At 46.0% G+C, this 564,557-nt stretch overlaps 1 protein-coding gene and 1 pseudogene across 3 annotated transcripts; one reads left to right on the top strand and one right to left on the bottom strand.

Annotated features, from left to right (window-relative positions):
* Nucleotides 1-11,651: 11,651 nt before the first annotated feature.
* Nucleotides 11,652-308,086, bottom strand: SMIM22 (small integral membrane protein 22). Of its 3 annotated transcripts, none has more exons than XM_069210700.1 (4): nucleotides 307,915-308,086; nucleotides 87,883-88,054; nucleotides 76,992-77,074; nucleotides 11,652-13,196 (listed from the first exon to the last, which is right to left on the bottom strand). In XM_069210700.1, the coding sequence occupies exons 2-4, from the start codon at nucleotides 88,019-88,021 to the stop codon at nucleotides 13,143-13,145; spliced, it is 276 nt and encodes a 91-aa protein (XP_069066801.1). In that variant the 5' UTR covers nucleotides 88,022-88,054; nucleotides 307,915-308,086; the 3' UTR covers nucleotides 11,652-13,142. The 3 variants fall into 3 exon arrangements, with proteins under 3 accessions (XP_069066801.1, XP_069066803.1, XP_069066802.1); XM_069210702.1 differs by having other exon boundaries at nucleotides 307,972-308,082; XM_069210701.1 differs by having other exon boundaries at nucleotides 87,883-88,091; nucleotides 307,915-308,061.
* Nucleotides 69,482-69,590, top strand: LOC138262540 (5S ribosomal RNA; annotated as a pseudogene).
* Nucleotides 308,087-564,557: the final 256,471 nt, after the last annotated feature.

Consider the following 564,557-nt stretch of genomic DNA (forward strand, 5'->3'; position numbering starts at 1 on the left):
ATTACTATATAGGATATATAAATCTTCTAGTGTTCACAAATTATGTCTGCTATGCTATTTTGCTATTCCTAGTTTTTGTTATGAGTTAAATAATACATTTCTTCATTTAATTTTGTAAAAAGAACAGATGTGTGGTATCGTCTACACAGCCTTTTTTATGTTCTCTTAAGCAACTATGCCCTCTGATGATTCCAGAATGCATAATCTTAAAAAGTTGTGTATGTTGTCATTTTAATAAGACGTCTGTTGCTCGTACTGTGGTTGAGGTGTGTTCAATAAATTGTTTACTTCATCTACTTGGCATACATGTAGAATTCTTCAAGAATGTGATACTACAATGTGTGAGCATGGTTCAGCAGAGAAAGTTATCATAAATGTTGTCTAAAACATTGGACATCACACTTAGGGCCTCATTATGAACATGGCGGTCGAAACCGCCATGCCGGCGGTGGAAATTACCGCCACCGGCATGGCGGTCTCGACCGCCACATAATGAAAACATGGGGGACTGCCACAGGCGGCCCTCCAATACCGCCGCTAGGCAGCCTGAAGATGGCGGAATTCTTCATCCGACAGGGCAGCGCTGCAAGCAGAGCTGCCCTCCGGATAAAGAACCTGTTTCCGCCAACCATTCCCTGGCGGTTTCACCCGCCAGGAAAAGGCTGGCAGAAGGGGTGCTCCGGAGCATGGGCAGTGCAGGGGTCCCAGTGCACAGCCCCGTTGCCCAGATCTCTGCCTGATTTACGGCCAGTGATTTTGCTACTGCACCCGCCGCACTGCGGCATTCACGACGGCTCCATGTGGAGCCATCAGCAATGTCCAGGCTCAGCATTCCGCTGGGCCGGCTGGCGGAAACACTGTTTCTGCCTGCCGACCCTGCGGAATGTTGTTTATTCGGCCGGCGAGGTCTCAAGGGGGCTGGCGGTCTGTGTTCAGACCGCCAGCATGAACACAGCAGAGATTCCCGCCGTGTTCATAATGATCCCCTTAGTTACTGAGATCAGATCAGCAATTAAGGGTTTGACCAAGACAAGTCACCTGGCAGTGATTGGCTTCATAAGAATTTTACATTGTTTTCTAGGATCTTTTGGCACCTTTGTTATTTGAAGTGTACCTGGCAACTAAGAAAGCGGGCTCCTTACCCCAGCCACAAGCAAAGCAATAGTTGTAGCTTTACCCAAGCCACATATGGATTTCTTAAACATGTTTTCATACTGACCATTGTCCATACTCGGCCTGGCCTACAGAACACTAGGCAAGGTTGTGTCAGTCAGGGTCACCAGAATTTTGACAGACTGGTTCACCATGACCAAAAAGGTTTTGTACCACTCTGGAGCACCTCGCCAAACATTTCTGTGTCACCAAATGAAGTTCCTTACAGTAGATGTTCAGTTACTGGTCATGGTCTCCACAGATAAGGAGTTTGCCTTGAACACCCTTGGTCAAGATTAGCTATTCATAATTATCACAAAAATAGGATTTGGGAATGAAGTACTAACCTGGATCAGACTGCTTTACATAGATCTCACAGCCTTTGTATGAAATGAATGGGTCATACCTGCTTCCTGGCAGGTACAGAGGGGAACTTGCTGTTTCCCCTGCCCCCTTTCTGTTTGCCCTTGCAATGGAACCTCTGACAGCGGTAGTTCGTAGTGAGGGGCCTGCTGTAAGAATACAGGGCCTCATTCACAAGGCCCTAGCGGCACACTGCACCATCAGAGTGCTATTTTCTTTTACGCTCCGCTGGCGCAGTGTGCCAGTCCATATTTACGAGGCTACATAGAACCACCTTGCATGGCTTTTCATGGCCTCATAAATACGGACGCCTTTCACGCATAACTGTGTGAAAGGGGAGTTCCATGGGTGTTGCTTGGTGTGTTCTGTAAATTGCCAGGTTTATTTATGAACGAAAGAACTCATGCTTATTCCTAGTCTGACCGTACATGAGAATCCCCAGGTCCTACCTCTTAAATAGGAGATGCCAACTGTTCATTTTCTAAGTGCAAATATGTATCACAATCTGGCCCAGGTAATTGATGGAAACATCCATCAAGGCACTAATTGCAACTGAAAATCTGTCCCATTCTGGAATAATCTTCCCCACTCTGTGCAAGGTATAATTGAACTTTCAAAGATGGCAGTATTACCTCAACACTGACATGACTTTAACATACTTGTGATACCACACTGTTGCATTCAATCCTCAATTTGATATTGGTATGCTTAATTTGGGGGCAGATTCAGATATACGGTGGCACTACAAAACTTTTATTTGCTGGTTACAAAGGGGAAGTGGACATGTCATTCCCAAAGTTGTTGTTTGGACATGATAACAAAACTCATTGATGCATTACATTATTAAGCACTGCTATCCATTGTTGTAAATGCTCTCTTATGGGTTCAAAGACTGAGACAGCAAATGCATCTGGCCTCCATTTTTGGTATTGTCAAGTTCAGAGGTAGGTGCAACTGTTGACCTTCTGATGTGGACACAGACAGGTGTGCCTTTACAGGGGGACATGTTTGAGGTACAAAGCGTAACAGTTTTGAAAGCCTTAAACTGCAATACCCCATTCCCACTGGTTGGTTCAGATCCTGTGGTGCAATCACAAGGGCAGTCTGACAAACCAGGGTTTGCAGTAACAATGAACTCCAAACACATGTGGTGATGAACACACTTGTACCCAGTCGTTACAAGAAAGGAAGGCTATTGCTCTGCTATATCAAATTGGAAATGGTTAACATATCATTCGAACGACTTAAGGCTGTATGGACCAGAGACCTTGCAACACAACTGACAGATGTAGAATGGGCACAAACACTTGAATCTCCTGCTAGGGTCTTTAGAAACACAAGGTACAAACTAATACAACGCAACGTACTACATCAAACATTTTTAACACAGCAATGCTTGACTAAAATATTCCCCGGGGCCTCAAACACATGCCCAAGATATGTGGCAAGGGCAGAGATTTTTACCCCCTAGGTTTTGGACCTGTCGTGTCATTGCACATTATTGGTTAACAATCAAAATCTAGACACAGCTCTTACAGGGTGAAACAACATTCATAAACCTGAATCTTGCCTTCTCTGCCTGATGCCCACATCTAAGGGAAGGAAGCTGGAATGCAAGTTTGTCTTTGTGTTTTTGTTGGTTAAGAGGCAGATAGCCAAGCAGTGGAAATCCCCCAACTCCACCAGATCACTGTGTGCATGGAGGGGGACATTCTGAAATCAGCCAAAGCTGAAAATAAGGCCCTTTTCAATCAACAGAGGGGGCAGCGCTGCATGACTCTATACAAAAAAATACAGAATAGCGGAGCACTCATCATGTAGGAATGCCTACTGTCATAGTAGTTCTGTTTGTTCACTGATGCCTCATAGTAGATACAATATTTATATTCCTTAAATAATATAGAAACAATGTCTCACAAATCAACGGTAAACATTCAGGTGAGTGATATTTTCTTTTTACTTGAACCCATTATCACAAAAGGATTAGGATTACACTTCATATCTTTAACCTAAATTCAATTGTTTATCAGTTCCCTTAATTACAGGTATTCTTATTTTATAACGATTCATAAATATATTGCTGTGAATTCCCTAAATTACAAGTAGAGTTGTTTGATGGCAAATTTTAGATATGTTGATGTTAATTCCTCATGGATGATCTCAGCCGGCACGTGTTTCGTCCTTTATGGGACTTTCTCAAGGCAGATTAATGTGATGCATAGAGAGAAACAAAAAAACATTAAAAACATTTACTTTATTCATCAATAAAAAAAGAAGAAAGAAAAGAGTTAAGGGCGTTGATACTGGGTTCAAGTAACAACAAAATATCACTCACCTGAATGTCTGAAGTTGATTTGTGAGGCATCATTCTATATTTAAGCAATATAAATGTTGAATATACTATGGTATATCAACAAACAAACAAACAGATCTAAACCATTATGACAGTAGAGATGCATACATGATGAGTGCTTCGCTATTCTGTATTTGTTTTTGTAAATAACTGACCTGGGAAGTTTCTAGGGTTCAGTAGTACACATTGTGGCAACAGGTGTGTTATAGAGTTAGAGCACCACTGTTGGGTTGTTGGGTTTATATCACAGTGCTCAAATTGAGGAGGATTTGCGACAGAGGAATCACTGTGGCCGTTTTTTGTTTCTGTATGAGTCTATGAGCGGTGCATAAGTAACTGTCTGAAATATGATTCCATTAACTTTAATAGACCCCCCATTGGATTAAGAGCCAAGTGGACTGCTGTAGTACAGTATGAATGCAGGCTGACAATTTGCCCCATAGTGTAGGGTGACCAGACGTCCCGGATTTGCCCAGACAGTCCTGTTTTTTGGACAAAGGTCCCCGTGTCCCAATATCTTTCTTCAAAGTAAATAAATGTCCCTGTTTTAAGACAGGGTCAGGCCAGGCAGAGGTCTGCACCTAAAATGCTGCTCATAATTCAGACCTTCTTTTATGATAATTATTAAAGTGTGTTCTTTTTCCCAACAAAGTGCTCCATTCTATCAACTTCAAAAGAGGTTGCTGCAGAGCTTAACATGTCATATGCCACACAGCATCCCTTAGTTTTGTGGCACGTGCCATTTGAAAAGCTATTTCAAAGTATTCCTTTGTGACCTACAAATCAAGTGTGGCTATAAAACAAAAGAAATTGAACATTCACCGCCTGCCACGGCCTAGTCATTCCCATGTTTTTCATGCCTTAAATAGGAATTTAATATGGATCAAAACACTCTAATGTAATATCCTCAGTGACTACCACAAAAAATGCCCATGTAATGTTGTGAAATTATTATCATTATTAGTATAATGGTCTTATGTATGCAACATTTTATCTAGCTTTTGTGTTATTGTAGAAAAGTCCTGATTATAAGTTGAATAGTACTGGGATAAGTATAAAATCACATGTAATTATACGCCACTACCATGCAATTAATTACAAATAAAACTGCTTGCAGTTTTATCGCATATATTTACCATCTGCTCTGAGCAAGTTGTAAACCTATGTGGGGGCATTGTGGTGTGGTGGGGGTAGAGGGAGAGTTTGAGGGAAATATAGGAGCGAAAGGGAAGGATTTTTCTAGCTGAAAAAAGTGTAATGAGACTTGGTTCCTTCAAAGTGTCATGCTTTTTTTCCTGGCTGGTTTAACAACCAGAAACATCGTATTTACTTCTGCCACACCCAGTAAAATTGGTTGGGAAAAAAACACAAACAACTTAGAATCAGATGAAGCCAAAAAAAAGCATGGGGTACTATAGCTCTACCTACGTTATACTCTGGATCTAAGTGGAAGATGGCTATAAATATAGACCTACTTCTATGTCAAGGGAATGTTCAAGTGTTTGGTATAGAAAATCTGGTCACCCTACCATAGTACCACTGCATCAAACAAAGTGACAGTGAGCATGCAGGACAACAGTTGCCCCTTGACATGGTAATGTCTACTCTTAATTATACCCTGCAGATACTGGATACTTATGCATATCTCCCAAAATGGATCTTATCTGTCCATTTACAAAGGCGCATGTAATTATTATAATTGTATTTATTTAGCACTTACTACCCCCTGATGAGGCGTCAAAGCACTTTTCAGCAAGTAGCACGCTACTCTGGAACCCAAAAGGATTAGTGGTGGATTAGTACAGGGAAATATAAGTTAATTTGAGTGGTAGACATGTGAGTCTATTAGTTGGATTGAATAGGATAATAGGGGTTAGAAGAGGGAAGAGTTTAGAGAGTGTTAATTGGGAGATCACAGTAGTAAGATGAGGTTTGGGATAGGGTACTTTTCATATTTTTTAATAAGTGGACAAAATTATGATTTACATTGACCTGCAAAAGTTCGAACATGTTCTTATTTTAAGCAACAAACATGCTTCCCTTCTTTAAATGAGAATCCAGAACATATTAACTGTGTGCTCAATTTATGCTAAAACGTTAAATATCATGAAACCCATAAATGTATTTAAAAAATCATAGAAAAGGAATAGCTTTTAATCCTTCAGGAGCCACAGTAACATCACTGACCACCTCTCCAAAACGGATTCTGTGTGTTATGAATGTGTAGGCTGGCGGATTTAGAGTACACGCGGAGCATAAACGAGAAAGTCTAGTGTGGGAGCAGGATGTCTGGAGGCACAAGAGTATTTCAACGAGAGAGGCTTAGGGTGACCACCAGTCCGTAAATTTCACGGACTGTGCGTAATTTCGCCCTGCTGTCCGTTGTCCATGCTGAAAGCTTTAACGGACGGCATTTGTCCGTAATTTTAGCCTTTCACCTGAAGGGCAATAGAGGCAGGGCGAAATTAGGGGCAGAGGAGTTTCCCCAGCTGGGCTGGAAGGCAGGGGGTCTCCTGTGCTCTGAGGGAGGGAGGGGCAGACAGATAAGAAAAGGCCTTCTTGCCAGGGGGTCTCCTTCCCTAAAGACATGCAAATGTAGGCAACTGGTAAATCTGCAAATACAAAGGGGCTTGAAAACCTGCATTGACTTTACCAAAAGGAATCACTTGAAGTTTTCTGGTGGCAAAGATATTTCTTTCAGAGAGGTATTGTAATGGTGTTCCAAGGTGAGCTGTGGAGTGTGTGGTTTTAATGGAGTGTTATACATTTTTTTATCACTAAGTATAAACTGTATATTATTCAAATCTGTATTTGAGAAACACTTTTTTTTTATTTAACCGAAATGTATTTGTGCATTTTGTAGCAGCCTTTATTATGATGTAATTGTATTTTTCACAGTTCTTTCAGGTACCTCGGTACCTCATAGTACTAACAAACATTGGCAAAGCCAATAGGTCTCATCTACGAAAGAGTTATTGGCTTTGCTAATGTGTTTTAGTCATTAGCCATGTTATACACCAGAGTAGCTGCTGTTCAGCATGGCTTAAAGCTAGTGGCATAGTGGTGTGGAGTGGAGTGGAGTAGAGTAGCATAGGAGCAGTGGCGTAGAGCCCAGTGTTGCAAAGTACAGTGCAGTGGGGTACAGTGCAGTTGTTTAGAGTGCGTTAGCGTAGAGTGCAGTGGTTTAGAGTGCAGTGGCATGGAGTGGCATGGGACGGAGTAGAGTGGCATAGAGTGCAGTGGAGTAGAGTGGCATACAATAGAGTAGCAGAGAGAGCAGTAGTGTAGAGTGGTGCAGTGGCATAGATTGCAGAGTAGACTCACGTTGCAGGGAGTGCAGTGGTGTAGTGTAGAGTGGTGCAGAGTAGGGCAAAGTGCTGTAGAGTGGAGTGATGCAGAGTAGAGTGGCATAGAGTGCAGTAGTACATAGTACATTGGTGTATAGTACGGTGGTGGAGAGTGCAACACTGCAGAGTAGAGTATCAGTGCAGTGATGCAGAGTGGAGTAGAGTGGCACAGAGCAGTGGCGTAGAGTACAGTGGTACAGAGTAGAGGGCAGTGGCGTACAGTGCAGTTGTTTAGAGTGCATTGGCGCAGAGTGCAGTGGCATAGAGTGGCATGGGTTAGAGTTACATAGAGTGCAGTGGAGTAGAGTGGCATACAATAGAGTAGCAGAGAGTGCAGTAATGCAGAGTGGTGCAGTGTCAGAGTGCAGAGTAGACTCATGTGGCATAGAGTGTAGTGGTGTAGAGTGGTGCAGAGTGGAGTATTGTAGAGTGGTGTAGAGTATAGTGCATAGAGTGCAGTGTCATAGAGTAGAGTGGTGTAGAGTGCAGAGTTGAGTGTCAGTGCAGTGGTGTAGAGTGGTACAGAGAACAGTGGCATAGAGTACAGTGGTGCAGAGTAAAGGGCAGTGCAGTTGTTTAGAGTGCACTGGTGTAGAGTGCAGTTGCATAGAGTGGCACTGGGCAGAGTAGAGTGGCATAGAATGCAGTGGAATAGTGTATATTGGTGCAAAATGCAGTAGTACAGAGCAGAGTGGTGTAGAGTATAGTGGCGGCCAGAGCAGTGTTGCAGAGTGTCAGCTTGCAATTGTGTAGAGTACATTGAACTAGAGTGCAGTGGTCATAGTGGTATAGAGTACAGTGGCGTAGAATAGATTGTTTCAGAGTAGAGTGCAGTTGCATAGAGTGGAGAAGTGCAGGGTAGAGTGCAATGGCATAGAATGCAGTGGCACAGAGTGCAGTGGCATAACGTAGATTATTTCACAGTAGAGTGAGGTGGCTTAGAGTGGAGAAGTGCAAGTTAGAGTGGAGTTGCATAAAGCATAGAGTGTGATGCCATAGAGTAAAGTAGTGTAGAGTGCCGTGGCATAGAGTGCAGAGGTGCAGAGTAGATTAGAATGATGTACAGTGTATTGATGAAGAGTGCAGGGGCATAGAGTTGAGTGTTACAGAGTAAAGTGCATTAGCATAGAGTGTATTAACTTAGAGTGCAGTGGCGTACAGTGCAGCGTTGCAGAGTGGCAGAGAGTGGAGTTGTGCGGATTAGATTGGTGTTGCCTAGACTGGAGTGGTATGGCGTGCAGACGAGCAGAGCGCAGTGGTGTAGAGAGGCGCAAATTGCGGTGGCTTAGAGTAGAGTAGTACAGAGTAGAGTAGAGAAGCATAGTGTGAAGTAGCATAGAGAGCAGTGGCATAATGTGGAGTGGTTCCGAATGGAGAAGAGAACAGTGGCATGGAGTGATGTAAAGTGGAGTGATACAGAGTAGGGTTCAGTGGTGTGGAGTGGTGCAGAGCAGAGTGGAGTGGAGCATGCATGGTGTGGTAACACACTGCCATAACAGACAACACATTTTTGATTGAAATGACCATTACATTTGCACAGATATACAGTTTTTCAAATCAAACTATATTGTGCACAGACGATGATGTGTGGAAATTGCATCACCTAATGCAATGATTTGTTTTAATCATGTAAATGTATTTGTTTCCAGCACAGTTCAGAATGAACAAAAATGTGCTTGCTTTGTACTTCTAATTCTGATATATTCTGAAGTCTATTTAAATGTTGTCATGTGGTAGAAAAAACTCTTTCCTAACCCCAGTATCCAGCAAGATTGTTGCATAAATCCTCTCACTTTGAAGTCAGAGAAAGGAAAGTAAACACTAAGGGCCAGATGTAGCAAAGGTTTTTACCCATTCTGTTTCTATGGGAAAAAGTGTTCGTACATATGGCCCTAAGTTCCCACCGAAGACAGAGCCTGACATTTGACTTTGTTCTTTGAATACACAGCAAATATGATAAGAACAAGACTTACAGGCCTGTTTACAGAAAAGAAGCACTCAGCATGATACTGTTAATAAGGTTTTGGCAAGGGAAGGGACGAATTCAAGCTGCATAGCCTAAAACAAATAAAGCCAGCAAATTGAAAGCAACGAATTGTGAGTTACAAACCACAAGGCCAATGGCAAGCAACGGGCAGAATGCATTCACAAGGAAGCACTATGAATTTACTTAAAGTGACAGCTGTGGGATACTTTGTGGGGAAATTCCAGTATTTTAGTCCATATCTTGCAGAGGTTTGGCTACATCAATCACCCAGGTAGTATGACAAGAAGACCTGGAGTGATTTCCATGTTGCAGGATAGGTCTGTATACCCATTCTATCAGTTTGCCACCATTTCCTATGGTACAGAGCTTCTGGCACACCTCTTGTAGGGTTAGTGCTAGGTAGCAGACATGAAATAGGGCATTTAATGATTATTTAAGGTGGTTGTAAGTAAGGAGTTGACCGGGGTGAAGATGGTAGTCTGCCACAAGGGTTTGGAAATTTAGTAGCTCACTGTTCAGAAACAAAGTCCCCAATTTTAAGACACCTGCAACATGCCACTGATGGAGTTGCTCTGAGCACAGCCATCCTGTGCGAGTGGGAAGGCTTAGCAAAGGTAGTGCAGGAGCATAGGGTTTCTTCGTGTCAGTGAGTTTACAGGTTCTGGCAAGGCAAGAGAAAGCCATGCATGATAACCCCGGATGGTGATCCATAGAATGGTCAGTAGGAAACGATGAGCAGTGCATTAAGCCTTCCTTAAAAGTCTTTACTGGTAAACCCCATCTCATGCAGGGAGGTGGGCAGAAAGCCAGTGAGCCACCCATTGGACATCTGCAGCTGAATAAAAGCATTCTAAGTCCAGAAGATCTAATCCACCCGCAGTCACAGTTAGCTTTAGAGTGGAAAGAGCTCCCGATGGCGCCGCAGCGACCAAATCAGATGTGTGGCCTGTCTGAAGAAGGAATGAAGGACAAGCAGGGGAAGGTTTGCAAAATAATACTATCATTGGGGTAGCACACCATCTTCGCTAGTGCCACATGGCCTCTACAGAAAGCAGAAGAGAAGACCAAAAAGAAAACTGGGCTTGGAGGGACCGTTCGCTCTGCAGAGATTTTCATCCTGGAAATCAGTGTAAGAATGGTAGATATTAATCACTAGGTATCAAAAGGTAACTGGTTCCCAGTTCAATCTGAGATCTAATTGTGTATGAAGGCGAAATCAGTGCCATATGTGAAAGAAACACTAATAAAATTTTAAAATTTGTAAATTTTGTGTGTGAAATTCACATCCCAAATATTTTGAAGATTCTATGTGTACTTGACACTTAGGGATAATCCAGGTCTCTAGTTTGGATTTTGCTCAATTTCAAAACCATATAAAGACATGGAGTGAGTGGGCAATTGCCTTGCACAACCTTGCAAGGGTTCACCCTTCACAAGCACTAACAGCGAACCATTGCACCAGAAGAGTTTGCCAAGGTGGATGGGTGTTGATTGTTCAACCACTTGACAGTGCCCCTTCTGTTTTGCTCCTGTGTGCAGACAACTCCCCAGGTACCCAATACCTTCAAATAGTCTTGGTGGACCCATCTTGTCTGATTTTAGGAATTGTCCCACCTTGTTCTTCACTTCTTTATTTATCCAGTTGTTAGCAACAACCCTTTGAATTACTTGCCGTGGATCTCCCATTTGATCTCGATTTCATCCTACTATTTTATTATCTTTGATTGGTAGTCCGGGCTCCCATTTCTGAGATAAATGTAGAGTCCCAAACATACACTCTAGTGCAGTGAGACTACAGACAAGTTATGGGTACATCACATCCTGTCATTAGGTGTGAGACTGTCACCCACACCATCTGCCCTGACTCTTTTAAAAAAATGAGGTTGAAAGTCCATGGGTGGTTGGGATAAGCCAGATGTTTTTGTTCAATTTGTTTAAACTAGCATAAGGTTAATTACCTTAATGTTTCCCAAACTGTTTGCCAGGGGTTTTGAAATATTCAGAAACATAATAAAAATGTTGCTGTTACTTTCTCTTCAGGAAAGATCGGGTAGAGTTGGGTAGGGGTGATGGCCTTGCCGTAATTTACTACTGAACAAGGACGTAATGTGACACCTGAATGTAGCACACCAGGAGGCAATCACAAAAGGTCCACAGAGAACAAATAGTGCTATGTTAAAAAAGAGTACATAAATGCACTGACAACATAGTGAGGCATGGCCTCTCTTGCGTGTGTCTCTAAAACTGATGTTTGTTCTTGAATTTTTGTCCTGAATTTTGACCCTTTGTCCTGATTTTTTGTCCTGAATTTTGACCCTTTGTCCTGAATTTTTTACAGTCCTGTCCAGAATTTGCCTCAATGCCAGGTGGTCACCCTAGAGAGGCTTGGACAGGGAGAAAGTAACTATGCGGGTCTGTACAGACATGGCACTTTAGCTACAAGACAATCTTTTTGATGTTAATCTTTTTATTGAAAAATTTCAGCATTACAAGGAGAGGCACGCTGCACACATTTAGGTCTTGTGAAAGTGATATACCTATTTACATTGCGCAAACTGTTCGTGCGAAGAGGAAATCCCAATGAGAAAAGTGGATTGAGGCGTTCTGCGACACAAGCTGGAAATAGGGCTGGGTACAAGTACTACTCACAGGAACCATTCACAAAAAATGACGTTTTTCAGAACGGTATATCCTTTCCCAAAGATGTTGCCCAGGCTGCCCATAAACCTTGTTACATTGACCACGTTCCCGTGACATAGCACGCTCAATACTTTTCCTTCCTCTGATCATTTTAGTTGTCACTGCGGCTGGCTGATGGTTTTCATATCCGGTCGAAGCCAATCAAAGAACAATATAAACGTGCTGGAGACTGTACAACTGTGCCTCCCTCTGCTATAAGAAGCATGTTTTGTTTGTGCAATGTTTCTTACAGATCTGTTCCAAAGCGTCGTGTTCCTTTTCGATCCTATTTTAGGACATGTAGTTACAAGCCTTTTATCTGGAAACACTTGGGTTGAGAAAAGGAGACCTTTTAGGGAGGATTTGGCTCTAGGCATGATAGAATCAGCCAATTTAAAAATAGTTGGTTATCACGAGGCCGAATTAACTCACGTTGTTCTCAAATGCATTGGGGGGAGCACAGTGACCCTTCCTCGTGGTACTGTTCGGGGTGTTTTCTTTGTAATGTTCTGTGTCACTAGGGAACAAAAGGTGAACTACCTGCAAGCTGTGTGTATAAACTAGTGTCCACTTCCACCCTGTTGCAGCGCTCTGAGTACTTCTTCATGCACACTCCTGCACTTTAGCACATGGCGGTGAAAGGCCGCATTCAATAATTGGGAATGTTGTATTTCCACCAGGATGACCGACTAAAATTTTGTTTTTGTTTTTGCAACATTCTAATTGATTTAGTAGGGTGTTACCCACCCAAGAGAGATTGGCTCCTAACGATTATGCTACGCCATTTGTATGGATCTTTACAAGTTTTTAGGAGAATGTTTCCTTCAGTGAGTAGTGGTGGAAGGAGGCCATGTTTACTGGACAGCATTTCCATAAAAGAAAATCTGACTGCTTAAGGATTAAACAAATTTGGCTACAAAGTTACTGTAGAGGACAAGATGTTATCACTTGTTGGGACAGGCATGGCCTTTTCCCTCTGATCCAACGGCTTCTTGGTCAGACTTTGAATGAGTTTATAGTCCCCCTACTCCTCCTAGGGTTCTGAACCCAGGATACACGTATGAAACACCTTGTGACAAGAAACTGATAGCACATATCCAACATGTAGAAGTGTGCAAATCTTGATTATTGGGTGTAAGAATGTAAGAGAGAGCACTGAGCGTGAAGGAGACAGAGAAAAGGTGAGATAAAAAAGAGAGGATTTTCTCCAGACGACTCCATGTTCCTTCTGCCCTGGGGTTGGGCTATTGCAGTGGTAGCTCTATGGCTCCATGGCGAGGTTGTCCACTCCGATCTTCTGGTGCTTGGGTCCTTTCTGGAGCAGAAATAAAACACAGGAGATAGCTGAAAAAACAGGTGAGAAGACCAACAAAAACAATGTGAACTCAAAACCACATGTTCTCTTAATTTTACATATTATTCCCACCTGCTTCTACTGAGGTTTCAGCAATCAAGTAGAAGAGGAGAGAGGGAGATGACTAGTACCAATTGTGATGACTAATGAAGTTGAACGTGACCATACTATGGCCCGTATTTATACTCCGTTTGCGCCGAATTTGCGTCGATTTTTTCGACGCAAATTCGGCGCAAAACTAACGCCATATTTATACTTTGGCGTTAGACGCGTCTAGCGCCAAAGTATGAAGAAAGAGCGTCATTTTTTTGCGTGAACGCCTTCCTTGTGTTAATGAGATGCAAGGAAGGCGTTCCCGTCTAAAAAAATGACGGCGACGCAAATGCGTCGTATTTATACTCCCGGGCAAAAATCACGCCCGGGAGTGGGCGGGGCAAAAAAAACCCGCATTTGCGCCTGAATTTAACGCCTGGGTCAGGGTAGGCGTTAAGGGATCTGTGGGCTCAGAATGAGCCCACAGGTGCCCTCCCCTGCCCCCAGGGACATCCCCTGCCACCCCTGCCCACCCCAGGAGGACACCCAAGGATGGAGGGACCCATCCCAGTGAAGTACAGGTAAGTTCAGGTAAGTATAATTTTTTTTATTTTTTTATTTTTTTTGTGGCATAGGGGGGCCTTATTTGTGCCCCCCTACATGCCACTATGCCCAATGACCATGCCCAGGGGACACAAGTCCCCTGGGCATGGCCATTGGGCAAGGGGGCATGACTCCTGTCTTTACTAAGACAGGAGTCATGAAATGGCGTCTGGGCGTCGAAAAAATGGCGCAAATCGGGTTAAGACGATTTTTTAGCGTCAACCAGACTTGCGCCATTTTAAGACGCCCTAACGTCATTTTTTCCCAACGCCGGCGCTGCCTGGTCTACGTGGTTTTTTTCCACGCACACCAGGCAGCGCCGGTCTGATTGCGCCGTCTAACGCCATTCCATAAATACGGCGCCCGCATGGCGCTTCAGAATGGCGTTAGACGGCGCAAAATTTTTTGACGCTAAACTGCGTTAGCGCAGTTTAGCGTCAAAAAGTATAAATATGGGCCTATGTGTACTTGTGCCACGGACACATTTTGTGAATAAACACACAACTCTTCATTTACATCAGAAGATCACTCATTATTAATGTATGTGAGACAAGATTAAGTGCCTATTAAATTAAACATGGAGGCAATGTGGAGCATGGAGCAAATTTGTGCATGGTGCTAATAGGGAGCTCCTCTGACATTCCCTGTCTGCAACTGTTAGTGGAACCTGCCTGTCTGCCAGGCTACTAGCTCCGCACCCATACTTCCTGCTTGTGCATGTCAGATGTGCACACCGGAATGTGTCAGAGTGTACATGTCAAAAGTGACACATATGTCTGACAGCACTCCATTCACTTTTCTCTGTCCTTAAAAGGCACTCCTCTGGAGTAGCAAATGTTGGTTATTGATGACAATTAGGCATAGGGCACATACTTCATCATTATTCTTTATTCGGTCAGCCAGTGATATAGTACTGTCACATAAAATACATAAAAAAATATTCAAAATCTCTTGTCAGATAGAAACAAAATCATGAGAATAGAAACTGGGAGCATTTCACACAAGAGTATCAATTCATAAGACAGTTGCAGAGCACATATGACTCTCCTTAACAAGTAATACAATTTACAAAAAAGGATAAAGTGCACAGTGCATTGTGCAGACAGTCCACCGCATGGGCAAACCGTTAGGTTAGCAGCAAACGTGCCATGCCTAGGATATGCAACAAGAATGTGAAAGGTATACATACGTTGTCTAGTAATGAAGAACCTGTTGTATAAGTTTTTAACCCAAGTCAGGTAAGGCTCAGTACCACAGCAAGTGTGAATCTGGACATGGGCAGTAACTGTAGACATTACTGCACATTTTACAATTCTTTTCTCTGCACATTTAGATAAAAATGACTCTCTCACAGTTCTGGGAAAGCTGGTGGAAAAGGCACAAGGGTTCACAAATAACTCATTTAGATTCAGCCAATTATAGGTCATATATATATATATGCAGTTCGATGATTTTTCATACTCTTTTCCAATTCCAAACAGTCAGCTAAAATTGAGTGGTTCAATACAGTTTCTTCATAAGTCCAAATTTTCAACCATTGCAGGAGAGGTTGAAGCCTCGCTAAGTCACATCTGCACCCTAGTCTGACTTCCATGTGACATATTAAATTACTAGTGGAGTTGGGAACAGCTAACATTTTTATAAAACCATTCTCTACTTTCTCCAGCCCAGGTTGATTGCAGAAGCCCCAAACACCAGAGGCGTCTGGGCAGCACTTGGATTTATATATTTTGTAGCAGTTCTTTGATTGGCTTTCTGCGTAGTCTAGCTGCAAAATCTAAAACTGCTTATGTGCTTCTAGCTAAAGCGGCTGCCCTGCCATCTTCCAGAATGCCCCAGGCCAGCCTGTCATCAAATAATATTCTCAGATACAGATAAGAGGGGACCTGTTTGACTTTGACGCCATTAACAAAAAAAACTCTGTTGTCCTTTATTCCAGATCCAGAGGCCATTCTATGGGGCATATTTATACTCCGTTTGCGCCGAATTTGCTTCGTTTTTTTCGACGCAAATTTGACGCAAAACTAACTCCATATTTATACTTTGGCGTTAGACGCGTCTAGCGCCAAAGTTCATGGAGTCAGCGTCATTTTTTAGCGTGAACACCTTCCTTGCGTTAATGAGATGCAAGGTAGGCGTTCCCGTCTTAAAAAATGACTCCCAGGCATGTGCGTGGTATTTATACTCCCGGGCAAAAATGACGCCCGGGAGAGGGGGCGGGGCAAAAAACCCCGCATTTGCGCCTCTTTTTAACGCCTGGGTCAGGACAGGCGTTAAGGGACCTGTGGGCTCAGAATGAGCCCAGAGGTGCCCTCCCCTGCCCCCAGGGACACCCCCTGCCACCCTTGCTCACCCCAGGAGGACACCCAAGGATGGAGGGACCCATCCCAGGGAAGAAAAGGTAAGTTGTGGTAAGTATTTTTTTTAATTTTTTTTGTGGCATAGGGGGGCCTGATTTGTGCCCCCCTACATGCCACTATGCCCAATGACCATGCCCAGGGGACAGAAGTCCCCTGGGCATGGCCATTGGGCAAGGGGGCATGACTCCTGTCTTTGCTAAGACAGGAGTCATGTTAATGGCGTCTGGGCGCCCAAAAAAAAAATTGCGCAAATCGGGTTAAGACGATTTTTTTGCCTCAGCCTGACTTGCCCCATTTTTGGACGCCCAAACGCCATTTTTCCCTACGCCGGCGCTGCCTGGTGTACGTGGTTTTTTTTCACGCACACCAGGCAGCGCCGGTCGGCTAACGCCGGCTAACGCCATTCAATAAATACGGCGCCCGCATGGCGCTTCAGAATGGCGTTAGCCGGTGCTAATTTTTTTGGCGCAAAACTTCGTTAGCGCAGTTTTGCGTCAAAAAGTATAAATATGGCCCTATGTGTTTTAAAATGGTTTACCATCAGATCTAAGCTGTTCCTGAAGGTGCAGAACTAATCTAATAAACGCTGCAATCCAATTGCAATTCTCACTAGTAAGACAGTGTCGTCGGCATATAGTAAGACAGGTATACTGTGTTGGCCAAACATGGGATAATTGGCTCTAAATTTCAATAAATGCTTTTCTAGGCCATTGATATACAGAGAAAAAAGAAAGGGGGTCAATACGCACCCCTGGCGCACGCCATGGTTGAGTTTAAAACAATTTGTTGTTTCACCTGCTGGGCCGTACCTCATGCATGTTGTTAACTCCAAATGAAGCATTACCCAGAGCTTTGACCTATTGACTGAATCGAAAGCCAAGCTCAAATCCTGAAGAGATGCATAAACTTTACCTTCCTTCGCTGTTGTATATTTTATTGATTAGTAGGTAAAGGTTGAAACATTGCTTTACCAGTTCCAAGGCCAATGTGAAACCCAAACTGGAGATCCGAGAGCACACTGTTTTTTCTTGCCCAGGTTTGCATACGTTCTAGCAGCATCCTGCCCATTATTGTAGCTGTAGATTTTTTTCAAGAAATAGGGTGATAACAAATTGGGTCCCCCCCTTACTTTCTTAAATATCTCGACTACTGTCACGAGTGACCAAACCTTGGGTGGACCTGTAGATAAGCAGCCTTAAGAAAATCTGTCAGGAGAGGAGCTCAGAGGGGATGATTTGCCCTGAAAAGTTCAACTGGTATACTATCTGGGCCTGGAGCTTTTGGAATGGGGCACCTCTAACAGATCATTTATATCGATCTCAAGGGCACAAAGTGGTTGGGCAAGGGCTGTTGGAACTACAGAAGTTAACATCAGGGTTGTGCTCAAAGCATGATCATCAGAAAGGACAGGATCTGAATATAATTGGGAAAGATGCATAACCCATGCCTCCAGGGGAATCACTGTATGGAACCCAGTATCATTGACTCTCTCCAAATAATTATAGTTTACTGTTTGCCAGAAGAGCTTGCTATGCCTCAGCTCACTGGCCTTTACTAAATCAAGGCAAGCTTCTTCCTCTAATGTCCTTTTCTGAGCAGATATGGCAGCCTTGTATCAACAAGTATCAACAATAGCTGATTATGAGCTTTGGAATAGGTTGTGTTGAACCACCCCATGTTTGTTTTGACGGGCGTTTGTCCCGACTGTGAGTATTTTCTTTGCGGTCCTGCATATTCTATCGAAACTGCTGATTATCTCAAGCCCCCTCTCCTTATTCACCTCCAGGCACATAGAAAAATCATAATAAGTTGTAACTATTAATTTTGAGAGGAACAGATCCGTATCTACTCTCGCCCAGCTCATAATGACTGCTTTGCTTATTGAGTAAGCCAGCAGTCTTGGATGGACCATCGTCTGCTGCTTTTCAAAGAAGCAGTTACTCATGGAAATAGTTATGAGCCTATGGTCACTCAAAGAGGAATCCAAAACGCAAAGGTTCCCACTCATGACTTCAAATGATGGGACAGTAGAATAAAACTGATAAAGCTGGGACGGCCATGCATAACAAATGTAGGAGTGGAAACTAAGCCACTATTAGATTAATCAAGTACAAACATCAGATTGTACCTTATTATAAGCAAATTCAATTAATCTCTATAGGGGCTATAACTGAAGTGTGTGGTAGGCTCCCCTTCAATGTTCAACAGACCACATGACCTTTCAGAGGACACTTGACAATGTTGAACATTGAAGTCCCCTATCCACACAACCACATGGTTACCCTCAAATTTGCTCAAACATTGCCCTACGTCCTTCTGCAATGCGTTCATTATAGCAGTGCTAAACACGTTGAAAACATTATTATAAAAATGTACTAATAACATACTTTGTCTCTTACACTTCACAGAAATGATCTGATAGTGGGGCGAGGCCAGATTTGTCTGCATAATCCGACCTGGGAAAGTAAGGGCCACCATTGTGACCAAACCTCCTTTAGCCCTGCTCGTGGATCCATCAATTGCAGGAGTGAAATAAATAAGCTGCCAACCCATCAATGAAGGCAGGTTGTAGGAGCCAGGTCTCCTGAAAACAGAGAAATCGAATTAATCCGAATTCACCAGTTTTGCACCCAGACCTACCACATTCCAAGATGCAACTTTTATTCTTTCACCTCCACTACTTCCAGAGCCCCTACTAGCAAGGCTTTCCTCAACTGGGGTGAGGGGGCCGACCAACCTCACTGGAAGGATGGGCATGTTGCAACTCACATCTATACCCGTACGGACCCTGGAGTTGGCAGACTTGTTTTTGAGTCAGTCTAGTTGATCTAACTTTGTTAAAGGTAGAAACATATTTGTATTGGTAATGCATTGTATTGTATGTAATGTATTGTATTGGTGGTACTTCGTAGTGGTCAGATAGATGTGTTAACTGAGCTATAGAAATAGCCCAGCAGAAGGACATCAATCACTAAATAGCTGTGCATTGAAAAATTAAGGCCCATATTTATACTTTTTGACGCAAAACTGCGCCAACGCAGTTTTGCGTAAAAAAAATTAGCGCCGGCTAACGCCATTCTGAAGCGCCATGCGGGCGCCGTATTTATTGAATGACGTTAGCCGGCGTTAGCCGCCGGCGCTGTCTGGTGTGCGTTAAAAAAAACGACGTACACAAGGCAGCGCCGGCGTAGGGGGAAAATGGCGTATGGGCGTCCAGAAATGGTGCAAGTCAGGCTGAGGCAAAAAATTCGCCACAACCCGATTTGCGCCATTTTTTTACGACGCCCATCACCCATTGAAATGACTCCTGTCTTAGCAAAGACAGGAGTCATGCCCCCTTGCCCAATGGCCATGCCCAGGGGACCTCTGTCCCCTGGGCATGGTCATTGGGCATAGTGGCATGTAGGGGGGCACAAATCAGGCCCCCCTATGCCACAAAAAAAAAAAAAAATTACTTACCTGAACTTACCTTATGTTCCCTGGGATGGGTCCCTCCATCCTTAGGCGTCCTCCTGTGGTGGGCAAGGGTGACAGGGGGGCTCCCTGGGGGCATGGGAGGGCACCTCTGGGCTCCTTCCGAGCCCACAGGTCCCTTAACGCCTGCCCTGACCAGGCGCTAAAAAACGACGCAAAAGCGGCTGGACGTCATTTTTTTTTACCCGCCCACTCCCGGGCGTGATTTTTGCCCTCGAGTGTAAATACGGCGCACATGCCTCGGAGTCAATTTTTTAGACGGGAACGCCTACCTTGCATATCATTAACGCAAAGTAAAAAAAAATACTTACCTGGACTTACCTTAATGTCCCTGGGGTGGGTCCCTCCATCCTTGGGTGTCCTCCTGGGGTGGGCAAGGGTGGCAGGGGGTGTCCCTGGGGGTTGGGAGGGCACCTCTGGGCTCATTCTGAGCCCACAGGTCCCTTAACGCCTGCCCTGACCCAGGCGCTAAAATCCGGCGCAAATGCGGGTTTTTTAGACCCGCCCACTCCCGGGCATCATTTTTGACCGGGAGTATAAATACGACGCATATGCATCGCAGTCATTTTTTAAGACGGGAACGCCTACCTTGCATATCATTAACGCAAGGAAGGTGTTCACGCAAAAAAATGACGCTAACTCCATGAACTTTGGCGCTAGATGCGTCTAACGCTAAAGTATAAATATGGAGTTAGTTTTGCGTCGAAATTGCGTAAAAAAAAACGACGCAATTTCGGCGCAAACGGAGTATAAATATGCCCCTAAGTCTATCCAATATGTATTTAACAGAAGCTCTGTTCCTAAAATTAACAACTATACAATCGTTGCTCTGCAGTTTTGGAAGGTTGCCAACCCAAAAGACCCATCACACATGATTGATCTCACTTTTTAATTGTCCTAGACCTTCCACGTTCCTATTTACACAGTGCACTACCGTATTTAGAAGCTGGTCATAGTTTTCAGAAGTGCCTGGCTTCAACAGAGACACACCTATAATTATAGCACAAATGGAGTGGCCTGTGGGGGTAGCTGGAGACTTTGAAGGCCCAATGGAGGTAATATTGGTAACTGATCCTCTTTTGCAGTATATATTTAAGCAATGTTATCACCAGAGGCTGCCTTCTGACTGACCCTTGTACCATGGAGCTCCCGAACTGGACATTGTTGAATCACCAGAATTTGCAGAGGGCTTAGAAGGAGCTAGGAAAATCACTCTGATCAGTAACATGGCCCCCATCTGTTTTGGTATCTGTGCTTGCATCTTTGGTCAGAGGTCTAGGATGGTGGCCTCTGCGGTTTTTGCCCAGCATATGTGCCTCCAAGAAGTCCAGCCTACCCAACACCGCAGAAATTAGATTTGCTAGTTTATCCTCCAAGCAAGTATTCTTACCAACTATATCTGAAGCCGTCACCAAGAACTCTGCTGTTGCTGGCACAGCCCCCTCAGATATCAAACAAGCATCCTGAGCGGCCTTTCCTATTCTGCACTGGAAGCACTTCTTTTTGGCCGGGGGCAATTAGAGTTAGCTGGATTAGGTGTAGCAGGTACATCATACTCAGCACCTAGGATATTTAGGGGCAGATTTATGGAAAGTGGTGCTGCACCCTGTGCAGCGGCCCTTTCCCTGCGACCCTTAGCATCCCCTACCGCCCCCAACTTGTGTGCTGTATTTAAAATATGGCGCATGGTAGGGGACAATAGTAATTTTTTATGACTCTATTGATGTACTCTGCAGGATTAACGCCAAACTGTTGGTGCTACTCCTGCAGAGAACAAAGGGTCCCATTCTGAAGAATGGAAGCCCCCTTTGAAAGCCTGCTCTTGAGCAGGCATTAAAAGTGCCATAATAAATGGCACCTAATGGGGGAATGCCCCCTTTTCATACATTATGCCTGGCACAGGCATAATGTAGCGCACAGGGTTACAGGGTGGTGCAATGCATGCACTGTGCCACCCTGTAAATACGGCACAGGATTTTTGGCCTTGTTGGGCCAGACTAACGTCAAAATAAATTACGTTAATGTGGCCCAAGGTGGGGCTAGGGACCTATAAATAGGCCCCTTAGTTCAACCAAAAAATTTGCTACACACTGATTTCTCCCCTCAGTGCCTGGCTGCCACAAGCGAACTTTAGAACTACTGCTGTTCTCAATCGGATCACTAAGTTTCATTCCTTTCCTAGAAACCGATTTCATCTGCTCTTCGACAGTGCCAATCTGTAGTTCGAGTGCTCCCATGGCATTTGTTACATACCATACTTTAGTGCCTGTCCATGGGTTCTCCCTTGCAGAGGTAGTCTTTCTCTTCCCTATATCAGCAGAGTACACACCCAAACTAAAATTCGAAGCAAAGAGCAAGAAACAAATTCTGCCAAAAAGAACTTACTACATGGCAATCACAGACCTGAATTTAGAGAGGGATGACCCAGCCCAGCCTCTTCTGTGCACTGATTGTCATTGGCAGGCCTGCTCCTGGCCTAGTCGTGGCCTGGTCTTTGTTCCGGGAGTGCTGCCGTGAAAGTTAAGCACCTCCTGGCGCGAATCAGGGCAGAGGCAGCCTCCCTTGCTGCTAAGGGAGCTGGTACAGAGTCCTGAGGACCTGCTGAACCTGTTGCGCATCCCGCGCTGCGGAAGTGCTGCAGTGAAATTACGCATCTCCTAGTGTGAATCTGGGCAGAGGCGGACTCCTTTACTGCAAAGAAAGCTGGTACACAGAGTCCTGAGAGCCCGCTGATCCCGTAGCACGTGGAGCACATACTTAACTAGTTGCGCTCACAGTTGACAAAAGCATCAAACTGCGAGGTAGTGAAACGGAACAAAGAACCCTAATGGATAGTGAACGGAAACAGGACAGAGTGGCTACTTCCTGCCCCTGCTATGAGAAAGAGAACAGGAAGTAGGCAATTGTAGAACATTCAAAGATATAGAGCAGCCTAGGTTAGCTGGCACGGGAGACAAATTCCAACAGATGACGATTACCAATTTGCTTCTGAGGGATTATTAATGTAATGAATAATCAAGCAGTTTACCTGAAGGTCTCAGAAATGTAATTATTTGCATCCCACAAGTCAGGCTTACATCTACTGATGAAGGATGCAAACGACCTGGGATCTAGCAGCTTGCAAAATCCAGTGGCATGCACTTGTGATGAAAGTAAGTGTAACATCAAATGATGTGGAGTTGCTGTCCACTGCGCCTCTGAACGAAAGTAGCCTCTTTCTAGCTTGGTTACCCCCACTTTTTGCCTGTTTTTCAGTCTTTTTGACTGTGTCTGCTGAGATCCTGCTAACCAGGACCCCAGTAGTTATGCTCTCTCCCTTAAATGTGGTTGTTGGTTACTGTAACACGGTATTTCACCCACAGTTGGCATACTGGTGCCCCCTTATAAGTTCCTAGTATATGGTACCTAGGTACACAGGGCATTGGGGTTCCATGGGATCCCTATGGGCTGCAGCATACATTTTGCCACCCATAGGGAGCCCATGCAAAAGCTTCTGCAGGACTGCCATTGCAGCCTGCGTGAAAAGGTGCAAGCACCCTTTCACTGCATCAGGTAACTTATAAGTCACCCCTATTGCAGGCGCTCCAACCCTGAGGGCAGGGTACAAAGTACCTGTGTGTGAGGGCACTCCTGCACTAGCAAAGGTGCCCCCACGACCCCGACGACCTCCAGGACCATTTTCCCAGACTTTGAGAGTGCGGGGACGCCTTTTAATGAGGGTACTGGACATAGGTCACTACCTATGTCCAGCTACATAATGGTAACTCCGAACATAGGTATGTTTGGTTTCAAACATGCAAGAATCATGCCCCCATGCTTTTGAAAGCATTGGTTGTGTGATCCCATGCACTCTGGGGGCTCCTTAGAGGATCCCCAGTACTGTCATTACAGCCTTCTGAGGTTTTCCAGGCTGCCCCAGCTGCTGCCACCTAATAGACAGGTGTCTGCCCTCCTGTTGCTTGAAAAGCTCAAGCCCAGAAAGGCAGAACAAAGGATTTCCTTTGGGAGAGGGGTGTTACACCCCCTCCTTTTGGAAATAGGTGTTACAGGCTTGGGAGGGGTAGCCTCCCCAAGCCACTGGAAATGCTTTGAAGGGCACATTTGGTGCCCTCCTTGCATAATCCAGTCTACACCAGTTCAGGGACCCCCAGCCCCTGCTCAGGCGCGAACCTAGACAAAGGAAAGGGGAGTGACCACTCCCCTGTTCATCACTCCCACAGGGGTGGTGCTCACAGTCCCTCCAGAGGGGTCCCTGGGTTTTGCCATCTTGGATTCAAGGTTGGCAGGGAACTCTGGGAGCACCTGAGTGGCCAGTGCCAGCAGATGACGTCAGAGCCCTCCCCTGTTCGGTGCTTACCTGGTTAGCTGACCAATCCCCCGTTCAGGGCTATTTAGGGTGTCTCCTTTGGGTGGTTCTTCAGATTCGGATTGCAAGACTCCAGCACGAATCCTCCACTTCGACTTCTCACTGAAGAAACAGCATTTGGATCCTTCAGGAACTCTACAAACTGCAACAAAGAAGCTAGATGCCTTCTGTAACATTGTATCTTCAGCTCCTTCCAGCAACTGTTTCCTGGTCGTGCATCCTCTGAGGACAGCCCGTCTTCAGCCTACACCAGATGAGCGAAGGAATCTCCCTTGGGGTAAAGGAGTCACTCCCCTGCTCCTGCTGAACTGCGTGGATCCTACATCAAGGGTGGTGGATTGAAGTGGTCCGGACGGTCCTCACTTCCAACTGTCCAACTTTGGTGGAGGTAAGAGCTTGCCTCCCCACGCAAGACAGTACGCCCGTGCACTGTGTGTTTTGCAGCTGCCAAGGCCTGTTGGCATCCTTCCATGAAGTTCTTCGTGCATCTTGTATCTCCCGCCCCCAGCACTCTATCCTGCAACGCACAGCTTCCTGAGTGGTTCTCAGGCGTGGAAGCCTTTGTCGTAGTGCTGCGTGGGCCTCTTTTGCACCTTCCTTGTCCCCGTGCTGTGGGACTCCTGTGTGCGTTGCCTGGTCTTCTGTGGGCTCTCTGAGTTGCCGAGAGCCCCCTTCGATTCCCCTTCCTGGGTAGAGTCCACCTGGTCCTGGGCAGCGCCATTTACCGCTAACCGCCAGCCTTGCGTGTGCCAAGGCTTGTTGGCGGACTCCAGCGACGCAAACCTGACTGCAATCCTCAATCCGACGTGGGACATCACTTGCACAGCCAGGAACCCAACTCTGTCTTCTTGGGTGCAGTACTGACTGTTCTTCTTCACTGGTGGTTCTTCTTCTGCATCTTCATCCGGGATAAAAGGGGCTCCTGTTCTCCCTGGACTCTTCTGTGCTTCTTGGACTTGGTCCCCTTTTTCCATAGGTCCTGAGGGCCAGGAATCCACTGTTGATGTGTTGCAGTCTCTTCTGGTTCTTGGATAATCCTTTTGGTTTCTGCGTGAGTTCTGGGAAAATTACTCTGATTTACTCCTGCTTTCCTGGCCACTGCGGTCGGTTCTAGTACTTACCTTTGGGGTTTTCAAGTCCTCCCAGCTGCCCTCTACACACTACACTTGCCTAGGTGGGAGACCGACTTTCACATTCCACTTTCTTAGTATATGGTTTGTTTACCCCCTAGGTCCATTTCTAACTATTGTGATTTTCACTAATTGCACTGTTTTCTGTTTTATGCCTATTTCTGCATACTAGTGTATATAATTTGTGTATTACTTGCCTCCTAAGGGAGTATAGTCTCTATGGTATTTTTGGCATTTGTGTCACCAAAATAAAGTGCCTTTATTTTTGTAACTCTGAGTATTTTCTTTCATGTGTGTGAGTACTGTGTGACTACAGTGGTATTGCATGAGCTTTGCATGTCTCCTAGATAAGCCTTGGCTGCTCATCCACAGCTACCTCTAGAGAGCACGGCTTCCAGACACTGCCTACATTTCACTAATAAGGGATAGAACTGGACCTGGTATAAGGTGTAAGTACCATAGGTATCCACTACAAACCAGGCCAACCACCTACAGCCTCCCATGCCCAACTGCTCGCATTTCACTCAGTCCGTCCAGCTATGTGAGTAAAGTTGAAAACAAAATGCAAGACAAACTATCGATTACATATTAAATAACAGCATTGAGAGGTACCAGGTTTGCCATACTGAAGTGTGTGTGGATATATGCCGGAAGAAGAATGGATAACTATCTGTGCCAATCCACAAGGGGTGATAGAAGCCGATGTCTGACATATATACAGGGAGTGGAGGTGTGGAAAATACTTGTAGTATATGATTTATTTGGCTCCTTGATGACAGCAAATATTTTCTAGTCATGATAAATGAATATTCTAGTTCTCAAGTGGTGAAATCATCTCATCACCCAGTGTAGAAAAAGTATTGCAGCCACAATTGCATCTACTCCTCAAGGTGGGATTACAGTTTTAGTCTGGGTGGGCATGGGTATACATTTGATTTTTTTTTTACTATTAGGTCACACACACACATAGCACCACATTAACCACGGGTTAGTTGTTGGGTTGAGAGGTTAGTGGAATTAATGAGAAGTTCTCCCCAACAGGCTGAAGCATAACGCTAGTTACTGCAGAAAGTACTCTCAGTCTCCAGAACACGCCAATAAGTTCCACTAACACCTCCAAATACTGTCGTGGAGTCCTAACGCTTGGCCAAAACATTTGAAAACCACTTCATCTATGGTTAACACCCAAAGTTGATGGAGCCCAAAGCACAGACACAGAGTGCAAACAATAACAAAGCTTGTTGATAGTAGGAGAAGTGCCAAGACTGTGTAGTCATGCACAAAGAGCAAATAAAACAAGTCCACCCGGACTGCCCCAATTCTCCTTCAATTTTGAAAAAAGCTGAAGGCACATCTCTTTCAAGAACACTGCATTATGGTGAAGCAACAGTGCAACTCCACTTTCAAAACCCAGCTTTCCCTCCAAGTACTGACTGACTGAATATTTGCCTTTAACCTGTACAGCATTCCACTGCATTTTAGCTGGTGCATACAAACAACACTGGCAAAGCCTATACGTCCGGGCTATTAAACACATTTGCAATAATGGATGTATTGTCTGTGACACGTGAGGATGTAAGTCCTAAAGAGATGTCTGAGAGGGCAGGGCGCACAGTCACATGTAGTACATAATGCATATAACGTGAAAAACCTCGAATAGAAAACTAAATGACAGGAAAAGATGTCTGAAAAACATATACCGCATCGCAGAAGTCTCAGAGCAAGCTGGCATGTGTATGCAGATCACTCCTAGCTCGGAAACATAAACCCTGACACAGACATCCTCTGAGAGGTACTGTGGACAATTTCAGAATGATTAAAGACAAAGGGACAGCTTTACCATAGTGTTGTGTGGAGTGACTGGGAGGAACAGGATGCATCAGTGGAGGACGACAGGGGGGGACGAAGAGAAGGAGTGGTTCACCAAACTGAGGATGTATGGGAGGAAGGAAACGAGTAGGGGAAGCTAGCAAGGCAACAAGGAGGGCAGGGACACACCGGATGGATGGTGGGGCCCTTGGCAGAGTAACCAGGTGGGGCAGTCAACAGGTTCAGGGAAGTTACAAGTTGGGGAGGGAGAGGAGAGAGGGACAATGAAGGGGAGTGGGAGAATTAAGGGAAGGGCAGTGGGTATGGGTGCCAGAACAGGGGACAGGGAGGTAGTGTAGGGGTGGGAGGAGAGCCAGTACACTGGCTGTCATTGTGTGTGATTGGGTTCCAGGTCAAGACTTTGCTCAAGACTTGGGAGACTATAGCAACACAAAAAGATGATGGGTGGAATGTTGAAAATTGTCAAACATTCACCCCCAGTCAGAGATCTGGGTTATATCAATTGTTTTTTTTGCTCACCACGTCACCACAGTTTGGATCCTGCCATATGCAATGCAAATCAGTCTGCATATGCAAATCAGTCGTGACCATGCTCCTTAAGAGAACAGTCCAGCCCGAGCTGTCAAGCCAGGTCCTCCCTGGACAAGAAATCAGCATCCTGGGAGAGCATAATGTGACTCTCAGAACCTGAGGGGAAGGAACAGTAGGGTCCCAGAATGCCGGCCCTAATGTGGCTATCAAAAGGACCAGGAAGAGCGGAGGAAGGTCTGGGGCGGCCTCTAGTATGGATGTGAGAGGAAGGTCTAGTAGGGCCTCTTTTGCAGCAAGGCAGGTCAGTTTAGTGAGGCTGCCTGTGTTTGGTGGGCACAATGGACTCATGATGATGGGTGGGGTGACGATTTTGGGGCCAACATGGCAAGTGGCCTGAGTAGTCACAGGGTATCACAAGGAGTTAATTCTGGACTACGAGGAAGTGGAGCTGGAAGACGGGAGTTGTTGGACAGTGGGCCAGAAGGTTCACAGGCAGTGCATGAGTGGTGGTCCTTGAGGCAAGGGGCTGTGGGGGAAACATGGCTAATCAACATTCTGCTGGTATGTTGTAGGGAAGTGCATTGGTGGTTCTGGTACCTGTTGGTATGAAGAAATATTGGTGAGGCTGCAGGCACAAAACTTACACATCATGTAGGCAGTCTGGGAATGCTATAAAACCTGTAATGGTAACAAAAGGGTGGACCCGAGACGCACACTAGGGGGAGCAAACAACTACGTGCATTTGTGAAGGGGGGTGTATGTGACAGACGAGGGAGTGGGGCCAGATATGAGAAGGGGGAAAGGATGGGAGAAGAAGTCATCGGGAACAGGGGACAGCCTGGAAGCAGGGGGATACAGTGGTGACAGAAAAAGACAAGGAGGGTCGGTGTCAGGGAAGAAGAGAATCCGAAGGACAGCAAAGAACTGAAGATTAAAAAACTTCCCTGTATGGGGATAACAAAGCCTTTGAAAGCGCATGCCATGACATTAACAAAAGAAAATAATTGGAATGGGGAATGCATGGAGTTGTTGCATAGAGAAATAAGGGCAAAATAAGGGGCGAAGGAGGAGGCATACAAGGTAGCTAAGCGACTGAAGATATCAGTCACAACTGAGAATTTGACAGCGGCATTCTTAATTTACACCAGCGTTTACTGTGATAAACAATTTGACACACCTCTCCAGAAGTTTAAGTATATGGGTGTGATCAGGAAGCCGCATGTTACATTTGGCAGGTATGCATGGGTAAAACATGACGAGAAGTTCAGGTTTCATTTGGTTGCGGATGCAGAAGGGAAATAGGGGGAGCTGGACAATGGTCTGTGGCTACATACCAAGGGAAAAGCCAGGCCAACACTGACGCTGTTTACAGCTAGTGGTTTGCTCATTGCGTACTGGTCCTTTCAGGGGCACCCCACCCACGGAGGGGTGGGGTCTTGTTGCTCAGACAAGGGCATGCTGGCCATACAACAGGGGATCGTCCACAAGAGAATATTGCAAATTTCAGCTTGTGTTCCACGTGTTCAGCACAACACCCACTCATTCACTGCGGAGCAGTCGTGAGGGGACAGCAGGGGACTCCAGGGGATGCATGCAAGCAGCCATATTCGAGAGGCGGTCGGGGGCACAGAGGCTTCAGGAAAGGTCTCATACACGGGTTGAACTTCAGAGACAGCATTGGCTACAGTGGTATGACAACTAAGAGGATGCAGAATTGATAAAGGACGGATTTGACGTAGGTTTCTCACTGGATTATACTAGACCGCAAACACGGAGGTGGGCAGAGGTCTTAAAATCTGTAAAAGACCACCTGCTGATGGTTGGCCACAAGCTTCACAAAGAGATCAGGGAGAGTAGAATGTTGGGCCCCTTTGATGAGTAGCCATTAGAGAATATGATTGTGCCCCAAATTGGAGTGGTCCTGAATAAAGAGCCTGGCAGTTCTATCTGATACAGCATCTAATATGGCAGGAAGGCTATTTAGTGAATGACTATATAGCATGCAAATTGTTGCCAGTGTCATTCATTGGTTGACATGGCAATCGGCCCAGTGAATGCAGTAGGGAAGGGAGCAAAGTTGGCAAACAGCAACATTAAGTCATCATTTTCACCTGCCACCAGTCCATCCCATCCTCTTGACTTTGAGCTTCTGAGCATACAGTTTGAGGGGCGAGTGGTACATGGACAAAGCCTTGCCCATGGGCTTCTCTCTCATGCATTCTTTGAGTGTTTAGTACCTTTTTTGCTGTGGCTATTCAGGTTTGTGACAGGGGACAGGACTGTAATGTATTACTTAGATGACTTCCTCTTTGTGGGTCCCCCAGCTCAACCGACTGTCAGCATATTCTGAATAGTTTTAAGGAGCTGACTAATGATGTGGGGATGCCACTAGCAGATGAGAAAACAATAGGGCCTGACACAAAACAGACATTCCTGGAGATTGAGATTGACACACTGAAGCTGGAAGCGAGGTTGCCAACGGACAACAGGGTAGCGATGTAAGGCTTGCTAGATGGCATACTGGTCAAGAAAAAAGTACAAGTGGGTGAAGTGCAGGTGTTGTTGGGCCATTTGAATTTTGCATGCAGGGATGTTCTGGCAGTGAGAGCTTTCTGCAGGAGACTGGGCTTGGCATTAGAAGCGGGGGGCGGGGGGTATCCTGCACAACAGAGTGAGATTGTCAGTGGACATCAAGGAAGACTTGAGGATATGGAAAGCATTTTTGGAGAAGTTTCATGGGGATACTTTTGGAGAAGATGGGTGACAAGATAGAATGGGATAGGCAGGGATTTTCTGATGCGGCAAGGGGTACTTGTTTCGGCCTCTAGTGGGGGGCAGTGGTGCACAGAACAGTATCCACAGGCATGAAAGAATGGTGGGAGAAGTATCACTTTTCTGGAGTTTTTCTGCTGGTAGTGGCCCTCCATGTGTGAGGTGACCAATTTGCAGATACAACAGTACTTTTCAATGTGGATAATATGTCAGTGGTGCATGTAGTGAATAGGTAGTCAGCCAAAGATGTGGGTGCTGCAGTTGTTTTTTATTGGACTATCTAAGGAGCAACATTATATTTAGAGCATAAACAATAATACTGCAGCCACTCTGTCTCAGTCGCAGAGGTTCCCTGGGCTAATTATGTGAGCAGACGGAGACAAGACACCTATGTCACAGAAGCTATGGCAGATAGGCATGAAAGGATGCTGCAACTGGTGTTAGGCTCTCTGGCGCAGTCCATGAAAAGACCATCAGCTTTGTCAAAGGGTGTAGCTGGCCTTCAGAGTGTCTAAATCATTCATATTATATTCACTCTATGTTGGTTGAGGTGTGGAGAGAAAAAGGGTGTACGTCTGCATATCGAACCCCTCTTCTCTTACCACTCTCCACTGAATGCACTTCTTCACATCTCCTTCACTTCATCACCCCCAAACACACAATGCACCGCCAATTCCCCTGCATTTTCTTTAACTTTCGCCTTGTCCAAACTGTGGACGTCCTTCACACACATTTGGACAGAATCGCAACTGAAATATGTGACCACTGCTCTGTGCGGTCTGCAAAGAGACCAACAATTGGATGACCATGTATTCTGAACACTTTTTTGACCCACCGACAGACACTTGTTCTGTCTTCAGCTTCATCTCCAGAGCTCTCAATCGGGGCCAGTTATAAACACCTGGAGGCAACTCAGTTCAACGTATGCAGTATAGAAGTGTAATAATGCTGCATGTTAAAAATACAACAACAACATCCTGGAAATAGCCAACACTCTTAGGAAATGTAATATTAAGTAAAATGTAAAATATGAAAAAAAAGGAACTAAATCGCTGACATGGATTACCTTAACGTTTTTTACATTCATTTTTCAGAAATGGATCAGTATTTTGTTAGTAAAGATACAGACATAAATACAGGGCCAAGTTTCAATGTCCATTTTTAATTACTACCACTTTTAAGATCCAGATGAACCTGGCTCACTTAAAGCCCTGCGTGTCCAGAGAGGCAGCAGTAATTATGAACAACACTAGCAACAAAACCAGTCAATGAAAGGTGCTGTAGCTTCAGTCTATATTTGTTATCTGTGGGCTGATACAGTATGTGGACTTTGTGCTGCCTCAATCTTCCCGACAGGAATGTTACCATCTGTGCTGCAGCACCTAATTAAACAGCGCTGCAGTAGTAGGTGGCAAAATGTCAGTCGGCAGAGTGGGAAGAGGAGCGAGGCACCTACCATAAAAAACAAACCCAAAACAGAGAGTGGAAATCACTGTGGGCAAACCTAGGCCCGTATTTATACTTTTTGACGCTAAACTGCGCTAACGCAGTTTAGCGTCAAAAAGTTTTGCGCCGGCTAACGCCATTCTGAAGCGCCATGCGGGCGCCGTATTTATTGAATGGCGTTGGCTGGCGCTAGCAGACCGGCGCTGCCTGGTGTGCGTGGAAAAAAACCACGTACACCAGGCAGCGCCGGCGTTGGGGAAAATGGCGTTAGGGCGTCTTAAGGTGGTGCAAGTCAGGTTGACGCCAAAAAATCGCCTCCACCCGATTTGCGCCATTTTTAACGACGCCCAGACGCCATTTACATGACTCCTGTCTTAGTAAAGACAGGAGTCATGCCCCCTTGCCCAATGGCCATGCCCAGGGGACTTATGTCCCCTGGGCATGGTCATTGGGCATTGAGGCATGTAGGGGGGCACAAATCAGGCCCCCCTATGCCAAAAAAATATATAAAAAAAATAAAAAATTATACTTACCTGAACTTACCTGAATGTCCCTGGGATGGGTCCCTCCATCCTTGGGTGTCCTCCTGGGGTGGGCAAGGGTGGCAGGGGGGGTCCCTGGGGGCATGGGAGGGCAGCTGTGGGCTCATTTTGAGCCCACAGGTCCCTTAACGCCTGCCCTGACCCAGGCGCTAAAATCCGGCGCAAATGCGGGGTTTTTTGCCCCACCCACTCCCGGGCGTGATTTTTGCCCGGGAGTATAAATACGACGCATTTGCGTCACAGTAATTTTTTTAGACGGGAACGCCTACCTTGCATCTCATTAACGCAAGGAAGGCGTTCACGCAAAAAAATGACGCTCTTTCCTCATACTTTGGCGCTATACGCGTCTAACGCCAAAGTATAAATATGGCGTTAGTTTTGCGCCGAATTTGCGTCGAAAAAAACGACGCAAATTCGGCGCAAACGGAGTATAAATATGCCCCCTAGTGTCAAGAGTGAGTTGGTATTTGCCTCATGGTGATTGCCTGAAAATCAGATGATTCAACATGTGAATGACACTACACTTGAGCAATGTGTAAAGGGGCTAACAGAAGGCCTCTCTCTATGTATGCTTGTATGTAATATTGTATATTATTGGGGGTTCTAAATTAAGTACGCCTGGGAGTGTGAAGGACCATTGAAGCAGGCAGCAGGAGGTGGGAAGGAAGTAGAGTGGATGTAGCAGGGGATAAGAAGGAGTAAGTGTTGGGAGCAGCAAGAGGTGTGAAGGAGTCACAATATGCAGCTTCACAGCTGTACAGCAGCTGCTGTCAATCAATCAGTGATTTCCAAAGCGCGGCACATCACCTGTAGGGTCTCAAGCCGCTGTTTGCCGGCGTGCTGCTTAATCGAAGAGCCAGGTCTTGAGGTCCTTCCTGAACTGCTTCAGTGATGTGCTCTGCCTGAGTTTGAGATGAAGCGTGTCCACATCCGGGCTGCGAGGTAAGAGAAGGATCTTCCTCCTGCTGTGCTTTTCTGAATCTTGAGAACAGCTGTGAGGGCGAACTGGGAAGAACCGAGATGTCTGTTGAATATGTAGAAGGCGAGGCGGTGGTTGAAGTGTGCCGGTCCCATGCTGTCTAGTGCCTTGTAGGTGTGAATCAGGAGTTTGTATGCGATGCGCTTGTTGACTGAGAGCCAGTGTAGGTCTCTAAGGTGGGAGGAGATATGGCTGTGTCGGGGGATGTCCAGGATGAGTTTGGCTGCTGGATTTTGGATTCTTTGTAGTCTTGATTGTAGTTTCTTGGTGATGCAAACATAGAGTGTGTTGCCCTAGTCCAGTCTGCTAGTGAAGAGTGCATGGGTAACTATCTTCCTCGTGTCAGAGGGGATCCACTTGAAAATCTGTTTGTACTCACATTAAATCACTCTTACTGCTGCAGCCACTCACACCAAGCTACCCATACATTTACTTACCTGTCTCACCATGCACCCGCTCGCACCAGCTCATCCACAACTCTCACTCGAGCAATTGCTCTCAAAGCATAAAAACACACCAGCTCTCCCGGACCCTCACTCAACACATATGCATACACAACTGTTCACCATATGCCCACTCACAGTTCACCCATGACCCTTGTTCCCAGTGTTGAAACCTATTCACTATCTCACCAAGCACCCTGTTACATTAGACCTCGTATGTGCATTCAGTCATGCCAACACACTTGTGCAGATGGAAAGGCAACTTTGGGGTACTTGAACCTCACGGACAACCAGAGCACCAGGGGACTTGATCCTCCATCCATCCTTGTGCCAGGAGGCACGCCTGCAGCCTGTGGCCTCCAGGGGGTGGAACCTCCACCCTTGCGCTAAAAAGCACTTGTGCATTCCTGCAGTGTGGGACTTTTTGGAAGGGGACTTTAGAGTACTTGACTCCCACGGACAACCACAACACCAGGGAACTCGATCCCCCATCCATCCTTATGCCAAGAAGCACATGTGTAGCCTGTAGCCTCCGGGGGGGTGGGGCTTCCACCTCATGCTCAAGAGCGCTTTTGCATTTCTGCAGTGTGGGCTGCGGCTAGGCCTGGGGCAGGCATGTCCTGCGCCCATCAGTGCCAGGAAGACACAGGACAGGGCCACTCCCCTTAATTTTGTTTTGCGGACCCAGCCAAGGGTAAGAGAAAGTTAACACACACACAGGAGCTGGACACATATTCACTCACAAACCCGCATAAGCGGGTCTCCATTAGGTCCTAGCTCACCTTGGCAGTGGGGGGCAATGACCGAAGAAATCCGGAGACAAGAGCCCTGACTAACAACCAGGGTGCAAACATGACCACAGTAGAGGTTCACTCCAGGGAGGGCACGTCAACAGGTATACAGTTCGCAGATGCTCATAAAAGGGGGAAGAAAACTCATAAATTGAAGGGTACCAAGGCAACAAACTCTGTGCCGTGGACCACTGACAAGGTTTCGCCTATTGAACATATGACCCCCTCATATGTGTGCCTCACTAATTGACTCGACACCCCTCGAACTACAATGAAAATCTCTTTTTGACTTTGCACTTAAGGGTTTTCTGGTGAAAATTGTGAAAAGTTTCCGCAGCTCACTGGGGGGCCTGCAGCTGAAGGCGGAGGCCTTAGAATCTCAAGTGGACAGTCTGAAAGCTTTGTTTGTGGAGTCAGGGGTTGCACAACTGTCTATTAATAAGATGAATTTAAGGGGGCCTGTTGGTGATCAAAAGTTTCACAGGGAGAGTGGGGGAGGCGGGGGGGTTTCGCTTGACTCCCACAGGATAACAATGTACCCATTACGTACTGCTCCCATTTCATCTGACACTGGTTGGGTGGTGAATAGGACTGATGCAGGCGGTCCTGGTGTTTCTCCTGGGGTACAAAGTAACCCTCCACCTCAAACAGCAGGACGAGTGGGTAAGGAGGGACCTACCATTTTAGCACTAAATCTCATGGGAGGAGGCCCCTCTGCCTGAGGGATTGGCAAGTGCAAAGGAGTTTATCTCAGGGCAAAAGGAAATCCCTTATTGGTGCTCCATTAAGTTACAGCTCCTGCTGGAGTCTACACCATATGTTGTGATCCTAATGGGTGTCACCCCGCTGCAAGGAGAGAAGGCATGAGTTAATGAGAAAGCTGAAGCACTGGTGTGCTAACTATATGGGTGATGGCCAGTAAATCTCTTCACATATAATAATGGCCAGAACAATGGGATGGGCAGATGTTAGGGCTAAAGAATTCGAGGGGGATTGTATCATCCTAAACTTTAGGGACCAATATTTTGCAATTAAACTCTTATTTCATAAAGTTAGGGTTCAGTTGTCCACCTCAGCATTAGAGTCCTCTCACTGTTTTTTTTTTATCTGCCTGATAAGCCTTTGTTACCAGCCAGGCCGTTAAGACCGAAGGAAGGTCTGGAAAGGGGAAGACGGGATCCTCCCAGACCCGCCTTGTGTGACCAACAGGTTTCAACCTCTTAGAGACCTGGAGGGGATTGACTGATTGAGTGGCCCACATGCAGGGATGACCCAGGAAAAGGAGAGGGGTGGGAGTGTGTACAAAAGCAACATGTGTGAAAGTGAACATTCCCCTGAGACTCTGCTCAAAATAATCAGCTGGAATATAGTAAACATTACCAGTAAAAAAAAGATGACGAGCGGTGGTGCAACTTTATAGCGAGTGGGACATCATATTATTGGTCTACATGAAACTTCGGATGGGGATAATTCATATTACACTGATGGGTTTTCATTCCCCTTTAGAGCATCCTTACCACTGACCCACAGTAGAGCACAAGAAGGACTACTTACCCTAGTTTCTGTGGATCTTCCATGTTTGTCTCAATTCTTGGTGATTGGATCAGACAATTTAGCAAGCTCCATGCTATGGGCTGTGTTTCAGCTGATAATCAATACTCCGAGCTCACAGATACCTCTAATTTTGAGCATACCCTCAGGGAGAGTTATTAGAGACCACTCTTGCTGCTGGCAATTTATCACAAATTTCTGGTGAAGGGGCTTCTGATCCTACCCTCTCCTTTAGCGGGAGAGGAGCAAATCGATAATCGACCATGTATTAATTTCTGCTGCCATGATCCACAAGTTTGAATTCTTTCACCTGCAAAGGAGCGATTTCAGTGATCATAATCCACTAGTTTTATTTCTAGATTGGGAAGTTGGGGTTGCCGAGAGGGTTGTTGTAGGGAACAGGAATAGGGAGTTATTACCCAAGGCCCAGGATCCCAGTGTAAACTGCGGAAGGGTGCTCTCAGAGTGGTTTCTGTGCAACCTTCATAGTGCTTGCGAGAAAGACTTTTATACTTGTTCTAGGTCGGTCAGATAGCACAGATATGGAGGTCCTGTCAGCTTTTCATAGAATCTGATGTCATGTTGCTGAGGACCTCAGAAGGCCTCCTGTTGATATGGCTCCTTCGGGGCCTGGTGGTTTGACCATACTTGCTCTAAAGCACATCAGGATTTGATGAGGGCTTTGAGTGATTCCCCTAGGGATAGGTTTGTGACAGCTCTGTGGAGGAAAGCCTATATACATGCCTTGGCAGCCCCAAAAAAAAAATACATCAATGAGAAAGCTTGGAATGATCTCCTTCCGGCAAGTGTCCTGGGCAACAGTGCAAAATTTTGGGAGGTGATCAACAGGACATTTTTTAAGGAGCATAGTAATGATGTGCTGGATTGTTTTATTGGGCCAGGCATCTGGGTTGAGCACTATCCAAGTAATTTATGATAGGGCTGTAGAGGGGATCCGGAGGGCAAGCGGTTGAGTGTGGGGATTATTCTATGAGCTTAGCTGAAGAGGAGGTCTATGACTCTATTGTATCTATGCCAAAAGATAAAGCGCCTGCCTTAACTGGGGGGCCCCAGACGTATTTAAATATGAACCACAACTGTGGACTAAAATGATTACCCATGAAGGCAACGCGGTGTACAGGAAAGGCATACCAGAAACTTGGCCCACGCCCATAATTGCTCCTGTGTTTAAAAAGGGTTCTAGATCAAAGCTTAATTGCTACATGCCCGATCTCCCTTATAGATACGACCATCAAAGTCATAAGCAGAGTTATTCTTAATAGGCTTATGGAGTGGTTGGAGCAGAATAAAGTGATTTCTGGTTTGCAATATCGGCTCAGACGGGGAAAGAATGTTAGAATCTACAACTGATTATCAGTAAATATACAGTATCGAAGAAAGGCCAGTTGTTTATGGCTTTTATGGATCATATCTTCGTGTTTGACCATTTAAATAGATCCAAACTATGCAGGATGCTTTTGGAGATCGGAGTGGATGCTAATATTGTTTATTTCCTACATGACTTACATAGGGACCTTTCTGCCTCTGTTAGGGATAATCAGGGTGCAATTTGTCGGGTCAAGTTAATTTCCTCAGTGGGGTTAGACAGGGTTGTATCCTGGCCCTGCTCCTGTTTACCCTTTATATAAACAACCTGGGTCCAGTGTTGTGTGACGCCTGCAAGAATATTCAGAGGGTAGGGTCACAGTTTCTTCCCACACTCTAATACGCAGATGACACAGTCCTAATTTCTAGGATTTCAGTAGGTCTCCAGCAGCTGGTTAACTCCTTTGTGACCTTTGTGAGTGCTTTAGACCTTAGTATCAATTATACCAAATCACATACAATGGTTGTTGGCCAAGGAAACAACAGAAAAATTGCTTTGGTCTGGTTACAAATGTTGTCAACCACTTTGACTTGTTTTATTATAGCCAGTTTTTTAACAGGGGCTTTTAGAACTAGGAAGAAATTACATGGTGGATAGGACGATTTTAGACGCCTAGCACTTTGATATGTATTTTTAAGATATTTTAATGTTTTTAGTTTTGTTTTGATGGTGTTTATTGTCGCTTGATTTTGTAGTTGTTATATGTGTGCTTTTATGGTTTTAATTATCCAAATAAAGCTTTCTGACTGGCACGTGTGCATTCACTCATTCCTCGCTGGTAAGTGGTCCATTATGCGGTTTGCCAGAAACAGCCTCGGTAGCTAGGTCAGCCACACACAGAGGGCCATATTTATACTCCATTTGCGCCGGATTTGCGTCGTTTTTTTTTACGCAAATTCGACGCAAAACTAACTCCATATTTATACTCTGGCGTTAGACGCGTCTAGCGCCAAAGTCCATGGAGTTTGCGTCACTTTTTAGCGTGGACACCTACTTTGCGTTAATGATATGCAAGGTAGGCGTTCCCGTCTAAAAAATTAATTGACTCCGAGGCATGTGCGCCGTATTTACACTCCCGGGCAAAAATCACGCCCGGGAGTGGGCGGGTAAAAAAAAATGACGTCCAGCCGCTTTTGCGTCGTTTTTTAGCGCCTGGTCAGGGCAGGCGTTAAGGGACCTGTGGGCTCGGAAGGAGCCCAGAGGTGCCCTCCCATGCCCCCAGGGAGCCCCCCTGTCACCCTTGCCCACCCCAGGAGGACGCCTAAGGATGGAGGGACCCATCCCAGGGAACATAAGGTAAGTTCAGGTAAGTAATTGTTTTTTTTTTTTGTGGCTTAGGGGGGCCTGATTTGTGCCCCCCTACATGCCACTATGCCCAATGACCATGCCCAGGGGACAGAAGTCCCCTGGGCATGGCCATTGGGCAAGGGGGCATGACTCCTGTCTTTGCTAAGACAGGAGTCATTTCAATGGGGGTTGGGAGTTAAAAGAAAATGGCGCAAATCGGGTTGAGGCGAAAATTTTGCCTCAGCCTGATTTGCCCCATTTTTTGGCGCCCAAGCTCCATATTCCCCTACGCCGGCGCTGCCTGGTGTACGTCATTTTTTTTCACGCACACCAGGCAGCTCCGCCGGCTAACGCCGGCTAACGCCGGCTAACGTCATTGAATAAATACGGCGCCCGCATGGCGCTTCAGAATGGCGTTAGCCAGCGTTAGATTTTTTGACGCACAACTGCGTTGGCGCAGTTGTGCGTCGAAAAGTATAAATATGGCCCAAAATGTCTGAGAGTGACGCGCTTCACCCTTATTCGAACATAAACCCTAAGCCACGTAAGTCCTATATATAGAGATGCGCAACGATCTGTGCAATGAATGCAGGCTGCCTCATCAGCAAAGCATGTGCGCTCCTGGCCTGCACTCTGGTTATTAGGGAACTGTCATGAGAAACCAGGAACTAAACTTTCACTCTACTGAAAGTAGTCTAAACTGATCTTGTTAGCAAGAAATACACATTTCCATAACTCCTGAACACAGTAAGTTTTTAACGCTTTACATATTTTTTGTTATGCTATTAAAGATGTTACTGTTAACAAAACATGTATCTCCATAAATTGGGGATATGAGGGAACACACAAAACCTACAATAGTTAAAATTTAACGCAATTTCTCAACGTTTTTTTTTTTTAATGGATAAGTGAAATAGAAAGTGCTACTTATCTGTTTGAGGAGCATCATTCAAAAGAGCATGATTGCTCCATGCACGGACCCTTTATTGGTTGCTATGGTCTTGTTCTGGATTGTTTATATTATGATGCAAAGGGCATATTTATACTCCGTTTGCGCCGAATTCACGTCGTTTTTATCGACGCAAATTTGGCGCAAAACTAACGCCATATTTATACTTTGGCGTTAGACGCGTCTAGCGCCAAAGTATGAGGAATGAGCGTCATTTTTTTGCGTGAACGCCTTCCTTGCGTTAATGAGATGCAAGGTAGGCGTTCCCGTCTAAAAAATGCGTCGTATTTATACTCCCGGGCAAAAATCACGCCCGGGAGTGGGCGGGGCAAAAAACCCAGCATTTGCGCCTCTTTTTAACGCCTGGGTCAGGGCAGGCGTTAAGGGACCTGTGGGCTCAAAATGAGCCCAAAAGCTGCCCTCCCATGCCCCCAGGGACCCCCCCCTGCCACCCTTGCCCACCCCAGGAGGACACCCAAGGATGGAGGGACCCATCCCAGGGACATTCAGGTAAGTTCAGGTAAGTATAAATTTTTTTTTTAAATATTTTTTTTTGGCATAGGGGGGCCTGATTTGTGCCCCCCTACATGCCACAATGCCCAATGACCATGCCCAGGGGACATAAGTCCCCTGGGCATGGCCATTGGGAAAGGGGGCATGACTCCTGTCTTTACTAAGACAGGAGTCATGTAAATGGCGTCTGGGCGTCGTTAAAAATGGCGCAAATCGGGTTGAGGCGATTTTTTTGCCTCAACCTGACTTGCCCCATTTTAAGACGCCCTAACGCCATTTTCCCCAACGCCGGCGCTGCCTGGTGTACGTGGTTTTTTTCCACGCACACCAGGCAGCGCCGGTCTGCTAGCGCCGGCTAACGCCATTCAATAAATACGGCGCCCGCATGGCGCTTCAGAATGGCGTTAGCTGGCGCTAAACTTTTTGACGCTAAACTGCGTTAGCGCAGTTTTGCGTCAAAAAGTATAAATATGGCCCAATGTACTTTAAAGTGATGTAGGAGTGGCAATAAAAGGATAAATGCATAATGTCAGCCTCCGTGCCCTTAATGAAATTCAGATTCTCTTGACATTCGACAGTGGCGGCTGCTAAGGTTTGAAAATGGTGGGGCGTAAAATGAAGTCATCAATTTTCCATTAGTTATCAAGCATGAGTAAGCAGAGGCTAAATATGCATGCAGGCTGTAAAGTTTGAGCAAATCATAAAATTAACCAGCACCAAGCATCTTTGACCTCTTATTTATTTTGTTATTTAAATTGTTGATTTTAGACAGTACCAGTGGTACCAGAATAGTCCTGTCCAGGCCTCCCTGCACGTGCTTGGTGCTGGGTACTTTTATGACATCTTACATGGGTCAGACAGATCAACAGGACAAAAAAAGTGTAATATAGCTAGCCCTTTTAAAATTATTCCCAAAGGAAACAACATTTTGCACGCATATATGACTTGTTTAGCCCAGTTCATCTAAGTGGCTCTTTAAAGCGATGTGGTGAAAGAATTACAAATCATGTAATTAGAAAACACACACACAGCCATTGAACATTTCATCTAGGGCAATGCCATTAAGCTTTAGAACTGCAAAAGAAAAGCTTGACGGGCCCACATATATTAACTTTGAGACAAGCATAAAGATACAGCAGTCAAAAGGTTTCCGGGTCATTCTTTTACAATGTAGACATGTGAGAAATCCCATGGCGAGAGCTGACCAACAGCCCCTTTCTGTGTTTATTTTGTAAAGGTATGTGTTATGTCTACGAAGCCCTAACATGAGATTTGGCAACACCAAGCTATTGAGCCATAATTAAAATGAATTTGGGGTGGGGCCAGGTGGGTCCCAAGAGGTTGTGACATTTTGGAGCTACTACTGCTTGTAGTGCTCAGCCTCAGGTGCTGGAGAGACACCAACATTTGGGAGAGCTGGGTGACAAGAATACACCCATGAAGAAGGTGGTTTCTTTCCCTGGTGATGGAGGCTGGAGAGACAGCCCTCTGTCTAGGGCTAGGGCAGATAACTTTGACAGAATGGAGAGGATGAAGCGAGTTGCGCCGGTGGTAGTGTGAGTTCTCTGGCCTTATTTGGTCTTTGGTAATTTATTTATAAGGGGATTCATTAGAGGTTCGATGGACCTTTTAATTACGCTTAGAGTGATTCCACTCTGGGCACAACTTTACTCATAACCTAACCAGCAACAGTATAACATGTTTAACAGATCAAACATCAGAAACTTTGAGTCAGTAATCTACACACACCATGACCCATGTGGCCCTGAATAACCACACCTTCTAGTAAAGTTAGTAAGTTTATTTCTCTAGATTAATAATGCTAATATCATGTAAATTAATCTCAAGACCAAGTGATAGACATATACAAACAACACAGGCTGGCCAAAGGGTGGAAAAATCTCAATTTAACCAAAGCATTTATCAATAAACATTCAAGAGTTACCATACAAATTAATAGCAACAATAACTGAACAATAGAGATGACATACATTGATTCAACAGATTAATAAAATCAATTATTTGTTAATAACATTTGTTAACAGGTGACAAACTAACTAACCCTCCAATTAGAATGGCATGTTGGGCTTCATGCAAAAGTAATTTAGTCAAAAGTTAATTTAGAAAGCATCTAACTAGGTCTCTAACAGAATTGCGGTTGGCACCTAAAAGAAAGAACAAAAATCTATAACAGAATCAATAGAATTGTGTTTTACTTCTTCTGAATGGATCAGCAAGCTGTGATTTCTTGGTCTGGTGGACATCCGTCTGGTCAGCGTTGGCAAGGGACAGTGAAAGGGATTGGTTCAGCCACGATGGGGCTCTAAGTTAACTGAACCAACTTAGAAAGTGCATCAAGCTAAGGAAACAGCATCAACAGCATTAACAAAGCTATGCGATGGGGATAAAACAAGGACATCAGGAACTGTGCTGCTCCCGGTAAGTGCAGTCGGGCTAAGTTAAAACCACACAGGCAGTTTCTCAAGAATATCAGGTGTTCACAGTAGAACCAATAAACATATTTATACTCCGTTTGCGCCGAATTTGCGTCGTTTTTTTCGACGCAAATTCGGTGCAAAACTAACGCCATATTTATACTTTGGCGTTAGACGCGTCTAGCGCCAAAGTATGAGGAAAGAGCGTCATTTTTTTGCGTGAACGCCTTCCTTGCGTTAGTGAGATGCAAGGTAGGCGTTCCCGTCCCAAAAAATGACTGCGACACAAATGCGTCGTATTTATACTCCCGGGCAAAAATCACGCCCGGGAGTAGGCGGGGCAAAAAACCCTGCATTTGCGCCTCTTTTTAACGCCTGGGTCAGGGCAGGCGTTAAGGGACCTGTGGGCTCAAAATGAGCCCACAGCTGCCCTCCCATGCCCCCAGGGACCCCCCCTGCCACCCTTGCCCACCCCAGGAGGACACCCAAGGATGGAGGGACCCATCCCAGGGACATTCAGATAAGGTCAGGTAAGTATAAAAAAAAAATGTTTTATATTTTTTTTTGGCATAGGGGGGCCTGATTTGTGCCCCCCTACATGCCTCAATGCCCAATGACCATGCCCAGGGGACATAAGTCCCCTGGGCATGGCCATTGGGCAAGGGGGCATGACTCCTGTCTTTACTAAGACAGGAGTCATGTAAATGGCGTCTGGGCGTCGTTAAAAATGGCGCAAATCGGGTGGAGGCGATTTTTTAGCGTCAACCTGACTTGCACCATTTTTAAGACGCCCTAACGCCATTTTCCCCAACGCCGGCGCTGCCTGGTGTACGTGTTTTTTTTCCACGCACACCAGGCAGCGCCGGTCTGCTAGCGCCGGCTAACGCCATTCAATAAATACGGCGCCCGCATGGCGCTTCAGAATGGCGTTAGCCGGCGCTAAACTTTTTGACGCTAAACTGCGTTAGCGCAGTTTAGCGTCAAAAAGTATAAATACGGGCCTAATTCCTAAATCTATGAGATAACTAGACAGTCTTTCACATGTCGATGATTGGCTCCTCTTCTCCCATTTCATTGCGTACCTTTTTAGTTGCGATAATAGCTCTGGTCAGTAAAACCATTGTTAAGGCCTGAGAAACCTTTGCTTCTCAAGCATCAAGGAAACATTTGTATCCATCCGTAGGCAGTACACTACATTTCAGCAGACAGTTCTCACAAGAAAGTTTAAGACATCAACTTGTTTAACATTGCAAGGTCAAAATGAATGTGTTAATTCTCTGCTTTTACAAAAACTTTTACGAACATTTATTTATGCCATGAAGCTTAACAGGAGGCCTTGTCGACTAGGCCCATAATTTCATAATTTCTCTATTCCTAGTATAATTAAGCCAACACACATCCTTAATACATTAGTATGATCCATTAATACATTTTATTTTACATGGGCACATACATTAAACTATTAATGTCAATTCTTTATTAAATGTTGTACATGCCATGGTGGCCACTTAAGTGGGCACATTTTCCAAGACACTCGATTTCTCTATGTTAACATAGTTCATGTAAAATTCCTAGCTATTAATCAATGCAAATTCTTTAGTAATAAATTCAGCTTTCACAGTGGCGACTCCAGGTCAGGCAGCCCCTGTAGAGTGAGAGATGCAGGGGCTGATGGGGAGCATCAGGAATAACTGTGATTGGGCAGAGAGTCAGATGATATAGAGAGTTGTGGGTGATTCGATTTGCAGAAAGTATCCCGTCTGTACCTGGGCAGAGGGCACTGGACACACACTGAGCTAGAGGAGGAACACAGTCAACTAGAAATTGATCTGATCCTCGCAGTCAGCACCGCCTTTAGCACTGGTGGTGCCAGGTCCAACAATCTATTTAAGTGCCCTCCCCCCATGACCGCCTCCTCGGATTCTCTCACTACAACCCAATAAAAGTGCTCCTTGTCCATCCATATGCCCTCTCTTACATGCATTTCATTTGTTTTAACCCCTTCGCTGCCAGGCCTTTTCCCCCTCCTGTGCCAGGCCTTTCTTTGCCTATTTGGGGCAGTTTGCGCTTAGGCCCTCATAACTTTTTGTCCACATAAGCTAACCAAGTTAAATTTGCGTCCTTTTTTTCCAACATCCTAGGGATTCTAGAGGTACCCAGACTTTGTGGGTTCCCTTGAAGGAGGCCAAGAAATTGGCCAAAATACAGTGAAAATTTCGTTTTATCCAAAAAAAGTGGCTGCAGAAGAAGGCTTGTGGTTTTCCCCCTGAAAATGGCATCAACAAAGGGTTTGCGGTGCTAAACTCAGCAGCTTCCCAGCTTTCAGGAACAGGCAGACTTGAATCAGAAAACCCAATTTTTCAACACAATTTTGGCATTTTACTGGGACATACCCCATTTTTGCAATTTTTTGTGCTTTCAGCCTCCTTCCAGTCAGTGACAGAAATGGGCATGAAACCAATGCTGGATCCCAGAAACCTAAACATTTCTGAAAAGTAGACAAAATTCTGAATTCAGCAAGGGGTCATTTGTGTAGATCCTACAAGGGTTTCCTACAGAAAATAACAACTGAAAAAGAAAAATATTGAAATTGAGGAGAAAAAAACATAAATGTTTCTCTACGTTTTACTCTGTAACTTTTCCCTGCAATGTCAGATTATCGAAAGCAATATACCGTTACGTCTGCTGGACTCCTCTGGTTGCGGGGATATAGAGGGCTTGTAGGTTCATCAAGAACCCAAGGAACCTAGAGCCAATAAATGAGCTGCACCCTGACGTGCGTTTTCATTCTATACCGGGTATACAGCAATTCATTTGCTGAAATATAAAGAGTAAAAAATTGCTATCAAGAAAACCTTAGTATTTCCAAAAAGGGCACAAGATAAGGTGTTGAGGAGCAGTGGTTATTTGCACATATCTGAATTCCGGGGTGACCAAACTAGCATGTGAATTACAGGGCATTTCTCAAATACATGTCTTTTTTACACACTCTCCTATATTTGGAAGGAAAAAATGTAGAGAAAGACAAGGGGCAATAACACTTGTTTTGCTAATCTATGTTCCCCCAAGTCTACCGATAAAAAAAGATACCTCACTTGTGTGGGTAGGCATAGCGCCCGCGACAGGAAACTCCCCAAAGCGCAACGTGGACACATCCAAATTTTTGGAAGAAAACAGAGGTGTTTTTTGCGAAGTGCCTACCTGTAGATTTTGGCCTCTAGCTCAGCCGGCACCTAGGGAAACCTACCAAACCTGTGCATTTCTGAAAACTAGAGACCTAGGGGAATCCAAGATGGGGTGACTTGCGGGGCTCGGACCAGGTTCTGTTACCCAGAATCCTTTGCAAACCTCAAAATTTGGCTAAAAAAACACATGTTCCTCACATTTCTGTGGCAGAAAGTTCTGGAATCTGAGAGGAGCCACAAATTTCCTTCCACCCAGCGTTCCCCCAAGTCTCCCGATAAAAATGATACCTCACTTGTGTGGGTAGGCCTAGCGCCTGCGACAGGAAACGCCCCAAAGTGCAACGTGGACACATCCAAATTTTTGGAAGAAAACAGAGGTGTTTTTTGCGAAGTGCCTACCTGTAGATTTTGGCCTCTAGCTCAGCTGGCACCTAGGGAAACCTACCAAACCTGTGCAATTCTGAAAACTAGAGACCTAGGGGAATCTAAGATGGGGTGACTTGCGGGGCTCGGACCAGGTTCTGTTACCCAGAATCCTTTGCAAACCTCAAAATGTGGCTAAAAAAACACATGTTCCTCACATTTCTGTGGCAGAAAGTTCGGGAATCTGAGAGGAGCCACAAATTTCCTTCCACCCAGCGTTCCCCCAAGTCTCCCGATAAAAATGATACCTCACTTGTGTGGGTAGGCCTAGCGCCCGCGACAGGAAACGCCCCAAAGCGCAACGTGGACACATCCAAATTTTTGGAAGAAAACAGAGGTGTTTTTTGCGAAGTGCCTACCTGTAGATTTTGGCCTCTAGCGCAGCCGGCACCTAGGGAAACCTACCAAACCTGTGCATTTCTGAAAACTAGAGACCTAGGGGAATCCAAGATGGGGTGACTTGCGGGGCTCGGACCAGGTTCTGTTACCCAGAATCCTTTGCAAACCTCAACATTTGGCTAAAAAAACACATGTTCCTCACATTTCTGTGGCAGAAAGTTCTGGAATCTGAGAGGAGCCACAAATTTCCTTCCACCCATCGTTCCCCCAAGTCTCCCGATAAAAATGATACCTCACTTGTGTGGGTAGGCCTAGCGCCTGCGACAGGAAACGCCCCAAAGTGCAACGTGGACACATCCAAATTTTGGGAAGAAAACAGAGGTGTTTTTTGCGAAGTGCCTACCTGTAGATTTTGGCCTCTAGCTCAGCTGGCACCTAGGGAAACCTACCAAACCTGTGCATTTCTGAAAACTAGAGACCTAGGGGAATCTAAGATGGGGTGACTTGCGGGGCTCGGACCAGGTTCTGTTACCCAGAATCCTTTGCAAACCTCAAAATTTGGCTAAAAAAACACATGTTCCTCACATTTCTGTGGCAGAAAGTTCGGGAATCTGAGAGGAGCCACAAATTTCCTTCCACCCAGCGTTCCCCCAAGTCTCCCGATAAAAATGATACCTCACTTGTGTGGGTAGGCCTAGCGCCCGCGACAGGAAACGCCCCAAAGTGCAACGTGGCCACATCCAAATTTTTGGAAGAAAACAGAGGTGTTTTTTGCGAAGTGCCTACCTGTAGATTTTGGCCTCTAGCGCAGCCGGCACCTAGGGAAACCTACCAAACCTGTGCATTTCTGAAAACTAGAGACCTAGGGGAATCCAAGATGGGGTGACTTGTGGGGCTCGGACCAGGTTCTGTTACCCAGAATCCTTTGCAAACCTCAACATTTGGCTAAAAAAACACATGTTCCTCACATTTCTGTGGCAGAAAGTTCTGGAATCTGAGAGGAGCCACAAATTTCCTTCCACCCAGCGTTCCCCCAAGTCTCCCGATAAAAATGATACCTCACTTGTGTGGGTAGGCCTAGCGCCCGCGACAGGAAACGCCCCAAAGCGCAACGTGGACACATCCAAATTTTTGGAAGAAAACAGAGGTGTTTTTTGCGAAGTGCCTACCTGTAGATTTTGGCCTCTAGCTCAGCCGGCACCTAGGGAAACCTACCAAACCTGTGCATTTCTGAAAACTAGAGACCTAGGGGAATCCAAGATGGGGTGACTTGCGGGGCTCGGACCAGGTTCTGTTACCCAGAATCCTTTGCAAACCTCAAAATTTGGCTAAAAAAACACATGTTACTCAGATTTCTGTGGCAAAAAGTTCTGGAATCTGAGAGGAGCCACAAATTTCCTTCCACCCAGCGTTTCCCCAAGTCTCCCGATAAAAATGATACCTCACTTGTGTGGTTAGGACTAGCGCCCACGAAAGGAAAGGGCCCAAAACACAACGTGGACACATCACATTTTTTTATAAAAAGCAGTGCCTACCTGTGGATTTTGGCCTGTAGCTCAGCCGGCACCTGAGGAAACCTAGCAAACCAGTGCATTTTTGAAAACTAGAAACCCAGGGGAATCCAAGATGGGGTGACTTGCGGGGCTCTGACCAGGTTATGTTACCCAGAATCCTTTGCAAACATCAAAATTTGGCCCAAAAAACACTTTTTCCTCTCATTTCGGTGACAGAAAGTTCTGGAATCTGAGAGGAGCCACAAATTTCCTTCCACCCAGCATTCCCCTAAGTCTCTCGATAAAAATGGTACCTCACTTCTGTGGGTAGGCCTAGCGCCCACAAAAGGAAATGGCCCAAAACACAACGTGGACACAACATATTTTTTCACAGAAAACAGAGGTATTTTTTGCAAGGTGCCTACCTGTGGTGTTTGGCCTGTAGCTCAGCCGGCCCCAGGGGGGGGGGGGCAGAAATGCCCTAAAATAAATTTCCCCCCCTAACCCCCACCCTCCCCCGCCGGGAGCGACCCTTGCCTACGGGGTCGCTCCCCCTGCGTGACATTGGTGCCTAAAAACAAATCCCCGGTGCCTAGTGTTTTCTGCCCCCTTGGGGGCAGATTGACCTAAACTCTGCCAATCTGTCCCCAGGGGGGCAGAAATGGTCAAAATACAATTTGCCCCCCTGGGGAGCGACCCTTGCCTGATGGGTCACTCCCCATCTCTAAAAAAACAAACAAAAAAAAACACAAAAAAAATTTGCCCTGGCGCCTAGAGGTTTCTGCCCCGCCCCCCGGGGGCAGATCGGCCTAATAAGAGGCCGATCTGCCCCCAGGGGGGGGGGGGGGCAGAAATGGCCTAAAATAAATTTCTCCCCCCCAACCCCCACCCCCCCTCAGGAGCGACCCTTGCCTACGGGGTCGCTCCCCCTGCGTGACATTGGCGCCAAAAAACAAATCCCCGGTGCCTAGTGGTTTCTGCCCCCTTGGGGGCAGATTGACCTAAAATCTGCCAATCTGCCCCCAGGGGGGCAGAAATGGTCTAAATACAATTTGCCCCCCTGGGGAGCGACCCTTGCCTGATGGGTTGCTACCCATCTCTAAAAAAACAAACAAACAAAAAAAAAAAACACAAAAAAAAACTTGCCCTGGCGCCTAGAGGTTTCTGGCCCCCCCCCCCGGGGGCAGATCGGCCTAATAATAGGCCGATCTGCCCCCAGGGGGGGGCAGAAATGGCCTAAAATAAATGTCTCCCCCCCCAACCCCCGCCCCCCCCCGGGAGCGACCCTTGCCTACGGGGTCGCTCCCCCTGCGTGACATTGGCGCCAAAAAACAAATCCCCGGTGCCCAGTGGTTTCTGCCCCCTTGGGGGCAGATTGACCTAAAATCAGCCAGTCTGCCCCCAAGGGGGGCAGAAATGGCCTAAATACAATTTGTCCCCCAGGGGAGCGACTCTTGCCTGATGGGTCGCTCCCCATCTCTAAAAAAACAAACAAAGAAAAAAAAAATCACAAAAAAAAAAATCCCCTGGCGCCTAGAGGTTTCTGCCCCCCCCCGGGGGCAGATCGGCCTAACAATAGGCCGATCTGCCCCCAGGGGGGTCAGAAATGGCCTAAAATAAATTTCTCCCCCCCCAAACCCCTCCACCCCCGGGAGCGACCCTTGCCTACGGGGTCGCTCCCCCTGCGTGACATTGGCGCCAAAAAACAAATCCCCGGTGCCTAGCGGTTTCTGCCCCCTTGGGGGCAGATTGACCTAAAATCGGCCAATCTGCCCCCAAGGGGGGCGGAAATGGCCTAATTACAATTTGCCCCCCAGGGGAGCGACCCTTGCCTGATGGGTCGCTCCCCATCTCTAAAAAAACAAACAAAAACAAAAAATCCCCTGGCGCCTAGAGGTTTCTGCCCCCCCGGGGGCAGATCAGCCTAATAATAGGCCGATCTGCCCCCAGGGGGGGGCAGAAATGGCCTAAAATAAATTTGCCCCCCAACCCCCCCCCCCCCGGGAGCGACCCTTGCCTACGGGGTCGCTCCCCCTGCGTGACATTGGCGCCAAAAAACAAATCTGCGGTGCCTAGTGGTTTCTGCCCCCTTGGGGGCAGATTGACCTAAACTCTGACAATCTGCCCCCAGGGGGGCAGAAATGGTCTAAATACAATGTCCCCCCCCTGGGGAGCAACCCTTGCCTGATGGGTTGCTCCCCATCTCTAAAAAAAGAAACAAATAAAAAAAAAAAATAAAAAAAAAAAATTGCCCTGGCGCCTAGAGGTTTCTGACCCCCTGGGGGCATCTGCCCCCAGGGGGGGCAGAAATGGCCTAAAATAAATTTGCCCCCCCCAGGGAGCGACCCCTTGCCTAAGGGGTCGCTCCCCTTGCGTGAAATTCACGCAAAGAAAAAGCTCCCTTGTGTCTAGTGGTTTCTGCCCCCCTTGGGGGCAGATTGGCCTCATCAAAATAGGCCAATCTGCCCCCAAGGGGGGCAGAAATGGCCTAAATATAATTTTCCCCCAAGGGGAGCGACCCTTGCCTAAGGGGTCGCTCCCCACCTAAAAAAAAAAAATGAAACATAAAAAAAAGGAAAAAAAAAAAAAAATGGTCACTGGTGCCTAGAGGTTTCTGCCCCCAGGGGGGGCAGAAAAGGCCTTCCTGAAAAAATGCCCCCCATGGGAGCGACCCTTGCCCAAGGGGTCGCTCCCTTATGTGAAGATTAGTAAACAAAAAAAAAATCCCTGGTGTCTAGTGGGGTTTCAAATGCCGGATTGCAAGCAATCCGGCTTTTGAAACCCTCGGAGAGACTTCAAAGGGAAGGAAATACTTTTCCTTCCCTTTGAAGCCCCTCCGGGCCTCCCAAGTGATTGAAAGAGAAATGCTTTTGCATTTCTTTTTCAATCGCGCTGGAAGCAGAGCTTCCAGCGCGACGAGGGAGGCCCCTGTGACTAATCAGCGCGCGCGCTGACATCACAGGGGGGGTGGGGGGGTCGGGTGTGGAAGGGGAAGGTCTTCCCCTTCCATCCCCGACTTGGGGGGGGGGGGGGGCGCACGGGGGCGCGCTAGCGCGCCCCCAAGTTCCCTTGTGCCATGGACGAGATAATCTCGTCCAAGGCACAGGGGAACTGTAGCCTTGGACGAGATCATCTCGTCCAAGGCACAGAAGAGGTTAAGGTGCTGGTAAAGACCACTCAGATATCCAAATAAAATACAGATTTGTTCTCTGCAGCAGGCATAGTAACCCTCTGCGCTACTTTATAGACAGTAGACAAAACTTCGATCTCTCTATAGCAGGAACATTACTCACAAGAGTTGTGTTGACATTTTTATTGCTGCCTGAAAGCTGGAGCACAAGGAACTCTGCAGCAGGTGTTTTAAAATTGAAATGTATTGCTCAACACAGCGCACCCCTTTGAGGTCAGTGCCCCCCTCCAGGTCAGCGCCCAGGGCCGACGCACCAGTCGCACCCCCCTGAAAGCGGGCCCTGCTCGCAGTTAAGGGGTTTCAACTGCAAGGGGGCTTTGCCCCTGAACCTTGGCACATACTGGTAGTTCCTTGAGGACCCCCTACAAACTATTGGTGAGCTCAACCTTGGAGGGATAAAACTGAGCCACCGACCTCAGCCATAAAGAAATCTAAAGAGGACTTTTTTTAACCATACACAAAGACTGCTAAAGGAAACAATTGCAGACAGAGGGCCCTGGGTGAAGCCTTCCTAACACAGTGGGTATGGGTCTTTTGAAAATCCACTGCAGGGCTACAAACTGAGTTTGCAGATAGGACTGGCATCATTGAAGTGCAGTGAGGAATGTGGAAAAGAAGCTGTAGGACACGTGCGATCATGTGCTGGGTTTGGAAAGGACAGAGGAGAAGATAGAAAGAAGAGGGTGTCCCCTAGAAATCTTTTGCAGCATCCATGGCAGAGGTAAAAGATCTAACTAACATGTTGTGCACAACAGAAGTTCTGCTAAAACTTAAATCAAAGATTAAAGCAGTGAAGGACCACATGGGCACTTAGGGTCCCAGTGAAGATCCTACCTGAATTCATGTCAGTGTGGATGGTGACATATAGGTCCAAGAGGACAGTACCTCAGTGATCCATTAGATCTACAGACTACCTTTCAAGAACCAGTGTAGTGAAGCTGGTGTTGAAATCACAAGATTGGCGAGATGAGATCATAAGAACAGCAACACAGCAGAAAAGAGAAATGGCAGGAGAGAACAGACTATTACTTTAGCCTGATCTGAATGCTGGAAGTTTGGCAGGGAAGAGAGTCTTGATGAGCATTATGGAGACAAAGGTGGCAGGGGGCTCACATACTTGGTGGACTTTCCAATTAAGCTGCTGGGGGAACATGGTGGGAAGAGGCGATTAGTCAAGCAGAGTCGGATAGGGCATTTTTAGAGGAGCTGTAGATGAAAGCGTGACAAAACTATGGTAAGGTTACACGGCTGCTGTTGGATTGGAAGGTGGGGCCGAAAAAAGCCCTCTTGTTGGGGAGGTGGTGAAGACACTAAGGCCCTCATTATGAGTTTGTGTTGCCGACGCTGACCACACTGCTGACGGCCCAGTGGCAAAGACCGCCAAATTATGACCATGGTGGTGTTCCCAATGGAGCACAGCCAATCTACCGCCAGTGCGGTCAGGCCGCTGCGGATGGCGGTAGGCACCTTCAGGCCTGTGGGGAGCATGTTTCCGCTGGACAAATTACGAGGCTGCACACCGTTAAGGTTTCCGCCGCGGTCGCACCGCCACCAAAACCCTGGCGAAAAGCAAGGAAACACTCACATTCAGGAACACAGACCTGCCCAGAGCCACCATGGAGCCTGAACTCGAAGTCCTTCTACTGCTCCTGCTCACAAGACAACTTCAGAACCGGCGACGGTGACAAAGACAACAACCGTTAGTAAACACACCTAGCACCCACTGGAGGGAAAGGCTTGCGATGGACACACACACACATATATCCACACATCCAACAAACGCACACACATACTACACACACGCAAACTACACACATCACAGCCAACACACATGTGCCACACACACACAAACCAGTACACACAGCCTGCACTAACACAATCATACATAACACCACTGACTCACACAGCAACATCACAACCGCAACTACACAAATGCTTCGCCAAGCACTCTGACTGCACACATCCACATGACAACACATACATACAACAGTACCTAACAAAACCACACTACCATGCAACATTATCACACTGCCATGCAATGAACCATTTGACACACCACGCACACACACACCACACAACACACAGCACATAGCCAACACCACACACACACACACACGGAGGCACACACAACAACCACACAAGGGTACCCAACATCACCATCACACATGCCAACACAAACAATACACAGTTTGGCTACACATATACATGTACCAAACACAAACATATCCTACAGACAAAACACAGCAATGACAGTGGGACCAATGGCAGGGCCACACACACAAACATGTAGCCCAGTCACAACATGTAGCACAACCAACACACACACACATCTCACACACACAAGCCAAAACCCACAAACACAAAACAGCCATGTAGAAAGAAAGGCAGGACAAGTATGTTACCATTGATACCAACAGCAGGTTGGACCAGACCTCCACAGGGGTCATCAAGGGGGCAGGCAGGCACCTCAGGGATTTGGAGGGGTGGAGTGGGGGGTTGGGGCTTGGAGTCCTTGGGCTTGTGAGGGGGTTCCTTGGGCTTGGGAGGGGGGCATTGGGCCTGGAAGGGGCAGATCTCTTGGCAGGGGGAGGGGCATGGGCACTAGCAGGAGGGGTAGGGGAGAACTTGGAAGTGGAAGGGCTGGACTCGGGCAAGGACACAGAACGCTTGGGGGTCTCACAGGGCGGGAGAGGGGTAGGGAACAGGGAAACCTCCGAGAGGAAGTGCTTTTTGGTCATGGCAAATGGGTTTGGGAGTGGAGGGAGAGGGCGTGGTTGTCAGATGCGTAGGTGTGGATGTCTTGGGTGCAGGTGCGTGCGTGGAATGCTTGTGAATGCAGGTGTCTGTTGGGTGGGTGAGTGCAGGTGTTTTGGGAGGAGGTGCTGGAAGATGCCGTGGTGGATGGGTGACTGTCTGTTGGGGTGGTGTCTGCAGGCATGGTATATGTGCTGCATGTGGGGGTGTCGGTGGTTGTGGTGGGTACGGATTTGGAGACTGGGGTGGATGTCTGCGGGTCTGCTATTGTGCTGGCTGTGGGTAAGATGGGACTGGTGGCTGGATCCGTGCATGTTGGTGTGGTGGTTGCAGGTGTGTTTGGTGTAGTGTCTGTGTGGGAGGGGGTGCGGGAGTCAGTGCAAGGAGTGGATGTTGGTATGTCTGCAGGTGGGTCTTGCTTGTGTGCATGCCGGTGGTGGGTCTTGTGGTGCTTGTGTTTGTCTGAGCTACCCTGGTCTGTTGAGGTGGACGCATGCCTGTGTGTACGTGTGCGTTGGATGGTTATGGGGATAGGTAGTTGGAGGGGGGACGGGAGACAAAGGGACACTGGCTGCCCCTCAGATTGGAGGCCAGAGCCTGAAAGGATCTCTGCAGGCCAGCCATGGCACCATGACTGCCCTCCAGGAACGCCTTGCTCTGTTGGACCTGAGCTGCCAGTCCCTGGATGGCATTCACAATGGTTGACTGACCCACAGAGATGGACCTCAAAAGGTCAACAGCCTCCTCACTGAGGGCAGCAGGTCTGACTGGGGCAGGGGCAGAGGTGCCTGCGGTGAAGGAGATGCCCACCCTTCCGGGTGAGTGGGCACGGGCAACTGGGTGGGGAGCTACAGGGAGGGCAGTGGTAGTAAGAGGGGTGGCGGACACAGATGGAGCTGGGGAGGTCCTCGATAGGTCTGCCACCGCCAGGAAGTGTCCACTGCAGGAGGATTCAGAGGATGAGGTGTTCGATCTGGTCTCCTCCGTGGCACTCCCATCAACTTCCGTTCCACTGGGTCCCTCGGTGTAGCTGGTGCCAGCTTTCTGGGTCCCGTGGGATGCTGCTTCCCCACTCGCCTGTGCCTCTTGTCCTTCACCAGATGATGCTAATGCACACAATGAGAGAGAGAGGGAGGGAGAGAGCGAGAGAGAGAAATGGGGGCACAATGGTTAACATATTCCTACCATTGACACAGTTATACATGTACATCTGTCACAATACATATAATTGCTAGGATATCACATTTGCCAATACACATTACCTACATCACGTTATGTCAATGCACTACTACCCACACCTGTCTGCCAACCCTCACACCTACAGCTATACCTAAGTAGGAGTGCACTACTAGACTCATCCCCATGATGCCAACCTAAGTCCTTTACCTGGCATTGCATTCCCTGGATATAGAAGCAATAGTATGCCTGAATACACATCTTACCTTTCACCCATTGGATGTGCAGCTGACTGGACAATACATCAGGCCTCTATAGGCACAATACATGTCCTCTATAACATGTCCATTACAGTGACAACAACTCCACTCAGACCACACAGCACCTACCTGTCATTTTACATGGCTGCCCACTCAGTATAATGATGCCACTATGGAGGAGTACTCAGATTTAGCCAGTACTAGTCAGACACCCAAACAGTTCTCATCTGATGTGTACAACGTGAATCTGTGGTATAGGCATGTTAGTAGTCAGACCGCATCATACAGCCAGAGCAGGTGACACACAACACATACAACACTACCCAGCATATTGCTAAGTGCATCTACAATGGCCCATGTACAACATGTAAAGCATCCAAACACATCCACTGAGAGCACTGTCACAACAGATGTACATCAGGAACAATCACACCACTACATGAACCACTTCCAATGCCACCAAACACATAGGACTTGCTAGGTCCAAGTCCTACATGCCATGTACACACCATGTTGACAAATAAGGGATCTCTCATGGCACTTACCACCTCCAGTACCAACCCATAGGTTGGAAGCCCACATACCAACAAGTATAGCTTCTAGGAAGCTTCACCTGTGCTATCAGACCTCATCAATTCAACATGTTACGGTATCCCAGGTTGGCTACCTACACATACCCTACAGTCAGCAGATCACCTATATGTTTGTCTAGTCTGCTATCAGGCCAATACTCATTTCCCATGAAGGCCAGTCCTGTGGTGGAACTGAAACGGCAGCCCCACAATGTTACCAGTACATGATTAATATAGTCCCATTGATATCAGGAGAGTGACAAAGTCGCATATATAGGATAGACTACACAGATGGGAGTGGACAGACACCTCAGAGTCACTAATGTTGTTGTCTGGAACTGCTCATACACCATGCTTAGGGTGATACTAACACTCTCCATCTTGGCCATGCAGTGGATGTGTCACACATGTGCCTGTGACATTAATGCATCTCCACATTACATACATGGAGGGGTATGGAAATGGGAGATGTACATCCACTGACAGTAAAGCAAGGAGCCACGCCTACAACATATACTCAGCCAGGGTGCCTCGTACCCTTTACCAATTGTTGATACACATGTAGCATTAACTTCAATGTCACTTTAGCAGTAGCGAGTACTCATGCCCTTGTGGTTGCTGTGCTGCCCTCAAACACCCATCCACCTCTGGGTAAGCCACGGCCAAAATGCGTGACATTAGAGGGGTCAGGGTCTGATGGGCACCTCTCCCTCGTTGGGAGGACATCCCCAGCTGGGCCTATGCGGTCTTCCAGGCCCAGCATTTCAGGTCCTCCCACCGCTTGCAACAATAGGTGGGCCTTCGGGCATGGACCCCCAGAGTCTGCACTTGTTTGATGATGGCATGCCAGATCCCCTTTTTCTGATGGGTGTTTCCCTGCATGTGCGACACAGACAGAAGGAGTAAGTTATGTAGACTGGCACCATACCAACAGCAATAGACTATAAACAGCAGACCCTGCAAAAGCCCACACAACCATTCCCACAGTTCATACGGCTAAACACCAAGACCCCTGCATGCATGCACTCCCTGACCAGAACACGTATGACATTCACCCTCACACACACCCCTATCACACATGACTATGGCATTGGGCTCACCTGTTTCTCTGGTACTCCATACTGGTGTCCAGGAACCCTTTTACCAGCTTCTCAAGCTCTTCTTGGGTGAAGGTTGGGGCCCTATCACCTGCAGGACGTGGAATGATGGCTCCCAGAGACAGTACACAGCAGCTCAGCTCATGGAGGTCTTGCTTGCAAGAGTGTCAGGAGTCAAGTGAGCAAGGCTGCAGAAAATGGCGATCACGGCCGCCGCGTGCAGGACCGTCACTGCTGGCAGTGATCGCCATTGGCTCCAGTACCCCATAGGTAGCAATGGTACCCAATGAAGAGTTGCACAGCAGCTGTGACCACCTACCGCCATGATGACATACGGCGGCGGACTAAGGTCACTTCCATCTGTCGAGTGCTGCAGGACAGGCGGCTGCAATTTTATGCTCATATCATGCCTTGATGCATGAAAATAAGTGCACCATGCACTGTAGTGATTCCTAGTTCGTTTTAATGGGAGAATAGGAGTTAGTTTAGCCCCTGGCTTGTATACTTGTGCCCCCGTCACCTGGTGACTTTTAACCTACTTAGCTTGCTCTGTCTTAGCCCATTTAATTATTTATTTCTTCTAAGATGGCTGCCTTGTTCATAGTTAGGCCACTTGTTATGGGTAACATTATCAGAGTCACAGCGCCAAGGCGTCAAGATCAAGCACCAAAGACAAACAAACAGTAGGTGTTCACACTTAGGGATTTTCCTTCTCTATACTTTCGAGGGATTGTTGATATTAATTGCCGTCCCAAGCATGTCTGTTATCTATTGTTTAGGAACACACCTATGTCAGGGGACCTTGTAGATCTGTATAAATACATCACACTTTAGACAGATAATCGAGGGATTCCAACCAGAGAGCATAGCCACCATCGCTGATACCGATGCTGCAGTCGTCTTGACGCTGACCCAGTCTTCGTGTCCCTGCGGAGTCTGAGATAGAGACCTCATTCCAAGGTAACGAGGGTTGGGGGCTCCTCTCATGGACATGGCATTGGCAGATTAGGTTTAACAAACACAGCTCTCCTTTAGGTAGGAGGTTAGGCTTTTCACATTAGGGCATTAGGGTATATTACATCTCATATATCTTTTTTACGCATTGCAAGATGGTGGGGGTCTTTGTAATAATGACTCTCATCTTCACAATTCTGTTTCTTGCATTTTTTATTATCCTAATCATTGCAGTCCATGCAACTTATCGCAAATTGCAGTTATGTTAAATAAAAACTATTGAAACTCTACTGCATCTGTGTCATTGCCTGTGTTTGTATGAGACATGATATATCTGTGAGAAAAGGGTAATCTCCGTTTAACCACAACACTCCCTGAGACATCTTATTCTCGAGTCCATGCATAACGGCTGCCATAAATCACCTTTTACTATTGTGTTTCTGGTGAGGTGCTGCTAGTGAGCCGGTAATGTTGGGACAACAGTTGCGACTTGTTGTAGGAAAGACGTAATCGCTTACAAACAAAAGTACTGTCATCCCTAAACCAGCAGTCTTGCTCAGAGCAAGAGTCCAAACTACAACAGCACTTTTTTCACGTGAAGGCGGAGTAGGCATATGTTGTGGCACCATGGTTTTGCTCATTTTTGTGACATTCATGAGACAGTGGCCTTATATTGTTGGTTGTCATATGAATTGAATGTCCAGATACACGTCGGCTCAGAGGTGGTGTAACCATATAGGCATATAGCATGATCACATACGTGCTCTGTGCAGAACAGCTCAGTGTACCACATATGGAACCCGACACATGATGCATGTCAGATACTATTGATCAGGGGCAGCAATGTGCAGCAAGTATGGAGTCTATGCTGCTTCAGCTTGGGCAATATAGTATGTCTCAGCAGTGTACCGCATGTCTACAGTGTTAGGTGTGTGCGATAATGATATGTTCTGCTAATGTATGGAGTGCATATCACATTGTTCATTCTCTCCTCTCTATCCTAGATACCCTGTCATGAGGATATTGAGACGTGCACCAGTGTACCGTCCGCTAGTGGACCTTGCAACCCTGGCGGAGAGGCATATCATTCAGACCTATTGTCTGAATTGTCAGACCATCATGGATCTATGTACCCAGTAGGAGCTAGATCTATTGCCTGCCATACATAATCCCTATGCCATCCCTCCCACAGTTCAAGTTCTGTCAGTGCTACACTTTCTTACCACAGGCTCCTTTCAGATTACAGTGGGCTTAGCAGCAGGGATGTCACAGCCCATGTTCAGTCTTGTGTTGAAGGATGTAGTATGTGCTTTACTGAAACACATGGACAGCTACATCAGGTTCCCCCAACTAGTGGATTTGGCCTATGTGAAGGCAGACTTCTATGATGTGTGAGACATCCCTCGTGATAGGGGCCATATATTGCACCCACGTAGCTTTGATCTCTCCCAGTGCCAATGAACAGGTGTATAGGAACAGGAAAAACTACCACTCCATCAATGTTCAGGAGGTGTGTGAGACAGACCAATACATAACCCAAGTGACAGCCAAGTTTCCAGGATCTGTGCGTGACTTCTACATTCTGAGGAACAGCAATGTCCCCCACATGATGGCATGATTACAAAGAGAGAGGGCTTGGCTCATTGTTATGTATGCACTTGGACGTGTGTCTCTGTTATGGCACCTGTCATCACATTCCTCCCTGTGGCTGTACCTGTATTGTAACAGATCCAATCTCTGTGCACACAGGTGACTCTGGCTATCCTAACTTTCCCTGGCTGTTAACTCCTGTGAGGTACCCTGCCACTAAAGGGGAACTCCGTTTCAATGAGGCCTACGGCAGGACGAGGCGTATAATTGAAAGTACATTTGGCCTTCTGAAGGCCAGATTCAAGTGCCTGCACGTCTCTAAAGGTGCCCTCCTCTACAGTCCCCAAAAGGTATGTCAGATCATAGTTGCCTGCTGCATGCTCCACAATCTGGCCCTGAGTCATCAGATACCCTTACTAGCTGATGATGAAGAGGCAGTTGGACCAGTAGCTGGTGATGCAGAAGTGGAAAGTGATGAGAAGGCAGATGAGGGAGGTGCAACTGACTCCAGGGCAGAGCTCATTGGAGGAGGCTGGCCTGGTTTGTAGTGGATACCAAAGGTACTTATACCTTATACCAGATCCAGTTATCCCTTACTAGTGAAATGTAGTCAGTGTCTAGAAGCCAGGCTGTCTAGAGGTAGCGGTAGGCAGAGCAGCCAAGGCTAAACCCTCCTGCAATACCACTGTAGTCACACAGTACTCCCAAACATGAAAGCCAATACTCAGTGTTACCAAAAATAAAGGTACTTTATTTTAGTGACACAATGCCAAAAAATACTTTGGAGATTATACTCCCTAAGTATAGTAAGTAAATTACACAATATATACACTAGTAACCAAAAACAGGTAAGTAAATAGTCAGACAATAGTGCAAACAGTGAAAATCACAATAGGTTGCATTAGGCCTTGGGAGATCACAAACCATATACTAAAATAGTGGAAAGCGAAAGTCGGTTTCCCACCTAGGCAAGTGTAGTGTGTAGAGGGGCACTGGGAGTGTAAGAAAACACCAATGGTAAGTAAAATACCCCACCCCAGAGCCCAGGAAAGCAGGAGTAAAACACAGCAAGTTTCCTACAACACACTAGAAGTCATGATAGAAGATAGTGCAAGAACCAGAAGAGACTGCAAGACACCAAAGATGGATTCATGGACCTGAAGTCCTGTGGAAGATGGGGACCAAGTTAAAAAAGCACTGAAGAGTCCAGGGAGAACAGGGGCCCCTGCTAACCCAGATGAAGGTGCAAAAGAAGAACTACCAGTGAGAAGACAAAGTCAGTATTGCACCAAAGAAGACAGATGCGGGTTCCTGGTTGGTGCAGAAGATGTCCCACGCTGGATGGATGAATGCAGTCTGGTTTGCGTTGCTGGATTCCGCCAACAATCCTTGGCACACACAAAGCTTGCGGTTAGCGGAAAATGGCGCTGACCAGGAGAGACCTGGTGGCCTCTACCCAGGAGGAGGAGTCAGAGGGGGCTCTCAGCAACTCAGAGAGCCCTCAGAAGTCAAGGCAGTGTGCACAGGAGTCCCACAGCACGGGGACAAAAGAGGTGCAAATGGAGGTCCACGCAGCAAGACACAAAGGGTTCCCACGCCGCCAGAGAACCACTCAGGAAGTTGTGCGTCGCAAGATGGAGTGCTGGGGGCCTAAGCTGTGCACTAATAAATTCTTGGAAGAATGCAAGCCTTGGCAACTGCAAGTAACACAGTGCACGGGGGTACTGTCTTGCATCGGTAGGCAAGCTCTTACCTCCACCAAATTTGGACAGCTGGATGTTGGGACTGTTGGAGTCACTTTAGTCCACCACCCGTGTCGCTGGATCCACGTCTGTCATCTGGAGAGGGGACCCAAACCACCGGACATCCCTGCAGAGAGGTACCTGCTGAAGCAGGGAAGTGACTCCATCACTCCACAGGAGATTCCTTTGGTTCTTCCGATGCAGGCTGAAGACAGGCAGTCCTCGTAGGATGCACGACCTGGAAGCTGTTGCAGTTGCTGGCAGGAGCTGAAGATACAATGTTGCAGAAGTCGTCTTTGCTTCTTTGTTGCAGTTTTGTAGAGGTTCTGGAGCAGTCAGTGGTTGATCCGTTGGTAGAAGATGAAGTAAAGGATGCAGAGGATCCCTGCTGGAGTCTTGCAATCTGAATCTGAAGAAACACCCAGAGGAGAGACCTTAGATAGCTCTGAGAGGGGAATTGGTCACCTAACCAGGTAAGCACCTATCAGGAGGGGTCTCTGACGTCATTTGCTGGCACTGGCCACTCAGATGCTCCCAGAGTTCCCTGACCATCCTGAAAACAAGATGGCAGAAACCAGGGACACTGTGGAGGAGCTCTGGGCACCACCCCTGGGGTGGTAATGGACAGGGGAGTGGTCACTCCCCTTTCCTTTGTCCAGTTTCTCACCAGAGCAGGGACTGGGGGTCCCTGAACCGGTGTAGACTGGATTATGCAAGGAGGGCACCATCTGTGCCCTTCAAAGCATTTCCAGAGGCTCTGGGAGGATGCCCCTTCCATGCTTGTAACACCTATTTCCAAAGGGAGAGGGTGTAACACCCATCTCCTAAAGGAAATGCAGAAGCCTGTCTGTGAGGTGGCAGCAGCTGGGGCTGCAGTGGGAACCTCAGAAGGCTGGTATGACAGTACTGGGGGTCCACTGTGGAGCTCCCAGAGTGCATGGGATTGTGCAACCAATACTGGAATCAGTATTGGGGTACAATTCCCAGTTGTTAGACACCTTATTTGGCCATATTCAGAGTTACCATTGTGAAGCTGTGCATAGGTATTGACCTATGGACAGTGCACACTTAAAATGGTTTCCCCGCACTCACAAAGTCTGGGAGAATGGACCTGGACAACGTGGGGGCACATCTGCTAGTGCAGGGGTGCCTTCACACACAGGTACTTTGCACCCAGCCTTCAGGGTTGGAAGACCTGATATATAAGTGACTTATAAGTGATCTGGTGCAATGAAAATGGCTGTGAAATAGTGCATGCACTACTTCACACAGGCTGCAATGGCAGCCCTGTAGAAGCCTTTGTATGGGCTCCGGATGGGTGGCAAAAGAAATGCTGCAGCCCATAAGGATCCCCTGGAACCTTAATGCCCTGGGTACCTAAGTACCATATACTAGGGACTTATAAGGGGGTCCAATATGTCAATTTGGAGTGAAATACTGAGTCACTAGTATGTAGTGACAAATTTAGAAACTGAGAGAGCATGAGCAGTGGAGTTCTTATTAGCAGGACTCCAGTGACAATTTAGAAAACAGTGAAACATACTGCCAAGCAGGCCACAAACCAAAAGCACTGGGGTCCTGACTAGCAATATCCCAGTGACAGTCAAAAACACACTGACATCAGGCAGAAATTGGGGGTAACATGTCAAAAAGAGGTTACTTTTCTACACTCAGTCAGTACTTCCAGTACCATACAGGTATGCTGTGTGTGTATTTGGATGTGTACTATTTCAACATAGTTTGCTGTCCATGGTCCTCTTGATTTGGATTATCAGTGGTGGTGTAATGTGTACCTATCCCTAAGTGTGTGTTGTGGGAGGTGACTGAATGCATGTAAGGTGCTGTCTGAAAATGTATCATCTCTACCGTGTACTCTCTGCAGGTTGCAAGATTCACATCTCCTATGGACAGGCCTGTATTGTGCTATGAGTCCTGCATTCTCCTGTTTTCATGTCATATGTGTTGTGCCCTGTTTAGATGGCTATCTACACTGGACATGACAACTATGAACTGCATATGTGCTTTGTGTGGTATCATGCCCGCAATCCTGATGATGGTCTCTGTCATGTTATTTTTTACAGGTTGGATAATTGGATATACTCTGGTGTGGCTGTACTACCCTGGGACATATGTGTTGTACTGTGTCTCCTGCAGAGAATGTCTCCCTATGCAGTCCATTACACTGGTTGTTTGATTGGGGGGGCATACCCATATAACATTTTGCAGACCAAACATTTGTATATGTACAAATAAAGACACAAAAGCAGCAGCTGTGATCTATAGTGTTTATTGTGCATACAGTGGCAAACAGGTGATGAGCGGGGTCATGGTAGATGGAATCCTCGGAGTAGGCGGCACAGCTGTAGTTAGCACAGTTCCATGGGCCATTGGGAAATGGAGTAATGTCATTGACAGTCAACAGGGTGTCTCAGTAGCACACAAGGGAGAGTAATCAGGAGAGGGTCACTTCCTTGCAGTGGGTTTGGTCTTGGTATCTGCTCCAGCCGGATGTCTGGATGCATGTCCACGTTTGTGGGGGAGTTCCTCAGCTACAGAGGGAGGGGTGCCTGAGGCCTGTGGTCCCCCCGGCAGAGCCTCCATTCCACTAGCAGCGTCAGATGTAGAAGGCTCTGATGTGATGTGGCTAGTGGAAGGGGCCTGCTGGTGGGTGGGGGAAGCACGCAGGGTGGTGTTAATGTCCTTGAGCACCCCAGCAATGGAGGCCAAGGTGGCAGTGCAGGCCTGCCACTCCTGCATGACCTCCTGGTGGTATTCCCTCTGCAACCTCTGGTTATCCCACAATATGGATATGATCTGACCGATCCTGTCTTGGGATTGAAGATATCCTCCCAGGACTTGGGAGATGGCTTCCTGGTCAGGTGACTGCCTTGGATTTCCCGTCCTCTGGCCCACAGGTTCCCTCCCACAACCCCTGCGCCCATGTGCCTGTGCCCCCAGCACGGTGTGCCCACTCCCACTGTCAGCAAGACCTTCATTGTCTTGGGTGTGAGGGGGTGACTCAGGTCCCTGTACTATGGGGCACACAATAGATTGAACAGTTTTGGGGGCACAGGTTTGGGGACAAAGGGTTGGCTGAGATAATGGTGCCATTTTGATATGGGAAGGGTGAGAGGGAGTGGTAGACTGACCAGGGGTCCCAGATGGGCCAGGTAAGTCATCACTTTTCAGACATTCAGCAGTGTTGTCCTCACGGGGGCCTACATCCTGAGGAGGGCTGGTTGTCTCTTGTATCCTCTCCATGGTGGCAGTGGCAGGGGTACCTGAGGAGGTGTGATTGGTTGCCTGATGCTTACAGTGGCTTGACTTTATTCCCAACAATGGCAATGACTGTGCAGCTGTACTAATACAGTTTGTGGATAGTGGATTGTGACATGTATCATGCTCCATAGGGTTTGTTTGGCATTATGTTGTGCCACAGCATTGCTGTCATTGCCATGTAGTGGTCCTCAGTCGAAGCATTCAATTGGTGTAGCTAGTGCAATAGTCATACTTGCAAGAGATGTGATATGAAGTGCACATTGCAGGTTTTGATGTAGATGGGCTAGTGCATTGTGGGAGTGGGAGTTATAGTAATTGGCTATGCTATCCATGCACTTGGCAGGGTGTGTATGAGCTTTGGGGCAGGGTGGTGGTGTGGCATGCAGGAGAAGGGCATTAGGTGATTAGGTGGGAGGTGTAATAGGATATGGGGTGTATTGAGGAATGTTTGGGTGGGAAGGAAGCATGCTGGGCAGGTCGAATTAGTGCCAGGGGAGTGGTAGTTACTCACCAGAGTCCAGTCCTCTGGGTATTCCAGTCAGGCCCTCAGGATGCAGGATGTCCAAGACCTTCTCCTCCCACAATGTGAGCTTTGGGGGAGGAGGTGGGGGCTCACCGCGAGTCTTGGGCACAGCTGTGTGGTGTCGTGAAGCCATGAACACACCTTCCCCCTGAGGCAGTTCCACTTCTTTCTGATGTCCTCCCTTGTGCATGGATGGTTGCCCACTGAGTTTACCCTGTGGACTATTCTCTGCCATAACTCCATTTTTCTGGCTATGGAGGTTTGCTCCTAAGAGTTGTGGTTCTACCCTGATGATTTAATCAACCATGACCCTCAACTCATCATCACTGAAGCGTGGGTGCTTTTGAGGTGACATGGTGGTTGTGTTGTGGGTGGGTGTTGTTTGTGTAGGGTGCAGTGTAGGGTGCTTGGTGGGTTGGGGCTGTGTGGTTGTGAGTGGTGGTAGTTTGTAGTGGTTGTGTGTAGTTGTGATGTGTGTGTATAGTGTTGTCCGTTCAGTTATGTGGTGTATGGTGAATGTGAAGTGTAAATGTACCTATGGTCTATGAGCACTGAGTAATGGGATTGTGGCTTCTCCGTGTGTGTGGTGGTTGTTTTCGTTGCAAAGGATTGTAGGTTGTGTGTGGGTGTGTTATATAGTGCCATGAGTAGGTTCTCCTTTTTGTGTTATTGTGTGCCAGGTGTGGGATATTCGAACTGTCCAATGTGGTGTTCTGTTCTAAAAGGAGTGAGTTCTGTGTGCAGCAGTTTGGACCGCCAGTGGTTTTCTGCCATGGAAGAAGCGCTGTGGTGATTTGCAGGTCGTAATCTGGTGGGTGGAAGGTTGTCAGCATGGTGGTGGAACCGCCTTATTCCAGCCCTCCTGAGTCCTGGTGGTGTCGGATTTGTGGCTGTTTTTTGGAGTTCTTCATAGTGTGACTCAATACGGAGGTCGGATTACTGCCAACATGGCGGTTCTTTAGTGCCCGCCACCACAGCGGTCTTGCAAAAAGACCGCCAAAGTCATAATGAGGCCATAAATGATGACTGGACATAACCAAGTTGATAACTCGTTTTGCATAAGTACACTCTTCTTTATCCTCCTCCACTGTAGCGCATCAGGTAGCAGCTGTGATATTTACTGTAGTGTTTGAACTTGGAGGTTGTTTATCTGATTTAATCTGCCACTGGGTAGTGATATTGTTTTTTTGTTTTTTTTAAAATTATTTTTATTGTTTTTCACAAGTATAGAAACAATGGCATACAAGAATGGCGAGGCCAGCTCAAGCAGTGAGTACAAACACAAACAAGCATCTGCAATGCAATGGGTCTTGCGTTTGCTCGAGTTAGAGCTATTGTAAATCCTAATTGGACTTTTCTTGCCACATAAATTGAAAATGAAAAGTAAACCATTTGACATAAGCAAGTCAATTCAAAGCGCCATGGCCGCCATGAGCGTGAGCGCAGGAGTTATTGGCTCCCTGCGTAAATGTCTAGAAAGGACTGCGGCTGGGATGAAAGGCAAACCAGAGGAGGGGTCATAATACGCTGTAACAGGAGGAAGAGTGACAAAGTGTAATGGCCAACGAAAAAGTTCACTTAGTGAAATCGCCTGGGAGGGAACTCAGCACACAAAGGAGGGACATTTCACAAAATGCACCAATAAAAATGAAACATTTAAAACAAGCACAACAAAGAATGAACAGCAAGAATGGGCATGGTTAAGAGCTCACAGAGAGATAACAACAGGCCAGAGCGCTTGCGCGCTCGACCGTAAAAGGATGTACATGCTAATGCCATCTCTGGTAATGCATGAGCAGCCAACAGGGAGACAACCCCAACAGAGAAAACTGGAACTGGGAGAAGATGCACTGGAGGAAAGGGGAATGGGTAGAGTCCTTGTGTGTGTAATAGGGTGTTTGGGGATTGGGTGGGTGACCGTTTTGGCCAGTAAGGATGCTTCTTTGAAGCTGCCAGGAGGTGAGGGTGGGAAGACCATGCTGGTGCTATGTTGTGGCGATGGAGGTGGGGGCTTGCCTTGAGGGTGCCCCACACACCCCAGAGTTATTTCTATTCCTTTGTCAGTATGGGTTCCTGAAGGTCCCTTTGCCAACAGGCTTGGTACAGGTATCAAGTCTGGGGTTTTGACACCTGTAACGCATGGTAGGGTCTAGAGACTAAGCCCTTCATGTCTGAGGAGTTACATATCATGACTTCAAAAGGTGCTAGATTGAGAACGGCCACATTGGCGTTGGTGGGGTGTACGGCAGAATGTCTGAGCTGGTAGTTTTGAAGTCTAGTGGACTCTGGAAGGTGATACTCCCATTTGCACTATTCAAATAGCTTAAAACTACCTAATTGGAATAGGCCCTTCAGTTTTCTACATTTGCCCTCTGCCAAGATGGTGAAGTATTCAGGGACCAGGGAAAAAGTGAACAAGGGGCTTTGTGCAATCAGTGTATTCCTGGATGGAAAGGTTGTGAGGCCTCCACTGTGATATTTTTAAAGGAGCTCTTAATTCAACAGATCTCATGAATAAAAAGATTTAAACCTAAAAAGAATTCAGATTGTGCACGTCCACTTTCTAAAAGGTCACTACTAGCAGGTGCTCCATTCACACAGCAAAAACAACAAAGAATCCAATAACTGAAACAGTGAGGTCCTATATCTGTATTATGTGTGTGTAATAAGAGAGGGGCTAGAACATGATGAGTCTAGAGGTAACAAACTATCGAGGGTCCCTGGTATGATAAGTAGCCCATCCAGGGAGAAATACGTGAGTACAAGAAAAAAGAAAATGAGCTACAACCAATATTCAATACTATCCAAATAATATACAAAACAGAAAAACAATAAAATAAATTAAAAAATGATATTTATTACATATGTATGTACATGAAAACAAGCGAAGGTATCTAAATTGTACAAATATACAAATATTGCACAGGGAAGTAAACAAATACCGATCAAAATGATCTATAAGTACATACACGTATAGAAACATTTATTGACAGAAACAAAGTGCCACACAAGACAAGACAGTGAAAATAATAAAACCATAACAGTTGACAAATATACAGCTCTATATTTCATAATTACATTTAAATACAATTGAATATGTACAAATTCACTTTTCGGAGCCGTAATAACGCTCACAGCGATATCATCCTATTATTCCAATCATAGTTATGTCTCAATCTTATTTAATAATAACTCAGAAGAAAAGAAAATGTTGGCACTATTGTCCTCTTTTAGTTTGGCTTCCGTAATTCGCGCACAGAGGACATTTGCTAATTATAAGATGGAAGGGCTATGATGTATGAAAGTTATATGAAGGATGCCCTGATATATCCCTTATCAAAGAGATTATTGCGGAGTTTTTGTGAATCGACGTTCACAAAATTGTTTGAATTGTTCCTGTCAATAAATGTCAATTTTTTCGGATAATCAAATATCCATAAAAGAAAAATCACATAAAAAACATTTAAAAACATATAAAATACAAGATAAAACACGATTTATCACACCCAAAATAAGAGCCAAACTAAGATAGCTGAATAGTCGCTACATGTTTGACATGGACATCTCAATCATGAAGCACAGTACATCGACCAGAACAGCCGCTCTGAGAAACAAGCATTTGCAATGCAACAGGTCTCGCATTTCTCCGAGTTAGAGTTATTAGCAGTTGTAAACTCCCAACCGGACTTTTCTTGCCACATTAAACCTATCGGCAAAAGTGCAATTATCTACGTAACAGGCAAAAGTGCGATCAACTATGTAACAGGGTCGATGTCATGCAAAGCGCTCGACTTTTGCCAAGCGAGATCGCGCTGCGAAAAAAGATAAAAAGTAGTCCACAAACGGAACGGAAAACAACGAGCCTCACGTTTCAGTACTTCGTCACTGCGCTCGAGGAGGGCTAACCACCGGAAAAGGCATGACGTATGGATGCCTTCCACTAATGAAAGCAAGCAGATTTTGAAAGGCAAGCCCACGAACCAATGAAAGACACTGACGTGACATGGGCGGGGCTCCGAGCCCTTTTCTAACTACTAATGCTTCTTGCAACCGAAATGCATGCGCAAGCGCATGCGACGCAGGCTCGACCCTAAAAATGGTGTTCCATGAGGGTTGGGGCATTGGGCCTCCGGCACTGAGCGCATGTCCGACTTCCCAGGGGGAGCCTGTGCAGGTGCAATTAAGAGCAGCAGGTTCCGGGCGGTGGGCTTGGTGAGCAGAAGAGCGCTGAAACTGCAGCTTTTCCTGCCTACGGTCATACCACCCTGAATGCGCCTGATCTCGGAAACTAAGCAGGGTCGGGCCTGGTTAGTACTTGGATGGGAGACTGCCTGGGAATACCAGGTGCTGTAGGCATTTTGCCTCTCGCAGACACTAGGTGCTGCACGTCTTAGCTCAATTACTCAGCTTCCTCGCTAATTTCATTTTCCACTTTTTATTTCCTGCACTCTTTTTTTTCCTGTCTTAAAAAAAGAAATAAAAAAGAACAGCAATAACACTAAAATACACACTTTAAAAAGGAAAGCTTACAATTATTCTGCACTATACACTCGCCCCAAGCTGAAGAAAACATTTGCTCCACAACGGGCAAAGGGATCCCAAGCTAAGGCTTTGCTTTCTTGCGGTAAGCATATGTGTGAGGTCTTAAGACCAGATCTCACTTCTTGTGTTGTAATTTTCTGTTAGGTCATGGGTTGTGATGCCACTACCTGTGATTCCAGGTGCGATTTCACACGCTGTGGTGTCATGTGCCGTGATGTCATTTGCATAGTGTCTAACTTGGTCAGTTTCCCCACTTATTTTCTTTAAGACTTGTGCCATGAATAAGCCTTAGCCCCCAAGAAATAGTGCTTGAGCCCACTATTGGCAACCAAATGGAAAAAATGAGCACAGCGTGTCGGAAATGTGATAAAAGGATGATGATGTATTCGGTGTGGAAGAATGAAATGAGTTGCAGACACTAGTGTAACAGTCCAAAAGCAGAGCATTCCAGAAACAGGGAATAAAAAGAAGAAAGGTGCGTACAATTTGAGTTGTTGTAAAAGCATTCCAAAGCATTTTCCGGCATTTCATGGCACTGTAACAGGTGTCATTAGCTCAACGATCCATTTATCGACCACAGAAAGAATGGGTGAGCAGGGCGTGTGGAGAATAAAACCTGTTCAACATAGGAAAACATCCCAGCAGAGAGAACATTACTCACTGTTGCATCATAACCATTAAACTACAGACCTCTGTCTCTTTCAGTTTCACTTGTATTGTAAGAAGGGGCATTATTTAGCATGTTGTTTGAGAAAGGATTCCATGCTGAAAGATCTGATTTTTTCAACAACTCCTAAATACTTTCTGTGGGACCCTGGTTTGACAAAAGTAAAGAAAAGACTGGCCACCCTCTGCCTGTAAGGCATGGCGAATATGTTGCAGATGGCACTTACAGAGTGACAGAGCCTCTCCATTAAGTGAAAAAAGTGCAATAAGAGGGCTTGGCTTCCCGTTTATTTCTGGATTTGTTAAGGTTGTGTAGAAGAGTTATTTCTCCCAGCCAGAGTGAATGGAGGTGTCGCCACTCAGTGGGATAACGAAGAGAGAACTACTGCATAACAGCAACTAATCATCCTTGGGAGGAGAGAATGAACGCTGCCATTCAGAAGCAGCGTCTCCCCTGGTGACTCATCCTTGTCATGCCCTAAGGAGGGGTCCAAGGAGGCGCACCACATGCTGTGTCAGGTCAGGGTTGTCCATTGTAATTGAGTGTGTGAGAGGGGCCGTCTGATAGTCGTGCTAGGTTGGGGAGGGGCTGCTGCAGCGTGTGAAGATGAGAGAATCTGACGTAACCCAGGGCATTTTAAATAGAGGAGTTAACGAGCATTTTCAATGCACAGGTCAAGCATTTGCTCGAGTTCGAGCTATTACCGTTGTAAACTTCTAACTGGACTTTTCTTGCCACACAAATGAAAAGAAAAAAAAACGCAGCGCGATCGCGCTGCGTTTTCTTTCATTTGTGTGGCAAGAAAAGTCAGGTTAGGAGTTTACAAAGCTGGGGGTGGAGTGGGGGAATGCAACGCTCTCGTGTTTGCTCGAGTTAGAGCTCCTAGCGTTGTAAATTACTGAGTGGACTTTTCTTGCCACACAGACTGATAATAAAGAGAGCGAGGGCGAGCTGGCCCTGGAAAAGCCCCCCTCTGCTGTTTGTTTATGTTTACAGAGGGAACTGGTAAGGAGGAGGGACTGAACAAGCACCCACACTGTTGAGGTGAAACAGGCAAATGCCCCCAAAAAGTCCTTTACAGAAGAGATAAACAGGACATAGCGCAATTACACAGTACTTTGTGCTGCTCCCAAAGTGAAAAAAGGCAGGACAAAGAGGCAGAACTGACCACTAGCAAGCAAGGATTTTTGAAGGACACTGCAACTAACAAATCAAAATGCTGGAACTCACTCTATTGTATACTTTAGTATACAGCAGGCTGAACGCTAACACTCGACCTAAAAAGCCTACATGTAGGCGTGTCTCAGCGTCCGGCATTTGCAAGCAAGAAACTGAAGACCGTCCTGAAATCCCTAATACTGAGTTTTTGATGGGCGGAAATAAAAAGTGCTTTGTATATCTCAGAATTTTTTTTACAAAAAAGTGCAAAGAGCTACATGGTCTGACTAGAGCTCCCATCACAAGGACAGGGGCACAAATCAAGGTTCATTTGGAAGCCCAGTGGAAAGCATAATAAGTACTTTAGTGTGCCGGCCCTAAACTGAAACAGCAAACTCCGTTCCCAGCGCCCCCCCTTGCTGTAAATAAACAGCTGGTAGACTAGCTTTCTGAAACCCTATTCCGATAAGTTGCCACAGTTGACTTCCCCCCATCCTCATTCAATCTTGCGTAGTTCTCAAAATGAAAGAGTTTTCTGCACAAATGTTTTGTTTACATTTGCATTATTTTCAGGGTCTGCGAAGATATGTTGTAAACCAATCTTTCCAAAGACAGACTCCACAATGGCTAACTATGGGATTTGGTGACCCCTCTCACACTCAAGAAAAAACTATGATGATATCCCTAGTTAAAGTGGATTCTCCAATTCTCCATGCTGCTAACAACAGTAATGCACAGTGTATTCTAAGGTAGCCTTTTATGTATGATAAGCCCAGTTCTTTGTGGCAGATCACATAAGAAGATGATATACAGACCAACAGCATCTTCCTACAAAACCGTTTTTCTTCAGTCTGAATAGCATCACAATTAGTGTTACCCCATATCTAAGCTCCATATTTTGCGATAGGAGTATACATTGAGGGGCTTATTTACAAGAGTATCACTTCTCATAAGGGAAAAAGTGATGCACCAGCGGCGCAAGGGGCTTGTAAATAAGCCCCTGTGTTTTATAAAAATGCAGCAAAGGGCTAAGGGTGCCCCCTCCAGGTGGCTGGGGTAGGTTACATAATGATCCAACCAACCTAGACAACTTATACCTAATCTGAGTGATATGAGGCATCCAAGATCCTGATGTAGCAAAAGTGACCACTAAGTAGGAAAAAGTGCTGTGCATCTTCAACTGCTAGTGCCTACAGAAGTAGTTGCTAATCCATTACTCAAAGGGGCACATGCTATGATATAGGATTTGGCAAAATTAGGGCCACATTACAACTTTGGCAGATGGGATACTCCATCACAAATGTGACGGTTATCCCTCCCACCGTTTTACAAGTTCTATAGGATATAATGGAACTTGTAATACAGCGAACAGGATATCTGTCAGGTTTGTGACGGAGTATCTCATCCGCCAAGGTCGTAATCAGACCCTTAGTCTGTAAACCACTGTACCCATGAAGTCCACAAAGGCATGCACCAACAGACGTAGGGCTTTTGACATTTGTGCCATCAGAGTGGCATCATCTGCGTAAAGGAGAGAAGGGAGCAATAGTCCTTTGATTTTGGATGTCTGGAGTAGCAGCAACTAAAAAAGGGTGGAACTTAATATTGTGTAAAATGGATAAAAGAGGGGCCAAAACACACGCTTGTCTCACCCCATGAAATTCTTATGTCATTGGACACCTTTCTATCCATGTTAATTCTCACTCTGGCTTTCATGTCTCCGTGCAATTATGCAAAAAAGTGCACCAGTGCTTTGTCCATCCCATAAGGGATAAGGTTTCCCCACAGTTGGGAGCGAATGACACAAACATGGAGGTCAGGTCCATAAATGCCAAGTATATGGGGTATCGATTAGCAACAGTATATTTACCAATAATCAATGACAAATTAACACATTGCTCAACAGTCTCCACCCGATTTCTAAAGCTGTACCAGCAAGAGTATAAAACAGACATATCCTGTATCCTCCCTTTAATTCTGTTAGAAAGTATCCTTCCTAAAGTTTTGCCCTCACGACCATTCCACATGTCCGCAGAACTACAACCGTTGGTAGATCATTCTTGCACCTCGCTGCCAAAACGTGGAACACTCTCCCCACCCACCTGTGCCAGACCAAACACCTACTTACCTTCAGGAAACTTCTCAAGACCTGGCTGTTCGAGCAGTAGCAGCATCCCCTCCCCCCTTTCCCAGCACCTTGAGACCCTCACGGGTGAGTAGTGCGCTTTACAAATTCCTGATTGATTGATTGACAGATGTGTCTATTAAGTAATTGGCCCTGTAACAGCCGGGATGAGAGTGATCTCCTTTCTTAAAGATGGGCACAATGATGAAGGTTTTCCAAGAGTCAGGTAGTGGGGAATTAGCAATATTATTAAAAACAGGTTAATAAAAGTGCCCAAAATTCCAAATTGCACTTTATGATTGATTGGTACTTCATTTGGGTGGGCGAGCTTACCACAGATACTCTGGCTAATAGCATCCTCTCCTTCCCTCAGGGTTACCTGAGAAATTATTGGTATCAAGAAAAGACTTAGGCCCGTATTTATACTTTTTGACGCTAAACTACGCTAACGCAGTTTAGCGTCAAAAAATTTTGCGCCGGCTAACGCCATTCTGAAGCGCCATGCGGGCGCCGTATTTATTGAATGGCGTTAGCCGGCGCAAGCAGACCGGCGCTGCCTGGTGTGCGTGGAAAAAAACCACGTACACCAGGCAGCGCCGGCGTAGGGAAAAATGGCGCTAGGGCGTCTTAAAAATGGTGCAAGTCAGGTTGACGCAAAAAATCGCCTCCACCCGATTTGCGCCATTTTTAACGACGCCCAGACGCCATTTACATGACTCCTGTCTTAGTAAAGACAGGAGTCATGCCCCCTTGCCCAATGGCCATGCCCAGGGGACTTATGTCCCCTGGGCATGGTCATTGGGCATTGAGGCATGTAGGGGGGCACAAATCAGGCCCCCCTATGCCACAAAAAAATATAATTTTTTTATTTTTTTATACTTACCTGAACTTACCTGAATGTCCCTGGGGTGGGTCCCTCCATCCTTGGATGTCCTCCTGGGGTGGGCAAGGGTGATAGGGGGGGTCCCTGGGGGCATGGGAGGGCAGCTGTGGGCTCATCTTGAGCCCACAGGTCCCTTAACGCCTGCCCTGACCCAGGCGTTAAAAAGTGGCGCAAATGCGGGGTTTTCTGCCCCGCCAACTCCCGGGCGTGATTTTTGCCCGGGAGTATAAATACGACGCATTTGCGTCGCAGTCATTTTTTTGGACGGGAACGCCTACCTTGCATCTCATTAACGCAAGGAAGGCGTTCACGCAAAAAAATGACGCTATTTACTCATACTTTGGCGCTAGACGCGTCTAGCGCCAAAGTATAAATATGGCGTTAGTTTTGCGACGAATTTGCGTCGAAAAAAACGACGCTAATTCGGCGCAAACGGAGTATAAATATGCCCCTGTATTTGTAGTCAGAATTGTAAAGTTTGTCAGAGGTTTTGGTCTATCAACTCTTGGGGGTTGGTGCCTAGAAATGGTGTATTTTTCTTTATGTCTCATTTCTGTGGGTAAAGATATGTTGGTAGCTTTTGTTGGACAGCACTAACATCTATGGACTTAGGGGCATATTTATACTCTGTTTGCGCCGGAATTGCGTTGTTTTTTTTGACGCAATTCCGACGCAAAACTAACTCCATATTTATACTTTGGCGTTAGACGCGTCTAGCGCCAAAGTCCATGGAGTTTGCGTCATTTTTTAGCGTGGACACCTACTTTGCGTTAATGAGATGCAAGGTAGGCGTTCCCGTCTAAACAATTGACTCCGAGGCATGTGCGCCGTATTTACACTCCCAGGCAAAATTCACGCCCGGGAGTGGGCGGGTCAAAAAAAATGACGTACGGCCGCTTTTGCGCCGTTTTTTAGCGCCTGGAAAAGGCAGGCGTTAAGGGACCTGTGGGCTCTGAAGGAGCCCAGAGGTGCCCTCCCATGCCCCCAGGGACACCCCCTGTCACCCTTGCCCACCCCAGGAGGACACCCAAGGCTGGAGGGACCCATCCCAGGGACATTAAGGTAAGTTCAGGTAAGTCATTTTTTTTTTTTTTTTTGTGGCATAGGGGGGCCTGATTTGTGCCCCCCTACATGCCACTATGCCCAATGACCATGCCCAGGGGACAGAAGTCCCCTGGGCATGGCCATTGGGCAAGGGGGCATGACTCCTGTCTTTGCTAAGACAGGAGTCATTTCTATGGGGGTTGGGAGTCGGAAAAAATGGCGCAAATCGGGTTGAGGCGAAAAATTTGCCTCAACCTGACTTGCCCCATTTTTTGGCGCCCAAGCTCCATATCCCCCTACGCCGGCGCTGCCTGGTGTACGTCGTTTTTTTCCACGCACACCAGGCAGCGCCGGCGGCTAGCGCTGGCTAACGTCATTGATTAAATACGGCGCCCGCATGGCGCTTCAGAATGGCGTTAGCCGGCGCTAATTTTTTTGACGCAAAACTGCGTTAGCGCAGTTTTGCGTCAAAAAGTATAAATATGGCCCTTAGATCTTTTGGGAGGTTTTACATGGTCCTTTCAAGTATTTAATATTTCTGAGCCTTTGAACAGTATGCCCGCTCAATCTTTCACCAATGTCTTCTGGGCATATGTTATCTGTGGATTGGCTTTTCTTTATATCTCTCTTATTTCTGTATGATGGAATGTCATGAGATATGTTCAGTGGCATTCTTTACTGCTGTGATACAGCGGATGTCTTCAGAAGTTTTCTTTAGTTGTCTTTACTTCTGTGGTGTAGGGTTTTCTAGAGAAATTTAGTTTTAATTTAGTCCTGTATTTGCCTAATAATGCATGCAGATGTGGCAAGCAGTGCCAGCTTTGTTCTGGCTGAACATTTATTTTAGAAACCCTTCTGGATGTGTAGTGGGAATGACTCAGAATCAAACCTCTCACTGTTCATCCCACCGAACCTGGGCAGATTGCTATCTCCTGACTGTGCCTCTGTTGACCACTCCATTTCACAGTTACCTATTTTTGCCCTATCTAATCTACAGCCAAGCATTTCAATGTCAGAAGACAATTTATTACACTACCACATAAACACATTTTCAGCGTACCCTTATGTTGACTTTCATACGTTAAGGGCAAAGATGGGCAAAAGTTACATTTAACACAACATTTGTTGGAAAAATGCACACTGTTCAAGTGTTGCTTTGTTTTAACATGTAAAGACGGTGGGTTAACGTAATGTTGTGTGATTTCAGTAGGATGCAACACACTGATTGAGATAAAAGGATACATTTTAAGGTTTGCAGGACGCTGTGGACCTGTGAGGCAGGATGGAAGCTAAATAGGAGAGTTGATTCCATGAGGTGTGTCCAGGCAGCAGACTTACCGTCTGATGAGAAGATTCACAGTCACAGCAGCAGCAACAACAGCAACGGATGAGAACCAGGATAATCATCAGCAAGACAGCTCCTGCAGCAGAAGCAAGTGAGAAGTCCGTGAAGGCAGCTTATCAGCGGGGTTTGGGTCAATATCTGCAGTGAAAGTTACTACCCACAGTGTGACATTGCACATAGAGCTCCTCTTCACCAAGGAAAACCCTGTCCCCGATCCTTCTAGTGCTTGGGAGACTCTTTATTGCACTCCACTACGAAAGTCCTTGAGGCTCGGGCATTCCAATAACATATGAAGGAGAGTACCCTTCTGATTACAGCCCCCCAGACACCGACTGTCGAGATGCATGTCATGGCAGGGAATCTGGTATAATATGGTCTGTGGAGAATTTTCCGTTGTATTAGTCGAAATCCTGCTTTAATGGACATTTCGTCTGGATTTCTATGTGCTGTTCCCCAGTCACTGTTTTCTAGTTTTCCCATTTCTGTCAAAGCCATCAACGGGAGCTGGCTGTTATGAGCAACATAGATTAAGCCAGGAATATTGCATGTTAGTGTAGTGGGACACCCAGGGTCCTAAATTCCAATGCGTTCTTGTTAGCAATCTTCTGTGTGGGTATGATGCAGCCCCATAAAATATGCCAGACTTGTATATAGCAGAGGTACCGGTTGCCAGTCAATTCGTACTTCTGATGAAGGTCTAGGAAAGGTATTATCACTGTTGTGCTCCAGGTAACCCCCAGTTCAGAAATGCCCAGCAGGTCCCACTTTCTCTACCTCTCTACCTCTCTCAGCACCACTATTGTGGCTAAAGAGTGGTCTCCAGTGTCAGTGTATAGTATGAACCCAGTTTCCTAACCGCTCGCCTACATATTTTGACCACCACTTCTATCTGGTGGGGAGGCTATCCAATCTTTCTTTGTTATAAAGACATCTCACACAGCTAAGCGGGCGGTTGCCCGTCTGTCTGCCATCAGTGAGGGTTCCCTCTGGTCAGCAAAGGCCCGATCATTGACCACAGTTAACTGGGATGCCCAATAATACAGACACACAACTAGTAGTGCTATTCCTCCCTCTGAGGACTTCCTGGTGAGCCCTGACAGTGCTATCCATGGCATGCCATCATCCCAGAGCAGCAGTCTGGTTTTCACCTCCACCAATTAGAAGAAGTGCCCCAGGACCTCAAATACAGAGCTCTGCAATGGAGAGAGAAATTTAGGTAGGTATATTTTTTTGTACAGTGCTGCCCGACCCAGCAGTGACGGCAGCAGCCGGCACCACAGGGTCACATCACATCGATAGCCCTCGAGAAGACTACCCAAGTTACATTTGTAAAATACTTTCCAGTCCATCGTGACTTACATCCCATGATATGTAACCCTTTTCATCCCAGGGTATCAGGCACTGTAGATCCCCTGCACTGCCACGCTGTCAACTGATATGCTACAGATATTCCCCAGTTAATATGGAAATCAGAGTAATCCCCGAATGTCCCTAAGATTTCTAGGTCCGCATGATGGATTCCTGCGGCTTGACCAAATATAACAGGATGTCATCTACATAGAGTGAAGTGACATTTTCCTAGTCATGATTCAAGGCATCCCAGTGGATCCAACTGGCCACCTGCTCTATTGCTATTGTAAACAGCAAGGATGAGAGGGGGCCTCCCCGACAGGTATCCCTCCCTGGTGTAAATTTGCCAGAGTGTGTTTCATTAACCTGAACCCTCACTGTCAGTCAGGTATATAGTAAGTGCACCCAGGTCCTGAAGGAGGGCCAAAGTCTATCCATTCCAACAATGCATCAGATAGGGCCATTCAATTGAGTCAAACACTTTTTCTCCATCTAATGCCAGCAGTATTGCTGGCTCAGCTGGCCCTTTTCTCTGGCCAGGCAGCCAAACAGTCATTGTAGGTTGTGTCTGGTTGATAAGTATAACATAAAGCACGATTGTCAGCCTCAACTAGTGTGTGGATAACCTGCATGAGTCGGTTAACCCGTACATACGCTAACACTTTCATTTCAATATTGAGACGTGAGATCAGCCTGTATGAGGCACATCAATCTGGCGGGTTTCCCAGGTTATGGATGTGCGTTATAATCACCTGGCAAATATCATTGGAAGCCACCCTTGTCTTTATCTCCGTGGAGCATGGCGTGAATGGGCTTTACCACCTTGCTCTAAACACATTTAAGAAATTCTAGCAGAAAGCTGTTAGGGCCTTGAGCTTTTCCTCTCTTGATTTGGGATACAGCTTCTGGTATTTCCCCCGCTTGTATATCCCCCTATAAGAGTTTCCCTTCCTACCCTCCCAGTCGGGGGACTGGTAGATTCCCAATGAAGGATGCCTGCCGATCCACCTTTGGTTCATCAGTGTGTCATGTACACAAGCCAGTCAGGAAATCGGCGAAGTCCTGCCTGATAACTTTGTCAGTTGTCACCAATACACCTCTCTTCTCATATACCTGCTGTACCCACCTCTATGCCTCCCACTTTGTGCGATCCAGGCAGTAGTTTTACGGCATTGTTCATTACCTCATAGTTTGTACTGTTTGGTTTTATATAATGCCTATGCCTGTTGCATTGCTAGGTTCCTTTAGTCCTCCCTGGTTGTCTCCATCTGCGCTGCCAAATCTACTTTGGAGGATTCTGCCATTTCCATTCCCCATGCAAGTAATTTCCCCTCTAACTCCAACATTCCCGCTCCTGGTACATCTGCTTCCCAGAGGTGTGTAAAATTGGTTGTCCCCTCACCACCTTTTTGTACACTTCCCACAATGCAACTTCTGAAATTACCTTTCCCATTTTTTGTCCCCTAAAATAGTTGTCTTTTATGTCCAGTATGAAATGTCGCATCCCTCACTTAGTCAATTCATAGGGGTCAAATTTCCATCCTGCCATTGGTCTGAGTGTACTGTGACCCAGGATCAGGACTGCGGGCGAGTGGACTGAGATGCTCCTTGGAAGACACCTTGTGTTGTGGCATTACCCCACCTGTTGAGCCAGGACCAAAAAGTAATTCAAGCAGGACATGGAGCACATCTGGTTGGATGCTGTGAGCACTGGCAGGTGTGTCGATGTGAGAGTCTCCAGAAAAACTCTGGGTAATTTTACGGGTATTATGAGATATGAAGAGTGAAATTAAAGGATTTAATAGAAAATGAATATGTACACAGTATGATTTATTGAATTTACAGGAAACAAATGTTAAATTAGGAAAAATTGTATAGGTTGTAATGTTATGGATTTATCACCTAGTGTCTTTACAATGAGCAGTAAAAATGGCGACCAGCTTGTTGACAAAGGCACTTCATGCCGAAACGCATTCTTTCTGAAGCTGTAAATAAAGTGCTTGCCTTTAAACTCACACTGAGTGCTTCACTTTGTTGTAAGAAAAGGAAAAAAGTGTGTTATTAAGAAGCCGTGGCGTGGCGTCATACAGGCACCACCAACACTTTGGATGCCGACCGGCAGCGCAGACATTTAAGCAGTGAAAATATATATATATGGGTGGGTGTGGGTTTTTGAGGGGCAAGGGTAATTTTAGGATTTAGGATGACTGCGGGTTTTTGGGTGGCAAGGGTTTTTTAGGGTTTAGGCTAAATGTGGATTTTTGGGAGGCAAGGGTATTTTTAGGGTGGGTATGAGTTTTTGGGTGGCAAGGGTATTTTTAGGGTTTATGGTGGGTTGGGTTTGAGTTTTTGGGTGGGAGCTTGGGTGTGGGTTTTTAGGTGCGAACTGTGCCCACTGGGTGGGAGCGGTGCCCATTGTTTGGAAGTTTTTTGCCCACTCGGGCACAATCACGTTGTTCAGGGTGTATTTTGTTCAACGAAGTCTGAATTGCATCTTTATTTACAGTAAGTTGTGCTCATTATTTAATTGCATGCTATTTTGCCCACTTAGACGCTATTGAGTTGTTTTAAGTGAATTCAGTCCAGCAGAATTTTGAGTTGTATTGTATTGCATATTTATTTATCTTATGATTCATTTTGTATATTATAGATTGGATGAATTTATTGAATTTTCTCAATCATATATTATGAAGTCCATAATAAGCTTTGCCATGCTTGCAATGGTAGAGGGTACATTACAAAATGGTCTTGTTCGTTTTCGCTGTTTACGTTTCTTTGAACTATGTGTAATTGACTTGACATTCTTTACCCATGACCTGTGACCAAGGCTACAGCTGAAACGTATTGGGAGGAGCCATATCTTGAATGAAGGTTATTGTGCAGCACTGGAGAGTAGGAGTATTCCCTGGTATGTATGTATGCATGTATATGGTGTGTATATATATATATATATATATATATATATATATATATATATATATATATATATATATACTGTCATCAGTAGTTATAAGTAGAACCTAGTTTCCACCTAGTTTCCACCACTGAAAAAGTGTTTTTTTACTTGTCTATATCTTTGGCATGGTTTGACAAATCTTCATGAAATCTCTCAAAAGACAAAGTGCCCTCTAGAATCTTGTCGTTCATGGATAGTTTCAGGGTGATCCGTCAAACAGGGGCAGAGAAAAAGGGGGGGAGTAAAAAAAAGTGCATTTCTCATTTTAATTCCATCTGAACTGAATTACACCAAATTTGGCAGGAAGGTAGCTCTTCGTCCAGAAAGAGTGCTTTTTGTTATTTAGTGTAAATCCATTCAATACTTTATCATATATTTAATTAAATCCAAATTTGTATATCTAGGGTTGCAAAGAATTCACAAACACTGCCAATCTTGTGCTGAGATTTGTTTTTGATTGAGGCTAAAAAGCATTTTTCTTTAAATATTTTCAAATATTAAATCAACTATTATGTATGTGGGGGGTGCGCAGCTCCCCACAGCCTGGGGACTGCCATCTCCCCGGGGTAATCAATATAATATATGCGGGGTCCCCTCTTGGAGCCAACCAGGGCTAGCTCCTGCTATCTTCCGAGGTGCACACCCTCGGGAGGTAACTGTTTATTTTTGCTTGGTGGGAGCTGACAACTCCCGCCAAGCAAAATGAAACATAACTTTGCTTTCAACAAGTATGCGCTGTTAAACAGCTCCCGCTTGCTGAAGCGGAGTTTTTATATCTTCCTCTGCATGCAACTATGCATGCAGGGAAAGAGATAAAAACGTAGCTCCTGCTATTTAAAGCGGCTCCCTGCTTGCAGGAGCAATGCCAGCTCCACCCGCGGTCCTGTCCTGTCACCAAAAATCTTGCTTGTGTGCCACTTTGAAGTCATTCTATGGAGAGACGATTGCAATTACAATACCAATAGTCTCTCCAAAAGACTGACTTCAAAGTGGCACACAAGTAAGATGTTTAGTTGGCATGTTATATTTACATTTTGATGCACAGTATATCAGAGTCATGTCTGGCCTACTGGTGAAGCTCTTGAACTGTCAGTGAGTAGGTTGAAGGTTCGAATCCTGGTATCTCATGGCAGTGTATCTGTTTATTTACTAGCATTTTGAATGTTAAACATTCCTAGTAATGGAACATTTATGTCTTTTTCCCCATCACCGTCTTTGGCTTTAATGTCATAGATAGATGTCTGGACACTGCACATTAAGGAATCATCAGTGGCTTAGTGGTTAAGGTCTCAGACCCTCACATAGAAGGTTGAGGGTTCCAGTCTAGGTGTGTCATTTGTCATTTCTCCGCTTTCAATTATTTTCAACTTTAAAAATTTACTTACAGAAATGTTATCTCACTCTTATTACTTCTCAAATATATTTTATTATATTCATCAGAACATTTCTCATTGTATGTATCGTGGGGTTGGGCTAACCCCTGCAGCGCACCACGAAGTCCATATGTGATACAGGGGTGGATGATTATAGAGCGTTGGCCGCAAGGTCTGGCTGCAGGCCAGGCCCTGCAGCCAGCCACGCCACTCAAGGCCAAAGGCTGTGTAGGATGCAGGGTTGGGTGGTTGCTGGACCTGTGGTCAACCCCCAGCACGCACGGCGACGTCTGGAATAATGTATAGTAATTAAAATTACTTTACGTTTGAAAAACCACAGAAAATTACTGAAAAAAAATGTTACAGGGATGTTATGGTTAGGAAACAGAATTGAAAAAAACACAGAAATTCACTTTAAAAAAAACAAAGTTTACAGGGACGGTATAGTTACGTTCTGAATTTACTTGCACAAAACCACAGAAGTTAAGCAGTTATAGTTATTTCAAATATCTATAACTCGCACACTAAGGTAACTATAGCTTGCACCCTCCCCATGTACTGCTAATTACCCCAGATATTACAGCACTCATGAAAACTTTCATAACATCATTAAAAATATCAAAGAAACATCAGCAGTTAAATTATTGAAGAGAAAACTGTGCATGGCAGGGGCGTGAGTTATAGTTACCTGAAATAACTAACTATAACTGTTAAATTTCTATTGTTTTGTGTGAGTAAATTCAAAACCTAACTCTAATGTCCCCCACGTTTAATTAGTTGTTATCCCCAGGAAGATGGCAGTCCCTGGAGCTCTGTGTGGGCCCCCCTCCAAAAGGCCTGGCCCATCCGGGGGCTGCATTTAAAGACGGACCAGAGCCCGTCAACATTTTTTTTTAAAGAGCTTTTTTGCTCTGGGAGGTCCCTAGGGGACGCCAGCACCAGAGTAAGGGTTCAGGGAGTCCTACCCTGGCCCCTTTTCTTTTTTTAATCTTTTTTTCAGGGTCTCAGCTGAAGCTGAGTCCCAAGATGGCTGGCAACACTTCCTGGTTGAAGTTTTAGCAGCCAATCAGATCTCAGCATGAGATCGGGAGGGTTCAATGAGCCTTCGCCTCCCTATATATACAAATTCGTTTTTTCTTAAATTTCTCAAAATCTACTGAATGGATTTGCACCAAATACCAAAAAGGGTACTTTCTGGACCAAGAGCTACCTTTTTGCAAAACTGGTTAATTCCGCTGAGTGGTTCAGATGCTATTCCTGTTCAAATTCCCTATGGAAAAATGCATGGGGAAAAAGCGTTTTGGGACCCCCCTTTTTCTCAGCCCCCGCTTGATGGATCACCCAAAACTTTAGATAGAGATGCTGAAGTGACGCAGCCCCGGGGACCGCCACTTCCCGGAGCTCATTTTAAATAATAAAGGGGGTCGTTTATGGACCACCCAGTCCCGGGGACCGCCACCTCCCTGGGGCCAGTTTAATATGCTATGGGGCAGCCACAGGCACCGCCACCTCACCAGGGTAAAAACCAGGGCACCCAGTCCCTCCCTGCAGCCCTGGAGACCACCACCTCCTTGGGGCAGAGATAGCAGTAAATGCGTGTGGGGGGGGGGGTCATGTGCCCCCCACTGTGCAGCCCCGGGGACCACCATCTCCCCAGGGAAAATATTTAGTGCTGTGGGGGGGGGTGCACTGCCCTCCCTCCGCAACCCTGGGGACCACCACCTCCCCAGGGCTAAAATACACTAATGAGGGGGGGTCTGTTTCAGACCCTCAGCCCCGGGGACCACCACCTCCCCAGGGCAATACTCATTGGAGGGGAGACCGCTCGGACACCCCCTTACCCCCAGGAGATAATGATGGCCCTGGGGACAGACACTCTCCAGGGCTGGATCCTGCTTTGTCCTAGGGGGCCCACCCCGGGACATAGCTGTTTGCTTGATGGGAGCTGAGAGCTCCCACCAATCAAAAGCAAACGAAGTCTGCTTTCAACAAGGAGGAGCTGTCAAACAGCTCCTGCTGCAGAAAGCAGAGTTTTCATCTGTTTCCCTGCACGCAAATATGCATGGAGGGAAACAGATTCAAACATTGCTCCCACAAGCAGCTCCCTGCTTGTGGAAGCAGTGCCCGCTCCCACAGGATGCGGGGAGCTGGCTAGGACCCCGGGGGCCTTGAGGCTCCTATGTGGTCCTGTCACTCTCTCTCTGTCTCTTCCATCCCATCCATAATCCAAGATTCTCATTGCAATGGTCTCTTCATACAACAACTTTATAGTGTCACACTAGCAAGATGTTTGGTATGAATGTTATAGTTACGTTTGGATGCAAAGCAGAACAGAGTCACTTCTGGCCTAATGGTCAAGGTCATGTGCTGTCACTAAGAAGGTTGAAGGTTCAAATCCTTGTATTGCTTGGCAGTGTGTTTGTTTATTTTCTAGTGTTTTCACTGTTAAACATTACTAGGGATGGAACATTGAAGTCTTTTTACCCTCAAAATCTGTGGATTGAATGGCTTAGCTATGTCTGGACACTGCACAGGAAGGAGTCACCTCTGGCCTAGTGGTTAAGGTCTCGGACATGCACACTAAAGGTTAAGGGGTTCTAGTCTAGGTGAGTCTGTGGTCATTTCCTGCTTTAGTTTCTTTCCAACTATAAATATGTAAGTTACATACTGAAAGGTGATCTCACTCTTTTTAACTGAAAAAAACATTTTTCTTTACAGTTTGTCCGGAAATATCTAATTCTAAGTATATCATTCATCAAAGCCTAAATCAATCTCTCTCTCCCTTTCCCTCTCTCAATCTCTCCCTTTCCTTCTCTCTCTCAGGGTTAGGTGGTTAGGAGGGTTAGCCGCAGGGACTGGCCACAGGCCAGGCCCCAAGGCCAAACCTACCACATATGGCCAAAGGCCGTGCGCAGTGCAAGGGTGGGTGGTTAGAGGGGGTTGGCCCCGGGGCCTAGTCGCAGGCCAGGCCCTGCTGCCAGCTGCTGCCACTTGGATTAACATATAGTAATGAAAATTACTAGATGTTTAAAAAAAAAAACATAGAAATTCACTGAAAAAAACAAAGGTTACAGGGACGTGCCCTAAGGTAATTATAACTCAGGCCCTTGCCATGCACTGCTAAGTACCCCACAAGTTACGGCATTTATGACATCTTTCATAACATCATTCATAATATCGATGTAATATTTGCAGTAGAATTTTTGACAAAAAAACTGTGCACAGCAGAGGCACGAGTTATAGTTACCTTAGGGCAGAGCTTAATTTATGCTTGTTCTTTCCGGTGCTGAGCACCGCCACTTATTTTTGAGGGCCGGGGCTTATTCTTCTGCCTAAAGCATTTGCTGTGAGCAAAAGACACATATGGGAAAGACAGAGGAAGGGAAACACGAAAAAGCTTCACAAAGGGAGAAAGTAGAAAGCTGCAAGAGTGAGCTGTCGGGCAGGCAGTGGCTTTATATGGATTGAATAGGCCCGAGATGGCTTCAGGATTACTACGCCTCAGTATTCCGTGTTCCCACATTTAATTGCAGCAGCCGCATGTTTATGAGGAGGGTTTTGGGCACCGGCACGTTTTTATTTACAAATTAAGCACTGCCTTAGGGCACAAGTTATTGTTAATTGAGATAACTCTAACAGGTGAATGTTCATGGTTTTGTACGTTTAAAAAGCGAGCCTAACTATAACATCATAACATCCCTGTAACCTTTGTTTTTTTTCAGTGAATATATGAAATGTGAAATGGCTTCAACTGCAATCCCATTATGGACTGATTCAAATTCCTTACAGGGATTCCTCTAAATTGTAGCAACAGTATTTTTCTGACCTATCTCTCCGGCCCCCAGTAACCTCCATGGCATAACCCCTGATTGATCGACTATTGAGTCCACCACTAATGATCCAACATTACTTTTGCTCTCTTTATCACAACATTTCCTTCATTAATTACTTGGGCTCATGCTGATTTGAGTCCCGGTTATGATCCCACATTTCTAGTGGACAATAATGACGGACATGTGCAAATGAAATTAACTTGTAATACAGGGGCTGTATTTACCATGGTGGGCAGTGGCATTTTAACGTGGAGAGGCGTCAACAGGAAAGGGAATATTTTAACCCAGTGACAGGCACAGTGAGATAACAACAATGTTTGTCTGCTCAATGCCAAAGCTCTCAATCGTGGCTCATTAACAGTGTTTTGTTTATAACGAGCTATGATTGAACCAGGATTAAGAGCTCTGGTGTTCAGGCTGAAGGCAATGTGAGTTTCTCACAGTGCTGGTCAATGTGTCAAAAAGGTAAACATAAAGGTGAAAAAAAATAATAATACTTACTCACACATCCTTGGTTTTCTTTTCTTCTGCAGTCCCAGTGTGAGTCCCAGAGTCTCAGCCAACTACCCTCTACCAATCCAGACGTGGCTCTCATGCTGCTGATAATGTTTAGCATCAGTAGAGAAGCACCAGGATTGGTTGGAGCAGGCAAGCTGAATGCTCCTTTAGGCACTGGGAGTGCGTGCCTGCTCTCTAAACCTCTCCAACTTGTGCTTAGAGAGCTGGATAAAGTGTGCATGTCAGGCTGGTTGTTGCAAGGCAGCCGGCCTGCGTGATGTGCACTTTAAACTGGAGTGGGCACCAGTCCTCGTCCCCTACTGCCTATCAGCAGCAGTGGCCCTGCCCCACCCCCAAACTCTGCTCGGGCTTGAACAGTGAACAATATTTTTATTCATGTTTGCTGCGCTCGCAGCAGGAAGGCAGCACTCCTCTGCGTTGCACATTGATGTAACCTAGTAGTAATACTCACATCATCATATTCACATAGAAGTATCACAATTGCTACCACCTTTTCACACCTTACTGAAATTCTTTTTTGTGATCAATGTTCGTTAACATTTCAAGTTTATTTTTATCATTAAACCTAACTTTTTTTTCAAAATCCCCCCTTTACTCCAACACATTGTAAGCATAGGGATCACTGTTATTCATATTTCTTCAGCAAGAGACCAGTTCCAGTAGTGTTAAACTTATCAGTAACATCCTAATTTGAATGCAGATGGAAGTATTCTGCAAAAGGAAAGCGCTCATTCTTTTCATGACTCTCTCAATGCTCTGTTCATTGTTCTCCACTACACTCCCTTCTATGAAGCTCTCTTACTCCGTCTTCCTTCACACACTACCTCTGTTTGTTTTCCATCCCTTTGCTTACCGATGAATGTGAAGAATATGACGAAGGCTGCAATGTCCCACGAAGACTGAAACATCTGTTTGGTCTCTAGCCGTCCCAAAAGATCATTGAATTGAGCCTCAAGTTGCTTTCCCACATCAGAAGGTACAGTAGTTGTCATTTTGTAAGATGTCTTGGGCTCCTAGTCAAATCTCTGAGGAAAGAGCAATGGGGAGATGAGAGAGGGTGGTCTGCAATGAAGAAACATTGAATTATAGATGATCAATATCCTGTCAAGGTATCACAAACAAATTATATTACTCATAGTCCTCTTCCTCACTTTTATTTAGCACTAATGAGGCTTCTCTGCCTACATAGACCCAATAACAAGACACCTTCTAACTTCTAAAAGCCCTCTGCCCCCACCACTCCTCCTGTTCGTAAACAAGCTCATTGCACAGAATAACTCAGTTACTCTGGAGTGGGTGGGCTCTGGACCTTCTCTGAATTAAAGCAAAGGAGTACTACTCTGAGAAATGTACTTACCGGTAAGTAATTTAAACATTACCTCCACGTCCCTCCCTCTCTTGAATTCAGCATCAATGAGACGTAACAAGCACACAAAAAGAAAGATATTGGTCAACTGACTTGAATGCAGAAAGACAAACACATTTTCCCCTCTATTACACTATAGAAGAGGGAACTTTATGTCGAGCACATCCAAGATATTTTGACACTCCCCACCCCGTAGTGCTTCACAAACTTCGATGAAGTAACCCATGTAGCTGCCCTACATTTCTCAGATATTGAAGCCCCTTGAAGTTCCTCCACTGAGGATGCCATACTATGGACAGATCTGCCTTGAGACCCAGACAAAGGCACCTTACTCACATCTCATAGGCCACGGTAATCAATTACTTTATCCACCTGCTCAAAGTTACTGTCGCTGGTCTCTGCCCCTTCTTAGGGGGGCAAAAATTTACCAGTATATACCCAAATTTTCTGAAAACTTACAGCTTCTCTGAATAAAGAACTAGATCTCTCCTCACATCTAAACAATGTAATTTGGTCTCCTTTTCAGAACCAGGAGAAGGAAGATAATGAGGTAATATAATTTGCTGTTGCCTATGAAATCCAGAATTAATTTTGGCTAAAAAAGAAGGGACTGGAAGCAGAACCAATGTATCCTGGGAAAACCTACAAATAGGATGTTTACATGACAAAGCTCCTATTTCTTCCAACCATCTGGCTGAGGAAATAACTATGAGAAAACAGGTCTTAAGAGTTACAATTCTCAGCAAGTGGCTCAAAATGGTGAACTGTCAAAGCCTCCAACATCTCAGATAAATCCCATGTATGAAACGGATGAGAAAAAATGGGAAACATATTCGCTACTCCTCTAAGAAATCAGGGAAATAGATCATCCTCAGCAGTTAAATTCTTCCAGGAACTTCAGAAAGCACTTATTGCTGCCCACTGAACTTTAGGGGTTGACACTGTCAAACTAACTTTGCTCCTTCCTGCCAGTACCGGCTTGAGGGCCGCGGAAGGGGCAGGGAGGGGAGTCAGGAGGGAATAAACTTTAAATTTAATTAAAAAAAGAAAAACACTTACCTCCCCTGTCGCTCCTTGTCCCTCGATTCTCCTCTGCAGGCAAAGGCTCCCAGCCTGCCCTGCGCCAATCCTGACGCTGCTCAGAGCAGCATCAGGATTGGCTGGGAGCACCCAGCCAGGGCACTCCCAGGCAGACTGGGAGCCTGTGCAGGTTTTCTGGGCTGCAGAGAGCCTACAGTGCGTGTGTGTTGGGCCGGCCCGAGACGGCCGGCCAAACACACATGCACTGTGAAGGGGGAGTGCTGAGCACTCTCCCCAGTGCACGTCACCCCTGTGGCCCTGTCGCTTTTAAAGAAAAAGATAATAAACATAGTTTATTAATGTTTTCTTTAAAAGGTTTTGCAGCTGCCGCCCAAACGGAGGAGCCACCACTGCTTCCTGCAAAAATTCCATCACCATAATCAGACTGTCTGAAGTAGGATACAACCCTCTAACTTCTCCAAGAAAAGGATGCCCAATGCCTACTATATGAATGAAGTGTGGACAACCTCTTGGAAGGCAAAACTGTCAGCCCCTCAAGAAAACCTTACTCTCTTAACCCTCTTTGCTGAACCACCTGGCCCTCAACCTGAGTTTGAGAAGTGTTTCCTGGGACAGGACTGGAAGCTTGAGAGACCAGTACACTATGCGGAGCCTCCACTCCTGCAACACCCTCATGGACTGCTAAAGAGGATAGCAATTTTCCTGAGGGCAAAGTGGCGCTATCATCACCACCTGTGCCCTTTCCTTTCTCACTCTCACCAGAAATGCCCTAATTAAGGCAAAATGTGGGAAAGGGTATATCAGCCCTTGAGGTCATGGACATGTCAGAGCATCCACTACCCAAGCTACCCATGCATTGCACCACTTTGTAAATATGGCGTGGTGAATTTGGTCTTGTTGGGCCACATTAGTGTCATAACAAATTACGCTAATGTGGCGCACGGAGGTACTAGGCCCTCTTAAATCTGGGCCCAAGTCTTATGTGGGATTAAGGAAGGCTTCTCCCAGTTGATTAGAGAATCATGGTTTTGGAGCACCCCCACACTCTTTGCACATGAGCTAAGAGAACATCTCTCCCTGAAAACCGCACAAGGCAATCATCTAGATAGGGGTGTACAAAAATATCTTCGCTACGCAGCTTTGCCACCAGAGAAGCCAACGCCTTCGTGAAAACCCTTGATGACATTTTTAACCCTAAGGAAAGAACCCAGAACTGGAAATTATTGCTTGCAAAGGCAAAACGAATGTATCTTTGATGATCAGGACAGACAGGCACATGCCGATAAGCATCTTTGAGATCGACTGATGCCAAAAAATCTCTTGGCTTGGACATGGGAATAATGACACTAAGAGTCACCACACAAAAGTGAACTTACTTCATCCAAGAGTTTACCCATTATAGATCCATCACTGGCTGTTGGGCACCTGACGCCGTCTGCACTATAAAAAGAACGGAGTAAAGGCCCATCCCCCACTCTAGTAACACATTCTTTTCGAGCAAAATATTTACGCTCTGTAACACTGCCAGTCTTTTTGCTCCCTGAGTTGGGAGATTAGTGTGAATAATTCCTGTATTTGGTGGCAATTCCACCAAATGTACAGCATACTCTGCTGAAACAATGTTCAGCACCCAATGATCCATGACACCCTCTTCCCAAGCCTGCCGGAAGTGCTAAATCCTTCCTCCTACAGGAAGTACATTGAGGGAGGGAGACTAGTCAGGAACTTTTAGGTCTGTTGAACTCTGTCTTCAGTGAGGAGGACCTGGGCGGAAAACTCCTTTTTCTAAAGGAGGAAAATGATGCATCACTTTTAGGCAAAGATAGTGCCGATTTCTCCCAAAAAGTCCTACAAGTGGGCTTCACCTTATACCAGTGGTTCCCAAACTGTGCGCCGCGGCACCCGGGTGCGCTGTTAGAAGTTGCCAGGGGCGCCGCGTGCAGTTTGGAAACATGCTGCATCTACGCAGCTTTGATAACAGTGTTTACAGAGACTTAAAACGAAAGCATTATTCACAATGATCTTGTTTCTATCTGCTCCCTCGCGCACTGCCTTTGCAGCTTCACAAAACCATTCCCCTGGGAGCCCCCGTCCAAAAAACAGGAAAATATTTGGAAAGAACCGAATTAATTTGTATTTGGAAATAACCCAGTTAATTTGCTAGGAGAAGTCAGGGTCAAGTTGCGTGCACTCCAGGCTTTGCAGGGGAGATTTATGATGCACCATTGATGTTAAAGAAAATTCTTAATTTTATATTGCTAAATACAATCACATTTACATATTTACATTTTTATTACTGAATGGTTTGCGCCTAAAAAAGAGACAGTAGTATGAACTTGTATGTAATGGGGCTATTTTGACTGATTTTAGGAATAATTACTGGAGCACATGATCTGTTTCCATGCCTCTGTATTTATTTTGTTGAACTACAAAAAACCGAAATTAGTTATTTCAGTGTTTTGGTTGGTCATGACGCCCTTTTCTCATTATAAAGCACACCTTTCCTTTTTTCCCCATTTGTGTTTAAAAAGTGCTATTTAAATTGTCCAAAATAAATTATAGGCCCACAGTCCTCCCTCCCTGTAAACAACTTATATTTTTATTTTGTTACCAATATGATAATACCTTCATCGCCTTCATCCTAATTATTTGTAGGGAGAAAAATTGAAGTACTCCAGAGGCTGGGCTTACATCGCCTACACAAAAAGAAAGTGACATAATGGGGAGCCACGGGCAATGGCCAATATAGGTGAAGGGAGCCGCGGGTCGAAAAAGTTTGGGAACCACTGCCTTATACAGTAAAGCATGCTTTCAATCTTTGAATGCCTTTCACAACATAAAGTTCAACTGTTCTCCAAACAGCATCTGTCCCTCAAAGGGAAGATTCAAAGGCATGGTCTTTTCAGCAAGGTCAGCCTTCCAATCCTCATCCAGAGAGTATGCCTAGCTGCAATGACAGCACCAGATGCCATAGCCCTAATTACATCCAATGAAATATCAGCCATTAACATGGCATGCTGCTCCACTGAAGCCAGGCGGTCTGAGCACTCCAAACTCTCCTGACTCACCATGGTCAACGTATAGAAGTCCTGCACCACAGATTGGGCTGAACAGGCATACATGCCAGCTTTTCATACCAAATTGTCAGCTATTAGAAAGTCTTCTTGAGATTAGACTCAACCTTTTTATTTATAGCATCAGACGGGGAATAATCTTTTTGATTAATGGCTGCATTCCCAATTAATTTTGCAAGGATTGTATCTACTTTAATAGCACGAGGTAACATATCATCCCCTTCTATGATATAAAGGTAATTTCTGGAGAAACAGTGGAACTGTTTATGAAGCTCCTTCCACTCATCCATAACCATGTCCTTAATTTGGAACAGCACTGCCAGTGTGGAGGGCCTAACATACTGATGGGAGAGATTCATCACCGTCCTTCAAAAGAAATGATCAAGTGAGAAAGAAAGTATGACCCACATTTCGTCTCTTCTTTTCCCAGATGATGTCAAAGGCATAATATTTTTAGAACCCGCACAATCATCCGCATTCACAGAAGTCAAAACCTTGGCACATTCAGCTGCTGTAAGTGACCAAGGGCCATATTTACCAAACTTTCATGCAAACATTCATGCAATGGAATAAGCTACCTTTCTGTGCCTTGCTGTGTGAAAGGGACAGAGCAGGAATGCACCATATTTAACATTGTATGTCACATTCCTGTACTTTCCCATTGCTGGTTCACTTTTGGCTGCCTACTGCCAATGCAAGCACCCTTGCTCCATGGTGCAAGGATCCATGCATTTTAGGCAGAATTGTTTTTGTGCAGGAAGGGATACCTTCCTGCACAAAACAATCCTCATAGGAAGAAAGCACACAAAGAAAGAGGAAACATTGAGGAGAAATAAACATACTTTGCTTCATTATGCCTCCCCTGGGGAGGCGTAGGATTTTGATGCATTCCCAGGTCTATAACTAATGGTAAATCTGGGAATGCACCATAATACATGGGTGGATGCATCGGAACACCCACGCTCCACTCATGAAGCACCTCCCTGAGGCAGAGTAACGTAAGGCGACGATTTGTGCTGCCTTGCGTCACTCCAAATTTATCAAGCCATGCAGGAGCATAAAAGGTGGCCTTGCGTGGCTTGATAAATCTCACTTAGGTTTTGCATTGCTCTTGCACCCCCTTACATAGTGCAATGACAGCTTATAACCCTTAATAGATCTGGCCCTTAGACTCCATAGACCTGGAGACTGCTGTGTCTATCTTTGCATGAATTTCCTTTTTAGACATCAAAGGTCTTGCATTCCCTGCTTCCCTGCCCCCTCCACTGTGATGCCTAGCCGGGATAGGGCTCTCCTCAAAAGAGCAAGAAATGGTCAATACATGCCTCCTCTTCGCTGCTCTCTTGTCCTCCATACTGCTCCAACAATACATCATAAAACAAAGTTTCTCCTCTTCAAAGCAGTCATGCATGCTTGAAAGGGTACTAGTGAGGAACATACAGAAGTCCGATCCACCAAAGGTTTGGACTAATCATCATATAATTGGCTTATGTCCCCAAAAGTAAAACATGAATTCCAGGGCCACCTACCTTATCAAGACCTATATATGCAAGCTCTACTTCTCCATCAACCAGCCACTTCCATAGGTGACCTCTGGCCCGGATGCGCAGCCTCAACCGCTCATGACTGCCCAACACTGTTTAAGCGTCCATACTCCCTTCGCTGTTCCTGGTTCCGCCTAAGAACCTGTGCTCAACTGAGAGTACTAAAAAGGAGTCCTGTGCCTCCCCATACTCCTACTGCCGTGTACAGCAGATCTGGCGGTCTCCACGGCCCTGCCAAGGTGAAAAGGTGAGCCAGAACTAGTCCACAGACAGAAAATAACAGGAGGTGTGTGGGTGGGGGTTTTAAAAGTCAAGAGGTGGCTTGGGATTGGGTCTGTGGAGGCAGGGAAGCCTCACCTGTGGTGAATTAAAATGAGGGAGGGACATGGGGGTAATTCTCCTTACCCATAGACTGTTGAAAACAAATCACTCAGAGACTTTCTTCTCACAGAAGCAACACTGATTTTGCCAGTTGTGTTCAAGATGTGTTGTGATACACCCAAAGAAACTCTGAGCTAATTTTGTACATCTTTCCACGAGCAAACACGTCTAAATTACGTCAGTAATTAAGCTGTGAATAGCCTCACAAACTATATTTTTAGTGATAACAAATTAAAAATCCCTGGTGCAATATCAACAGGTTCTGCGATTCCATCTCTGTCTTACGTTTCTTCATGCACACATCATATTACATTCTAAAGTTTATGTTTCACTAGAATGAAGATTTTTTAAGACTAATTTATATGTACACCTTTTCCAACAGCCAAGTTGGACAGTAAAACATAATTGCACTCATCCAGAATATCTTCTAAACGTGTTCCTACAATGGTGGGTTCTTGTTGTTTTGCACATGAATCTATTCACATCTTGAGATTTGTTTGGTGCATCCATCCTTTTTAGAAATTTATTCAATTTTCCCTTAATGGTATGATATTTGAATTTAATTTCAGCCATTATAAAGACTAACCCTTGTGTATGACCCTCACCATACCCATCGTAGACGAAAGAAACTTATGAAGAGGCAAAGGACACTATCTGTAGTGAAAAGTGTGCAGCACTATGCAAAGAGAATGGACGATTATGCAACAGTCATTGTCAAATGCCAATCTCAGGCTCTGTTTTAAAGTGGATTGACGTGACGCCACAAAGATAATCCAAACCTACACTGAATGCTACACAGTGGGGGTACAACTTTCTTCAAGGTTATTGGCCCTATGGCTAGCATTTCCTATCAACTTTAGGAGGTACAAAAAGAGGCAAGGAGAAAAGCATGTTAATGCATAACTATGGGAGAACCAGAAAAATTGATGCATATAGAGAGATATTTGTGAGAAAGTAGCCTCTTTCTAGCATGGTTACCCCCACTTTTGGCCTGTTTGTGAGTGTGTGTCAGTGTGTTTTTACTGTGTCACTGGGATCCTGCTAGCCAGGACCCCAGTGTTCATAGATAAAAACCTATATGTCAGTGTGTTTTGCCTGTCTCACTGGGATCCTGCTAGCCAGGACCCCAGTGCTCATAGTTTATGGCCTAATGTGTATGCCTGTGTAGTGCCTAACTGTGTCACCGAGGCTCTGCTAACTGAAACCTCAGTGCTTATGATCTCTGTGCTTTTAAAATTGTCACTGTAGGCCAGTGACTTAATTTACCAATTTTAATTGGCATACTGGTCCCCCCTTATAAGTCCCTAGCATATGGTACCTAGGTACCCAGGGCACTGGGGTTCCAGGAGATCCATATGGGCTGCAGCATTTATTTTGCCACCCACAGGGAGCTCAGACAAACCCTTACACTGGACTGTCACGGCAGCCTGCGTGAAATAACGCACATGTTATTTCACAGCCATTTTCACTGCACTTAAGTTACGTATAAGTCACCTGTATGTTTAACCTTCACTTGCTGAACGTAAGGTGCAAAGTTACTAAGTGTGAGGGCACCTTTGCACTAGCAAAGGTGCCCCAACATAGTTCAGAACCCTTTCCCCAGACTTTGTGAGTCTGGGGACGCCATTACACGCGTGCACTACATATAGGTCAATACCTATATGTAGCTTCACAATGGTAACTCTGAATATGGCCATGTAACATGTCTAAGATCATGGTATTGCCCCCCATTCTAAATCTGGTATTGGGGAGCCAATTCCTTGCATCCTGAGGGCTCCACCATGGACCCCCAGTACTGCCAAACCAGTTCCCTGAGGCTTGCACTGCAGCTGCTGCCACCTCACAGACAGGGTTCTGCCCTCCTGGGGTCTGGGCAGCTCAGTCCTAGGCAGTGCTTAATTTGTAAATAAAAAGGTGCCGGTGCCCAAAGCCCTCCTCTTAAACATGCGGCTGCTGCAATTAAATCTGCGAACAGGGAATACTGAGGCAGGGTAAACTCGAAGCAATCTCGGACCTCTTCAATCCATTTACGGCCACTTCCTTTCCCCTTCAGCCCACACCTGCACCTTTCTGCTTTCTCTCATTGTGAATTGTTTTCGTTTTTCTCTTCCTTCGGCTTTTCCAAACATGTCTTTTGCTCGCAGCAAATGCTTGAGGCAGGAGACTAAGCGCCGGCCCTCAAAAATAAGTGCTGGTGCTCAGCAGCAGAAAAAGCAAGCACAAATTAAGCACTGGTCCCAGGAAGGCAGAACAAAGCATTTCCTCTGAGAGCAGGGTGTTACACCCTCTCCCTTTGGAAATAGGTGTTACAGGCTGGGGAGGGGCAGCCTCCCCCAGCCTCTGGAAATGCTTCGTAGGGCACAGATGGTGCCCTCTTTGCATAAACCAGTCTACATCGGTTCAGGGACCCCTTCTCCCCTGCTCTGGCAGGAAACTGGACAAAGGAAAGGGAAGTGACCACTCCCCTGTCCATCACCACCCTAGGGGTGGTGCCCAGAGCTCCTCCAGTGTGTCCCAGACTTCAGCCCTCTTGCTTTGCAAGGTGTGGGGGCACTCTGTAGGGCTCTGAGTGGCCAGTGCTAGCAGGGGACGTCAGAGACCCCTCCTGATAGGTCCATACCTGATAAGGTAGCCAATCCCCCTCTCAGGGTATTTAGGGTCCCTCCTGTGGGTTGTCTTCAGATTCTGCTTGCAAGTCTCCTTCAGGAATCCTCTGCAACAACTTCAGCATCCTCTGACCTCAGATCAACCGGAGCCTGCGCCAAGAAACGCTGTAACTGCAACAAAGTGTCTATGAGAGACACTTTTCTTCAGCAACCTCAGCTCCAAGTCAGCAACTTCAACAGTTTCCATGGTGTGCATGCTCTGGGGACTCCCTGTCTTCATCCTGCACCAGAAGGACCGAAGAAATCTCCCTTGGAGTGACAGAGTCACTCCACTGCTCCAGGTAGGCACCTTCCAAGTCGGCGACTGGTATGCTGGGACTCCTCTCACAGTGACAAGCATGCTCTTAAGGACACAGAGGGTGGACATCATCGACATAGACTGTCCTGCGGTCCTGCTGACGCAATTTGGAGGAGGTAAGACCTTGTCTTCCCCGAGAACGATGGTAACCCTGTGTTTTGTGTCTTCTTCGCCTCCGGAAGCCTCTGTGCACTCTTTGCAAAATTCCTTTGTGCACAGCCTGACCCACGTCCCCAGCACTTCACTCTGTGACGCTCAACTTGCTGAGTTGTTCTCCGGCGGCATAGGACCTTCTTTTGTTGTGCTGCATCAACCGCGTTTTGCCCCTCCTTTGAACCCAGATCCTGCGGCTTCTGGGGGTACTGGCTGGCATCCTGAGGGGTCTCTAAAGTGCTGAGAGCCCCCTCTTCCTCCTCACACAGAGTTGAGGCCCCTAGGTCCCTCCTGGGTCCATCCAGCGCCATTTTGATGAAAAACACACTGTTGCCGTAGCCAAGGCTTGTTGGAGCCTTCCAACACGAAATCTCATCTGCAACGATCTTCACGCCATGGGACATCTTTTGCATCATGCAGAAACCTGCTGGGATCTTCCTAGGGTGCATTTCTGAGGTCTTCAACTAATCGGGGGCTCTTCCTTTGCACCCTCTTCTGGGTTGGCAGGGGCTCCTGTCCTTCCTGGAACTTATTTTGACTTCTGGACTTGGTCCCCTTCCTTTGCAGGTCTTCAGGTCCAATTATCCAGCAGTTGTTCTTTGCAGGCTTGGTTGGCTGCTGCAAAAACCTAACAATGAGGTGTGGGGTGTCCTAAGGAAACTTGCAGTACTTTACTCCTGCTTTCCTGGGCTCTGGGGTGGGGTAATTTACTTACCTTTACTGTATTCTTTACCTCCCAGCAATTCTGCACACACTACACTTGTCTAGAGGGGAATTCGTGATTCACATTCCAATTTTTTAGTATGTGGTTTGTGTTGCCCCTAGACCTATGTTCTCCCATTGCATTCTATAGGATTTCCTACTCTTTGCATTGTTCTGTGACTATTTACTTGTCTAATTTTGGTGTCTAGTGTATATATGGTGTATAATACTTACCTCCTGAAGGAGTATTGTCTCTAAGATATTTTTGGTACGGTGTCACCCAAATAAATACCTTTATTTTTGGCAACACTGAGTATTGTCTTTACTTGTGCATAAGCACTGTGTAACTATAAGTGGTATTGCATGAGCTTTGCATGTCTCCTAGTTCAGCCTAAGCTGCTCTGCTATAGCTACCTCTATCAGCCTAAGCTGCTAGAACACTACTACATTCACTAACAAGGGATAACTGGACCTGGTGTAAGGTGTAAGTACCCAAGGTACCCACTATAAACCAGGCCAGCCTCCTACAATATTCCAGAGAAAACAATAAAGTAATACTCGTTTCCCCTGAATATCACCTTTATAATGTCTTTTGAGAAACACAGGCAGAAGACACACTCCTTAAATGGGGATTTTGAACCACTGCTGTTTGCCTTAATCTTCTACTCAAGCCTTCATACCACTTTGTTCAATGAGGTTTTGTTACCAGTGTTCAATAGTGCACTTTGGTCAGCATGTGCTCTCCACTGATAGCATGTGGTGGGTATCACCTGACCACTGTCAGAAAGTGAATGCGCTTGAGGCTAACATGTTTGTACATACCTGGTAAGATCTACTGTTGGATTTAGGCTAAAAACACAATAAAATCAAACTAGAAAAACAAGCCTGATTGAGGGGCAGGAGGTTAAATTCCTCCCTGAAAAACTCTATGGGGAATGCTTTTTAAAGGCTAATAGAAGAAAGACATAACAAATCGTGGCACCCAACTATCTATCCTCCAGATGGACAGCAATGATTTTGAATATGTTCCGTTTATGTTTTCTCCTTTAAGGCATCCACCACAATAATTTGCATTGAGACTTTCAACCTTCCTCTTTACTGAGCTTAGCTACTCTTTTATCAAGTGCAAATTTTTTGCTAGACTCAGTACCCACCTTTCACCTTTAAGCTTCGTGTAGCATGGTCAGAGCCAAAAAGGTGCGTGATATGAAAAAATCATGCGAAGCGGCCCTTTTCCCTAAAGCATGCACCAAACATTCCAAAGATCACATCTAGTTTCAATTGCATTTTCCTGCTCGTTATCTTTCCTTTTTAAATCTGAACCTGACTTATTATGTCTTATATTTCAAAACCTCATGGTCATATCAACAATACTAATTACAACTGTAAACAGGTCCAGGAGGAAATGGAAAAGGAGAAAGAGTATGGCAGGCAAATGAGAACCATCTATGGTCTTTTACATAAAATAGTTGCCTTGAAGAGGAGAGATAAAGAACAAATTATTCCCTCTGTAGTAGTTGACTGACTATTTGCTCTGGCATCACCTCTCACTAACAGCAGCTCTTCTTCTGCTGTATCTCTTTATAACAAGCATTTGAATTGCAACAGGTCTTGCATTTGCTCAAGTTAGAGCTATTAGCGTTGTAAACTCCTTACCGGACGTTTCTTGCCACACAAATTAAAATAAAAAAACGGAGCGCGATTGCGCTATGTAAAACACAGCACGATCGCTCTGAAAGTGAAAACCAAAAAAAACAGCACGATTCCGGAAACCATGCTGAAAACATGGAGCCTCATATGTTTTCAGTAGTTGGCCAGTGTGCTCGAGGAGGGCTGAGCACCAGCAAAAGCATGATGTATACATGCCATTCACTAATGAAATCAAGCGGATTTCAAAAGGCAAGCTCACAAACCAACGAAAGTGACAGGCGTGACATGGGTGTGATTAATTACCCAAAAAGAGATTACAACAGGGAGCTTGTGCGCTTGACCCTAAAAATGAGGGCTGGGATTTTTGCAAGACTATTATTTTTCTTTCTGTTTGCAACAGGTTTTGGCTTTTTGAAGCTACTGTATGCATTTATTTGCTTTCTGTGTTTGTGTGTCTGTAAAGCTAGAACACCTATTGTATTTTTTCTTGGAATAGCAGAGTTTACCCTAACACGGGCAGCAATAAATTCCAAAGTGCTGTGCGAGTGAGAAACTGCAGCCATCCGTTTTGTGTCTTGCCGGAGGATGTGCTTGCCAGTGGGAGAAAAGCATGATCATGAGGTTTTTTATTGCAATTGTAATTACAGCAAAGCAGTCTTTCTTTCTCTCTCTCTTTCCACCCAGAGGACATCACAAGACATCGAGGAATTTGTCAGAGCCTTCTGGTGTCCCGTAGTTGGCAAAATACCTAATTCAAAAGCAGCAACCTGCCCCACATATCCAGTTTTTCCCTCTGTTTTCATTCCCTAGCTGGGTAAAATAGCTGTCCGACCTGTGTGCTCGCAGCAGATCGCACTAAGTTTGGGTGTTTCTGACTCCGCCCTTTATCCATGAGCTGGTTGTATTCATTCAGAGAATTTAGAGCCGTGATTGCACAAAAAAACACTGAAAAGCATCTTTTTTAGGGTCGAGCGCAGAAGAGCTCCGTCCCTGCTGTACTCTCTCTTTGGGCTTTTAACCACGCCCATGTCACGCCTGTCACTTTTATTGGTTTGTGGGCTTCCCTTTTAAAATCCACTTGATTTCATTAGTCAAAGGCATGCATATGTCATGCCTTTTCCGGTGTTTATCTCTCCTCAAGCGCACTGGTCAGCTACTGAAAACATACGAGGCTCCATGTTTTCAGCCTGGTTTCTGAATTACTTTATTTATTTTCCATTCAACGTGATCGCGATGGGTTTTACATAGCGTAATCGCTCTAGTTTTTTTTCTTTCATGAAAAGCAATTTTTGTACGATTTCTTCTATGGTTATGCAATAAGACGGAGAAACATATCTTTCACACTTTTCAGTCAATCCATTCCATGCAACAGAAAAAGCACGCATCGTTTTCCATTGTTATCTTAAGGAGATTCTTAAAACAATTGTTAATGGGCTAGAATGGCAGTTTAAATCTCTATTAGATGTGATGAGTTTATTACCAATAAATAAGGTATATATGTGTGAAAGGGTTTGACCTCCATTTTGCGCTGGTGTAAAACTCAGTAATCTAGACTGGATTTGATGCCAGTTGATAATGTAATACATCCACCCATTAGAAACCAAACGTGCAAGGAATAATTTGTGCAGACTCCCAGATGTAGGAGGACACGCCGGGGTTGGTGTGGAAGACGGGCTTGCCTCTTCTAATATTAGGGACAACCTGATGCATGTGCCTCCTATGGAGCCCTACCTACAATAGGGGATGGGCGACCTTAATATGTTTAGTTGACTGGACGGATAGTACACTTTACTGTAAGTGACTGCGAGGTTTGGTTTGATTCATTATATTCTGGATAAACTACTCTACAATGTTTTGATTTTTATAATACAGGAGAAGTATTTATCTATGATGTATGGTCCTGAAGAAGCATCAGTGGATCTTTTTAGACCGTGAGACGCGAAACATGTAGACCTATGTACAGGTGGCTTTAATATAATTACTTGCCCCTATAAGTTTTGGAAAGTGTTTGAGCATCACCTCAATTCATCACTTTCACTGTGTTTTTAACCTTGGTCTTATCCCTTTACTACCCATTAAATGTGATTTTGTCTAGTGGGATATAGAACCAATTTTAAACTTTCTCCTGCTCTTGAATTACGACCTGCTTGTAGTTTTTCACGGCAGTTACTCAAAAATGATCTCCGGCAAAGAGCCCCCTTACGGGGAGCCCGTCAGACATTGCAGCGCCGGTCTGACGAGGAGCACCCCAATGATGAAGCATGACATCCAATCGGATGTGTGAGGGCTCTTGCTCCTAAACCTTAGGGTTTCCCTTCTTTTCTGCCAGGAACAGTGTATTTATTTTGTCTATAGACTCCCAGATGTAGACAATCTACATGTTTTACAATTCTCCCCCACTGATGACAGCATTTTTGCCCATTCTTCGCCTCCTTATTCCATTAGGTTGCTTTTAAGAAATGCAATGAAAGAACTCAATACTGACATGGAGACTTCTGTATATTAGTAGGCTTTTAATTCCTGTTTTGTATTTCACCAGTAGAAACGCATGAACATATAAAAGATGCTGCCTTCTTAGTGTGTCAGTGTGTCTCAAAACAGCTCTTACACAAATAACAATGGGCCAGATGTAGGAACCAGTTTGCGACTCGCAAACGGCAAAAATTGCTGTTTGCGAGTCGCAAACCGGAGTTTCCTAAGCAGAAATGCATTTTGCGAGTCGGGACCGACTCGCAAAATGCATTTCCGACTCGCAAATAGGAAGGGGTGTTCCCTTCCTATTTGCGACTCGCAGTGGTATGCAATTCCATTTGCGACCGCGTATGCGGTCGCAAATGGAGTCGCAGTTACCATCCACTTGAAGTGGATGGTAACCCACTCGCAAATTGGAAGGGGTCCCCATGGGACCCCTTCCCCTTTGTGAATGGACCCCAAAATATTTTTTCAGGGCAGGTAGTGGTCCAAAGGACCACTACCTGCCCTGAAAAAATACCGAAACAAAAGGTTTCGGATTTTTTTTTTAAGTGCAGCTCGTTTTCCTTTAAGGAAAACGGGCTACACTTGAAAAAAAAAAACTGCTTTATTAGCAAGCAGTCACGGACATGGAGGTCTGCTGACTACATCAGGCCTCCATGTCAGTGAGTGCCCATAGTCGCTATGGGGCCGCAATTTGCGACCCAGCTCATTAATATTAATGAGGTGGGTCTTTGCGACCCCATAGCGACTCGCAGACGGTGTCTGAGACACCGTTCTGCATAGCAAATTGCGAGTTGCAATTTGCGAGTCGCTCGGACTCGCAAATTGCAAGTCGCAATTTGCTTTGTACCTACATCTGGCCCCAAGTTCCTGAAATCAAGCAGGGAAAGATAGGAGCCCAGATTTACTAAGTTTATTTAGCAAAAATGGTGAAAAAATGTGCAGCGCCATATTTCTAAAGAGTTGCACGCCAGTGATGTTATCAGTTATGTTCATAATTTTTTTTTTAGCACACCTCTAAGCATTACGCTGTGGTGCAACCCCTATACATCGCCCTTGCCCTTCAGTACAAATGTCAATGTGATGACAGCCACACAAGGGTAAACCATGGGAAATGTAATTTCATGGAAATTACAGGTTATGGCTCGTAATAGCGCACAAATATTCAATTTGCCCATTGTTTGTGACTGATTTGATTTGCAGTAGCGGCTCAAGGGCCTCAGAAGGGGCAGGGTGGGGAGGTGCGGGAGGGAAGAAACATTACATTTAATTTTTAAAAAACAAAAAAACACTTACCTCCTCTGCCACTCCTTATCCCTCGATGCTCCTCTGCAGGCACATGCTCCCAGCCTGCCCTGCACCAGTTCTGATGCTGCTCAGAGCAGCATCAGGATTGGCTGGGAGCTCCCAGCCAGGGCACTCCCAGACAGACTGGGAGCCTGTTGCTGGGCTGGAGAGAGCCTATAGCGCATGTGTGTTTGGCTGGCCCGAGACAGCTGGCCAAACACACATACACTGTGAAGGGGGAGTGCTGAGCACTCCCCCTCAGTGCACGTCACCCCTGTGGCCCCACCCCTTTCAAAGAAAACAATAATAAACATGGTTTATTACTGTTTTCTTTAAAAGGTTTTGCAGCTGCCGCTGCTGACGGGGGTGAAGGTGCGGGGGTGTGGGGTGGGGGAGGACCCTCCGCTGTCCAAACGGAGGAGCTGCCACTGACTATTGTCTCCTGCAAAGCCAGACAGTTCTGCCTCACTAAAGCTGGCTTTGCATGTAATACTCAGGATGTTTACACTGTTCTCACCCTGTGACTTCCCTGTTGTATCTATTATTGGGTGGGTTATCACCCCGCAACGCTAAGCAATTTTTGCGCTGCACATCAACTCTTGACACAAAATAACTTGAGTGGCTAAAGAACAATGTATTTGTTTTAATTAGCCGTGGATCTAATTGTTCAGTCATACTGATGGGAGCAGTGGCCTTTCTGAGTTGCGTCTTTCGTTGTGTAAGCCAAAAGTAATAAAATGAGTCTTGGCATCTGATATCGCCAGTCTTTTGAGCTCAAAGCACCATTTTATTACTTCTGCCAGCATCAGCATGGTTGTGTTTCCCGATTCGATAAGTGTTAATTAACTTATTTCCCAGAAATCTGCTTTTTTGTGTAACATGAACTGCAGTGAGAAGGATGGTATTGTGACCTAGCCGAAGGCACCAGGGGCCAGATGTATCATCACGGCCCTTTGCGATTCGGAAATAGCGAGTTTTAAGAAATCGCTATTTCCGACTCGCAAAGTGGCATGTATCACATTTGCGATTCGGAAATAGCGATTTCTTAAAAATCGCAAATGCTATTACCGAATCGCAAATTGCGATACCGGCTCCATTTGCAGCTATGGGCCTGTTACCCATAGCTGTGAATTTTTTGCATTTCCAAAATTGCGATTTCTGAACCAGAAATCGCAATTTTGGAAATGCAAAACCCCAGGGTGCTGGGGGGCTAAGGCCCCCTCTGCTGCACCCCAAATTTTTTGGGGGGACATGTAAGGTGCACACATGCCAAAAGGGCATGTGTGCTTTACATGTACAATTTAAAAATGCATTTTAAATGCATTTTTAAATTTTGCACATGGTTACCACCAAGTTCAACTTGGTGATAATTAGCGATTCCTAAATGCCAAAATCGCATTTAGGAATTGCTTCATACATGTGCTAAGAAATCGCAAATAAGAAATCCTTATTTGCGATTTCTAATTTAGAGAGTCGCAATTTGCGACTCTCTAAACAGGGTCGCAATTTTAAGGAATCGCTATTTTAGCGATTCCTTAAAATTGCGTTCAGAATGTATTTCATACATTCTGAACTGGCATTTTGCATTCGCAAACGGGCATTCGCACCGTTTGCGAATGCAAAATGCTTTCATACATCTGGCCCCAGGTGTCTATTGTTGGGCAATGCCAGCATCACTCAGCTGCTGGGAAAGAAAGAATATTATAATGCTGTTGATTACCATGCAATACATTTGTCTGAAATCTTTTGGTGCCCATATTATTACTGTGCTATTAAAATATATTTCCCAGGATATGGCCTATTATAATATCATGACGGCAAGTGTACATAAAAAGTGCACAAACAACTACAGAAATAGGTGCACAAACGCAGATTCCTATGATTAGTCCCCCTTCCACAACTGAAAATTTGCATCAATACTACACCAGTGATTACAGTATCTCACTGTATTGGTATTTCCATGTGTGGTATCACCACTTATCATAAAGAGGGTTTAACAAGTGAAAATTATTCTACACATGGAAATCCTAAGCAACTTGCAGGACTTATCAAAAACACCAGTTTTTCATCTGAAGCTGTGTTTTTAGGGTCGAGCACACAAATGCTCCGTCCCTGTTGTAATCTCTCTTTAGGCTTTTAACCACGACTATGTCATGCCCTTTAAAATCCGCTTGATTTTTTTTATTAGTGAAAGGCATGCATATGTCATGCCTTTTCCGGTGTTTAGCCCTCCTCGAGCGCACCGGCCAACTACTGAAAACATACGAGGCTCCATGTTTTCAGACTGGTTTCTGCACTACTTTATCTTTTTATTTTCTATGCAGCGCAATGGCGCTGGGTTTTATATAGCGCGATCGTGGTTGTTTTTTTTCTTTCAATTTATGTGGCAAGAAAAGTCCAGTTAGGAGTTTACAACACTAATAGCTCTAACTCGAGCAAATGCGAGACCCGTTGCATTACAAATGCTTGTTCTTGTTTGCTTTTTTGAAGCCATCCACTGTTACTGTTTACTAACACCCACCCTCCCGTTATCCCCTCCTACTCCCCAATCCCCACTCCATTTGGCAAAGCCAATAGCTCGCTCAAACCTATTGGTTTTGCCTATACTGTTATTAGTCTGTCTCATGTGCTCAGAACACCCAAAGAAATACGAGTGGCCATTATATTTCAGTCTAAGCTCCTTTATGCCAGCTGTATTTGGTCTTCTTATGTTATGCAGTTTTATATGGCATGTAATTACCACGAAAGGCAACCCAAGCTTGAGGTTGGACTAAGCCTTTCAAGTAAACAGAGCCATTACTACGTGTATGACGTAAGAATTTGAAGGAGGCCCTTTTCTTGATTGGTAACCAGTGAAGATTATTTTGATGACTGGAAATAGAAGAGGACAGGGGGGAGTTTCAGAACGGGTCTCGCTGTAGATTTCTGAACGATTTACAATCCGTGAGTAAGATAGGAAGGCCAAGATGCAGGGACATCTAGTAATCCAGGCTGGAAATGATCAAGGAATGAACCACTGTTTTCCTGGCTGTCATTGAGAGAAAAGTAAAGATTTTCATAAGAAGGCAGAGAAAGAAGAATCACTCCAACCTCCAGCTCAGTCCTTCCTGATCTTATAGGTAGGAGGAGTTCCAATGTGTGTCAATCAATCAATCAATAATCAATCAATAATAACTTTATTTCGGCTAAAAAAACATAAAAGTATGCAAGGAACACCATATCATAATTATACAATACAATATTACGAGAAAGACATAGACAAAATGTGCCAAGTAATACATTAAGAGACCCTGAGTAAGTTATAAAGTCACAAATTTGTTAAAACAGCATAAAGCAGACATTAATCTTAAAAATCTTAAAATCCTAAAGTATTAAAATGTTAAGATATTAAAATATAATGGGCCACTATATCTTAAGTCCAATCAATTAACAGCTGCTACATTAAATAGTTCTAAAATCAATTTGTTAAAATACACAATTATAACAATTCTCTGGTTCTTATAGCACATGCGTTTTGCAGGTATCTCGCAACTGAAAAGACTACCTTGTCAGTTGTATCAGTTGTCAAAATGCGTAATGATGTCTTGTATTCCCTTATCCCCATTAACCTACATAGCGGAATAATCCACTTCTTCCTGGGGGCCAGGTATCTAGGGCAAAAAAACATGAAGTGCGCGAGTGTCTCTGGTTTCTCCCGACAGTAATGACAGAAGATCAGGTTGCAATCCTCCACGCTCCATCTCGCAGTGAATGTCTTGAGCGGGAGAATGCCTAATCTAAATTTAATAAAGAGGGTTTTGGTGTATGGAGGATTTACATTATCCATATAGGCCTCGAATTTAGGGCTACATTTATGGTCCAAAAACTGTAGGGTCTAACTACCTTGAGCTTTTTTAGACCAGATTTGCACCAAAATGTTCTCCCAGTAGCACCTTCTTATGCGCACTTTTGCTTCCTTGGTCAAGTTGTGAGGATCTCTCCACACCTCCTCCATTTCAAGAAATTTACACATATCTCTGATATATCTAAACCAGGGGATTTTTAATGCACAATCATCCGTAAGAAGCTCATCTGTTGCTGTTTGGAAGGTGGAAAAATACTCAGAAGTCCAAAGGCGGACCCAGTACATAAGAGGTCTTAAAGCGATTTCATTGTGAACCTCGTTTAGGGCTAAATCAAATCTAAGGGGTATAAGAGGGGTACTCATCGGCAGCCGCAAAAAATTACGTATAAAGCGGTTTTCTACCGTCGTCAAACACCTAGAATTAGAGTGCCCCCAATGTGTGTCAATAAGATCCCTAGAGAGAAGTTTAAACATGGGAATCCATAGTTTAAAAAAAAGTAATTTTGCAAAGTTAATAACAAATTACACTTGCCTTGTGTGGTCGCTGTGTCGCTGAAGATGTATATTCGTTTCTGAATAAAGCAGGCCTTCATGTGGTTTGTCAACTGTTTTTGGATTCTCAGTATTTACCTTTATCAATTGTATGAAGGTGGTTTTAGGCTAGTTAGAGAGCTCCACAAAGGTGCTGCCTTCTTTTTTTAAATGCAGTTTGGAGTTAGAGGTTATCTTTGGATTGAGCCTGCCTATGCAGTGAGGTAAAATAGGACCCTGCAGCTCCTGCAGTGTGTGGGGGCCCTGAGCTCCAGGGGCCCCTCAGCACAGTACTATGGCCTGAGAGCTCCTGACTGAGTCTGGGGGGGGGGAGGTTGGGGGGCTCCATTCCATGTACTTTGCAGTGGGGCTACCTCATGTTTTGTTACACTACTGTACAGAAGTCCCTAGTGAGCACAATCTGCTTGGGACTGTGAATAACGGACTCAGAACACCAGTGGTGCGCATAACAGGAACCCCGGCACAGGGGTTGTCACTAATTCCTTCTTGCCGCACCCATCTTTATTAACTTCAGCCTACGTGATAGCAGGGCAGATCTGCTACACTTGCAATGGCGGGTGAAGTTATAAACTTCCCCCCATCCTGTTCTGCGCTAGTTCTCAAGTCGTGAGTGTGAGACTTATGGTCTCAAATGGAACGCAATGGGTTGATGCCGGAGGGCCACTGGTTGAATGGATTGATCGATATGCAGTTTGACGACTTTTCCTTTCAAAGTGCCTTTGAACACTTCCCTGAATTCTGTTAGGATATGTGAGAGTTCTCTGTTGTGAACTCCAAATGCGAAGTTCATGATGCCTGGAGCTTCCACCGTGTGGCAGCTGAGCAGCATGCCATGGCCTCCTTGTGCAACATATATTTGGGAGTTCACTGTAACTGACCCATGTGTGACTGGTGCTTTAAACATGTCCAGCATGGGTAGCGGCCTGTTCTGTTCGAAGGCAACAACTCGGACTGTGGCTTTCTGAAGGGTCTGTGTTGGTTTCAAAGTCTTGAAATGTCCGGCATGCATGATATCAGGTTAGGTGCCTGTATCTACTATAGCTGTCAGTGGGTGAGCTCCTACTTGTATCTGACACCTTGTGAATTCACACTGCGCCCTCATGGACGTGCCAACTGTAAAGACTGAATAGACTGTGCATTCTGGGACTTCGTCATAGTCCATGTTGTTTGCATCTTCTCTGGCCTTCAGTAAGGCATCGACTGTCATGCCTGGCTTCCGACTTCTACCTGACCAGCAAGCTCTTTCCTTTCTCTGGGCAGTCTGCCAGGCGATGGATAGTCACTCTGCAATGTCCACAGGCCTGGGGTGCATAAGGGGTTTTCTTGGGCTTCTCCAGCCCTTGTCGGGGCATGACGGCGTTGATTGGGTCCGCTTTCACTGCTCATAGTAGCTCCGCCTCGATGTGTGAGGCACAGGTCTTCGATAGTTCTTTGGAGCAACTCATGGTCAGGATGTCGTTTAGCGACTTCCCCGACTCCTTTAGGATGTTTTCTTTCAGTTTTGTGGAAGAAAATCCCATCAGGTGTGTCAACAGTGGGTCCAGAGCCTTTTGTAGTCCCAAAGGGTCTGTGAACCCCCCCCAACTACACGTTAGGATGCTACAGTGATATTTTTAGGAGGTGAACCTTGTGGAGTCACCAGTACATTGAAGACTCATATTCATAGTTCAATCTAAGCGAACCCAGAAATAACATTGATTTAGTTTCATTTCCACATTCATTTCACACCATACTCTGTATGGATGCTGGCACCATGATTTGGAGAGATAAAGGCTTGAAAATTAATCTAGTGACAGATACACCGGGACACACAGACACTGCATGTCAGTGGGTCATAAAGTTACGTTCCCAAGGAGGAGTCTGAACACCAGCAATCTTGCTCTTTTGCATTGGACATTCCAGTAATATTGGATCAAGGACATGTGCTGTGACTATTAGTAATATTTACTAATAGAAGGGCTAGTGAATGGAGAACATGAGAGGGTCATATGGGCTGTGGGCTGAGGGTGGGGAAAGTTTCACTATAACAAAGAAAAGTCGCTGTGTACAATGTTCGTACCTCCTATACAAATGTACACTTTAATCCAGATAACGCAGTCAATATGTTACTCGCAAGTAACTTGATGGGTAACCAACTGGTGAGCATCCAGCCACCAAGAATGCAGATAGCATCATATGGAAAACATATGAGGTTAGAAAGTTCATAAGTATATACCAGGGCACACTATGTACATCCCATTTGTTTCCGTATGTATCAATGAAGATTCCAGTTTGAAAATGCTGTGTAGTTGCATTTATTGTTCATCCAAAATTATTCCATAAGGTAGTATCCATCATACATCAAGAGAAACCACCTCTGTTTCATGAATTTGGATTCCCGGTCATTTCTTCCTCGAGGTTTTTTTTATCTGTACCCAATCTCCTACCTTCCAATGTTGATGCTTCATTCCATGTTTATTGTTTTAGACCTTGTATTTGATTGGTGGGAGTTGTTGGCTTCATCATTTCTGACAAATCTTTCCAAATCTATCTCCTCCACTGAACCAGTTGGGAAATAATTTGGTGCTAATTTGGTGCTCAAGAGAATGGAGATATTTCTGTCACTGAATTGGGAGTTGTGTGATATGTCCACAATATGTCTTGTACAGATTTCTCAACAGGTAGTCTGCTAACACAGACTATTGTATATATTCTTTTATCATTCTGTTAGTTCTTTCAACTAGGCCATTGGCCCGGGAACAATACAATGCTGTTTTAAGATGGTTAATTGATAAATGTGCTAGAAATTCTTTCATTATAGAGGAAGTTAACTGTATCCCACTATATGTGAAGAGTGTAGATGGGATGCCTTCTGTGGAAAAGGTGTCTCTTAAGAATTTAATGAGTGAATCAGTAGTAATTTGATTGACTTTCTTAGTGACTGCTCATTAAGAATGGTAATCTACTAGGACAAATATGAACAGCTTCATTACACTGCTACGGTTAATGGGACTAATGACATTAAGTGGTAACTTTTCCCATGGCTTGTCTGGGACGGATACAGGAGCTAAAGGAGTGTTGCAAATTATTTTTGACTTATCGCTACTGGCACAAATGGTACAATCTTTAACTTTTAATTCGACCATTGAGTCCATGTTGGGGAACCAAGAGCATGCTCGGATTCTAGATTTAGTCAAACTCCTTCCTAAGTGGCCTTCATAGGCTAAATCAATGATTTTATTTCTCATCCCTGTGGGAGGTATGATTTTGTCATTTCTCAGAATCAAACTGCCATTTTTGATGAATTTTGACCTGACTTCCCAATATCACTTGATGCAATCATCTATTTCTTTACATGTTTTGGGCCACCCCTGTAACGCGTAATGCCTGAGTTTGTCTAATACTTTGTCCTTTGCTATACACTCATTCCACACCTTCAAAGAAATGGCTTAGGATGCAAATTCCAAAATGGGGTATTTTGGAGTATCAAATACCTCTGCCTTTTCCAATGGCGCTCCCGACAAGAAATCAACAGCGTTTTAAGATTGACTGGAACATATTCCATTTTGTAACAAAAACTTTCGAAGCCCAATACCTATTTAGCTACTTGTGGAGTGTTGTTAGAGACCCCTTTAGATGTGAATATGTATATGAGAGGTTTATGATCTTTTGGGGTGCCGAATTGTAAACCCCATAGAAATAACTGAATATGTTTCCCAGCCCAAAAACATGCAAGGGCCTCTTTTTCTACAACTAAGTAGTTTAGCTCTGATTCACTAAGGGTATGAGAGACAAAGACAATGGCTTTTCTTTCCCAGCAATGATCTGGGATAAGGTGGCACCAAGATCTTTACTACTGGCATCTGTGGTTGGTATAGTTTTTCTTTTGGACTCAAAATTGCATAAATATTGAGCTGTAAGAACTGATTCTTTATGTTTTTCAAAGGCGGTATGATGTTCTTCTTGCCAACTGAACTGAGCGCCTTTTTCATCAGGTCCCTAAGATTATTTTCTAAGTGCACAATGTTTTTGACATACTTAGATATGTAGTCCACTATTCCTAAGAAGGACTTCAACTCATCCTAATTCTTTTGCGCAGGTGCTTTTTTGACAGTGTCTAAAAGACATAGGGCCTGATTCTAACTTTGGAGGACGGTGTTAAACCGTCCCAAAAGTGGCGGATATACCACCTACCGTATTACGAGTCCATTATATCCTATGGAACTCGTAATACGGTAGGTGGTATATCCGCCACTTTTGGGACGGTTTAACACCGTCCTCCAAAGTTAGAATCAGGCCCATATTTTGGGTTTAAAACCTTTGCTAGAGATAGTGCATCCAAGGTACTCAACCGAGCTTACTCCAGTTTGACATTTATCTTTTCTTTAGTGTGAGACCAGCTTCTTTCAACTTGGTTAGTACATTTTTCAGAACTGTATTATGTTCATCGATTGCTGCTCCATAAATGAGAACATGAGAACATTGTCCTGGAAGAATAGTGTTCCGGGTAGATCTTTAAGAATGCTCTGCATGATTTTTTGAGAAACAGAGGCCACAGATACTAGACTGAACAGCATCCTGCAGAACATGAAGGTTCTCATGGGTATGGTAAAGGCGGTCAACCTTGTAGACTTGAGGTGTAAATCAACTTGATGATATGCCATGTATATGTGGTTTCACCCATTGTGCTCAGTATTTCCTGGATGTGAGGCAACAGCTTTCTTTCTACCCATGTACAGTTGTTAATCTCACCTTGATCAACACATAGGGGGTCATTACAACATTGGCGGTAAAAGCCGCTTACCGCCGTGCAGAAGACCGCCAATACACCGCCGCAGCAGCGGAAATCCGCCACAGTTATTATGACCCACAGCTCGGAATCCGCCAAAATTCAGAGACCCACACAAGTCCGCCACACCAAAGGTCAGTGATAAACTGGCGAAAACAAAACCTCCACCGTCACGCCAACAGAAATAAGCCCACACTATCACGACCCACGAATCCACACGGCGGTTTTTCAACCGTGGTATTCCATTGGCGGTACACACTGCTGCGCTCAAAATACACACACATCTCCAAAACACAGCCACATTGGACGATTCGAAATACACACACCTGATACACATACACACACCACTCCCACACATCCAATACAATATAAAACACACACCCACAAACCCCTACGACAAAAATCCTGAAAGAAGCCCAGAGAGAGACACCACAATCTATAGCCAGGTATCCACAGGCACACAACACCATCACCCACATAACATCCACGCACCCCACACAACACAGCACTAAATATCACCCCACATATCACAACACACACCACCCCACACATCACCCACACCACCCCATGGCATGGCAAAGACACCCCAGGTTCTCTGAGGAGGAGCTCAGGGTCATGGTGGATGAAATCATCCGGGTAGAGCCACAGCTATTTGGATCACAGGTGCAGCACGCCTCCATAGCTAGGAAGATGGAGCTATGGCGCAGAATAGTGGACAGGGTCAATGCAGTGGGACAGCACCCAAGAAATAGGGATGACATCAGGAAGAGGAGTAGCTGGAGGAATGGACGCTGGTAAGTCAAACCTTAACTTTCACAACCCCCACCCTACCTGCATGCCATCACATACCCCCACCCTCGCCCTCACACCCATCACTCCAACTCCTCACACATGTCCCACTATCACAAACCACACATCCCAACACCAAGCCCTGCATGCAACACCAAAGCATGGACACCCATCACCAATGCATGGCCACCGGACATACCCATACACCCCCCTAAACCATCATCACACAAGGTCCCACACAGGAATGCAAGCACTGGGGTACACGGTCACCCACCCATTGCACACCATGGTACACACAGATGCAATAATCATGCTTTTACACCCCTGCAGGACCCCTACCCAACGTCACCGCACAGGAGGGTCCACACATGTCCACACCACCAACAGAAGAGGCCCACAGTGATGACAGCAGCTCTGTCCAACTGGATCTAGACGACCAGCACGGCCCATCTGGGACCTCAGGACACTCGGTTCCCCTCACACAGTCACAGGCCCCCACAAAGCTTCCCCCCTCTGGAAACACCAGCACAGCGCCCACCCAGCGGGCCCATACCTCTGTCCCCAGGACACGTCACTCAGCAGTGTGTCCACCAATACAGGGAACCCAGGCTAACCCACCACCCCAACAACAACAGGGACCTGGGGGCAGTGGCAGTGGGCACACCGTTCAGGGGACAGAGGCCCAGGAACACAGGGAAACTGGGAGGGCTGCTGTGCGACTGTGGGAGGACAGGCCCAGGGAACCCACTCTCCACGAGGCCCTCTCCAACATCATGGGAGCATACCATCATTCCCAGGAGACGATGGCAACGGTACTGGCCAAGTTTCAAGAGACCCAGCGGCTGCAGGAAGAACAGTATTTGTGCTTCAGGGAGGAACTCAGCTCCATCAATTCCACGCTGGGCACCATCGTAGGGGTGCTGAAGGAAGTCCTCAACACCAGGAGGGACACTGTGGCACAACAAGGGGCCCCTGACACTAGCCTGGACGATGAACTGCCCACCACCTCCGCCGGCGCTAGTGGACAGGAGGCACCTCCACAGGACCACCACACCAGCACCCCCCCCCCTGCAGATGGAGAACCACCCCGCAAACGGTCCCTGAGATCCAGGACAAAGACAGAGAACAATGCCAAGACCCCCGCCAAGAAATGAGACCGTCCTGAATGTCATCCTTTTGTCCCACCTTGTCACCCTGTCCATCCTCAAACTGCCCCAGCTCCACTTCCTATGCCCCTTTGGACAATGCACCTGTGAGACAAATAACTGGACTCTGCCATGGACATTCCTCCACCATCACCGCTCCCCATTTTACCGCACCCTCCAATATTGAGCACTTAAATAAACACCCTTAAGGCACAAAACAATCTGGAGTCTGTCTGTGATTTCGAAATAGTGTATTAGCAATTACAGTGACAAATAGCTCTTACAATTGTAATGTCAACATACCTATGTCGCACAGCTCTAGTCCATGAGGAAACAAGGCAGATGTCACACAGTGGGACCCACATCTGTGAAATCGTAAGGGAAAGTGACAACTCAGTGAACATACACTGGGTGAAAAGGACAGACAGTAGAGAGGTAGTAGTGTTACATTACATGTAGTAGGCAGGTTTGTCTTCTTACCTGTGTCTCACTGGAAGTATTGCAGGATAACCGAGTTCCTGTTGTCGATGTCCTCTTCTTCTGCTTCCTCGTCTTCACTGTCCACAGGCTCCACAGCTGCCACAACACCTCCATCTGGACCATCCTCCTGCAGAAAAGGCACCTGTCGTCGCAAAGCTAAGTTGTGAAGCATACAGCAGGCCACGATGATCTGGCGCACCTTCTTTGGTGAGTAGAATAGGGAACCACCTGTCATATGGAGGCACCTGAACCTGGCCTTCAGGAGGCCAAAGGTCCGCTCTATAATCCTCCTAGTTCGCCCATGGACCTCATTGTAGCGTTCCTCTGCCCTTGTCCTGGGATTCCTCACTGGGGTCAGTAGCCATGACAGGTTGGGGTAACCAGAGTCACCTGAAAATGGTGAGGGACAACTGTTCGACACACACTAACTCCTAGGGATGTCCCCAGACAACTATTCCCACTGATTTGGTTCCAGGTGCTCACCTAATAGCCACACCCGGTGCCTCTGGAGTTGCCCCATTACATAAGGGATGTTGCTATTCCGCAGGATGTAAGCGTCATGCACTGAGCCAGGGAATTTGGCATTCACATGGGAGATGTACTGGTCTGCTAAACACACCATCTGCACATTCACTGAATGGTAACTCTTCCGGTTTCTGTACTCCTGCAGGGGGGACCAAGGCCACATGTGTCCCATCAATGGCACCTATGATGTTGAGGATATGTCCCAGGGCTTGGAAGTCACCTTTCACTGTAGGCAAATCCTCCACCTGAGGGAAAACGATGTAGCTCCGCATGTGTTTCAGCAGGACAGACAACACTCTGGACAACACGTTGGAAAACATAGGCTGGGACATCCCTGATGCTATGGCCACTGTTGTTTGAAATGACCCACTTGCAAGGAAATGGAGTACTGACGTGCACTTGAGGGGGGATTCCTGTGGGATGGCGGATAGCTGACATCAGGTCTGGCTCCAACTGGGCACACAGTTCCAGGATTGTGGCACGATCAAGCCTGTATGTGATGATTACATGTTTTTCCTCCATTGTCGACAGGTCCACCAGTGGTCTGTACACCGGAGGATGCCGCCATCTCCTCACATGTCCCAGCAGACAGTGCCTATGAAGGACAACAGCGAGCACAGAGTCAACCAACTCAGAGGTACGTACACACAGCTTACACAGAACACGATTCATAATCCGAAATTAGCATGTATGAGTGTTGAGGCAAGGCCTAGTTATATGTGACGCAGTAAAAATAATGTGGGCCCCTGAAATGGCAGCTGCCTGACCTGTAATGTGGGACAATGGGATATGAGGTAACTGCGCTGGCGTTGTACACTGCCGCGGTAGGCGGTCGAAGACCGCGGCACAATTCTGCATTGGTTAACTTTGGACCCTATGGGTCCCAGGAGCCAATGACGATGTACGCCGGAGGTAACGGTACGCACCGCCGCGGACGTGACCGCCATTTTCTATCTGTTCAATCACTCGATACCTGATCTTCGAAAGGAGAGGACCTACACTGCAAGTGCTGCTGTGACCTCAGTCTGGAAGAGACAATGGCTCGTGCGTCTGGGGAAAGGGCCCCTGCCTTCACATCGGAGGAGTTGGAGAAACTCGTGGATGGGGTCCTCCCCCAGTACACGCTACTGTACCGTCCTCTAGACAAACAGGTAAGTACACTGGGAGCATGCTGTATGGGCTATGCCTGTGTGGAGTGGGGTGGATGAAAGATGGGGGGGGGAGAATGAGGCGTGCATGAAACGACGGTGAGTGCATGTGCCACATGGCAAGGGTAGGGATACGGGCCAATGACTGTGACGGTGCAGTTGTTAATAACTTCTCTTTTTCCCCTGTACAATTCCTGTAGGTCAGCGCCCACCAGAAGAAGGATATTTGGCGTGCCATCGCCAAGGATGTCCGGACCCTGGGGGTCTATCACAGACGGAACACCCACTGCCGTAAGAGATGGGAGGACATTCGCCGCTGGAGCAAGAAGATGGCGGAGGCCCAGCTGGGGATGGCCTCCCAACGTGGGAGGGGTGCCCGTCGCACCATGACCCCCCTGATGTTCAGGATCCTGGCTGTGGCGTACCCGGAGTTGGATGGGCGCTTGAGGGCATCACAGCAGCAACAAGGGGGTGAGTACACCCTCATTCTGCTGATTCAGCGTGCATTGTAGGTGTCTGGGTGGGGGAGGTGGGCTGTGGGTTCCCCTAGGCCAGGGCGAGTGTGCTAGTTCGGGCTCCTTTTTCAGGCAGGCCCTGTAGCACCCCACCCCACCTGGGTACAGTGCTAACTACACCTAGTCAGGCTCCTGTGACATCCATGTGTGCAGATGTCAGCCATAGCCTTGTAGGACATGTCCCAGGGATTGAATAGTGGAGCCCAAGTGTGCGGTGTAGTGCAGGGGGGTTCTGTGTCTGTTGTGTCTGCCAACGCTAGCAGTAATGCATGCACTCAACATGTCTTTCTTCTGTCGTCCCCCCCCCTTTTTGTGGTCTCCCTGTTCTTGTGTGCATTAGCATCATCAGGCGGAGGAGCAGTGACACCGGAGCAGGAGGGAGCTGCATCCCACATGGCCCTGAAGGGCGACACTATGGAGTCAGATTTCACCAGTGGGACGGAGGGCGAGGGGAGCTCCACGGCGGGGACAGGAGCTGAGACCAGTGATACGGACTCGTCCTCTGATGGGAGCTCCCTTGTGGTGGCGGGCCCATCTGTGCCCCCCCATCTACAGGTACAGCCGTCACCCCCCCTTCCAGCACCGCCCTCCCAGCAGCCCCTCAGCCTTTGCCCGTGCCCGCTCACCCAGGAGGGTGGGCATCACCTTCGCCCCAGGCACCTCAGGCCCTGCCCCAGTCACCCCTGCTGCCCTCAGTGAGGAGGCCATTGACCTCCTCAGGTCACTCACTGTTGGGCAGTCTACCATTTTGAATGCCATCCAGGGTGTAGAGAGGCAGTTGCAAAAGACAAATGCATTCCTGGAGGGCATTCATTCTGGTCAGGCAGCCCTTCAGCGAGCCTTTCAGACTCTGGCCTCAGCACTGATGGCAGCCATTGTCCCTGTCTCTAGCCTCCCCCCTCCAAGTTCCTCTACCCAGACCCACACCCCTGTACCTCAGCCTACCCCAAGCACACCATCAGACCAGCATGCACACACCCCAACACACAAAGGAAGCTCAGGCAAACATAAGCACCACACATCCCACAGGCAGTCACGCAAACATCACACACATGCAGACATTGCAACATCCACTGCCTCCACTGTGTCCCCCTCCTCCTCGTCTCCCTCCTCCCTCCCAGTCTTGTCTCCACTCACACCTGCATGCACTACATCTACAGCCACTACTTCCATCACCAGCACACCCCGCTCGCGTGCAGTCACCACCCCCACTACAATTCACACATCCCGTGTCCTCTCCCAGTGTGTCTGTGACCCCACCTCCAAAGGTACACAAACGCAGGTACACACCCACCAAACAGCCATCCACCTCACGACAGCCTCCAGCACATGCACCTTCACCCAAAGTCACCAAACGTACACCTCCTACAACCACAACCTCTTCCTCCACTCCCAAACCCCCTCCAGCTACCCGTCCCAGTGTTCCCAAGAAACTTTTCCTGTCTACCCTTGACCTCTTTCCCTCACCTCCCCCACCCCATCAGTCCCCTAGGGCCCAACTCTCCAGGTCCCAACCTAGCACCTCAGCCACGACATCAGCGGGATCAGTGGTGCCAGTAGTCACCGGATTCTGGAGTGCACCAGGCAGCAGGGCAGCCAGTGTGGCAAAGAGCCACAGCACGGACAGTCCCCCACCTGTCAAGCATCAAAAGTTGGCCAGTGCCTGGCGGGAGAGGGGGAAGACACCAGCCACCAAAGCCGCTCCCAGGGGTACAGGTGGGAGTGTGGAGTCAGCTACGACACAATCCAAGGTGGGGAAGGGGCACAAGAAACCCGGCAAGTCTGGGAAGATCGGCATGGCGGAGAAGACCGCCATCAGCCCCGCTGCCCAGGAGGCGACCGCCAGCACCAGCCCCCCTGCCCAGGAGGTGACCGCCATCAGCCCCACTGCCCAGGAGGCGACCGCCAGCACCAGCCCCGCTGTCCAGGAGGCGAGCACCATCAGCCCCGCTGCCCAGGAGGCGACCGCCATCAGCCCCGCTGCCCAGGAGGCGACCGCCAGCACCAGCCCCGCTGCCCAGGAGGTGACCGCCAGCACCAGCCCCGCTGCCCAGGAGGCGACCGCCAGCACCAGCTCTGCTGGCCAGGATGCGACCACCAGTACCAGCCCCGCTGGCCCAGACAGGACCGCCAGCACCAGCTCCGCTGGCCAGGATGCGACCGCCAGCAGCAGCCCCGCTGGCCCAGACAGGACCGCCAGCACCAGCTCTGCTGGCCAGGATGCGACCACCAGTACCAGCCCCGCTGGCCCAGACAGGACCGCCAGCACCAGCCCCGCTGGCCCAGACAGGACCGCCAGCAGCTGAGTCGCTGCCAAGGACACCGCTGCCACAAGCACCGCTGCAATGGACACCGCCACCACAAGCACTGCTGCCAAGGACACCTCTGCCACAAGCACCGCTGCAATGGACACCGCCGCCACAAGCACCGCTGCCAAGGACACCGCCGCCACAAGTACCGCTGGCCCATGAGCGCCAAGAGCACTAACGCTACTGAGTCCGCCACGAGCAGGATGAAGCACTCGGGAACAAAGCCCCCTCCAGAACCAGTGGAGATTTACATCCACTACCTCTGTCCTTGGCAGGATGAAGCACTCAGGGCACAAAGCCCCCTCCAGAACCAGTGGAGATTCACGTCCACCACCTCTGTCCTTGGCAGGATGAAGCACTCTGGGCACAAAGCCCCCTCCAGAACCAGTGGAGATTCACATCCACTACCTCTGTCCTTGGCAGGATGAAGCACTCTGGGCACAAAGCCCCCTCCAGAACCAGTGGAGATTCACATCCACTACCTCTGTCCTTGGCAGGATGAAGCACTCTGGGCACAAAGACCCCTCCAGAACCAGTGGAGATTCACAACCACTACCTCTGTCCTTGGCAGGATGAAGCACTCTGGGCACAAAGACCCCTCCAGAACCAGTGGAGATTTACATCCACTACCTCTGTCCTTGGCAGGATGAAGCTCTCTGGGCACAAAGCCCCCTCCCGAACCAGTGGAGACTGTTATCCACTTGAGAGACTGTGGCTTTGCACTCCCCAGGATTGAACAGTGGGCAACCCACCCACTGTAGAGACTTGAGAGACTGTGGCTTTGCACTCACCAGGATTGAACAGTGGGCAACCCACCCACTGTAGAGACTTGAGAGACTGTGGCTTTGCACTCCCCAGGATTGAACAGTGGGCAACCCACCCACTGTAGAGACTTGAGAGACAGTGGCTTTGCACGCCCCAGGAATGAAGAGTGGGCAAACCACCCTCTGTAGAGACTTGAGAGACTGTGGCTTTGCACTCCCCAGGATTGAACAGTGGGCAACCCACCCACTGTAGAGACTTGAGATACTGTGGCTTTGCACTCCTCAGGATTGAACAGTGGGCACTGCAGGGGCATCCGGCTGAGGTGCCCCCCCTTTCCCTTCCCCCTGAGGTGCCTGTTTTATTTCTATCTGATGCCCCTGCAGTGTTCTCTCCGTCATGTTCGGGTACCTTGTGTGGGCCTCGCCCATGCAGTGTGGGCCCAGTGTTCCACGGACTTAAATGGAGCAATACCTGGACTTCTTTTCTTGGTGTACATATTTGTTAATAGTGTATATATATTTTTGCATACTGGATTTTAATAGATTACAATGGTTACACTCATTTCCGTTTGTATTCGCATTCTTCCGGGGGGGGGGTTGGGGGGTGTAACTGTGATGTATCAATATGTATTAGTGTGTGTGTTGTTGTGGGTGAGGGTGGGGGTGGGTGTGTTGTGTGTTGCGTGTGTGTGTGTCCCGGTTTTTTCCCTCCCCCTCCAGTGTCGTAGTTGCAGTACTCACCGTGGTCTTCGCCGCTGGTGTTCGTGCTCCTGGTAGAGGAGCAAGAAGATGAAAGCTGGGAAAATGTGAAGCTCTGGTTCCATGGCGTCCTGGTTCCTCGTGTGGTGTGTTTTCCATTCGAAGTACTGTTTCCACCGTGTTTTTGTTGACGGTGAATCCGCCCCGGAAAATGTGGCGGATTGGTAGGTTGTGATACTGTGGGCGGTACATTGTCTTCCGCCTGTCTGTTGGCGGTGACCGCCGCGCTGTTTGTTTGTACCGCCGTGGCGGTCGGAGTGTTAAAGTGGCTGTCTATGTTGGCGGTTTCCGCCACGGTCGTAATTCCATTTTTGTTTACCGCCGGCCTGTTGGCGGTCTTACCGCCGCTTTAACACCGACCGCCAGGGTTGTAATGACCACCATAATCTGATACCATCTCCATGAGCCTTCTTGGATATAACAATGGGGGCTAGCCACTCTCAGCATTCTACTGGTTGCCTAATACCATGATCACTTAACCTGGAGAGTTCTTTTTCCAGCGGCTCTTTTAATAGATCTGGTATAGAACGAGTTTTATGTATAATAGGCTTAGCATCTGGTTTCAATTTTATCCTATGTTGATAATCTTGTAGTAAGCCTAACATATCAGTAAATACCTCTGGAAATTCTATCACGTTTGTTCTCCTGTATTAGGTCTATTTATATCTAACACCTGCTCCCGGTTATTAGGATTTAATGTGATCCCCCATTCCTTTTGGTGTTGCCATCCAAGAAGGTCTTCTATTATGTATACTTTGGCCGCTGTGGAACATACCTTAAAGGTGATGTAAGCTTTTATCATGCATTTGAGGGGGACAGGATCCTTATTAGAAGCACTAGGTGAAATATCAGTTGTTTAAAGGATGGCATTCTCTTTGTCTGATATGAGGTCAAAGTCTGTGTTATTTACTAAACTGAATGGAGAACAAGAGTCAGCAAACATAATTATTGGATTACCATTTAAATACACTTTGCGTTCTGGATATTTGATTTGATTATTCATGTTCTTGTCCTTTACTTGGAAAACTATTTTCCTTACAACTTGAGAATTTCCCTCTGTTTTTTTCACTTTTCCCTGGCAAAGTGGCCCTTTTTATTGCAATTTCTACAGGTGGCTGTTCTGGCTTGGGCATTCGGATTGTTAGCTAGGTGGTTGCTGCTATCATACACGGCAACATTTTAATTTGTTAGGTTCAGACATATTTTTCTGGTGGTTGGTAGCTGAGTAAGACAATTTACTTACCTTTGGTAACACCTTATCTGGTAGAGACTATGGCCTTAATTATGACCCTGGCAAACCGAAAACTGCCAGGTCTGTGGGGGCGGTCTCACAGCCGACGGGATGGCGGTGAAGACGGCCAAATTACAAGTTCGTCAATTTGGCCGAAGTCAAACCGCCTATACTCCGACTGTCCAGTTGCTTTTCTGTGGTCCGCCGGGCTGGAGGTGAGCACCTCATTTTCTAATCACAGCGCGCGCACGGCGACATCGTTTTTCCGACTCTCAGGGACTTGGAGAGTACGGGTGAATGGGCTTATCAGGGCCCCCCACTATATACTACACTTAAGACTCATGGAGTGCTGGCTTCTATGGCCCCAACGTCATTCAATACTTACGTTTCCTGCGACTAGGAAACACTATTAATTATTTAAGGAACTAATCCATTTGCATGGTTTCTCTTTGGATACATCCTTTTTTGTTTACAATTCTGCCTTGAAAAAGTCCTGTTGGACGAAACACGTGTTGGCTGCTTTCTGCATACATATGTTTCTATGTATTGAACATAAGGAATTAAAGATTTTGGACTTCTATTCACTGTGGACTATTTTCTGGAGTGCCCTGGTATCTCTGTATTGAAACCGAAAACTGCCAGGGCTGCGGGGGCGGTCTCACAGCCGACGGGTTGGCGGTGAAGACGGCCAAATTACAAGTTCGTCAATTTGGCCGGAGCCAAACCGCAGTTACTCCGACTGTCCAGCTGCTTTTCCGTGGTCCGCCGGGCTGGAGGTGAGCACCTCCAGCCCGGCGGATGCTGTAATACCAATATCAGCACTACGATGCAGAAGACCGCCAGCATTTTTTGGCGGTCTCACAGCCGACAGGTTAGCGGTGAAGACGGCCAAATTACAAGTTCGTCAATTTGGCCGGAGCCAAACCGCTGTTACTCCGATTGTCCAGTTGCTTTTCCGTGGTCCGCCGGGCTGGAGGTGAGCACCTCCAGCCCGGCGGATGCTGTAATACCAATATCAGCACAACGATGCAGAAGACCGCCAGCATTTTTTGGCGGTCGCACTGCCAGAAAAAGCTGGCGGTCTTGCAACAGAAATAAGCATTCCTGTTGCCAAGATACACTTGCACACACTTCCCCATTTCTGCATGCATGCACTCACACACTTCTACACACAAACACACCCCCACTCACCCACGCAAATGTGAAATACACTCCCATTCACACTGACATGCATACACAATCACCGCTGACATGCACGCATTCACTCCTCCATCCCCCTCCAGTGCATACCCACATTCACACCCCCCTCACCCACATGCATCCATTTATGCCTCCCACCGCCCAGCAAAGATCCATCCACTCCCCCTTCCACACCGCACACACCCACATTCACCAACATAAATGCACCCACCTCCCCCCGCATTCACGACACTCAAACACACACTCACATACACACACGCACCCCCAACCCCCTTCCCCTGTCAGACGATCTCTTACCTCATTCGTCAAAAAGGTGTTCCGGGAGGGGACGGGTACTGGTGCTTTCACCGCCGGCAGCGCCCCACCATCAGGACACTGGCACGCCATATTACGGGTCATAATATGGCATGCAGCATCCTTTTCATGAGCCATGTCGGCAGTGGAAACGCCTCTTCCCCGCCAACCTCTAGCATGACTGCTGTCGGATTTCTGCCCGATTTTGGGAGGAAATCTGATGGCAGTCATAATGTGGTGGTCTTAGGACTGTCAGCACTGGTGGTGTTTCGGGGCCCATGGCTTTGTCGGTCTTGTAAAAAGACTGCCAACGTCATAATGAGGGCCTATATCTAGCTGCAGATTCCTTAACTTTGACCTCTCCGCAGGCGTCAGATTAGATTGGTGTGTTTTTTTGTGAGCAGTACCCCTGCAAGCCAGTAGGTGTCATTGATCGGCTCTTTGTCCGTCGTCTATATCGTCTGCGCCAGAAATTGTGTTCCGGTTCCTATATGGGTGCCACCCAGGTACGCCGATGTCAGTTTCTTTTCATGACTTTACACACCAGAAACACAGAGTCATGAAGAATACTTACCACCGGTATGTTAAAACTAGGGCCCTGAAAGGGAAGTCCTTGCCCCTAGAAATCTGTTCACAGAATGGTGAGGATGAATGGGTTGTTAAGGAATCTGCATCCAGATGTAGTCTCTACCAGATAAGGCGTTACCAAAGGTAAACAACTTGTCCATCTGACACCTACTTCTAGCTGCATATACCTTACCTTTGAATAGATATCCAAGCAATACCATCCCAGGAGGTGGGTCTGTGAACCAATTACAAATGAGAAAGTCCTACAGGACCAAACTGGCAGAGTGCCCATCCCTACGGACCTTACTGTCCAACTAGTAGTGTTTGGTAAACATGTGTAGAGAAGCCCACCTTCCTGCCTGAGAGATATCCAGGACCGCAACTTCATGTACCAACACAGTGGTTGCAGCTTTAGGTCTGGTAGAATGAGCTTGCAAGCAATCAGTTTTGCTTCTGCATTGCCCGACCGTTCTTCGCACCCACATACCCCATGAAGAGTTGGTCGTCCACCTGGAACACTTTTGTATGATCAAGGTAGAATGCCAAAACTCTGGATCCGGGCAGTGGAGTCTCTCCTCTTCCTTAGAAGGATGTAGGGGTATGAAAAATGTAGGCAGGGTGATAGATTGGCCTACATGAAAAAGTGAAACCACTTTTCGCAGAAAGGAGGCCCTAGTGCAAAGCACTGCTTTGTCAGGATAGAGAAGCAGGGCAGCTCAGATGATAAGGCCTGCAGCTCACTCACTCTGCAGGAAGATGTAATTGCCACAAGGAAGGCTGTTTTCAATGTGAGAAGCCTGTAGTTGTGAAGAGGCTCACAAGGAGAACGGATCAAAAAAGTCAGAACCATATTAAGATCACACTGGGGCATAATGACTAGGGAAGGAGGGAAGAGATGAGTAGGACATTCGAGGAACTTATGTACAACAGGAGACTTAAACAAGGAAGGTTGATCAGGCAGCACCAAAAGTCAGAAATAGCAGATAAATAGCCCTTAAGAGTGCCCAAAGCAGAGCCCTGCTGGGCAAGGGAAAGAATGAACAGTAGAACCTCAGAAAGAGGGGCAGAAAGGGGATCAACAGACGTGTCTGTACATCATGGCACAAATGTCATCCAAAGACAGGCATATACAATTTTGGTGGAGGGGTGCCTGGCTGTCAAGATGATGTTACAGACTGGGGGAGGAAGGTCAAAAGCTGTCAACTGCCACTGCTCAATCACCCCGCAAGAAGGCGATGAGTGGACAGGTTTGGGTAAGAACCCCCCTGCTGCTGTGACAGAAGATATTCCTGCAGTCTGATTGGAGGATCGATGGACATGCTCAGCAGCTTGGGATACCAGACTGGAGCCACAAAGATTACTTGGGCCCAGTCATTCCTGATCTTCTTGAGAACTCTGGGCATGAGTGGTATGGGCGGAAAGGCGTACTGGAGGCCTGAATTCCATTTGAGACAAAAAGCGTTTCTGAGCGAGTGCTGCCTTGGAAACTCCAGTGTGCAAAACTGCTGACATTGCGTGTTCCTGGCTGAGGTGAACAGAACTAAGCAAAGCTCTCCCCACTGCTGAAACAGACCTTGCACCACCTCCAGGTAGAGACCCAGGAATGACCCATCTTATACACTGTCAGATCTGTTTGGGGAAAGGAGAGGTATCTGCCTCTGACCCACTCAAGGTTCGTTAACCACCACTGCAAATCTTTCGTAGTTCCTTCTGAGATCTGGACCATGTCAGAGAGATTCTTGTGATGCTGCTCCCACTGCATAGCCATTCTACCTGGCATGTATCACCAGCAGGCAGCAGGAGGCCGTAAGTCCCAACAGCTTCAGAGTCAGTCCCACTGAAATCCAGGAGAGAGGCTGAAATATTGTCATCATAGCCTAAACACCCTGGACTCGCCGCTCAGGAGGATAAGCCCAAAACTGCACTGTGTCCATAACAGCTCCGATGAAACGGAGCATCTGAGAGGGAGTCAGGTGTGACTTTGGCACGTTTATAGTGAACCTCAGCAAATGAAGGAGGTTTGCTTTAGTCTGGCGGTGGGGAACGACAGCCTGGGACCAGCCGCCTTCAACAGCCAATCATCGATATAGGGAAAGACTGACACCCGCAGATGCGCTGCAACCATCGTCATCACCTTGGTGAACACCCGAGGGGTGCTGGTAAGGCCAAATGGAGTCAGGGTAATCTGAAAGTGCTTGTGGCCTATCATGAACCGCAAGTAACTTCTGTGGACAGGCAGGACGGGGATGTGGAAATCAGCATTCTGCAAGTCCAAGACTTCCATCCAAGTCAACATGAGCATTTTTTACTTTTCCTTCTTGAGGAAGAGATTGAGGGCTTGTAGGTCTAGAATAGGGTGTAGACCCTTGTCCATTTTGGGATTCAGAGAGTAGCGGAATAACAACCACAGCCTAATTCTGGCACTAGCACCCTCTCTATGGCTCGCCTGGCCAAGAAAGCCACAACTTCCTTGCCAAGAAGGGATAGATGATCCTCTGTCATCTGGTCGTGAGATGGTGGCATTAAGAGAGGGGCAGTCTCGAAGGGGAGGGAGATGCCCTTTCTGACAATCTGCAAAACACATCTGTCCGAGAAAACAGACTGCCAGTGGGGCAGGTGATGGCGAATCCTGCCGCCAACTGTGTGCCCATAGTGGTAGATAGGCAGAGTAGAAGGGTTTCGAGGCTGCTACAGAGGAGCCGGCTGCAGCCTGACCAGACCGCTGGTCACCTGACCCACGAGGTCGTTGGTACCACACAGTGACTGGATGGGAACTGGCACAGCTGGAAGCCTCTTCCTTAGTCACGAAAAGAGAGAAAGGCAGATTGGGGGGAGGAGAGGCTGCCACGCGGCCCAAGGACCTGGCCATAGCCAGAGAATCCTTGAAGAATGCAATCGCCGAATCTGCCTGGGCTCCCAAGAGGTGGGTGCAATTGGAGGGCATGTCCATAAGGGAAGCTTGGATATCTCCAGAAAAGGCAGACTTCTTCAGCCAGACGTGGTGCCTCAGGGCCACAGTTGTTCTGCCTAGCGAGTCAGTGTGTCAGGTCTGCAACGGATTGTGAACTTTGCTGCATCCCTCCTATCAGCAACAGCCTGAGGGAGTACAGCCTGGGCCTCCTCCAGGACCTGTGGAATCACTTGCGCAACTGTGTCCCACAGAGTGTGAGAATAACAGTCCAAAAGGCATGCAGTGTTCATGGATTGCAATGCCAGGCTGGCAGAAGAAAACACCTTCTTCCCAAATGAGTCCAGCCTCTTGGATTCCCTTTCTGGAAGAGTGGTAGGGAACGTGCCATTGAAAGTTGAAGTTTGGACCACCAAGCTCTCAGGGGTGGGGTGTTGAGTGTGGAACACTGGGTCCCCAAATGCGGGGCAATGGCAGCGGGCAATCGTCCTATGCACAGGACTAAAGGACGTCCATGAGGGCATCACTGAACGGGAGCGGAGGTTCGGATGTGGAAACTCCTGGTTGCAGCACCTCTGTCAAGAGATTAGTCTTGACTGCCACCAAGGGTAGCTGAAGGCCCAGAACCTCAGACAGCCTCCTCACCACCACTGCATAAGAAGCTCCCACGTCCGTAGCCATGGTAAGAGGAGAAAGCATGCCAGTATCTGGAAATGTGTCCAGTCAACTGGCTTCACTCAAATCTTAATGGCTGTCTATTTCCTTCTCATAAAGCTGATATTCTAAAGGGTCCAGCGAACCCTCCCAGTCTTCCCAGAGTCCTATCCCAGTAGAATAGGGTTTTGGATCAGATCTATGAGGCAAGGCTCCTGCCGGCTTTGGAATAGAGCGACATCCATCCGGCTCTGTGTTGAAGTTGGGCTTGCCAATGGGGATGACCACGCCAGTGGTCGGATTTAGGACTGGATCCCTGGAAGCTCATCAGCTCCAAGGCCAAAGCCACTGGTGCAGAACTGAGTAAAGCCCCCTCTGGCCCCACGGGCCTAAAGGCACACCAACAGGGACGGACTGCCTATAAATGAGACACATGACCTCATAAAATTATTTTAATTGGGCGGGGGTGCGTGCTCTGGGTCCCAGAAACTCAAGGAGGCACGGAGTTGGCCCAGGCTCCGGTTCCAAAGATGAGGCCTAGAATGACGAGCCTTCCCCGTCACGTCAGCCAATGGACAAGGAGAAGTCGAAGACTGCTTTGACATCTTGCTCTTCTTTTCGTGCCTCACTTACCTGATCGTCCCAAGGACCTGGAGTGAGATGACGATGACTTGAGACTAGACAACCGGTCCCGGGACCTCCATCTCGACCAGGACCTCCACCTGCGCGGAGTCATGTGTCGGGCTCAATCAACTTTAGGGACCACTCCCTCAAAGGCTTCGGATGCATGGCCCAGCAGTCCGTGCACGACTTCAGGTCGTGGTCACGCGCTAAATACCACAAACAGACAAGGTGCGAATCTGTCACCGACATCGCCCAATGACATGATCTGCAGGGCTTAAAACCCTTCTTACGTGATGATATCTCCAAGCACTAGGAGGACAAAATCTCAAAAAAGTTCAATAAAAATTTGGTAGCTCTCTCACGGACCAGCACTGGCTGGCACAGCAAGAAAATAACTGGCGTTGGCACGCCTTGGTGTCGCATATATAGGAACTGTGACGTCATTTCTGGAGCAGACGACACGGACAACGGATGTCGAGTTGATTGACTCCACCTACCGGCGTGCAGGGGTACTGCTCATCAAAAACCTTCTAGATTTAGTCGGATGCTTAGGGAGAATTCAAAAGTAAGGAATCTAAAGCTAGAAGTCTCCAACAGATTTTAATTTTACGTACTTCTTGCTCTGTTTTTTTTTCTGTAACTTGTTCTGTAAGGGTTCTAATTTCTTTTAGGCAAATGGCCGAAATGTACAATGGACATTGCAATTTCAATGGCCCCTAAAAGGCTAGGTTGTTTTATAGTCATTTTTCTTGTATTTGTTTGTCATTCCTACATTGCACCAACTGGTCTCTTATAAGGGAATAATTTCAGTTGCCAAAAGTCACATAGTGTACTTAAACCCCTTGGTATTGCAATGTAATTTGGAATGATTTCTTGTTTACCTTTTATTCTACTAAAAAGTTGTGGCACTGTAGAACAGTATTAATTATGTCCCCAAATTGATTTTCTAGCTTTAGAAATGTTATCCTATATTCATCCAGACCTTCCTCTTCTACATCTTGAGGAATATTTGGTTTGGTAAACTTTCATAAATTCATAACTTTTCCTCCCATGAGTTCCCAGGATGCGCAGTAATATACATTGTTTCCTGATTGGGAAGAATTTTTCACCTCTATTGGCTATTACATATGATTTTACCCACTCCTTCCACAGTATATTAGGCTCATCAAGTTCATTCAGAAAAGGTGATGACTGTGATATGCTCTAAATTATGGAAGAAAAGTAACAATATTTGCCCAGACCTGGAGAGTAAAACCCAAATTTTCAAAGACCAATGAATTACTCTGAGTGTGAATACAGAATGGAATGTACACAAAGAAACAAAGTTCAATGATGATGAACATACAGAGTTAAAATATACTTTCGTGAAATACTAGAACGTTTAACAGGAATGTATGTGAACACTATATTGAATTTTCTTTTGGAATTCAGTCATGCCGCTCGAACAACGATTTTATATAGAGAAGAAAGGTGTGCATGTCACTGCAATCCTCCTTAAATAACACACAATTAGGGCCACATGTAGCAAAGTCCGATATTGCGCCTCGGAAATTGCGAGTCGGTGCGACTCGCAATTTCCGAGTCGCAATATCGGATGCAGAACGGTGTCTCAGACACCGTCTGCGACTCGCTATGGGGTCGCAAAGACCCACCTCATGAATATTAATGAGGTGGGTCGCATTTTGCGACCCCATAGCGAGTCCCTGCACTCACAGGGATGGTGGCCTGCTGAAGTCAGCAGACCTCCATGTCTGTGACTGCTTTTTAAATAAAGCAGTTTTTTTTTCATTTTGCAGCCCGTTTTCCTTAAAGGAAAACGAGTTGCAAAATGAAAAAAATTACGAAACCATTTGGTTTAGTTTTTTCAGTGTAGGCAGTGGTCCATGCCTGCTCGGAAAAAACCTTTTTGCCCACATTCACAAAGGGGAAGGGGTCCCATGGGGACCCCTTCCCTGTTGCGAATGAGTTACCACCAGTGTGACACTGGTGGTAACTGCGAATTGCTTTGCGACCGCATTCGCGGTCACAAAGCAATTCTGCATTGTGATGCAAGTCGCAAATAGGAAGGGAACACCCCTTCCTATTTGCGAGTCGCATTCACAATTTGCGAGTCGGTAACCGACTCGCAAATTGTGAATGAGCATCACGTTAGGCTGTTTGCATGGCGCAAACTGCGATTTTCGCAGTTTGCACCATGCAAACGGCTTCCTACATCTGGCCCTTAGTTCCATAGGTAGGCATGTCACCAAAGGAGGACGACATAAGTACTTAGACACACCTCACACATGGTGTTGGATTTCAGTCATTCCGATTTTAAACGCATTATGTATACATAAGACGTGTATTTCACCACAATTCTCCTTTAATAGACACACACTTATATAGAGAGGTGTGCGTGTCACCGATTACCCATGTCACCGAAGGAGGACGACATAAGTACTTAGACACACCTCACATATGGTGTTGGATTTCAGTCATTCCGATTTTAAACGCATTATGTATACATAAGATGTGTATTTCACCACAATTCTCCTTTAATAGACACACACTTATATAGAGGGGTGTGCGTGTCACCGATTACCCAAAAGAATACACTGAAAAAGTATTTAGACACGACTTCAATGGTGTGCTTGCCACCGCTGCTCTAAAGATAGCACGTCCGAATACAGCGATTCACAAGTTAGACATGCCTTAAGGTGGAGCCACAGGCGTGAGTTTCAGGGGAATGCCTTAAGAGGGTAACTACGCCTGAAGAAAATCCCTGGGGAGACATGCACCGACTGTGAAATCGTCGGAGACCAAGACAGCCACACTAATTTTTAAGGAGGCAGGCATACAAGACACATGAATAAGCTAGATAATAATGTAACATAACAAGGTGTGCACAAAGCATTCCTGAACAAATACCTTTATGATTGTTAGTCATCTAGTTTGAGGGAAACCGTGCACGTTGGTTACCAAGCTCAGCCAACACGTGGAAACACCATTGTTCTTCATAGGAAGTAGAAAGTCTGTATTCAGTAAGCAGTTTCCAGGACCGACTTCTGTCACGGCTAGGTAGACAAAACCAGAAACGGTGGGGGAAGGGGGGGGGGGGGGGGGGGGTGAGAGACTGTGTCTGTCACCTTACTCAGAAAATTCTCAGTCAGTGTAGTAATGACAGACGCAATCGTAAGAAGTAACTTGTCATTATTCACCGCCTCCTCTTCTACCATTAACCCCTCACTCTCTCTGACTGACCAGAAAGAATACTCTCAATATTCCAAGTGTAACTTCCACATCAACTATAAGGAAGTACTGTTATGCTACAGGGATAGGAGAAGGGAAGTACCAACCAGGACAAATGGCATAAACATATAGATAAGTACATTTAGTTACGTACTCTTCCACATCTAGCTCACCCAAACCTCACTTAACTACCATGATCTCCCAAACAACCCAAATAAATTCTCCCTCATTTATCTCATCTTGACTCATCCAAAACCCCTCCTGCTACTTTGATCTCCCTAATTCTTCCCTCCTCCATCTCTCCTTTACTCATCCCAAGCTTCATCCTATTACTATAAACTTCCAATTAACACTTCTGAATTCTTCCCCCGTCTCTATCCCTCCATTACTCTAGTCAATCCAAACAATAAACTCATATATCCTCTGCTCAAATTAACTCATAAAAATACTAAAACTGAACTCATATTTCCCTATCCTAATCCACCACTAATTCCTCTTGGGTTCCGGAGTAGCAGGCTACTCGCCAAAACGTGCTTCGATGCCACGTCAGGGGTAGTAAGCGATATATAAATACTTTTACAATACAATACAATACATTTAAGAAAAGAGGGATCATAATACAACACACTCACAGACCTGATGAGTTTCCAAATTAGCAGAGTTAACCCAAGCTCAACTACTTTGGAAAAGATTTCTGCTGGGTCCAAGTTATAGAAAATCTAGCACTTGGCATGCAAAAGCTAACCAAAGTTTGAGCTGGTATTTAAGCCCCAGAACGTGCTAGCACTGTATGTTTCCTTTTTTAACTGCTCTGTTTACCTACCTGTAAATAAGTCGTATTCTTTTTTTTTTAAAGGTACAGCGGACTCTGGCCAGTAACATTATTATTCACTGTTATTTACTGAGTTTGAGATTCTACTTCTTACCACCTCCTAGACCAAAATATGTTACTGCTAACTTAACGCTACATAGCGGGAGAGAGACAAGTGCCCAAACAGAATGACCTATCCGATTTGACTTCAGTGATATTTTGACCTGCGATACCAGTTGTCAACAACAGTACCCAACCAAGCTACTGCCCAGTAACCACTAATTGTAACAGGACCCCACGGAAAGACCTCATAGGAGTTTATATTACATTACATGCCTAAATCGTTCATTCAAATCTATGGCTTTTCAATCCAATATCCTTGAACAGTATGTTGTGAGATGTACCATTTGGTCAAATGTTCTTTTCAAAATGTTCTCAGGGAGAGACTTACCCCACGCCTACACTCCCTGTGCCCACACCACTTCCCAAACCCTCCTGTGGAACAGTATGCTGTGTCCCTTGCCATTTATGCCCAAGAATTGCATTATTCATTAGCCATCACTATTTTTTCCCCTAGTTTTTTTAACTAAGATAACATAGGGGGTCATTCTGACCCTGGCGGTCTTGGACCGCCAGGGCCACGAATGACGGAAGCACCGCCAACAGGCTGGCGGTGCTTCAATCCCCATTCCGACCGCGGCGGTAAAGCCGCGGTCGGATTGCCGGGGCCGGCGGTCATCCGCCGTTTTTGCCCCGGCTGGGAGAATCCGCCAGGGCAGCGCTGCAAGCAGCGCTGCCCTGGGGATTCTGACCCCCGTACCGCCAGCCTGTTTCTGGCGGTTTTCACCGACAGGAGGAGGCTGGCGGTAACGGGTGTCCTGGGGCCCCTGGGGGCCCCTGCACTGCCCATGCCACTGGCATGGGCAGTGCAGGGGCCCCCTAACAGGGCCCCGGCCTGCTTTTCACTGTCTGCATGGCAGACAGTGAAAAGCGCGACGGGTGCAACTGCACCCGTCGCACCGCTGCAACACCGCCGGCTCCATTTGGAGCCCGCTCCTGTGTTGCGGCCTCATTCCCGCTGGGCCGGCGGGCGCTAACTTGGTTAGCGCCCGCCGGCCCAGCGGGAATGTCAGAATGGGGGGCGCAGAATTTTGCCCGCGTTGCGGCCAAATGGCGGTTTTCGCCTGGCGGGCGGCGGTAGCCGCCCGCCAGAGTTGGAATCACCCCCATAGTCTGTGCATTAGGGACTAAAGGTCCCCAGAAACAGGAAGTTCATAAATTCTTAGCCTCTATAAAAACAGGCTTTGTTCTAAATGTCCCGGTATTCCCGATGGAGCCAGTACCAGGAATTACCAATCCCATTGGGAATACACGTTTTGTTGTTTCACACAGACATTTCTGCAGAAAACCAGATGAAATATTTTTGTGAAACACTGGAGGGAGGGAGGGAGATGAAGTAGGGCAGAATGCAGGTATTGGCATGGAAACACTGATTTCTCAGGTGTTATGTCCAATAACTTCTTATTGCAGTTACTTCCAGGGATTATTCTGGGCAACTCGCAATGAGGACTCTATAGAATCAAGAATAACTATTTTCTTAGTTTTGTGGCCACCACACGTAGCAACATCAGCCCAATCAAAAGCTTTGCTTGTGCTCTTCAGAATGGGCCTGAAGCTGCCCCAACCCTGTCTCACCGGTTCTAGAGTATTTTTAAACCACTTGTGTGGGCCATGCTCTCACTTATTTCCCAAATCCCCTTATAATTCTCCTATCACCAGTTTTTCCACCACAGTTTAGCAGTCTGTTGACCATTAGCTCATTGTGCTGTTACTTGGAGACAGAAAGGAAGCAGGCTGTGAACACTCCACTCCAACAGCGGGTGACTCTACTCCAAATACATGGCACAGACATAGCAATACATCATTCAACTTTAATGTTTGTGTCAAAAAAGTGGTCACTGTAGACTCAATCACCACATAGCTCCTCTAACGGCTTCATCTTTTTTACAGCAACATTAGTTGGTCTAAGGAACATCTAAACACACACCTGAGTCATCCACTCCTCTGCCCCACCACTAGGCACCTTTTTATAGCTGTCCCTTTGTCCAGTTTTGCCCCTAATTTGACCTAGTGTTTCTTCTTCCTGTTTCTATTGGCTTGCCGTTCCATATCTCCTGTACCTTACCTTATACCAGGTCCAGTTATCCCTTATTAGTGAAATGTAGGCAGTGTTCTAGCAGCCTTAGGCTGTCTAGGGGTAGCTGTAGCAGAGCAGCTTAGGCTGAACTAGGGGACATGCAAAGCTCCTGCAATACCACTATCGTTACACAGTACTTATACACAATAAAAGACAATACTCAGTGTTACCAAACATAAAGGTACTTTATTTTAGTGACACAAGGCCAAAAATATCTTAGAGGCAATACTCCTTCTGGAGGTAAGTATTATGTACAATTTATACACTAGAGACCAAAATCAGGTAAGTAAATAGTAATAGAATAGTGCAAACAGTAGCAAATACAATAGAAGGCTCTGAACAGCAGTGGAAACATGTGACTCCCATTGACGAGGCTGTCGGAGTAACCCTGATGAGATCATCCCCCGCCCTGAGGGCCCGAGAACACCGCTGCGCCTGGTGTCTGCCACCCAGGGACTTCACAGTCATCGACACATGCACCACAGCTGCAACTGAAGCCACAGCCGTGCCCCAGAGCCTGCAAGCACCACTGTGTAAGACAGCTCTCCCCAGTGGGAGTACTCTCAGGGCTCGCACTCTGACCCAACAGTGTGGAGTGCCTGGACCTGCCTTCATCAGAGAAGCCGCTCCCTTTCTTATCAGTAAGCTCCCCCCTCAGCAGCAACCCCCTCATCGCCCGCAGCTTACCGGGTCCAGCGAGTCTGGGGCCGGGCTCGACCAAAGGAGCCCTTGACCATTTCTTTCTCCCCACAACGTCGCCCGCAACAGCATTTCTTCCCGAGGCGCAGGGAGGGGAGCCTAGCCTCATCAGAGACATCATTCCCAGCCGCTCGATTGACGAGAGCGTGACCGAAGGATTACAGTATTTACCTGGTGCAAAGCGCATCCACATTTCCCAAATGAGATACCTGTGGTAAGGGATTCCTCGACAACACAGACATATTCCTAAAGGATATGCGAATGCGATAAAGATAACATAAGTCCTGCAGAAGGAAGAAGTTCATGAAACACCTGTTGACTGTTTGGCTGTGATCAACAATGCACAAGAATAAACTGAATATTTGAAACTATTCCTCTTTGGGACATTTTTTCTTCTCAGACCAGGAACAATATATATTGCGTGTTGGTCTACTGCCACTGATTTACCTGTCACGGGACGCGCTGACCGAGACCAGAGACCAGAGACCAGAGGGACTACAGATCCCAGACTGCTTTGCGGCCCCAGGAGGCGGCCATTTCCTGCATCACCTGGTCCCACTTGCCAGATCCAACGAGTGCTATAAAGCGCAAGGGGGCATACCGCAGGGCAGGACGCTCTGACAGAGACCAGAGGGACTAAAGATCTCAGACTGCTTTGCGGCCCCAGGATGCGGCCATTTTCTGCGTCACCTGCTCCCACTTGCCAGATCCAACAAGCGCTATAAAGCGCAAGGGGGCATACCACAGTGTGGGGCGTGCACGGGCTGCGCCCAGGTCAAGGGCGGGCCTGTCCTGTGCTTGTCAGCGACAGGAAGAGGCAGGGCAGGGCCACCCCATTTGGCCTTTGCGTGGGAGACTGAGCTGGCTTTTATCGATAAAGCGCCCTATAGGTAATTCGCTGTCATATTGTTGAGGCACGAACAATTCCTTTCTAATTCTGGAAGAAACTCATATATTATTGGCAAGAGAAAGGCCACCGAAAAACCCTTGGTGGCAGCAGGTACAACCAAGTTCGCTAGGCATTCCGCAGAGAACTGTACCCTGAATGAAATTGATGATCTGATGGTGGAAGTAGAGGGTTTATTGGCCACAAACAATGCGGACCCATCTCGGCGTAAGGGGAAACGAGTTACACCTCCCAAGGGTATACAGACCTACTTTAGAAAAACCACAAAGGAGAGTAGCACCAGGTCCGGCTCTAGCCCAAAAGATAGCTATGCATCAGGGGATGAGCATTTAAGAGTAAGCACACTAGCAGCTGGCCCGGTCCCTTCAATAGATCATTCTCAGGTTGAAAGCACAGCCGCTATTAATATTGACTGCTCCAACCGGTTTGCCCTCCTAGCTAACCAAGGAACTGTACCAGATGAGAACCCCGATTCATTGGATATAGCAAGGCACCCAGACACAGTAGATCTAAATCAGCCCAAGATAGGGGAACCACTGGCACAGTTACAGGTACTTAGAGGAGAGACACAGGGATTGCGTGAGTGTATGAACAAGATGGCTGTCAAATTAGGTGAAAAGGTGGCCAAATTATCTACTTTGGCAGAAAATTTAGGAACCAAGATAGGCGGTGCAAATCCAGTGCCAAAGCACTATAGCCAAGCACCCCTCCCAAAGCCACAGTCAGTTAAGGGCAATGGGTTAGCTGCTGACGATGGTGGGTTTGTTAGCGTAGCACGCTCAACCTCATCTAACCTTTTAAGAGGAGAATTAATTGGAGGTAGATACACCCTCAAGCAACACAATGCACAGCCTACTCGGCCCACCGCCTGCCAAACAGGTCAGTATCATTATGGGAGTCATAATACCTTCAACAACAACCAGAGTACACATCTGTCGAACATTACCCACCAGATAAATGTCCCCAAACTCACACACAAACTCAAGAACCTTTCATTAAAAAAGTAATCCACTGGCTCCGCCACACCAGGGGTTGTACGTCTATTATTGGGGATGACATATTATCTGCCTCACGTTGTAGCCCCTTTGCACTCCAATGGGACTATATAGGAGTTAAACTTAAGAGTCCTAAATTGGTGGATGAGCTGATATCCATGGAATTAAGATTTAGAGCTACACCAAGAACAAACATACGCCTTAAACTCAATGCCCCCAGCCGACTAGAACCCCAGATCGCAGAAGGGTGTAACTCTTTAACTCACCTTCAACGCACCACATTAGTGGGGGAATGCTCTAACTTAGGACATTGATTGACAATCGGGGGGGGTAAGGACCAGTTCTGTCTTTAACTGTACATCTAGGGGAGGCATGAGTGGGCAAACTGCAGCATGCGCCACCGAGGACCTAGAGCTGAGTGCCTTGGGTGATGATATGAGAGACACAGCTACACAGAGTAAGATTAATTCTACAATGGCTGGACAGGCAGGCGCTAGTGCGGGACCGAGGTGGGATAGGAGGCTGACTGCCGAAAATTCCAATAGAGTTGGAATGTAGCAGGCGTGCGTACTAAGCTTGCAGACCCAAAGAGAGGTGAGTTCATTGATCACCACCAGATTATACTTTTGCAGGAGACGTGGGCAGTGGAACCAGTACATAGAAGTCGGTATATTACCTTTGTTGCTAATGCGGTCCCTTCGCCCATGGGTAGATGTAGGAAAGTACCATCTTTCTTGGCATGTTACCCCCATTTTTACCTGTATGTCAGTATGTTTTTGCCTGTCTCACTGGGATCCTGATGGTCAGGACCCCAGTGCTCATAGTTCATGGCCTGATGTGTGTGTCTGTATAGTGCTTGACTGTGCCACTGAGGCTCTGCTAATCAGAACCTCAGTGCTTATGCTCTCTCTGCTTTTAAATTTGTCACTGAAGGCTAGTGACTTCATTTACCGATTTCAATTGGAACACTGGACCCCCTTATAAGTCCTTAGTATATGGTACCTAGGTACCCAGGGCATTGGGGTTCCAGGAGAACCTTATGGGCTGCAGCATTTCTTTTGCCACTGTTAGAAACAGGGTCTCTAGTTGGCAGTCAGTTTGCACTCTGTCCAAGTAGGGATCCTCACTCTAGTCACTCAGATAACCCCTGCTCACCCTCTTTAGCTTGGCACAAGCAGTCTGGCTTATCTCAGAAGCAATGTGTGAAGCATTTGCACATAACACACAGTAATAAGTGAAAACACTACAAATGGACACCACACCAGTTTTAGAAAAATAACCAATATTTATCTATATAAAACAAGACCAAATCCTATAAAAATCCAACATACAGTAATAAAAATATGAATTCTGCAAGATTTACTCAAAAATACAGTTCCTTGAAGGCGATAGCTCCACCTGGGGCTATCACGGCGTTGTGATCAACAAAACCAACAGTTCAGGCTGGCCGCGGCGTTGCAGGCCAGCTACGGTGTCGGGAAAACCCACAAACAGTACCTTGGATATGCAATGTGTCGTGATCCTCGCGGTGAGCTCTGGAGAGTGGCGTTGCTGATGTCACAGTGTTGGTTCAGAAGTCGGTGCAGGAGTCGTCGGGCCCTCGAGGTCACATGCATTGCGGATCGAACTCCAAGCTGATGAAGTCAGGTGTGGCGCGTGGATGGCATCGGGGCTGCGGTGCGAAGCGGGGTGATGTGACACGAGGGGCCCACAGGTCACGGTGCAGGCAGCGGCTTGGTGACGGCATCCAGCAGCGTCGGTGAGACCAGAGCTGTGGTGTGAAGCATGGCGGTGCGGTGTCCACAGGTCACGGTGCAGGCAGCGGCATCGTCTTTGCTGTTACGCTGTCGTCGGCAGGCCCAAGCCAGCGGTGCGGGATGGGACGGTGCTTTGTGTACCTCACGAGCGTTGTCCACAGGCCACGGTACAGGCAGCAGCACGGGTGTCAGCAGGAGCGCCATCGTCGGGGATGCCCAGGCTGCGGTGTGAGCAGGCGATGCCGGAGTGTGGGGCCCACAGGTTGCGGTGCGAGCAGCGGCTCGGTGAAGTCGTCCAATGACGGCGTCGGGGAGACCAGGGTCGCGGTGCGAAGCGGGGCAATGCGACTCCGTGTGGTGTCGGCAGGTCATGGTGCAGGCCAGCGGCAACGTTGGCGGCGTTGCAGTGGTTTCTCCTCTTGAACAGCACAGTGCACACAGTTACCAGTGCTGCAGGTCGTGGAAACTGAAGTCTTTTGTGTCCCTGAGACTTCCAACAGGAAGCAAGCTCTACTCCAAGCCCTTGGAGAATTTTCTCAAGCAGGACACACAGCATTCTTTTCAGGCAGAAGCAGCAACTGCAGGCCAGTCCGGCAAAGCAACACAGCAAAGGGACAGTACTCCTCCTTCAGCTCTTCGGCTCTTCTCCTTGCAGAGGTTCCTCTTGATTCCAGAAAGATTCTAAAAGTCTGGGGTTTTGGGTCTTCTTCTTATACCCAGTTCTGCCTTTGAAGTTGGCAAACTTCAAAGCAAAGTCTCAAGTGTTTGCAAGATCCTTCCTTGGCCATGCCAGGCCCCAGACACTCACCAGGGGATCGGAGATAGCATTGTGTGAGGGCAGGCACAGTCCTTTCAGGTGTGAGTGACCATTCCTCCCCTCCCCACCAGCACAGATGGCTAATCAAGATATGCAGGCTACACCCCAGCCCCCTTTGTGTCACTGTCTAGAGGAGAGGTGTGAATAGCCTAACTGTCAAACTGACCCAGACGGGGAGTCAACGAACAGGCAGAGTCACAGAATGGATTACGCAAGAAAATGCCTACTTTCTAAAAGTGGCATTTTCAACTAACAATCTAAAAACCAACTTCACTAAAAGATGCATTTTTAAATTGTGAACTCAGAGACCCTAAACTCCACATTTTTATCTGCTCTCAAAGAGAATCTGCGTTTTTAGGATATTTAAAGGCAGCCCCCAAGCTAACCTATGAGAGAGACAGGCCTTGCACAGTGAAAACCGTAATTTGGCAGTATTTCACTGCTAGGACATACAAAACACACTAGTATATGTACTACCGTAAACATACCCTGCCCATGGGGCTACCTAGGGCCTAGCTTAGGAGTGCTTTACATGTAGTAAAAGGGTAGGTTGAGGCCTGGCAAGTGGGTACACTTGCCAAGTCAAATTGGCAGTTTAAAACTGCACACACAGGCATTGCAATGGCTGGTCTGAGTCATGTTTACAGGGCTACTAATCTGGGTGGCACAACCAGTGCTGCAGGCCCACTAGTAGCATTTGATTCACAGGGACTTATTAGTAAATCAAATATGCCAATTATAGATAAACCAATCCACAGTACAATTTATATGGGGAGCACTTGCACTTTAGCACAGATTAGCAGTGGTAAAGTGTGCAGAGGCGATAAACCAGCTAAAACAGAGTCTAAAACCAGGGTGTCAGAAGGCAAAAAGACACAGGAGACACGCTAAAAAGCTGCCATGTCTAACAGCCACCCGTAAGGAGCTCAGACAAACCCTTTCACAGGACTGCCACTGCAGCCTGAGTGAAATAGTGCACACACTATTTCACAGCCATTTTCACTGCACTTAAGTAACTTATAAGTCACCTATATATCTAACCTTCACTTGCTGAAGGTTAGGTGCAAAGTTACTAAGTGTGAGGGCACCCTTGCACTAGCAAAGGCGCCCCCACATAGTTCAGGGCCATTTCCCGGGACTTTGTGAGTGCGGGGATGCCATTACATGCGTGCACTACATATAGGTCAATACCTAAATGAAGCTTCACAATGGTAACTCCGAATATGGCAATGTAAGGTGTCTAAGATCCTGGAATCGTTCCCCCATTCCAAATCTGGTATTGGGGAGCCAATTCCATGCATCCTAGGGGCTCCACTATGGACCCCCAGTACTGCCAAACCAGCTCTCTGAGGCTTGCACTGCAACTACAGCTGCTGCTACCTCACAGACAGGGTTCTGCCTTCCTGGGGTCTGAGCAGCTCAGTCCCAGGAAGGAAGAACAAAGCATTTCCTCTGAGAGCAGGGTGTTACACCCTCTCCCTTTGGAAATTGGTGTTACAGGCTGGGGAGGGATAGCCTCCCCCAGCCCCTGGAAATGCTTTGAAGGGCACAGATGGTGCCCTCCTTGCATAAGCCAGTCTGCACTGGTTCAGGGACCCCTTGTCCCCTGCTCTGGCACGAAACTGGACAAAGGAAAGGGGAGTGACCACTCTCCTGTCCATCACCACCCTAGGGGTGGTGCCCAGAGCTCCTCCAGTGTGTCCCAGACTTCAGCCATCTTGCTTTGCAAGGTGTGGGGGCACTCTGGAGGGCTCTGAGTGGCCAATGCCAGCAGGTGACGTCAGGGGCCCCTCCTGATAGGTCCTTACCTGATAAGGTAGCCCATTCCCCTCTAAGGGCTATTTAGGGTCTCTCCTGTGGGCTCTCTTCAGATTCTATTTGCAAGTTTCCAGCAGGAATCCTCTGCAACTACATCGTCATCCTCTGACGTCGGATCAACCGCAGCCTGCTCCAGGAACTGCTGTAACAGCAACAAAGTATCCACAAGGGATACTTTTTTTCTGCAACTTCAGCTCCAGCCAGCAACTGCAACAGTTTCCATGGTGTGCACACTCTGAGGACTCCCTGTCTTCATCCTGCACCAGAATGACCGAAGAAATCTCCAGTGGGGTGACAAAGTCACTCCCTTGCTCACGCAGGCACCTTTCAAGTCGACGACCGGTACTCCTGGACTCCTCTCACAGAGACGAGTGTGCTCCTAGATACACAGAGGGTAGACCCCATCGACACAGACTGTCCTGAGGTCCTGCTGATGCAATTTGGAGGAGGTAAAACCTTGCCTTCCTTGAGAGCAACAGTACCCCTGTGCACCGCGTCTTCTTCACCTCCTGAAGCCTCTGTGCACTATTTGCAAAATTTCTTCATGTGCAGCCTGGCCCAGGTCCCCAGCACTCTATCCTGAGATGCTCAACTCGCTGAGTTGACCTCTGGCGGCATGGGACCCTTCTTTGTAGTGCTGCACTGACCACATTTTGCACCTCCTTTGTCCCTGTGTCTTGGGACTCCCATGGGTGCTGCCTGGTATCCTAAGGGCTCTCTAAAGTGCTGAGAGCCCACCCCTCCTGGGTCCAGCCAGTGCTATTTTGACGCAAAGCGCAACTTTGTCGTAACCAAGGCTTCTCGGTGACTTCCAACACAATATCACGTCTGCATCCATCTTCACGTTGTGGGACATCCTTTGCATCACGCAGGAACCCGCTGGCATCTTCCTAGGGTGCCTTCCTGCAGTCTTCATCCAACCGGGGACTCTTCTTTTGCACCCTCTTCTGGGTTGGCAGGGGCTCATGTCCTTCCTGGAACTTCTTTTGACTCCTGGACTTGGTTCCCTTCTTTTGCAGGTCTTCAGGTCCAGGAATCCAGCAGTTGTTGTTTGCAGACTTGGTTGGTTACTGCAATAATCCATATCAAGAGGTACAGTGTGTCCTAAGGAAACTTGCAGTACTTTACTCCTGCTTTTCTGGGCTCTAAGGTGGTGTAATTTACTTACCTTTACTGTATTCTTACTCTCCCAGCGATTCTGCATACACTACACTTGTCTAGGGGGGAATTTGTGATTCGCATTCCAATTTTTTTAGTATATGGTTTGTGTTGGCCCCAGACCTATTTTCTCCCATTGCATTCTATAGCATTTCCTATTGTTTGCACTATCCTATGTCTAATTACTTACCTTATTTTGGTGTCTAGTGTATATATTGTGTATAATACTTTCCTCCAGAAGGAGTATTGCCTTTAAGATGTTTTGGGTACTGTGTCACCCAAATAAACTACCTTATTTTTGGTAACACTGAGTATTGTCTTTACTTGTGTATAAGCACTGTGTAACTATAAGTGGTATTGCATGAGCTTTGCATGTCGCCTTGTTCAGCCTAAGCTGCTCTGCTATAGCTACCTCTATCAGCTAAGCTGCTAGAACACTACTATTTCACTAATAAGGAATAAATGGACCTGGTATAAGGTGTAAGTACCCATGGTACCCACTACAAACCATGCCAGCCTCCTACAGTAGGGTGTCTGGGAGTCTTCTTATTTGGTAGATCTTTTCCCATTAGTGAAAGCAGTTCCAACGGGAAGTAAGGAGTTGCTAGGGGTAGAAATAAAAGTTAGAACGCATACTGGGGCCAGATATATTGCGATAATCAACACCTACATTAGAATAGTCCCTGTAAACGTCCCCTCCCTCACAGTAGTTCATCTCGCTAATCGTGTTCAGCGCCTAAAAGAAGGCACCTTAAACTGACTGCACGTGATTTTAACACTACACTTGGAAAAGGGCAGAGGGAGACAGTCTATTTGCAGGATCTCCAAGGTTTTCTGATTGGTTCTGGGGTAGCCCCACAAACAACAGGGAAATTAAATGCTATAGCTGGCCAACTAGAAGACCTGATAATGGAGAATGGCTTAATAATTGCTAATGGCAATACCTGTTCTGATAATCCCCCGCACCTGACCTTTAAGAGAGGCATTCTGAGATCTTACATTGACTATCTCCTGGTCGACCTGGAAATGTGGCTGCTCTTGACAGACATGGCAGTAATCCCTCCAACAGATAGCGATCATGAGGTCTTAAGTGCTGTATTCTCTCCTGCTATATATACTAGCTGTAATCTATCAGCAGTAGTCCATGCAAATCCCCTACAGACAGTTAATAACAGGAGGAACGTGAAATGGGTAGAAGTCGTGGATAATGCAGAAATTCAAACTAAAATATACAAACTATTTGTGGATAACCTAGTTGAAGTGACACCGTTAAGGGGGTATGAGCCCAATATGGTTCTTGTGCATTGTCAGCTCATGGAACAGCTCAGGCCTCTGTTTACTAAAATTAGGAAAGGAGGGGCTGCCAACAAAGTTGCCCCAGGATGGTTCACGAAGGACTGTCGGTTGGCCAAGCTCGGTCTCCTAGACACTCTGAAGCAGTGAATCAAGCCAAAAATAACCATTGCTAGGAATAACTACAAGGCTGTCCTAAAAAAGGCTAAACAGAACTGAGAGATGGCCCAATGGGAAGAGCTTACCAACGCACTTAAGAGTAAGAATCAGAAGATGTTTTGGTCACTGGTGGCATCCAGCTCGAAATTAATAGATAACCACCTTGAAGCGGTAGTGGAACCGGGAGCTTGGGTTGAGCACTAAAGATCACTGTACAGTGAGGGGGAGGGTGGAACATGATGGAAGCATTGGGGAGAAACTAGTTGAGAGGGACTGCTTGGTAGGCCTGGAGGCTTTTTCCAATCCTCTTGAGATGGAGGCTAACGTAGAGACAGAGAGCCCATATTTCTCCCAGGCTGAAACCAGGGTAGCCCTGATGCAAATGAAGAAAGAGAAGGCCCCTGGTTGGATGGTATTCCTGGCGATCTTTTCCTCTTACACCCATATGTCTGGATCCGCTACCTGAATGCACTGAGCAACGCCATAATGAAGGGCATGACCATTCCATCGACCTGGCTAGAAGCTGTTATCGTACCCATTTTCAAAAAAGAAAATAAGGACATTCCCTCTAACTACTGACCCATAAGCCTGTTGGACAATTCTCAAAGAATATTTTTCAGACAGGTTCTGGCTAAACTACAAGCATGGGTAATGGGCACTCATATCCTATAGGATGCCTAGGCAGGGTTCAGAAGCAAGATCAGCACTTTTGATCAGGTCTTTCGTTTCAAGATGTTATGCTGGAAGTATGTCACCCTAATGTTGCCTTTATAGATCTTATGGCAGCCTTCGACCTGGTACCTAGGGATAACTTGTGCAAAATACTTGCAGGATATGGGGTGCCATTTGACCTAATACGTATCTTGAGAGCATTCCACATAAACACCTATGCCAAAGTGAGATGGAACACGGGGGATTTAACAGACCCAATTCCAACTCGTCGACGGGTAAAGCAAGGTTGCGTACTGGCCCCAACACTTTTCAGTCTCTACATTAATGGGACAGTTAAATGGCTTTCACAATGTATGCATGATGCCCCTAAGCTTGCTGGAACCCCGCTTCCGATACTAATGTTCGCCGACGATACCCTACTCATCACTAGAACCCCAATGGGCCTTCAGGCTGAACTGGACTCCTTTGTGGCCTTTTGTAAGGCAAGGGGTCTGGAAATTAACCCCCAAAAAAACAAAATGTATGGGGATAAACACCCACAAGACATTTAGAGGGAGAATGTTAATCAATGGCTCCACACCTGAACAAGTCAAACACTGACTATTTAGGGGTCCGACTGTCTGAGTCAATGTCTTTGGGCCATCAGTTGGTGAAGAGCAAAAATCTTCTCATCAAGAAGGCTTACCCAATCAGCAGGAAACAGAAGGAAATGGGTGGTGGTGCAGTGTTCCAGGTTCTCCGGATATACAAAGCTACTGCCCTCACGGCAGCCACTTATGGGGCAGAGATTTGGGGTTTCACGGATGCTACCGTCCTTCTAACGGCTGAGAACAATCTTCTTAGAAACATGCTCAAGTTACCTAAGGGCACGCCACTGGTGCCACTCAGGATGGACTTAGCACTAAACCCTATAAATTTGGTGGTGGCTTTACAACCCTTGTTGTATTAGGTGAGGCTGTGGAAATGCAGAAAACTAACACCGTATAGGGACTCCTCGATTGACCTAATTGCTAGAGACTCATGGGTAATTACACCTTGGCTGAAATACATTAAGTCCCAGTGTGAGAAACCGAAAATGATTGACCTTTGGAAGTCGCCCGCAGTGGTTGCAAAGGACACCCCTCTGACATTAAAAAGAGCTTACTGGAACTATGCCCTGGAACAGACATGGTTGAACAATGGGCATGAGAACCAGGCTGGGCAATTTCTAAATATTAAATGCTCCCCATCCTACGAAAGTTTCCTGGATGAAATCCATCCGCCCTTTGCCAAGCACGTGTACCTACAGTTTAGGTACGGGTCCTTACCACTAAGACATTTAACAGCCAAATGGGAGAAGCGCAACTCCTCTGTGTCTTGTCATTTCTGTCCTCAGCTAAAGGAAACTGAAGAGCACTTTCTTTTTTTCTGCCCGCAATATTCACACCCTTGCGGGAGATGGATAATCCCAGTTTGTAAGCTCTTGAGTGCCAGACACTACTGGGAGGCCCTGAAAATCCTTAAATATGACTCGAAGGCGGTGATATTTGTTGCTGTAACCAAATATCTGGAGCAAGCATGGCGCATAAGATGGAGAGCCATGTCCTAATGGAAATTCTTGGACTGACAAAGCGCCCAGGCTGTCTAGCTATCGGACAGATACTTTTGAACTTACATTTGATTACTTCATCTTCAATTTAGACCTGTTTCCCATGGGCCGTACATGTACTTCAAGTTCAATTTGTACCTTGCACTTACACAATGTGTTAGAAATGGGGTCTTTGGTTGGCAGTCATGTTACACCTTGACCAAGCAAGGACCCTCACTCTAGTCAGGGTAAAAGAGAATCACCCTCAGCTAACGCCCTGCTTACCCCCTTGGTAGCTTGGCACGAGCAGTAGGCCTAACTTCAGACTGCTAGGTGTAAAGTATTTGTACCGACACATTCAGTAACTCAATGAAAACACTACAAAATGACACAACACAGATTTTAAAAAATAGGAAATATTTATCTAAACAAAACAAGACCAAAACGACAAAAATCCACAACACACAAGTCAAGTTTTCAATTAAAAAGCAAAAAGAGACTTCATGTAGTTTTGAACACACACATACACTGTTAGCTTGAAAATGTACCTTGGGTGTGTCAAAAATAACCCCGCACGGGTGAGTGTGCATCAAAAAGGGCTTGCAATGCGTTGATTTCACTCACGATCGAGACCTTGCATCATTTCTCCTTTCATGGGGTCGGCGCGTATCATTTCTTCCCTCCGCAGGAGAGTGGTGCGTCGACCCGGTCAGCACTCTCGGGTCCAGGCATGCCTTGCGTTGTTTTTACACACCCAGCAGTACTTTCGTTGAAAATCCAGCCGCACGATGATCCGAAAACCATGCAGCGCGGGTTGCGATCTCACCAGCCTCCGTCAGCGATGCTGCGTGTCATTTCCCCAGCTCCGTGCATTGATCTTCCGGTCACGTTGCAGGTGAGTGTCGATTTTCAGCCACGAAGCTGGCGGCGCGTCGATTTTTCAGCCGCAGATCGGAGTTGCGTTGATCTTTTCCCTGCACGGCATTCTGTGCGTGGATTTCTTCCTCTTAGGCTGCCAGCTTCTCCTTTCAGGGTCCCAGGAACTGGATGGGCACCACTTGGCAGAGTAGGAGTCTTTTTAGAGACTCCAGGTGCTGGCAGAGAGAAGTTTTTGCTGTCCCTGAGACTTCAAACAACAGGAGGCAAACTCTAAATCAAGCCTTTGGAGATCTTCACAAGATAGAAGGCACACAATGTCCAGTCTTTGCCCTCTTACTCTGGCAGAAGCAGCAACTGCAGGATAGCTCCACAAAGCACAGTCACAGGCAGGGCAGCTTTTCTTCCTCAGCTCTTCAGCTCTTCTCCAGGCAGAGGTTCCTCTTGGTTTCCAGAAGTGTTCTAAAGTCTGTGGTTTTGGATGCCCTTCTTATACCCATTTTCTCCTTTGATTTGCGCTTACTTCAAAGCAAAGTCTCTCTTGATTGTGAAATCCTGACTTGCCCAGGCCAGGCCCCAGACACTCACCAGGGGGTTGGAGACTGCACTGTGTGAGGGCATGCACAGCCCTTTCAGGTGTGAGTGACCACTCCTCCCCTCCCTCCTAGCACGGATGGCTCATCAGGAAATGCAGACTACACCTCAGCTCCATTTGTGTCACTGTCTAGTGAGAGGTGCAACCAGCCCAACTGTCAAACTGACCCAGACAGGGAATCCACAAACAGGCAGAGTCACAGAATGGATTAAGCAAGAAAATGCTCACTTTCTAAAAGTGCCATTTTCAAACACACCATCTTGAAATCAACTTTACTAAAAGATGTATTTTTAAATTGTGAGCTCTGAGGTCCCAAACTCCAAATGTCTATCCGCTCCCAAAGGGAATCTACACTTCAATCAGATTTAAAGGTAGCCCCCATGTTAACCTATGAGAGGGACAGACCTTGCAACAGTGAAAAACGAATGTAGCAATATTTCACTGTCAGGACACGTAAGACACATTACTATATGTCCTACTTTAACCATACACTGCACCCTGCCCTTGGGGCTACCTAGGGCCTACCTTAGGGGTGTGTGACATGTAAGAAAAGAGAAGGTTTGGGTCTGGCAAGTGGGTACACTTGCCAAGTCGAATTTACAGTTAAAACTGCACCCACAGACACTGCAGTGGCAGGTCTGAGACATGATTACGGAGTTACTTATGTGGGTGGCACAACCAGTGCTGCAGGCCCAATAGTAGCATTTGATTTACAGGCCCTGGGCACCTTTAGTGCACTCTACTAGGGACTTAATAGTAAATCAAATATGCCAATCATGGATAGGCCAATTACATACACATTTTGTAAAGGAGCACCTGCACTTTAGCACTGGTTAGCAGTGGTGAAGTGCCCAGAGTAACAAAAACAGAAAAAACAGAGTCCAGCACACATCAATAACCTGGGAAACAGAGGCAAAATTTTAAGGGAGACCACGCCAAGGATGAAAAGTTTAACACGATGCATGTGTTTAATTATTTTACATGCATAAATAATACATATTTTATCCATTTTTTTTAAAGATCTGAATTCAGTAGGAGATTATATACTCAATTTTATGAATGTATTTATGTATACATTTATGGTTGTTTTACCGAAATAAAGTAATTACTACTACTACTACTACTACATTAGAATGCAATGGGATTAGGGGGCAACACAAACCACATACTAAGAAAGTGGAATATGAATCACGAATTACCCCCTAGGCAAGGGGTGCTGGGAGTGTAAGAGAACACCAAAAGTAAGTAAAATACCCCACACCAGAGCCCAGGAAAGTAGGAGTAAACTACTGCAAGTTTCCTTAGGACACACTACAAGTCGTAACAAGAGTTACTGCAAGAACCAAGCAAGACTGCAAGCAACAAGTGGTGGATTCCTGGACCTGAAGACCTGTGAAGAGAGGAGACCAAGTCCAGAAGTCGCAGAAGATTCCAGGAAGAACAGAAGCCCCTGCCAGCCTAGAAGATGGTGCAAAAGAGAATTCTCAGGTTCGAAGAGCACCAAAGAAGATGGCTGTGGTTCCTGCGTGCTGCAGGAGATGTTCCACGTCGAGAAGTTGGATGCAGGCTGTTTGCGTCGCTGGATTCATCCAACAAGCCTTGGTTCAAGCAAGGTTGCGGTTTGTGTCAAAATGGCACTGCCTGGACCCAGGAGGGACCTTGGGGCCTCAACTCTAACTGAGGAGGCAGAGGGGGCTCCCAATACTGGAGAGAGCCCACAGATGACCAGGCAGCACCCACGGGAGTCCCAGGACATGGGGACAAAGAAGGTGCAAATTGCGGTTGGTGCAGCACAACAAAAGAAGGTCCCATGCCGCTGGAGAACAAGTCAGCGAGTTGTGCGTCACAGGATGGAGTGCTGGGGATCTGGGCTACACTGTGCACAAAGGATTCTTGAAAGAAGTGCACAGGTGTCCAAGGAGCTGGAGATGACGCAGTGCACAGGGGTACTGTCGCAAACCGGGAAGGCAAGCTCCTACCTCCTCCAAATTTGGACAGCTGGACCTTAGGACAGACTGGGTCCTGTTGGTCTACCACCTGTGTTCCAGGGAGCACCAGTCATCGTCTTGAAAGGTGCCTGCAGGAGCTAAGAAGTGACTCTGTCACTCCACAGGAGATTCCTTCAGTTCTTCTGGTGCAGGCTGGAGAAAGGGAGTCATCAGAGAGTGCACACCTTGGAAACTGTTGCAAATGCTGGCTGGAGCTGAAGTTGCAGGTCACAGGAGTCGTCCTGGATACTTTGTTGCAGTTACAGCGCTTCCTGGAGCAGTCTGCGGGTTATCCGACGGTCAGACGCTGAAGCAGAAGATGCAAAGGATTCCTGGAGGAGTCTTGCAAGCTGAATCTGAAGAGTAACCCACAGGAGGGACCCTAAATAGCCCTGAGAGGGGGATAGGCTACCTACCAAGGTATGCACCTATCAGGAGGGGTCTCTGACCTCACCTGCTGGCACTGGCCACTCAGAGATCTCCAGAGTGTCCCCACACCTTAGAAAACAAGATGGCTAATGCCAGTGCCACACTGGAGGAGTTCTGGGCACCACCCCTGGGGTGGTGATGGACAGGGGAGTGGTCATTCACCTTTCCTTTGTCCAGTTTCGCACCAGGGCAGGGACTGGTGGTTCCTGAACTGATGTAGACTGGCTTAAGCATTTCCAGAGGCTCTGGGAGGCTACCCCCCAAGCCTGTAACACCTATTTCCAAAGGGAGAGGGTGTAACACCCTCCTCCCAAAGGAAATGCTTTGTTCTGCCATCCTGGGACTGAGCTGCACAGGCCCCAGGAGGGCAGAGCCCTGTCTGTGAGATAGCAGCAGCTGTAGCTGCAGTGCAAGCCTCAGAGAGCTGGTTTGGTAGTACTGGGGGTCCATGGTGGAGCCCCCATGATGCATGGGATTGTCCCCCCAATACCAGATTTGGAATGGTGGGACAATGTCATGATCTTAGACACCTTACATGGCCATATTTGGAGTTACCATTGTGAAGCTACATATAGGTACTGACCTATATGTAGTGCACACGTGTAATGGTATCCCCTCACTCGTGAAGACCAGGGAATTGTACCTGGACAACGTGGGGGCACTTTTGCTAGTGTAAGGTGCCCTATCACTTAGTAACTTTGCACCTAGCCTTCAGTAAATGAAGATTAGACATTTAGGTGACTTATAATTTACTTAAGTGCAGTAAAAATGGCTGTGAAATAGTGTGTGCACTATTTCACGCAGGCTGCAGTGGCAGTCCTGAAGAAGGGTTTGTCTGAGCTCCTTATGGGTGGCAAAAGAAATGCTGCAGCCCATAAGGATCTCATGGAACCCCAATGCCCTGGGTATCTAGGTACCATATACTAGGGACTTATAAGGGGGGTTCAGTGCGCCAATTGGAATTGTAATATCAAGTACCTAAACTATAGTGACTAATTTGGAAGTGGAGAGAGCATAAGCACTGGAGTTCTGATTAGCAGAACTTCAGTGACACAGTTAAGCACTACTGACAACACACACATAGGCCACAAACTATGAGCACTGTGGTCCTGGCTTGCAGGATCCCAGTGAGAGAGGCAAAACACACTGACAAATAGGGTTTTAACTATGAGCACCTGGGTCCTGGCAAGCAGGATCCCAGTGAGACAGTAAAAACACACTTACACACACTCACAAACAGGCCAGAAGTGAAGTGGGGGTAACCATGCTAGAAAGAGGCTACTTTCTCACACCTCCTGCTGACGCTGACAAAAACAGAGGCAGGGTAAGGCACATGGCATGCAGCAGAAACCACCGCACCGTTCTGCGCATGCTCTCATCAGCTTCTCTGGTACTCCCTGCTCTAGCCTCCGGGCGCATCACTAAAGCACTTCAGTACTGAGCAGGTTACTCTTTATATGAGTACTAGAATCTTTTATTGCCCATTTTTCCTTGAGCGGAACCAAACAGAAATTTGAGATGATGGCTCAGGGAGGATTTTTAGCATTCTCACCGGAAGAGACATTTTTTTTTCTTTCTGCTTACCCCATAGCAAAGTTCTTTAAAAAATACAATGTCCCTAATAAATATTCTAATCCTCACCTTACCGTTTACAAGCATCTTTTTCACAGTCTTGGAGCATGAGGATTCGGCTGACAGAGGACCAGTCTCTATGCCGGACCCTATAGCTCCCTTGCAGCGTGGCCCCCAGTCTCGAGGCCTATTAGGAGATGGCCAAAACGACCAACGAGGACCTACCTTAATAAAATATGATCCCAGGCACTGTATTGTATTTTATTGGCATTTATATAGCACTTTCCCAAACCCTTGCAAGGCCTACAGCACGTTTCTGAATGGTCCGGTTGTAATATTTACATAGCACTTCATACGCCTTTCGAAGTACATGTTTGAAAGAGAACTGTTTGTGATTGGCATATATGGGGCATGACATGGCTTGTGAGATTTGAGAAGGAGTTGTGAAAACCCAAGACAGCCAGGGCTTCTTTGGTGTCAGGTGGATCAAAAAAGGGTAGCACAAGGAGAGGCTGTTGTCCACGCTGGATAATGTGGAGGTGCTGTGCCGGTGAGCGCCAACTGTTGTCTCAGGTTCAGAGATGATTGTATGCCTCCTCTTCTATGCTAGCACTTCCATTGTCAGCCATGGGGTGCGCTTACTGTAAAGTAGGCTTTGCCTGTTTGAATGTTTGCCCCTGGTTATTACACATGCCATAACCTTTGCTCATATAGAGAAATAATTCAACAACGTGGTATAATGTCTGATATAATAAACTTGTGCTTTACACTTTTTAGCTTTTATAATTTGTCCACAACAACTTCCATGGCCATTTTAATTTCTCTGAGTGTAGATAATACAACATATATTTAAACACCACAATACGATATATAGTCATATTGTATTTTCCATATATTTTACGACGCAAAACTATTTAACCCGTTGTTTGGCCATGTCCTCTACATTTGTTTTTCTTTTGAGTCGTTGTGTTAGTGTGTGTTGTCTGGCTGCAAAATGTACTCACCGGCCTGTCGCTTCTGAACATTGGTCGTTTTATGGGCTAGAGGGGGCGCCAAAAGAGGGTTGAATTAAAACAAATGTAGGTTGGTTTCACTTTTTTTCTTAACCTTTACCTTTTGGCCCCCCTCTTCATTAATTTGTCCTCACTGGAGTACACTGGAGGAAAACAACTCTCTTGAAAGCTTTACTCTGTCTCACCATCACCCTATACCTCTACCAATCTATCCTCTATATCAACTCTCTGACTCATCCCAAACCTATCCTACTACTATGATCTCCAAAATAACCCTTCCTAGACTCTTCCCTCCTATACCCCTCCTGGATCACCCCAAACCTCAGTTTACTACAATTATCTCCCAAAAAAACATACTAAATTTTCCCTCATTTATCTCTCCTCTGACTCACCCGAAAGCCTATTTTACTACTATGATCTCCCTAATCCCTTTCTAAAGACTCTTCTGTCCTCCATCACTCCTTTACTCATCCCAAACCTCATCTTACTAATATGATCTCCCAATTAACACTTCTGGATTCTTCCCTCCTCTATCCCTTCATTATTCTATTCTATTCAATCAACAGACTCACATGTCCTCTGCTTAAATTTTCTCATATCTCCCTATACTAATACTGTACTCAGTTCTCCCTATACTAATCCATCACTAATCCTTTTGGGTTCCGCAGTAGCTTGCTACTCGCCGAAAAGCACTTTGGTGCCTTGCCTGGGGTAGTAAGCGCTATATCCAACGGGACCAACAGAAAGTGTCTCTGGCTTTGGATTCTTGGTGCTGGGCTCACTGTTGGGCTGTCAGGACCTCACTGGGGCTTTAGTTGAACCAAGGGACACTTTAGCAGATGCAGCTTCCTCAGGCTGGTCACAACGTTGTTATCTGCAGCCCTGCATGGGCCACGTACAAAGGGCAGTTTCAGCTCCCTCATGGGCTAGTCACTCAAGGCAATCACAGCGAGAAACAGGTGGATAGTCTGGGCAATTTACAGCTATGCACAAGTCAGTCCCAACACCTGACAGTGGCGGCCTCACACAGCCCAGTCCAGACACAAAACCTCTACTGGCCCTTTGTAATAGTGCAAAGAAGTCACAGATCCCACTTAGAAGCGGCACAGAGAGACTGCAGTCCGGTTGATTCTCCCAGTCAACCATGGTTTGACTGGGACAGAAAATAGGCCTGTACATCAAAAACGAATCAGTTAAAACAGATGCACAAAGAAGTATGAGGTTTCTGCACCTGGTTGTCATCAGCCCAACTTAAGGAGGAATTGGTGTAAGACAAAGGGCTAAGCCTCAACTAAGCGGTTCCTCACCTTGTACAACAAAAGGTGCAGTCCCATCCCTCACCCCAACTATCTATCAAATGGCAGTGTTTAGAAAGACTAATCAGCAGCTTTTTGCTAAGCGAAAGTACTATTGGAGTATCTAAATGAGCCCTGTCTCCACTTCCCTAATTTCAGTGTCTGGGTCTCCTCCCTCGAGCTTCAGGAATATGAGCAGCAAACTTCCACTGTCCAGAAACACAACCCCACCTCCATCTTCTGCAAAACCGAGCCAGTGATATCCACAATGGATCCCACTCACCTCCATGACCATGGCTCACTGGTACACTTCATGCATGTACCATGTAGGCTATACACATGAATAAAACGCACCATGGGCCATATTACAGAAAGTTCCTTGGGGGCACAATAGGCATGGGTGCCTACTTTGTGCGCCACCGGGCTGCTTGTTATAACAGAAGGGGCTGCAGACGCTTGTGCGGTGGTCCCTTCTGTAATACTAGTGCACATGTAGCGCCAGGGCAATCTCATGAGGGCATTCTCTTATTTGCCTGGGGGCGTGGACCCATGCAATGAGGAAATCTCTTTGCTCTGTTCCTGCCCTGTATTATGGACACAGGTGCAAAGGCAAAGAAGCTGTCAGTAGACGCACTGAAAGTGCCACACAAAAAGGTGGTGCACTATCAGTGCACCCATGGATGGCATCCCTCTAGTGGGGAACAGAGGGTCCCATGGATCCCACAGACATCCACTTGTAAGCACATGCAGTCACTCACAGCACCTGTCTGCAAAGGATCTCTAATCCCTCCGTAAAGTGCAGACAAGTTCCACATGCACAGTGAAATACAGGCACTCTGTATTTCACTTGTATCCACTGCCCCTTGGGCAGCACAAATTTGTGGTTGCCCTTAGAGCGCCACATTCTCTGTAATAGGGTGCACTTTCCCTGTTTGCACACAGTGCACCTATTTAAAGGTGTGCCATGGTGCAAACAGGAAAACTGCGCCCTACGTGTAATATGGGCCCTGGGATATTAGTCAAATGAAATTGGTAAGCGCATAGAACTGGAACATTGCACAATGGGCCAGCAGGCTCCACTCCAGTGGGTCAGAAAAAAATGGTCTGATCACACTATAAATGCTTAAAACTTGGTACTATGTCATCACCGCTCTATATGCTAAACCAATGACATGGAGGGGAGTCTACTGTCAGTACAGGAGGATACACTTACTGCGCTACTCCAGGTCTCATGTCATGTTCATCACCTACTCATGTCAGGGACAGGCCTAGGCCTCGATGCACACGCTAGAGTAGTGTGACACCAGGGCCAAAAGTCAGAAGGGAGGATACTAGTTACAGGCAGTCAGGCACTCAGGGCAGCAGATGTAGGAGGCTGGCCTGGTTTGTAGTGGGTACCTAAGGTACCTGCACCTTATACCAAGTCCATTTATCCCTTATTAGTGAAATGTAGTCAGTGTCTAGAAGCCAGGCTTTCTAGAGGTAGCTGTAGGCAGAGTAGCCGAGGCAGAACTAGGACACATGTAAAGCTCTTGCAATACCACTGTAGTCACACAGTACTCACACACAAGAAAGACAATACTCAGTGTTACCAAAAATAAAGGTACTTTGTTTTAGTGACACAAGCCAAAAATATCTTAGAGGCTATACTCCCTTAGGAGGTAAGTATTATACATAAAATATACACTAGTAACCAAAATCAGTTAAGTAAACAGTCATAAAATAGTGCAAATAGTGAAAATCACTATAGTTTACAATCGGCCTAGGGGGAACACAAGCTATATACTAAAATAGTGGAATGCGAATGTCAGTTTCCCACCTAAGCAAGAGTAGTGTGTAGAGGGGCGCTGGGAGTGTAAGAAAACACCAAAGTTAAGTAAAGTACCCTACCCCAGAGCCCAGGAAAGCAGGAGTAAAGTACAGCAAGATTCCTCAGAACACACTAGAAGTCGTGATAAAGAATATGGCAAAAACCAAGCAAGACTGCAAGACACCAACAATGGATTCCTGGACCTGAAGACCCGTGAAGAGAGGAGACCAAGTCCAAGAAATGCTGAAGAGTCCAGGAGTAACATGAGACCCTGCTGACCCAGATGAAGGTTCAAAAGTGGGTTTTCCGGTTAGAAGAAAAAGTCAGAGATGCACCAAAGAAGACAGCTGCGGGTTCCTGCTTGGTGCAAGAGATGTCCCACATCGAGAGGAAGAATGCAGGCTGGTTTCGTAGTTGGATTCCGCCAACAGGCCTTGGCTCACTCAAAAGACGCGCTTGGCGGGAGAAGGCGCAACCTGGACCCAGGAGGGACTTGGGGGTCTCAACTCAGACTGAGGAGACAGAGGCAGATCTCAGCACTTTAGAGAGCCCTCAGAAGACCAGGCAGCACCCACAGGAGTCCCAGGACACGGGGACAAAGAAGTTGCAAACTGCAGTTGTCGTAGCACTACACAAAGGGATCCCACGCCGCCAGAAAACAACTCAGGATCTGAGCATTGCAGGATATAGTGCTGGGGACCTGGGCTGTGCTGTGCACAAAGGATTCCTTGGAGAAGTGCACAGAAGCCCTAGGAGCTGCAAAACAAGTGGTGCATGGGGGTACTGTCTGGCACGGGGAGGCAAGCGCTTACCTCCACCAGATTTGGACAGTTGGACCTCTGGACAGTCAGGGTCACTTCGGTCCACTGCCTGTGTTCTGGGATCCATGCTCGTTGTCAGGAGAGGGTACCCAGAGCACTGGTCATCGCTGCAGCCGTCACTCCACAGGAGATTCCTTTGGTCCTTCTGGTGCAGGATGAAGACAGGCAGTCCTCAGAGCGTGCACAACCTAGAAACTGTTGCAGTTGCTGGCAGGAGCTGAAGTTACAGAGTTGCAGTAGCCTCCTTGTATACTTTGTTGCAGTTGTAGGGTTCCTGGAGCAGCTCTGCGGTTGATCCAATGGTAGAAGGTGAAGCAGAGGTTGCAGAGAATTCCTGCTGGAGTCTTGCAAAACCGAATCTAAGGAAACACAGAGAGGAGAGACCCTAAATAGCCCTGAGAGGGGGATTGGCCATCTAACCAGGTAAGCACCTATCAGGAGGGGTCTCTGACGTCACCTGCTGGCACTGGCCACTCAGATGCTCCCAGAGTTCCCTGACCATCCTGAAAACAAGATGGCAGAACCCAAGGACACTCTGGAGGAGCTCTGGGCACTCTGTTACTCCCCTTTCCTTTGTCCAGTTTCATGCGAGAGCAGGGACTGGGGGTCCCTGAACTGGTGTAGATTGGATTATGCAAGGAGGGCACCATCTGTGCCCTTCAAAGCATTTCCAGAGGCTCAGGGAGGATACCCCTCCCATGCCTGTAACACCTATTTCCAAAAGGAGAGGGTGCAACACCCATCTCCCAAAGGAAATGCAATGTTCTGCCTTTCTGGGATTGAGCTGCTCAAGCCCCGGGAGGGCAGAAGCCCGTCCGTGAGGTGGCAGCAGCTGTGGCTGCAGTGAAAACCTCAGCGAGCTGGTTTGGCAGTACTGCGGGGTCCATGGCGGAGCCCCCAGGGTGCATGGAATTGGACTGGGGGTACAATTTCCAGTTCCTAGACTCCTCACATGGGCATATTTGGGGTTACCATTGTGAAGCTACATATATGTATCGACCTATATGTAGTGCACACTTATAATGGCGTCCCCGCACTCACGAAGTCTGGGAAAATGGGCCTGTACAACGTGGGGGACACACAGGTACTATGCACCTAGCCTTCAGGGTCTCAAGGTCAGATATATAGATGACTTATAAGTGACCTGGTGCAGTGAAAATGACTGTGCTTACACTATTTCACTCAGGCTGCAATGGCAGTTCTGAAGAAGTGTTTGTATGAGCTCTGTATGGGTGGCAAAAGAAATGCTGCAGCCCATAAGGATCTCTTGGAACCCCAATGCCCTAGGTACCTAGGTACTATATACTAGGGACTTATAAGGGGGGGGTCCTGTATGCCAATCTGGAGTGGAATAAGTAGTCACTAGACTATAGTGACAAATTTGGAAACAGAGAGAGCATAAGCACTTGAGTTCTGATTATCAGAAGCATACTGACAAAACAATAAAACATACTGACATATAGGCCACACACCGTAAGCACTGGGATCCTGACTAGCAGGATCCCAGTGACACAGTTAAAACACACTGACAATCAGGCAGAATTTGAAGGTAACATGCCAAGAAAGATGGTACTTTGCTACAGCAGAGCATCCCTGTATACCATGCTAGGGACATTCCCATCCAAACAATTATGGACTGTTCTATAAACAAGGCTAGATTACCCAAGACATCACCACCTTCTGTTCTATTTATTTGCTCCCAGCTGTTTCCAGACTCCTGGGGCTTTTGGTTTCCATGGAGATGATCAAAGTCTTCGCTTCCATTACCTCCTAAAATGTATTTTAGAAGGCCTCGAGTTGGGCTCAGAGATTTCCCTCATAAATGTGATTTCCCTCATAAGAGGCCTTTCACATGTCAGTCCTAGACTAAGAGCATATGGAACAACTTGGTCCACACCATCTTACCAAGCAAGACCAATGCACAGGGGTCTTCTGATGGAAGGCTCTCTGCACAAACATATGCTCAGGAATACTACCTTTAACATTTGGGGTGCAAATGGAGGTAATACATAATACATGGGGTATTGTTAAATTTGGTCTCACTTTGCAAAAGGTTGAGATGCCTCATTTTTAATTTTCTGGAGCCTCTCAATTAAAAGTGTGGAAATTATGATAAATATGCTACAACAGTGATCTATAAGGGATCCAATGATGGCAGTGGATATGGTAGGTCTGTCACGAGCTACAAGGACATGCCTAAGCATCTTCAGCAAGAAGATATAGTAAACTGTTTTTGTTAATGTGTTAACCTATTTCTCAAGATGTGGTTAAAACATAAACACCTTCTTTTTCTGGTGTATCCCCTATGTGCAGGAGATCATCCCTTGATGTAAATGAGGAACAGTAGGACTAGATCCAAATAATTTCATTTCTCTTCTATTAGTAAGAGTTACAGAGTTTTCCCATCTCCAGGCTTGAATGGTGTCCATTAGTCCATCAAAGGGGGTTTGAATCCTTGCCCAAGACACCTGATATGGAGAAGACCTATAGTAACCTACTCCTTTGCCATGCACTATTTATAACCTCACTTCAATCATGACGTCTTCTATGACATCACTATAACATCTGAAATTACATCGTTGATGACAGCATTGCATGGTGCGGGTGCAAGTTATATTTACTTTAGGGCAGGTGTTAGAGTTACTTGGGATAGCTATAACTGGTGAATTTCAGTGGTTTTATTTATTTAAACCAGTATGTTTTAACTAACATTTTCACCTAAATATAACATCCCCCAAAAAGTTTTGCCACCGGATATTTGAGGCTTTTTTAATCCGATACACATGTATAGTTAGGATTGTGTTTCCATAAGAAATACCCTTTTCGTGTTGTTAATAACTTTGGCGGTGTGTGATGATACTTAACTAAACTTTCTAAAAAGGTGCTGTTTTTTTACTCATTTATGCACTGAAATTCCTGGGTGACCCTTCAAGCAGGGGCTGAGAAAAAGGGGGGAGGTCTAAAATGCTTTTCCCCCTTCATTTTTCCACAGAACCTTTAGACACAGCTAAAGCCCCAAAAACTGAATGGATTTAAATCAAATTTGACAGATAGCTAAATCTTGGTCCAGAAAGAGTACTTTTTGTTATCTGTTGTAAATCCATTCAACAGTTTTTGAGTAATTAAGGCTCAATAAAAATTATACAAGTCATACTGTGGAGGCTCCACGGACCCAACAGATCTAAAAAAAATTGTATACACTATACTGTGGAGGCTCCACGGACCCAACAGATCTCATGCTGAGATCTGATTGGTTGCCATCAGATCAACAAGGATGTGGCAGCAGCCATCTTATGACTCAGGACTCTGTCCTGATTCCTAAAAAAAAAGGTTAAAAAGGGCTTTGTGGTCTGGCTGGCAATGGCGTAGGATGCCTGGACTGTGGCTCCCGAGCCGGCTGGAACACCTGGAGTATTTTCTCCGGATTTAATGGCCGCCATGATATAGCGGTCAGCGATGCTACACCAGGGAGAGGCAGTGGTGATGACCCGGTGCTCAATGCGGCCTGACCCCAGGACTTAAGGGCTGAAGAAGCTGTAGGCGAAGAAGGGATGAGTGCAAACAAGATGGCACGGTCAGCCATTCGCCGAAGCCCTGAGCGGAGCGCAGCTGCTGCAGCACACGGCTGCCACCCCTGAGAGATCAGAGGGACAGGACAGTCAGTGCACCATGGCCCGGCAGCAAGGGGGCAGGCAGGGTGCCGGGAGCCACCCTGGTGGTGATCAGCTGGGTGTGGAGTATGCCACGCCCGGCACAGGAGACGCCGACAAGGGAGCCTGCGAACAGGGAGAGACGGCTCAGAGCTCCAGCCCAACATAGACGCTCAGGCCCCAGGTGAACGCAAGATCAGATCTGGGCTGAAACTGGTGCCCTCACCATAATGGACACAGGAAATCAGGCACCACCATTATAAATAGGAGGTAACTGAACCTAACCCAAATGCAACAATAAGAAATAAAAGAAAAGGTGAAACAAAATATAGCATCTTGTGAGGAGAGGCGCATATGGAGACCAGGGCCTTCTTTCCACCCACTCTCCTCCTAAATAAACTCCCCCCTACACATGCATAGTTGATTGCCAGGGGGGGGGTTAGAGAGCAACACTCAGAGGCCTCTGCCCCGGGCGAGGCTTGCAAGCTGAGGAGCGAATACAAGCCATAGGTTGCTGGAGACTGTCTGCGTGGTTTGCACTTTTTCCCCTTCTCTCTCCCCTCTGTTCTATAGGGTAACACAATAGGCCTCAGCATAAGGGGCAAGAAGGGCCACTAAGGACAGAAGGACTTTGAGGGAGGTGCAACTAGCCCGGGGGAGGGGGTCAGCACTGCTGGAGAACCTCAGGATGTAACCCTGCTGCACGAAATGCAAGTTCATGCAGGGGTGAATGGGGAAGTGTCAGCGACAACAGAATATGGTGGTAGAAGCCAGGGATACGGCCATGGCGGACACTGAAGGTGATGGGGTAGACCCTGGTGGATCAGAAACAGGATAAGGGGAGTCAACACGGTCCTGCAACAGAGGCCCACAGAGGTCTAAGCACATCAAAGGGGATTCCGGACCCTGGGGAGTGCATAACGCTTTTGCCAATGAAAGGGCTAGCCTAGGGGACTGAGGAGTCACAGCTCATTCAGATGTGAGGCCAGTTGATTGCCTCCAAGAGTGTGACAAGCCAGTGTGAACTGTTTTGAAAACAATTTTAGCAAACAAAGAGAATTGATCTAGCCACGCAGAGTGTGTGGGTTGGCACAGAGGAAGCAGCTGGGGATAATAAACAGGAGAAAGAAGCAGGCACCGGCAACTTGGCGGCACACATGGCTGCGATCTTGGAGGCCATAAAGGACACAAAAATATCAATAGAAACACAAATTGCAGCAGTAGAGGTGGGGCTACTCTGAGATGATCACAGCAAATTTGTGGGTCCATCTCTGGAGCTCTATGTGGAAGACTAGTTGGCAGGGAGAATTCTACAGGGCAAGATGTCTCTTTTTCTTCTCAGTGGAACACCAGGGGCGAACCCACGTCCGATAATCACTGGCTTAATGAATTTTACAGAGACATGTGATCCTCCAGGCAACAAGGATGCATGGCCCTTGGATAACAGATGGACAAGAAGTTAACCTATACCCGTACTACACCAACCTGGTACAAAAACAAAGAGGGACGTATGTCTCAGTCAAATAGATACTGCGTCAATTGAACCTGAAATACGCACTTCTCTACCCAGCAAAACTGCAGGTAGGACATGAGGGAAAACACATGTTATGATGACACCCAAGAGGCCTGGACGTGGCTTGAGAATTGAGGGTTACGGCCTGGCCAGCCGCCGGGAGTGAAGACAGAGGAAGGATGGAGAAGGCCAAAGACCCAGCGCAGGAACAATAAGAAAAATAAGAAGGCCTGTCCAACTAAGAAACAGATGAAAGCAGCATAGGAAAAAGTGGTCCTAGAGCTCAAACACAATAGAGACATTCTGGGAAACAATATTTGGAGATCTCTTGTCCCAGAGAGAGCAGGCAGCAGCTCTGAACACACGGAGACGTTCATGGTTCAGAGGATGACACATGGTCTATTGTTACAACTATTACATCAGATCAACTGGGTTGGTGGGCCCCCAGGGATGACAAGTCCTTGTTCCGGGGGACTCCGCTCCACCACATAACAAGGAAGACCTGGAACAATGAGTGACCCCTTGGATAGCAGATGCATGGCAACCACTGGCGGTGCTCTGGTGACAGAGTCACAACCATGTTTTTTTGGTGCTTTGGTTTTGGGAATACACATTCTGTGAGTTGGGGGGTGGTTAGTTTTGAATCACAACAAGGTAAAGTAGGAAGGGGATTTGTTTTCAGATGGGTATTTACCACATTAGTACACCATGGTTTATCAGTAGCCATGGCACTGTCGCAGACTTGGTACACATACGATAGGGGGAAGAAAGACAAATATGTGACATGACATGGGGCCAGACAGCTGTCATTACTGACATGGAATGTCAATGGATTGGGCAACAAGATCAAAAGAGTTTTGGTCCTTAAAGCCCTCAACCGATACGAACCAGACATCATATACGTGCCAGAGACACACCTCATGGACGCATAACAATGCAGTATGGAGAGGGGTAGATACAAGCCAGTGGGACATGCTCAAAACACATCTGGATCCAAGGTAAAATCGATCCGTATTCGTAGGTTGCTTCCGCTCCACACGCTGCACACTTGGATAGATAAGCAGGGGTGCTACCTGGCAGTATTAGGAGAACATGAAGGTGAATCCCCGCAGCTAATCAATTTCTATGCATCTTCTGGGTTACTGAGGGTGTCACTTAAGAAAGTGGGTGATTTACTGGCAGAGACTCCGAGGGCTCACACAACTGTGGGAGGTGATTTTAACCTAGTCCTACATACACACTTGAACAGAACAAGCTTGAGAAAGGAGGGGGAAGTGACAAAAGGGAGACTGGAGGGCTTCACGCAGGCAATGAGGCTAAGTGATATATGGAAGGCCATGGGGAAGTAAGGGAGTTACTCCTTTTATTCAGGGGCCCATGATGTACTCTCTAGGTTGGATTGCTTCTTCTCCACTGGTGACACTATCTAGGTTTGAGGAAGCGGAATACCTCACTTGCGGAATTAGTGACCATTCGCCGTTAAAGGTGACATTAAGCACAAATGTGAGGCCACCACATGACGGGTGGAAGATGAAAACATGGCACCTAATGATTGAGACAGATGTAAAATGCCAAACCAAGGCCTCTAAGCTCTATTTTGAAGAGAACTGGGAGTCGGTGAAGAGTCATATTACACTGTAGGAGGCATAAAAGGCCACAATTAGCGGGGTTATCATAGCTGGGGAAATAGGAGATCAGATGAAAAGACGCCCCAGACTGGCCTTACTAGAGGGGGAACTGGTTTGATTAGAGAGATAATATGCGGAAAGACCCACACCAGCTGGGAAAATCGTGGTGGACCAGAAGCATTTAGAATATCAATCAGAAGCTAAACATGATGTTAAGACGCTGTACCTAGTGAAACAAAAGAGGATATATGAGTAGGAAACAAGGCAGGTAAACTACTGGCATGGGTCAGCAGCGGGGACTGGGAAAGTATGTTTTTTAGGGAACCTCTGGAGTGATGGTGAGATTTAGTCAGGACACAGTAGGGGAACTAGCCAATCACCTCAAGGACGTCTACAACTCAAGGTTGAAAGTGGCAGATAAGGATGTCCTAGAATATATAAATGACTGTCCCATGAGATGGCTAGACCCTCAAAATATGAGAGATTTTGAGGCAGACATATCGCTGGAAGAGATCTCTTAGCTATGCAGCAATTGAAATCAGGGAAAGCCCCAGGCCCTAACAGCTCCCAGTGGATCTCTTCTGTAAACAAAATAAGTGGACTGTGGCTTTCCTGCAAGCGGCCCATGAGGAGGTGTTTCAGTTGGGAGTACTCCCAGCAGTTATGCAATCAGTGACCATAATTTTCATTCCCAAAGCAGGCAAGCTCCGAGATAGGCGCAATTCCTATTGGCCAATATCCCTGCTCAACAATGACATCAAAATACTGGCCAAAGTATTGGCTAATAGGCTGGGACAGTAGCGACAGGACTAGTCCACCTGAACCAAAATGGGTTCATACCGGCCCTTTCGACCGTGCTGAACCTGTGATGACTTCACAACAACCTGGCGGTGGTGAGAGCTTTACCTGTGGGAAGGGTGATAACTTTGCGGGATGTTCAACAAAGCCTTCCACTCACTGAACGTATCTTTTTCGGGTGTTGGTAAAAATGAGCTTGGGCCCCAAATACAGAAAATGGGTCAAATTACTCAATGACAATCCCATAGCAAGGATACGAGCTAACGGATACTCCTCTGGGGAATTTCATGTAGGCAGGGGTACACAGCAGGTATGTCCTCTTTCGCCGATGTTATTTGTGCTGGAGATAGAGGGACTGGCTAAATGGGTGAGGTTGGACGCGCAGATCTGGGGCTGGCCCTGGCATCTGGATGGGAGGAACAGATATTGTTATATGCGGATGACATTTTGCTATACCTGATGAGTGTCTTTGACAATCCACAGACTGGGAGAAATGTTCCATACTTTCGCTGAGGTCTCTGGGTTAGCTATAAATTGGGATAAATCCCTACTATTTCTGGAGGGAGAGTGGAGCCTGGGGGAGGCACTTGCCCTCCACCGATGTTGGAATTGGATATATTTAAATATTTGGAGATATGGATTACTAGAGACCTGGAGTTGCCCAATGAGGCAAACCTGGCCCCCCTCTTAACACGGGTGGACCGAGATGTTAGGCATTGGCAGTAGCAGCCACTCTCAACTCATCAATGTTTAAAATGCCCAGATTTCTCTATGTGCTTCAGAACTCACCGCACAAGATTTTGGATTCTCTCTTTGCAAGGGTGGACACACTAGTGCATCTACTGTTGTTGGCAGGGGGTCAGCCTCAGGTGGCACTACGGGTCCTCCAAAGATCCAAATATGAGGGTGGAATAGCTCTACCAAATACTAGGAAATACTACGAGGAGGTACAGGTGAGCGTGGTGAGTCACTGGGCATACATGGACTGGAAGGGCCTGCCGTTTCACCATGATGCACTAAGAATGGGTGAGAAGAGTTACGTGTAAGCACTCTACTGGTGCAAGCTAAGACCAAATGCATGCCCGGACACAGTGACAGTGGTGGATGCTTGGAGGAAGTTGACTAAAGAGATGGGGCGGGGAAAGAGTTTGACCCCAGGGACACCATTGGTGGAGGGAACCAGGCTGCATCAGGTGGCAACCTTAACAGGATTTCCGAGGTGGGATAATATTGGCATCTCCACTCTTGCAGATGTATAGGACACAAACATGATGATCCCATTCGCCCACTTACAAACCGAATTATCAGATGTCACACACACAAAGGCTGAAATATGGTCAATTGGGGAACGCTCTCCAAAAATGTGCCATGCCTGATGAGGAGACACAAGAGCACTCCCCATTAGAAGTAAGACTGTTGGAGAAGCTGGTCAGTAGCAAACTGATTTCCTTAACATATGGGACCTTAATGAGAAACACACAGAACCACCACCCCCCCTAACTAGACTGCAGGATAGATGGACACTGGACTGTAGGGACCTGGACGAGGAGGACTGGCAAGAGGTGCTGATATTCCCGGCAGACTATATTATAAACGCATACTACTTCATAGACTAAGTAGGGCCGCAGATGCACACTGTCTCAGAGGGTGTCGGCAGGAGGGCAACTTTTATCATATGATCTGGAGCTGTCCCAACATTAAGGGTTTCTGGGAAGCTGTGTGGAGAATGATTGAGGAAAGGACTGGCATACCCCTAGAACCTCCAACCCAGGCTTGCTATATTGGGGACAGACTGATCACACCCGGTATCAGAAAATATTCTGGTAAATCTGGGCTGCATGATAACAAAACATAACATCACCCTGGCTACCCACCCCCCACGTCCTCCCCCCAGTTCCAGAAGTGGGCGACAAGTAAAGAACACAGTAGATTTATGGAGTGTGAAATACAGCAGGGAAAAGGATGTCAGAAGAAAGTTGAGGAAATATGGGGCAGTTGGAATGGGACCTTTGCAGGAGCAATCTGTAACAGACTCATTCAGAACTGGGAGATGGTTTGACCTCATGGACCCCCCCCAAGCAAGGGAAAAGGTTGAATTGGGGAAACGTGGAATAATGGACACTGAAGTTGTGAAAGAAACTCAATTCTGTATTTTGTTAGGCAAGGACACTGTGAAGTGTGGTGGGGGGATTTGTCACATTATGCTGGCTCTGGTGTGCGTTTTGTATAAACCCAATAAAAATAGTTCAAAACAAATTTGATATATTCGCCATGATATCCTATCTCTTAGGAAAGTCCTCAAGGCTAACCTCTATTAATCTTACCCCTGCAGTGATTACACAAACTTCTCAGTGGCCAACACCAAACATTACATTCAACACCATGTCACATGTTTTCCTACAGTCATATTTGATGAGACTACATGACTTATTTTTAAGGTTTAATGTTGTTGACCTCACTTTGTTCCATTTTCCGCACTCCCCAGCTGCTCTCCCCCCCTTGTTTTTTGGTGATCCTCTGCATACTCATGTAAACAGGTTTCTCTGTAAAGTGCCTTAATACCTGTGTGGTGACAAGACTCTATAAAAAAATGCCAAATAAATAAAAATGAATGGCACACCAAACCTAAACACAGAAATGCATTACCTCTGCAATCATTACCGCAAGTGGCTCTTAGTCAAGGCACACTGCACTTTGAGAATGGCCTTTCTCACATTAAAAACCTTGAATATCTAAACATGAAAGTGGCTCCCCTAGAAAAGTTCCTTTTCTGAAGGATCTCTGTTTTGCCCCTTCAAAAAGACTGCCACAACAGTGTAATTCCTATTTCATAGGTGCCAACTGCTGCTTTTGATAAAAATCTACATAACTTCTAACACCTTCACTTCCCCAGTACCACTCTCTTATTCTCTAACGTATAAAAGCCAGGCTTCTGTTCTATTATTGATTCTCATTACTACTTTGTATAATTAATGTGCTGTTTATCAGTTGTTCTCTATGTTACCTATTGAATTTCCATGATGCTGAAACTGTACTTTATTTTTGTTTGTACACATTTATATTTCATTACTTATTATTACATTCTGTGTATTGTATTTTTTTTAAAAAAAGTTAAAAAGACATAAGGGGCAGTGTAGCGATAGCTCGGTGGGCACACAAGGCCCGGGGTGTGGTGCAAAAGATTATTTTGGGGAGAGGGTCACGTGGCCCTCCTCCCTGAGCCTCTGGGAGGCCTTGGAGTCCCCATTCCCCCGGCTGTTATGTAAAGTAAGGGGAGGGACACACACCCCCCCTCTCCAAGCCTGAATAGGCCCCAGGAACCCCATTCCACAGGACAGAGCTGCATTGAAAAGGCGATAAGGGGGCCATATTGCCCCCCCACCCAAGCCTTAATAAGGCCTGGGGACCCCATCCCCTGCAATTGAACTTAACTTAAATGTGAGGGGAGCAAGCTGCTGCCCTCTCTGAGCCTGTAAAGGCACCAGAAATCCCTTCTCTGGGGCTGGCTCAATTTCTGTATCCCGGGACACAGTTGTTTCCCTGATGAAACATATGTCTGCTCCCACTTGGCGGGACCATTTATAAAGCTTGCACTGGGTGGGAGCAGACATGCCTTCCCTGCCCACAGGAACGAGGGAAAGTAAGGTACCTCTACTCCCACTCAGCAGGAGCTTTAAAAGTGCTCCTGCAGGATGGGAGCAGACTTTTGTTTCCCTACCTGCACTCTAAGGGGCAGGAAATTACACATGCTCCTGTCTGACAGGACCAAACAAAAACAGCTGTTCCCGCCAGGTGGTGATCAATGTCGGCTCCCACAGCATCCAGGATGCTGCCTGCAGGGAGCTGGCTGGGGCTATTGGGGCTCTAGGGATCAACCCGTGGCCCCCAATTTACAGTTTGGTGAGAGCCCCGGGTGGGCACCGGGGCACCTACCTACAAGTACGACACGCCCTGTGGCATGGAGACCCTGGGGCCTATTGAGGCTCAGCGTGGGGAGCCCTGTGCCACCCGCCCTTAAAATATAATTCTGGCCGCGGGGATGTGATCCTGATGTCACTGTTGGCTTGAGGAGGGCAGCCATGCGCCAACCTCTCTTTAAAGGCTCAGGGGATGGGGTCCCGGAGGCCTCTTGTGGCTTGGAGAGGGGGGGCCATATGGCCCAACTTTACAAATATCTTTTGGGGATGGGGTCCAGGCCCTGAGGCCAACCCCATGCGTGGGATTGGCAGCCCACAGAGGTTGGATGCGGCCACGCCCTGCAGCCAAACCCACACAGAGCGCAGCCTTTTACCATGTGCAGGGTGGGGTTGGTTGCCTGCAGGGGGTTAGCTGCAGTTCCTAGCTGCAGGTGTGGGGGTTGGCTTTGCTTATGGTAATTAAATATTACTTCACGGTAAATAAAACCCACAAAATTCACAGAAAAAAACAAAGATTAAAGTAACATCACATATACAAAACCACTGAAATAATCAGTTATAGTTATCTCAAGTAACTATAACATGTGCCCAAAGGCAACTATAACTTGCGCCATTTCCATGCACTGCTAATTATCCTACATAGTAGATCACTCATGACATCTACGACATTAATAATATCACTTCAACATTTCCACTGAAATTACTGATGAGAAAACTTTGCATGATGGGGACATGACTTATAGTTCTAGTTACCTTAGGGCATGAGTTTTAGTTACTTGAGATAACTATAACATGTGACTTTCAGTGGGTTTGTATGTTTAAAACGTTATGTTGTCACTGAATTTTCACCTATATATCTATATATATTTTAGAGTTAGGACCTACTTTCCATAGAAAAGGAGTTTTTTTAATTTGTCTATTTCTTTGGCACAGTTTGATGAATCTTCCACATTTTCCAAAAAAAGTGTCAAGTTGGGTCTTGTTGTGCATGGAAAATTTCTGGATGATCTCTCAAGTGGAGAAGAGAAAAAGGCATGGTAAAAAATGTGTTTCCCATGTTTATCCCTATAGACTCTTTAAACATGCCTGCAGGCCGAACCACTGGATGGAATTACATGAAATTTGGCAAAAATGTAGCTTTTGGTCCTCAGACCGCCCTTGTTTTATTTGTTCTGCGTTGAGTAGTTTTTGAGATATTAAAGGGAAAGAAAATGTGTGTTTCTAGGGCCAAGGAACAAGAGAGATCTCCTGCTGAGATCTGATTGGTTGCCAACGTTCCAAACAAGAAGCGTTGGCAGCCATTTTGGGACTCGGTATAAGCCGATTCCCAATAAAAAACAGAAAAGGGGACACAGTATATATATATCCTAACCCTCTAGCCTTGGTTCAGGGGTCTCCCTGGGACCACCCCAAGGCTTAAAAATATTTTTTGCCAAGATTATTTTTACAAAATGCGATCTCCTGCGTTTCTTTGTTATTTTGCGCTTGGGGCATTAGGTGTAAAAAGCCCCAGGGACAACCACTTCCCCGGGCTATGGTTATTAAGTATGCAGAATGCGGTGGTGCCTTTGGACTAATGTAATGGGGGAACCTCCGGGACCAGGGCACCATTACCCCTTAGCTCTCTGTTAATGGTATGCTGGGCTTCTAAATGATATTTATTTATTTCAAAAATATAGAAATTCACTTACAAAATCAAAGGCTACAGGGACATTATAGTTAGCCTCATATTGTAAAAGTACAAAACGAGCTGAACGGATATGCAGTCATCCACATACATCGAGCATAACTATGGGAGGTAAGGCTCACAAGCAGGGACTCTACACAGATGATGTTCTGCTTCTTTTATTGACACCAAGGCCCGTATTTATACTTTTTTTGCGCCGCATTTGCGTCGTTTTTTGACGCAAAAACGGCGCAAACTTGCAAAATGCCATTGTATTTTGTAGGTTTGCGCCGTTTTGCGCCAAAAAGCGGCGCAAATGCGGCGCTAAAAAAAGTATAAATGCGGGCCCAAATGTCTTACTGCCAGCTGTCATAGAGGAACTGGCGAGTTTTGGAGAGATATCCAGGTTTAAAACTAATTTAAATAAATCATTTATTCTGAACCTCACTGTGCCCGAAGCCGACAGCGTCTAATTGGAAACCGTTTTCCCATTCACTTGGGCCAAGCCGGGGTGAAAAACTTGGACTTACAGATATATCCCACACCTGCATCCATGGAAGAACACAACTATGCTGCACTCCTGCTGGGTGCTCACTCTGATTTGTCTAAATTGAGAAGTTATGGCCTCTCTTGGCTGGGCCGGTTGACATACCTAAAAGGGATAGATGAGATCTATGACACAGACATTCCCCTGATTCCCCAGTTACGTCCTACTGGGGCTTATAAACATACAAACAAAATTGGTTAGGTCTACTAAAGGCTGCGCCATTACGTTGCCACTGGGGGCTGCTAAACAGCTATTGATTTCTCAATAGGGTTTGGATTCAATCTCAACCTTCACAGATTTGCTCCATAAATTATGGGATTTATTATGCTTGGAGAATCTGACGGCAGCTGTGACACAGCCATTGCCACTATTTGACAAGACATGGGGGGTTATTCTAACTTTGGAGGAGGTGTTAATCCGTCCCAAAAGTGACGGAAAAGTGACGGATTTACCACCAGCCGTATTACGAGTCCATTATATCCTATGGAACTCGTAATACGGCTGGTGGTATATCCGTCATTTTACCGTCACTTTTGGGACGGATTAACACTCCTCCAAAGTTAGAATAACCCCCATGGTGGCCTTGCATTTGTTAACTCTCGAATTCCGGGAATTGACATGCCCCTTATACTTGCGTATTCTTCACCTAACACATAGTGACAGCGGTCAGACATAGTTAGATGGGGGTTGATTGTGTGAGACCTGCCCTCTATCCCCACTGTCACACACGTCCCCCTCCTCTTATACTCTTTTGGATGTCTCAAGTTCATCAATTGTCGTCACTGGGTGTAGCATCCTGGTCTATTCCCTCCCCTGGTTCTCATAATGCCTCATTTCATGACTTCCGTGTTGAATTGAAAGGACATTACCCCACCAGCCTTTGGATGTAGGTGGGAAGTTGTTGTACTTTTTGGATATATACAAAAATCAATAAAAGAGATCTTAAACCTAAAAGTACAAAACCAAAGACATTCAGCTGTTATTGTTAGAGATAGTTCAAGTAACTATTACTCGTGTAGTAAGGTAACTATAACTCGCGCCCTCACATGCACTGCAATTTACCCCAGATGTTACAGCATTCTTGAATCTTTTATAACACCCTGATAATGTTACTGTAGCATTTGCAGTAAAATTACTGATGAGATGACTGTGCATGGCGGGGACTCGTTATAGTTACCTTAGTGCACAAGTTATAGTTACTTGAAATAACTAACTACAACAGCTGAATTTCTATGGTTTTGTGTGTGTAAAATCTGAAACTAACTCTAACGTTCTTGTAACCTTTGGTATTTCAAGTAAAAAAAAAAAAAAAAAAAAAATATATATATATATATATATATATATATATATTTTGTTATATATATATATTAGTTTTTTTTTCTTCTCACCAAAAATGAGTCATCGCACTCCAGGAAGTTGTAATTTTCAGCTTTTAATTATTTTGTAAACAGTGCTTCCACCACCCAACGCATTTCAACCTAAACAGGTCTTGATCACAGGTAACCAACGTATCCTTCCACCACATTTATACCGTCCCCTATCAAATCCCTATACTATTACATTCTGGGACACGTAGTTTGTAAATGGTTATCACTTATCTATAATTTTCCTTCTGGTCCTTAATCCATTATATTACATGCTGTGTCCATCTTGTGATATCGTAAAACCATTTATGATCTTCATGCATTAACCCTGTTTCTGCTATATATTAGCACACTGTCACATTAATACAAGTTGTGGATATTTCTCAGAATTGCATTTCTGATATACAAGTTATTGTTTTAATACATGTGGTGTTAAAAAACAACATAAAATCAATTGAGCATTTATCTAACAATGTATAGACAACCATGTCTTGTTCCTACCATCTTATCCTACTATCAATGATTTTATGCTTATTCCACCACAAAATATATTACATGGCAATTAACCTGCAATGTTATAGCTCCACCATTATTAATTACATGTTATCCAGTATTCATTAATATAGCATATTACTAGATAAATGTGCGGATGGACGACATTGTTATTCCCAAAAATAAATAGACAATTTGACATTAAAAACAATGATTTACATTCTTGTAGGCATGATAGTCATGATTTATATATATTGTGTCTTATTATGTCATATACATTGTGAGTCAGTATTCATTCATAAGACAATATCCTGGAATCTATTCAATTATGTATAATGATAGTTCAAATTGTTGTCTCATAAATGTACAAAAATTTCTTCATCAGTGTTCAACCCAAATGGAGCCTTAGTTTTGAGTTTAATGATGTATCTTGATTCCAAACGATGTAATTTCAAAGTTCTATTGCCCCCTCTTTCGTTTTCGGGGACATGTGCCACTCCAAAATACCACATCTGTTTCCAATGTTTTTCCTGGCAATGTCTATGATGTTTTACCATTGCATAGCTCAAGTCAATATTGTTGACACATAGGTTGTCTCACAGGTTATTTTCTGATTGATCGTAAAGATTTGTCCCATAGTATCTTTGACTATTTTTCTATTCTCGCCAATTTGACAGGCTTTACATTTCAAACATTTTTAAAATCCTGTATCCTCTTTCTTTAACCAAGTTTGTGGTGCTTGTTCACCAAAATGACTTCTCACCAGGTGATCCTTGATGGCAGGTGCCATCTTATAAGTAATCTTTAGTCCTGTCCCCAACCAAGGGTCCAATGTCTGAATCATTATGTAGTAAGTTCCAATGTCTTTTCAAAATCTTTAAAATGTCATTGTGTTCTTTGTTATATGACATTATCATTCTTATTTCTTGATCATCGTTAGTCTGTGAGATCTTTTACACTTTGTTTACTAAGGTGTGTTCTCTGCATGTATTCTGTGCTTTTACCATACCCATTCTGATATCATTATGACTATACCCTCTTCTTCAGAAACGATGTTTTACTTCCTCACATTGTTCTATCATTGTACTACTTTCTGAACAGTTACGTCTGAAGCTCAAGAAGTCACCATATGGTATGCTTTTCATTAAGCTTTGAGGGGCAAAGCTTGTACCATGTAGAAGACTGTTTGTTGATGTTGGTTTACGATACGTGGTTGTCGGTAATATTTGATTGTGCACATAGACTTTAATGTCCAAATATTCTACTTCCTTCCTATTGGTTTTATATGTGAATTTTAGACCAAGTTCATTATTGTTCAATATTTCAAAGAATTCCTGAAATTCCTTGTCTGTTCCCTTCCAAATAATGAACAAATCATCAATGAATCTCACCCACAATGGTACTTTCTCCATATACTGGTTGTTCTCCTCTCTCCAAGCTACCTCTCCCTCCCACCAACCCATATTTAGGTTGGCGTAGCTCGGAGAAAAGGACACTCCCATTGCCGTTTCCTGTGTTTGTAGATAAATCTTATGATTAAAAATTAAAATGTTATTAGTTAAACACATTTCAATCATAGTTACCAACATCTTGGAGTGTTGTAATTCTTGGATATTCAATTGCCTCAGAAAGTATTCAACAGCCTTGAGGCCAACCTCATGTCTAATAGATGTGTACAAAGAAACCACATCTACTGTTACCAACAAGTATTTCTCCTGCCAATTGATATCAGTAAGTATTCTTAGAAAATCACCCGTATCCTTGATGTATGAACTCAAAGTTGGAACTAAAGGTGGCAAATAATAATCAATATAAGATGACATGTTCTCATATAAAGCATCACAGCTTGATATGATCCACCTACCAGGTGGATTGTTAAAAAATGTGTGTATCTTTGGTAGAAAATAAATTGTAGGTAGGTATAAGAAATTCATTGTATAAAAAGTGATATTCATTTTCATTAATCACATTTTCATCTCGCCACTGTTTCAATATGCACTCAAATTGTTTAATCAGACCATCCATGGGATTCTCCTTCAATTTACAATAGTTGTTCTTATCATTCAATTGTCTATATGCTTCACGTTTGTAATCTTGCACATTTATGATCGCTATATATTTCCTCTCTTATCCGCTGGTTTGATTACTATTGTCTTATTCATTTTTAAAATGTCCAATGTCAGATTTTCCCTTCTGCCCTGATGTTTTATTTTTCTTAATTTATCCAGATCTTTAACCACAAGCTCATGGAAAATGTCAATTTTATTTCCAGGGTTTAGCATTGGACACAATTTCGATTGTACTTTCAATGAACTATATTGACGTTGATTAGTGTTTATATCCAATATTTCTAAAATTTCTTTCTCTGAAAGTTCTTGTTCATCCAAATTGTGTATAAGATCATAACAAGGATTTAGATCGTGTATTTGATCAATATTACATTTTTTATCTTTGATCTCCTTATAACCTTCATGAACATTTATTGTATCTTTACTAGCAAAAAACTTTTTTAGTTTGAGTTTTTTCACAAACTTCTAGATATCAATCCGTAACTCTGTGTAATCAAAGTGTTTTTCAGGGCAAAAGGATAACCCTTTGTTTAGTAATTTCCTTTCTTCTACTGTCAAATCATAATTCGATAGATTCACTATCAAATTCTCATCTTCTATTGTGGAGACTGTTTCTTTTGACGCTCCCGTAGCTAGTACCTTTTTCTTCCTATTTCCTCTCATCCCCTTTATGTGTCTTGTTTTCTGATAGGATTTTTCCTCTGATCTCTGTACCGCGGGGTCCGTTGATCGATGTATAATAGTTGTAACTCCTCTAAAAAAGAAGATTTTCCCATATTCGATGTGTTTGGTTGGACTTTTTCAGAGGTTTCCACATCTGACTCACTGGCAGATTCAATTGATGCCGTGATTGCTGACAATTTCCCTGATGCATATTGTTTTTTTAGATTATCAAATCTCCTCACAAATGTTAGTATTGTACCATTTAGATAACCTTGCTCATCCCTGACAAACTTTCTCTGCTTTCTTTCTTCTACTTCTCTTTCATATTTTTCAAGTCTATTTTTCATTTGTTGTCTCAATTTATTGTTTTCTTCCTCCTCTTCCAGTTTCTTAATTTGTTCTTCTATGTCCATAATCTGTTTTAAAATTTCTTCCAAACTTAGTTTGGCATATTTTATAATGATTAAGATCATATTTTTTTAACATTGCATACTATTTTCTCCCCATTCTTGCAGCATCTCAGGTTTAGTGTCAGCTTGATTTGGTAAGGTCAAAATTCTCAACCCTCCGGGTATTCGTCCTACTTCAATGTATTTTTCCAAGGTTATAATTTCCCAAGTCTTTGCAATCTCTTTTTTAAGTAATTTCTCCAATTGCCCAAAAGTTTGTTTCAAGGTATAAACCTTCTCTTTTTGATTTGTTACTTCTGTATTCATTACTGTATTGGTGTCTCCACAGAATATTAATTCTGCTTTCTGTCGTCTTTTGGCTGCTCTCACTTCCATTTTAACCCAATCTCCAGTACAATAGCCAAGGTTAATTATATGTAATTGTTTGTCATTGTTACTCACTCCTTTCTATACAATGTCAACAATTACCATAAGTCATCACTCTTATATTCCGACTCAATTTGTTGTTACCTTCTATTCAATGGTCTTAGTACAATTCACTCACTTCTCTTCAAACTCTCAGTAGATACACTTAAAAGTAAAAACGGATTTTCAATTATTCCTTAATCAATTCTAGTCATTCATGCCTATTTCAAAGTAATTGAATCCACAAACAGGAAAATATTAGGGTGTCTGCACCGTTGCTATTTCATTTAAATTGTTCCTTTTGCAAGCTTAACACTTCCCGGTCTAGAATTAGACTGCATCAATTCTTTTACAAATTGCAAAGCTTCGTAATGCAATACAATACGTTGACATACCTCTTGGAAAGGAGACTGCTAGTCGAACGCCGTCCTCCAACCTCGCTCGATTCGCGCTCCACTTTCCCGGTATGTGTCAGTATTGTTGCGTTGATCAACTACAGAGTTATTGGTGTAAATATCGTTGCTTCCTTTAGCCAACATGTGGCCATGCCGCTGATGAGAGTCATTTTGTGGAAATGACAAAGTAGCCACGCTTTTTACTGCTTTAAGCCATTTCAAGTGTTTGATCCATGTAGAATATAACCAACTGCAACAATGTTTCAGCACAGTTCCAACAGACCAAATTGTCGGACCAAATTAACAGGAAACGTACTCGCTGTTCAACTTTGTTTCTTTGCGAATATCTGCTCAATGCTTTGATTTACTCAGCTGCCACAGTGTTTCAACGGTGATCCACAATTGCTGAAAGGCGTAAAAGCTGTTTATTTGGTCTCCTTACGGTAAAGTTTAAAAACTCATCGCTTCAGAGCTCTTCATGTTCTTGCCTTTTCGCAGCTGTTCGTTTCACTTGGCTCCTCAAATGCAATCACGTTCCACAAACTGATTGTCCCATTTCATGGCAAGATTAAACACCACACGTCTTCAGTGTATACTTGCCGTGACCTTTGGTTCAACACAACGATCCCTTCTCCGTCAAATACCCAATGTTTGTTTTTACTGTTAATCGTGCGCAACAATATAAATATATATATATATATCACTGTAAAAAACAAAGGTTACAGGGACATTATACTTAGGTTTACCTTTTACCCACACAAAACCAAGGATATTCAGCATAGTTATAGATATAGGTATATTTATGTTAGGAAACTATAACTAGTGAGTTAAAGTTACATAATGGCACAAGTTATAGTTTCTTCAGATAAGTATAACTATAAGTATAACTATAACTACTGAACTTCTATGGTTTTGTGTGGGTAAAACGTGAAGTATAATGTCACAGTCACCTTTGTTTTTTCAGTGAATTTCTATGTTTTTTAACGTAAAGTAATATATAATTACCGTGCATTAATACAACCATGGCGGCGTTGCCCACAGGCAATGCGGCCAGCCCCCAATCTTTCCACATGCTCCTAACCCCACGCTGCCCACAGTGGGGGTTGGATGTGTGAATGGGTGTATTTTTTTCCATTGTGCCTCAGGTGTGTCAGTGGGTGTTTTTTTTTTATAGTGCCTCGAATCCTCAGATCCTTTACTGGGGGCTGCGCGGAGGCCCACGGTTGATCTTCAGATGCACAGATTGACCCAAAAACGTTTGGGGCAATTTTTGCCTATGAGGGGTCCCTCAGAGACCCCTTCATATGTCCAGTTAACCCCAGCCAACTGAGGAACAAAATGGTACCCGCAACCTTTCTCTCAAGTTGTGGCCAGATAATTAGGGCCCTTCCTTTTCACCTGGATCCCCGCGGGCGGATCGGCGTCCCTAGATATCTATATTTTTCTTCTCTTAAAAACTCAGAAACAACTGAACAGATTGACCTCAAATCACTAAAAAGCATACTCTGTCGGTCAAGATTTAGCTTTCTAGCAAATTGTATGTAATTCCGTTCAGCGGTTCAGGCTGTAGCTGTGTCTAAAAGTTGCAAACTTCCCATAGAAACTGCATGGGAAAAAAGTATTTTGGGACACCTCCGTTTCTTGGCTGCCACAAGACGAATCACCCTGAAACTTTCCAGAGAGCAGCTGGACTAACTTGCGTACTAGTTTTGAAACTTTCGTGAAGATTTGTCAGGCGGTGCCAAAGTAATTAATCAAAATAAAAAACTTTGGGGGTCATTCTGATCCCGGCGGTCATGGACCGCCGGGGCCAGGGTTGGCGGGAGCACCGCCAACAGGCTGGCGGTGCCCCGCAGGGCATTCTGACCGCGGCGGTTTGGCCGCGGTCAGATGCGGAAAACCGGCGGTCTCCCGCCGGTTTTCCGCTGCCCAAATGAATCCTCCATGGCGGCGCAGCTCGCTGCTCCGCCATGGAGGATTCTGACACCCCATACCGCCATCCTGTTCCTGGCGGTTCGCCCGCCAGGAACAGGATGGCAGTATGGGGTGTCGTGGGGCCCCTGGGGGCCCCTGCAGTGCCCATGCCAATGGCATGGGCACTGCAGGGGCCCCCGTAAGAGGGCCCCACTTTGTATTTCAGTGTCTGCTTTGCAGACACTGAAATACGCGACGGGTGCCACTGCACCCGTCGCACCTTCCCACTCCGCCGGCTCAATTCTGAGCCGGCGTCCTCGTGGGAAGGGTGTTTTGCACTGGGCTGGCGGGCGGCCTTTTGGCGGTCGCCTGCCAGCCCAGTGCAAAAGCCAAAATACCCTCAGCGGTCTTTCGACCGCGGAGCGGTATTTTGGAGGGGGGAACTCTGGCGGGCGGCCTCTGCCGCCCGCCAGGGTGAGAATCACCCCCTTTGTCTATGGGAAAAGTTAGTCCTAACTGTAACCAGCTATCGCCAGTAGGTTTTACTCATATATATATATATACACACACACACACACACACATTCGTTGAAGAAAAAAAAACAAAGGTTACAGAGACAGTATTTTAGTTAGGCTCACCTTTTAAATGTACAAAACCATCAACATTCACCTGTTATAGTTCTAGTTATCTCAAGTAACTATAACTTGTGTCCTAAGGAAACTATAACTCGGGCCCCCACCATGCATAGTTTTACTGCAAATATTTAATTTATATTATCAATGATGTTAACGAAGATGTCATGAGTGCCATAATGTGTGGGGTAATTAGCAGTGCATGCAAGGGCGTGAGTTATTGTTACCTTAAAGCACAAGTTACAGTTACTTGAGATAACTAACAGGTGAATTTCTATGGTTTGTACATTTAAAATGTGACTCTAACTATAAAATCCCTGTAACCTTTGGTTTTTAAGTAAATTTCTATGTTTTTTTAAATTCTATTTCCTAACTATAACGTCCCTGTAACCTTTGATCATTTCAGTGAATTGCTATGTTTTTTTCAATGCAAAGTAATTTTCATTACTATACGTTAATCCAACCACCACGCACAAGGCCTTTGACCGTTCGCAGTGGCAGTTGCCCGCAGGCCCTGGCCTGTGGCCAGGCCCTGCTGCCAATCCCCTATAATCACACAACCATGTGCCATACAAGGCCTTTGGCTGTGCGTGGGGGGGTTATCAGGAGGGCCTGGCCTGTGGCCAGACCCTGCAGCCGAACCCCCTAACCACCCAACCCCAAACTGTGCCCAGCCCTTGGTCATGCGCAGAAGGAGTTGGCCGCAACTCTGCGTGGCCCTCCTGCCCTGGCTGAAATCACCCCTGGGGACCCAGGAAAATTACCACAGACACACACTTGAACCCTCAACCTTCAGTGTATGGGTCTGAGACCTTTACCACAAGTTCAAAAATTACTCCTTGGCATGTGGTGTCAAGACTTAGCTATGACATTGAACCCAAAGATTTTGAGAGGAAAAAGACTTCAATGTTACGTCACTAGGAATGCTTAACAGTCAAAACACTGGAAAATAAAGAGACACAGTGCCATGAGATACAAAAATTTGAACCTTCAGCTTACTGAGTGACAGTCCAATAGCTTTACCATTAGGCCAAAAGTGACCATGGTTTGCTGTCCATCAAAATGTTACTGTAATGTTCGACCCAAACATTTTCTAGTGTGATACTCTGTAGTCATTGTATGGCAGACCACTGCAATAATAATCTCTCTCTCTCTCTCTCTCTCTCTCTCTCTCTCTCTCTCTCTCTCTCTCTCTCTCTCTCTCTCTCTCTCTCTCCTCCCCCTCCCCCTCCGTAGCCTCAAGGCCTCTGCGGTCCTTGCAGCCTCCCCGCATACTGCAGGAACAGGCATTACGCCCACAAGCAGGGGAGCTGCTTTGAATAGCAGCGGCCTGCTTTCATCTGTTTTCCTGCACGCACATTTGCAAGCAGGCAAACTGATAAAACTCTGCTTTCTGAAAGCAAGAGCTGTTTGATAGCTCCCACTTGCAGAAAGCGGAGTTATGTTTGCTTTTGCTTGGTGGGAGCTGGCAAAAGCAAACAGCTATGCCCCGGGATGGGTATCCCAGGACATAGTAGAAGCCGGTCCAGGGGGTGGAAGCCCTTAGGGCCATTACAGGCTCCATGAGGTGGGCTGTGTTGCCCCCCTCTAATGCTTTAATTAGCTCCAGGAAGGTGGTGGTCCTCTGGGTCCAAAACGGGCCCCCTGTATTATTTAAATTTAGCCCTGGAAAGGTGGTGGTCCCCTGGCCTGTGGGAGGGGGAGGGCAGGTCCCCCCCCCACATTTAAATAGTTGCTACTAGTCCCTGGGGAAGTGGCAATCCCCTCGGCAGCCCCCTGCATTTCATTAATTGTTTGCCCCAGGGAGATGGTGTTTCCCGGGGTTGCGGGGGCCAGGCAGCCACCCGTATTTCATTAGTTGTTAGCCCCAGGGAGGTGGCAGTCCCTGGGGTTGCATGAGGTGGCAGGCAGCCCCCGCATTTCATTAGTTGTTAGCCCCAGGGAAGTGGTGCGTCCCGAGCTGCGGGGCGACTGGGCAGCCCCCCGCATTTCATTAGTTTTTAGCCCCGGGGAGGTGGTGGTCCCCTGAGTTGTGGATGGGCCTATCAGCTCCATGCATTTCATTAGTTGTTAGACTCAGGGAGGTGGTGGTTCCCGGGGCTGCGGGGAGGCCGGGCAGCCCCCCCACATTTCATTAGTTGTTAGCTCCAGGCAGGTGGCTGCAAGGGTGCTGAATGGCCGTCCTGCATTTAAAATTCCAATGCCCCCGGGACCTGGCCCTCATGGGGGCTCTATTAAAACAAGCACAGGACCCGGTGCTTGTTTTAAAAAATATATATATATTTTCACTGGATCCGCAGCATCTCCCATCTCATTTAAAAAAAAAATGCATTTAGCTAAAGAGTCAGGGTGTCCCTACCCTGGCCCCTTTTCTTTGTTTTAATCTTTTTTTCCGTGACCCAGATGAAGCAGAGTCCTAACATGGCTGCCAACACGTCCTTGTTGACCTGTTGGCAGCCAATCAGATCTCAGTATGAAATCAGGAGGGTTAGCCGAGTCTTCGTGTCCCTATATATACAAATGTGTCTTTCTTTAATATCTCAAAAACTACTGAATGTATTTACAACAAATAACATAAAGGACACTTTCTGGACCAAGAGCTACCTTTCTGCCAAATTTAAGGTAATTCGGCCAGTGGTTCGGGTGCTATTCCCGTTCAAAATCCCTATGGAAAAATGCATGGGGAAAAGACATTTTGGGACCCTCCCTGTACTCATCCCTCCCTTGACTGATCACCCTGAAACTTTCCAGACAGACTCTGCAGTGAACGTTGTATTTTTTTCCGAACATTTACTGAAGATTCATTAAACAGCGCCAAAGTTATTAGAAAAACAAAACTCTTTTTCTATAGAAACTAGGTCCTATTTTATATATCTATCTATCTATCTATCTATATATATATATATATATATATATATATATATATATATATATATATATATATTATACACACACACCTTAAAAAAACAAAGGTTACAGGGAGTTTACAGTTATAGTTCGGCTCCACATATTAAATGTATTAAGATCCCTACGGTCCTGCGGGAGCCAGCATTGCGGTCACAGAGAAGGAGCTGCTAAAGCAATGTTACCTCTTTCTCTCTGCCTGCATCTAAGGGGCACCCCAGAACATAGCAGGAGCCGGCCCTTGGGGGTGGCGGTCCTCAGGGCCATCAGTGTCACAAGGTTCACCCCCACCCACAAAAATAGCCTCTGCATTGAATTACATTATAGCCTCGGGGAGGTGGTGGTCCCCTGGGCTGCTGGGGGGGAGGGGCGGCCTGTGGTGACCCCGCATTAAAGTTAATAGCAGCCCTTGGGAGGCTGTGGGCCCCAGGACTGTGGGGGGCCTCACAGCCCCCCTGCAAATAATTAGATTGTAGCCTGGGTGGTCGCCGTCCTCAGGGCTGTGAGGTTGGTCCATCCGGCCCCCCCTTACAAATCATGAAAGCCCTGAGGAGATGGTGGTCCATGGGGCTGCGGGGGGCCAGGTGGAATTATGAAGCGTGGGATCCCTCAGCAACTTGTGCTACTTACCATGTCTCATTAAAGCATAGGCAGGAATGTAAGCACTATTAATAATTCCCCACATCATCCACAAATGCACAGCAGGGAAGCCCGGTGAGGCTTTAACTACAACAAAAGATTAATACAGGCTGTAATCAGAATTTAAGTATGGGAGGGAGATGGGTTAAGACAAACATTTTGAGAATCAGAATCATTTTTGCATTTGAAAGAAAAAAGTATAAAAGTGTATAAAATGTTTTAAGTAGTTTTCCCATTGCAGTTATACATGTAACACAAGGCAAAATGCATTACACAAAAGTGGAAAGAGAGAGGCAGATCAAGACACAGAAGTCTTATTTCACTTCACTCACATATTTGCATACTAATTTTACATAGGCACCTTTACAGAAAACCAACCTTATTTTCTCGTAAAGGTAGCAAACGAACACACAAGGACCATAATCTTTAGCCCTTCACATTTAGTTTTTGTACAGAGGGGAGGAATATAAGTGCACAAGAAAGTGCTGGCCATTATCGAGAGACTGTGGTAAGATACAGCATAAAAATCAACTTTTTGAGAAAATGCTTTCCATCACACCAGCTCCCATACTACTGTTCTTAGGCCTGTCTGCACTTGTGCATCTTCCTATTTCTGCCACTTGGTAAATCAACCTGTGATCATGGTGAATGTGAAATGGGCAACAATGGGTAATTTACCGAAGAGCAAACATGTTTGGCACTTAGAGATGTCATGGTTTAAACCCTGCTCATTAATTAGCCTTTAAACAAAGTTACCAACCTATTATCTTGATATAGACAATTCCTATTGTCTTGATAAACACAATTCGAGTGTCATATCAATGACACTCTGAGGAGTAATTTACCTCTACACTCTCACCTAGAGGTCGTAGCTCACTCAATATAGCACCCCATATTAAATACAGCAGTGTGGCATTTTCAAAGTGTAATATTTTTTCTATTAAATGTATTTATTGGCGCATAGAAAACAAAATCACAGGTCACAGTGGAACATTTCAGGACATTCCCAAACTGCAAAAAACTCTGTCCAACAAAACGAAGGAAGAGTAATTAGTCATATACAAAGTGTAGGAAGCTGGCTCTGTATATACTATATCAAAATGAGATCTGGTGTGCACAGAGTCCAGAGTTCCCTAGAGGCTTAACAGAGGCAAAAGTATATAATACTAATACTCTCTTTTGTGGTAATGTGGTTGAGCAGTTAAGCTTATCAGAGGGTAGTGCAAAGCATTTGTTGTACACACACAGACAATAGAAGAGGAACACACTCAATGACTTAACTCCAGACCAATATTTTTTATATAGCAAAAATATATTTTCTTAATTTATGTCTAGAACCACAAGATTCAAGTTGCAGGTAAGTACTCCAATAGATTTGTATTTCACAAATATATCCATGATACTTTGTTTGAAATCAGTAAATTATACAGTTTTTTAAATATTGGCAATTATTTGTTTTAAAAGTTGACACTGCAATTTTCAGAATCAGTTCCTGCAGGGAAAAAAAGTTAGTACGATTTACAGGTAAATACTTGACTTACACTTCCAGTCTCTGGGGGTTAGGATGTCCACAGTTTGGGGTTGAAGTTAATCCCAAACACCCACCACCAGCAACACGGGCCGACCGGGTGCAGAGGTCAAAGTTGAGGGAAATATAACATGGGCTCCTATGGAGACTGAGTGCACTCGGTTTCAGATCTGCTGGCAGGTAAGTAGCTGCGTCTTCGGAAGGCAGACCTGGGGGGTTTAGAGGAGAACCGGGGGGGCCATAAGTAGGCATGAAACACACACCCTCAGAGGCACAGGGGCGGCTGGGTGTAGGGTGAAAACAGGAGGTCGGGCTCCCAAGGCTTTCCTATGAGGGGACCCTCGGGGTCACTTAGATGCTGCAGGCTGGGTCTAGGGAGTCGGTTCGGGAAAACCACAGGCTGGACAAGTAGGAGGGCCGCCAGCAGAACGTTGCTGCACCAGTGGTCGGGTTCTCCAAGGCCTGGGGGCTGCGGGTGCAGTGTACCTTTAGGCATTGGATATCCTCGTCCTGAGCTTTCGCGGTCAGGGGGGTCCTCTGGATTCACACTGCAGGTGTTGTGAGGGGCAGGAGAGGTCAACACAGGGTGGGGACTTGCTCAGAATCACCTGGGGATCCTCTCTAATTGGTTGGGCCACCTGGTCATAGGCCGTGGGTGTCGGGTGCAGAGTGGTCAGGACTCACGGATCTGGGGAGGCTCTGGAGTCCTTTGGGGTAGTTTCGTTTTGGACAGAGCCGCTGTCCTCTGGAGTTCTTGGTCCTTGGTGAAGCAAGGCAGTCCCCTGGTGCTTGGCAGAGGTTGCTGGTCCCGCAGGATGCGTCGCTGTTCTGGTACAGGTTGTTTGAAGCAAGAGACAGGCCAGTAGGGCTAGAGGGCCAAGTCAGTTTTCGTCTTCCTTCTTCTCTGCTGGGGTTTCAGCTTAGCAGGCCTTCTTCTTTCTTGTCAGGTCACCAGGAATCTCATGAGCTGGGTTCAAGGAGGCCCTTAAATCCTGGATTTAGAGGCATTACAAGGGTCAGAGATAGTAGCCAATGGCTACTGTCTATCAAGGTGACTACCCCCTCCTGGTGTCCACTCCCTTTTGGTCCATGTCCTCCAAACCAAGATGGAGGATTCTGCAGGGAGGGGGGTCACTTCAGTTCGGGACACCTTAGGGGTGATCCCAGCTGAAGTGGTCACTCCTCCTTGTTTTTCCTAAGTTTCCCGCCAAACTTGCCGCCAAAAAGAAGGGCTTTGTCTGGGAGGCGGGCGTCTCCACTAGCTGGAGTGCCCTTAGGGTGGCATAACACATGCTGCAGCTCTTAGGGACCCACCCTGGTCACAGGGCTCTTGGTACCACTGGTACCTTTTACAATGGACTTATCTCTGTACCAGAGTGTAGGAGGCTGGCCTGGCTTATAATGGGTACCTGATGGTACTCACACCTTGTGCCAGGTCCAGTTATCCCTTATTAGTAGATTAGTAGTGTTCTAGCAGCTTATGCTGATACAGGTAGCTATAGCAGAGCAGCTTAGGCTGAACTAGGAGACATGTAAAGCTCCTACTATACCACTTATATCATATAGCACTATGTCATAAGAATCACAATACTCAGAGTTACTAAAAATAAAGGTACTTTATTTTAGTGACAATGTGCCAAAAATATCTCAGAGGATATACTCCCTTAGGAGGTAAGTAAAATACACAAAATATACACACAAACCAAAATCAGGTAACTAAACAGTTAGAAAAGTAGTGCAAGCACTGTAGAATACAATAGGATGCAATAGGCCTACGGGCAACACAAACCATATACTAAAAGCGGAATGCGAACCACTTAGGGACCCCAGGCCTAGAGTAGTGTGTAGGGAGTCGCTGGGACTGTTAGGAAACACTAAGGGTGTCCAAGATACCCCACCCCAAAACCCTGAAATGTAGGAATAAAGTTACCCTACTTCCCCAGAAACACACTAAAGTCGTGATAGGAGATTCTGCAAAGACAACAACTGACTAAAAAGCACTGAAGACGGATTCCTGGACCTGAGGACCTGCAAAGAAAGGGAACCAAGTCCAAGAGTCACGAAAGTGTCCGGGGGGCAGGAGCCCACTAAACCCCGGATGAAGGTGCAAAATGGCTGCCTCTGGGTGGAAGAAGCTGAAGATTCTGCAACAACGGAAGATGCCAGGAACTTCTCCTTTGCATAGAAGATGTCCCATGGCGTGCTGGAGGATGCGGAGTTGTTTCCATGCAGAAAGACTGCAAACAAGCCTTGCTAGCTGCAAAGGTCGCAGTTGAAGAAAATGGGTGCTGCCCAGGTCCAGGAAGGACCAAGAGGTCGCCCCTTGGAGGAGGAGACAGAGGGGGTGCTCAGCAGCACAGAGAGCCCACGCAGAAGCAGGCAGCACCTGCAGAAGCACTTGAACAGGCATTCAAGAAATCTGAGCGCAGCAGTCATCTCAACACTACAAAGGAGGGTCCCACGAAACTGGTGGTCAACTCAGCGAGTTGAGGAATGCAGGACAAAGTGCTGGGGACCTGGGCTATGCTGTGCATAAAGGATTCCTTGCCAAAGTGCATAGAATCCCTAGCAGCTGCAGTTCACACAGTACACAGGATTACTGCCTGGCGTGGGTAGGCAAGGACTTACCTCCACCAAATTTTGACAGAAGGACCTCTGGACTGTCAGGTTCACTTGGATCCAGCTCCTGTGTTCCAGGGAGAATGCTCGTCAAGATGAGAGGGGACCCAGAGGACTGGTGATGCAGAGGTTTGGTGCCTGCGTTTAGCAGGGGGAAGATTTCGTCAACCCACGGGAAATTTCTTCTTGGTTTCCAGTGCAGGGTGTAGGCAGACAGCCCTCAGAGCATGCACCACCGGGAAACATTCGAGAAAGCCGACAGGATTAGGCGCTACAATGTTGCTGGTAGTCATCTTGCTACTTTGTTGCGGTTTTGCAGGCGTCCTGGAGCAGTCAGCGGTCGATCCTTGGCAGAAGTCAAAGAGGGAGATGCAGAGGAACTCTGGTGAGCTCTTGCATTCGTTATCTCCAGAGAAAACCACAGGAGAGACCCTAAATAGCCCTCAGAGGAGGATTGGCCACCTAACCAGGTAAGCACCTATCAGGTGGGGTCTCTGACGTCACCTGCTGGCACTGGCCACTCAGAGACCTCCATGTGCCCTCACACCTCTGCATTCAAGATGGCAGAGGTCTGGGACATACTGGAGGAGCTCTGGGCACCACCCCTGAGGTGGTGATGGACAGGGGAGTGGTCACTCCTCTTTCCTTTGTCCAGTTTCACATCAGAGCAGGGGCTGGGGAATCCCTGAACCGGTGTAGACTGGTTTATGCAAGGAGGGCACCGGCTGTGCCCTTCAAAGCATTTCCAGAGGCTAGGAGAGGCTACTCCTCTCAGGCCCTTAACACCTATTTCCAAAGGGAGAGGGTGTAACACCCTCTCTCAGAGGAAATCCTTTGTTCTGCCTTCCTGGAACTGGGCTGCCCAGACCCCAGGAGGGCAGAAGCTTGTCTGTGGGTTGGCAGCAGCGGTAGCTGCAGTGAAAACCCCAGAGAGCAAGTTTGGCAGTACCCGGGGTCCATGCTGGAGCCCCGGGGATGCATGGCACCCCAATACCAGATTTGGCATGGGGGAAAAATTCCATGATCTTAGACATGTTACATGGCCATGTTTGGAGTTACCATTGTGAAGCTACATATAGGTATTGACCTATATGTAGTGCACGCGTGTAATGGTGTCCACGCACTCACAAAGTTTGGGGAAATTGCCCTGAACTATGTGGGGGCACCTTGGCTAGTGCCAGGGTGCCCTCACACTTAGTAACTTTGCACCTAACCTTCACTAAGTGAGGGTTAGACATGTAGGTGACTTATAAGTTACTTAAGTACAGTGTAAAATGGCTGTGAAATAACGTGGGCGTTATTTCACTCAGGCTGCGGTGGCAGTCCTGTGTAAGAATTGTCTGAGCTCCCTATGGATGGCAAAAGAAATGCTGCAGCCCATAGGGATCTCCTGGAACCCCAATACCCTGGGAGCCTAGGTACCATATACTAGGGAATTATAAGGGTGTTGCAATGTGCCAATCAGAATTGGTCAAATTGGTCACTAGCCTGCGGTGACAATTGTAAAAGCAGAGAGAGCATAAGCACTGAGGTTCTGCTTAGTAGAGCCTCAGTGATACAGTTAGGCACCACACAGGGAACACATTTAGGCCACAAACTCTGAGCACTGGGGTCCTAGCTAGCAGGATCCCAGTGAGACAGGCAAAAACAAACTGACACACAAGTAAAAATGGGGGTAACATGCCAGGCAAGATGGTACTTTCCTACACAGAGGTATGCCAATTGTGGGAACAATTGTACATTTGTAGGGAAAGAACACTGGTGCTGGGGCCTGGTTAGCAGGATCCCAGCACACTATCAGTCAAGTCAGCACCAATATCAGGGGAAAAGTGTGGGGGAGGGCTGCTACAAGGGCCAGTTTCCTACACAAAGCAATTATAAGTGAATGTGTTTTGGGCAGATAGGTCACCACTGCCTTCACTGTGGCTCATTCAAGCATTTTCTAGAGAAGGGGGAGCCTAGAGATAAGCAACAGAAAGGCACAACTAAGCTATGCTAGACACCCTCTGCAGTCTTCTAAGATACATCCCCCTGGCCTTTTGCCAGGACCAAGTAACTCCCTCACACCTGGGGCACAGGCAAGACATTGAAGTACCTGCAACATACCTGAACCGGGACCACAATCTTCAGCTACAGTGAGACGTATAACGCCATCAAGTTCCTGACCCCAAGTTCCTTAGAAATGTCTTTTCAGAGCCAGTCTGTGAAAATACAAACCACTTTTCCCCATGGTGAATACTTAGGCAAACAGTGAAGCCAATTGATGCAATAAACACTCCTGATATCAAGTATCATATAATAAAGCCATCTTCATGGAGAGTGCAGTTGGATGCAAGTCCTTGGAAAAAAAGCAAAATGCTTTTCCATTAGCAGAACCCTTTTCTTTAGGACTGCTTCACACAAACTCCTATCTCTCATTCGTTATATTCCACTACTACTAACACAGCTTCTCCTCTACCCATTTCGGATTTTCTTGGTTTGAGGAAATGCATATTTGCCCTCTGGTTCATTTCATGAATGTCAGTAGGTGACAGGTTCAGCAAATTCAGTATCATCTGCCTTTCTCCAGGGAGGGTTTTTGCTACAAACTCAACCGGGATTTCTAGCCCTCTTACGATGACGCCCTTAGTAGATTATTGCAAACCTCCAATTTCTCCAATCTTACCAAGACTTCTCACAGTCCTGTCTCTGCCTATTGCATTTCCATGTTGTCCATATTATTTCTGGCTTCTCTCCCTTCTATACCACAGAGAGCAAGTCAGACCTTCTATTTTCTCGTTAATGTCCCACACAACAGCTTTAATCAACTTAGACTTATCTCACAGCTCAGAGTGCAGGGATTTGATGGACTTAAATCAAATAGCCTCCCTAAAGGAAGTGCAGCCAAAGTCCAGACACACATGCCCTCGACAGCAATCACAGGCTGTTCTGAAAACATGCACCACCATGAAAACGGAGAGCCAGTGTGGAGTGCCAACTGAAGGTGACCATCCTGGTCCTCGGCCAGTACTACCCCCCATTGCTTATTTTTTATAATAGGCAATTTTCCGGGTTATGAACAGAAATAGTAGTAAAATATTGTATTACTTCTGTAATTATTCAATGGTTGGACATTATTCTCTGCTACAAATATGTGGGAAAGTAGTATATTTGCAGGATAACAATATGATCATGAAATGATTTAGATGTAACAATCGGTGCACTGTTTAAGAAGGACTAAAGCTGGCAGAGAGAGACACTGAGGGTCATGAAACGGTTCACCTGCTCCATTATGTCATTAATGAGAGCTGTCATGACTCTCCCTATGACCTACATTTGAAGAAAGATATGTGGAAAGGGAGGACGGGAGTGACAGGGAGCTGGGCTGCTAGAGGCCATCAGGAAATGTCACTTCCTTTAATTATGTTTAAGAAGGCTAATGGAAAAACGTAAGGTAAGCAAAATGGCAATACTTCAAATAGAAAATACTATGTGCAGGTGTTTGTTGTCTTGGAGTACTTGCTCCCCGCCCAGGAAAGCCATTCCTCTACCTCTAAAAATCAGATAATATTGAGATTAAGATTGTTATGCCTATTTCTAGTGCCCACTTCCGTGAGTAGCTCTACATGGTAGACCCTAGTATTTCCGCAGTTCTCTCTTCTTCGCATGCATTACTTTTGTATATCCAAAACCCTTTTTCATTTATGTTCTCTTATTAAGCCCTCCCACTCTTATTAGACCCAATTGTATGCATTAGCCATTTGTTTTTGCAAGAAACTTGTTACACCATTACCGAACATTTACATTAGAAGTCATAGGGTCAGATGTAGCAAAGGGTTTGCGCCTCGCAAACAGCGAAAAATGCCGGATCCGACTCCCAAAATGCATTTCCGACTCGCAAATAGGAAAGGGTGTTCCCTTCCTATTTGCGACTCGCAATGCGATGCAATTCCATTTGCGACCGCAAATGGAATCGCAGTTACCATCCACTTGAAGTGGATGGTAACCCAGGTGCAAACGGGAAGGGGTCCCCATGGGACCCCTTCCCCTTTGTGAATGGACACAAAAATAATTTTTCAGAGCAGGTAGTGGTCCTATGGACCACTGCCTGCTCTGAAAAATACCGAAACAAAAGGTTTCGTTTTTTTTTCTAAGTGCAGCTCGTTTTCCTTTAAGGAAAACGGGCTGCAGATAGAAAAAAAAAAAACAGCTTTATTAAAAAGCAGTCACGGACATGGTGGTCTGCTGACTCCAGCAGGCCACAATCCCCGTGAGTGCCCATACTCGCAATGGGGTCGCAAAATGCGACCCACCTCATTAATATTAATGAGGTGGGTCTTTGCGACCCCATTGCGAGTTGCAGAAGGTGTCTGAGACACCTTTCTGCATACCAAATTGCGAGTTGCAATTTGCGAGTCGCACGGACTCGCAAATTGCAAGTCGCAATTTGGCTTTTTCCTACATCTGGCCCTTATTTCATAATACCTCCATCCAGTACAAAAATCATACTAAAATACCTTTACTGTACCATCAGTAAAGACATTTATAAATAACCCAAACACCAGCTTAGATATTCTTTATGCACTCCTGGCAGATGTTTTTCACCAATTATGTTATATTCTGCTGCTACCAATGTCTATGAGTATGTACAAGTTTATGTAACTGGTCTTTGCTGTAGCAGCACCAGGGGTACACACACTTGGTGATCAGTTCTGGTGCTTTGAGTTGCTATGCAACCAACGTCATGCCAAATGTGAGTTGCATCTCAGGCATATCAGGTCCATGAATATTTGATGGGAGATGGATTTCTGGACTGCTTCGTATTATGAAGGAGTGCAGATTCAACGTTTTCTGTGTTACAATGTAAAGAAATGAGGTGTCCTGCCCAAAACCTGTTGCCCATGGCTGTCTTGGGATCCAGAGGCCCCACAACATCAATGCCCAATTGCTCAAAAGGGGTACTCACAACAGGAAACTGTTGAATAGGAGCCTTGCACCTCTTGCCAAATTTGCCACTTGCCTGGCAGGTTGGACAAGTCCTGCAGAATGCATCTGAGGCCTTCTTCATTTGGGGCCAATAGAAATGGATGACAAGCCTGCCAAAGGTCTTCCCCTGCCCCAAATGACCTGCCAGTGGCACATCATGAGCCAGACCCAGTATGGAGGCTCTGAAACTCTGGGGTACCACCAGCATAAGGGCTGCCCCAGGCTCAGCAACCTTAGGCTCACTATATAGGCGATCATTCTCCCAGTAAAGCATGTGAAATTCAGAGTCGTCACCAGCTGCCTGGGCCTCGGCCTGTTTCTGAAGACCCTCAAGAGTGGAGCACTCTTTCTGCACTGCACAGAACTCCTCCCTGTTGGGACCTCCTTCCCACTGCCAATGGGCCAGTTCAGGTATGTCCCTCAGTTTGACCACTTCTTCCTTTGTAGACTCTGGGGCGCACCCCTAGGGTTAAGTCTCCTCTCCGACCATGGGAATCTCAGGATTGGATTTCCCACACCTCTTGCCCCTACTCCTCCTGGCGGGCACCTGGGCCACTGTTTCAGGCTACAGGTCCTTCTGCTCACCCTCTTTAGGGATATGGAGTTTGTGGTCATGCACGCCCATTCTGGCAATCCTAACATTTCCAAGTGCAAACCAAGCTCCTTCCTGGGGGTATGCTCCAGGTCATTTCCTAGCAGACAGTCAACAGACATAGATGGACTTACAGCTACCCTCAAGGACCTGAGACCCCCCCATTCAAAGGGAACCAGTGCTACCAAACATTGGTGCTCACTGTTGTCTACTGCTACAACCTGGTGGACCACATTAGGGATCACATGCTCCTGAAGTACCAGATGACAGCGGACAGTTGTCATGCTGTCTCCTGTGTCTCTCAGAGCCTCCACCCACCTCCCATTGATGGTCACCCACTGCCTGTACTTCTTAGTGCTGTCAGTCATGAGGGTTCTCTGGACCACCTCACCCTCTCCTAGGGAGAGTAGGGTTAACTCAGCTGGCTCCTCACCACTAACTAGGGCCAATTCGTCCCCAAGGGCTATACTTGCCACCCCTAGTGACTGCCCACGGCAGGGGGGCTGTGACTGCTTGGGACACTTGGGACTTCCCCTGAAATGCCTTTCCTGATTACAGGTGAAACACTGCAGGGGTCCCTTCCCTACAGGCTTCCCTGAAGGGAACGAACTCTTCTTTTCAACAGGGGGTACTGTAAGCCTTGCACTCCCTCCTTTTTCTGTTGAGGACCTGCCCGCCCTTGGCTGAGTCTCATGCATATATCTTCTTTTAGACCCTGGTGTTGAGCCAGTGGTCCGCCTCCTTGGCAAGCTTCCTAACGTCAGTAAGCTTGCTGCCAAGCAAGTGATGGCGCAGCTCTGGAAAAGAATGACTAGACAAGTGCTCCCATGCAATCACAATATAAAGCCCCTGACAGTCTGTTACCTTGCTTCCCTTCACTCAACCATCTAGTGATCTGCAAAGGGAATCAACATACTCCACTCAAGTTTGACAACCAAGTTTAGTATTCTCCCTAAACATTACCCTGTAACTTTCTGGGGTGAGACCAATGGCATCTTTCATGGTGGAGACCTTATCTGATCTCCTTTCTCTACAGGGAGTGCAGAATTATTAGGCAAATTAGTATTTTGACCACATCATCCTCTTTATGCATGTTGTCTTACTCCAAGCTGTATAGGCTCGAAAGCCTACTACCAATTAAGCATATTAGGTGATGTGCATCTCTGTAATGAGAAGGGGTGTGGTCTAATGACATCAACACCCTATATCAGGTGTGCATAATTATTAGGCAACTTCCTTTCCTTTGGCAAAATGGGTCAAAAGAAGGACTTGACAGGCTCAGAAAAGTCAAAAATAGTGAGATATCTTGCAGAGGGATGCAGCACTCTTAAAATTGCAAAGCTTCTGAAGCGTGATCATCGAACAATCAAGCGTTTCATTCAAAATAGTCAACAGGGTCGCAAGAAGCGTGTGGAAAAACCAAGGCGCAAAATAACTGCCCATGAACTGAGAAAAGTCAAGCGTGCAGCTGCCACGATGCCACTTGCCACCAGTTTGGCCATATTTCAGAGCTGCAACATCACTGGAGTGCCCAAAAGCACAAGGTATGCAATACTCAGAGACATGGCCAAGGTAAGAAAGGCTGAAAGACGACCACCACTGAACAAGACACACAAGCTGAAACGTCAAGACTGGGCCAAGAAATATCTCAAGACTGATTTTCTAAGGTTTTATGGACTGATGAAATGAGAGTGAGTCTTGATGGGCCAGATGGATGGGCCTGTGGCTGGATTGGTAAAGGGCAGAGAGCTCCAGTCCGACTCAGACGCCAGCAAGGTGGAGGTGGAGTACTGGTTTGGGCTGGTATCATCAAAGATGAGCTTGTGGGGCCTTTTCGGGTTGAGGATGGAGTCAAGCTCAACTCCCAGTCCTACTGCCAGTTCCTGGAAGACACCTTCTTCAAGCAGTGGTACAGGAAGAAGTCTGCATCCTTCAAGAAAAACATGATTTTCATGCAGGACAATGCTCCATCACACGCGTCCAAGTACTCCACAGCGTGGCTGGCAAGAAAGGGTATAAAAGAAGGAAATCTAATGACATGGCCTCCTTGTTCACCTGATCTGAACCCCATTGAGAACCTGTGGTCCATCATCAAATGTGAGATTTACAAGGAGGGAAAACAGTACACCTCTCTGAACAGTGTCTGGGAGGCTGTGGTTGCTGCTGCACGCAATGTTGATGGTGAACAGATCAAAACACTGACAGAATCCATGGATGGCAGGCTTTTGAGTGTCCTTGCAAAGAAAGGTGGCTATATTGGTCACTGATTTGTTTTTGTTTTGTTTTTGAATGTCAGAAATGTATATTTGTGAATGTTGAGATGTTATATTGGTTTCACTGGTAATGATAAATAATTGAAATGGGTATATATTTTTTGTTGTTAAGTTGCCTAATAATTATGCACAGTGATAGTCACCTGCACACACAGATATCCCCCTAACATAGCTAAAAATAAAAACAAACTAAAAACTACTTCCAAAAATATTCAGTTTTGATATTAATGAGTTTTTTGGGTTCATTGAGAACATGGTTGTTGTTCAACAATAAAATTAATCCTCAAAAATACAACTTGCCTAATAATTCTGCACTCCCTGTAAAGTCAACAAGGTGTCTTTCCCCTCTACTAAGAAATACATCCACAGGCCTGCCGTCTCTCTCAGGGACCCTGTTCATTCTCAAAGCCACTTCATAACCCCTAAACACCACTGGTCTATGTCATCCCCAACAACAAATCTTTCACCACATCCTTGGGTATATGTACCTTTCTTTCAAACAGCACTGTAGAACTACTGCCACCATCTGTGCTGGACCTGCTTCTTCAAGCTCAGCTTGTGAGCTAAAATCAGTTTCTCCTCCTCCATTGCATTTTTTTTACTTTCTCTACCTCCCTTTTGAGCTTGGCTATTTTCAACTGGAGCTCCCTAGCACTCCCACCTGTCCTCCAGTTCTTCTGGGGACAGACCTCTCGAAGAAACACTGCTGCTTGCCCTAGAAGGTGCTTTCCTCCCAGGTAGATTCGTATTCACAAAATCCCCATGCAGGCTCTGCTCCTCTCTATCCACAGTAGCGTTTTCCTCCTATGTGTGCTCACCAGCTTCTTTTGCTGCCAACTAGGCCCTCAGAGCCTTTTGCAGGTTCTCCTTTCTAGTGAGGCCTTCAATATGACATATGGGCTTCTAGCAGAACTTTTTGAGCTGAGGTACTGAATAAACACCAGGGTTCCGCCCAAATACACAATTTGCAGCTCCAAAAGATGGATCACCAGACTGGGACAGGATTGCAAATAAAACTCAAAAGTTGCAAAGAGAGAAAAATCAGACAGTGGGGTGTAATGGTCTGCAATATGAAAGTAGTGTACACCAATCACTATATGTAAAGTACAAACACAAGTCCTATCCTCACAACTGATCACCAGTGTTAAAAACTGTCTCTCTAGATGGCAGTGATTTGCACCCTGTCCAAGTAGGGACCCTCACTCTAGTTAGGGTAAGAGAGTCACACGGCTGAGATAACCCCTGCTTACACCCTTGGTAGCTTAGCTCAAGCTGTTAGGCTTATCTCAGTGGCAATGTGTGACGTATTTGTACACACACACACACACACACACACACAGTAACAGAGTGAAAACACCACAAAAGTACTCCAGTTTAGAACAATAGCCAATATTTATCTGAGTAAAAGAAGACCAAAATGACAAAAATCCAACACACAAGATACAAATTTTCAAAGATTAAATGTAGTACAGCACTTAGAAACACAAAAGCCCCAAAACGGCTTCACGGAATCACTTCCAACAGCCTGGCGCCACCTGCCAAGAGCGCTGCCGGACACAGAGTCATGTATACCCTGGTTACAGTATCTTGGAAAATGATGGGGAAACAAAGACGTTGCACGGAGTCAGGAAGGGGAGGCATCACCGGAGCCGGTGCAGCGTTGGTTCCTTACTGCCATTGGGGAGGTGAGGCGCTGGTTCCTTACTGCTAGGCAAGGGAGGTGAGGTGTCAGTTTCTTACGGTTGCAGAGGAGGTGATGTAGCGTTGGCGGCAAGGCATCGTTTCCTTATGACATAACAGGGTCAATGAATCCAGCAGGTCAAGCCTGAGGCGTCGACTTCGTGGTGTCACAATCATACCACGTTGCCATAGGTGTTGCGGTGGAGACGTCTGTGACACAGCACTCTGGACTCACGCTGTGGCAGGACTTCAGAGGCGCTGCAGTGACATCAGCCCTGTGTTGTACGTCATGGTCATAGCACTCAACGGGAACCACAGCTCCAATGCAGTCAGGTGTGTTTGGTCAGACACCACCACCTGCTCCGAAGTCGTTCTGGAAGTCGATGCACTAGTTTCTTTCTTGTTGCACCAATACTCACACCCAAGGGCCTTGGAACTGGTTTTGGCACCACTTGGCTAATCAGGACTCTCAGTAAGAGAGCCCAGTCGCTGGCAGGTGAAGTCTTTGATGTCCCTGAGACTTCATAACAGGAGGCAGGGTCAGTCAAAGCCCTTGGAGAACCTTTGGAGGCAGAATGTATTATGCCAAGTTCAGTTCTTTCACTGTCAGGACAGAAGCAGCAAGCCAGCACAACAAAGCAAGAGTCAGAGTGGCAGTACTCCTACAGCATCCAACTCTTCTTCCTGGCAGAATTTCCTCAGTCCAGAAGGATTCTAACTATGTGGTGTCAGACAGAGGTCCAGTACTTATACAATTTCTGTCTTTGAAGTAGGAAAACTTCAAAAAAAAGTATTTGTAGTATACAAGACCCTGCCTTTCCCTGTCCTGGCCCCAGACACACTCCAAAAGGCCGGGGACTGCTTTGTGTGAGGACAGGCACAGCCCTATTCAGGTGCATGTGTCAGAGAAAGGCCTTGCAATGGCAAAAAACGAGTTTAGCAGTATTTCACTATCAAGACTTGTAAAGCACACCAGTACATGTCCTACATTTTTAATACACTGCACCATGCCCCTGGGTCTGCCTTAGGCCTCCATTAAAGGTCACTTACAGGTAGTAAAAAGGAAGGTTTGGGCCTGGCAAGTGGGTGCACTTGCCAGGTCAAAATGGTACTTTAAGACTGTACACACGGACACTGCAATGGCAGGTCCGAGACATAATTACAGGGCTACTCATGTGGGTGGGACAATCAGTGCTGCAGGCCCACCAGTAGCATCCTATATCCAGGCCGTGGGCGCACACAGTGCATTTTGCTAGGGACTTACTAGCAAATCAATATGCCAATCACAGATAAACCAATCACCAAAACAATTTAGACAGGGAGCACTTGCACTTTACCACTGGTTAGCAGTGGTAAAGTGCCCAGAGTCCTAAAGGCAGCAAAAACAAAATTCAGCACAGGATCAAAAATAGGAAGGAAGAAGCAAAAAGACAGGCTAAGAGCTGACAGTTTTAACAGTGCTCCTGGTCTGCAAATGAGACCTGCACAAGATGTTGGTGGCTAGCCAACGCTGCTGTTTCCCCTTAAATATTGCTTATAATAATTGAAAATACTGTGACAAAGTTGCCTATTAATTTCATCCTCAAATCCAGGGCAGCGGTAACCCCATATTTGTTTTGAATCTGTTGGAGCACTTCAGGCAAAACAGCAAGTGATGGTGTATCCTGTGTTATGGTCTATATTGCAGCAAAGACTAAGTTGGTCATTCTGACTTTGGTGGTCTTTACCAAAGACTGCAGTGTAAGCGGCCGCCGAAAGATTGCAAGTGATGGCGGACTGAAGGCTGCCGCATTACGTGTCACCAACACAACATCACCTGAACTTCACCCCAAAAACAACACAGACGGTCAAAACAATGGTGTGAAGGAGGCATCTTTACCACCAGCACCGCCATGCCGAGAACATCCCGCCCGCCAAATAACAAATCACAAATCTGCACTGCGGTCTCAACATGGTGCTATTCCAGTCACATCTCAGCACTTGCATGTTAAACCATGTCACTCCCCGTCCCCAAAAAGTATTTGGAATGCACATCAGTACATGGCAATGACAGCAGCAAGACAAATATAAACTATTCACCAAAATAGGACCATTGCACATTCCACTGATGGAAACCCAAGCAGTGGTCTAATAACTGTCAGTGCCATTACTGCCCTGCAAATCCAGTTAATGATGGCATTCAACCACATGTATCACTTCTACAATACCATCATGTGACACAATAGCTCTCGTTCCACAGGTCTCCCAAGTACTGCCACACAGCAGAGGAGGCCAGTGACAGAAAGCCCAGGCCTGGAGGCAGGTCCAATAGTGGACAAATCACCTGATGTCTGGATATGGATGATGAACCTGGCCCATCAGGCATGAGTGGTCAGTCCACCACCAACACCAGCCTCACCCTGCCCACAACTGAAACAACCTCCCCTGTGGCATCCATTGCACAGTAGAGCCCACCTTCCCAAACCTTTGTCCCAAGGTCACATCAATCATCAGTGTGCCCCACAGGACAGGGTCAGGAGTCAACGGTGCAAACCGAAGATAATGACGGTCCTGGTGTCAGTGGGAGGGGCACATTGCACCAGGGGCACAGGGTGCAAGGGCCAGTGGGAGGGCAAACGTGGGCCAAAGGATGAGGCAGGTACATGACACAACTGGCCAGGAGGCTGTCTCCAGAGTCCTGGCAGCCTACCAGCAATCCCAGGACAAGATAGGCCAAATGCTCACCACCTTGCAGGACACCTTAAAGGTTGCAGAGGGAATACCACCAGGAGGCCATGCAGCAGTGGCAGGCACTCATAGTCTCCATATTAGGGGAGTTCAAGGAATTGAACAACATCCTGTGGACATCCTCCACCCAACAACAGGCCCCATCCAGTCAGTCAGCACCACTACCCTCAACATCAGCACCTGCTACTGTATTGGAGGCACAGCAGGAGAACCCACAGGCCACCAGCACCCCACCCCTGCAGCTGATTCCCCCCGTAAAAGAGGTCAGCCATCCATACATCATGCAAGACCTGAGGCAAAGCCCAATCCCCCCACCAGGAAGTGATCCCTCTTCTAAACTGTCACCCTTGTGTGCCACTGTTACACCCTGTTGACTGTCCCATAACAAGTTCCCATCATTCCGAGGCTAATGGATACAGGACCTGTGAAACAAACAGCTGTACCACCAACTCTGATCTTCACCTAGATCATGATCCCATTCCTCTGGACTGTGATTTTAAACACTAAATAAACACCAATTATCAGAAGTCATGGTGCATGTCTCTTCATTGTATGTAGTGGCAATTCTGTTTACAAGCAACAACTATAATCACGTCGACACAACATGTAGTGGGATACTCCAGCAGGTATGTAAGTACATTCATATTGTTGTAACATCCACTATCAACTATGCCAACTGGCAATTCAGTAAGAAGATTGCAAACAGAGATGTGACTTGAAGAGGGAAAATTCTATTGAATTAGGCACAATGTTATAAGGCATGTAATCCACAGTCATACATCAATAGTAATTGAACACAAAAACAAGATGACTCTCTCAGCAGCTATGATACCACATATGTAAGGGCCTGCATTGTCACTCACACACGTGTTGGACAGGAAAGATGTCACATAGGTAACATCCTCTACTGTCCACCTCCCTGAGTAGTCAGGAGCAGGTAGTTGCCACACAGCAGCTGACAATCCAGCATGACATGCCCTCACAGCAGGACAAGAAGGATAAGCCCCTCTTACATTAACCCAAACTGGCAGACTGAGGACTCAAAACCTTTGGTACAACCATAAGGATGTTCCGTAATGGCACCAGCATTCCACACATGTAATTCGTAGCAATGCATTTCCACTACCCCTCATGGTAGGTCAGCTACCTTTCAGGGTCAGAAAATAAGATGCGAGGCTTTAGTCCCCACACACAACTTGATGCATGCAGAATCTGGGTACTGACTGGCATTAACAATACATATTCCAAGTGCATATGAAATAGAAATCACACATACCTATTCATCATTGAAAGGAGTGACAAATCAGGTCAGTCCTGTTGTCATCTGCCTCCTCCTCCTCAGCATCAGGGTCACCGGCCACAAACCCTGTTCCAGCATCAACGTCCCCCTCCTCCAACAGTGAGATGTGCCTTCTGAGGGCCAGATTATGGAGCATGCAACAAAGATCTTGCAGACTTTCCCTGGTCGGTATTGTAGGGCACCACCGGACACACAGAGGCAACAAAATCTAGCTTTCAAGAGGCCGAAAGTCCTCTCAATCACTCGCCTCTTCCGGCCATGTGCCTCATTGTACCTGGTCTCCCCTCCTGTAGTTGGACATCTAACAGGTGTCAGGAGCCAGGGCAGGTTGGGGTATCCGGAGTCACCTGTATGGAAAAGGGGACATGACTATAGATAAAAATGCTAGGCAGAGTGCAGACTGTGTAGGGAGGGGTACAAATGTCTGACATGGAGAGCAGTACACATACCTATGAGCCAGGCCCTTTCTCCCTGTAGTTGTAACATCAATGCAGGGACACTGCTGTTCCTCAGGATGTAGGACTCATGTACTGATCCTGGGAATTTTGCGTTTACATGTGTTATGTACTTGTCTGCAAGACACACCACTTGTATGTTGAGCTAATATGTGCCCCTCCGGTTTCTGTAGACCTCTTCATTGGCCCTCGGAGGTACCAAGGCGATGTGAGTCCCATCAATGGCTCCTATCACATTTGGGACATTTGATATATTGTAGAAGACTGCTTTACAGTGGCCAATTCTGCATGTTGTGGGAACCTGATGTACCTGTGCACATGCTTGAGTAGGGCATCCAGCACATACTGCAACGCCCTGGGCTGTGACATCCCTGCAGCCAGTCCCACAGTCACTTGAAAAGAGCCACTCGCTAGAAAATGCAGGACTGACAACACCTGGACTGTTGGAAGGATGGAATGTGGATTTCTCAAAGCCAGCAGGAGGTCTGCTTTCAACTGGGTGACCAGTTCCCTGATGCACAAACAGTTAAGTCGATAGGTCAGGATGATGTGGTGCTCTTCCATGGTTTCAAGTTGTACAAGTACCCGGTAAACTGGTGCATTCCTCATCACTCCATTTTGGTGATATCTAGGTAGGGAGACAAACAACAATCTGGGAACATCTCACAATGTTGAGCACCAAGTATGACATATGACAATCACAAATAATTGGTCATCTAAGTTGGATGTCATGTTTTGGGAAGACACATTACTCCACACTCCATTCCCAACCAGACAATATCACAAAATCCCTGTGATAATGGACATGTACATGACAGGTAAACATACACCTTCCATGTGTTCCACCATACGGATTGTCAATATTGACAAATGTAGTGACAAGTGTGGTGATGTCACCTGACACTCACTACATATGTGATTATCCGCAAAGTGTAACCGAAATGAATGAATTTGTGACGATATGCAGGTGATGATGCAGTGTGAACCCAGGACAGTCATGTAACATACTAAAATGGCATCCGCCCGTCCTGTATGCATTGGACAGATGGAAGTGACCTCATTCCGCCGTCTGCAGTTGTCATGGGGGAAGACGGTCAGAACCGCCGTGTAGATCCTCACTGGATAATATTGACGTCTATGGGAAACGGGGACCAATGACGTTAACAGCCAGTGCTGACGGTCATGACCGCTGCGGTCGTAACCGCCGTTTTTTATGGACCAGCTCACTTGACTCCTGGCATTCGGGCAAGGAAGACCTTCACTTCGTGTGCTGCTGCATCTTGATTCTTGGAGCAGCGATGGCATGCACTGCAGGGGATAGGGCCCGAGCCTTCACAAGTGAGGAGCTAGAGAAACTAGTGGAAGGGGTCCTACCCCTGTATGAGCGACTGTACGGTGCTCCAGGGCAACAGGTTAGTACAACGTCCTTTGTCCCGCATTGCGGGTGGAGTTGAGGATGAATGTGTGTGCACATTGACATGTAATGACTGATTTGGGGTTTTGCATGCACATGATGTGTGTGGTATATTAGCAGTGTGCATGGACTGTGTATGTTATGTGTATGTTATGTGTTGCCAAAGGTTACAGCTGTATTGGTATCATTTGCAGCATGTCTCCCATTTTTGGAATGTTTCCCATGCAGGTCAGCCCCCACCAGAAAAAGGTGTTATGGAGAGCCATCTCCAAGGAAGTGCGGACCCTGGGGGTCCATAGCTGGTGGAGCACCCACTGTAGGAAGCAGTGGGAGGACCTGAGACGCTGGGCCCAGAAGACCGAAGCGGTCCAGCTGGGGATGGCCTCCCAACGTGGAAGGGGTGCCCGTCGGACCCTAACCCACCTAAAGGCCGGCATACTGGCGGTGGCCTACCCAGAGTTGGATGGGCGCTTGAGGGCAGCACAGCAGCCACATGGGGGTAAGTGTAGCTGTTAGGTGACTTCTGAATGGCTGTGTACTATAACCCTCACTGGACTTGGGATTTACCTGGTCAGATGAGATTTAGGGGGTGTACAGTCCTGGTTGTCACACCAATCATGTAGGAGGTTGACACGTTAGCTATGTAGAGCCATGCAGGAACAGAAGTGGTGGTACTGTGACAAACATTCAACTGTACGTATGGGTCGCTCAAATGTTCTATCATGTCACTGCCTCCATCTCTGCGTGTTCTGTAGTAGTACAAGCTGATCATTTTGACACTGTATTTGGGTAATGGCAGGTATGTTTCATTAACATTGCAATTGTTTCAATCGCAACTTCAATGGACCTCTGTACCACATGGACTCCACACATTCCTGTCAGTTTGTGTACACAGTTCCTCTAAGCTCAGATTTGTTTCATCCTGTAATGGATGATATGTGGTTGGGTATGTGTAGGAAGTTGGCTCTGTATGTACTATTTCAAAGTAAGAAATAGCATGCACAGAGTCCAAGGGTTCCCCTTAGAGGTAAGATAGTGGCAAAAAGAGATCATTCTAATCCTCTATTTTGTGGTAGTGTGGTCGAGCAGTAGGGTTATCAGAAGGTAGTGTTAAGCATTTGTTGTACACACACAGGCAATAAATGAGGAACACACACTCAATGACAATTCCAGGCCAATAGGTTTTTATATAGAAAAATATATTTTCTTAGTTTATTTTAAGAACCACAGGTTCAAGATTTACAAACAATACTTTAAATGAAAGGTATTTCACTTAGCAACTTTAGGAACTTTGAATTAGCAAAATAGCATATACAGTTTTCACACAAATGGCAATAAGCTATTTTAAAACTGGACACAGTGCAATTTTCAACAGTTCCTGGGGGAGGTAAGTGTTTGTTAGTTTTGCAGGTAAGTAAACCACCTACAGGGTTCAAAGTTGGGTCCAAAGTAGCCCACCATTGGGGGTTCAGGGCAACCCCAAAGTTACCACACCAGCAGCTCAGGGCCGGTCAGGTGCAGAGGTCAAAGTGGTGCCCAAAACGCATAGGCTTCAATGGAGAATGGGGTGCCCCGGTTCCAGTCTGCCAGCAGGTAAGTACCCGCGTCTTCGGAGGGCAGACCAGGGGGGTTTTGTAGGGCACCGGGGGGACACAAGTCAGCACAAAAAGTACACCCTCAGCGGCACGGGGCGGCCGGGTGCAGTGTGCAAACAGGCGTCGGGTTTGCAATGGAGTTCAATGGGAGACCTAGGGGTCTCTTCAGCGATGCAGGCAGGCAAGGGGGGGGGCTCCTCGGGGTAGCCACCACCTGGGCAAGGGAGAGGGCCACCTGGGGGTCACTCCTGCACTGGAGGTCGGATCCTTCAGGTCCTGGGGGCTGCGGGTGCAGTGTCCTTACCAGGCGTCGGGTCTTTGAAGCAGGCAGTCGCGGTCAGGGGGAGCCTCCGGATTCCCTCTGCAGGCGTCGCTGTGGGGGCTCAGGGGGGTCAACTCTGGCTACTCACAGGCTCGCAGTCGCCGGGGAGTCCTCCCTGTAGTGTTTGTTCTCCACAAGTCAAGCCGGGGGCGTCGGGTGCAGAGTGCAAAGTCTCCCGCTTCCGACGGGAAACATGTGTTCTTTCAAAGTTGCTTCTTTGTTGCAAAGATGCTTCTTTCTTGGAGCAGAGCTGCTGTCCTCGGGAGTTCTTGGTTCTTTTAGATGCAGGGTAGTCCTCTGAGGCTTCAGAGGTTGCTGGACCCTGTGGAACGCGTCACTGGAGCAGTTCTTTTGAAGTGGGGAGACAGGCCGGTTGAGCTGGGGCCAAAGCAGTTGGTGTCTCCGTCTTCTCTGCAGGTTTTTCAGCTCAGCAGTCCTTCTTCGTCTTAGCTTGCAGGAATCTCTTTACCTAGGTTCTGGGAGCCCCGAGGGTGGCTACACCCTCTTTGTGCCTCCTCCCTGAGGGGAGGGGGGCACATCCCTAATCCTATTGGGGGAATCCTCCATCTGCAAGATGGAGGATTTCTAAAAGTCAGAGTCACCTCAGCTCAGGACACCTTAGGGGCTGTCCTGACTGGCCAGTGACTCCTCCTTGTTTTTCTCATTATCTCCTCCGGCCTTGCCGCCAAAAGTGGGGCCGTGGCCGGAGGGGGCGGGCAACTCCACTAGCTGGAGTGCCCTGGGGTACTGTAACAAAGGGGGTGAGCCTTTGAGGCTCACCGCCAGGTGTTACAGTGCCTGCAGGGGGAGGTGAGAGGCACCTCCACCCAGTACAGGCTTTGTTACTAGCCACAGAGTGACAAAGGCACTCTCTCCATGTGGCCAGCAACATGTCGGGTGTGTGGCAGGCTGCTAAAACTAGTCAGCCCACACTGGAAGTTGGGTATGGTTTCGGGGGCATCTCTAAGATGCCCTCTGGGGTGTATTTCACAATAAAATGTACACTGGCATCAGTGTGCATTTATTGTGCCGAGAAGTTTGATACCAAACTTCACAGTTTTCAGTGTAGCCATTATGGTGCTGTGGAGTTCGTGCATGACAGACACCCAGACCATATACTCTTATGGCTACCCTGCACTTACAATGTCTAAGGTTTTGCTTAGACACTGTAGGGGCATAGTGCTCATGCACTTTTATGCCCTCACCAATGGTATAGTGCACCCTGCCTTAGGGCTGTAAGGCCTACTAGAGGGGTGACTTATCTATGCCATAGGCAGTGTGAGGATGGCATGGCACCCTGAGGGGAGTGCCATGTCGACTCAGTCATTTTATCCCCACCAGCACACACAAGCTGGCAAGCAGTGTGTCTGTGCTGGGTGAGGGGTCCCCAGGGTGGCATAAGATATGCTGCAGCCCTTAGAGATCTTCCCTGGCATCAGGGCCCTTGGTACCAGGGGTACCAGTTACAAGGGACTTACCTGGATGCCAGGGTGTGCCAATTGTGGAAACAAAAGTACAGGTTAGGGAAAGAACACTGGTGCTGGGGCCTGGTTAGCAGGCCTCAGCACACTTTCAAATCATAACTTGGCATCAGCAAAGGCAAAAAGTCAGGGGGTAACCATGCCAAGGAGGCATTTCCTTACAGTATGTTCTTGGGTTGAATTGTTGGATCAGTCATTTAGCCAGTTGACAGGCATGCAGTAGTTTTCAATCAGGTGTATAGGCTGCAGGGTTGAGGTGATCGCTGATAAGTTTGGGTATCGCTTGCATGACTCTATTGTTATTGATTGCAAAATGGTCTCTTGTTTACCTGGCAGGGACTAATTTATGTATTGTTTGTATGTGAAGTGGATGTGTTGGTTATTACCATGTCCTCCCTTTCTGTTTCTACCACTCTCCTTCTCTTTCCACCTCTATGTGTGCAATAGCATCATCTGGCGAAGGAGGAAGGGCACCGGCAGGTGGGGATGCAGTTGCCCATGGGACCCAGGAGGCTGGCACCAGCAAAGCCGAGGGGATCAGTGGGACGGAGGGGGAGGGGAGCACCACGGGGAGACTGGAGCAACCATCACATCAGATTCCTCCTCCGACGGCGGCTACCTGGCGGTGGTGGACCCATCTGGGACCACCCCAGCATCATCCTTGTCCACCACCCCTGTACCAGCACTGCCCTCCCTGTAGCTCCCCACCCAGTTGCCTGTGCCCGTTCATCCAGGAGGGTGGGCGTCTCCTTCGCCACAGGCATCTCTGCCCCTTTCAGCCCTGCTGCCCTTAATGAGGAGGCTATTGACCTCCTGAGGTCAATCTCTGTGGGGCAGACAACCATTGTGAATGCCATCCAGGGACTGGCATCCCAGATGCAGCAGTCCAATGCGTTTCTGGAATGCATTCACAATGCCTTGTCTGGCCTACAGAGATTGTTTCAGGCTCTGGCCTCCTTGCAGATGGCAGCCAGTGTCCCTTCATCTTCCATCCCCCCTCTAGCTACCTGTTCGCAATCCACAACCCCTCTCCCTACACCCATCCAGGGCACACATACAGACCAGCATACACCCACTACAACAAACAAGGTGCGCAAAGACAGACATAAGCATCACAAACGAACCCCCAGGCATGCACACACACAACACACATCTGCATACACAACAACAGACACTTCCCCCACCACCTCCTCCCTTACAGCCACATCTCCTCTCATGCCTGCTAGCACTGCATCATCACACAGTGGTCTTGCTAGCGTTCCTGTCATACCCTCAATCACCACAAACAGAGACTCGCAGACACCCACCCCACACACCACATCCGCACTCACCACTATACCTTCTCTGCCATCTGCAGCACATCCATCTCACTTGCACACACCACCCCAACATTCACTCACACATCTCCAATTCCCTCTCCCTGCTTCTCTATCCCTCCTCCCAATGAATGCACAAGCACCCACTCACCCACCCAACATTCACCCACCACAGACATGCACACATTGCACACACCAGCATCTACGTACAGCACACCAACACGTCAGACTAGCACTCCCTCTGCCTCCACTCCCAACCCTCAATCATGTGACTGCCCCTGTGTACCTAAAAAAAATCTTCCTTGCCACCCTTGACCTCTTCCGAACTCCCCTCCCACCCTGTATTACCCCTAAATGTTGTGTCACCCTGCCCCTCCCAGGCCCTTCCACCTCCCATTCCTCGGGTGCCCCCTCTGGTTTTTCACCTGCTCCTCCATCCAGCAAAAAATCCACTCCTCCCAGAGCCAAAGTCCCCCCTCCCAAGCCCAAACCGAGACATGCCCCTTCCAAATCAAAGCCACCCCCACCACCCCAAATCCCTGAGGTGCCTGCCTGTCCCATTGATGCCCCTATGCCAGTGGTTCCCAAACTTTTTTGACCTGTGGCTCCCTTAACCTACTGCCAGTGGTCGCTGTTCCCCGTTATGTTATTTATTTTGGTAGGTGAGTCAGGATTACAATCGTAGATGTAATGCTATCCTATCCACTGTAGAGCGTCTTGCAATGCACTTTATTTCCTCCAGTCTGATGGTATCATATTGGGCCTCAAAACTACATAGCAAAGCACTGTGCAAAGTCAGTATAAAGATTTCCAAAAAAAGTACACAATTTTATGTTGCAAGCAAATTCCTTCTTCAGGCAGGAGCATTCGAATCCCTAAAATAGGTGTGTTCACTCCAAAATAGTTTGGGCCAAGCCACAGAAGAAATGTGTGTGAATCTGAGTCACTACCAGGGTTGCTGACCTACCTGAAGGGCATGTACGGGGACAGAGGTAGGGTCACTACTAAGTTCTCCTTAACAGAGTTGGGTAAACAACAAACTCCTTACTTTCTCTACACACTACCATTCATTTTCCTCCCATGCCCAGTTACTGAACAATAAAAAATGTTTACACTTGCATGTCAGGAGACACTGTATATAGTAGAGCTTTTTCAGTTCTTGGCTGGCATAGCTGTGACTGGAGTTGCTTGGTCTTTTATGGAGGTTAAGCATCCCTATAAAGTAAGAAAAGGTGAACCCTGAATGGACAATAAGACAAGGACTCATCCTCCCTTGCTTTCTTATTGTCAGTTCAAATAAAAATGAAAATGTCAATTTGTTTGAGAGAATCGCTCTCACAATCAATCATTCAGGTGTTATAGAAAAAGTTTAATGAGGTTATGAATGGGACAATAGAAGTTTGTACATTTAATATCTTTTACAGTACATTTGTTTTGTATTTATCTTTTGCAGTTTGTCATGCCCAAAATAAGCTGATTACGCCAAATAAATACTTTATTGGTAATTATTGGTGCAAGGACAGGAAATTAGAGATCATCCTCAAGAGAGGGCCAAAGTGAGCGAGGGGGAAAAAAGGGAATTTTTTTTAAAAGCTACATTCATTCCTTGAAAGTATCCTGTAAAGGACCAGGCACGGCTAGCCCAGGCCAGAAAGTGATGACACTGGCTTTATACGGCTAGCAGGCAGTTCACTGATTGCCTTATAGGAGAAGAAAGGCAGTGTGAACCTCTGAGCACCTTTCAAGAGGGCTGTCTAAGCCCTGCGCCCAGCTTCCATCCCCACATTTCTCACACATCCAAAGCTGCAGCAGTTGAGGCTTCCATCTCTCTTCTGAAATGCAGGTCAGAGCAGGAACCGCTAGCTGCTGCAGGCTGGAGGGACTAGTAACATTCACTTCTGCACTCTTCAAGAATAATGCACTGCTGCCATCTAGTGGAAAACATTAGCGGTTATATGCTTATACTGAAAACCTCACATTTGCCTAGATGTTAAACAGCGATTATTTATTCAATTTTAAATTGAAAACCCTTGGTGCACGGCGCGCCTGGCTCCTTTGGGAACCACTGCCCTATGCCATGGAGGCATATTTGCTGTCAGGAGTCAAGCTGGGGTCATGATATCTGGACAATGTGTCCTGCATTACCGAACACTCAACTTGCTATTTGGCACATTTTGTACATAGTTTATTGTCATATATATATATTTTTTTTAAATATATATGCCCACATTGCTGTGCTTGGCAAATTGAGATGCTTGTCCTGGTTTCCTTCTACATGGTGGTGTGACATCTGTGTGCAACGGTGTGTGTGGTCTGTGTATGGGTTGTGTCTATGTCGTTGCATGCGCTGGGTAGGTAGGTTGTGCCATGTACGTGTTGTTATGTGTCTGACTGCTTGCTTGTGGAAATTGTATGGGGTGTTGAGTGCGTCCGTGTTTAGGGTGCTGCAAGTGTGGATTTCCTTGTATATTGTTTGTACGTGACATGTCACCTGTTTCATTGTTTTGATGTGTGTTCACTGTGGTGATTATGTGTCATTGCTACTTACAGTTTATGGTGTGTGTGTATGTGTGGTGTTTCACAGCATGCCTGTCTATGCTTGTGTTGAGATGTTTGTGGTCTAGTTGTCATGTGGTTATGAGGTGTTGTGTATGGATGTGTATGTCTGTGTTAGTGTGCATTGTGCTGTATGTTTGGCACGTATCTGCTTGGTTTTGTGTCTGTATTGGGTACTTGGCATTGACCTATTTTGTGTGTTTCTGTGTGTGTGTGGATGTATGTACTGTTATGGTACGTTTGTATGTGTGTGTGTGTGTGTGGCCTTCACTGTCTGTGCCGGGAATGTGTGTTATGTGTGAGTGTGTATCACTGCCATTTCCTCCACTCTGTGCTAGGCGTACTTATGGTTGTCTTCGTTGTTGTCGCTGGCCCTGAAGGTGATGGCGAGATATAACGCTGGGAAAACTAGCAGTTCGTTTGCCATGGCGGCAGCGGATGCTTCTCTGTGCCTGGAGGTGGGTGTTTCCTTTTGTACTTTCTGTTTCCGCCAGGATTTTCATCGTGACCAGCCCACCCTGGATATCCTGGGGGTGTGGTGACTCGAAATGTGGCGGGCGGCACATAGGTTTCCTCCAGCCTGAAGTTGCCTACCACCGCCGGATGCTGCTCGTCCGCAGTGGCAGTACTGGCAGTCAGTTTTCTGTGTTGCATTGGGTTCACCGCCTTACTCGTTATATGGTGGTCTGCACCACTGTATGGGGAAACACTGCCTCAAGCTGGTTTGTTTTTTTATGCAATCCAGAACAGAATTTCCTCTCATCTACTGGATATTTTAACCATAATAGCATTGATAGTTACAGGACTAATTGCAGACAAAGCTAACTGTGGCTGCACAGCTTTAATTGCCCATGCTGGGGCATTTATTGTACGAATAACAAACTGCGTTAGATAGCTGTATAGTGTTGCTAGACCATTGTATAGTTAGTGTAAATCACTCGCGTTTAGATGTATTTTAGGATATAGTGCATAGCCGGCTAGGACTACCCGTGTAGCCCCCTCACTGCTGACGGGCCCCAGTCTAAGTTCAAAATCATTATAAGCTCTGTATTGGCCTGGTAAGCAGCTTCAGTGCACCTGTGGAATGGATTTGTATTAGCATCGACTGCAGGAAAGGTGATCCATGAGTAAAACCCTTCAGTTTTATTAGCATTGTGAGCCTCAACAACAAAGGTAACATCTCCACCCCCATCGTGTAGCTCATATATTGTTAAATGTGCTGTAAAAGCAGGTCTGCAAATAGCAGGAATATTTATTACATTCACCATTTTTAAGAATGGAATTCAGAGAAGGAACATTCTATAGTGGGGTATCCTTTTAAATGTTCAAGCTTGAACAACCTGCAGACAAATATAGGTATTTCCTATAAGAAGATTGATCCCTCACACCATGGACGTCTCCGTTTCAAGATGAACATGGGACCTTGGGCGCACCAAGAACTACTCAGGAGACCCATTAAATAAGTACCTGACCTATAAACGTTGGTGGCGCCATATTACATGTTTCCCACTAAAAAAGGTAGGACTGCGTATTAAGACAGCAGAACTTCAGGACGAGAGGACTGGGTCCATCTACACCGTTGGAAACTGTTGGCCTGATTTCTAGTTTTCTCTCAGTGCCTCACATGAACCCCAACCTTCCCAGGGTAACAGATGATCACACCAACCTCAAACATGACACTCTAGGGAGGGGGGAGCTCTGGGGACCTACTGGGTGAGTGAAGCACTGCCCAAAACGGCAGCTGCGCCTCCAGGAACATGAAACACAGTCCCTTGGATCTGAGAGGTCCCCTAGATGGGAGAATACCTCTACAGACGCCAAGAGCCCACCTACTCACGATGCATCCACTGACCATTCACTGACCCCTTCCAGACCTCACATAATGACTTGTCAAGTATAAGTTAGTTAGTATCTCACTACACATATGTGAAGGCTCAACATGATGGCACGCTGTTCCACACGTTAGAACCACCACTGTTATTTTTTCTTTCGTGGCTTCAAGTTTGTTTTGTTGGAAGCTTTTCCACTTTGGAAAGCTAGGAAGGGGGTCTGCCCAGAAGGGGAGACACACACCTCAGGTTAGCCCAGTTGGCTACTCTCCCTAGTGGCATCACAACAGGTACTTTTAGTTTGCAAAGTATGGGGAGGAAGTTGTGGGTAGGGGAGGAAGGGTAGGTTTTTTTTTGGTTTGCTCCATTGATAGTACTACAAGAGGTCGCGGCACAACCATAGGATGACGGATTTACATCAAGACTACTGTTGGCACTACACTATGCATGGCAGACCAGAACACGCAGTTGGAGCTCAGTGCTACAGGTCCCCAGGTAGACTGTTGGTCTTCTCGTTGAACATGAATGGTCTACTTGATAGATTCAAATGCAAGGCAATGCTTAAAGCTGCCCACAGATCTGGTTCTGACATCCTTCTGCTCCAAGAAACCCATCTCTTGGGCAACAAGTTTCCCTTTATGGCTCATTGGGGATTCTCGCAGGTCTATCATGTGGAGTTCCATTGAGGTTCACGGGGCGTGGCCATTCTGGTGCATAAACAAACCCTGCTGTTGGTGTCCCAGGTGTGGCACGATAGACTGGGTCACTATGTTGCAGTGACAGGCACATTGCCAGGCTTCCCAATTTCCATCATCTGTGTTTATGGCCTTCATCACTGAGCTCTTATGTGAGCTGGGCAGACTTCTTAGGGAGCTGCCCGAAACTCTGTGGATCTTAGGGGGGGACCTCAATGAGGTGTGTGATCCTGGCTTGGACTGCTCTACCATGCCTTCCACTGCTGGGCATGGATCAACACTGCTATCCACTTTCTTCTATAACTTGTCCATAATAGATGTGTGGCGGGCACATCACCTGACCAAGCAAGGTTCTACCTTTTATTCTGGGGCCCACCGGTTCTTCTACCTTTTGGACCATTTGTTTCTGCCCTGTCAAGAGAGCCATGAGTACTTGACGGTGCCATCCGTCAGTGGCAATGGATTTGGCATGGGGCCACCCCTGATCTGCAGTGGGCTGGCACCTTAGTTGCTGGTGCCTTCAGGGAGAGGAGTTCTGGGAGACTTGCCAACAAGTGTCATGTGAGATTTTTGAGAGAGAACTAGGGTTTGGTCGACTCCCCAGATGTTCTCTGGGAGGCCCATAAAGCCACTCTCTGCCGCAACATTCTTAGTTTTTGCAAGGGTCAGTGAGAACGTACCCAACAGCAGGTAAGAGACCTCGAGGGGTGGGTGCTTGAGCTGGAGCAATGCTATATTGCCACCACGTAGACAACCTCCTTTGTAAGTCCCTTCATGCCTAAACTGTGCTTAAACAGGAGCTCACACAAGAGGCTTGGAGTCATGGCTGGCTACCCGCAGTTGCATATATCAGTGGGGTGACAAAACCAGTAAAACTTTGCACTGGCTATGCACTTCCCTGGCAGCAGGCACTCCAGTGGAGTACCTTGAGGCTGAAGGGTTTCCCATATAATAGGTATCGAGGCCATAGAGGCTGCATTTGCAGCCTACTATGGCGATCTGTATAGCTCTTACCCTTTTAGCCCTAGGGAGGGCCCTTGCCAGTTTCTGGGGAATGTGCCTTTGCCATGCCTGTCCCCTGGGGACGGTGAGTCCTTTGAGGAGGAGGTCACATGTGAGGAGCTCACAGCAGCCCTTGGGCAACTTCACACGAATAAGGTGCCTCGGCCTAATGTCTTTGCAGACGTGTTTGGCAATTGCTGTGGCTCCACAAGGGTCCTTTGTTATCAAAAACCTTCCATGAGGCTCTTGTTAAGGGCGAACTGCCTCGCAACTTTAGAGTGGTGGAGATCATGGTGATCCCGAAACCAGTCCTTGCCAGTACCAAATGTGAAGAAAATTCCAACCGATTTCTCTGCTGCATTCAGAGGCAAAAATCTGGGCCAAGACGTTAGCCAATCGGCTTGTGTGTGCTATCACCCGCCTATTTCTTCCAGCACAATCCGGGTTCATGCCTCTGCAGGCTACTCGACACAGCATACAGAGGGTTCACAGCGCTAAGGAATTGAGTAGTAGGTTGCCCGGTCATCAGGCCCTCCTTATGGTCAACTTTAAGGAGGCATTCAACTAGGTTGTTTGTTTGCCCTCCTGTGTTGATTTGGCTTTGGGGCGTGGTTTATCAGTTCTATGTGACTGCTCTATTCTACCCTCATGGAGAGGGTGCATATCAGGGGAGCTGTTTAAGAGTGGTTTGGCATTGAGAGGGGTACCCTCATTCCCCCCTACTGTTTACCTTGACCTTTGATCCCTTGGTGACTTTGATGCGCATTAATGCTTTATATCGCAGCTTCCAGTGAGCTTCGGAGGTGAGAGATAGAATATCTCTCCATGCGGATGACATCCTCTTGTTTTTAGACGACCCAGTAGAGTTGGGTCCTTGAGCTCTACTGATCTTCTGGATCTTCGGGTCCTATTTAGGCCTTCGTGTGAATGAGGACAAGTACCGCATCTATCCCATTGCCCCCTACCTGCCGTTCATGCTGTGGGTGCCGGATTTATGGGTGCTCCCAAAGGGATTCAAATATCTTGGAGTTTTTATCACTACTGATAAGATTCGAGCATACCTTGCAGACTCGGTTAGACGGCCTTGCTACTTACTTGAAATTTTGGTTCGCCCTACCGCTGTCCCGTTCAGGCCATTCGGCCCTCTTTAAAATGGTCTCTCTACTACGGCTCCTATATCAACTACAGAACTATCCATTCCTGGTAAGCCACGCCTTCTTCGCCAGAATTAACACCTTAATTCACACCTTGTTATGGGGTGGGGGGGTCCCCTTGGATTTTCCTCAGAAGGGGCTGTCACCCAGTTTTCAAGGGTGGGATAACCACCCCGATATGCTTTTATATGATCAGGCTGCACATCTCCTCGCCTTAATTGACTGGTCGTTTGAGGGATTTGGCAATCCAGCATAAGCGAGTGATGGATCATGGGTTGTAGTAGCTTCCTGCACTTTCTCTATGATGCGTTTTGGCACCTCTACTCACCACCACCATTGGTGTGGTCAGACAAATTGAAATCTACAGGTTAGGCAAGTAAACGTACTTTGCAGACCCCACAGTGGAGAGGAAATCATCTCCCGCAGGTTGTGGCACTCCACGGTTTTTGTGCTTGGGAAACTATTGGCATCTCAGTGCTAGGAGATGTGCTGTGCAATGGGTCGCTGAAGTCTACTAGGACTTGCAGACAGAATACAACATACATCACACCCAGTCCTTTTGGTATCTCCAGCTCCGTCATGCACTTATCCCTACATAAAATCTGTAACAGACATTCCCGAATACTAACCCTTAGAGGCTAAGATTCTATTTACCAACATCAAAAGCCATAAACTGTCAGCATATTCCAAATGCTTCTCTGCAGCATGCCAGATCCAATGGTTGGGGTGAGTGGGATGAGTGGGGTGAGTGGGACTTGGGCGTGCTAGACAATGAGGACTGGATCAAGGCGGTAGCTGCCCCGGTGAAGCGGTGATAGCCTTCCACTTCCGACTAATCCAACTTAAACTATAGCTCCATGTTAATTACACCTGACCTCAGTTGTTTAAGATGGAACTGATCCCCGGAGGTTCTTGCCTCCAGTGTGATGACCCTACCAATGACCTCATACACACATTTTGGCAGAACCTGTCCTGTCACCCTTCTGTAATGGGGTGCGAGGAACCCTCAAAAGGATTCTGGGTTGGAAAATACCTAACGACTGCAAGCTAATCCTTTTACATGTTACGAAAGGCACCAAAGGGAACTGCTATCAGACAGCATTGCTGTGGCTGGGCTTAGTAGTTGCCAAACAAGCTATAGCAGGCATGGAAGGCCCCAGAGGTTTTGTCTACTGACAAATGGGCTGTGTGTATGGATCACTTCATGGGCTTGGAGCGCCTGGTGTACCTTGCTATAGGGTGCCCACATAAACATCACAAAATTTGGAAAGGATGGGCTAACGTTATAGGTATCATGCTGGAACCGTTTCCGCCACCGCCATGGTCCACGAATGTAGAACTGATCTCCCACAGCGATGTTTTGAATGGCTTCTAGTTCAAAACCACCCAGTGATTAGGAAGAACATACTTGGTCTTTGTCCTAATTTTGGTGGTCTTTTTCAGGCATGTAGTGTAGGTCTTGGTCCATCTTGTACTAGAGTCAAATTAGTCAAATGAAAGAGATACAGCTGGCAGGTGATAGCCTTCACAACACAGAACACGCTCTGGCAATGGCAATATGTCTGGTTTATAACCAATGTTCCCTCTATTTTTTTTGCTTTGAGCAGCAATGAAGGTCCTCTGTGCACTACAGCCAAGACCATGTGTGCCTGCACTTCCCTCGTGTCACTTGCCCACTTGCCCTCCTCCTGATATCCATTTATAGAATCGATGACTACAAAACATGCCTTTACAATACAAGGTGAAATATATATATATAAACCCACTGGCATGGTGAGATCTGATTGACTGCCAGCACTTCAACCAGGAAGTGCTGGCAGTCATCTTGGGACAAATATCATGATAGCACCTTCTAAATGATCGACATTACAGAGCAGAAAAGTGCCCTCGCCATGCACTTCTAATTACCCCACAAATTACAGAACTTGTGACATCTTTGATAACGTCATTGACAATGTCACTGTAACATCTGCAGTAAAATTATTGATCTGATAATATACATATACATTGCTGTGACAGCTGTTACAGGACTCTGGGACATGGACCCCACTGCACTGAAATGCATTGTAGTGAATAACAGGTTTGGAGGGTCATAAAAAGAAGAACGTTTAAAGGGTAATAGATTTTAGTTACAATATACATAATTTTTTATAGTACCATACTAACTTTAGGAATTGTGGTGTGTTCTAAGGTGCTTTTTGTGAGAAAGTAGCCTCTTTCTAGCATTATTACCCCAATTTTTGGGCCTGTTTGTGAGTGTGTTTTTACTGTCTCACTGAGATCCGGCTAGCCAGGACCCCAGTGCTCATAGTTTAAAACCTATTTGTCAGTGTGTTTTTACTGTCTCACTGGGATCCTGCTAGCCAAGGCCCCAGTGCTCATAGTTTGTAGCCTATATCTGTTGTCAGTATGCTTGACTGTGTCACTGAAGTTCTGCTAACCAGAACTCCAGTGCTTATGCTCTCTCTACTTCCAAATTAGTCACTACAGTTTAGTGACTCCATAATCCAATTCTGATTGGCACACTGGGCCCCCCTTATAAGTCCCTAGTATATGGTACCTAGGTACCCGGGCATTGGGGTTCCAGGAGATCCTTATGGGTTGCAGCATTTCTTTTGTCACCCATAAGGAGCTCATACAAACCTTCCTTCAGGACTGCCAGTGCAGCCTGAGTGAAACAGTGTACACACTATTTCACAGCCATTTGTCACTGCACTAAGTAACTGATAAGTCACCTATATGTCTAACCTTCAATTACTGAAGGCTAGGCGCAAGGTTACTGTGTGTGAGGGCACCCTTGCACTAGCAAAGGTGCCCCCACGTTGTTCTGGGCCAATTCCCTGGACTCCATTATAAGCGTGCACTACATATATGTCAATACATATAAGTAGCTTCACATTGATAACTCTGAATATGGCCATGTGAGGTGTCTAAGATCATGGAATTGACCCCCCCAATCCAAATCTGGTATGGGGGGGCAATCCCATGCACTCTGGGGGCTTCACCATGGACCCCCAGTACTGCCAAACCAGCTCTCTGAGGTTTCCACTGCAGCCCCAGCTGCTGCCACCTCACAGACAGGTTTCTGCCTTCCTGGGGATTGAGAAGCCCAATCCCAGGAAGGCTCAACAAAGCATTTCCTTTAGGAGAGGGGTGTTACACCCTTTCACATTGGAAATAGGTGTTACAGGCATGGGAGGGGTATCCTCCCAGAGCCTCTGGAAATGCTTTGAAGGGCACAAATGGTGCCCTCCTTGCATACTCCAGTCTACACAGGTTCAAAGACCCCCAATCCCTGCTCTGGTGCGAAACTGGACAAAGGAAAGGGGAGTGATCGCTCCCCTGTCCATCACCACCCCAGGGGTGGTGCCCAGAGCTCCTCCAGTGTGTCCCTGGCATAAGCCATATTGGATTCCAAGGTGTGGGGACCCTCTGGAGACCTCTGAGTGGCCAGTGCCAGCAGGTGATGTCAGAGACCCCTCCTGATAGGTGCATACCTGGGTCGGTAGCCAACCCCCCTCTCAGGGCTATTTAGGGTCTCTCCTCTGGGTGTTTCCTCAGATTCGGTTTGCAAGATTCCTCCAGGATTCCTCTGCATCCTCTGCTTCAGCTTCTGACCGTCACATCAACCGCAGACTGCTCCAGAAACCACTGTAACTGAAACAAAGTATCCAAGGTGACCCTTGTGACCTGAAACTTCAGCTCCAGACAGCATTTGCAACAGTTTCCAAGGTGTGCATGCTCTGAGGACTGCCTGTCTTCACCCTGCACCAGAAGAACCAAAGGAATCTCCTGTGGCGAGACGGAGTCACTACCCTGCTTCAGCAGGCACCCTGCAGCGATGACAACTGGTACCCTGGGACTCCTCTCCTGGCAACGAGGTGCTCCCTGGAACACAGGTGGTGGATCGGAGTGACCCAGACTGTCCAAAGGTCCAGCTGTCCAAATTTGGTGGACGTAAGAGCTTGCCTCCCCGTGCTGCAACAGTACCCCTGTGCACCGCATCTTCTGCAGCTGCCTGGGCTTCTGTGCACTTCTTTCAAGAGTCCTTCATGCACAGAGTAGCCCAGGTCCCCAGCACTCCATCCTGCGACGCACAGCTCTCTGAGCTGTTCTCCGGCAGCATGCGACCCTACAGTATAGTGCAGCAATGACCGCACTTTGCATCTTCTTTGTCCCCGTGTTCTTGGACTCCCATGGGTGCTGCCTGGTCTTCTGAGGGCTCTCTGAAGTACTGTGAGCCCCCACTGTCTCCTCAGTCCAAGTTGAGACCCCCAGGTCCCTCCTGGGTCCAGACTGCTCCTCTTTGATGCAAACCACGTACATGCTTGAACCAAGGCTTGTTGGAAGAATCCAGCAACCCAAACAGCCTGCATCCAACAACTCGATGTGGGACATCTCTTGCACCAAGCAGGAAGCCGCAGCCATCTTCTTTGGTGCACTTCTGTGCTTTTCTTCCACTTTTGCACCTTCTTCTAGGTTGGCAGGGTCTCCTGTCCTTCCTGGACGCTTCTTCGACTTCTGGACTTGGTCTCCTCTCTCCACAGGTCTTCAGGTCCAGGAATCCACCGTTTGTTGGTTGCAGTCTTGCTTGGTTCTTGCATAATTCTTCATCACGACTTGTAGTGTGTTCTGAGGAAACTTGCTGTACTTTACTCCTGTTTTCCTGGGCTCTGGGGTGGGGTACTTTACTTACCTTTGGTGTTTTCCTACACTCCTAGCGCCGCTCTACACACTACACTTGCCTAGGGGGGATTTCGCCATTTGCATTCCACTATTTTAGTATATGGTTTGTGTGGCCCCTAGACCAATTGCAATCTATTATATTTTCTACTGTTTGCACTATCCTATGACTGTTTACTTACTTGATTTCGCTTACTAGTGTATATATTGTGTATAATACTTACCTCCAGAAGGAGTATTGCCTCAATGATATTTTTTGGCCTTGTTCCACTAAAATAAAGTAGCTTTATTTTTGGTAACACTGAGTAATGCCTTTTATTGTATATAAGTACTGTGTAACTATAGTGGTATTGCAGGAGCTTTGCATGTCTCCTAGTTCAGCAAAAGCAGCTCTGCTACAGCTACCTCTAGACAGCCTAAGCTCCTAGAACACTGACTACATTTCACTAATAAGGGATAACTGCACCTGGTATAAGGTGTAAGTACCTAGGGTACCCAATACAAACCAGGCCAGCCTCCTACATGGTGTGATACTGGTAATGTGGCTGGGAGTGGCGGTGGTCATGGTTTGGGTGGTGGTGGTTGTATTGTCTTTCATGTGTGTGAGTACTGTGTGACTACAGTGGTATTGCAAGAACTTTGCATGTCTCCTAGTTCAGCCTTGGCTGCTCTGCTACAGCTAGCCCTAGACAGCCTAAGCTGCTAGACACTGCCTACATTTCACTAATAAGGGATAACTGGACCTGGTATAAGCTGGAAGTACCTTAGATACCCACTACAAATCAGGCCAGCCTCCTACACTTTTGCCCTGTGAAAAAGCCTTCTGCTGAATCATGCTTGAGAGATAACAGTTTTCTCATGATTTTCCCATAGAGTTTATGAAAGGTGCTCCAGAAGCTAAAATGAGAGCTTATTTTCTGTAAATACACACATATGAGCCATATGAGAATGAAGTCTGACATTCTCAATAAAACATGTACTTCCAACAGGGGCAGCCTGTCAGTTGAACTCCTCTGCAACCAGTGTTGCCAGATTTTACAAGCCTTTTATAGCCCAAAGCTGTTGAAAAACCAGCCCAAATTAAGCCCAAACGAACCGGTCCCAGACCAAAAAGTAGCCCAAACTTTTAACACTGAACTAATGCAATCGTAGGCTGAAGCAAACATTTTAAAGCATAAATCTAATTTCTATTGTAAGCAAATATGTGAATATGTTTCAGGCAGACAATTGACTCTTTGGATTTGTCATGTTTTGAAATGGGGAATGAGCCAAAGGATGGCAACTCCCTCGTATTCAAGGTTAAGTAAGAGGTATGCTCTAGCTTTCAAACTGGTTTTACAATAAAGCAACAATTCACCGATAACAGCAAAAAGTTATACATCTTAATGGACTACCCCTCATACTTATTCAACTTTTCATGCCGAACTCAAGTTTGTGGAAAGCAGACTCAATGCTGTTTTCCCTTTGCATTTTACAGTTCAAGTCCTGTTAATCCCAATATGTCAGCTCCAACATGCAAAGATAACATTTGCTACATTAGCTCAGTCATTAACCTATGATAATCAACACCCCCCAAATGGATTCAAAGCACAACCTTTGTTCTTTTCACTGCCTTTCAGATGCACACGGTAGATAAAGGTGAAATGCAAGTAGCCATCTAGCATTCACAGTGTGTATCTGCAGTCTGCTCTACTACTGTTCTACTTTCTGGACTTTTCATTAAATGGGCAGCAGACCAACATTTCACTCATTTCCTGCCTCCTTCGGACGTACTCAGGCACTACCCCTACACTTGTTTAAGCGGGCTACCTCTACCCTGGACAGTGGAGGTCAACAGGGCCCTGCAGAAACATACATCCTTGTGTGAGGTGAAAAAGGCTGTTTGTGTGAGGCGATAAACACCCTTTTGCAAATTGCTACCAGAGGCCAGAACACAGTGACCCAAACTCCGTGAACTTGAACTTAAATTATTGGTAAAGGCTAGTGTTCTGTGTCAAATGCAAGCAATGGCTACGCTGAGCAGAGCATGACTACAAGTGATGTCAATAATTTAGGCACTAAGATCACGAACAGAACCATGCAGAGAGGCTGTGCACTGACCATGTACCCTCATTTCGCTTAGCTCAGCCAATGAGACCACATTTGTGCTTGCACTGCCTGCAACTGGAGGGAAATAAATGAATAAATCAGCTGAGCACACAGCTCAAAGTGCATTAAAAAAAGTATGGGAACAGTGATGCTGCATGCAATGGGGCAGGGTTAAACGTGTGGCTAAAAAAAAAAAAAATATATATATATATATATATATATATATATATATATATATATATATATATATATGTATATATATCTGGGGCTGGGCGCTGGCTTTAATTTGGGGTCCAAGGCTGAAGCGCACAACAAAAGAGACTTTTCCAGGGGGGGGTGGGGGGGCACCACACCTGTGCAGGCTGAGGGCTGAGGCTCACAGCAGGGCTGAAACAGAAAAGAGCCACACACCATAGTACACCACCACCTGCTCAGCGCAGCCAGTGAGTCAACAGTGTGCCACACACTGGCTCTCTCCTGGCTCACCACTGTTGGCGCCAGCCGCCCACCCACGCAGGCATTGTAAATAATGCCGCGGGGACAGGCCAACACTTCTTCTCAGGGCCATCAATTGGTAGCGCTTTCGCGCGCTACTAGATTGATGGCCCTCTGCCTCCATCATCAGCTAATGTGGGGCGCGCTGCGCCCTGCTGCCAGCTGCTGTGTGGAGTGCCGGGAGGCGTGTGCGCCGCGCAGTGTCTCAGGGGGCTGTCAATTGGTAGCGCTTTCGCGCGCTAATAGATTGACGGCCCTCTGCCCCACTGAGAGCTCCATCGAGCTCTCAGTGGAGCAGAAGGCCGTCAATTTAGTAGCGCGCGAAAGCGCTACCAATTGACAGCCCCCTGTGACACTGCGCAGTGCACACGCTGCTTCCTGCTGCTGTGTGCGCCGCCCGCGAGTCCCAAACTCGCTATCTCACGGGCGGGGCCTGGCCGGGGCACCAGTATCTCCGGCGGCGCCGCCCCGCCGTGGTTTTAACGCACAAAGGGCTAAAAATAGTCCAACAATCGGGGTCCCCGCAATTGGGTTTTTTTCCCGCACAAATGGGAAAAATATCGCCCATTTGTGCGGGAAACCGCCCAATCTGGCAACACTGTCTGCAACCTGCCAGAGTGTTCTAAAGAACATCTAGAGCGCTACAGTCTTACTTATGACCAAAGTCAGGCACAACTGAAGACATCTTGATTGAATCAAAGAGGTAAAACTTAAAGCATTTAATTTACAAAGGAACACAATGAGGGGCTTAATTTTGTCATAGAAATTAAGGTTAGTGCTGTAGAAAGAAAAATTAGGACATGTTTTAAATGTGTTCTCAAATATCTTCCTCTTATATTTCATTAAAACATTCTGACATACAGACTGAATCATGCACTTTCAACGCCAAAGGCAGACTGCCAGTTAACTCCCTGGTGATCAGCAGCTTTTATAACAGTGGTCCAATGCGAAACAAGAGTACTAATATTCTGAATTTATTCAAAGTGTGCTACTTCTGAATGCCATCTTAATGGAATCACAGTGGAAAACTGAAAGCACTTTCTACTGAGGATATTGCAGTAAATGAGGAAATTAGGGCACTTCATAACAAATAAGTCTCCCAAGATGGCCACCAGAGAAAAAGGAGCCCAAATGTAGCACAAATATCACCAAAATGCAGCCCAAGTATAGCCCAATGACAGAAGTGTGCAAAACACTTAATTTGTTTGTTTTTTGCAGTTTAATATAGAGCAGACTTAACCCGAAGGTATTGGCTTAACATGAGTATTGATTACATTACACAAGGACACATTCATTTTGGTTTTATGCATGGGGAGATTAAGTGATTTGCTCAGAAGCACAAGATTTCGAGCTGATGCCGAAACTTCAGCCTTGTTCCTCAGTTGCAAAGTCTGCAGCTCTGGCCAAAACGCCACATCCTCTCCTCTTAGTGTAACAAATAAACATGTGATCAACGGGGTAAATAAAAAACATAAAGATGGCAAATAATTTGAAAGAGCTTTGTTGCTATTTGAGAACTCAGAAAATGAGTCATTTTACTTTTTAGAACACTAACTATAATTTTGTATGGGAATAAGACTCTCTCATTTTTATAATTTCTAAAGGAAATGTTTTAGTGTAGGAGGCTGGCCTGCTTATAGTGGGTACTTAGTGCTACTTATACCTTGTGCCAGGTCCAGTTATCCCTTATTAGTAGATTAGAAGTGTTCTAGCAGCTTAGACTGATAGAGGTAGCTATAGCAGAGCAGCTCAGGCTGAACTAGGAGACATGCAAAGTTCTTACTATACCACTGATATCCCTTAGCACTATATCATAAGAAACACAATACTCAGAGTTACTAAACATAAAGGTACTTTATTTTAGTGACAATATGCCAACAGTATCTCAGAGGATATGCTCCCTTAGGAGGTAAGTAAAATACACAACATATACACACAAACCAAAGTCAGGTAAAGTTTGATCACTGTAGAACACAATAGAATGCAATGGGAGACAATAGGCCTAGGGGCAACACAAACCATTTACTCCAAAAGTGGAATGCGAACCACAAATGGACCCCAGGCCTAGTGTAGTGTGTAGAGGGTCGCTGGGAATGTAAGAAAACACTAAGGGTGTCCAAGATACCCCACCCCAAGACCCTGAAAAGTAGGAGTAAAGTTACCCTACTACCCCAGAAAAACAGTAAAGTCGAGACAGGGGATTCTGTAAAGACAACAACTGACTGCAAAGCACTGAAGATGGATTCCTGGACCTGAGGACCTGCAAAGGAAGGGGATCAAGCCCAAGAGTCATGCAAGTGTCCGGGGGGGCAGGAGCCCACTAAACCCTGGATGAAGATGCAAAAGGGCTGCCTCCGGGTGGAAGAAGTCAAAGATTCTGCAACAACGGAAGGTGCCAGGAACTTCTCCTTTGGTAAGAAGATGTCCCATGGCGTGCTGGAGGATGCAGAGTTGTTTCCACACAGAAAGACTGCAAACAAGCCTTGCTAGCTGCAAGAGTCACGGTTGAAGATTTTGGGTGCTGCCAGGGCCCAGGAAGGACCAGGAGGTCTCCCCTTGGAGGAGAAGACAGAGGGGGCGCTCAGCAAGACAGAGAGCTGATGCAGAAGCAGGCAGCACCCGCAGAAGCACCTGAACAGGTGTTCAGAAGATCTGAGCACGGCGGTCGTCTCAGCACAACAAAAGAGGGTCCCACGAAGTCGGAGTTCAACTCAGGGAATTGGGCAATGCAGTACACAGTGCTGGGAACCTGGGCTAGGCTGTGCACAAAGGAAGTCTTGCAAAAGTGCACAGAAGCCCTAGCAGCTGCAGTTCACACAGTACATAGGCTTACTGTCTGGCGTGGGAAGGCAAGGACTTACCTCCACCAAATTCGGACAGAAGGGCCAGTGGACTGTCGGGACACTTGGATCTAGCTCCTGTGTTCCAGGGACCACGCTCGTCAAAATGAGAGGGGACACAGAGGACCGGTAATGCAGACGTTTGGTGCCTGCGTTAGCAGGGGGAAGATTCTGTCGAACCACTGGAGATTTCTTCTTGGCTTCCAGTGCAGGGCGAAGGCAGACAGCCCTCAGATCATGCACCACCAGGAAACAGTTGAGAAAGACGGCAGGATGAGGCGCTACAATGTTGCTGGTAGTCTTCTTGCTACTTTGTTGAGGTTTTGCAGGTATCCTGGAGCAGTCAGCGGTCGATCCTTGGCAGAAGTCGAAGAGAGAAGTGCAGAGGAACTCTGGTGAGCTCTTACATTCGTTATCTGAAGAGAAACCCACAGGAGATACCCTAAATAGCCCTCAGAGGAGGACTGGCTACAGAGAGAGGTAAGCACCTATCAGGAGGGGTCTCTGACGTCACCTGCTGGCACTGGCCACTCAGAGGTCTCCACTGTGCCCTCACACCTCTGCATTCAAGATGGCAGAGGTCTGGACACACTGGAAGAGCTCTGGGCACCTCACCTGGGGAGGTGCTGGTCAGGGGAGTGGTCACCCCCCCTTTCCTTTGTACAGTTTCGTGCCAGAGCAGGGCTGGGGGGATCCCTAAACCAGTGTAGACTGGCTTATGCAAGGACGGCACCATCTGTGCCCTTCAAAGCATTTCCAGAGGCCAGGAGAGGCTACTCCTCTCAGGCCCTTAACACCTATTTCCAAAGGGAGAGGGTGTAACACCGTCTCTCAGAGGAAATCCTTTGTTCTGCCTTCCTGGGATTGGGCTGCCCATGCCCCAGGGGGGCAGAAACCTGTCTGAGGGTTGGCAACAGCGGTAGCTGCAGAGAAAACCCCAGAGAGCTAGTTTGGCAGTACACGGGCTCTATACTGGAGCCCCGGGGATGCATGGAATTGTCCCCCAAATACCAGAATGGTATTGGGGTGACAATTCCATGATCCTAGACATGTTACATGGCCATGTTCGGAGTTACCATTGTGAAGTTACACATAGGTATTGACCTATATGTAGTTCACGCGTGTAATGGTTTCCCCGCACTCACAAAGTCCGGGGAAATTGCCCTGAACAATGTGGGGTCACCTTGGCTAGTGCCAGGGTGCCCTCACACTTAGTAACTTTGCACCTAACCTTAACCAAGTGAGAGTTAGACATATAGGTGACTTATAAGTTACTTAAGAGCAGTGAAAAATGACTGTGAGATAACATGGACGTTATTTCACTCAGGCTGCAGTGGCAGTCCTGTGTAAGAATTGTCTGAGCTCCCTATGGGTGGCAAAAGAAATGCTGCAGCCCATAGGGATCTCCTGGAACTCCAATACCCTGGGTACCTAGGTACCATATACTACGGAATTATAAGGGTGTTCCAGTGTGCCAATGAGAATTGGTAAAATTAGTCACTAGCCTGCAGTGCCAATTTTAAAAGCAGAGAGAGCATAAACACTGAGTTTCTGGTTAGCAGAGCCTCAGTGATACAGTTAGGCACCACACAAGGAACACATATAGGCCACAAACGTATGAGCACTGGGGTCCTGGCTAGCAGGATCTCAGTGACACATATCAAACACACTGACAACATAGGGTTTCCACTGTGAGCACCGGGGCCCTGGCTAGCAGGATCCCAGTGAGACAGTAAAAACACCCTGGCATATACTCACAAACAGGCCAAAAGTGGGGGTAACAAGGCTAGAAAGAGGCTACCTTCCTACATTTAGGTATTACAGTTTTGATTACATCAAGATGATGTCAGGCCTGCTACACTTTTGTAAGAAATATAGAATGTTAGCAACCTAGATGTTCATTAGAATACTGTGAGGAGGCAGAGGTAAGGGGCACGGACTTGGGTAACTGAGAGAAGGGAGGAGGGCGCAGAGGCAATAAGATGACCATGCTGGGCAGGCAAGAGGGGCGGTGACAACACAGCGAACCATGGAGGGCAGGGGAAAGGAGGGCAGGGGCAACAAACCAACCATGCAGGACAGGCAAGTGAGGCTTTGGCAATATAACAGACCATGGAGGACAGAAGGAAAAGGAAGTGGCAATACAACCAGACATGCCAACAGACCCGATTCATGCGGGAGACTCTGAATGTTTTTAAGTCCAAATGCCTTTATTTTATCTGCCTCCTGCCTAAACTCTCCTCTTTTTTAATGTGAGTCAACGGGGAAAATCAGTTTCCCAGGCTGTTTTTCAAAATATTCCTCTTACCAAGTTCAAAATGTTGGCGAGTATGGTACATTGGATCACGTAGGTGCTAGCGCAGGTGTTTTAATAAAAATTATTAACAGGTGTCTATGTATTCTGAGTAATGGATTTGTGTAGAAACTATAATAACGTAGAAAAATAATGCACGCATTTGAAAATGTGATCACAATAAGTGGCCGCCAATGTTAACGAAGTGTACTTATTAACAGTCTATGCTATGAGATATTGAGCATTTGTTTGATTAATGTAGTAATATGTCACATTAAAGGTTATGCATTATGTATTAGCTTTATTAATTGTAGGCCTTAACTTAGCAAAGGTCTTGGCTTAGTTGCCCGGCCTCACGTCAAGCTGTATTTCTTAAAGTTTAATAAATGGCTGTCCTAGAGAGTTAAACTGTGATTTTATATTGCATTGTGTAAACGTGCTCATTGCTGAGATTGTTTTCTCATAAGAACCGGCTGCTAGAAGATTCTGTTCTTGCTAAATGTAACATTATGTGTGTAAGACTGACTTTCTAAGGAGGAGAACAATAGAGACACTGACTGGAGTGAAAGCTGCAAAAATATTGTTTTCTGACGAGCCCGATGATGAGAACATTGCAGGAAAAACCAATCAGCGACATGTGAACGGAGTAGTGGTAGAATTCATAGATTTGGAGTTTTAGTTTTATTGGACAAAGTGTGAACATGCGATTCCTTGACCAATAGGGATTTAGGAAGTAGTTTTAGTGAATTTTGCCATTTGCCATTAGCCCATTGCCCATTTTCTTGCTGGCCGTAAGGTCAATATTTCCTTGTGGGTCTTGACAAGAGACGTGCTTAACTTTATTGCTTAAAGACTTTGCGTTTTCTGAACTTTGATGCTGAATCCTGATGCCTTGCTGATCGACTGATGTCCTGATGACGAAGACTATCTTAGCTTGCCAATCCAACTGAGGAGAGGTATTATTGTACCCATGTATGATATGCGTATTTGCTTTTTTTTCTAGGTATCAACCGCACTGTTTTGCGAGAGCCATAGTTAGATGTTTTTGCAAAATCATGTTACTAAATTGTTTTGCATGAAGCCCAACATGCTGATGCTAATCTGGTGATAGTTAAGGATCTTCACTAATGAAAATCTGCTATTAAGGAATGATGCTTGATAAATTTCTTTGCTGAATCTAAATGTATGTGATCTCGTTTGGGCAATTGCTCTTGCTATTAATTTGCACCGTAACCTTAGAATGCTTCAAGCTTTGATTAGATTACGTTTCTTCTAATCGCTTAGGAAAGCCTGTGTTGTTTCTGTGTGCGTATCATTTGATTTTAAGATTAATTTACAGGATGTTAGCATTGTTAATATAGGGAAGTAAATAATCTAATAACTTTTACTAAAAGGTGTCGTTATTCATGGCTGAAAGGTCATGGTGTGTGACAATAACTGATTCTACTGATTATAAATGTCATTGATTATTGTTGACTATTGATAGTGTTTATTGGTTATTAATTATTGATCTGCATGTACTGGAATTATGGTGGGATCATCTTAATTGCGAGTCCAAAAGTTCATCGACCTATTCACGTCCCCTTGTAAGTTTACTTATTAAGGTCAGACACGCTAACAGAGGGCAGTGGGAATAGGTAGGGACATGGACTTGGATAAAAGAGGGCAGGAGGGAAATAGGCAGGGGCACCAAACTGACCTTACAGAGCAAACGCCAGGGGTTGCAGCACCACAATACAACACACAGGGCGAGCAGGATGGCTGTGCAGCCCAACAGATCTTGGAAAATCTATAGGGAGGAGAGACAACCATGCACATGGACAACAGAGAGCAGATGAGAAAGAGGCAAGGGCAGAAAACTGACCATACTGACAACAAATCGATCATGGTACTTATAGAGCATGGCTTACCACCTGGTGGATCTCAAGGCGCTGGGTGGGGGGGAGTTAGCGGATCAGTCGAAGGGCCAGGTCCTGACCTTCCTGAACTGGATCAGCCAGGGGGATTGCCTGAGGTGGAGAGGAAGTGTGCTCCAGGTCTACGCAGCAATGTATGAGAAGGCTCTTCCTCCAGCCGAGTTCTTGCAGATCCTTGTGGTGGAGATGAGGGCCAGCTGGGCAGAGTTTTGTAGCCTGGAGGGCGTGTAGAAGGAGAGGCAGTTGTTGAGGTAGGCAGGTCCGATGTTGTGTAGGGGCTTGTATACGTGCATGAGGCGTTCTCTCAGGTGGGCAGTGATGTGGTTGTATCAGGGATGTCCAAGATGAGTCTGGCCGCGGGGTTCTGGATTCTCTGGAGTCGAGTTTGTAGTTTCTTGGTGGTGCTGGCAAAGAGTGCATTGCCATAGTCAAGCTTGCTGCTGGTAAGCACCTGGGTGACTGATCTCCTCGCCCTGATGGGGATCCATTTGACGATCTTTCGGAGCAGGTGTAGCGTGTGTAAGCATGAGGATGAGACTGTGTTAACTTGGCGGTCCACTGAGACTGAGGAATCAAGGATGATGCTGATGTTGATTGCGTGGTCAGTGGGTCTGCGGTGGGGGCCTGAGAAGTGTGTGCCACCAGGAGTCATCCCAGGCGGCGGGGGTGGAGCCCAGGATGAGAACCTCAGTCTTGTTGGAGTTGAGCTTGAGGCAGCTGTCTTTCATCCAGGCAGGGACTGCCCTCATTCGGTTGTGGAAGTTGCTCTTGGCTGAGGATGGTTCATCAGTGAGGGAGGGAGGGGTTCAGCTGTGTGTTATTGGCATAGGACATGACGTTGAGACCATGGTTTCTGATAATGTTGGCAAGCGGGGTCATGCAGATATTGAAGAGGGTGGGCCCAGAGAGGAGCCCTGGGGGACCCCGCAGCTGGTCTCTGTTGGTTTTGAGGTGAATGGTGGGAGCCTAACTTGCTGCGTTCGCAGGTCAGAAAGGAGCAGATTCACTTGAGGGCCTTGCCGCCGATGTCAACGTTGTGTAGTCTGGTGCAGAAGATGGTGTGGGAGACTAAGTTGAAAGTGGTGGAGAATTCCAGGAGGATGAGGGCCGCTGCTTCGCCTCAGTCGAGGAGGGTGCAGATGTAATGCAGTGCTCCGAGGAGTGCCGTCTGGGTATTATGTTTGCTCCTGAATCCGGAATGGGGGTGTTCACGATGTGGTTGGTCTCAAGGAAGTCGGTGAGCTGAGCGTTGATTGCCTTCTCGATGACTTTGGCTGGAAAGGGGAGCAGTGAGATGGGTCTGTAGTTTTTCAGGTCCGTATGGTTGGCAGAGGGCTACTTCAGTAGAGGGTTGATCTCCGTGTGCTTCCAGTCTTCCGGGAAGATGGTGGACTCGATCGAGTAGTTGATGGTGCAGCACAGTTTGAGCACGATTGTGGCGCCGGCTCGGCCGAAGATGTGGTGGGGTTAAGGGTCCGAGGATGCCCCGAGTGGATTGATTTCATGATCCTGAGGGTGTCTTCCGAGGTGAGGGAGGTCCACTGGAGCAGGGTCAATTGGGGGCTGGGGTCTTTGGGTGCAGTGACTGTGGGCGGAGTGGGTGGTTCTTGGATTGCAAGTCCGTCACAGATGTCTTGGATCTCGCAGTGAAAAAAGTGTTGAGTCTGTCACGGAGGTCTTTGGAGAGGGGGGATAAAACACAACATACAGTTGCTGCATAATGGATCACAAAGGGCAGGAGGAGCAGGGCAGGGGCAGCAAGCTGACCAAAGAGGGCAGGCACGATGGGCACGGGAAGCACAACACACCATAGAGGGCAACACTGAGACAATAATGGCATTCACACAGACAATGGAGGGAAGGTGGGAAAGGGTCAGGGCCAGCAAGCTGACCATGCAGGGCAGGTGGGAGGGGCTGTGGCAGCACAAACGACCATGCATGCCCATGTGTCTTCAGGGTTGGACTGGGCAGCAAGCGGTCCCCATTAGCAATTGAGATAGCTAAAAAGTGGCTCACATTTGCAATTTAGGGTAGTTTTGAACGTGTAAAGGCTATCTGTGTAAGTGTTTTACAAGGTATGTGACACTCCAAACATTTGTGTTTACTGCAGGCAGTGCTTGTGATAATATCAGGGAAATCAACAGTAAAAACCGGCCCACCAGCCCATAAAAAAGCCACACACAGCAAAAAGAAAACGGGTTGTAAGACCAGCCTGAATGCCCTATAGACCAGTGGACCTGTGTCTCTCCCCTGATAGGGCACTTAACAACTTGTCAATTCCTTTCAAGCAAACAGAAGGAGATAAGGGCTTGTAAATATGTTATGTGCATTAGCATTTAAATTAAAGAGCTGCCTCGTCACACTGCCAGCCTGAGGGAGCCCCCATCAGAAAACTGATGGGACCACAGCGGGATCTCTTTTCAATTGGATTCCCCTTTTGCAGCGCGCACCAAAAGAGAAAGCTACCCTCCAAGCTGCTGCATTCCTTTTCAATGAGCAACTGGGGAAGTCTTTCTCTCCCACTGGTAATCCGATGTGCACTTCTGCAGATGTGCTGGGCGCTGTGAAAGGAACTTAGCATAGCTCATAACCGAAAGCAACGCTTCACCAACAAATTAATATAGGCACTCATTGAATCATCAAACACACACTCTGTCACTAACACTTGCACTCATACATCTATTCATCAACCCATCGACTCGTTCTTGCATTCACTGAATTACCCATCTGCAATAAAACAGAAACACAAACTCAACAAATGTTAAGAATAAAAGCAGAAAAAAGAAAACATGCTGCCTCAAAGTTGGTGGGCATATGCTTACAATACGAATAACACATAAGAGCAGGAGGCTGTCTTGTAATGATATTGTACATGGTGTATGATTTTAAAGTTTAGGTGTCACACATGATATCTACCACATTTAGAATCAATCTTGGAGCAGTAAAAACAATGATACACTATTCAAAATACCGTTCCTAGATGGGCACACAGTAAATATCGGCTGGGTGGCCATCTTCAAATGCTAAGGTGCGCTGTGTAAAACTGTACAAGTCCAAAGTATCAAACATAATATTTATAACAATAGTGGCTGTTTTGGAGTGGTAAATAATGATTCACAATGCAGTTCCAATCAGATAGGGCACACTGCAGATGAAAAGAGCGTTAAGCAAGCGCCTCGGTCAGATTGTCTGGGGAGCTCAAGGACACTCTAAAATAAAGAAATACATAAGAAAATAAAGAAAAAAAAGAAAAGATATGAAAAGGGACAGACAAAAGGGAAAAGAATGGAAAACTAAAGGAGTGACCAACAGCCCAGACACTAAATCAGACTAATTTTCAAGTGGATGTGCACGTGATTAGGGAGAATGCAGTTACTGACAGAGCAATAGAGCCAATATCAGAAATGAGCTAACACCTTGCCACAGTATCGCTGTCGTGGGAAGAAGTGGAATATAAATGGCATTAATACCGACAGAAAAGGGCTGAACGAAAAGTTCTCCATATATTTATATAAATGCAGAGGTTTTCTTTTTTAACTTTTTATTACAAGGACAAATAAACCTGTCATGTCATCCTAAAACATTCTAGCAAGGATTAACAGTGCAAATCTTCTACCCGCAATTGTCAATTACCAGTACCAAATTCCTTACTACAGCAATATGTGAGATTCCATCTAACTAAATATGCCTACGGGCATTAACACAGGCCAATATTAATCCACTCTTAAAGTCATATTGATGTTAATATATGATGTTCATAATAAATAAGTCAGGCCTGTTGCCTTTGCTGTATTTTTTATAATGAATTGATTGGACCTGTAGCATAGTGAACCAATCAGGCCATACCGTTTATCATTGGTTTATCACCATAACCAACTCAGGCTTTCTGCACTGCGCATAAGGTTTCATTACGAAGTAGCCATTAAGTATACAGTCGTAAAATTAAAGCTATGTTCAAAATTATATTCAGCAGTATAAGATACAAGCCCTCCTATTAGGGCCTAACAAAATGTCTCTTCGTACAAATTTTCAACAAGGGTTTTGTCATAGAGGTAATCAAGTAGGGTGACACACTAGGTCATCATGAGCACTATCTCCAGTCTCAAACATTTCACCTACCCTTAATGATTTCAAGTGTGTCAGTCTAATTAGCTCAATGGAAACAGAAGAAGACTACAGCACTTAGTATGCATTAGTCAATCATACAGAAGTCCAGGGCTGGAAATAGTGTCTGTAACGACTTGGACGGAAATGATCACCCCATGACCTACACAAGACGTCCTTGCCTTTTGTAGTCATTTATGAAAATCCAGACTGGATATATTTCATCTGACATAACCTTTCCTAATTAATTTATTAGGCCTGTTCCCTTTATTTCTGGCTCATCATAATGGACAACTGAGGCCTCCTGTGTTGCTTATAAGCTGCCAACCATCATGGACCTGTCATAAAATAACATATGGATACAAAATTACAGTTGGCAAAACAATAAATAAACCTAACGAGGATTATCACACTACAAATCTTCAACTCCAGGTGTTTTTCAGAGGGGATAACTGATGCCAAAACCCTTGCCTACCATATGTGAGGGTCCATATTCTAAAGTATCAGTTTACAAACAGTCTTTAACACAGGGTAATAACAAACCACCCTTAAATGTCTACTGTATGTATTAAATGAGTTTTATCTGAAGTTGGTCAGGCATACTACCTTTGTTGTACTTTTCATAATAAACATTTGAGACATATGGTATCTGACCTAGTTACAGGAAGATCCAATCAGGACTACAGCCTTTATCATTGGTGTGTCACCGTAACCACCTCTAGCCTACAGAATTCTGCAAAAGCTTTCCAAGACAACCCTCACACCTACAGTCAGAAAATTATAAATATAAAGAAAATGATATTTGGAAAAACAATATTCATCCTCTCCTAAAATGGTAAACAGGGATTATCAAAGTGCAGATTTTCTATCCGCAGAATTTGTCATGGGGGAAACCAACACCAAAACACTTGCCGACTACAGTAATCTGTGGGAATCCATGTAACGCAATACAAGTTTACAGGCTTTAATTCAGTGTAATAACAATCTACCCTTAAAGGCCTTTTGCATTTTACATATGATTTAAAAAATAAATAAATCTGGTTCACTGTGTTTGTTATAAATGTTCATAATAAAAAGATTAGACCTATTGCCTCTGACATTACTTTTTTGCAATGAACTAATCAGTCCAATTGTCTTTATCACTGGCGTATCAGTCAGTCAGTCAGTCATACATTCTTTATTCAGTCTCAAGGGACCTTAAAAGTCAAGTTTAAATTTCTATTCCATCCAATATAGAATCAGCATAGAATCATTTAAATGTTCAAACACAATTGTGATCCCTAGTTCCATCCTCAAAGCATCAGTAGAATTTTTTTTAAAACACAGTATTTAGCATATTTAGACAATAAAACATCTAAAACCTACGTATACATATACATTAAAAAGAAAAAAAGAAGAAAAGGCTCTCCACCTGTACTAGACAAGAACAATTATTTATCTATCAGATGTTCCCTACTATAGGTTTATTCGAGTCGGGCGTGTTAATTCATCATTATAAACTTGGGTGGCCAATTATTCATGTCACTAATCCTCCCAAGAACTTTCTCACGGTAATTATGGAACTTAAAAAAATTTGCTAGGATGCCACATATTTCAATGGAGGGTAACATCTGAAGATAAAGATACGCCGGACAACATTGTCGCATGTGGGTAGATCTTAAAAAAAGGTATTAGAAAAAGCTTTCTCTGTTTTTTATAAAATTTGCAGAAGAAAACCACAAGTATTGTACTTTGTGCTGATTTTGAGTCGCAAGGGCAAACCCCTAGTATTGTGCTCCAATCATTCATGGTCGGGAAAGTTATCAAACGATGAAACGTATCCAGCCTTAGCCTGGTAAGAACGAAACGATGTTGTGGTTTTACTACATTTACCAGGTAAGGCTGCATACCCTCCGTGGACAAAATCAATTGGTTGGACACAACACTATGGTGGTCATTCTGACCCTGGCGGTCTTTGACCGCCAGGGCGGAGGACCGCGGGAGCACCGCCGACAGGCCGGCGGTGCTCCAATGGGGATTCCGACCGCGGCGGTAAAGCCGCGGTCGGACCGGCACCACTGGCGGGGTCCCGCCAGTGTACCGCCGCCCCATTGAATCCTCCGCGGCGGCGCAGCTTGCTTCACCGCCGCGGGGATTCCGACCCCCCCTACCGCCATCCAGATCCCGGCGGTCGGACCGCCGGGATCCGGATGGCGGTAGGGGGGGTCGCGGGCCCCTGGGGGCCCCTGCAGTGCCCATGCCACTGGCATGGGCATTGCAGGGGCCCCCGTAAGAGGGCCCCTACAAGTATTTCACTGTCTGCTGCGCAGACAGTGAAATACGCGACGGGTGCAACTGCACCCGTCGCACAGCTTCCACTCCGCCGGCTCGATTCCGAGCCGGCTTCATCGTGGAAGCCTCTTTCCCGCTGGGCTGGCGGGCGGTCTGAAGGCGACCGCCCGCCAGCCCAGCGGGAAAGTCAGAATTACCGCCGCGGTCTTTCGACCGCGGAACGGTAATCTGACGGCGGGACTTTGGCGGGCGGCCTCCGCCGCCCGCCAAGGTCAGAATGAGGGCCTATGTTTTTTTGCCTCTGCTGTCCACCTCAGGTCTTCTAGGTACTTCAGGGACAGGGACCTCAGATCTTTCCTGCTTAATGTCTGCAATATTTCTGGGTTTACATAGTATTCTTTATGGCCAATATTTGCAAAAAAGGTCATAATGTACCTCAGCCATGCGACTCTTAAAGAAAAGTCTGATGCCATGCAATCCTGTAAAACTTCCCTATTTAGGCCAGTGTGTTCTGAGGTCCACATTTTCTGCCATAGCAATATAGGCTGTATCTTTATTGGATCCACTAGGAAGGGGGCCCCTAGTTCTGCATGACTAACGAATGAAGAAGTGCCATTTGGTGCCAGTAGTAAGTATCTCAAAAAATCATTTTCCACAGTTTGGATTGGGGTGTAGTGGGCATACCCCCATACACCTGCTCCATATGTGGCAGTCTGAATATATTTAGCTCTATAGACTTTTAACATGTTATGTAAAGTGATCGTCCCTAGCTTCTTGGAAAATAGCTTCAGGGCTGTCGTTGTCTTAGTAGTCTGTAATTTCTTGATTTTTACACAGTGATCCCAGGAGCCTTGTTTATCAAACATTATACCCAGGTAGGAAAATGTTGAAGTAATGTCAATCTTTCCGCCTTGCATGACAATATTATGAGTCTTAATTAATTTCCTACCACATTTCATTATGAAGGTTTTAGAGCGGTTGACAGTAAGGCCCATGTCTGCCATGTATGTTACGCAAGTTGTTAAAAGTCTCTGAAGGGCTAGGGGGTTTCCGGGCCATAAGAACAGCATCGTCTGCATAGAGTAAGGCCGGAATCGAGCGATGGCCTATTTGGGGGAGATCATTGCATTTAGTTATTAACTCTAGTTCCAGCTTGTTTATGTATATTGAGAATAAGAATGGAGCTAATACACAGCCTTGACGTACGCCTCTGTGTATACCAAAAGGTCTAGTACATTCCCCTCTTATCCCATATCTCACCCTCGCTCTACTCCCTGAATACAGTTCCCATATAAATTGAATTATTGTCGATTCTACCCCTATGCTATTTAGGATTTGCCATAGTTTCTCATGGACTACACAGTCAAATGCTGAAGACAGGTCTATGGAGGCCAAGTACAAATTGCCTTCCCTAATCTTTGTTTATTTTCCAATTATAATACTTAAGTTTAATCCCTGTTCCACGGTGCCTATTCCTGTGTGAAAACCATACTGTAATTCAGATAAGATGTTATTTTCCTCTGCCCAGCCTTGTAATCTATTCAGGATGATTCTCCCAGCTATTTTAGCGAATGTATCGAGTAGTGAGATGGGTCTATAACAAGCTGGGTTGAGACTGTCACCTTTTTTATATATGGGGACGATAATAGAATCTAGCCATGATGGTACGGGTCCTTGAGCGCAGCAAGCCCTCAGCACCTGAGTCAACAGGGGGCCCCATAAGTGTATGTTTGCCTTATATAGGTCTACAGGGACACCATCAAGGCCCGGGGCTTTTCCAGCTTTGTTTGCGTTGCTTGCTTCTACTACTTCCTCCAGGCTGAACTGGGGTGTTATGATCATACATGGGTTCTTTTGGGTGGTGTAACTAGTTAGAGGATCAAATAGCTCTATATCAGGAACCGGGCCATATATCTTAGAGACGTGACCGATCCAATCCCCCTCCGCTATAGCAATTTCCATTCTGGGATCTTGTCTAGGTCCTGACATGGGAGTATTTATTATTTTCCAGAAAAGGGTGTTATCTTTCATAAGACTAGCTCTATCGAGGGATTCCCAGGTTATTTTCTTTCAGGGTGGTTTTTAGTTTCTTAATGGCCGCCTTATATTCCTGCCTCCGGGTATGTATCTCAATCAAGCATCTTGTTGGAGCACTTAACGCTTCTTTTAATCTCTTATGTGCTTTAGTACAGTCAGAGGAAAACCAGCCAGTTTTTCCCCTCCGTCCGACTTTCCCCTTTTATTAGTAAGAGCTTCTTTCACACCTCAAGTTATCGAGGAGAAGGCACTTTGGCATTTTGTTGGATCAATATCATCGCTGAGGCAGTCCTCAAAATCTTGCGTGTGTTCACAAATTAGCTGCTTCAGAATGTCCTTTGGCTCTATTTGGGACCATTGTAGAGAATACCCGTTACGCGAAGCTAGTTCAATATCATTTACCAGAACAGTATTATCCTGCTGAGGCAGGATAGAGGATGTTAGTGAGATCTTTAAACTCTGCGGGAAGTGATCACTTATTGCAATATCGTGAAGTAGATATTTAGAGAGATAGTGTATGAAATGAGTGGACATTAAAATGTAATCGATCACTGTATCTGCACCCCTGCCGTTGAAAGTTGGCTTAAACTGCGGATCATCAAAGTAAATTTTGTTTATAAAAGACAGGTTACATTTGTGCGTCAATATATTCATAGCATCACCTTGAATGTTATGTGCAAAATTAACCCTCGGTCAGTATCTTCCTCATGCAGTCCACCTACCTTCTTAAAAGATTCCTTGCAGAGATGGACATTGAAATCACCATCCCAGAAGATAAGGCTTTCTCTCCTGGATGTTATGCAAATTCTCTCTAGTTCCTCTCCCAATTGTGTTAAGATGATGGAGACCTCACTCGTAGGTGCATTGTTATAAAAATTAATGACCACTAATTGGTTCTTCTGATCTGGATAGGTCACAATCACTTGGTAGTAGGCATTAGAGATTTGCATGTTTAAATCTGTTAAGGCAAGCTTATTTGAGATGTATGTACCTAAGCCCCCTTTTGGCTGACCGTGTCCTAAGGGTAGTGCTGGTGTGTGGTATGTTTTATATCCGTTTATGTGAATAGGATTTAAGAGCCAAGTTTCCTGAAAACATAGAAAGGGGAAGTCTTCGATAAAGTTCATCCATTCCTCATTATTAAGCTTATTGCCTAAGCCTGCCACATTCCAGCAGAGTACAACTATTTGCAAGTTCTGTTGTTTCTGTCCCTGTATGTTGTTTATAATCGGCGGAACTATGTCACCATATGCTGTGAAGGTTGATGACCTAGGTGGGTCTCCCTGCTTTATCTGCCCCCCTTCTGTGTTCTTTTCCAATGCCATCTCAATGGGTAACTCTATCTTCTCCCTGCTGAGTCAATCTAAATCTTCTTGTGTTGAGAGGGTTTGGAATCTATTACAGGAGAGAATAGAGTCAGCACTCGATAAATCTGTAGGGTTGGTTGGTCGGGTGCTGTTGGGGTTTTGCCCCACAAGGCTTTGGTAAAAATAGCCCAAAGCGAACAATGAGATGCCATGGTGAGTAACATGCCTTACCCCAAGTTTGCGAATAACTCTCTCTACTAGTTCTTGGGAAAGGACCACGCAGTCTCCATCCAGTGATTTGCGGCTGATGCCTATCCATTTATTCTCCTGACCATTTTTATGTTGTCAAAAAGGGGCCCCACCATTCTGGGATCCAGGCGCGATCCTATCCAGTTGAGGGACTTATTCCTCAAAGCTGCCCATGTTTCCCGATATTGGTTAGCCGGGGGGGGGACATTAGCCAGGACCACTACGTACGGTGTTGCCTCCGGGGGAGATGTAAAAAATCGCCTGGTGTATGAGGGCTCTGGTGTTCTACTTCTTATGTGTTCCTCCCTGGTGGAATTTGTAACAAACCGAGTTGTCCTGTCTAAAAACGGTACGCTATTCAAAACCTTTACATGTGATTGTCTAGTGTTGCCGCTATTGTTGGGAATTGTGAACTAGTCACAAAGTTTGGGGTCAAGTGTGGTGCAATAGGAGCTTTTATGGTTTGAGTTGCGGGTTGTGAATTACTCATAAAGTTTGAAGTTGAAGGTGGTATACTGGGAGGTTTTCTAGGGGGGTGTAGATCCACAGGCTGTAAATACTTCATAAGTGCTAAACCTGCCTCTAGGTTACTCTCTACCGCTTTTAAACGTTCTGAAAGAGAGTCCAATGAGGCCCAGACCGATGATTTCAAGGCGTTTATTGATTCATAGATGTTAGCGAGGAGGTTTAGGGTTGTATCAGCTGATTTATTTGAAGTTTTCCTCAGAGTTACTTTTTTTTGTGACTGTCTTCCAGGCATATTTACTAACTCTTTCTTTAAATTGTTGTTAGAAGGATTATCTACCTTCCCTATAGAAGGTTTCCTTGGGAGCTTAGGTGATGGTGGAGAAACATCCAGGACAGAAATTGTGTCTGAGGTGTTTTGAATACACCCATTGTTATCGTTCTTACTTTCCTGGTTCTCAGCTACCTCTATTGTAATGGACCTCTCGATATTATTATAATCAGCCTGTGTCTCTGAGTTCCTTAACAGGAGTGTAATACAATCGCCTGAGGTCAGCAATTTTTCTTCAACATTGGAGATTTGTTTATCTATCACCCCCATCGCTCCTGATATGTATTTTAATATGGAGGTACTATCTTTTACATTTGGGGGAAGATTCAACATTGAGTGCTTCCTTTCACCCAGGATTGTAATGACTAAGGATAGACCTTTTTAAGGAGAAAATATAACGTCTATATGAAGCAAAAAACTTCCCTTTGTACGGGTCAGTAAACAAAACGTATACAGGATGGTTTACCAAGTAGGCAAACCCCACAAGTATTATTACACAAAATCCATCCCCCAGTTACTACCTAGTTACTCCATTTGTAAATACGCAGTCTCAGTAGAAAGCCGTCTCTAGAAATCAACCTTATCCATGAAGTTAAATCATATATTGTATAAATGACAATCTCACTTTTAAGTCCTGATCCTCTCTTCAGGATCCCGTTATCGCCTGTATTTGTTGTTAGGTGCCCGTCCTCCTTCGGGCTACGATGGGCGTGGACGGGCCCACTCTTGGCCCGGGTGAGTCCCGCACGCGTCCCGCGATGTGGGGGGCCGACGGCCCTTTGTAGCGCTGGGGCAAGTGACTGGCCCCGCTCCCTGGCCTCCTCAAGCTCTCCAATGTCCTATACAGCGTCCCACGTTGTGAGGGGCCAACGGCGCTTTGTAGCGCTGGGGCAAGTGACTGGCCCCGCCCCCTGGCCTCCTCAAGCTCTCCTGGGACTTGGAGTCCCTCACAATGTCCGATACAGCGTCCCACGATGCGGGGGGGCTGACGGCGCTTTGTAGCGCTGGGGCAAATGACTGGCTCCGCCCCCTGGCCTCCTCAAGCTCTCCTGGGACTTGGAGTCCCTCACAATGTCCGATACAGCGATACTTTAGTCATTTTCCCTGACTGGCTGGATACATTGCATGCCTGCGGGTTGGCCACCTGTTTCTCCAGAGTAATATTTTAGGGTATCTGCTGATGTCTGCTGATATCTAGTGCATACCCCGAGCTCCTCCTCCAGCGCTTATGGGTAGATTCCAAAGACACCTGTGGTTGGTCCTCTCTTTTCTTGTCCCCACATATCCGACATAACTTGAAGACCCGAAAATCGCCTTCAGCTGCTCAGCCAGTGGGAAGGACGCTGGCCAGTGTCCAATAAGAAGTGACTGAACACAGGAAACACAAGGAAACATTTTCTAGTTCTCTCTCCAATTTTGCTACACCGGTTCATCAGGTGGACAGGTGCATTTGTTACAAAACTGTAACAACCTAGAAAGGCTCTGACAGTGCATGCAGGAGTTCATGTAAACCAGCCTAATAAGGGATGGCCCACCCAAGCTAAAGACTCAAGAGTGTGTCTGTACAGCCCATTCAGAAACTGTTGCATGTCTCACTGAAAATGTGAACGCAGTTGTACTCCAGTCTGCAGGGTCTCCTGAGTGTACTGACAGCTACTGCTCGCGAAAGACAGTGATCACCATTGTGTACAGGAACTAAGGTAACTAAAGGGACATGTTAGTTGGAGATTGTCTTGGATTGAGGACCCTTGGGTAGCTTGAAACATTTGTGGTTTAATGTTGTTTGGCCTGAATTTCTGGGCTGGAGAGACCCTATGCGCATGTGTGTTTGGCCACCCGAGACGGCTGGCTAAAAACACACATGCGCTCTGAGGGGGAGTGCTGTGCACTCCCCCCCACTGCACGTCACCCTCATGGCCCCACCCCTTTTCCCAAAAAACAATCTTAAACACAGTTTATGATCGTTCTTTTGGAAAAGGTTTGCATCTGTCGCTGCAGGTGTGGGGGAGGCGACGCTCCTCCGCCCCTATGGAGGAGCTGCCCCTGGCTTTACAGGACAAAAGGGTTTTTCAAGTATAAATTAATTAATAGGGATAGCTGTATTACAGGACAGAAGTACATCACAGAAAAGTTGTTTTACAGTAGGGGTTAAATACATGAGGCACGTATATTACAGAAGTCATGCTTTATAAGAAGAGAAGTGACATACTTTAGAGTACATGAGCTCAATGGGGAGAAGTGTATTACAGGAACTGTGCTTTACTTGGCAGAGGTGCTTTACAGTAAATAGGTTGTTTTGCAGGTGAGGTTTATTTTAGCTAACAGGTGCTTGACAGAATAGAGGTATTTTGCACAACATGTTTTCAGGACAGATTTCCATTACAGGAGAGGGGTGCTCTACGAAGAGCACTTTTTTTCTGGAGAACACTACTGTATAAGAACCAAGGTATTTTTTACATGCTGATTTACACAATAGGAGTTGGGCAGAAGCATAAATAATGCCTCTAACCAGACTAGCGCCATTTTCTGACGTTAATACCCCACGGACATGACTCCTGGCTTAGTTAAGATAGGAGTCATGCCCACCACCCCAAAGGCCATGCCCAGGGGACACATGTCCCCTGGGCATGCCCATTGGGCCCAGTGCCATGTAGGGGGCCCAAGTTACCCCCCCCCATGGCACTACAAATAAAATAAAATAAAATACTTACCTCTACTCACCTCTACTTACCTGGGATGGGGTCCCCCATCTTTCGCTGTCCCTCTGGTGTGGGTGAGGGTGTCCCTGGGGCTAGGGATGGGCACCTTTGGGCTCTTTTCATGGTCTCGGACCATGGAAAAAGGCCCACAGGTCCCCTAACGCCTGCCCTGACTCATGCATTAAATAATGGCGCTTAGCGCCATTATTTAAGGCCGCCGTCCCCCTGTGCTTGATTTTAGCACGTGGGATAATTATGGCGCTGAGGCCATATCGTCATTTTTTGCACAGGAACGCCTACCTTGCATCTCATTGACGCAAGGTAGTTTTCCGCAGGCAAAACATGACTAACTCTAATATTTTGGCACTAGACATGTCTAGTGCCAAAATATAACTATGGAGTTAAGTTTGTGCTGAATTAGCGTTAAAAAAATGACGCTAATTCAGCGCAAACAGAGTATAAATATTCCCCTAAGAATTTATCCATGTGATCCACAGCTCATGTTATCACCCATCATTCTACATTTACTTTTTTCCTGATAGGAACAGTACCTCCCTTGATGAACGGATTCCAATTTTAGTCACAACATCTTAAAACATGTTGTCGTAAAAAGCAGTATGTTGCCATTTTTTTCTAAACTTTCTGAGGGGAAGAAGAACCTCACAAACCTCTTGCTTGATCACACCACACTAAGTGGAGGCGTGGTGTGCCCTCTTTCTCAAGACAATATGCCTCCAGTCAACTAAATATTTCATTAAATAAAATTACATAACATGGCATTTTACAGACTATACTCAAATTGTACTCCATGCCTCTTGCACAGTAAAGGTGCAAGGTGTTTGATTATTTATCACATTTAAATATAAATGTATTGCACATTTCTCAGAGTTGTCTGCATGTGCTCCATGTCATATGTGGCACCTTAAGACAGTTCTAGATTTCTACCAACAACACTCTGAAATCAGAGTCTCATGGTTTTGTTGTGCCAGTTATGAGCATGCGCATGAAAGCATAGCATGCAGAACAATTATGGGATAAAATCCAGTATGGTATCCCACATGACATTGTAGCATGGTATGTTTATTGTTTGGAAAAAGTGACTTTGAGGGAAAAGACGCACGCAGACCTCAGGATACACATCTTTTGTGGGCAATTGTCAGTGAAGTTGAATTAATAAATAGGTTGATACCCTTTGTGCAACTGTACCGGACACAAGCCAAGATGTGGGAATATCGAAGACACATATTTGGCAACCCTGAAGAAGTCCTTGAATGGGATGAAACGCGTTGACTACTTGTTGAAGGCAATTTGTGGATGATGAATAAAGAATTTTCATTAAAAACAGAGACTTTTCTGATGACTTTCCTTAACTATATTCACAACTGAAATGTTTTGAATATATGCATGGAGGTTTGAAATTGGAGGACTTTCCCATGGGTGTATTTAATTCAGACCTTTTAATGTTACCAACTGCTTGGTGTGATTGGTGCTTGGGTTTTTCTGTTTTATTCCGTGTTAGGGCTGCTGATTGAACCAACTGTCAAAAAGGACTGACACCTTTTCCCAGTCCACCCACAATAATTATTAATGTGACAGTTGCGGTTTGATTTATACCTTATTCCTTTGTAAATCATTTATGACATTGTAGCATATGTGAACGTGTTTTGTGAGGAAGGACTGAATTGTTGATTGGTTCCTTTGCTGTAGCTCTTTTGTGAGGTAGACTGCTGTGCTGATTCATGTTCTGTACTTGTTTTGTGTGGCAGAGGCCGGCAATGCAGCATCTTGTGCAGTATCTGGTTTGTGAAGTAGGTGTGCTATTTGTCAGTCTATAGTGTATCTGCATTGTGCAAGGGATGACTGCACCTGGTTAGAGAAGCCAGTTGGCTCCAGTGTAACTGCTTGTATGAGGGAGGCTTGCAATCCAGCTTCTTTTGCTGTCCTTATTTTGTGATGCTGACCGACTGATGCAGTCTACATTATGCCCACGTTATTTGAGGGTGAACTTGGTTTAGGTTTTCCATTTTGTACCAGTTTCATGAGGGAGAGGAGGCTATACTGCTCTTTAGGCTGTATTAGTTTTATCTAAAATATCTTTCACAAATGCTGCCCATACTGTATCTTTCCTGCATGAAAACTACTGTCATATGTGCTTCCTCACTGCATTTTTTGTGTGAGGGAAACATGCTCAGGTGCTGCAGTTTGAGTGCCTTCTTGTGTCTGGAAAGCTTGCAATGCTGGTTCATATTCAGTGTTTTCACAAGCTCACAATATATGTGCTCAACATACACATGTCAGTGCTGAGGTACACATACCTTTCCTCAAGGGGGATCGGTAGGCCACACTTTTGCTGACACAGAGGAAATGCTGTACCACACTGTAGGTCGCAAAACTCTGTACGCTGCTGTAGGAAGCTGGCTCTTCATATAGTTGACCAAAAGGAGGAACAGTGTGTAAAGAGTCCAAGCAAACCCCAGAGGTACCACAGAGGCACAAATGACACCCCAAATGCTCTATGTTGGAAAATGGCCTCTCTGAAGGGTCACCCCAAACTTTTTGCCTTTCTCCTCTTTCTTTTGGTCTCATTTTTGCTGGCTTTAGGACTCTGTACACTTTATCACTGCTAACCAGTGCTAAACTGCATGTGCTCTCTCCCTAAAAACAAGGTAACATTTGCTTATACTCAATTGGCATATCTGATTTACTTGTAAGTTCCTAGAAAAGTGCACTACATGTGCTCAGGGCCTGGAAATCAAATGCTACTACTGGGCCTGCTGTACTGATTATGTCACCGACGTAAGTAGCGCCTTAACAATGTCTCAGGCCTGTCATTACAAGACCTGTTTGTGCAGTTTCACTGCCACTTCGACTTGGCAACTAAACTACTTGCAAGCCTTAAACGCCCCTTTTTCTACATAGAAGTCCCCCTACATAGGCCCTAGGTAACCGATAGGCCAGGGATGTGGAATTCCTATTGCCCGACGCCCGGGACATATTGTTTGGGGTCAAGGGCAACAAGTTTTCATGTTTATTTTGTCCTTGGGACAAGTAGGCCCAACCCCTTGCAGCACAAACCCTTTGGCTGCCAGTGTGCATGGAAGGGAACTGTTTGCAGTTGAGGTAATGTGTGTCCATAGTTAATGCTGTTCGAACTTGTATTCATGGTTCATTAATGGAAAGCCTTCATTGTTAAGGTGTGTGCTGCAAATAAACCTTTTAAGGTCACACTGCATTACTGACAGTGGTTCCAGTAACAAAAATTAGAAAAAGTGTACACATATTTGAAAACTTTAATAATATGAGACTAAGTATAATGCTCCCATTATGTTGTCTGATTAGTTGCAAATATTTGCAGAAGCTTGTAAGCAAGAGTGATTATTCTTTGCTTTTAAAATAAAATGTTCAGAAAAAATGCAAGCAGGAAAAAACTTTTGCTACTATGACATTTTAGGTGCTATTTCTTTAAAGCCTCATTTAGTAAAATCAGTGTAACCATTTTCAACAAGGTTATGGGGGAGCATTAAAATAAACAAGCACTGGCAAAGCCAACCGATCCAACATTTTTCTTTTAGTCTTTTGGTTTCGTCAATACATGCCTTGTTTTGACATGGCTTTTGTTGTCTTGAACATTTTATTGATGTGGGAGCTGCCTGGTCCTCACCATTGTAACAAAAAAGATTTTGGTCTCAAAAAGCACACGTTGCCACCAGTGGTGTAACATAGGCCCCGCAGCCCCCCTCGAGGGGGCCCCCTCAGCACAGCACCTGCCCTGAGCCAGTCTGGATAAGGGGGACCCTCCCTGTTCTTTGCAGTGCCCCCCGTTTTGTTACACTACCCATTGCCACATGAGTTCCTCATACTTTACAAAACTACTTTGTGTGCTAATATGCTCCTTGTGGAAGAGGAGAATGCGATCACTCAAAGTAAAGCCAGCTGATAGAGAAACAGAAGTTTAATAAAAACAAAATGTCTTTAACGCCAGACCTAATTAGGGTCTCAATTCTTAAAGAAACTCACAAGTGCACCCATGGTATATGTCTTTAAATTAGTGGCTTTCATGAATTCACAAGAACTTACAGAAGTTGACTAGGAAATTGTATTCCTAGAAAATATTAGTGAACTGTATTTTAACACGAGCAAATATGCATGTGTAGATTTGCTCATGTGAAAATCTGTTGAGCGTTTAAAAGTTCACTTTCCCTCTAACCACTTTTTTACCAACCCTGGAATAACTTCTACTTCTGCCATTGTCAGGAGTAAATTTCCAACCTTTATCATTACAGGAAAAGATTAGAGAAGAGCTGGTGAAAATTCTTAAAACATGCAACTTAGTAGGTTTACAGACTCAAAGGCATTCCAGCCCTGGAACCAGTATGTAGATCTGCGGAAAGGTGGCAAAATAAAGCAATTGCTATACTAGGGAATTGAAATTAAAAGTATTCAAGACCTACTATAGTAGTAGCCCTGGCATAATCAGGGAGGCTATTATCAGAGCTCTTACATAATGAGATTACAGCCATAATTTGTTGTCACACTATGTGGCACCAAAGGGACAAGTAGATTTTTTCACAGGACAAGTAGCTCTAAGAAGCAACCTGTCCCATGAACAAGTAGATTTTTTCTTAAATTCCACACCCCTGCATAGGGCTGGGTGCTATGTAGGTAAAAGGCCAGCCATGTACTTTTGTGTTTCACATGTCCTGGTAGTAAAAAAACCATTAATTTGTTTTCCCCTACTGTGAGGCCTGCTCCTCTCATAGACTAGCATTAGAACTGCCCTCACATACCTTTGAGTGTCAGATTCTGATCTGGAAGGAGTAGCCCTGTCATGTTTAGTATTGCCGGAATGGTAATCGAAAATCCTACTTACTGGTGAAGTTGGATTTAATATTACTATTTTAGAAATGTCAATTTTTAGAAAGTGGGCATTTCTCTGCTCTTACTGCCCTCTGTGCCATACAGCCCGTCTCCAATCCACGTCTGGTCTGAGCTGGTTGACCACTCACCTTGTGAATTCCACCCAGACAACCATAAACACATGACACTCAGTCACATCTGCATTCATTAGCATATTGAATGGGTTTTCTTGGGCAGGAAGGGTGGAGGGGCTCACGCTTACATTTGAAAGGCCAGTGGCCTGCCCTCACACAAAAGACTGATACCCCCCACAGGGATCCTGGCAGACAGGAGTGGGCTGAAAGGGGTGCACTTCAAAACTACTCTTTGAAGTTTCCCCTATTTCAAAGGTATTTGTAGGTATATAAACTGGGTCCTCTGACCCCACCAAATAAGACACTTCTGGACCTACGCCTGCACCCTGTCAGAGAAGCTGCCTAGCTGCCCAAAGGACTCATCTAGACTGCTTTCCAGACAAGGACTGCTGCCCTGCTGTTCTCTGACTTTGCTGGAAGGACTCTACCTTCCCCAAAAGTGCTCTCCAAGGACCTGGATTGAGCTTACCTCCTGTTTCTGAAGTCTCAGGGCCAACAAAGACTACACCTCTTCAAGAAACTCCTTGTGCATCCAAAATCGATGCAAAGCTTGCATTGCGGCAGAGAAAGCGCCGCACAGCCGACCGGAACAACACAGCACCGACTTCCCGACTGGAAATTAGACACAGCGCCTGCCTTGTGTGGAAAAATTAAATGCACCGCCTACTGAATCAACGCAGCGCCTGCTACTTCTTCCAGCGCGTCAAGGATTTTCAATGCATCATCCCTGCGCGTCAAAATATCCCAGCATCACAGTGAGGAACCAACGCTGTGCACCGAAAAGCAACGTAAACCCTTGTAGCGTGGAAACAAACAACACATCGTCTATGCAGCTCCAGAAAATCTGACGCAACACCTTATTTTTCCACACATCTCCTCCTCTGCGGTCTCCATGCACAGCTATTTTTGACGCATCCCAGGTACTGTGTGTAACAAAGAAACAACTGTTAATTTCTAAGGATTAAGCCCCTTTTAAACTTTTAAAAGTGATATTTCAACTTGTGCTTATTAGATTTTTGTCGTTTGACCTTATTTTATTCAGATAAATATTATCTATTTTTCTAAACCTATGTGGTGGATTTCTGTGGTGTTTTCACTGTGTTACTGTATGACTTATTGCACAAATATTTTACACAATGCCTTCTCAATTAAGCTTGGCTGCTCAGTGCCAAGCTACCTGAGGGTGGGCACAGAATAATTTGGATTGTGTTGACTTACCCTGACTAGGACTGTGGTCCCTATTTGGACAAGGGGGTATATCTCTGTCAACTAGAGACTCCATTTCTAACACTCTCTTTTGTGGTAGTGTGAGTGAGCAGTTAGGCATATCAGAGGTCATTAGTGCTAAGCATGTAAGGCACACACTCATACAGTGAGTGCGACACACACTCAATAAAGAAATCTGACACCAATTTATACAATTAACACATACTTTTATATAAATTTAGATACTAAGATCGCCGGAATCAGGTGAGTACTTTTTGAGATAGGAATTGTTACAGTTTTTAAAAAGTTGATATTGTACAATTTTTCGGTGTGGTAATGTTATCCTGGGAGGGAAACCATGTACTGCATCTGGGCATGTCACAGCGACTTACAGAACTGTTCTCTAGCACTTACAATGAGTACGGGGCAGGGTCCAAGGCCACACCAACAGGTCACCTCGGGAGGCTTTGGTATGTCTGGGTGTAGAGGTGTGTTACGGCATCGGGTGTCCCATTCACTTTAATGGGAAATGGTCCAGGTGGAAAGTTGCTGCAAGTTGGAACTGGAAGGCCAGTCTGGTGAAACCCACAGGGAGGCCTCGACTCTTGAGATCCTCAGGCACGTGGGGACACCGTCGGTCCACTTCTCCTCGGGTTGTGGGGCTCCGTTGCAGTGGTGTGTTTTGGCATCTGGTCTGGTGCTGGAGGTCCTCCCGGTTGCAGGGGGGGCTGCAGACACAGTCTGCAGGCGTCAACTAGGAATCCAGTCCAACTAAGCCAACAAGTGGGCTCAGATCTCACAAGGACTGGTTCTCTTCTCCTCAGAGATTGGTTCTCTTCTTCTCTGTCCGGGCCGAATGGGTGCAGAGGTGCCCTGAGGCATCAGGTTTCTGTCTCCTGGTCACATGAAGTTGCAGAGGGGCTGCAGACGTCTGAACAGAATTTAGGATGTGGGCCTTTTTCTAAGGAGAGGAGGGGGGGAAGGAAGGGCCCTCGCAAAAGCAGGTTCCAACCGAGAAAGAGCGGAAGATACCACTCCAACAACAATCATCATTATCTTGAAACCAGGAATAGTCAATACTTGAGACAGTAACGCAACTTCCCATCTTTAACCTTTAAGATACCTACCTTGATCTAGCTCCCAACTCCTTACTTACTAAAGGGTTATTGTATGTTCTACATACTAACACCAATAGATGTGAATTATTTCCAGAGATCATCTCATTTTTTGTAAACTCCATCTCAGCAAAGATTTTGCAGTCATGGGATTACTCAGACTAATCTATCAGGGCTATCACTACCATCTACATTCATTCCCACTCTTAAACAAATAGGCGCTGAGGTAGCTATTTTTGAAAAAGTATTCTTAAACCATAGAGGCTACCCATTATGTTCCCAATCTGCAATCCAATCTTGATAAAGAGGAACAGGTGGCCCTCAGAATTTTGAAGAGTAATAAGTCATTGACTGTCATAAATTGAGACAAAGAGGGAGGTATTGCATTGATGAACACAGAGATCTATGCAAGTAAGATGTTAAGTCTTCTCTACAATAATGAATATTACATCAACATTCAATTAGATCCTACAAACAGAGTAATCAAAGGGATCGAGAGCCTTACACCCCAGACGTTAAGTATGGGAAATATTTGTGAAAAATTATTTTAATATTTGAATGTGAAAAATCCTAAAATGCCCAGCATATATATGATGGCCAAAATTGATCAGAACACAGGCGACCCACCTTTCAGGCCAATTGTGACCACAATAGGCTCCGTAACAGAAGCGCTGTCCAAATATATTGATTCTTTCATAAAACCTAAGGTTCCATGCATTAGATCTTACATTAAAGATACCAGACATATAGGGCCAGATGTAGCAAGCCTTTTGCACCTCGTAAACTGCGAAAAACGCAGTTTGCGAGGCGCAAAAGGCCAAACGTGATGCACAACCGCAAATTGCGAATCGGTACCGACTCGCAATTTGTGGCTGCGACTCACAAATAGGAAGGGGTGTTCCCTTCCTATTTGCGTCCGCATCGCCATGCAGAGTTGCTTTGGGACCGCGAATGCGGTCGCAAACCAACTCGCAGTTACCATCCACTTGAAGTGGATGGTAACTCATTCGCAAAAGGGAAGAGGTCCCCATGGGACCCCTTCCCCTTTGTGAATGCCCCAAAAAATATTTTTCCAGAGCAGGCAGTGGTCCTATGGACCACTGCCTACTCTGAAAAAAACGAAACTAAATGGTTTCGGTATTTTTTCTTTTTGCAGCTCGTTTTCCTTTAAGGAAAACGGGCTGCAAAAATAAAAAAATAAACTGCTTTATTAAAAAAGCAGTCACGGACATGGTGGTCTGCTGTCTCCAGCAGGCCACCATCCCTGTGAGTGCCTAGACTCGCTATGGGGTCGCAAACTGCGACCCACCTCATGAATATTCATGAGGTGGGTCTTTGCGACCCCATAGCGAGTCGCAGAAGGTGTCTGAGACACCTTTGTGCATCTCGTATTGCGAGTTGCAATTTGCGAGTCGCTATGACTCGCAAATTGCAAGTCGCAATTTTTTACTTACCTACATCTGGCCCTTAATCACCACTGTTGAAGGTCTTGCATTCAATTTGAATTGTGAAATTTTGGTCACACCTGATGTTGAAGCTTTATACAGCGATATTCCGGAAAGGGAAGCTTTGCTGTCAGTTGAATTAATGAAGCTCCTAGAGATTTTATCAGGGACTGTATTCGTATTGTGCTTCAAGAGAATACGTTTGAGTCTGGAGGCCAAATATTCAAACAAACCAAAGGAGTCAGCATGAGTGCCTCATGTGCACTGAGTATAGCTAACATACACATGTCACAATGAAACAGCCCCATTTTGTGAACACGTGACACACTGGTCACACTACATCAACAACATTTTTTTTCATCTGGGTGGGGACTCCAGAAGACCTTAATATATTCACTGCATGGCTCAATCTGTGTGATCCTAAATCTATGTGATCCTAATTTGAGATTCACCACACGCAGTAGCCAATAGATGATGGAATTTTTAGATGAACAGAATAAACACAATAACGGACAATTGGAGGTTGACCTGTATGTAAAACCAACCACCCAAAATACCTTGCTGCATTTTAATAGTTTTCATCCTTACAATCAGAAGTAAAGTATACCATTTGGCCAATTTTTAAGATAGCAAAGAAATTGCACTAATTATGATCAAAAAGTGACTGTCGTGAAAGAAAAATTCAGGGCCAGAGGATATCCTAGGTGCTTATTAGAGATGCCTACACGCAAGCTCGATTTCATGACGGATCATTTACTCCAAAATCAGATAAAGCAAAAAGAAGAGAAACTGGTATGCATCACCAGACATTCAGTCCTAAATGAAAAAGTCCGCCAATTTATAAATTCAAATTGGCACATATTGAACAGTCAGACAGAACTACACCTCCAACTTGCACAGATGCAATAAAAACCTTAAGGATCTCATTGTGGGATTGCATCTTCAGAAACTGTCACCATTTGTGCAAAAAAGTATTGATGGAAATTTTCCTGTGAAGTGGAATTACAAGTGCTCTTCATATAAAACATGTGATACTTTCATTTTCAATAAATACATCTAAAATCTAAAAACGTTGATAAATTGTAAGACAAAAAACATAATTTACCTACTTATATGCCCCTGCAACCTTGGTTACACAGTGAGGCCTTTTGCCACCTGCCTCGCGGATCAGCTATAAAAACAGCCAAAACCAATGCTCCTACCAACACTACCAAAATAACTTACATTGTCCAGAAGAAATCAAGTGTTTAATTTTGGAAAAGATAACACCAACTGATGGCGTAGATGATAATAAGCTCAGAAAAAATAGGAAAGGATATTGGATTTTTACACTTGATACCCATTTACGGGGTCTGAACAGCGAAATCTCATGGAAAAATGCGATTAGATATAACAGATAATTTTCAACATAACTACAGCAACATAGACAGTTACGTGGGTGAGCACATTTCACTACCTTGGACCCTTGGTTAGACCTTCAGGTTCATTATGGATATAAGTGGTAAGATAGGGTTTATTCGTAAGTGCTATCTTGCATACTGAGCCACTTTTATAAAATGCGCATTCAACAAAGCCACAAACACACATTCAACAAAGCCTTCCCTGTCTTCCCTCAAAGTGGCCGCCATGGGGGGCTGTAGCTCCTACTAATCCTTAGTTTTCTAGTCAGGGTACTGTAGCGTGAAAACGCACCTACGGTACACCCACACTATACAGCACGTTGCGTTAGAGGAAGCAGTTTTAAAACCAAGGCGTTATTTCATTCCACTACATAAGAAGAATTTGTCAGACTTCTCCACGCTGGAGGATACTAGGAGGCTCAGGTAAGCGAACAAGTGTTCCCCACAGCGTTACCCTTTAGATGTCCAGATTTATGCATGTAAAAATATTCTTCTGAAATATGTTTCAATCAGTTGCCCTTGTCTAACTCCGACATAGACGCTGGTGTTCAAGCAGCCTTCCCAAGCACGTGAGCCCTTCCACATGAATGCTTTCAGTTAGTTCCGTAGGCTATTACCAGTTTCGATTATTATACTGATTCCATTACATGTGGGTAAGCTCTATTTGTCAATAGTTCGAAGTTCTAACCGCTGTGTCTGGCAGCCATCCCTGCCCGAGCACCTCCTCCGACAGAAACACAGAGTCAGAGGACCCGCGCTTACTTTTGTGATCCCCATGATACCTGTGGTACGGATCTTCTAACTGTGTAGTTACTGGAGATCCACTGGCCACCTCTGGGGAGTAGATAGGAAATTATGTTATCTCGAACTGCTATATCCAGTGGTTTCTCTAGAGTTAAAATAGAGACGTTCATTTGTGTGTTTTTGTCATGTTTTCTAGAACCTCTTAGTATTAACTTCCAAGTATCCTATTGACCTCAAAAACTTGTTGTCTTTTTGCATAGCTATGGGCGCAAACATGGAGACATAGGTAGGAGGATTTGGAGTATATCTTTTCAAACTGGTAGCTCGTTTTCCTAGACTCAATAACCCTTAGGGGTCCCATCAACGTTTCTATGCCTGTTTCTGTACCCTACTGCGACTTTCTTCTGAGTAGTTAGTGACTATTTAGCCCTTAGCTGGCTCTATTCTGAACTTGAGGATTCCATGGTGAAACTCCTAACATAATAAACAGGTATAAGATTTTGGGTTAAGATAACTCAAAAATCCCTAGGCATGCTCTTTTCACTCTGAGGGTGGTGAGATGTTATCACCGCGTCATAAAAAAATTGAAGCACATTTTTCTCATATAAAACATACACTTTGGAGAAGTCTCCTTTCTCCTCTTTTACTGGTGTCATCATTCTGTTCTTTGGGTGTATAGCTTGCTTGGTATTCATGTCAGGGTTTCTGGTGCAGACATAGTCAAGTCTGTTAACCAAGACACAAGGTGATGTTATTTTTGATTTGGTGGCAATGGGGACTTGGAGGAGCAGAGGGCTTGCCCGGTCTCCCCCCGGGCTTATCGGGCGTCTGTGGTACGGTCCACACCCCGAGTTTTTTGGGATTGGTTGTAGGGACAGGATGGGGCGGGAATTGGACAAGGGGATAAAGGGCAGGGGCTGGGTGTGGGCGGCCTCTATGGCCGTCGTCACACCCATTAGGCGTGTTGTCCTTGTGTGTTGTCATCTGGTTCAAAGGGGTAGGCGTTGCGTAGGCATTCCTTAAATTTTAAGGCGTTTATTGAGATTTGTGGAGCTGATTATTTAAAGTTAACTTTGACTTTGGGGTTAAAGTGGTTTTTGCTGCTTGCATTTTGCGGTGGTTTATTCGTTGATATGGAGCCTAATAAAGTGGTCCAAGACCTCAAGACATTGCAGGATGGGGGCAGAGAGGACCTAATTAAGGAAGGGGTTCTTGAAGAGGCTTCGGTGGGCTTGAGGAGGCCTAAGAGGCTTTCGTCAAGAGGAGTGAGCGCTGCGGTGATCGCGTGTGCATCTCCGCCGCAAAAATGTAAAAAATTCAAATGTAAGAGCGCGGAGGGCCGTAAGATAACACGCTCACCTGAAGTTTTTCTGGAGCGTTCGCCGATGGTTTCAGGGTGTGTGGCGTGGGTAGCGCGTAAGCGGGGGGCCGGGTGCTCGTCGCGGCGTTCAGGCGGCTCTCTGGCGCGTAGAGTGGCTGCTGGTGGGAGAGGGGCGGTCCTGGCTGGTGCGGAGGCGTGTGTAGGGAGGCAGGGGGCACAGCGAGGAGGAGCGCGCGTTGCTGAGGCGGCGCGCGGCAAGGGGGCGGTTCAACAAGCCCAATTGCCGAGCGAAAGCATGGTGGGGCCTCAGGCGGCCATTTTAAAGGAAAGGGAGTTGGGAGACGCTCCCAAAATGGCGGCGCCCACCGTTAGTTTTAATCCTTTGCCGGTTTCATCGGTTGAAGGACAGAGAGTGGCACAAAAGGGAAGTTCAGCGCAGGAGAGATTTTCTGCAGACATTATTGTTATTTCTGATGAGGAACAGGACAGAGGTGAGACCTTCGGTATAGGCGAGGTCGAGGTTGGTTTGCAGTCGGTTAGTCACGTTGATGGGGGGGCTGTGAAGGGTGGTTTATGGAACACAAGTTTAGATAAGGGTTTGTGTAGGGATTTTAAGGAAGGGAGTTTTGGTTCCCAGTCAGCGTTGAAGTTAGGTGAGCATGTTGAATTGGTGGATCAGGATGGTGTTATATTTAGAGGTAGGGTTTGTGGTCAGGCAAGTGGAGAGGTTTATAAAAGTAGGTTTCGGGTATTGCCGGAGGCGTGGCAGCGAAATGTTGAGGATGATGGTACTGGGTGTGACGCTCCTCGGTTTTGGGGCGGACTGAGTGGGGTGACGGTGCATCAGGAGGCTGGGCGGCCTTCAGATGGTCAGAGTTTGGCGGTAAAGGTCAGGGCGCCTTTAGTACACCGGAAAGAAGGGAGGGTAAAGTCCGGAGCGGTTTACCCGACTGCGAGGGAGTCAGCGATGCCTGTTTTAATGGGTCACGGTGCGGGCTCATTACTAGATGATACGCCTTCCACTAGCCGGGGCGCTATGGGAAGGTGGGAAAACCAAGATGATGAAGAACTGGATTTTGAAGATGAGTTTGAAGAACGAACTCTTCCGGCTTCTATGGCTGCTGTCAAAGAAGTTACACCAACGGTTTCAGAGGTGGTCCGGGGCGATCGCTCTGCAAATCGTCGCCAAGGATTAGCGGGGAATTTACCAAGAGGTGAGGTTGAGATGGGGATTGGTATGAATATCAGGGGTGCTAGTGGGGGGCTCTTATCAAAGGGTGGGGTGGATGCATCAATTCAAGTGGATTCGGTGGCGGATTCTGGAGCAGGCAAGTCGGAGGTGGTGGAAATGGCTGTTGGGGGTGTACGGAAGGAGGATGAATTGAGTGTTTCAATGGATGATGTAAAAAACGTTGGGGTTGCAAACTCAGGAGTTCCAGTTAAGGGTAAGAAATTACCTTACATGGGAGTGGCGATGCCTTTGGGGGCGCATCTCACTCAAAGTCTAAAGGAGAGGATCTGGAAAGGGGAATTCGTAGATGTCTTTAAATTACTGCATAGAGAAGTTCAGGCAAAAGAAGGGTCGAAAGAAGAAGAATGGGAGTTAGCTAGGAGGCCTAGGGTGGCTACTAATATAGAGAACTGGACGTCAGCCTTTCTGATTTATGCGAGTGTATACTACGAGCGTCATGTGGATTCTTGCGTGGCTTTGTTTAAATACATGGATGTGGTGCGTCGGGCACAAATGGACTATGGTGGTTTCGGTTGGTTTCGTTACGACGAGGAGTTTTGTGCTCGGAAGGCTATGGATCCGTCCAAGGCATGGGGCGAAATTGACAATGAGCTGTGGATGCAGTGGTTAAGGACAGCAAGGTATGCTCCTACCACTCATACGGCCAGTGGTTTGCCAGTGCAATATAAGCCCTTTCAGGGGCGTCCCACCCAATTTGGGGTGGGGTTTGGATAGCACAGCCAGTTGCAAGGGAATGGGGCTTGCTGGGCTTTCAACAGTGGTTTCTGTAACAGACAGCCGTGCAGATTTCGGCATGATTGCTCCCACTGCGGTGGCAGGCACCCAGCTTATCAGTGTTTCGGAAGCATGCAGTGGGGTTGGCACGGACAGCCGTTCAGAGGTGGCGAGCAGCATGTTGTGGGAAAAGGGGCCTACACCTATTAATTGGGAGGTCATTGCGTATTGGTTGCAGTTCTATCCTCGGGTTGAGGAGGCAAAAGTGTTGCTGTATGGTTTCAAGGAAGGTTTTCGTTTATGTTATCAGGGCCCTAGGTTGCGCAGGTGGGCCAATAATTTGAAATCTGCGAGACTGTACCCGGAAGTGATTGAGGCGAAATTGAAGAAGGAATTGCTGTTGTGAAGGATTATTGGCCCCTTTTTTGAGTGGCCGTTGCCTAATTTGACGATTTCACCCCTTGGAGTTGTCCCTAAGAAACAGGCAGGAGAATTTAGATTGATTCATCATTTGTCATGGCCGGCGGGTGTTTCGGTTAATGATTTCATTGCGGTTGAGGACACTGCTGTGCATTATGCATCGATGGATGAAGCGGTTGCTTTGGTGAGGTGATGCGGGCGGGGTGTGGAGATGGCAAAATCAGACATTCAGTCGGCCTTTCGATTATTGCCGGTGCATCCAGAGGATTTTTCTTTGTTGGGCATTCAATTTGGGGGCGCAATATATGTTGATCGAATGTTGCCAATGGGTTGTTCGGTTTCTTGTTCATTATTTGAAATGTTTAGCACTTTTTTACAGTGGTGTTTTCAGTCTTTGAAGGGAGAGTGTTTGGTCACTCATTATTTGGACGATTTATTTTTTGTTGGAAGGGCGGAGTCTGGCTCACGCGGCAGGTCATTGTGAGAGTTTGAGAAATTGATGTTGGAATTTGGTGTTCCACTGGCAAAGGAGAAGACGGAAGGCCCATCAACTTGTATTAGTTTTTTGGGCATTGAATTAGATTCAGAAAGGATGGAGATGAGGTTACCTCAGGATAAGGTGCAGCAGTTGATTGTGTTGTTAGAAGATGCGGTTAAGAAACATAAGTTGGAGTTGCGGCAAGCTCAAGGGTTATTGGGCCATTTGAATTTTGCGTGCAGATTAGTGAGAGTTGGTCGAGCTTTTTGTAGGAGGCTTGGTTTTTCGATGAATGGCGCGTTTTTGTCGCATCGTCATATTCGGATTAAGGCCCAAGTCAAAGAAGATTTGCAAATGTGGATTGGTTTTCTACAGGATTTCAATGGGGTGTCTATGCTGGTGGAGGATGCTGATTGGTTTTGGCAGGTTGAGATATTCTTGGATGCGTCTGGAGCGAATGGTTTCGGGCTGTTTTGGGATGGCCATTGGGTGGCGGAAGCTTGGCCAGTCAGGTGGAAGGATGCAAAACATAGTATTGCGTTCCTGGAGTTTTTCCCATTGGTGGTGGTTTTGGTTGTTTGGGGATCTCATCTAGCTAATCGGAATGTGGTTTTTAATGTTGATAATCAGTCGGTTGTGGCATTGGTCAATTCACAGAAAGCTAAGGATGAGAGAGTGTTGAAGTTACTGCGAATTTTCCTGTTACATTGTTTGAAATTCAATGTTATGTTTAAGGCTAAATACATCCCAGGCATTAATAATGATATTGCTGACGCCCTATCTCGTTTTCAGTGGCAGAGGTTCCGTGGTCTGGCACCGGGAGCGGATTTGCAGAAGACTTTCGTACCGGGGGAATTGTAGGAGATAGGAGATTGAGGCTCTTGGAGCTGGTTCAACTGTCTATAGCTCCGTCAACACGAAAGAGTTATTGTCAGGCCTGGTTGGAATTCTTGGAAGCAGGTGCAGTGAAAATAGTTGGGGGGAGTGATGGCATTGGGAGGAGAAGAGATGAAGCGGTTCGTTTTATCATGCATCTCATCGAGAAAGGTTTGTCTGCGGTTACGATTGCTGGTAAGTTGGCTGGGATCGCATTCTACGGTAAGTATTTTTGGGGTTATGATCCAGTTATGGTCCAGTTGTAGGCGGGTTTTAGCCGGTTGGGCTAGGGCGGGGGGGGCTAGGTGGGACAGAAGACGGCCGATTACGTCACAGCTACTACGGGCCATTTTGCAGTTTTTGGAGAAGGTTTGTTTTACAGGCTGGGAAGTTCGTTTGTTCTCCTTATGTATGGCGTGGCTATTTCATGGTGCTTTTTGCATTTCAGAGTTGCTGGGGGTGAGGGGGAGGGAGGGTCTATTGCTTTCGAATGTACATGTAAGTGGCGGGGATATTGTTATTTGGTTGGGTAAATCAAAGGTGTATCAGTTGGGTAGGGGTCAGGAGGTGGTTTTACGACGCACCGGTGCGCAATATTGTCCGGTTGGGGTGTGGAGGGTCTTTGCAGGTACACTGCCGGAATCTGCAAGGTTGGTATTTATACATCAGGATGGCTCTGCTTTAACAGCGTCTCAGGTTTTGGCTGTGTTGAAAATGTACATTAGAGGTTTGGGTTTAGATCCAAGATGCTATGGGACTAATTCTTTTAGGATTGGGGCGGCGACGGTAGCAAGAAGACTGGGGAGGAGTGATCAGGTAATTCAGGAGCTGGGTAGATGGAGGTCTCAGTGTTTTCAACGTTACGTTAGGATTTTTAAGTAATGGGTGGTTTGGGAGATTCTTGGGAGACTAGTGGCTGTCTTTTTCTTTCCTTATCTTTTCTCAATTCCCGCTTTCCTTTCAGTATTCTGCCGTGGGCTGTTGACTGTACTTCCTTTGGGGCATAAAGGGTAATGTTTTGGTTTGAAATAACATACCTTTTTCCTTATAGGTTGCGTTGGGGGCCCGGATGGAGTATGTGCGGTTTGGATTGTCGGGGATTCATTTGTTTGATGGGCGGAGAAGCAGGCAGCTACAAGACATTTTGGTCGCCAACTGGGTTTGGATGGTATAAGGATTCAAGTTAATTGGGTGGGGAAGAGTGGGATGAAGTGGGGGGAGTTATTGAATGTTCTTTCACGGAGGCTGCGGCAAGGGGTTTGTCCGGATTTGCTGGTCATTCATTTAGGTGAGAATGATTTAGTGGCACTCTCTGGTATTGGTTTATTGAAGACGATGAAGGTGGATTTGCTACGGATTAAGGAGAGGTGGTCGGGAACACACATTGTTTGGACTAGCTTGGTACCTAGGAGGGTCTGGAGGGGGGCTAATTCTTTTAAGGGTATTGAGAAACAGCGTAGGAAAGTGAAAAGGGAGATGAAAAACTTTTGTAAGTCGCATGGTTTTTCAGTTTTAAGCTGTGATAACATTCTTGGTTCAGAGGTAGGTCTGTTCAGGCAAGATGGGGTCCATCTTTCTTTTTTGGGCGATGAACATTATTTGTTGGAGTTGCATTTGGTTATCGCGGACCTGTTGGGAGTGAGGCTCTGGGATGGATAGAAGGGGTTGGGTGGGGCAGGAAAACGCCTACCGGGTTTTCCTGTGTGGCGGGGTTTTTTGGCCAAGAAGCAGTTCGGGTGGGGAAGGGGATCGATATAAAGATGAGTGGGCAGGGATTTACACAGGCAAGGGTAATTTTAGAAGGGATGGGTAAAGGGTAGGTCAGGTCAAGGTGGGATGGGTTAAGGGGTAGTGTGGAATGGGTTTTAGAGGGAGGGGGAGGGGATAGGGGGAAATGTATGTATTAGTGAGGTTTACGTAGTTTTGTGAGGCTTTTGCCAAGGTTATTTGTTTTGCCAGACCTGTTCTATTAAAGCGACCTTTTACCCCTTGAAAAGACGAGTGTTGTGGTCTGTTCACGGTTATGCCCGATGGGGGCTTGGGGGGAGCAGAGGGCTTGCCCGGTCTACCCCCGGGCTTATCGGGCGTCTGTGGTATGGTCCACACCCCAAGTTTTTTGGGATTGGTTGTAGGGACAGGATGGGGCGGGAATTGGACAAGGGGATAAAGGGCAGGGGCTGGGTGTGGGTGGCCTCTTTGGCCGTCGTCACACCCAGTAGGCGTGTTGTCCTCGTGCCCTCCCGCCCTCCCAAGACTTTGGTTTATTTAAATCGGTCTGTTTTTTCTTTTTTTTCAGGTTTTGGGGGGGTTTTATGGGTTTATGCATTAGGTTTCTGGTTTGCGTGTCTGTTGTCGCAAGTTAACTTTAAAAGGGCAGGTCTGTGCGTGGTTGTGAGCAATTATTGTTTGTATGGGTGGGGGTGGTGGGGGGTTTTGGTTTTGCCGCTGATAGTCAGGTCTGGCTGCGGGTTTTTTTGGCCAAGAAGCAGTTCGGGTGGGGAAGGGGATCGATATAAAGATGAATGGACAGGGATTTACACAGGCAAGGGTAATTTTAGAAGGGATGGGTAAAGGGTAGGTCAGGTCAAGGTGGGATGGGTTAAGGGGTAGTGTGGAATGGGTTTTAGAGGGAGGGGGAGGGGATAGGGGGAAATTTATGTATTAGTGAGGTTTACGTAGTTTTGTGAGGCTTTTGCCAAGGTTATTTGTTTTGCCAGACCTGTTCTATTAAAGCGGCCTTTTACCCCTTGAAAAGACGAGTGTTGTGGTCTGTTCATGGTTATGCCCGATTCTGGCCTTGGTCAACTTTAATGTAACTTGGATGATTTTTTTAGATGGATGTTGTTTGCTCGGCAGTGCATCACATATGCTTGCAAATTTGAAGAATTATTCAATATTGCGGTTCTCCTGAAGAAGGCACAGCTTTGCCGAAATACGTGTAGAGAGAATTATAAGCCATAATGATCATCTGAAAATTATGTTGGGGAATAACAGAATTCAATGATGCCGATATTTATTTATGGACTGCTTGAAAATTTAAAATTTTCATCTGAAAGTACCCTTTTCCACATCAACAATTTGTCATTATAACAAGTAATGAGATATGCTGTAGGCAATATTGATTAACATTGGAAAAGTCTAAGCTTTAACCAATATTGATTAACATTGGAAAAGTGATTTCAGGCAGCAAGTAATATAATATATTACAGGATGATACTGCCAGTCTTTATGGAGTGCGATCTATGGCAAAAAATATGGTTTTAATGAGGGGAGAATGTGTTGAATGTGACGAGACATTCAGTTAGTGGTATGTGTGCAGCCTGAGTGAAGTAACGTGAGAGTGGTACGTTTTATATAATGATCATGTAATAGAATTTTGTTGAAAAAATTGTATGTGAAAATATTTTTCTAGGATTTGCTTAGTAAATATATGAATACAAATGGTTAAAGCCTGCTTGAGCACAGAAAAATAAAAGTAAAATAATATTAATAAGGTTGCCAGGGTGCTTTTGAAATTTGTAATGTTTCCCATGTCCCAGGAACTCATATAGGTAATGGGGGGGACTCGTCTTTTGAGTTGACGCTGTCTTGAAGTCCACAGCGGGTGAACAAAGGGTGAGCTTTGTCTCTGGAGGGCCTGGGGACCACGCGGACACCATTGGCCCACTTCAGCTCGGGCTAGATGGCTCGGGTGCATTGGAGATGTTCGGTGTTGGGTTTCTAACACTCCCGCTCTTCACAGTTCTTGCTTGGGTTGCCTACAGATGCAGGGGAGCAGCTCCTCTGCTCCAAGGGAGTCTTCTTGGTGATTTGTGAAGCACTGGCAGTGCACCCCAGTTCTTGAAGGCTGCAGCAACAGGACAGGTCGGTTGTTCCTTGCGGGTCTGGTGCAGCGGCAGGCTCACATGGTTGGCACCAAGTCAATTGTGCTCCTTGGTTTTCAGGTTCAGCAGGCTTCTTGTCCACTCCTTCCTTTTTGTCCAGCAAAGATCTGCCGTCCTGCTATCAGGGTGTCCCCTATATTCTCAATTTAGGAGGCATTAACAGAGTGAAGGGTAGTAGCCAATGGGCTACTTACCCTTGGGGTCACTAAACCCACTAGATAACCACCTCCTTTGGGGAGTGGGCATCACCCTGTCCGGAGTTCCTAAATCCCACTACACACAAGGTGGCGTAATTCCTGAGGCTGTGTCCACTTCAGGCTGGCCACACTAGGGGTGTGTCCAGCCTGGAAATGAGATTCACCTTGTGCATAGCTAATTTTCCCGCCTGTCCAGGTGCCAGATGTGCCATGCTGTGTTTTCACTTTTGGGAGCACCTTGTCACTCAACCTGCAATAGCAGTCTGCATTAGGTGGTACCGGTACCCTTAGAGTGGCACAAGTTGTGCTGCAACTCCTAGGGGCCCTCTTCAATACCCATGCCCTAAGTACCAGGGGTACCATTTATTAGGGACTTAAAGAGGTGCTAAAGGGCCAGGCCACTTGGGGATCAAGTGACCAGGTGTCTTATTCTGGGAAAGGAACACTGGCACTGGGGACTTGGTTAGCAGGAATCCAGTACATTTCAGTCAAAGTTGCACACAAAGCCAGGCAAACTGTGGGGAGTTCTGCAACCAGAACCCAACTTCATACAGCTGCCAAAACTGCTTTATGTGCTACACCCTGGAAACAGACAGTAGTTGTTGTCCCCCAATGACGGCATGTTTGGTGCTCCCCTCAGTGGCACCAGGTCAGGTACTGGACCTTGCATTGCCAGGGACAGGCTTGGGCCTGTATGCACACAGTAGTTTATTGTGACATCAAGGTCAAAATAAAAATCAGGAAACCAGATTGACGTGCACTCAGAACTCTGGGCTGAGGCCTTTTTGGGACATTCCCATCTCAACAGATCGAATATTCTCTTAAAAGGAATTTCAATGAACAATGTTGGAATAGCTTAATCCGGAGGCAAGAAGGTGATCACATAGTGCCGACTGGGGCCCCACCCCCTGACGTGATACCTGCCGACACCTAACGGAGTAAACGGATGGAGCAGACATAGGAAACAGAGCTTTGAGGGAGCGCCCCGCACCGCGGAGGACTGGGGAAGGTGAATGCTATCTGGCGGCAGGAGACTCAATGACATTTTTCGAGCATTTTGGAGCTCGGTATAGAACAGAGAAATGCGACTGGACTAAGGTAACTTCCAGGGGGTGCAGCGGGGTCCACAGGAGTGTTTTGTTTTTAAACTGCTGCATTATCATTGCATTACTGGTCAAAGGGAAAGCTCGAACTGGCGATGAGGCGAGCGAGGTATGGCTTGGGTGCCTTGGTGGCAGCAACAAGTGGGAAATGGCACCACAAAATGGGAGGATTTCAGGTGGAAAAATTGGGAAAAGCGACAAAGCAAACACCAAGGCTCACGTTCTGGGCGGCGGAGCACGGCTGAAGCGCACTGCAAAGGATCTAAGCTGCAGTGACCCGGCAGATGGGTGGTTCTCAATAGAACAGGGTAAAATAAGTGACGAAGCGGCTGGTGGAAGCAAGGGCATTATGAACAGCAGCCGTGGCAGCATGGTACAAACGGCGATGCACGATGTTGGCAGCAAGATGAAATCTAAAACACAACTGCAACCTGCAATCATGAAATACCTTACCAGTGGAGCACATGTTAAGGGAAATGTAGGGATGCTTCAACAACTCGATATCCGGAGCAAAGAGGCAACGGAGAAGTCGGAAGTGACCGAGGTGGTACAGGGGGTTATACAAACCAGAGAAGGGTTGGAAAACAGCCCTGTGTACAGGGGCGATGTACAATCAGAGACGGAAAATCACCTGATTAAGCAAACGAGCCAGATGGATATTGCAGGAGCCGCAGGGCTTGCCACTGGCATAGAGAAAAAGCACCAAAAGGATATAAGGGGTGTGAACAATTTGATAGAAGCAGACTTAACAAAAGACGGCAAGAGCCGGGACCGTGCTATAGAGGAAGCCCCAGATAGACAGGAATTAGATCAAAGAACAGGCAAGGCCGAAGTGACTGAGAAAGGTATAGAATGGGCAACAGAAGGAGGGGATAAGTTCTAGTCCCTCACCGAAGACTCAGAAGTTAACAGCAATGTAGTACACAAAGCGGGGAAGAAGATCAGATCTTTTCTGATCTGGATGCCAGCCTCTCGTCTGCCACTGGCCCCACAGTTAAACAGCAACATCGCCAACGTAAACATATAAAAGCGTGACTTCGATCAGCTGCTGGGGCAGCAGTAAATACATCAACCCTCAAATGGGATTATTCAGGAATTAGCCTCAGTGGTCAAGAGAGAGCCCTTAAGTCTCCTACATCGCTAAATGATGCTGAAGAAGGAAGCAGGAGGGATGATACCACGGGTAGCAGAGAAGGAACGATGTTGTAAAAGATCTACGGCGCTATGAGGGAAATCCAAATAGAGACTCAAACTGAAAGCTGTAGGGCCAGAATGGAAACTAATCAATTGCAGGTCACAGTGGGAAAGGTTGCCAAGACCTCTGGGGAGATTGAAGAAAACTGAATGTAATGGAGACCAGCACCTCTACTATGGCGGCAGATATCGAGACCATGAAAGATCAGGCAGGAACGCAAGGAGAGCAGATAACGGACATTATGTGGAAGCTGGAAGATTATGAGAATCGACAGCGGAGGAACAATCTTCACCTTTTGGGAACTGAGGAAGGGGCTGAGGGAAATGATATTCGAAACTTCATGACTGAGTTATTACGAAAAGCCTTTCCAGAGCTAGCAGAAAGGGACTGGGGGAAGGAAATACGAAGGGCCCATCGGTTTCCTCCAGTCAAACACACTAGAAAGTATAGCACTGAATCGAAACACCCAAGAGCCATTCTGGTCTTTTTTGGCAACTTCCTGCTAAGACAAGCAGTCTTTGAAAAGACTCGTCCGAATGCTCCAGGAACAATTGACAACATTACTGTTTTCTCATAAACAGACTTCTGTCATGTCACTGTAGAACGCAGATGGAGACTGCATCAACTGATCAAGCCATATCAGGAGGTGGGTGGAGAAGCTTTTTTGTTAGCCCTGGCTCGCCTGAAGACTATAATGAAGGGACAGATTAAAGTATTTATCTCAGAAATATAGGCAAAGTAACACCTGAATGAATTAAGCTCAGGGAAATCATAGATTTGACACAGTGTGGCTATGAGGGGAGGGGTTCTTGGGGGGCACCCAGAGAATCATCATTCAGGCCGGTAGGGGGCTGATTGTCTCTTGTGGGGTGGGGGGATAGGGGCGGAGGTACGGTTAGGGATCAAAGGGTGAGACAGGGACAGCTTGGGGATTGTTTGGGAAGAGTTGGGTGGGTGGTTGGGTGTATGTTAAAAAAGATGCTTGAGTCTCGAGCAACACAGTGGAGAACAAGGTGTAGAATGAGGGAGGGATTTATGAAGGAAGAAGACACCAGGATGGGCAATAAAAAGTAATGGCTAAACTTAGGATATACTCCATAAATATATGTGTGTTAAATTGTCCACGGAAGAGAGGGAGAATAGCGGAAGATTTAAAGACACTGAAAGCGGATATATATTGTCTGCAAGAAACACATATTTAGCATTGCAACAAATATACATTAGATTCTCTTGGGCTGAAGCTAGTGGCCTATACTGAGCAAATTGCTAAAACTAAAGGGTTGGCTATATTAGCCAAGGATATGAGATGTGAGTATGCCCGGCCTAAGGCTGTTCAATATGGGAGATGGGTTATTGTAGAGTGTTACCTTATGTTCAGTGTATGGCTCAGCACTGGACGATCTGGCAGTATTAGATTTTCTTACATGTGAATTGGCAGAATGGCAGGCACCGTATATCATATGTGGAGATTTGAATTTTAATGGTTCCTGGGATGGGTTAAAAGAATTAAGTGACACTAACGTAAGAAACTATACGGGACGCAAACCCCGAGTCCTTAAAGCCCTTTGTAGTTTTCAGAAAGAAGTGGGGGTGGTGGATGTTTGGGCAAAATTGAAGAGACCACATCCAGGATACACATACTATTCAGCCCCACATAGGAAATTGGCGCAATTAGATTACTTTTTCGCCTCGGTTAATGTCAGATCATAACCCACTAATTCTAGAAATTAAAAGGGAGGACATCAAAAATAGCAGAAAAGGGCTGGACCTTCGAGAGAGGACTCTTGATTGATCCAGGATATGTACAACATATGAATGGTTGGTTGAAGGAGTTTTTAGAAATAATTAGGGGTCAGACCCAGTAGAAATATTATGGGATACCAATAAGGCATGGATAAGGGGGGAAACCCTAAGCTTTAATTCAAGGAGACAGAAAGCTGTATCAGAACGCACTCAAGCAGCATATCCGAAGTTAAGGGCGCTAGAAAATCAACGTACTATGGCCATTTAAAAAGGTGGGAATATCGATCTAATACTTCAACAGCTCACAACTGCTCAAATAGAAATTAATAAAACTTCAGCAGAAAGGCAGACCGATAAATACTTAGCGAGATGCAAGGAATGCTATGAATATAGTGAAAAAGTGGGGCGATTACTGGAAGAATGAGCTAGACAGAAGGCAGTTACTAGTGCGATTAGAGAAATCAAGGATCAACAGGGCAAGCTGGTGTCAGGTCCTGAACAAATTAGAGAAGCCTTTTGCAGGTATTTTGTGGAACTATAGAAGGCTACCCCTGCAGTGGAGGAACAATCAATGGCTGGGTTTCTAAACACCATAGAGGCTGGGAAGATCACAAAGGAGGAACAGGAGAGATTAGGAGAGGAGATAATAATGGAGGAACTAGAGGAGGTGATCTGTGGGCTACCCCATGGAAAAGCTGTGGGGACGGATGCTATTCTTTTAGAACTGTATAAATACTTTGGGGCCTTGTTAATGCCGGTAATGTTAGAAATCTTCATTCGGATACAGCACAGGGGAAAATCCCCTCCTTCCTGGGCATCTGCAAACATAATAGTATTTCCAAAGAAGGGGAGGGATCGGCAAAGCCTGGGCTCGTACAGGCCCATTACATTAATTAATAGCGATGTTAAAATATATTCTAAAATTTTGTCAACTAGGCTATCCTCTGGAATCTTTAAGTTAGTCATGCAGAACTAACACAGATTTGTACCAGGTAGGGACACCACTGATCACATTAGGAGAGTCATCACCCTGTTCGATGCACCTAACGTTTCCAAGGAGCCCATGGCAATGGTACTGTTGGATGCAGGAAAGGAGTTTGACAGGGTCAACTGTGATTTCCTGTGGCAAGCATTAGGGGGTTATGGGCTGGGAGGTAGCTTTTTCATGGCAATTAAAGCTTTATACAGACATCCAAACGCCCAGATGCAAATGATGGGGGGGCAATCGGATCTTATACAAATTGAACATGGGACTAGACAGGGATGTCCATGCTCCCCCCTGTTTGCTTTATATATTGACATACTGCAGCGTCAATTAGAGACATTCCTATTATTATTCCAGTGAGCCGTTATGCCTGGGACACCAAAATCTTAGCATATGCAGATGATGTTCTTGTAGTAACAGCCAATTGGGATGAGGCCCTGCCTGAAATTGAGAGGATGGCAAGGAAGTTTGGAGAGGCATCCGGGTACCTTCTGAAAAAAGATAAAACCCAGGTAGTGGCGAATGATTACAGTAATGCAGGTGATATAAGAAGGGTCGAACACGCCACATACCTGGAGATAGATATAAGCCCCAAAGTGGAGCAGATAGTGCAGGCTAACCTCACCCTGGTTCTGAAAAAAGCCAAATATGATTTTAGCAGATGGAACAATCTGCACTTATCAATAATGGGGTGATGCAATATGGTTAACATGTTATTTATCCTCAAGGTGCTATATTTATTTCGGACAATCCCTCTGGAGTTTGAAAAATCATGGTTTCGAACTGTGGATTGGTTAATTATGAGATTTATTTGGTTGTATGGAAAGATTAGAAGAGCAAGTAAATACTTAATGCTTTCGAGGGAGAAGGGGGGATGGTCGTTACCTAATGTAAAGCTGTATCAGGCAGCAGCTGCATTTCAATATATGCGTCCGTTGCTGAATAGTAGGGAACGTTAGAGTGGGGTGCAATATAGACCAGACATCTATGAGTTGCTAATTGTCCCACTGGCTAATGGCGGATTACTGACACTAACAGAGCCCAATTATTAAAAGAAATTACGGTTCAAGGTGTTGGACGCTGCTTTTAAATGTTGGCATCCCTGGAGAAAGAAAATGGGATTAGGCCGGTTTAACCGGTATACTTTGCACTATGCTATGCAGGGTGTTCAAAAGCTAGGACATCTTCTCGGAAGATCAGGGATAAGAACATTTGAGGATTTTCAGAAGAAATACGACTTGGAACAAAGGGGATTTTTTAAATATCTTCAAGTAAGAGACTTCTCAATTAGGAAAACCAGATGCCCGGCAGGGTTTGCAAGCTGCCCCCTTTTGGAAATGCTGTTATCTGATACATGGGTAAGGATCAGCTCACTGTATGCAATCCTGATAGCAGAGCAGCCGGGTGATTTAGAAAAGCACTGCAAGAAGTGGGAGGCTTGTTTAAATATCACAGAAGATGAATTTCACAAATCCCTTGAATTAGGTCATAGCATATTGATATCATATGCACTCCAAGCACAGCATTATAAGACAGTGTATAATCTGTACTATACTCCAGATGTGTTAGCTAAATGGGGCAGGATGGATGGGATGCACAGACCGAGGTGCCAACAGTTTGGAGCAGACCTTATACACATATTCCATACATGCACAAGGCTAGACATGCTAAAACGGGATATCAGGCGGTTCTTAGAAGAGGTGGTAAAACAAGAAGTAGAATTAACCCCCGGGGTCACAGTCTTGGGTCTATCAGTGGCATTAGGAACTGTAGGCCTAAAAAAAACTTCAAATTTTATCTTTGTTGCAATGGCTACCTATTGGTTGTGTATAGCATCTGCATGGCTGGACGCGCAACCCGCAACATTTCAGCAGTGGCTAGGTCGCCTTCGATTCAAGTACCAGCTAGAATGTTCTCTGTATCAACGGAAGGGGAAGGAGGCTAGACAGAAGGGGCAGGTAATATGGGGATTGCTTGGAGATTAGGTTAGATCTAAGCAACCAACAGTTTGGAAGTAGTTGATCTAGAGAACAACACAGCAGGGGAGGGTTGGATCAGGAGGCGCAATGGCACACAGCACTTTAGAGATGCACGGGAAAGCCATCACCAAGGTATTCTGCAAGCAGTTCTTTGGTTATCTGTAGATGCGTTGTTCAGCAAAAAGGTAAACTGAATTTAACATGGATGTCGACTTAATGTTACTTAGGGTATAAGAAATATCTCTCTGCGTTTTTTTTTCTTTTTGTTTATTTATATATGTACATAAGTAATGTAATGAAATATGACTCAAGCACCTAAATAAAAATAAAAAAAAAAAGAAATAGCCTAATCCCCAAAAAACAGAAACGAATATAAAAAGCAAAGGTGAGCATAATTTAAAACTAGGTTGAGCCATGCAAGTGGAATAGTATTTTCACTGGGACACGTAGGGGAATCCTGGGTGGTAGGAATTTTCTGGTCCACTACAGATTCCATGCATTTACATCACAGAAATAAAAAGACAAATGCATAATTTTACGCATAGTTTAAGGTTTGCAGGGCACTGTGGGTAAGGAGACATAGTGGCATTCTTGTGAATGATACCACCCTAGACTCCACCAGGTGTCTAGTTGTTGGAAATGTCTGTGTTTGGTAGGTTCCCCAAGTGGCGGTCGAGCAAAGCCTGAAAATTGCAGGCATTCAACATGAAAAGTGAGGCGATTTTGGGATTTAGTCCCACTCTGCTGGCCAATATGTAAACACAACACCCAAAATAATCCAAATTTCATATTGCTTACCATTGAGATCTGAATGCTCCCAGTAGAGAGGAAAGAGATGTAAGGGTGGACCAGACCCCCACCACATTATTTTATAGAAATAATATTCCTGCTATCAGTTGGGCTTTCTGCCTAAAATGAGGGCAAATTGGGGCACACACCCTCCCTCACCCCAGGGTGGCAGAAACACTGTTTTGTCCCTTCTGGACTGCGAGTGTGGCTTGAAGCCAGGGTAATCAGCCTCCATTATTATGTTGAAATCCCTGGTGTCTAGGGGGTGTTCTGCCCCTTAGCCAGAGGCATAACCCTTCTCTGCGCTCCAGGTGGGCAAAAGACTGTTTTGCCCCTTTTGGGTGGGGGTATAGTCTGTGCTAGCACCTCTTTCTTTTGCCATTAAAGCTAAATCCTTGGTGCATGGTGGCTTTCTGCATGCCCCCTGGGGGGCATATTTGGGGTACATCCCCCATCAAGACAACTCTCCTATCTCCCCCAGGGGACAGAAAGACTCTATTGCCCATTCTGGATGGTGGGATTGGCTTGAAGCCAGGGGAGGCTGCCCTAATTCTTTTGTTTTGGTGTCATTTTGAAATCCCGGGGACTAGCGGACTTTCTGCCCCCCTCAGGGGTCAAATTGTGGCAAATCCCCATTTCTTCCCCCTGGGGAGGATGGGGTCAAAAGACAGATTTGGACCTTTTGTGTGTGGGGGGTGTATGGCTCAATGCCAGCATGGGATGCCCACGTCCCTTTCTTTTGCCTGTAATGCAAAATCCCTGGGGTCTAGTGGTCTTTCTACCCTCTCAGAGGACAGATTTGTATATAACCTCCCAATCTAGACAAAACTCCTCTCTGCTCCCACAGAGGCAGAAAGACTTTATTGCCCCTCCTGAATTGTGGGACTGACACAAAGCAAAGGTAGGCTGCCTCCATGCTTTAATTTGTTTTAGTGCCATTTTGCAATCCCATGTGTTTAGTGGACATTCTGCCCTCCAGTGGGCAAACTGGGGGTAAAACTCCTCTCTGCCCCGATGGGCAAAATGACTGATTTGCTCCTTTTGGCATGTGGGTATGCTCAATGTCACAGTGACATGCCCATACCCCTTTATTTTGCCCCCAATGCAATAACCGTGGTGATTAGTGGGCTTTGTACCTCCCATTCCCCTGGGCTGATTTGGGGTAATCTCCCCGATTGGGACAAACCTCTGATCTGCCCGCAGTGGGGTCTGAAAGACTCTATTGCCCCTTCTGGATTGTGGGTGTGGCTCGAAGCCATTGTAGGCTGCCTCCATCCTTATGTTTGTTTTGGTGCCATTTTCAAATCCCTTGTGTCTAGTGGACTTTCTTCCCCCCAGCGAGCAAACAGGTGGTAAACAACCTCTCTGTCCCCAGAGTGGGCAAAAAAAAAAAAGACAGTTATGCCCTTGCTGCAGTGTGGGCATGGGCCTGCACATGGAGTGCCACCCTCAGCCCTATGTTTTGTGTTTTTTCCTTTCCCTGGTGTCTAGAGGGATTAATTCCCCTTCGAGCAGACTAGGTCACATTCCCAATATGGTCATCGGGGGAGGAGTGCAAAAAAGACTGTTGTATCCTTTTTGGGATGGGGCATAAGCTTTCTTGAGTGGACTTGCCCCCACCACTTTGTTTTTGTTTTGTTTTTTAGTTTTCTCTAGTGGTCTTTCTTCCCCCCCTGGAGGGGCTGATTTGGGGGCAACTCCCTCCCCCCCATATGCCCCTGAGTGGGTAGCAGAAAGACTGTTGTACCTTTTTTGCGAAGTGGGTGCATGGCCCTGCCCTTGGTGGGCTGCCTCACCCCTTTTTTTCTAATAATGCTGGTGTCTGGAGGGCGGGGCCGTTGGGGAAAACCTCTCAATCTGCTCCCCAGGCTGCATAAATACTGCAGCGCACTTTTTGGGGTGGGGGCATGGCCATGAGTTTGAGGGGGCAACCCCCCCCTTTGTTTTATTTATTTACTTTTATACCCAGTGGCTAGTGTGTTTTCTGCCCCTGGGATGGCAGATTGGGAGCAAACCACTAATCTGGCCCTTGGGGGCAGAAAGTCTTTTAAGTCTTTTTTTTGGGGTGCAGGCATAGCCCTGCCTTTGGTGGCCCACCTACACCCCTTCCTGCTTTTTTAATATGGCGGTCTTGTGTCTACATGGCTTTCTGCCTCCCTGGGGGGCAGATTGAGTCTAAAGACCTAGCCATTCCCTGGGCAGCAGAAAGGCTGCTGTGCCTGTGGAGGGGAGCACTAGCCCATTGCCAGTGGGGCTGGTCCCCCCTTCAAAAGCTAATCCCTGCTGTCTAGTTTTGGTAGATCCCTACTTGGGGATCACCCTCTTACAGCGATCCTCAAACAGTGAACCACTGGAGAGAGATAACATTGAAAAGGGGACATTCTGCCCTTTCCATCGATACCTCCCCTAAATAAATATGTGCTTGGGGTTGCTTTGCTAAGTAAAAAGAGCTGACTGGCTTGTTTTACTTTCACTTTTTGTAGTAATGACATCAGTGTGCCAAGTAAAAGGTATCATCACAAAAAAAAAACATTGGCAGTACCAATACGTCTAGCATTGTCCACCAGCCTTTTGGCAATTCTTGTTTTGTTTAGGCAATTCTCGTTTTGTCATGGTTTTTGCAAAACTTTATTGTTTGAGAAGCTGCCAGATGTTTGTCAATTAAAAAGAAAAAACACATTAACCAAAGGCAAAAATGCTTTTTGGTCTCAAAAAAGCACTCATTACCATAGTAACTCCTGACACTGTGTGAACATGCTCATCATGAAAGGACACAAAACCATAACTCATAGCGAAATTTGCCAGTGCCCACTTATGAATTCATATGTATAATATTGAAGTTTTCAGTATGTATACTGTGTCCACAGTAAAAATAAATTAAGTTAATACAGAACAGTTTTAAATGGACGCAATGTGTTATGCTATAAAATATTTGCTGTCAGATACAGGTCGCTTTGAAGGTCATTTATAACAGCATTGACAGGAGCTTATAAAGTGTGAAATGTTGCATGTGCTCACATCTAGTAGAATGGTCCTGCTTTCACTTCAGGCTCTAAATGCTAAGTCAAAATTAAAGTAACTCACCATGGAAGGCAGTCTGTTGCATCCACCAGGGAAAAGCAGATGAGCAGCCATTACAAGACTAGCCATAGTGTATGCAACAGCAGTTTGGTTCTTCCAAGGATAGTAGGAAGCAAACCAAAGTAATAGGCATTATACAACTTACTATAGTAAATGCTGCGTAAAGCTGAGCAAATGAGAAATCCATAGTAGCGAGGAGTATGCAACCATCCTATGCTATATTCGCTAAGGAGTCCACCAAGGAGAGCCTGGGGACTACCCATAGAAATTAGCATTATGCAGTCAACCATAGTATATCCTGTGAGAATCCACAAAGAAGCAGGGGAGAAAAGCCATGGCAAATGGCATTATACTCCATCACCCCAGAGTGGCACAGATCAAGCTGTAGGAATGGATATGAAACTATCAGCCATAATATATGCTCTGATGGATTCATTGTGTAGTGACAAGGTGCAATCATTACATCATCAGACAGAGTTTATGGTTTCAGAGTGCACATAGAAACTGCAATGGAGAAATTAACAGGAATGGGCGTTAGGGAACCAGGTAATGCTGTACTTCCTATGGAGTCCATCCGGGAGAGGCAGTGAGCAATGCATGGGAATGGATATGATGCAGCCAGCCATCGTATGTGTTCTGAGGAGTCTACACAGGTTCTTCTGAGGTCAAAATCCTTAGGAATAGACATAACCTCCTCATCCATCCTCCTTGTCCCATGTTAGACCTGACATTCTTAGGGTGGTCATTCCCCGGCTTTTTGGATGCCTCTCTCCATTTTTCTGAGCCTGTTTTTGCTGGTTTTAGGACTCTGCACACTTTACTACTGCTGACCAGTGCTAAAGTGCATGTGCTCTCTCCCTTAAATATGATCATATTGGTTCCTACCCAGATACCATATTTAATGTCCTTGTAAGTCCCTAGTAAAGTCCACTACACGTGTCCAGGGCCTGCAAATTAAATGCTACTAGTGGGCCTGCAACACTGATTGTGCCACCCACATACGTGGCCCCTTAACAATGTCTCAGACCTGCCATTGCAAGGGCTGTGGGTGAAGTTTCACTGCCACATCGACTTCACATTTAAAACTACCTGCCAAGCCTTAACCTCCCCTTTTTCTACATATAAGTCACCCCTAAGGTAGGCCCTAGGTAACGAACAGGGTGTAAAAAGCAGGACATGTGCTTATGTGTTTTACATGTCCTGGTACTGAAAAACTCACAAATTCTTTTTCCACTACTGTGAGGCCTGCTCCTCTTATAGACTAGCATTAGAACTGCCCTCAGATACTTTTAAGTGATAGATTCTGATCTGGAAGAAGTAGCCCTGTCATGTTTAGTATGGCCAGAATGGTAAAAGAACATCCTGCATACTGGTGAAGATGGATTTAATATTACTATTTTAGAAATGCCACTTTTAGAAAGTGGGCATTTCTCTGCACTTGCTACCATCTGTGCCTTGCAGCCTGTCTCCAATCCACATCTGGTCCGTGCTGGTTGACAGCTCCCCTTGTGCGTTCCACCTAGACACCCATAAACACAGGACATGCAGTCTCATCTGCATACTGAATGAGTCTCCCTGGGCAGGACGAGTGGAGGGTCTCTCTCTTACATTTCAAAGGCCAGTGGCCTGCCCTCACACAAAGGACTGATAACCTTCCACCGAGATCCTGGCAGACAGGACTGGGCTGAAGGGGGAACTTTAGCACTTCAAAACCACTCTTTTAAGTTACCCCTACTTCAAAGGCATTTTTGATTATATAAACTAGGTCTCTGACCCCAACAAATCAGACACTTCAGGAGCTACACCTGGAATCTGTCAGAGAGACTGCGTGGCTGCCCAAAGGGCTCATATGGACTGTTTTGCTGAAGGACTACTTTCCTGCTTGTTGTCCTGCTGCCTGGTGCTCCTGACTCTGCTGGAAGGACTCTGCCTTCCCCCTACACTGCTCTATAAGTGCTCAGATTGAGCTTGCCTCCTGTTTCTTAAGCCTCGGACCAACAAAGATTTCACCCCTTCAAGAAATCCTTGTGCCTTGGAAAATCAACAGAAATCAGCGCAGCACCTGCATCACGTCTGGAAGATTGCTACACCACCGAGCAGAACGACACAGCACAGGACTCGCAACTGGAAATCCGAAGCAGGGCCTGTCTCGTGGCTGAATAATCACTGCATCGTCTACAGGATCGACGCAGCACCTGCTCCTTTCTACCAGCGCGTCCAGGATTTTCAACACATCGTCCCTGGCAGTCAAAATATGCCTGCTTTGCAGTGAGGAACCAAGGCTGTGCTCCTGTGAATCGACACATCACCTTTCAGCGTGGAAAGAAACAACGCATTGTCTGTGCCTCACTAGAAAAACCGAAGCAGCACCTTATTTTTCAATGCATCTCCTCCTCTGTGGCCCGGTGCGTTGTTCTTTTTGACGCATCCCAGGTACTGTGTGTTACAAAGATACAACCACTGATTCTTAAGGATTGAAACTCTTTTAAACCTTTAAAAAGTGATATCTCAGCTTGTGCATTTTGGATTTTTGTTGCTGTCCTATTTTATTGAGATAATTATTATGAATTTTTCTAACTGGGCGTGGAGTACTTTTTGTGATGTTTTCACTGTGTTACTGTATGAGTTATTGCACAAATACTTTACACATTGCCTTCTAAGTTAAGCCTGCCTGCTCTGTGCCAAGCTACCAGAGGGTGAGCACAGGATAATTTGGGTTGTCTTGTGACTTACCCTGACTTGGATAGTGGTCCCTACTTGGACAAGGGTGTACACCTCTGACAACTAGAGACATAGGGGGTCATTCTGACCCTGGCGGTCGGTGTTAAAGCGGCAGCCAACCCGCCAACAGGCTGGCGGTCCAAAAAATGGAATTCTGACCCTGCCGGGAACCGCCAACAGAGCCCGCCACTTTAACACTCCGACCGCCACGGCGGGTCACACAAACAGCGCGGCGGTCACCGCCAACAGGCAGGCGGCAGACAATGTACCGGCCACCCTATCACAACTCACCAATCCGCCACCTTTTCCGGGGCGGGAGCCCCGCCGATAAAAACACGGCGGAAACAGACTACGAACGGGAAAACGCTCACCTCTATACACTCCACGAGGACGGAGGACAGCATGGAGCCCGAATTGAACATCCTACCTGCTCTCGTCTACCTGCTCATCTACCACGAGTACGAACTCCGGCGCAGACGACAACGGTGAGTACCGCACCTACGACACAGGGGAGGGGGGGAGGAGGAAGGGTTACGGGCACACACATACGCATTACACCCACCCCCCAACTATCTACACACCAATGCAGAGCACTAGGTCAAAGTGACCCCACCCAAACCCCCCGGAATAACGAAAAGATATGATTAAAGTGAGAAACAACATTTATGTAAAAAATAGGTTCATTGAAGACATGGTAAAATAGGAAAATGATGCAAAAAATTCCAAAAGTAAACATTGCGTAACCGAGAAATAGAGGCAGAAAGTCCCGCACAGTCACAGAAATTGCAAATGTCCGTGGGCCAAAGTGTATCAACACATGGGCAAAGGCCACACAGGAGACCTGAGTCCGTTGGAGAGAACACTGCAGGGGCATCAGATGACAAAACTACAGGCACCTCAGGGGGAAGGGAAGGGGGGGCACCACAGCCACGAGTCCACGACGCCAGATCCAAGAAGGGGCCACCATGCCCACTGTTCAATCCTGGGGAGTGCAAAGCCACAGTCTCACAAGTCTCTACAGTGGGTGGCTTGCCCACTATCATGTCCAGGGGAGTGCAAAGTCACAGTCCATCAAGTGGATAACAGTCTCCACAGGCAATGGAGGAGGCAGGGTGGCCCGAGTGCAGCGTGAACATTAGCACGACACAGAACCGGCACTGTCATTGGGCCAGCGGTGCTTGAGACGGCGGGGCCCAGCGGAGCGGTGCTTGACAGGAAGGGCCCAGCGGAGCGGTGCTTGACAGGAAGGGCCCAGCGGAGCGGTGCTTGACAGGAGGGGCCCAGCGGAGCGGTGCTTGACAGGAAGGGCCCAGCGGAGCGGTGCTTGAGACGGCGGGGCCCAGCGGAGCGGTGCTTGAGACGGCGGGGCCCAGCAGAGCGGTGCTTGACAGGAAGGGCCCAGCGGAGCGGTGCTTGACAGGAAGGGCCCAGCGGAGCGGTGCTTGAGACGGTGGGGCCCAGCGGAGCGGTGCTTGAGACGGCGGGGCCCAGCGGAGCGGTGCTTGACAGGAAGGGCCCAGCGGAGCGGTGCTTGAGACGGCGGGGCCCAGCGGAGCGGTGCTTGAGACGGCGGGGCCCAGCGGAGCGGTGCTTGACAGGAAGGGCCCAGCGGAGCGGTGCTTGAGACGGTGGGGCCCAGCGGAGCGGTGCTTGACAGGAAGGGCCCAGCGGAGCGGGGCCTGTCTTGGCGGGGCGCTCTTCAGCGGTGCCTTTCTTCACGGCGGGGCCCTCTTCAGCGGTGCCTTTCTGGACGGCGGGGCCCTCTTCAGCGGTGCCTTTCTGGACGGCGGGGCCCTCTTCAGCGGTGCCTTTCTGGACGGCGGGGCCCTCTTCAGCGGTGCCCTTCTGGACGGCGGGGCCCTCTTCAGCGGTGCTTGTCCTGTAGTTCCAGGGAGTCAGACCTGGGCAGGACTCCCTGCTCAGTCGCCCTCCAACCGTGCAGTTGCTGGACCCTTCGGTGACGGTGTCCTGGGCCCTTGGGTGTCCTCCCTCACACCCGGGATGGGGCTTGTGGGGCCCTCCTGGTCCGCGCTCCTGCTGCCTGACTTCTCCGCCCTGCTGCCCTTGCCCTCCTTCGCTGTGGCTCTCTGGGCCTTGCCTCCCCTGGATGTTGTGGCAGGTGAAGTGGCCGAACTTTGGTCCTTGGGGGCAGCCGTGGCACTCCTCTTGCGGCGGCCCCTCACTTTCCGGGTCCTCTTTCCAGGGGGGGGGCTGGCTGTCCCCTTGCTGCTGACCGATGTCTCACTGCTGGCAAAGGGGGGGGGGACTCCAAAATCCATGGACTACGCTGACACGTGAACCCGGGCTGGTGGTGGCTGAGGTGCTCTTGGGACTCTTAGCAGATGGAGGGGGTGGGTCAGGTGAGGGAAAGAGGTCAAGATTGGAGAGGTAAAACTTTTTAGGACCAAGGTAAACGGTAGGTGCAGTGGTTATGGGAGTGGAGGAAGAGGAGGTGGTTGTAGGAGAGTCAGGTGTGCTGTCCTTGGGTGAAGGTGCATGGGCTGCAGGCTGTCGTGAGGTGGTTGGCTGTTGGGTGGGTGGCTGCCTGCGTTTGTGTGTCTTGGAAGAGGGGGTGACAGACACAGTGGGAGAGGACACAGGGGACGTGTAAATGGCAGTGGGGGTGGTGACTGCACGTGTGCGGACTGTACTGGAGGGTGTGCTGGTGATGGAAGTACTGGCTGTTGGTGGTGTGCATGCAGGTGTGAGTGTAGACGTCACAGGGAGGGAGGAGGGAGACGAGGAGGTGGGGGACACAGAGGTGGTAGTGGCTGTTGGCATGTCTGCATCTGGGTGTTGCTTGGGTGAATGTTTGTGTGATCTGTGGTGCTTATGTCTGGATGAGCTGCCCTTGGGTGTTGAGGTGTGTGCAGGCTGGTCTGATGGTGTGGATGGGATAGGCAGAGGAACAGGAGACAGAGACAGGGGGGAGGCAGTTAGAAGAGGGAGGCTGGAAACAGGGACAATGGCTGCCGTCAGTGCTGAGGCCAGAGAATTGAACGATCGTTGATGGGCAGACTGACCCGAATGAATGCCCTCCAGGTATGCATTGCTATGATGCACCTCCCTCTCTACCCCCTGGATGGCATTCAAAAGGGTAGTCTGCCCAACAATGATGGTCCTCAGGAGGTCAATGACCTCCTCACTGAGGGCAGCAGGGGTAACAGGGGCAGGGGCTGAGGTGCCTGGGGCGAAGGAGATGCCCGCCTTCTTGGGCGAGCGGGCACGGAGCAAAGGCTGAGGGGCTGCTGGGAGGGCGGAGCTGGTGCGCTGGGTGGCGGCTGTACCTGTAGAGGCGGGGGCACTGATGTTGCCGCCACCGCTAGGGAGCTCCCATCCGAGGACGTGTCGGTGTCGCTGGTTTCACCACGGGTCCCCGTTGTGAAGCTCCCCTCGCCCTCCGTATCACTGGTGGCCTCGGTGTCTCTGCCATGGCCCACCGGGGCCTTGTGAGTCGCAGCTCCCTCGTGCTCCGGTGCCAATTCTCCTCCGCCTGATGATGCTGATGCACACATGCACAAGAAGATAAAGTAAAAGGGTGGGGGGAGACATAAAAAAAGGTTGAGTACATGCATTGTCAACACCGTTGGCGGAGAGGACAGACACAGGAGCCTCATGCACTAAGCCGCGCAATCGGGGTACACTACTGAGTACTTGTGACTGGGCCAACAGGTCTAGGGACAACAAACGCGCACATGGGTGATGCAGGACCATGGATAGCTGTACCTGTCATCGTACAGAGGTGGGGGGCGGGGGCACAGGGACATGGCTAAAGGAGAGGAATACAATACAGAAAGCGCCCTGGCCTAATGTCACCCACAGCCCTCCTCCCCCACCCAGGCACCTCCACTGCGCGTAAAGATAGCTGAAAGTGCTGGTACTCACCCCCTTGTGTCTGCTGTGATGTCGTCACGCGCCCATCCAAATCGGGGTAGGCCACCGCCAGGATCCGGGACATCAGGGGGGTCAGGGTACGACTGGCACCCCTCCTAGGTTGGGAGGCCATCCCCAGCAGTGACTCGGCGGTCTTCCTGGTCCCGCGGCGGATGTCCTCCCACCTCTTGCGGCAGTGGGTGCCCCGTCTGTTGTGGAACCCCAGGGTCCGGACTTCCTTGGCGATGGCTCGCCAAATGTCGATCTTCTGATGGGCGCTGACCTATTTGACATGTACAGGGTGGAAATTGGAATATCATAAATTTTCCGCATGATAGATGCGATTGGCCCCCCCTCCCCAACCTTGACATGTGGCACATGCTCTCATCTGTCGTGCCTTGCACTCGTCATTGTCCCCCCACCCCACCATCTTACATCCACCATACACAACCCAGGCATAGCCCATTCAACGTGCACACAGTGTACTTACCTGTTGGTTTGGAGGACCGTAGAGTGGCGCATACTGGGGCAGGACCCCATCCACAAGTTTCTCCAACTCTTCTGTAGTGAAGGCAGGGGCCCTTTCCCCAGTCGCAGCAGCCATTGTATCACCCAGACCGAGGTCACAGCAGCACTTGCAGTATAGGTCCTCTCCTGTGGATGATCAGGTCTCGAGTGATTAACCAGATAGAAAATGGCGGTCACGCCCGCGGCGGCGCGTACCGCCGCGGTGCGTTCCGCGACCGCCGGCGCAGCTAGTCATTGGCTCGTGAAACCCATAGGGTTCGATGTTAACCAATGCGGCTTTGCGCCGCGGTCTTTGACCGCCTACCGCCACGGTGTGTCACGCCAGCGCATTGACCTCACATCCCACTGTCACACTTCTCAGGTCAGGCAGCCGCCATTACAAGGGACCACAGGGCCTAATTACTACTGCGTCACACAGGCCTAGGCCTTGCATCAACACTCATACAGGCCATTCAATGCATTGAGAATCGTGTACTGTGCAAGCTGTAGTTACGTACCTGTGGGTTGCTTTACTCTGTGCTCCATGTTGTCCTTCCTAGGCACTGTCCGCTGGGACTTGCGAGGAGAAGGATGAATCCTCCCGTGTACCGACCGCTGGTGGACCTGTCGACAATGGAGGAACGTCATATAATACTTCGCTACCGACTTGACCGAGCCACTATACATGAACTGTGTGCCCAGCTGGAGCCAGCACTGATGTCCCCCATCCGCCAACCCACAGGAATTCCCCCTCTGGTGCAGGTTCTGTCAGTCTTCCATTTTTTGGCAAGTGGGTCTTTTCAGACAACAGTGGCCATGTCATCAGGGATGTCTCAGCCTATGTTTTCTAAGGTTTTGTCCAGAGTGTTGTCTGCCCTGACGAAATACATGCGGAGCTACATTATTTTCCCTGAGGAGGGTGATTTGGCCACTGTGAAGGCTGACTTCTATGCCCTTGGACATATCCCCAACATCATTGGTGCCATTGATGGGACACATGTGGCCTTAGTACCCCCAAAAGACGATGAGCAGGTGTACAGAAACAGGAAAAGTTACCATTCGATGAATGTCCAGGTGGTCTGTTTGGCTGACCAGTACATCTCCCATGTAAATGCCATATTCCCTGGGTCAGTGCATGACGCGTATGTTATGCGAAATAGCAGCATCCCTTATGTTATGGAACAGCTACAGAGACACCGTGTGTGGCTAATAGGTGACTCTGGTTACCCCAACCTGCCTTGGCTACTGACCCCAGTGAGGAATCCCCGGACCAGGGCAGAGGAACGCTACAATGAGGCCCATGGGCGATCTAGGAGGATCATAGAAAGGACCTTCGGCCTCCTGAAGGCCAGGTTTAGGTGCCTGCATATGACAGGGGGATCCCTAATGTACTCACCCAAGAAAGTGTGCCAGATCATCGTGGCCTGCTGTATGCTTCATAACTTGGCATTGCGACGACAGGTGCCTTTTCTGCAGGAGGATGGTCCAGATGGTGGTGTTGTAGCAGCTGTGGAGCCTGTGGAGAGTGAAGAGGAGGAAGACGACGGGGACGACACGGACAACAGGGACACGGTCATACAACAGTACTTTCAGTAGCACCCAGGTAAGAATCCCCCACGGCATTTTACATTTACTTCTGGCCTCCTGCATCTCTACTTTCTGTGTTTCCCCCCAGTTCCTTTCAACTGAATTGTGACTTTCCCTTGGCTTTTCAGAGCTGTATGACCCACTGCGTGACTTCTGGTTGGTTCGGCCATGGAGTAAAGCACATTGACATTGGTATGTTGTCATCACAGTGTAACAGAACATTTTTGAACCGTTATGTGTAATACATTTGTTAAGAATACAAGCAGACTCCTGAGTGTTTTAAGTGCAATTAGTGATTTATTTAAAGTGCTACATATAGGTCCATGATAGTAAAACGGTGATGGGTGGGGGTGGAGTGATGTCCATGGCAGAGTCCAGTTCTCGGTTGCACAGGTGCATTGTCCATATGCCTGTGGAAGGATGGAGCAGGGGCAGTTCAAGGTTGGACAGGGTGACGATGTGGGACAGTGGAATGACATCCGGGGGGATCTTAGGCTTGCGGGGGTCTTGGCATCCTACTCTGTCTTCCTTTGTGATCTCAGGCTCCTCTTGCGGGGTGGTTGATCTTCAGCAGGAGGTGGGGTTCTGGTGGCCCGTCGTTGTGTGGGGGCCTCCTGTCCACTAGCGCCGACGGAGGTGGTAGGCTGTTCCTGGTCCGGTCTGGTGACAGGGGCCCTTTGGGGTGCCACATGGTCCCGCAATGTGGTGACTATTAGGTTCAGGGCCTGGACGATGTTCCTGAGCTCCTCTCTGTACCCCATGTACCGTTCCTCCTGCTATGCCTGGATCTCCTGGAACCTGGCCATTACCGTCGCCATCGTCTCCTGGGAGCGGTGGTATGCTCCCATGATGGTGGTGAGGGCCTCTTGGAGAGTGGGTTCCCTGGGCCTGTCCTCCCCCCGTCGCACTGCAGCCCTCCCAGTTGCCCTGTTTCCCCGGGCCTCTGTCCCCTGGACGGTGTGCCCACTACCACTGCCCCCAGGTCCCTGTTGTTGTTGGGGTGTTGGGTCAGCCTGGGTGCCCTGTAGTGGCAGACACACCGCTGATTGACCTGTCCTGGAGACAGAGGCATGGGCCCGCTGGGTGGGAACTGTACTGATATTCCCAGAGGGGGTTAGGTCTGCTGTGGCCTGTGTCTGTGTGTGGGGAACCGACTGTCCAGAGGTCCCCGATGGTCCGGGCTGGTCATCAGGTTCCAGGTCGACAGAGCTGCTGTCCTCACTGCGGGCCTGTTCTGGGGGTGGGATGGACATATCTGGACCCTCCTGGCCGGTGTGTTGGCGTTCGGGCCCTGCAGGGGTGAAAGAGTATGGTTATTGCTTCTGTGTGTTCCATGGTGTGCGATTTGTGGGTGCCCTTGTCCCCCAGTGCTGGCATTCCCTTGTGGCAGGAGTTATGAGGGTGGTTTGTGGGGGGGATGGGTATGTGCAGTGGTCATGCATAGGTGATGGGTGTCCATGGTTTGTGTTGGCATTCAGGGTTTGGTTTTGGGTTGGGTGGGTTGTGCTGGTGAGACATTGGCAGGGAGGATGTGTGCTGGGGGGTTGGGGGTGAGGGTGGGGGTGTGGGTTGGCATGCTGGTGGTTGGGGGGGGGGGAGTAGTTGAGACTAGACTTACCAGAGTCCATTCCTCCGCCTACTCCAGCGAGGCCCGCAGGATGCAGGATGTTGAGGACCTCTTGCTCCCATGCTGTGAATTCGGGAGGGGTGGGTGGTGGTCCGCCGCCAGTCCTCTGCACAGCGATGTTGTGTCTGGAGACCATCGACCGTACCTTCCCCCGTAGGTCGTTCCAGCGCTTTCTGATGTCTTCCCGGTTTCTGGGATGCTGTCCCACAGCGTTGACCCTGTCGACGATCCTCTGCCATAGCTCCGCCTTCCTGGCTATTGTGGTGTGTTGCACCTGTGTGCCGAAGAGCTGGGGCTCTACCCTTATGATTTCCTCCACCATGACCCGGAGTTCTTGGTCCGAAAACCTGGGGTGTCTTTGGGGTGCCATGGGGTGGTGTGGATGAGGTGTGGGGTGGTGTTTGTGGTGATGTGAGTGGTGGTGTGTGGTGATGTGTGCGTAGATGTGGTGTGGTTGATGATGTTGGGTTCCTGTGTGTGTTGGGGTTTTCGATTGCTGTGCTCGCTCGCTCTCTCTCTATCGCCTTCTCTCCGATTTCCAACTAGTGGGGGTTTGTGGGTGATGTGGGTGTGTGTTTTATAGTTGCTTGGATGTGTGGGGGTGGTGTTTGTATGTGTATCAGGTGTGTGTATTTCAAATTGTCCAATGTGGCTGTGTTTTGGAGCTGGGTGTGTATTTTGACCGCGGCGGTGTGTACCGCCAATGGAATACCGCGGTTGAATGACCGCCGCGTGGATTCGTGGGTCGTAATGGCATGGGCGTGTTTGTGTTGGCGTGGCGGTGGAGGTTTGGTCATCTCCAGTTTATCGCTGCCCGCTGATGAGGCGGCCTTCCGTGGATGCCGGGTTTTTGGCGGCTTGGCAGTTGTGGATCAGAATGACCGTGGCGGTTTACCGCGGCTGTAGAATGGCGGTCTTCTGACCGGCGGTAAGAGCCTTTTACCGCCGAGCTCAGAATGACCCCCATAATTTCTAACATCCCAGAAGTAAAAGGATCACTGAACACTCCTGTTCACAGAATATTACTCACCGAAAACATACTCAGGCTTTCCTCCCATCCCTTCAACGCAGCCTACTTCATTTTATTCCCTAATCTACATAAAAAAGCTGGTCCATTCCTACTTTCTGTTTTAGTTTCTGTTCAGAAGAAATATCCAAGGAGGAATGGGCAAGATTTTTTTTCATTACATGTTTTGAACTACTGGGTGTTAGGATTGGGGTAATGTGTGGTCTAGGGACCGCCCCCACCATCCCATGAATCTGTGGCGCTCTTCTGGTGCCTTTAATTGTCCCCTTGTGTTCAAAGACCCACTGTAAGAAGTGGCCCTTTTGTGACAAGACTCATGGGGCTGTGGGTAGGATATTGGTGGGCGCGATGCTCTTATCAGTGTTACTTGTCCTGTGGATGAAAAGACTTCACCTCCCTGGTGGATGCAATGTTTTATGCATTCTAAGGGTGGGGACTACATCTCCCAGAATCCCACAGGCAGCAATCTTGGGGTGTGGCAGGTCTATAAAAGCAAGCCTCACCCTGGAAAACATGCTCACTATTTTGGAGTGTTGAGCTCGAGCGAGTCCCTGGATGCTGTTGTTTCCAGAAGGGGAGCGGAATCGTTTTTCCCTCTGCAAGCCGATTTTCACTCAGGAGCCCCTTCTTTTCGCTGCCCGAGTGAAAGACAGATACCAAAAAAACGAGTAGGTCATACTTGTGGCGGAAAGGTTAATTATAGAGAGCTTTTCTTTTTAGAATGTATCCAGCCCGTTGGAATTCTGTCGACAGACAGTGATTTATTATTAGATACAATTAAGCAAAGTGTGTATGCTTAGCGATGTGAAAGTCGTAGTAGCAGTTGATACTGCTGTAACTTGAGACATTGGTGCACTAAAAGAGTGAAACATTATTGTTGCAATGAAAACTTTGTCTGGCAGCTCGTATTTGAGAAAACAATATTTTCAGTGTGAGATCGCATTTGGCCAACACAGCCGCATCATATTGAATTCTGGCATTTAGCATTATACTCATTAATAATAATTTAGGCATACTGAGAAAAGACATATGTTATTCCACGTAAGGAATAGTCTTTGCTGACATAAAAAGACGCATACAACCAGGCGAGTTATAAGTCAAAACTACGGTTTCTTTGCATGTATATTGCACGTATATTGTTTTTGCCATTTTGTTTTCCAGATCTCCTTCCCTACATTGCCATTCCTAATCTCCCTTCTCCTCACCTGGCAACTCCAAGACTGGTGGTGCCTGGAGGTGGATCTCTTGTTGAGCAGCGTGCAGATTCAAAGGAAAGGCGACTGTGACAGAATAGTGAGCCCACAATTTTGATTTCTCCTCGGTCTGCACGAAGGCTTCTCAAGATGACCACCTTAGATGATCTTATGCATGTAATTACGCAAATGCAAAGAGATTTAGCAGACTCTAAGAGTGTCACTGCTGATTTGATTACCAAGGTAACTCAGCTACAAGTTAAGGTAGATGGAACAGGAACGATGCCTCATTCACGCCCCACCTCTTCCACATCTACTAACATAGCAGTGAATGTACCAACACAAATCTCATTGGCTGCACCTTAAAGATTTTCTGGAGATGCAAATAAGGTTCAGGTTTTTTCTCACACAGGTGAGTTACATTTTACGTGCCGCTCTAGGGCCTTTCCGGATCCGCAATCTAGAATTGCATTTCTCATTTCATACTTGTCTGGTGATGCAGCTACTTGGGCAGTTCCATTGGTACGTTTGGATAGTCCTCTTTTATATAGTTGGTGACTTTTTGTAGAAGAGTTTGAAAACGTTTTTGATAGATGCTCAATCACTATGTCAGCAAACATGGAATTATTAGAGGTAAGACAAGGAAACAAAGAATTAATAACATATTTATCCTGGTTCAATCGCTTAGTGGTGGAAACATCATGGCCAGACGAAAAAAGGTCAGCAGTATTTTACCGAGGTTTAAAAGAAGAGTTGAAAGATGTCTTGGCTCAAATTGACCCCCAACCTAACACTTGCACAGACCTGATCAACCTAACTAAGACTAGATCATAGACCTTCAGAAAGAAAAGGGGAGAAGAAAAGACCTGAAAGGTCTAACTGGCATATGGAAAGATCTAAATCACTAATGATGTCCCTAGATTCAACTGTACAGCCAATGAAAATTGGAACCATTCGTCAACCATTGACTAAAGAAGAAAAAGACACACGGCGCCGAAGTGGGCAGTGTTTATATTGTGGGCAAAATGGTCATTTTGTGAAAGAATGCCAACTAAATCTAAAGAAAATGGGATCCTAGTACTATTGAAAAAAAGAAGGCAGCAACTTTAGAAAAAAACGAGGAAAACTTGAGAGCCCAAAAAACAAAGAAGGGGACCTCTTGGGTACATTGACAATCCCTTCAGTATATTCTTGCACAAATCACTACGTAAACACTTTTGAATATTAGCACAACTAATAATGCAAGGGAGAAATTACACTGTTCAAATCCTGATTAATCCAGGGGAAACAGGAAATTTTGTGGATCTGCAAACTGAACAACAACTACGAATACCTAGCATTAAGAAAAAGATCCCTGAAGTGGTACAAGCAGTAGACGGTCGTGAGTTAGCAGGAGGCCCTGTAACTATGCAAACAACACAAATCCAAATGATTTGCAGGGATGTTACAAATCAGGAACACCATGAAAATATCCACTTTGATGTAATCCAAGCGCCTCAATATGGTTTCATCCTAGGAATGCACTGTTTAGTTCTACATAATCCAATCATAGATTGGCATGATCAAACCTTACGGTTCCTTTCATCAAATTGTCAACATAATTGTCTTCGGTCAAGAGGAGATGGAGACAAAAATCCTCAAAAGGTATCTCGCCACTGCTGCTGAAAAGGAGGTAGAATTGCCTCAAACTTACTTAGAGTATATTGATGTTTTCAGTGAAAAAGCGTCAAGTACTTTACCACCTCACAGGCCATATGATTGCCAAACTGACCTCTTACCTGCTGCCAATATACCTAATGGTAGAATGTATGCTTTATCAGAAAGAGAAAATCAACATCTACGAGAATACATTGATCAATGTTTAGCTAATGAACTCATCTGACCATTACGATCACCAGCAGCTTCTCAGCTGTTCTTCATTACCAGGGCTAATGGCAATCTGAAACCTTGAATCGACTATAAAGCATTAAATAAGATCACAATAAAAAATAAATATCCCTTGCCACTCATACCACTGTTACTGGACCAGGTAAAATCAGCAGTTATCTACACCAAACTTGATGTACGTGGTGCTTACCATCTGGTTAGAATACGAGAGGGAGACGCGTGGAAAACGGCTTTTAAAACTTGTTACTACTTAGTAATGCCATTTGGCCTATGCAATGCCCCAGGTCATTCCAATATCTCCTAAATTACATCTTAAGGAACTATCTAGACGTATTTGTTATTGTCTATATTGATGGCATCCTTATATATTAAAACTCTGAAAAAATCCATGAAGAACATGTAAAAAAGGTGTTACAAACCCTGAGAACTCATAATTTTTACTGTGAGTTGAGCAAGTGCGAATTCCACACCAAACAAGTAGAATTTTTAGGAGTAATCTTAGCGCCTAACGGAAAGCAAATGACAGAAAGAAAGATCCAAGCCATAGCAGAAAGCCCACACAAATATCAGTGCACATCATTCAATGCTTTTTGGGATTCGCAAACTTCTATTGACGCTTCATTAATCAATTCTCCCAAAAGGTAGCACCTATTACTAGATTGCTGCAAAAATGGTTACAAAAAGGGTTACTTTCCATTGGTCTAAAGAAGCAGATGAAGCATTTCAGAGTTTAAAAGAGGCCTTTGCATCAGCTCCCATTTTAGCTCATCCAAATATTGATAAACCATTCACAGTAGAAGCTGATGCATCTGATGTTGCTACTGGAGCTATCCTAACCATATACTCCAAAAGTGGAATGCGAATCACAAATGGACCCCAGACCTATTAGAGCTTGTAGAGGGTGGCTGGGACTGTAAGAAAACAGTCAAAGTGTCCAAGATACCCCACCCCAAGACCCTGAAAAGTAGGAGTAAAGTACACCTACTACCTTTAAAGAGCACAATAGTCGTGATAGGGGGATTCTGCAAGAACAACAAATACCAGCAGTGCACTGAAAACGGATTCCTGGACCTGAGGACCTGCAAAGCAAGGGAACCAAGTCCAATAGTTGCGACAGTGTCCAGGGGGGCAGGAGCCCAGGAAACCCCGGATGAAGGTGCAAGGAAGCTGCCTCTGGATGGAAGAAGCTTGGAATTCTGCAGGAACGAAGAAGACTAGGAACTTCACCTTTGGATGGAAGATGTCCCACATTGCGATGAAGGTTGCAGAAGTGTTCCCACGCAGAAATACTGCAAACAAGCCTTGCTAGCTGCAAGGGTTGCAGTAGAGGTTTTTGGGTACTGCTGAGGACCAGGAAGGACCAGGATGTCGCCCCTTGGAGGAGGAGACAGAGGGGTCGCTCAGCAACTCAGAGAGCTCTCACAGAAGCAGACAGCACCCGCAGAAGTGCCCGAACAGGCACTTAGAAGATTTGTGAACCGGAGTCCACGCAGAGATACAAAGGGGGGTCCCACGATGTCGGAGACCAACTCAGAGGGTTGAGCACTGCAGGACGGAGTGCTGGGGACCCAGGCTAGGCTGTGCATGAAGGAAATCCTGGAAGAGTGCACAGGAGCCGGAGCAGCTGCAAATCACGCAGTACACAGGTTTGCAGTCTAGTGTGGGGAGGCAAGGACTTACCTCCACCAAATTTGGACTGAAGGATCACTGGACTGTGGGAGTCACTTGGATAGAGTTCCTGTGTTCCAGGGACCACGCTCGTCAGGATGAGAGGGGACCCAGAGGACCGGTGATGCAGTCGTTTGGTGCCTGCGTTAGCAGGGGGGAAGATTCCGTCGACCCACATGAGATTTCTTCTTGGCTTCCAGTGCAGGGTGAAGGCAGGTGACCCCCAGAGCATGCACCACCAGAAAACAGTTGAGAAAGCCGGCAGGATGAGGCGCTACAATGTTGCTGGTAGTCGTCTGGCTACTTTGTTGCGGTTTTGCAGGTGTCCTGGAGCAGTCAGCGGTCGATACTTGGTAGAAGTCGAAGAGGGAGATGCAGAGGAACTCTGGTGAGCTCTTGCATTCGTTATCTGAAGAATTCCCCAGAGGAGAGACCCTAAATAGCCAGAAAAGGAGGTTTGGCTACCAAGAAAGGAGGATTGGCTACCAAGAAAGGTAAGAGCCTATCAGAGGGGGTCTCTGACGTCACCTGCTGGCACTGGCCACTCAGAGCAGTCCAGTGTGCCCCCAACACCTCTGTTTCCAAGATGGCAGAGGTCTGGGACAGACTGGAGGAGCTCCGGGCACCTCCCCTGGGAGGTACTGGTCAGGGGAGTGGTCACTCCCCTTTCCTTTGTCCAGTTTCGCGCCAGAGCAGGGTGAACCGGTGTAGACTGGCTTATGCAGAGATGGGCACCATCTGTGCCCATCAAAGCATTTCCAGAGGCTGGGGGAGGCTACTTCTCCCCAGCCCTTCACACCTATTTTCAAAGGGAGAGGGTGTAACACCCTCTCTCAGAGGAAATCCTTTGTTCTGCCTTCCTGGGCCAGGGCTGCCTGGACCCCAGGAGAGCAGAAACCTGTCTGAGGGGTTGGCAGCAGCAGCAGCTGCAGTGGAGACCCCGGAAAGGCAGTTTGGCAGTACCCGGGTTCTGTGCCAGAGACCCGGGGGATCATGGAATTGTCCGCCCAATACCAGAATGGTATTGGGGTGACAATTCCATAATCTCAGACATGTTACATGGCCATGTTCGGAGTTACCATTGTGACGCTATACATAGGTAGTGACCTATGTATAGTGCATGCGTATAATGGTGTCCCCGCACTCACAAAGTTCGGGGAATTTGCCCTGAACGATGTGGGGGCACCTTGGCTAGTGCCAGGGTGCCCACACACTAAGTAACTTGGCACCCAACCTTCACCAGGTGAAGGTTATACATATAGGTGACTTATAAGTTACTTATGTGCAGTGAAAAATGGCTGTGAAATAACATGGACGTTATTTCACTCAGGCTGCAGTGGCAGGCCTGTGTAAGAATTGTCAGAGCTCCCTATGGGTTGCAAAAAAAATGCTGCAGCCCATAGGGATCTCCTGGAACCCCAATACCCTGTGTACCTAAGTACCATATACAAGGGAATTATATCGGTGTACCAGTGTGCCAATGAGAATTGGTAAACGTAGTCACTAGCCTGCAGTGACAAATTTAGAAAGCAGAGAGAGCATAAACACTGAGGTTCTGGTTAGCAGAGCCTCAGTGATACAGTTAGGCACCACACAGGGAACACATACAGGGCACATACTATGAGCACGGGGGTCCTGCCTAGCAGGATCCCAGTGACACAAGGGCTAAAACAACATACATACAATGAAATATGGGGGTAACATGCCAGGCAAGATGGTACTTTCCTACACAACCCCTCCTCCCCCAAACGAAGGACAATAAGACTAGCCATGACCTGGTGAGTCTTCATTGTCTAAGTGGAAATATCTGGAGAGTCCATCTGCATTGGAGTGGGTACTCCCAGGTCTATGTACCACTGTATAGTCCATTCCCTGTAGAGATATGGACCACCTCAACAATTTAGGGTTTTCACCTTTCATTTGTTTTAGCCAAAGTAGAGGTTTGTGGTCTGTCTCAACAATAAAGTGAGTGCCAAACAGGTATGGCCTCAACTTTTTCAGTGCCCAGACCACAGCAAAGGCCTCCCTCTCTATGGCAGACCAACGCTTTTCTCTAGGGGTCAACCTTCTGCTGATAAAAGAAACTGGTTGATCCTGGCCCTCAGAATTCAGTTGTGATAGTACTGCCCCTACCCCTAATTCAGATGCATCAGTTTGAACAATGAATTTCGTGGAGTAACATGGGCTTTTTAGGACAGGTGCAGAGCACATGGCCTGTTTGAGCTCCTCAAAAGCTTTCTGACAGCTAGCTGTCCATAACACCTTTTTAGACATTTTCTTGCTTGTGAAATCATTAGGAGGGACTGCTATGGAGCCATAATTCTTGATGAATCTCCTGTAATACCCTGTGAGGGCTAAAAAGGCTCTCACCTGGGTCTGAGTTGTAGGGGGAACCCAGTCCATGATTGTCTGGATTTTCCCCTGTAGTGGTGCAATCTGTTCTCCACCTACCAGGTGGCCCAGATAAACCATTTTCCCCTGCCCTATCTGGCACTTTGAGGCCTTGATAGTGAGGCCTGCCTTTTGCAGGGACTCCAAAACTTTCCAAAGGTGGACCAGGTGCTCATACCAGGTTGAGCTAAAGACAGCAATATCATCAAGATATGCTGCACTGAAAGCCTCCAACCCTTGCAGGACTGCGTCACCAACCTCTGAAAAGTGGCAGGTTCATTTTTCAAACCAAAGGGCATTACTGTGAATTGGTAGTGCCCTCATATAGTAGAAAATGCAGTCTTAGGTTTAGCATCTTCTGATAACCTAATTTGCCAATACCCTGCAGTTAGATTAAAAGTGCTTAGATACTTGGCAGAAGCCAGTGTATCTATAAGCTCATCTGCCCTGGGTATAGGGTGAGCATCTGTCTTGGTTACCTGATTGAGCCCTCTGTAATCTACACAAACCCTCATCTATCTCTTTCCATCTTTGGTGTGAGGTTTTGGTACAAGCACCACTGGGCTAGCCCATGGGCTTTGAGAAGGTTCAATCACCCCCAAATCCAACATTTTCTGCACCTCTTGTTTAATGCAGTCTCTGACATGGTCAGGCTGCCTATAAAGTTTACGTTTGACAGGCAGGCTGTCTCCAGTGTCAATTGTGTGTTCACACCAGGATGTAGTACCTGGTACAAGTGAAAAGAGGTCTGAAAACTGGCTTAGGAGATTGATGTAGTTGTCTTTCTGCTCTGCAGTCAGACAATCTGCTAAAACTACTCCCTCCACTAAGGTATCTGCTTCAGTGGTGGAGAAGAGATCAGGGAGAGGGTCACTCTCTTCTTCCTGTCCCTCATCTGTTGCCATGAACAGGGTGAGATCAGCCCTGTCATAGTAGGGTTTTAGGCGGTTGATATGAATCACCCTAAGGGAACTCCTGGCAATGCCCAGGTCTACCAAATAGGTAACCTCACCCTTTATCTCAACAATTAGATGGGGTCCAATCCATTTGTCTTGGAGTGCTCTTGGGGCCACAGGCTCCAATACCCACACCTTCTGTCCTGGGTGGTACTGGATCAGAACAGCCTTCTGGTCATGCCATTGCTTTTGCAGCTCCTCGTTGGCCTGAAGGTTTTTACTGGCCTTTTTCATGTACTCAGCCATTCTGGATCTTAGGCCAAGTACATAATCCAATATGTCCTGTTTAGGAGCTTTTAAAGGTTGTTCCCAACCCTCCTTTATGAGAGTAAGTGGACCTCTTACAGGGTGCCTAAAGAGGAGTTCAAAGGGGCTGAAACCCACACCTTTTTGGGGCACATGCCTGTAAGCAAAAAGGAGGCAAGGTAACAGGACATCCCATTTCCTCCTGAGTTTTTCAGGGAGTCCCATTATCATCCCTTTGAGAGTTTTATTAAATCTCTCAACCAGACCAATTGTTTGTGGATGGTAAGGGGTAGTGAACTTATAGGTAACACCACACTCCTTCCACATTGCTTTCAAGTATGCAGACATGAAGTTGCTACCTCTGTCTGATTCTACCTCTTTAGAAAAACCCACCCTGGAAAAGATTCCCAGGAGGGCCTTTGCCACTGCAGGGGCTGTAGTGGTCCTTAAAGGTATGGCTTTGGGATATCTTGTGGCATGGTCCACTACCACCAAGATAAATCTAATGCCTGAAGCAGTAGGAGGGTCAAGGGGGGCAACTATGTCAACCCCTACCCTTTCAAAGGGCACCCCAACCACTGGAAGTGGAATTAGAGGGGCCTTTGGAGTGCCACCAGTCTTGCCACTAGGCTTGGCAGGTCACACAAGACTTGCAAAAATCTTTGGTGTCCTCTGACATGTGAGGCCAGTAAAACAAGGGGATAAGTCTTTCCCAAGTTTTCGTCTGGCCCAAATGCCCAGCTAAAGGAATGTCATGTGCTAGAGTGAGAAGAAACTCTCTGTACTGCAGGGGAATGACCAATCTCCTTGCTGCTCCAGGTTTTGGGTACCTTGAATCTGTGTACAAGAGGTTATCTTCCCAGTATACTCTATGGCTGTCACTGACATCCCTATTTTGCTGTTTGACAGCTTGCTGTCTGAGACCCTCTAATGTGGGACAGGTTTGCTGTGCCACACTCAGCTCTTCCCTGGCAGGCCCCCCTCCACCCAAAAGCTCAGCAGTGTCTGCTGCCAGCTCCTCTGGTGTAGGTTCTGAAGGGGAATCATCTGTAGAGGGAGGGATAGTGGGTAGGGATTTACCCTTGCTACCCCTAGCTTTAGGGAGCACTTGGTCCATTGTTCCAGGATCCAAGTCACCCTGTCCTTTTTGCTTTTTGGCCTAAGCCCTGGTTAAATCAAAAATATGCCCAGGAATGCCCAGCATTGCTGCATGGGCCTCCAACTCCACTTCTGCCCAAGCTGATGTCTCTAAATCATTCCCCAGTAGACAGTCTACAGGTAAATCTGAGGCAATCACAACTTTCTTTGGACCAGTAACCCCCCCCTCCCCCCAAGTTGAGATTCACAACAGCCATGGGGTGGCTAAGAGTGTTGTTATGAGCGTCTGTCACTTGGTACTGCTGACCAAGTAGGTGTTGTTCAGGGTGGACCAGTTTTTCTATCACCATAGTTACACTGGATCCTGTGTCCCTGTAGGCCTGAACCTCAACACCATTTATTAGGGGAAGTTGCTTGTACTTATCCATATTAAGGGGACAAGCAACCCTGGTATTAAAATCAATGCCACCATCAGAGACTAAAGCAGCCTCTGTGGTCTCCCTAACAAGACCAACCCCAATAGTGAGCCAATAGTGAGCCCAGCTACACCCTTGGATTGGCTATTAGTAGTAGATTTCCCACCACCACTGCTATTACTAGGGGCACTAGAATTTGCAGCAGGGGTTGTGGTGGTTGGAGGTTTGGTGTTTTTCTTTGGACAACTGGAATCAGTTGCCCAATGGCCTTTGACTTTACACACATAACACCAAGGCTTTTTAGGTTAATTATTAGAAGAGGATTTGGACCCACCACCCCCAGAGGATTTTTGTGGGCCTGATGAAGACTCAGAATGTTTACTTTTGTCCCCACCCTTCTCAGAAGACTTACCATCCTTCTTCTTGCCATCCTTGTCACCCCCTGTATGAACTGTTCTGTTCACCCTCGTTCTGACCCACTTGTCTGCCTTCTTTCCCAATTCTTGGGGAGAGGTCAGATCCGAGTCCACTAGGTATTGGTGCAACAAGTCAGACACACAGTTGTTCAGAATATGCTCTCTCAGAATAAGATTATACAGGCTTTCATAGTCAGATACCTTACTGCCATGTAACCACCCCTCCAAGGCCTTCACTGAACAGTCCACAAAATCTGTCCAGTCTTGAGAAGACTATTTTCTGGTGTCTCTGAACTAAGGGCCAGATGTAAGTACAAAAGAATTTGCGACTTGCAAATTGCGAGTCCTTCCGACTCGCAAATTGCAACTCGCAAACTGGTATGCAGAAAGGTGTCTCAGACACCTTCTGCGACTTGCTATGGGGTCGCAAAGACCCACCTCATGAATATTTATGAGGTGGGTCGCAGTTTGCGACCCCATAGCGAGTCTAGGCACTCACGGGGATGGTGGCCTGCTGGAGACAGCAGACCACCATGTCCGTGACTGCTTTTGAATAAAGCAGTTTTTTTTTTTTTCATTTTTGCAGCCCGTTTTCCTTAAAGGAAAAGGAGCTGCAAATAGAAAAAATACCGAAACCTTTTTGTTTTGGTTTTTTTCAGAGTAGGCAGTGGTCACTGCCTGCTCTGAAAAATTATTTTTGTTTGCATTCACAAAGGGGAAGGGGTCCCATGGGGACCCCTTCCCGTTTGCGAATGAGTTACCATCCACTTCAAGTGTATGGTAACTGCGAGTTGATTTGCGACCGCTTTTGCGGTCACAAATCAACTCTACATCGCGATGCGGTCGCAAATAGGAAGGGCACACCCCTTCCTATTTGCGAGTCGGAAATACATTTTGCGAGTCGGTTCCGACTCGCAAAATGTGTTTCTGCATCGCGTGAGGCATTTCGCGCCTCGCAAATGGCGTTTTTCGCCGTTTGCGAGGTGCAAAAGGCTACCTACATCTGGCCCTTAATCCTGTATTGTTCAGTGGTTAAGCCAAATCCATCCAAGAGCGCATCTTTCAATACTGTGTAGTTGTTGGCTTCACTTTCTCTAACAGTAAGGAGCCTATTCCTACCCTTTCCATTGAAAGATAGCCACAAAATAGCAGCCCACTGCCTTTGAGGGACCATACAGGCCCTCTCAAGTGCAGCAAACCACTTGTTTATGTCATCCCCCTTCTTGTAAGGGGGGACTATCTTGTGCAGATTCCTGGAATCTTGCTCTCTAACAGGATTGCTATCAGGAATACTGCTGCTGCCACCATGGGGAACTAACCCCAACCTCTGTCTTTCCTTCTCTATGTCTAGGGATTCCCTACCTAAGGCCAACTGTTGCTGTTTAAGATTCAATCTGGTCTCTTCAACCCTCAACTTTTTGAGTTCCCTTTCTAACAAGTTATCCTCAGGGTGGGTGGGTTCTTAATGCTTTGACACAGATGACAAATTGGAAACTTCAGAGGGGGGCCTGTCCCTAACTGTTTGGACCCTGGTAACTTGGCCTCTAGGGAAAAAGGATGCCCTACTGTTATGGGTACCTTTCTCACTGCCAGCATCACTAGGTGCCCTGCTAGGGGGCAGACCTTCGTCAGAACCCTCCCCAGCTTCTTCAGGGGGATCCTCTGAATCAGACTGGGAAGCTTCTCCCTTTTCTAATCTCTCATTTGATGGGCCAGACTGGTTCTGGTCATCCACAACAAGCATATTAAAGAGAAACTCTTTTGTAGGGTTCTTTCCTATACATAAACCTCTATCCAGGCAGATACCCCTTAAACTCTTGTAGTTCAAACTCTCATGAGTTGCATTAACAGTTTTGAGAGTGGAATCTACAACAGACATGATAGAAAAGGTTTAATGATAGTGAGAAGAGAGAAAAAGTTTTAGAACTTTTGAAAGCACAGAGAAAAAAGCTTTTTCTAACTTTTAGAAACCTTTTAGAAGTTTTAAGAGACTTTTCAGAACTTTGTAAAAAAGTTTTTGGATAGAAAAGAAAACTTTTTGGGTTAAGTGTACATACACTGAACTGTTTGGTATATGATTCTCTTATGAAAAGTACAAAATGACAAAGTGGTAAAGCAGTTGCAAGTACTTATCCCACCGCTGCACCACCAATGTAGGAGGCTGGCCTGGCTTATAGTGAGTACCCTGTGGTACTTACACCTGTGCCAGGTCCAGTTATCCCTTATTAGTAGAATCAAGGTGTTTCTAGCAGCTTAGGCTGATAGAAGGTAGCTATGGCAAAGCAGCTTAGGCTGAACTAGGAGACATGCAAAGCTCCTACTATACCACTTATACCATATGCACAATATCATAAGAAAACACTATACTCAGAGTTACTAAAAAATAAAGGTACTTTATTTTTATGACAATATGCCACAAGTATCTCAGTGAGTACCCTCAGTAAGAAGGTAAGTAATATACACAAGTTATATGTACACAAACCCAAAACAGGTAAGTAAGAGTCAGAAATGTAATGCAAACAGTGTATCATTACAATAGATTGCAATAGGCAGACATAGGTCTAGGGGCAACACAAACCATATACTCCAAAAGTGGAATGCGAATCACGAATGGACCCCAGACCTATGGGAGCTTGTAGAGGGTGGCTGGGACTGTAAGAAAACAGTCAGGGTGTCCAAGATACCCCACCCCAAGACCCTCAAAAGTAGGAGTAAAATACACCTACTACCTCTAAAGAGCACAATAGTCGTGATAGGGGGATTTTGCAAGAACAACAAACACCAGCAGTGCACTGAAAATGGATTCCTGGACCTGAGGACATGCAAAGCAAGGGGACCAAGTCCAATAGTTGTGACAGTGTCCAGGGGGGGCAGGAGCCCAGGAAACCCCGGATGAAGGTGTAAGGAAGCTGCCTCCGGATGGAAGAATCTTGGAAATCTGCAAGAACAAAGAGGACTAGGAACTTCTCCTTTGGATGGAGGATGTCCTATGTCGCGATGAAGGTTGCAGAAGTGTTACCACGCAGAAATACTGCAAACAAGCCTTGCTAGCTGCAAAGGTCACGGTAGAGGTTTTTGGGTGCTGCTGAGGACCAGGAAGGACCAGGATGTCACCCCTTGGAGGAGGAGACAGAGGAGGCGCTCACCAACTTAGAGAGCCCTCACAGAAGCAGGCAGCACCCGCAGAAGTGCCCGAACAGGCACTTAGATGATTTGTGAACCGGAGTCCACGTAGAGTTACAAAGGGGGGGTCCCACGACATCGGATGCCAACTCAGAGGGTTGAGTACTGCAGGACGGAGTGCTGGGGACCCAGGCTAGGCTGTGCACAAAGGAAATCCTGGAAGAGTGCACAGGAGCCGGAGCAGCTGCAAATCACGCAGTACACACGTTTGCAGTCTAGCGTGGGGAGGCAAGGACTTACCTCCACCAAACTGGGACTGAAGGATCACTGGACTGTGGAAGTCACTTGGATAGAGTTCTTGTGTTCCAGGGACCACGCTCGTCAGGATGAGAGGGGACCCAGAGGACCGGTGATGCAGTCTTTTGGTGCCTGCATTAGCAGGGGGAAGATTCCGTCGACCCACGGGAGATTTCTTCTTGGCTTCCAGTGCATGGTGAAGGCAGGTGACCACCAGAGCATGCACCACCAGGAAACAGTCGAGAAAGCCGTCAGGATGAGGCGCTACAATGTTGCTGGTAGTCGTCTGGCTACTTTGTTGCGGTTTTGCAGGAGTCCTGGAGCAGTCAACGGTCGATCCTTGGTAGAAGTCGAAGAGAGAGATGCAGAGGAACTCTGGTGAGCTCTTGCATTCGTTATCTGAAGAATTCCCCAGAGGAGAGACCCTAAATAGCCAGAAAAGGAGGTTTGGCTAACAAAGAAAGGAGGATTGGCTACCAAGAAAGGTAAGAGCCTATCAGAGGGGGGCTCTGACGTCACCTGCTGGCACTGGCCACTCAGAGCAGTCCAGTGTGCCCCCAACACCTCTGTTTCCAAGATGGCAGAGGTCTGGGACACACTGGAGGAGCTCTGGGTACCTCCCCTGGGAGGTACTGGTCAGGGGAGTTGGTCACTCCCCTTTCCTTTGTCCATTTTCGCGCCAGAGCAGGGCTGGGGGATCCCTGAACCGTTGTAGACTGGCTTATGCAGAGATGGGCACCATCTGTGCCCATCAAAGCATTTCCAGAGGCTGGGGGAGGCTACTCCTCCCCAGCCCTTCACACCTATTTCCAAAGGGAAAGGGTGTAACACCCTCTCTCAGAGGAAATCCTTTGTTCTGCCTTCCTGGGCCAGGGCTGCCTGGACCCCAGGAGGGCAGAAACCTGTCTGAGGGGTTGGCAGCAGCTGCAGTGGAGACCCCGGAATGGCAGTTTGGCAGTACCCGGGTTCTGTGCTAGAGACCCGGGGATCATGGAATTGTCCCCCCAAAACCAGAATGGTATTGGGGTGACAATTCCATGATCTTAGACATGTTACATGGCCATGTTCGAATCTACCATTGTGACGCTATACATAGGTAGTGAACTAAGTATAGTGCACGTGTGTAATGGTGTCCCGCACTCACAAAGTTCAGGGAATTTGCCCTGAACGATGTGGGGGCCCCTTGGCTAGTGCCAGGGTGCCCACACACTAAGTAACTTGCCACCCAACCTTCACCAGGTGAAGGTTAGACATATAGGTTACCTATGTGCAGTGAAAAATGGCTGTGAAATAACGTGGACGTTATTTCACTCAGGCTGAAGTGGCAGGCCTGTGTAAGAATTGTCAGAGCTCCCTATGGGTGGCAAAAGAAATGCTGCAGCCCATAGGGATCTCCTGGAACCCCAATACCCTGGGTACCTAAGTACCATATACAAGGGAATTATATGGGTGCACCAGTGTGCCAATGAGAATTGGTAAATTTAGTCACTAGCCTGCAGTGACAAATTTAGAAAGCAGAGAGCATAAACACTGAGGTTCTGGTTAGCAGAGCCTTAGTGATACAGTTAGGCACCACACGGGGAACACATACAGGGCACATACTCTGAGCACTGGGGTCCTGCCTAGCAGGATCCCAGTGACACAAGGGCTAAAACAACATACATACAGTGAAATATGGGGGTAACATGCCAGGCAAGATGGTACTTTCCTAGAATGACTTAACACAGCTGTAGCGATCATGTGAAGTTTGTGCAAGATGCAAAAGTGAGCACAGTAAACCAAAGGGTCTGTTGCAACCATTACCTACTTCCAATTGTCCTTGGGAACATATCACTATGGATTTTATCACTGGTCTTCCAAAAGTACAACAATATACAGTGATTCTAGTAGTAGTAGATAGCCTTACAAAATATGCCCATTTCATTGCATGTAAAGGTCTCCCAACATCTGATACCGTAGCGACTATTATTCTTAAAAATGTTGTTCGTCTTCATGGACTTCCAAAGGTTATCTTATCTGATCGAGGTACACAATTTGCTGCATGATTTTGACAAAAGTGGTGCAAGGCCTTGCAAACTGATTCTACATTATCCACCAGTTAACATCTGTAGACGGATTGTCAAAACGGAGAGACTAACTCAAATTTTGAAACAGTACCTACGGTGTTATGTAGCAGATTCCCCAACCACATGGCTAAATCTCTTATGGCTTGCAGAATTGGCATATAATAATTCCCACCATTCTTCAATAAATTCTACTCCATTCTATGGCCTATATGGACACGATCCTCACATTTTACCAATCTGCCTGTTTCTGATCAAACTATGCCAGCGGTCAAAGATATGCTAACAAACATGCGCCAAGTGCATTCACAATTGCAAAAAACTTTACAACAAGCAAAGGCAAAATACAAGTTACAATATGACAAGAAACATCAACCTGGTCCTGAATATAAGGAAAAAGACAAGGCCTAGTTATCCACTAAAAACTTTATTTTTCAAACAAAAAAATAAGTTCCATCCAAAATTCATAGGGCCCTGTGAAATAATCCAGCAGGTAAACCCAGTGACGTACAAATTGAAACTTCCATTATCGTTAAAAATCCACCTAGTATTTCACACTTCTCTTCTAAAACTGGCCTTACCCAAATTTGTTTCACAACCCGCACCTCTCCTAGTTCAAGGTCACTGGGAAAACGAGGTACAGTCAATTTTTTATTTCCAATATCGAGGATCGTCCCATTTGTACTTGGTGTCATGGAAGGGCTATGGTCCTGAAAATAACTCATGGGAACCTGCAAAAAATGTCCACGCACCTTGTTTGGTACGACATTTCCGTCTGCTCCTCCCAGACAAGCAGGTCCCTAGACTGCGCTTGGGAGGGGGGAGTAATGTTAGGATTGTGGTCATGCGCTGTCTAGGGCCCACCCCCACCATCCAACAAATCTGTTGCGCTCTTCTGGTGCCTTTAATTGTTCCCTTGTGTTCAAAGACGCACCGTAAGAAGCGACCCCTATGTGGCAAGACTCATGTGGTGGCGGAGTCAGGACATTGGTGGATGCGTTGTTCTTATCAGTGTTACTTGTCCTGTGGATGAAAAGGCTTCACCTCCCTGGTGGATGCGATGTTTTATGCAATCTAAAGGTGGGGACATTTCCCAGAATCCCATAGGTGGCAGCCATCTTGGGGTATGGCAGGTCTATAAAAACCAGCCACACCCTGGAATATGTGCTCAATATTTTGTAGTGTTGAGATCGAGCGAGTCCTTGGATGCTGTTGTTTCTAGAAGGGGAGCAGAATTGTTTTTCCCTGTGCGAGACGATTTTTGCTTCACATGGCTGTCTCAGGAGCCCCTGCTTTTCGCTTCCCGAGTGAAAGACAGATACAAAAAGCAAGTAGGTCGTACTCAAACTGATAAGGTTAATTATAGAGAGCTTTCTTTTTAGAATGTATCCAGCCTGTTGGAATTCTGTCTGCAGACAGTGATTTATTATTGGATACAATTAAGCAAAGTGTGTATGCTTAGCGATGTGACAGTCATAGTAGCAGTTGATACTGCTTGTAACTTGAGACATTGTTGCGCTAAAAGAGTGAAACATTATTGCTGCAGTGAGAAATCCTCCTGAAAAACAGATTAAGGCGGTCATTATGAACATGGCGGTTTGGCCCGCCATGCCGGCAGTGGTGGCTGAAGCCGCCAGCCGGCATGGCGGGCCGAACGCCACATAATGAAATGGATGACGCCCACCAGCGGCAGCTGTCACCCACCACCATGCTCCCGCCGCCAGGCAGCCTGGCGGCGGGATGAAACACCATCGCTACCACCAGCGCTACCCTGCGGATAATGTTTCAAATGCCGCCAGCCTTTTCCTGGCGGGATATCCCTGGCTGGCAGAGGGGGTGCCCCTGAACTGCCCATGCACTTGGGCAGTGCAGGGGCCCCGTGCAGGCACCCGTCACGCATGTCACTGCCCGATTTACGGGCAGTGACATGCGCGACGGGTGCTGCTGCACCCGCCGCACACCAACATTGGCGGCAGCTCCTCATGGAGCTGCCCTCAATGTTGCGGCCGTATTCCCTGCCGGCCTGGGGGGAAAACATTATATGGCCGGTGGGTTATCCAGGAGGCTGGTGGTCGATGGAAAGACAGCCAGCCTGAACACGGCTGGAATTCCTGCCGTGTTCAAAATGACCGCATAAGTTACAGATGTTTTGGGATCCTCACAACCGCAATGTTACCTCTTTACACTGAGAATTAACCACCTGCAATGATCGCCAACACGAAGTACCAGCGGGACCAGCTCTTTCCACTGACAGCAAGTGTCTGCGACAACTAGCAATGCAAGACTTGACACCCACCGACCATCAAAATCAACCAACGCAAAGCTCCAGTGACTTCTGACTCTTTGCACTACAGCGATGACCATCAGCAGAGCTTGACCTCCTCCTCATTCTGGCAGCCGCATCCTTGCAACCTCCGCCAATGCGAACGAAACTCTTTGTATGGATTTTGAGAAGGTTACTCTTCAGCAGGACTAACCTGGTCCATGTACTCTATTCGCTCTTCATTGCTGTTGTTCTGAACTTGTGACTTCCCCCCAGTCCAGCACAAACAGATGACCACAAGTCCTGCTTTGGCTTCTTGGAGCTATTTTTATCTTAAACTTTGAAAATGAATATCTATGGTTCTACGGATTGAGTTCTTTGTTGTTCTGGTATTGTTTTATTTATTAAAATGCACACTGTTTTCTAAATTGGCCTGGGACTTTTCTTGTATTGTGTTTTCACTTTATTGCTGTTTGTGTGATGCATAATTACTTTACGGAGCCTCTAAATTAAACCTAACTGCTTTGTGCCAAGCTACCAGAAAGTTAAGCACAGATTAGCTTAGTGATTTTGTTGTTCATGCTGACAAGGATTGTGTGTATTTGAGTGGGTCTTCCACCCCTCTCCGCTAATAACCCAAATGCTTACATCCTGCATAAGTGGAATCTTGAGCAGTCTATGGGGCATCCTGCTCTAGTGAACAAGGCTATTTGTAAGAGCTGACATCCTGTGGTAGAGGAATCAAAGGATCTGAGGCCAGAGGCCCTACTTGAGCAAAAAGAACAGATGATGGATGGAATGCAGAGCAAATCAAACATTCACCCCCAGTCACAAAGATCTGTGTTTAATCCATCGTTTTTTTGCTCACCACGCCACCCCAGGTTGGACTTAGCCATATGCAAATCAGTCTTCACCCTGTTCCTCATGGGAACAATCCAGCCCGAACTGCTAAGCCAGGTCCTCCCTGGACCGGAAGCAAGCATCCTAAGATCGGCTTTAGGGTATCACCCTTCATCAGCTAGGCTAGCTTGAATCCAGTGGCGCAGTGAACACGGGACCCACGTCTGGGCATACCCTTCCCACTTGGGGTGACAAATGCAAAAAGAACAGATGATGGATGGAATGCAGAGCAAATCAAACATTCACCCCCAGTCACAAAGATCTGGGTTTAATCCATCGTTTTCTTGCTCACCATGCCACCCCAAGTTGAACTCAGCCATATGCAAATCAGTCTTGACCCTGTTCCTCATGGGAAAAGTCCAGCCCGAACTGCTAAGCCAGGTCCTCCCTGCACCGGAAACAAGCATCCTAGGACCAGTTTCAGAGTATCACTCTTCATCAGCCAGGCTAGCTTGAATCCAGTGGCGCAGTGAGCACGGGACCCACGTCTGGGCATACCTTCCCACTTGGGGCGACAAATGCAAAAAGAACAGATGATGGACGGAATGCAAATCAAACATTCACTCCCAGTCACAAAGATCTGGGTTTAATCCATCGTTTTTACTACTTTAGCAGGCATGTTCCTAAAAGTTGCATAAATTGTCCTGGGTTCCTCAGTTCCTGTTGAAGGATCTTCAGTGGGGGGACACAATCTTGAAAGGGTGAAGCTGTTACCCAGGGGAAGCCCTTTAGAGATAAAAGAATTTGTTTGGCAGTCAAGACAACCTTCCAATCTTAAGATTTACTTCTGTCATTGGAAGTCATTTGACAAAATGTGTGTTAATAAAGGTATCTTTGCAGTTGCAGTTGAAACTGTTAAGTGCTGCACTTCCTATAAGATGGTATTAGAGTGGGCTTGGCTACTGTGAACAGTAATTCAGAACAAAGAGCTTTCAAAAGCCCACAGCTGGGGGAAATTGAGCCATTGGCATCTAGCTCATAAGGTGTTGTTTTCCTGAAAAAATCTTTAAAATACCTCATTGCCCAATTCCTTCATGGGACTTGCCTTTGGTCCTTCAGGCTTGGTTGGGCCTCCTTGTGAACCTTTGGACAAAGTTTCTCTGAAATCTTTGACAGCTAGTGTTTTTGGTTGCAATTTCCTCAGCCAGAAAGAGGATGTAGCATATTATGAATATTTTTTCAAATAGGATAGTTCTGCTGTCTACCACAGACTTTGTCCTGAAAAAGTTCCATTCAAGTTTAAGTTTCATTGTTCTAGAGATATGGGCCCTCATTACAACCATGGCAGGCGGCAGAGGCCGCCCAGCAATGTTGAACCGCCGGGCGGCCGCCAATGCAGCCGCACTCCCGCGGGGTCTATTATGAGATCCCCGCTGGGTTGGCGGGCGGAAACCTGGTTTCCGCCCGCCGGCCCAGCGGGGATCTCGGCTGCAACACGGGAGCCGGCGGTGTTGCGGCTGTGCGACGGGTGCAGTAGCACCCATCGCGCTAAGCTGCATGGGGCACCCTGGGGCCCCATGACTCCCCTTTCCGCCAGCCTTTTCATGGCGGTTCAAACCGCCATGAAAAGGCCGGCGGGAGGGGGACTCATAATCCCCTGGGCAGCGCTGCAAGCATCGCTGCCCTGGGGGATTTAAACCGGCGGGACAAAAGTGGCGGGAAACCGCCGGTCCCGGCGGTGTGATCGCGGCGCTTCCGCCGCGGTCGTAATTCCCCTGGAAGCACCGCCAGCCTGTTGGCGGTGCTTCCTCCAAAACAGCCCTGGCGGTCAAAGACCGCCAGGGTTGTAATGACCCCCATTGTGTTTCCTATGTTGGTAACAGATTTAGATACCAAAAAAGTATCTTTTGCACTTATAGAACATCAAGAGAGCCAATATTATTTGTCACAAACAAAAGTGTTCATGAAAACTGATGCCTTTTCATAACTTTTGGTCTAGTTGGTCAAGGGTTAAACCCTACTAATTCCACTCCGAAGTATTGGATTAAGCATACAGGTTATCTGCATACGAATCTCAGAGTAGAATTTCAGTTGATCAGGTGGAAGGCAGGTCTATAAAAGGGATGGTGGCATAATGGGCCTCTCTTAAGGGTAAATTGGAGATATTTTCAACGCAGATGCAGCAACTTGGGCGTCCCCACACCTTTATAAACCATTTACAGGTTACAGTTTGAGGGGCTTCTACCTCTTTTGCACTCGCAGTTCTAAGTTCATTAAAAGAAGGTTAATATCTGAAATCAACATTTTGGTTTCTGGTTAAGATGCTTTATTATAGTAAGCAACTTGGGGCCAGATGTATCATTTTATCCAATAGCGGTTACCTAATTGCGATTGTTTGGGAATCGCAATCAAGTAATCGCTATTGGAATGTATGAAACTCCAGGAGTTTCATACTGTGATTCGCAAGGGCTCGCAAATGGACCAACCTCATTAATATTCATGAGGTAGGTCGCAATTTGCGAGCCATTGTGAATAGCTATAATCACAGGGATGGTGGCCAGCTGGGCTCAGCAGGCCACCATGTCTGTAATTGCTTTTCAATAAAGCAATCTTTTTTTTTTTAATGCAGCCTGTTTTCCTTAAAGGAAAACGGGATTCGTTCAAAAATGAAAACTTTTCTTTTCATTTTTTAAGAGCTTTTAAAAAATGTTTTTGCATGCATTCACAAAGGGGTAAGTTTCCCTTGGGGACCCCTTCCCCTTTGCGAACGGGTTACCAGCAATTTTAAATTGGTGGTAACTGTGATTGTTTTGTGACCGCATTCACGGTCACAAAACAATCATACATACCTCTGCGATTTGGTATTAGGGAGGGACGCCCTTGACACGCCCCTTCCTAATACCGAATCGGTATGTAGTCGCAATTCAATTTAGGATGTGGGAAAAAGGTACCGAATCGCAAATTGGATGTGTTACATATCAAAATGCAGTTTTTGTGATTGCAAACGGTCCTTTGGGCCGTATGCGATCGCAAAACACTTCGATACATCTGGCCCTTAGTGAGCTGCACAAATTACTGTTTGTATCTTTTTTGTCATGAAGCTGAAGTTTGCTTTGATATCAGCTCACCCTGTTACAACTGGGGTGAGGAAAACGGACAAGAAGGTAATATCCTGCTTACTTACCTGTAATCTTCATTACTCCGAGTGCAAGTCTACTTCACCACAGTCAGGGTTTCCCATTCCTCCCATCCATTAGGAGTAGTGGGCTTTAAAATGTGTTTGGATGAGGCTTGCTAAATCCGGAAGTAGGGATAGGCTGACTTCCTTTAATGTAGATGATGAAAGAAGAGGAATTTGGCCAATTTGGGGTGGACATGAGACTAGTCGGGTAGACACCCTCGCTTAGTGATGTTCTGTGTACTGTAGAGTTCTTTCATCCTGTTATAACTGTGGCAAAGAAGACCTAGACTCGGAGTAATGAAGTTTACTGGTAAGTGACCAGGGCATGTGCAAGCATAAATACATTGTGTATTCCATCATGTGCTGTCGGGGAGATATGAATAAGCATTACTTGCTTTCTTTGACAACCTCAGGTGCAGTTTATGATGTCATTATGACAATTCAATAGATGGATGGCCCCTTTTAAGTGAAATGTGATTAACATCCAAATATTTTCACTGTGCGCATTTTTATTATTTTAAAGTTTTCATGTTCGTTGTATTTTGGCTTATTTTGTTAAACTGTTTTATAATTGCGATGCATATACAAAGAAATCTCAATAATTTGTATCTTCCGTAAAGGGCTGTAAATACACTTAAAACATTGCACTCTTATTGTAAACATACAGGCTGAAGTTGCACAAGGCCATTTGCAGCCCCATAATTACACAGTTAAAGGTATTGATTTTAATCTGCACTTGGATGCCTATGATCCTTTTCTGTACTATGCTGCAGTTTAAAAATATATCCGTTTGGGATAAGTATCCAGCCACACTTTAAAAACATTAAATGCACTTCCGTCAATACACGTGAGGTACATCAAGCTACGTGTACCGCAACTTCTTAAATTCAGTCTCATGCTACCTCCATGCAGAGCCGGCCTGCCTATATGGCAATCAGACAGTGTTTTAAGGGTTGGTCTGATAAATCCGCGTATATGCTATATTTCTGGCACTTTGTGGGCCGGTTATGTGGCCTGTTTTTTATGTTGATTTCTGAGATATTACGACAAACGCTGCCTGCAGCAAGCACTCATGCATACAGTCTACCATACTTAAAAACATCTATACAGCTTGCCTTTACAACTTTAAAACTGTCCTGATATACAAATGTGGGACACTTTTTAGCGATCTAATTCGCAAATGATGGCCTCTTTTCATTTGCTGGCCTGGATTTTTTTCTCTCACAGTGCACGCCTGGCTTCAGATAATCCGCGTGCCACCGTATCAGTTTCTCCGCTCCGTTCCACCATTCGAAGCTGGTAGCTCCTTGGTTCTCGCGGAAGGGTGTAGTGTAGAGAGAAGAGAAAAGAAAGAGAGAGAGAGATTCGAGCCTTCCCATTCCCCTCCTTTATATGGAAAATCTCGCGAGTTGCTAAGGTTTGCGACGTATCACTCCAAGCACCGCTAGCCCACCCCACACACACATGATCAGTGACTTAGTAAATCTGTCATATTTCATATATCACTGACCTCTTCTCTTCTTTATCAGTCAACCTTGTCTTTTGGTTTATTCGTCGTGCTGCGTACCTCAGTGGCCGTCTGCTGTGTTCCCTTCAAGCATCCAGTATCTATTTTTCTTCCTACTTCCTGGTCGGCGGCAGGTGCATTCTGTCCGCACTTCATTACGTTTGTTACCAGGTGTGGCATTTCCCCTCCCCCAGGCCAAAGACGGAGCAGAGGCAGGGCTAGAAGGCAAGGCGCTGCCAACATAAAGTGGAACGACGAATGCGTGTGTGGGTGTGTGGAGGTCTCTTAAAGAGGCGTGGATTAAATTATGTTGAATCAAATATTTAGAACTGGTAATTACAAAGGGCATGTATGTGATTATCACTCTGCGTGCTGCAGAGTCCAAGAATATATGAGCATGTAGTTGAAACACCTTCCCTACCACCTCCCTTACCCTACTCAAGCACCACCACCCTAAACTCCATCACCCAAACCACCACCACCCTTACCACCTCCACCTCCCTGTCACCACCACCCTAAATAACTACCATCAGCAACAACCACTACTCCAGTATACCCACCACCCCGCTAAAACAACAAACAGCCTAACCACCACCCCAATAGACACCACCACCGTAACCACCATCCTCACAACCACTACCCTAACCACCCCACCTTCCTACTACCACCACCCTACTAATACCACCCTAGCAACACCACCCCTACCACCACCATGACCACCTTCCTAACCATCCCCACTACTGTAAACACCACCTCTACTCTATGCTAACCATTGCCACACTACCACAGCCACCATCCTACTAACCACCACCACACAATCCTAACCACCAACATTACTACCCAACCCTAACCACCACCACCCTAGCCACAACCATCCCCCTAACCACCTTTTTCACCATCCCATCCTAACTACCACCAGCACACTAATCACCACCCCATCCAGACTATCACCACCACACCCTAATCACCACCCCCACCTGATCCACCACCCTAACCATTATTGTAACCACTACCCTAACCACCACCACCTCGACCACCCTACCACTACCACTACCACTCTTAACCTAAAACCACCACCCTACCACCCCCTACCTACCGCCACCCTAACCACAACCACCCTAACCTACCCACCTCCACCATCCTTCCCTAACCACCACCTTGCCCTAAAGACTGCCACCTTCACCACCACTACCCTACCACTACCATCACCACCCTCACAAACACCACTATTACCACCATCACGCTAGTCACAACCACTGTACACTATCATTTACCACTCTCCCCTAACCACCATCAGTACTCTACTTACCACCACTACCCTATCATAACCACCACCATCCTAACCACCACCACCCTAACACAACCATTGTAACTACTACTGCCCTAACCACCACTATCATCTTCATTACCTCCAACTTCACCTTACCACCACCATCCTAATAATCACCCTTCCACACAATCCGCCCTGGCCACCATCTCCTTAACTATCACCACCCTAACCATCACCTTTACCATCACTAACTTCATCCTAACACCACCATCTCACCTTAACCCCACCATCGCCCTAAACACCACCATCTTTACCACCACCACCACCTTCACCCCACCAACCTCACCCTAAACACCACCACCCTATCACAACCACTACAAAAACCACCACCTAACCACAATCATCAGCCTCACTATTACCACCAATAGTCCCACCACCACCCTAACCAGCCTACCTCCTCCTTACCACCCCACCACTCTACCACCAAAACCATACCACCACCATACTACCCCTTTTACCACCCCCACCCTAACACCACCACCCTATTCTAACCTCCATCACCATATCCGAACCTACATGTCCTGGTAGTGAAAGGCACGTAAATTAGTTTTTCACTACTGCATGGCATGCCTCTCCCATAGGATAACATTGGAGTTACTATATTACATTTAATAAGCCATAACCTCCAAATGGGAACAGGTAATCAGTTCCTGCTTGGTGTCTTTGGAATTCTAATGAGAAATCCTCTCTTATGGTAAAGTACCAGATTTTACATTACAATTTTGAAAATACCTTATGGAAAGATGGCATTTTCCTGCATTAGACATTTAGGCCCTCATTTCAATATTGGAGGTATCGACCGCCTACCGCCACGGCGACGGTCGCAAACATATCGCCACCGTGGCTACTAGCTGTCTACCAGTATCATGACTGCCGACGGTATTCCACCCGATGGTATTCTGCCAGAACACAGCCAATGGTCATGGCGGCGGACGGTGGTAAGGCGGCGCTGCTGACAGCAGCACCGCCACGCCAGCAAAACACTGCCGACCGTATCAGGAGCAAGGATATGGCCTGGCGGTGTTTTGCTGGTGGACGCTGCTGCTGACAGCAGCGCCGCGGACCGTCTCCAGCCGGAGGACCCCCTGCAAGCAGGTAAGTCGGGTTCTCCGACCGGAGAGGGGGGTGGGGGGTGTTGTGTATATGTGTGGGGGGGTGTATGTAGTAGTATGCATGCATGCAGGTGTGAGTCGCGTAGGATGTATGCATGAATGAGTGATTGTGAGTGTTGTGTGTTGTGAATGCATGTGTGTGACAAGGTATGTTGGTGTGTGTTGCGGTGTGTGGGTATGTATGTATGCATGCATGGGTGGTGGTGGGTATGCGTGTGTGCATGTGTGTATATGGGTGCGCTTGTGGATATGTATATGTGCAGGGGCAGGAGGGGGAGGGTGGGGGCGACCTTAGGGAGGGGGAGGGTGCCAGGGGAGACCCCTATCAGTGCCAGGGAAGGGATTCCCTGGCACTGATAGTGCCTACCGCCATTGTTTTCGTGGTGGTATGATTGTCACGAAAAATCATGGCTGTAGGCCGGGTCGTAATCCCGAGGGTGGGATTGTGGTGGCCGCCGGGCTGGAGACCGAAGTCTCCAGCCCAGGGCCATTACCACCCTGGTGGTCGGTGTGTTAAAGTGGCGGTTTCCGATGGCGGTAACCGCCATGGTCCAAATCCCATTTTTTTTAACTGCCGGCCTGTTGGCGGTATTACCGCCACTTTAACACCGACCGCCAGGGTTGTAATGAGGGTCTTAGTGTCTGTAGCCTGTCTCTGGGTCACATGACAGGGTGTAGCTGACAGTTGGGCTTTGTGTATTCCTCCTAGAAAGCTGCACACAATAGAGTTTTTAGGTGTGCCTGGATGGGCCATCACTGGCAGGATGGGAGGGCGGAGCTGGGCACAGCCCTACTTACTCTTCAATAGGCTGTGTATTATCTCCACACAAAGGACTACACACCCCCTGTAGTTGATCTGGAGCCAGGTTCAGGGAAGGCAAGAATCCTGTGGACTTCAAAGGGAAACCTCTAGAATCATCTCCTACTTCAAAGGAAGGCTGAGGTGAAAATATTGGACCTCAGACCACAAACTGTCAGTACACTTCTAGGCGGGGTCAATACCTTGCCAGGAAGAAGGACTGCTGTGCTGCTAAAAGAACTGCCATTCTGCTGGACTGCTGGTCTGAAGGACTATTGCCCTGCAGTGCTGACCTGCTGCCCTCTTGCCATGCTCAGAAGGGCTGGACCTGCATCTGTTGAACCCAGGAACCCAGAGTGACTGCAAGGCTAGTTGGCAGGCCTCAGAACTAGAGCCTCAGGGACAGAAGGCTCCAGCAACCTTGAACCCAGCACCTGGACCCTGCCACCTGTGAGTCCTGTCCTTCCAAATGGTGCTACCCTAGTCCTGGACCCTTAGAGGTAAACCTAGAGGTGCTACTAGCTTATCTGTAAACCCAATAGAACAGACACATCTCCTCTGCTGCGTAGTGCGCTCCCAAGCAGGACTGACACATTGCCTCTGCTGCAAGACTTCTGTCAGCGCAAGGACTCTGCATCGACCACACAGCTCACCTGGAAGCATATCTGACGCACTTGTCACCGGCAGCCCCGGCGATCATGCAGGTACTCTCACCACAGCCTCACAGCTCCTGGGAACCAACTCATCACCTCGACTGCATATCCTCAACACTGGATGTCACATCGCAAGTCCTCGCCAACGACGCAGGACATTGCATCACAGCTCCTTGGAACTGATGCATTGTCCCAGCTGTACAACACATCTACCCAACCCTATCCTAACCACTCTACACTAACTTTTACCACAACCCTACCACCACTTCCACCCTAACCACCATCCTCACCACCACCCTTTTCACAATCATAATCACCACCTTAACCACGACTACTACCATCCTAACTAGCACCCTATCCTAATCCCCACAACACTAACCATCACTCTACTCCACCATAACCACAACCAACCTATCAACCACCACCACCCAAACCATGACCACCACCACTCCCAGCCACATTACCAGTATCACACCATGTAGGAAGCTGGCCTGGTTTGTATTGGGTATCCTAGGTACTTACACCTTATACCAGGTGCAGTTATCCCTTATTAGTGAAATGTAGTCGGTGTTCTAGGAGCTTAGGCTGTCTAGAGGTAGCTGTAGCAGAGCAGCTTATGCTGAACTAGGAGACATGCAAAGCTCCTGCAATACCACTATAGTTACACAGTACTTATACACAATAAAAGACAATGCTCGGTGTTACCAAAAATAAAGTTACTTTATTTTAGTGACACAAGGCAATAAAGTATCTTAGAGGCAATACGCCTTCTAGAGGTAAGTATTATACACAATATATACACTAGAGACCAAAATCAGGTAAGTAAATAGTCATAGAATAGTGCAAACAGTAGAAAATACAATAGGATGCAATAGGCCTAGAGGCAAAACAAACCATATACTAAGAAAGTGGAATGCGAATCACAAATTCCCCCCTAGGCAAGTGTAGTGGGGTGCTGGGAGTGTAGGAAAATACCAAAGGTAAGTAAAATACCCCACCCCAGAGCCCAGGAAAGTAGGAGTAAAGTACTGCAAGTTTCCTCAGGACACACTACAAGTCATGATTAGAGTTATTGCAAGAACCAAGCAAGACTGCAAGCAACAAAAGGTGGATTACTGGACCTGAAGACCTGTGAAGAGAGGAGACCAAATCCAGAAGTCGCCGGAGATTCCAGGAAGGACAGGAGCCCCTGCCAACCTAGAAGATGGTGCAAAATAGGATTATCCGGTTGGAAGAAGACTGCAGAAGACCACCATCGAAGATGGCTGCGGGTTCCTGCGTGATGCAGGAGATGTCCCACGTCAAGAAGTTGGATGCAGGTAGTTTGCGTCGCTGGATTCGTTCAACAAGCCTTGGTTCAAGCATTGTCGCGGTTTGCGGCAAACTGGCGCCCCCTGGACCCAGGAGGGACCTGGGGGCCTCAACTCGGACTGAGGAGGCAGAGGGGACTCCCAACACTAGAGAGAGCCCGCAGATGACCAGGCTGCACCCATGGGAGTCCCAGGACACAGGGACAAAGAAGGTGCAAATTGCGATTGGTGCAGCACAACAAAAGAAGGTCCCACGCCCCCGGAGAACAACTCAGCGAGTTGTACGTCGCAGGATGGAGTGCTGGGGACCTGGGCTACACTGTGCACAAAGGATTCTTGGAAGAAGTGCACAGAAGCCCAAGGAGCTAGAGATGACGTGATGCACAGGGGTACTGTCGCAAACTGAGAAGGCAAGCTCTTACCTCTGCCAAATTGGACAGCTGGACCTTAGGACAGTCTGGGTCGAAGGGGTCCATCACCTGTGTTCCAGGGAGAAGGCTCGTCGTCAGGAGAGGAGTCCCAGGGAACCGGTCGTCATCTTGGAAGGTACCTGCAGGAGCAGGGAAGTGACTCTATCACTCCACAGGAGATTCCTTTGGTTCTTCTGGTGCAGGGTGAAGGCAGGGTGTCCTCAGAGGGTGCACACCTTGGAAACTGTTGCAGTTGCTGGCTGGAGCTGAAGTTGCAGGGTCACAGTAGCCTTTCTGGATACTTTGTTGCAGTTACAGTGATTCTCTGGAGGATCTCTGAGCACCACCCCTGGGGTGGTGATGGACAGGGGAGTGGCCACTCCTCTTTCTTTTGTCCAGTTTTGCGACAGAACAGGGACTGGGGCTCCCTGAACCAGTGTAGACTGGCTTATGCAAGGAGGGCACCATCTGTGCCCTTCAAAGCATTTCCAGAGGCTCTGGGAGGCTACCCCTCCCAAGCCTATAACACCTATTTCCTAAGGGAGACGGTGTAACACCCTCCTCCCAAAGGAAATGCTTTGCTGTGCCTTCCTGGGACTGAGCTTCTCGAACCCCAGGAGGGCAGAACCCTGTCTGTGAGATGGCAGCATCTGTAGCTTCAGTGCAATCCTCAGACAGCTAGTTGGGCAGTACTAGAGGTCCATGCTGGAGCCCCTAGGATGCATGGCATTGGCTCCTTATGGGTGGCAAAAGAAATGCTGCAGCCTATGAGGATCTCCTGGATCCCCAATACCCTGGGTACCTAGGTATCACGTACTCGGGACTTATAAGGGGAGGTCCAGTGTGCCAATTGGAATTGGAATATGAAGTCACTAAGCTATAGTGAATAATTTGGAAGCAGAGAGAGCATAAGCACTGAAGTTCTGGTTAGCAGAACTTCAGTGACAAAGTTAAGAACTACTGACAACACACACATTAGCCCACAACTATGAGCACTGGGGTCCTGACCCGCAGGATCCCAGTGAGACAGGCAAAACATACTGACAAACAGGCTGAAATTGGGTCCAGGCAGTGCCGTTTGATGCAATTTGCGACATTGCTTGAACCAAGGCTTGTTGGACGAATCCGGCACTGCAACTCTCCTGCATCCTAATCTCCACGTGGGACATCCTTTGTATCACACAGGAACCCATAGTCATCTTCCTTGGTGCTCTTCTGCAGTCTCCTTCCAACCTGAGACTCCTCTTTTGCACCATCTTCTAGGTTGGCAGCGGCTCCTGTCCTTCTTGGAATCTTCTGTGACTTCTGGACTCACCTTTGTGGTTTTCTTACTCTCCCAGTGATTCTCTACACACTACACTTGTCTAGGGGGGAATTTGTGATTTGCATTCCACTTTCTTAGTATATGGTTTGTGTTGCCCCTAGACCTATTTTCTCCTATTGCATTCTATGGCATTTCCTATTGTTTGCACTATCCTATGACTAATCACTTGCCTTATTTTGGTGCCTAGTGTATATATTGTGTATAATACTTACCTCCAGAAGGAGTATTGCCTCAAAGATATTTTTGGCCTTGAATCACTAAAATACATTACCTTTACTTTTGGTAACACTGAGTATTGTCTTTACTTGTGTGTAAGTACTGTGAAACTATAGTGGTATTGCAGGAGCTTTGCACGTCTCCTAGTTCAGCCTAAGCTGCTCTGCTACAGCTACCTCTATCAGCCTAAGCTGCTAGAATACTACTACATTTCACTAATAAGGGATAACTGGACCTGGTGTAAGGTGCAAGTACCCAAGGTACCCACTATAAACCAGGCCAGCCTCCTACATTGGTGGTGCAGCCGTGGGATAAGTACTTGCAATTGCTTTGCCACTTTGTTACTAGTGCTTTTCACAAGAAAAGCTTGCTCCAGTACTTAGAGCTATACATAATTGTACCTAGAAATATTTTTTTACTTTCTAAAAAGTTATTTACAAAAGGTTTTCAAAGTTTCTGAAAAGTTTTTCTTTTCTCTAACAAGTTAGGCCTACTACTCTAAAACGTTTTACCCTGTGTCCTAAACTCTTTCTTTCAACATGTGTTCTGTAGAAGCTACCCCTAGAGTTGAGAAGACAACATATGAGAATCTAATCTTTAAAAGTTTGAGGGGTCTCTGCATTGAAAGGAGTTTAGGAGTTGGGAAGAATCCCAATAAGGAATTCCTTTTAAATCTTCTCCTGAAGGATGACGAGGGACTTAGCACTGGTCAGGAACAGCCAGAGGAGGAAGGAGAGGACGATTCCAACCAGGCAGGCTCAGAGGAGCTTTCTGATTATCCTGGGGAGAGTCCTTACACTGATCTTTCTGTCAACAAACCCCATAGTGTAGCTGGGAGTGGGAAGGGTTCACGCACTAGTAGGGCTCCCTTCACACCTAGAGGCCAGGTCACTAGGGTGGCTCAAGTTAGGGAAAGATCAGCCTCTGCCAATTCCAATGTTACTTCTGTTTCAGAAGCATCCCACACTTCTAACCCTGGGGACCAGTCCCTAGATAGGGAACTCAGAAAGCTGAGGTTAGAGGAGGCCAGACTGAGGCTACAGCAGCAACAGTTGGCCTGAGGCAGGGAATCTCTGGCTGTGGAAAGGGAAAGGCAGGGGTTGGAGTTAATTCTCCATGGTGGCAGCAGCAGTTTCAGGAATTCCAGTGTCAGGGAACCTACATTTGATTCCAGAAATCTGCACAAAGTTGTTCTCCCTTACAAGGATGGGGATGACATCTATAAGTGTTTGCTGCACTTGAGAGGGCCTGTAAAGTTCATAGGGTCCCTAAAATTCAGTAAGCTGCTATCCTCTGGCTATCTTTCACTGGCAAGGGGAGAGACAGACTCCTTATTGTCAGGGAGGATGATGCAGATAGCTACCATATGCTCAAAAGTGCACTCTTAGAGGGTTCTGGGCTTAACTACTGAACAATACAGGATATAGTTCAGAGAGACCAAAAAGGAGTCATCACAGGATTGGACAGATTTTGTATGCTGTTCAGTGAAGGCCCTAGAAGGTTGGTTAAATGGCAGTAAGGTGACTGACTATGAAAGCCTATATAACTTAATTCTGAGAGAGCATATATTGAACAATTGTGTGTCTGATTTGTTGCATCAGTATCTTGTGGAGGAGGTATGTTACACCACTCTCCTTCCACATAGCTTTGAGGTATGCAGACATGAAGCTACTACCTCTGTCTGTTACAACTTCCTTAGGGAAATCCACCCTGGAAAATATCCCCAGGAGGGCTTTTGCCATTGCAGGTGCTGTAGTGGTCCTTAAGGGGATAGCTTCTGGATACCTTGTGGCATGGTCCACTACCACAAGGATGAACCTATTGCCAGAAGCTGTTCGGGGTCAAGGGGGCCAACAATATCAACCCCTACCCTCTCAAAGGGCACCCCAACCACTGGCAGTGTGATTAAGGGGGCCTTTGCGTTGCCACCAGTCTTGCCACTGGCTTGGCAGGTCACACAGGAGCGACAAAACTCCTTAGTGTCCTCTGACATATGAGGCCAGTGAAAATGGAGAACAAGTCTACCCCATGTTTTACTTTGCCCAAAATGCCCAGCCAAAGGAATATCATGTGTCAGAGTTAGGAGGAATTTCCTATACTGTAAAGGGATAACCAGTCTCCTGGTGGCACCAGGTTTAGGGACCCTTGCCTCAGTATAGGGGAGATTGTTCTCCCAGTAAACTCTGTGGGCATCAAGGATATCCCCATTTTGCTGTTTGACAGCTTGCTGTTGGAGACACTCCAGTGTGGGACAGGTCTGCTGTGCCACACTCAGTTCGTCCATGGCAGGTCCCCCTTGCACTGAAAAGCTCAGCTGTGTCAGCTTCAAACTCCTCTGGTGTTGCAGTTGCTGGCTGGAGCTGAAGTTGCAGGGTCACAGTAGCCTTTCTGGATACTTTGTTGCAGTTACAGTGGTTCCTGGAGCAGTCTGCGGTTGATCCGACGGTCAGAAGCTGAAGCAGAGGATGCAGAGGATTCCTGGAGGAAACTTGCAATGTGAATCTGAAGAGGAACCCACAGGAGACACCCTAAATAGCCCTGAGAGGGGGAGTGGCTACCTACCCAGGTAAGCACCTATCAGGAGGGGTCTCTGAGGTCACCTGCTGGCACTGGCCACTCAGAGATCTCCACAGTGTCCCCACACCTTGGACAGCAAGATGGCCAATGCCAGGGACACACTGAAGGAGCTCTGGGCACCACCCCTGGGATGGTAATGGACAGTGGAGGGGTCACTCCCCTTTCCTTTGTCCAGTTTCACACCAGAGCAGGGACTGGGGGTCCCTGAACCGGTGTAGACTGGTTTATGCAAAGAGGGCACCATCTGTGCCTTTCAAAGCATTTCCAGAGGCTCTGGGAGGCTATCCCTCCCAAGCCTGTAACACCTATTTCCAAAGGGAGAGGGTGTAACACCCTCCTCCCAAAGGAAATGCATTGTTCTGCCTTCCTGGGACTTAGCTGCTGAGACCACAGGATGGTAGACCCCAGTCTGTGAGGTGGCAACAGCTGTAGCTGCAGTGTAAGCCTCAGAGAGCTGTTTGGCAGTACTGAGGATCCATGGTAGAGCCACCAGGATGCATGGGATTGGCCCCCCAATACCAAATTTGGAATGGGGGACAATTCCATGATCTTAGACACCTTACATGGCCATATTTGGAGTTACCATTGTGAAGCTACATATAGGTATTGACCTATATGTAGTGCACGCGTGTAATGGTATCCCCACACTCACGAAGTCCGGGGAATTGGCCCTGGACAACGTAGGGGCAACTTTGCTAGTGGAAGGGTGCCCTCACACTTAGTAACATTGCACCTAGCCTTCAGTAAATGAAGGTTAGACATATAGGTGACTTATAAGTTACTTAAGTGCAGTGAAAATGGCTGTGAAATAGTGTGTGCACTACTTCACGCAGGCTGCAGTGGCAGTCCTGAAGAAGGGTTTGTCTGGGCTCCTTATGGGTGGCAAAAGAAATGCTGCAGCCCATAAGGATCTCCTGGAAAACAATGCCCACGGTACCTAGGTACCATATACTAAGGACTTATAAGTGGGGTCCAATGTGCCAATTGGAATTAGAATAGGAAGTCACTAATCTATAGTGACTAATTTGGAAGCAGAGAGAGCAAAAGCACTGAAATTCTGGTTAGCAGAACTTCAGTGACACAGTTAAGCACTACTGACAACACACACATTAAGCCACAACTATGCACAGTGGGGTCCTGACCAGCAAGATCTCAGTGAGACAGGCAAAACATACTGACAAACAGGCAGAAATTGGGGGTAACATGCCAAGAAAGATGGTACTTTCCTACACACACCCTTAACCACCAGCACTCTAATCACCATTACCACCCCAACCATCACCACCACCACCATCCAAACCACTAACACTGCCCAAACTACTATCCCAACCACCACCCTATCCATCCCCACCACCGTACCACCATCTCCACCCTAACCACCTTACCAGTAACCCAACCACCCTAACACCACCACCCACCCCTACCACCACTACCCTAACACTACCATGCCCTAGCATCCAACCTAGCCACCGCCACTCTACCCTACCACTACTCTAAGCACAACCACCCTACCATAACCACCACTTCACCTTAATACGAGCATCCTACCCTAACTACCATCTGACCCTAATTTCCACCACCCTAATCACCACCCTAACCACCACCACCTTCACCACCCTCATCACCTCCGCCCAACCTTCACAGTAATTAATAACATCTTCCTCACCAGTACAATCGCCCTAACTACCACCATCCCCTCACTACTACCACCACACTCGCCCTCACCATCTCTACCCTCACCACCATCATACTAACCACCACTAACACCCTACCACCAATGTACCACCACAATCTACCTCCACCGTCTTACCACCCCTCAACACCCTCATCCTAATCACCACCCTCACCACAACCAGTCTCACTACTACCACCCTCACTAGCCTTGCCACCACCCCCTCACCACCTCCACTCTAATCATCACCACCCTCCCCAAACCACCACCACCCTTTCACTAAACTTGGCTCTCAGTTGCTGTAGAAGCTCTTCGTTTTTTAACAACCATTTTTTTACTCCTCACTTGATTATTGTTTTTATGGAAAGTTGTGGCCTGTGTTTGCATTTATTTAGTACTGATTAACTTGATCTCACCTGAAACTGTGCATCTAGGTATCCATTAAAGCTAAGTCATATCAACGATTTAAAAAAATGTACACATTGTCTATAGTTATCTTTTGATCTGTTGGGCTTAACTATGGAAATCAATAAGTGAACGTTGAGAAGGAACTTTATAGTAGGATGATGCTGTGACCACTACAGTGAGTGCTCCTAGGGCAGATTCACATTTCCATGAACTCCATATTCGATTACCTTGTACATTTTATTTGCTGTGCAGAGGGAACAAGAAAACTTAGTGTTCATTGTATTATACAGCATTCTTTTAATAAAGCAACCTACAAGCACAGTCAATCCAGCTTTGAAGACGGGTTTTCTAGGCTTTTTTTCCTTTTCTTGTGAATGTCCTCCCCAGAGCATGACCTCATTACTTGCATTGTTCCACAGCTGACTTTTTAGACTCTTCCTTTTTTATTTTTGTTTAAGCACTCTAAGAGATAGCATGTGTTTTCCAAATGTCTCTCTCAGGTACTTCTTTTCGCTGCTCTATCATGTTCTGTGTTGCTACCGCCTGTGTGCTTCTCCTCCACAACCCTTCATATTGTCCTTGCCCTTGGGTGCTTCTCCTCCTGAACTGCTTTCTTGCCTGTGTGCTTCTCCCTATTCCTTCTGTTACCCCACACTCCACATTACTCGCTCTTGCCTATGTTGCGTCCTTCTCCTGCCACCCTCTGTGTTGCAGTTGACCCTGTCCTCTGTGACAACACCAAGCCCCCTTTGTGCTGCTTCCTCCCCTGCTCTGTTTGTTACTTGTCCTGCGCACTTTTTTAAAAGTCTTTGGCACTAACATTTTTTATTTATCAATCCAACTTGGATCAGTAAATTAAAAGAAAAAAAGCTCATGCGTGTTTTGAAGGCATGTGCATGCATGAGTGCATGTGCCAATATGGGTGTGTCACAGCACCTTTTATTTTGGGTTTTCTGTTAAGCCGTGCTGCACAGCATCGCTAAAACCATTGGCAAAACCAATTGTTCTCAAAGACGAGACCTATTGGCTTTGACAATGCCTGGTAATTGCTGCCGGGTCTCAGACCAAGCAGGACACAGCTTGCTTCTATGTTAGAGTGGCAGTTTAGAAATGAAATTCCGAAACCCCAGCAGGAGCTTAGCTATCAGCGATGCAGCCAGATCAATGGCACTGGGGCCCAGTCTTGCCTGCATTAGCTGCTGCCACTTACTCTCAGGCCTGAACATTCCTGCTAACTGTCTCTCTGCTCTTGGAAGAAGCTGAATTATCCTTCCTGTGTTGTCACCATGTCTCTCACTGAGAGATCTCTGCACAGGCTGGGAAACACAGTAGCATGTTTTGCGCTGCAGCAGCCAATCGAGGCTTGGAGAGCAGCACTTGTGGTGTGCTGAAACTGTGTTCTGCCTTGCCTTCTGTGCTTGTTGATGGCAAGCTCCTGGGCATGCACTTCCGTGTTCGAAATGCCAAGCCGATCCTCCTATCCCAGTTTTAGAATGCACTGTCTGACAGAATTATCAGTCTTGATCAATGAGCCATTAGGTGGCCACCAAGCAGTGCTTCATTTGAGCCAATGGTTGCTGGTGAGGCGCACTGGCATTCCTTTTTAGGGGCTAACACTTATGTTTTCCTCATCTGACACTGACCGAGAACAAGAGAGGGAAAAACACACAAGCAGAAAAGAAGGAGGAAGGGGAAGAAGGAAAAACTGTCACAACTAGACAAAAGCAGGGACTTGCAAGAGTGAGGCATTTCCTGGTAGTGGATTAAAGAGGTCTGAGGTTAATTCAGGACTATGCAGCCTTGGTATTCACACGCTCACATTTGAGCACCAGCTAAGTAGATCACCGGTACTCATTATTTTACAAATTAAGAACTGCTGCCCAGCAACAGATACATGTCTGTGCATCAAATATGAGTTGTGTCCTGCAAGACCATTCATTGTAGTGAGCTACTTAAATTGAGATGTAATTCTCATCTTATTAATATAGAACAAGCGAAACAGCGAGACATTTCAAGTTTTTAAGTCCAGTAAGGGTACCTGAATTAGGTTTCACTGAGTTCCATGGAGCCGCTTGGTAGGACAGGGTGTCGGTAAAGAGCAGGGTATTGAAAGATTCGTAAAGTACAATAATTAAGATTTAGATTGATATCGGCTCCAATGTTGACCTGATTTAAGAGGTAGATGGAATTGAACTAAATATTTTTCTTTAATTCCGCTGTTGGGCTGGTTGGGTGGTCCATTTTCAGCTGCAGGTAATTGCAGCTGAATCTGTAATCTGTCTGTTATCCCTTAGGGTAAAATAAATGATACCCCTTGATTTGAAGACTGGTTCCTGTATCCACAGCTTAACGCAAGTGAGGTAAAGGCTGACAAAAGGTTAGCTGGGGTCAGTTAGACGTTCTTGTATACATGTGAGTAGGTTAACATACTTGCTGCTGAAATGTGTATATAGCCTCAGTAGTCCCTGACACTAAAGGGAACTAACTACTTTGTTTTTTTCACTTTGTATCATATAATTTTGGTGGGGATAGCTCTTTGCAGCACGCTGAATTAAGGGTGTTGAATCAGCTGCACCACGCACAACATTGAGGGAGGAGCCAGAGCTCGAGTCGGAAGCAGCGAAGCAAGGAGCCCGGAGTACGGATCTGCGGTGGGGCTGTTGAGTGGCGAGTGGCGCTCGAGTCTCGGAGCACGTAACAGAGCTTCCCCCTCTCTACCGCCACCCACGGCATCCATTGCTGCTGCTGCTCAAGTCTCCTACCCTACAACCTGAACCATAACCTCCCACTGCCACAGTAGAGCACTTTCGGCCAGCTGTTCCTCCCCCCACTGAGTACGAGGAGAAGTAGAGAAGGAGGCAACTACCAGGATGGGTGAGGCAGCGCCATTGGTATTCTTGGGCCCCCGTATGGATTACTGCAGAGGTGAACCAGGAGGGCAGGACAAGCGGTACAGCAGCAGGTATTGAAGCTTCAGGCGAAGGGCGAGAGTGTGGGCAAGGGAAGGTCATGGGGCTGTGACACGCTTCTAGTAGGTGCAGAGGCATCCAGCATTAGGCCGGTGCGGCTTGCACCTGCGATTCTGGTGCCAAATACCTGCTTAGCAAAGCACCCCCCTACACACGAAGTGGCCCTTGAGCTTCCTGCTCCATAATTCCTGCATCCTCACCTGAGCTTGCTTTTGGCTCCAACTGTGATTCGCTGTAGAAGATAATTTGAACTGGCTCATTAGCAGTAAATTGAGGACCTCTTTGCACTGCATTGCTTCACTGCCCATTTGAGTGCCAGCAGATGTCAGTAAAGGTTATTGTACCACAACATTCCATAATGTCCCACAACAGCAGGCTGCCACCCTGGAGCCAAACACCTCCCTAACATACAAAAATATAGGGGGCTTGTGCCCCTCCCCCAGTGGAGAATCCTTGTCCAGGGAAGGCAAGGCGGTGCTGTTGCTTCAGGCTTTAGACTCTAACCACTTAACCAGGAGGTTGTGCAGAACAAGGAAAGAGCCATTGACTGCCCAGCGAAGTAGGAGGACAAGAAGGGCAGCACAAAGCCCCCTGGTTGGCCTGGGGAGTCCTGCCCATCAATCACAAGGCCTACCCATCAATACTCCTATTCAATCCTTTTATCACCGTCATATACATTGGAGTAATCTATCATGAAATCTTAAAGCATAAAACAAGTGACAACATTCTACGGTTTCTCAGCACCCGCCACACTGTAAAACGGTGGCGCACTAGGCTCCAAAGGTTGTCATATGATAACGCTCCCGGATTTCTTTAAAAAAAAAAACTGCCACTGATAGGGCAGCTAATGGTACTTTTGTGGCCACAGAAAAGAGAACATCTTTGCTTCACAACCTATTCTAGAGCACCCAGCGGGGGGGTGACTCCGCTATTTACATTTCATGCTACCCTACATCCACTCCCATATCACTGGGTGACAATGGTTTTATCAGCAGTCCACTGGAAGTGACTGAGGTGGCATAACAGTATACCCTATAAAAAAACTGCATCAATGGCAATATCTCCCTCTAAACAACAGTCTGACTTGCAGTCCCCTCCTCAGACGAATCCCTCTGACCACAACTTCCCACCAATAGTTATTTCGAGTAATTCTCGTACCTTCGTGGATGCTAATTCCCCACTCAAGGAACCACACCAACAGGGAGAGCAAGGCATCAACTGCAGTGGCAACAATATTCCAGCTACTGATAACATTGTTAGTCCGCCAGCAGCACAATGGACCTGAGCTCCAACCGGGAAAATACTACTACTTTCACCCATTAAATCTATTCACCTGGATGGCTCAGAAAATCCTGTCAATGATCCTGGAGACAGGGAGCCGAATGACCAATCTCTCTTGCAACTGTCTTTTTTTGACAAAGAACCCGCTAGGTGTAAGGGCCAGCAAGACAGACCTGCCCTGATGCAACAAACAGACTCCTCCAGCACAGTCTGGCCTCATCTCGTTCAAACTCTGCAGTCTACGGTCTCGGCTTTAAACTGCCATTCGGACAAATTAGATGTGCAAGTGGATCTTTTGAATTTACTGGCTGTCTTTATTGCCGGAATTGACAATAAGTTGGACAACTAAAACAAGCTGATCATGAGAACGCAATCCAACATTAAACTGGTGCAATCAGTGTGTTGCTGCTCCCCCATAATTGAAAGTTTGTCATCACTTCCGATGTTCCTCAGTATGGTCCTGACTGAAGTCAATCAATCAAAGAATTTGTAAGTCAAGAAACTCAATGGGGACATGGTTTAAGCAAACAACTGACGGGTGCAGCCAGTGGCGTAGCGTGGGTGGTCAGCACCCGGGGCAAGGCAAGTAATTTGCGCCCCCTAACCCGTGGATTTAGGCCCATATTTATACTTTTTGACGCAAAACAGTTTTGCGCCAAAAAAATTAGCGCCGGCTAACGCCTTTCTGAAGCGCCATGCGGGCGCAGTATTTATTCAATGACGTTAGCCGGCGTTAGCCGCCGGCGCTGTCTGGTGTGCGTTAAAAAAAAACGACGTACACCAGGCAGCGCCGGCGTAGGGGGAAAATGGCGTATGGGCGTCCACAAATGGTGCAAGTCAGGCTGAGGCAAAAAAATCGCCACAACCCGATTTGCGCCATTTTTTTACGACGCCCATCCCCCATTGAAATGACTCCTGTCTTAGCAAAGACAGGAGTCATGCCCCCTTGCCCAATGGCCATGCCCAGGGGACTTCTGTCCCCCCTGGGCATGGTCATTGGGCATAGTGGCATGTAGGGGGGCACAAATCAGGCCCCCCTATGCCACAAAAAAAAATAAAAAAAAATACTTACCTGGACTTACCTTAATGTCCCTGGGGTGGGTCCCTCCATCCTTGGGTGTCCTCCTGGGGTGGGCAAGGGTGGCAGGGGTTGTCCCTGGGGGCAGGGGAGGGCACCTCTGGGCTCATTCTGAGCCCACAGGTCCCTTAACGCCTGCCCTGACCCAGGCGCTAAAATCCGGCGCAAATGCGAGTTTTTTAGACCCGCCCACTCCCGGGCGTCATTTTTGCCCAGGAGTATAAATACGACGCGTATGCATCGCAGTCATTTTTTAAGACGGGAACGCCTACCTTGCATATCATTAACGCAAGGAAGGTGTTCACGCAAAAAAATGACGCTAACTCCATGAACTTTGGCGCTAGACGCGTCTAACGCCAAAGTATAAATATGGAGTTAGTTTTGCGTCGAATTTGCGTCGAAAAAAACGACGCAAATTCGGCGCAAACGGAGTATAAATATGCCCCTTAGTCTCTTCCAAGATGGTGCGCCCGGAGCGGCCGGCCCCCCCTGCACTCCCCACGCTACGCCACTGGGTGCAGCTACCCAACGAGCCCCCAAAGTGCAGAATGATGCAAACTCGAATTTTCAGCACAGGAAAAGAAGTCCCCAATTGATTCCCAGCACCCCGGTAACAGTTGATGCAACAGCCTCAAGTGCCGGGTCCGCAGGGACACGGCCCCAGAGTGATCAGCACTCCCACGAAGATGCAACGGCTAACTGCCATGTCTCTGATAACATCAGCTCCTACAATGAAGGTATCCCCAACAGGGTGCAAGTCAGTCTCCAGTGCGATGACTCAAAGCCTTTCACCTTTACGACCCCTTTGTAAGAGGGAAAAAGAAAAGACTTCAGAAGCAGCACAGTAAGACAAGTAATTCCACTATTTATGCAACCTGCAATTTATTTCCAACATTTGCAAATAAAGGCACAGAGATTGTCTGTCAAACTGAGGTAGGTAGCAATCAATCAATCAAAAAAATTTGTAGAGCGCGCTACTCACCCGTCAGGGTCTCAAGGCGCTGGGGGAGAAGAAACGGGGGGAGGGGCAGGGAGGGTCACTGATCGAACAACCATGTCTTGAGGTTCTTTCTGAAGACCAGTAGGTCTTTGGTTTTGCGAAGGTCAGTGGGGAGGGAGTTCCAGGTTTTGGGGGCGAGGTAGGAGAAAGACCTGCCTCCTGTGGTGGTGCGTTGGATGCGGGGGACTGTGGCTAAGGCGAGGTCGGCTGATCGGAGGTTGCGTGTGGGAGTGTGGAAGTTAACTCTTTCATTGAGGTAGGTTGGGCCAGTGTTGTGGAGGGATTTGTGTGCGTGGATGAGGATCTTGAATGTGATGGGGAGCCAATGAAGGGATTTGAGGTGTGGTGAGATTCGTTCGTGGCGGGGGAGGCCAAGGTCGAGGCGTGCGGCTGTGTTCTGGATTCTCTGGAGTTTGCGTTTGAGTTTGTGTGTGGTGCAGGCGTAGATGCCGTTACCGTAGTCCAGTCTGCTGATGATGAGTGTGTGGGTGACTGTCTTTCTGGTTTCTGGGGGAATCCATTTGAAGGATTTTTTTAGAGTGGGGAGTGTGTGGAAGCAGGAGGAGGTTAGAGCATTGATTTGCTGTGTCATGGATAGGGAGGGGTCAAGGATGATGCAGAGGTTACGTGCGTGGTTTGCGGGGTGGGTGCGGGGCCTAGGGCGGTGGGCCACCAGGAGTCGTCCCATGTGGTTTTGTTGGGGCCGAAGATGATGATCTCGGTTTTGTTTGAGTTGAGCTTGAGGTGGTTAGTGGTCATCCAGTTGGCGGTGTTGAGGAGAGCGGCGTATAGGTTGGTTTTGGCGGTGGTGGGGTTGTGGGTGAGGGAGAGGATGAGTTCGGTATCATCTTAGGAGAGGATAGTGATTCCGTGTCCTCGGAGGATGTTGGCTAGGGGGATCATGTAGATGTTGAAGAGTGTGGGGCTGAGGGAGGACCCTTGGGGGACTCCGCAGGTGATCTTGGTAGTGTTGGAGTGGAAGGGCGGAAGGCGGACTCTCTGGGTCCGGTCGGTGAGGAGGGAGGTCAGCCAGTCTAAGGCTTTGTGTCGAATTCCTATGTTGTGGAGGCGTGTGCGGAGTGTGTGGTGGCAGACGGTGTCAAAGGCTGCGGAGAGATCTAGGAGGATGAGTGCGACAGGTAGCAGCTCCTCACAGTCATCACTCTCCACACAACTGACTCTAGATTTTGCAGTAGAACCTCCAGATTACAAGTAGTAGGAAAGCCATCTTGAGGTTATGTCAAGTAATTCACCTAGACACACGGGACCACAAAGAAGGCAAGACACTAAAATCTGCAATTGCAGAGCTAAGCGGAGAGGGGCAGAAACAATCACATACAAATCAAAGTGCAATCGGAGATGCTGTACCAATTAGGACTGTCAAGATGGACCCAGATGCGCAGTTGTAGTCGGATCACCCGAGATGCCTCCATTAATCAACTTGATTCCTCCAAATCCACCCGTGGAGACGTGGTTCGATGTTCGCTGGACCCCATTAGAGTAATTATAACAAAGGACTAGGGTCACCTGACTCCCCATTTGGAGGCAAAGCATAAAATTTAGCTCCTTCATCATGGTCCCCGGGAGGAATGCCAGCAAGTAAATATAACAGAGCCACAAAGGGTAGAGCAAGGGTAGAGCAAGCCCTATGTAAGACCTGTGGGAAAAACCAAGAATACAACCAAGAAATGGTCCTGCCATATTTAAATAGTAAGCTGTTGTTTAGGCCTGAGTATTATTCACAAGCCCTCATGCCATTTTAAAATGGGGGAACATTCTAAGATTGTTAAAGTCCATCCCTAAAGTAACCAGTCTGGAATCAAGTGATGTCATAGCAATTGAGTTTCTTCCCCCAAAAGGCTACCAAATCTTGAAACCCACATTAGCAACATTTACTTTGTCAACCCTTGCACAGTTAATGCTGTCCAGATCAGAGCTACTTAGTACATGGGGCATCAAGATTAGAGAGACTGGTTATCCCACAGCACAAGCAAAACCGCAAGTCGAAATAGAATCTGGCAGAAAGAAACTGTTCTCAATTTTAAAAAAACACCCTGGACTGTGTTGCCACAAAGTACAGTGAACAGAGGGAGCAAACCATATATCGTACAGGGATACACTGAGCATGGCTACCCGTTGCATTATCTAGTAGAAGCCCTGACTGAATTAGTCCCAGAGTGTCTATTAGCGCCAATTCACCTTTATTAACTCCTGTGCTCCTGGAATATTAACAGGCTCACCCAGAAACTCCTGTCTCCAGATGGAGTTTTATTTCTCTCGTGAAATTTATAGCCCTTCAGGAGACCTGGGTAGAGATAAGCCATCCAATTGTAGGCTACAACGAGCACTAGACTCCAGTTTCTAGGAAGCATAAGTGTGGTAGACCTAAAGATGAGCTGTCTATTTACACCTCAGTCAAGATAAAAGGGATTATTGACACATTATTGTTTCAGGACAACTGGCTGTCAGGAATTAAGATCATCAATTTGAGCTCCCAGTAAAAGATTTTATTAGTAAATGTCTACATCAGTAATTGCGCAAGGGAGAAAAGATTCAAATTTAATCATCTAATACAATCCCTGTGCGATGTAGCCAGTGATTACCCCAAAGCAGCATCCTTGATGACTGAGGATTTCAATACAAATCTATTTCAAGACCTCCCAGACTATTATGAGGAACTCAATCAGGGTATTGTTCAGAATATCAGCAAACAGGTTAAGCCAAGCAGTTACCCAAGTAGCACACTAAGCAAATACATGGTCTTGCAGCTCAGCTGCGTGGGCTATAAAATATTGAATGGGCGCTTCCCTCAAGATATGCCACCAAGCTGGACAAGAACTGATGGGGAAACCTGATTCTATCTTGATTGTACTATGCAGTGCAGAAATGTATCTTCTCATAGAGAATTTTCACATCACTCCGCAGGCAGAGAGTGATCATTGTCTGCACGTGGTTAGGTTGTCGCCCCATCTTCCGCTTCACGCACTGGCATAGGTGACACAAACCCTTTAAATGGAATGGCTCTGTCAGTGGTGCTATTATGGTCACATGCGGAGTATTTCATTGCAAATGATCCCAACAACGCATCTCCGATTAGGGAATGGAAACACTTCATGCATTAGCTGCTTATAAAATTGAATCGACAAACCTGTCAGTTAGCATCTTTTAGTTGATCCATTACATCAACCTTGATTAAGGAACATAAGAAAATACACAAAGCTCTGAGACGAGTTAGGAAGTCCCCAAGAGACAAAAAATTAGTTAACGGATTTAAGTGGGCTCAGAAAGCCTACAGGCAGGTGGCTTTCGTCGAGAAGAGCAAATGGTCAGAAGACTTCTGGGCTAAACTCTTTTACAGTAGTAAAAATTATTTTGGTCTTTGGTGAACAAGCAAATGACTGGCCAAAGAGGCTTGGGCTGTACCAACATATCGGAAGCGGGGTGGGCCTCCATCTTAATCATGCACTACATGGCTACGGAGGAGGAAGTTAGCTTCAAGGACAATAGTGTGAAAACTCCAGCCAGCCCTCTGCCTCAAGACCCAGGCTCTTAATATCTCAATGCCAGCTCGCATAGAGCAAAAGCAAGAACTAATGGGGCCCCTGGGCCCAATAGCTTGTCACAGGTACTCTATAAATAAGACATTTAATTCTGGGTGGCATATTTTACCAGACCCTTTCACCACTACCTGAGGGTCTCTTTGATTCCTGATTCATGATGTGGCGCCATAATAAAACCTATTCATAAAGGAAGGTCCAGAGCTGATCTAAACAACTGCAGGTTAATAGCCTCTTGGATAATGATGCCAAATATTATGCCAGCCTGCTTTTGGAAGATTTACGGCCATAGGCAGAGCAAAACCGGTGATTCCCTTTCAACCAAACAGGGTTTACAGCAAATTTGGGTACAGTAACTAACTTATGGCTATAACCTTACTGCTGGACTAAGCAATAGCTTCAAAATCTCTGATGCACTGCTTCTTTGTCGATTTCGGCTTCAGCATTTGATCGAGTAGCAAAGGGAGCTCTGTTGTCTAAACTACAGAAAGGGGGAATACCTTTGAAGCTCCTAGAGACTCTAATTCAGTTACACACCGAAATGTGGATACACATAAAATTGGGGGATGGTACACGTGTCTAGGAAAACGCTGACATCACGAGGAGTGAAGCAGTAGTGCGTGTTATACCCTCTGCTATTTAATTTGTTTATAGCAGATCCACCTAAGTCACTTAACCCCTTCGCTGCCAGGCCTTTTCCCCCTCCTGTGCCGAGCCTTTTTTTGGCTATTTGGGGCAGTTCGCGCTTAGGCCCTCATAACTTTTTGTCCACATAAGCTAGCCAAGCCAAATTTGCGTCCTTTTTTTCCAACATCCTAGGGATTCTAGAGGTACCCAGACTTTGTGGGTTCCCCAGAAGGAGGCCAAGAAATTAGCCAAAATACAGTGAAAATTTCGTTTTTTTCAAAAAAATTGGAAAAAGGGGCTGCAGAAGAAGGCTTGTGTTTTTTCCCCTGAAAATGCCATGAACAAAGGGTTTGCGGTGCTAAAATCACCAGCTTCCCAGCTTTCAGGAACAGGCAGACTTGAATCAGAAAACCCAATTTTGCAACACAATTTTGGCATTTTACTGGGACATACCCCATTTTTATGATTTTTTTGTGCTTTCAGCCTCCTTCCAGTCAGTGACAGAAAATGGGCATGAAACCAATGATGGATCCCAGAAACCGCAACATTTCTGAAAAGTAGACAAAATTCTGAATTCAGCAAGGGGTAATTTGTGTAGATCCTACAAGGGTTTCCTACGGAAAATAACAACTGAAAAAGAAAAATATTGAAATTGAGGTGAAATAAACATAAATTTTTCTCTACGTTTTACTCTGTAACTTTTTCCTGCAATGTCAGATTTTCGAAAGCAATATACCGTTACGTCTGCTGGACTCCTCTGGTTGCGGTGATATACAGGGCTTGTAGGTTCATCAAGAACCCTAGGTACCCAGAGCCAATAAATGAGCTGCACCCTGCAGTGCGTTTTCATTCTAAACCGGGTATACAGCAATTCATTTGCTGAAATATAAAGAGTGAAAAATAGCTATCAAGAAAACCTTTGTATTTCCAAAATGGGCACTAGATAAGGTGTTGAGGAGCAGTGGTTATTTACACATCTCTGAATTCCGGGGTGACCATACTAGCATGTGAATTACAGGGCATTTCTCAAATAGATGTCTTTTTTACACACACTCTTATATTTGGAAGGAAAAAATGTAGAGAAAGACAAGGGGCAATAACACTTGTTTTGCTAATCTATGTTCCCCCAAGTCTCCCGATTAAAATGATACCTCACTTGTGTGGGTAGGCCTAGCGCCCGCGTCAGGAAACACCCCAAAACGCAACGTGGACACATCACATTTTTTGAAAGAAAACAGGTGTTTTTTGCAAAGTGCCTACCTGTAGATTTTGGCCTCTAGCTCAGCCGGCACCTAGGGAAACCTACCAAACCTGTGCATTTTTGAAAACTAGAGACCTAGGGGAATCCAAGATGGGGTGACTTGTGGGGCTCTGACCAGGTTCTGTTACCCAGAATCCTTTGCAAACCTCAAAATTTGGCTAAAAAAACACGTTTTCCTCACATTTCGGTGACAGAAAGTTCTGGAATCTGAGAGGAGCCACAAATTTCCTTCCTTCCCAGCGTTCCCCCAAGTCTCCCGATAAAAATGATACCTCACTTGTGTGGGTAGGCCTAGCGCCCGTGACAGGAAATGCCCCAAAACACAACTTGGACACATCACATTTTTTGAAAGAAAACAGAGGTGTTTTTTGCAAAGTGCCTACCTGTAGATTTTGGTCTCTAGCTCAGCTGGCACCTAGGGAAACCTACCAAACCTGTGCATTTTTGAAAACTAGAGAACTAGGGGAATCCAAGATGGGGTGACTTGTGGCTCTCTGACCAGGTTCTATTACCCAGAATCCTTTGCAAACCTCAAAATGTGGCTAAAAAAACACGTTTTCCTCACATTTCGGTGACAGAAAGTTCTAGAATCTGAGAGGAGCCACAAATTTCCTTCCACCCAGCGTTCCCCCAAGTCTCCTGATAAAAATGATACCTCACTTGTGTGGGTTGGCCTAGCACCCGTGACAGGAAATGCCCCAAAACACAACTTGGACACATCACATTTTTTGAAAGAAAACAGAGGTGTTTTTTGCAAAGTGCCTACCTGTAGATTGTGGTCTCTAGCTCAGCTGGCACCTAGGGAAACCTACCAAACCTGTGCATTTTTGAAAACTAGAGACCTAGGGGAATCCAAGATGGGGTGACTTGTGGGGCTCTGACCAGGTTCTATTACCCAGAATCCTTTGCAAACCTCAAAATTTGGCTAAAAAAACACATTTTCCTCACATTTCGGTGACAGAAAGTTCTGGAATCTGAGAGGAGCCACAAATTTCCTTCCACCCAGCGTTCCCCCAAGTCTCCTGATAAAAATGATACCTCACTTGTGTGGGTTGGCCTAGCACCCGTGACAGGAAATGCCCCAAAACACAACTTGGACACATCACATTTTTTGAAAGAAAACAGAGGTGTTTTTTGCAAAGTGCCTACCTGTAGATTGTGGTCTCTAGCTCAGCTGGCACCTAGGGAAACCTACCAAACCTGTGCATTTTTGAAAACTAGAGACCTAGGGGAATCCAAGATGGGGTGACTTGTGGGGCTCTGACCAGGTTCTATTACCCAGAATCCTTTGCAAACCTCAAAATTTGGCTAAAAAAACACATTTTCCTCACATTTCGGTGACAGAAAGTTCTGGAATCTGAGAGGAGCCACAAATTTCCTTCCACCCAGCGTTCCCCCAAGTCTTCCGATAAAAATGATGCCTATCTTGTGTGGGTAGGCCTAGTGCCCGCGACAGGAAATGGCCCAAAACACAACGTGGACACATCACATTTTTTCATAGAAAACAGTGCCTACCTGTGGATTTTGGCCTCTAGCTTAGCCGGCCCCAGGGGGGGCAGAAATGGCCTAAAATTAATTTGTCCCCCACCCCCCCCTAACCCCCCCCCCCCCCCGGGAGCGAACCTTGCCTACGGGGTCGCTCCCCCGCGTGACATTGGCGCCAAAAAAAAAAATCCCCGGTGCCTAGTGGTTTCTGCCCCCTTGGGGCAGAAATGGTCTAAATACAATTTGCCCCCCAGGGGAGCGACCCTTGCCTAATGGGTCGCTCCCCATCTCTAAAAAAAACAAAAACAAAAAAAAAAAAACCCTGGCGCCTAGAGGTTTCTGTCCCCCCTAGATCGGCCTAATAACAATAGGCCGATCTGCCCTTGGGGGACAGAAATGGCCTAAAATAAATTTTACCCCCCACCGGGAGCGACCCTTGCCTACGGGGTCGCTCCCCCTGCGTGACATTGGCGCCAAAAAAAAAATCCCCGGTGCCTAGTGGTTTCTACCCCCTTGGGGGCAGATTGACCTAAAATCGGCCAATCTGCCCCCAAGGGTGGCAGAAATGGTCTAAATACAATTTGCCCCCCAGGGGAGCGACCCTTGCCTAATGGGTCGCTCCCCATCTCTAAAAAAACAAATAAACAAAAAAAAAAAACACAAAAAAACAATTTGCCCTTGCGCCTAGAGGGATCGGCCTAATAACAATAGGCCGATCTGTCCCCGGGGGGGGGGCAGAAATGGCCTAAAATACATTTCTCCCGCAACCCCCCCGGGAGCGACCCTTGCCTAAGGGGTCGCTCCCCTTGCGTGAAATTCACGTAAAAAAAAAAAAACTCCCTGGTGTCTAGTGGTTTCATCAAAATAGGCCAGTCTGCCCCCAAGGGGGGCAGAAATGGCCTAAATATAATTTGCCCCCTAGGGGAGCGACCCTTGCCTAAGGGGTCGCTCCCAACCTAAAACAGACCCAAAAAAAAATGATACCTGGTGCCTAGAGGTTTCTGCCCCCCCGGGGGCAGAAAAGGCCTTCCCAAAAAAATGCCCCCCCTGGGAGCGACCCTTGCCCAAGGGGTCGCTCCCTTATGTCAATTCCCCCCCCCCAAAAAAAAATCCCTGGTGTCTAGTGGGGTTTCAAAAGCCGGATTGCAAGAAATCCGGCTTTTGAAACCCTGGGAGAGATTTCAAAGGGAAGGAAATACATTTGCTGAGCATTTCTCTTTCAATCGCGCTGGAAGCAGAGGGGGAGACCCTGTGACTAATCAGCTCGCGCGCTGACGTCACAGGGGGGGGTGGGGGGGTCGGGGGTGGAAGGGGAAGGGCTTCCCCTTCCATCCCTGACTTTGGGGGGGTGGGGGGAAGCACACAGAGGGAGCGAGAGCGCTCCCTCTGGGCTGTGTGCCGAGGCCGTAGTGGTTACGTCCTCGGCACAGCAGCACTGTGCCGAAGGACGTAACCACTACGTCCTCGGCACAGAAGGGGTTAATGCCATCAGTGCTCACCACCGCAAAAATAATTGGCGTCCGGATTAGCAAATTGGTGTTTGCAGATGACCTTGCCCTATTTAGCCATACAAGAGTGGGACTGCAACAGTTACTTGACTGATTGTATATTTATAAAGCCGCTAATCACTTAGAGGTGAATCTGAAGAAAATGAAGGTTGTAACATTTGGCAGGAAAAAACATAGGGGAGGAGGCTGGCACTACAATGGCAACAAAATTGTGTTGGATCAATCTTATAGGTACCACGAGGTTCAGATTGATGCCAGAGGCTTCTTCGTGAAGCAAAGGAAAGAAGTTGATGGAAAAGCCTTGACCCTTCAGGTGAAGCTATCAAAATGATCAAAGTCACTATGGGTCCAAGCCAGTCTCCATTACTTGAAGTTATGAAGGTCAAGATCTCTCCCTCATTAACCTACGGCAGGGAAATTTTACTAGGCGTGGACAATAGCTTGGTAAATAAACTTGTATAAAAATCTACGAGCGTTACGCCTTCCAAAGTTTTCATCTGCCGCACAGATTAGGCTTGAATTTGTCCTTCCAGATTAACGGGCAGCCGGCGCCTATCTTAATTTGTGCTACAAGCTACAGAGGGCCCAGTCTGGAATCCAGGAGGTATTACTGTGGTCGGAAAGCAGCTGCAGTGGCTCAAGTCAAACACACACAGTTGGGCCCATATTTATACTATTTGCCACAAAACTGTGCAAATGCAGTTTTGCGGCAAAAAGTATAGCGCTGGCTTGCATCATTTGAAAGTGCCAGCCGGACTCCAAATTTATGGAATCCTGCAAGCCGGCACTCAGGGTAGGCTAGCGTCGGCAAAAATTACGTTAGACAAGTGGGGGTGTTAAGTTTGTGCCGAATTTGCGTTAAAAAAATGACGCAAACTAGTTGCAAAAATAGTATAAATATGCCCCTTGGTTCTTTGAAGTTTCTCAGCAATTACAGGGCACAAAAGATCTCTGGAGCAGCAACCTAAGTCACTCAAGTTTTAAAATGAGGAATAAAAAAAGCAAACATGCTTGGGCAGTAATCAGCAGGTATCAGCCGGCAGTTCCAACATCATACCTTTCTGGCACATGTTTCATCTATCTCAAGATTAATGGGTCTAAGACTAGAAGAGTGGCCATTTCTGAAACATCTACCCAGCTGACGTCTCCAAACCACCTGTTGAGAGTTCCAGTTCTTTTCTCTTTGCCCATCTGGCTATTAGCTCAAACAACTGATTAGTTATGCAACACTATGCTAAAATAACAGCCTTTTGCATGAAGCAACCCGGATGTCATTTGCTTCGAGAGACATTCCATTATCTCCTGGTTTGCAAAATGGTTGTTTTAATATTGCACTAGCACTTTACTAAGAATTGCATTGTTATCCATGAGAGACAACTTGTGTCCATTCCTGTTGTAGCCAATCAGATGGTTGCTTCTTTGAGGATTATTCAACTGGTTCTGTGTTGTGGAAGGGCTGTCCTATGGCATTAGCACTTTAATTATATCACTGTCTTGCTAATATTTTTTTTTCTAAATGTATTTATTAGTTTTTGAGTAGAAGAACAGCAAAACTTCTGTTTCATATTCAAAATTTTAACTTTGAAGCAGGGAGAGCATGAATATCATTCAGTGATCAACATTTCTGTGGAGGACAAGTGAGCTCATTCAGCTATCACCAAATAATGTACATTTGCTGAACATTGCAAACAGTTAACAAATAGGTTATACACAGTCATCCTGCTGTAATATGGATTCCGGCCTTGGTTCAAGATCATAATACTTGATCCATGCGCTCCAAAATGTCTGGAATTTACACGAGCACCCCCTACTATCATAAACCAATTTTTCTGCTGCTACATATAAGTCCATCCCTCGCTTCTATTCCATCAGAGTTGGTACCTCAAGTGCCCCCCAGAGTCCCGCAAAGTCCCTTTTTGCTGTTACCAGTCCAAGGTTGCACAATAGGAGTTTCATACGAGGCAAATCAATATCATTGGGAATGCCTAGCAGCACATATTTGGGATCCTCTAGGATCACTGTCTCAAGTATCTTGCCCAGTTCAGCCAGCAGTATTAGCCAATATGAACATATCACTGGGAACTCCCAAAGGGTATGGTAGAAACTCCCACACTGGGTGTTGCAACGCAGACACTGGGGGAGGATGCTTGTCCCATCCTATGTAAGCGCACTCTATCTTAATAGGTTCTATGGAGTATGTTGAATTGGATGAGTTGGAGCCTGGCCTTAATTGCCACTTCTCTAGGGAACATAAGTGCAGCCTTCCAGTCTACCTGCTCAAACTCGCCCACATACTCTTCCCATTTGCACTTAGGTTTTCATAGGTTGTCAGACACATTGTTAGTGAGAGTTTTATGTATGGTCGAGACTGCTTTTTCAGGTATTTCCCCTATCAATAGCCTACATTCAAGGGGTGAGTATTCCGATATGTCATCTGGGATTGTTTCTGCTCCCCATGCTTGTTGCAGTTGTAGATACTTAAAATGTTTTGTGTCAAGGAGCTGAAATTCCTGTTGGAGCGATGGGAAGGGTACGAGGTCTCCTTGCTCCAACAGGTCTTCTTTCTTGGATATACCTATGTTATCTCATCCATTGAAGCCTCACAGCTTTCCTATTTTCTTAAGTTTCTCGCCCACCCATAACAGGGTTTCTCTCATGATTTTATTTGCCCATCCTATATGCCCATTGGCTCAATGCCCCACCTCTATAATCACCTGTGTGGCGGGCAGTAAACGTTCCACTCCGCCCCTTCATAAAGATGGTGTAGATAAGAGTGCTTCTCAAATTGTGTCCTTTCCAATGCATAGGTAGGATGATTCCCCTCTACACAGCCACAGTCATTATTGACCAACAGATGGCTAGCCCAATAGTGCACCCTAAGATCAGGCATAGCAAGACCTCCGGTGTAGCAATTTCATTGTAACATTTGCAGACTTATTCTAGGATGTTTCCCATTCCACAGTAACAGACGGAGCTCTCTGTCAACTGCGATACAGAGGTCATCTGGCAGCTTATAATACGTATTTTGCAGTATGTATAAGAATTTGGGGAGGCTTATCATCTTGAACAGGGCTGCTTTGTCCATGAGTGTAAGGGAGAGCGTTTTCCATCATTTTGAATCTGCTTGAAAGTCTGTAAGAACCTTGCCTATATTTTCTGCTAGGTTTCAAACAAGGTTGAGGGTTGCATAGACACCCAAGAACTTGAAGCCCTCTCTTGTCCCTTTCAGTTACCTGGCCAGCTCACAGAGGGTGTTATTATCTGCTTCGGTCAAATGATGTGTGTAGAGTATGTCCAATTTATGATATACCCAGAATGTGTACTGTATGTCTCAAAAGTCTGAAAAATGGCCGGGAGTGAGGCGGAGGGGTGGGTTAAACATAAAAACGATGTCATTAGCATACAAAGAAATCTTTTCCTCTTCCAAGGGTGAGCCGGCAGATCTGAAACCTTCTATGTCAGGATTTTCACTAATCTTACAGGCTAGAGGTTCCAGTACAAGGGGCGAATGTAGGAGGCTGGATTATAGTGGGTACCTTGTGGTACTTACACCTTGTGCCAGGTCCAGTTATCCCTTATTAGTAGAATAGAGGTGTTTCTAGCAGCTTAGGCTGATAGAGGTAGCTATGGCAAAGCAGCTTAGGCTGAACTAGGAGACATGCAAGGCCCCTACTATACCACTTATATCATATAGCACAATATCATAAGAAAAAACAATACTCAGAGTTACTAAAAATAAAGGTACTTTATTTTAGTGACAATATGCCAAAAGTATCTCAGAGGATACCCTCACTTAGGAGGTAAGTAATATACACAAATGATATGTACACAAACCCAAAACAGGTAAGTAACAGTAAGAAAAGTAGTGCAAACAATGTAGGATGCAATAGGTAGACATAGGCCTAGGGGTAACACAAACCATATACTCCAAAAGTGGAATGTGAATCACAAATGGACCCCAGGCCTATGGGAGATTGTAGAGGGTCGCTGGGACTGTGAGAAAACAGTAAGGGTGTCCAAAATACCCCACCCAAGACCCTGAAAAGTAGGAGTAAAGTTACCCTACTACCCCAGAAAGACACAATAGTCGTGATAGGGGATTCTGCAAGAACCACAAGCACCAGCAAAACACTGAAGACAGATTCCTGGACCTGAGGACCTGTAAAGGAAGGGGACCAAGTCCAAGAGTCACGAATGTGTCCAGGGGGGCAGGAGTCCGCAAAACCCCGGATGAAGGTGCAAAAAGGCTGTCTTTGGGTGGAAGAAGCCAAAGATTCTGCAACAACGAAAAGGGCTAGGAACTTCTCCTTTGGATGGAAGATGTCCCACGGGTTGCTGGATGTTGCAGGAGTGTTTCCAGGCAGAAATACTGCAAACAAGCCTTGCTAGCTGCAAGAGTCGTGGTTGAGGATTTTGGGTGCTGCTGGGGACCAGGAAGGACCAGAATGTCGCCCCTTGGAGGAGGAGACAGAGGGGGCGCTCAGCAAATCAGAGAGCACCCACAGAAGCAGGCAGCACCCGCAGAAGTGCCGGAACAGGCACTTAGAAGATCTGAGAACAGCGGTCGACTCAGAGACACAAAGGAGGGTCCCATGACGTCGAAGTCCAACTCAGCGAGTTGGGCAATGCAGGACGGAGTGCTGGGGACCCAGACTAGGCTGTGCACAAAGGAATCCTTGGAGAAGCGCACAGAAACCGGAGCAGCTGCAACTCACGCAGTACACAGGTTTGCTGTCTGGCGTGGGGAGGCAAGGACTTACCTCCACCAAATTTGGACAGAAGGGCCACTGGACAGTGGGAGACACTTGGACCCAGCTCCTGTGTTCCAGGGACCACGCTCGTCAGGAAGAGAGGGGACCCAGAAGACCGGTGATGCAGAAGTTTGGTGCCTGCGTTGGCAGGGGGAAGATTCCGTCGACCCACAGGAGATTTCTTCTTGGCTTCCAGTGCAAAGTTTGGGGAATTTGCCCTGAACAATGTGAGGGCACCTTGGCTAGTGCCAGGGTGCCCACACACTAAGTAACTTGGCACCTAACCTTCAGCAAGTGAGGGTTGGACATATAGGTGACTTATAAGTTACTTATGTGCAGTGAAAAATGGTTGTGAAATACCATGGACGTTATTTCACTCAGGCTGCAGTGGCAGTCCTGTGTAAGAATTGTCTGAGCTCCCTATGGGTGGCAAAAGAAATGCTGCAGCCCATAGGGATCTCCTGGAACCCCAATGCCCTGGGTACCTAGGTACCATATACAAGAGAATTATATGGGTGTTCCAGTATGCCAATGAGTATTGGTAAAATTAGTCACTAGCTGCAGTGACAATTTTAGAAAGCAGAGAGAGCATAAACACTGAGGTTCTGGTTAGCAGAGCCTCAGTGATACAGTTAGGCACCACACAGGGAACACATACAGGGAATACTTTATGAGCACTGGGGTCCTGCCTAGCAGGATCCCAGTGACACATGGGCAAAAACGAACATACATACAGTGAAAATGGGGGTACCATGCCAGGCAAGATGGTACTTTCCTACAGCGAATAAAAGGGGAGAAAGTGGGCAACCCTTTCTAGTGCCTCTACCAATGGTGAATTTCTATGACAACTTGCCATTAACCCAGACTGCTGCACAGGGTTTTGTATGCAGTAAGGTCACCCATTCAATAAACTCAGGCCCAATCCCCAGTTTAGGTAAGACACATATCATGTAGGGCCAATGGACTGTATCAAACGCCTTTTCTGCATTTAATGATACAAAGATGTGCAGTTCAGGGCAGGGGGGGTACTGTCACCATACAATTATGAAGGCAATTCAGATTTTCTCTAGTTGAACGCCCCAGCATAAACCCTGTTTGATCACTATGGACTAAGGGTGCAATGACCTCCGAAAGACTAGTGACAAGTACTGTGGCCAGAATTTTGGTCTCTACATTAAGAATCGAGATTGGACGATATGATCCACATCATGTAAGGGGTCTACCTGATTTGGCGATGACCACTATCGCGGCTAGCCGCAGGTCTAGGGGTGGATTTTCTTCTCCCTCACTGCAACATACAGATTGAGTAGATGAGGGGCTACTAGGTTCACCTGTCTTTTAAAAAAAAGTCCGCCAGGAAACCGTCAGGACCCGGGGTCTTCCCACAGGATAGTTTAGCAATTGCGTCTTTCACCTCGGCACAGGTAAGGTCCTCATCTAAGGACTCTGCATCCTTCATAGAAAGTACCGGCATATCTATACCATTTAGGTATTTTTCTATCTGGGGCTGGGTGATTAACTGTCTCTCCCTGTAAAGGGTTGCATAGAAACGTTCAAACCCCCCTGCTGTGGCTTCATCGGAGTCGCATACCGACCCCTCATCGCCATCTATCCAGGCCACCCAGCGCGCCTCCAACTCTCTGCAGCGTAACCATACCAGCAATTTCCCTGCCTTGTCTCCCACCTCATAAAGCCAGCGCTGATTGACAAGGAAGTAGGATTTGAGCTCATTAGTGGCTAGTTTCTTTTATTCAGCCCTCAAGGCCCTCCATTTGTCTAATCATCAAAGGGGAGGGATCGCTTACATTTACCACCTCTGAGGCTGTTAATCGATCTCCCATAGTGTTTTGGGCCTCCAGCATTGACTTCTTTTAATAGGCTACAATATTTTGTGTTCTACCTCGTATTACTGTTTTATATGCTTCCCACAATGTCACCGCCAACCTAACAGTGGTTTGGTTTTCCTTAAAAATACAGCTCTCTGTCCGTTTTCATTTCCCGCAGGAGCGTTTCATCCCACACTTCCCAGGCATTCAATCTCCACCTGGAGCACCCGTCCCCACGTCGACCAATAGTAACCCATAGGGGGCAGTGGTGGGACAATCACCTCACAAGGTATTCTGCTTTTTGTATCGTTCCCACTTTTCCTGGGAGTGTAAATATATAATCTAATCTGGAGAATAATTTATGGGCCCCTGAGAAATAAGAGTAACCTCCTACGTTGGGGTTATGGAGCCTTCAGATATCTGTTAATCCCAGAGTGTCCGCTAATTGCTGCAGGGGTGTAGGTCTGGATGCTTCTATGGCGGGGGCTACTGATGTGCTGTCAAGTGCAGGTGTCAGTACATCGTTAAAATCTCCCCCTACAATATGTAGTGTGGATTCTGTTTGCAATAAATTCTATGGCAGTGTACGTGGACTGCTGCAGGTGGGGGGGGGTGCATAAACACTGAAAGCAGTGACTGCCTCTCTACCCCAACGTCCCTGCACTGCAGCATACATTCCATTGAGGTCTAGCCATTGCTTATTGACCTGAAAGGGTACACTTTTCCGAGCAAGGTTAGCCACTCCTCTTGCTCCAGATGTAAACCCGGCATGCACCAGCATGGTGTAGGCGCCATGGGCAAGAAAGTGACAATGGTTATAACGGAGGTGTGTTTTCTGCAGGAGAACAATGTCTGGTTTCTGTCGCTTTATAAAGGTCGCTACCAATCTTCTCTTAACTCTATTTCCCAACCCATTGACATTCCAGGTAAGCACAGCCCGTGCTTCTATTTCAGTGTTAGATGCAGGCATAGCAGCAGGTGTAACATGTTCTTGCGTGTTCCCCCATGTCACAAAACATCCTAAGCATAACGGTTTGTCTCTTAGCTTCATACTAAACAGATATGAACATTTGATAAACAGCATTAACATCATTTAATAATCTCTTCCCAGTCCCCCCTCCCCACCCCTCCCACCACTGCTGCACGTGTACTACCAGGTTCTTCTCATGTGGCGAAAACGTCGCAGGGTTAGGTTCAAGGGGTCTGTAGTCCACCCTATCCCAATCTTACCCTCAAATTAAACAGGTTTGTCCTCAATGGATTCAGTCACTCCACTCATTCATCCCATTCAACAAAATCGATCAAAGTTATGTCTATAGCCAGTAATGGCTTCCCTGAGTCACTTCACTTTGGAAGAGATGTGCGCTACTTTCATTCATACATACATTCAGTGAAAAGGGGGGATAAGGAGTAGAGAGAAAAGAGAGGGGGGGACTGAGCAGGTCAGGGTCTCCAGCCAGGCCTTTCGTGCCTTGAAGCCCAGGGATGGCCCCTTCAGTGATACAACTTGTTGCCCTCGATACAGTCACTGTTCAGTGTCTCTGTCCATCTCTTAAGTCCACCTTAAAATATTCAATTTGGCTTGGTTTAAGCGTGAAGTTTTTCTGGAGCGATTCTTTTCTACCTCTGGGTACGATACACAGCTTCTCTCTTCCGGAAGTCAGAGGGCTCTGCGGCCCTCTCGGGATGAGTGGACAGCCCCCCGCGAGCATCAGTGTCAGTTTCTGAGGACGGATTGTCTGCTAAGCATTTTCCAGGAGTGTTACCATGCGGTTAACCACGGGCCCTTTTGAGATGGGATCTTCTTTTACATTTGGTTGTCCACGCCTTGGGTCTAGCTCCTGATGAGGCGCCCCCAGGCGTTGCAGTGATAGCTCTCTGGTTTGCAAGGCTCGGTGGTCTCTCTTCCACCCATCTCCATGCCTCCTCTGGTGTGTCAAGAAAAATGTTTTTTCTTGATGAATAACTTTCTTTGGCTGGAAATAGTAGCATATACGGCGTCAAAGGATCGGCATTTCTTTTGCACTTCTTGAGAATAGTCTGGAAAGATCAGGATGGCGGAGGATTCATAAGTGAGTTTATCCAGTGTTTGCGCCTCCCGAGAATAACATCTCTGTCATGATATAGCATGTTTTTTTAACTAAGGGATCGTGGGGATGCACCTACTGGCGGCCTCGGAGCCAACGCTGTATGGGCTCTTTTGATCACCAAACATGTAGAGAAATTCACAGAGGGGAATTGAGTTTTAATCCAGGTCCCCTCCGCTCCCTCAGGGAATCCCATGAAGTGCAGGTTGTTTCATCTTGTGCGATTTTCAGCATCATCTACCCTCCAGAGAATATCTTTTGTCATTGCTTGTACCATCTGCAGTTCATCACCATGGTGGTCATTACAACCCTTGAGGTCGGTGTTAAAGCGGCGGTAAAACCGCCAACAGGCCGGTGGTAAAAAAAATGGAATTACGACCGTGGCGGAAACCGACCACATAGACAGCCACTTTAACACTCAGACCGCCATGGCGGTACAAACAAACACCGCGGCGGTAACCGCCAACAGACAGGCGGAGGACAATGTACCGCCCACAGAATTACAACAGCCCAATGCGCCACCTTTTCCGGGGCAGATTCCCCGCGAACAAAAACACGGCGGAAACAGGACTTGGAAGGGAAAACGCTCACCTCTACACACCCCAAGAGGAACCAGGACGCCATGGAACCGGAACTTCAGATACTCCCAGCCTTTATCTTCCTGCTCCTCTACCAGGAGCATGAACACCTGCGGCGAAGACCACAGTGAGTACTGCACCTACGACATAGGGGAGGGAAAAACTGTGACACACATACACACAACTCGCAAAAACCCAACCCAAACCCTCACCCACGACAACACACACACTAATACAGCATGATACATTAGTTACACCCCCCAAACCCCCCCTGGAAGAATGCAAGGACAAAAGGAAATGAGTCAAATAATTGTTATATATTCAATTACATTAATCAAAAATATTTACAAATATATACATTTACACTATAAACAATTATATACACCAAGAACACAAGTCCAAGGGATTCCACCATCATAGTCCGTGGACCACTGGGCCCAAAAGGCATGGGCGAGGCCCACACTCAATACCCGAATAAGACGGAGAGAACACTGCTGGGGCATCAGATAGAAATAAAGCAGGCACCTCAGGGAGAAGGGAAGGGGGGCACCTCAGCCGGATGAGTGCACAACGCCAGATCCACGAGGGGGCTCCATGCCCACTGTTCAATCCTGGGGAGTGCAAAGCCACAGTCTCTCAAGTCTCTACAGTGGGTGGGTTGCCTACTGTTCAATCCTAGGGAGTGCAAAGCCACAGTCTCTCAAGTCTCTACAGTGGGTGGTTTGCCCACTGTTCAATCCTGGGGAGTGCAAAGCCACAGTCTCTCAAGTCTCTACAGTGGGTGGGTTGCCCACTGTTCAATCCTGGGGAGTGCAAAGCCACAGTCTCTCAAGTGGATAACAGTCTCCACTGGTCCTGGAGGGGGCTTGGTGCCCAGAGTGCTTCATCCGGCCAAGGACAGAGGTAGTGGATGTAACTCTCCACTGGTTCTGGAGAGGGCTTGGTGCCCAGAGTGCTTCATCCTGCCCGTGGCGGCCTCAGTAGCGTTGTAATCATTGGCGCTCACTGTCCTGCGGTGGTGCTGGCGGTCTTGTCCTGGGCAGCGGGGCTGCTGGCGGTCTTGTCCTGGGCAGCGGGGCTGCTGGTGGCAGTCTTGTCCTGGGCAACAGGGCTGCTGGTGGCGGTCTTGTCCTGGGCAGCGGAGTCTTGTCCTGGGCAGCGGGGCTGCTGGTGGCGGTCTTGTCCTAGGCAGCGGGCTGCTGCTGGCGGTCTTGTCCTGGGCAGCGGGGCTGCTAGTGGCGGTCTTGTCCTGGGCAGCGGGGCTGCTGGTGGCGGTCTTGTCCTGGGCAGCGGGACTGCTGGCGATCTTGTCCTGGGCAGCGGGGCTGCTGGTTGCGGTCTTGTCCTGGGCAGCGGGGCTGCTGGTGGTCTTGTCCGCCGTGCTGATCTTCCCAGACTTGTCGGTTTTACTGTGCCCCTTCCCCACCTTAGATGGTGTCGCAGCTGTCTCCACACTCCCAACTGTACCCCTGGGAGCGGCTTTGGTGGCTGATTTCTTTCCCCTCTCCCGCCGGGCACTGGCCAATTTTTTATGCTTGACAGGTGGGGAACTGTCCGTGCTTCGGCTCCTTGCCACACTGGCTGCCCTCCTGCCTGGTGAACTCCAGAATCCGGTGACTACTGGCACCACTGGTCCCGCCGATGTTGTGGCTGAGGTGCTAGGTTGGGACCTGGAGAGTCGGGCCCTAGGAGACTGAAGGGGTGGGGGAGGTGAGGGAAAGAGGTCAAGGTTGGCCAGGAAAAGTTTCTTAGGAACACTGGGATGTGTAGCTGGAGGGGGTTTGGAAGTGGAGGTAGTGGTTGTAGGAGGTGTACGTTTGCTTACTTTGGGTGAAGGTGCATGGGCTGGAGGCTGTTGTGAGGTGGATGGCTGTTGGGTGGGTGTGTGGCTGCGTTTGTGTACCTTGGGAGGTGGCCTCACAGACACACTGGGAGAGGACACAGGGGACGTGTGAATGGTAGTGGGGGTGGTAACTGCACGTGAGCGGGGTGTGGTGGTGGGTGTGCTGGGGATGGACGTAGTGGCTGAGGATGTAGTGCATGCAGGTGTGAGTTGAGACGAGACAGGGAGGGAAGAGGGAGACGAGGAGGAGGGGGACACAGTGGAGGATGTTGGTGTGTCTGCATGTGTGTGATGCTTGTGTGAGTGCCTGTGGTATGTGTGGTGCTTATGTTTGCCAAAGCTTCCCTTCTGTGTTGAGGTGTGTGCATACTGGTCTGATGGTGTGCTTGGGATAGGCTGAGGTACAGGGGTGTGTGTCTGGGTGGAGGAAGTTGGAGGGGGGAGGCTAGAGACAGGGACAATGGCTGCCATCAGTGCTGAGGCCAGAGTCTGAAAAGCTCGCTGAAGGGCTGCCTGACCAGAGTGAATGCCCTCGAGGTATGCATTGGTTTGTCGCAACTGCCTCTCTACACCCTGGATGGCATTCAAAATGGTAGACTGCCCAACAGTGAGGGACCTGAGGAGGTCAATGGCCTCCTCACTGAGGTCAGCAGGGGTGACTGGGGCAGGGGCTGAGGTGAGTGGGGCGAAGGTGATCCCACCCTCCTGGGTGAGCGGGCACGGGGCAAACGCTGAGGGGCTGATGGGAGGGCGGTGCTGGTAGGGGGGTGGCGGCTGTACCTGTAGATGCAGGGTCACAGATGGGCCCGCCACCGCAAGGAAGCTCCCATCAGAGGAGGAGTCCGTATCGCTGGTGTCAGCTCCTGTCCCCGCTGTGGAGCTCCCCTCGCCCTCCATCCCACTGGTGAATTCAGACTCCATAGTGTCGTGTACCAGAGCCATGTGGGATGCAGCTCGCTCCTGCTCCGGTGCCACTGCTCCTCCGCCTGATGATGCTAATGCACACAAGAACAGGGAGACCACAAAAAGGGGGGGGGAGACAGAAGAAAGGCATGTTGAGTGCATGCAATACCGCTACAGTTGGCCTACACGACAGACACAGAAGCCCCCTACACTGCGCTGTGCACTTGGAGTCCGCTATTCAATCCCAGGGACATGGGTTACAAGGCTATGCCCGATTTCTGCACACATGGATGTCACAGGAGCCTGACTAGGTGTAGTTGGCACTGTACACAGTTGGGGTGGGGTGCCACAGAGCCTGCCTCAAGAAGGGTCCTTGCCTACTAAACTCGCCCTGGCCTAGGGGAACCTACAGCCAACCTCCCCCACCCAGACACCTACAATGTGCGCTGAATCAGCAGAATGAGAGTGTACTCACCCCCTTGTGTCTGCTGTGATGCCCTTAATCGCCCATCCAACTCCGGGTACGCCACCGCCAGGGTCCTGAACATCAGGGGGGTCATGGTTCGCCGGGCACCCCTCCCACATTGGGAGGCCATCCCCAGCTGGGCCTCCGCCGTCTTCTTGCTCCAGCGGCGAATGTCCTCCCATCTTTTCCGGCAGTGGGTGCTCCGTCTGTGGTAGACCGGACTTCCTTGGCGATGGCACACCAAATGTCCTTCTTCTGGTGGGCGCTGACCTACAAGAATTGTACAGGGGAAAAAGAGAAGTAATTACCATCTGCACCGTCACAGTCATTGGCCCGCATCCCTACCCTTGCCATGACGCACATGCACTCACTGTTGTTTCATGCATGCCTCATTCTCATCCCCCCCATCTTTCATCCACCCCACTCCACACAGGCATTGCCCATACAGCATGTTCACAGTGTACTTACCTGTTTGTCTGGAGGACCGTAGAGTAGCGTGTACTGGGGGAGGACCCCATCCACGAGTTTGTCCAACTCCTCCGTGCTAAAGGCAGGGGCCCTTTCCCCAGACACATGAGCCATTGTCTCTTCCAGACTGAGGTCACAGCAGCACTTGCAGTGTAGGTCCTCTCCTGTCGAAGATCAGGTATCAAGTGATTGAACAGATAGAAAATGGCGGTCATGTCCGCGGCGGTGCGTAACGTCACCGCCGGTGTACATCATCATTGGCTCCTGGGACCCAAAGGGTCCAATGTTAACCAATGCAGGATTGCGCCGCGGTCTTCAACCACCTACCGTGATGGTGTACAACGCCAGCGCAGTTACCTCATATCCCCCTGTCCCACATTACAGGTCAGGCAGCCGCCATTTCAGAGGCCCACATGGCATTATTTTGGACTGCGTCACACATATCTAGGCTTTCCCTAAACACTCATACAGGCATATTTAGATTTGCTAATATTTTCAGAGTAAGCTGTGTTTACGTACCTCAGAGTTGGTTGACTCTCTGCTCGCTGTTCTCCTCCATAGGCACCGTCTGCTAGGGTATGTGAGGAGATGGCGGCATCCTCCGGTGTACAGACCGCTGGTGGACCTGTCTACAATGGAGGAGCGACATGTGATCATCACCTACAGGCTTGATCGTGCCACAATCCAGGAACTGGGTGCCCAGTTGGAGCCAGACCTGATGTCAGCTATCCGCCATCCCACAGGAATCCCCCCTCAAGTGCAGGTGCTGTCAGTACTCCATTTCCTAGCAAGTGGGTCTTTTCAAACAACAGTGGCCATAGCATCAGGGATGTCCCAGCCTATGTTTTCCAATGTGTTGTCCAGAGTGTTGTCTGCCCTGCTGAAACACATGCAGAGCTACATCGTTTTCCCTCAGGTGGAGGATTTGCCTACAGTGAAAGGTGATTTCTATGCCCAGGGACATATCCCCAACATCATAGGTGCCATTGATGGGACACATGTGGCCTTGGTACCCCCCCCGCAGGAGTGAACAGGTGTACAGAAACTGGAAGAGTTACCATTCCATGAATGTGCAGATGGTGTGTTTGGCAGACCAGTACATCTCCCATGTTAATGCAAAATTCCCTGGCTCAGTGCATGACGCTTACATCCTGTGGAATAGCAGCATCCCTTATGTGATGGGGCAACTCCAGAGGCACCGGGTGTGGCTATTAGGTGAGGACATAAACCCAATACAGTGGGAATAGTTGTCTGGGTCTGTGGATGTCCCTATGAGTTAGTGTGTGACTAACAGTTGTCCCTCGCCATTTGCAGGTGACTCTGGTTACCCCAACCTGTCATGGCTACTGATCCCAGTGAGGAATCCCAGGACAAGGGCAGAGGAACGCTACAATGAGGCCCATGGGCGAACTAGGAGGATTATAGAGCGGACCTTCGGCCTCCTGAAGGCCAGGTTCCAGTGCCTCCATATGACAGGTGGTTCCCTATTCTACTCACCAAAGAAGGTATGCCAGATCATCGTGGCCTGCTGTATGCTTCACAACTTGGCTTTGCGACGACAGGTGCCTTTTCTGCCGGAGGATGGTCCAGATGGAGGTGTTGTGGCAGCTGTGGACCCTGTGGACAGTGAAGACGAGGAAGCAGAAGAAGAGGACATCGACAACAGGAACACGGTGATCCTGTGATACTTTCAGAGAGACACAGGTAAGAAGACAACACTGCATGCTACATCTGATTTACATCTACTACCTCTCTACTGTCTGTCATTTTCACCCAGTGTATGGTAACTGAGTTGTCACTTTCCCTTACGATTTCACAGATATGGGTCCCACTGTGTGACATCTGCTTTGTTTCCTCATGGACTAGAGCTGTGTGACATAGGTATGTTGACATTACATTTGAAAGAGCATTTGCCACTGTAATTGCTAATACACTATTTCGAAATCACAGACAGACTCCTGATTGTTTTGTGCTTTAAGGGTGTTTATTTAAGTGCTCAATATTGGAGGGGGTTGTAAAATGGTGAGGGGTGATGGTGGAGGAATGTCCATGGCAGAGTCCAGTCTATTAGTCTCACAGGTGCATTGTCCAAAGGGGCATAGGAAGTGGAGCTGGGGGAGTTTAAGGATGGACATGTTGACAAGGTGGGACAAAAGGATGACAATCAGGGTGGTCTCATTTCTTGGCAGGGGTCTTGGCATTGTTCGCTGTCTTTGTCCTGGATCTCAGGGACCGTTTGCGGGGTGGTTTTCCCTCTGCAGGGGGTGGGGTGGTGGTCCTGGGGTGGGGTGCTGGTGTGGTGGTCCTGTGGCGGTGCCTCCTGTCCACTAGCGCCGGCGGAGGTGGTGGGCAGTTCATCATCCAGGCAAGTGTCAGGGGCCCCTTGTTGTGCCACAGTGTCCCTCCTGGTGTTCACGAGTTCTTTCAGCACCCCTACAATGGTGCCCAGGGTGGAATTGATAGATTTGAGTTCCTCCCTGAAGCCCAAATACTGTTCCTCCTGCAGCCGCTGGGTCTCCTGAAAATTGGCCAGTACTGTTGCCATTGTCTCCTGGGAATGATGGTAGGCTCCCATGATGTTGGAGAGCGCCTCGTGGAGAGTGGGTTCCTTGGGCCTGTTCTCCCCCTGTCACACAGCAGCCCTCCCAGTTCCCCTAGGTTCCTGGGCCTCTGTCCCCTGAACCGTGTGCCCACTGCCACTGCCCCCAGGTCCCTGGTGTTGTTGGGGTGGTGGGTTAGCCTGGGTTCCCTGTAGTGGTGGACACACTGCTGCTTGACGTGTCCTGACGATAGAGGTATGGGCCCGCTGGGTGGGTGCTGTGCTGGTGTTTCCAGAGGGGAGAAGCTCTGTAGTGGCTTGTGCCAGTGTGAGGGGAACCAACTGTCCTGAGGTCCCAGATGGGCCGGGCTGGTCATCTAGATCCAGTTGGACAGAGCTGCTGTCATCACTGTGGGCCTCTTCTGTGGGTGGAGTGGACACATCTGGACCGTCCTGTCCGGTGACGTTGGCTAGGGGACCTGCAGGGGTGTAAGAGCATGATTATTGCATCTGTGTGTGCCATGGTGTGCAATGGGTGGGTGACCGTGTACCCCAGTGCTTGCATTCCTATGTAGGACCTTGTGTGATGATGGGTTAGGGGGGTGTATGGGTATGTGCAGTGGCCATGCTTTGGTGATGGATGTCCATGCTTTCTTGTTGCATGCAGGGCTTGGGTTTGGGATGTGTGGTTTGTGATATTGGGACATGTGATAGGAGTTGGAGTGATGGGGGTGAGGGCTAGGGTGGGGGTATGTGATGGCATGCAGGTTGGATGGGGGATGAAGTAGTAAAGATTTGACTTACCAGAGTCCATTCCTCCAGCTACTCCTGCGAGGCCCTCAGGAGGCAGGATAGCCAAGACATGCTCCTCCCATGTTGTTAGTTGTGGGGGAGGAGGTGGGGGTCCGCCGCCAGTCCTCTAAACCGCGATGTGGTGTCTTGAGACCATGGAACGCACCTACCCCCGTAGGTCGTTCCACCTCTTCCTGATGTCATCCCTAGTTCTTGGGTGCTTTCCCACTGCATTGACCCTGTCCACGATTCTTCGCCATAGCTCCATCTTCCTCGCTATGGAGGTGTGCTGCACCTGTGATCCAAATAGCTGTGGCTCTACACGGATGATTTCCTCCACCATGACCCTGAGCTCCTCCTCAGAGAACCGGGGGTGTCTTTGCGGTGCCATGGGTTGGTGTGGGTAATGTGTGGGGTGGTGTGTGTTGTGATGTGTGGGGTGATATTTAGAGGTGTGTTGTGTGAGTGATGGTGTTGAGTGCCTGTGGATGCTCATTTGTAGATGGTGGTGTCTCTCTCTGGCCTTCAGTCGCAATTGTGGTTGTAGGGGTTTGTGTGTGATGTGGGTGTGTGTTTTATATTGTATTGTATTGGATGTGTGGGAGTGGTGTGTGTATGTGTATCAGGTGTGTGTAATTTGAATTGTCCAATGTTGATGTGTTTTGTAAATGTGTGTGTATTTTGTGCGTGGCAGTGTGTACCGCCAAAGGAATACCGTGGTTGAAAGACCGCCGCGTAGATTCGTGGGTCATGATAGTGTGGGCGTATTCCTGTTGCCGTGACAGTGGAGGTTTTGTTATCACCAGTTCATAACTGACCTTTGGTGTGGCGGACTTGTGTGGGTATCTAGATTTTGGCGGATTCCGGGCTTTGGGTCATAATGACCGTGGCAGAATTCCGCAGCCGCAGCAGTGTGTTGGCAGTCTTCTTCACGGCGGTAAGCGGCTTTTACCGCCAATGTTGTAATGACCCCCATGTGTGTTAGCCATGTCCTTCAATTCAGAGATCTGCCCCTCTGTTGCGGTAACTCTTTCTGCAATCTTATGCAGGTCTTGTCTCAGCAGTGAGACCTCCACTGCCACTCCATCAATCTTTGTTTCCAGGGCCGTTCTGGATTGTTGAATAGCAAGTAACAAATCTGCTGTGTCCGAAGGGTAAACAGAGGGATTGCCCTTAGCAGGGGAGCCCATCGCCTTGGTGTACCTATCAATCCTACCCTGCTTTGGGGGTTTCGGCTCCATGTCTTTGGGCATACTGAGGTGCGGCGTATCAGCAAACAGCACTACCCCTGCCTGGGGCAGATCCAAGCAGGGCCTGGGGTGGCTGCAGAGGGGCCGGCGTCTCCCCTAACTATCCGTTCCACCTGTGTCTCCAGCGTCTCAGGAAGGCCCCAATCGTCGGATCTTTTTATTCGAAACAACTGCTGCAGACCCTTACATTGTGTCCATCAAGCCCCTTCGCCATACGCAAGGATGCCAGTCACAGAGCGTGAATTGCTTCTAGGCAGTAAACAGTAACGCTGCCAGAGTTCTCGTCCAGTCACCCTGCTCATCCACCCCCGCTCGTGGGGGCCACTTCACGCCTCTTCCACCTCCAGACCCAGGCCCAATGGTCTCTTTGAGGGGCAGGAGGCTTCTGGGTGCGCTCCATCTCCAGCTGCCAACAGCAACATCCTCTGGCCTACCGCCCCTGAATAAGGCAGGTGTAGGGTCACGTAGGATCACTCCTGTCCCCCCAAAAGCTTGGTGGAGGGAACGTGGCTCCACTGGGCCTCCTCCTGAAGGCCCCCTCTGTCTCCCGGCAGGGCTCCCATGGGTCCGTCTCAACAGCAGACTCAGCAGTCGGTCGGCGGATGTGCCCTAATCCTTCACCACAGCCTCCACCGGCAACCCTTCTTCCAGGCAGGGGTGCTCAAGATGGTGCCGCGGCAGCGCATCGTCCCGGTCCAAGGCGGCCCGGCCGTCCCTCTCTCTTGCGGCCAGCCTCGGAACACCGCCACTCTTTGGGGGTCAGGTCCACGTGCAAGGCTTGACGGATGCCCTTTCGGGAGCTGTGCACCTATGCATCACCTCAGTTTCCCCTCAGTCTCACCGCCATTTTCTTCTGTAAACCGAGTTGCCGTGGGCGCCTCTTTCCATTTCCCCCGCATTGCCGCTATCAGCCGTCCGTCCTCTCCCCTGATATTTTCACCTGCAGGCGCATCAGGTAAGGTCTTGGGCTGTATCCAAGGGCAGGATTAATTCAGGATATTGATGGGCTGGTCCAGAGCTCATCCTGGACACGTCTAGCCCACAATGTTGTTGGCCACGCCACCCCCTACTGTGCTGGTATTATTGATTAACAATTTGCTGCCATTTTTGCTGTTCAATTGTTGTCAAATACTCAGTTTGTACTAATAACTTAATAATTTTGCTGCTGTCAATGTGCATTTTTAAATTGTGTGGTTTTTAATATTGATGACACTGGCCACTCAAGAGCGGACTTATCCCTTGCTGCATCAACTGAATTCTTTTTAATAGTTACAATTATATACAGTAAATGTGGCAAAATGTGCTTAGTGTTCTTTTAAATTATAATGGTTTTAAATAATAATAAACAATAAAGATATATTACCTCAGGGTTGGGGTGGGACAAAAAATAGGGTTGGGCACAAAAATAAAAGTGGGCCCTATTAGCATACAAGATAGCTATAAAAGTGTCCCTTGATTCCAAATAAGGTCAGTTTTGAACTTGTAAAGACATGCTGTGGGGTATCTTGCCAGGTATGGGAAAGTGCATGCATTTGTGTTTGCTTCAGTCCCACCTTGTAGTGTCGGCCATAATGAGCCAAACATAATGCAGGTCAGCAGTCTAGCTGCTGGCCAACTGGCACATCCTGGAGGGACAGGAAAAGGAAGGCAAGGGGGGCGGAGCTTGAAGGGCAAAGCCGAGGCAAGATGGTAAGGAGGGCAGCTCCCCACTCTGACCTAGGGTATTTTGAAATAAAGAAGGTTGGTCCTGTCACTGTGTGTCATGTCTCATTGCTGAGGAACCAGGCTGCCCCCTGTACTACACTGATGACGAGGATGGGATCCCAGACTTCACAGAGAGTGACTTGGACAAAACGAACATCATCCCAAAGTTCAATGTCATCATCAATTTACTTTGAAAACAACAAATATCTCCTTGTGGTAGCCGATAAGGAAGAAGGCAAAAGCAATTGCCTGTGAAGCCAACTCACCATGGGAGAGCACTGTACCAACTTTATACTAGACAGCAGAGCGTCATTTAAGTACATTAGTGCAGATGAACACTGGAAAATGAAACCACGGCCGCAGCTACATCCAACTAAGGTTCAAGTTTGCTCCTGTATGGCAAAGAAACCAACACCCTGCCTAGGAAAACTCACAACAATGCTCACATACAGCGACCGAAGCACAGAAGCAGAAATACACATAATGAATGGCTCAGGGCCCTCCAAATGTCTACCCAGTCTACCCATAGCTAAACAACTCAAATAGGTTGCAGTGCTATACATGGTAGATGGCATACCGCCTGTAGTGCAGAGACACACCAAGCTATTCACCGGACTAGGAATAATTAAAGACTTTACTGTGAAACTACACATCAACAAACGCATCAAACCAGTCACCCAAAATCACAGAAGCATACCATTCAATTTACAGAAGCAGATCAAGATGAACTCCTAAGGGCAGACATAATTCAGAGAATGCAAGGGACAACACCCTGGGTGTCTCCACTATAGATCGTGCCCAAACGCAACACGCTGGACCAAATTTGACTATGTGTAGACATGAGAATAGCCAACACCACAATCCAAAATGAGAAGCATGACTGCACCTCTCACTGGGGCTTGCACATTCTCAAAATTACATTCAAGCAAGGGATATTGCTAACTAGAATTACATGAAGACTTGAGGTAGATCACAACAATCAACACACATCTGGGCCTATTTCAATATAAAAGACTCAGGCGGTCATTCTGACCTTGGCGGGCGGCGGAGGCCGCCCGCCAAAGTCCCGCCGTCAGGTTACCGTTCCGCGGTCGAAAGACCGCGGCGGTAATTCTGACTTTCCCGCTGGGCTGGCGGGCGGTCGCCTTCAGACCGCCCGCCAGCCCAGCGGGAAAGAGGCTTCCACGATGAAGCCGGCTCGGAATCGAGCCGGCGGAGTGGAAGCTGTGCGACGGGTGCAGTTGCACCCGTCGCGTATTTCACTGTCTGCGCAGCAGACAGTGAAATACATGTAGGGGCCCTCTTACGGGGGCCCCTGCAATGCCCATGCCAGTGGCATGGGCACTGCAGGGGCCCCCAGGGGCCCCGCGACCCCCCCTACCGCCATCCGGATCCCGGCGGTCGGACCGCCGGGATCTGGATGGCGGTAGGGGGGGTCGGAATCCCCGCAGCGGTGCAGCAAGCTGCGCTGCCGTGGAGGATTCAATGTGGCGGCGGTACACTGGCGGGAGCCCGCCAGTGGTGCCGGTCCGACCGCGGCTTTACCGCCGCGGTCGGAATCCCCATTGGAGCACCGCCGGCCTGTCGGCGGTGCTCCCGCGGTCCTCCGCCCTGGCGGTCTTTGACCGCCAGGGTCAGAATGACCCCCTCAGTTTCTGGGTATCATCAGCGGCTGAGATCTTTCAAGAGGTAATAAGACATTTAAGGCCAGATGCACGACCATATGTTTTGCGACTTGCAAATTGTGATTCATTTGTGAGTCGCAAAACCAAACGTACATCAATGGCAACAACTCTGTTTGTGATTCCTAACGGGGTTGCAAATTACCTACCTCATTAATATTCATGAAAGTGGTCGCAATTTGCGACCCTACTGGGAATGACTGCACTCACAGGATAGTGGCCTGCTGAGGACAGCAGACCACCATGTCTGTGACTACTTTTTAAATAAAGCAGTTTTTTTTTTTTTAACTGCAGCCCATTTTTCGTTAAAGGAAAACAGGATGCATTTCAAACAAAAAAATGAAAAGTTTTCTTTTAATTTTTTCAGAGTAGGCAGTGGTCCTCGGGACCACTACCTGCTCTGAAAAAATATTTTTGCACTCACTCACAAAGGGGAATGTGTCCCGTGGGGACTCCTTCCCATTTGCAAATAGGTTACCATCAGTTTGAAATTGGTGGTAACTGTGATTGTTTTGCGACCCTAATTGCGATCACAAAACAGCCATACATGTCACTGCGACTCGTAATTAGGAAGGGCCACCCTTGGAACGCCCCTACCTAACTGTGAGTCGCAGTCCCTATTTTTGCAGTCGGTATTTGCATGTCCGCTCGCAAAATAGCAATGGTACATTAAAAGAGGCCATTTTGCAGTTGCAAAGGGCAAAATTCGCCTTTTGCGACTGCAAAATGGCATTATACATCGGGCCATTAATAAACCCTGTGGTAAATATACTGTATGACATATACATCCAAAACCGACAGAAAACAGCCACAACCACAAATCCGCCAGACCCACTGAATGTGATAAACTGTTGGTACCACCACCCATACCGTTACGCCACCAACACTACGCCCTCCAAATAATGACTCACTCTTCACCACAGTGGACATTCAATGATGGAAAACTGTTGGCGGTGAACACCGCCACGACGGATAAGGCCACCCAAAGACAAAACAAGACAACATTGTCCAGAACTAAAAACCCACACCTGACACAAATACACACTCACCCACCAACAGCACTATAAAACACCCACCCACATCACCCACAATCCTTTGCCAAAACGACAAGCCCGCAATAGCTAGCCACTCAAATCGGAGAGATAACTTCACACACACACACACACCACAACCACCCATTCATCCATCATGCAACACACACCCTACACCCCACCACATTACTCTACACCCTCTGCACAAAACACACACCACACAACACCCATGTCCCCACAAAGGCACCCCTGTTTAACTGATGAGGAGTTGCGGGTCATGGTTGAGGAAATAGTCAGGATAGAGCCACAGCTGTTCGGAGCACAGATCCAGCAGCTCTCCATTGCCAGAGGATCGTGGACCAGGTGAACACCGCGGGACAGCATCCACGGACAAGGGACGACATCAGGAAGAGGTGGAATGACCTATTTGGGAAGGTACGTTCCATAGCAGCAAGGCACCAGCTCACCATCCAGAGGACTGGTGGTGGAACCTCACCTCCTCCCCCACAACTGAGGGACCCACTGCAGTTGCCAGAGGACTGGACACTGGTGAGTCCATTTTAATACCTATCACCCCCTCATACCTGCATGCCGCCACCACCCCTCACCCTGAAACACATCACTCCGCACCATCCCGCACAGTGCACCACAATTAACTAACCCAAATGCCAAGCCCTGCATGCTATACCCACTGTATGCACATCCCTTCAAGCCCTGCATGTACATCCACCACCAATGCATGCACAACATGGAGAGCTAACATTTCCACAATACATCAACATACACAAACAAAGGAGGCAGGGCTACAGCAATGCTACAGGGGAAGCTAGGGATGCAGAATATGTCACAGACATGTAGCATAAGACACCACTTACATCCCCACAGGTGTCCCAGCCACTGCCAGCGGCGCAGAGGCGCCACGGCTACCCAGTCCCCCACCAGAAGATGCCTCCAGTGATGACAGCAACTCTGGACTTCTGGATCTGGATGAATTCCCTAGCCCATCAGGGACCACTGGTCAGTTGGATACCCCAGCCCACACTCGTCCACCACATAGCCTCCCCCCTCAGTATCCAACACCACAGCAGCCACCCAACGTTCCCAGACCTCTGTCTCCAGGACACTTCAATCAGCAGTGTGCCCACCTGTACAGGGGCCCCAGTCCACACCTCACAGGCAAGACAATGAGGGTCCTGGGGTCAGTGGGCACACTGTTCAGGGGACACAAGGATAGGGGGCCAGGGACACTTGGAGGACAGCAGTGCACCAGGGGGAGGACAGTCCCAAGGAACCGACTGTCCAGGGGGCACTCAACAATATCCTGGGAGCTTACCAACAATCCCAGGACAAGATGGGTCGGGTGATAGACATCATGCCGGAGAACCAGCGGGTGCAGGAGGCGCACCGCCAGGAGATCAGGAAAGAATTGCAGGCCCTCAACACCACCATGGTCTCCATAGCAGGGGTGACGGGTGATATGGCCAACAGAATAAGTGAGTACACATCATACCAGTCGGCCCCTTCCACTGGCCAGTAAACTGACCAGCTCTCCACATCTGCTGCAGCTAGTGGACAGGAGGCCCTGCCATGGGACCCACAGGCCACCAGCAAACCTCCCCCTGCAGAAGTTGAACCACTCTGCAAATGTTCTCTGCGACCCAAACAGACACCAGAGACACTTGCCAAGACAAAGACCACCACCAGGAAATGAGCCCCTCCGGAATGTCCCCCTTGCGTTCCACTGTGTCACCTTGTCCACTTGGAACTGCCATTGCTCCCCTTCCTATGGCCCCTTGGACACTGGACCTGTGCTACAAACAGACTGGACCAATACCCTGGACTATTCCCAACCATCACCCCACTCTATTGGACTTCCCATTGTAGAACTATTTTCAATAAACACCCTTGGACACAACTTGTGTAATAGTGCTCTATCTACAGGTAATGTACAATGTAACAAACTATAAGGATCTGCATGATCCTGCGTAAGTGTCCAGTAACATGTTGACCCACCCAATAAATGTGTCTCAGCAGTCTGTACACATTACATCAGTACACTGTTGGAACAACATCAACATCTGCAATAAGGGAATATATAGGTAACAGTCGGGTGGGATGCAAAGGGAATGACCGGCATCATGCTCGAGTCACACAGTACAACACTAAAATGTAGTCTTGCTTAGTTCAACAGTCTTACCTGAGTGTCATTGGAAGTACTGCTAGATCAGATGTGACCAGTTGTCCACATCCTCCTTCTCTTCCTCCTCCTCACTGTCCTCAGTGTCCCCTGGTGCCACAGCTGCATTGTAACCCCCCTGCTCCTGCAGATAAGGCACTTGCCGTCTGAGGGCCAAATTGTGCAACATGCAGTACACAACAACGATTCTGCAGACCTTCTCAGGGGAGTAGCATAGAGATCCACCTGTCAGATGGCGGCACCTGAACCTAGCCTTCAGGAGACCGAAGGTCCTTTTGACAGTCCTCATAGTACACCCATGGGCATCATTATACCTATTTTCATCCCCTGTTCTCAGATTCCTAACAGGGGTCATGAGCCAGGACAGGTTTGGGTAGCCGGAATCTCCTGGAAGAAGTGAGGAACACACATTAGCCTTGCACATTGGCAGGGGGGATTACTCCTGAAGGCATACACTGACATACATTGGGTGGGGACTCAGGCTCACCTATAAGCCACACTCTGTGCATCTGTAGTTGTGCCATCAGCTGTTGAACACTGCTATTCCTCAGGACAAAGGCATCATGCATGGACCCTGGATACTTGGCAGTGACGTGGGAGATGTACTGGTCAGCCAGGCACACCATCTGGACATTGAGTGAGTGGAAACTCCTCTGATTCCTGTACACCTGTTCATTTGCCTGGGGGGACTAAGGCAATATGGGTCCCGTTGATGGCCCCAATAACATGAGGTATATATCCCATTGCATAGAATCCAGCCTTCATAGTGGGTAAGTCATCTACCTGGGGGAATGCAATGTAGCTGCACATGTATTTGAGCAAGGCAACAAAAAAACCTTGCAAGCACAATAGAGAACATTGGCTGTGACATCCCTGCAGCCAATCCCACTGTCCCCTGGAGGGAGCTTGTTGCCGGGAAATGGAGCACTGAGAGTACCTGCACAGGAGGAGGGATCTGTGCTGCTACAGATAGCAGGTAGCAGATCAGGCTCCAATTGTGCACACAGGTCTGTGATTGTGGCCCTGTCCAGAAGATAGGTGAGTATGATGTGCTGGTCCTCCAGTGTAACCATGTCCACAAGTGGTCTGTACAAAGATGTTTGTATCCTCCTATTCCTCCGCAGTGGTTGGTACCTAAGAGACCCAAATGTAGAAAAGGAGTGTCAACAGAAACTATGACCACACTACAGCAGTGTACACAGAGCATGTTTGTATTTTGGACACTGGAACTGTGTAGGTGAGTACATTCGACTACAATGATGCACTTGTTAATCTGTACATGTGTACTAGAATTAGAAAATGGCACCAACATGTCCTGTTTTCAGGGACAGGTGGAAGTGACCTCACTCCGCTGGCGTTGGAGTCATGGCGGAAGGTAGCCCGTACAGCCATGCAATTCCTCGGTGGCTAACATGGCCCTTCATGGAGTATGGGAACCAATGATGATCAACGGCGGCTGTGTTCACCATTTCCTTTCTACCACTTCACTTGATTCCTGACTTTCCACAGAACGACATCTCCACTGCGTGTGCTGCTGTGGCCTGTGTCTGGAACCTGCCATGGCTTGTGCTACAGAGAAAAGGACCCCAACCTTCAGGTCAGAGGATTTGGAGTGCCTTGTGGATGGGGTCCTATCCCAGTATGGCCAGTTGTATGAGCCTCCAGACCAGCAGGTGAGTACACCAGGGGTACATTCCATGTGACATGACTGCATGGAGATGTGTGTGTGTGTGCTGGCAGTGTGTTAGGTGGGGGAATGGCTGGTGGCAACGTCAATGCAGTGGTACGGGTCATGTGTGTGCCTGTTGAGGGAAAGTGATGTTTGTGGGCCATATGTGTGACAGGCTGGATTGTCAGGTTCATGGTGTCCTGCTTTCTTTGTTTCCTCTGCAGGTCAGCGCTCATCAGAAGAAGGGATTGTGGTGTGCCATCACCAAGGACGTGTGGACCCTGGGGGTCTATAGCAGGCGGGAACCCACTGCATCAAACGGTGGGAGGCCCTGAGACGCTGGGCCCGGAAGACCGTAGAGGCCCATCTGGGGATGGCCTCCCAATGAGGGAGGGGTGCCCTTTGGAACCTGACCCCCCTGATAGCCCGCATACTGGCAGTGGCCTACCCAGAGCTTGTTGGGCGCTTGAGGGCATCACAGAAGCCACAAGGGGGTGAGTACAGTGTGTATGTCAACCAACTCTGTTGCCTGGTGTGGGATTTGGGTGCAGGGTACTAGTCAGTGGATGCCCCGCTACGCCAGTTCAGATATTGCAGCGTGGTCCTTCTCAGGATAATAGGGTTGAAAGCATGTATTAGGTAGCAAGGTAGGTGACGTCCCATCTCAGGCAGGGCTTAGCTGGTCCCAGTTGGTATGTGGCTGGCTCCTACATGCTTTGATACTTAGCCAATGGAATGCCAGTGTGGTCCATACTGCCCATGCGTGTGACAGCGATGTGTCTGCCATCTGTGCTGTTGGTGCTGAGATTGACCGTGTGCTCCCTTTCTCTCTATCCCCCTCTATCTCCCCCTTTCCTTCTGTCATCCTGTCCATGTGTGCATTAGCATCATCTGGTGAAGGAGTAGGAGCACCGACGAGTGAGGGAGCTGCAGCCCAAGGGACTCAAGAGGCAGAGTCCACTGATGCCGAGGGAAACAGTGGGACGGAGCGTGAGGGAAGCACCATGGCAGGGACAGGAGATGACACCACTGACTCTGATTTGTCCTCTGATGGGAGCTCCCTGGTGGTGATGGACCCCTCTGGGACCACCCCAGCTACAGGTTTTACCACCACCCCCTGTACCAGTGCCGCCCTCCCAGTAGCCCCCCGCCGAGTTGCCTGTGCCGGCTCACCCGAGGGGGGGGCATCTTCTTCGCCCCAGGCACCTCAGGCTCTGCCCCAGTCAGCCCTGCTGCTCTCAGTGAGGAGGCTATTGACCTCCTGAGATCCATCTCTGTAGGGCAGTCAACCATTGTGAATGCCATCCAGGGGTTGGCATCCCAGATGCAGCAATATTGTGCCTTCCTGGTGGGCCTCCACGGAGGGCTGGTGGCCCTACAGAGATTGTTTCAGGCTCTGGCCTCTTCACTGATGGCAGCCAGCGTCCCTGTTTCATCCGTCCCCCTCCTTCTACCACTACTCAGTCCCAGTCTCCTTAACCCCAACCCATCCCATGCACACATTCTGACAAGCATGCACCCAGAACAACACACAAGACGCGCACAGACAAACACAGGCAGCACACTTCAGTCCACAAGCACTCACACAGCCAGCACCCAGATGCACACACATCATCATCCACTGCCTTCACTGTCTCCCCCTCCTTCCTCACAGTTACATCCTCACTCACACCTGCATGCACTGCATCAACATTCCCAAATCCTGCCACCTGCACAGCCTTGCCCACAGTCACCACAACAGCAGACCCGCAGACATGCACCCCACACACATGTGCAGTCACCACCACCACCTGCAGCACACCCACCTCACTTTCAGACACCACCACAACATCCATCCACTCGTCATGTTTGAACTCCCCCACCCTGTCTGCTCCCCTGCTCCAGTAACACACAAACGCTCGCACTCAGACCCCCAACAGCCATCCACCTCACACATGCACAATGTCCATGCGCGTGCACCCAAGTCCAGCACACCTCCTCCTCCTACAACCACTCCCTCTACCTCCATTCCCATCCCTCCTACCACATTTTACCCCATTGTTCCTTAGAAGATTTTCCTTGCCCGCCTTGACCTCTTCTCTCCCCCCCGTCCTGCCTGTAGAGGAAGGTCACACCACCCCAGCCCAGTACCTCAAGCACCCAGTCTGACACAGCTCCTCCCCCAAAGTCTCCAGCTGCCACTAAGGGGCACATGAGTGAGAAGCCAGCCCCCTGCACCAAGGACACTCCTTCCCCCCCCCCCCAAAGCGGATAGCTAAAGTGCCATCCCCTCCCAAACAGACTGGCAAGACCATGTGGCCACCTCCGAAACCCAGGCCCAAGGAAGCCCCAATGAAATCCATGCGCAAGGAGGCCCCACAAAAATCAGAGGCCAAGGAGGAGCCCAAGAAATCAAAGGCCAAGGAGGCCCCACAAAGATCAAAGGCCAAGGAGGAGCCCAAGAAATCCAAAGCCAAGGAGGAACCCAAGAAATCAAAGGCCAAGGAGGAGCCCAAGGAATCCAAAGCCAAGGAGGAACCCAAGAAATCAAAGGCCAAGTAGGAGCCAAAGGAATCAGAGGCCAAGGATGAACCCAAGAAATCAAAGGCCATGGAGGCCCCCCAGACATCCAAGGCCAAGGAGGAGCTCAAGAAATCAAAGGCCAAGGAGGCCCTCCAGACATCCAAGGCCAAGGAGGAGCCCAAGAAATCAAAGGCCAAGGAGGCCCCCCAGACATCCAAGGCAAAGGAGGAGCCCCAGACATCCCTGGAGAAGGAGGCCCCGCAGGAATCCCTGGACAAGGAAGAACCCCAGAAATCCCTGGACAAGGAGGCCCCACAGGAATCCCTGGACAAGGAAGAACCCCAGAAATCCCTGGACAAGGAGCTCCACAGATATCCCTGGACCAGGAGGCCCACAGTATAGTGGCCATGGAGCAGCATCCGGAACCAGAAGCCAAGGAGCAGCATCTGGAACCAGAGGCCAAGGGGCACTGTCAGTAACCAGTGGGCAACCAGCCCCCTCCTCATCCTATGGGCAGCCAGCCCCCTCCTCATCCTATGGGCAGCCAGCCCCCTCCTCATCCTATGGGCAGCCAGCCCCCTCCTCATCCTGTGGGCAGCCAGCCCCCTGCAGAACCACTGGGCAGCCAGCCCCCTGCAGAACCACTGGGCAGCCAGCCCCATCCAGAACCACTGGGAAGCCAGCTCCCTCCTCGACCTGTGGGCAGCCAGCTCCCTCCTCGACCTGTGGGCACCCATCCCCTCCTCACACTGTGGGCAGCCAGCCCTCTCCTCACCCTGTGGGCAGCCAGCCCTCTCCTCACCCTGTGGGCAGCCAGCCCTCTCCTCACCCTGTGGGCAGCCAGCCCCCTCCAGAACCAGTGGGCTAGGAGCCCCCTCACAATGAGTTGCAATCCCCAGCCACCCCATCTCACCCCCAACCCCCTGAGGTGCACGCCCATTTCCAATGTTATGCCCCTGAACAGTGGAGTCCTGATGTTGTCAGGAGTCAAGTTGGGGCTTAGACTTTGCCCTGTGGGCATTAGTGACTTTGGACTGGCATCTGGGCCTGCATTTCTTTATTACTGCAGTTGTGCATGTTTTTGCATTTTCCATATTCACACAAAAGGAATATAGTGGTTGGAACTGTGTATGTGCCCTGCTTTTATGTACTCCAGGGTTCTGTTGCTGCATGTGTTACTGGGTATGTGGTGTGTGTATGGTGTGTGTTGTGCGTGTGTGTCACTCCCCCCCCCCCTCTCCTAACCTTATGTGCTAGGTGGCTGTACTCACCATCATCATCTTCGTCGGCGTTGGTGCTTCAGCGGCGTGGTACAGCATCGGGAAGGCTTGCAGTTCAGGTTCCATGGCGGGCGCGGACTCCTGTGTGTCCCTGGAGGTGAGTGTCTCCTTTTAAATGATTTGTTTCTGCCAGGTTTTTGGTGTCGTTGCTACCGCCCCGGAAATCCTGGTGGTGTGCTGTGTCATGATATGGTGGGTGGATCCCTGTCTTCTGCCTGCCTGCAGGTGGCTACTGCTGTGTTCGGTGTTCGTACCGCGCTGGCAGTTGGTGTGGTACTTTGGCTCTCTGTGGGAGGGATCACCGCCATGGTCATTATTTGGCGTTCATTACCGCCAGCCTGTTGGCGGTGATACCGCCACGTTAGGGTCATAATGACCACCTGTATCACCAAGGGCAACACGACGGGGGTGAGGATCAAAAAGCAGATGAGAAGTGGGAGATGAGAGAGGACGACCTTGCAAACAAACCATCACCTCACCGCGACGCCCCCTCCGTCACACACACGCATCCTTAAGTCAAACAGAAGAATCAAGAAGCCAAAACAACTCATCAAAAAGATTTGAGTAAATCTCAAAGGGAAGGAAAAGACAGAGTGGAGAAAGAAATATTTTTCCAAGTGTGTGCGTGTGGGGTGGGTGTTGTGTCGACCATAATGAGCCAAACACAATGCAGGTAGGCAGTTTAGCCACTGACCAACATGAACACAACCTGAAGGGACAGGAGAAGGAAGGCAAGGGGGCGAAACTACAAGGACGAGGCAAACCGGTCAGTGAGGACAGCTCCCCGCTCTGTAGGCTATATAGGAAACCAAGGGTATTTTAGGTCTCACATAGACAGCGCCTGTATTGTCTCTTGGAGACATTTTGTTTGGTATCAGTGGGCCCATTACTTATTATTGGTCGGCTCTATTGTCATTCTTATCTACTGGCTTCTTATAGGTAAGCTGACATAGGCGCCCTTCCTCTTCGTGTGTTCGTCATTCCCCCTGTAGCAAAGCAGCATTACTTGTGTCCTTCCACTGCCCAGTTTATAGGCGCTACGTTTTTCTTTGGGCTTAACACTCTACCAGAGAGCAGCTTTCTCAGCAGGCTCCCTTCTGTACTTTTCCCTCTCATTCTCTTCCTTACCTGTGCTGCTTGGGGCCCCTTCTCTCCGCTGTCTCTGTTGCTGCTGCCTCAGGCCCTCCCTTCGACCTTCCATTTGGTCTTGTGCTTGCTCTCCCCCTTTTCATTCCAACATCTTTAGTCCGTGTTGACAGCAGGCCCTCCCTACCCACCCTATATTGTCTGTGTTGTCCCTCCCACTCACATGGTGTTGCCTACCCATCCGCCTCCCCCTCAGAAAAACAAATCAAGAAAAAACGCTATGATGCGGATAGCGCTGGCCACATCATAGCGCTTTCCCCCCAACCCCCTGTTGTCCTGTCGCCCCCTCTTGAATGCCTTCCATCCTGCCTTGCTGCCCCCTCTCCATCATCTCAGCTTCCACATCAGCAGAAAAAAAAACAATGTATTGAAGGTGCCAGCACGCATAGGTCTTTTTTCCTCACTTCAGCTATGTTTGTGTTTAATTGTACTGTACCTCGCTTACCATCATATGGTTAGTGACTATATTTATTTTTACATGGCTTGTGCAGATGCTCAATGAGAATATAATCTCGTCACATGGAATACATGTGAAAACGCAGCTTAGGCGATAACGTGAGTATGCTGAGTCTTGTTTATGTAAATGTGCTGCGTTTGAAAGGTAGCATCCTAAGTGTGATCACTCATTTATGGCTCCCGCTGGCTGCTCTGCCTGTTTATCTATGCCGCTGCTAGATTTATATATTGCCAGCTGCAGGGGCATAAACGTGGCAGGCTCGGGTTAGCACTCCGCAGAAGATTGGTCATTATATTTAAAGGTAATTGGTGGCCTGGAAGAGCTGGATCCGGTCCAGGCCCCAGTGTCGGTTCCAAGCAGTAGCCTTTGGGGGCAGGCTCCCACACCTTCTCTTCATCCCACACATTCAATTGCAAGATCCTGAAAACGGAAGCTATCAATAAGGTTAAGGACCTTCCCTTTGCAAGCCTGCGTGCACGAAGTTATTTACTTACCATGTGTACTTATTTTCACACTAGATTCTTTCACAGAGCACCCAGAGCCTTTTGTGACCAGAGCAGAACCCAAACTTGTCCTGGCTGCTGCTCTTATTTAACACTAGTGCAGTTACATTATATTTCATGTTTAATTGTTCAGCAGGTTTGGCACGGATTTAAAATTTGCTATTTAATCCTCCTTGAGATTACACCTCTGTATAGTGCTGCTGTTTAATTGAGTGCATTCGTTATTTCAAAGTGTTAGCATGTCACGCAGTACGTTCGAGGGCTTTCCAGACAAGACAAATGAGGCCATTTTGTGTAACCTCTTCAGAGCACCCAGGTGGACCAGCTAAAAAATCCTGGTCATTCACCAACACCACCCTTCCCACATGGTATTCACCATTTAAATAATTCAGAAGTGAGTTGTAATTTCGAGTCACATAATGGACATTTTGTACAGGGTATAAATGTATTTCCCGTGTTACTTTAAATCACACATATATAGGTGCAATCTATAGGCATCTCATTACAACTGTATATGGTGTGTGAACCAACCAGAGTTAGCTAAGGTGAGTAAATACATAAAAAGGCAGCAACTAAAGAAACAGTACAGCGTTCAGCTGCGGCAGGCCCTCTAACCCTCTTTATCCCCAGCCCCCCCAACCTCCCCTCCCCCCGGACTCTCATGTGTCGAGTGTCTGATCAAAAGCTAGGTAGTTCATGGTGTGGTTCTAAAAATTCTGGACCCATGTAATTTACTTTGCCACAGCAGTACGATTTTAGTATCAAAAGACCGATAATGACTAGTACACTAAGCATGAGCATTTTCGCTCAATTCCAGCAGCGTTTTCACCCCGAAATCGCCATTTTCGTCCTGCACTCGTGGCTCCCATTTTAAACACGGCAGCCATTTTTAAAAGTTGCCCTCACATAGGCTTATAATACAGTCAGATTTGATTCCAAGGACACGTACACCTTGATTGACTTTTCTCTGACCTGGGCAAGCTGGAACCATTGCCTCAGGCCAAACCTGTTTGGTCAGTCCCTCTCCCAGTGGCCGAATCAGATAGCATCAAGGCACACCATGCCATAAAACCCTTATTATCGCTCACACACCCTGCCTAATCTTGCTCACACCTGCACCTGCTCTTTTCTTCTTCTTACTTTACGAGGGGGAGGTGCCCGTTTTTATTGGGGGTCCACACTTATCTGATGTAAAATACTAGGCCTTGCCGGGTAATTTATTATGGGTTGGATGACATGAAATATGAGGTTTCATCATGACACTGTTTTTTCCTTTGTAGTGAAAACATGTGAATGACCAACCAAAATGTCAAGAATGTTTGCCTGAAGCTTAAAAAACTGTATATAAGGAAACCTGACTTTGCATTGAAACACAGTCTCCTGAGAACATACAAACCGTGCTGTTGTACTTCTAGGACGCTTGTTACTTGGTTGCAGCCAATAAATTCGATCTTTGACTTCACCTAGAAGACTCTGAGTTTCTGTGGTCTGAATCAGGAAAGTACCCGAGGTCTTTGGGTGTACCCTGGCACCACTGGGTTACCGGATCAGTACCGGTTCTGAAAAACCCAGTACCTCAGTTGGCGCCCAACGTGGGGCGATACCAGCGGTACCGGTCCAAGCCTGAGGTCCGTGGGGAGCTCCGTGTGAAAATTCTGGAGGAAGGCCGCCACTTCATCGACCCCTGCATGTCGACGTGGTCCGAAAGTCTTTGCTGCGAGGTTCCCCGCTTCCCGACGGCTACGAAGGACTGCTGCCCTGGCTATCGCCCTGATTTGGACCCTTGATGTTTGGTAGAGCGAAACGATAAGACGAGTCTTCTGGTGACGTCATCGATATTTTCAGTTAAGTATAAGTGGAGCGTCTCCCAGTCCTTAGTTGGACATTTGGTTTGGTATCCCTTCGGGATCACTTTGATTTGGAACTTGCAAGTACCAAAGCCGAAGGACTCGTGTATTCACGAGACTATCGTAAACGATAATCCTTTGAAGTTTGAAGCTAGACTAGTGAGCGAAGATGCCTGGTCTTAGCAGACTTGGAAATTTGTTTTGTCTTGGTTGTAAAAGGGACTCCCGGTTGGAGGACTCATGTCCGGTTCCTCCGATTGGAACTCCAACCTATGAACTATATGTGAAGCACGGAGTGGGCCCCATCACGTTTAATAAAGTATGGGTCCGCTATTCTTGGAAATAAATGTCTGTGAGGCTGTTTTTGCAGTTTTTTGGAACACTATTGAGAAAAGTTTTCTTTTCTCTTGTAAATATGACTTACAACTAGGATCTGCAAATGGTTCTGTAAGTAAATTGCGACGGCGCTACTTATGAAAAATGGCTAAAGCACGCTGTATTGTGTGTCCTGAGTGTTTTCTGTTTATATCTGAAATGAGCTCAATGTGTGTTTGTGGGTCTTCTTGATGTTTTCAGTTTGTTAAGTAAAATGTTGGTTAATTAATATTAAGTAGAAACTTAGAAAAAATCCAGAAATTAACCATGTGATGTGCTAACATAGCTATATGTTGCTCTTTAATTTATAGAATGAGCAATTGTGCACATATAAAAAACTGCCGTTAAATGCTTAATAAATTAGAAAACACATTCAATAGATATAAATAGGGCCCCCCCCCAAAAAAACGAAATTATCTATTTTTGCAAAAAAAATAAAAAATTTACAGCATTTTTCTTAGATGCATTGTATTAGATGTTCACAGGCAAACTTTTCAGCTGCAGTATATTTGATAGGAATGTTCAATTCAGCCAGCACTTTCCCAGTTAAACACAGGTGGAATTTTGCATAACCTTCCTTTTAAATGAAAGTGGTGCAAAAATGTGACGCATTTCAAGTTAGGCTTATGCGCTTAGGCTTGTGAGTTAATGTATCCCAAATAATAGGCAAGGGATGCAGCTTGCTTTTATATGTGGAATTATCACAAAAAAAAGAATAATTGGGTTTTTTTTTAAAAAAAAGAAAATTATTAATTATGGAAAAATTATTTAAAAAATAAGTGCCTTTCAAAATCGTTTTTTAATATTTATAAAGCTTAATACCTATACTATGACCTCCTAGCATTAAAATTTATTTTAAGTTATGTTGCACCGCTAAAATGACATTTGTATGTGCAATTTTCCCTTGGCGCAGGAGCAAACAAGCTCATTTCTATAAAGTATAAGTTAATATTTTCAATGGCTGACTCATGGATTGTGTAATAGACATTCTGGTAATGCATATTATGCAAGAAAATTGTAGGATATTGATTTTTAATGCCTAAAATATCAAAGTCGATTTTGGGCAAAAGCACTGTTTAAACTGCATTTTCTTTCATTCAGAGTACTTTTTAAAGTGTCTCAGGCTTCAGTAAATGCATACATTTAGGTTTGATATATATTTGCAGGTTGTGCCTTCTTATGATTCAATGAGTCAATGTGCCAGTACAAAGGCTTGTTTTAATATCGAGGTTGAAGGTTCTAACTTCAGGTGGGCCGACTGAGACATTCATTCATTCGAGGTTGATGAAATATGTACCATTGCATGGGATTGCAACAAGCATTTATTCTAACAACTGGTATGTGTGTTATTAAGGTTTGTGAATTATTCACAGTAAATATAGTTTAATAATCTGGAAATAGAGATAATTTTTTTTAGCGCGTAAAAAGATTTTTTTTTTTTTTTTAAAATAGAGTGAATTATTGCAGGTTAGAAGTAAAACAGGAAGGCCTACTGTCTTTGACAGATTCAGAGTGGCAGAAGCTAGGAGAGCTACAGAGGCTGGCTCAAGTCACGCTGCTGAGATGCTATCTTTAGTTTTCCCATAAACAATGGAGGAGGCTGTCATGTTGACACTTGTGACCTTTTAAATTGGGGCCTTGTCTCTGTGAAATGCAGAATGACCCTACAAGCCTCTAAAAGTGGGATTTCTGGTTTCTCCAGAAGAACATCAATACAATTAAAGAACTTAATTCCAAAGGGAAAATATAAAAAAAAGGGGTTTCTTCGAAAGTCCCATCATGTTAAATGCTCTGCAGAACTGATACATTTGTGTCTCCGCTCTAAAAAAATAAAATGATGCCTGCTAGTTGCTTTTATTTGACAGAAAACGAAGTGTTGCATTAAGTCTTAGACAGAAAATAAGATGCAGCCCTTTTCTAAAATTTTGAAGGCTACATGCCTTAATGAGAACGATTTACCAATTAAGACTTATTTTTTCACAGTGGAAATTGTAGGAGCCAAATTAATATGGAGTGTCAGTGTAACAATTTTTACTTTTAGAAAGGTAAAACTAAGGTGGCTTGATGTTGCGAAGTAACTGACAAGAGGGTAACAGTTAAGTAATGGAAATTTATTTTCGTGTATTTGGTCCTATCATGAATTGTTCTTGCTGGTCCTGTATGTTAGAAGAGAAACAGTAAAGTTATATTTGACAGCAGATTTCCATTGCCTGGTGATCTACTGTCAAAAGGAGGGTAAAGATTTTAAACCTGACAAATTAAACAGGCCCAAATATTGGGTTTTGGACTGCAGGTTTACAGTGCATAAAGTACATGACATGGTGTTGTGTGTCACCGCTTATTCACACATGCTATTGTTTTGTCTATGCTTTTTGTGCTTGATACACAGCAAGTATATCTGATAGCTTGACCTTTTGTGCGTTTTTATTATGTTTTATTTGTTTTTTTTGCATGTTTGTTGCTGCTTTTGATACTATTACAAGCTCCCCTGTGTTGTGAGGGGATGGTCATGACGATGCCCATCGCTACGCAACAGTTGGTTGAACTTGTTCTGGTTACTAAATTCCACAGATAATGATATTTCATGCTGTGAACATAAGAGACAACACTTCACCAGTGCATGTCTATTTGGCTATAATGGTATTGAAGGAAAATAAAAAGAGATATACAGGATCAAAGTGTGTCACCTGCAGTTAGTCACGTTACTGCCCCTTCCCTTAAAGGAACAGGCAGCCCTACATTTATGTAGCCTTGATTGGACCTAAGGATGAAATTATAGATCTGTGACTCAAGGTGGCCTAATTTCTATATTACATTAGTTAATGATGTTCTGTTTCCTAAGTAGCATATGGCTTTTGTTCCTTAAAAGAAAACCAGGTTTTCATTTTTTCCTGAAGAAGGAACTGAAACATTAGCTAGGAGTACCGTATATGGTGTAGTCACCAACGGTAGAGTTAAAATTTGTGTAACTTTGGCCTTTGTGTATCACCCGTACTCTCGGTGTTGTGTCACATGCCTGACTATCACCCAAATAATTTTTTTGTTCTTCCTATAGATTTTTTCTTTTGTTACTTCCCCTGACCAATGTCGCATCATGCTTAATTATTGAGATTTTAGCTATGTCCTAGTCCCATTTCTCTTTTTCAAATTCCTTTCACCAGTCAGACCTTTTATTATTATTGATGTATTGTTCAGGTTCACATTTCCAGACTGCAGTGATGTACCAGGGACCCCCATGTTATGTATAATTCCCTTTGGTATGACCAGACTGGTTTTCAAGAATTTGCCTTAGGCCTGCTTCAATGTTTTCCAGCCTGACTGTCAGGGTAGCGATAGACTGGTTAACTGACTCAATATTATAGTAAGACAAGTTTTCCATCTCAATAGGAGATATCTTATGTTTACCTTTTTGAACATGACGAATTTTCAATGTCTATTTTAATTTGGTTTTCGGTTCCCTTCTGTTCCTGCTACTTTAATTTTTGGTGGGATCAGATGTGTCCTAATCATGCAAATATCAGGACCCTCTAGTTCTTGTCTTTTTGTTTGCACATTTGACTATTAGCCTGTGTATTGCATAGTGCACCTGATGCACAGTTTTTAAAGGAAGGTTTCTACATGTCCCTGATAATCGGTATCATGTGATTTCTCTATTGAGATGTTCTAAGATAAGGAGGAACACCTAGACTTAATCATTGAGGAAAATATGTGTTTACCCCATTAGACAATGCCACTGTGTGAGGAAATCCATTCAGATAGAATTCTCATGTAGCTATAGATGGCAGAGAATAATGGAGAGAACCCAATTAAAGATGCTAGAGACCCTGTTTTGCCCTTCTGCCTTTGTATTTTATGCCCATGGTGTATGGCTACGCCTTTGAAGATTGCAGACCACCTGCTTACAGTCCCCTTGTTAAAAACCATGAACTGTTTTTGTACTAAATTGAAGGGAACTAACAACTGTGGCACATTTCCTACGTCACTAGATTCTGCGGGTATCAAGTCATAATAACCTGCAGGACATTGATTTAAGCCTAATTCCCATCAGTGACAGCTACAGATGAAAGACGGATGTTTTGGCCCTACAGTCTAAGCACCCAGAAAGTAGCAAAGCTGGACAGCGATCGCCAGCGCATGGTATCGTACTTGCTCCATCAGACGGCGTTGGACATCACAAAACCAAAGTTTCAGTGTAAAAGAGCTAAAGAGAAGGATTCCTGTTGTTGATGGCAGAGCTGTTTTGAGGTTTCATTTCTCTACCTGTCATGTGCTGGTAACCACTGACAGTGTGCAATCCCTTGAGCCCCTTGGCCTGAGTTTTGGCCACACACCCCCTTTTCTTTGCTCCAACGGAAGAAGGGCAGTGCACTGGAGATTTCAAGTTTGGAAAAAGGCACTATATTGTGGTGCCCATGAAAGAGCAGCTTGAGCGTCCTCTGACACTAAATAATGAGTGTTGGAGTCTGAAAGTGCTGCTGAGCTTGCACTATTTCCCAATTAATGGTGCTTGGGTCTGCACGAGATGATTTGTGCCCTTGATCAATGAAGAGCACATTGTTTGTAGTGTCTGCCACAGAGGAGAGACACTGGTGCATTGCTTTAAGACATTGAGACTTTCGAGTGAGCTGTGGGTGTTTGCCAGGAGGGCACTCCAACTAAGCAGTACTTTTCTCACGAAGAGGCCTGAATTGAGAGGCCCATGCGAAAGAAAACAACAAAAGAAAATTTGATGGACAATAGAAGCCTGCCAGAGAGGCTTTTTGAACGGACTCTGGGCATAGTTGGTTTCACAAGAGGTGTCCGTGTAATTGTATAGACTAGGTGTTAGGAGACTGATTGTTTTGCTGGCATTGTTTTAAAGTACTATTCTGTTTAGTAAAAGCAGAATAAAGTCCATTTTCTGTGGAAAGAGTACCCCCTTTTCACCTTAGAGCATTGATGAGAGTCACCACTGTTCCACCTGAACATACCAAAATTACTGAAATGCAGAGGAGCCCTAAAAATGTTACTAGATAATTTTAGGATTTGCTTTTTGGTTAGGGTTGTGAAAAATTATTATTTCATTTGTAATAGTGGTCACTACTTTCTCCCGTTGTCTATATGTTCTTAATAACGTGTTTTCTAGTGTCTTTTAAACATGACGTTGTCATTTATGGGTGGGATTGTTTTTCTCTACTCAATTGACTTCTGCACCCACTTCCCAACCTATGTCTTTTCCTACTATTGTTTCTTTGCACTCTTTTCACCCTTTTCCTGAACATGAGCAGGTTAGAAGATCAGAATTCGTAAGCAATTCTTTTGTACAGCTTCTGCATCAACACTAGTTAGTAGTGAACATCACTAATTGTTGGGTGTGTGATCTTATGCCACCTACTGCAGATAGAGGTATTCCTTACTTTGTCCTGCCATATGTGGCCTCTGTGTTACATCATGCATAAGGAAACCTGCACCAAGAGACGAGCTAAATACTAGGATGATGTTACAGCAACATCTCAACGACTTTAGAAACATAGACCTGGACTCAGATTAGCATGAGAATAGGTTTATTGCCTATGTAAGGGCAAAAGGAGGGTTTGTGGTTCTAAAAATTCTGGACCCATGTAATTTACTTTGCCACAGCAGTACGATTTTAGTATCAAAAGACCGATAATGACTAGTACACTAAGCATGAGCATTTTCGCTCAATTCCAGCAGCGTTTTCACCTCGAAATCGCCATTTTCGTCCTGCACTCGTGGCTCCCATTTTATACACGGCAGCCATTTTTAAAAGTTGCCCTCACATAGGCTTATAATACAGTCAGATTTGATTCCAAGGACACGTACACCTTGATTGACTTTTCTCTGGCCTGGGCAAGCTGGAACCATTGCCTCAGGCCAAACCTGTTTGGTCAGTCCCTCTCCCAGTGGCCGAATCAGATAGCATCAAGGCACACCATGCCATAAAACCCTTATTATCGCTCACACACCCTGCCTAATCTTGCTCACACCTACACCTGCTCTTTTCTTCTTCTTACTTTACGAGGGGGAGGTGCCCGTTTTTATTGGGGGTCCACACTTATCTGATGTAAAATACTCGGCCTTGCCGGGTAATTTATTATGGGTTGGATGACATGAAATATGAGGTTTCATCATGACACTGTTTTTTCCTTTGTAGTGAAAACATGTGAATGACCAACCAAAATGTCAAGAATGTTTGCCTGAAGCTTAAAAAACTGTATATAAGGAAACCTGACTTTGCATTGAAACACAGTCTCCTGAGAACATACAAACCGTGCTGTTGTACTTCTAGGACGCTTGTTACTTGGTTGCAGCCAATAAATTCGATCTTTGACTTCACCTAGAAGACTCTGAGTTTCTGTGGTCTGAATCAGGAAAGTACCCGAGGTCTTAGGGTGTGCCCTGGCACCACTGGGTGAGGTACTGGGTTTTTCAGAACCGGTACTGATCCGGTAACCCAGCAGTGCCAGGGTACACCCAAAGACCTCGGGTACTTTCCTGATTCAGACTACAGAAACTCAGAGTCTTCTAGGTGAAGTCAAAGATCGAATTTATTGGCTGCAACCAATTGACAAGTGTCCTAGAAGTACAACAGCACGATTTGTATGTTCTCAGGAGACTGTGTGTCAATGCAAAATCAGGTTTCCTTATATACAGTTTTTTAAGCTTCAGGCAAACATTCTTGACATTTTGGTTGGTCATTCACATGTTTTCACTACAAAGGAAAAACCAGTGTCATGATGAAACCTCATATTTCATGTCATCCAGCCCATAATAAATTACCCGGCAAGGCCTAGAATTTCACATCAGATAAGTGTGGACCCCCAATAAAAACGGGCACCTCCCCCTCGTAAAGTAAGAAGAAGAAAAGAGCAGGTGCAGGTGTGAGCAAGTTAGGCAGGGTGTGTGAGCGATAATAAGGGTTTTATGGCCTGGTGTGCCTTGATGCTATCTGATTCGGCCACTGGGAGAGGGACTGACCAAACAGGTTTGGCCTGAGGCAATGGTTCCAGCTTGCCCAGGTCAGAGAAAAGTCAATCAAGGTGTACGTGTCCTTGGAATCAAATCTGACTGTATTATAAGCCTATGTGAGGGCAACTTTTAAAAATGGCTGCCGTGTATAAAATGGGAGCCACGAGTGCAGGATGAAAATGGCGATTTCGAGGTGAAAACGCTGCTGGAATTGAGCGAAAATGCTCATGCTTAGTGTACTAGTCATTATCGGTCTTTTGATACTAAAATCGTACTGCTGTGGCAAAGTAAATTACATGGGTCCAGAATTTTTAGAACCACAAACCCTCCTTTTGCCCTTACATAGGCAATAAACCTATTCTCATGCTAATCTGAGTCCAGGTCTATGTTTATAAGGCCATGGAGATGTTGCTGGAGCAAAATTCTAGTACTTGGTAACTCTCTCTGGACAGGTCTCCTTGAACATGAAGTAGCAAAAAAGGCCACATATGGCAGGACAAAATAAGGAATACCTCTATCTGCAGTAGGTGGCATAAGATCACACACCCAACAATTAGTGATGTTCACTACTAACTAGTGTTGATGCAGAAGCTGTACAAAAGAATTGCTTACGAATTCTGATCTTCTAACCTGCTCATGTTCAGGAAAAGGGTGAAAAGAGTGCAAAGAAACAATAGTAGGAAAAGACATAGGTTGGGAAGTGGGTGCAGAAGTCAATTGAGTAGCGAAACCAATCCTACCCATAAATGACAACGTCATGTTTAAAAGACACTAGAAAACACGTTATTAAGAACATATAGACAACGGGAGAAAGTAGTGACCACTATGAAATAATAATTTTTCACAACCCTAACCAAAAAGCAAATCCTAAAATTATCTAGTAACATTTTTAGGGCTCCTCTGCATTTCAGTAATTTTTGTATGTTCAGGTGGAACAGTGGTGACTCTCATCAATGCTCTAAGGTGAAAAGGGGGTACTCTTTCCACAGAAAATGGACTTTATTCTGCTTTTACTAAACAGAATAGTACTTTAAAACAATGCCAGCAAAACAATCAGTCTCCTAACACCTAGTCTATACAATCACACGGAAACCTCTTGTGAAACCAACTATGCCCAGAGTCCGTTCAAAAAGCCTCTCTGGCAGGCTTCTATTGTCCATCAAATTCTCTTTTGTTGTTTTCTTTCGCATGGGCCTCTCAATTCAGGCCTCTTCGTGAGAAAAGTACTGCTTAGTTGGAGTGCCCTCCTGGCAAACACCCACAGCTCACTCGAAAGTCTCAATGTCTTAAAGCAATGCACCAGTGTCTCTCCTCTGTGGCAGATACTACAAACAATGTGCTCTTCATTGATCAAGGGCACAAATCATCTCGTGCAGACCCAAGCACCATTAATTGGGAAATAGCTCAAGCTCAGCAGCACTTTCAGACTCCAACACTCATTATTTAGTGTCAGAGGACGCTCAAGCTGCTCTTTCATGGGCACCACAATATAGTGCCTTTTTCCAAACTTGAAATCTCCGGTGCACTGCCCTTCTTCCGTTGGAGCAAAGAAAAGGGGGTGTGTGGCCAAAACTCAGGCCAAGGGGCTCAAGGGATTGCACACTGTCAGAGGTTACAAGCACATGACAGGTAGAGAAATGAAACCTCAAAACAGCTCTGCCATCAACAACAGGAATCCTTCTCTTTAGCTCTTTTACACTGAAACTTTGGTTTTGTGATGTCCAACGCCGTCTGATGGAGCAAGTACGATACCATGCGCTGGCGATCGCTGTCCAGCTTTGCTACTTTCTGGGTGCTGAGACTGTAGGGCCAAGACGTCCGTCTTTCATCTGTAGCTGTCACTGATGGGAATTAGGCTTAAATCAATGTCCTGCAGGTTATTATGACTTGATACCCGCAGAATCTAGTGACGTAGGAAATGTGCCACAGTTGTTAGTTTCCTTCAATTTAGTAAAAAAAACAGTTCATGGTTTTTAACAAGGGGACTGCAAGCAGGTGGTCTGCAATCTTCAAAGGAGTAGCCATACACCATGGGCATAAAATACAAAGACAAAGGCAGAAGGGCAAAACAGGGTCTCTAGCATCTTTAATTGGGTTCTCTCCATTATTCTCTGCCATCTATAGCTACATGAGAATTCTATCTGAATGGATTTCCTCACACAGTGGCATTGTCTAATGGGGTAAACACATATTTGCCTCAATGATTAAGTCTAGGTGTTCCTCCTTACCTTAGAACATCTCAATAGAGAAATCACATGATACCGATTATCAGGGACATGTAGAAACCTTCCTTTAAAAACTGTGCATCAGGTGCACTATGCAATACACAGGCTAATAGTCAAATGTGCAAACAAAAAGACAAGAACTAGAGGGTCCTGATATTTGCATGATTAGGACACATCTGATCCCACCAAAAATTAAAGTAGCAGGAACAGAAGGGAACCGAAAACCAAATTAAAATAGACATTGAAAATTCGTCATGTTCAAAAAGGTAAACATAAGATATCTCCTATTGAGATGGAAAACTTGTCTTACTATAATATTGAGTCAGTTAACCAGTCTATCGCTACCCTGACAGTCAGGCTGGAAAACATTGAAGCAGGCCTAAGGCAAATTCTTGAAAACCAGTCTGGTCATACCAAAGGGAATTATACATAACATGGGGGTCCCTGGTACATCACTGCAGTCTGGAAATGTGAACCTGAACAATACATCAATAATAATAAAAGGGCTGACTGGTGAAAGGAATTCGAAAAAGAGAAATGGGACTAGGACATAGCTAAAATCTCAATAACTAAGCATGATGCGACATTGGTCAGGGGAAGTAACAAAAGAAAAAATCTATAGGAAGAACAACAAAAAATTATTTGGGTGATAGTCAGGCATGTGACACAACACCGAGAGTACGGGTGATACACAAAGGCCAAAGTTACACAAATTTGAACTCTACTGTTGGCGACTACAACATATACGGTACTCCTAGCTAATGTTTCAGTTCCTTCTTCAGGAAAAAATGAAAACCTGGTTTTCTTTTAAGGAACGAAAGCCATATGCTACTTAGGAAACAGAACATCATTAACTAATGTAATATAGAAATTAGGCCACCTTGAGTCACAGATCTATAATTTCATCCTTAGGTCCAATCAAGGATACATAAATGTAGGGCTGCCTGTTCCTTTAAGGGAAGGGGCAGTAACGTGACTAACTGCAGGTGACACACTTTGATCCTGTATATCTCTTTTTATTTTCCTTCAATACCATTATAGCCAAATAGACATTCACTGGTGAAGTGTTGTCTTTTATGTTCACAGCATGAAATATCATTATCTGTGGAATTTAGTAACCAGAACAAGTTCAACCAACTGTTGCGTAGCGATGGGCATCGTCATGACCATCCCCTCACAACACAGGGGAGCTTGTAATAGTATCAAAAGCAGCAACAAACATGCAAAAAAAACAAATAAAAAATAATAAAATGCACAAAACGTCAAGCCATCAGATATACTTTCCTGTGTATCAAGCACAAAAAGCATAGACAAAACAATAGCATGTGTGAATAAGCGGTGACACACAACACCATGTCATGTACTTTATGCACTGTAAACCTGCAGCCCAAAACCCAATATTTGGGCCTGTTTAATTTGTCAGGTTTAAAATCCTTACCCTCCTTTTGACAGTAGATCACCAGGCAATGGAAATCTGCTGTCAAATATAACTTTACTGTTTCTCTTCTAACATACAGGACCAGCAAGAACAATTCATGATAGGACCAAATACATGAAAATAAATTTCCATTACTTAACTGTTACCCTCTTGTCAGTTACTTCGCAACATCAAGCCACCTTAGTTTTACCTTTCTAAAAGTAAAAATTGTTACACTGACACTCCATATTAATTTGGCACCTACAATTTCCACTGTAAAAAAAAATCATCTCTATTTCCAGATTATTAAACTACATTTACTGTGAATAATTCACACACCTTAATAACACACATACCAGTTGTTAGAATAAATGCTTGTTGCAATCCCATGCAATGGTACATATTTCATCAACCTCGAATGAATGAACGTCTCAGTAGGCCCAGCTGAAGTTAGAACCTTCAACCTTGATATTAAAACAAGCCTTTGTACTGGCACATTGACTCATTGAATCATAAGAAGGCACAACCTGCAAATATATATCAAACCTAAATGTATGCATTTACTGAAGCCTGAGACACTTTAAAAAGTACTCTGAATGAAAGAAAATGCAGTTTAAACAGTGCTTTTGCCCAGAATCGACTTTGATATTTTAGGCATTAAAAAATCAATATCCTACAATTTTCTTGCATAATATGCATTACCAGAATGTCTATTACACAATCCATGAGTCAGCCATTGAAAATATTAACTTATACTTTATAGAAATGAGCTTGTTTGCTCCTGCGCCAAGGGAAAATTGCACATACAAATGTCATTTTAGCGGTGCAACATAACTTAAATTAAATTTTAATGTTAGGAGGTCATAGTATAGGTATTAAGCTTTATAAATATTAAAAAACGATTTTGAAAGGCACTTATTTTTTTTAAATAATTTTTCCATAATTAATAATTTTCTTAAAAAAAAAAAAAAAACCCCAATTTTTTTTTTTTGTGATAATTCCACATATAAAAGCAAGCTGCATCCCTTGCCTATTATTTGGGATACATTAACTCACAAGCCTAAGCGCATAAGCCTAACTTGAAATGCGTCACATTTTTGCGCCACTTTCATTTAAAAGGAAGGTTATGCAAAATTCCACCCATGTTTAACTGGGAAAGTGCTGGCTGAATTGAAAATAGATAATTTCGTATTTTTTTTTTTTTTTTGGGGGGGCCCTATTTATATCTATTGAATGTGTTTTCTAATTTATTAAGCATTTAACGGCAGTTTTGTATATGTGCACAATTGCTCATTCTATAAATTAAAGAGCAACATATAGCTATGTTAGCACATCACATGGTTCATTTCTGGATTTTTTCTAAGTTTCTACTTAATATTAACTAACCAACATTTTACTTAACAAACTGTAAACATCAAGAAGACCCACAAACACACATTGAGCTCATTTCAGATATAAACAGAAAACACTCAGTACACACAATACAGCGCGCTTTAGCCATTTTTCATAAATAGCGCCGTCGCAATTTACTTACAGAACCGTTTGCAGATCCTAGTTGTAAGTCATATTTACAAGAAAAAAAAGAAAACTTTTCTCAATTATTTCCAAGAATAGCGGACCCATACTTTATTAAACGTGATGGGGCCCACTCCGTGCTTCACATATAGTTCATAGGTTGGAGTTCCAATCGGAGGAACCGGACATGAGTCCTCCAACCGGGAGTCCCTTTTACAACCAAGACAAAACAAATTTCCAAGTCTGCTAAGACCAGGCATCTTCGCTCACTAGTCTAGCTTCAAACTTCAAAGGATTATCGTTTACGATAGTCTCGTGAATACACGAGTCCTTCGGCTTTGGTACTTGCAAGTTCCAAATCAAAGTGATCCCAAAGGGATACCAAAACCAAATGTCCAACTAAGGACCAAACCAAGTGTCCAACTAAGGACCAAACCAAGTGTCCAACTAAGGACTAGGAGACGCTCCACTTATACTTCACTGAAAATATCAATGACGTCACCAGAAGACTCGTCTTATCGTTTCGCTCTACCAAAAATCAAGGGTCCAAATCAGGGCGATAGCCAGGGCAGCAGTCCTTCATAGCCGTCGGGAAGCGGGGAACCTCGCAACAAAGACTTTCGGACCACGTCGACATGCAGGGGTCGATGAAGTGGCGGCCTTCCTCCAGAATTTTCACACGAAGCTCCCCACGGACCTCAGGCTTGGACCGGTACCGCTGGTATCGCCCTACGTTGGGCGCCAACTGAGGTACTGGGTTTTTCAGAACCGGTACTGATCCGGTAACCCAGCGGTGCCAGGGTACACCCAAAGACCTCGGGTACTTTCCTGATTCAGACTACAGAAACTCAGAGTCTTCTAGGTGAAGTCAAAGATCGAATTTATTGGCTGCAACCAATTGACAAGTGTCCTAGAAGTACAACAGCACAATTTGTATGTTCTCAGGAGACTGTGTGTCAATGCAAAATCAGGTTTCCTTATATACAGTTTTTTAAGCTTCAGGCAAACATTCTTGACATTTTGGTTGGTCATTCACATGTTTTCACTACAAAGGAAAAACCAGTGTCATGATGAAACCTCATATTTCATGTCATCCAGCCCATAATAAATTACCCGGCAAGGCCTAGAATTTCACATCAGATAAGTGTGGACCCCCAATAAAAACGGGCACCTCCCCCTCGTAAAGTAAGAAGAAGAAAAGAGCAGGTGCAGGTGTGAGCAAGTTAGGCAGGGTGTGTGAGCGATAATAAGGGTTTTATGGCCTGGTGTGCCTTGATGCTATCTGATTCGGCCACTGGGAGAGGGACTGACCAAACAGGTTTGGCCTGAGGCAATGGTTCCAGCTTGCCCAGGTCAGAGAAAAGTCAATCAAGGTGTACGTGTCCTTGGAATCAAATCTGACTGTATTATAAGCCTATGTGAGGGCAACTTTTAAAAATGGCTGCCGTGTATAAAATGGGAGCCACGAGTGCAGGACGAAAATGGCGATTTCGAGGTGAAAACGCTGCTGGAATTGAGCAAAAATGCTCATGCTTAGTGTACTAGTCATTATCGGTCTTTTGATACTAAAATCCTACTGCTGTGGCAAAGTAAATTACATGGGTCCAGAATTTTTAGAACCACATGGGTTACGGGATCAGTACCGGTTCTGAAAAACCCAGTACCTCAATGGATGGTATATCGCCATAGGAGCTACATTTTAGTGTGTGATGCAACTAATATGAGGTGACAGCATCGTCAGTGGTGGGCATCTTAGTGTCGGGATTCTTGAGATCTATTGTAAGGCATTAGCGCTGGGTGTACTCAGTCCGAGGAGTCATTGGAGCCTTCATTGATATCCTCTTTAAAATCGTCGATAATTGTGTCCCAGGCCCTTGCATATTCTTTGGGACGTCGTCCCTGGTGGGCCTCACAGAGTAGAGCCATACTCTTCCATGTAGCTCATTTCAGTATATCAGCTGGCCAACCTTCAATCTGAGGACACTTGGTGCTTTTCCACATCATAGTGATCATGCGCTTGGCCAACACAAAGACCTGGTCCAGGAAGCAATTGCAAATGCTAATGCATTTTCTCCTCCTGGTCAGCATTAGAAAATTCTTTCCCCGAGGTCAATAGGATCTTTGGACGAATCAAGGAGTGTGGTTAACTGTATACATTCATTCCAGTCTCAAACAATACATCAACAAATGTAAACACCATGACTTATGTGGCCATGGAAAACAAAACTCCAACCTGTGAAAGGTTTCAAAGCTTTATTATAATCACAGAGCCAAAGTAACGTAAATGATATGCAGAATCAAACTGTAAGGATAAAGAAAAACCATAGGCTGACCAAATCTACAAAACAAGTTTATTCTACTCAGTATCAACACCATTAAACATTCCAGAAGAATTACACACACAAGTAAATAAATAATTTGCACAATAGATTTCAAATAATCCGATGATGACATCAGTCAATTTAAATTCACAGATTAATATATCAAATTAGAAGGTCAAGGTTGTAGGGACAACCTACTACAATTGCAAATTAAGACAAGCATGTGTGGGGACGGTCTAACACATGCGGGCAGAAGGCAGAAAGAAAAGAAGGACAAAAATAATTTGGGAAAGTCATTTATCTCTGGCTAAGTTAAACTAACTAAAGAAATAAAATAGGCAGGTGTCAACATGCTAACTCTAATTAGAAAACCAAGGCAAGGGGACAATTAGTATTGCCTTTGAACATACCTCTCCTGGGATCAGCATAATATTCAGATTCGTTAGCAAAGCAATAGATCATCATCAGTGTTCATCAAAAGCACCGTCGGGGGAAAATGCAGAGCATGAGCGGCACATGGAAATCAGGAAACTTGCAGGGGACAAGTTAACAGTTCAGGATTCAAAGGGGCTCTGACTAAAACTTAGGAGTAAGTTGCCTAGTTAAAATCACTCTAAACATTTTGATTGGTCTATTTGATGAGTCTATGTTACGCCAAAGGGGCAAAATAAAAACACAAATTAAATTTGCAGCAATAATGAAGATTCCAAGGTCTGGGTGAAGACATCTCTCCTTTCGTGTGACACCAACAATAATTGGCAACTCTGTGCATCACTTGACACATTCCAACATCTTCCCATGGCACACAACAGTTCCAACATTTCTTATGGGAGAGTTTTAGTAAAACAATGGTGACTGTCTTGGTTCCCGATCTCTAGTTCACGGTGTACCATATTCAAGGTCAATGGGGGAAAACGTACACATAATACAATACAATTCTTTACTATTCATGTGAAACAACCTAATGAAAAATATTAATGTTAGAGGGAAATTAGATGACTCAACATTTCATGTTACTGCAGTATTAAAACTTCAGGCTTAGTTATGCTAACAACAAGAAACAGAAATACATTTAGTATTGCAATTAATTAAACACCCATTGTATTTAAACTTATAAATTCAGAAGTGCTAATATGCCATCAAATATGGAATATGTTTCAATAATAATTGCAGCCTTTGTTAAAGCATTACATTATATATGACAGAAGTGTCATATATTTTTCTGCACACGTAACTTTATACTAATAAATCATCATCAGTCAACTTTATTTCACTACTGATCATTAGTCTAATGACTAAAATATACTTCAACATTATTCTAAATCATGCTAGTACATTGTCAGTTCTCGTTGGCACAATGTCTGCCATGGTAGGCACAATGTCCACCAGAAATTAAAACGTGAACACTTTCAAAATACATGTTAGTTCAGATTTTCTCTCTACCTTTAGGCTTTTAAATGTGAATGTAAAAGTCACCAAGAGCTGACTTCTTTGCCACTGAAGCATCATCAAAATGTTCACTCCAACAGAGATCTTATATGTGGCAGGGCAGGGTAAATAACCAGGAGGCAGAATCGAGGAGAAGGGGTGAGGGCATGATGAGTACATCAGCCAATAACTGTACATCTTTGGTCCAGTAGTGGGCAAGGCGGGGGTAGCCGCACAACATATGTAGGAGGTCTGCAGTGGAGACGTTGCAGCATGGGCATTCTGGAGGAGTTGGGGGCAAAATATATACTACGTTTTAGGGGGGTGCGATACGCTCTGTGTAGAACATAATGTATTAATATAAAACAAGCACTTTGGAAAACATATGGAGTCATTGTCCACATCAGCGTCCAGTCACTGTCAGAAATAGGTGTCCCTATGTTTTCTTCCTACCTATCCTGCAATACTGCTGGGGGGCACAATTAAGTTCCATGCTGCCCCAGACTTTCCGAATGGCAACCGTCAGAGTACCATGTAGTAGAAATCGCCCTGTGAAAATATCATAAACTGTGCATAGGTCTTCAAATGGTCATAGCACACTATTGCTATATAACAGGCCTATAGTATCCACTCCAGCTACCTCCCATTCTAGTAACCGATCCTTTTCCACCCTTGTACCTTGGTAAGCAACAACGCAATGGTAGTGTCGGTGAATATGGTGACTTTATGTATGCCCTAGCAAGAGCCTGCATCCGGCATGTACATATAATATTTGAGTCATAGCTGCCCCTATGGGAGGCCCTCTTCAGGTTAAGCAGGAGGGTCCTGAAGTTCCATGGGCTAGGAGGCCCAGGTAGGGGTAACAGCCCCATAGTCTCCTGTAGGAGGCTGGCCTGGTATGTAGTGGGTACCTATGGCACTGACACCTAATACCAGGTCCAGATATCTCTTTTTAGTGTAGTGTAGGCAGTGTCTAGAAGCCAGGCTATCTAAAGGTAGCTGTGGATGGACCGCCAAGGCTTATCTAGGAGACATGCAAAGCTCATGCAATACCGCCGTAGTCACACAGTACTCACACACATGAAAGAAAACACTCAGGGGGTTATTCCAACTTTGGAGGAAGTGGTAATCCGTCCCAAAAGTGACGGTAAAGTGACGGATATACCACCAGCCGTATTACGAGTCCATTATATCCTATGGAACTCGTAATACGGCTGGTGGTAAATCCGTCACTTTTGGGACGGATTACCACCTCCTCCAAAGTTGGAATAACCCCCTCAGTGTTATAAAAATAAAGGTACTTTATTTTGGTGACACAAATACCAAAAATACCATAGAGGAGGTAAATAATACACAAATTATATACACTAGTATGCAGGCTAAGGGATACAAACAGCTAGAAAACAGTACAATTATGAAGATCACAATACTTAGAAATGGGCCTAGGGGGAGCACAAACCTTATACTAAGAAAGTGGAATGTGAAAGTCGGTCTCCCACCTAGGCAAGTGTAGTGTGTAGAGGGGAGCTAGGAGTGCTTAGAAAGCCCAAAGGTAAGTACCAGGACCCACCCCAGTGACCAGGAAAGCAGGAGTAAATCATAGTAAGTTTCCTAGAACACACACAGAAACGAGAAGAAGAATTATGCAAAACCCATAAGAGACTGCAAGGCACCAACAGTGAATTCCTGGACAAGAAGAAGGGGACTAAGTCCAAGAAGCACAGAAGAGTCCAGGAAGAGCAGGGACCCCTGCTACCCGGATGAAGGTGCAAAAGGTGAACCACTGGTGAAGAAGAAAAGTCAGCACTGCACCCAAGAAGATGAAGTCGGGTTCCTGGAGGGTGCAAGTGATGTCCCATGCTGGATGGAGGATTGCAGTCTGGTTTGTGTCGTCGGAATCTGCCAACAAACCTTGGCACACGCAAAGCACGTGGTTAGCGGAAAATGGCACTGCCCAGGACCAGGAAGGACCAGATGGACTCTACCCAGGAGGGGGAGTCAGAGAGGGCTCTCAGCAACTCAGAGAACCCACAGAAGACCAGGCAGCACACACAGGAGTCCCACAGCACAGGGACAAGAAAGTTGCAAAAGAGGCCCAAGCAGCACTATGACAAATTCTCCCACGCCGCTGGAGAACCACTCAGGAAGCTGAGCGTTGCAGGATGGAGTTCTGGGGGGCGGGGTTACAAGATGCACGAAGGACTTGGAGAAAGGATTCCAACAAGCCTTGGCAGCTGCAAAAGACGCAGTGCATGGGGGTACTGTCTTGCCTGGTGGGACAGTTGGAAGGGAGGACTGTCATGACCTCTTCAGTCCACCACCCGTGATGCAGGATCCATGCAGCTCAGCAGGAGAGTGCATCCACTCAGCCGGTCGTCATCGCAGATGGTACCTGCAGAAGCAGGGGAGTGACTCCTTCACCCTAAGGGAGATTCTTTCTTCCTTCTGGTGCAGGCTGAAGACAGGCTGTCCTCGGGGGATGCACGACCAGGAAACTGTTGCAGTTACTGGCAGGAGCCACAGATACAATGTTGCAGGAGGCATCTTGCTTCTTTGTTGCAGCTTGTAGGTTTCTGGCGGGTCCAGATGCATTTTCTTGAATGAGAAGTTGAAGTGGAGGATGCAGAGGATTCCTGCTGAAGTCTTGCAATCTGAATCTGAGTAACCATGCAAAGGAGAGACCCTAAATAGCCCTAGAAGGCTCGATTGGTCACCTAACTAGGTAAACACCTATAAGGGGAGGGCTCTGACATCATCTGCTGGCACTGGCCACTCAGATGCTCCCAGAGTTCCCTGCCAACCTTGAATCCAAGATGGCAAAGCGCAGGGACCCTCAGGAAGAGCTCTGAGCACCACCCCTGGGGTGGTGACGGACAGGGGAGTGGTCACTCCCCTTTTCTTTGTCCAGTTTCATGCCAGAGCAGGGACTGGGGGTCCCTTAACTGGTGTAGAGTGGTTTACGCAAGAGGGCTCCAAATGTGCCATTCAAAGCATTTCCAGTGGCTTGGGAGGCTAACCCTCCCAAGCCTGTAACACCTATTTCCAATGGGAGAGGGTGTAACACTCCTCTCCCAAAATAAATCTTTTGTTCTGTATTCCTGGGGTCGAGCTTTTCAAGCAACAGGAGGGCAGAAACCTTTCTGTGAGGTGGCAGCAGATGGGGCTGCCTGGAAAACCTTAGAAGGCTGAAATGGCAATACTGGGGGTCCTCTAAGGAGCTCCCAGAGTGCATGGAATCATACAACCAATGCTTACAAAAACCTTGGGGTATGATTCCAACATGTTTGATACCAAACATGCCTATGTTCGAAGTACCATTATGTAACTAGACATAGGTAGTGACCTATGTTCAGTACATATGTAAAATGGCGACCCGGACTCACGAAGTCCAGGAAAATGATTCTGGAGTTTGTAGGAGCACCTCTGCTAATGCAGGGGTGCTCTCACACACAGGTACTTTGCACCTTGTCATCAGGGATGGAGAGTCTGCTATAGAGGTGACTTATAAGTGACCTGGTGCAGTGAAAATGGCGGTGAAAGGGTGCTTGCACCTTTTCACACAGGCTGCAATGGCAGTCCTGCAGAAGTCTTTACATGAGCTCCCTATGGGTGGCAAAATATATGCTGCAGCCCATAGGGATCTCCTGGAACCCCAATGCCCTGGGAACCTAGGTACCAAATACTAGGGACTTATATGAGGGCACCAATATGCCAATTGTGGGTGAAACACAGAGTTTTGGGAGAGCGAGCATAATCACTGGGGTCCTGGTGAGCAGGGACCCAGTGAACACAGTCAAGCATACTGACATCAGGCAGAAAATGGGGGTAACCATGCTAAGAAAGAGGGTACTTTCCCACCCCCCCATCCTGGAAACCAGCCCTCAGACCACTGTAGTTCGGCTGCTAAATAGTACAGGTAAAGGTTAGGTGCACTCATCCCGCCATCTGTTGGTGCCCATTGCAGTTTAGTTAAGGGTATAGTGCTGCGACCCTTGTTCCATATGAGATCAATAAGTACGGAGTCTAGTTCGTAGAATGACGCACACCAGATCACCAAAGGAAGTACCACAAAAAAGTATGGGAGGCAGGGTAAAGCCACCATCTTAGCCACCGCTACGCGGCCTGCAAAAGAAAGGGGAAGGGGCTTGTGCAGGTCCGTGACTGCGGCCACTACGTTTCCTTCCAGAAGGTCAGGGTCGGATCTATAGATCCTCACTGCCAGGTAGTGTACCACCACTGGCTCGCACCTCATGTCCCCCAGGTCTGGAGGTCTCACCGTGTTGTCGCCCATGAGGAACAAATTTGTTTTAAACCAGTTTACTTTAAATGACAAAAGGAGGTGAGTGTTTTTTGTCGACTTTTCATGCAGATTATGAAGGAAGATCATAATGTCATCTGCACAGATGGAAACATAAAGGTTCTCTTCCCAAGCACGTACTCCTGCAAACGGTAAGCCACTGCATGCTTTGCATGCCAATGGCTCAACGGCAAGGACAAAGAGTAACAGCGATGATGGACAGCCCTGCCTGGTGCCTTTGCCCAACCTACACTGATCAGAAATAGTGACTCCGGTGCGTATCCTGGCTACAGGTTTGGCGTATAACAGGAAAGTCCATGTCACAAATCTCAGACCAAGCTCTAAATAAAGCATAACAGCATGAAGAAAACCTCAGTCCAGGCTGTCAAAAGCTTTCTCTATGTCAACAAACATGCATCCTGCCCAGGCTGGGAGTTCCAAACCCTCTCTGAGAAGTGCCAAGAGGTGCCAGTGTAGCGGCCAGGTAAGAAACCAGATTTGGCTGGGTAGATCAGTTTGGTCATAAAGGGAACCAGGCACTGTGCTAGTATTCTGCTGAGAATTTTATTATCCACATTGAGCATGGATAAGGGCTGGTATGCAGATACGTCTGTGACAGGTTTCCCTGGTTTATGTAGGGGAACGATAAGGGCTTCACGTAGTGTAGGTGGGGGGGCCCCAGCAGTGAGTGCTGCCTTGTATAAAATTGGTAAGCGGGGAGCAAGAAGGTCTGGGTAGGCGGCATAGAATTCCACCAGCAGGCTATCCATTTCTGGGACCTTCCCACAGGCCACGTGACACATTTCAGCTCAAATCTCCCTCTCAGTGATATCCCCCTCCAAAGACTCTACATCCTCCCGGGTCAACCTTCCCTGTGGGAGAGTGGTAAGCCACTCTTATTTTGTCGGCTGGCGGGGGTCGTCTTTCCACATAGAGCTGGGAGTAGAAATCTGTGAAGGAGGCATTGATGTCTCTCTGAGTGTAGAGGTGGATGCCACCAGGGGTAAGCAGCTCCAGGATTGGGGATCCGTGACAGGAGGGGTTGGCCAACCCTGCTAGCAATGGGCCAGATTTGTCTCCCACAGTGTGCGCCCACACCATTTAGGCATTGTGATCAAAGCAGCAGAGATGTTTGACTTGTTCCACCACTTTCTCCTTGGCCTCTAGCAGGTTGTGCTGTAGTTCTGGGTGCTCAGTGCGCTGACACTCAAGGTCCTGAAGAATTTGCTCATGGACAGTAATGTTGCAGAGTAATGCCAATTCTGAAAGACACCACCCCCGGAGAACCACCTTGAAAGCCTCCCACTCCATTAAGGGGGAGGAGGCCGTGCCTGTGTTCTCTTCAGAATAGCTCTGGATGCCTGTGCAGATCATCTTCCGAAACATGTGGTCCTCCAAGTGCGCGGCTCTCAATCTCCAGCTAGGAATACAAAAGCGTGCCCTCCCCGAGTTCAACGTCATCAGCAGGGGATTGTGATCGAATGCATGTGAAGTATTCAAAAGATGAGAGAGTGGTAAGAACATCAGGGAAGCAAAGGAAGGTGTCAAACCTCACATGCAGTGAGTTTATGGTGGAGTGAAAGGAGTAGACCCACCCCAAGGGATGGTGGTGTCACCAGCTGTCAATCAGGCCCTAGATGTCCTGCCCGGCAGCGAAGCATTCAGTCAGCCGGAATGCAGGAGAGTATCAGAGTGGAAGGTGCGAGTGATCTAGGTCAATATTAGCCCCCACAGTTACAGTCACCTCCAACTATAAGTGTGTGTGGTAATTGTGGGGTCAATACTCAGGACAGCACGTCCAGGAATAGAGCTTGGTCTGTGTTAGGGGCATGTACATTGACCAGGGATATATCACTGCCATCTAAATGGCCTGTCAGTAAAGAGTATCTCCCGTCAATATCCACCAGACTTTTGGTAAGTTGGAAGGGGCCCCATGTTTCACTCAGGTTAATGTCCCTCATGCAAAGGCTAAATAGATGGTATAAACGCCCTAGTCTTGCAAACTCTTGCAGAGCGCTGCACCCTCCATAGTATTTCAGTGGGTTTCTTGTAGCAAGGCGATATGGATCCCCCTGCGTTTCAGGTATGCTAACACCTTGTATCGCTTGTGCATACTATATAGGGCCCTGACATTCTATGTGGGATTTCTTTAGGTGTTACGATCATCCTCCATCAAGAACCAGTGAAAGTCCAATCAGACCAAGGAGGAGAGCGCCGCCATGTAGGTGGTCCCTGAGTCAGATCCAGAAGGGTGGGGGACAGGAGGGAGTTGCAGTGAACAAAATAACCTAAAAAACAATTAAAACATTCCAACATCCCTTCCCCAGGGCTGTAAGGTAACATCCCTCCCATCCAAACTATGGACCTATCACTTAACTAATTGATTGCATAGGTCAAGTTATACCTACATGTTAACCGGTGGACTGACGGGTCTGAGATACGACACCTCAGATAGAGGTTGAGAGCCCCGGTGGGGCACCCCCTTCACAACCCTAATTGAGTGTGATGATAATACCTCAGTGGTGTCGCATAAAAAAAAGGGGGTCTTGTCCCACCTCCCTCACTTCTCTGTGTGCAAATATAGCACCCAGCCCAGCAGGTAAAGCATAACATAAGGGGACTGAGGAAGAAAGGGCCAGTAGGAGAGACAAAGCATGGAAAAATATAATCAAGGATGTAAAGGCGTAGGACTGGGGTTCCAGATCATCTACTGAAAAGTTACGCCACTTGTGGTATGATCTCCTTCATTCTCCACCTGTGTTGCAAGTTTAGATTGGCATCAGAATCCGACTTCGCATCGGGTTCACCAGATGAGGTCCGTTTCGTAGGTGTGAGACTATCTGAGATATGCACTGTAAGTTTAGCAGCCATTTCCACTGCACTCTGACAGTCTTCATGAATTTGCTCAAAGGAAGGGACACTGGCTTTCCCCTGCCTATTCTGTGTTTTTTTTTTCTGGGTTCGACCCTGTGTTTCAGGGGAACAGTCAAGCCAGGTCCATACTTCTTCTGGTTCCAGAAGGAGCTTTGTGCCCTGGTCGGTAATGACTCATAAGCTGGCAGTGTTCAGTATCGCGTACTGAACGTTAAGTTCTTGAAGCTTTTGTTTAGCCTCCAAAAATGAGGCTCTTTGCTTTTGAACAGCAACAGTGAAGTTGGGAAATAGCATTACCTGGCTATTGTCCATCATGAGTTCCCCAATGTTCCTGGTATAGCATAGGATATGATCCCTATCTTTAAAGAGGTGAAGATGGGCCACTACTGGCTGGAGTGGAGTGCTAGTGGGTGGTGCGCAGGCTGGTACTCCATGTGCCCGCTCAAGTGAAAAGAATGGTGATAAGCCTTTAGATGCCACCTTTTATCGCAACCATGTTTCCAGGAAGATTACCATGTCTCCACCTTCTATCTTCTTGGGCATGCCCAACACAGGTATATTGTTCCTGTAGGAAAGGACCCTCAGCATCTTCGGCTCGGGTTTCAAGGACTTGGATTTGCCCCATGACGTCGCACATCTGGGTGGAGAGGGCCATAGTTACACATTTCAGTTCTTGCAATGTTTGTTCAGTTGCAGTAGTACATTCCCTAGTTTGCAGTGATCTGCTCGGAGTAGGCCCAGGTCTACTACCAGAGTATCAATCTTATGCTCGAGGGTGTCTTTTGTATCCTTGATGGCTAGAAGGATAGAATCCAGTTTGTCTTGTGTGGTCAGTGCAGGGTCAGCATGACGGCGGGCAGCCTCAAGTGATGCAATAGGTGCCCTCTGATCCTGTGTCTGGGCATCCTTCCCCCGGGTAAAGTGAGGCATGATGAGGAAGTGTTCCAAGTAGCTGTGGAGACAAACATTTAGGTATGTGGCACATTGTTGTTGCAGCTGTTATAGAGTGGGCACACCTCTGGGTCTCAATGGCTTGTCACTGCAGGAGGTGTAGGAGGCATAAATGGGAGCACAGATAAACCTGCCAAGCACCCGCACTCTCCACAATGTACACAGGGAGCACCTGGAGTCTGCCAACCCCCGTGAGCGCCTTGGGTAGCTTGAGTGTGGGTGGGGGCTAGTGCCAGGGAAGTATAAATCCAGAGCAGGGAGCCCGTGGGTGTTGGTGCAGAGCTTAGGGAACATGTGCTAATAGTCCAGGTAAAGGACAGTTCTTCCTGGTTTGTCCTTGGTTGGCAATGGTGAGGCATGTCTGTGGTGTGTCCCCACAGCTCCCCCCAAGTTGCTCACAGATGTGCTGGTCTCAGTCACAGGGGTCTAAGGTCATCGTCACGCATAGTGGTCTTCCATCCATGTGTCCAGGCCTAGGAAAGCCGAATCGAGGCATGAGACGGACACCAGGCGTGACCCACTACGGCAGAAAACACGAGGCACCTCCGTGGCTTCGCCAGTCTGTTCTAGTCCTCCCATGATGTAGGCTCGAAGATCAGGCCCAGCACATTGGGGCCCAATAAGCCAGCAGCCCCAAAGGGGGCCGCCGGGGCAAGAGCACTCTGGTCTCCTTTCCAGGAGGCCTCATAAGGCCCTTAGTTATCTTGGGGCCAGCACTCCCCTTAGCAGCGTGTAGCCGGTTCCACATCTGCAGTAGTAAGCGGCAGGAGTAGGTAGGCCCGTGTAGCCCCAGGTCGCTGATATCGTCCAGCACTCACTTGCGACCCTCTCCTCACCTACCCCGCGCAGGAGTGCCCCGGGGTCAGACTACCCCATCAGCGCTGCCATAATGGGACTCGCCTCCCTTCGGCACCCTGCATAGTCTTCTGCCCCATCAGCAGTTCTGAGCTATGGGTAGCTGCCACCTTAGAGTTGTTGAGGGTATCCCTCTTCACAGGTGGGCGGCAGCGGAAGGTTGTTCCCAGCCAAGTGTGGGCACAGGGAGGGATTCACGGTTATTTTAAGCCAGGATCAGGGGTCGTCGACCTCCAGGGTTGCAGGACGTCATCAGGATACAGTCAGACATGAGGGCTCCACCGGGAGCTCAGGAAAACATCTCACTCGATCAGTTACAGGCCATGCCACCTCTTAGTGGAATTTTGTCTTGCCTATACTGTTTCATCTTATGACCATTTTATAGCACTGAGGCCCGTATTTATACTTTTTTTGCGCCGCATTTGCGTCGTTTTTTGACGCAAAAACGGCGCAAACTTGCAAAATGCCATTGTATTTTGTAGGTTTGCGCCGTTTTGCGTCAAGAAGCGGCGCAAATGCGGCGCTAAAAAAAGTATAAATACGGGCCTGAGTTGCTCAAAAAGGGCTTCTGGGTAAATAGTTTGTGGGTAATTAGAATCCAACTGAGCACAAACTGTAAACCCTACCGGTTACCAGATTGTGGCATAACTGCCACAGCTGTTGACTTTGGAGCTGTGGAAGCATGTTCGAGACTTGGCATCAGCTCAACATCCTGTGATTCTGGACAAATCAATTCATCGCTAAGTCAGCCATTGGCTAACTTCTCTTGAAGTGACACATTCTGACATTTATAAAGGAGCACATTGTCACAAAGTACTTCCCTTCAGTGCCAGTCAGTACCATGACAATGTGCACTTTTTGAAAGTAAATAAACATTTGATTTTCGCTGCTGCAACTGACAATGAAGCCACTCTATGCCACTCCACTCTACATCACTCCATTCCAAACAGTGCCACTCTACGCTGTGCCACGCCACAACACTCTACTCCATGCCACTCTACTCCACTCCACTCTATGCTATTCTGCTGTATCCCACTCCACCCTACGCTACTCCACTCTACACCACTCCACACCACTTTCCCCTACACCACTCTATGCCATGCCACTAGCTTTTAGCAATGCTGAACAGCAGCCTCACTGCTGTACATGGCTAAAAGACAATGACAATAGCTCTCCCATAGGCAAGACCTATTGGCTTTGCCAATGCATGTTGAATAAAGAAAGCTGCTGCTGTCACTGTGCGTTGTCTTATCACCGAGGAACCAGGTCGCCCCCTCTGCTACACATCTGGCCATATACAGGCCCACAAACCACTAACAAAACTGCTCACACACTAATCTGTTAAACCAGCCCATCTTGCACTGCCTGATTGCCATATAGGCCAGTCATTCGACCCTGCATAGCCTGAAGTCTACTGGCTTATAGTATATTTCTGAGGGAAAGCTGCATTTTGCTGCCTCTCTTCTACCTGTCCCAAAAGAGGGAATCTTACATTTGCCCTACTTATTCTGTACCAGATGCACTGTGTGTGAGGGAAGCTTGGAGCAGCCTGTGTCTATATTATTATCAGATGAAGAAAGATTGTACTACTATCTATCACCTGTGTTGTGATCATGTGTGAAGATAGTTGTATAATATTAAACATTCATTGTTTGTGAAGTGAACTTGTACTGTTGATGTCTGTTTTGCATCAAATCTGTGTGACAGAAGCAAGCTTGCAGTGTGCTGTTTGTATGCTGGAGTTATTCTTTTCAGTGTGAGGGGAGCTTGCAGTGCTATATGTCATTATGTACATATGGAAATGACGGTGGCACAATAAATCTTCTGTAATTCCTTTATTGCATATATACATAAAAGCGGCACCGACCACTCGCCCGATCCCCAACCGCCACCCTCAACGTTCCACCATCTGCTGCCTAAGCCCTACATTCCACATCTACATCCCTAATATTCGAAATTCCTCCACACGATGCCACACATCTTCCCCCCAACAAAATTTGAATACAAAAGTTCAGTGGAAAGGAACAATAACAATAAGACAATTGCAATAGTATATACATAGATCTCTAAATACATTTTGAGTTCAAAAGTTAAGTGTACACTAACAACATAAAGACGTATGGCACTTCATTGGTCTGTTATATAGTCTTTTAAATAGATAGCAGTCTTCCTCTCTCTCACACTACGTCGCAATGCTCCATCCACATACACACGTCTCTCATGACGGGCCATTTCATGACGGGCCATCGCATCCCCCACATCGAAGTCACTCCCAAACAAGTACCCATTACACTCCTCCAAACACTCTCTATCTTCCTTACTCTCAATACATGAATCCTCCCTCCTACATATTGACAATCACCTTATATTCCACACTCTACCATCATCCAATTTCACTTCATTTCTCAAAATGTTCACAATTTTCCTTGGTTCAGACCACTGTGATTTACCCTTCTCAACAATTCCAGGTACCTTAACACGGACACTTTGCCCCACCTTCAATCCACCTTCAATCCACTCATGCTGGATTTGACATTATGACACAGTTTGGTGTGCAATTGATAATCCTGTACCTTGCACCTCATCTCCTTATCACACTCTACCCCAAATTTCGCTCAATTTCTCTCCATTAACCACCATGGAACCAAGCCAGTAGACGGCTTCCTTCATCTGAACAAATCAAAAGGCATCCTCTCTGTCACAGAATGCAGAGTCACTCTGTATGATGAAAGCATATTCCTTAGGGCCTGTTTCCAGATTTACAGGCCAATTGTATTGTTTCTTTAACATGTCTGTTGAATCTCTCGACCTGACCATTCAAAGAAGGATTATATAGAGCTATCTTCGCATGTTTGATACCATTTTTTTAAACAAATTCAGACATTTTTGCAGAAGTGAACTGTACCCCATTGTCCGACACAGGCGTCTCTGGGACCCCCTCCCTGGAAAATATATTTTCCAAACATTCTATTACTGTTTCTGTGGAAATTTTGCTCACAAACTCGACTTCTGGCTGTAGGAGGCTGGCCTGGCTTATAGTGGGTACATTGTGGTACTTATACCTTGTGCCAGGTCCAGTTATCCCTTATTAGTAGAATAGAGGTGTTTCTAGCAGCTTAGGCTGATAGAGGTAGCTATAGCTGAGCAGCTTAGGCTGAACTAGGAGACATGCAAAGCTCCTACTATAGCACTTATTTCAGTAGTTCCCAACATTTTGATTTCTGTGGACCCCCAGTTTAACATTAATGGAACCCAGGGACCCCCACTGAATCATATTTAGAATCTGGGAACCCCTGCCTGAGTCATTACTGGAAGCTGGGGAACTAATTTGTCAATATTTGTTAATATGTTTTAATTTTCTAGGCTCTCGCGGACCCCCTGAGAAGGCTTCGTGGACCCCCAGGGGTCACCAGACCACAGGTTGGGAACCACTGACTTATATCATATAGCACTATATCACAAGAAAACACAATACTTAGAGTTACTAAAAATAAAGGTACTTTATTTTACTGACAATATTCCAAAAGAATCTCGGAGGATACCCTCACTTAGGAGGTAAGTAATATACACAAATTATATGTACACAAACCAAAATCAGGTGAGTAACAGTAAGACAAGTAGTGCAAACAATGTAGAATCACAATAGGATGCAATAGGTAGAAATAGGCCTAGGGGCAACACAAACCATATACTCCAAAAGTGGAATGCGAACCACGAATGGACCCCAGGTCTATGGTAGGTTGTATAGGGTCACTGGGACTGTGAGAAAACAGTAAGGGAGTCCAAAATACCCCACCCCAAGACCCTGAAAAGTAGCAGTAAAGTGACCCTACTACCCCAGAAAGACAGTATAGTCGAGTTAGGGGATTCTGCAAGAACAACAACTGCTACCAAAACACTGAAGACGGATTCCTGGACCTAAGGACCTGTAAAGGAAGGGGACCAAGTGCAAGAGTCACGCAAGTGTCCAGGGGGGACAGGAGCCCACTAAACCCCAGATGAAGGTGCAAAACGGCTGCCTCCGGGTAGAAGAAGCCAAAGATTCTGCAACAATGACGGTGCCAGGAACTTCTCCTTTGGTCAGAAGATGTCCCATGGCGTGCTGGAGGATGCAGAGTTGTTCCCATGCAGAAATACCACAAACAAGCCTTGCTAGCTGCAAGGGTCGCGGTTGAGGATTTTGGGTGCTGCTAGGGCCCAGGAAGGACCAGGAGGTCGCCCCTTGGAGGAAGAGACAGAGGGAGCGCTCAGCGACTCAGAGAGCCCCCACAGAAGCAGGCAGCACCCGCAAAAGTACCGGAACAGGCACTTAGAATTTCTGAGGACAGCGGTCGACTCAGAGTCACAAAGGAGGGTCCCACAATGTCAGAGTCCAACTCAGCGAGTTGGGCAATGCAGGACGGAGTGCTGGGGACCCAGGCTAGGCTGTGCACAAAGGAAGTCCTGGAAAAGTGCAGAGAAGCCTGAGCAGCTGCAGATCACACAGTACACAGGATTACTGTCTGGTGTGGGGAGGCAAGGATGCACCTCCACCAAATTTGGACAGAAGGGCCACTGGACTGTGGGAGACACTTGGACCCAGCTCCTGTGTTCCAGGGACCACGCTCATCATGATGAGAGGAGACCCAGAGGACCGGTGATGCAGAAGTTTGGTGCCTGCGTTAGCAGGGGGAAGATTCCGTCGACCCACTGGAGATTTCTTCTTGGCTTCCAGTGCAGGGTGAAGGCAGACAGCCCTCAGAGCATGCACCACCAGGAAACAGTCAAGAATGCCGGCGGTTTTTCAGGTGTCCTGGAGCAGTCAGCAGTCAATCCTTGGCAGAAGTCAAAGAGGGAAGTGCAGAGGAACTCTGGTGAGCTCTTGCATTCATTATCTGAGGAACAGCCCAGAGGAGAGACCCTAAATAGCTCAGAAAGGAAGATTGGCTACTGAGAAAGGTAAGCACCTATCAGGAGGGGTCTCTGACGTCACCTGCTGGCACTGGCCACTCAGAGCTGTCCACTGTTCCCCAACACCTCTGTATCCAAGATGGCAGAGGTCTGGGACACACTGGAGGAGCTCTGGGCACCTCCCCTGGGAGGTGCTGGTCAGGGGAGTGGTCACTCCCCTTTCCTTTGTCCAGTTTCACGCCAGAGCAGGGCTGGGGGATCCCTGAACCGGTGTAGACTAGCTTATGCAGAGAGGGCACCATCTGTGCCCATCAAAGCATTTCCAGAGGCTGGGGGAGGCCACTCCTCCCCAGCCCTTCACACCTGTTTCCAAAGGGAGAGGGTGTAACACCCTCTTTCAGAGGAAATTCTTTGTTCTGCCTTCCTGGGACCAGGCTGCCCAGGCCCCAAAGGGGCAGAAACCTGTCTGAGGGGTTGGCAGCAGCAGCAGCTGCAGTGGAGACCCCGGAAAGCAAGTTTGGCAGTATCTGGGTTCTGTGCTAGAGACCCGGGGATGCATGGAATTGTCCCCCCAATACCAGAATGGTATTGGGGCGACAATTCCATGATCCTAGACATGTTACATGTCCATGTTCGGTGTTACCATGATGACGCTACATATAGGTATTAACCTATATGTAGTGCACGTGTGTAATGGTGTCCCCGCACTCACAAAGTCTGGGGAATTTGCCCTGAACGATGTGGGCGCACCTTGGCTAGTGCCACGGTGCCCACACACTGAGTAACTTTGCACCCAACCTTCACCAGGTGAAGGTTAGACATATAGGTGACTTATAAGTTACTTATGTGCAGTGATAATGGCTGTGAAATAACGTGGACGTTATTTCACTCAGGCTGCAGTGGCATTCCTGTGTAAGAATTGTCTGAGCTCCTTATGGGTGGCAAAAGAAATGCTGCAGCCCATAGGGATCTCCTGGAACTCCAATACCCTGGGTACCTAAGTACCATATACAAGGGAATCATAAGGGTGTTCCAGTGTGCCAATGAGAATTGGTCAAATTAGTCACTAGCCTCCAGTGACAATTTTAAAAGCAGAGAGAGAGCATAAATACTGAGGTTCTGGTTAGCAGAGCCTCAGTGATACAGTTAGGCACCACACAGGGAACACATATAGGGTATACATTATGAGCACTGGGGTCCTGCTTAGCAGGAACCCAGTGACACATAGGCAAAAACAAACATACATACAGTAAAAATGGGGGTAAACATGCCAGGCACGATAGTACTTTCCTACACTGCCCATAATATCAACACTATAGTACATGCTTTCCTCGTTGATAAAGTAGAAAATGGGTCCATAAAATCAATTGCCAACTTCCTCAACTGGTATTAGTGGTACAATACAAAATTTTACACTCTTATCACTCTGGGCACACATAGCACAATTTCTTACAAATCTGTCGACCATCACATCCACACCCGGCCACCAGAAGAATTATTTCAATTGCCTCTTATTCCCAGACATTCCACTATGACCAATGTGACTTCTTCTTACAGTGATATCACGCATCCCCTTCGGAGGAATTATTCTGTCACCCTTCAGAATTACCTCACCATCTAAACTAAGTTCATCCTTTAATTTCCATTAAGCTGCAGTTTCACCGTCAACGTATGTTCACTAGGCCAACCATCAAGTATGTACCCTTTCACTGTTTGCATCTCATTATCCTTCATCATTTCCTGATCCCTTTCCTGTTCAGATAACATGGCTTGTTCCGATCCATCATGCAATCCCAACACCACATCCTCATACATGAAGGCAACATCACATTTCATATCAGTACATCCATCTTCAACAGGTAATCGGGACAGACCATCAGCAATAAAATTGCTCTTTCCAGGTATATATTCCACTTCAAAAAAATACATTTGCAGCTCAGGAGCGAGTCTCGCAAGTCTTGGTGACAAATTCGTCCCACCACCAGGATGCAAAATATTAACCAAGGGCTTGTGATCGGTGCACAGTCTGAACTACCTTCCCCATACATTAATTCAAAATCTTTGCACAGCCCATGAAGCTGCTAACAATTCTTTCTCAATCACAGAATAATTCCTTTCAGATTGCAATAACCTGCAAGAAGCATACGCCACAATCCATTTTTCATGATCTTTTCTTTGCGATAAGACAGCCCCAACTCTATAATTACTTGCATCAACTGCAATTACACAATCCGTGTTTGTTTAATACGGTCTTAAACATGAGGCTTGAACAATTTCACTTTTGATACAGTCAAAACACACGGATTGTTCTTGCCCCCATACAACGGAACATTCTTCTTTAAAAATGTTCTCAAATTCTCTACCTTGGTAGCATAATTCTCGATCAAACGCAAATAAAACTCAGTAAGACCCAAAAATGACATCAATTGCACCTTACATTTTGGCTCAGGAGCATCAACAATAGCCTTCACATGGCTTTCCTTGGGAGAAATTCCTTCATGAGAAATTATATGACCTAAATATTCCACTTGAGTTTGGCCAAACTTACACTCGTCCTTCCTCACTGTCAAGCCATTCTCACAAGGTATAACTAGTACATCCTTTAAAACTTTGTCATGTTCTGATCTGTCCTTGCCTTATATTAGAATGTCATCCTGGAACATTTTAGCATTCTTCACACCACTGAAAATCCCATTCATGTCACTTTGGAAAACAGCAGATGCACTTGTGAGGTCAAAAATCATCCTTTTATACTGAAATGCACCCTCTGTTGTTATGAATACAGTATAATGGTTTGAGCTTTAATCAAATTCAATCTGATGATAAGTGCTAGATAAGTCTATGGTGGAAAGAATTGTGGCTAGGCACACCAATGACATCAGTTCTTGTAAATTGGGTAAAGGAAACGTATCAACCCAAATTTCTTCATTCAAAGATCTCAAATCGACACATAATCTGAGATCCCCGTTCCCCTTAAGAGATAACACAACTGGGGATATCCAATCCGAACTTTCAATCGGTTCAATAATATTTCTTTTCACACAACTCCTTTAACATTTTCTTAAGTTTTCATCTATAATTCACAGGTACATTCCGCAATTTATGTCTTACAGAACTTACATTTACTCGCAATACAATTCTGTGTTTAAATTTCTTCAGTTTACCTAAGGATTTAGAAAACACGAAGGAAACATTTTTGTCCAACTCGTCATACTTGAACCCACCTTGAAAATCACGCTCAAACACCACATACACTGGTGAAAATTTTGTAGAATAAATCTTAATACCCAATTTCTTGATATGAGGCCATCCTAAAATTAACTGACCCTTCTCAGCTACATACAATTTGCCCTTACACTGGCTACACCCAAACTCAATCTGTACATTAATATAGCCGACTATAGGGATTCTGTGACCTGTATAGCTTCCAGGATTCACATCTGTAGGAATTAACTCCCTACTAGGCCATAACCTATTAAACATTTCCACTCACATAATAGTGAACCATACACACGAGTCAACTATAGCAGTAACCTCAACACCATCTATAAGTAGCTTGCAAGTGGGTAAACCCGAGGACCTCTTAAATCCTTCATCTTCTGGTAACACACTCAAAACTATATCTTGGGCTCTATCACACTCAGTATCATCATGACCAGAAACATAACTTATACTTTTCATACCACTCTTACATACTTTACAGAAGTGACCAATTTTTTTTACACAAATTACACATCTTACTCAGTGCCGGACACTTCTTAAAATTAGCTAAATGATCTCCAGCTCCACACCTATAACAATTTTTTTGTACCACTTTTTTCCATTCAGTCTTTTTCTCAAATCCTTTAGGCTCCTTAGCCACAGAACTAACACAAACCGCCCCAAGTTCAGAATCAGTAACATTCTTTCTCACAGTTTGAATACATTTTTCAGATGCTTCAATCGTTCTCGCAATATCAATTGCACTTTTCAACGTTAACTCACTACCGCATGACCACAATTTCTCCTGTATTTTGCGTGATTTAGTTTTCATCAAATCTGATCCCGCAAAACCTGCTTATAAGATATTTGTTCAAAATTACAGGTAAACGCCAGTCCTCTAAGAGCCGATACGAATTGGTCTTTAAATTCGTCGTCATGCTGTGTCCTTGAGTAGAATTTGTAGCGCTTCAACACCACATTAATTTTCCTGCCATAACGTTCTTGAAGTTGCTTCTTGGCAAGCTGGTAAACATCCACATCGCCAACATTATCAACTGGAGGTAAATTCTTAAATTCTCTTAAACCAATTGCACCTAACCTGTGCTTCAACAAGGCCAAATATCTGTCTGGTGAGCATTCCTGTTCTTCTAAAACCTCCACAAAGTCAATCCATAATTCTCATTGTATAGGAGGCTCGCCAGGCTCAGCAAGAAAAAATGGCAGTGGTTGGATATTTGACATAATAACTGCTGCTAAATCCAAGTGTGACCGCAAAATTCCACCAAAATGTATATTTAACTGCTAATTAGGAGTGAAAATTATAAAAGACTTCCTTACAACTGCAAGAAATAAAAACAAATCAAATAAAAAAATGCCGTAGATATTTATAAAGGTCTGTGAATCACTGAGATCCACAACTCATTGATAAACAGTAGGCACATTGACACTTCAAGAGGTAACAACAGGGCGTCGGCAAGGCAACAGAGACGCATGGAAACGAAGCGTTGATCCACCGTTGCCTAAGAGTTTCCTTTTTCTTTCCTGTTGTTGTTTTTTTTCCCCAAATGTAATCACAATGTCAGATGCGCGATGTTGGAGACTCATACAGCACGCTGTGCAATTCCCATCTGGCTGGCAGTTTCCCCAGCCCGAAGAAGCAGCAACAGCACAGTTGTGGTGTCGCTCAGATGAAGAACTGCTCCCGCAGGTACCGCTCCCGCTCGTCGCCAATATGGAAATGACGGTGGCACAATAAATATTCTGTAATTCCTTTATTGCATATTCGCATAAAAGCGGCACTGACCACTCGTACCGTGTCTCCCTATCTCCAACCGCCACCCTCAATGTTCCACCATCCACCGCCTAAGCCCTACATTCCTCATCTACGTCCCTAATATTGTAAATTCCTCCACAAGATGCCACTGTACATGTTTGTGTAGTACTTGTTCCATGTGTGTGAATGGAGCCTTCAGTGCTGATGCGTGTTGAAGTGTGGTGTCTGCTGGGACACAGACAATTGGACACTGTCTCAGGTAAACCTGCATGATACTTTCTGCTCACACAGGTTAACAGAGGACAAAGGTATATATAGCATCTTATACAGACAATTGCAGCCATGAACCTATTCAGCTACAGGCAATCCTCTCAACCTCTAACCTTTTCAGAATGTGAGGGGAGTTTACTTAAGCAAACTGGACCACGGCAACGCACTCTATGCTGGCATTACCAAGAAACTTCAATCAGGACTACAAAGAGTCCAGAATGCAGCAGCCAGACTCATCCTGGACATCCTCTGACACAACTGAATCTCCTCCCATCTCAGAGACCTACACTGGCTCCCAGTCAACAAGCGCATCACATACAAACATACAAACTCCTGATCCACGCCTTCAAGGCACTCCACAACATAGGGCCAGCATACCTCAACCACCGCCTTATCTTCTACGTATCAATCAGACATCTCTGTTCCTTCCAGCTCACCCATGCAGCAATCCCTAAGATCTGGAAAAGTACTGCAGGAGCAAGATCCTTCTCTATACTAGCAGCCTGGATATGGAATACACTTCCCCTCAAGCTCAGGCAGACCGCATCACTGAAGCAGTTCAGGAAGGACCTCAAGACTTTTCTCTTCACCTGAGCAGCACACCTACATTCAGTGCCTTGAAACCCTATGGGTGATTAGCCGCGCTTTACAAATCCATGATTGATTGAAGAAAAATTCACACTGAAAGCCTGACATTCACAGGGCTAGCAAGTTGATCCATGCCAATTTAAACAACATTGACTCCCATTTCCTTTTGGCGTTATGGTACTTGTAGTGTTGTTTTCTCTGTTATAAATTCAGGGCTACAAATGCCAGAATACACAGAAAAGGCCTGTGGATGGGTTTCAGTTTCTCATGTCTGCAACGGGAAAGCCTGAAAAATATGCATCAGTTTAAGTAAAGGGATACACACAGTGGTTTTATGGTTGTTTATGGCTCCATTAAGATTATTAATCCTGCCTGTTGGAAAGAAAAATAATTAGGAGTGAAATAGGGGCAAGTTACCCATGTAGACTAGAAAGATGGAACTGGACAATAACCGAGGACTCAATGTGAGTGTAGATAACTGGTGATTTCCAGTAATTGTTAAAACGATAGAGGCATTGTTTAGGGTGTCCTAATTTAATTTCTAATTGTGTAAAGAGTGATTGTTACCCATTGATTGCTTGACCAATCACTTGGTCATGATAAAACCTAACTTAAGCCTCACACAAAGGTATCCCAATGACTAAGGAAAGTTGTGGGATACACATGGTAGTCTTATGTTGTATTTAAGGCCAATCTCACATTGTAACTGTCCCAAGGTAGAATTCTGGCATGTAGGTACCAAACAGGCACGCAGTGACTATACTTGGCATATGAATGTGAAATGTGTACCAGGGCAAAGGCGCCTACAAAGGAGATCATAGTAGTAGTGTTTGAGCATTTGCGGCTGGATGTAGGAATGTGAGGTAGTATCTATCTCTGTGGGGGCAGTGGAAAATGAAAGCACACGTTGGAAAGGACAATCTGAATCTCTGGAGGAAAAGCTGCTTTTGAGGAAAAATGTGTGTTGTTTCAGAAACAAATTCTCTGGAGAGTGATTATGGTTACAGACTCCCTAGGTGAGAAAGGAGAAGCATTTTCTGTTCTTGCATTAGAATACACAGAAAAGGCCTGTGGATGGGTTTCAGTTTCTCATGTCTGCAACGGGAAAGCCTGAAAAATATGCATCAGTTTAAGTAAAGGGATACACACAGTGGTTTTATGGTTGTTTATGGCTCTATTAAGATTATTAATCCTGCCTGTTGGAAAGAAAAATAATTAGGAGTGAAATAGGGGCAAGTTACCCAGGTAGACTAGAAAGATGGAACTGGACAATAACCGAGGACTCAATGTGAGTGTAGATAACTGGTGATTTCCAGTAATTGTTAGAACGATAGAGGCATTGTTTAGGTTGTCCTAATTTAATTTCTAATTGTGTAAAGAGTGATTGTTACCCATTGATTGCTTGACCAATCACTTGGTCATGATAAAACCTAACTTAAACCTCACACAAAGGTATCCCAATGACTAAGGAAAGTTGTGGGATACACATGGTAGTCTTATGTTGTATTTAAGGCCAATCTCACATTGTAACTGTCCCAAGATAGAATTCTGGCATGTAGGTACCAAACAGGCACGCAGTGACTATACTTGGCATATGAATGTGAAATGTGTACCAGGGCAAAGGCGCCTACAAAGGAGATCATAGTAGTAGTGTTTGAGCATTTGCGGCTGGATTTAGGAATGTGAGGTAGTATCTAACTCTGTGGGGGCAGTGGAAAATGAAAGCACACGTTGGAAAGGACAATCTGAATCTCTGGAGGAAAAGCTGCTTTTGAGGAAAAATGTGTGTTGTTTCAGAAACAAATTCTCTGGAGAGTGATTATGGTTACAGACTCCCAAGGTGAGAAAGGAGAAGCATTTTCTGTTCTTGCATTAGGGCACTTGGCAAGATTGCTACGCCACTGCACCCCACACCCATACTGGACAACAGAAAGCTAGAGACAAAGGGCATGATTACAACTTTGGCGGAGGGGGTTAATCCATCCCAAATGTGACGGATATCCCGCCCGCCGTATTACAAGTCCATTATATCCTATGGAACTCGTAATACGGTGGGCGGGATATCTGTCACATTTGGGACGGATTAACCACCCTCCGCCAAAGTTGTAATCAGGCCCAAAATGCCTTGTTTAAAGTATGGTAGCTAACCTGTCAGGACATCTGAGGCTAAGACCTATGCAGTCCTGATTGAGCACGGCTCACCAAATTGAGAAACTGCTGCCAGGAAGGTGGGTAGCTCACTGATTCCAGTGAAGTCGCTGCTTTGGCAGCTGCATTGAAGACATTTATTCTGTGCTGAATGGGCCCCATGTTTGATCCACATGCACGGCAAAGCTTTTTGTTTTTCAAGATTCATTTTTAAAAAGATCACCCACTTTGATTTACAAGGAGTTTTGCGTGCGGGGGCTACTCAGCAAGTTTCTCTACTCGAGTTCACTGTTCCTTGTATGGGGCTGCAGTGAGTAACAATGTGATTTATAGAGTGCAGCGATTGCCCCAAGAGGGTATCCTGGCACTATAAAGAAACATAAAGTGGAAACAGCTGGAAAGAAGCAGAAAGTCAGCACTACTAACCCTGTGGGATTGATCAAAGAGAATCTCAGGTCTCAAACAGCCCAATCTTCAGAGCCTTCCCTGAAATTAAGCAAGGAAGGGGCAAGCCATAGAGAGCAAGGAAGTTCACTCCAGAGCCTAACCATTCTAGCGAGTAAGTTTGGGCGAAATGGCATACCAAACTCCAAAGTGTAGGTCTAAAAGGCCGCTTTAATAGAACAGGTCTAGCCAAAACATTCACCTTGACATTAAGCCTTACAAAACGAACCTAACTCACTAATACAATGTAACTTTCTAAATCTCACCCCCACCCTCTAATAAACTTACCCCTCATCAATGCCCCATTTACATCCCCACCTTGACCTGACCAGTCTGGTACCCATCTGTCCTGCTGTCCACCTTAGGTAGTTACCCTTGCCCTTCCCACCCTATTGTTCCTTCTCAAAAATCCCTGACCTCTCATATTTGTGTATCCGTACACCTTCCTCCCCAATGAATGTCTCTAAAACCCTGTATACCAGACCTGCCTACCAGCAGCAACTAACTAACACTAAATAACTTGACCTGTCCTATTAAAACAATGAAAATTGCCAAATGCCATCCGGTAACTAAACCCACAATAAAAAACAAACAAACCCCTCCTAGACAGGAAAAAAAAACCTCCAAACATAAATATAGGAGGGCTCAAAATCTCACCACACCCTATTACCTGGGTGTGACAGCAGCCAAATAGGCCACCCACACCTTGCCCTCTACTTATAACCCACACCCTAATCCCACCCTTAAACCACTCTCAACCAATCACCTTCTCAGGTGGAGTGGATTCTACCACCGATGCCCAATCAGCCCGGGGGGGGGGGGAGGGGACCGGGCAAGCCTTTACCCCCTCAACCATCCATCGGGCAAAATGGTTTACAAAACCACGACTCTCCAAATTATAGCGGTAAAAGGCCACTTTAATAGAACAGGTCTGGCAAAAATATTAACCTTGGCACTAAGCCTTACATAACAAACCCAACTCACTAATAAGATGTAACTTCCTAAACCCCACCCTACCCTCTAATAAACGTACCCCTCATCAGTGCCCTATTCACATCCCCACCTCGACCCGACCAATCCAGTACCCATCTGTCCTGCTGTCCACCTTATGTAGTTACCCTTGCCCTTCCCTCCATTTTGTTCCTTCTCAAAAATCCCTGACCTCTCATATTTGTGTATCCATACCCCTTCCCCCCCAATGAATGTCTTTAAAACCTGCCACCCAGGAAACCCTCTGGTGTTTTCCTGCCCTACCCAAAAAACGTTGCTTAAATCAATGATCCCACGTATTTTCTCCTAAAAAAATCTGCAATCCGAAGCCGAATTTCTAACAAGTAATGTTCATTACCCATAAAGGATAAATGAACCCCGAACTGCCTAAACAATGCTAAATCCTCGTGAACAATCTCCTCATGCTTCAGCACAGAAATCTCATGAACCTGACAAATGCCCCTCATCTCCCTATTGACCTTCTTACGTTGCTTTTCAATCTCCATGAAAGTCCTCGCACCTCTTCAAATCCACCTTGGCACTAGCTCCATCCATACAATATGTGTCCCTGCCCGCCTCTCTTTTATCCTCAATAAATCCAACTTTATGGCCATCAAAATACCAACACTTGATAAATCCACTAAATCATTCTCCCCTAAGTGTAATACCAACAAATTCGGACAAAACCCTTTGGTTATCCTCTTAGAAAGAACATTTACCAATTCACCCCATCTCATACCACTTCCCCCCACCCCCAAACAAATCTTTATTCTGGTCCCATGCAAGCCCAATTGACGACCAAAATGTCTCGATGCAGCATGCTTCTCAGCCAAACGAACGAAAGAATGCTCCACTATCCAAACTGAAGAACCTTATCTGTCTGGGCCAGCAATGCAGCCTAGAAAGTTAAATCACACAATTAGCCCAGGAAAACATGATACCAACCTGCAAACTAACAACGTTTAGGAGGGCTTGACCTAACATAATGCTTAAAACAATGACACTTCCAGCAGCCCAAATTCATGATTGCACTGTCAGATTTCCCCAATCTTTTAGCTTCCGTAGCAGCCTCAATCTGAAAAAAATGACTTTCATAAAATTGTGGTGCCGTCCCTAACTTACCAATTGCCTGTTTCAAAACCGAAATTAACTGGAAAATGAACCATCCTGGTGAATAAATACAAACCTGGAATCCTTCTGCAAACTTCTCCTAAAAGAAACCCAACAATATACTGGACAAACAGGTGGAGCCAATCCTTTCATAATGACTTCCTGCCCCCTCCCCAAATGATCAGTTTTTGATGTTTCGATCCACAAACTAATAACACCCAAGTTCACACACACATTAGAGCTTAGAAGACCCACCTTAACTTTTACTCCCAAAAGCTCAGAAACTCTAAAAGCCCCATGATACAACCATGACATGCACATTGACATTAATTCCATCTCCCATGGTGAAAAGCAAATTTCCTTTAGAACTAAAATGATGTCCCGCAGCAACTGGACAGTTACTGGGTGCCTCCGATCAATCCTTGCTCCCCCTTCCCTAGCCCAGCCAGCAACAATTCTCCTGCAAATCTTACCTTCCATTGGATCATATCCCCAAAAATACTTACCGTAAAAAGAAGTACCTGACATCTTACCCGATATAGTTACTACCGAATGTCCTGACTCAATCTGCTTCATAATGAAGTGAAGAGCATCCTCCTTCCTTTACACGCAAACCAATAGACCAACCACCGGTCTGACTGCACCTGAGTGTATAAATTCTGACCAAGCCTGATCATAACTTCTGCGAGTAGATGGATCTATGGACCGCTGAATCAACTCCAACATCCTCATATTCCTGGCTCCCAAGGGGCCTGGGGGATTGCTGTCTTCTGCACATCTGCTCCTAGTGCGAGCCAACGGAATCTTTGCCACTGTGAATGAGATAGCGCATCAGCCATATAATTATTCTCACCTGGATCATACCTAGCGTTAAACAATATATTAAACTTCAAGCAGTTCAGTAGAAACACTCGCAACAACCTAAGCACCTTCTCATCCTTTGTCTTTTGAAAATTCACCAAATTGACCACCATCTGGTTATCTACATTAAATACAACATTCCTGTTAGCCAGGGTCTGCCCCCATAGCAACAAAGCCACCACCAAAGGAAAGAATTCCAGAAAGGCATTGCTATGCAAGGCCTCTTTCTAAGAATCTAGCCAATTTTCAGCAGACCAGTGACCATCCCAAAATAAACCAAAACCATGTGCACCTGAAGCATCAGATTTTTTTTTAACTTGCCAGAACCAGTCATCATCATCAGAAAAAATAGTCGCTCCATTGAAATCTTGCAAAAAAGAAATCCACCTCTCAAATCTGCCTTCACACTGGCACATAGCCTCACATCATGGTGAGATAACACTGCCCTACTGAGTGCAAAACCTAATCTTCTGCAAAAACCCTTCCTACTCTCACCACCCTACATGCAAAGTTCAAATGACCAAGCAGAACCTGCACCTGCCTTAATTCCTCTTAGGTTTCTTCACTGCCTCTTCCAACAATGCAACAAGCGCTTTCAACTTTCTCCTTTCGCAAATGCACCTCCATCTTGTTAGAGTCTAACTTGATGCCCCAATAATGAATGCAAGTTGTAGTCCCTTCTGTTTTCTCTGGTGCTAACGGAACTCCAAGACAATCCATGGCATCCTGAAAATACTCCAAAGCTCTCTGGCATCCCCCGAGCCAGCAGGATCAACCAAAAAGAAATAATCGAAATATTGTGTCACATACTTACAACCACTCTGTGATTGAATAAGCCATTGCAAAAGGGAATGGAATGTTTCCAAAAGTGAACATGAAACTGAGCAACTCATAGGCACCAATCTATAAACATAAATGGCATCCTCAAACTGTTACCCCAACAAAGAAAAATCCTCTTGGTGAACTGAAAGAAGTCTAAAAGCTGACTGTATGTCAGACTTTGCCATTGCTGCACCATCACCAAAAACTCTTACCAGTGCAATAGCCTCATCAACTGAAGCCTAATGGACTATTGAATCCTCCTGGGCAATAAAATCATTAATGGTCGCCCCAAAAGGCCAAAAAAGGTGATCAATCAATCAGACCATTTATAGAGCGCGCTACTCACCCGAGAGGGTCTCAAGGCACTGGAGGGGGGGGGGGGGTGTTACTGCTGCTCGAAGAGCCATGTCTTGAGGATTTTCCTGAAGGCGAGATGGTCCTGGGTAGTTCTTAGGTGTGCGTGGAGGGAGTTCCATGCTTTGGCTGCCAGGTAGGAGAATGATCTTCCTACGGCGGTGGTTCTGCTGATCCGTGGGACGGTGGTGAGGGCGAGGCTGGCTGAGCGGAGCTGACGGGTGGGCGTGTAGAACGAGAGGTGGCTGTTGAGGTATTCGGGGCCCATGTCTTGGAGTGCTTTGTGTGCGTGGGTGAGGAGCCTGAAGGTGATCCTCTTGTTGATGGGGAGCCAGTTCAGGTGTTTCAGGTGGGCAGATATGTGGCTGTGGCGAGGAATGTCGAGGATGAGGCGTGCGGAGGCGTTCTGTATGCGTTGTAGTCGTTTCTGAAGCTTGGCGGTGGTTCCTGCGTATAGGGTGTTTCCGTAGTCCAGTCGGCTTGTGACGGGGACATGGGTAACCGTCTTTCTGGTTTCGGCGGGAATCCATCAGAAGATCTTCCGGAGCATGCGTAGGGTGTTGAAGCATGATGACGAGATGGCGTTGACTTGCTTGGTCATCGTGAGGAGGGAGTCCAGGATGAACCCGAGGTTGCGTGCTTGATCCGAGGGGGTTGGTGCGGTGCCCAGCGCCGTGGGCCACCAGGAGTCGTCCCAGGCGGATGGGGATTGTCCGAGGATGAGGACCTCCGTCTTGTCTGAGTTCAGTTTTAGGCGGCTGAGCTTCATCCATTCCGCGACGTCTTTCATTCCTTCCTGTAGGTTGGTTTTGGCGGTGGCTGGGTCTTTGGTGAGGGAGAGTATCAGCTGGGTGTCGTCGGCGTAGGAGATGATGTTGTGTTTGCGTGCGATGGCGGCGAGGGGGCTCATGTAGATATTGAAGAGGGTTGGGCTGAGCGAGGATCCTTGGGGTACGCCGCAGATGATCTCGGTGGGTTCTGAGCGGAAGGGAGGGTGGTGGACTCTCTGGGTTCTGTCGGAGAGGAACGAGATGACCCAGTCTAGGGCCTTTCCTAGGATTCCAGTGGTGCAGAGGTGGGTTATTAGGGTGCGATGGCACACGGTATCGAAGGCTGCCGAGAGGTCCAGGAGGATGAGGGCGGCTGTTTCTCCCTTGTCCATCAGGGTCCTGATGTCGTCGGTGACTGCGATGAGGGCGGTTTCTGTGCTGTGGTTGGCTCGAAATCCAGATTGGGATGGGTCGAGCGAGTTGTTAGCCTCGAGGAAAGCGGTCAGCTGCTTATTGACGGTCTTCTCGATGACCTTGGCCGGGAAGGGAAGAAGAGAGATGGGGCGGAAGTTCTTCAGGTCATTGGGGTCTGCCGTGGGTTTTTTCAGGAGGGCGTTGATTTCTGTGTGTTTCCAGCTCTCGGGGAAGGTGGCTGATGCAAACGAGCTGTTGATGATGTTCCGGAGATGGGGTGCGATGATGGTGTCGACTTTGTTGAAAATGTGATGGGGGCAAGGGTCCGAGGGGGAGCCGGAGTGGATGGTGTTCATGATGCTTCTGGTCTCTTCTAAGCTGATAGGGGTCCAAGAGCTGAGGGTAGTGGTGGGGGCTGCTGGTTCGGTGGTAGGAGGCGGGGTCTGGGGTCCGAAGCTGTCGTGTAGATCTGCTATCTTTCGGTGGAAGAACGTGGCGAGGGAGTTGCAGAGTTCTTGTGATGGTGTGATGTCGTTGGAGCTGCCGCTGGGGTTGGAGAGCTCTTTGACGATGTTGAAGAGTTCCTTGCTGTTGTGGGTGTTGATGTCTAGTCGCTCTTTGAATGATGTCCTTTTGGTGGAGCGGATCAGCTGGTGGTGTTCACAGGTGGCAATCTTGAGGGCTGTCATGTTTTCTGTGGTTCGTTCATTGCGCCAGGTTTTTTTGAGGGTTCGGCAGGATTTCTTAGATTCTTTGAGGGCGTCCGTGAACCATGGGGTTTTCCTGTTGCTGGTCCCGCCTGTTTTTTTTTAAAGTGGTGCGAGGTTGTCGGCACAGTTGGTGATCCACTGTGTGAGGCTGTGGGCTGCGTTGTTGACGTCAGTGATGTTGGCTGGTGGGTTCTGGTTCAGTGTTGAGAGGAGCTGGTCTGTGGTGATTTTGCTCCAGCATCTGCAGGGGATTTGTTGTGTGTGATGGTGGTGAGTCTCCCGTTTGAAGGTGAAGTGGACGCATCTGTGGTCGGTCCAGTGTAGTCCGGAGGAGTGGCTGAAGGAGACGTGGTTGCTGGCGGAGAAGATGGGGTCAAGTGTGTGGCCAGCGATGCGGGTTGGGGTGCTCACCAGTTGCTTGAGTCCGAGGTTGGCGAGGTTGGCGAGCAGGGTGGTGGTGTTGTTGTCGTTGTTTTTCTCCAGTTGGACGTTCAGGTCCCCGAAGAGGATGTATTCTGGTGAGGCTAGGGCTTGCGGGCTGATGAAGTCTGCGATGGTTTCGCTGAATTGCACGCGTGGGCCCGGGGGTCTGTAGATGAGTGTTCCTCTGAGGGTGGTTTTGGGGTCGGTGTGAATCTGGAAGTGTACGTGTTCGGCGGCGAGGGGTGTGTCTTCGGTGGTGGTCGTGATGTTGATGGTGTTCCTGTAGATGATGGCGATTCCTCCTCTGGTTTGGTTGACGCGGTCCTTCCGGGCGATCTTGTAGCCGTCGGGGATGGCTATGGCGATGTCTGGGGCCGAGGAAGCGTTCATCCAGGTTTCTGTGATGAAGGCGACGTCTGGTGCTGTTGTGTCCAGGAGGTCCCATAGTTCGATGGCGTGCTTGTGGATGGAGCGTGTGTTGAGGAGGATGCACTTGAGGTGGTTGTTGTTGTTGCGAGGGCCGGTGGGTGGTCTGCAGGTTCGGAGGCATGTGTATTTGCAGGCTTGACAGGTGAAGGGTCCTTGGGTTCGCTTTGGGCTGGCTTGGTAGCAGGTGGCTGTTCGTCCGGTGTTGAGGGTGTTGAGGGAGGCGGAGTCGTATCTCAGTCGGGTGTTTTGTGTGCGGTGGGGGCCAGGGGTTCTGGCGCTGAGCGCGGACCAGGCGCTGACGGGCGCAGACGGGCTTGCCTTTGGCGCTCCAGCGGCGCAGCCGCACAGCAGCCACCATAAGAAGGTAGGAGGGGAGGAGGGGTCGGCTGGAAGACGGGAGGCGGGAGGTTAGGGCAACGAATGGGAGCAGGGGGGCGGGGCCGCATGGGAGTCAGCGGCGGGAAAAGAAAACGGGGCTGAGGACTGAGCAGGGGGGCGGGGCCGCACGGGAGGCAGCGGCGGGAAAAAGAAAACGGGGCTGAGGACTAAGCAGGCGGAGCTGCAGCGGTGGGGAAGCGACCTACCCAAGGGTCAAGGGTCGCTGTCTCTGCCGCGCAGCGGGCGCCATAAGAAGGTAGGAGGGGTCGGCTGGAAGGCAGGAGGCGAGAGGGTAGGGCAACGAATGGGAGCAGGGGGGCGGGCCGCATGGGAGGCAGCGGCGGGAAAAAGAAAACGGGGCTGAGGACTAAGCAGGTGGAGCAGGGGGGCGGGGCTGCACGGGAGGCAGCGGCGGGAAAAGAAACGGGGCTGAGGACTAAGCAGGCGGAGCTGCAGCGGTGGGGAAGCGACCTACCCAAGGGTCAAAGGTCGCTGTCTCCGCCACGCAGCGGCCGCCATAAGAAGGTAGGAGGGAAGGAAGGGTTGGCTGGAAGACGGGAGGCAGGACAGTAGGGCAACGAATGGGAGCAGGGGGGCGGGGCCGCACGGGAAGCAGCGGCGGGAAAACGGGGCTGAGGACTAAGCAGGCGGAGCAGGAGGGCGGGGCCGCACAGGAGGCAGCGGCCGGAAAAAGAAAACGGGGCTGAGGACTAATCAGGCGGAGCAGGGGGGCGGGGCTGCACGGGAGGCAGCGGCAGGAAAAGAAAACGGGGCTGAAGACTAAGCAGGCGGAGCAGGGGGGCGGGGCCGCACAGGAGGCAGCGGCGGGAAAAAGAAAACGGGGCTGAGGACTAAGCAGGCGGAGCAGGGGGGCGGGGCCCCACGGGAGGCAGCGACAGACTAAGCAGGCGGAGCTGCAGCAGTGGGGAAGCGACCTACCCAAGGGCCAAGGGTCGCTGTCTCCGCAGCGCAGTGGCCGCCATAAGAAGGTAGGAGGGGTCAGCTGGAAGGCGGGAGGCAGGAGGGTACGGCAACGAATGGGAGCAGGGGGGCGGGGCCGCACGGGAGGCAGCGGCGGGAAAAGAAAACGGGGCTGAGGACTAAGCAGGCGGAGCTGCAGCGGTGGGGAAGCGACCTACCCAAGGGTCAAGGGTGATGTATCAATCTAAACTCACCCTCCTGCTTCTTGGGCACCACACCCAATGTTGAAATGGTCAGGTTTGGAATTGGCCAGTAATCAAACTGACCCACAATTCTCCCCAACTCCAGCTCTTTTTTTTAGCTTATCTTGAACCACTTGTGGTTGCTCCATCGTAGACCTTAAATTCCTTGCCCATCTCCGAACTCTAGGGCCCTGATAACACAAACAAAAACCTTCAGAAAAACCCCAGAACTAAATTTTTTGCATCAAACTCCTGTGCATAAAATGTAACCAATATTTCAGAATCTCCACTTTTATAGGAGTAGGGCCCCTTTCCCACCACTTGGTGCATGTGGCCCCTGACCTGGCCCCTTTCCCCATCTCGCCTGAGTTGCCTTGCCATCCTCACTGCATCCCCCAAAACACTGGAAAACTGGATGCCTTCCCCTGCAACTTGAGCAGTCATGCCTAATCTTGCAATGCTGGCTTGTACACAGGCCGCTGTTAAATGACCAACATGCTCCATACTGAGGCAATTGTCGTTTTGACACATTCCCCACTCCATATTGGGTCAGGTGGCCCTGGAAGAGCTTGTATTGCAAAGGCAACCCACTAGCCGTATGTACTACCGGCGCATTGTTAGCTGAACCCATTACATCCACAATTCATTATCAAACTCACCCCACTCCTTTTCTGGAAAAATAGCCAACCTTGCCCTAATCTCTTCATCATACCAAAACCACCCAAACCCCCATAATCCATTTGAGCTCTATGAACAATGTCCATGTATTTAAACATCACCACACACCTCTCTGGATAACGTTCACTATAAACAGTTGTGGATATTAGAAAAGCCGAAGTTCAATTTTCTCTAGTGGTAGGTACTTTAGACCTACTCGCTAACTCCCACTCTTCGTCTTCTGATCCTTCATTGGCCTGAACCTCCCTGCAAAGCAGTTTAAATTTGCCCCAAATTCACCCTTACAAATCTTTTCCTTCATATTCTGACTGAAATGCACCCCCAAAGGCATCAACACTCCCAGGTATGGTAATTTTGTGTTCTTGACATTTCTCCCTTACCTGCTTTAACCTGAGTCGGACTACCCGGTTCAGGGACCGCCTTAACTGCACCTTTAGCTGTGTCTACTACATCAGAATTCGTAACATCACTCCCAACCTTTCCATCACTTTCAACATCAGCCTGAATACCCATGTCCTTTCCCCGCGATTTCAAACACAAATTTATTTTCACTACCGGGCTATTGCCAACAGCAACAGAAACACACTGAGTAACCTCCCCACTTTCAAACAAATTTCCTCTCCTTTCACCTCTAGGTATGTGCGCCGTAGTCATTGTCCTCTCCTCTCGTCCACCTCTACGACCGCACTGGACCGTCTTCTCTGTCTTCTTCTCAAAGACACCAACGCTCTTGCCACCATTAAAAGCCATCCTGTCCCCCACCTTCTCCTCCTTTCTGTCCCTCTCTTGCACAGTCTCACCCTCTTCAACTTCATCCCCTTCATCTTCATCCAAAACCTCCTCCTCAAATCCATAACCATGCAAAAATCTGCCAGCTCTCTGGCGGGTAGACGGCTCTTCCATTATAACCTTCTTTTGTGGCACGTGAACTGTTGTCCCAATTGATGCCCTCGATGTGAAGCGAGTCGCTCAAGATCATTGCCTTCCCTTCAGGCCGGTGTACTGAGGTTGCCCGAACCCCCACTGGAGTCCTCTGTTTCTGTGCTGACTGCCGCAGCGACGAAGCCTGCTCTTCTGACATGCCCAGTGTAGAAAAACTGTCACACCCAGCCTGCGAACCAGCCGACCCGGGCTGCCAAAAATTCAATCTAACCTGTGCCGTTCCTGCCTTGCCCCCTAAATCAGACTCCCCATACAACATACCTCTCATGCCTATGCCACTATCTTCATTAATTTTAATATGCTGCTGTAGTGTCGGTAGTAGAGAATGCTCACCGTTCTCGATTGCCTCGCGCTGGGAATTCTGCACGCGCACCGAGGCATTCGAGAACGGTGTGTGAGGAGACGGTTATTGGAACGGACAGAGCAACTGCACGTCTCCCTTCTGCGATGTATCTTAAGGTGAATAAAGTAATTATTAAGATTCACTCGTGTCGGCAGTTTCCTACAATTGGCAACGAGCGGAGAACCAACCCTACCGCGTTGTTGCACGACGAGTGTGCCGCATAGTGAAGAGCCGCCACTCCTGTGAGTCAAGCGCTGGGCAGCACTCACGCTGCAGCCGAAGATCGTCTTTTCCGTAAGCTGTGGTGAGTCAGGTGCTGGGCAGCATTCACGTTGCAGCCGATGATCGTCTTCACTGTGTGGGTGTGTACTGCTACTGGTACTGCCCCTAACTAATACGTCATTCTGTCTCAGCGGCCATTTTGGATAGGTCGGGATGTGATCACGCGTCACTTCAAAGCGGCAGCCATTTTAAATTGGGACAGTTCATGCCAACTAAGAGGCAGTTTTTTTTTATGATTAGTATAAGCTAGCTATCATTTGGACTTTTTCACTAAAATGATGATTCTAGCTATGATTTGAATTTGAAAATTGGTTTATTAGTAGTTTTCACACATCATTTAAATCATCTTTAACCTACTATTAGCAATTATAGTAATCTTTAGAAGGGAGACAGTGCAAATACATGGCGGCGAACAACCCTTGGAACTTATCTCCTCCACAATCATTTATTCCTGTTGCTGGTTCACCAATATTAAAATGGGAAGAACGGAGCGAATATTTCAAGAATTATATCTCTGCCATTGAGGAGGAAGAAGAACTTCCTGCTGAGAAAAAATATAGGATCCTTTTGCATTGTTTAGGACTAGGTGGTCTGAAATTTTTTAAAAACTTTAATAAGAAACCTAGGCAAGCGGGTGATGCCGACCTGTATAAGAATGCGCTTGAAGACTTAGATAACTATTACAGACCTAGAGTTTGCATAGCTGTGGATCGCTATAAGTTTTTTCATCGGAAACAAGGGAAGGAGGAACCAGTTGAGGATTACGTGTCTGCCTTAAAGAATTTAGCAATTAATTGCAGATTTGGTGATTTACATGACGAGCTTATTCGTGACCAGATTGTTATGCAATCGTCAAACTCGAACATTCAAGACAATCTGTGGTCTAAAGGAGAAAGCTCTTTGCAGGAAGTCATTGATATTGTAAAAAGGGCAGAATTGACGGGAAGGTGTGCGAAAGAAGTTTTAAATGAAAATAAAGGAGAGGAGACCATAATTGCAATTGCAAGAGTGAAAGAAAAAAACCACAATAAAGATTCTAAAAAGAGAAGCACAGGGAGAATAGGAATAGAATCTAAGAATTATTAGTCAAATGATAAAAAGAAGTGTTATAGATGTGGCAGTTATGACCACTTGGCCAATGATAAATTGTGTCCGGCAAAGAAACAGAAATGTTTAAAATGTGGAATTGTAGGTCATTTCCAAAAAGTGTGTCAGAGAAAGAGTGGAGGTAGCAAGATCCTGGATCTAGAAGACACAAACTCTTCAGAGGATGATGATTTGAACATGTGTATTTTGTGTGTAAATTCTTCTGACGAAGATACTATTCTTTGCACGAAACAAGAAGAGAAAAATAGAATGAAAAAAACAAGCTGTGAGATTATGCTGGGAGGTGTGACTATGCGCATTGTAGTAGATTCAGGGTCTCCATATACTATTATTAATCAAAATGTGTGGGAAAGGAGTCTCAAGCATATTGTGGGTGAAGAGTTATGCTCACCGGACATAAAAATCAAGACATTTACCGGTGAAATTATCGAATTGTTAGGCTACAAGGAATTGGAATTCCAGTATAAGGACAGACAAATGACCGGAAAATTGTATATTGCAGTCACTGGTCCTTCCGTTTTGGGATGGATTGATCAGAGGAACTTGGGCATAATATTGGACCCCAATAATCCTGAACCAGTATTGTCCATAGAAAAAGGGTCAGGAATTGGTCAACTAGTTCTGCAGAGATTCTCTAAAGTATGTATGGGAAAGATTGGAAAAATGAAAGGCTGTATGCACCTTATTCATTTAAAAAAGGAGGCTGTGCCACAGGTGCATAAAGTAAGAAATATTCCTATACCCCTAAAGGAAGATGTTAAACTGCAATTGGATAAACTACAAGAAGAGAAAATTATAGAACCCATTGAATCTTCTGAGTGGGTGGCCCCATTAGTCGTGCTGAAGAAAGCCAATGGGGGTTTAAGATTATGCATCGACTTGGGAGATCTTAATAAGAATATACTAGTTGATCAATTCCCCCTACCGCATATAATTGAAATGTTATCACGCACTAGAGGAATGAAATGGTTTTCCACTATTGATTTAAAAGCGGCCTATCATCAGGTACGGTTACATCCCAGTAGTAGGGACTTGACTGCTTTCATTACACCCTTTGGGTGTTACAGGTTTCGGCGAGTACCATTTGGCTTGGCGTCTGCAGCAGCCATGTTCCAAAGGTTGATGAACTCAATCCTTGCAGGAATAGATAATACAATGGTCTTCCAAGATGATATCCTGGTGATGGGGAGGTCAAGGGATGATCATGACCAGACTTTATTAAAAGTATTGAATACGTTGGATGAAAAGGGCCTGACAGCAGAATTTAGTAAATGCAAATTCGCTTGTGACCATGTCAATTATTTGGGGCATGTTGTATCTGCTCAGGGAATTAAACCAAAGGAAGAGTTATTGTCTGCAATAAGCAAGGCACCTAATCCTCACAATAAGGATGAGGTCCGTGCTTTTCTGGGTTTAGTGGAATTCTATTCCAAATTTGTTAATAACTTTTCTACGAACACGTATGATTTAAGGCAATTGCTTAAAGCAAAAAACAAGTTTTTGTGGACAGATGTGTGTCAAAATGCTTTTGACATGTTGAAAAATGATATCTGCAAAGCTCCACCATTGCAAGACTTTGATTCAAGTCTTATATGTGTTATTACAACTGATGCTAGTTGCAAGGGAATAGGAGCAGTTCTCACTCAAATTAATAAGGAGGGGTATAAAGATACTATTGCTTTTGCCTCACGTTCATTAACTCCTACTGAGGAGAAGTATTCAGTTATTGAGCGTGAGGCACTTGCATGTGTACGGGCATTGGAACATTTTAGACAATATGTGTGGGGTACTACAGTCATATTAAGATGTGACCACAAACCACTGGTGAAGGTTTTAACCACAAAGGGGTTGTATAAAGCTTCTCCTAGGCTTGCCAGAATGTCTGTGCGTTTGTTTGATTGCAACTATGTGGTACAATACTTACCTGGAGTGAAGAATACGTTTGCAGACTTCTTAAGCCGCATGCCCTTGCAATCCAACGATATTGAAGATTTTCACAATACCGATGAAGATGGTAAAGATGACATGTGGGTGGCTATTGTGGAGGAAGGTATATGCAAAGGTATCATGCGAGATGAGTGGAATACAGAGCAGAATGTGGACGAGGTGATGAAAGAATTGAGTGTCATGATTACTAAAGGGTGGCCGTTAAAGAAAATGGTTAATAAAAATGTGTTACCTTTTTGGGAAGTAAGGGACGAATTAACTATAGAAGAAGGTCTATTTATTAGGAATGGAAAGGTAATACCTCCCTTCACCTTAAGAGGGAAAATTCTTGAGATTTGCCACGAAGGCCATCTAGGCATCGGTAAAACTAAGAATAGAGTGAAACAGTGGTACTGGTGGCCGGGGATAGATAAGGAGGTAGAAAAAACGCATGTGATGTTGAAACCGCCTTTACATCCCATTTCTTCTCCCAGCATGTCATGGGAAAGAGTAGGTATTGATGTCATGGGACCAATTGGTGAAGGTGAAGAGCAAACTTTCCTGTTAGTGCTTGTAGATCACTTTTCCAAGTGGCCAGAGGCAGGTATTGTAAGGAAGGCTGATGTAAGTAGTATCATCAAATTTATGGATACAATTTTTGTAAGAGAGGGTTTACCAAAATGTATTGTGTCGGACAATGGGACACAATTCACGTCTTCTGCTTTCCAAGATTATGTGGGAAGAAATGGAATAAAACATCATACTACTTCAATTTATCATCCTGCAGGTAATAGTTCGGTAGAAAGTTTTAACCGTGTACCTAAAGGAATGATTCAATGGTCTAATTGCAATAATTTAGTTTGGAAAACAGAGTTGTGGAAAACCCTGTGGGCCTTTAGGATTACTGCATGTAACAGTACTAATGTTAGTCTGTTTGAACTCATGAGAGGTAGAACTCCCATGTCAAAAGATAATGTTGGTTGGCTCAAAGCTGCAAAAAGAGTAGAATGGAGTCCGAAGGAGGTGAAGACAAATATTGAGAAAGCTCAGGATAAATATAAGAAGTATTATGATGACATACACAAGTGTAAGGAGGTGAAGTTGTGTGTTGGAGATGTTGTGAGAGTCAAGAGCAATAAACACACTATTAAAGGACAAAGTAAATTTTCTTCCCCCATGAGAGTAATTGCTGTGTACAATAATTCAGCGCGACTCAATGATGGTAAAGTGTGGCATGTATCGGCTTTGTCACTGTGTAAGAGTACCAGAGTTGTCTCGGGAACGGAGATTCCGAAGAGTCATATGTGGAAAGAATGGTTAGAAGAGAAGAATGAGGGAAGAGAAGAACTTGTTCATCAATGTCAACATAGAGTGGATTCAGGGAGCACTGATGATCGCCATCTTCCATCAAATGACCTGAGGTCATCTAACAGCTCCAGAGACTCTAGTGGCTTGGAGGGAATCTGCTGTAGGAGTGGAAGGTGGAGTAGATCTGGCAGGAGAATTGTAAAACCAAAGAAGTTAAAAGACTATTATTTGTAGTAATGTTCTATATAAACTGATTATTGGGATGTTCAACTGTTTTATTTATAGGAATATATATATTGTTTATTCTCATATTGTTTTTACTGTAAAGAGAGAAGATATGTAGTTTCCGTAGTAGAGAATGCTCACCGTTCTCGATTGCCTCGCACTGGGAATTCTGCACGCGCACCGAGGCATTCGAGAATGGTGTGTGAGGAGACGGTTATTGGAACGGACAGAGCGACTGCACGTCTCCCTTCTGCGACGTATCTTAAGGTGAATAAAGTAATTATTAAGATTCACTCGTGTCGGCAGTTTCCTACAGCTGCCCTGCTTGAAAAATCATTTTATTATTTACATCCCATTTTTGCACTTTGTGTAACATGGGACTCACCATTCTTGGAATAATTTGCAACATTCTGCCCTTTTGCATAACTAAGGGCGTTTCAACGATCTGAATGCCCCTATCCCACCTTAATATGTCTGTTTGCTGGTCTCCTTCATCATCAGACACTGTATGAATCATGTCTTGCTTCATAAACATGGGCACCACCATCTTTTTTGTTCCCCTTAATATCCTTTCCTCTAACATGTCTCCTACGCACTCTACACTTCTTTCAAAAGGGAGCTGGGCATGTTCTGCCCTCTCCCTAGTGACGCAAGCACTGCTCTGCATATGCGCATCCTCTGCACAGGCCCACAAGCGGCTGTCATGTGGCACCGCACTCTCATTCGCAACACCTCTGCCCCAACCTTCCACGCACTTCCTCAATGACTTGCCTGAATGACATACAAACTTCAGACTGCCTCTCCTTGCCCGGGCCGCCTGACCTGGTATGTCCAAACAAACTTCTCCTGACAAAATGCCCTTGCGCTCAGGTGACGCGCATACCTTTCTGCATGAAGCACTCTTTTGTTTACATTTTTTACTTTTCTAGACCAGTGAAAAGCAAGCAATTACTGCAGCTGCCACACCCTCTGAGGATACCCTCTTCGGCCTTTTTAGCCCCACCCAAGCTTGTTCCAATACCCCTCCTGCAAAAGATCTTCCCTAACTTCATTCTACAATATTTTTAAAGCCTGCACTACTCTACTACTGATCGGCATGTTTATTCACCACATCGCAAAAACTCCTAAAAAAAATGAAACCACTAAATGTATACTATTTTTAACACTTGGCCTACCTCAACCTCAAAATCTCCCTATGACCTCGGTGTGACAGTGGCCAAAGAGGCTGCCCACACCTTGCCCCCTACTTATAACCCACCCCTTAATCCCACTCTTAAACCACCCTCAACCAATCACCTTCTCAGGCGTAGTGCATTCTACCACCGACGCCCAATCAGCCCCACGGGGGACTGGACAAGCCCTTACTCCCCTCCAAGCCTGCATTGTGCCTTGTCTTAAGCAGAAGTTGGGCTACTGAACAGCGTAGGTAGTGTGATGGAATGTGATTGTTGAACTTCTGTACCAAGTAATCTAGACCACTATGGTGAACTGCTTTAAGCACCAGGCAGAGGGACTTCACAATAATCCTCTTTTCCACTGAAAAGCAGTGCAGGGATTTCAGTGCCTCAGATGTGTTGAAGTGGGGAAGCCTGAAAGCCAATCTGATAGGGCCATTTTGCACCCTCTGCAGCTTCTTTAGGAGACCCCATCCAGACCTAGAAAAAGAGAGGTACGGTAAGCCAGGGGACTAAGTATGGTTGCCTGGATCACCATTCGGTAGACTGCTTTTGGAAAAATTGGAACAACCTTCCTGAGCAGGTTTGAGATAAAAACACTTTGCTGCAACATGCTCTGCCAAACTCTAAATGACCCCCAAAATGGGCAGGTCTGTTTTTATGGCACTGCGAGGCAAATAGGCAGACAGGCTTGAGAGTAAAGAGTGGCACATGTCAGATCAATACCTTTCTTTGTCAGAACATTTTCCCAGGAGTACCTCCACTCACTGGACCAGGTCAGATTTAAACATTTGCTTCATTTAAGTTACCTATACTGGACACTGCTCATAATTAAGGCTCCCGTTTCCCATTTTTACTGATTTTTTACAGATGAATACAGACAGTAAACAATGTTTTTCCTGCCTGTATTTATTTTTTAAAGCACAAAAATATTGCATTACGCTAATATGCACCTGTGGGTGTAGTGTTTTATTATATGTAGCTGCTTAATTTGCTAAAACACAACAGGCATCCACATATGAGTGCATATCTAAGAATTAAATACATGTGGAAATACACAATTTTATAGCTCCACTTATTCCCAAAACACAAAATAAACATGGATAAATACCAATAAGATGGATAAAAGATAAAAATGGATAAGTACAGATTGAAATGTTAAAGAAAATACCATAACAACTGGAGCCCTTCTCATAATGAACCATGTATAGAAAAGGTCATTTGAATGCGTCCTGTATTTTTAATGGGTTCTAGCTACTAGAGTGTCTAATTTTTTTAATTAAGTGAGTCCACCAATTTAACAAATTGATGGAGGGACAAAATATAAAGCCATTTTTGTAAAGTTTGGCTTTGGTGCAGAAACATGCTGCATCATTTTTCTGCTTCTGTGAGAATCAATAAAACAAATTGGTTTGGCTCCAGTATACTGACCATGTTACAAACTGTTTTGCATTAGTTTTTTGCTTTACTTTTTAGGTTTTGCAGTGCTTGCGCCATGCTTGTGAAATCTATTGTATTTAATATAAATCTTAAAAGGGGCTTGCATCCCGCCCCCTTGCTTTCCTTGCTTTTCATTGGTTCCTGTGCCTGCTCTTTACTTTTTCTCTGTTTCTATGGGCTGTAGCATATTTCCTGCATTTACCAATGCTTGGTCCTCGTGTGTTTGCTCTTATCAGTGTCCCGAGGCCCAAGTATTGTTTCCATCTGCTTTGGTGCAACTTCTTTTAAGCGTGTCAGCCCCCCTGCTGTCACTACAAGATATAAATGATTGCTTTGAAGCAACAGTGCTGCCCGAGTGCCATGAGCTCAGCATGCTGTGCTGTTCTCAGTGGAGACCTCATGATCGCAGTTCTGCCTGCTTTGTCAGAAGCCAACATTCCCATTGCAACGGCACTCACCAGTCCCCCTGGGGCTGAAGCAGGGGCCCACTCTAGTGCTCCCTTTTGTCTACGAATGGAGCAACTTGTATTTTTTCCCAGTCCCACTTCAAAAGAGGCGATTCTACAGCAATGTATAGTTTTGTTTTTGCACTACATATGACAAGATCATGCATCAGTGATTGTTCTCCCAGAAAAGCAGTTTAGAAAGCCCGCAAAGAACAATTCTAAATAAACAGTTTAACACTACACAGAGGCTTGTGAAGAAATTCTGACCACCCAGACCTACCTATTGAACCCAAACCCCTAAGACTGAAGGTAAAACTGTTGAAAACAAACCAAACGAAATGATAAGCTAACCACGCTTTGTATTTGACTTAAAGTAAAGTAGTTACATGGAAGGACCCCACAACATGCAATGGAGCTGAAGCCCCCTTAACTGTCCTCACACTTTACCCTCATGCGCCTCTTCATCCCCAATGTTTGACACCACAAAAGAAACAGGAAATGATAGTGGCACTGGTTAATGGTATAGGTAGTCTTCCCACTATGTCGGTGGTGCACACAAACGGCTTGGGCTCTGTAGTCTTCACTGGTGGGCAAGGTACATTGGGGCATATACTTTGGCGTTAGATGCGTCTAGCGCCAAAGTCCATGGAGTTTGCGTAATTTTTTAGCGTGGACACCTACTTTGCGTTAATGATATGCAAGGTAGGCGTTCCCGTCGAAAAAATTGACTCCGAGGCATGTGCGCCGTATTTACACTCCCGGGCAAAACTCACGCCCGGGAGTGGGGAAGGTAAAAAAAAATGACGTCCAGCCGCTTTTGCGTCATTTTTTAGCGCCTGGTCAGGGCAGGCGCTAAGGGACCTGTGGGCTCGGAAGGAGCCCAGAGGTGTCCTCACATGCCCCCAGGGACCCCCCCTATCACCCTTGCCCACCCCAGGAGGACGCCTAAGGATGGAGGGACCCATCCCAGAGAACATAAGGTAAGTTCAGGTAAGTAATAATTTTTTTTTTTTTTTTGTGGCATAGGGGGGCCTGATTTGTGCCCCCCTACATGCCACTATGCCCAATGACCATGCCCAGGGGACAGAAGTCCCCTGGGCATGGCCATTGGGCAAGGGGGCATGACTCCTGTCTTTGCTAAGACAGGAGTCATTTCAATGGGGGTTGGGAGTCGAAAAAATGGCGCAAATCGAGTTGAGGTGAAAAATTTGCCTCAGCCTGACTTGCCCCATTTTTTGGCGCCCAAGCTCCATATTCCCCTACGCCGGAGCTGCCTGGTGTACGTCATTTTTTTTCACGCACACCAGGCAGCGCCGGCGGCTAACGCCGGCTAACGTCATTGAATAAATACGGCGCCCGCATGGTGCTTCAGAATGGCGTTAGCCGCCGCTAATTTTTTTGACGCAAAACTGCGTTAGCGCAGTTTTGCGTCAAAAAGTATAAATATGGCCCATTGTGCTTTTTATGGCACATTTGAAATTGACTGCATTTTGCTCTTCTTCATTCCATTGCCCTAAATGTGCGTTGTGTGGGATACAGTCATCAATCTGATGTTGAATGACTCAGCTTTCTCTCATCTATTTCAGTGATCCAGCCTTTCTTTTTGCACATCACCACCTTAGGTACATCCCACCTTCCTTCACAACCCACTGCCATCCATACATTGATGCTGGCCATATCCCTTTTTAGATTTCGCCTGCACAGCACTTGTTACATTTAGGACTAGTCTCTGTGGTATTTGTATTCATTTTGTATAATCTTTGCCGTGTTATATGTATCATGTGGATACATATATAACTGATAAGTTTCAGCCTTGTGTAACGAGTGATGTTCTTGCAGTTACAGAATATTTCACTGTATACTGAATTTCGAGGGGATGCTCGAATCATGAGGGATGATTGCAGGAACATCTACAATTAGCGCACATTTTTAGCATTGTCCTTTTCTGGGTGGAAGCAAATTCCATATTTTCTTTCAGAATGTTTTTGCTTGTGTATATAACTGTTTTATAATGGTATATATCAAGTCTGCATTACAGAAGTTTGCTGCAATGTAATTACTGCTCATTTCTGTCATTACCACATGGCCCTGGGCAAGTCCATTTACATCATGCTTAGTGGCTATTGTCTGAGCATTGCTAATGTGCGTAAATTCACAATATAAAGTTGTCCTATCAAAAGGATTGTTAAATAGTAAAGCAACTAAGTTTGACCCACTTATTAAACTGAAATCCTGCAGTTCTCTATCTCTGTCTCCTCGCTAGCTCTTCTAAGTGTTTGAGGTGCTCATTAATGTCTTCTGAATTTTCATAAGGACTTTTTAATCATAGAGTAGTGCATAATCCCGCTTGCCTGATTTCCATTAATTTAACCTGATTGTTGAAAAGCTGTTCAAGCCACATGAGGAAACGTCTGTTTGTGGAAGACGGACAATTTTTCCCCTCTTTCTTTCTCTTCATTTTTAAAGATCTAACCCTTTGTTTGCATGGTCACACTTGTTAAACACAGAGTCCTAGTGAAAATGGAAGTTGTTTGCTTTTTGCTTTCTTTTTTAGGTATCACTTGCACAGCGCTGGTTCTTGCGAATGCTCTTTTGAACAAAAACATCTTATAACGGGCTTAGGACCCCCGTCACATTACATACCTTTTGTTTTGTTTACCATCCCCACTGTCTGTCTAATTTCTCATCCCCCGCCCTCCTCCCAAGAAATATATAGAAGCACATGTACAGATGTGACTGTAGCAGTGTTCTGTATGTCACTGCGCGAGCAGGGTGACCACCCGTCCGTAAATTTCACGGACTGTCCGTAATTTCGCCCTGCTGTCCGTTGTCCGTGATGAAAGCTTTAACGGACGGCATTTGTCCGTAATTTTAGCCTTTCACCTAAAGGGCAATGGAGGCAGGGCAAAATTACGGGCAGAGGAGTTTCCCCAGCTGGGCTGGAAGGCAGGGGGTCTCCTGTGCTCTGAGGGAGGGAGGGGCAGACAGATAAGAAAAGGCCTTCTTGCCAGGGGGTCTTCTTTCCTAAAGACATGCAAATGTGGGCTCATCAACCACCGCATCTCCTTCTACACTCCTCCTCGCACCCTACGCTCGACCGGACAAGCCCTGGCAGCCGAACCACGCATTCGCAAAGCCACTGCCGGAGGCAGGTCCTTCTCTTACCTAGCAGCGAAGACCTGGAACTCCCTTCCCAGCCACCTTCGCGCCATACAAGACCACCTTCACTTCAGACGGCAGCTCAAGACCTGGCTCTTCGAGCATTGACCCCCCCCCCCCCCACAGCGCCTTGAGACCCTTACGGGTGAGTAGCGCGCTTTATAAATGCGACTGATTGATTGATTGATTGATTGGGCAACTGGTAAATCTGCAAATACAAAGGGGCTTGAAAACCTGCATTGACTTTACTAAAAGGAGTCACTTGAAGGTTTCTGGTGGCAAAGATATTTCTTTCAGAGAGGTATTGTAATGGTGTTCCAAGGTGAGCTATGGAGTGTGTGGTTTTAATGGAGTGTTATAATTTTTTTTATCACTAGGTATAAACTGTATATTATTCAAATCTGTATTTGAGAAACACTTTTTTTTTATTTAACCGAAATGTATTTGCGCATTTTGTAGCAGCCTTTATTATGACGTAATTGTATTTTTCACAGTTCTTTCAGGTACCTCATAGTACTAACAAACGTAGGCAAAGCCAATAGGTCTCATCTACGAAAGAGTTATTGGCTTTGCTAATGTGTTTTAGCCATTAGCCATGTTATACACCAGAGTAGCTGCTGTTCAGCATGGCTTAAAGCTAGTGGCATAGTGGTGTGGAGTAGAGTAGCATAAGAGCAGTGGCGTAGAGCCCAGTGGTGCAAAGTACAGTGCAGTGGGGTACAGTGCAGTTGTTTAGAGGGCATTAGCGTAGAGTGCAGTGGTTTAGAGTGCAGTGCCATGGGACAGAGTAGAGTGGCATACAATAGAGTAGCAGAGAGAGCAGTAGTGTAGAGTGGTGCAGTGGCATAGATTGCAGAGTAGACTCACATTGCAGGGAGTGCAGTGGTGTAGTGAAGAGTGGTGCAGGGTAGGGCAAAGTGCTGTAGAGTGGAGTGATGCAGAGTAGAGTGGCATAGAGTGCAGTGGCATAGAATGCAGTAGTACATAGTACATTGGTGTATAGTACAGTGGTGGAGAGTGCAACACTGCAGAGTAGAATGTCAGTGCAGTGATGTAGAGTGGCACAGAGCAGTGGCGTAGAGTACAGTGGTACAGAGTAGAGGGCAGTGGCGTACAGTGCAGTTGTTTAGAGTGCATTGGCGCAGAGTGCAGTGGCATAGAGTGGCATGGGGTAGAGTTACATAGAGTGCAGTGGAGTAGAGTGGCATACAATAGAGTAGCAGAGAGTGCAGTAATGCAGAGTGGTGCAGTGGCAGAGACTGCAGAGTAGATTCACATTGCAGGGAGTGCAGTGGTGTAGTGAAGAGTGGTGCAGGGTAGGGCAAAGTGCTGTAGAGTGGAGTGATGCAGAGTAGAGTGGCATAGAGTGCAGTGGCATAGAATGCAGTAGTACATAGTACATTGGTGTATAGTACGGTGGTGGAGAGTGCAACATTGCAGAGTAGAGTGTCAGTGCAGTGATGTAGAGTGGCACAGAGCAGTGGCGTAGAGTACAGTGGTACAGAGTAGAGGGCAGTGGCGTACAGTGCAGTTGTTTAGGGTGCATTGGCGCAGAGTGGCATAGGGTAGAGTTACATAGAGTGCAGTGGAGTAGAGTGGCATACAATAGAGTAGCAGAGAGTGCAGTAATGCAGAGTGGTGCAGTGTCATTAATTTTCGAGACAAATATCACTTGCTCGCTTTTATGCTAAAGCAGGCCAAATGATGTTTAAAACACACCCCGCGCATTTAAACGCTGTTTTCATTGACTTCAATCCAGATTCAAATATGAGCATTTTCTGCCTTAGGGCAGCACGTATATCGCTCTAAAAGGCTTATTTAAGCTTAGAAAGTGATAACGCATATAAACTACCACAAAGTATAGGAATGGTGGAACATTTGATAACAGGACATTTTCGACTGTTCTGAGGCATTTCCTAGCTCATTAACCATTAATTTTCAATACAAATATCACTTGCTCGCTTTTATGCTAAAGCATGTCAAATGATGTTTAAAACACTCCCCGCGGAATTTAAACAATGTTTTCATTGACTTCAATCCAGATTCAAATATGAGCATTAGCTGCCTTAGGGCAGCACGTAAATCGCTCTAAAAGGCTTATTTAAGCTTAGAAAGTGATAACGCATATAAACTACCACAAAGTATAGGTCCGGTGGAACATTTGATAACAGCACATTTTTCTACTGTTTTGAAGCATTTCCTAGCTCACTAGGGTCCAGAATTACTTGCAGTAATCCTCTATACAGAACATGGGTGTTCGTGGGCATTTGTGGGCCTAATGTAAAGACTGCATGCTAAAACTGGATTGTCTAAAGTCCCAGTCCAGGACTCACTTTCAAAGGCACTGCATAACATAGCATGCCAGACATGGCCATGCAATGCCATGCCAAACCAACTGCCCCTTCCCCACACTTGCTGCATCATGCATTTTCAAGACATAATTAATCAGAGGCCTGACTTTGTCCTTTTCTATCACTTCAAAATTCAACATGCTACCTTCTAACTGCAGCTAATAAGGGCTCTTTCACCTGCACAAAATGTTACCCTGCATTAAATCAACACCATTCAACCTGTTTTATTATCTGCATGGCACCTTCCTCACATAATACAGCTCAATTCTGGCCCCCCTTAGGCCATATTTGTGCTCTCCAGAACACCAATTTGAAGAAACAACGAATACATTTACAAATGAAGATAAGACCTTGCTCCTATTTAAACTACTTGAGCAAAAGGAGGGAGGTGGCAGGTGGTGGTGGGGGTGGCAAGATTTTGTAAATGTGCCCAACTAATGCTATCAAAAAATGACTTAAATTGTTCCTGTATTTGTTTTAAGTCAAAATAATCTTTTTACGTGCAAAAAATCAAATACTGGATTTTTTACCATCTAAACATACTTTAATGGCAGTGGCCGGATCTGAACCCCTGCCCAGGGGTAGGCTCCTGCACCAAAGGCACTAGACTTTGCCACTGAGCTACAGGCTCTTGATGAGTTTCAGTTGTGCAGGAGCCCCTATCAGCATCTGACAGGCCTTGGTGTCATTGCTAATGGCTGCCACTGCACAGGACACATCATAACCATGATATAGGGAAGATTTGACAAGCTAGAGATAGGGAAGCCCTTCTGGTTCAGTGGGTAAGTTCCTACCTTCAACCCAGATAAGCAGGGTTTGATTCCTGGGCCTGACAGATGACTCTCTCAATCTCACAGCAAGCATCTGTGCATTAATCAATTTTTTCTTGCAGTTTTCCTTCCAAATCCTGCAACCCCTTCACCACAAATACAGTCCAATCATTCTTCGATACTCATTCACTCAGTCATTCCACTAATCCATTCTACAGGCTCAACAAAAACCAACAAGAACAAGAGCTAGTTCAGCAAGCAGATTTAAAGCCTCTCTTTGGATTTATGTTGATGCTGCTGCCCTCTAGTAATGTTATATGGCAACTGCAGCATAATCACAGGATTGAGAAAGGGGCAGTCCTATGCAAATAATCTCCTCCCATGATTACTTCTCTGAGCTTCCGTAGTGGTACGATGATAGGACCTTCAACAAATGGTCTTCGGCAGATTTCTAAAGTTGCCAAATTGTCTTAGGCTAAGGATTGTTCCAGTCGAAGGCCTTCCGATAAGGACCCCACCCTCGCTTAGGAGGGTCCAGAATTACCTGCAGTAATCCTCTATACAAAACATGGCTGTTCGTGGGCGTTTGTGGGCTTACTTTAAAGACTTACCTGGCAGGGAAGACACCATGGTGACATGGTTGTTTTCTCTGTGGTATCCGAGGAGGAGGTTCCAGCGTTTCCAGCGAGTGGAGCTCTTTTCTTCAGCGTGAAATTGGGGACCCTCCAGAAGGGATCTCTGAGAAGATGGCGGCTAATCGAGCGCGCTGAAATGCCGTGAGGTTCTTAGCAGTTGAAGATGTCAAGATGCATGGATTGTTGTTCAGCCGCTCAGTGCTGCAAAAGGAACTTGGATTCAGACCTGATCAGATTGACTACCTGTTTGCTTTACCTGGAGGTAAAGTCTTTGAAGTGATTTTCACCACCTTTGCTTTGTTTGAACAATGCCTCAAGCGCTTTAAAGAAAGAAATGACTCTGCACCTTTGAAAGTGTTTTCCATCAATGCCTTGACTCAGCCTCAGAAGAGATGGGTGAATGTTTCCATGTTTAATAAGTATGTTCAGAGCGCTGACATTATCACTTGGCTCAATCAGTTTTCTATTGTTTCTCATGGGGAAATAGTGAGAGATGCTGATGGTGTAAAGACTGGCTACTTTAAAGCCTTGGTATCCTTAAAGAGAGACCGTGCCACTGAGGAACTGAGGCACATACCTAGCACTATTAGACTTGGTGGAGCCACAGGCACTGTCTTCTATGTGGGTCAGCCTAGGAGATGCAGGAAATGTAATTTGGAGGGGCACTTGGCTAAGGACTGTACTGCACCTTTCTGCACTAAGTGTAGAAACACTGGACATGAATCTGAGGATTGTGTGGCTGAAAAAACGTGCAATCTTTGTGGCTCAACTGAGCATGAGTTTAAAAACTGCCCCTCCTCCTATGCCTTTAAAATCAAAGCTGCGCGACTGGAGCCACCTTTCACTCCCCACCAGAGTAGAGGGAGGTCAAGGGAAGATGTAGAGGAGGAGGAAGGCTCGGTTTGGAGGAGGAAAGATTGGCTCTCCAACCTGGTTTATCCTTGTCTAAGGCAAAGGTGGATATCACTGTGGAGAAAGACACCTCTGGGGAAGGTGCTTCAGTTTTGGCGAGAAAACAAGCAGGTGCAGTTGATGAGGCTGGGAACTGCAAGGAACCTAATGAGGGTGCTTCACCAGGTGCTCCTGATCAACCAATCATGGGTCCCACACCTGATTTAAATTTGGCTGTCCAATCACAGCAGACGTCCTCCAAAACCACTAGGGGGGGTGTTGCCCAACATCACCTGAGTGCTGTTGAAAGGAATGATATTGTCAGTGCTGGAGGCTCTTCTTTGATTTCCACCACAGGTGGAGCTCTTGACGCACCCCAGCTGCAACCTGTTCCACTTTCTGCTCCACAGCCGCTTGGCACTGTTATGGATAACAGTCTGTATGTTACGCCTGAGGTATTTTCCACTCCAAGCCAGCACTCTCTAGAACCCGCTTCATCTGGTTCTGCAAATGCGGTTGGTACTCAAGGTACAGTGTCTACAATTTCCTCTATAGACTCTTGCAGTGAGATAGAGTTTGCCTGTACAGCCCTGGAACACTCTTCTTTCTCTGACACTGCGGTTGCTGCTGAGGTAGTTGAGTGGGGCAAGGATGACATTTTTGTTGAGGAAGAGGTTGAATCTGCCATGGATGTTTCAACCTCATTAAAAAGGAAGGAGAAAGAGGGGGATGATACGGAAGAGACTGGGTTTGAGAGCAATGACTCCAGAGACTTGTGCGCACAGGATGTCAGGCGTAATTCCCAGGCGGTGACAGGGGAGCATGCTTTTACCCCTGTGATAAAGCGGAAGACTAAGAAGAGGAATAGGAAATTGGACTGAAAGTACCATTTTACAATGTCTATGTTTTTCAGATATTTCCTGATGCTTCTCTTGGGGAGTATTAATGTTAGGTGCTTGGGTGATGATGTGAAAAGCTCATCAATTTTTGACTTTTTGAGCCTGCAAAAATTGGACATGATTTTCTTACAGGAATGTGCTATCCCAGAACTATCTAAGGACACAAAATTACAACAAATGTGGACTTGTGGCCCTTCCATCTGGTCAGGCTGTAATTCTGACCGAAATGCGGGGATAGGCATTTTATTTTGCAGTAATGACTTTGTTATTCAGAACGTTCAACATGTGGTTAAAGGGCGATTACTATGTGTGGATGTTACTTGGAATGGCCATGATTTACGCCTTATTAATGTGTACTGCCCTGCATCATTGTCCTGCAGAAAGAATGTTTTGAGCTTCCTGCCTCAGCTCCTTTTGTGCAACAGGAATGTTTTTCTGGGTGGTGATTTCAACTGTTTATTGGCTGTGGAAGACAGATCCTCTTCTTCTGCAGTACACCTGGACGGTAGCTCTACCTCACTGAAAAGTATTATTTCTGATTTTCATTTGCAGGATTCTTACAGATTGTTGCATCCTAATGATCCAGGTTACACTTGGGTTAGCTCCAACTCTTCCACTAAGTCACGCATAGATTTTATCTTTGCAAGTCCCTCAGAAAAGATAGTTTCAGCCACTCTCATTCCGGTTTTCTTTTCCGATCATCACCCCATTTCAGTTGGCGTCTCCATAGCAGATATACCTCTTAGAGGGAAGGGTCTGTGGGGACTCAATATTCTTTTGCTCAATGATAAGGCTACCCGGGATAAGTTTATTTACCATTACCAAAATTGGCAGTCCCTGAAAATTCTTTTCCCCTCAGTCAGTGAGTGGTGGGAGGACATTAAGATCCGTATACGGTCCTTCTTTATTTGGGAGGGAACTAGAGTGGCTAAAGCAGGCGGTGCAGAATCAACCGTTTGCAAATCCGGCTCCAGAATTTGTCCAAGCTATTGGAGCAGGGTTTTGATGTACAGGCAGACATTCTATTGTGCAAGCAGAGGTTGTCCTCCTTGTACCATGAATTTACTAAAGGGTTGATTCTCCGCAGTAGGGTTCAGTTCCTGGAGAACAATGAGACTTGCTCTAGGGTTTTCTTTCTTAAAGCGAGGGCTACTGGGAGAATTATAGATGCCATGATGGACTCCCACGGTACCACTCAAACCACTACTGAAGGAATCCGAGGCAGTGTGCATGATTTCTATAGCGACTTATATTTGGCCAAAGTTTCAGACAATGCAACTGGGAATTTTTTCATGCAACATCTGCAGTTGTCTTTGTCTGAAGAGGATAAGGAAGTTCTTGAAGGGGACTTGGTGCTTGCAGACCTCAAAAGGGCCATGCTCAGCTTGCCTAAGGGTAGATCCCCCGGTTCTGATGGCATACCTGTAGAGTTCTATGCTACATTTTGGGACTTAGTGGGCTCCGACTTGCTTGAAGTCTTTCGTTGTTCTATGAGGGAAGGATTGCTCCCCAATTCCTTGAGAGGTGGTTGCATAAGACTTATCTACAAGAAGAAAGGTGATAGAGCTGATGTAAAGAACTGGCGTCCAATCAGCCTTCTCAATGTAGACTTTAAAATATTGTCTAAAACTTTGTTCCTTCGGTTGCGGCCTGTTGTTTCCACAGTCGTTGAATCAGACCAAACGTGTGGCATACCTGGACGTAAGATTTCTGACAATTTATGTTTGGTTAGGGATGTGTTATCGTATGTCAAAGACCATGGGTTATCTATGTGTTTGCTGAACCTGGATCAGGAAAAGGCTTTCGATCGGCTAAACCACTCTTTTATGTTTCAGGTTTTAAAACATTTGAATTTTGGTCCAACTTTTAGGTCCTGGATTTCTTTATTGTATACCAATTGTTACAGCAGGGTCATGGTCAATGGCACGTTGACTGCCTCTTTTCCTGTTTTGTCAGGTGTACGGCAGGGATGTCCTCTGTCCCCCCTCTTGTTCATTTTGGCCATCAAACCTTTTCTTGCAACACTGAGGGCTGATAAACTGATTAAAGGGATCCCTGTCCCTGGAGGTAGGGGGGTTTCTGTCATTGCCTCTGCTTATATGGACGATGTATCTGTTTTTTGTTCAGATAATATTTCCATCCGCCAGGTTTTATGGTATTGTAGTAGGTTTTCCTTTGCTTCATCATCGAGGATTAACCTGGGAAAGAGTGAGTGTTTGTACGTCAACTGGAAGGAAGATAAGATGGATTGGGGCCTTAAGGTAGTGCAAGATCGCGTGAAAGTTCTTGGTCTGTTTTTTGGTGAGGGTGGTAGCTTGCAGAGCTGGTCTGAATGCATGTCCAAGGTAAAGCAGAAGATTGCACTTTGGGGTTTGCGGTCACTTACTATGACTGGTAAAATACTTGTTGCAAAGGCAGAATTTCAGTCGTGCCTTCTGTATATTGCAGTGGTTTACCCCGTCCCCCGACACTGCCTTACACTGCTACAGAGGTGGGTTTTTCAGTTCATTTGGGGAGGAAAGCAAGAACGAGTGGCTCGCGTGACCATGTTAAAGCCTGTGGTTTTGGGTGGCAAGAGTGCTCCAAACATTGGTCTCGCTTTGCAATCTTTGTTTATTTGCACCATGATCAGAGGGAGTATTTGTCTGGATAAGGAAGAAAGGAAGTGGTCTTTTTTTGCCAGTTTCTGGCTGAATTTTCTGGTGTGCAGAACATGGGGCATGGTTGTCTCAAATAGCATGCCTCATTCAGAATCCTGCCCATTTGCTTACTTTTATGCCAGGAAATTCATTAGGACTCATAATTTCCACGCAATTCCTTTGGGCTTGATCTCACCTAGGCTCATTCGCAAATCTGTTACTGGGGACCAGCAGCAGGTACCAGTCAGGGGGTTTTCAGACCTGGCTTCTAAGGCTATTTGGGCAAATGTTTCTGTACGGTACCTTCATAATATCCATTGTGACCTGGCATGGTCCACAGCACACGGTTGCCTGCCTCTCCGCCTTTTTTTGTTTAGGAGACGATGTTCTAGGGCACCCTTTTGTGTCAGGAAGGGTTGTTTGGCAGAAGAATCTTGTGACCACCTCTTTTGGTACTGCCCCATGGCACAACAGGTGTGGGCTTTGGCGGAAGAATGGCTTTCTTCCCTGAATTCTGATGTGGTTTTGTCTAGAGAGGGTGTGATCTTTGGCCTGTTTGTTTCCAGCTCCCCATGTCAGAAGTATTGGATAGTGCTGAATTGCTTGAAGGATGCTTTGTGGAGGGCTAGAAACTTCTACTTTTCAAAGGTGTTGATCTCTCCCCACAAGTGGTCTATGCTCTTGGTTGTTCTTTGGTCCACGATTACTTGTGTAAAGATATATGTCTGAAGGGTAAGGTGTCTACCTATTTGGAATGGTGTTGGAGTGATCATGGGTGATGGATGGTTTATTTTTTTAGTTTGGGCTTTTTTCTAACATAGGAGTTGCTGTGCTTCTTGGGATTGATCTTTGGCTTGTTTCTTTTATCCCATTGCTTTTAAACATTCCTGCTTTTAGTTTCTTTTACTTCAGAATGCTTTAGCATCTAGATGTTAACCTGGTGTTGGCCTTGGCACTGTGTGCGGTTTTTCACCTGGTCAAATGTCGTGCCACCTGAAACATGGATTGGCTACCATGTATTCTGTCTTTTAATGGTTGAATAAAGGTTTTTAAAAAAAAAAAAAATCTCGGATGTCTAAAGTTCCAGTCCTGGTCTCGCTGTCAGAGGCACAGCATAACATAGCATGCCAGACATGGCCATGCAATGCCATGCCAAACCAACTGTCTCTTCCCCACACTTGCTGCATTATGCGTTTTTCAAGACATAGTCAATCAGAGGCCTGACTTTGTCCTTTTCTATCACTTCAAAATTCAACATGCTCCCTTCTGACTGCAGCTAATAAGGGCTCTTTCACCTGCACAAAATTTTACCCTGCATTAAATCAACACCATTTAACCTATTTTATTATCTGCATGGCACCTTCCACACATAATACAGCTCAATTCTGGCCCCCCTTAGGCCATATTTGTGCTCTCCAGAACACCAATTTGAAGAAACAGCGAATACATTCACAAATGAAGATAAGACCTTGCTCCTATTTAACCGGTTCTGTGCCTTGGACGAGATGATCTCGTCCTAGGCACAGGGGAACTTGGGGGAGCGCTAGCGCGCCCCCCCGTGCAGGCGGGGATGGAAGGGGAAGACCTTCCCCTTCTACCCCCGCCCCCCCCCCCCCCACGGCAATCCGATGACGTCAGCGCGCGCACAGCGCGCTGACGTCATCTAATGTTGCCGGGCGTGCTGGAAGCCATTTGCTTCCAGCCCGTCTTTGGAGAAGGACGCCTAAGGTGAGTCCTCTCCGTTTTTGGGGGGCGGGGGTGGTGAAAACAGACACGGGGAAAGGAAAGGGTTTTTCCTTTCCCCCTGTGCCAGTTTTCACAAGATTCCTGCTCCACGATCGCGGGCAGGGCTATTTTTTTAGTATTTCCCCCCCCCCCCCCAGGGCAGATTGCCAATTTTTGGGCTGATCTGCCGCCAGGGAGGGGGGGGGGGTGAAATCCACTAGACACCAGGGATTTTGTTTTTATTGTTTATTTTCGGGGCAACCCCTTGGGCAAGGGTCGCTCCCCTGGGAGCTTTTTTTTTTTCTGTTTCGGCCCCCCCGATGGCAGACCAGCCATTTTTTGGACGATCTGGCCCGGGGGGGGGTGGAAGCACACTAGGCACCAGGGATTGTGTTGTGTGTGTGTGTGTGGTGTGTGTTTGGGGGCACCCCTTGGGCAACAGTCGCCCGCTAAGGTGGGGAAAATTCGTATTGGCCATCTCTGCCCCTAATTTTGTATGCCCATCTGCCCCCAAGGAGGGCCGAAACCACCAATACGGCAGGGATTTTTTTGTTTTGTTTTGTGTTGTGCTGGGGGTGCCCCCTTTGGGAAGGGTCGCCCCCTGAAAGGGGGCACAGAGGTGTTGCCCATTTCTGCCCCCCTTGGGGGCAGATTGGCCAATTTTTTTACGCCCATCTACCCCCAAGGGGGGCAGAATCCACTTAGGTACCAGGGGCAACTTCTAAGTTCTTGGTGGTGGGGTGTTTGTCAACTGGCAAAGTATTTGTATTTGTGATTATAACAATTTATTTCTTCTTTTTCTTCTAGTTCAACGCTTTTGCTTCCTTTGCTGTGGATCTTCGCGGTTTTGGCAGTAGTTGTCCTGTGGTTTGCATAGTTGCATGTTTTAGGTAAGTGAAAGCAATTTACTCCAAAGGAGTATTGTTGACATGCATGAATGACATGTTTGTAGGTGGTGTACTAAATGCAGTATTGTGTGTTTGACATTGTCCTTAGATTTGAGCACAGTGATGTTTGTGTTGTCATATGTCTAATTAGCTTTTTTCTTTTTTCTTTTTAGTGGGATATCATTGGTGATTGCTGTGTCTGTGCAGAGTAGTTGCTTGGTGAGTAGCTATTTCAGGCAACTGAGTGGTATAGTTTTTTGTAGTACATAACTCTTTGTGATAAAGCTACACTTTGTTTATTACTTATTTTAGTGCTAGTTGTTGTTGGCAATCCATTTGTTGTTAGGATCATGGCTAGCCGCAAAGTGACCGCTCAGCAGGTTGTTCGCATGCTCTTTGAGTCGTCTTCAGATCAAGATTACGACACTGACTCTGCATCTGAGGCAGAGGCAGAGGAGGAAGCAGGAGATTCTGGAAGTGAGTTTTCTGTCCGAGAGTATTCTTCTGATGAGGAAGCTACTCTCAGTGCAGATGAAGGGCCTGTGTTAGAGGAGGACATTGATGTGCCAAGAGTGCAGCAGCCTGGGGCTGAAGGGTTTCCCATTGGAAGACCTGACACCTGGATTGCCCCAAACATGGAGCAGCCACAGTTACCTGCATTTACTGGTCTCCCAGGGTGTAGAGTTAATACAGAAAACTTTCTGCCTGTCCATTTCTTTCACTTGTTTATGGACGATGTATTTTTGGAAGAGATTGTGGAGCAGACAAATGTGTATGCAGAGCAATATTTGCGGGACAACGCTGCCAGACTTAAGCCTCAGTCTAGAGCTACTCATTGGGTTCCCACATATCTGGAAGAGATTAAAAGGTTTTTAGGTTTGTCTTTTTTGATGGGGTTGATCAGGAAGCCGTCACTGGCTTCTTATTGGTCTACTAGTCCCTTGATGGCAACTGCTATATTTCCTGCAACTATGACACGTAATCTGTATTTGCTTCTTCTTCGTATGCTGCATTTTGTAGACAATGCTTTAGCCTTGCCACGAGATCACCCTGATTGTGACCGCCTTTTAAAGATTAGGCCTGTCCTTGATCATTTTGTGGATCGGTTTTCAGAGGTCTATGTTCCAGGCAAAGAGATAAGTGTGGACGAGTCTTTGGTCCTTTTCAAGGGGCGTTTAGTTTTTAAGCAGTACATTCCTAGTAAGAGGGCACGGTATGGGATTAAATTGTATCTGCTGTCAGAAAGCAGTACAGGATATGTGTATAATTTCCGGGTCTACACTGGTAGGGATTCCAGTATTGACCCTCCTGGTTGTCCGGCCACTTTTGGAGTTAGCGAAAAAATTGTATGGGAACTTGCTGGACGGCTGTTTAACAAAGGTCACCATTTGTACGTAGATAATTTCTACACTGGAGTGCAGTTGTTCAAGGAGTTGTTTAGGGTGGACACTGTTGCTTGTGGCACAATCCGTTCTAACCGGAAAGGCTATCCAAGGGAGCTTGTCTGTAAAAAACTTGAGAGGGGACAGTGCAGTGCCTTGCGGAATAATGAGCTGCTAGCTCTGAAATTTTCAGACAGGAGGGATGTGTACATGCTATCGACCATCCATGATGAGAGTACTTCCCCAGTGGCTGTTTGGGGTCAGGTTGCGGAAGTGCGCAAACCTGCATGCATTTTGGACTACAATAGGCACATGGGTAGTGTTGATAAAGTAGATCAGAGGTTGGAACCTTACACTGCTCTTCGTAAGTCTTATGTGTGGTATAAAAAGTTGGCCCTACATTTATTTCATTTGGCAACTTTTAATGCCTTTATTGTATACAAGGATTGTTCACCTGAGTCAAGGATGACATTTGTTAAATTTCAGGAGTCGGTGATAGAAAGCCTTATTGTGGTGGAACCGGCAAGAGTTCCTAGAGTAGAAGTGGTGGAGGATGTGGCTAGATTGAAAGATCGGCACTTTCCAGATCACATTCCTCCCACTCCCAAAAAAGACATGCCCACAAAGAAATGTAGAGTATGTGCCCGGAGATTAATCCGGAGGGAGAGCTGGATGTACTGCCCCGTATGCCCTTCAAAGCCTGGGCTGTGTGTTCCCGGCTGTTACAGAAGTTACCATACCCCCAAAAAAATCTGGGAAATACCTTGAGCGTAAGCTGTCTGTTTTATATTTTCATATGTTTCACGGTTGGCATCTCTGTCATGTATTTAGTTAGAGCTTTTGTGTTTGTAGTTTTGTGCTTATTTTATAATTAGTGGTTTCTTTGTTGTTTATAAACAAAAAAAGTGATGGTGGTGTGCTTGGGGTGGCGCTTGGCTGGCGGTGTGCGTGGGGTGGCGCTTGGCTGGCGGTGTGCTTGGGGTGGCGCTTGGCTGGCGGTGTGCTTGGGGTGGCGCTTGGCAGGCGGTGTGCTTGGGGTGGCGCTTGGCTGGCGGTGTGCTTGGGGTGGCGCTTGGCTGGCGGTGTGCTTGGGGTGGCGCTTGGCTGGCGGTGTGCTTGGGGTGGCGCTTGGCTGGCGGTGTGCTTGGGGTGGCACTTGGCTGGCGGTGTGCGTGGGTTGGCGCTTGGCTGGCGGTGTGCGTGGGGTGGCGCTTGGCTGGCGGTGTGCGTGGGGTGGCGCTTGGCTGGCGGTGTGCGTGGGGGTGGCGCTTGGCTGGCGGTGCCAGCCAAACGCCAGTCCACACTCCCATCAGCTGGTGTGATTCTTGTATCAGGCATGTGGGCGTATGTAAGTGATGGGCCCTTGAGTGGCGCGGTCTGTCGATGTGAGTGTTGTAATGTGCTGGGCCTGTGGCTGGCGGTGTGAATGGTCTTGTGCGTGTCATGTATGAAAGGTGTGTGAATGGACTGTAAAGCGGTTGGTGCCTTGTCGCGGCTTTACAGCTCACGAGCTGTGAGTCATTGGTTCCGTTTTTTGCCTTTCAGTTATTAGCAGTGCATTTCATTTTTGTGAAATCTCTTGTTAATAAAAATTTGATCCACTGAACCATCACTCACCCTCGTGCCAAATCCAACCAGTATGTGTGGTAAAAATGACAAAACCTGCTCCGCTGTAATCAGGCGTCGCAGCACACCTGTGACACGCTAGGTGCCTCGGGTGGGACCCCGATGATGAAGCATGCCACCAACTTGGTTGGTGGGTGAGGGGTCTTCTTCACATAACCTAAGTGTGTTTCTTTTCACAATTTTAGTGTTTGGCACATCACGGACATATGTGCACACATCAATATGATATATTACAAAAATACCTGTTTTTGCGGGGGAGGGCCCACCTATGTTTTTGGTCCTGGGTGCGGCCTCCATCTAGGGAAACCTACAAAACCCAGAATTTTTTTAAAACTAGACACCCCAAGGAGTCCAGGGAGGTGTGGCTTGCGTGGCTCCCCCAACATTTTCTTACCCAGACTCATCTGTAAACCTCAAAATTTGCATTAAAAAGCATATTTTCTGGACTTTTCTTAGTAGCATCACCGCTCCAGCAGAAAATTCCTACTCCCCAGTTTTCCCCTCAGTCTCCCAAGTAAAATGACACCTCACTTATGTGGGTCCCCAAAGCAGAGTCCGTCTAAAGATGTATAAAAGAATATGCCCTTATAAACTCGCTGTGCTATCCCTTCTATCTCTTCAAGTTTTGGGCCTTATTCTGTTGCAGGCACCTGGCCCACCCACACAAGTGAGATATCATTTTTATCGGGAGACTTGGGGGAATGCTGGGTGGAAGGAAATTTGTGGCTCCTCTCAGATTCCAGAACTTTCTGCCACAGAAATGTGAGGAAAATGTGTTTTTTTAGCCAAAGTTTGAGGTTTGCAAAGGGTTCTGGGTAACAGAACCTGGTCCGAGCCCCACAAGTCACCCCATCATGGATTCCCCAAGGTCTTTAGTTTTCAAAAATGCACAGGGTTGGTAGGTTTCCCTAGGTGCCGGCTGAGCTACAGGCCAAAATCCACAGGTAGGCACTGTTTTCTTTCAAAAAATGGGATGTGTCCACGGTGCGATTTGGGGCATTTCCTGTCGCCGGGGCTAGGCCTACCCACACAAGTGAGGCATCATTTTTATCGGGAGACTTGGGGGAACGCTGGGTGGAAGGAAATTTGTGGCTCCTCTCAGATTCCAGAACTTTCTGCCACAGAAATGTGAGGAACATGTGTTTTTTTTAGCCAAATTTTGAGGTTTGCAAAGGATTCTGGGTAACAGAACCTGGTCCGAGCCCCGCAAGTCACCCCTCCTTGGATACCCCTAGGTCTCTAGTTTTCAGAAATGCACAGGTTTGGTAGGTTTCCCTAGGTGCCGGCTGAGCTAGAGGCCAAAATCTACAGGTAGGCACTTCGCAAAAAACACCTCTGTTTTCTTCCAAAATTTTGGATGTGTCCACGTTGCGCTTTGGGGCGTTTCCTGTCGCGGGCGCTAGGCCTACCCACACAAGTGAGGTATCATTTTTATCAGGAGACTTGGGGGAACGCTGGGTGGAAGGAAATTTGTGGCTCCTCTCAGATTCCAGAACTTTCTGCCACAGAAATGTGAGGAACATGTGTTTTTTTAGCCAAATTTTGAGGTTTGCAAAGGATTCTGGGTAACAGAACCTGGTCCGAGCCCCGCAAGTCACCCCTCTTTGGATTCCCCTAGGTCTCTAGTTTTCAGAAATGCACAGGTTTGGTAGGTTTCCCTAGGTGCCGGCTGAGGTAGAGGCCAAAATCTACAGGTAGGCACTTCGCAAAAAACACCTCTGTTTTCTTCCAAAATTTTGGATGTGTCCACGTTGCGCTTTGGGGCGTTTCCTGTTGCGGGCGCTAGGCCTACCCACACAAGTGAGGTATCATTTTTATCGGGAGACTTGGGGGAACGCTGGGTGGAAGGAAATTTGTGGCTCCTCTCAGATTCCAGAACTTTCTGCCACAGAAATGTGAGGAACATGTGTTTTTTTAGCCAAATTTTGAGGTTTGCAAAGGATTCTGGGTAACAGAACCTGGTCTGAGCCCCACAAGTCACCCCTCCTTGTATTCCCCTAGGTCTTTAGTTTTCAGAAATGCACAGGTTTGGTAGGTTTCCCTAGGTGCCGGCTGAGGTAGAGGCCAAAATCTACAGGTAGGCACTTCGCAAAAAACACCTCTGTTTTCTTTCAAAATTTTGGATGTGTCCATGTTGCGCTTTGGGGCGTTTCCTGTCGCGGGCACTAGGCCTACCCACACAAGTGAGGTATCATTTTTATCGGGAGACTTGGGGGAACGCTGGGTGGAAGGAAATTTGTGGCTCCTCTCAGATTCCAGAACTTTCTGCCACAGAAATGTGAGGAACATGTATTTTTTTAGCCAAATTTTGAGGTTTGCAAAGGATTCTGGGTAACAGAACCTGGTCCGAGCCCCGCAAGTCACCCCTCCTTGGATTCCCCTAGGTCTCTAGTTTTCATAAATGCACAGGTTTGGTAGGTTTCCCCAGGTGCCGGCTGAGCTAGAGGCCACAATCTACAGGTAGGCACTTCACAAAAAACACCTCTGTTTTCTTCCAAAATTTTGGATGTGTCCACGTTGCGCTTTGGGGCGTTTCCTGTCGCGGGCGCTAGGCCTACCCACACAAGTGAGGTATCATTTTTATCGGGAGACTTGGGGGAACGCTGGGTGGAAGGAAATTTGTGGCTCCTCTCAGATTCCAGAACTTTCTGCCACAGAAATGTGAGGAACATGTGTTTTTTTAGCCAAATTTTGAGGTTTGCAAAGGATTCTGGGTAACAGAACCTGGTCCGAGCCCCACAAGTCACCCCTCCTTGTATTCCCCTAGGTCTTTAGTTTTCAGAAATGCACAGGTTTGGTAGGTTTCCCTAGGTGCCGGCTGAGGTAGAGGCCAAAATCTACAGGTAGGCACTTCGCAAAAAACAGCTCTGATTTCTTCCAAAATTTCGGATGTGTCCACGTTGCGCTTTGGGGCGTTTCCTGTCGCGGGCACTATGCCTACCCTCACAAGTGAGGTATCATTTTTATCGGGAGACTTGGGGGAACGCTGGGTGGAAGGACATTTGTGGCTCCTCTCAGATTCCAGAACTTTCTGCCACAGAAATGAGAGGAACATGTGTTTTTTTAGCCAAATTTTGAGGTTTGCAAAGGATTCTGGGTAACAGAACCTGGTCCGAGCCCCGCAAGTCACCCCTCCTTGGATTCCCCTAGGTCTCTAGTTTTCTGAAATGCACAGGTTTGGTAGGTTTCCCCAGGTGCCGGCTGAGCTAGAGGCCAAAATCTACAGGTAGGCACTTCGCAAAAAACACCTCTGTTTTCTTCCAAAATTTTGGATGTGTCCACGTTGCGCTTTGGGGCGTTTCCTGTCGCAGGCGCTAGGCCTACCCACACAAGTGAGGTATCATTTTTATCGGGAGACTTGGGGGAACGCTGGGAGGAAGGACATTTGTGGCTCCTCTCAGGTTCCAGAACTTTCTGCCAAAGAAATTTGAGGAACATGTGTTTTTTTAGCCAAATTTTGAGGTTTGCAAAGGATTCTGGGTAACAGAACCTGGTCCGAGCCCCGCAAGTCACCCCATCTTGGATTCCCCTAGGTCTCTAGTTTTCAGAAATGCACAGGTTTGGTAGGTTTCCCTAGGTGCTGGCTGAGCTAGAGGCCAAAATCTACAGGTAGGCACTTCAGAAAAAACACCTCTGTTTTCTTCCAAAATTTTGGATGTGTCCACGTTGCGCTTTGGGGCGTTTCCTGTCGCGGGCGCTAGGCCTACCCACACAAGTGAGGTATCATTTTTATCGGGTGACTTGGGGGAACACAGATTAGCAAAACAAGTGCTATTGCCCCTTGTCTTTCTCTACATTTTTTCCTTCCAAATATAGGAGTGTGTAAAAAAGACATCTATTTGAGAAATTCCCTGTAATTCACATGCTAGTATGGTCACCCCGGAATTCAGACATGTGCAAATAACCACTGCTCCTCAACACCTTATCTTGTGCCCTTTTTGGAAATGCAAAGGTTTTCTTGATAGCAATTTTTTACTCTTTATATTTCAGCAAATGAATTGCTGTATACCCGGTATAGAATGAAAACGCACTGCAGGGTGCAGCTCATTTATTGGCTCTGGGTTCCTCGGGTTCTTGATGAACCTACAAGCCCTATATATCCCCGCAACCATGGGAGTCCAGCAGACATAACGGTATATTGCTTTCGATAATCTGACATCGCAGGGAAAGGTTACAGTGTAAAACGTAGAGAAAAATTGATGGTTTTTTCACCTCAATTTCAATATTTTTCTTTTTCAGCTGTTAATTTCTGTAGGAAACCCTTGTAGGATCTACACAAATGACCCCTTGCTGAATTCAGAATTTTGTCTACTTTTCAGAAATGTTTAGGTTTCTGTGATCCAGCATTGGTTTCATGCCCATTCCTGTCACTGACTGGAAGGAGGCTGAAAGCACAAAAAATTGCAAAAATGGGGTATGCCCCAGTAAAATGCCAAAATTGTGTTGAAAAATTGGGTTTTCTGATTCAAGTCTGCCTGTTCCTGAAAGCTGGGAAGCTGTCGAGTTTAGCACTGCAAACCCTTTGTTGATGCCATTTTCAGGGGGAAATCCACAAGCCTTCTTCTGCAGCCACTTTTTCCAATTTTTTTGAAAAAACGAAATTTTCACTGTATTTTGGCCAATTTCTTGGCCTCCTTCAAGGGAACCCACAAAGTCTGGGTACCTCTAGAATCCCTAGGATGTTGGAAAAAAAGGACGCAAATTTGGCTTGGTTAGCTTATGTGGACAAAAAGTTATGAGGGCCTAAGCGCGAACTGCCCCAAATAGGCAAAAAAAGGCCTGGCACAGGAGGGGGAAAAGGCCTGGCAGCGAAGGGGTTAAACTACTTGAGCAAAAGGTGGGAGGTGGCAGGTGGTGGTGGGGGTGGAAAGATTTGTAAATGTGCCCAACTAATGCAATAAAAAAATGACTTAAATTGTTCCTGTATTTTTTTTCAGTAAAAATCATCTTTTTACGTGCAGAAAATCAAATACTGTATCTTTATCCATCTAAACATACTTTAATGGCGGTGGCTGGATTTGAACTGCTGTCCAGGGGTAGGTTCCTGCACCAAAGGCACTAGACTTTGCCACTGAGCTACAGGCTCTTGATGGGTTTCAGTTGTGCAAGAGCCCCTATCAGCATCCTACAGGCCTCGGTGTCATTGCTAATGGCTGCCACTGCACAGGACACATCATAACCATGATCTAGGGAAGATTTGAAAGGCTAGAGATAGGGAAGCCCGTCTGCTCCAGTGGGTAAATTCCTGCCTTCCATCCACACTCAATCTCTCAGCAAGCATCTGTGCGTTAATCACTTTTTTCTTGCAGTTTCCCTTCCAAATCCTGCAACCCCTTCACCACAAATACAGTCCAATCATTCCTAGATACTCATTCACTCAGTCATTCCACTAATCCATTGTACAGGCTCAACAAAAGCCAACAAGAACAAGAGCTAGTTTAGCAAGCAGATTTAGGGCCGTATTTATACTTTTTGACGCAAAACTGCGCTAACGCAGTTTTGCGTCAAAACAATTAGCGCCGGCTAACGCCATTCTGAAGCGCCATGCGGGCGCCGTATTTATTGAATGGCGTTAGCCGGCGCAAGCAGACCGGCGCTGCCTGGTGTGCGCGAGAAAAACCACGTACACCAGGCAGCGCCGGCGTAGGGGGAAAATGGCGCATGGGCGTCTTAAAATGGGGCAAGTCAGGTTGCGTCGAAAAAATCATCGTAACCCGACTTGCGCCATTTATTTTCGACGCCCATCCCCCATCAACATGACTCCTATCATTGTAAAGATAGGAGTCATGCCCCCTTGCCCAATGGCCATGCCCAGGGGACTTCTGTCCCCTGGGCATGGTCATTGGGCATAGTGGCATGTAGGGGGGCACAAATCAGGCCCCCCTATGCCACAAAAAAAAAAAAAATATATACTTACCTGAACTTACCTTAATGTCCATGGGATGGGTCCCTCCGTCCTTGGGTGTCCTCCTGGGGTGGGCAAGAGTGGCAGGGGGGGTCCCTGGGGGCAGGGGAGGGCACTCTGGGCTCATTTTGAGCCCACTTGTCCCTTAACGCCATCCCTGACCCAGGCGTTAAAAAGCGGCGCAAATGCGCCGTTTTTGGCCACGCCCACTCCCGGGCGTCATTTTTGCCCGGGAGTATAAATACCACGTAAAGGCCTGGGAGTCATTTTTTAAGACGGGAACGCCTCCCTTGCATATCATTAACGCAAGGAAGGGGTTCACGCTAAAAAATGACGCACATTCCGGGAACTTTGGCGCTAGACGCGTCTAGCGCCAAAGTATAAATATGGCGTTAGTTTTGCGTCGAATTTGCGTCGAAAAAAACGACGCAAATTCGGCGCAACCAGAGTATAAATATGACCCTTAAAGCCTCTCTTTGGATTTATGTTGATGCTGCTGCCCTCTAGTAATGTTATATGGCAACTGCAGCATAATCACAGGATTGAGAAAGGGGCAGTCCTATGCAAATAATCTCCTCCCATGATTACTTCTCTGAGCTTCCGTAGTGGTACGATGATAGGACCTTCAACAAATGGTCTTCAGCAGATTTCTAAAGTTGCCAAATTGTCTTAGGCTAAGGATTGTTCCAGTCGAAGGCCTTCCGATAAGGACCCCACCCTCACTTAGCAGGGTCCAGAATTACCTGCAGTAATCCTCGATACAGAACATGGCTGTTCGTGGGCGTTTGTGGGCTTACTTTAAACACTTATCTGGCAGGGGAAACATCATGGTGACGTGGTTGTTTTCTCTGTGGTATCCGAGGAGGAGGTTCCGGTGTTTCCAGCGAGTGGAGCTCTTTTCTTCAGCGTGAAATTGGGGACCCTCCAGAAGGGATCTCTGAGAAGATGGCGGCTAATCGAGCGCGCCGAAATGCCGTGAGGTTCTTAGCAGTTGAAGATGTCAAGATGGATGGATTGTTGTTCAGCCGCTCAGTGCTGCAAAAGGAACTTGGATTCAGACCTCATCAGATTGACCACCTGTTTGCTTTTCCTGGCGGTAAAGTCTTTGAAGTGATTTTCACCACCTTTGCTTTGTTTGAACAATGCCTCAAGCGCTATAAAGAAAGAAATGACTCTGCACCTTTGAAAGTGTTTTCCATCAATGCCTTGACTCAGCCTCAGAAGAGATGGGTGAATGTTTCCATGTTTAATGAGTATGTTCAGAGCGCTGACATTATCAATTGGCTCAGTCAGTTTTGTATTGTTTCTCATGGGGAAAGAGTAAGAGATGCTGATGGTGTAAAGACTGGCTGCTTTAAAGCCTTGGTATCCTTAAAGAGAGACCGTGCCACTGAGGAACTGAGGCACATACCTAGCACTATTAGACTTGGTGGAGCCACAGGCACTGTCTTCTATGTGGGTCAGCCTAGGAGATGCAGGAAATGTAATTTGGAGAGGCACTTGGCTAAGGACTGTACTGCACCTTTCTGCACTAAGTGTAGAAACACTGGACACGAAGCTGAGGATTGTCTGGCTGAAAAAACGTGCAATCTTTGTGGCTCAACTGAGCATGAGTTTAAAAACTGCCCCTCCTCCTATGCCTTTAAAATCAAAGCTGCGCGACTGGAGCCACCTTTCACTCCCCACCAGAGTAGAGGGAGGTCAAGGGAAGATGTAGAGGAGGAGGAAGGCTTGGTTTGGAGGAGGAAAGATTGGCTCTCCAACCTGGTTTATCCTTGTCTAAGGCAAAGGTGGATATCACTGTGGAGAAAGACACCTCTGGGGAAGGTGCTTCAGTTTTGTCGGGAAAACAAGCAGGTGCAGTTGATGAGGCAGGGAACTGCAAGGAACCTAATGAGGGTGCTTCACCAGGTGCTCCTGATCAACCAATCATGGCTCCCACACCTGATTTAAATTTGGCTGTCCAATCACAGCAGACGTCCTCCAAAACCACTAGGGGGGGTGTTGCCCAACATCACCTGAGTGCTGTTGAAAGGAATGATATCGTCAGTGCTGGAGGCTCTTCTTTGATTTCCACCACAGGTGGAGCTCTTGACGCACCCCAGCTGCAACCTGTTCCACTTTCTGCTCCACAGCCACTTGGCACTCTTATGGATAACAGTCTGTATGTTACGCCTGAGGTCATTTCCACTCCAAGCCAGCACTCTCTAGAACCCGCTTTATCTGGTACTGCAAATGCGGTTGGTACTCAAGGTACAGTGTCTACAATTTCCTCTATAGACTCTTGCAGTGAGATAGAGTTTGCCTGTACAGCCCTGGAACACTCTTCTTTCTCTGACACTGCGGTTGCTGCTGAGGTAGTTGAGTGGGGCAAGGATGACTTTTTTGTTGAGGAAGAGGTTGAATCTGCCATGGATGTTTCAACCTCATTAAAAAGGAAGGAGAAAGAGGGGGATGATACGGAAGAGACTGGGTTTGAGAGCAATGACTCAAGAGACTTGTGCGCACAGGATGTCAGGCGTAATTCCCAGGCGGTGACAGGGGAGGATGCTTTTACCCCTGTGATAAAGCGGAAGACTAAGAAGAGGAATAGGAAATTGTACTGAAAGTACCATTTTACAATGTCTATGTTTTTCAGATATTTCCTGATGCTTCTCTTGGGGAGTATTAATGTTAGGTGCTTGGGTGATGATGTGAAAAGCTCATCAATTTTTGACTTTTTGAGCCTGCAAAAATTGGACATGATTTTCTTACAGGAATGTGCTATCCCAGAACTATCTAAGGACACAAAATTGCAACAAATGTGGACTTGTGGCCCTTCCATCTGGTCAGGCTGTCATTCTGACCGAAATGCGGGGATAGGCATTTTATTTTGCAGTAATGACTTTGTTATTCAGAACGTTCAACATGTGGTTAATGGGCGATTACTATGTGTGGATGTTACTTGGAATGGCCATGATTTACGCCTTATTAATGTGTACTGCCCTACATCATTGTCCTGCAGAAAGAATGTTTTGAGCTTCCTGCCTCAGCTCCTTTTATGCAACAGGAATGTTTATCTAGGTGATGATTTCAACTATTTATTGGCTGTGGAAGACAGATCCCCTTCTTCTGCAGTACACCTGGACGGTAGCTCTACCTCACTGAAAAGTACTATTTCTGATTTTCATTTGCAGGATTCTTACAGATTGTTGCATCCTAATGATCCAGGTTACACTTGGGTTAGCTCCAACTCTTCCACTAAGTCACGCATAGATTTTATCTTTGCAAGTCCCTCAGAAAAGATAGTTTCAGCCACTCTCATTCCGGTTTTCTTTTCCGATCATCACCTCATTTCAGTTGGCGTCTCCATAGCAGGTATACCTCTTAGAGGGAAGGGTCTGTGGGGACTCAATATTCTTTTGCTCAATGATAAGGCTACCCGGGATAAGTTTAGTTACCATTACCAAAATTGGCAGTCTCTGAAAATTCTTTTCCCCTCAGTCAGTGAGTGGTGGGAGGACATTAAGATCCGTATCCGGTCCTTCTTTATTCGGGAGGGAACTAGAGTGGCTAGAGACAGGCGGTGCAGAATCAACCGTTTGCAAATCCGGCTCCAGAATTTGTCCAAGGTATTGGAGCACGGTTTTGATGTACAGGCAGGCAGATTCTATTGTGCAAGCAGAGGTTGTCCTCCTTGTACCATGAATTTACTAAAGGGTTGATTCTCTGCAGTAGGGTTCAGTTCCTGGAGAACAATGAGACTTGCTCTAGGGTTTTCTTTCTTAAAGCGAGGGCTACTGGGAGAATTTTAGATGCCATGATGGACTCCCACGGTACCACTCAAACCACTACTGAAGGAATTCGAGACAGTGTGCATGATTTCTATAGCGACTTATATGGGGCCAAAGTTTCAGACAATGCAACTGGGAATTTTTTCATGCAACATCTGCAGTTGTCCTTGTCTGAAGAGGATAAGGAAGTTCTTGAAGGGGACTTGGTGCTTGCAGACCTCAAAAGGGCCATGCTCAGCTTGCCTAAGGGGAGATCCCCCGGTTCTGATGGCATACCTGTAGAGTTCTATGCTACATTTTGGGACTTATTGGGCTCCGACTTGCTTGAAGTCTTTCGTTGTTCTATGAGGGAAGGATTGCTCCCCAATTCCTTGAGAGGTGGTTGCATAAGACTTATCTACAAGAAGAAAGGTGATAGAGCTGATGTAAAGAACTGGCATCCAATCAGCCTTCTCAATGTAGACTTTAAAATATTGTCTAAAACTTTGTTCCTTCGGTTGAGGCCTGTTGTTTCCACAGTCGTTGAATCAGACCAAAGTGTGGCATACCTGGACGTAAGATTTCTGACAATTTATGTTTGGCTAGGGATGTGTTATCGTATGTCAAAGACCGTGGGTTATCTATGTGTTTGCTTTATCAGGAAAAGGCTTTCGATCGGCTAAACCACTCTTTTATGTTTCAGGTTTTAAAACATTTGAATTTTGGTCCAACTTTTAGGTTCTGGATTTCTTTATTGTATACCAATTGTTACAGCAGGGTCATGGTCAATGGCACGTTGACTGCCTCTTTTCCTGTTTTGTCAGGTGTACGGCAGGGATGTCCTTTGTCCCCCCTCTTATTCATTTTGGCCATCGAACCTTTTCTTGCAACACTGAGGGCTGATAAACTGATTAAAGGGATCCCTGTCCCTGGAGGTAGGGGGGTTTCTGTCATTGCCTCTGCTTATGTATCTGTTTTTTGTTCAGATAATATTTCCATCCGCCATGTTTTATGGTATTGTAGTAGGTTTTCCTCTGCTTCATCATCGAAGATTAACCTGGCAAAGAGTGAGTGTTTGTACGTCAACTGGAAGGAAGATAAGATGGATTGGGGCCTTAAGGTAGTGTAAGATCGCGTGAAAGTTCTTGGTCTGTTTTTTGGTGAGGGTGTTAGCTTGCAGAGCTGGTCTGAATGCATGTCCAAGGTAAAGCAGAAGATTTCACGTTGGGGTTTGCGGTCACTTACTATGACTGGTAAAATACTTGTTGCAAAGGCAGAATTTCTATCGTGCCTTCTGTATATTGCAGTGGTTTACCCCGTCCCCCGACACTGCCTTACACTGCTACGGAGGTGGGTTTTTTAGTTCATTTGGGGAGGAAAGCAAGAACGAGTGGCTCACGGGACCATGTTAAAGCCTGTGGTTTTGGGTGGCAAGAGTGCTCCAAACATTGGTCTCGCTTTGCAATCTTTGTTTATTTGCACCATGATCAGAGGGAGTATTTGTCTGGATAAGGAACAAAGGAAGTGGTCTTTTTTTGCCAGTTTCTGGCTGAATTTTCTGGTGTGCAGAACATGGGGCATGGTTGTCTCAAATAGCATGCCTCATTCAGAATCCTGCCCATTTGCTTACTTTTATGCCAGGAAATTCATTAGGACTCATAATTTACACGCAATTCCTTTGGGCTTGATCTCACCTAGGCTCCTTCGCAAATCTGTTACTGGGGACCAGCAGCAGGTACCAGTCAGGGGGTTTTCAGACCTGGCTTCTAAGGCTATTTGGGCAAATGTTTCTGTACGGTACCTTCATAATATCCATTGTGACCTGGCATGGTCCACAGCACACGGTTGCCTGCCTCTCCGCCTTTTTTTTGTTTAGGAGACGATGTTCTAGGGCACCCTTTTGTGTCAGGAAGAGTTGTTTGGCAGAAGAATCTTGTGACCACCTCTTTTGGTACTGCCCCATGGCACAACAGGTGTGGGCTTTGGCGGAAGAATGGCTTTCTTCCCTGAATTCTGATGTGGTTTTGTCTAGAGAGGGTGTGATCTTTGGCCTGTTCGTTTCCAGCTCCCCATGTCAGAAGTATTGGATAGTGCTGAATTGCTTGAAGGATGCTTTGTGGAGGGTTAGAAATCTTCTACTTTTCAAAGGTGTTGATCTCTCCCCACAAGTGGTCTATGCTCTTGGTTGTTCTTTGGTCCACGATTAATTGTGTAAAGATATATGTCTGAAGGGTTGTGTAAAGATATATGTCTGATGGGTAAGGTGTCTACCTATTTGGAATGGTGTTGGAGTGATCATGGGTGATGGATGGTTTATTTTTTAGTTTGGGCTTTTTTCTAACATAGGAGTTGCTGTCCTTCTTGGGATTGATCTTTGGCTTTTTTCTTTTATCCCATTGATTTTAAACATTACTGCTTTTAGTTTCTTTTACTTCAGAATGCTTTAACATCTAGATGTTAACCTGGTGTTGGCCTTGGCACTGTGTGCGGATTTTCACCTGGTCAAATGTCGTGCCACCTGAAACATGGATTGGCTACCATGTATTCTGTCTTTTAATGGTTGAATAAAGGTTTTAAAAATAAAAAAATAAAAAAAAACTCGGATGTCTAAAGTTCCAGTCCTGGTCTCGCTGTCAGAGGCACAGCATAACATAGCATGCCAGACATGGCCATGCAATGCCATGCCAAACCAACTGTCTCTTCCCCACACTTGCTGCATTATGCGTTTTTCAAGACATAGTCAATCAGAGGCCTGACTTTGTCCTTTTCTATCACTTCAAAATTCAACATGCTCCCTTCTGACTGCAGCTAATAAGGGCTCTTTCACCTCCACAAAATTTTACACTGCATTAAATCAACACCATTCAACCGATTTTATTATCTGCATGGCACCTTCCTCACATAATACAGCTCAATTCTGGCCCCCCTTAGGCCATATTTGTGCTCTCCAGAACACCAATTTGAAGAAACAACAAATACATTCACAAATGAAGATAAGACCTTGCTCCTATTTAAACTACTTGAGCAAAAGGTGGGAGGTGGCAGGTGGTGGTGGGGGTGGAAAGATTTGTAAATGTGCCCAACTAATGCAATCAAAAAATGACTTAAATTGTTCCTGTATTTTTTTTCAGTAAAAATAATATTTTTACGTGCAGAAAATCAAATACTGTATCTTTATCCATCTAAACATACTTTAATGGCGGTGGCTGGATTTGAACTGCTGTCCAGGGGTAGGTTCCTGCACCAAAGGCACTAGACTTTGCCACTGAGCTACAGGCTCTTGATGGGTTTCAGTTGTGCAAGAGCCCCTATCAGCATCCTACAGGCCTCGGTGTCATTGCTAATGGCTGCCACTGCACAGGACACATCATAACCATGATCTAGGGAAGATTTGACAGGCTAGAGATAGGGAAGCCCGTCTGCTCCAGTGGGTAAATTCCTGCCTTCCATCCACACTCAATCTCTCAGCAAGCATCTGTGCGTTAATCACTTTTTTCTTGCAGTTTCCCTTCCAAATCCTGCAACCCCTTCACCACAAATACAGTCCAATCATTCCTAGATACTCATTCACTCAGTCATTCCACTAATCCATTGTACAGGCTCAACAAAAACCAACAAGAACAAGCGCTAGTTTAGCAAGCAGATTTAAAGCCTCTCTTTGGATTTATGTTGATGCTGCTGCCCTCTAGTAATGTTATATGGCAACTGCAGCATAATCACAGGATTGAGAAAGGGGCAGTCCTATGAAAATAATCTCCTCCCATGATTACTTCTCTGAGCTTCCGTAGTGGTACGATGATAGGACCTTCAACAAATGGTCTTCAGCAGATTTCTAAAGTTGCCAAATTGTCTTAGGCTAAGGATTGTTCCAGTCGAAGGCCTTCCGATAAGGACCCCACCCTCACTTAGCAGGGTCCAGAATTACCTGCAGTAATCCTCGATACAGAACATGGCTGTTCGTGGGCGTTTGTGGGCTTACTTTAAAGACTTATCTGGCAGGGGAAACACCATGGTGACGTGGTTGTTTTCTCTGTGGTATCCGAGGAGGAGGTTCCGGTGTTTCCAGCGAGTGGAGCTCTTTTCTTCAGCGTGAAATTGGGGACCCTCCAGAAGGGATCTCTGAGAAGATGGCGGCTAATCGAGCACGCCGAAATGCCGTGAGGTTCTTAGCAGTTGAAGATGTCAAGATGGATGGATTGCTGTTCAGCCGCTCAGTGCTGCAAAAGGAACTTGGATTCAGACCTCATCAGATTGACCACCTGTTTGCTTTTCCTGGCGGTAAAGTCTTTGAAGTGATTTTCACCACCTTTGCTTTGTTTGAACAATGCCTCAAGCGCTTTAAAGAAAGAAATGACTCTGCACCTTTGAAAGTGTTTTCCATCAATGCCTTGACTCAGCCTCAGAAGAGATGGGTGAATGTTTCCATGTTTAATGAGTATCTTCAGAGCGCTGACATTATCAATTGGCTCAGTCAGTTTTGTATTGTTTCTCATGGGGAAAGAGTAAGAGATGCTGATGGTGTAAAGACTGGCTGCTTTAAAGCCTTGGTATCCTTAAAGAGAGACCGTGCCACTGAGGAACTGAGGCACATACCTAGCACTATTAGACTTGGTGGAGCCACAGGCACTGTCTTCTATGTGGGTCAGCCTAGGAGATGCAGGAAATGTAATTTGGAGAGGCACTTGGCTAAGGACTGTACTGCACCTTTCTGCACTAAGTGTAGAAACACTGGACACGAAGCTGAGGATTGTCTGGCTGAAAAAACGTGCAATCTTTGTGGCTCAACTGAGCATGAGTTTAAAAACTGCCCCTCCTCCTATGCCTTTAAAATCAAAGCTGCGCGACTGGAGCCACCTTTCACTCCCCACCAGAGTAGAGGGAGGTCAAGGGAAGATGTAGAGGAGGAGGAAGGCTTGGTTTGGAGGAGGAAAGATTGGCTCTCCAACCTGGTTTATCCTTGTCTAAGGCAAAGGTGGATATCACTGTGGAGAAAGACACCTCTGGGGAAGGTGCTTCAGTTTTGTCGGGAAAACAAGCAGGTGCAGTTGATGAGGCAGGGAACTGCAAGGAACCTAATGAGGGTGCTTCACCAGGTGCTCCTGATCAACCAATCATGGCTCCCACACCTGATTTAAATTTGGCTGTCCAATCACAGCAGACGTCCTCCAAAACCACTAGGGGGGGTGTTGCCCAACATCACCTGAGTGCTGTTGAAAGGAATGATATCGTCAGTGCTGGAGGCTCTTCTTTGATTTCCACCACAGGTGGAGCTCTTGACGCACCCCAGATGCAACCTGTTCCACTTTCTGCTCCACAGCCGCTTGGCACTCTTATGGATAACAGTCTGTATGTTACGCCTGAGGTCATTTCCACTCCAAGCCAGCACTCTCTAGAACCCGCTTTATCTGGTACTGCAAATGCGGTTGGTACTCAAGGTACAGTGTCTACAATTTCCTCTATAGACTCTTGCAGTGAGATAGAGTTCGCCTGTACAGCCCTGGAACACTCTTCTTTCTCTGACACTGCGGTTGCTGCTGAGGTAGTTGAGTGGGGCAAGGATTACTTTTTTGTTGAGGAAGAGGTTGAATCTGCCATGGATGTTTCAACCTCATTAAAAAGGAAGGAGAAAGAGGGGGATGATACGGAAGAGACTGGGTTTGAGAGCAATGACTCCAGAGACTTGTGCGCACAGGATGTCAGGCGTAATTCCCAGGCGGTGACAGGGGAGGATGCTTTTACCCCTGTGATAAAGCGGAAGACTAAGAAGAGGAATAGGAAATTGTACTGAAAGTACCATTTTACAATGTCTATGTTTTTCAGATATTTCCTGATGCTTCTCTTGGGGAGTATTAATGTTAGGTGCTTGGGTGATGATGTGAAAAGCTCATCAATTTTTGACTTTTTGAGCCTGCAAAAATTGGACATGATTTTCTTACAGGAATGTGCTATCCCAGAACTATCTAAGGACACAAAATTGCAACAAATGTGGACTTGTGGCCCTTCCATCTGGTCAGGCTGTAATTCTGACCGAAATGCGGGGATAGGCATTTTATTTTGCAGTAATGACTTTGTTATTCAGAACGTTCAACATGTGGTTAATGGGCGATTACTATGTGTGGATGTTACTTGGAATGGCCATGATTTACGCCTTATTAATGTGTACTGCCCTACATCATTGTCCTGCAGAAAGAATGTTTTGAGCTTCCTGCCTCAGCTCCTTTTATGCAACAGGAATGTTTTTCTAGGTGATGATTTCAACTATTTATTGGCTGTGGAAGACAGATCCCCTTCTTCTGCAGTACACCTGGACGGTAGCTCTACCTCACTGAAAAGTACTATTTCTGATTTTCATTTGCAGGATTCTTACCGATTGTTGCATCCTAATGATCCAGGTTACACTTGGGTTAGCTCCAACTCTTCCACTAAGTCACGCATAGATTTTATCTTTGCAAGTCCCTCAGAAAAGATAGTTTCAGCCACTCTCATTCCGGTTTTCTTTTCCGATCATCACCTCATTTCAGTTGGCGTCTCCATAGCAGATATACCTCTTAGAGGGAAGGGTCTGTGGGGACTCAATATTCTTTTGCTCAATGATAAGGCTACCCGGGATAAGTTTAGTTACCATTACCAAAATTGGCAGTCCCTGAAAATTCTTTTCCCCTCAGTCAGTGAGTGGTGGGAGGACATTAAGATCCGTATCTGGTCCTTCTTTATTCGGGAGGGAACAAGAGTGGCTAGAGACAGGCGGTGCAGAATCAACCGTTTGCAAATCCGGCTCCAGAATTTGTCCAAGGTATTGGAGCACGGTTTTGATGTACAGGCAGACAGATTCTATTGTGCAAGCAGAGGTTGTCCTCCTTGTACCATGAATTTACTAAAGGGTTGATTCTCTGCAGTAGGGTTCAGTTCCTGGAGAACAATGAGACTTGCTCTAGTGTTTTCTTTCTTAAAGCGAGGGCTACTGGGAGAATTATAGATGCCATGATGGACTCCCACGGTACCACTCAAACCACTACTGAAGGAATTCGAGACAGTGTGCATAATTTCTATAGCAACTTATATGGGGCCAAAGTTTCAGACAATGCAACTGGGAATTTTTTCATGCAACATCTGCAGTTGTCTTTGTCTGAAGAGGATAAGGAAGTTTCTGAAGGGGACTTGGTGCTTGCAGACCTCAAAAGGGCCATGATCAGCTTGCCTAAGGGGAGATCCCCCGGTTCTGATGGCATACCTGTAGAGTTCTATGCTACATTTTGGGACTTAATGGGCTCCGACTTGCTTGAAGTCTTTCGTTGTTCTATGAGGGAAGGATTGCTCCCCAATTCCTTGAGAGGTGGTTGCATAAGACTTATCTACAAGAAGAAAGGTGATAGAGCTGATGTAAAGAACTGGCGTCCAATCAGCCTTCTCAATGTAGACTTTAAAATATTGTCTAAAACTTTGTTCCTTCGGTTGCGGCCTGTTGTTTCCACAGTCGTTGAATCAGACCAAATGTGTGGCATACCTGGACGTAAGATTTCTGACAATTTATGTTTGGTTAGGGATGTGTTATCGTATGTCAAAGACCGTGGGTTATCTATGTGTTTGCTGGATCAGGAAAAGGCTTTCGATCGGCTAAACCACTCTTTTATGTTTCAGGTTTTAAAACATTTGAATTTTGGTCCAACTTTTAGGTTCTGGATTTCTTTATTGTATACCAATTGTTACAGCAGGGTCATGGTCAATGGCACGTTGACTGCCTCTCTTCCTGTTTTGTCAGGTGTACGGCAGGGATGTCCTTTGTCCCCCCTCTTGTTCATTTTGGCCATCGAACCTTTTCTTGCAACACTGAGGGCTGATAAACTGATTATAGGGATCCCTGTCCCTGGAGGTAGGGGGGTTTCTGTCATTGCCTCTGCTTATGTATCTGTTTTTTGTTCAGATAATATTTCCATCCGCCAGGTTTTATGGTATTGTAGTAGGTTATCCTTTGCTTCATCATCGAGGATTAACCTGGCAAAGAGTGAGTGTTTGTACGTCAACTGGAAGGAAGATAAGATGGATTGGGGCCTTAAGGTAGTGCAAGATCGCGTGAAAGTTCTTGGTCTGTTTTTTGGTGAGGGTGGTAGCTTGCAGAGCTGGTCTGAATGCATGTCCAAGGTAAAGCAGAAGATTTCACGTTGGGGTTTGCGGTCACTTACTATGGCTGGTAAAATACTTGTTGCAAAGGCAGAATTTCTATCGTGCCTTCTGTATATTGCAGTGGTTTACCCCGTCCCCCGACACTGCCTTACACTGCTACAGAGGTGGGTTTTTAGTTCATTTGGGAAGGAAAGCAAGAACGAGTGGCTCGCGTGACCATGTTAAAGCCTGTGGTTTTGGGTGGCAAGAGTGCTCCAAACATTGGTCTCGCTTTGCAATCTTTGTTTATTTGCACCATGATCAGAGGGAGTATTTGTCTGGATAAGGAAGAAAGGAAGTGGTCTTTTTTTGCCAGTTTCTGGCTGAATTTTCTGGTGTGCAGAACATGGGGCATGGTTGTCTCAAATAGCATGCCTCATTCAGAACCTGCCGATTTGCTTACTTTTATGCCAGGAAATTCATTAGGACTCATAATTTACACGCAATTCCTTTGGGCTTGATCTCACCTAGGCTACTTCGCCAATCTGTTACTGGGGACCAGCAGCAGGTACCAGTCAGGGGGTTTTCAGACCTGGCTTCTAAGGCTATTTGGGCAAATGTTTCTGTACGGTACCTTCATAATATCCATTGTGACCTGGCATGGTCCACAGCACACGGTTGCCTGCCTCTCCGCCTTTTTTTTGTTTAGGAGACGATGTTCTAGGGCACCCTTTTGTGTCAGGAAGGGTTGTTTGGCAGAAGAATCTTGTGACCACCACTTTTGGTACTGCCCCATGGCACAACAGGTGTGGGCTTTGGCGGAAGAATGGCTTTCTTCCCTGAATTCTGATGTGGTTTTGTCTAGAGAGGGTGTGATCTTTGGCCTGTTCGTTTCCAGCTCCCCATGTCAGAAGTATTGGATAGTGCTGAACTGCTTGAAGGATGCTTTGTGGAGGGCTAGAAATCTTCTACTTTTCAAAGGTGTTGATCTCTCCCCACAAGTGGTCTATGCTCTTGGTTGTTCTTTGGTCCACGATTAATTGTGTAAAGATATATGTCTGAAGGGTTGTGTAAAGATATATGTCTGAAGGGTAAGGTGTCTACCTATTTGGAATGGTGTTGGAGTGATCATGGGTGATGGATGGTTTATTTTTTAGTTTGGGCTTTTTTCTAACATAGGAGTTGCTGTGCTTCTTGGGATTGATCTTTGGCTTTTTTCTTTTATCCCATTGCTTTTAAACATTCCTGCTTTTAGTTTCTTTTACTTCAGAATGCTTTAACATCTAGATGTTAACCTGGTGTTGGCCTTGGCACTGTGTGCGGATTTTCACCTGGTCAAATGTCGTGCCACCTGAAACATGGATTGGCTACCATGTATTCTGTCTTTTAATGGTTGAATAAAGGTTTAAAAAAAAAAAACTCGGATGTCTAAAGTTCCAGTCCTGGTCTCGCTGTCCGAGGCACAGCATAACATAGCATGCCAGACATGGCCGTGCAATGCCATGCCAAACCAAGGGCCATATTTATACTTTTTGACGCAAAACTGCGCTAAAGCAGTTTTGCGCCAAAAAAATTAGCGCCGGCTAACGCCATTCTGAAGCGCCATGCGGGCGCCGTATTTATTGAATGGCGTTAGCCGTCGTTAGCCGACCGGCGCTGCCAGGTGTGCGTGAACAAAAACGACGTACACCAGGCAGCGCCGGCGTAGGGAAAAATGGCGTTTGGGCGTCCCAAAATGGTGCAAGTCAGGCTGAGGCAAAAAAATCGTCTTAACCCGATTTGCGCCATTTTTTTTGGGCGCCCAGACGCCGTTAACATGACTCCTGTCTTAGCAAAGACAGGAGTCATGCCCCCTTGCCCAATGGCCATGCCCAGGTGACTTATGTCCCCTGGGCATGGTCATTGGGCATAGTGGCATGTAGGGGGGCACAAATCAGGCCCCCCTATGCCACAACAAAAAAATATATATACTTACCACAACTTACCTTTTCTTCCCTGGGATGAGTCCCTCCATCCTTGGGTGTCCTCCTGGGGTGGGCTAGGGTGGCAGGGGGTGTCCCTGGGGGCAGGGGAGGGCACCTCTGGGCTCATTCTGAGCCCACAGGTCCCTTAACGCCTGCCCTGACCCAGGCGTTAAAAAGAGGCGCAATTGCGGGGTTTTTTGCCCCGCCCACTCCCGGGCGTCATTTTTGCCCGGGAGTATAAATACCACGCACATGCCTGGGAGTCATTTTTTAAGACGGGAACGCCTACCTTGCATATCATTAACGCAAGGAAGGTGTTCACGCAAAAAAATGACGCTAACTCCATGAACTTTGGCACTAGACGCATCTAACGCCAAAGTATAAATATGGAGTTAGTTTTGCGTCAAATTTGCGTCGAAAAAAACGACGCAAATTCGGCGCAAACGGAGTATAAATATGCCCCCAACTGTCTCTTCCCCACACTTGCTGCATTATGCGTTTTTCAAGACATAGTCAATCAGAGGCCTGACTTTGTCCTTTTCTATCACTTCAAAATTCAACATGCTCCCTTCTGACTGCAGCTAATAAGGGCTCTTTCACCTCCACAAAATTTTACACTGCATTAAATCAACACCATTCAACCGATTTTATTATCTGCATGGCACCTTCCTCACATAATACAGCTCAATTCTGGCCCCCCTTAGGCCATATTTGTGCTCTCCAGAACACCAATTTGAAGAAACAACGAATACATTCACAAATGAAGATAAGACCTTGCTCCTATTTAAACTACTTGAGCAAAAGGTGGGAGGTGGCACGTGGTGGTGAGGGTGGAAAGATTTGTAAATGTGCCCAACTAATGCAATCAAAAAATGACTTAAATTGTTCCTGTATTTTTTTTCAGTAAAAATAATCTTTTTACGTGCAGAAAATCAAATACTGTATCTTTATCCATCTAAACATACTTTAATGGTGGTGGCTGGATTTGAACTGCTGTCCAGGGGTAGGTTCCTGCACCAAAGGCACTAGACTTTGCCACTGAGCTACAGGCTCTTGATGGGTTTCAGTTGTGCAAGAGCCCCTATCAGTATCCGACAGGCCTTGGTGTCATTGCTAATGGCTGCCACTGCACAGGACACATCATAACCATGATCTAGGGAAGATTTGACAAGCTAGAGATAGGGAAGCCCGTCTGCTCCAGTGGGTAAATTCCTGCCTTCCATCCACACTCAATCTCTCAGCAAGCATCTGTGCGTTAATCACTTTTTTCTTGCAGTTTCCCTTCCAAATCCTGCAACCCCTTCACCACAAATACAGTCCAATCATTCCTAGATACTCATTCACTCAGTCATTCCACTAATCCATTGTACAGGCTCAACAAAAACCAACAAGAAAAAGAGCTAGTTCAGGAAGCAGATTTAAAGCCTCTCTTTGGATTTATGTTGATGCTGCTGCCCTCTAGTAATGTTATATGGCAACTGCAGCATAATCACAGGATTGAGAAAGGGGCAGTCCTATGCAAATAATCTCCTCCCATGATTACTTCTCTGAGCTTCCGTAGTGGTACGATGATAGGACCTTCAACAAATGGTCTTCAGCAGATTTCTAAAGTTGCCAAATTGTCTTAGGCTAAGGATTGTTCCAGTCGAAGGCCTTCCGATAAGGACCCCACCCTCACTTAGCAGGGTCCAGAATTACCTGCAGTAATCCTCTATACAGAACATGGCTGTTCGTGGGCGTTTGTGGGCTTACTTTAAAGACTTACCTGGAAGGGGAGACACCATGGTGATGTGGTTGTTTTCTCTGTGGTATCCGAGGAGAAGGTTCCGGTGTTTCCAGCGAGTGGAGCTCTTTTCTTCAGCGTGAAATTAGGGACCCTCCAGAAGGGATCTCTGAGAAGATGGCGGCTAATCGAGCGCGCCGAAATGCCGTGAGGTTCTTAGCAGTTGAAGATGTCAAGATGGATGGATTGTTGTTCAGCCGCTCAGTGCTGCAAAAGGAACTTGGATTCAGACCTCATCAGATTGACCACCTGTTTGCTTTTCCTGGCGGTAAAGTCTTTGAAGTGATTTTCACCACCTTTGCTTTGTTTGAACAATGCCTCAAGCGCTTTAAAGAAAGAAATGACTCTGCACCTTTGAAAGTGTTTTCCATCAATGCCTTGACTCAGCCTCAGAAGAGATGGGTGAATGTTTCCATGTTTAATGAGTATGTTCAGAGCGCTGACATTATCAATTGGCTCAGTCAGTTTTGTATTGTTTCTCATGGGGAAAGAGTGAGAGATGCTGATGGTGTAAAGACTGGCTGCTGTAAAGCCTTGGTATCCTTAAAGAGAGACCGTGCCACTGAGGAACTGAGGCACATACCTAGCACTATTAGACTTGGTGGAGCCACAGGCACTGTCTTCTATGTGGGTCAGCCTAGGAGATGCCGGAAATGTAATTTGGAGAGGCACTTGGCTAAGGACTGTACTGCACCTTTCTGCACTAAGTGTAGAAACACTGGACACGAAGCTGAGGATTGTCTGGCTGAAAAAACATGCAATCTTTGTGGCTCAACTGAGCAGGAGTTTAAAAACTGCCCCTCCTCCTATGCCTTTAAAATCAAAGCTGCGCAATTGGAGCCACCTTTCACTCCCCACCAGAGTAGAGGGAGGTCAAGGGAAGATGTAGAGGAGGAGGAAGGCTTGGTTTGGAGGAGGAAAGATTGGCTCTCCAACCTGGTTTATCCTTGTCTAAGGCAAAGGTGGATATCACTGTGGAGAAAGACACCTCTGGGGAAGGTGCTTCAGTTTTGTCGGGAAAACAAGCAGGTGCAGTTGATGAGGCAGGGAACTGCAAGGAACCTAATGAGGGTGCTTCACCAGGTGCTCCTGATCAACCAATCATGGCTCCCACACCTGATTTAAATTTGGCTGTCCAATCACAGCAGACGTCCTCCAAAACCACTATGGGGGGTGTTGCCCAACATCACCTGAGTGCTGTTGAAAGGAATGATATCGTCAGTGCTGGAGGCTCTTCTTTGATTTCCACCACAGGTGGAGCTCTTGACGGACCCCAGCTGCAACCTGTTCCACTTTCTGCTCCACAGCCACTTGGCACTCTTATGGATAACAGTCTGTATGTTACGCCTGAGGTAATTTCCACTCCAAGCCAGCACTCTCTAGAACCCGCTTCATCTGGTACTGCAAATGCGGTTGGTACTCAAGGTACAGTGTCTACAATTTCCTCTATAGACTCTTGCAGTGAGATAGAGTTCGCCTGTACAGCCCTGGAACACTCTTCTTTCTCTGACACTGCGGTTGCTGCTGAGGTAGTTGAGTGGGGCAAGGATGACATTTTTGTTGAGGAAGAGGTTGAATCTGCCATGGATGTTTCAACCTCATTAAAAAGGAAGGAGAAAGAGGGGGATGATACGGAAGAGACTGGGTTTGAGAGCAATGACTCCAGAGACTTGTGCGCACAGGATGTCAGGCGTAATTCCCAGGCGGTGACAGGGGAGGATGCTTTTACCCCTGTGATAAAGCGGAAGACTAAGAAGAGGAATAGGAAATTGTACTGAAAGTACCATTTTACAATGTCTATGTTTTTCAGATATTTCCTGATGCTTCTCTTGGGGAGTATTAATGTTAGGTGCTTGGGTGATGATGTGAAAAGCTCATCAATTTTTTACTTTTTGAGCCTGCAAAAATTGGACATGATTTTCTTACAGGAATGTGCTATCCCAGAACTATCTAAGGACACAAAATTGCAACAAATGTGGACTTGTGGCCCTTCCATCTGGTCAGGCTGTAATTCTCACCGAAATGCGGGGATAGGCATTTTATTTTGCAGTCATGACTTTGTTATTCAGAACGTTCAACATGTGGTTAATAGGCGATTACTATGTGTGGATGTTACTTGGAATGGCCATGATTTACGCCTTATTAATGTGTACTGCCCTACATCATTGTCCTGCAGAAAGAATGTTTTGAGCTTCCTGCCTCAGCTCCTTTTATGCAACAGGAATGTTTTTCTAGGTGGTGATTTCAACTGTTTATTGGCTGTGGAAGACAGATCCTCTTCTTCTGCGTACACCTGGACGTTAGCTCTACCTCACTGAAAAGTACTATTTCTGATTTTCATTTGCAGGATTCTTACAGATTGTTGCATCCTAATGATCCAGGTTACACTTGGGTTAGCTCCAACTCTTCCACTAAGTCACCAGAGATTTTATCTTTGCAAGTCCCTCAGAAAAGATAGTTTCAGCCACTCTCATTCCGGTTTTCTTTTCCGATCATCACCTCATTTCAGTTGGCGTCTCCATAGCAGATATACCTCTTAGAGGGAAGGGTCTGTGGAGACTCAATATTCTTTTGCTCAATGATAAGGCTACCCGGGATAAGTTTAGTTACCATTACCAAAATTGGCAGTCCCTGAAAATTCTTTTCCCCTCAGTCAGTGAGTGGTGGGAGGACATTAAGATCCGTATCCGGTCCTTCTTTATTCAGGAGGGAACTAGAGTGGCTAGAGACAGGCGGTGCAGAATCAACCGTTTGCAAATCCGGTTCCAGAATTTGTCAAAGCTATTGGAGCACGGTTTTGATGTACAGGCAGACATTCTATTGTGCAAGCAGAGGTTGTCCTCCTTGTACCATTAATTTACTAAAGGGTTGATTCTCTGCAGTAGGGTTCAGTTCCTGGAGAACAATGAGACTTGCTCTAGGGTTTTCGTTCTTAAAGCGAGGGCTACTGGGAGAATTATAGATGCCATGATGGACTCTCACGGTACCACTCAAACCACTACTGAAGGAATTCTAGACAGTGTGCATGATTTCTATAGCGACTTATATGGGGCCAAAGTTTCAGACAATGCAACTGGGAATTTTTTCATGCAACATCTGCAGTTGTCTTTGTCTGAAGAGGATAAGGAAGTTCTTGAAGGGGACTTGGTGCTTGCAGACCTCAAAAGGGCCATGCTCAGCTTGCCTAAGGGGAGATCCCCCGGTTCTGATGGCATACCTGTAGAGTTCTATGCTACATTTTGAGACTTAGTGGGCTCCGACTTGCTTGAAGTCTTTTGTTGTTCTATGAGGGAAGGATTGCTCCCCAATTCCTTGAGAGGTGGTTGCATAAGACTTATCTACAAGAAGAAAGGTGATAGAGCTGATGTAAAGAACTGGCGTCCAATCAGCCTTCTCAATGTAGACTTTAAAATATTGTCTAAAACTTTGTTCCTTCGGTTGCGGCCTGTTGTTTCCACAGTCCTTGAATCAGACCAAATGTGTGGCATACCTGGACGTAAGGGGGCATATTTATACTCCGTTTGCGCCAAATTTGCGTAGTTTTTTTCGACGCGAATTCGACGCAAAACTAACTCCATATTTATACTTTGGCGTTAGACCCGTCTAGCGCCAAAGTTCATGGAGTTAGCGTCATTTTTTTGCGTGAACACCTTCCTTGCGTTAATGATATGCAAGGTAGGTGTTCCCGTCTTAAAAAATGACTCCGATGCATATGCGTCGTATTTATACTCCCGGGCAAAAATGACGCCCGGGAGTGGGCGGGTCTAAAAAACCCGCATTAGCGCCGGATCTTAGCGCCTGGGACAGGGCAGGCATTAAGGGACCTGTGGGCTCAGAATGAGCCCAGAGGTGCCCTCCCCTGCCCCCAGGGACACCCCCTGCCACCCTTGCCCACCCCAGGAGGACACCCAAGGATGGAGGGACCCACCCCAGGGACATTAAGGTAAGTTCAGGTAAGTATTTAAAAAAAAAAAAAATTGTGGCATAGGGGGGCCTGATTTGTGCCCCCCTACATGCCACTATGCCCAATGACCATGCCCAGGGGACAGAAGTCCCCTGGGCATGGCCATTGGGCAAGGGGGCATGGCTCCTGTCTTTGCTAAGACAGGAGTCATTTCAATGGGGGTTGGGAGTCGTAATAAAATGGCGCAAATCGGGTTGAGGCGATTTTTTTGCGTCAGCCTGACTTGCACCATTTGTGGACGCCCATACTCCATTTTCCCCCTACGCCGGCGCTGCCTGGTGTACGTCGTTTTTTTTAACGCACACCAGACAGCGCCGGCGGCTAACGCCGGCTAACGTCATTCAATAAATACGGCGCCCGCATGGCGCTTCAGAATGGCGTTAGCCGGCGCTAATTTTTTGGGCGCAAAACTGAGTTGGCGCAGTTTTGCGTCAAAAAGTATAAATATGGCCCAAGATTTCTGACAATTTATGTTTGGTTAGGGATGTGTTATCGTATGTCAAAGACCGTGGGTTATCTATGTGTTTGCTGGATCAGGAAAAGGCTTTCGATCGGCTAAACCACTCTTTTATGTTTCAGGTTTTAAAACATTTGAATTTTGGTCCAACTTTTAGGTTCTGGATTTCTTTATTGTATACCAATTGTTACAGCAGGGTCATGGTCAATGGCACGTTGACTGCCTCTTTTCCTGTTTTGTCAGGTGTACGGCAGGGATGTCCTTTGTCCCCCCTCTTGTTCATTTTGGCCATCGAACCTTTTCTTGCAACACTGAGGGCTGATAAACTGATTAAAGAGATCCCTGTCCCTGGAGGTAGGGGGGTTTCTGTCATTGCCTCTGCTTATGTATCTGTTTTTTGTTCAGATAATATTTCCATCCGCCAGGTTTTATGGTATTGTAGTAGGTTTTCCTTTGCTTCGTGATCGAGGATTAACCTGGCAAAGAGTGAGTGTTTGTACGTCAACTGGAAGGAAGATAAGAGGGATTGGGGCCTTAAGGTAGTGCAAGATCGCGTGAAAGTTCTTGGTCTGTTTTTTGGTGAGGGTGTTAGCTTGCAGAGCTGGTCTGAATGCATGTCCAAGGTAAAGCAGAAGATTTCACGTTGGGGTTTGCGGTCACTTACTATGACTGGTAAAATACTTGTTGCAAAGGCAGAATTTCTATTGTGCCTTCTGTATATTGCAGTGGTTTACCCCGCCCCCCGACACTGCCTTACACTGCTACAGAGGTGGGTTTTTTAATTGATTTGGGGAGGAAAGCAAGAACGAGTGGCTCGCGTGACCATGTTAAAGCTTGTGGTTTTGGGTGGCAAGAGTGCTCCAAACATTGGTCTCGCTTTGCATTCTTTGTTTATTTGCACCATGATCAGAGGGAGTATTTGTCTGGATAAGGAAGAAAGGAAGTGGTCTTTTTTTGCCAGTTTCTGGCTGAATTTTCTGGTGTGCAGAACATGGGGCATGGTTGTCTCAAATAGCATGCCTCATTCAGAATCCTGCCCATTTGCTTACTTTTATGCCAGGAAATTCATTAGGACTCATAATTTACACGCAATTCCTTAGGGCTTGATCTCACCTAGGCTCCTTCGCAAATCTGTTATGGGGGACCAGCAGCAGGTACCAGTCAGGGGGTTTTCAGACCTGGCTTCTAAGGCTATTTGGGCAAATGTTTCTGTGCGGTACCTTCATAATATCCATTGTGACCTGGCATGGTCCACAGCACACGGTTGCCTGCCTCTCCGCCTTTTTTTGTTTAGGAGACGATGTTCTAGGGCACCCTTTTGTGGCAGGAAGGGTTGTTTGGCAGAAGAATCTTGTGACCACCTCTTTTGGTAGTGCCCCATGGCACAACAGGTGTGGGCTTTGGCGGAAGAATGGCTTTCTTCCCTGAATTCTGATGTGGTTTTGTCTAGAGAGGGTGTGATCTTTGGCCTGTTCGTTTCCAGCTCCCCATGTCAGAAGTATTGGATAGTGCTGAATTGCTTGAAGGATGCTTTGTGGAGGGCTAGAAATCTTCTACTTTTCAAAGGTGTTGATCTCTCCCCACAAGTGGTCTATGCTCTTGGTTGTACGTTGGTCCACGATTAATTGTGTAAAGATATATGTCTGAAGGGTTGTGTAAAGATATATGTCTGAAGGGTAAGGTGTCTACCTATTTGGAATGGTGTTGGAGTGATCATGGGTGATGGATGGTTTATTTTTTAGTTTGGGCTTTTTTCTAACATAGGAGTTGCTTTGCTTCTTGGGATTGATCTTTGGCTTTTTTCTTTTATCCCATTGCTTTTAAACATTCCTGCTTTTTAGTTTCTTTTACTTCAGAATGCTTTAACATCTAGATGTTAACCTGGTGTTGGCCTTGGCACTGTGTGCGGTTTTTCACCTGGTCAAATGTCGTGCCACCTGAAACATGGATTGGCTACCATGTATTCTGTCTTTTAATGGTTGAATAAAGGTTTTAAAAAAAAAACAAAAAACGTGGATGTCTAAAGTTCCAGTCCTGGTCTCGCTGTCAGAGGCACAGCATAACATAGCATGCCAGACATGGCCATGCAATGCCATGCCAAACCAACTGTCTCTTCCCCACACTTGCTGCATTATGCGTTTTTCAAGACATAGTCAATCAGAGGCCTGACTTTGTCCTTTTCTATCACTTCAAAATTCAACATGCTCCCTTCTGACTGCAGCTAATAAGGGCTCTTTCACCTGCACAAAATTTTACACTGCATTAAATCAACACCATTCAACCGATTTTATTATCTGCATGGCACCTTCCTCACATAATACAGCTCAATTCTGGCCCCCTTTAGGCCATATGTGTGCTCTCCAGAACACCAATTTGAAGAAACAACGAATACATTCACAAATGAAAATAAGACCTTGCTCCTATTTAAACTACTTGAGCAAAAGGTGGGAGGTGGCAGGTGGTGGTGGGGGTGGAAAGATTTGTAAATGTGCCCAACTAATGCAATCAAAAAATGACTTAAATTGTTCCTGTATTTTTTTTCAGTAAAAATAATCTTTTTACGTGCAAAAAATCAAATACTGTATCTTTATCCATCTAAACATACTTTAATGGTGGTGGCTGGATTTGAACTGCTGTCCAGGGGTAGGTTCCTGCACCAAAGGCACTAGACTTTGCCACTGAGCTACAGGCTCTTGATGGGTTTCAGTTGTGCAAGAGCCCCTATCAGCATCCGACAGGCGTTGGTGTCATTGCTAATGGCTGCCACTGCACAGGACACATCATAACCATGATCTAGGGAAGATTTGACAAGCTAGAGATAGGGAAGCCCGTCTGCTCCAGTGGGTAAATTCCTGCCTTCCATCCACACTCAATCTCTCAGCAAGCATCTGTGCGTTAATCACTTTTTTCTTGCAGTTTCCCTTCCAAATCCTGCAACCCCTTCACCACAAATCCAGTCCAATTAACAAATTAACAAATAACAAGAGCTAGTTCAGCAAGCAGATTTAAAGCCTCTCTTTGGATTTATGTTGATGCTGCTGCCCTCTAGTGATGTTATATGGCAACTGCAGCATAATCACAGGATTGAGAAAGCGGCAGTCCTATGCAAATAATCTCTTCCCATGATTACTTCGCTGAGCTTCCGTAGTAGTACGATGATAGGGCCTTCAAAAAATGGTCTTCAGCAGATTTCTAAAGTTGCCAAATTGTCTTAGGCTAAGGATTGTTCCAGTCGAAGGCCTTCAGATAAGGACCCCACCCTCACTTAGCAGGGTCCAGATTTACCTGCAGTAATCCTCTATACAGAACATGGCTGTTTGTGGGCGTTTGTGGGCTTACTTTAAAGCCTTACCTGGCAGGTCCCTGGCCATTGTGACGTGGTTGTTTTCTCTGTGGTATGCGAGGAGGAGGTTCCAGTGTTTCCAGCGAGTGGAGCTCTTTTCTTCAGCGTGAAGTCGGGGACCCTTCCAGAAGGGATATCTGCGAAGATGGTGGCTAAACGAGTGCGCCAAAATGCTGTGAGGTTCTCAGCAGTTGAAGATGTCAAGATGGATGGATTGTTGTTCAGCTGCTCAGTGCTGCAAAAGGAACTTGGATTCAGACCTGATCAGATTGACTACCTGTTTGCTTTTCCTGGAGGTAAAGTCTTATTTAAGCTTAGAAAGTGATAACGCATATAAACTACCACAATGTATAGGAATGGTGGAACATTTGATAACAACACATTTTCTACTGTTCTGAAGCATTTCCTAGCTCATTAACCATTAATTTTGACCATAAATATCACTTGCTCGCTTGTAGTCTAAAGTAAGCCAAATGTTGTTTAAAACACTCCCGCGGCCTTTAAACTCTGTTTTCATTGTCTTTATTCCAGATTCAAAAAGGAGCGTTATCTGCAATAGGAGAGCACCTATATCGCTCTATAAGGCTTGTTGAAGCTCAGAAAGTGATAAAGCATATAAACTACCACAAAGTATAGGAATGGTGGAACATTTGATAAGAGCACATTTTCTACTGTTCTGAAGCATTTCCTAGCTCATTAACCATTAATTTTCAATACAAATATCACTTGCTCGCTTGTATGCTAAAGCACGCCAAATGATGTTTAAAACACTACCGCGGCATTTAAAAGCTGTTTTCATTAACTTTAATCCAGATTCAAATATGAGCATTATCTGCCTTAGGGCAGCACGTATAGTGCTCTACAAGGCTTATTTAGGCTTAGAAAGTGATAACGCATATAAACTACCACAAAGTACAGGGATGGTGGAACATTTGAACACAGCACATTTTCTACTGTTCTGAAGCATTTCTTAGCTCATGCTTGCTTGTATGTTAGGTGCTTGGGTGATGATGTGAAAAGCTCATCAATTTTTGACTTTTTGAGCCTGCAAAAATTGGACATGATTTTCTTACAGGAATGTGCTATCCCAGAACTATCTAAGGACACAAAATTGCAACAAATGTGGACTTGTGGCCCTTCCATCTGGTCAGGCTGTAATTCTGACCGAAATGCGGGGATAGGCATTTTATTTTGCAGTCATGACTTTGTTATTCAGAACGTTCAACATGTGGTTAATGGGCGATTACTATGTGTGGATGTTACTTGGAATGGCCATGATTTACGCCTTATTAATGTGTACTGCCCTACATCATTGTCCTGCAGAAAGAATGTTTTGAGCTTCCTGCCTCAGCTCCTTTTATGCAACAGGAATGTTTTTCTAGGTGGTGATTTCAACTGTTTATTGGCTGTGGAAGACAGATCCTCTTCTTCTGCAGTACACCTGGACGGTAGCTCTACCTCACTGAAAAGTACTATTTCTGATTTTCATTTGCAGGATTCTTACAGATTGTTGCATCCTAATGATCCAGGTTACACTTGGGTTAGCTCCAACTCTTCCACTAAGTCACCATAGATTTTATCTTTGCAAGTCCCTCAGAAAAGATAGTTTCAGCCACTCTCATTCCAGTTTTCTTTTCCGATCATCACCTCATTTCAGTTGGCGTCTCCATAGCAGATATACCTCTTAGAGGGAAGGGTCTGTGGAGACTCAATATTCTTTTGCTCAATGATAAGGCTACCCGGGATAAGTTTAGTTACCATTACCAAAATTGGCAGTCCCTGAAAATTCTTTTCCCCTCAGTCAGTGAGTGGTGGGAGGACATTAAGATCCGTATCCGGTCCTTCTTTATTCGGGAGGGAACTAGAGTGGCTAGAGACAGGCGGTGCAGAATCAACCGTTTGCAAATCCGGCTCCAGAATTTGTCCAAGCTATTGGAGCACGGTTTTGATGTACAGGTAGACATTCTATTGTGCAAGCAGAGGTTGTCCTCCTTGTACCATGAATTTACTAAAGGGTTGATTCTCTGCAGTAGGGTTCAGTTCCTGGAGAACAATGAGACTTGCTCTAGGGTTTTCTTTCTTAAAGCGAGGGCTACTGGGAGAATTATAGATGCCATGATGGACTCCCACGGTACCACTCAAACCACTACTGAAGGAATTCTAGACAGTGTGCATGATTTCTATAGCGACTTATATGGGGCCAAAGTTTCAGACAATGCAACTGGGAATTTTTTCATGCAACATCTGCAGTTGTCTTTGTCTGAAGAGAATAAGGAAGTTCTTGAAGGGGACTTGGTGCTTGCAGACCTCAAAAGGGCCATGCTCAGCTTGCCTAAGGGGAGATCCCCCGGTTCTGATGGCATACCTGTAGAGTTCTATGCTACATTTTGGGCTTAGTGGGCTCCGACTTGCTTGGAGTCTTTCGGTGTTCTATGAGGGAAGGATTGCTCCCCAATTCCTTGAGAGGTGGTTGCATAAGACTTATCTACAAGAAGAAAGGTGATAGAGCTGATGTAAAGAACTGGCGTCCAATCAGCCTTCTCAATGTAGACTTTAAAATATTGTCTAAAACTTTGTTCCTTCGGTTGCGGCCTGTTGTTTCCACAGTCCTTGAATCAGACCAAATGTGTGGCATACCTGGACGTAAGGGGGCATATTTATACTCCGTTTGCGCCGAATTTGCGTAGTTTTTTTCGGCGCGAATTCGACGCAAAACTAACTCCATATTTATACTTTGGCGTTAGACCCGTCTAGCGCCAAAGTTCATGGAGTTAGCGTAATTTTTTTGCGTGAACATCTTCCTTGCGTTAATGATATGCAAGGTAGGCGTTCCCGTCTTAAAAAATGACTCCGATGCATATGCGTCGTATTTATACTCCCGGGCAAAAATGACGCCCGGGAGTGGGCGTGTCTAAAAAACCCGCATTAGCGCTGGATTTTAGCGCCTGGGTCAGGGCAGGCGTTAAGGGAGCTGTGGGCTCAGAATGAGCCCAGAGGTGCCCTCCCCTGCCCCCAGGGACACCCCCTGCCACCCTTGCCCACCCCAGGAGGACACCCAAGGATGGAGGGACCCACCCCAGGGACATTAAGGTAAGTTCAGGTAAGTATTTAAAAAAAAAAAAAATTGTGGCATAGGGGGGCCTGATTTGTGCCCCCCTACATGCCACTATGCCCAATGACCATGCCCAGGGGACAGAAGTCCCCTGGGCATGGCCATTGGGCAAGGGGGCATGGCTCCTGTCTTTGCTAAGACAGGAGTCATTTCAATGGGGGTTGGGAGTCGTAATAAAATGGCGCAAATCGGGTTGAGGCGATTTTTTTGCGTCAGCCTGACTTGCACCATTTGTGGACGCCCATACTCCATTTTCCCCCTACGCCGGCGCTGCCTGGTGTACGTCGTTTTTTTTAACGCACACCAGACAGCGCCGGCGGCTAACGCCGGCTAACGTCATTCAATAAATACGGCGCCCGCATGGCGCTTCAGAATGGCGTTAGCCGGCGCTAATTTTTTGGGCGCAAAACTGAGTTGGCGCAGTTTTGCGTCAAAAAGTATAAATATGGCCCAAGATTTCTGACAATTTATGTTTGGTTAGGGATGTGTTATCGTATGTCAAAGACCGTGGGTTATCTATGTGTTTGCTGGATCAGGAAAAGGCTTTCGATCGGCTAAACCACTCTTTTATGTTTCAGGTTTTAAAACATTTGAATTTTGGTCCAACTTTTAGGTTCTGGATTTCTTTATTGTATACCAATTGTTACAGCAGGGTCATGGTCAATGGCACGTTGACTGCCTCTTTTCCTGTTTTGTCAGGTGTACGGCAGGGATGTCCTTTGTCCCCCCTCTTGTTCATTTTGGCCATCGAACCTTTTCTTGCAACACTGAGGGCTGATAAACTGATTAAAGAGATCCCTGTCCCTGGAGGTAGGGGGGTTTCTGTCATTGCCTCTGCTTATGTATCTGTTTTTTGTTCAGATAATATTTCCATCCGCCAGGTTTTATGGTATTGTAGTAGGTTTTCCTTTGCTTCGTCATCGAGGATTAACCTGGCAAAGAGTGAGTGTTTGTACGTCAACTGGAAGGAAGATAAGAGGGATTGGGGCCTTAAGGTAGTGCAAGATCGCGTGAAAGTTCTTGGTCTGTTTTTTGGTGAGGGTGTTAGCTTGCAGAGCTGGTCTGAATGCATGTCCAAGGTAAAGCAGAAGATTTCACGTTGGGGTTTGCGGTCACTTACTATGACTGGTAAAATACTTGTTGCAAAGGCAGAATTTCTATCGTGCCTTCTGTATATTGCAGTGGTTTACCCCGTCCCCCGACACTGCCTTACACTGCTACAGAGGTGGGTTTTTTAGTTGATTTGGGGAGGAAAGCAAGAACGAGTGGCTCGCGTGACCATGTTAAAGCCTGTGGTTTTGGGTGGCAAGAGTGCTCCAAACATTGGTCTCGCTTTGCATTCTTTGTTTATTTGCACCATGATCAGAGGGAGTATTTGTCTGGATAAGGAAGAAAGGAAGTGGTCTTTTTTTGCCAGTTTCTGGCTGAATTTTCTGGTGTGCAGAACATGGGGCATGGTTGTCTCAAATAGCATGCCTCATTCAGAATCCTGCCCATTTGCTTACTTTTATACCAGGAAATTCATTAGGACTCATAATTTACACGCAATTCCTTAGGGCTTGATCTCACCTAGGCTCCTTCGCAAATCTGTTATGGGCGACCAGCAGCAGGTACCAGTCAGGGGGTTTTCAGACCTGGCTTCTAAGGCTATTTGGGCAAATGTTTCTGTACGGTACCTTCATAATATCCATTGTGACCTGGAATGGTCCACAGCACACGGTTGCCTGCCTCTCCGCCTTTTTTTGTTTAGGAGACGATGTTCTAGGGCACCCTTTTGTGTCAGGAAGGGTTGTTTGGCAGAAGAATCTTGTGACCACCTCTTTTGGTACTGCCCCATGGCACAACAGGTGTGGGCTTTGGCGGAAGAATGGCTTTCTTCCCTGAATTCTGAGGTGGTTTTGTCTAGAGAGGGTGTGATCTTTGGCCTGTTCGTTTCCAGCTCCCCATGTCAGAAGTATTGGATAGTGCTGAACTGCTTGAAGGATGCTTTGTGGAGGGCTAGAAATCTTCTACTTTTCAAAGGTGTTGATCTCTCCCCACAAGCGGTCTATGCTCTTGGTTGTACTTTTGTCCACGATTAATTGTGTAAAGATATATGTCTGAAGGGTTGTGTAAAGATATATGTCTGAAGGGTAAGGTGTCTACCTATTTGGAATGGTGTTGGAGTGATCATGGGTGATGGATGGTTTATTTTTTAGTTTGGGCTTTTTTCTAACATAGGAGTTGCTGTGCTTCTTGGGATTGATCTTTGGCTTTTTTCTTTTATCCCATTGCTTTTAAACATTCCTGCTTTTAGTTTCTTTTACTTCAGAATGCTTTAACATCTAGATGTTAACCTGGTGTTGGCCTTGGCACTGTGTGCGGTTTTTCACCTGGTCAAATGTCGTGCCACCTGAAACATGGATTGGCTACCATGTATTCTGTCTTTTAATGGTTGAATAAAGGTTTTAAAAAAAAAAAAACAAAAAAAAAACTTGGATGTCTAAAGTTCCAGTCCTGGTCTCGCTGTCAGAGGCACAGCATAACATAGCATGCCAGACATGGCCATGCAATGCCATGCCAAACCAACTGTCTCTTCCCCACACTTGCTGCATTATGCGTTTTTCAAGACATAGTCAATCAGAGGCCTGACTTTGTCCTTTTCTATCACTTCAAAATTCAACATGCTCCCTTCTGACTGCAGCTAATAAGGGCTCTTTCACCTGCACAAAATTTTACACTGCATTAAATCAACACCATTCAACCGATTTTATTATCTGCATGGCACCTTCCTCACAAAATACAGCTCAATTCTGGTCCCCCTTAGGCCATATGTGTGCTCTCCAGAACACCAATTTGAAGAAACAACGAATACATTCACAAATGAAGATAAGACCTTGCTCCTATTTAAACTACTTGAGCAAAAGGTGGGAGGTGGCAGGTGGTGGTGGGGGTGGAAAGATTTGTAAATGTGCCCAACTAATGCAATCAAAAAATGACTTAAATTGTTCCTGTATTTTTTTTCAGTAAAAATAATCTTTTTACGTGCCAAAAATCAAATACTATATCTTTATCCATCTAAACATACTTTAATGGTGGTGGCTGGATTTGAACTGCTGTCCAGGGGTAGGTTCCTGCACCACAGGCACTAGACTTTGCCACTGAGCTACAGGCTCTTGATGGGTTTCAGTTGTGCAAGAGCCCCTATCAGCATCCGACAGGCCTTGGTGTCATTGCTAATGGCTGCCACTGCACAGGACACATCATAACCATGATCTAGGGAAGATTTGACAAGCTAGAGATAGGGAAGCCCGTCTGCTCCAGTGGGTAAATTCCTGCCTTCCAACCACACTCAATCTCTCAGCAAGCATCTGTGCGTTAATCACTTTTTTCTTGCAGTTTCCCTTCCAAATCCTGCAACCCCTTCACCACAAATACAGTCCAATCATTCCTAGATACTCATTCACTCAGTCATTCCACTTGTCCATTGTACAGGCTCAACAAAAACCAACAAGAATAAGAGCTAGTTCAGCAAGCAGATTTAAAGCCTCTCTTTGGATTTATGTTGATGCTGCTGCCCTCTAGTGATGTTATATGGCAACTGCAGCATAATCACAGGATTGAGAAATGGGCAGTCCTATGCAAATAATCTCTTCCCATGATTACTTCGCTGAACTTCCGTAGTAGTACGATGATAGGGCCTTCAAGAAATGGTCTTCAGCAGATTTCTAAAGTTGCCAAATTGTCTTAGGCTAAGGATTGTTCCAGTCGAAGGCCTTCAGATAAGGACCCCACCCTCACTTAGCAGGGACCAGATTTACCTGCAGTAATCCTCTATACAGAACATGGCTGTTCGTGGGCGTTTGTGGGCTTACTTTAAAGCCTTACCTGGCAGGTCCCTGGCCATCGTGACGTGGTTGTTTTCTCTGTGGTATGCGAGGAGGAGGTTCCAGTGTTTCCAGCGTGAAGTCGGGGACCCTTCCAGAAGGGATATCTGCGAAGATGGCAGCTAAACGAGTGCGCCAAAATGCCGTGAGGTTCTCAGCAGTTGAAGATGTCAAGATGGATGGATTGTTGTTCCGCTGCTCAGTGCTGCAAAAGGAACTTGGATTCAGACCTGATCAGATTGACTACCTGTTTGCTTTTCCTGGAGGTAAAGTCTTATTTAAGCTTAGAAAGTGATAACGCATATAAACCACCACAATGTATTGGAATGGTGGAACATTTGATAACAGCACATTTTCTACTGTTCTGAAGCATTTCCTAGCTCATTAACCATTAATTTTGACCATAAATATAACTTGCTCACTTGTAGTCTAAAGTATGCCAAATGTTGTTTAAAACACTCCCCGCGGCCTTTAAACGCTGTTTTCATTGTCTTTAATCCAGATTCAAATATAAGCATTATCTGCCTTAGGGCAGTACCTATATCGCTCTAAAAGGCTTATTTAAGCTTAGAAAGTGATAAAGAATATAAAGTACCACAAAATATAGGAATTGTGAAACATTTGATAAGAGCACATTTTCTACTGTTCTAAAGCCTTTCCTAGCTCATTAACCATTAATTTTGACCATAAATATAACTTGTTCGCTTGTATGCTAAAGTAAGCCAAATGTTGCATAAAACACTACCCGCGCCCTTAAAACTCTGTTTTCATTGTCTTTATTCCAGATTCAAAAAGGAGCGTTATCTGCAATAGGAGAGCACCTATATCGCTCTATAAGGCTTGTTGAAGCTCAGAAAGTGATAAAGCATATAAACTATCACAAAGTATAGGAATGGTAGAACATTTGATAATAGCACATTTTCTAATATTCTGAAGCATTTCCTAGCTCATTAACCATTAATTTTCAATACAAATATCACTTGCTCGCTTGTATGCTAAAGCACGCCAAATGATGTTTAAAAGACTCCCGCGGCATTTAAAAGCTGTTTTCATTAACTTTAATCCAGATTCAAATAAGAGCATTATCTGTCTTAGGGCAGCACGTATAGTGCTCTATAAGGCTTATTTAGGCTTAGAAAGTGATAACGCATATAAATTACCACAAAGTACAGGAATGGTGGAACATTTGAACACAGCACATTTTCTACTGTTCTAAAGCATTTCTTAGCTCATGCTTGTTTGTATGTTAGGTGCTTGGGTGATGATATGAAAAGCTCATCAATTTTTGACTTTTTGAGCCTGCAAAAATTGGACATGATTTTCTTACAGGAATGTGCTATCCCAGAACTATCTAAGGACACAAAATTGCAACAAATGTGGACTTGTGGCCCTTCCATCTGGTCAAGGTGTCATTCTGACCGAAATGCGGGATAGGCATTTTATTTTGCAGTAATGACTTTGTTATTCAGAACGTTTAACATGTGGTTAATGGGCGATTACTATGTGTGGATGTTACTTGGAATGGCCATGATTTACGCCTTATTAATGTGTACTGCCCTACATCATTGTCCTGCAGAAAGAATGTTTTGAGCTTCCTGCCTCAGCTCCTTTAATCAACAGGATTGTTTTTCTAGGTGGTGATTTCAACTGTTTATTGGCTGTGGAAGACAGATCCTCTTCTTCTGCAGTACACCTGGACGGTAGCTCTACCTCACTGAAAAGTACTATTTCTGATTTTCATTTGCAGGATTCTTACAGATTGTTGCATCCTAATGATCCAGGTTACACTTGGGTTAGCTCCAACTCTTCCACTAAGTCACGCATAGATTTTATCTTTGCAAGTCCCTCAGAAAAGATAGTTTCAGCCACTCTCATTCCCGTTTTCTTTTCCGATCATCACCTCATTTCAGTTGGCGTCTCCATAGCAGATATACCTCTTAGAGGGAAGGGTCCGTGGAGACTCAATATTCTTTTGCTCAATGATAAGGCTACCCGGGATAAGTTTAGTTACCATTACCAAAATTGGCAGTCCCTGAAAATTCTTTTCCCCTCAGTCAGTGAGTGGTGGGAGGACATTAAGATCCGTATCCGGTCCTTCTTTATTCGGGAGGGAACTAGAGTGGCTAGAGACAGGCGGTGCAGAATCAACCGTTTGCAAATCCGGCTCCAGAATTTGTCCAAGCTATTGGAGCACGGTTTTGATGTACAGGCAGACATTCTATTGTGCCACCAGAGGTTTTCCTCTTTGTACCATGAATTTACTAAAGGGTTGATTCTCTGCAGTAGGGTTCAGTTCCTGGAGAACAATGAGACTTGCTCTAGGGTTTTCTTTCTTAAAGCGAGGGCTACTGGGAGTATTATAGATGCCATGATGGACTCCCACGGTACCACTCAAACCACTACTGAAGGAATTCTAGACAGTGTGCATGATTTCTATAGCGACTTATATGGGGCCATGTTTCAGACAATGCAACTGGGAATTTTTTCATGCAACATCTGCAGTTGTCCTTGTCTGAAGAGGATAAGGAAGTTCTTGAAGGGGACTTGGTGCTTGCAGACCTCAAAAGGGCCATGCTCAGCTTGCCTAAGGGGAGATCCCCCGGTTCTGATGGCATACCTGTAGAGTTCTATGCTACATTTTGGGCTTAGTGGGCTCCGACTTGCTTGAAGTCTTTCGGTGTTCTATGAGGGAAGGATTGCTCCCCAATTCCTTGAGAGGTGGTTTCATAAGACTTATCTACAAGAAGAAAGGTGATAGAGCTGATGTGATGAACTGGCGTCCAATCAGCCTTCTCAATGTAGACTTTAAATTATTGTCTAAAACTTAGGCCCATATTTATACTTTTTGACGCTAAACTGCGCTAACGCAGTTTAGCGTCAAAAAATTTAGCGCCGTCTAACGCCATTCTGAAGCGCCATGCGGGCGCCGTATTTATGGAATGGCGTTAGCCGGCGCAAGCAGACCGGCACTGCCTGGTGTGCGTGGAAAAAAAACACGTAGACCAGGCAGCGCCGGCGTTGGGCAAAAATGACGTTAGGGCGTCTTAAAATGGGGCAAGTCAGGTTGAGGCAAAAAAATCGCCTCAACCCGATTTGCGCCATTTTTTTACGACGCCCAGACGCCATTTCATGACTCCTGTCTTAGTAAAGACAGGAGTCATGCCCCCTTGCCCAATGGCCATGCCCAGGGGACTTGTGTCCCCTGGGCATGGTCATTGGGCATAGTGGCATGTAGGGGGGCACAAATAAGGCCCCCCTATGCCACCCAAAAAAAATTAAAAAATATAAAAAATTATACTTACCTGAACTTACCTGAATGTCCCTGGGGTGGGTCCCTCCATCCTTGGGTGTCCTCCTGGGGTGGGCAGGGGTGGCAGGGGGGGTCCCTGGGGGCAGGGGAGGGCACCTGTGGGCTCATTTTGAGCCCACAGGCCCCTTAACGCCTACCCTGACCCAGGCGTTAAATAGTGGCGCAAATGCGGGGTTTTTTGACCCGCCAACTCCCGGGAGTGATTTTTGCCCGGGAGTATAAATACGACGCATTTGCGTCGCAGTCATTTTTTTAGACGGGAACGCCTTCCTTGCATCTCATTAACGCAAGGAAGGCGTTCACACAAAAAAATGACGCTATTTGCCAATACTTTGGCGCTAGACGCGTCTAACGCCAAAGTATAAATATGGCGTTAGTTTTGCGCCGAATTTGCGTCGAAAAAAACGACGCAAATTCGGCGCAAACGGAGTATAAATACGGGCCTTAGGCCCATATTTATACTTTTTGACGCTAAACTGCGCTAACGCAGTTTAGCGTCAAAAAATTTAGCGCCGTCTAACGCCATTCTGAAGCGCCATGCGGGCGCCGTATTTATGGAATGGCGTTAGCCGGCGCAAGCAGACCGGCGCTGCCTGGTGTGCGTGGAAAAAAACCACGTACACCAGGCAGCGCCGGCGTTGGGAAAAAATGACGTTAGGGCGTCTTAAAATGGGGCAAGTCAGGTTGAGGCAAAAGAATCGCCTCAACCCGATTTGCGCCATTTTTTTACGACGCCCAGACGCCATTTCATGACTCCTGTCTTAGTAAAGACAGGAGTCATGCCCCCTTGCCCAATGGCCATGCCCAGGGGACTTGTGTCCCCTGGGCATGGTCATTGGGCATAGTGGCATGTAGGGGGGCACAAATAAGGCCCCCCTATGCCACCCAAAAAAAATTAAAAAATATAAAAAATTATACTTACCTAAACTTACCTGAATGTCCCTGGGGTGGGTCCCTCCATCCTTGGGTGTCCTCCTGGGGTGGGCAGGGGTGGCAGGGGGGGTCCCTGGGGGCAGGGGAGGGCACCTGTGGGCTCATTTTGAGCCCACAGGCCCCTTAACGCCTACCCTGACCCAGGCGTTAAATAGTGGCGCAAATGCGGGGTTTTTTGACCCGCCAACTCCCGGGAGTGATTTTTGCCCGGGAGTATAAATACGACGCATTTGCGTCGCAGTCATTTTTTTAGACGGGAACGCCTTCCTTGCATCTCATTAACGCAAGGAAGGCGTTCACACAAAAAAATGACGCTATTTGCCAATACTTTGGCGCTAGACGCGTCTAACGCCAAAGTATAAATATGGCGTTAGTTTTGCGCCGAATTTGCGTCGAAAAAAACGACGCAAATTCGGCGCAAACGGAGTATAAATACAGGCCTTAGGCCCATATTTATACTTTTTGACGCTAAACTGCGCTAACGCAGTTTAGCGTCAAAAAATTTAGCGCCGTCTAACGCCATTCTGAAGCGCCATGCGGGCGCCGTATTTATGGAATGGCGTTAGCCGGCGCAAGCAGACCGGCGCTGCCTGGTGTGCGTGGAAAAAAACCACGTACACCAGGCAGCGCCGGCGTTGGGAAAAAATGACGTTAGGGCGTCTTAAAATGGGGCAAGTCAGGTTGAGGCAAAAGAATCGCCTCAACCCGATTTGCGCCATTTTTTTACGACGCCCAGACGCCATTTCATGACTCCTGTCTTAGTAAAGACAGGAGTCATGCCCCCTTGCCCAATGGCCATGCCCAGGGGACTTGTGTCCCCTGGGCATGGTCATTGGGCATAGTGGCATGTAGGGGGGCACAAATAAGGCCCCCCTATGCCACCCAAAAAAAATTAAAAAATATAAAAAATTATACTTACCTAAACTTACCTGAATGTCCCTGGGGTGGGTCCCTCCATCCTTGGGTGTCCTCCTGGGGTGGGCAGGGGTGGCAGGGGGGGTCCCTGGGGGCAGGGGAGGGCACCTGTGGGCTCATTTTGAGCCCACAGGCCCCTTAACGCCTACCCTGACCCAGGCGTTAAATAGTGGCGCAAATGCGGGGTTTTTTGACCCGCCACCTCCTGGGCGTGATTTTTGCCCAGGAGTATAAATACGACGCATTTGCGTCGCCGTCATTTTTTTAGACGGGAACGCCTTCCTTGCATCTCATTAACGCAAGGAAGGCGTTCACGCAAAAAAATGACGCTATTTGCCCATATTTTGGCGCTAGACGCGTCTAACGCCAAAGTATAAATATGGCGTTCGTTTTGCGCCGAATTTGCGTCGAAAAAAACGACGCAAATTCGGCGCAAACGGAGTATAAATACGGGCCTTAGTTCCTTCGGTTGCGGCCTGTTGTTTCCACAGTCCTTGCATCAGACCAAATGTGTGGCATACCTGGACGTAAGATTTCTGACAATTTATGTTTGGTTAGGGATGTGTTATCGTATGTCAAAGACCGTGGGTTATCTATGTGTTTGCTGGATCAGGAAAAGGCTTTCGATTGGCTAAACCACTCTTTTATGTTTCAGGTTTTAAAACATTTGAATTTTGGTCCAACTTTTAGGTTCTGGATTTCTTTATTGTATGCCAATTGTTACAGCAGGGTCATGGTCAATGGCACGTTGACTGCCTCTTTTCCTGTTTTGTCAGGTGTACGGCAGGGATGTCCTTTGTCCCCCCTCTTGTTCATTTTGGCCATCAAACCTTTTCTTGCAACACTGAGGGCTGATAAAGTGATTAAAGGGATCCCTGTCCCTGGAGGTAGGGGGGTTTCTGTCATTGCCTCTGCTTATGTATCTGTTTTTTGTTCAGATAATATTTCCATCCGCCAGGTTTTATGGTATTGTAGTAGGTTTTCCTTTGCTTCGTCATCGAGGATTAACCTGGCAAAGAGTGAGTGTTTGTACGTCAACTGGAAGGAAGATAAGATGGATTGGGGCCTTAAGGTAGTGCAAGATCGCGTGAAAGTTCTTGGTCTGTTTTTTGGTGAGGGTGTTAGCTTGCAGAGCTGGTCTGAATGCATGTCCAAGGTAAAGCAGAAGATTTCACGTTGGGGTTTGCGGTCACTTACTATGACTGGTAAAATACTTGTTGCAAAGGCAGAATTTCTATTGTGCCTTCTGTATATTGCAGTGGTTTACCCCGTCCCCCGACACTGACTTACACTGCTACAGAGGTGGGTTTTTTAGTTCATTTGGGGAGGAAAGCAAGAACGAGTGGCTCGCGTGACCATGTTAAAGCCTGTGGTTTTGGGTGGCAAGAGTGCTCCAAACATTGATCTCACTTTGCAATCTTTGTTTATTTGCACCATGATCAGAGGGAGTATTTGTCTGGATAAGGAAGAAAGGAAGTGGTCTTTTTTTGCCAGTTTCTGGCTGAATTTTCTGGTGTGCAGAACATGGGGCATGGTTGTCGCAAATAGCATGCCTCATTCAGAATCCTGCCCATTTGCTTACTTTTATGCCAGGAAATTCATTAGGACTCATAATTTACACGCAATTCCTTAGGGCTTGATCTCACCTAGGCTCCTTCGCAAATCTGTTATGGGGGACCAGCAGCAGGTACCAGTCAAGGGGTTTTCAGACCTGGCTTCTAAGGCTATTTGGGCAAATGTTTCTGTACGGTACCTTCATAATATCCATTGTGACCTGGCATGGTCCACAGCACACGGTTGCCTGCCTCTCCGCCTTTTTTTGTTTAGGAGACGATGTTCTAGGGCACCCTTTTGTGTCAGGAAGGGTTGTTTGGCAGAAGAATCTTGTGACCACCTCTTTTGGTACTGCCCCATGGCACAACAGGTGTGGGCTTTGGCAGAAGAATGGCTTCCTTCCCTGAATTCTGATGTGGTTTTGTCTAGAGAGGGTGTGATCTTTGGCCTGTTCGTTTCCAGCTCCCCATGTCAGAAGTATTGGATAGTGCTGAATTGCTTGAAGGATGCTTTGTGGAGGGCTAGAAATCTTCTACTTTTCAAAGGTGTTGATCTCTCCCCACAAGTGGTCTATGCTCTTGGTCCACGATTAATTGTGTAAAGATATATGTCTGAAGGGTTGTGTAAAGATATATGTCTGAAGGGTAAGGTGTCTATCTATTTGGAATGGTGTTGGAGTGATCATGGGTGATGGATGGTTTATTTTTTAGTTTGTGCTTTTTTCTAACATAAGAGTTGCTGTGCTTCTTGGGATTGATCTTTGGCTTTTTTCTTTTATCCCATTGCTTTTAAACATTCCTGCTTTTAGTTTCTTTTACTTCAGAATGCTTTAACATCTAGATGTTAACCTGGTGTTGGCCTTGGCACTGTGTGCGTTTTTTCACCTGGTCAAATGTCGTGCCACCTGAAACATGGATTGGCTACCATGTATTCTGTCTTTTAATGGTTGAATAAAGGTTTTTAAAAAAAAAAACAAAAAAAAAAAACTTGGATGTCTAAAGTTCCAGTCCTGGTCTCGCTGTCAGAGGCACAGCATAACATAGCATGCCAGACATGGCCATGCAATGCCATGCCAAACCAACTGTCTCTTCCCCCCACTTGCTGCATTATGCGTTTTTCAAGACATAGTCAATCAGAGGCCTGACTTTGTTCTTTTCTATCACTTCAAAATTCAACATGCTCCCTTCTGACTGCAGCTAATAAGGGCTCTTTCACCTGCACAAAATTTTACACTGCATTAAATCAACACCATTCAACCGATTTTATTATCTGCATGGCACCTTCCTCACAAAATACAGCTCAATTCTGGTCCCCCTTAGGCCATATGTGTGCTCTCCAGAACACCAATTTGAAGAAACAACGAATACATTCACAAATGAAGATAAGACCTTGCTCCTATTTAAACTACTTGAGCAAAAGGTGGGAGGTGGCAGGTGGTGGTGGGGGTGGAAAGATTTGTAAATGTGCCCAACTAATGCAATCAAAAAATGACTTAAATTGTTCCTGTATTTTTTTTCAGTAAAAATAATCTTTTTACGTGCCAAAAATCAAATACTATATCTTTATCCATCTAAAAATACTTTAATGGTGGTGGCTGGATTTGAACAGCCGTCCAGGGGTAGGTTCCTGCACCACAGGCACTAGACTTTGCCACTGAGCTACAGGCTCTTGATGGGTTTCAGTTGTGCAAGAGCCCCTATCAGCATCCGACAGGCCTTGGTGTCATTGCTAATGGCTGCCACTGCACAGGACACATCATAACCATGATCTAGGGAAGATTTGACAAGCTAGAGATAGGGAAGCCCGTCTGCTCCAGTGGGTAAATTCCTGCCTTCCAACCACACTCAGGCCCGTATTTATACTTTTTTTGCGCCGCATTTGCGCCGTTTTTTGACGCAAAAACGGCGCAAACTTGCAAAATGCCATTGTATTTTGTAGGTTTGCGCCGTTTTGCGTCAAAAAGCGGCGCAAATGCGGCGCTAAAAAAAGTATAAATACGGGCCTCAATCTCTCAGCAAGCATCTGTGCGTTAATCACTTTTTTCTTGCAGTTTCCCTTCCAAATCCTACAACCCCTTCACCACAAATACAGTCCAATCATTCCTAGATACTCATTCACTCAGTCATTCCACTTGTCCATTGTACAGGCTCAACAAAAACCAACAAGAACAAGAGCTAGTTCAGCAAGCAGATTTAAAGCCTCTCTTTGGATTTATGTTGATGCTGCTGCCCTCTAGTGATGTTATATGGCAACTGCAGCATAATCACAGGATTGAGAAAGGGGCAGTCCTATGCAAATAATCTCTTCCCATGATTACTTCGCTGAGCTTCCGTACTAGTACGATGATAGGGCCTTCAAGAAATGGTCTTCAGCAGATTTCTAAAGTTGCCAAATTGTCTTAGGCTAAGGATTGTTCCAGTCGAAGGCCTTCAGATAAGGACCCCACCCTCACTTAGCAGGGACCAGATTTACCTGCAGTAATCCTCTATACAGAACATGGCTGTTCGTGGGCGTTTGTGGGCTTATTTTAAAGCCTTACCTGGCAGGTCCTTGGCCATCGTGACGTGGTTGTTTTCTCTGTGGTATGCGAGGAGGAGGAGGAGGAGGAGGTTCCAGTGTTTCCAGCAAGTGGAGCTCTTTTCTTCAGCGTGAAGTCGGGGACCCTTCCAGAAGGGATATCTGTGAAGATGGCAGCTAAACGAGTGCGCCAAAATGCCGTGAGGTTCTCAGCAGTTGAAGATGTCAAGATGGATGGATTGTTGTTCAGCTGCTCAGTGCTGCAAAAGGAACTTGGATTCAGACCTGATCAGATTCACTACCTGTTTGCTTTTCCTGGAGGTAAAGTCTTATTTAAGCTTAGAAAGTGATAACGCATATAAACTACCACAATGTATTGGAATGGAGGAACATTTGATAACAGCACATTTTCTACTGTTCTGAAGCATTTCCTAGCTCATTAACCATTAATTTTGACCATAAATATCACTTGTTCGCTTGTAGTCTAAAGTATGCCAAATGTTGTTTAAAACACTCCCCGCGGCCTTTAAACGCTGTTTTCATTGTCTTTAATCCAGATTCAAATATAAGCATTATCTGCCTTAGGGCAGTACCTATATCGCTCTAAAAGGCTTATTTAAGCTTAGAAAGTGATAAAGCATATAAACTACCACCAAATATAGGAATTGAGGAACATTTGATAAGAGCACATTTTCTACTGTTCTAAAGCATTTCCTAGCTCATTAACCATTAATTTTGACCATAAATATCACTTGCTCGCTTGTAGTCTAAAGTAAGCCAAATGTTGTTTAAAACACTCCCCGCGGCCTTTAAACTCTGTTTTCATTGTCTTTAATCCAGATTCAAATATAAGCATTATCTGCCTTAGGGCAGTACCTATATCGTTCTAAAAGGCTTATTTAAGCTTAGAAAGTGATAAAGCATATAAACTACCACAAAATATAGGAATTGTGAAACATTTGATAAGAGCACATTTTCTACTGTTCTAAAGCATTTCCTAGCTCATTAACCATTAATTTTTACCATAAATATAACTTGCTCGTTTGTATGCTAAAGTAAGCCAAATGTTGCTTAAAACACTACCCGCGCCCTTTAAACTCTGTTTTCATTGTCTTTATTCCAGATTCAAAAAGGAGCGTTATCTGCAATAGGAGAGCACCTATATCGCTCTATAAGGCTTGTTGAAGCTCAGAAAGTGATAAAGCATATAAACTATCACAAAGTATAGGAATGGTAGAACATTTGATAAGAGTACATTTTCTAATGTTCTGAAGCATTTCCTAGCTCATTAACCTTTAATTTTCAATACAAATATCACTTGCTCGCTTGTATGCTAAAGCACGCCAAATGATGTTTAAAAGACTCCCGCGGCATTTAAAAGCTGTTTTCATTAACTTTAATCCAGATTCAAATAAGAGCGTTATCTGCCTTAGGGCAGCACGTATAGTGCTCTATAAGGCTTATTTAGGCTTAGAAAGTGATAACGCATATAAACTACCACAAAGTACAGTGGAACATTTGAACACTGCACATTTTCTACTGTTCTGAAGCATTTCTTAGCTCATGCTTGCTTGTATGTTAGGTGCTTGGGTGATGATATGAAATGCTCATCAATTTTTGACTTTTTCAGCCTGCAAAAATTGGACATGATTTTCTTACAGGAATGTGCTATGCCAGAACTATCTAAGGACACAAAATTGCAACAAATGTGGACTTGTGGCCCTTCCATCTGGTCAGGCTGTCATTCTGACCGAAATGCGGGGATAGGCATTTTATTTTGCAGTAATGACTTTGTTATTCAGAACGTTTAACATGTGGTTAATGGGCGATTACTATGTGTGGATGTTACTTGGAATGGCCATGATTTACGCCTTATTAATGTGTACTGCCCTACATCATTGTCCTGCAGAAAGAATGTTTTGGGCTTCCTGCCTCAGCTCCTTTAATCAACAGGATTGTTTTTCTAGGTGGTGATTTCAACTGTTTATTGGCTGTGGAAGACAGATCCTCTTCTTCTGCAGAACACCTGGACGGTACCTCTACCTCACTGAAAAGTACTATTTCTGATTTTCATTTGCAGGATTCCTACAGATTGTTGCATCCTAATGATCCAGGTTACACTTGGGTTAGCTCCAACTCTTCCACTAAGTCACGCATAGATTTTATCTTTGCAAGTCCCTCAGAAAAGATAGTTTCAGCCACTCTCATTCCAGTTTTCTTTTCCGATCATCACCTCATTTCAGTTGGCGTCTCCATAGCAGATATACCTCTTAGAGGGAAGGGTCTGTGGAGACTCAATATTCTTTTGCTCAATGATAAGGCTACCCGGGATAAGTTTAGTTACCATTACCAAAATTGGCAGTCCCTGAAAATTCTTTTCCCCTCAGTCAGTGAGTGGTGGGAGGACATTAAGGCCCGTATTTATACTCCGTTTGCGCCGAATTAGCGTCATTTTTTTCGACGCAAATTCGGCGCAAAACTAACGCCATATTTATACTTTGGCGTTAGACGCGTCTAGCGCCAAAGTATGGCCAAACAGCGTCATTTTTTTGCGTGAACGCCTTCCTTGCGTTAATGAGATGCAAGGAAGGCGTTCCCGTCTAAAAAAATGACGGCGACGCAAATGCGTCGTATTTATACTCCCGGGCAAAAATCACGCCCGGGAGTTGGCGGGTCAAAAAACCCCGCATTTGCGCCACTATTTAACGCCTGGGTCAGGGTAGGCGTTAAGGGGCCTGTGGGCTCAAAATGAGCCCACAGGTGCCCTCCCCTGCCCCCAGGGACCCCCCCTGCCACCCCTGCCCACCCCAGGAGGACACCCAAGGATGGAGGGACCCACCCCAGGGACATTCAGGTAAGTTCAGGTAAGTATAATTTTTTATATTTTTTTATTTTTTTTGGGTGGCATAGGGGGGCCTTATTTGTGCCCCCCTACATGCCACTATGCCCAATGACCATGCCCAGGGGACACAAGTCCCCTGGGCATGGCCATTGGGCAAGGGGGCATGACTCCTGTCTTTACTAAGACAGGAGTCATGAAATGGCGCCAGGGCGTCGTAAAAAAATGGCGCAAATCGGGTTGAGGCGATTTTTTTGCCTCAACCTGACTTGCCCCATTTTAAGACGCCCTAACGTCATTTTTTCCCAACGCCGGCGCTGCCTGGTCTACGTGTTTTTTTTTCCACGCACACCAGGCAGCGCCGGTCTGCTTGCGCCGGCTAACGCCATTCCATAAATACGGCGCCCGCATGGCGCTTCAGAATGGCGTTAGACGGCGCTAAATCTTTTGACGCTAAACTGCGTTAGCGCAGTTTAGCGTCAAAAAGTATAAATATGGGCCCAAGATCTGTATCCGGTCCTTCTTTATTCGGGAGGGAACTAGAGTGGCTAGAGACAGGCGGTGCAGAATCAACCGTTTGCAAATCCGGCTCCAGAATTTGTCCAAGCTATTGGAGCACGGTTTTGATGTACAGGCAGACATTCTATTGTGCAAGCAGAGGTTTTCCTCTTTGTACCATGAATTTACTAAAGGGTTGATTCTCTGCAGTAGGGTTCAGTTCCTGGAGAACAATGAGACTTGCTCTAGGGTTTTCTTTCTTAAAGCGAGGGCTACTGGGAGTATTATAGATGCCATGATGGACTCCCACGGTACCACTCAAACCACTACTGAAGGAATTCTAGACAGTGTGCATGATTTCTATAGCGACTTATATGGGGCCAAAGTTTCAGACAATGCAACTGGGAATTTTTTCATGCAACATCTGCAGTTGTCCTTGTCTGAAGAGGATAAGGAAGTTCTTGAAGGGGACTTGGTGCTTGCAGACCTCAAAAGGGCCATGCTCAGCTTGCCTAAGGGGAGATCCCCCGGTTCTGATGGCATACCTGTAGAGTTCTATGCTACATTTTGGGCTTAGTGGGCTCCGACTTGCTTGAAGTCTTTCGGTGTTCTATGAGGGAAGGATTGCTCCCCAATTCCTTGAGAGGTGGTTTCATAAGACTTATCTACAAGAAGAAAGGTGATAGAGCTGATGTGATGAACTGGCGTCCAATCAGCCTTCTCAATGTAGACTTTAAATTATTGTCTAAAACTTAGGCCCATATTTATACTTTTTGACGCTAAACTGCGCTAACGCAGTTTAGCGTAAAAAAATTTAGCGCCGTCTAACGCCATTCTGAAGCGCCATGCGGGCGCCGTATTTATGGAATGCCGTTAGCCGGCGGTAGCAGACCGGCGCTGCCTGGTGTGCGTGGAAAAAAACCACGTAGACCAGGCAGCGCCGGCGTAGGGGGAAAATGGCGTTAGGGCGTCTTAAAATAGGGCAAGTCAGGTTGAGGCAAAAAAATCGCCTCAACCCGATTTGCGCCATTATTTTCGACGCCCAGACGCCATTTAAATGACTCCTGTCTTAGTAAAGACAGGAGTCATGCCCCCTTGCCCAATGGCCATGCCCAGGGGACTTATGTCCCCTGGGCATGGTCATTGGGCATAGTGGCATGTAGGGGGGCACAAATAAGGCCCCCCTATGCCACCCAAAAAAAATTAACAAATATAAAAAATTATACTTACCTGAACTTACCTGAATGTCCCTGAGGTGGGTCCCTCCATCCTTGGGTGTCCTCCTGGGGTGGCAGGGGGGGTCCCTGGGGGCAGGGGAGGGCACCTGTGGGCTCATTTTGAGCACACAGGCCCCTTAACGCCTACCCTGACCCAGGCGTTAAATAGTGGCGCAAATGCGGGTTTTTTTGACCCGCCACCTCCCGGGCGTGACTTTTGCCCGGGAGTATAAATACGACGCATTTGCGTCGCCGTCATTTTTTTAAACGGGAACGCCTTCCTTGCATCTCATTAACGCAAGGAAGGCGTTCACGCAAAAAAATGACGCTATTTGCCCATACTTTGGCGCTAGACGCGTCTAACGCCAAAGTATAAATATGGCGTTAGTTTTGCGCCAAATTTGCGTCGAAAAAAACGACGCTAATTCGGCGCAAACGGAGTATAAATACGGGCCTTAGTTCCTTCGGTTGCGGCCTGTTGTTTCCACAGTCCTTGCATCAGACGAAATGTGTGGCATACCTGGACGTAAGATTTCTGACAATTTATGTTTGGTTAGGGATGTGTTATCGTATGTCAAAGACCGTGGGTTATCTATGTGTTTGCTGGATCAGGAAAAGGCTTTCGATTGGCTAAACCACTCTTTTATGTTTCAGGTTTTAAAACATTTGAATTTTGGTCCAACTTTTAGGTTCTGGATTTCTTTATTGTATGCCAATTGTTACAGCAGGGTCATGGTCAATGGCACGTTGACTGCCTCTTTTCCTGTTTTGTCAGGTGTACGGCAGGGATGTCCTTTGTCCCCCCTCTTGTTCATTTTGGCCATCAAACCTTTTCTTGCAACACTGAGGGCTGATAAAGTGATTAAAGGGATCCCTGTCCCTGGAGGTAGGGGGGTTTCTGTCATTGCCTCTGCTTATGTATCTGTTTTTTGTTCAGATAATATTTCCATCCGCCAGGTTTTATGGTATTGTAGTAGGTTTTCCTTTGCTTCGTCATCGAGGATTAACCTGGCAAAGAGTGAGTGTTTGTACGTCAACTGGAAGGAAGATAAGATGGATTGGGGCCTTAAGGTAGTGCAAGATCGCGTGAAAGTTCTTGGTCTGTTTTTTGGTGAGGGTGTTAGCTTGCAGAGCTGGTCTGAATGCATGTCCAAGGTAAAGCAGAAGATTTCACGTTGGGGTTTGCGGTCACTTACTATGACTGGTAAAATACTTGTTGCAAAGGCAGAATTTCTATTGTGCCTTCTGTATATTGCAGTGGTTTACCCCGTCCCCCGACACTGACTTACACTGCTACAGAGGTGGGTTTTTTAGTTCATTTGGGGAGGAAAGCAAGAACGAGTGGCTCGCGTGACCATGTTAAAGCCTGTGGTTTTGGGTGGCAAGAGTGCTCCAAACATTGATCTCACTTTGCAATCTTTGTTTATTTGCACCATGATCAGAGGGAGTATTTGTCTGGATAAGGAAGAAAGGAAGTGGTCTTTTTTTGCCAGTTTCTGGCTGAATTTTCTGGTGTGCAGAACATGGGGCATGGTTGTCGCAAATAGCATGCCTCATTCAGAATCCTGCCCATTTGCTTACTTTTATGCCAGGAAATTCATTAGGACTCATAATTTACACGCAATTCCTTAGGGCTTGATCTCACCTAGGCTCCTTCGCAAATCTGTTATGGGGGACCAGCAGCAGGTACCAGTCAGGGGGTTTTCAGACCTGGCTTCTAAGGCTATTTGGGCAAATGTTTCTGTACGGTACCTTCATAATATCCATTGTGACCTGGCATGGTCCACAGCACACGGTTGCCTGCCTCTCCGCCTTTTTTTGTTTAGGAGACGATGTTCTAGGGCACCCTTTTGTGTCAGGAAGGGTTGTTTGGCAGAAGAATCTTGTGACCACCTCTTTTGGTACTGCCCCATGGCACAACAGGTGTGGGCTTTGGCAGAAGAATGGCTTTCTTCCCTGAATTCTGATGTGGTTTTGTCTAGAGAGGGTGTGATCTTTGGCCTGTTCGTTTCCAGCTCCCCATGTCAGAAGTATTGGATAGTGCTGAATTGCTTGAAGGATGCTTTGTGGAGGGCTAGAAATCTTCTACTTTTCAAAGGTGTTGATCTCTCCCCACAAGTGGTCTATGCTCTTGGTCCACGATTAATTGTGTAAAGATATATGTCTGAAGGGTTGTGTAAAGATATATGTCTGAAGGGTAAGGTGTCTATCTATTTGGAATGGTGTTGGAGTGATCATGGGTGATGGATGGTTTATTTTTTAGTTTGGGCTTTTTTCTAACATAGGAGTTGCTGTGCTTCTTGGGATTGATCTTTGGCTTTTTTCTTTTATCCCATTGCTTTTAAACATTCCTGCTTTTAGTTTCTTTTACTTCAGAATGCTTTAACATCTAGATGTTAACCTGGTGTTGGCCTTGGCACTGTGTGCGGTTTTTCACCTGGTCAAATGTCGTGCCACCTGAAACATGGATTGGCTACCATGTATTCTGTCTTTTAATGGTTGAATAAAGGTTTTTAAAAAAAAAAAAAAAAAAAAAAAAACTTGGATGTCTAAAGTTCCAGTCCTGGTCTCGCTGTCAGAGGCACAGCATAACATAGCATGCCAGACATGGCCATGCAATGCCATGCCAAACCAACTGTCTCTTCCCCACACTTGCTGCATTATGCGTTTTTCAAGACATAGTCAATCAGAGGCCTGACTTTGTTCTTTTCTATCACTTCAAAATTCATCATGCTCCCTTCTGACTGCAGCTAATAAGGGCTTTTTCATCTGCACAAAATTTTACACTGCATTAAATCAACACCATTCAACCGATTTTATTATCTGCATGGCACCTTCCTCACAAAATACAGCTCAATTCTGGTCCCCCTTAGGCCATATGTGTGCTCTCCAGAACACCAATTTGAAGAAACAACGAATACATTCACAAATGAAGATAAGACCTTGCTCCTATTTAAACTACTTGAGCAAAAGGTGGGAGGTGGCAGGTGGTGGTGGGGGTGGAAAGATTTGTAAATGTGCCCAACTAATGCAATCAAAAAATGACTTAAATTGTTCCTGTATTTTTTTTCAGTAAAAATAATCTTTTTACGTGCCAAAAATCAAATACTATATCTTTATCCATCTAAACATACTTTAATGGTGGTGGCTGGATTTGAACTTCTGTCCAGGGGTAGGTTCCTGCACCACAGGCACTAGACTTTGCCACTGAGCTACAGGCTCTTGATGGGTTTCAGTTGTGCAAGAGCCCCTATCAGCATCCAACAGGCCTTGGTGTCATTGCTAATGGCTGCCACTTCACAGGACACATCATAACCATGATCTAGGGAAGATTTGACAAGCTAGAGATAGGGAAGCCCGTCTGCTCCAGTGGGTAAATTCCTGCCTTCCAACCACACTCAATCTCTCAGCAAGCATCTGTGCGTTAATCACTTTTTTCTTGCAGTTTTCCTTCCAAATCCTACAACCCCTTCACCACAAATACAGTCCAATCATTCCTAGATACTCATTCACTCAGTCATTTCACTTGTCCATTGTACAGGCTCAACAAAAACCAACAAGAACAAGAGCTAGTTCAGCAAGCAGATTTAAAGCCTCTCTTTGGATTTATGTTGATGCTGCTGCCCTCTAGTGATGTTATATGGCAACTGCAGCATAATCACAGGATTGAGAAAGGGGCAGTCCTATGCAAATAATCTCTTCCCATGATTACTTCGCTGAGCTTCCGTACTAGTACGATGATAGGGCCTTCAAGAAATGGTCTTCAGCAGATTTCTAAAGTTGCCAAATTGTCTAAGGCTAAGGATTGTTCCAGTCGAAGGCCTTCAGATAAGGACCCCACCCTCACTTAGCAGGGACCAGATTTACCTGCAGTAATCCTCTATACAGAACATGGCTGTTCGTGGGCGTTTGTGGGCTTACTTTAAAGCCTTACCTGGCAGGTCCCTGGCCATCGTGACGTGGTTGTTTTCTCTGTGGTATGCGAGGAGGAGGTTCCAGTGTTTCCAGCAAGTGGAGCTCTTTTCTTCAGCGTGAAGTCGGGGACCCTTCCAGAAGGGATATCTGTGAAGATGGCAGCTAAACGAGTGCGCCAAAATGCCGTGAGGTTCTCAGCAGTTGAAGATGTCAAGATGGATGGATTGTTGTTCAGCTGCTCAGTGCTGCAAAAGGAACTTGGATTCAGACCTGATCAGATTCACTACCTGTTTGCTTTTCCTGGAGGTAAAGTCTTATTTAAGCTTAGAAAGTGATAACGCATATAAACTACCACAATGTATTGGAATGGAGGAACATTTGATAACAGCACATTTTCTACTGTTCTGAAGCATTTCCTAGCTCATTAACCATTAATTTTGACCATAAATATCACTTGTTCGCTTGTAGTCTAAAGTATGCCAAATGTTGTTTAAAACACTCCCCGCGGCCTTTAAACGCTGTTTTCATTGTCTTTAATCCAGATTCAAATATAAGCATTATCTGCCTTAGGGCAGTACCTATATCACTCTAAAAGGCTTATTTAAGCTTACAAAGTGATAAAGCATATAAACTACCACAAAATATAGGAATTGAGGAACATTTGATAAGAGCACATTTTCTACTGTTCTAAAGCATTTCCTAGCTCATTAACCATTAATTTTGACCATAAATATCACTTGCTCGCTTGTAGTCTAAAGTAAGCCAAATGTTGTTTAAAACACTCCCAGCGGCCTTTAAACGCTGTTTTCATTGTCTTTAATCCAGATTCAAATAAGAGCGTTATCTGCCTTAGGGCAGCACGTATAGTGCTCTATAAGGCTTATTTAGGCTTAGAAAGTGATAACGCATATAAACTACAACAAAGTACAGGAATGGTGGAACATTTGAACACAGCACATTTTCTACTGTTCTTAAGCATTTCTTAGCTCATGCTTGCTTGTATGTTAGGTGTTTGGGTGATGATATGAAATGCTCATCAATTTTTGACTTTTTCAGCCTGCAAAAATTGGACATGATTTTCTTACAGGAATGTGCTATCCCAGAACTATCTAAGGACACAAAATTGCAACAAATGTGGACTTGTGGCCCTTCCATCTGGTCAGGCTGTCATTCTGACCGAAATGCGGGGATAGGCATTTTATTTTGCAGTAATGACTTTGTTATTCAGAACGTTTAACATGTGGTTAATGGGCGATTACTATGTGTGGATGTTACTTGGAATGGCCATGATTTACGCCTTATTAATGTGTACAGCCCTACATCATTGTCCTGCAGAAAGAATGTTTTGAGCTTCCTGCCTCAGCTCCTTTAATCAACAGGATTGTTTTTCTAGGTGGTGATTTCAACTGTTTATTGGCTGTGGAAGACAGATCCTCTTCTTCTGCAGAACACCTGGACGGTACCTCTACCTCACTGAAAAGTACTATTTCTGATTTTCATTTGCAGGATTCCTACAGATTGTTGCATCCTAATGATCCAGGTTACACTTGGGTTAGCTCCAACTCTTCCACTAAGTCACGCATAGATTTTATCTTTGCAAGTCCCTCAGAAAAGATAGTTTCAGCCACTCTCATTCCAGTTTTCTTTTCCGATCATCACCTCATTTCAGTTGGCGTCTCCATAGCAGATATACCTCTTAGAGGGAAGGGTCTGTGGAGACTCAATATTCTTTTGCTCAATGATAAGGCTACCCGGGATAAGTTTAGTTACCATTACCAAAATTGGCAGTCCCTGAAAATTCTTTTCCCCTCAGTCAGTGAGTGGTGGGAGGACATTAAGATCTGTATCCGGTCCTTCTTTATTCGGGAGGGAACTAGAGTGGCTAGAGACAGGCGGTGCAGAATCAACCGTTTGCAAATCCGGCTCCAGAATTTGTCCAAGCTATTGGAGCACGGTTTTGATGTACAGGCAGACATTCTATTGTGCAAGCAGAGGTTTTCTTCTTTGTACCATGAATTTACTAAAGGGTTGATTCTCTGCAGTAGGGTTCAGTTCCTGGAGAACAATGAGACTTGCTCTAGGGTTTTCTTTCTTAAAGCGAGGGCTACTGGGAGTATTATAGATGCCATGATGGACTCCCACGGTACCACTGAAACCACTACTGAAGGAATTCTAGACAGTGTGAATGATTTCTATAGCGACTTATATGGGGCCAAAGTTTCAGACAATGCAACTGGGAATTTTTTCATGCAACATCTGCAGTTGTCCTTGTCTGAAGAGGATAAGGAAGTTCTTGAAGGGGACTTGGTGCTTGCAGACCTCAAAAGGGCCATGCTCAGCTTGCCTAAGGGGAGATCCCCCGGTTCTGATGGCATACCTGTAGAGTTCTATGCTACATTTTGGGCTTAGTGGGCTCCGACTTGCTTGAAGTCTTTCGGTGTTCTATGAGGGAAGGATTGCTCCCCAATTCCTTGAGAGGTGGTTTCATAAGACTTATCTACAAGAAGAAAGGTGATAGAGCTGATGTGATGAACTGGCGTCCAATCAGCCTTCTCAATGTAGACTTTAAATTATTGTCTAAAACTTAGTTCCTTCGGTTGCGGCCTGTTGTTTCCACAGTCCTTGCATCAGACCAAATGTGTGGCATACCTGGACGTAAGATTTCTGACAATTTATGTTTGGTTAGGGATGTGTTATCGTATGTCAAAGACCGTGGGTTATCTATGTGTTTGCTGGATCAGGAAAAGGCTTTCAATTGGCTAAACCACTCTTTTATGTTTCAGGTTTTAAAACATTTGAATTTTGGTCCAACTTTTAGGTTCTGGATTTCTTTATTGTATGCCAATTGTTACAGCAGGGTCATGGTCAATGGCACATTGACTGCCTCCTTTCCTGTTTTGTCAGGTGTACGGCAGGGCTGTCCTTTGTCCCCCCTCTTGTTCATTTTGGCCATCAAACCTTTTCTTGCAACACTGAGGGCTGATAAAGTGATTAAAGGGATCCCTGTCCCTGGAGGTAGGGGGGTTTCTGTCATTGCCTCTGCTTATGTATCTGTTTTTTGTTCAGATAATATTTCCATCCGCCAGGTTTTATGGTATTGTAGTAAGTTTTCCTTTGCTTCGTCATCGAGGATTAACCTGGCAAAGAGTGAGTGTTTGTACGTCAACTGGAAGGAAGATAAGATGGATTGGGGCCTTAAGGTAGTGCAAGATCGCGTGAAAGTTCTTGGTCTGTTTTTTGGTGAGGGTGTTAGCTTGCAGAGCTGGTCTGAATGCATGTCCAAGGTAAAGCAGAAGATTTCACGTTGGGGTTTGCGGTCACTTACTATGACTGGTAAAATACTTGTTGCAAAGGCAGAATTTCTATCGTGCCTTCTGTATATTGCAGTGGTTTACCCCGTCCCCCGACACTGACTTACACTGCTACAGAGGTGGGTTTTTTAGTTCATTTGGGGAGGAAAGCAAGAACGAGTGGCTCGCGTGACCATGTTAAAGCCTGTGGTTTTGGGTGGCAAGAGTGCTCCAAACATTGATCTCACTTTGCAATCTTTGTTTATTTGCACCATGATCAGAGGGAGTATTTGTCTGGATAAGGAAGAAAGGAAGTGGTCTTTTTTTGCCAGTTTCTGGCTGAATTTTCTGGTGTGCAGAACATGGGGCATTGTTGTCGCAAATAGCATGCCTCATTCAGAATCCTGCCCATTTGCTTACTTTTATGCCAGGAAATTCATTAGGACTCATAATTTACACGCAATTCCTTAGGGCTTGATCTCACCTAGGCTCCTTCGCAAATCTGTTATGGGGGACCAGCAGCAGGTACCAGTCAGGGGGTTTTCAGACCTGGCTTCTAAGGCTATTTGGGCAAATGTTTCTGTACGGTACCTTCATAATATCCATTGTGACCTGGCATGGTCCACAGCACACGGTTGCCTGCCTCTCCGCCTTTTTTTGTTTAGGAGACGATGTTCTAGGGCACCCTTTTGTGTCAGGAAGGGTTGTTTGGCAGAAGAATCTTGTGACCACCTCTTTTGGTACTGCCCCATGGCACAACAGGTGTGGTCTTTGGCGGAAGAATGGCTTTCTTCCCTGAATTCTGATGTGGTTTTGTCTAGAGAGGGTGTGATCTTTGGCCTGTTCGTTTCCAGCTCCCCATGTCAGAAGTATTGGATAGTGCTGAATTGCTTGAAGGATGCTTTGTGGAGGGCTAGAAATCTTCTACTTTTCAAAGGTGTTGATCTCTCCCCACAAGTGGTCTATGCTCTTGGTCCACGATTAATTGTGTAAAGATATATGTCTGAAGGGTTGTGTAAAGATATATGTCTGAAGGGTAAGGTGTCTACCTATTTGGAATGGTGTTGGAGTGATCATGGGTGATGGATGGTTTATTTTTTAGTTTGGGCTTTTTTCTAACATAGGAGTTGCTGTGCTTCTTGGGATTGATCTTTGGCTTTTTTCTTTTATCCCATTGCTTTTAAACATTCCTGCTTTTAGTTTCTTTTACTTCAGAATGCTTTAACATCTAGATGTTAACCTGGTGTTGGCCTTGGCACTGTGTGAGGTTTTTCACCTGGTCAAATGTCGTGGCACCTGAAACATGGATTGGCTACCATGTATTCTGTCTTTTAATGGTTGAATAAAGGTTTAAAAAAAAAAAAACTTGGATGTCTAAAGTTCCAGTCCTGGTCTCGCTGTCAGAGGCACAGCATAACATAGCATGCCAGACATGGCCATGCAATGCCATGCCAAACCAACTGTCTCTTCACCACACTTGCTGCATTATGCGTTTTTCAAGACATAGTCAATCAGAGGCCTGACTTTGTCCTTTTCTATCACTTCAAAATTCAACATGCTCCCTTCTGACTGCAGCTAATAAGGGCTCTTTCACCTGCACAAAATTTTACACTGCATTAAATCAACACCATTCAACCGATTTTATTATCTGCATGGCACCTTCCTCACAAAATACAGCTCAATTCTGGTCCCCCTTAGGCCATATGTGTGCTCTCCAGAACACCAATTTGAAGAAATAACGAATACATTCACAAATGAAGATAAGACCTTGCTCCTATTTAAACTACTTGAGCAAAAGGTGGGAGGTGGCAGGTGGTGGTGGGGGTGGAAAGATTTGTAAATGTGCCCAACTAATGCAATCAAAAAATGACTTAAATTGTTCCTGTATTTTTTTTCAGTAAAAATAATCTTTTTACGTGCCAAAAATCAAATACTATATCTTTATCCATCTAAACATACTTTAATGGTGGTGGCTGGATTTGAACTTCTGTCCAGGGGTAGGTTCCTGCACCACAGGCACTAGACTTTGCCACTGAGCTACAGGCTCTTGATGGGTTTCAGTTGTGCAAGAGCCCCTATCAGCATCCAACAGGCCTTGGTGTCATTGCTAATGGCTGCCACTTCACAGGACACATCATAACCATGATCTAGGGAAGATTTGACAAGCTAGAGATAGGGAAGCCCGTCTGCTCCAGTGGGTAAATTCCTGCCTTCCAACCACACTCAATCTCTCAGCAAGCATCTGTGCGTTAATCACTTTTTTCTTGCAGTTTTCCTTCCAAATCCTACAACCCCTTCACCACAAATACAGTCCAATCATTCCTAGATACTCATTCACTCAGTCATTTCACTTGTCCATTGTACAGGCTCAACAAAAACCAACAAGAACAAGAGCTAGTTCAGCAAGCAGATTTAAAGCCTCTCTTTGGATTTATGTTGATGCTGCTGCCCTCTAGTGATGTTATATGGCAACTGCAGCATAATCACAGGATTGAGAAAGGGGCAGTCCTATGCAAATAATCTCTTCCCATGATTACTTCGCTGAGCTTCCGTACTAGTACGATGATAGGGCCTTCAAGAAATGGTCTTCAGCAGATTTCTAAAGTTGCCAAATTGTCTTAGGCTAAGGATTGTTCCAGTCGAAGGCCTTCAGATAAGGACCCCACCCTCACTTAGCAGGGACCAGATTTACCTGCAGTAATCCTCTATACAGAACATGGCTGTTCGTGGGCGTTTGTGGGCTTACTTTAAAGCCTTACCTGGCAGGTCCCTGGCCATTGTGACGTGGTTGTTTTCTCTGTGGTATGCGAGGAGGAGGTTCCAGTGTTTCCAGCAAGTGGAGCTCTTTTCTTCAGCGTGAAGTCGGGGACCCTTCCAGAAGGGATATCTGTGAAGATGGCAGCTAAACGAGTGCGCCAAAATGCCGTGAGGTTCTCAGCAGTTGAAGATGTCAAGATGGATGGATTGTTGTTCAGCTGCTCAGTGCTGCAAAAGGAACTTGGATTCAGACCTGATCAGATTCACTACCTGTTTGCTTTTCCTGGAGGTAAAGTCTTATTTAAGCTTAGAAAGTGATAACGCATATAAACTACCACAATGTATTGGAATGGAGGAACATTTGATAACAGCACATTTTCTACTGTTCTGAAGCATTTCCTAGCTCATTAACCATTAATTTTGACCATAAATATCACTGGTTCGCTTGTAGTCTAAAGTATGCCAAATGTTGTTTAAAACACTCCCCGCGGCCTTTAAACGTTGTTTTCATTGTCTTTAATCCAGATTCAAATATAAGCATTATCTGCCTTAGGGCAGTACCTATATCGCTCTAAAAGGCTTATTTAAGCTTAGAAAGTGATAAAGCATATAAACTACCACAAAATATAGGAATTGAGGAACATTTGATAAGAGCACATTTTCTACTGTTCTAAAGCATTTCCTAGCTCATTAACCATTAATTTTGACCATAAATATCACTTGCTCGCTTGTAGTCTAAAGTAAGCCAAATGTTGTTTAAAACACTCCCCGCGGCCTTTAAACGCTGTTTTCATTGTCTTTAATCCAGATTCAAATATAAGCATTATCTGCCTTAGGGCAGCAGGTATAGTGCTCTATAAGGCTTATTTAGGCTTAGAAAGTGATAACGCATATAAACTACAACAAAGTACAGGAATGGTGGAACATTTGAACACAGCACATTTTCTACTGTTCTGAAGCATTTCTTAGCTCATGCTTGTTTTTATGTTAGGTGCTTGGGTGATGATATGAAAAGCTCATCAATTTTTGACTTTTTGAGCCTGCAAAAATTGGACATGATTTTCTTACAGGAATGTGCTATCCCAGAACTATCTAAGGACACAAAATTGCAACAAATGTGGACTTGTGGCCCTTCCATCTGGTCAGGCTGTCATTCTGACCGAAATGCGGGGATAGGCATTTTATTTTGCAGTAATGACTTTGTTATTCAGAACGTTTAACATGTGGTTAATGGGCGATTACTATGTGTGGATGTTACTTGGAATGGCCATGATGTACGCCTTATTAATGTGTACTGCCCTACATCATTGTCCTGCAGAAAGAATGTTTTGAGCTTCCTGCCTCAGCTCCTTTAATCAACAGGATTGTTTTTCTAGGTGGTGATTTCAACTGTTTATTGGCTGTGGAAGACAGATCCTCTTCTTCTGCCGAACACCTGGACGGTACCTCTACCTCACTGAAAAGTACTATTTCTGATTTTCATTTGCAGGATTCCTACAGATTGTTGCATCCTAATGATCCAGGTTACACTTGGGTTAGCTCCAACTCTTCCACTAAGTCAAGCATAGATTTTATCTTTGCAAGTCCCTAAGAAAAGATAGTTTCAGCCACTCTCATTCCAGTTTTCTTTTCCGATCATCACCTCATTTCAGTTGGCGTCTCCATAGCAGATATACCTCTTAGAGGGAAGGGTCTGTGGAGACTCAATATTCTTTTGCTCAATGATAAGGCTACCCGGGATAAGTTTAGTTACCATTACCAAAATTGGCAGTCCCTGAAAATTCTTTTCCCCTCAGTCAGTGAGTGGTGGGAGGACATTAAGATCTGTATCCGGTCCTTCTTTATTCGGGAGGGAACTAGAGTGGCTAGAGACAGGCGGTGCAGAATCAAGCGTTTGCAAATCCGGCTCCAGAATTTGTGCAAGCTATTGGAGCACGGTTTTGATGTACAGGCAGACATTCTATTGTGCAAGCAGAGGTTTTCCTCTTTGTACCATGAATTTACTAAAGGGTTGATTCTCTGCAGTAGGGTTCAGTTCCTGGAGAACAATGATACTTGCTCTAGGGTTTTCTTTCTTAAAGCGAGGGCTACTGGGAGTATTATAGATGCCATGATGGACTCCCACGGTACCACTCAAACCACTACTGAAGGAATTCTAGACAGTGTGCATGATTTCTATAGCGACTTATATGGGGCCAAAGTTTCAGACAATGCAACTGGGAATTTTGTCATGCAACATCTGCAGTTGTCCTTGTCTGAAGAGGATAAGGAAGTTCTTGAAGGGGACTTGGTGCTTGCAGACCTCAAAAGGGACATGCTCAGCTTGCCTAAGGGGAGATCCCCCGGTTCTGATGGCATACCTGTAGAGTTCTATGCTACATTTTGGGCTTAGTGGGCTCCGACTTGCTTGAAGTCTTTCGGTGTTCTATGAGGGAAGGATTGCTCCCCAATTCCTTGAGAGGTGGTTTCATAAGACTTATCTACAAGAAGAAAGGTGATAGAGCTGATGTGATGAACTGGCGTCCGATCAGCCTTCTCAATGTAGACTTTAAATTATTGTCTAAAACGTAGTTCCTTCGGTTGCGGCCTGTTGTTTCCACAGTCCTTGCATCAGACCAAATGTGTGGCATACCTGGACGTAAGATTTCTGACAATTTATGTTTGGTTAGGGATGTGTTATCGTATGTCAAAGACCGTGGGTTATCTATGTGTTTGCTGGATCAGGAAAAGGCTTTCGATTGGCTAAACCACTCTTTTATGTTTCAGGTTTTAAAACATTTGAATTTTGGTCCAACTTTTAGGTTCTGGATTTCTTTATTGTATGCCAATTGTTACAGCAAGGTCATGGTCAATGGCACGTTGACTGCCTCTTTTCCTGTTTTGTCAGGTGTACGGCAGGGATGTCCTTTGTCCCCCCTCTTGTTCATTTTGGCCATCAAACCTTTTCTTGCAACACTGAGGGCTGATAAAGTGATTAAAGGGATCCCTGTCCCTGGAGGTAGGGGGGTTTCTGTCATTGCCTCTGCTTATGTATCTGTTTTTTGTTCAGATAATATTTCCATCCGCCAGGTTTTATGGTATTGTAGTAGGTTTTCCTTTGCTTCGTCATCGAGGATTAACCTGGCAAAGAGTGAGTGTTTGTACGTCAACTGGAAGGAAGATAAGATGGATTGGGGCCTTAAGGTAGTGCAAGATCGCGTGAAAGTTCTTGGTCTGTTTTTTGGTGAGGGTGTTAGCTTGCAGAGCTGGTCTGAATGCATGTCCAAGGTAAAGCAGAAGATTTCACGTTGGGGTTTGCGGTCACTTACTATGACTGGTAAAATACTTGTTGCAAAGGCAGAATTTCTATCATGCCTTCTGTATATTGCAGTGGTTTACCCCGTCCCCCGACACTGACTTACACTGCTACAGAGGTGGGTTTTTTAGTTCATTTGGGGAGGAAAGCAAGAACGAGTGGCTCGCGTGACCATGTTAAAGCCTGTGGTTTTGGGTGGCAAGAGTGCTCCAAACATTGATCTCACTTTGCAATCTTTGTTTATTTGCACCATGATCAGAGGGAGTATTTGTCTGGATAAGGAAGAAAGGAAGTGGTCTTTTTTTGCCAGTTTCTGGCTGAATTTTCTGGTGTGCAGAACATGGGGCATGGTTGTCGCAAATAGCATGCCTCATTCAGAATCCTGCCCATTTGCTTACTTTTATGCCAGGAAATTCATTAGGACTCATAATTTACAGGCAATTCCTTAGGGCTTGATCTCACCTAGGCTCCTTCGCAAATCTGTTATGGGGGACCAGCAGCAGGTACCAGTCAAGGGGTTTTCAGACCTGGCTTCTAAGGCTATTTGGGCAAATGTTTGTGTACGGTACCTTCATAATATCCATTGTGACCTGGCATGGTCCACAGCACACGGTTGCCTGCCTCTCCGCCTTTTTTTGTTTAGGAGACGATGTTCTAGGGCACCCTTTTGTGTCAGGAAGGGTTGTTTGGCAGAAGAATCTTGTGACCACCTCTTTTGGTACTGCCCCATGGCACAACAGGTGTGGGCTTTGGCAGAAGAATGGCTTTCTTCCCTGAATTCTGATGTGGTTTTGTCTAGAGAGGGTGTGATCTTTGGCCTGTTCGTTTCCAGCTCCCCATGTCAGAAGTATTGGATAGTGCTGAATTGCTTGAAGGATGCTTTGTGGAGGGCTAGAAATCTTCTACTTTTCAAAGGTGTTGATCTCTCCCCACAAGTGGTCTATGCTCTTGGTCCACGATTAATTGTGTAAAGATATATGTCTGAAGGGTTGTGTAAAGATATATGTCTGAAGGGTAAGGTGTCTACCTATTTGGAATGGTGTTGGAGTGATCATGGGTGATGGATGGTTTATTTTTTAGTTTGGGCTTTTTTCTAACATAGGAGTTGCTGTGCTTCTTGGGATTGATCTTTGGCTTTTTTCTTTTATCCCATTGCTTTTAAACATTCCTGCTTTTAGTTTCTTTTACTTCAGAATGCTTTAACATCTAGATGTTAACCTGGTGTTGGCCTTGGCACTGTGTGCGTTTTTTCACCTGGTCAAATGTCGTGCCACCTGAAACATGGATTGGCTACCATGTATTCTGTCTTTTAATGGTTGAATAAAGGTTTTTAAAAAAAAAAAAAAAAAAAAACTTGGATGTCTAAAGTTCCAGTCCTGGTCTCGCTGTCAGAGGCACAGCATAACATAGCATGCCAGACATGGCCATGCAATGCCATGCCAAACCAACTGTCTCTTCCCCACACTTGCTGCATTATGCGTTTTTCAAGACATAGTCAATCAGAGGCCTGACTTTGTTCTTTTCTATCACTTCAAAATTCAACATGCTCCCTTCTGACTGCAGCTAATAAGGGCTCTTTCACCTGCACAAAATTTTACACTGCATTAAATCAACACCATTCAACCGATTTTATTATCTGCATGGCACCTTCCTCACAAAATACAGCTCAATTCTGGTCCCCCTTAGGCCATATGTGTGCTCTCCAGAACACCAATTTGAAGAAACAACGAATACATTCACAAATGAAGATAAGACCTTGCTCCTATTTAAACTACTTGAGCAAAAGGTGGGAGGTGGCAGGTGGTGGTGGGGGTGGAAAGATTTGTAAATGTGCCCAACTAATGCAATCAAAAAATGACTTAAATTGTTCCTGTATTTTTTTTCAGTAAAAATAATCTTTTTACGTGCCAAAAATCAAATACTATATCTTTATCCATCTAAAAATACTTTAATGGTGGTGGCTGGATTTGAACAGCCGTCCAGGGGTAGGTTCCTGCACCACAGGCACTAGACTTTGCCACTGAGCTACAGGCTCTTGATGGGTTTCAGTTGTGCAAGAGCCCCTATCAGCATCCGACAGGCCTTGGTGTCATTGCTAATGGCTGCCACTGCACAGGACACATCATAACCATGATCTAGGGAAGATTTGACAAGCTAGAGATAGGGAAGCCCGTCTGCTCCAGTGGGTAAATTCCTGCCTTCCAACCACACTCAGGCCCGTATTTATACTTTTTTTGCGCCGCATTTGCGCCGTTTTTTGACGCAAAAACGGCGCAAACTTGCAAAATGCCATTGTATTTTGTAGGTTTGCGCCGTTTTGCGTCAAAAAGCGGCGCAAATGCGGCGCTAAAAAAAGTATAAATACGGGCCTCAATCTCTCAGCAAGCATCTGTGCGTTAATCACTTTTTTCTTGCAGTTTCCCTTCCAAATCCTACAACCCCTTCACCACAAATACAGTCCAATCATTCCTAGATACTCATTCACTCAGTCATTCCACTTGTCCATTGTACAGGCTCAACAAAAACCAACAAGAGCTAGTTCAGCAAGCAGATTTAAAGCCTCTCTTTGGATTTATGTTGATGCTGCTGCCCTCTAGTGATGTTATATGGCAACTGCAGCATAATCACAGGATTGAGAAAGGGGCAGTCCTATGCAAATAATCTCTTCCCATGATTACTTCGCTGAGCTTCCGTACTAGTACGATGATAGGGCCTTCAAGAAATGGTCTTCAGCAGATTTCTAAAGTTGCCAAATTGTCTTAGGCTAAGGATTGTTCCAGTCGAAGGCCTTCAGATAAGGACCCCACCCTCACTTAGCAGGGACCAGATTTACCTGCAGTAATCCTCTATACAGAACATGGCTGTTCGTGGGCGTTTGTGGGCTTATTTTAAAGCCTTACCTGGCAGGTCCTTGGCCATCGTGACGTGGTTGTTTTCTCTGTGGTATGCGAGGAGGAGGAGGAGGAGGTTCCAGCGTTTCCAGCAAGTGGAGCTCTTTTCTTCAGCGTGAAGTCGGGGACCCTTCCAGAAGGGATATCTGTGAAGATGGCAGCTAAACGAGTGCGCCAAAATGCCGTGAGGTTCTCAGCAGTTGAAGATGTCAAGATGGATGGATTGTTGTTCAGCTGCTCAGTGCTGCAAAAGGAACTTGGATTCAGACCTGATCAGATTCACTACCTGTTTGCTTTTCCTGGAGGTAAAGTCTTATTTAAGCTTAGAAAGTGATAACGCATATAAACTACCACAATGTATTGGAATGGAGGAACATTTGATAACAGCACATTTTCTACTGTTCTGAAGCATTTCCTAGCTCATTAACCATTAATTTTGACCATAAATATCACTTGTTCGCTTGTAGTCTAAAGTATGCCAAATGTTGTTTAAAACACTCCCCGCGGCCTTTAAACGCTGTTTTCATTGTCTTTAATCCAGATTCAAATATAAGCATTATCTGCCTTAGGGCAGTACCTATATCGCTCTAAAAGGCTTATTTAAGCTTAGAAAGTGATAAAGCATATAAACTACCACCAAATATAGGAATTGAGGAACATTTGATAAGAGCACATTTTCTACTGTTCTAAAGCATTTCCTAGCTCATTAACCATTAATTTTGACCATAAATATCACTTGCTCGCTTGTAGTCTAAAGTAAGCCAAATGTTGTTTAAAACACTCCCCGCGGCCTTTAAACTCTGTTTTCATTGTCTTTAATCCAGATTCAAATATAAGCATTATCTGCCTTAGGGCAGTACCTATATCGTTCTAAAAGGCTTATTTAAGCTTAGAAAGTGATAAAGCATATAAACTACCACAAAATATAGGAATTGTGAAACATTTGATAAGAGCACATTTTCTACTGTTCTAAAGCATTTCCTAGCTCATTAACCATTAATTTTTACCATAAATATAACTTGCTCGTTTGTATGCTAAAGTAAGCCAAATGTTGCTTAAAACACTACCCGCGCCCTTTAAACTCTGTTTTCATTGTCTTTATTCCAGATTCAAAAAGGAGCGTTATCTGCAATAGGAGAGCACCTATATCGCTCTATAAGGCTTGTTGAAGCTCAGAAAGTGATAAAGCATATAAACTATCACAAAGTATAGGAATGGTAGAACATTTGATAAGAGTACATTTTCTAATGTTCTGAAGCATTTCCTAGCTCATTAACCTTTAATTTTCAATACAAATATCACTTGCTCGCTTGTATGCTAAAGCACGCCAAATGATGTTTAAAAGACTCCCGCGGCATTTAAAAGCTGTTTTCATTAACTTTAATCCAGATTCAAATAAGAGCGTTATCTGCCTTAGGGCAGCACGTATAGTGCTCTATAAGGCTTATTTAGGCTTAGAAAGTGATAACGCATATAAACTACCACAAAGTACAGTGGAACATTTGAACACTGCACATTTTCTACTGTTCTGAAGCATTTCTTAGCTCATGCTTGCTTGTATGTTAGGTGCTTGGGTGATGATATGAAATGCTCATCAATTTTTGACTTTTTCAGCCTGCAAAAATTGGACATGATTTTCTTACAGGAATGTGCTATGCCAGAACTATCTAAGGACACAAAATTGCAACAAATGTGGACTTGTGGCCCTTCCATCTGGTCAGGCTGTCATTCTGACCGAAATGCGGGGATAGGCATTTTATTTTGCAGTAATGACTTTGTTATTCAGAACGTTTAACATGTGGTTAATGGGCGATTACTATGTGTGGATGTTACTTGGAATGGCCATGATTTACGCCTTATTAATGTGTACTGCCCTACATCATTGTCCTGCAGAAAGAATGTTTTGGGCTTCCTGCCTCAGCTCCTTTAATCAACAGGATTGTTTTTCTAGGTGGTGATTTCAACTGTTTATTGGCTGTGGAAGACAGATCCTCTTCTTCTGCAGAACACCTGGACGGTACCTCTACCTCACTGAAAAGTACTATTTCTGATTTTCATTTGCAGGATTCCTACAGATTGTTGCATCCTAATGATCCAGGTTACACTTGGGTTAGCTCCAACTCTTCCACTAAGTCACGCATAGATTTTATCTTTGCAAGTCCCTCAGAAAAGATAGTTTCAGCCACTCTCATTCCAGTTTTCTTTTCCGATCATCACCTCATTTCAGTTGGCGTCTCCATAGCAGATATACCTCTTAGAGGGAAGGGTCTGTGGAGACTCAATATTCTTTTGCTCAATGATAAGGCTACCCGGGATAAGTTTAGTTACCATTACCAAAATTGGCAGTCCCTGAAAATTCTTTTCCCCTCAGTCAGTGAGTGGTGGGAGGACATTAAGGCCCGTATTTATACTCCGTTTGCGCCGAATTAGCGTCATTTTTTTCGACGCAAATTCGGCGCAAAACTAACGCCATATTTATACTTTGGCGTTAGACGCGTCTAGCGCCAAAGTATGGCCAAACAGCGTCATTTTTTTGCGTGAACGCCTTCCTTGCGTTAATGAGATGCAAGGAAGGCGTTCCCGTCTAAAAAAATGACGGCGACGCAAATGCGTCGTATTTATACTCCCGGGCAAAAATCACGCCCGGGAGTTGGCGGGTCAAAAAACCCCGCATTTGCGCCACTATTTAACGCCTGGGTCAGGGTAGGCGTTAAGGGGCCTGTGGGCTCAAAATGAGCCCACAGGTGCCCTCCCCTGCCCCCAGGGACCCCCCCTGCCACCCCTTCCCACCCCAGGAGGACACCCAAGGATGGAGGGACCCACCCCAGGGACATTCAGGTAAGTTCAGGTAAGTATAATTTTTTATATTTTTTTATTTTTTTTGGGTGGCATAGGGGGGCCTTATTTGTGCCCCCCTACATGCCACTATGCCCAATGACCATGCCCAGGGGACACAAGTCCCCTGGGCATGGCCATTGGGCAAGGGGGCATGACTCCTGTCTTTACTAAGACAGGAGTCATGAAATGGCGCCAGGGCGTCGTAAAAAAATGGCGCAAATCGGGTTGAGGCGATTTTTTTGCCTCAACCTGACTTGCCCCATTTTAAGACGCCCTAACGTCATTTTTTCCCAACGCCGGCGCTGCCTGGTCTACGTGTTTTTTTTCCACGCACACCAGGCAGCGCCGGTCTGCTTGCGCCGGCTAACGCCATTCCATAAATACGGCGCCCGCATGGCGCTTCAGAATGGCGTTAGACGGCGCTAAATCTTTTGACGCTAAACTGCGTTAGCGCAGTTTAGCGTCAAAAAGTATAAATATGGGCCCAAGATCTGTATCCGGTCCTTCTTTATTCGGGAGGGAACTAGAGTGGCTAGAGACAGGCGGTGCAGAATCAACCGTTTGCAAATCCGGCTCCAGAATTTGTCCAAGCTATTGGAGCACGGTTTTGATGTACAGGCAGACATTCTATTGTGCAAGCAGAGGTTTTCCTCTTTGTACCATGAATTTACTAAAGGGTTGATTCTCTGCAGTAGGGTTCAGTTCCTGGAGAACAATGAGACTTGCTCTAGGGTTTTCTTTCTTAAAGCGAGGGCTACTGGGAGTATTATAGATGCCATGATGGACTCCCACGGTACCACTCAAACCACTACTGAAGGAATTCTAGACAGTGTGCATGATTTCTATAGCGACTTATATGGGGCCAAAGTTTCAGACAATGCAACTGGGAATTTTTTCATGCAACATCTGCAGTTGTCCTTGTCTGAAGAGGATAAGGAAGTTCTTGAAGGGGACTTGGTGCTTGCAGACCTCAAAAGGGCCATGCTCAGCTTGCCTAAGGGGAGATCCCCCGGTTCTGATGGCATACCTGTAGAGTTCTATGCTACATTTTGGGCTTAGTGGGCTCCGACTTGCTTGAAGTCTTTCGGTGTTCTATGAGGGAAGGATTGCTCCCCAATTCCTTGAGAGGTGGTTTCATAAGACTTATCTACAAGAAGAAAGGTGATAGAGCTGATGTGATGAACTGGCGTCCAATCAGCCTTCTCAATGTAGACTTTAAATTATTGTCTAAAACTTAGGCCCATATTTATACTTTTTGACGCTAAACTGCGCTAACGCAGTTTAGCGTAAAAAAATTTAGCGCCGTCTAACGCCATTCTGAAGCGCCATGCGGGCGCCGTATTTATGGAATGCCGTTAGCCGGCGCTAGCAGACCGGCGCTGCCTGGTGTGCGTGGAAAAAAACCACGTAGACCAGGCAGCGCCGGCGTAGGGGGAAAATGGCGTTAGGGCGTCTTAAAATAGGGCAAGTCAGGTTGAGGCAAAAAAATCGCCTCAACCCGATTTGCGCCATTATTTTCGACGCCCAGACGCCATTTAAATGACTCCTGTCTTAGTAAAGACAGGAGTCATGCCCCCTTGCCCAATGGCCATGCCCAGGGGACTTATGTCCCCTGGGCATGGTCATTGGGCATAGTGGCATGTAGGGGGGCACAAATAAGGCCCCCCTATGCCACCCAAAAAAAATTAACAAATATAAAAAATTATACTTACCTGAACTTACCTGAATGTCCCTGAGGTGGGTCCCTCCATCCTTGGGTGTCCTCCTGGGGTGGCAGGGGGGGTCCCTGGGGGCAGGGGAGGGCACCTGTGGGCTCATTTTGAGCACACAGGCCCCTTAACGCCTACCCTGACCCAGGCGTTAAATAGTGGCGCAAATGCGGGGTTTTTTGACCCGCCACCTCCCGGGCGTGACTTTTGCCCGGGAGTATAAATACGACGCATTTGCGTCGCCGTCATTTTTTTAAACGGGAACGCCTTCCTTGCATCTCATTAACGCAAGGAAGGCGTTCACGCAAAAAAATGACGCTATTTGCCCATACTTTGGCGCTAGACGCGTCTAACGCCAAAGTATAAATATGGCGTTAGTTTTGCGCCAAATTTGCGTCGAAAAAAACGACGCTAATTCGGCGCAAACGGAGTATAAATACGGGCCTTAGTTCCTTCGGTTGCGGCCTGTTGTTTCCACAGTCCTTGCATCAGACGAAATGTGTGGCATACCTGGACGTAAGATTTCTGACAATTTATGTTTGGTTAGGGATGTGTTATCGTATGTCAAAGACCGTGGGTTATCTATGTGTTTGCTGGATCAGGAAAAGGCTTTCGATTGGCTAAACCACTCTTTTATGTTTCAGGTTTTAAAACATTTGAATTTTGGTCCAACTTTTAGGTTCTGGATTTCTTTATTGTATGCCAATTGTTACAGCAGGGTCATGGTCAATGGCACGTTGACTGCCTCTTTTCCTGTTTTGTCAGGTGTACGGCAGGGATGTCCTTTGTCCCCCCTCTTGTTCATTTTGGCCATCAAACCTTTTCTTGCAACACTGAGGGCTGATAAAGTGATTAAAGGGATCCCTGTCCCTGGAGGTAGGGGGGTTTCTGTCATTGCCTCTGCTTATGTATCTGTTTTTTGTTCAGATAATATTTCCATCCGCCAGGTTTTATGGTATTGTAGTAGGTTTTCCTTTGCTTCGTCATCGAGGATTCACCTGGCAAAGAGTGAGTGTTTGTACGTCAACTGGAAGGAAGATAAGATGGATTGGGGCCTTAAGGTAGTGCAAGATCGCGTGAAAGTTCTTGGTCTGTTTTTTGGTGAGGGTGTTAGCTTGCAGAGCTGGTCTGAATGCATGTCCAAGGTAAAGCAGAAGATTTCACGTTGGGGTTTGCGGTCACTTACTATGACTGGTAAAATACTTGTTGCAAAGGCAGAATTTCTATTGTGCCTTCTGTATATTGCAGTGGTTTACCCCGTCCCCCGACACTGACTTACACTGCTACAGAGGTGGGTTTTTTAGTTCATTTGGGGAGGAAAGCAAGAACGAGTGGCTCGCGTGACCATGTTAAAGCCTGTGGTTTTGGGTGGCAAGAGTGCTCCAAACATTGATCTCACTTTGCAATCTTTGTTTATTTGCACCATGATCAGAGGGAGTATTTGTCTGGATAAGGAAGAAAGGAAGTGGTCTTTTTTTGCCAGTTTCTGGCTGAATTTTCTGGTGTGCAGAACATGGGGCATGGTTGTCGCAAATAGCATGCCTCATTCAGAATCCTGCCCATTTGCTTACTTTTATGCCAGGAAATTCATTAGGACTCATAATTTACACGCAATTCCTTAGGGCTTGATCTCACCTAGGCTCCTTCGCAAATCTGTTATGGGGGACCAGCAGCAGGTACCAGTCAGGGGGTTTTCAGACCTGGCTTCTAAGGCTATTTGGGCAAATGTTTCTGTACGGTACCTTCATAATATCCATTGTGACCTGGCATGGTCCACAGCACACGGTTGCCTGCCTCTCCGCCTTTTTTTGTTTAGGAGACGATGTTCTAGGGCACCCTTTTGTGTCAGGAAGGGTTGTTTGGCAGAAGAATCTTGTGACCACCTCTTTTGGTACTGCCCCATGGCACAACAGGTGTGGGCTTTGGCAGAAGAATGGCTTTCTTCCCTGAATTCTGATGTGGTTTTGTCTAGAGAGGGTGTGATCTTTGGCCTGTTCGTTTCCAGCTCCCCATGTCAGAAGTATTGGATAGTGCTGAATTGCTTGAAGGATGCTTTGTGGAGGGCTAGAAATCTTCTACTTTTCAAAGGTGTTGATCTCTCCCCACAAGTGGTCTATGCTCTTGGTCCACGATTAATTGTGTAAAGATATATGTCTGAAGGGTTGTGTAAAGATATATGTCTGAAGGGTAAGGTGTCTATCTATTTGGAATGGTGTTGGAGTGATCATGGGTGATGGATGGTTTATTTTTTAGTTTGGGCTTTTTTCTAACATAGGAGTTGCTGTGCTTCTTGGGATTGATCTTTGGCTTTTTTCTTTTATCCCATTGCTTTTAAACATTCCTGCTTTTAGTTTCTTTTACTTCAGAATGCTTTAACATCTAGATGTTAACCTGGTGTTGGCCTTGGCACTGTGTGCGGTTTTTCACCTGGTCAAATGTCGTGCCACCTGAAACATGGATTGGCTACCATGTATTCTGTCTTTTAATGGTTGAATAAAGGTTTTTTTTAAAAAAAAAAAAAAAAAAAAAACTTGGATGTCTAAAGTTCCAGTCCTGGTCTCGCTGTCAGAGGCACAGCATAACATAGCATGCCAGACATGGCCATGCAATGCCATGCCAAACCAACTGTCTCTTCCCCACACTTGCTGCATTATGCGTTTTTCAAGACATAGTCAATCAGAGGCCTGACTTTGTTCTTTTCTATCACTTCAAAATTCAACATGCTCCCTTCTGACTGCAGCTAATAAGGGCTTTTTCATCTGCACAAAATTTTACACTGCATTAAATCAACACCATTCAACCGATTTTATTATCTGCATGGCACCTTCCTCACAAAATACAGCTCAATTCTGGTCCCCCTTAGGCCATATGTGTGCTCTCCAGAACACCAATTTGAAGAAACAACGAATACATTCACAAATGAAGATAAGACCTTGCTCCTATTTAAACTACTTGAGCAAAAGGTGGGAGGTGGCAGGTGGTGGTGGGGGTGGAAAGATTTGTAAATGTGCCCAACTAATGCAATCAAAAAATGACTTAAATTGTTCCTGTATTTTTTTTCAGTAAAAATAATCTTTTTACGTGCCAAAAATCAAATACTATATCTTTATCCATCTAAACATACTTTAATGGTGGTGGCTGGATTTGAACTGCTGTCCAGGGGTAGGTTCCTGCACCACAGGCACTAGACTTTGCCACTGAGCTACAGGCTCTTGATGGGTTTCAGTTGTGCAAGAGCCCCTATCAGCATCCGACACGCCTTGGTGTCATTGCTAATGGCTGCCACTGCACAGGACACATCATAACCATGATCTAGGGAAGATTTGACAAGCTAGAGATAGGGAAGCCCGTCTGCTCCAGTGGGTAAATTCCTGCCTTCCAACCACACTCAATCTCTCAGCAAGCATCTGTGCGTTAATCACTTTTTTCTTGCAGTTTCCCTTCCAAATCCTACAACCCCTTCACCACAAATACAGTCCAATCATTCCTAGATACTCATTCACTCAGTCATTCCACTTGTCCATTGTACAGGCTCAACAAAAACCAACAAGAACAAGAGCTAGTTCAGCAAGCAGATTTAAAGCCTCTCTTTGGATTTATGTTGATGCTGCTGCCCTCTAGTGATGTTATATGGCAACTGCAGCATAATCACAGGATTGAGAAAGGGGCAGTCCTATGCAAATAATCTCTTCCCATGATTACTTCGCTGAGCTTCCGTACTAGTACGATGATAGGGCCTTCAAGAAATGGTCTTCAGCAGATTTCTAAAGTTGCCAAATTGTCTTAGGCTAAGGATTGTTCCAGTCGAAGGCCTTCAGATAAGGACCCCACCCTCACTTAGCAGGGACCAGATTTACCTGCAGTAATCCTCTATACAGAACATGGCTGTTCGTGGGCTCACTTTAAAGCCTTACCTGGCAGGTCCCAGGCCATCGTGACGTGGTTGTTTTCTCTGTGGTATGCGAGGAGGAGGTTCCAGTGTTTCCAGCAAGTGGAGCTCTTTTCTTCAGCGTGTAGTCGGGGACCCTTCCAGAAGGGATATCTGTGAAGATGGCAGCTAAACGAGTGTGCCAAAATGCCGTGAGGTTCTCAGCAGTTGAAGATGTCAAGATGGATGGATTGTTGTTCAGCTGCTCAGTGCTGCCAAAGGAACTTGGATTCAGACCTGATCAGATTGACTACCTGTTTGCTTTTCCTTGAGGTAAAGTCTTATTTAAGCTTAGAAAGTGATAACGCATATAAACTTCCACAATGTATTGGAATGGTGGAACATTTGATAACAGCACATTTTCTACTGTTCTGAAGCATTTCCTAGCTCATTAACCATTAATTTTGACCATAAATATCACTTGCTCGCTTGTAGTCTAAAGTATGCCAAATGTTGTTTAAAACACTCCCCGCGGCCTTTAAACGCTGTTTTCATTGTCTTTAATCCAGATTCAAATATAAGCATTATCTGATTTAGGGCAGTACCTATATCGCTCTAAAAGGCTTATTTAAGCTTAGAAAGTGATAAAGCATATAAACTACCACAAAATATAGGAATTGAGGAACATTTGATAAGAGCACATTTTCTACTGTTCTAAAGCATTTCCTAGCTCATTAACCATTAATTTTGACCGTAAATATCACTTGCTCGCTTGTAGTGTAAAGTAAGCCAAATGTTGTTTAAAACTCTCCCCGCGGCCTTTAAACGCTGTTTTCATTGTCTTTAATCCAAATTCAAAAAGGAGCGTTATGTACAATAGGCGAGCACCTATATCGCTCTATAAGGCTTGTTGAAGCTCAGAAAGTGATAAAGCATATAAACTATCACAAAGCATAGGAATGGCAGAACATTTGATAAGAGTACATTTTCTAATGTTCTGAAGCATTTCCTAGCTCATTAACCTTTAATTTTCAATACAAATATCACTTGCTCGCTTGTATGCTAAAGCACGCCAAATGATGTTTAAAAGACTCCCGCGGCATTTAAAAGCTGTTTTCATTAACTTTAATCCAGATTCAAATAAGAGCGTTATCTGCCTTAGGGCAGCACGTATAGTGCTCTATAAGGCTTATTTAGGCTTAGAAAGTGATAACGCATATAAACTACCACAAAGTACAGGAACGGTGGAACATTTGAACACAGCACATTTTCTACTGTTCTGAAGCATTTCTTAGCTCATGCTTGCTTGTATGTTAGGTGCTTGGGTGATGATATGAAAAGCTCATCAATTTTTGACTTTTTGAGCCTGCAAAAATTGGACATGATTTTCTTACAGGAATGTGCTATGCCAGAACTATCTAAGGACACAAAATTGCAACAAATGTGGACTTGTGGCCCTTCCATCTGGTCAGGCTGTCATTCTGACCGAAATGCGGGGATAGGCATTTTATTTTGCAGTAATGACTTTGTTATTCAGAACGTTTAACATGTGGTTAATGGGCGATTACTATGTGTGGATGTTACTTGGAATGGCCATGAATTACGCCTTATTAATGTGTACTGCCCTACATCATTGTCCTGCAGAAAGAATGTTTTGAGCTTCCTGCCTCAGCTCCTTTAATCAACAGGATTGTTTTTCTAGGTGGTGATTTCAACTGTTTATTGGCTGTGGAAGACAGATCCTCTTCTTCTGCCGAACACCTGGACGGTACCTCTACCTCACTGAAAAGTACTATTTCTGATTTTCATTTGCAGGATTCCTACAGATTGTTGCATCCTAATAATCCAGGTTACACTTGGGTTAGCTCCAACTCTTCCACTAAGTCAAGCATAGATTTTATCTTTGCAAGTCCCTAAGAAAAGATAGTTTCAGCCACTCTCATTCCAGTTTTCTTTTCCGATCATCACCTCATTTCAGTTGGCGTCTCCATAGCAGATATACCTCTTAGAGGGAAGGGTCTGTGGAGACTCAATATTCTTTTGCTCAATGATAAGGCTACCCGGGATAAGTTTAGTTACCATTACCAAAATTGGCAGTCCCTGAAAATTCTTTTCCCCTCAGTCAGTGAGTGGTGGGAGGACATTAAGATCTGTATCCGGTCCTTCTTTATTCGGGAGGGAACTAGAGTGGCTAGAGACAGGCGGTGCAGAATCAAGCGTTTGCAAATCCAGCTCCAGAATTTGTCCAAGCTATTGGAGCACGGTTTTGATGTACAGGCAGACATTCTATTGTGCAAGCAGAGGTTTTCCTCTTTGTACCATGAATTTACTAAAGGGTTGATTCTCTGCAGTAGGGTTCAGTTCCTGGAGAACAATGAGACTTGCTCTAGGGTTTTCTTTCTTAAAGCGAGGGCTACTGGGAGTATTATAGATGCCATGATGGACTCCCACGGTACCACTCAAACCACTACTGAAGGAATTCTAGACAGTGTGCATGATTTCTATAGCGACTTATATGGGGCCAAAGTTTCAGACAATGCAACTGGGAATTTTTTCATGCAACATCTGCAGTTGTCCTTGTCTGAAGAGGATAAGTAAGTTCTTGAAGGGGACTTGGTGCTTGCAGACCTCAAAAGGGCCATGCTCAGCTTGCCTAAGGGGAGATCCCCCGGTTCTGATGGCATACCTGTAGAGTTCTATGCTACATTTTGGGCTTAGTGGGCTCCGACTTGCTTGAAGTCTTTCGGTGTTCTATGAGGGAAGGATTGCTCCCCAATTCCTTGAGAGGTGGTTTCATAAGACTTATCTACAAGAAGAAAGGTGATAGAGCTGATGTGATGAACTGGCGTCCAATCAGCCTTCTCAATGTAGACTTTAAATTATTGTCTAAAACTTAGTTCCTTCGGTTGCGGCCTGTTGTTTCCACAGTCCTTGCATCAGACCAAATGTGTGGCATACCTGGACGTAAGATTTCTGACAATTTATGTTTGGTTAGGGATGTGTTATCATATGTCAAAGACCGTGGGTTATCTATGTTTTTGCTGGATCAGGAAAAGGCTTTCGATTGGCTAAACCACTCTTTTATGTTTCAGGTTTTAAAACATTTGAATTTTGGTCCAACTTTTAGGTTCAGGATTTCTTTATTGTATGCCAATTGTTACAGCAGGGTCATGGTCAATGGCACGTTGACTGCCTCTTTTCCTGTTTTGTCAGGTGTACGGCAGGGATGTCCTTTGTCCCCCCTCTTGTTCATTTTGGCCATCAAACCTTTTCTTGCAACACTGAGGACTGATAAAGTGATTAAAGGGATCCCTGTCCCTGGAGGTAGGGGGGTTTCTGTCACTGCCTCTGCTTATGTATCTGTTTTTTGTTCTGATAATATTTCCATCCGCCAGGTTTTATGGTATTGTAGTAGGTTTTCCTTTGCTTCGTCATCGAGGATTCACCTGGCAAAGAGTGAGTGTTTGTACGTCAACTGGAAGGAAGATAAGATGGATTGGGGCCTTAAGGTAGTGCAAGATTGCGTGAAAGTTCTTGGTCTGTTTTTTGGTGAGGGTGTTAGCTTGCAGAGCTGGTCTGAATGCATGTCCAAGGTAAAGCAGAAGATTTCACGTTGGGGTTTGCGGTCACTTACTATGACTGGTAAAATACTTGTTGCAAAGGCAGAATTTCTATCGTGCCTTCTGTATATTGCAGTGGTTTACCCCGTCCCCCGACACTGCCTTACACTGCTACAGAGGTGGGTTTTTTAGTTCATTTGGGGAGGAAAGCAAGAACGAGTGGCTCGCGTGACCATGTTAACGCCTGTGGTTTTGGGTGGCAAGAGTGCTCCAAACATTGATCTCACTTTGCAATCTTTGTTTATTTGCACCATGATCAGAGGGAGTATTTGTCTGGATAAGGAAGAAAGGAAGTGGTCTTTTTTTGCCAGTTTCTGGCTGAATTTTCTGGTGTGCAGAACATGGGGCATGGTTGTCGCAAATAGCATGCCTCATTCAGAATCCTGCCCATTTGCTTACTTTTATGCCAGGAAATTCATTAGGACTCATAATTTACACGCAATTCCTTAGGGCTTGATCTCACCTAGGCTCCTTCGCAAATCTGTTATGGGGGACCAGCAGCAGGTACCAGTCAGGGGGTTTTCAGACCTGGCTTCTAAGGCTATTTGGGCAAATGTTTCTGTACGGTACCTTCATAATATCCATTGTGACCTGGCATGGTCCACAGCACACGGTTGCCTGCCTCTCCGCCTTTTTTTGTTTAGGAGACGATGTTCTAGGGCACCCTTTTGTGTCAGCAAGGGTTGTTTGGCAGAAGAATCTTGTGACCACCTCTTTTGGTACTGCCCCATGGCACAACAGGTGTGGGCTTTGGCGGAAGAATGGCTTTCTTCCCTGAATTCTGATGTGGTTTTGTCTAGAGAGGGTGTGATCTTTGGCCTGTTCGTTTCCAGCTCCCCATGTCAGAAGTATTGGATAGTGCTGAATTGCTTGAAGGATGCTTTGTGGAGGGCTAGAAATCTTCTACTTTTCAAAGGTGTTGATCTCTCCCCACAAGTGGTCTATGCTCTTGGTTGTACTTTGGTCCACGATTAATTGTGTAAAGATATATGTCTGAAGGGTTGTGTAAAGATATATGTCCGAAGGTTAAGGTGTCTATCTGTTTGGAATGGTGTTGGAGTGATCATGGGTGATGGATGGTTTATTTTTTAGTTTGGGTTTTTTTCTAACATAGGAGTTGCTGTGCTTCTTGGGATTGATCTTTGGCTTTTTTCTTTTATCCCATTGCTTTCAAACATTCCTGCTTTTAGTTTTTTTTACTTCAGAATGCTTTAACATCTAGATGTTAACCTGGTGTTGGCCTTGGCACTGTGTGCGGTTTTTCACCTGGTCAAATGTCGTGCCACCTGAAACATGGATTGGCTACCATGTATTCTGTCTTTTAATGGTTGAATAAAGGTTTTAAAAAAAAATAAATAAAAATAAAAAACTTGGATGTCTAAAGTTCCAGTCCTGGTCTCGCTGTCAGAGGCACAGCATAACATAGCATGCCAGACATGGCCATGCAATGCCATGCCAAACCAACTGTCTCTTCCCCACACTTGCTGCATTATGCGTTTTTCAAGACATAGTCAATCAGAGGCCTGACTTTGTCCTTTTCTATCACTTCAAAATTCAACATGCTCCCTTCTGACTGCAGCTAATAAGGGCTCTTTCATCTGCACAAAATTTTACACTGCATTAAATCAACACCATTCAACCGATTTTATTATCTGCATGGCACCTTCCTCACAAAATACAGCTCAATTCTGGTCCCCCTTAGGCCATATGTGTGCTCTCCAGAACACCAATTTGAAGAAACAACGAATACATTCACAAATGAAGATAAGACCTTGCTCCTATTTAAACTACTTGAGCAAAAGGTGGGAGGTGGCAGGTGGTGGTGGGGGTGGAAAGATTTGTAAATGTGCCCAACTAATGCAATCAAAAAATGACTTAAATTGTTCCTGTATTTTTTTTCAGTAAAAATAATCTTTTTACGTGCAAAAAATCAAATACTGTATCTTTATCCATCTAAAAATACTTTAATGGTGGTGGCTGGATTTGAACTGCTGTCCAGGGGTAGGTTCCTGCACCAAAGGCACTAGACTTTGCCACTGAGCTACAGGCTCTTGATGGGTTTCAGTTGTGCAAGAGCCCCTATCAGCATCCGACAGGCCTTGGTGTCATTGTTAAAGGCTGCCACTGCACAGGACACATCATAACCATGATCTAGGGAAGATTTGACAAGCTAGAGATAGGGAAGCCCGTCTGCTCCAGTGGGTAAATTCCTGCCTACCAACCACACTCAATCTCTCAGCAAGCATCTGTGCGTTAATCACTTTTTTCTTGCAGTTTCCCTTCCAAATCCTGCAACCCCTTCACCACAAATACAGTCCAATCATTCCTAGATACTCATTCACTCAGTCATTCCACTTGTCCATTGTACAGGCTCAACAAAAACCAACAAGAATAAGAGCTAGTTCAGCAAGCAGATTGAAAGCCTCTCTTTGGATTTATGTTGATGCTGCTGCCCTCTAGTGATGTTATATGGCAACTGCAGCATAATCACAGGATTGAGAAAGGGGCAGTCCTATGCAAATAATCTCTTCCCATGATTACTTCGCTGAGATTCCGTAGTAGTACGATGATAGGGCCTTCAAGAAATGGTCTTCAGCAGATTTCTAAAGTTGCCAAATTGTCTTAGGCTAAGGATTGTTCCAGTCGAAGGCCTTCAGATAAGGACCCCACCCTCACTTAGCAGGGACCAGATTTACCTGCAGTAATCCTCTATACAGATCATGGCTGTTCGTGGGCGTTTGTGGGCTTACTTTAAAGTCTTACCTGACAGGTCCCTGGCCATCGTGACGTGGTTGTTTTCTCTGTGGTATGCGAGGAGGAGGTTCCAGTGTTTCCAGCGAGTGGAGCTCTTTTCTTCAGCGTGAAGTCGGGGACCCTTCCAGAAGGGATATCTGCGAAGATGGCAGCTAAACGAGTGCGCCAAAATGCCGTGAGGTTCTCAGCAGTTGAAGATGTCAAGATGGATGGATTGTTGTTCAGCTGCTCAGTGCTGCCAAAGGAACTTGGATTCAGACCTGATCAAATTGACTACCTGTTTGCTTTTCCTGAAGGTAAAGTCTTATTTAAGCTTAGAAAGTGATAACGCATATAAACTTCCACAATGTATTGGAATGGTGGAACATTTGATAACAGCACATTTTCTACTGTTCTGAAGCATTTCCTAGCTCATTAACCATTAATTTTGACCATAAATATCACTTGCTCGCTTGTAGTCTAAAGTATGCCAAATGTTGTTTAAAACACTCCCCGTGGCCTTTAAACACTGTTTTCATTGTCTTTAATACAGATTCAAATATAAGCATTATCTGATTTAGGGCAGTACCTATATCGCTCTAAAAGGCTTATTTAAGCTTAGAAAGTGATAAAGCATATAAACTACCACAAAATATAGGAATTGAGGAACATTTGATAAGAGCACATTTTCTACTGTTCTAAAGCATTTCCTAGCTCATTAACCATTAATTTTGACCGTAAATATCACTTGCTCGCTTGTAGTCTAAAGTAAGCCAAATGTTGTTTAAAACTCTCCCCGCGGCCTTTAAACGCTGTTTTCATTGTCTTTAATCCAAATTCAAAAAGGAGCGTTATGTGCAATAGGCGAGCACCTATATCGCTCTATAAGGCTTGTTGAAGCTCAGAAAGTGATAAAGCATATAAACTATCACAAAGCATAGGAATGGTAGAACATTTGATAAGAGCACATTTTCTAATGTTCTGAAGCATTTCCTAGCTCATTAACCTTTAATTTTCAATAAAAATATCACTTGCTCGCTTGTATGATAAAGCACGCCAAATGATGTTTAAAAGACTCCCGCAGCATTTAAAAGCTGTTTTGATTAACTTTAATCCAGATCAAATAAGAGCGTTATCTGCCTTAGGGCAGCACGTATAGTGCTCTATAAGGCTTATTTAGGCTTAGAAAGTGATAACGCATATAAACTACCACAAAGTACAGGAATGGTGGAACATTTGAACACAGCACATTTTCTACTGTTCTGAAGCATTTCTTAGCTCATGCTTGCTTGTATGTTAGGTGCTTGGGTGATGATATGAAAAGCTCATCAATTTTTGACTTTTTGAGCCTGCAAAAATTGGACATGATTTTCTTACAGGAATGTGCTATGCCAGAACTATCTAAGGACACAAAATTGCAACAAATGTGGACTTGTGGCCCTTCCATCTGGTCAGGCTGTCATTCTGACCGAAATGCGGGGATAGGCATTTTATTTTGCAGTAATGACTTTGTTATTCAGAACGTTTAACATGTGGTTAATGGGCGATTACTATGTGTGGATGTTACTTGGAATGGCCATGATTTACGCCTTATTAATGTGTACTGCCCTACATCATTGTCCTGCAGAAAGAATGTTTTGAGCTTCCTGCCTCAGCTCCTTTAATCAACAGGATTGTTTTTCTAGGTGGTGATTTTAACTGTTTATTGGCTGTGGAAGACAGATCCTCTTCTTCTGCAGAACACCTGGAGGGTACCTCTACCTCACTGAAAAGTACTATTTCTGATTTTCATTTGCAGGATTCCTACAGATTGTTGCATCCTAATGATCCAGGTTACACTTGGGTGAGCTCCAACTCTTCCACTAAGTCACGCATAGATTTTATCTTTGCAAGTCCCTCAGAAAAGATAGTTTCAGCCACTCTCATTCCAGTTTTCTTTTCCGATCATCACCTCATTTCAGTTGGCGTCTCCATAGCAGATATACCTCTTAGAGGGAAGGGTCTGTGGAGACTCAATATTCTTTTGCTCAATGATAAGGCTACCCGGGATAAGTTTAGTTACCATTACCAAAATTGGCAGTCCCTGAAAATTCTTTTCCCCTCAGTCAGTGAGTGGTGGGAGGACATTAAGATTTGTATCCGGTCCTTCTTTATTCGGGAGGGAACTAGAGTGGCTAGAGACAGGCGGTGCAGAATCAAGCGTTTGCAAATCCGGCTCCAGAATTTGTCCAAGCTATTGGAGCACGGTTTTGATGTACAGGCAGACATTCTATTGTGCAAGCAGAGGTTTTCCTCTTTGTACCATGAATTTACTAAAGGGTTGATTCCCTGCAGTAGGGTTCAGTTCCTGGAGAACAATGAGACTTGCTCTAGGGTTTTCTTTCTTAAAGCGAGGGCTACTGGGAGTATTATAGATGCCATGATGGACTCCCACGGTACCACTCAAACCACTACTGAAGGAATTCTAGACAGTGTGCATTATTTCTATAGCGACTTATATGGGGCCAAAGTTTCAGACAATGCAACTGGGAATTTTTTCATGCAACATCTGCAGTTGTCCTTGTCTGAAGAGGATAAGGAAGTTCTTGAAGGGGACTTGGTGCTTGCAGACCTCAAAAGGGCCATGCTCAGCTTGCCTAAGTGGAGATCCCCCGGTTCTGATGGCTTACCTGTAGAGTTCTATGCTACATTTTGGGCTTAGTGGGCTCCGACTTGCTTGAAGTCTTTCGGTGTTCTATGAGGGAAGGATTGTTCCCCAATTCCTTGAGAGGTGGTTGCATAAGACTTATCTACAAGAAGAAAGGTGATAGAGCTGATGTGATGAACTGGCGTCCAATCAGCCTTCTCAATGTAGACTTTAAATTATTGTCTAAAACTTAGTTCCTTCGGTTGCGGCCTGTTGTTTCCACAGTCCTTGCATCAGACCAAATGTGTGGCATACCTGGACGTAAGATTTCTGACAATTTATGTTTGGTTAGGGATGTGTTATCGTATGTCAAAGACCGTGGGTTATCTATGTGTTTGCTGGATCAGGAAAAGGCTTTCGATTGGCTAAACCACTCTTTTATGTTTCAGGTTTTAAAACATTTGAATTTTGGTCCAACTTTTAGGTTCTGAATTTCTTTATTGTATGCCAATTGTTACAGCAGGGTCATGGTCAATGGCATGTTGACTGCCTCTTTTCCTGTTTTGTCAGGTGTACGGCAGGGATGTCCTTTGTCCCCCCTCTTGTTCATTTTGGCCATCGAACCTTTTCTTGCAACACTGAGGGCTGATAAAGTGATTAAAGGGATCCCTGTCCCTGGAGGTAGTGGGGTTTCTGTCATTGCCTCTGCTTATGTATCTGTTTTTTGTTCAGATAATATTTCCATCCGCCAGGTTTTATGGTATTGTAGTAGGTTTTCCTTTGCTTCGTCATCGAGGATTAACCTGGCAAAGAGTGAGTGTTTGTACGTCAATTGGAAGGAAGATAAGATGGATTGGGGCCTTAAGGTAGTGCAAGATCCTGTGAAAGTTCTTGGTCTGTTTTTTGGTGAGGGTGTTAGCTTGCAGAGCTGGTCTGAATGCATGTCCAAGGTAAAGCAGAAGATTTCACGTTGGGGTTTGAGGTCACTTACTATGACTGGTAAAATACTTGTTGCAAAGGCAGAATTTCTATCGTGCCTTCTGTATATTGCAGTGGTTTGCCCCGTCCCCCGACACTGCCTTACACTGCTACAGAGGTGGGTTTTTTAGTTCATTTGGGGAGGAAAGCAAGAACGAGTGGCTCGCGTGACCATGTTAAAGCCTGTGGTTTTGGGTGGCAAGAGTGCTCCAAACATTGGTCTCGCTTTGCAATCTTTGTTTATTTGCACCATGATCAGAGGGAGTATTTGTCTGGATAAGGAAGAAAGGAAGTGGTCTTTTTTTGCCAGTTTCTGACTGAATTTTCTGGTGTGCAGAACATGGGGCATGGTTGTTGCAAATAGCATGCCTCATTCAGAATCCTGCCCATTTGCTTACTTTTATGCCAGGAAATTCATTAGGACTCATAATTTACACGCTATTCCTTAGGGCTTGATCTCACCTAGGCTCCTTCGCAAATCTGTTATGGGGGACCAGCAGCAGGTACCAGTCAGGGGGTGTTCAGACCTGGCTTCTAAGGCTATTTGGGCAAATGTTTCTGTACGGTACCTTCATAATATCCATTGTGACCTGGCATGGTCCACAGCACACGGTTGCCTGCCTCTCCGCCTTTTTTTGTTTAGGAGACGATGTTCTAGGGCACCCTTTTGTGTCAGGAAGGGTTGTTTGGCAGAAGAAACTTGTGACCACCTCTTTTGGTACTGCCCCATGGCACAACAGGTGTGGGCTTTGGCGGAAGAATGGCTTTCTTCCCTGAATTCTGATGTGGTTTTGTCTAGAGAGGGTGTGATCTTTGGCCTGTTCGTTTCCAGCTCCCCATGTCAGAAGTATTGGATAGTGCTGAATTGCTTGAAGGATGCTTTGTGGAGGGCTAGAAATCTTCTACTTTTCAAAGGTGTTGATCTCTCCCCACAAGTGGTCTATGCTCTTGGTTGTACTTTGGTCCACGATTAATTGTGTAAAGATATATGTCTGAAGGGTTGTGTAAAGATATATGTCCGAAGGGTAAGGTGTCTATCTATTTGGAATGGTGTTGGAGTGATCATGGGTGATGGATGGTTTATTTTTTAGTTTGGGCTTTTTTCTAACATAGGAGTTGCTGTGCTTCTTGGGATTGATCTTTGGCTTTTTTCTTTTATCCCATTGCTTTTAAACATTCCTGCTTTTAGTTTCTTTTACTTCAGAATGCTTTAACATCTAGATGTTAACCTGGTGTTGGCCTTGGCACTGTGTGCGGTTTTTCACCTGGTCAAATGTCGTGCCACCTGAAACATGGATTGGCTACCATGTATTCTGTCTTTTAATGGTTGAATAAAGGTTATAAAAAAAAAAAACAAAAAAAAAAAACTTGGATGTCTAAAGTTCCAGTCCTGGTCTCGCTGTCAGAGGCACAGCATAACATAGCATGCCAGACATGGCCATGCAATGCCATGCCAAACCAACTGTCTCTTCCCCACACTTGCTGCATTATGCGTTTTTCAAGACATAGTCAATCAGAGGCCTGACTTTGTCCTTTTCTATCACTTCAAAATTCAACATGCTCCCTTCTGACTGCAGCTAATAAGGGCTCTTTCATCTGCACAAAATTTTACACTGCATTAAATCAACACCATTCAACCGATTTTATTATCTGCATGGCACCTTCCTCACAAAATACAGCTCAATTCTGGTCCCCCTTAGGCCATATGTGTGCTCTCCAGAACACCAATTTGAAGAAACAACGAATACATTCACAAATGAAGATAAGACCTTGCTCCTATTTAAACTACTTGAGCAAAAGGTGGGAGGTGGCAGGTGGTGGTGGGGGTGGAAAGATTTGTAAATGTGCCCAACTAATGCAATCAAAAAATGACTTAAATTGTTCCTGTATTTTTTTTCAGTAAAAATAATCTTTTTACGTGCAAAAAATCAAATACTGTATCTTTATCCATCTAAACATACTTTAATGGTGGTGGCTGGATTTGAACTGCTGTCCAGGGGTAGGTTCCTGCACCAAAGGCACTAGACTTTGCCACTGAGCTACAGGCTCTTGATGGGTTTCAGTTGTGCAAGAGCCCCTATCAGCATCGACAGGCCTTGGTGTCATTGTTAAAGGCTGCCACTGCACAGGACACATCATAACCATGATCTAGGGAAGATTTGACAAGCTAGAGATAGGAAAGCCCGTCTGCTCCAGTGGGTAAATTCCTGCCTTCCAACCACACTCAGGGCCTTATTTATACTTTTTGGTGCAAAACTGCACTAAGGCAGTTTTGCCCCAAAAAGTTTTGCACCGGCTTGCACCATATTTTAGCACCAGCTGGGCACCATATTTATGGAATGGTGCAAGCCGGTGCAAAGGGTAGGCTAGCTTAAAAAAAAATGACGTTAGGCAGTTTTGAGTCAAAATAAATTATTCTGACCAGATTAGCATCATTTTTTGACGCTAAGGGGCATATTTATACTCTGTTTGCACTGAATTAGCGTCATTTTATAAAATTCTAATTCAGTGCAAAACTAACTCCATATTTATACTTTGGTGCTAGACCCGTCTAGCACCATATTTATGGAGTTAAAGTCATTTTTTGGAAGTGGAAACCTACCTTGCCTTAATGAGATGCAAGGTAGGCGTTCCCGTGCAAAAACATGACTCTATGGCCTTAACATCATATTTATACTCCCATGTAAAAATGGTGCAAGGGAGGGAGGAGGGGTCAAAAAATGGGGCAAAGCTTGCTTTGCCCCATTTTTTAAGACCTGGGTCTGGGCAGGCCTTAGGGGACCTGTGGCCCTATTTCCATGGTGAAACACCATGGAATGAGCCCTGAGGTGCCCTACCTAGGCCCTAGGGGCACCCCCACCCACACTAGAGGGACTGCGAGGATGGGGGACCCCATCCCAGGTAAGTACAGGTAAGTGCATTTTATTTTTGAAAGTGCCATAGGGGGCCCTGAAATGGGTCCCTATACATGGCACAGGGTGCAATGGCCATGCCCAGGGGACCCCGGTCCTCTGTGCTGGCCACTAGGGTGGTGGGCATGACTCCTGCCTTTTCTAAGGCAGGAGTCATGTGGCATGGTAGGTTTAGCACCATAAAATTATGCTAATCTGGTTAGAGTCATTTTTTTTACTCTAACCTGCCTAAAGCCATTTTCTGGTGCTAAACCCTCTTCTTCTATACTGCCAGCTCCACCCGACTAAAGTCATTTTTTTTAAACTCTAGCCTTCCCTTTGCACCGGCTTGCACCATTCCATAAATATGGTGCCCGGGTGGTGCACAGAAATGGTGCAAGCCGGTGCTAAACTTTTTGGTGCAAAACTGAGTTAGTGCAGTTTTGCAGCAAAAAGTATAAATAAGGGCCAATATTTTGTAAGTTTGCGCCAGTTTTGCGTCATAAAATGACGTTAATGCAGTGCAAAAAAAGTTTAAATCAGGGCCTTGGTGCTAGATGGGTCTAGCACCAAAGTATAAATATGGAGTTAGTTTTGCACCGAATTAGAGTAAAAAAAAATGACACTAATTTGGTGCAAACAGAGTATAAATATGCCGCAGAGTATAAATATGCCCCTAAATATGGCGTTAAGGCCATAGAGTCATTTTTTGCACGGGAACACCTACCTTGCATCTCATTAAGGCAAAGTTGGTCTCCACTTTCAAAAAATGACTTTAACTCCATAAATTTGGTGCTAGAGGGGTCTAGCACCAAAGTATAAATATGGAGTTAGTTTTGCACCGAATTAGAGTAACAAAAAAATGACACTAATTTGGTGCAAACAGAGTATAAATATGCCCCTCAATCTCTCAGCAAGCATCTGTGGGTTAATCACTTTTTTCTTGCAGTTTCCCTTCCAAATCCTGCAACCCCTTCACCACAAATACAGTCCAATCATTCCTAGATACTCATTCACTCAGTCATTCCACTTGTCCATTGTACAGGCTCAACAAAAACCAACAAGAATAAGAGCTAGTTCAGCAAGCAGATTTAAAGCCTCTCTTTGGATTTATGTTGATAATGCTGCCCTCTAGTGATGTTATATGGCAACTGCAGCATAATCACAGGATTGAGAAAGGGGCAGTCCTATGCAAATAATCTCTTCCCATGATTACTTCGCTGAGCTTCCGTAGTAGTACGATGATAGGGCCTTCAAGAAATGGTCTTCAGCAGATTTCTAAAGTTGCCAAATTGTCTTAGGCTAAGGATTGTTCCAGTCGAAGGCCTTCAGATAAGGACCCCACCCTCACTTAGCAGGGACCAGATTTACCTGCAGTAATCCTCTATACAGAACAAGCTGTTCGTGGGCGTTTGTGGGCTTACTTTAAAGCCTTACCTGACAGGTCCCTGGCCATCGTGACGTGGTTGTTTTCTCTGTGGTATGCGAGGAGGAGGTTCCAGTGTTTCCAGCGAGTGGAGCTCTTTTCTTCAGCGTGAAGTCGGGGACCCTTCCAGAAGGGATATCTGCGAAGATGGCAGCTAAACGAGTGCGCCAAAATGCCGTGAGGTTCTCAGCAGTTGAAGATGTCAAGATGGATGGATTGTTGTTCAGCTGCTCAGTGCTGCCAAAGGAACTTGGATTCAGACCTGATCAAATTGATTACCTGTTTGTTTTTCCTGGAGGTAAAGTCTTATTTAAGCTTAGAAAGTGATAACGCATATAAACTTCCACAATGTATTGGAATGGTGGAACATTTGATAACAGCACATTTTCTACTGTTCTGAAGCATTTCCTAGCTCATTAACCATTAATTTTGACCATAAATATCACTTGCTCGCTTGTAGTCTAAAGTATGCCAAATGTTGTTTAAAACACTCCCCGCGGCCTTTAAACGCTGTTTTCATTGTCTTTAATCCAGATTCAAATATAAGCATTATCTGATTTAGGGCAGTACCTATATCGCTCTAAAAGGCTTATTTAAGCTTAGAAAGTGATAAAGCATATAAACTACCACAAAATATAGGAATTGAGGAACATTTGATAAGAGCACATTTTCTACTGTTCTAAAGCATTTCCTAGCTCATTAACCATTAATTTTGACCGTAAATATCACTTGCTCGCTTGTAGTCTAAAGTAAGCCAAATGTTGTTTAAAACTCTCCCCGCGGCCTTTAAACGCTGTTTTCATTGTCTTTAATCCAAATTCAAAAAGGAGCGTTATGTGCAATAGGCGAGCACCTATATCGCTCTATAAGGCTTGTTGAAGCTCAGAAAGTGATAAAGCATATAAACTATCACAAAGCATAGGAATGGTAGAACATTTGATAATGTTCTGAAGCATTTCCTAGCTCATTAACCTTTAATTTTCAAGAAAAATATCACTTGCTCGCTTGTATGCTAAAGCACGCCAAATGATGTTTAAAAGACTCCCGCGGCATTTAAAAGCTGTTTTCATTAACTTTAATCCAGATTCAAATAAGAGCGTTATCTGCCTTAGGTCAGCACGTATAGTGCTCCATAAGGCTTATTTAGGCTTAGAAAGTGATAACGCATATAAACTACCACAAAGTACAGGAATGGTGGAACATTGGAACACAGCACATTTTCTACTGTTCTGAAGCATTTCTTAGCTCATGCTTGCTTGTATGTTAGGTGCTTGGGTGATGATATGAAAAGCTCATCAATTTTTGACTTTTTGAGCCTGCAAAAATTGGACATGATTTTCTTACAGGAATGTGCTATGCCAGAACTATCTAAGGACACAAAATTGCAACAAATGTGGACTTGTGGCCCTTCCATCTGGTCAGGCTGTCATTCTGACCGAAATGCGGGGATAGGCATTTTATTTTGCAGTAATGACTTTGTTATTCAGAACGTTTAACATGTGGTTAATGGGCGATTATTATGTGTGGATGTTACTTGGAATGGCCATGATTTACGCCTTATTAATGTGTACTGCCCTACATCATTGTCCTGCAGAAAGAATGTTTTGAGCTTCCTGCCTCAGCTCCTTTAATCAACAGGATTGTTTTTCTAGGTGGTGATTTTAACTGTTTATTGGCTGTGGAAGACAGATCCTCTTCTTCTGCAGAACACCTGGACGGTACCTCTACCTCACTGAAAAGTACTATTTCTGATTTTCATTTGCAGGATTCCTACAGATTGTTGCATCCTAATGATCCAGGTTACACTTGGGTGAGCTCCAACTCTTCCACTAAGTCACGCATAGATTTTATCTTTGCAAGTCCCTCAGAAAAGATAGTTTCAGCCACTCTCATTCCAGTTTTCTTTTCCGATCATCACCTCATTTCAGTTGGCGTCTCCATAGCAGATATACCTCTTAGAGGGAAGGGTCTGTGGAGACTCAATATTCTTTTGCTCAATGATAAGGCTACCCGGGATAAGTTTAGTTACCATTACCAAAATTGGCAGTCCCTGAAAATTATTTTCCCCTCAGTCAGTGAGTGGTGGGAGGACATTAAGATTTGTATCCGGTCCTTCTTTATTCGGGAGGGAACTAGAGTAGCTAGAGACAGGCGGTGCAGAATCAACCGTTTGCAAATCCGGCTCCAGAATTTGTCCAAGCTATTGGAGCACGGTTTTGATGTACAGGCATACATTCTATTGTGCAAGCAGAGGTTTTCCTCTTTGTACCATGAATTTACTAAAAGGTTGATTCTCTGCAGTAGGGTTCAGTTCCTGGAGAACAATGAGACTTGCTCTAGGGTATTCTTTCTTAAAGCGAGGGCTACTGGGAGTATTATAGATGCCATGATGGACTCCCACGGTACCACTCAAACCACTACTGAAGGAATTCTAGACAGTGTGCATGATTTCTATAGCGACTTATATGGGGCCAAAGTTTCAGACAATGCAACTGGGAATTTTTTCATGCAACATCTGCAGTTGTCCTTGTCTGAAGAGGATAAGGAAGTTCTTGAAGGGGACTTGGTGCTTGCAGACCTCAAAAGGGCCATGCTCAGTGGTTCTGATGGCATACCTGTAGAGTTCTATGCTACATTTTGGGCTTAGTGGGCTCCGACTTGCTTGAAGTCTTTCGGTGTTCTATGAGGGAAGGATTGCTCCCCAATTCCTTGAGAGGTGGTTTCATAAGACTTATCTACAAGAAGAAAGGTGATAGAGCTGATGTGATGAACTGGCGTCCAATCAGCCTTCTCAATGTAGACTTTAAATTATTGTCTAAAACTTAGTTCCTTCGGTTGCGGCCTGTTGTTTCCACAGTCCTTGCATCAGACCAAATGTGTGGCATACCTGGACGTAAGATTTCTGACAATTTATGTTTGGTTAGGGATGTGTTATCGTATGTCAAAGACCGTGGGTTATCTATGTTTTTGCTGGATCAGGAAAAGGCTTTCGATTGGCTAAACCACTCTTTTATGTTTCAGGTTTTAAAACATTTGAATTTTGGTCCAACTTTTAGGTTCAGGATTTCTTTATTGTATGCCAATTGTTACAGCAGGGTCATGGTCAATGGCACGTTGAATGCCTCTTTTCCTGTTTTGTCAGGTGTACGGCAGGGATGTCCTTTGTCCCCCCTCTTGTTCATTTTGGCCATCAAACCTTTTCTTGCAACACTGAGGGCTGATAAAGTGATTAAAGGGATCCCTGTCCCTGGAGGTAGGGGGGTTTCTGTCATTGCCTCTGCTTATGTATCTGTTTTTTGTTCAGATAATATTTCCATCCGCCAGGTTTTATGGTATTGTAGTAGGTTTTCCTTTGCTTCATCATCGAGGATTCACCTGGCAAAGAGTGAGTGTTTGTACGTCAACTGGAAGGAAGATAAGATGGATTGGGGCCTTAAGGTAGTGCAAGATCGCGTGAAAGTTCTTGGTCTGTTTTTTGGTGAGGGTGTTAGCTTGCAGAGCTGGTCTGAATGCATGTCCAAGGTAAAGCAGAAGATTTCACGTTGGGGTTTGCGGTCACTTACTATGACTGGTAAAATACTTGTTGCAAAGGCAGAATTTCTATCGTGCCTTCTGTATATTGCAGTGGTTTACCCCGTCCCCTGACACTGCCTTACACTGCTACAGAGGTGGGATTTTTAGTTCATTTGGGGAGGAAAGCAAGAACGAGTGGCTCGCGTGACCATGTTAACGCCTGTGGTTTTGGGTGGCAAGAGTGTTCCAAACATTGATCTCACTTTGCAATCTTTGTTTATTTGCACCATGATCAGAGGGAGTATTTGTCTGGATAAGGAAGAAAGGAAGTGGTCTTTTTTTGCCAGTTTCTGGCTGAATTTTCTGGTGTGCAGAACATGGGGCATGGTTGTCGCAAATAGCATGCCTCATTCAGAATCCTGCCCATTTGCTTACTTTTATGCCAGGAAATTCATTAGGACTCATAATTTACACGCAATTCCTTAGGGCTTGATCTCACCTAGGCTCCTTCGCAAATCTGTTATGGGGGACCAGCAGCAGGTACCAGTCAGGGGGTTTTCAGACCTGGCTTCTAAGGCTATTTGGGCAAATGTTTCTGTACGGTACCTTCATAATATCCATTGTGACCTGGCATGGTCCACAGCACACGGTTGCCTGGCTCTCCGCCTTTTTTTGTTTAGGAGACGATGTTCTAGGGCACCCTTTTGTGTCAGGAAGGGTTGTTTGGCAGAAGAATCTTGTGACCACCTCTTTTGGTACTGCCCCATGGCACAACAGGTCTGGGCTTTGGCGGAAGAATGGCTTTCTTCCCTGAATTCTGATGTGGTTTTGTCTAGAGAGGGTGTGATCTTTGGCCTGTTCGTTTCCAGCTCCCCATGTCAGAAGTATTGGATAGTGCTGAATTGCTTGAAGGATGCTTTGTGGAGGGCTAGAAATCTTCTACTTTTCAAAGGTGTTGATCTCTCCCCACAAGTGGTCTATGCTCTTGGTTGTACTTTGGTCCACGATTAATTGTGTAAAGATATATGTCTGAAGGGTTGTGTAAAGATATATGTCCGAAGGTTAAGGTGTCTATCTATTTGGAATGGTGTTGGAGTGATCATGGGTGATGGATGGTTTATTTTTTAGTTTGGGTTTTTTTCTAACATAGGAGTTGCTGTGCTTCTTGGGATTGATCTTTGGCTTTTTTCTTTTATCCCATTGCTTTTAAACATTCCTGCTTTTAGTTTCTTTTACTTCAGAATGCTTTAACATCTAGATGTTAACCTGGTGTTGGCCTTGGCACTGTGTGCGGTTTTTCACCTGGTCAAATGTCGTGCCACCTGAAACATGGATTGGCTACCATGTATTCTGTCTTTTAATGGTTGAATAAAGGTTTTAAAAAAAAAAAAAACTAAAAAAAAACTTGGATGTCTAAAGTTCCAGTCCTGGTCTCGCTGTCAGAGGCACAGCATAACATAGCATGCCAGACATGGCCATGCAATGCCATGCCAAACCAACTGTCTCTTCCCCACACTTGCTGCATTATGCGTTTTTCAAGACATAGTCAATCAGAGGCCTGACTTTGTCCTTTTCTATCACTTCAAAATTCAACATGCTCCCTTCTGACTGCAGCTAATAAGGGCTCTTTCATCTGCACAAAATTTTACACTGCATTAAATCAACACCATTCAACCGATTTTATTATCTGCATGGCACCTTCCTCACAAAATACAGCTCAATTCTGGTCCCCCTTAGGCCATATGTGTGCTCTCCAGAACACCAATTTGAAGAAACAACGAATACATTCACAAATGAAGATAAGACCTTGCTCCTATTTAAACTACTTGAGCAAAAGGTGGGAGGTGGCAGGTGGTGGTGGGGGTCGAAAGATTTGTAAATGTGCCCAACTAATGCAATCAAAAAATGACTTAAATTGTTCCTGTATTTTTTTTCAGTAAAAATTATCTTTTTACGTGCAAAAAATCAAATACTGTATCTTTATCCATCTAAACATACTTTAATGGTGGTGGCTGGATTTGAACTGCTGTCCGGGGGTAGGTTCCTGCACCAAAGGCGCTAGACTTTGCCACTGAGCTACAGGCTCTTGATGGGTTTCATTTGTGCAAGAGCCCCTATCAGCATCCGACAGGCCTTGGTGTCATTGTTAAAGGCTGCCACTGCACAGGACACATCATAACCATGATCTAGGGAAGATTTGACAAGCTAGAGATAGGGAAGCCCGTCTGCTCCAGTGGGTAAATTCCTGCCTTCCAACCACACTCAATCTCTCAGCAAGCATCTGTGCGTTAATCACTTTTTTCTTGCAGTTTCCCTTCCAAATCCTTCACCACAAATACAGTCCAATCATTCCTAGATACTCATTCACTCAGTCATTCCACTTGTCCATTGTACAGGCTCAACAAAAACCAACAAGAATAAGAGCTAGTTCAGCAAGCAGATTTAAAGCCTCTCTTTGGGTTTATGTTGATGCTGCTGCCCTCTAGTGATGTTATATGGCAACTGCAGCATAATCACAGGATTGAGAAAGGGGCAGTCCTATGCAAATAATCTCTTCCCATGATTACTTCGCTGAGCTTCCGTAGTAGTACGATGATAGGGCCTTCAAGAAATGGTCTTCAGCAGATTTCTAAAGTTGCCAAATTGTCTTAGGCTAAGGATTGTTCCAGTCGAAGGCCTTCAGATAAGGACCCCACCCTCACTTAGCAGGGACCAGATTTACCTGCAGTAATCCTCTATACAGAACATGGCTGTTCGTGGGCGTTTGTGGGCTTACTTTAAAGCCTTACCTGACAGGTCCCTGGCCATCGTGACGTGGTTGTTTTCTCTGTGGTATGCGAGGAGGAGGTTCCAGTGTTTCCAGCGAGTGGAGCTCTTTTCTTCAGCGTGAAGTCGGGGACCCTTCCAGAAGGGATATCTGCGAAGATGGCAGCTAAACGAGTGCGCCAAAATGCTGTGAGGTTCTCAGCAGTTGAAGATGTCAAGATGGATGGATTGTTGTTCAGCTGCTCAGTGCTGCCAAAGGAACTTGGATTCAGACCTGATCAAATTGACTACCTGTTTGCTTTTCCTGGAGGTAAAGTCTTATTTAAGCTTAGAAAGTGATAACGCATATAAACTTCCACAATGTATTGGAATGGTGGAACATTTGATAACAGCACATTTTCTACTGTTCTGAAGCATTTCCTAGCTCATTAACCATTAATTTTGACCATAAATATCACTTGCTCGCTTGTAGTCTAAAGTATGCCAAATGTTGTTTAAAACACTCCCCGCGGCCTTTAAACGCTGTTTTCATTGTCTTTAATCCAGATTCAAATATAAGCATTATCTGATTTAGGGCAGTACCTATATAGCTCTACAAGGCTTATTTAAGCTTAGAAAGTGATAAAGCATATAAACTACCACAAAATATAGGAATTGAGGAACATTTGATAAGAGCACATTTTCGACTGTTCTAAAGCATTTCCTAGCTCATTAACCATTAATTTTGACCGTAAATATCACTTGCTCGCTTGTAGTCTAAAGTAAGCCAAATGTTGTTTAAAACTCTCCCCGCGGCCTTTAAACGCTGTTTTCATTGTCTTTAATCCAAATTCAAAAAGGAGCGTTATGTGCAATAGGCGAGCACCTATATCGCTCTATAAGGCTTGTTGAAGCTCAGAAAGTGATAAAGCATATAAACTATCACAAAGCATAGGAATGGTAGAACATTTGATAATGTTCTGAAGCATTTCCTAGCTCATTAACCTTTAATTTTCAATAAAAATATCACTTGCTCGCTTGTATGCTAAAGCACGCCAAATGATGTTTAAAAGACTCCCGCGGCATTTAAAAGCTGTTTTCATTAACTTTAATCCAGATTCAAATAAGAGCGTTATCTGCCTTAGGGCAGCACGTATAGTGCTCTATAAGGCTTAATTAGGCTTAGAAAGTGATAACGCATATAAACTACCACAAAGTACAGGAATGGTGGAACATTTGAACACAGCACATTTTCTACTGTTCTGAAGCATTTCTTAGCTCATGCTTGCTTGTATGTTAGGTGCTTGGGTGATGATATGAAAAGCTCATAAATTTTTGACTTTTTGAGCCTGCAAAAATTGGACATGATTTTCTTACAGGAATGTGCTATGCCAGAACTATCTAAGGACACAAAATTGCAACAAATGTGGACTTGTGGCCCTTCCATCTGGTCAGGCTGTCATTCTGACCGAAATGCGGGGATATGCATTTTATTTTGCAGTAATGACTTTGTTATTCAGAACGTTTAACATGTGGTTAATGGGCGATTATTATGTGTGGATGTTACTTGGAATGGCCATGATTTACGCCTTATTAATGTGTACTGCCCTACATCATTGTCCTGCAGAAAGAATGTTTTGAGCTTCCTGCCTCAGCTCCTTTAATCAACAGGATTGTTTTTCTAGGTGGTGATTTTAACTGTTTATTGGCTGTGGAAGACAGATCCTCTTCTTCTGCAGAACACCTGGACGGTACCTCTACCTCACTGAATAGTACTATTTCTGATTTTCATTTGCAGGATTCCTACAGATTGTTGCATCCTAATGATCCAGGTTACACTTGGGTGAGCTCCAACTCTTCCACTAAGTCACGCATAGATTTTATCTTTGCAAGTCCCTCAGAAAAGATAGTTTCAGCCACTCTCATTCCAGTTTTCTTTTCCGATCATCACCTCATTTCAGTTGGCGTCTCCATAGCAGATATACCTCTTAGAGGGAAGGGTCTGTGGAGACTCAATATTCTTTTGCTCAATGATAAGGCTACCCGGGATAGTTTAGTTACCATTACCAAAATTGGCAGTCCCTGAAAATTATTTTCCCCTCAGTCAGTGAGTGTTGGGAGGACATTAAGATTTGTATCCGGTCCTTCTTTATTCGGGAGGGAACTAGAGTAGCTAGAGACAGGCGGTGCAGAATCAACCGTTTGCAAATCCGGCTCCAGAATTTGTCCAAGCTATTGGAGCACGGTTTTGATGTACAGGCAGACATTCTATTGTGCAAGCAGAGGTTTTCCTCTTTGTACCATGAATTTACTAAAAGGTTGATTCTCTGCAGTAGGGTTCAGTTCCTGGAGAACAATGAGACTTGCTCTAGGGTATTCTTTCTTAAAGCGAGGGCTACTGGGAGTATTATAGATGCCATGATGGACTCCCACGGTACCACTCAAACCACTACTGAAGGAATTCTAGACAGTGTGCATGATTTCTATAGCGACTTATATGGGGCCAAAGTTTCAGACAATGCAACTGGGAATTTTTTCATGCAACATCTGCAGTTGTCCTTGTCTGAAGAGGATAAGGAAGTTCTTGAAGGGGACTTGGTGCTTGCAGACCTCAAAAGGGCCATGCTCAGCTTGCCTAAGGGGAGATCCCCCGGTTCTGATGGCATACCTGTAGAGTTCTATGCTACATTTTGGGCTTAGTGGGCTCCGACTTGCTTGAAGTCTTTCGGTGTTCTATGAGGGAAGGATTGCTCCCCAATTCCTTGAGAGGTGGTTTCATAAGACTTATCTACAAGAAGAAAGGTGATAGAGCTGATGTGATGAACTGGCGTCCAATCAGCCTTCTCAATGTAGACTTTAAATTATTGTCTAAAACTTAGTTCCTTCGGTTGCGGCCTGTTGTTTCCACAGTCTTTGCATCAGACCAAATGTGTGGCATACCTGGACGTAAGATTTCTGACAATTTATGTTTGGTTAGGGATGTGTTATCGTATGTCAAAGACCGTGGGTTATCTATGTTTTTGCTGGATCAGGAAAAGGCTTTCGATTGGCTAAACCACTCTTTTATGTTTCAGGTTTTAAAACATTTGAATTTTGGTCCAACTTTTAGGTTCAGGATTTCTTTATTGTATGCCAATTGTTACAGCAGGGTCATGGTCAATGGCACGTTGAATGCCTCTTTTCCTGTTTTGTCAGGTGTACGGCAGGGATGTCCTTTGTCCCCCCTCTTGTTCATTTTGGCCATCAAACCTTTTCTTGCAACACTGAGGGCTGATAAAGTGATTAAAGGGATCCCTGTCCCTGGAGGTAGGGGGGTTTCTGTCATTGCCTCTGCTTATGTATCTGTTTTTTGTTCAGATAATATTTCCATCCGCCAGGTTTTATGGTATTGTAGTAGGTTTTCCTTTGCTTCGTCATCGAGGATTCACCTGGCAAAGAGTGAGTGTTTGTACGTCAACTGGAAGGAAGATAAGATGGATTGGGGCCTTAAGGTAGTGCAAGATCGCGTGAAAGTTCTTGGTCTGTTTTTTGGTGAGGGTGTTAGCTTGCAGAGCTGGTCTGAATGCATGTCCAAGGTAAAGCAGAAGATTTCACGTTGGGGTTTGCGGTCACTTACTATGACTGGTAAAATACTTGTTGCAAAGGCAGAATTTCTATCGTGCCTTCTGTATATTGCAGTGGTTTACCCCGTCCCCCGACACTGCCTTACACTGCTACAGAGGTGGGTTTTTTAGTTCATTTGGGGAGGAAAGCAAGAACGAGTGGCTCGCGTGACCATGTTAACGCCTGTGGTTTTGGGTGGCAAGAGTGTTCCAAACATTGATCTCACTTTGCAATCTTTGTTTATTTGCACCATGATCAGAGGGAGTATTTGTATGGATAAGGAAGAAAGGAAGTGGTCTTTTTTTGCCAGTTTCTGGCTGAATTTTCTGGTGTGCAGAACATGGGGCATGGTTGTCGCAAATAGCATGCCTCATTCAGAATCCTGCCCATTTGCTTACTTTTATGCCAGGAAATTCATTAGGACTCATAATTTACACGCAATTCCTTAGGGCTTGATCTCACCTAGGCTCCTTCGCAAATCTGTTATGGGGGACCAGCAGCAGGTACCAGTCAGGGGGTTTTCAGACCTGGCTTCTAAGGCTATTTGGGCAAATGTTTCTGTACGGTACCTTCATAATATCCATTGTGACCTGGCATGGTCCACAGCACACGGTTGCCTGCCTCTCCGCCTTTTTTTGTTTAGGAGACGATGTTCTAGGGCACCCTTTTGTGTCAGGAAGGGTTGTTTGGCAGAAGAATCTTGTGACCACCTCTTTTGGTACTGCCCCATGGCACAACAGGTGTGGGCTTTGGCGGAAGAATGGCTTTCTTCCCTGAATTCTGATGTGGTTTTGTCTAGAGAGGGTGTGATCTTTGGCCTGTTCGTTTCCAGCTCCCCATGTCAGAAGTATTGGATAGTGCTGAATTACTTGAAGGATGCTTTGTGGAGGGCTAGAAATCTTCTACTTTTCATAGGTGTTGATCTCTCCCCACAAGTGGTCTATGCTCTTGGTTGTACTTTGGTCCTCGATTAATTGTGTAAAGATATATGTCTGAAGGGTTGTGTAAAGATATATGTCCGAAGGTTAAGGTGTCTATCTATTTGGAATGGTGTTGGAGTGATCATGGGTGATGGATGGCTTATTTTTTAGTTTGGGTTTTTTTCTAACATAGGAGTTGCTGTGCTTCTTGGGATTGATCTTTGGCTTTTTTCTTTTATCCCATTGCTTTTAAACATTCCTGCTTTTAGTTTCTTTTACTTCAGAATGCGTTAACATCTAGATGTTAACCTGGTGTTGGCCTTGGCACTGTGTGCGGTTTTTCACCTGGTCAAATGTCGTGCCACCTGAAACATGGATTGGCTACCATGTATTCTGTCTTTTAATGGTTGAATAAAGGTTTTAAAAAAAAAAAAAACTAAAAAAAAACTTGGATGTCTAAAGTTCCAGTCCTGGTCTCGCTGTCAGAGGCACAGCATAACATAGCATGCCAGAAATGGCCATGCAATGCCATGCCAAACCAACTGTCTCTTCCCCACACTTGCTGCATTATGCGTTTTTCAAGACATAGTCAATCAGAGGCCTGACTTTGTCCTTTTCTATCACTTCAAAATTCAACATGCTCCCTTCTGACTGCAGCTAATAAGGGCTCTTTCATCTGCACAAAATTTTACACTGCATTAAATCAACACCATTCAACCGATTTTATTATCTGCATAGCACCTTCCTCACAAAATACAGCTCAATTCTGGTCCCCCTTAGGCCATATGTGTGCTCTCCAGAACACCAATTTGAAGAAACAACGAATACATTCACAAATGAAGATAAGACCTTGCTCCTATTTAAACTACTTGAGCAAAAGGTGGGAGGTGGCAGGTGGTGGTGGGGGTGGAAAGATTTGTAAATGTGCCCAACTAATGCAATCAAAAAATGACTTAAATTGTTCCTGTATTTTTTTCAGTAAAAATAATCTTTTTACGTGCAAAAAATCAAATACTGTATCTTTATCCATCTAAACATACTTTAATGGTGGTGGCTGGATTTGAACTGCTGTCCAGGGGTAGGTTCCTGCACCACAGGCACTAGACTTTGCCACAGAGCTACAGGCTCTTGATGGGTTTCAGTTGTGCAAGAGCCCCTATCAGCATCCGACAGGCCTTGGTGTCATTGTTAAAGGCTGCCACTGCACAGGACACATCATAACCATGATCTAGGGAAGATTTGACAAGCTAGAGATAGGGAAGCCCGTCTGCTCCAGTGGGTAAATTCCTGCCTTCCAACCACACTCAATCTCTCAGCAAGCATCTGTGCGTTAATCACTTTTTTCTTGCAGTTTCCCTTCCAAATCCTGCAACCCCTTCACCACAAATACAGTCCAATCATTCCTAGATACTCATTCACTCAGTCATTCCACTTGTCCATTGTACAGGCTCAACAAAAACCAACAAGAATAAGCGCTAGTTCAGCAAGCAGATTTAAAGCCTCTCTTTGGATTTATGTTGATGCTGCTGCCCTCTAGTGATGTTATATGGCAACTGCAGCATAATCACAGGATTGAGAAAGGGGCAGTCCTATGCAAATAATCTCTTCCCATGATTACTTCGCTGAGCTTCCGTAGTAGTACGATGATAGGGCCTTCAAGAAATGGTCTTCAGCAGATTTCTAAAGTTGCCAAATTGTCTTAGGCTAAGGATTGTTCCAGTCGATGGCCTTCAGATAAGGACCCCACCCTCACTTAGCAGGGACCAGATTTACCTGCAGTAATCCTCTATACAGAACATGGCTGTTCGTGGGCGTTTGTGGGCTTACTTTAAAGCCTTACCTGACAGGTCCCTGGCCATCGTGACGTGGTTGTTTTCTCTGTGGTATGCGAGGAGGAGGTTCCAGTGTTTCCAGCGAGTGGAGCTCTTTTCTTCAGCGGGAAGTCGGGGACCCTTCCAGAAGGGATATCTGCGAAGATGGCAGCTAAACGAGTGCGCCAAAATGCCGTGAGGTTCTCAGCAGTTGAAGATGTCAAGATGGATGGATTGTTGTTCAGCTGCTCAGTGCTGCCAAAGGAACTTGGATTCAGACCTGATCAAATTGACTACCTGTTTGCTTTTCCTGGAGGTAAAGTCTTATTTAAGCTTAGAAAGTGATAACGCATATAAACTTCCACAATGTATTGGAATGGTGGAACATTTGATAACAGCACATTTTCTACTGTTCTGAAGCATTTCCTAGCTCATTAACCATTAATTTTGACCATAAATATCACTTGCTCGCTTGTAGTCTAAAGTATGCCAAATGTTGTTTAAAACACTCCCCGCGGCCTTTAAACGCTGTTTTCATTGTCTTTAATCCAGATTCAAATATAAGCATTATCTGATTTAGGGCAGTACCTATATCGCTCTAAAAGGCTTATTTAAGCTTAGAAAGTGATAAAGCATATAAACTACCACAAAATATAGGAATTGAGGAACATTTGATAAGAGCACATTTTCTACTGTTCTAAAGCATTTCCTAGCTCATTAACCATTAATTTTGACCGTAAATATCACTTGCTCGCTTGTAGTCTAAAGTAAGCCAAATGTTGTTTAAAACTCTCCCCGCGGCCTTTAAACGCTGTTTTCATTGTCTTTAATCCAAATTCAAAAAGGAGTGTTATGTGCAATAGGCGAGCACCTATATCGCTCTATAAGGCTTGTTGAAGCTCAGAAAGTGATAAAGCATATAAACTATCACAAAGCATAGGAATGGTAGAACATTTGATAATGTTCTGAAGCATTTCCTAGCTCATTAACCTTTAATTTTCAAGAAAAATATCACTTGCTCGCTTGTATGCTAAAGCACGCCAAATGATGTTTAAAAGACTCCCGCGGCATTTAAAAGCTGTTTTCATTAACTTTAATCCAGATTCAAATAAGAGCGTTATCTGCCTTAGGGCAGCACGTATAGTGCTCCATAAGGCTTATTTAGGCTTAGAAAGTGATAACGCATATAAACTACCACAAAGTACAGGAATGGTGGAACATTGGAACACAGCACATTTTCTACTGTTCTGAAGCATTTCTTAGCTCATGCTTGCTTGTATGTTAGGTGCTTGGGTGATGATATGAAAAGCTCATCAATTTTTGACTTTTTGAGCCTGCAAAAATTGGACATGATTTTCTTACAGGAATGTGCTATGCCAGAACTATCTAAGGACACAAAATTGCAACAAATGTGGACTTGTGGCCCTTCCATCTAGTCAGGCTGTCATTCTGACCGAAATGCGGGGATAGGCATTTTATTTTGCAGTAATGACTTTGTTATTCAGAACGTTTAACATGTGGTTAATGGGCGATTATTATGTGTGGATGTTACTTGGAATGGCCATGATTTACGCCTTATTAATGTGTACTGCCCTACATCATTGTCCTGCAGAAAGAATGTTTTGAGCTTCCTGCCTCAGCTCCTTTAATCAACAGGATTGTTTTTCTAGGTGGTGATTTTAACTGTTTATTGGCTGTGGAAGACAGATCCTCTTCTTCTGCAGAACACCTGGACCTCTACCTCACTGAAAAGTACTATTTCTGATTTTCATTTGCAGGATTCCTACAGATTGTTGCATCCTAATGATCCAGGTTACACTTGGGTGAGCTCCAACTCTTCCACTAAGTCACGCATAGATTTTATCTTTGCAAGTCCCTCAGAAAAGATAGTTTCAGCCACTCTCATTCCAGTTTTCTTTTCCGATCATCACCTCATTTCAGTTGGCGTCTCCATAGCAGATATACCTCTTAGAGGGAAGGGTCTGTGGAGACTCAATATTCTTTTGCTCAATGATAAGGCTACCCGGGATAAGTTTAGTTACCATTACCAAAATTGGCAGTCCCTGAAAATTATTTTCCCCTCAGTCAGTGAGTGGTGGGAGGACATTAAGATTTGTATCCGGTCCTTCTTTATTCGGGAGGGAACTAGAGTAGCTAGAGACAGGTGGTGCAGAATCAACCGTTTGCAAATCCGGCTCCAGAATTTGTCCAAGCTATTGGAGCACGTTTTTGATGTACAGGCAGACATTCTATTGTGCAAGCAGAGGTTTTCCTCTTTGTACCATGAATTTACTAAAAGGTTGATTCTCTGCAGTAGGGTTCAGTTCCTGGAGAACAATGAGACTTGCTCTAGGGTATTCTTTCTTAAAGCGAGGGCTACTGGGAGTATTATAGATGCCATGATGGACTCCCACGGTACCACTCAAACCACTACTGAAGGAATTCTAGACAGTGTGCATGATTTCTATATCGACTTATATGGGGCCAAAGTTTCAGACAATGCAACTGGGAATTTTTTCATGCAACATCTGCAGTTGTCCTTGTCTGAAGAGGATAAGGAAGTTCTTGAAGGGGACTTGGTGCTTGCAGACCTCAAAAGGGCCATGCTCAGCTTGCCTAAGGGGAGATCCCCCGGTTCTGATGGCATACCTGTAGAGTTCTATGCTACATTTTGGGCTTAGTGGGCTCCGACTTGCTTGAAGTCTTTCGGTGTTCTATGAGGGAAGGATTGCTCCCCAATTCCTTGAGAGGTGGTTTCATAAGACTTATCTACAAGAAGAATGGTGATAGAGCTGATGTGATGAACTGGCGTCCAATCAGCCTTCTCAATGTAGACTTTAAATTATTGTCTAAAACTTAGTTCCTTCGGTTGCGGCCTGTTGTTTCCACAGTCCTTGCATCAGACCAAATGTGTGGCATACCTGGACGTAAGATTTCTGACAATTTATGTTTGGTTAGGGATGTGTTATCGTATGTCAAAGACCGTGGGTTATCTATGTTTTTGCTGGATCAGGAAAAGGCTTTCGATTGGCTAAACCACTCTTTTATGTTTCAGGTTTTAAAACATTTGAATTTTGGTCCAACTTTTAGGTTCAGGATTTCTTTATTGTATGCCAATTGTTACAGCAGGGTCATGGTCAATGGCACGTTGAATGCCTCTTTTCCTGTTTTGTCAGGTGTACGGCAGGGATGTCCTTTGTCCCCCCTCTTGTTCATTTTGGCCATCAAACCTTTTCTTGCAACACTGAGGGCTGATAAAGTGATTAAAGGGATCCCTGTCCCTGGAGGTAGGGGGGTTTCTGTCATTGCCTCTGCTTATGTATCTGTTTTTTGTTCAGATAATATTTCCATCCGCCAGGTTTTATGGTATTGTAGTAGGTTTTCCTTTGCTTCGTCATCGAGGATTCACCTGGCAAAGAGTGAGTGTTTGTACGTCAACTGGAAGGAAGATAAGATGGATTGGGGCCTTAAGGTAGTGCAAGATCGCGTGAAAGTTCTTGGTCTGTTTTTTGGTGAGGGTGTTAGCTTGCAGAGCTGGTCTGAATGCATGTCCAAGGTAAAGCAGAAGATTTCACGTTGGGGTTTGCGGTCACTTACTATGACTGGTAAAATACTTGTTGCAAAGGCAGAATTTCTATCGTGCCTTCTGTATATTGCAGTGGTTTACCCCGTCCCCCGACTCTGCCTTACACTGCTACAGAGGTGGGTTTTTTAGTTCATTTGGGGAGGAAAGCAAGAACGAGTGGCTCGCGTGACCATGTTAACGCCTGTGGTTTTGGGTGGCAAGAGTGTTCCAAACATTGATCTCACTTTGCAATCTTTGTTTATTTGCACCATGATCAGAGGGAGTATTTGTCTGGATAAGGAAGAAAGGAAGTGGTCTTTTTTTGCCAATTTCTGGCTGAATTTTCTGGTGTGCAGAACATGGGGCATGGTTGTCGCAAATAGCATGCCTCATTCAGAATCCTGCCCATTTGCTTACTTTTATGCCAGGAAATTCATTAGGACTCATAATTTACACGCAATTCCTTAGGGCTTGATCTCACCTAGGCTCCTTCGCAAATCTGTTATGGGGGACCAGCAGCAGGTACCAGTCAGGGGGTTTTCAGACCTGGCTTCTAAGGCTATTTGGGCAAATGTTTCTGTACGGTACCTTCATAATATCCATTGTGACCTGGCATGGTCCACAGCACACGGTTGCCTGCCTCTCCGCCTTTTTTTGTTTAGGAGACGATGTTCTAGGGCACCCTTTTGTGTCAGGAAGGGTTGTTTGGCAGAAGAATCTTGTGACCACCTCTTTTGGTACTGCCCCATGGCACAACAGGTGTGGGCTTTGGCGGAAGAATGGCTTTCTTCCCTGAATTCTGATGTGGTTTTGTCTAGAGAGGGTGTGATCTTTGGCCTGTTCGTTTCCAGCTCCCCATGTCAGAAGTATTGGATAGTGCTGAATTGCTTGAAGGATGCTTTGTGGAGGGCTAGAAATCTTCTACTTTTCAAAGGTGTTGATCTCTCCCCACAAGTGGTCTATGCTCTTGGTTGTACTTTGGTCCACGATTAATTGTGTAAAGATATATGTCTGAAGGGTTGTGTAAAGATATATGTCCGAAGGTTAAGGTGTCTATCTATTTGGAATGGTGTTGGAGTGATCATGGGTGATGGATGGTTTATTTTTTAGTTTGGGTTTTTTTCTAACATAGGAGTTGCTGTGCTTCTTGGGATTGATCTTTGGCTTTTTTCTTTTATCCCATTGCTTTTAAACATTCCTGCTTTTAGTTTCTTTTACTTCAGAATGCTTTAACATCTAGATGTTAACCTGGTGTTGGCCTTGGCACTGTGTGCGGTTTTTCACCTGGTCAAATGTCGTGCCACCTGAAACATGGATTGGCTACCATGTATTCTGTCTTTTAATGGTTGAATAAAGGTTTTAAAAAAAAAAAAACTTAAAAAAAACTTGGATGTCTAAAGTTCCAGTCCTGGTCTCGCTGTCAGAGGCACAGCATAACATAGCATGCCAGACATGGCCATGCAATGCCATGCCAAACCAACTGTCTCTTCCCCACACTTGCTGCATTATGCGTTTTTCAAGACATAGTCAATCAGAGGCCTGACTTTGTCCTTTTCTATCACTTCAAAATTCAACATGCTCCCTTCTGACTGCAGCTAATAAGGGCTCTTTCATCTGCACAAAATTTTACACTGCATTAAATCAACACCATTCAACCGATTTTATTATCTGCATGGCACCTTCCTCACAAAATACAGCTCAATTCTGGTCCCCCTTAGGCCATATGTGTGCTCTCCAGAACACCAATTTGAAGAAACAACGAATACATTCACAAATGAAGATAAGACCTTGCTCCTATTTAAACTACTTGAGCAAAAGGTGGGAGGTGGCAGGTGGTGGTGGGGGTGGAAAGATTTGTAAATGTGCCCAACTAATGCAATCAAAAAATGACTTAAATTGTTCCTGTATTTTTTTCAGTAAAAATAATCTTTTTACGTGCAAAAAATCAAATACTGTATCTTTATCCATCTAAACATACTTTAATGGTGGTGGCTGGATTTGAACTGCTGTCCAGGGGTAGGTTCCTGCACCAAAGGCACTAGACTTTGCCACAGAGCTACAGGCTCTTGATGGGTTTCAGTTGTGCAAGAGCCCCTATCAGCATCCGACAGGCCTTGGTGTCATTGTTAAAGGCTGCCACTGCACAGGACACATCATAACCATGATCTAGGGAAGATTTGACAAGCTAGAGATAGGGAAGCCCGTCTGCTCCAGTGGGTAAATTCCTGCCTTCCAACCACACTCAATCTCTCAGCAAGCATCTGTGCGTTAATCACTTTTTTCTTGCAGTTTCCCTTCCAAATCCTGCAACCCCTTCACCACAAATACAGTCCAATCATTCCTAGATACTCATTCACTCAGTCATTCCACTTGTCCATTGTACAGGCTCAACAAAAACCAACAAGAATAAGAGCTAGTTCAGCAAGCAGATTTAAAGCCTCTCTTTGGATTTATGTTGATGCTGCTGCCCTCTAGTGATGTTATATGGCAACTGCAGCATAATCACAGGATTGAGAAAGGGGCAGTCCTATGCAAATAATCTCTTCCCATGATTACTTCGCTGAGCTTCCGTAGTAGTACGATGATAGGGCCTTCAAGAAATGGTCTTCAGCAGATTTCTAAAGTTGCCAAATTGTCTTAGGCTAAGGATTGTTCCAGTCGAAGGCCTTCAGATAAGGACCCCACCCTCACTTAGCAGGGACCAGATTTACCTGCAGTAATCCTCTATACAGAACATGGCTGTTCGTGGGCGTTTGTGGGCTTACTTTAAAGCCTTACCTGACAGGTCCCTGGCCATCGTGACGTGGTTGTTTTCTCTGTGGTATGCGAGGAGGAGGTTCCAGTGTTTCCAGCGAGTGGAGCTCTTTTCTTCAGCGGGAAGTCGGGGACCCTTCCAGAAGGGATATCTGCGAAGATGGCAGCTAAACGAGTGCGCCAAAATGCCGTGAGGTTCTCAGCAGTTGAAGATGTCAATATGGATGGATTGTTGTTCAGCTGCTCAGTGCTGCCAAAGGAACTTGGATTCAGACCTGATCAAATTGACTACCTGTTTGCTTTTCCTGGAGGTAAAGTCTTATTTAAGCTTAGAAAGTGATAACGCATATAAACTTCCACAATGTATTGGAATGGTGGAACATTTGATAACAGCACATTTTCTACTGTTCTGAAGCATTTCCTAGCTCATTAACCATTAATTTTGACCATAAATATCTCTTGCTCGCTTGTAGTCTAAAGTATGCCAAATGTTGTTTAAAACACTCCCCGCGGCCTTTAAACGCTGTTTTCATTGTCTTTAATCCAGATTCAAATATAAGCATTATCTGATTTAGGGCAGTACCTATATCGCTCTAAAAGGCTTATTTAAGCTTAGAAAGTGATAAAGCATATAAACTACCACAAAATATAGGAATTGAGGAACATTTGATAAGAGCACATTTTCTACTGTTCTAAAGCATTTCCTAGCTCATTAACCATTAATTTTGACCGTAAATATCACTTGCTCGCTTGTAGTCTAAAGTAAGCCAAATGTTGTTTAAAACTCTCCCCGCGGCCTTTAAACGCTGTTTTCATTGTCTTTAATCCAAATTCAAAAAGGAGCGTTATGTGCAATAGGCGAGCCCCTATATCGCTCTATAAGGCTTGTTGAAGCTCAGAAAGTGATAAAGCATATAAACTATCACAAAGCATAGGAATGGTAGAACATTTGATAATGTTCTGAAGCTTTTCCTAGCTCATTAACCTTTAATTTTCAAGAAAAATATCACTTGCTCGCTTGTATGCTAAAGCACGCCAAATGATGTTTAAAAGACTCCCGCGGCATTTAAAAGCTGTTTTCATTAACTTTAATCCAGATTCAAATAAGAGCGTTATCTGCCTTAGGGCAGCACGTATAGTGCTCCATAAGGCTTATTTAGGCTTAGAAAGTGATAACGCATATAAACTACCACAAAGTACAGGAATGGTGGAACATTGGAACACAGCACATTTTCTACTGTTCTGAAGCATTTCTTAGCTCATGCTTGCTTGTATGTTAGGTGCTTGGGTGATGATATGAAAAGCTCATCAATTTTTGACTTTTTGAGCCTGCAAAAATTGGACATGATTTTCTTACAGGAATGTGCTATGCCAGAACTATCTAAGGACACAAAATTGCAACAAATGTGGACTTGTGGCCCTTCCATCTGGTCAGGCTGTCATTCTGACTGAAATGCGGGGATAGGCATTTTATTTTGCAGTAATGACTTTGTTATTCAGAACGTTTAACATGTGGTTAATGGGCGATTATTATGTGTGGATGTTACTTGGAATGGCCATGATTTACGCCTTATTAATGTGTACTGCCCTACATCATTGTCCTGCAGAAAGAATGTTTTGAGCTTCCTGCCTCAGCTCCTTTAATCAACAGGATTGTTTTTCTAGGTGGTGATTTTAACTGTTTATTGGCTGTGGAAGACAGATCCTCTTCTTCTGCAGAACACCTGGACGGTACCTCTACCTCACTGAAAAGTACTATTTCTGATTTTCATTTGCAGGATTCCTACAGATTGTTGCATCCTAATGATCCAGGTTACACTTGGGTGAGCTCCAACTCTTCCACTAAGTCACGCATAGATTTTATCTTTGCAAGTCCCTCAGAAAAGATAGTTTCAGCCACTCTCATTCCAGTTTTCTTTTCCGATCATTACCTCATTTCAGTTGGCGTCTCCATAGCAGATATACCTCTTAGAGGGAAGGGTCTGTGGAGACTCAATATTCTTTTGCTCAATGATAAGGCTACCCGGGATAAGTTTAGTTACCATTACCAAAATTGGCAGTCCCTGAAAATTATTTTCCCCTCAGTCAGTGAGTGTTGGGAGGACATTAAGATTTGTATCCGGTCCTTCTTTATTCGGGAGGGAACTAGAGTAGCTAGAGACAGGCGGTGCAGAATCAACCGTTTGCAAATCCGGCTCCAGAATTTGTCCAAGCTATTGGAGCACGGTTTTGATGTACAGGCAGACATTCTATTGTGCAAGCAGAGGTTTTCCTCTTTGTACCATGAATTTACTAAAAGGTTGATTCTCTGCAGTAGGGTTCAGTTCCTGGAGAACAATGAGACTTGCTCTAGGGTATTCTTTCTTAAAGCGAGGGCTACTGGGAGTATTATAGATGCCATGATGGACTCCCACGGTACCACTCAAACCACTACTGAAGGAATTCTAGACAGTGTGCATGATTTCTATAGCGACTTATATGGGGCCAAAGTTTCAGACAATGCAACTGGGAATTTTTTCATGCAACATCTGCAGTTGTCCTTGTCTGAAGAGGATAAGGAAGTTCTTGAAGGGGACTTGGTGCTTGCAGACCTCAAAAGGGCCATGCTCAGCTTGCCTAAGGGGAGATCCCCCGGTTCTGATGGCATACCTGTAGAGTTCTATGCTACATTTTGGGCTTAGTGGGCTCCGACTTGCTTGAAGTCTTTCGGTGTTCTATGAGGGAAGGATTGCTCCCCAATTCCTTGAGAGGTGGTTTCATAAGACTTATCTACAAGAAGAATGGTGATAGAGCTGATGTGATGAACTGGCGTCCAATCAGCCTTCTCAATGTAGACTTTAAATTATTGTCTAAAACTTAGTTCCTTCGGTTGCGGCCTGTTGTTTCCACAGTCCTTGCATCAGACCAAATGTGTGGCATACCTGGACGTAAGATTTCTGACAATTTATGTTTGGTTAGGGATGTGTTATCGTATGTCAAAGACCGTGGGTTATCTATGTTTTTGCTGGATCAGGAAAAGGCTTTCGATTGGCTAAACCACTCTTTTATGTTTCAGGTTTTAAAACATTTGAATTTTGGTCCAACTTTTAGGTTCAGGATTTCTTTATTGTATGCCAATTGTTACAGCAGGGTCATGGTCAATGGCACGTTGAATGCCTCTTTTCCTGTTTTGTCAGGTGTACGGCAGGGATGTCCTTTGTCCCCCCTCTTGTTCATTTTGGCCATCAAACCTTTTCTTGCAACACTGAGGGCTGATAAAGTGATTAAAGGGATCCCTGTCCCTGGAGGTAGGGGGGTTTCTGTCATTGCCTCTGCTTATGTATCTGTTTTTTGTTCAGATAATATTTCCATCCGCCAGGTTTTATGGTATTGTAGTAGGTTTTCCTTTGCTTCGTCATCGAGGATTCACCTGGCAAAGAGTGAGTGTTTGTACGTCAACTGGAAGGAAGATAAGATGGATTGGGGCCTTAAGGTAGTGCAAGATCGCGTGAAAGTTCTTGGTCTGTTTTTTGGTGAGGGTGTTAGCTTGCAGAGCTGGTCTGAATGCATGTCCAAGGTAAAGCAGAAGATTTCACGTTGGGGTTTGCGGTCACTTACTATGACTGGTAAAATACTTGTTGCAAAGGCAGAATTTCTATCGTGCCTTCTGTATATTGCAGTGGTTTACCCCGTCCCCCGACACTGCCTTACACTGCTACAGAGGTGGGTTTTTTAGTTCATTTGGGGAGGAAAGCAAGAACGAGTGGCTCGCGTGACCATGTTAACGCCTGTGGTTTTGGGTGGCAAGAGTGTTCCAAACATTGATCTCACTTTGCAATCTTTGTTTATTTGCACCATGATCAGAGGGAGTATTTGTCTGGATAAGGAAGAAAGGAAGTGGTCTTTTTTTGCCAGTTTCTGGCTGAATTTTCTGGTGTGCAGAACATGGGGCATGGTTGTCGCAAATAGCATGCCTCATTCAGAATCCTGCCCATTTGCTTACTTTTATGCCAGGAAATTCATTAGGACTCATAATTTACACGCAATTCCTTAGGGCTTGATCTCACCTAGGCTCCTTCGCAAATCTGTTATGGGGGACCAGCAGCAGGTACCAGTCAGGGGGTTTTCAGACCTGGCTTCTAAGGCTATTTGGGCAAATGTTTCTGTACGGTACCTTCATAATATCCATTGTGACCTGGCATGGTCCACAGCACACGGTTGCCTGGCTCTCCGCCTTTTTTTGTTTAGGAGACGATGTTCTAGGGCACCCTTTTGTGTCAGGAAGGGTTGTTTGGCAGAAGAATCTTGTGACCACCTCTTTTGGTACTGCCCCATGGCACAACAGGTCTGGGCTTTGGCGGAAGAATGGCTTTCTTCCCTGAATTCTGATGTGGTTTTGTCTAGAGAGGGTGTGATCTTTGGCCTGTTCGTTTCCAGCTCCCCATGTCAGAAGTATTGGATAGTGCTGAATTGCTTGAAGGATGCTTTGTGGAGGGCTAGAAATCTTCTACTTTTCAAAGGTGTTGATCTCTCCCCACAAGTGGTCTATGCTCTTGGTTGTACTTTGGTCCACGATTAATTGTGTAAAGATATATGTCTGAAGGGTTGTGTAAAGATATATGTCCGAAGGTTAAGGTGTCTATCTATTTGGAATGGTGTTGGAGTGATCATGGGTGATGGATGGTTTATTTTTTAGTTTGGGTTTTTTTCTAACATAGGAGTTGCTGTGCTTCTTGGGATTGATCTTTGGCTTTTTTCTTTTATCCCATTGCTTTTAAACATTCCTGCTTTTAGTTTCTTTTACTTCAGAATGCTTTAACATCTAGATGTTAACCTGGTGTTGGCCTTGGCACTGTGTGCGGTTTTTCACCTGGTCAAATGTCGTGCCACCTGAAACATGGATTGGCTACCATGTATTCTGTCTTTTAATGGTTGAATAAAGGTTTTAAAAAGAAAAAAAAATAAAAAAAAACTTGGATGTCTAAAGTTCCAGTCCTGGTCTCGCTGTCAGAGGCACAGCATAACATAGCATGCCAGACATGGCCATGCAATGCCATGCCAAACCAACTGTCTCTTCCCCACACTTGCTGCATTATGCGTTTTTCAAGACATAGTCAATCAGAGGCCTGACTTTGTCCTTTTCTATCACTTCAAAATTCAACATGCTCCCTTCTGACTGCAGCTAATAAGGGCTCTTTCATCTGCACAAAATTTTACACTGCATTAAATCAACACCATTCAACCGATTTTATTATCTGCATGGCACCTTCCTCACAAAATACAGCTCAATTCTGGTCCCCCTTAGGCCATATGTGTGCTCTCCAGAACACCAATTTGAAGAAACAACGAATACATTCACAAATGAAGATAAGACCTTGCTCCTATTTAAACTACTTGAGCAAAAGGTGGGAGGTGGCAGGTGGTGGTGGGGGTCGAAAGATTTGTAAATGTGCCCAACTAATGCAATCAAAAAATGACTTAAATTGTTCCTGTATTTTTTTTCAGTAAAAATTATCTTTTTACGTGCAAAAAATCAAATACTGTATCTTTATCCATCTAAACATACTTTAATGGTGGTGGCTGGATTTGAACTGCTGTCCGGGGGTAGGTTCCTGCACCAAAGGCACTAGACTTTGCCACTGACCTACAGGCTCTTGATGGGTTTCATTTGTGCAAGAGCCCCTATCAGCATCCGACAGGCCTTGGTGTCATTGTTAAAGGCTGCCACTGCACAGGACACATCATAACCATGATCTAGGGAAGATTTGACAAGCTAGAGATAGGGAAGCCCGTCTGCTCCAGTGGGTAAATTCCTGCCTTCCAACCACACTCAATCTCTCAGCAAGCATCTGTGCGTTAATCACTTTTTTCTTGCAGTTTCCCTTCCAAATCCTGCAACCCCTTCACCACAAATACAGTCCAATCATTCCTAGATACTCATTCACTCAGTCATTCCACTTGTCCATTGTACAGGCTCAACAAAAACCAACAAGAATAAGCGCTAGTTCAGCAAGCAGATTTAAAGCCTCTCTTTGGATTTATGTTGATGCTGCTGCCCTCTAGTGATGTTATATGGCAACTGCAGCATAATCACAGGATTGAGAAAGGGGCAGTCCTATGCAAATAATCTCTTCCCATGATTACTTCGCTGAGCTTCCGTAGTAGTACGATGATAGGGCCTTCAAGAAATGGTCTTCAGCAGATTTCTAAAGTTGCCAAATTGTCTTAGGCTAAGGATTGTTCCAGTCGATGGCCTTCAGATAAGGACCCCACCCTCACTTAGCAGGGACCAGATTTACCTGCAGTAATCCTCTATACAGAACATGGCTGTTCGTGGGCGTTTGTGGGCTTACTTTAAAGCCTTACCTGACAGGTCCCTGGCCATCGTGACGTGGTTGTTTTCTCTGTGGTATGCGAGGAGGAGGTTCCAGTGTTTCCAGCGAGTGGAGCTCTTTTCTTCAGCGGGAAGTCGGGGACCCTTCCAGAAGGGATATCTGCGAAGATGGCAGCTAAACGAGTGCGCCAAAATGCCGTGAGGTTCTCAGCAGTTGAAGATGTCAAGATGGATGGATTGTTGTTCAGCTGCTCAGTGCTGCCAAAGGAACTTGGATTCAGACCTGATCAAATTGACTACCTGTTTGCTTTTCCTGGAGGTAAAGTCTTATTTAAGCTTAGAAAGTGATAACGCATATAAACTTCCACAATGTATTGGAATGGTGGAACATTTGATAACAGCACATTTTCTACTGTTCTGAAGCATTTCCTAGCTCATTAACCATTAATTTTGACCATAAATATCACTTGCTCGCTTGTAGTCTAAAGTATGCCAAATGTTGTTTAAAACACTCCCCGCGGCCTTTAAACGCTGTTTTCATTGTCTTTAATCCAGATTCAAATATAAGCATTATCTGATTTAGGGCAGTACCTATATCGCTCTAAAAGGCTTATTTAAGCTTAGAAAGTGATAAAGCATATAAACTACCACAAAATATAGGAATTGAGGAACATTTGATAAGAGCACATTTTCTACTGTTCTAAAGCATTTCCTAGCTCATTAACCATTAATTTTGACCGTAAATATCACTTGCTCGCTTGTAGTCTAAAGTAAGCCAAATGTTGTTTAAAACTCTCCCCGCGGCCTTTAAACGCTGTTTTCATTGTCTTTAATCCAAATTCAAAAAGGAGTGTTATGTGCAATAGGCGAGCACCTATATCGCTCTATAAGGCTTGTTGAAGCTCAGAAAGTGATAAAGCATATAAACTATCACAAAGCATAGGAATGGTAGAACATTTGATAATGTTCTGAAGCATTTCCTAGCTCATTAACCTTTAATTTTCAAGAAAAATATCACTTGCTCGCTTGTATGCTAAAGCACGCCAAATGATGTTTAAAAGACTCCCGCGGCATTTAAAAGCTGTTTTCATTAACTTTAATCCAGATTCAAATAAGAGCGTTATCTGCCTTAGGGCAGCACGTATAGTGCTCCATAAGGCTTATTTAGGCTTAGAAAGTGATAACGCATATAAACTACCACAAAGTACAGGAATGGTGGAACATTGGAACACAGCACATTTTCTACTGTTCTGAAGCATTTCTTAGCTCATGCTTGCTTGTATGTTAGGTGCTTGGGTGATGATATGAAAAGCTCATCAATTTTTGACTTTTTGAGCCTGCAAAAATTGGACATGATTTTCTTACAGGAATGTGCTATGCCAGAACTATCTAAGGACACAAAATTGCAACAAATGTGGACTTGTGGCCCTTCCATCTAGTCAGGCTGTCATTCTGACCGAAATGCGGGGATAGGCATTTTATTTTGCAGTAATGACTTTGTTATTCAGAACGTTTAACATGTGGTTAATGGGCGATTATTATGTGTGGATGTTACTTGGAATGGCCATGATTTACGCCTTATTAATGTGTACTGCCCTACATCATTGTCCTGCAGAAAGAATGTTTTGAGCTTCCTGCCTCAGCTCCTTTAATCAACAGGATTGTTTTTCTAGGTGGTGATTTTAACTGTTTATTGGCTGTGGAAGACAGATCCTCTTCTTCTGCAGAACACCTGGACGGTACCTCTACCTCACTGAAAAGTACTATTTCTGATTTTCATTTGCAGGATTCCTACAGATTGTTGCATCCCAATGATCCAGGTTACACTTGGGTGAGCTCCAACTCTTCCACTAAGTCACGCATAGATTTTATCTTTGCAAGTCCCTCAGAAAAGATAGTTTCAGCCACTCTCATTCCAGTTTTCTTTTCCGATCATCACCTCATTTCAGTTGGCGTCTCCATAGCAGATATACCTCTTAGAGGGAAGGGTCTGTGGAGACTCAATATTCTTTTGCTCAATGATAAGGCTACCCGGGATAAGTTTAGTTACCATTACCAAAATTGGCAGTCCCTGAAAATTATTTTCCCCTCAGTCAGTGAGTGGTGGGAGGACATTAAGATTTGTATCCGGTCCTTCTTTATTCGGGAGGGAACTAGAGTAGCTAGAGACAGGTGGTGCAGAATCAACCGTTTGCAAATCCGGCTCCAGAATTTGTCCAAGCTATTGGAGCACGTTTTTGATGTACAGGCAGACATTCTATTGTGCAAGCAGAGGTTTTCCTCTTTGTACCATGAATTTACTAAAAGGTTGATTCTCTGCAGTAGGGTTCAGTTCCTGGAGAACAATGAGACTTGCTCTAGGGTATTCTTTCTTAAAGCGAGGGCTACTGGGAGTATTATAGATGCCATGATGGACTCCCACGGTACCACTCAAACCACTACTGAAGGAATTCTAGACAGTGTGCATGATTTCTATATCGACTTATATGGGGCCAAAGTTTCAGACAATGCAACTGGAAATTTTTTCATGCAACATCTGCAGTTGTCCTTGTCTGAAGAGGATAAGGAAGTTCTTGAAGGGGACTTGGTGCTTGCAGACCTCAAAAGGGCCATGCTCAGCTTGCCTAAGGGGAGATCCCCCGGTTCTGATGGCATACCTGTAGAGTTCTATGCTACATTTTGGGCTTAGTGGGCTCCGACTTGCTTGAAGTCTTTCGGTGTTCTATGAGGGAAGGATTGCTCCCCAATTCCTTGAGAGGTGGTTTCATAAGACTTATCAACAAGAAGAATGGTGATAGAGCTGATGTGATGAACTGGCGTCCAATCAGCCTTCTCAATGTAGACTTTAAATTATTGTCTAAAACTTAGTTCCTTCGGTTGCGGCCTGTTGTTTCCACAGTCCTTGCATCAGACCAAATGTGTGGCATACCTGGACGTAAGATTTCTGACAATTTATGTTTGGTTAGGGATGTGTTATCGTATGTCAAAGACCGTGGGTTATCTATGTTTTTGCTGGATCAGGAAAAGGCTTTCGATTGGCTAAACCACTCTTTTATGTTTCAGGTTTTAAAACATTTGAATTTTGGTCCAACTTTTAGGTTCAGGATTTCTTTATTGTATGCCAATTGTTACAGCAGGGTCATGGTCAATGGCACGTTGAATGCCTCTTTTCCTGTTTTGTCAGGTGTACGGCAGGGATGTCCTTTGTCCCCCCTCTTGTTCATTTTGGCCATCAAACCTTTTCTTGCAACACTGAGGGCTGATAAAGTGATTAAAGGGATCCCTGTCCCTGGAGGTAGGGGGGTTTCTGTCATTGCCTCTGCTTATGTATCTGTTTTTTGTTCAGATAATATTTCCATCCGCCAGGTTTTATGGTATTGTAGTAGGTTTTCCTTTGCTTCGTCATCGAGGATTCACCTGGCAAAGAGTGAGTGTTTGTACGTCAACTGGAAGGAAGATAAGATGGATTGGGGCCTTAAGGTAGTGCAAGATCGCGTGAAAGTTCTTGGTCTGTTTTTTGGTGAGGGTGTTAGCTTGCAGAGCTGGTCTGAATGCATGTCCAAGGTAAAGCAGAAGATTTCACGTTGGGGTTTGCGGTCACTTACTATGACTGGTAAAATACTTGTTGCAAAGGCAGAATTTCTATCGTGCCTTCTGTATATTGCAGTGGTTTACCCCGTCCCCCGACACTGCCTTACACTGCTACAGAGGTGGGTTTTTTAGTTCATTTGGGGAGGAAAGCAAGAACGAGTGGCTCGCGTGACCATGTTAACGCCTGTGGTTTTGGGTGGCAAGAGTGTTCCAAACATTGATCTCACTTTGCAATCTTTGTTTATTTGCACCATGATCAGAGGGAGTATTTGTCTGGATAAGGAAGAAAGGAAGTGGTCTTTTTTTGCCAATTTCTGGCTGAATTTTCTGGTGTGCAGAACATGGGGCATGGTTGTCGCAAATAGCATGCCTCATTCAGAATCCTGCCCATTTGCTTACTTTTATGCCAGGAAATTCATTAGGACTCATAATTTACACGCAATTCCTTAGGGCTTGATCTCACCTAGGCTCCTTCGCAAATCTGTTATGGGGGACCAGCAGCAGGTACCAGTCAGGGGGTTTTCAGACCTGGCTTCTAAGGCTATTTGGGCAAATGTTTCTGTACGGTACCTTCATAATATCCATTGTGACCTGGCATGGTCCACAGCACACGGTTGCCTGCCTCTCCGCCTTTTTTTGTTTAGGAGACGATGTTCTAGGGCACCCTTTTGTGTCAGGAAGGGTTGTTTGGCAGAAGAATCTTGTGACCACCTCTTTTGGTACTGCCCCATGGCACAACAGGTGTGGGCTTTGGCGGAAGAATGGCTTTCTTCCCTGAATTCTGATGTGGTTTTGTCTAGAGAGGGTGTGATCTTTGGCCTGTTCGTTTCCAGCTCCCCATGTCAGAAGTATTGGATAGTGCTGAATTGCTTGAAGGATGCTTTGTGGAGGGCTAGAAATCTTCTACTTTTCAAAGGTGTTGATCTCTCCCCACAAGTGGTCTATGCTCTTGGTTGTACTTTGGTCCACGATTAATTGTGTAAAGATATATGTCTGAAGGGTTGTGTAAAGATATATGTCCGAAGGTTAAGGTGTCTATCTATTTGGAATGGTGTTGGAGTGATCATGGGTGATGGATGGTTTATTTTTTAGTTTGGGTTTTTTTCTAACATAGGAGTTGCTGTGCTTCTTGGGATTGATCTTTGGCTTTTTTCTTTTATCCCATTGCTTTTAAACATTCCTGCTTTTAGTTTCTTTTACTTCAGAATGCTTTAACATCTAGATGTTAACCTGGTGTTGGCCTTGGCACTGTGTGCGGTTTTTCACCTGGTCAAATGTCGTGCCACCTGAAACATGGATTGGCTACCATGTATTCTGTCTTTTAATGGTTGAATAAAGGTTTTAAAAAAAAAAAAACTTAAAAAAAACTTGGATGTCTAAAGTTCCAGTCCTGGTCTCGCTGTCAGAGGCACAGCATAACATAGCATGCCAGACATGGCCATGCAATGCCATGCCAAACCAACTGTCTCTTCCCCACACTTGCTGCATTATGCGTTTTTCAAGACATAGTCAATCAGAGGCCTGACTTTGTCCTTTTCTATCACTTCAAAATTCAACATGCTCCCTTCTGACTGCAGCTAATAAGGGCTCTTTCATCTGCACAAAATTTTACACTGCATTAAATCAACACCATTCAACCGATTTTATTATCTGCATGGCACCTTCCTCACAAAATACAGCTCAATTCTGGTCCCCCTTAGGCCATATGTGTGCTCTCCAGAACACCAATTTGAAGAAACAACGAATACATTCACAAATGAAGATAAGACCTTGCTCCTATTTAAACTACTTGAGCAAAAGGTGGGAGGTGGCAGGTGGTGGTGGGGGTGGAAAGATTTGTAAATGTGCCCAACTAATGCAATCAAAAAATGACTTAAATTGTTCCTGTATTTTTTTCAGTAAAAATAATCTTTTTACGTGCAAAAAATCAAATACTGTATCTTTATCCATCTAAACATACTTTAATGGTGGTGGCTGGATTTGAACTGCTGTCCAGGGGTAGGTTCCTGCACCAAAGGCACTAGACTTTGCCACAGAGCTACAGGCTCTTGATGGGTTTCAGTTGTGCAAGAGCCCCTATCAGCATCCGACAGGCCTTGGTGTCATTGTTAAAGGCTGCCACTGCACAGGACACATCATAACCATGATCTAGGGAAGATTTGACAAGCTAGAGATAGGGAAGCCCGTCTGCTCCAGTGGGTAAATTCCTGCCTTCCAACCACACTCAATCTCTCAGCAAGCATCTGTGCGTTAATCACTTTTTTCTTGCAGTTTCCCTTCCAAATCCTGCAACCCCTTCACCACAAATACAGTCCAATCATTCCTAGATACTCATTCACTCAGTCATTCCACTTGTCCATTGTACAGGCTCAACAAAAACCAACAAGAATAAGAGCTAGTTCAGCAAGCAGATTTAAAGCCTCTCTTTGGATTTATGTTGATGCTGCTGCCCTCTAGTGATGTTATATGGCAACTGCAGCATAATCACAGGATTGAGAAAGGGGCAGTCCTATGCAAATAATCTCTTCCCATGATTACTTCGCTGAGCTTCCGTAGTAGTACGATGATAGGGCCTTCAAGAAATGGTCTTCAGCAGATTTCTAAAGTTGCCAAATTGTCTTAGGCTAAGGATTGTTCCAGTCGAAGGCCTTCAGATAAGGACCCCACCCTCACTTAGCAGGGACCAGATTTACCTGCAGTAATCCTCTATACAGAACATGGCTGTTCGTGGGCGTTTGTGGGCTTACTTTAAAGCTTACCTGACAGGTCCCTGGCCATCGTGACGTGGTTGTTTTCTCTGTGGTATGCGAGGAGGAGGTTCCAGTGTTTCCAGCGAGTGGAGCTCTTTTCTTCAGCGGGAAGTCGGGGACCCTTCCAGAAGGGATATCTGCGAAGATGGCAGCTAAACGAGTGCGCCAAAATGCCGTGAGGTTCTCAGCAGTTGAAGATGTCAAGATGGATGGATTGTTGTTCAGACTGCTCAGTGCTGCCAAAGGAACTTGGATTCAGACCTGATCAAATTGACTACCTGTTTGCTTTTCCTGGAGGTAAAGTCTTATTTAAGCTTAGAAAGTGATAACGCATATAAAACTTCCACAATGTATTGGAATGGTGGAACATTTGATAACAGCACATTTTCTACTGTTCTGAAGCATTTCCTAGCTCATTAACCATTAATTTTGACCATAAATATCACTTGCTCGCTTGTAGTCTAAAGTATGCCAAATGTTGTTTAAAACACTCCCCGCGGCCTTTAAACGCTGTTTTCATTGTCTTTAATCCAGATTCAAATATAAGCATTATCTGATTTAGGGCAGTACCTATATCGCTCTAAAAGGCTTATTTAAGCTTAGAAAGTGATAAAGCATATAAACTACCACAAAATATAGGAATTGAGGAACATTTGATAAGAGCACATTTTCTACTGTTCTAAAGCATTTCCTAGCTCATTAACCATTAATTTTGACCGTAAATATCACTTGCTCGCTTGTAGTCTAAAGTAAGCCAAATGTTGTTTAAAACTCTCCCCGCGGCCTTTAAACGCTGTTTTCATTGTCTTTAATCCAAATTCAAAAAGGAGCGTTATGTGCAATAGGCGAGCCCCTATATCGCTCTATAAGGCTTGTTGAAGCTCAGAAAGTGATAAAGCATATAAACTATCACAAAGCATAGGAATGGTAGAACATTTGATAATGTTGTGAAGCTTTTCCTAGCTCATTAACCTTTAATTTTCAAGAAAAATATCACTTGCTCGCTTGTATGCTAAAGCACGCCAAATGATGTTTAAAAGACTCCCGCGGCATTTAAAAGCTGTTTTCATTAACTTTAATCCAGATTCAAATAAGAGCGTTATCTGCCTTAGGGCAGCACGTATAGTGCTCCATAAGGCTTATTTAGGCTTAGAAAGTGATAACGCATATAAACTACCACAAAGTACAGGAATGGTGGAACATTGGAAACACAGCACATTTTCTACTGTTCTGAAGCATTTCTTAGCTCATGCTTGCTTGTATGTTAGGTGCTTGGGTGATGATATGAAAAGCTCATCAATTTTTGACTTTTTGAGCCTGCAAAAATTGGACATGATTTTCTTACAGGAATGTGCTATGCCAGAACTATCTAAGGACACAAAATTGCAACAAATGTGGACTTGTGGCCCTTCCATCTGGTCAGGCTGTCATTCTGACCGAAATGCGGGGATAGGCATTTTATTTTGCAGTAATGACTTTGTTATTCAGAACGTTTAACATGTGGTTAATGGGCGATTATTATGTGTGGATGTTACTTGGAATGGCCATGATTTACGCCTTATTAATGTGTACTGCCCTACATCATTGTCCTGCAGAAAGAATGTTTTGAGCTTCCTGCCTCAGCTCCTTTAATCAACAGGATTGTTTTTCTAGGTGGTGATTTTAACTGTTTATTGGCTGTGGAAGACAGATCCTCTTCTTCTGCAGAACACCTGGACGGTACCTCTACCTCACTGAAAAGTACTATTTCTGATTTTCATTTGCAGGATTCCTACAGATTGTTGCATCCTAATGATCCAGGTTACACTTGGGTGAGCTCCAACTCTTCCACTAAGTCACGCATAGATTTTATCTTTGCAAGTCCCCTCAGAAAAGATAGTTTCAGCCACTCTCATTCCAGTTTTCTTTTTCCGATCATCACCTCATTTCAGTTGGCGTCTCCATAGCAGATATACCTCTTAGAGGGAAGGGTCTGTGGAGACTCAATATTCTTTTGCTCAATGATAAGGCTACCCGGGATAAGTTTAGTTACCATTACCAAAATTGGCAGTCCCTGAAAATTATTTTCCCCTCAGTCAGTGAGTGGTGGGAGGACATTAAGATTTGTATCCGGTCCTTCTTTATTCGGGAGGGAACTAGAGTAGCTAGAGACAGGCGGTGCAGAATCAACCGTTTGCAATCCGGCTCCAGAATTTGTCCAAGCTATTGGAGCACGGTTTTGATGTACAGGCAGACATTCTATTGTGCAAGCAGAGGTTTTCCTCTTTGTACCATGAATTTACTAAAAGGTTGATTCTCTGCAGTAGGGTTCAGTT

This window comes from Pleurodeles waltl, chromosome 10, assembly GCF_031143425.1.
Source record: "Pleurodeles waltl isolate 20211129_DDA chromosome 10, aPleWal1.hap1.20221129, whole genome shotgun sequence".
Classification (NCBI taxonomy): Eukaryota; Metazoa; Chordata; class Amphibia; order Caudata; family Salamandridae; genus Pleurodeles; species Pleurodeles waltl.

What these genes read in the sequence shown, in the direction of transcription:
- SMIM22 (XM_069210700.1), bottom strand. Translation starts at nt 88,021, where the DNA reads ATGACAACTACTGTACCTTCTGATGTGGGAAAGCAACTTGAGGCTCAA. An exon ending in CATATTCTTCACATTCATCG is followed by an intron (nt 77,075 to 87,882) that starts GTAAGCAAAGGG and finishes CTTCTGCTGCAG; the next exon opens with GAGCTGTCTTGCTGATGATT. An exon ending in GTGAATCTTCTCATCAGACG is followed by an intron (nt 13,197 to 76,991) that starts GTAAGTCTGCTG and finishes TTTCTGCTCCAG; the next exon opens with AAAGGACCCAAGCACCAGAA.